Below are 545,120 nucleotides of genomic sequence, written 5' to 3'. Positions count from 1 at the left end.
TCACCGCCTCTGTTTCTCGCCCTCTGTTTCAGCCCCTCTGATTCAGACCCTCTGTTTCAGCCCCTATGTTTCAGACCCTCTGTTTCTCGCCCTCTGTTTCTCACCCTCTGTTTCTGGCCCTCTGTTTATCCCCCTCTGTTTTTGCCCTGTTTCTTGCCCTCTGTTTCTCACCTTCTGTCTCACCCCTCTGTTTCAGCTCCTCAGTTTCTCGCCTTCTGTTTCAGCCCCTCGGTTTCAGCACCTCTGTTTCGTGTCCTATGTTTCAGCCCCTCTGTTTCAGCTCCTCTGTTTCTCGCCCTCTATTTCAGCCCCTCTCTTTCTCACCATCTGTTTCTTGCCCTCTTTTTCATCCCCTCTGTTTCTCGCCCTCTATTTCTCGTCCTCTGTTTCAGCCCCTCTGATTCAGCCCCTCTGATTCAGCCGCTATGTTTCAGCCCCTCTATTTCAACCCCTCTGTTTCTCGCCCTCTGTTTCAGCTCCTTGGTTTCTCGCCCTCTGTTTCTCATCCTCTGATTCAGCCCCTCTGATTCAGCCCCTCTGTTTTAGCCCCTCTGTTTCAGCCCCTCCATTTCTTGCCCTCTTTTTCACCCCCTCTGTTTCTCGCCCTCTGTTTCTTGTCCTCTGTTTCAGACCCTCTGTTTCAGCCCCTCTGTTTCTCGCCCTCTGTTTCAGCCCCTCTGATTCAGACCCTCTGATTCAGCCCCTCTGTTTTAGCCCCTCTGTTTCAGCCCCTCCATTTCTTGCCCTCTTTTTCACCCCCTCTGTTTCTCGCCCTCTGTTTCTTGTCCTCTGTTTCAGACCCTCTGTTTCAGCCCCTCTGTTTCTCGCCCTCTGTTTCAGCCCCTATGTTTCAGACCCTCTGTTTCTCGCCCTCTGTTTCTCACCCTCTGTTTCTGGCCCTCTGTTTATCCCCCTCTGTTTTTGCCCTGTTTCTTGCCCTCTGTTTCTCACCTTCTGTCTCACCCCTCTGTTTCAGCTCCTCAGTTTCTCGCCTTCTGTTTCAGCCCCTCGGTTTCAGCACCTCTGTTTCGTGTCCTATGTTTCAGCCCCTCTGTTTCAGCTCCTCTGTTTCTCGCCCTCTATTTCAGCCCCTCTCTTTCTCACTATCTGTTTCTTGCCCTCTTTTTCATCCCCTCTGTTTCTGTCCTCTGTTTCTTGCCCTCTGTTTATCGCCCTATGTTTCAGCCCCTCTCTTTCGGCCCCTCTGTTTCTCGCCCTCTGTTTCAGCCCCACTGTTTCTCGCCTTCTGTTACTCGCCATCTGTTTGTCGCCCTCTATTTCAGCCCCTCTGTTTCAGTCCCTCTGATTTAGCCCCTTTGTTTCAGCCCCTCTGTTTCAGCTCCTCGGTTTCTCACCATCTGTTTCAGCCCCTCTGTTTCTCGCCCTCTGTTTAAGCCCCTCTGTTTCAGCCATTGTACTTCTCGCGCTCTGCTTCGACACTGAACAGTCTGCTTCGATACTGAATAGTCTCCTTCGATATTGAAGAACATGCTTTGATACTGAATTATCTGCTACAATACTCAATAATCAACTTCGATACTGAATAACCTGTTTCGATACTGAACAGTCTACTTATATCCTGAATAACCTGCTTCGATAGTGAATAACCTGTTTCGATACTGAATAGTCAGCATCGATACTCAACAGTCTGCTTCGATACTGAAGAACCTGCTTCGATACTGAATTATCTGCTTCGACAGTTTTTAACCGGTTTCGATACTGAACAGTCTGCTTCGATACTGAATACTGGATTAGTGGTGCTGGAAGAGCACAGCAGTTCAGGCAGCATCCAACGATTTCGCTGCTCGTTGGATGCTGCCTGAACTGCTGTGCTCTTCCAGCACCACTAATCCAGTATTTGATTTTCAGCATCTGCAGTCATTGTTTTTACCTTCGATACTGAATAGTCTACTTTGATACTGAATACCCTGTGTTGATACTAAATAACCTGCTTTGATACTGAATACCCTGCTTCGATACTGAATACCCTGCTTCGATACTGAATAATCTGCTTCGATACTGAATAATCTGCTTTGAAACTGAATAGCCTGCTTCGATACTGAACAGTCTGCTTCGATACTGAATAACCTGCTTCGATACTGAATACTCTGTGTCGAGAATGAATAGTCAGCATCGATACTGAAGAACATGCTTTGATACTGAACAGTCTGCTTCGATACTGAATACCCTGCTTCGATATTGAATACTTTGCTTCAATACCGAAGAGACTGCATTGAGAATGAAAAGTCTGCATCGAGAATGAAAAGTTTGCATCGATACTGAATACCCTGCTTCGATGCTAAATACGTTGCTTTGATACTGAATACCCTGCTTTGATACTGAATACACTGCTTCGCTACTGAATACACTGCTTCGCTACTGAATAACCTGCTTCGATATTGAATAACCTGCTTCAATACTGAATAGTCCGCTGTGATACTGAGCAACACGCTTCAATACTGAATACCATGCTTTGATACTGAATAGACTACATCGTACTGAATAACGTGCTTCAACACCGAATAATCTGTTTCGATATTGAATAACCTGCTTCGATACTGAATAACTTGCTTTGATACTGAACAGTTTGCTTTTATACTGAATAGTCTGCATCAATATTGAAAACCCTGCTTCAACACTGAATAGACTGCATCGATACTGAATATTCTGCTTTGATACTGAACAACCTGATTCAATACTAAATAACCAGCTTCAACACTGAATAATCTTCTTAAGTATTAAATAACCTGCTTCGATACTGAATAATCTGCGTTGAGAGTGAGTAGCCTGCTTTGATACTGAATACCCTGCTTCGATAATAAAAAGACCCCTTCGATACTGATTAACCTGCTTCAATACTGAATAGTCTGCTTCGATACTGAATACCCTGCTTCAATAATAAAAAGACCCCTTCGATACTGATTAACAGTCTGCTTTGATACTGAATAGCCTGCATCAATACTGGACAGCCTACTTCGATACAGAAGAACCTGCTTCTATACTGAAAACTCTGCTTCGGTACAGAACAGTCTGTGTCGTGAATGAATAGTCTGCTTCGATACTGAAGAACGTGCTTTGATACTGAACAGTCTGCTTTGATACTGAATACTCTGCTTCGATACTGGCTAACCTGCTTCGTTATTGAATGTACTGCTTTGATACTGAATAAAGTGCTTCGATATTGAATAACCTGCTTCGATACTGAATAGTCTGCTTCGATACTGAATAGTCTGTATTGATACTGAATACCCTGCTTCGATACTGAATAATCTGCATCGATACTGAATACACTACTTCGATACTGAATAGTCCCCTTCACTACTGAATAACCTGCTGTGATACTGAATAACCTGCTTTGATACTGAATAGTCTCCTTCGACACTGAATATCCTGCTTCGATAACGAGTAACCTGCATCTAGAATGAAAAGTTTGCATCGATACTGAATACTCTGCTTTGATACTGAATACCCTGCTTTGATACTGAATGCCCTGCTTCGATATTGAATGCTCTGCTTTGATCCAAATACCCTACTACGATACTGAATAACCTGCTTTGATTCTGAATACCCTGCTACGACACAGAATGCCCCGCTTCGATACTGAATAACCTGCTTTGATACTGAATAACCTGCTTCCATATTGAATAACCTGCTTCGATACTGAACTATCTGCTTCAATACTCAATAATCAGCTTTGATACTGAATAACCTGCTTCAATACTGAATACCCTGCTTCAATACTGAATGTGCTACTTTGATACTGAATAACCTGCTTCAACACTGAATAGTCGGCTTCGATACTGAGTAACTTGTTTCAATACTGAAAAACCAACTTTGATACTGAATACCCTGATTCAGTACTGAACAGTCTGCTTTTATGCTGAATAGTCTGCATCAATGTTGAATACCCTGCTTCAACATTGAATAGTCTGCATCGAGACTGAATAGTCTGTATCAATGTTGAATATCCTGCTTCAACATTGAATAGTCTGCATCGAGACTGAATAGTCTGTTTTGATACTGAATAGTTTGCTTCAATACTGAATAACCTGCTTTGATTCTGAATAACCGGCTTCAATTCTGAATACCCTGCTTCAAAACTGAATACCCTGCTTTAATACTGAATAACCTGCTTTGATACTGACACCCTGCTTCGGTACTGAATATCCTACTTCGGTATTGAATAGTTTGCTTTGATACTGAAGAGCCTGCTTTGATACTGAATACTCTGCTTCGATACTGAATACTGTGCTTCGATCCTGAATAACCTGCTTGGATACTGAATAACCTGCTTCGAAACTGAATACTCTGCTTCGATACAGAATACCCTGCTTTGACACTAAATTCCCTACTTTGATACTGAATAACTTGCTTCGATACAGAACAGTCTGTGTTGAGAATGAATAGTCTGCATCGATACTGAAGAATGTGCTTTGATATTGAACAGTCTGCTTCAATACTGAATACCCTGTTTCGATACTGAATACTCTGCTTCAAAACTGAATACTCTGCTTCGATACAGAATGCCCTGCTTTGATACTGAATAACCTGCTCTGATACTGACACCCTGCCTCGATACTGAATAACCAGCTTCCATATTGAATAACCTGCTTCGATACTGAACAGTCTGTTTTGATATTGAACAACCTGCTTTGATACTGAATAACCTGCTTCGATACTGAATAGTCAGCTTCGATATTGAACACGCTGCTTCAATATTGAATAGTGTGCTTTGATACTGAATAACCTGCTTCGATACTGAATACCCTGCTCTGACATTGAATAACCTGCTTCGATACTGAATAACCTGCTTCAATACTGAATACCCTGCTTCAATACTGAATAATCTGCTTCGATACTGAATACCCTGCTTCGATTGAATGACCTGCTTCGATACTGAACAGACTGTTTTGATATCGAATAACCTGCTTTGATACTGAATAGTCTGCTTCGATACTGAAGAGTCTGCATTGATATTGAATACCCTGCTTCAATACTGAATAATCTGCTTTGATCCTGAAAACCCTACTGTAATACAGAATAACCTGCTTCAATACTGAATAGTCTGCTTATATACTGAATAGTCAGTATTGATACTGAACAGTCTGCTTCGACACTGAAGAACCTGCTTCGATGCTGAATAGTCTCCTTCGACACTGAATAACCTGTTTTAATATTGAATAACCTGCTTTGATACTGAATTATCTGCTTCAATACTGAATAATCAGCTTCGATACTGAATAACCTGCTTCGATATTGAATGCCCTGCTTCGATACTGAATGTGCTACTTCGATACTGAATAACCTGCTTCGATACAGAATAACCTGCATCGACACTGAATAGTCGGCTTCGATACTGAGTAACTTGCTTCAATACTGAAAAACCAACTTGGATCCTGAATAATCAGCTACGATACTGAATAACCTGCTTCGATCATGAATAATCCGCTTCGATACTGAGTAACTTGCTTCAATACTGAAGAACCAACTTCGATACTGAATACCCTGATTCGATACTCAACAGTCTGCTTTTATACTGAATAGTCTGCATCAATATTGAAAACCCTGCTTCAACACTGAATAGTCTGCATCGATACAGAATACTTAGCTTTGATACTGAATAACCTGCTTCGATACTGAATACCCTGCTCTGACATTGAATAACCTGCTTCGATACTGAATAACCAGCTTCAATACTGAATACCCTGCTTCAATACTGAATAATCTGCTTCGATACTGAATATCCTGCTTCGATACTGAATAACCTGCTTTGACATTGAATAACCTGCTTCGATACTGAACAGACTGTTTTGATATTGAATAACCTGCTTTGATACTGAATAGTCTGCTTCGATACTGAAGAGTCTGCATTGATATTGAATACCCTGCTTCAATACTGAATAATCTGCTTTGATACTGAAAAACCTACTGTGATGCAGAATAACCTGCTTCAATACTGAATAGTCTACATATATACTGAATAATCTGCTTCGATACAGAATAACCTGTTTTGATACTGAATAGTCAGCATTGACACTCAACGTTCTGGATTAGTGGTGCTGGAAGAGCACAGCAGTTCAGGCAGCATCCAAATAGCTTTGAAATCGACGTTTCGGGCAAAAGCCCTTCATGAACAGGACAAACAGTACACACACGGACCCCATTGGCACTCAACAGTCTGCTTCAACAGTGAAGAACCTGCTTTGATACTGAATAGTTTCCTTTGACACTGAGTAGCCTGCTTCGATATTGAATAACCTGCTTCGATACTGAACTATCTGCTTCAATACTCAATAATCAGCTTTGATACTGAATAACCTGCTTCAATACTGAATACCCTGCTTCAATACTTCTCTTCAGTATTTACGAACGAGAGGGACTGTATTGTTGAAGAGGAGAGTGTGAAACGGACTGATAAGCTAGAAGAGATATCTGTTAGGAAGGAAGATGTGTTGGACATTTTGAACAACTTGAGGATAGACAAGTCCCCCGGGCCTGACGGGATATATCCTAGGATTATGTGGGAAGCAAGAGAGGAAATTGCAGTACCGTTGGCAATGATCTTCTCGTCTTCACTGGCAACGGGGGTGGTACCAGGGGACTGGAGAGTAGCGAATGTTGTGCCCCTGTTCAAAAAAGGGAATAGGGATAACCCCGGGAATTACAGGCCAGTTAGTCTTACTTCTGTGGTAGGCAAAGTAATGGAAAGGGTACTGAGGGATAGGATTTACGAGTATCTGGAACGGCACTGCTTGATTAGGGACAGCCAGCACGGATTTGTGAAGGGTAGGTCTTGCCTTACAAGTCTTATTGAATTCTTCGAGGAGGTGACCAAGCATGTGGATGAGGGTAGAGCAGTGGATGTAGTGTACATGGATTTTAGTAAGGCATTTGATAAGGTTCCCCATGGTAGGCTTATGCGGAAAGTCAGGAGGCATGGGATAGAGGGAAATTTGGCCAATTGGATAGAAAACTGGCTAACCGGTCGAAGTCAGAGAGTGGTGGTAGATGGTAAATATTCAGCATGGAGTCCAGTTACAAGTGGAGTTCCGCAGGGATCAGTTCTGGGTCCTCTGCTGTTTGTAATTTTTATTAATGACTTAGATGAGGGAGTCGAAGGGTGGGTCAGTAAATTTGCAGATGATACAAAGATAGGTGGAGTTGTGGACAGTGAGGAGGGCTGTTGTCGGCTGCAGAGGGACTTAGATATGATGCAGAGCTGGGCTGAGGAGTGGCAGATGGAGTTCAACCCTGCCAAGTGTGAAGTTGTCCATTTTGGAAGAACAAATAAGAATGCGGAATACAGGGTTAATGGTAGGGTTCTTGGTCAGGTGGAGGAACAGAGGGATCTTGGGGTCTATGTACATAGATCTTTGAAGGTTGCCACTCAGGTGGATAGAGTTTGTAAGAAGGCCTATGGAGTATTATCGTTCATTAGCAGAGGGATTGAATTCAAGAGTCGTGAGGTGATGTTGCAGCTGTACAGGACTTTGGTTAGGCCACATTTGGAGTACTGTGTGCAGTTCTGGTCGCCTCACTTTAGGAAAGATGTGGAAGCTTTGGAGAGGGTGCAGAGAAGATTTACCAGGATGTTGCCTGGAATGGAGAGTAGGTCGTACGAGGATAGGTTGAGAGTTCTCGGCCTTTTCTCGTTGGAACGGCGAAGGATGAGGGGTGACTTGATAGAGGTTTATAAGATGATCAGAGGAATAGATAGAGTAGACAGTCAGAAACTTTTCCCCCGGGTACAACAGAGTGTTACAAGGGGACATAAATTTAAGGTGAAGGGTGGAAGGTATAGGGGAGATGTCAGGGGTGGGTTCTTCACCCAGAGAGTGGTGGGGGCATGGAATGCGCTGCCCGTGGGAGTGGTAGAGTCAGATTCATTGGCGACCTTTAAGCGGCATTTGGATAGGTACATGGATGGGTGCTTAATCTAGGATAGAAGTTCGGCACAACATCGTGGGCCGAAGGGCCTGTTCTGTGCTGTATTGTTCTATGTTCTATGTTCTATGTTCTAATACTGAATGTGCTACTTTGATACTGAATAACCTGCTTCAACACTGAATAGTCGGCTTCGATACTGAGTAACTTGTTTCAATACTGAAAAACCAACTTCGATACTGAATACCCTGATTCAGTACTGAACAGTCTGCTTTTATGCTGAATAGTCTGCATCAATGTTGAATACCCTGCTTCAACATTGAATAGTCTGCATCGAGACTGAATAGTCTGTTTTTATACTGAATAGTTTGCTTCAATACTGAATAACCTGCTTTGATTCTGAATAACCGGCTTCAATTCTGAATACCCTGCTTCAAAACTGAATACCCTGCTTCAATACTGAATAACCTGCTTTGATACTGATACCCTGCTTCGGTACTGAATATCCTACTTCGGTATTGAATAGTTTGCTTCGATACTGAAGAGCCTGCTTTGATACTGAATACTCTGCTTCGATACTGAATACTGTGCTTCAATCCTGAATAACCTGCTTGGATACTGAATAACCTGCTTCGAAACTGAATACTCTGCTTCGATACAGAATACCCTGCTTTGACACTAAATTCCCTACTTTGATACTGAATAACTTGCTTCGATACAGAACAGTCTGTGTTGAGAATGAATAGTCTGCATCGATACTGAAGAATGTGCTTTGATATTGAACAGTCTGCTTCAATACTGAATACCCTGCTTTGATATTGAATAGTCTGCTTCGATGCTGAACAGACTGCATTGCGAATTAAAAGTCTGCATTGAGAATGAAAAGTTTGCATTGATACTGAATACCCTGCTTCGATGCAAAAGAACCTGTTTGGATACTGAATATGCTGCTTCGATACTGAATACCCTGCTTCGATACTGAATAATCTGCTTTGATACTGAAAAACCTACTGTGATGCAGAATAACCTGCTTCAATACTGAATAGTCTACATATATACTGAATAATCTGCTTCGATACAGAATAACCTGTTTTGATACTGAACAGTCAGCATTGACACTCAATGTTCTGGATTAGTGGTGCTGGAAGAGCACAGCAGTTCAGGCAGCATCCAAATAGCTTCGAAATCGACGTTTTGGGCAAAAGCCCTTCATGAACAGGACAAACAGTACACGCACGGACCCCATTGGCACTCAACAGTCTGCTTCGACACTGAAGAGCCTGCTTTGATACTGAATAGTTTCCTTTGACACTGAGTAGCCTGCTTCGATATTGAATAACCTGCTTCGATACTGAACTATCTGCTTCAATACTCAATAATCAGCTTTGATACTGAATAACCTGCTTCACCACTGAATAGTCGGCTTCGATACTGAGTAACTTGTTTCAATATTGAAAAACCAACTTCGATACTGAATACCCTGATTCAGTACTGAACAGTCTGCTTTTATGCTGAATAGTCTGCATCAATGTTGAATACCCTGCTTCAACATTGAATAGTCTGCATCGAGACTGAATAGTCTGTATCAATGTTGAATATCCTGCTTCAACATTGAATAGTCTGCATCGAGACTGAATAGTCTGTTTTGATACTGAATAGTTTGCTTCAATACTGAATAACCTGCTTTGATTCTGAATAACCGGCTTCAATTCTGAGTACCCTGCTTCAAAACAGAATACCCTGCTTCAATACTGAATAACCTGCTTTGATACTGACACCCTGCTTCGGTACTGAATATCCTACTTCGGTATTGAAAAGTTTGCTTCGATACTGAAGAGCCTGCTTTGATACTGAATACTCTGCTTCGATACTGAATACTGTGCTTCAATCCTGAATAACCTGCTTCGAAACTGAATACTCTGCTTCGATACAGAATACCCTGCTTTGACACTAAATTCCCTACTTTGATACTGAATAACTTGCTTCGATACAGAACAGTCTGTGTTGAGAATGAATAGTCTGCATCGATACTGAAGAATGTGCTTTGATATTGAACAGTCTGCTTCAATACTGAATACCCTGCTTCGATATTGAATAGTCTGCTTCGATGCTGAACAGACTGCATTGCGAATTAAAAGTCTGCATTGAGAATGGAAAGTTTGCATTAATACTGAATACCCTGCTTCGATGCGAAAGAACCTGTTTGGATACTGAATATGCTGCTTCGATACTGAATACCCTGCTTCGATACTGAATAACCTGCTTCAAAACTGAATAACCTGCTTCGATATTGAATAACCTGCTTCGATACTGAATTATCTGCTGTGATACTGAACAACATGCTTCAATACGAAATACCCTGCTTTGATACTGAATAGTCTGCTTCGATACTGAATAACATGCTTCAACACTGAATACTCTGTTTCAATACTGAATAACCTGCATCGAAACTGAATAGTTTGCTTTTATACTGAATAGTCTGCATCAATATTGAAAACCCTGCTTCAACACTGAATATCCTGCTTCGAAACTGAATAGCCTGCTTCAATACTGAATATCCTGCTTCAATACTGAATAACCTGCTTCGATACTGAATAACCTGCTTCAACACTGAACAGTCTGCTTCGATACTGAATAACCTGCATTGATACTGAATACTCTGCTTCGATACTGGATAACCTGCTTTGATATTGAATGCCCTGCTTCGATACTGAATGACGTGCTTCGATATTGAATAACCTGCTTCGATACTGAATAGTCTACTTCGATACTGAATAGTCTTCTTCGATACTGAATACCCTGCTTCGATACTGAATGCCCTGCTTCGATATTCAATTCCCTTCATCGATATTGAATAACCTGCTTCAATAATGAATAGTCTCCTTCGATACTGAACAGCTTACTCAGATAATGATGAACTTGCTTTGAAACTGAATATCCTGCTTTGATACTGAATATCCTGCTTCGATACTGAATAACTTGCTTCAATTCTGAATATCCTGCTTCAATACTGAATAACTTGCTTTGATACTGAATACCCTGCTTCGATACTGAATAACCTGCTGCGATATTGAATAACCTGCTTCGACACTGAACAGTCTGCTTCAATACTGAATAGCCTGCATTGATACTGAATACTCTGCTTCGATACTGGATAACCTGCTTTGATATTGAATGCCCTGCTTCGATACTGAATGACAGGCTTCGATGTTGAATAACCTGCTTCGATATTGAATGATCTGCTTTGATACTGAATACCCTGCTTCGATACTGAATAGCCTGCTTAGATTCTGAATACCTTGCTTCGATATTGAAGAACCTGCTTCGATACTGAATAGTTTACTTCGATACTGAATACTCTTCTTCGATACTGAATAACCTGCTTCAATTTTGAATAACGTGCTTTGATACTGAATAGTCTGCATCAAACTGAATATCCTGCTTCGAAACTGAATACCCTGCTTCAATACTGAATATCCTGCTTCAATACTGAATAACCTGCTTCAATACTGAATAACCTGCTTCGATACTGAATACCTGCTTCGACACTGAACAGTCTGCTTCGATACTGAATAACCTGCATTGATACTGAATACTCTGCTTCGATACTGGATAACCTGCTTTGATATTGAATGCCCTGCTTCGATACTGAATGACGTGCTTCGATATTGAATAACCTGCTTCGATACTGAATAGTCTACTTCGATACTGAATAGTCTTCTTTGATACTGAATACTCTGCTTCAATTCTGAATAACGAGCTTTGATACTGAATAGTCTGCTTCGACACTGAATATCCTGCTTCGAAACTGAACAGTCTGCTTCGATACTGAATAACCTGCTTCGATACTGAACAGTCTGCTTCGATACCGAATACCCTACTTTGATATTGAATAATCAGCTTCGATACTGAATACCCAACTTCGATACTGAATAACCTGTTTCAATATTGAAAAAACTGCTTTGATACCGAAGAACCTGCTTCGATACTGAATACACTGCAATGATATTGAATACCCTGCTTTGATATTGAATAACCTGCTTCGATACTGAACAGTCTCCTTCGAACTGAATACTCTGCTACGATATTGAATAACCTGCTTTGATACTGAACAGCTTGTTTCAATAATGAAGAACCTGCTTCAATACTGAATACTCTGCTTCGATGCCAAACAGTCTGATTCGATACTGAATACCATGCTTCGATACTGAATAATTAGGTTCGATATTGAATAATCTGCTTTGATATTGAATAGTCTGCTTCGATACTGAACAGTCTGCTTCGATATTAAATATCGTGCTTTGCTACTGTATACCTTGCTTCGATACTGAATAATCGGCTTAGATACGAAATACCCAACTTCGATACTGAATAACCTGCTTCGAAATTGAATAACCTGCTGTGATTCCGAATAACCTGCGTCAATGCTGAACTGCATGCTTCAATACTGAATTACCTGCGTTGATACTGAAGAACCTGCTTTGATACTGAATACCCTGCTTCGATACTGAATATCCTGCTTCGATACTGAAAAACTTGCTTCGATACTGAATAACCTGCTTTGATACTGAATAACCTGCTTCGATACTGAATAGTCTACTTCGATACTGAATAGTCTCTTTCAATACTGAATATCCTGCTTCGATACTGAACAGCTTGCTTCGATAATGAATAGTCTGCTTCGATACTGAACAGTCTGCTTTGATACTAATAATCTGCGTTGATACCGAAGAACCTGCTTTGATATTGAATACTCTGCTTCAATACTGAATAACCTGCTTCAATACTGAAACTCTGCTTTGATACTGAACACCCTGCTTTAGTACAGAATACACTGCTTCAGTACTGAATAACCTGCTTCGATACTGAATAACCTGCTTCGATACTGAATAACCTGCTTCGATACTGAATACCCTGCTTCGGTACTGTACAGTCTGCTTCAATACTGAATAATCTGCTTCGATACTGAATACCCAACTTCGATCCTGAATAACTTGCTTTGGAATTGAATAACCTGCTTTGATACTGAATAACCTGCGTTGATACTGAAGAACCTGCTTTGATACTGAATACTCTGCTTCGATTCTGAATAACCTGCTTCGATAGTGAATAACCTGCTTCGATACTGAATATCCTGCTTCAATACTGAATAACCTGCTTCGATACTGAATAACCTGCTTCGACACTGAACAGTCTGCTTCGATACTGAATAACCTGCATTGATACTGAATACTCTGCTTCGATACTGGATAACCTGCTTTGATATTGAATGCCCTGCTTCGATCTGAATGACGTGCTTCGATATTGAATAACCTGCTTTGATACTGAATAGTCTACTTCAATACTGAATAGTCTTCTTCGATACTGAATACCCTGCTTCAATTTTGAATAACGTGCTTTGATACTGAATAGTCTGCATCAATACTGTATATCCTGCTTCGAAACTGAATACCCTGCTTCGATACTGAATAACCTGCTTCGATACTGAACAGTCTGCTTCGATACTGAATTGTCTGCTTTGATACCGAATACCCTGCTTTGATATTGAATAATCAGCTTCGATACTGAATACCCAACTTCGATACTGAATAACCTGTTTCAATATTGAAAAAACTGCTTTGATACCGAAGAACCTGCTTCGATACTGAATACACTGCAATGATATTGAATACCCTGCATTGATACTGAATACTCTGCTTCGATACTGGATAACCTGCTTTGATATTGAATGCCCTGCTTCGATACTGAATAGTCTACTTCGATACTGAATAGTCTTCTTTGATACTGAATACTCTGCTTCAATTTTGAATAACGTGCTTTGATACTGAATAGTCTGCTTCGACACTGAATATCCTGCTTCGAAACTGAATACCCTGCTTCGATACTGAATAACCTGCTTCGATACTGAACAGTCTGCTTCGATACTGAATTGTCTGCTTCGATACCGAATACCCTACTTTGATATTGAATAATCAGCTTCGATACTGAATACCCAACTTCGATACTGAATAACCTGTTTCAATATTGAAAAAACTGCTTTGATACCGAAGAACCTGCTTCGATACTGAATACACTGCAATGATATTGAATACCCTGCATTGATACTGAATACTCTGCTTCGATACTGGATAACCTGCTTTGATATTGAATGCCCTGCTTCGATACTGAATAGTCTACTTCGATACTGAATAGTCTTCTTTGATACTGAATACTCTGCTTCAATTTTGAATAACGTGCTTTGATACTGAATAGTCTGCTTCGACACTGAATATCCTGCTTCGAAACTGAATACCCTGCTTCGATACTGAATAACCTGCTTCGATACTGAACAGTCTGCTTCGATACTGAATTGTCTGCTTCGATACCGAATACCCTACTTTGATATTGAATAATCAGCTTCGATACTGAATACCCAACTTCGATACTGAATAACCTGTTTCAATATTGAAAAAACTGCTTTGATACCGAAGAACCTGCTTCGATACTGAATACACTGCAATGATATTGAATACCCTGCTTTGATATTGAATAACCTGCTTCGATACTGAACAGTCTCCTTCGAACTGAATACTCTGCTACGATATTGAATAACCTGCTTTGATACTGAACAGCTTGTTTCAATAATGAAGAACCTGCTTCAATACTGAATACTCTGCTTCGATGCCGAACAGTCTGATTCGATACTGAATACCATGCTTCGATACTGAATAATTAGGTTCGATATTGAATAATCTGCTTTGATATTGAATAGTCTGCTTCGATACTGAACAGTATGCTCCGATATTAAATATCGTGCTTTGCTACTGTATACCTTGCTTCGATACTGAATAATCGGCTTAGATACGAAATACCCAACTTCGATACTGAATAACCTGCTTCGAAATTGAATAACCTGCTGTGATTCCGAATAACCTGCGTCAATGCTGAACTGCATGCTTCAATACTGAATTACCTGCGTTGATACTGAAGAACCTGCTTTGATACTGAATACTCGGCTTTGATTCTGAATAACCTGCTACGATATTGAATAACCTGCTTCAATATTGAACAGTCAGCTTCGATACTGAATAGTCTGCTTCGATAGTGAAGAAACTGCTTCGATACTGAATATCCTGCTTCAATTCTGAATAACCTGCTTCGATACTGAATAATCTACTTCGATACTGAATAACCTGCTTTGATACTGAATAACCTGCTTCGATACTGAATAGTCTACTTCGATACTGAATAGTCTCTTTCAATACTGAATATCCTGCTTCAATACTGAACAGCTTGCTTCGATAATGAACAACTTGCTTCGGTAATGAATAGTCTGCTTCGATACTGAACAGTCTGCTTCGATACTGAATACTCTGCTTCGATACTGAATAACCGGCATCGATACTGAATACTCTGCTTTGATAGTGAAGAACCTGCTTCGATACTGAATACCCTGCTTTGAGACTGAACACCCTGCTTCGATACAGAATACACTGCTTCAATACTGAACACCCTGCTTCGATACTGAATAACCTGCTGTGATACCGAATAACCTGCGACGATACTGAACAGTCTCCTTCAATACTGAATAACCTGCGTTGATACTGAACAACCTGCTTTGATACTGAATACTCTGCTTTGATTCTGAATAACCTGCTACGATATTGAATAACCTGCTTTGATACTGAATGACCTGCTTCGATACTGATTAGTCTGCTTCGATAGTGAATAACCTGCGTTGATACTGAAGAACCTGCTTTGATACTGAATACTCTGCTTTGATTCTGAATAACCTGCTACGATATTGAATAACCTGCTTCAATATTGAACAGTCAGCTTCGATACTGAATAGTCTGCTTCAATACTGAATAACCTGCTTCGATACTGAATACCCTGCTTCGATACTGAATATCCTGCTTCGATACTGAAAAACTTCCTTCGATACTGAATAACCTGCTTTGATACTGAATAACCTGCTTCGATACTGAATAGTCTACTTCGATACTGAATAGTCTCTTTCAATACTGAATATCCTGCTTCGATACTGAACAGCTTGCTTCGATAATGAATAGTCTGCTTCGATACTGAACAGTCTGCTTTGATACTAATAATCTGCGTTGATACCGAAGAACCTGCTTTGATATTGAATACTCTGCTTCAATACTGAATAACCTGCTTCGATACTGAAACTCTGCTTTGATACTGAACACCCTGCTTTAGTACAGAATACACTGCTTCAATACTGAATAACCTGCTTCGATACTGAATAACCTGCTTCGATACTGAATAACCTGCTTCGATACTGAATACCCTGCTTCGGTACTGTACAGTCTGCTTCGATACTGAATAATCTGCTTCGATACTGAATACCCGACTTCGATCCTGAATAACTTGCTTTGGAATTGAATAACCTGCTTTGATACTGAATAACCTGCGTTGATACTGAAGAACCTGCTTTGATACTGAATACTCTGCTTCGATTCTGAATAACCTGCTTCGATAGTGAATAACCTGCTTCGATACTGAATACCCTGCATCAATACTGAATAACCTGCTTTGATACTGAATAACCTGCATTGATACTGAACAGTGTGGTTAGATACTGAATAGTCTGCTTCGATAGTGAAGAACCTGCTTCGATACTGAATACCCTGCTTAGATACTGAAACCCTGCTTCGATACTGGATCACCTGCTTCGATATTGAATAACCTGCTTCGATACTGAATAGTCTGCATCGATACTGAACAGCCTGTTTCGATACTGAATAGTCTGTATTGATACTGAAGAACCTGCTTTGTTACTGAATACCCTGCTTCGATACTGAATACCCTGCTTTGATACTAAATACCCTGTTTTGATACTGAACACCCTGCTTCGATCCTGAATAGTCTGCTTCAATACTGAACAGTCTGCTTTGATACTAATAATCTGCGTTGATAATGAAGAACTTGCTTTGATATTGAATACTCTGCTTTGATACTGAATAACCTGCTTCGATACTGAAACTCTGCTTTGATACTGAACAAACTGCTTTGATACAGAATACACTGCTTCAATACTGAATAACGTACTTCGATACTGAATAACCTGCTTCGATACTGAATACCCTGCATTGATACTGAATACCCTGCATCGATTCTGAAATACCTGCTTCGATAATGAATAGTCTACATTGCTACTGAATAGTCTCATTTGATACTGAAAATCCTGCTTCCATAATGAAGAACTTGCTTCAATACTGAATAGTCTGTTTCGATACTGAACAGGCTGCTTCGATATTGAATAATCTGCTTCGATACTGAATACCCTGCTTCGATACTCAATAATCGGCATCGAATCTGAATACCTTACTTTGATACTGAATAACTTGCATCGAAATAGAATAACGTGCTTTGATACTGAATAATTCTGCTTCGATACTGAATACCTTGCTTTGATACTGAACACCCTGATTCGATACAGAATACAATGCTTCGATACTGAAAAGTCTTCTTTGATACTAAAGAACCTGCTTTGATACTGAATACTCTGCTTTGATACTGAATACCTGGCTTTGATATTGAATAACTTGCTTTGATACTGAATAAGCTACTTCGATACTGAACAGTCTGATTCGATATTGAATAACCTGCTTCGATACTGAATACCCTGCGTTGATACTGAAGAACCTGCTTTGATACAGAATACTCTGCTTTGATTCTGAATAACCTGCTTCGATACTGAACACCCTGCTTTGATACAGAATACACTGCTTCAATACTGAATAACCCGCTTCGATACTGAATACCCTACTTCGATACTGAATAACTTGCTTCGGAATTGAATAATCTGCTTCGATACTGAATAACCTGCGTTGATACTGAAGAACCTGCTTTGATACTGAATACTCTGCTTTGATACTGAATAACCTGCTACGATACTGAATAACCTGCTTCGATACTGGATAACCTGCTTTGATATTGAATAACCTGCTTCGATACTGAATAGTCTGCATCGATACTGAACAGCCTGTTTCGACACTGAATAGTCTGTATCGATACTAAAGAACCTGCTTTGATACTGAATATCCTGCTTCGATACTGAACACCTTGCTTCGATACAGAATACCCTGATTCAATACTGAATAACCTGCTTTGATGCTGAATACCCTGCTTTGATTCTGAATAATCGGCTTCGATACTGAATAACCTACTTCGATACTGAATAACTTGCTTCAAAATTGAATAACCTGATGTGATACTGAATAAACTACGTCGATACTGAACACCTTGCTTCGATACAGAATACCCTGCTTCAATACTGAATAATCTGCTTCGATACAGAATACCCTGCTTCGATACTGAATAACCTGCTTCAATACTGAATACCCTACTTTGATACTGAACACCCTGCTTCAATACTAAATAGTCTGCATCAATACGAATCGTCTGCTTCGCTTCGGAATACCCTGCTTCGATTCTGAATAATCGGCTTCGATACTGAATACCCTACTTTGATACTGAATAACTTGCTTCAAATTGAATAACCTGCTGTGATACCGAATAACCTGCGTCGATACTGAACAGTCTGCTTCAATACTGAATAACCTGCGATGATACTGAAGAACCTGCTTTGATACTGAACACACTGATTTGATTCTGAATAACCTGCTATGATATTGAATATTGAATGCTTCAATATTGAACAGTCAGCTTCGATACTGAATAGTCTGCTTCGATATTGAATAACCTGCTTCGATACTGAATACCCTGCTTCGATACTGAATACCCTGCTTCGATACTGAATATCCTGCTTCGATACTGAAAAACTTCCTTCGATACTGAATAGCCTGCTTCGATACTGAATAACCTGCTTCGATATTGAATAGTCTACTTCGATACTGAATAGTCTCTTTCAATACTGAATATCCTGCTTCGATACTGAACAGCTTGCTTCGATAATGAATAGTCTGCTTCGATACTGAACAGTCTGCTTTGATATTGAATACTCTGCTTTGATACTGACTAACCTGCTTCGATACTGAAACTCTGCTTTGATACTGAACACCCTGCTTTGATACAGAATACACTGCTTCAATACTGAATAACCTGCTTCGATACTGAATAACCTGCTTCGATGCTGAATAACCTGCTTCGGTACTGAACAGTCTGCTGTGATACTGAATAATCTGCTTCGATACTGAATACCCTGCTTCGATACTGAATAACCTGCTTCGGTACTGAACAGTCTGCTGCGATACTGAATAATCTGCTTCGATACTGAATACCCGACTTCGATCCTGAATAACTTGCTTTGGAATTGAATAACCTGCTTCGATACTGAATAACCTGCGTTGATACTGAAGAACCTGCTTTGATACTGAATACTCAGCTTCGATTCTGAATAACCTGCCACGATATTGAATAACCTTCTTCGATACTGAACAGTCTGCTTCGATACTAAATACTCTGCTTCGATAGTGAATAACCGGCATCGATACTGAATAGTCTGCTTCGAAAGTGAAGAACCTGCTTGGATACTGAATACCCTGCTTTGAGACTGAACACCCTGCATCGATACACAATACCCTGCATCAATACTGAATAACCTGCTTTGATACTGAATAACCTGCATTGATACTGAACAGTGTGGTTAGATACTGAATAGTCTGCTTCGATAGTGAAGAACCTGCTTCGATACTGAATACCCTGCTTCTATACTGAACACCTTGCTTCGATATAGAATACCCTGCTTCGATACTGAATAATCTGCTTCGATACTGAATAACCTGCTTTGATACTGAATAACCTGCTTCGATACTGAATTCCCTGCTTTGATACTAAACACCCTGCTTCGATCCTGAATAGTCTGCTTCAATACTGAACAGTGCTTTGATACTAATAATCTGCGTTGATACTGAAGAACCTGCTTTGATATTGAATACTCTGCTTTGATACTGACTAACCTGCTTCGATACTGAAACTCTGCTTTGATACTGAACACCCTGCTTTGATACAGAATACACTGCTTCAATACTGAATAACCTGCTTCGATACTGAATAACCTGCTTCGGTACTGAATACCCGACATCGATCCTGAATAACTTGCTTTGGAATTGAATAACCTGCTTCGATACTGAATAAACTGCGTTGATACTGAAGAACCTGCTTTGAAACTGAATACTCTGCTTCGAATCTGAATAACCTGCTACGATATTGAATAACCTGCTTCGATACTGAACAGTCTGCTTCGATACTGAATACTCTGCTTCGATAGTGAATAACCGGCATCGATACTGAATAGTCTGCTTCGATAGTGAAGAACCTGCTTCGATACTGAATACCCTGCTTCTATACTGAACACCGTGCTTCGATACAGAATACCCTGCTTCGATACTGAATAATCTGCTTCGATACTGAATAACCTGCTTTGATACTGAATAACCTGCTTCGATACTGAATACCCTGCTTCAATACTAAATACCCTGCTTTGATACTGAACAACCTGCTTCGATCCTGAATAGTCTGCTTCAATACTGAACAGTGTGGTTAGATACTGAATAGTCTGCTTCGATAGTGAAGAACCTGCTTCGATACTGAATACCCTGCTTCGATACTGGATCACCTGCTTCGATATTGAATAACCTGCTTCGATACTGAATAGTCTGCATCGATACTGGACAGCCTGTTTCGATACTGAATAGTCTGTATTGATACTGAAGAACCTGCTTTGTTACTGAATACCCTGCTTCGATACTGAATACCCTGCTTCTATACTGAACACCTTGCTTCGATACAGAATACCCTGCTTCGATACTGAATAATCTGCTTCGATACTGAATAACCTGCTTTGATACTGAATAACCTGCTTCGATACTGAATACCATGCTTCGATACTAAATACCCTGCTTTGATACTGAACACCCTGCTTCGATCCTGAATAGTCTGCTTCAATACTGAACAGTCTGCTTTGATACTGAATACCCAATTTCGATACTGAATAACTTGCTTCGAAATTGAATAACCTGCTTCGATACTGAATAACCTGCGTTGATACTGAAGAACCTGCTTTGATACTGAATACCCTACTTCGACATTGAATACCCTTCTTTGATGCTGAAAAGTCTGCATCAATACGAATATTCCTGTTCGACATTGAATACCCTGCTACGATACTGAATAACCTGATTCGATACGGCATACCCTGCTCCTATACGGAATACCCTGCTTCGACAGTTTTTAACCTGTTTCGATACTGAATAGTCTGCTTCGATTCTGAATACCCTGCTTTGATACTGAATACCCTGCTTCAATTCTGAATAACCTGCTTTGATACTGAATAATTGGCTTCAATACTGAATACCCAACTTCAATTCTGAATAACCTGTTTCGATATTGAATAAATTGCTTCGATACAGACGAACCTGCTTTGATACTGAATACGCTGCAATGATATTGAATAACCTGCTTTGATACTGAATAACCTGCTTCGATACTGAATCGTCTCCTTCGAACTGAATACTCTGCTACGATATTGAATAACCTGCTTTGATACTGTATAACCTGCTTCCACACTGAATCGTCTCCTTTGAACTGAATACTCTGCTGCAATATTGAATAACCTGCTTTGATACTGAACAGCTTGCTTCAATAATGAAGAACCCGCTTCAATACTGAATACTCTCCTTCGATGTGGAACAGTCTGATTCGATACTGAATACCCTGCTTCGACACTGAATAATTGGGTTCGATATTGAATAAGCTGCTTTGATACTGAATACCCTGCTTTGACACTGAACACCCTGCTTCGATACAGAATACCCTGCTTCGATACTGAATAACCTGATTCGATACTAAATAACCTGCTTTGATACTGAATTGCCTCCTTCTATACTGAATTCCCTGCTTCGATACTGAACAGTCTGCTTCAATATTGAATACCCTGCTTCGATACTGAATACCCTGCTTCGATACAGAATACCCTGCTTTGATACTGAATACCCTGCTTCGATACTACATACCCTGCTTTGATACTGAACACCCTGCTTCGATACAGAATACCCTGCTTCGATACTGAATAACCTGCTTTCATACTGAACAACCCGCTTTGACACTGAATACCCTGCTTTGATACTGAATAACCTGCTTTAAGTTTGAAGACACTGCTTCGATAATGAATATCCTGCTTCGATACTGAAAAACTTGTTTCGATACTGAATATCCAGCTTTTATACTGAATAACCTGCTTCGATACTGAATAGTCTACTTCGATACTGAACACCTTGCTTCGATACAGAATACCCTGTTTCGATACTGAATAACCTGCTTCGATACTGAATACCCTGCTTCGATATTGAATAACCTGCTTCGATACTGAATAGTCTGCATGGATACTGAACAGCCTGTTTGGATACTTAATAGTCTGTATTGAGACTGAAGAACCTGCTTTGTTACTGAATACCCTGCTTCGATACTGAATAATCTGCTTCGATACTGAATAACCTGCTTTGATACTGAATAACCTGCTTCGATACTGAATACCCTGCTTCAATACTAAATACCCTGCTTTGATACTGAACACCCTGCTTCGATCCTGAATAGTCTGCTTCAATACTGAACAGTCTGCTTTGATACTAACAATCTGCGTTGATACTGAAGAACCTGCTTTGATATTGAATACTCTGCTTTGATACTGACTAACCTGCTTCGATACTGAAACTCTGCTTTGATAATGAACACCCTGCTTTGATACAGAATACACTGCTTCAATACTGAATAACCTGCTTCGATACTGAATACCCTGCTTCGATATTGAATAACCTGCTTCGATACTGAATAGTCTGCATGGATACTGAACAGCCTGTTTGTATACTTAATAGTCTGTATTGATACTGAAGAACCTGCTTTGTTACTGAATACCCTGCTTCGATACTGAATACCCTGCTTCGATACTGAACACCTTGCTTCGATACAGAATACCCTGCTTCGATACTGAATAATCTGCTCCGATACTGAATAACCTTCTTCAATACTGAATACCCTGCTTCAATACTAAATACCCTGCATTGATACTGAACACCCTGCTTCGATCCTGAATAGTCTGCTTCAATACTGAACAGTCTGCTTTGATACTAATACTCTGCGTTGATACTGAAGAACCTGCTTTGATATTGAATACTCTGCTTTGATACTGACTAACCTGCTTCGATACTGAAACTCTGCTTTGATAATGAACACCCTGCTTTGATACAGAATACACTGCTTCAATACTGAATAACCTGCTTCGATACTGAATAACCTGCTTCGGTACTGAACAGTCTGCTGCGATACTGAATAATCTGCTTCGATACTGAACATTCTGCTTGGAGACTGAATAGTCTGTATTGATACTGAAGAACCTGCTTTGTTACTGAATACCCTGCTTCGATACTGAATACCCTGCTTCGATACTGAACACCTTGCCTCGATACAGAATACCCTGCTTCGACAGTGAATAACCTGCGTTGATACTGAATACCCTGCTTTGATACTGAATACTCTGCTTCGATTCTGAATAACCTGCTACGATATTGAATAACCTGCTTCGATACTGAACAGTCTGCTTCGATACTGAATACTCTGCTTCGATAGTGAATAACCGGCATCGATACTGAATAGTCTGCTTCGATAGTGAAGAACCTGCTTCAATACTGAATTCCCTGCTTTTAGACTGAACACCCTGCTTCGATACAGAATACCCTGCATCAATACTGAATAACCTGCTTTGATACTGAATAACCTGCATCAATACTGAACAGTGTGGTTAGATACTGAATAGTCTGCTTCGATAGTGAAGAACCTGCTTCGATACTGAATACCCTGCTTCGATACTGAAACCCTGCTTCGATACTGGATCACCTGCTTCGATATTGAATAACCTGCTTCGATACTGAATAGTCTGCATCGATACTGAACAGCCTGTTTCGATACTGAATAGTCTGTATTGATACGGAAGAACCTGCTTTGTTACTGAATACCCTGCTTCGATACTGAATACCCTGCTTCTATACTGAACACCTTGCTTCGATACAGAATACCCTGCTTTGATACTGAATAATCTGCTTCGATACTGAATAACCTGCTTCGATACTGAATACCATGCTTCGATACTAAATACCCTGCTTTGATACTGAACACCCTGCTTCGATCCTGAATAGTCTGCTTCAATACTGAACAGTCTGCTTTGATACTGAATACCCAATCTCGATACTGAATAACTTGCTTCGAAATTGAATACCCTGCTTCGATACTGAATAGTCTGCATCGATTCTGAACAGTCTGTTTCGATACTGAATAGTCTGTATTGATACTGAAGAACCTGCTTTGTTACTGAATACCCTGCTTCGATACTGAATACCCTGCTTTGTTACTGAATAATCTGCTTTGATACTGAATACCCGACTTCGATCCTGAATAACTTGCTTCGATACTGAATAACCTGCGTTGATACTGAACAGTCTGCTTAGATACTGAATAGTCTGCTTCGATAGTGAAGAACCTGCTTCGATACTGAATACCCTGCTTCGATATTGAATAACCTGCTTCAATACTGAATAGTCTGCATGGATACTGAACAGCCTGTTTGGATACTGAATAGTCTGTAATGATACTGAAGAACCTGCTTTGTTATTGAATACCCTGCTTCGATACTGAATACCCTGCTTCGATACTGAACACCTTGCTTCGATACAGAATACCCTGCTTCGATACTGAATAACCTGCTTTGATACTGAACACCCTGCTTCGATCCTGAATAGTCTGCTTCAATACTGAACAGTCTACTTTGATACTAATAATCTGTGTTGATACTGAATAACCTGCTTTGATATTGAATACTCTGCTTTGATACAGAATAACCTGCTTCGATACTGAAACTCTGCTTTGATACTGAACACCCTGCTTTGATACAGAATACACTGCTTCAATACTGAATAACCTGCTTCGATACTGAACAGTCTGCTTCGATATTGAATAACCTGCTTCAATACTGAATACCCTGCTTCAATACTGAATAATCGGCTTCGATACTGAATACCCAATTTCGATACGAAATAACTTGCTTCGAAATTGAATAACCTGCTTCGATACTGAATAACCTGCGTTGATACTGAAGAACCTGCTTTGATACTGAATGCTCTGCTTTTATTCTGAATAACCTGCTATGATATTGAATAACCTGCTTCGATACTGAATAGTCTGCTTCGATAGTGAAGAGCCTGCTTCGATACTGAATACCCTACTTCGACATTGAATACCCTTCTTTGATGCTGAAAAGTCTGCATCAATACGAATATTCCTGTTCGTCATTCAATACCCTGCTACGATACTGAATAACCTGATTCGATACGGCATACCCTGCTCCTATACGGAAAACCCTGCTTCGACAGTTTTTAACCTGTTTCGATACTGAATAGTCTGCTTCGATTCTGAATACCCTGCTTCGATACTGAATACCCTGCTTCAATTCTGAATAACCTGCTTTGATACTGAATAATTGGCTTCAACACTGAATAACCAACTTCGATTCTGAATAACCTGTTTCGATATTGAATAAATTGCTTCGATACAGACGAACCTGCTTTGATACTGAATACGCTGCAATGATATTGAATAACCTGCTTTGATACTGAATAACCTGCTTCGATACTGAATCGTCTCCTTCGAACTGAATACTCTGCTACGATATTGAATAACCTGCTTTGATACTGTATAACCTGCTTCAACACTGAATCGTCTCCTTTGAACTGAATACTCTGCTGCAATATTGAATAACCTGCTTTGATACTGAACAGCTTGCTTCAATAATGAAGAACCCGCTTCAATACTGAATACTCTCCTTCGATGTGGAACAGTCTGATTCGATACTGAATACCCTGCTTCGACACTGAATAATTGGGTTCGATATTGAATAAGCTGCTTTGATACTGAATACTCTGCTTTGAGACTGAACAGTCTGCTTCGATACTGAATACTCTGCTTCGATACTGAATAACCTGATTCGATACTAAATAACCTGCTTTGATACTGAATTGCCTCCTTCTATACTGAATTCCCTGCTTCGATACTGAACAGTCTGCTTCAATATTGAATACCCTGCTTCGATACTGAATACCCTGCTTCGATACAGAATACCCTGCTTTGATACTGAATACCCTGCTTCGATACTAAATACCCTGCTTTGATACTGAACACCCTGCTTCGATACAGAATACCCTGCTTCGATACTGAATAACCTGCTTTCATACTGAACAACCCGCTTTGACACTGAATACCCTGCTTTGATACTGAATAACCTGCTTTAAGTTTGAATACACTGCTTCGATAGTGAATATCCTGCTTCGATACCGAAAAACTTGTTTCGATACTGAATATCCAGCTTTGATACTGAATACCCTGCTTCGATACTGAATAGTCTACTTTGATACTGAATAGTCTCTTTCAATACTGAATATCCTGCTTTGATAATGAACAACTTGCTTCGATATTGAACAGTCTGCTTTGATACTAATAATCTGCGTTGATACTGAAGAACCTGCTTTGATATTGAATACTCTGCTTCGATACTGAATAACCTGCTTCGTTACTGAATACCCTGCTTCGATACTAAATACCCTGCTTTGATACTGAACACCCTGCTTCTATACAAAAAAGTCTGCATCAATGAGAATCGTCTGCTTTGCTTCAGAATACCCTGCTTCAATTCTGAATAATCGGCTTCGATACTGAATACCCTACTTCGATACTGAATAACTTGCTTCAAAATTGAATAACCTGCTGTGATACCGAATAATCTGCATCGATACTGAACAGTCTGCTTCAATACTGAATAACCTGCGTTGATACTGAAGAACCCGCTTTGATACTGAATACTCTGCTTTGATTCTGAATAACCTGCTATGATATTGAATAACCTGCTTTGATATTGAACAGTCAGCTTCGATACTGAATAGTCTGCTTCGATACTGAATAACCTGCTTCGATACTGAATGACTTGCTTCAATTCTGAATACCCTGCTTCATAGTGAATATCCTGCTTCGATACTGAATAACTTGCTTCGATACTGAATAGCCTGCTTCGATACTGAATAACCTGCTTTGTTACTGAATAACCTGCTTCGATACTGAATAGTCTACCTCGATACTGAATAGTCTCTTTCAATACTGAATATCCTGCTTCGATACTGAACAGCTTGCTTCGAAAATGAATAGTCTGCTTCGATACTGAACAGTCTGCTTTGATACTGAACACCCTGCTTTGATGCAGAATACACTGCTTCAATACTAAATAACCTGCTTCGATACTGAATAACCTGCTTCGATACTGAATAACCTGCTTCGGTACTGAACAGTCTGCTTCGATACTGAATAATCTGCTTCGATACTGAATACCCGACATCGATCCTGAATAACTTGCTTTGGAATTGAATAACCTGCTTCGATACTGAATAAACTGCGTTGATACTGAAGAACCTGCTTTGATAATGAATACTCTGCTTCGAATCTGAATAACCTGCTACGATATTGAATAACCTGCTTCGATACTGAACAGTCTGCTTCGATACTGAATACCCTGCTTCTATACTGAACACCTTGCTTCGATACAGAATACCCTGCTTCGATACTGAATAATCTGCTTCGATACTGAATAACCTGCTTTGATACTGAATAACCTGCTTCGATACTGAATACCCTGCTTCAATACTAAATACCCTGCTTTGATACAGAACACCCTGCTTCGATCCTGAATAGTCTGCTTCAATACTGAACAGTCGGCTTTGATACTAACAATCTGCGTTGATACTGAAGAACCTGCTTTGATATTGAATACTCTGCTTTGATACTGACTAACCTGCTTCGATACTGAAACTCTGCTTTGATACTGAACACCCTGCTTTGATACAGAATACACTGCTTCAATACTGAATAACCTGCTTCGATACTGAATAACCTGCTTCGGTACTGAACAGTCTGCTGCGATACTGAATAATCTGCTTCGATACTGAACATTCTGCTTGGAGACTGAATAGTCTGTATTGATACTGAAGAACCTGCTTTGTTACTGAATACCCTGCTTCGATACTGAATACCCTGCTTCGATACTGAACACCTTGCTTCGATACAGAATACCCTGCTTCGACAGTGAATAACCTGCGTTGATACTGAATACCCTGCTTTGATACTGAATACTCTGCTTCGATTCTGAATAACCTGCTTCGATATTGAATAACCTGCTTCGATACTGAACAGTCTGCTTCGATACTGAATACTCTGCTTCGATAGTGAATAACTGGCATCGATACTGAATAGTCTGCTTCGATAGTGAAGAACCTGTTTCAATACTGAATTCCCCGCTTTGAGACTGAACACCCTGCTTCGATACAGAATACCCTGCATCAATACTGAATAACCTGCTTTGATACTGAATAACCTGCATCAATACTGAACAGTGTGGTTAGATACTGAATAGTCTGCTTCGATAGTGAAGAACCTGCTTCGATACTGAATACCCTGCTTCGATACTGAAACCCTGCTTCGATACTGGATCACCTGCTTCGATATTGAATAACCTGCTTCGATACTGAATAGTCTGCATCGATACTGAACAGCCTGTTTCGATACTGAATAGTCTGTATTGATATGGAAGAACCTGCTTTGTTACTGAATACCCTGCTTCGATACTGAATACCCTGCTTCTATACTGAACACCTTGCTTCGATACAGAATACCCTGCTTCGATACTGAATAATCTGCTTCGATACTGAATAACCTGCTTTGATACTGAATAACCTGTTGATACTGAATACCATGCTTCGATACTAAATACCCTGCTTTGATACTGAACACCCTGCTTCGATCCTGAATAGTCTGCTTCAATACTGAACAGTCTGCTTTGATACTGAATACCCAATTTCGATACTGAATAACTTGCTTCGAAATTGAATACCCTGCTTCGATACTGAATAACCTGCATTGATACTGAAGAACCTGCTTTGATACTGAATGCTCTGCTTTTATTCTGAATAACCTGCTATGATATTGAATAACCTGCTTCGATACTGAATAGTCTGCTTTGATAGTGAAGAACCTGCTTCGATACTGAATACCCTACTTCGACATTGAATACCCTTCTTTGATGCTGAAAAGTCTGCATCAATATGAATATTCCTGTTCGACATTGAATACCCTGCTACGATACTGAATAACCTGATTCGATACGGCATACCCTGCTCCTATACGGAATACCCTGCTTCGACAGTTTTTAACCTGTTTCGATACTGAATAGTCTGCTTCGATTCTGAATACCCTGCTTCGATACTGAATACCCTGCTTCAATTCTGAATAACCTGCTTTGATACTGAATAATTGGCTTCAATACTGAATACCCAACTTCAATTCTGAATAACCTGTTTCGATATTGAATAAATTGCTTCGATACAGACGAACCTGCTTTGATACTGAATACGTTGCAATGATATTGAATAACCTGCTTTGATACTGAATAACCTGCTTCGATACTGAATCGTCTCCTTCGAACTGAATACTCTGCTACGATATTGAATAACCTGCTTTGATACTGTATAACCTGCTTCAACACTGAATCGTCTCCTTTGAACTGAATACTCTGCTGCAATATTGAATAACCTGCTTTGATACTGAACAGCTTGCTTCAATAATGAAGAACCCGCTTCAATACTGAATACTCTCCTTCGATGTGGAACAGTCTGATTCGATACTGAATACCCTGCTTCGACACTGAATAATTGGGTTCGATATTGAATAAGCTGCTTTGATACTGAATACCCTGCTTTGATACTGAATACCCTGCTTCGATACTCAATACCCTGCTTTGATACTGAACACCCTGCTTCGATACAGAATACCCTGCTTCGATACTGAATAACCTGCTTTCATACTGAACAACCCGCTTTGACACTGAATACCCTGCTTTGATAGTGAATAACCTGCTTTAAGTTTGAATACACTGCTTCGATAGTGAATATCCTGCTTCGATACTGAAAAACTTGTTTCGATACTGAATATCCAGCTTTTATACTGAATAACCTGCTTCGATACTGAATAGTCTACTTCGATACTGAACACCTTGCTTCGATACAGAATACCCTGTTTCGATACTGAATAACCTGCTTCGATACTGAATACCCTGCTTCGATATTGAATTACCTGCTTCGATACTGAATAGTCTGCATGGATACTGAACAGCCTGTTTGGATACTTAATAGTCTGTATTGATACTGAAGAACCTGCTTTGTTACTGAATACCCTGCTTCGATACTGAATACCCTGCTTCGATACTGAACACCTTGCTTCGATACAGAATACCCTGCTTCGATACTGAATAATCTGCTTCGATACTGAATAACCTTCTTCAATACTGAATACCCTGCTTCAATACTAAATACCCTGCATTGATACTGAACACCCTGCTTCGATCCTGAATAGTCTGCTTCAATACTGAACAGTCTGCTTTGATACTAATACTCTGCGTTGATACTGAAGAACCTGCTTTGATATTGAATACTCTGCTTTGATACTGACTAACCTGCTTCGATACTGAAACTCTGCTTTGATACTGAACACCCTGCTTTGATACAGAATACACTGCTTCAATACTGACTAACCTGCTTCGATACTGAATAACCTGCTTCGGTACTGAACAATCTGCTTCGATACTGAATAATCTGCTTCGATACTGAATACCCGACTTCGATCCTGAATAACTTGCTTTGGAATTGAATAACCTGCTTCGATACTGAATAACCTGCGTTGATACTGAAGAACCTGCTTTGATACTGAATACTCTGCTTCGATTCTGAATAACCTGCTACGATATTGCATAACCTGCTTCAATACTGAACAGTCTGCTTTGATACTGAATACTTTGCTTCGATAGTGAATAACCGGCATCGATACTGAATAGTCTGCTTCGATAGTGAAGAACCTGCTTGGATACTGAATACCCTGCTTTGAGACTGAACACCCTGCTTCGATACAGAATACCCTGCATCAATACTGAATAACCTGCTTTGATACTGAATAACCTGCATCGATACTGAACAGTGTGGTTAGATACTGAATAGTCTGCTTCGATAGTGAAGAACCTGCTTCGATACTGAATACCCTGCTTCGACACTGAAACCCTGCTTCGATACGGGATAACCTGCTTCGATATTGAATAACCTGCTTCGATACTGAATAGTCTGCATCGATGCTGAACAGTCTGTTTCGATACTGAATAGTCTGTATTGATACTGAAGAACCTGCTTTGTTACTGAATAACCTGCTTCGATACTGAATACCCTGCTTTGTTACTGAATAATCTGCTTTGATACTGAATACCCGACTTCGATCCTGAATAACTTGCTTCGATACTGAATAACCTGCGTTGATACTGAACAGTCTGCTTAGATACTGAATAGTCTGCTTCGATAGTGAAGAACCTGCTTCGATACTGAATACCCTGCTTCGATATTGAATAACCTGCTTCAATACTGAATAGTCTGCATGGATACTGAACAGCCTGTTTGGATACTGAATAGTCTGTAATGATACTGAAGAACCTGCTTTGTTATTGAATACCCTGCTTCGATACTGAATACCCTGCTTCGATACTGAACACCTTGCTTCAATACAGAATACCCTGCTTCGATACTGAATAACCTGCTTTGATACTGAATAACCTGCTTCTATACTGAATACCCTGCTTTGATACTAAATACCCTGCTTTGATACTGAACACCCTGCTTCGATCCTGAATAGTCGCTTCAATACTGAACAGTCTACTTTGATACTAATAATCTGCGTTGATACTGAATAACCTGCTTTCATATTGAATACTCTGCTTTGATACAGAATAACCTGCTTCGATACTGAAACTCTGCTTTGATACCGAACACCCTGCTTTGATACAGAATACACTGCTTCAATACTGAATAACCTGCTTCGATACTGAACAGTCTGCTTCGATATTGAATAACCTGCTTCGATACTGAATACCCTGCTTCGATACTGAATAATCGGCTTCGATACTGAATACCCAATTTCGATACTAAATAACTTGCTTCGAAATTGAATAACCTGCTTCGATACTGAATAACCTGCGTTGATACTGAAGAACCTGCTTTGATACTGAATGCTCTGCTTTTATTCTGAATAACCTGCTATGATATTGAATAACCTGCTTCGATACTGAATAGTCTGCTTCGATAGTGAAGAACCTGCTTCGATACTGAATACCCTACTTCGACATTGAATACCCTTCTTTGATGCTGAAAAGTCTGCATCAATACGAATATTCCTGTTCGACATTGAATACCCTGCTACGATACTGAATAACCTGATTCGATACTGCATACCCTGCTCCTATACGGAATACCCTGCTTCGACAGTTTTTAACCTGTTTCGATACTGAATAGTCTGCTTCGATTCTGAATACCCTGCTTTGATACTGAATACCCTGCTTCAATTCTGAATAACCTGCTTTGATACTGAATAATTGGCTTCAATACTGAATACCCAACTTCGATTCTGAATAACCTGTTTCGATATTGAATAAATTGCTTTGATACAGACGAACCTGCTTTGATACTGAATACGTTGCAATGATATTGAAAAACCTGCTTTGATACGGAATAACCTGCTTCGACACTGAATCGTCTCCTTTGAACTGAATTCTCTGCTGCAATATTGAATAACCTGCTTTGATACTGAACAGCTTGCTTCAATAATGAAGAACCCGCTACAATACTGAATACTCTCCTTCGATGTGAAACAGTCTGATTCGATACTGAATACCCTGCTTCGACACTGAATAATTGGGTTCGATATTGAATAAGCTGCTTTGATACTGAATACTCTGCTTTGAGACTGAACAGTCTGCTTCGATACTGAATACTCTGCTTCGATACTGAATAACCTGATTCGATACTAAATAACCTGCTTTGATACTGAATTGCCTCCTTCTATACTGAATTCCCTGCTTCGATACTGAACAGTCTGCTTCAATATTGAATACCCTGCTTCGATACTGAATACCCTGCTTCGATACAGAATACCCTGCTTTGATACTGAATACCCTGCTTCGATACAGAATACCCTGCTTCGATACTGAATAACCTGCTTTCATACTGAACAACCCGCTTTGACACTGAATACCCTGCTTTGATACTGAATAACCTGCTTTAAGTTTGAATACACTGCTTCGATAGTGAATATCCTGCTTCGATACTGAAAAACTTGTTTCGATACTGATTATCCAGCTTTGATACTGAATACCCTGCTTCGATACTGAATAGTCTACTTTGATACTGAATAGTCTCTTGCAATACTGAATATCCTGCTTTGATAATGAACAACTTGCTTCGATATTGAACAGTCTGCATGATACTAATAATCTGCGTTGATACTGAAGAACCTGCTTTGATATTGAATACTCTGCTTCGATACTGGATAACCTGCTTCGTTACTGAATACCCTGCTTCGATACTAAATACCTTGCTTTGATACTGAATAACCTGCTTTAAGTTTGAATACACTGCTTCGATAGTGAATATCCTGCTTCGTTACTGAATACCCTGCTTCGATACTAAATACCCTGCTTTGATACTGAACACCCTGCTTCTATACAAAAAAGTCTGCATCAATGCGAATCGTCTGCTTCGCTTCGGAATACCCTGCTTCAATTCTGAATAATCGGCTTCGATACTGAATACCCTACTTCGATACTGAATAACTTGCTTCAAAATTGAATAACCTGCTGTGATACCGAATAATCTGCGTCGATACTGAACAGTCTGCTTCAATACTGAATAACCTGCGTTGATACTGAAGAACCCGCTTTGATACTGAATACTCTGCTTTGATTCTGAATAACCTGCTATAATATTGAATAACCTGCTTCGATATTGAACAGTCAGCTTCAATACTGAATAGTCTGCTTCGATACGGAATAACCTGCTTCGATACTGAATAACTTGCTTCAATTCTGAATACCCTGCTTCATAGTGAATATCCTGCTTCGATACTGAATAACTTGCTTCGATACTGAATACCCTGCTTCGATACTGAATAACCTGCTTTGTTACTGAATAACCTGATTCGATACTAAATAACCTGCTTTGATACTGAATTGCCTCCTTCTATACTGAATTCCCTGCTTCGATACTGAACAGTCTGCTTCAATATTGAATACCCAGCTTCGATACTGAATACCCTGCTTCGATACAGAATACCCTGCTTTGATACTGAATACCCTGCTTCGATACTGAATTCCCTGCTTTGATACTGAACACCCTGCTTCGATCCTGAATAGTCGCTTCAATACTGAACAGTCTACTTTGATACTAATAATCTGCGTTGATACTGAATAACCTGCTTTCATATTGAATACTCTGCTTTGATACAGAATAACCTGCTTCGATACTGAAACTCTGCTTTGATACCGAACACCCTGCTTTGATACAGAATACACTGCTTCAATACTGAATAACCTGCTTCGATACTGAACAGTCTGCTTCGATATTGAATAACCTGCTTCGATACTGAATACCCTGCTTCGATACTGAATAATCGGCTTCGATACTGAATACCCAATTTCGATACTAAATAACTTGCTTCGAAATTGAATAACCTGCTTCGATACTGAATAACCTGCGTTGATACTGAAGAACCTGCTTTGATACTGAATGCTCTGCTTTTATTCTGAATAACCTGCTATGATATTGAATAACCTGCTTCGATACTGAATAGTCTGCTTCGATAGTGAAGAACCTGCTTCGATACTGAATACCCTACTTCGACATTGAATACCCTTCTTTGATGCTGAAAAGTCTGCATCAATACGAATATTCCTGTTCGACATTGAATACCCTGCTACGATACTGAATAACCTGATTCGATACTGCATACCCTGCTCCTATACGGAATACCCTGCTTCGACAGTTTTTAACCTGTTTCGATACTGAATAGTCTGCTTCGATTCTGAATACCCTGCTTTGATACTGAATACCCTGCTTCAATTCTGAATAACCTGCTTTGATACTGAATAATTGGCTTCAATACTGAATACCCAACTTCGATTCTGAATAACCTGTTTCGATATTGAATAAATTGCTTCGATACAGACGAACCTGCTTTGATACTGAATACGTTGCAATGATATTGAAAAACCTGCTTTGATACGGAATAACCTGCTTCGACACTGAATCGTCTCCTTTGAACTGAATTCTCTGCTGCAATATTGAATAACCTGCTTTGATACTGAACAGCTTGCTTCAATAATGAAGAACCCGCTACAATACTGAATACTCTCCTTCGATGTGAAACAGTCTGATTCGATACTGAATACCCTGCTTCGACACTGAATAATTGGGTTCGATATTGAATAAGCTGCTTTGATACTGAATACTCTGCTTTGAGACTGAACAGTCTGCTTCGATACTGAATACTCTGCTTCGATACTGAATAACCTGATTCGATACTTAATAACCTGCTTTGATACTGAATTGCCTCCTTCTATACTGAATTCCCTGCTTCAATACTGAACAGTCTGCTTCAATATTGAATACCCTGCTTCGATACTGAATACCCTGCTTTGATACTGAACACCCTGCTTCGATACAGAATATCCTGCTTCGATACTGAATAACCTGCTTTCATACTGAACAACCCGCTTTGACACTGAATACCCTGCTTTGATACTGAATAACCTGCTTTAAGTTTGAATACACTGCTTCGATAGTGAATATCCTGCTTCGATACTGAAAAACTTGTTTCGATACTGATTATCCAGCTTTGATACTGAATACCCTGCTTCGATACTGAATAGTCTACTTTGATACTGAATAGTCTCTTTCAATACTGAATATCCTGCTTTGATAATGAACAACTTGCTTCGATATTGAACAGTCTGCATGATACTAATAATCTGCGTTGATACTGAAGAACCTGCTTTGATATTGAATACTCTGCTTCGATACTGGATAACCTGCTTCGTTACTGAATACCCTGCTTCGATACTAAATACCCTGCTTTGATACTGAACACCCTGCTTCGATACAGAATACCCTGCTTCGATACTGAATAACCTGCTTTCATACTGAACAACCCGCTTTGACACTGAATACCCTGCTTTGATACTGAATAACCTGCTTTAAGTTTGAATACACTGCTTCGATAGTGAATATCCTGCTTCGATACTGAAAAACTTGTTTCGATACTGATTATCCAACTTTGATACTGAATACCCTGCTTCGATACTGAATAGTCTACTTTGATACTGAATAGTCTCTTTCAATACTGAATATCCTGCTTTGATAATGAACAACTTGCTTCGGTATTGAACAGTCTGCCTTGATACTAATAATCTGCGTTGATACTGAAGAACCTGCTTTGATATTGAATACTCTGCTTCGATACTGAATAACCTGCTTCGTTACTGAATACCCTGCTTCGATACTAAATACCCTGCTTTGATACTGAACACCCTGCTTCTATACAAAAAAGTCTGCATCAATGCGAATCGTCTGCTTCGCTTCGGAATACCCTGCTTCAATTCTGAATAATCGGCTTCGATACTGAATACCCTACTTCGATACTGAATAACTTGCTTCAAAATTGAATAACCTGCTGTGATACCGAATAATCTGCGTCGATACTGAACAGTCTGCTTCAATACTGAATAACCTGCGTTGATACTGAAGAACCTGCTTTGATACTGAATACTCTGCTTTGATTCTGAATAACCTGCTATGATATTGAATAACCTGCTTCGATATTGAACAGTCAGCTTCAATACTGAATAGTCTGCTTCGATACGGAATAACCTGCTTCGATACTGAATAACTTGCTTCAATTCTGAATACCCTGCTTCATAGTGAATATCCTGCTTCGATACTGAATAACTTGCTTCGATACTGAATACCCTGCTTCGATACTGAATAACCTGCTTTGTTACTGAATAACCTGCTTCGATTCTGAATAGTCTACTTCGATACTGAATAGTCTCTTTCAATACTGAATATCCTGCTTCGATACTGAACAGCTTGCTTCGATAATGAATAGTCTGCTTCGATACTGAACAGTCTGCTTTGATATTGAATACTCTGCTTTGATACTGACTAACCTGCTTCGATACTGAAACTCTGCTTTGATACTGAACACCCTGCTTTGATACACAATACACTGCTTCAATACTGAATAACCTGCTTCGGTACTGAACAGTCTGCTGCGATACTGAATAATCTGCTTCGATACTGAATACCCTGCTTCGATACTGAATAACCTGCTTCGGTACTGAACAGTCTGCTGCGATACTGAATAATCTGCTTCGATACTGAATACCCGACTTCGATCCTGAATAACTTGCTTTGGAATTGAATAACCTGCTTCGATACTGAATAACCTGCGTTGATACTGAAGAATCTGCTTTGATACTGAATACTCTGCTTCAAATCTGAATAACCGGCTACGATATTGAATAACCTGCTTCGATACTGAACAGTCTGCTTTGATACTGAATACTTTGCTTCGATAGTGAATAACCGGCATCGATACTGAATAGTCTGCTTCGATAGTGAAGAACCTGCTTGGATACTGAATACCCTGCTTTGAGACTGAACACCCTGCTTCGATACAGAATACCCTGCATCAATACTGAATAACCTGCATCAATACTGAACAGTGTGGTTAGATACTGAATAGTCTGCTTCGATAGTGAAGAACCTGCTTCGATACTGAATACCCTGCTTCGATACTGAAACCCTGCTTCGATACTGGATCACCTGCTTCGATATTGAATAACCTGCTTCGATACTGAATAGTCTGCATCGATATTGAACAGCCTGTTTCGATACTGAATAGTCTGTATTGATACTGAAGAACCTGCTTTGTTACTGAATACCCTGCTTCGATACTGAATAACCTGCTTTGATACTGAATAACTTGCTTCGATACTGAATAGTCTACTTCGATACTGAATAGTCTCTTTCAATACTGAATATCCTGCTTCGATACTGAACAGCTTGCTTCGATAATGAACAGTCTGTTTTGATATTGAATACTCTGCTTTGATACTGACTAACCTGCTTTGATACTGAATACTCTGCTTTGATTCTGAATAACCTGCTATGATACTGAATAACCTGCTTTGATACTGAATAACCTGCTTCGATACTGAAACTCTGCTTTGATACTGAACACCCTGCTTTAGTACAGAATACACTGGTTCAATACTGAATAACCTGCTTCGATACTGAATTGTCTGCTTCGATACTGAATAACCTGCTTCGATACTGAATAACTTGCTTCAATTCTGAATACCCTGCTTCGATACTGAATAACCTGCTTCGATACTGAATACCCTGCTTCGATACTGAATACCCTGCTTCGATACTGAATAACCTGCTTTGATACTGAATAACTTGCTTCGATACTGAATAGTCTACTTCGATACTGAATAGTCTCTTTCAATACTGAATATCCTGCTTCGATACTGAACAGCTTGCTTCGATAATGAATAGTCTGTTTCGATACTGAACAGTCTGTTTTGATATTGAATACTCTGCTTTGATACTGACTAACCTGCTTTGATACTGAATACTCTGCTTTGATTCTGAATAACCTGCTATGATACTGAATAACCTGCTTCGATACTGAATAACCTGCTTTGTTACTGAATAACCTGCTTCGATACTGAATAGTCTACTTCCATACTGAATAGTCTCTTTCAATACTGAATATCCTGCTTCGATACTGAACAGCTTGCTTCGATAATGAATAGTCTGCTTCGATACTGAACAGTCTGCTTTGATATTGAATTCTCTGCTTTGATACTGACTAACCTGCTTCGATACTGAAACTCTGCTTTGATACTGAACACCCTGCTTTGATACTCAATACACTGCTTCAATACTGAATAACCTGCTTCGGTACTGAACAGTCTGCTGTGATACTGAATAATCTGCTTCGATACTGAATACCCTGCTTCGATACTGAATAACCTGCTTCGGTACTGAACAGTCTGCTGCGATACTGAATAATCTGCTTCGATACTGAATACCCGACTTCGATCCTGAATAACTTGCTTTGGAATTGAATAACCTGCTTCGATACTGAATAACCTGCGTTGATACTGAAGAACCTGCTTTGATACTGAATACTCTGCTTCGATTCTGAATAACCTGCTACGATATTGAATAACCTGCTTCGATACTGAACAGTCTGCTTCGATACTGAATACTTTGCTTCGATAGTGAATAACCGGCATCGAAACTGAATAGTCTGCTTCGATAGTGAAGAACCTGTTTGGATACTGAATACCCTGCTTTGAGACTGAACACCCTGCTTCGATACAGAATACCCTGCATCAATACTGAATAACCTGCTTTGATACTGAATACCCTGCTTCGATACTAAATACCCTGCTTTGATACTGAACACCCTGCTTCGATCCTGAATAGTCTGCTTCAATACTGGATAACCTGCTTCGATATTGAATAACCTACTTCGATACTGAATAGTCTGCATCGATACTGAACAGCCTGTTTCGATACTGAATAATCTGTATTGATACTGAAGAACCTGCTTTGTTACTGAATACCCTGCTTCGATACTGAATACCCTGCTTCTATACTGAACACCTTGCTTCGATACAGAATACTCTGCTTCGATACTGAATAATCTGCTTCGATACTGAATAACCTGCTTTGATACTGAATAACCTGCTTCGATACTGAATACCCTGCTTCGATACTAAATACCCTGCTTTGATACTGAACACCCTGCTTCGATCCTGAATAGTCTGCCTCAATACTGAACAGTCTGCTTTGATACTAATAATCTGCGTTGAGACTGAAGAACCTGCTTTGATATTGAATACTCTGCTTTGATACTGACTAACCTGCTTCGATACTGAAACTCTGCTTTGATACTGAACACCCTGCTTTGATACAGAATACACTGCTTCAATACTGAATAACCTGCTTCGATACTGAATAACCTGCTTCGTTACTGAACAGTCTGCTTCAATTCTGAATTCCCTGCTTAGATACTGAATTGTCTGCATCAACACGAATCGTCTGCTTCGATACTGAATAACCTGTTTCGAAACTGAATACTCTGCTTCGATACTGAATAACCTGCTGCGATACTGAATAACCTGTATCGATACTGAACACCCTGCTTTGATACTGAATAACCTGCTGCGATACTGAATAGACTACTTCGATACTGAATAACCTGCACCGATACTGAAGAACCTGCTTCGATACTGAACATCCTGTTTCGGTACTGAATAACCCGCTTTGATACTGAAGAGACTGCTTCGATCCTGAATGACTTGCTTCAAAACTGAATAGTCTACTTTGATACTAATAACCTGTTACTGGATTAGTGGTGCTGGAAGAGCACAGCAGTTCAGGCAGCATCCAACGAGCAGCAAAATCAACGTTTCGGGCAAAAGCCCTTCATCAGGAATAAAGGCAGTGAGCCTGAAGCGTGGAGAGATAAGCTAGAGGAGGGTGGGGGTGGGGAGAGAGTAGCATAGAGTACAATGGGTGAGTGGGGGAGGGGATGAAGGTGATAGGTCAAGGAGGAGAGGGTGGAGTGGATAGGTAGAAAAGAAGATAGGCAGGTCGGACAAGTCAAGGAGACAGTAACTGAGCTGGAAGTTTGAAACTAGGATGAGGTGGGGGAAGGGGAAATGAGGAAGCTGTTGAAGTCCACATTGATGCCCTGGGGTTGAAGTGTTCCGAGGCGGAAGATGAGGCGTTCTTCCTCCAGGCGTCTGGTGGTGAGGGAGCGGCGGTGAAGGAGGCCCAGGACCTCCATGTCCTCGGCAGAGTGGGAGGGGGAGTTGAAATGTTGGGCCACGGGGCGGTTTGGTTGATTGGTGCGGGTGTCTCGGAGATGTTCCCTAAAGCGCTCTGCTAGGAGGCGCCCAGTCTCCCCAATGTAGAGGAGACCACATCGGGAGCAACGGATACAATAAATGATATTGGTGGATGTGCAGGTGAAACTTTAATGGATGTGGAAGGCTCCTTTAGAGCCTTGGATAGAGGTGAGGGAGGAGGTGTGGGCACAGGTTTTACAGTTCCTGCGGTGGCAGGGGAAAGTGCCAGAATGGGAGGGTGGGTCGTAGGGGAGTGTGGACCTGACAAGGTAGTCACGGAGGGAACGGTCTTTGCGGAAGGCGGAAAGGGGTGGGGAGGGAAATATATCCCTGGTGGTGGGGTCTTTTTGGAGGTGGCGGAAATGTCGGTGGATGATTTGGTTGATGCGAAGGTTTGTAGGGTGGAAGGTGAGCACCAGGGGCGTTCTGTCCTTGTTACGGTTGGAGGGGTGGGGTCTGAGGGCGGAGGTGCGGGATGTGGACGAGATGCGTTGGAGGGCATCTTTAACCACATGGGAAAGGAAATTGCGGTCTCTAAAGAAGGAGGCCATCTGGTGTGTCCTATGGTGGAACTCGTCCTCCTGGGAGCAGATACGGCGGAGGCGGAGAAATTGGGAATACGGGATGGCATTTTTGCAAGAGATAGGGTGGGAAGAGTTGTAATCCAGGTAGCTATGGGAGTCAGTGGGTTTGTAAAAAATGTCAGTGTCAAGTCGGTCGTCACTAATGGAGATGGAGAGGTCCAGGAAGGGGAGCGAGGTGTCAGAGATAGTCCAGGTAAATTTAAGGTCAGGGTGGAATGTGTTGGTGAAGTTGATGAATTGCTCAACCTCCTCGTGGGAACACGAGGTGGCACCAATGCAGTCATCAATGTAGCGGAGGAAGAGGTGGGGAGTGGTGCCGGTGTAATTACGGAAGATCAACTGTTCTACATAGCCAACAAAGAGACAGGCATAGCTGGGGCCCATACGTGTGCCCATGGCTACGCCTTTGGTCTGGAGGAAGTGGGAGGATTCAAAGGAGAAATTGTTAAGGCTGAGGACCAGTTCGGCCAAACGAATGAGAGTGTCAGTGGAAGGGTACTGTTGGGGACGTCTGGAGAGGAAAAAACGGAGGGCTTGGAGGCCCTGGTCATGGCGAATGGAGGTGTAGAGGGATTGGATATCCATGGTGAAGATAAAGTGTTGGGGGCCAGGGAAACGGAAGTCTTGGAGGAGGTGGAGGGCGTGGTCCTCAGCAAAGGACTCACCTTCATCCCCCTCCGTCCACGCATCAATGAATTTAATACACGCCGTGACATTGAACAATTCTTCCGTCGCCTCCGCCTCCAAGCTTACTTTCACAATCAGGACTCCCACCCACCTTCCAAGGACCCCTTCGCCCACCTCCAACACACTGCATCCACCTGGACACCCCACGCTGGCGTATTACCTGCCCTCGACCTCTTCATTTCCAACTGCCGCCGGGACATTAACCGCCTCAACCTGTCGTCCCCCCTCCCCCACTCCAACCTCTCACCCTCACAACGCGCAGCCCTCCAATCCCTCTGCTCCAATCCCAACCTCACCATCAAGCCAGCGGATAAAGGGGGCGCAGTGGTAGTCTGGCGCACTGACCTCTACACCGCTGAAGCCAAACGCGAACTCGAGGACACCTCTTCCTACTGCTCCCTCGACCATGACCCCACCCCCCATCACCAAACCATCATCTCCCAGACCATACAGAACCTCATCACCTCAGGAGATCTCCCACCCACAGCTTCCAACCTCATAGTCCGGGAACCCCGCACTGCCCGGTACTACTTCATTCCCAAGATCCACAAGCCTGTCCACCCTGGCCGACCCATTGTCTCAGCATGCTCCTGCCCCACTGAACTCATCTCTACCTACCTTGACACTGTCCTATCCCCCCTAGTCCAGGAACTCCCCACATACATTCGAGACACCACCCATGCCCTCCACCTCCTCCAAGACTTCCGTTTCCCTGGCCCCCAACGCTTTATCTTCACCATGGATATCCATTCCCTCTACACCTCCATTCGCCATGACCAGGGCCTCCAAGCCCTCCGTTTTTTCCTCTCCAGACGTCCCCAACAGTATCCTTCCACTGACACTCTCATTCGTTTGGCCGAACTGGTCCTCAGCCTTAACAATTTCTCCTTTGAATCCTCCCACTTCCTCCAGACCAAAGGCGTAGCCATGGGCACACGTATGGGCCCCAGCTATGCCTGTCTCTTGTTGGCTATGTAGAACAGTTGATCTTCCGTAATTACACCGGCACCACTCCCCACCTCTTCCTCCGCTACATTGATGACTGCATTGGCGCCACCTCGTGTTCCCACGAGGAGGTTGAGCAATTCATCAACTTCACCAACACATTCCACCCTGACCTTAAATTTACCTGGACTATCTCTGACACCTCGCTCCCCTTCCTGGACCTCTCCATCTCCATTAGTGACGACCGACTTGACACTGACATTTTTTACAAACCCACTGACTCCCATAGCTACCTGGATTACAACTCTTCCCACCCTATCTCTTGCAAAAATGCCATCCCGTATTCCCAATTTCTCCGCCTCCGCCGTATCTGCTCCCAGGAGGACCAGTTCCACCATAGGACACACCAGATGGCCTCCTTCTTTAGAGACCGCAATTTCCCTTCCCACGTGGTTAAAGATGCCCTCCAACACATCTCGTCCACATCCCGCACCTCCGCCCTCAGACCCCACCCCTCCAACCGTAACAAGGACAGAACGCCCCTGGTGCTCACCTTCCACCCTACAAACCTTCGCATAAACCAAATCATCCACCGACATTTCCGCCACCTCCAAAAAGACTCCACCACCAGGGATATATTTCCCTCCCCACCCCTTTCCGCCTTCCGCAAAGACCGTTCCCTCCGTGACTACCTGGTCAGGTCCACACCCCCCTACGACCCACCCTCCTATTCTGGCACTTTCCCCTGCCACCGCAGGAACTGTAAAACCTGTGCCCACACCTCCTCCCTCACCTCTATCCAAGGCCCTAAAGGAGCCTTCCACATCCATCAAAGTTTCACCTGCACATCCACCAATATCATTTATTGTATCCGTTGCTCCCGATGTGGTCTCCTCTACATTGGGGAGACTGGGCGCCTCCTAGCAGAGCGCTTTAGGGAACATCTCCGAGACACCTGCACCAATCAACCAAACCGCCCCGTGGCCCAACATTTCAACTCCCCCTCCCACTCTGCCGAGGACATGGAGGTCCTGGGCCTCCTTCACCGCCGCTCCCTCACCACCAGACGCCTGGAGGAAGAACGCCTCATCTTCCGCCTCGGAACACTTCAACCCCAGGGCATCAATGTGGACTTCAACAGCTTCCTCATTTCCCCTTCCCCCACCTCATCCTAGTTTCAAACTTCCAGCTCAGTTACTGTCTCCTTGACTTGTCCGACCTGCCTATCTTCTTTTCTACCTATCCACTCCACCCTCTCCTCCTTGACCTATCACCTTCATCCCCTCCCCCACTCACCCATTGTACTCTATGCTACTCTCTCCCCACCCCCACCCTCCTCTAGCTTATCTCTCCATGCTTCAGGCTCACTGCCTTTATTCCTGATGAAGGGCTTTTGCCTGAAACATTGATTTCGCTGCTCGTTGGATGCTGCCTGAACTGCTGTGCTCTTCCAGCACCACTAATACAGTATTTGATTTTCAGCATCTGCAGTCATTGTTTTTACCCTAATAACCTGTTTCAATAAAGAATAACCTGCTTCAATACTGAATAACCTGCTTCAATAAAGAAGAACCTCCTGCGAAAGTTAATAACCTGCTTTGATACTGAATAATGTGCTTTGATACAGAATAACCTGCTTCGATACTGAACAGTCAGCTTTGATACTGAATAACCTGCACTGATACTGAACAGTCTGCTTCGATACTGAATAACCTGTGCCGATACTGAAGAACCTGGTTTGATACTGAATACTCTGCTTTGGTACTGAATAACCTGCTTTGATACTGAATAACCTGCTTTGAAACTGAATACTCTGCTTCAATACTGAACACCCTGCTTCGATAGTGAATAACCCGCTTCGATACTGAAGAGACTGCTTCGATACTGAATGACTTGCTTCAAAACTGAATAGTCTGCTTTGATACTAATAACCTGTTTCAATAAAGAATAACTTGCTTCAATACTGAATAACCTGCTTCGATAAAGAATAAGTCCTTCGAAATTTAATAACCTGCTATGATACTGAATAATGTGCTTCGATTCAGAATAACCTGCTTCGATACTGAATAAACTGCACTGATACTGAACAGTATGCGTCGATACTGAATAACCTGCGCCAATACTGAAGAACCTGGTTTGATACTGAATACTCTGCTTTGGTACTGAATAACCTGCTTCGATACTGAACAGTCTGCTTCGAGACTGAATAGTCTGCTTCAATACTGAATAACCTGCTTTGATACTGAATAACCTGACTCGATACAGAATAACCTGCTTTTATTTTGAATAACCTGCTTCGATACTGAATAGTCTGCATCAATACGAATCGTCTGCTTCGATGCTGAATACCCTGCTTCGATACTGAATAGTCTGCTTTTATAATAATAACCTGTTTTGATAAAGAATACCCTGTTTCGATACGGAATAACCTGCTTCGTTATTGAAGAACCTGCTTCGATACTGAATAATCGGCTTTGATACGGAATACCCTGTTTCGATACTGAACAGCCTGCTTCGATATTGAATACCCTGTTTTGACATTTTTTAACCTGTTTCGATACTGAACAGCCTGCTACAATTCTGAATTCCCTGCTTAGATACTGAATTGTCTGCATCAACACGAATCGTCTGCTTCAATACTGAATAACCTGTTTCGAAACTGAATAACCTGCTTCGATACAGAATACCCTGTTTCAATACTGAATAACCTGCTTCAGTACTGTATACTCTGCTTCGATACTGAACAGTCTGCTTCGATATTGAATAACCTGCTTCGATACTCAACAGTCTGCTTCAATACTGAATAGTCTGCTTCGATACTAAAGAACCTGCTTCAATACTGAATACTCTGCTTTGATACTGAATAGTCTACTTCGATACTGAATAACCTGCATCGATACTGAAGAACCTGCTTTGATACTGAATAACCTGCTGCGATACTGAATACTCTGCTTCAATACTGAACAGTCTGCTTCGATATTGAATAACCTGCTTCGATACTGAACAGTCTGCTTCGATACTGAATAACCTGCTTCAATACTGAACAGTCTGCTTCGATATTGAATAACCTGCTCCGATACTGAACAGTCTGCTTCGATACTGAATAGTCTGCTTCGATAGTGTAGAACCTGCTTTGATAGTGAATAACTTGCTTCAATACTGAAGAACAAACTTCGATACTGAATACCCTGATTCGATACTGAATAACCTGATTCTTTATTGAATAACCTGCTTCAATATTGAATACCCTGCTTCGATACCGAATAGTCTACTTCGATACTGAATAACCTGCGCTGATACTGAAGAACCTGCTTTGATCCTGAACACCCTGCTTCGATACTGAATAACCCGCTTCGATACTGAAGAGACTGCTTCGATACTGAATAACCTGCGCTGATACTGAAGAACCTGCTTTGATCCTGAACACCCTGCTTCGATACTGAATAGTCAGCATCAATACTGAATAGTCTGCTTCGAAACTGAATACCCTGCTTCAATACTGAATAGTCTGCTTCGAAACTGAATACCCTGCATCAATACTGAATAGTCTGCTTCGATACTGAATACTCTGCTTTGATAGTGAACAGTCTGCTTCGATACTGAATAACCTGCCTCGATTCTGAAGAACCTGCTTTGATACTGAATACTCTGCTTCGATACTGAATACCCTGCTATGATATTGAATAACCTGCTTCGATATTGAATAACCTGCTTCAATTTTGAATAACGTGCTTTGATACTGAATAGTCTGCATCAATACTGAATAACCGGCTTTGATACTGAATACCCTGCTTCGATACTGAATAACTTGCTTCAATACTGAATAACCTGCTTCAATACTGAATACCCTGCCTTGATACTGAATAATCTTCTACAATACTGAATAACTTGCTTCAATACTGAAGAACAAACTTCGATACTGAATACCCTGATTCGATACTGAATAACCTGATTCTTTACTGAATACCCTGCTTCGATACTGAATAGTCTACTTCGATACTGAATAACCTGCTTTGATAATGAATAACCTGCTTTGATACTGAATAGACTGCATCAATACTGAACAGCCTGCTTCTATACGGAAGACCCTGCTTCTATACTGAATACTCTGCATCGCTACTGAACAGTCTGCATCGAGAATGAATTGTCTGCTTCGATACTGAATACCCTGCTTTGATACTGAAGAACCTGCTTTGATACAGAATACCCTGCTTCAATACTGAATACCATGCTTCGATACAGAATAACCTGCTTCAATTCTGAATACCCTGCTTCGATACTGAATACTCTGCGTCGATACAAAATACCCGGCTTCGATACTGAATAACCTGCTTCGATACTGAATACTCTGCTATGATATTGAATAAACTGCTTTGATACTGAATAACCTGCTTCGATACTGAACAGTCTGCTTTGATACTGAATAACCTGCTTCGATATTGAATACCCTGCTTTGATACTGAATAACCTGCTGTGATACAGAATAACCTGATTCGATACTGAATAACCTGCTTCAATTTGAATAACCTGCTTCGATACTGAAAACCCTGCTTCGATATTGAATAACCTGCTTCGATACTGAATACCCTGCTTCGACGCTGAAAACCCTGCTTCGACATTTTTTAAACTGTTTTGATACTGAACAGACTGCTTCAATTCTGAATAACTGCGTCGATGCTGTCTACACTATGTCGATACTAAATAACTTGTTTTGATACTTAATAACCTGCTCTGATACTGAAGAACCTGCTTCAATACTGAATACACTGCTACGATATTGAATAATGTGCTTCGATACAGAATAGTCTGCTTTGATACTGAATAGCCTGCATCGATACTGAATAATCTGCTTCGATACTGAAAAGTCTGCTTTGATAATGAATAATCTGCTTTGATACCGAATACCCTGCTTTGAGACAGAATACTAAATAACCTTTGATACTAAATAACCTGTTTCGATACTGAATAGCCTGCTTTGACATTGAATAACCTGCTTCGATACTGAATAGTCAGCATCAATACTGAATAGTCTGCTTCGAAACTGAATACCCTGCTTCGATACTGAAGTACCTGCTTCGATACTGGATAAACTGCGTTGATACTGAAGAACCTGCTTTGATACTGAATACTCTGCTTCAATACTGAATACCCTGCTATGATATTGAAAACCTGTTTCGATATTGAATAACCTGCTTCAATTTTGAATAACGTGCTTTGATACTGAATAGCCTGCATCAATACTGAATAACCTGCTTTGATACTGAATACCCTGCTTCAATACTGAATCATGTGCTTCGATACTGAACAGTCTGCTTCGATACTGAATACCCTGCCTTGATGCTGAATAATCTTCGATAATACTGAATAACCTGCTTCAATACTGAATAACCTGCTTCAATATTGAATAAGCTGCTTCGATACTGAATAGTCTGCTTCGATACTGAATATACTGCTTCGATGCTGAAGAACCTGCTTCGATACTGAATAACCTGCTTCGATACTGAATAACGTGCTTCGATACCGAATAACCTGCTTCGATACTGAATAGTCTCCTTCGACACTGAATATCCTGCTTTGATAATGAATAACCTGCTTCGATACTGAATAGACTGCATCAATACTGAACAGCCTGCTTCTATACGGAAGACCCTGCTTCTATACTGAATACTCTGCATCGCTACTGGACAGTCTGCATCGAGAATGAATTGTCTGCTTCGATACTGAATACCCTGCTTTGATACTGAAGAACCTGCTTTGATACAGAATACCCTGCTTCAATACTGAATACCATGCTTCGATACAGAATAACCTGCTTCAATTCTGAATACCCTGCTTCAATACTGAATACTCTGCGTCGATACAAAATACCCGGCTTCGATACTGAATAACCTGCTTCGATACTGAATACTCTGCTATGATATTGAATAAACTGCTTTGATACTGAATAACCTGCTTCGATACTGAATAGTCTCCTTCGACACTGAATATCCTGCTTTGATAATGAATAACCTGCTTCGATACTGAATAGACTGCATCAATACTGAACAGCCTGCTTCTATACGGAAGACCCTGCTTCTATACTGAATACTCTGCATCGCTACTGGACAGTCTGCATCGAGAATGAATTGTCTGCTTCGATACTGAATACCCTGCTTTGATACTGAAGAACCTGCTTTGATACAGAATACCCTGCTTCAATACTGAATACCATGCTTCGATACAGAATAACCTGCTTCAATTCTGAATACCCTGCTTCGATACTGAATACTCTGCGTCGATACAAAATACCCGGCTTCGATACTGAATAACCTGCTTCGATACTGAATACTCTGCTATGATATTGAATAAACTGCTTTGATACTGAATAACCTGCTTCGATACTGAACAGTCTGCTTTGATACTGAATAACCTGCTTCGATATTGAATACCCTGCTTTGATACTGAATAACCTGCTGTGATACAGAATAACCTGATTCGATACTGAATAACCTGCTTCAATTTGAATAACCTGCTTCGATACTGAAAACCCTGCTTCGATATTGAATAACCTGCTTCGATACTGAATACCCTGCTTCGACACTGAAAACCCTGCTTCGACATTTTTTAAACTGTTTTGATAGTGAACAGTCTGATTCAATTCTGAATACCTGCGTCGATGCTGACTACACTATGTCGATACTAAATAACCTGTTTTGATACTTAATAACCTGCTCTGATACTGAAGAACCTGCTTCAATACTGAATACACTGCTACGATATTGAATAATGTGCTTCAATACAGAATAGTCTGCTTTGATACTGAATAGCCTGCATCGATACTGAATAATCTGCTTCGATACTGAAAAGTCTGCTTTGATAATGAATAATCTGCTTTGATACCAAATACCCTGCTTTGAGACAGAATACTAAATAACCTTTGATACTAAATAACCTGTTTCGATACTGAATAGCCTGCTTTGACATTGAATAACTTGCTTCGATACTGAATAGTCAGCATCAATACTGAATAATGTGCTTCAATACAGAATAGTCTGCTTTGATACTGAATAGCCTGCTTCGATACTGAATAACCTGCGTTGATACTGAAGAACCTGCTTTGATGCTGAATACTCTGCTTTGATACTGAAGTACCTGCTTCGATACTGGATAACCTGCATTGATACTGAAGAACCTGCTTTGATACTGAATAGAACATAGAGAACATAGAACAATACAGCACAGAACAGGCCCTTCGGCCCACGATGTTGTGCCGAACTTCTATCCTAGATTAAGCACCCATCCATGTACCTATCTAAATGCCGCTTAAAGGTCGCCAATGAATCTGACTCTATCACTCCCACGGGCAGCGCATTCCATGCCCCCACCACTCTCTGGGTGAAGAACCCACCCCTGACATCTCCCCTATACCTTCCACCCTTCACCTTAAATTTATGTCCCCTTGTAACACTCTGTTGTACCCGGGGAAAAAGTTTCTGACTGTCTACTCTATCTATTCCTCTGATCATCTTATAAACCTCTATCAAGTCACCCCTCATCCTTCGCCGTTCCAACGGGAAAAGGCCGAGAACTCTCAACCTATCCTCGTACGACCTACTCTCCATTCCAGGCAACATCCTGGTAAATCTTCTCTGCACCCTCTCCAAAGCTTCCACATCTTTCCTAAAGTGAGGCGACCAGAACTGCACACAGTACTCCAAATGTGGCCTAACCAAAGTCCTGTACAGCTGCAACATCACCTCACGACTCTTGAATTCAATCCCTCTGCTAATGAACGATAATACTCCATAGGCCTTCTTACAAACTCTATCCACCTGAGTGGCAACCTTCAAAGATCTATGTACATAGACCCCAAGATCCCTCTGTTCCTCCACCTGACCAAGAACCCTACCATTAACCCTGTATTCCGCATTCTTATTTGTTCTTCCAAAATGGACAACTTCACACTTGGCAGGGTTGAACTCCATCTGCCACTCCTCAGCCCAGCTCTGCATCATATCTAAGTCCCTCTGCAGCCGACAACAGCCCTCCTCACTGTCCACAACTCCAGCTATCTTTGTATCATCTGCAAATTTACTGACCCACCCTTCGACTCCCTCCTCTAAGTCATTAATAAAAATTACAAACAGCAGAGGACCCAGAACTGATCCCTGCGGAACTCCACTTGTAACTGGACTCCATGCTGAATATTTACCATCTACTACCACTGTCTGACTTCGACCGGTTAGCCAGTTTTCTATCCAATTGGCCAAATTTCCCTCTATCCCATGCCTCCTGACTTTCCGCATAAGCCTACCATGGGGAACCTTATCAAATGCCTTACTAAAATCCATGTACACTACATCCACTGCTCTACCCTCATCCACATGCTTGGTCACCTCCTCGAAGAATTCAATAAGACTTGTAAGGCAAGACCTACCCTTCACAAATCCGTGCTGGCTGTCCCTAATCAAGCAGTGCCGTTCCAGATACTCGTAAATCCTATCCCTCAGTACCCTTTCCATTACTTTGCCTACCACAGAAGTAAGACTAACTGGCCTGTAATTCCCGGGGTTATCCCTATTCCCTTTTTTGATCAGGGGCACAACATTCGCTACTCTCCAGTCCCCTGGTACCACCCCCGTTGCCAGTGAAGACGAGAAGATCATTGCCAACGGTACTGCAATTTCCTCTCTTGCTTCCCACATAATCCTAGGATATATCCCGTCAGGCCCGGGGGACTTGTCTATCCTCAAGTTGTTCAAAATGTCCAACACATCTTCCTTCCTAACAGATATCTCTTCTAGCTTATCAGTCCGTTTCACACTCTCCTCTTCAACAATACAGTCCCTCTCGTTCGTAAATACTGAAGAGAAGTACTTGTTCAAGACCTCTCCTATCTCTTCCGACTCAATACACAGTCTCCCACCACTGTCCTTGATCGGACCTACCCTCGTTCTTGTCATTCTCAGGTTTCTCACATACGCATAGAATGCCTTGGGGTTATCCTTGATCCTATCCGCCAGGGATTTTTCATGCCCTCTCTTAGCTCTCCTAATCCCTTTCTTCAGGTCCCTTCTGGCTATCCTGTATCCCTCCACTGCTCTGTCTGAACCTTGTTTCCTCAATCTTATGTAAGCCTCCTTCTTCCTCTTTACTAGACATTCAACCTCCCTCGTCAACCAAGGCTCCCTCACACGACCATTTCTTTCCTGCCTGATCGGTACATACATATCAAGGACACGTCCCACATTTCCACCACATCCTTCCCTGACAGCCTATGCTCCCAACGTATGCTCCTCAAATCCTGTCTTACAGCATCGTAATTTCCCTTCCCCCAATTGTAGAAACTTCCTTGTTGTGCGCACCTATCTCTCTCCATAACCAAGGTGAAAGTCACAGAATTGTGGTCGCCATCACCAAAATGTTCACCCACTAACAAGCCCACCACTTGTCCCGGTTCGTTACCGAGTACCAAATCCAATATGGCCTCCCCTCTGGTTGGACAATCTACATACTGCGTTAGAAAAGCTTCCTGGACACACTGCACAAACACCGCCCCATCCAATCTACTTGATCTAAAGAGCTTCCAATCAATATTTGGGAAGTTGAAGTCGCCCATGACTACGACCCTGTGGCTTCTGCACCTTTCCAAAATCTGTTTCCCAATCTGTTTCTCCACATCTCTGCTGCTATTGGGGGGCCTATAATAAACACCCAACAAGGTGACTGCACCTTTCCTATTTCTGACTTCAGCCCATACTACCTCCAGAGGCAGATCCCCCTCAAACTTCCTTTCTGCAGCCGTTATACCATTTCTAATTAGCAATGCCACCCCCCCTCCTTTTTTACCACCCTCCCTAATCTTACTGAAACATCTGTACCCAGGAACCTCCAACAGCCATTCCTGTCCCTCATCTATCCATGTTTCCGTGATGGCTACAACATCGTAGTCCCAGGTACCGATCCACGCCTTAAGTTCACCCACCTTATTTCTGATACTCCTTGCATTGAAGTATACGCACTTGAGCCCATCTCTGTGTCTGTAAGTAGTCCCTGTCAGTGCTACCTTCTCCACAGCCTCCCGACAGTCTTGGACATCCTGACACACAGCTAGCTTACTTGCTGGACTACAAGTCCGGATCCCATCCCCCTGCCAAATTAGTTTAAACCCCCCCGAAGAGTGCTAGCAAACCTACCCCCCAGGATATTGGTGCCCTTCTGGTTCAGGTGCAACCCGTCCTGTTTATACAGGTCCCACCTTCCCCAGAATGCAGTCCAATTGTCCAAATATCTGAAGCCCTCCCTCCTACACCATCCTTGCAGCCACGTGTTCAACTGCACTCTCTCCCTATTCTTTGCCTCTCTGTCACGTGGCACCGGCAACAACCCAGAGATGACGACTCTGTCTGTCCTAGCTTTTAGCTTCCAGCCTAACTCCTTGAGCTCTTGAATGACCTCCCCGCCCCTCTTCCTACCTATGTCGTTGGTGCCAATGTGTACCACGACTTCTGGCTGCACACCCTCCCCCTTAAGGATTCTGAAGACACGGTCCGAGACGTCTCGGACCCTAGCACCCGGGAGGCAACAAACCATCCGAGAGTCTCGCCCATGTCCACAGAACCGCCTGTCCGTCCCTCTAACTAGAGAGTCCCCTATAACTAGCGCTCTCTTCTTCTCCCCCTTTCCCTTCTGAATCTCAGAGCCACAGACCCCTTCACTGCAGCTTACACCTGCAAGGCTGTCCCCCCCAACAGTTTCCAAAGCTGCATACTTATTATTTAGGGGAACGACCACAGGGGATCCCTGCACTGCCTGTTTCTTCCCCTTCCCACCTCTAACTGTTACCCAGCTACCTCTGTTCTCTGGCGTAACTATGTCCCTGTAGCTTCTATCGATCACCCTCTCAGCCTCTCGAATAATCCTCAGCTCATCCAGTTCCAGTTCCAGTTCCCTAACTCGTTCGGTGAGGATCAGGATCTGACTGCATTTCCTGCACACGAAGTCGGCAGGAGAATCGGTGGTCACCCCTACCTCAAACATCCTGCAGGAGGAACATTCCACCGCCTGTGCTGCCATGACTGTACACTGTCTCCAAAAACAAGAACACTGAGTCAATAACCTGGGGTCTAGAACACACCCACTCAAATACTAATCACTTGCCTTCCCGCCCAGCTATGCGCTCCAACCTCACTTCCGCTGCCCGCTACAGGTAAGTAATTTTGAAACAAACTGTCTTACCTTAGCTGTAGTCTCCCGGGTTCGTTTTTCCTCGGCCGCTGCTCCCACTCAAAATACTCTGCTTCAATACTGAATACCCTGCCATGATATTGAAAACCTGTTTCGATATTGAATAACCTGCTTCAATTTTGAATAACGTGCTTTGATACTGAATAGCCTGCATCAATACTGAATAACCTGCTTTGATACTGAATACCCTGCTTCAATACTGAATCACGTGCTTCGATACTGAACAGTCTGCTTCGATACTGAATACCCTGCCTTGATGCTGAATAATCTTCGACAATACTGAATAACCTGCTTCAATACTGAATAACCTGCTTCAATATTGAATAAGCTGCTTCGATACTGAATAGTCTGCTTCGATACTGAATATACTGCTTCGATGCTGAAGAACCTGCTTCGATACTGAATACTCTGCTATGATATTGACTAAACTCCTTTGATACTGAATAATCTGCTTCGATTCCGAATAGTGTCCTTCGATACTGAACGGCTTGCTTTGATAATGAAGAACCTGCTTCGATACTGAACAGTCTGCTTCGATACTGAATAATCGGGTTCAATACTGAATACCCTGCTTCGATACTGAATACCCTAATTCGACACTGAATAACCTGCTTCGATACTGAATAGTCTGCTTTGATACTGAACAGTCTGCTTCACTAATGAAGAACCTGCTTCGATACTGAATACCCTGCTTCGATACTGAACAGTCTGCTTCGATACTGAGAAACCTGCGTCGATATTGAATAACCTGCTTCGATACTGAACAGTATGCTTCGATACTGAATAGTCTGCATCAATACTGGACAGTTTACTTTGATACAGAAGAACCTGCTTCTATACTGAAAACTCTGCTTCGGTACAGAACAGTCTGTGTCGTGAATGAATAGTCTGCATCGATAATGAAGAACGTGCTTTGATACTGAACAGTCTGCTTCAATACTGAATAATGTTCTTCGCTACTGAATAACGTGCTTCGATACTGAATAAACTGCTTCAATACTGAATAGTCTTCTTTGACACTGAATATCCTGCTTTGATAACAAATAACCTGCTTTGATACTGAATAGATTGCATCAATACTGAACAGCCTGCTTCGATAGGGAAGACCCTGCTTCTATACTGAATACTCTGCATCGTTACTGAGCAGTCTGCATCGAGAATGAATAGTCTGCTTCGATACTGAATACCCTGCTTTGATACTGAAGAACCTGCTTCGATACTGAATACCCTACTTCGATACTGAATAAGCTGCTTCGATATTGAATACCCTGCTTCAACACTGACCACCCTGCTTTGATACTGAATAACCCATTTCAATACTGAAGAGACTGCTTCGATACTGAATAACTTGCTTCGAAACTTGCTTTGATATTAATAGCCTGCTTCAATACCGAATAACCTGCTTCGATACTGAAAACTCTGCTATGATATTGAATAAATTGCTTTGATACTGAATAACCTGCTTTGATACTGAACAGTCTGCTTCGATACTGAATAATCGGGTTCAATACTTAATACCCTGCTTCGATACTGAATAACCTGCTTTGATATTGAATACCCTGCTGTGATACAGAATAACCTGATTCAATACTGAATAACCTGCTTCAGTTTGAATAACCTGCTTCGATACTGAACAGTCTGCTTTGATACTAACAACCTGTTTCGATAAAGAATAACCTGCTTCGATACTGAATAACCTGATTTGATACTGAATAACCTGCTACGATATTGAGCAGTTTGCTTTTATACTGAATAGTCTGCATCAATATTGAAAACCCTGCTGCAACACTGAATAGACTGCATCGATACTGAATATTCTACTTTGATACTGAACAACCTGCTTCGACACTAAATAACCAGCTTCAACACTGAATAATCTCCTTCAATATGAAATAACCTGCTTCAATATTTAATAACCTGCTTCGATACTGAATAATCTGCTTTGATACTGAATAGTCTCCTTCGATACTGAATACCCTGCTTCAATACTAAAATGTCCCCTTTGATACTGATTAACCTGCTTCAATACTGAATAGTCTGCTTCGATACTGAACAGCCTGCGTCGATACTGAATAATCTGCATCAATACTGGACAGCCTACTTCGAGACGGAAGAACCTGCTTCTATACTGAAAACTCTGCTTCAATACAGAACAGTACGTGTCGAGAATGAATTTCTGCATCGATAATGAAGAACGCGCTTTGATACTGAACAGTCTATTTCGATACTGAATACCCTGCTTTGATACTGAATAACCTGCTTCGATACTGGATAACCTGCTTCAATATTGAATAAGCTGCTTTGATACTGAACAGCATGCTTCGATACTGAATAGTCTGTATTGATACTGAATAACCTGCTTCGATATGGAATAGCCTACTTCGATACTGAATAGTCTCCTTCGACACAGAATATCCTGCTTCGATAACGAATAAACCTGCATCAATACTGAACAGTTTGCTTCGCTACGGAAGACCCTGTTTCTATACTGAATACTCTGCTTCGATACTGAACAGTCAGCATTGAGAATGAAAAGTTTGCATTGATACAGAATATCCTGCTTCGATACTGAATACTCTGCTTCGATACTGAATACTCTGCTTTGATACAGAATAACCTGCTTCGATACTGAATACTCTGTTTTGATATTGAATAAACTGCTTCGACACTGAATAACCTGCTTCTATACTGAACAGTCTGCTTCGATATTGAATTGTCTGCTTCGATACTGAATATCCTGCTTTGATACTGAATAGTCTACTTCGATACTGAAGAACCTGCATTGATACTGAATACCCTGCTTCGATACTGACGAACCTGCTTCGATACTGAACAGTCTGCTTCAATACTGAATAACCTCCTTTGATACTGAATACTCTGTCTTGACACTGAATAATCTGCTTCAATACTGAATACCCTGCTTCGATACTGAACAGCCTGCTTCAAAACTGAATACCCTACTTCGATACTGATAAGCTGCTTCGACACTGAATACCCTGTTTTGATACTGAATAAGCTGCATTGACACTGAATACTCTGCTTCGATACTGAATAGCCTGCTAGCCTGCTTTAATACAGAACAGTCTACTTTCATACTGAATAGTCTGCATCAATATTGAAAAGCCTGCTCCAACACTCAATCGTCTGCATTGATACTGAATAGCTGAAAATGTGTTGCTGGAAAAGTGCAGCAGGTCAGGCAGCATCCAAGGAGCAGGAGAATCGACGTTTCGGGCATGTGCCCTTCTTCTACCCTTCTCTTTCTCCTATTCGATACTGAATAACCTGCTTCGATACTGAACAGTCTGCTTTGGTACTGAATAATCGGGTTCGATACTGAATACCCTACTTCAGGTTATTCAGTATTGAAGCAGATTATTCAGTATCAAGACAGTATTCAGTATCGAAGCAGGTTATTCAGTATCGATCCAGACTATTCAGTATCGAAGCAGACTAACCTGCTTTGATATTGAATAACCTGCTTCGATAAAGAATAACCTGCTTCGATATTGAATACTCTCCTTCGATACTGAATAACCTGCATCGATACTGAAGAACCTGCTTTGATACTGAATACTCTGCTTTTATACTGAATAACCAGCTACGATATTGAATAACCTGCTTCAATACCGAGCAGTCTGCTTCATACTGAATAGGAGAATCGAAGTTTCGGGCATAAGCCCTTCCAGCATCTGCAGTCCTCACTTTCTCTTCGATTCTGAATAGTCTGCTTCGATATTGAATAACCTGCTTCGATACTGAAGTCTGCTTTGATAATGAATAATCTGCTATGATACTGAATACCCTGCTTTGATACAGAATACCCTGCTTTGATACTAAATAGCCTGCTTCAATACTGAATACGCTGCTTCAACACTGAATAGTCTGCATCGATACTGAATAGTCTGCTTTGATCCTGAACAACCTGCTTCGATACTGAATAATCTGCTTCGTTACTGAATAGTCTGCTTCGATACTGAATACCCTGTCTCGATACTGAATAGTTCGCTCTCTCTGTGTTTTATAATTTTCAATCTTGCGCTTTCTCCTTTTTAAAGTTTTTTGTCTCTCTCTGTTTCAGGGTTTGCTCCCTCTATGTTATAGGGTTTTCTCTCTCTCTCAGTGTGTGTATTAGGGTTTCTCTCTCTGTCTCTCTCTCTCTCTCTAATTTAGGGTCTCTCTCTCTCTCTGTGTTAGCATTTTCTCTCTCTGTTTAGCGTTTTCTCTCTGCGTTATTGGGTTTACTGTCTCACTCTGTTTTGGAGTCTTTTGTCTCCTCTGTTTTTGGGTTTTCTTTCTCTCTCTCTCAGCTTTAGGGTTTTCTCTCCCTCTGTCTCCAGCTCTCTCTCTCTCTCTCTCACACACACACACACACACACTGAGTTAATGCTTTCTATCTCTCACACTCTCTCTCTGTTTTAGAGGTTTCTGTCTCTCCGTTTTATGGTTTTTTTCTCTCTCTCATCTTTAGGGTTTTCTCTTGGTCCCTGTTTCAGGGTTTCTCTGTCTCTCCCTCTGTTTAGGATATATGCTTTCTCTGTTTAGGATTTTTTCCCCTGTTTTAGGTTTTCCTCTCCACTTCTCTGAATTTTGGAGTTCCTCTCTCTCTGCTTTAGGGGTTTTCTCTCTCTTGCTCTCTCTCTATCTCAGTTTTAGGATCTTTTCAATCTCTCATTGTTTTAGGATTTTTTGCTCTGTTTTAGGATTTTCTGTCTTGCGATCTCTCTTTCTCTTTTTAGAGTTTTCTCTCTCCATTTAGGGTTTTTTTCTGTCTGTTTTGGGGTTTTTCTCTCTCTCTGTTTTAGGTTTTTTCCTGTCTGTTTCATGGTTTTCTCTCTCTCTGTCTCTGTTTTAGGGCTTCCCTCTCTCGGGATTTCTCTCTCTCTCTCTCTTTCAGGATTCTCTCTCTCTCTCTATCTCTGTGTTTTAACGCTTCTCTCTAAGGTTTTTTTCTCTCTCTGTTTTAGGGTTCTCTCTCTATCTCTGTGTTTTAGGGCTTATCTCTCTCTCTCTGTTTTAGGGGTTTCTCTCTCATGTGCTCTATTTTAAAGTTTTTTCTCTCTCTGTTTTAGGGTTTTCTCTCTCTGTTTTTGGGGTTTCTTTCTCTGTCTCTGTTTTTGGGTTTTCCCTCTCACTCTCTTTTTTAGGATTTCTCTCTGCCTCTATTTTCAGGTTTTCTCTCTCTCTTTGTTTTAGAGTTTTTTCTCTCTTGCTCTCTCCGTTTTAGGGATTTCCCCCCCCTCTATTTTAGGGATTTTCTCTCTGTCTTTGTTTTAGGGGTTTTTTTTGTCTTTCTCACTGTTTTAGGGTTTTTTCTCTTTCTCTCTGCGTTAGTGTTTTCTCGCTGTCTCTTTGTTTTAGTGTTTTCTCTCTCTCTCTCTCTGATCGAGGGTTTTCTGTGTGCGTGTGTGTGTTTTAGGGTTTTCTCTCTCTCTCTCTCTCTCTGTCTGTCAGGGGGTGGTGCTGACGTGTTGAGCTCAGCCTGCGCGGCTGCAGCAGCGGCTCCGGATCCCGGTCTCAGTCCCACTCCCGGTCTCGGTCCGGGATGTAAACCGCCCTTCCCGGTGCTGCGCTGTTTTCATGTTCTCAGGACTGCGGCACCGAGTCCGGAACCTGAATTCGGGAGAAACTGGAGCGGGAGAGAAATCGATTCGGCTCGGGGTAAGTGAGATAGATGGAAATGTAAAGAAAAGAGGACGTAGAGATGGAGAAAGAAACGGAGGAAGAAAGAAAGACGGAGAGGAAAAAGGAAAGAAAGATTTAAAAAACCCTAAACACAGAGCGAGAAAGATAAAGGGAGAGGGGAAGGTGGGAATGGAGAAAGACAGGAGCGGGCAAAGGGAGGGGGAACATTCCCGGAGAAAGGGAATGAGAGGGGGAGAACTGAGAAAGGAAAATACATTTTTAAAAAGTGGCAAGGGTCCAGTGGAAGATAGCAAAGTGGAGAACAGAGAGAGAGAGAGAGAGAGAGAGCACCTGGAGAAGTGGAAGAGTATTGGGGTCCGGCGGGGTGTGGAGTTGTGTGTGTGCCAACGGGTTGGGGCAGCTGGGGACAATTTGTCTGGAGGCAGGCGATTCAGCCCCTCGGGCTGGTGCTGGGGGCCGTGTTCTTTTTGAAAGTAATGACCTGGGCTCCAGTGAAATTGGGAGAATCGGTGCCGTTTCCCGGATCCAGAATGATGTCAATGGGCAGGAACCAGCTGCTGAGAGCGAAGACAGGGGAGAGGGAAGGGAGAGATTCCGAGGAAGAACAATGAAAAGAAACAATAGAAACTGAAGAGTCCAGTCGAGGAACCTGAAGGTGTCAACAGAAAACTCATTGGCAGGACCTTGTGAGGAGAATGTGGAAACGAGAGGCAGGAATAGAGGACAAATGTATTCAGTTATTTATAAAAGACTAGTTATTCGTCGCATTCCACGAGGATGGCACAGAAGTCGCTATTAGTCAGTGACATTCTGTGAGGTATGAGCAGTACAAGGAAGAAATTACAAAATGAGAGATTTTAGGAAGAGATAGAAGAGGCCAATTCTGTTAACAAATTTGAGGTCATCCACTTTGGACCAGAAAAGGATAAAACCGAATCAAATCTCACAGATGAAAATCCACAAACAGGGGAGGTTCAAAGCTTCTTGAGGCTAGGGATGCAGATTTGGGGGGTAAAAAGATCTTTAAATGTCATGGACAGAGAAAATAAAGAAAATGGCCAATGGAATGCTGATCTTTACAACTAGGACTGGAATATGGGGGAGGAGGGGAGGAGGTGTCCTGTGGTGGTTTTCCAAAGCCCTGGTAGACTACACCTGCAATTACTGGGAGCAGTTCTGGCCCCAAATATACAGGAGGGAATATTGATTTTGCAGGAGTGCAATGAAGATTCACCAGAATGATAGCGAGACACAAAAGGTTACATGATGAGGAGTGATTGTATAAACTAGGATTGTATTTCCTGGAATTCTGGTTGATGGGTGAGTTGCTTGAAGTTGTCAAGATGTCAGTGAAAGAAGGTAGAGCAGATAAGAGATAAACTGCTTCCAATGGTTGAGTTGAGTAAAAGGGATCAGTGTCATAACATTAGATTCATAGCTTTCAGGACAGAAATTGGGAGGTGTTTCTACATAAACAGGATGGTAGATATTTCCTTCCACAAATGAGAATTCATTTTCAATCAATTGTTAATCTTAAACCTGAGATTGATAGAATTTTTTTTTGACCAGAGGTATTAAAGGTATGGAACAAAGGAAGATACTTAGGAACATTAAAAAATAGGAGCAGGAGTTGATCATTTGGCCCAGCACACCAGCTCTTCCATTCAGTAAGATCATGTCTGATCTTAAATCCTCATCCATGAATCACAAAAAAAACTAGCATTCAATTTCAGTGGGTAATTGGGGAGGCAAATGGAATGTTGGTCTTTATTTCAAGGGAATGGAGTATGAAAGCAGGGAGGTTTTGCTAAAACTATGCAAGGCAGTAGTCAGCCCACAGCTGGAATACTGTGATACTGAATAGTGGAGCAGACTCAGTGTGCTGAATGGCCTACTCCAGCTCCTACATAGAACATAGAACATAGAACAATACAGCACAGAACAGGCCCTTCGGCCCACGATGTTGTGCCGAACTTCTATCCTAGATTAAGCACCCATCCATGTACCTATCCAAATGCCGCTTAAAGGTCGCCAATGAATCTGACTCTACCACTCCCTCGGGCAGCGCATTCCATGCCCCCACCACTCTCTGGGTAAAGAACCCACCCCTGACATCTCCCCTATACCTTCCACCCTTCACCTTAAATTTATGTCCCCTTGTAACACTCTGTTGTACCCGGGGAAAAAGTTTCTGACTGTCTACTCTATCTATTCCTCTGATCATCTTATAAACCTCGATCAAGTCACCCCTCATCCTTCGCCGTTCCAACGAGAAAAGGCCGAGAACTCTCAACCTATCCTCGTACGACCTACTCTCCATTCCAGGCAACATCCTGGTAAATCTTCTCTGCACCCTCTCCAAAGCTTCCACATCTTTCCTAAAGTGAGGTGACCAGAACTGCACACAGTACTCCAAATGTGGCCTAACCAAAGTCTTGTACAGCTGCAACATCACCTCACGACTCTTGAATTCAATCCCTCTGCTAATGAACGATAATACTCCATAGGCCTTCTTACAAACTCTATCCACCTGAGTGGCAACCTTCAAAGATCTATGTACATAGACCCCAAGATCCCTCTGTTCCTCCACCTGACCAAGAACCCTACCATTAACCCTGTATTCCGCATTCTGATTTGTTCTTCCAAAATGGACAACCTCACACTTGGCAGGGTTGAACTCCATCTGCCACTCCTCAGCCCAGCTCTGCATCCTATCTAAGTCCCTCTGCAGCCGACAACAGCCCTCCTCACTGTCCACAACTCCACCTATCTTTGTATCATCTGCAAATTTACTGACCCACCCTTGTTCATTAATAAAAATTACAAACAGCAGAGGACCCAGAACTGATCCCTGCGGAACTCCACTTGTAACTGGACTCCATGCTGAATATTTACCATCTACCACCACTCTCTGACTTCTACCGGTTAGCCAGTTTTCTATCCAATTGGCCAAATTTCCCTCTATCCCATGCCTCCTGACTTTCCGCATAACCCTACCATGGGGAACCTTATCAAATGCCTTACTAAAATCCATGTACACTACATCCACTGCTCTACCCTCATCCACATGCTTGGTCACCTCCTCGAAGAATTCAATAAGACTTGTAAGGCAAGACCTACCCTTCACAAATCCGTGCTGGCTGTCCCTAATCAAGCAGTGTCTTTCCAGATACTCGTAAATCCTATCCCTCAGTACCCTTTCCATTACTTTGCCTGCCACAGAAGTAAGACTAACTGGCCTGTAATTCCCGGGGTTATCCCTATTCCCTTTTTTGAACAGGGGCACAACATTCGCTACTCTCCAGTCCCCTGGTACCACCCCAGTTGCCAGTGAAGACGAGAAGATCATTGCCAACGGTACTGCAATTTCCTCTCTTGCTTCCCACATAATCCTAGGATATATCCCGTCAGGCCCGGGGGACTTGTCTATCCTCAAGTTGTTCAAAATGTCCAACACATCTTCCTTCCTAACAAGTATCTCTTCTAGCTTATCAGTCCGTTTCACACTCTCCTCTTCAACAATACGGTCCCTCTCGTTCGTAAATACTGAAGAGAAGTACTTGTTCAAGACCTCTCCTATCTCTTCCGACTCAATACACAGTCTCCCACCACTGTCCTTGATCGGACCTACCCTCGTTCTCATGGTCTGATGGTCTGATGGCAATTCTGTCAACTCACTTCAGAGTCTTGAATGCTTCATATTTTTTCAAGTCCAGAGAATGTAGACTCAACTAACTTTGCTTGTTGTCATACCAAATCTTCTCAATCTAATGAATATTCACTGTGCTGCCTCTGAAGTGATTGTAACCCCCCCGAAGGATGGAAGCTGGAAGTGTGTGGAATGCTCCAGCAAGCTTCCCAGCAAAGGCCAATGCAATTGTTGCAAGATATTCTTGTTCTTAAATCCCTTTGCAATTAAGGCCAACATGTCAATTGCCTTCTTGATTGCTTGCTGCACCTACATGCTAACTTTTCAGCCTTCTTGTTGGAGTACTCCAAAGGTCCTCTGAATGATATTTCAAAGTTTTCTTCCTTTTAAAAATATTGTTTCATCTTCTTGATATCAGAGTGAATACCTTCATACATACCCATGTTATACACATCTGGCACATCACTCACTGTACCTGCCTATATCTATCTACAGACCTTTTATATTATTCTTTTAATTGACAATCTCACCAATATTGTATCATTAGCAAAAATTGTTCTGTGTATAAAGTAAGCCATTACCAGAGACTGTATGTAGCTGATAAGGATTTAGACAGTGGACTGACCCTGATCAAAAAATCATAGTCTTCAGCCCATTGAGCCTATAATCCCAAAATTTCCTGCATTTTACTTTAAAATTATGCTTCTTTGTTATTGACCCTTCAACAAAAGGGAGCAGCTGCTTTCTATTCATCTTGTCCAAGCTCTTCATCATCTTATCCACTTCTGTCAGGTCCCCTCAACCTTCTCTGCTTCAAAGGAAACAACCCGAGCTTATCCAGTCTCTCTCCATCGCTGAAATGCTCCATCACAGGCAACATTCTGGTAAGTCTTCTCTGCACTCACATCTTTCCTATAGTATGGTAACCAGAACCATGGTCTGACCAAAGTCCTGTACAGCTCCACCATAACCTCCCTACTCTTATCTCTGTGTTGACTGAAAAAGGCAAGTGTCTTGCATGCCTTCTTCATAACTACCCTATTAATGACTAGAAGAAAGTGAAGACTGCAAATGCTGGAGATCAGAGTCAAAAACTGTGGTGCTGGAAGATTCCTGATGAAGGACTTTTGCCTGAAACTTCGGCTCCCCTGCTCCTTGGATGCTGCCTGACCTGCTGTGCTTTTTCAGCGCCACACTTTTTGACTCTGCCCTATTAACCTGTCATGCTACCTTCAATAATTTGTGAACAAAGACACCCCCGAGATCATGCTGTTCCTTTGAGCTTCCTAGTGTTTTGCTATTCATTGAATGACATACTTGTATTCATTCTTCCAAAGCGCATCACCTCATACATATCGGGGTGAAATTCCATTTACCACTGATGTGCCCTTCTGATTAATCTGTTTGTATTCTTCTGTAACCTACGAGCTTCCTCCTTACTAAAAACTCCCAGTCAACCTTTGTATAATCCATAAGGGAGCCAGTGCTGATCCCTGTGGTACATCGCTGCTAACTGGGCTCTAGTCACAGACACAGCCTTCTACCACCACCCTCAGATTCCTGTCATCAAACCAATTTTGGATCCATCTTGCCAAGTTACCCTGGATGCCCTGTCAAAAGCCTCACTGAAATCCATATAAACTACATTAACTGCCTCTTCTACACACTTGGTAACCTTGTCAAAAAATTCAGCCAGATTTATTAAGCATGACTTTCCTCTGACAAAGCCATGCTGACTATCCCTGATCAAACCTTGCTCCGAAATGGAGATTAATTCTGCCCGACAGAATTTTCACAAATAATTTCCCTACTACAGATATGAAACTGACTGGTCTGTAAGCCTTTGGTTTATCTCTATTACTACTCTTGTAAAATGGAATCACATTTGCTGTCCTCCAGTTCTCTGGTACCTCCCCTATGGCCAGAGGGCAATTAAAAATTTGGGTCAGAGCCTCTGCACTTTCCTCCCTCAATTCCCACAGCATCCTGGGATACAACTCATTCAGTCCTAGGATTTGTCCACTTTTAAGCCCAATCAAAACCTCCGATACCTTCTCATTCCCAATGTCTTTCTGCTCAAGAACTTCATTATCTATTTTCCCGAATTCTGTATCTACATCCTCCTCCTTTCAAGTTAAGATAGATATGACATTCTTGTTTAACATTTTCCCAATACCCAGCAGCTCAAAGCTCAGATTTTCCCCTTCATCCCTCATGGGTCCTGCTCTTTCTCTGGCTATCCTCTTCCCGAAATACATTCATCAAATATCGTGGGATTCTCCCTAATCTTGCCCAACAGTGTTTCTTCATGCACTGTCTTTGTTCTCTGAAGTGTTTTCTTAAGATCCCCCTTACACTGTTATTTTTCTGCCAGCGACACTGTTAATTTGCTTCCTTTGCACCTGTTGTATATCTTCCTTTTCCTTTTTATCCAGACCAGAATACTTCCCAACTTGAATGGCTCTTTGATCTCATCGCCCTGACACTTCACCCTAAAGTGAACAGGTTGGGCCCACAAGTGCCTTTTTGAATGCCTCCTACTGTTATTCTGCTGAAGATGTACCTTCAAGTAGCTGTTCCCAGTCTACTTTGGCCAGAAATTGCCTTATTTTAATAAAATTTGCCTTACCCAAATCCAAAACCCTTTTTTCCAGACCACCTTTCTCCTTTTTTAGACAGTATTGTGATTGCTATCACTAAAATGCTACCCCCAATGTCACCTCAAACACCTATCAGTTTCGTTACTCAGAATTCAGTCTAGCACTGCACCATCTCTTGTAAGACGATCTACACATTGATATAAAAAGGTCTCCTGAATATATTTCACAAAATCTACCCTCCCTTAACCCCTTATACTATGACTTTTCCAGTTAATGTTGGGCAAGTTGAAATGTAATTATCTGATTATTTTTACGTGCCTCAGTGAATTGAGTGCACATCCACGTCTTAGTTGCCTGCTGACTGTTTAGGGGCCTTTAATACATTCTCAATAATGTGACTTCTCCCTTTTTATTCCTAAGTTCTATCCACAGAGCCTCTATTAAAAACCTTTCCAAGATATTGTCCCTCCTTAATTAATAAGGAGGTGTGACACCACCTTCTCTTTTACACCCTCTCCTGTCCTGCCTGAAAAGTCTACGAAACTGGAATTTTTTTTTGTGGCTAGGATACATGAACACCAACTAGCCACAAAAAGACATGACCCTCTCTCACTAGTATCCTCACATGTGGATGAGGAAGGACACCACTTCGACTGGGACAACACATCCATCCTAGGACAAGCCAAACAAAGACACGCATGAGAATTCCTAGAAGCATGGCATTCCAACTGGAACTCTATCGACAAACACATCGGGTTAGACCCCATCTACCACCCCCTGAGAAAAGGAGCAGGAAGTGACTTCACCACAGGAAATAACATCACTACAGGAAATGACATTACCAGCCCAAAGAAACCCAAACATATAAATAGAAAGCAGGACTTATCAGCATTGCTTTGCCTGAGGCCCACTGAAGATGTTATCTAGTGTGGTGATGAAACATCTGGAAATGAACCTTCCAGCTTAGCAAGCAAACCTACATCCAAAACCTCAATCTGAGCTACAAATCTTCTCAAAACTCGGCGTTCCATTTTCATCCATATGTTTATCCAATGACCATTTAAATGCCCTTAAAGTTGATGAGTCTACTACTGTTGCAGGCAGGACGGTGCACGCCCCTACTACTCTCTGAGTAAAGAAACTACCTCTGGCATCTGTCCTATGTCTATCACCCCTCAATTTAAAGCTATGTCCCCTCGTACTAGCCATCACCACCCAAGGAAAAAGGCTCTCACTGTTCACCCTATCTAACCCTCTAATTATAGAGTCATAGAGATGTACAGCATGGAAACAGACCCTTCAGTCCAACCTGTCCATGCCAACCAAGATATCCCAACCCAATCTAGTCCCACCTGCCAGCACCCGGCCCATATCCCTCCAAACCCTTCCTATTCATATACCCATCCAAATGCCTCTTAAATGTTGCAATTGTACCAGCCTCCACCACATCCTCTGGCAGCTCATTCCATACACGTACCACCCTCTGTGTGAAACAGTTGCCCCTTCGGTCTCTTTTATATTTTTCTCCTCTCACCCTAAACCTATTCCCTCTCGTTCTGGACTCCCCAACCCCAGGGAAAAGACATTGTCTATTTATCCTATCCATGCCCTTCATAATTTTGTAAACCTCTATAAGGTCACCCCTCAGCCTCCGACGCTCCAGGGAAAACAGCCCCAAGTCACCTCTCAACATTCTTCTTTCAAATGAAAACCATCTCAAGTCCCTCAGCCTTTCCTCATAAGATCTTCCCTCCATAGCAGGCAACACCTAAGTAAGTCTACTCTGAACCCTTTCCAAAACATCAACATATTTCCTGTAATGCAATGACTAGAACTGTATGCAATACTCCCAAGTGCGGCTGCACCAGACTTTTGTACAGCTGCAACATGAACTCGTGGCTCCGAAATGTAATCCCTCTACCAACAAAAGCTAATGTACCATGTGCCTTCTTAACAACCCTATGAACCTGGGTGGCAACTTTCAGGGATCTGTGTACATGGACACCGAGATGTCTCTGCTCATCTACACTACCAAGGATCTTACCATTAGCTCAGTACTCTGAATTCCTGTTGCTCCTTCCAAACTGAATCACCTCACACTTTTCCCACACTTAAACTTCATTTGCCACTTCTCAGCCCAGCTCTGCAGCTTATCTATGTCCCTCTATAACTTGCAACATTCTTCGTCACTGTCCACAACTCCACCGACCTTAGTGACATCTGCAAATTTACTAACCCATCCTTCTGTGCCCTCATCCAGGTCATTTATAAAAATAACAAACAGCAGTGGCCCAAAACAGATCCTTGCAGTACACCAATAGTAACTGAACTCTAGGATGAACATTTCCTATCAACCACCACCCTCTGTGTTCTTTCAGCTAGCCAGTTTCTCATCCAAACCGTTAAATCACCCTCAATCCCATGCCTCCGTATTTTGTGTAATAGCCTACTGTGGTGAACCTTATCAAACACCTTACTGAAATCCACATACACCACATCCACTCAGTGACATCCTTAACCATAGTACCACTCTGCAGCCATATTTGCAGCCGCAGATCTTCCCAAAGGGTGGCTCCCCCATGTCTAACTAAACAAATTAGGGATAATATTAGATCTAAAGCGGAGACATAGAATAATCCAAAAAAGCAGCAAGTCTGAGAATCAAAAGCACTTTAGAATTCAACAAAAGAGAGAGTCGTGGCTGTAAGGGGACTGGGATTAGGAGCTGAATATTCAAGGATATACATCCTATCGAAAGATAAGCAGGTGGGCAGAGGGAGTAGGATTGCCTTATTAGTAATAAATGAAATTAAATCAATCGTAAGAAATGAAGTAGGGTAAGATGGTATGGAATCTGTGTGGGTAGAATTGAGGAACCCCAAAAAACCGTAAATAGAAACCATAGTTGAAGTTATGTACAGGCCTCCAGACAGTAGTCAGGAGCTGGGGCATAAGATACACCAGGAGATAGAAAAGATGTGTAGGAAAGACAAAGTTACAGTGATCATGGGGGATTTCAATATGCAGCTGGACTGGGAAAACCAGGTTGGAAGTGATGATTTGGAGATGCTGGTGTTGGACTGGGGTGTACAAAGTTAAAAATCACACAACACCAGGTTACAGACCAACAGGTTTAATTGGAAGCACACTAGCTTTCGGAGCGACGCTCCTTCATCAGGTGATAGTGGAGGGCTCGATTGTAACACAGAATTTATAGCAAAAATTTGCAGTGTGATGTAACTGAAATTATACATTGAAAAATTGACTGTTTGTTAAGCCTTTCATCTGTTAGAATACAGTGATAGTTTCACTGTATTCTAACTATCACTGTATTCTAACAGATGAAAGTCTTAACAGACAGTCAATTTTTCAATGTATAATTTCAGTTACATCACACTGCAAATTTTTGCTATAAATTCTGTGTTACGATCAAGCCCTCCACTATCACCTGATGAAGGAGCGTCGCTCCGAAAGCTAGTGTGCTTCCAATTAAACCTGTTGGTCTGTAACCTGGTGTTGTGTGATTTTTAAGGTTGGAAGTGGATTGCAAGAAAAGGAATTTGTGGAATGTCAATCAGATGGCTTTTTGGAACTCTCCCACCACTAAGGAGCAGGCAATACTGGATTTATTATAGTGGAATGAGGCAGACTTGATAGGGGAACTTAAGGTGAAGGAACCCTTAGGAGGCAGTGATCATAATATGATTGAATTTACTCTGCAATTTGAGAGGGAGAAGATAGAATCAGAGGTAATGGTATTTCAGCTGAATAAAGGCAACTACAGAGGCATAAGGGAGGAGCTGGGTAGAATTGACTGGGAGAGGAGCCTAGCAGGAAAGACAGTGGGACAGCAATGGCAGGGGTTTCTGAGAGTAATTCAGGAGACACAGCAGAGATTCATCCCGAGGAAAAAGAAGCATGGTACAGGGAGGATGAGGGATGGCTGACTAGGGAAGTCAGAGATAGCATAGAATCGAAAGAAAAGCATATAATGTGGTGAAGGGCAGTAGAAAGCCACATGATTGGGAAGCTTACAAAGACTAACAGAGGGCAACAAAAAAAGAAATAAGGAGGGAGAAGATTAAATATGAGGGTAAGCTAGCCAATAATAAAAGGAAGACTGTAAGAATTTTTAAAAATATATAAGGGGCAAAAGAGAGGCAAAAGTGGACATTGGGCCACTGGAAAACGATGCTGGAGAGATATAAGTGTGGAACAAGGAAATGGCTGGGGAACTGTATTAATACTTTGCGTCAGTCATTATTGTGGAAGTTACAAGTAATATCCTAAAAATTCAATAGAGAGGGAGCAGAGCTGAGTATGGCAGCCATCACCAAGGAGAAGGTGCCAGAAAACTGAATGGCCTGAAGGTGGATAAATTACTTGGACCAGACAGACTATACACCAGAGTTCTAAGGGACATAGATAAACAGATAGTGGAGGCATTAGTGGTGATCTTTCAGGAATCGCTAGAATTAAGGGGGGGTCCCAGAGGACTGGAAAATCGCTAATGTGACACCCCTGTTTAAAAAGGGAGTTCAGGCAAAAGACAGAAAATTACAGACCAATTAGCCTAATGTCAGTTGTGGGTAAGATCCTGGAATCCGTTGTGAAGGATGAGATTTCTGAATACTTGTAAGTGTATGGTAAAATAGGACAAAGTCAGCTTGGTTTCATCAAGGGGAAGTTATGCCTGACAAATCTGTTAGAATTCTTTTAGGAAGTAATAAGCAGGTCAGACCAAGGAGAGCCAATGGATGTTATCTACCTGGCCTTTGACAAGGTGCCACACAGAAGGTTACTTAAGGGCCCGTGGTGTCAGAGGCAAGGTGCGAGCATGGACAGAAGCTTGGCTGTGTGGTAGAAAGCAGAGAGTGGGGATAAAAGGGTCCTTCTCAGGATTTTCTTTATTAATTTGTGGGATTTGGGTGTCGCTGGCTGGCCAGCATTAATAGCCCATCCCTATTTGCCTTTGAGAAGATGGGGGTGAGCTGCCTTCTTGAATCGCTGCAATCCACTTGCTGAGGATTGATCCACAATGCCAGTAGAGAGAGAATTCCAGGATTTTGACCCAGCGACTGGGAAGGAACAATGTTATATTTCCAAGTCAGGGTGGTGAGTGGCCTGGAGGGGAACCTGTAGATGGTGGTGTTCCCAAGTACCTGCTGCCCTTGTCCTTCTAGATGGAAGTGGTTGTGTATTTGGAAGGTACTGTCTAAGGATCTTTGGTGAAGTTCTGTAGTGCATCTTGTAGATAGTACACACTGCTGCTACTGAGTGTCAGTATTTATAGAAGCAGTGCCAATCAAGCGGGTTGCTTTGTCCTGGATGGTGTCAAACTTTTTGTGTTTTTGGAGCTGCACCCTTCCAGGCAAGTGGGGAGTATTCCATCACACTCCTGACTTGTGCCTTGTAGATGGTGGATAAACTTTGGGGTGTCAGCTGGTGACAAGTGGTGTTCCACAAGGCTCAGTGTTGGGACCACAACTTATCACTTTATACATTAACGATCTGGATGAAGGAACGGAGGGCATACTGGCTACTTTTGCAGATGATACAAAGATATGTAGAGGACAGGTAATATTGAGGAAGTGGGAGACTGCTGAAGGAATTGGACAGGTTAAGAGAATGGGCAAAGAAGTGGCAGATGGAATACAACATGGGAAAGTATGAGGTCATGTACTTTGGTAGGAAGAATAGAGACATGAACAAAGAACAAAGAACAAAGAAAATTTACAGCACAGGAACAGGCCCTTCGGCCCTCCAAGCCTGTGCTGATCCAAATCCATTGTCTAAACCTATCGCCCAATTCCTGAGCATCTGTATCCCTCTGCTCCCCACCTACTCATGCATCTGTCCAGAAACATCCTAAATGAATCTACCGTGCCTGCCTCTAATACCTCTGCTGGCAATGCATTCCAGATACCTACCACCCTCTGAACAAAGTACTTGCCGCGTGTATCCCCCTTAAACTTTTCAACTCTCACTTTGAAAGCGTGACCTCTCGTTATTGAATCCTTTATCCTGGGAAAAAGTTTATCTCTATCTACCCTGTCTATACCCTTCATGATTTTGTAGACCTCAAATAGGTCCTCCCTCAATCTCCTTTTTTCTAATGAAAACAAACCTAACCTACTCAACATCTCTTCATAGCTAGCATAAATATCATGGACTATTTTCTAAATGGGGAGGAAATTCAGAAGTCTGAAGTGCAAGGAAACTTGGGAGTTCTAGACCAGGATTCTTGCAAGGTAAACTCACAGGTTGAGTCAGTAGTTAGGAAGGCAAATACAGTGATGGCCTTTATTTTGAGAGGACTTGAATATAAAAACAGGGATGTACTTCTGAGGCTCTATAAGGCTCTTGATCAAACCACATGTGGAGTAATGTGTGCAGTTTTGGGCCCCATATCTCAGGAAGGATGTACTGGCCCTGGAGCATGTTCAGAGGACGTTCATGAGAATGGTCCCAGGAATGAAAAGCTTAACATATGGGGAACGTTTGAGGACTCTGAGTTTATACTCGATGAAGTTTAGAAGGATGAGTGGGAAATGAATTGAAACATGCAGAATACTGAAAGGCCTGGACAGGGTATCAGTTGAGAAGATGTTTACATGGGTAGGAAAGAATAGAACCCGAGGGCATAGCACTAGAGTAAAGGGAAGACCCTTTAGAATGGAGATAAGGAGAAATGTCTTCAGCCAGAGAGTGGGGAACCTGTGGAATTCATTGCCACAGAAGCTGTGGAGGCCAGGTCAGTGAGTATATTTAAGACTGAGATAAATAGGTTCCTGAGTATCAAGGGATTAAGGGTTATGGGGAGAAAACGGGAGAATGGGTTTGGGAAACTTCTCAGCTATGATTGAATAGTGGAGCAGACTCGATGGGCTGAATGGCCTAATTTCTGTTCCTATGTCTTATGGTCTAAAAGAGGACAAAACATTTGGTTGAGGGGAAAATAGAATGAGAGTAACATTGCAAGAATATAAAAATAGACTAAAAAGCCTTCCATAAATGTGTGAAGAGAAAGATTAGTAAAGACTAATACTGGTCTCCAGCAGTCAGAAGCTGGGGAAATTATACTGGGAAAGAAAGAAATGGTAGAAAAAATTAACGCAAACTTTATTTCTGTCTTCATAAATAACCTCCCAAAAATATTAGGGAACCAAGGGTCTAGTGAGAGGCCATATCAGTAAGAAATGGTGCTGGGGAAATAAATAGGAAATAGACAAATCTTCAGGGTATGATGATCTATGTCTCAGAATACTAAAGGAAGTTGCACTGGAAATATTGGATGCATTGCTAGTCATCTTCAAAACTTTGATAGACTCAGGAGCAATTCCTACAGCTTGGAGTGTGGCAAATATAATCCCTTTATTTGAGAAGACAAGGAGGAAAAAAAGCAGAGTAACAGGTCAGTAGCTGACATCAGTGAGTCTTATATCTATTGTAAAATACATGATAACAGAAGAATACATCAACAGACTGGACAAAGTCAACATGGGTTATGAAAGGTAAATCATACTTAACTGATGTAAGGGAGCTTTTGAGGGTGCAATCAAGATGGAACCAAATGTTAAATGTCTAAATTTGCTGACAACACAAAATGAGGTGGGGTTGTGAGGAGAATACAAGGAGGCTTTGAGATGATTGTTGAATGAGTGGGCAAATACAAGGCAGTACAATGTAGCTAAATGTGAAGTTACGCACTTTGGTGTGAGAAACAGGAAGGCAGAATATGATTGAAATGGTGTATATTGGTAAATGTGAATGTACAAAAGGATCTGGGTGTCCTTGTACACCAGTCAGTGAAAGGAGATAGGATGTACAGCAAGCAATTAGGAAGATAAATGGTAGACTAGCCTTTATTGCAAGAGCATTAGAGTTCAGAACTAGGAATGGCTTACTGCAGTTATACAGGACTCCATATGACACCACATCTGGAAATGGCGATCTGTTGGTAGTTGGAGTTTAATTTAGATAATTTAGATAAATATGAGGTGCTGCATTTTGGAAAGGCAAATCAGGGCAGGGCTTTTACACTTAATGGTAAGGTCCTGGGGAGTGTTGCTAAACCTTGGAATGCAGATTCATGGTTCCTTGAAAGTGGAGTCTCAGGTAGTTGGATAGTGAAGACGGTGTTTGGTTTGCTTTCCTTTGTTGTTCAGTGCATTGAGTATAGGAGTTGGGAGGTCAGACTGCGGCTATACATTGGTTAGGCCACTTTTGGAATATTGCGTGCAATTCTGGTCTCCCTCCTGTTGGAAGAATGTTGTGAAACTGAAAAGGGTTCACAAAAGATTTACAAAGATGCTGCCAAGAGTGGAGGATATCCTAGATAAATCTAGTTCCATATACCAGCACTTGGCTCATATCCCTCTAAACCCTTCCATTCATGTATCAATTGAGATGATGTTTAAATGCTGTAATTGTACCAGCTTCCGGCACTTCCTCTGGCAGCTCATTCCACACATGCACCACCCTCTGCATGAAAACAATTGCCCCTTAGGTCCCTTTTAAAACTTTTCCCTCTCACCTTAAGCCTAGGCTCTCTATCCATGTTTTGGACTCCTCTTGTCTAATTTACCCAATCCATGCCCATCATGATTTTATGAACTTCTATAAGGTTACCCTTCATCCTCTGATGCTCCAAGAAAAACAGCCCCAGTCTATTCAGCCCCTCCCTATAGCTCAAATCCTCCACTCTTGGCAGCATCTTTGTAAATCTTTTGTGAACCCTTTTCAGTTTCACAACATTCTTCCGACAGGAGGGAGACCAGAATTGCACGCAATATTCCAAAAGTGGCCTAACCAATGTATAGCCGCAGTCTGACCTCCCAACTCCTATCGGACTGAGATCAGGAGAAATTTCTTCAACTAGAGATTGGTGAATCTGTGGAATTCTCTGCCACAAAAAGTGGTGAAGCCATTACATTAAATGTTTTCAAGAATGAGGTAAATATAGTTCATAGGGCTAAAGGGATCAAAGGAGATGGGACTGAGTTGGATCATATTGAATGATCCAACACTAGCTCGAAGAGCTTACTCCTGTTCCTATTTTCTATATTTCTATGTTCTACACACACACTGACTTTCACTGGGACACACTCCCACACACACTGACTCTCACTGGGATACAGCCCCACACACACTGACTCTCACTGGGATACACTCCCACACACACTGACTCTCACTGGGGTACAGCCCCACACACACTGACTCTCACTGGGATACACTCCCACACACACTGACTCTCACTGGGATACATTCCCACACACACTGACTCTCACTGGAATACAGGTCCCACACACACACTGACTCTCACTGGGGTACAGTCCCACACACACATACTGACTCTCACTTGGGTACAGTCCCACACACACTGACTCTCACTGGGATACACTCCCACACACACTGACTCTCACTGGGATACAGCCCCACACACACTGACTCTCACTGGGATACAGGTCCCATACACACTGACTCTCACTGGGGTATAGACCCACACACACACTGACTCTCACTGGGGTACAGGTCCCACACACACACTGACTCTCACTGGGATACAGGTCCTACACACACTGACTCTCACTGGGGTACAGTCCCACACACATTGACTCTCACTGGGGTAAGGGTCCCACATACAGTAACTCTTAACACTGGGGTACAATCCCACACACACTGACTCTCACTGGAATACAGTTCCCACATACAGTAACTCTTACTGGGGTACAATTCCACACATACTGATTTTCACCGGGGTACAGTCCCACACACACTGATTGATTCTCACTGGAATACACTCCCACACACGGCAAAAGTGAGGACTGCAGATATTGGAGATTAGAGTCGAGAGTGTAGTGCTGGAAAAGCAGAGCAGGTCAGGCAGCATCTGAGGAGCAGAAGAATTGGCATTTTGGGCAAAAGCCCTTCATCTGGAATGAGGACTATTCATGTCTCATTCCTGATGAAGGACTTTTGCCTGAAATGTTGATTCTCCTACTCCTCAGATACTGCCTGACCTGCTCTGCTTTTCCAGCACCACACTCTCGACACTGCAGTGATACACACACTGATTTTCACTGGGGTATGGGTCCCACAGACACTGGCTGTCACTGGGATATTACTGTATTTACTCCTCACTGTAATCCTGTGACTAATGGTGGAATAATTATTTTATCGTACAGAAACATTGATTCCATGAAGTCTGGAGATTGCCAACATCATCATTTTGATTAGTATCATTTGAGACTATGGATCTAATGAAGAAATCTCAGTCTAATTGCCAAGGTGTGTTTCTGTGGTTGAACGTGGTGTCAGGATTCTTGATTGGTTGGAGTGTTGCAAAGTCAGATGAACCTCTCATTCTTCAAATTGATGAGGAGCAGCCACCTTTTACCATCATTGGAGATATCAATGCAGGCCTGCCTCCTGGACATACAACTAGTAGCTTCTTCATTCACGAGACTGATGGAACAGGCATGTCCTCAGACTTAATTATTGATGAAACCACTGGGATTATCAAAACAGCCAAAGTGTTGGACCATGAGTCCAGAGATAAGTACAAATTTGTGGCTGTAAATTGGGGAGGTGATGCAGTGGAGGTGGTCATAATTGTCAATGATATCAATGATAACTCTCCAGTTTTTCCTAGCAAGCAAATGAAACTGAATGTACCTGAACAAACACCTGTGGGAACACGATTTCGTTTAGATTCAGCTATTGATGCGGATGGAGGTCAGTTTAGCACACAGGGCTATCTTATTAAAGATGGAAATGTGGGGCAAGCCTTTAGGCTTGAAACCAAGAAACTTGCAGAAACACTGGATCTGGAACTAGTAGTGAATAGTCCCCTGGACAGGGAGAAGAGATCTACTTACACTTTAGTCATTGAAGCCTTTGATGGTGGAACTCCCCGCAGAACCAGTCAGATGATTCTGGATGTCTCCATTTTAGATGTAAATGATAATGCTCCAAGATTTAATCAGACTCGATACTATACCATGATCTCAGAGAGCCTACAGCCTGGCAGCAATATTCTGCAAGTCTTTGCCACAGACACGGATGAGGGAAATAATGGGGTGGTCATTTATGAGATCAACAGAAGGCAAAGTGATCCTGATCAGTATTTTGCCATTGATTCAAAGACAGGCGTTATCAAGTTAAATAAAGGGTTGGATTATGAAATGAAGAAAGTTCATGAGCTGGTGGTCCAAGCCAGAGACAATGCCACACATCCTGAAGTAACAACGGCATTTGTAACAGTTCAGGTAAAGGATTACAATGACAACCAGCCCACACTCACCATCATCTTTCTCAGTGAAGATGGTTCACCTCATATCTCAGAGGGAGCTCAGCCAGGCGAATTTGTGGCCAGGATCTCTGTATCGGATCCTGACTATGGAGAATATGCCAAAGTCAATGTATCTCTAGATGGTGGTGATGGTAAATTTGGGTTGACTACAAAAGACAATATTATTTATTTGATTTGTGTAGACCAGATGTTAGACAGAGAAGAGCAAGATACTTATCAGCTGAGTGTCACGGCAACTGATTCTGGAACACCACCATTGAGGGCTGAATCCACATTTACCATACATGTAACTGATGTTAATGACAATCCTCCAGTCTTTGATCTCTCTGGGTATCGACAGTCCATCCCTGAGGTTCTGTATCCTGGCAGCTTTGTGCTACAAGTAACAGCCAGAGATAAAGATGAGGGCAGTAATGGTGAAATTGTGTACAGTATTACTGGCAGTACAAACTCTCATTCTGAATGGTTCACCATCGATCAAACGACTGGTGTTATTACCACGGCTGCAAATTTGGATTATGAAACAGATCCTGTTCCCAAGCTGGTGGTGACGGCTACTGATCGAGGAAATCCTCCTATGTTCTCTTCTGCTACTGTCACTATTGCAATCCAAGATGTGAATGATAATGAGCCTATGTTCAGCCGCAATTTTTACAATACTTCGATCAAAGAACATCTTCCGATGGGAACCTGCTTCCTCCAGGTATGATCTTTTGCACTGATGTTTTTGGAATGATTATAAATTGTACATGTTGATGAACCTGTTAGCTCTAAATGCTCTGGCATTCTGAATGGAATAAAAATAGAAAGTGCTGGAGAAACTCAGCATCTATGGAGAGAAACAGAGTTAATGTTTTGAGTGTGATATGACTCCTACTATTCCAAAACATGAACTCTGTTTCTCTCCACAAATACTGTCAGACCTTGTGAATCTTTCCAGCACTCCCTCCATTTATTTCAGGTTTCTAGCATCCACAACATTTGTTTCTATGTTGGAACTGTACAGGACTTTGGTGAGGCCACAGCTGGAGTACTGTTTGTAGTTCTGGTCTCCACATTATAGGAAGGATGTGATTGTACTGGAGGTGATGCAGAGAAGATTCACCAGGATGTTGTCTATAATAGAACAGGTTAGTGGTGAAGAGAGGCTGGAATGTTCGGGTTGATTTCCGTGGAGCAGAGATTGAAGGCAGGGACCTGATAGGTTATGAGGGGCATAGAAATATCATAGCATTCAAGGTGATGTGCTTAGTGCGGGAAGTGGAACTAGTGTGTTTCTTTTACCAGTGTAGATTCGATGGGCTGAAGGGCCTCTTCTACTATATCTATTATTTCATATACTTCCATTGGCACCAGTTTGGAAAAAATATCTATCAACCAGGTTTCTTTAATAATGATTAACACGTCTGAAGAAGGGCCATTGGACTTGAAATTTTAACTCTGTTTTCTTTTCACAGATGCTGCGTTTTTCCAGCAATTTCTGTTTTTGTTTGCTTTGGATCTCCCACATCCGCAATTCAATAAATGATTAATGCAAAGATGTAAAGCTGCTTAGCAGTTTGAAATCTGTTTACCCTTGTAAATACCCCAAAATACAAACACACAATCATACAACAGGACACAAAACAAGAAAATAGATTTCAATGCAGATATTCACTCTGCCCAACAAGTATTTTTCCAGAAATAGGAGAACTGAACTGGGAGGTATCCTCCCTTTAGCAGAGACTGGACACCATGTCCCATTTGGTTTTAAACCCTGTTCAACCAGAAACTCTCTCTGACAGTCAAAATCTCTGGAAGGCCACCCCAGTCCAAATGTCCAGTCATTAGCTGAAACCATATTTTCCAAGAAATGTTTCATAAACATTCAAATGTCAAGTGACTACTTTTTAAAAAATCCAGGTATTTGCTGAATTGAAATGAATCAGTTTCCCATAATTTGTTAAAACTCAAATCCTCAAAAGAAATTAAATATGAAGCCTTCATGAGCTTGTGTAGGTTCATGATCACTCCTTGAAAGTAAACAATTAGAAAATTAGCCACTCAACCTAGTTCATATTAAACTGTTCCCTGGACCCAGGGTCAGAGGACATGCTGAGCTAAAACATTTGATTGACTGATGAGAAGTGACCCCTCCTCTGCTAAAAAGACCAACCTCTCAACTGAAGGGAACTGTATTAAATTACCCCATCCAATTTTAAATCCAATTTTAAAGTTTGTTTTATGGAAGTACAAAAATAATCAAAAAGGAAGAAAAGCGGAAAGGTGGTAACTATAAACCAGTTACTTTAACATTTGTCATCGAGAAATTATTAGAAACTGTTTTTACAAAGTAATTGCAAGTCACTTAATGAATTTGAGGTAACCATGGTTTTGTCAAAGGAAAACCATATTTGACCAGTTTATTGGAGTTCTTTGAGAAGGAACTGTCTGCTGTGATGGTGGATACACTGTACTTCAATTTCCAGAAGGTACTTAATCAGGCGTCACATCAAAGGTTATTGCGGAAAATAAATGTTCATGGTTTTGGGGTCAATATATTGACATGGATGGTAGATTGACTGGTTAACAGAAAGTAGGAATAAGCGGGTCTTTTTCAGACTGGCACAATATCATGAGTGGTGTGCCATGGGGTCAGGGCTGAGGCCTGAACTTTACAATGTATAGAAGTGATTTGGTTGAAGGGATTGAAGGTATTGGAGCTACCTTTGCTCATGGCATAGAGATAGATAAATAAGAAAGTGAGTTGTGAAGTGAATGTTGGGAGACTAAAAATATATATTTGTTGGTTAAATTAATGCAGAAATTTTTTTAACAATGAAATATAAGTTGCTTAAACAAAAGGTATAAAAATAACAAAAGAAACCCAAGCTTTATAAATATAACTTTATAAATATAACACAGTTTATAAGATTCAAAACACATGGCAAAGCAAACTTCCGACACTCATGTGACAATGAATCAAAATCCAAAGAGACTCTCCTTCCCTGTCTAATCAGGTTAACTGCTACTCTGTTCCTGCCCTCTGAGCTATGAAGGTTTTTCCTTGAACAATCACATACTGTGATCATAGACTTTCTCAGCTTTGAATGCACAATGCATGTTTTTTAAAAAAAGTGTTCATGAGTTGCGGTCATCATGGGCTGGGCCAGCATTTATTGCCTGTTCCTTGTTGCCCCTTGAGAAGGTGGTGGTGAGCTGCCTTCTTCATCAGCTGCAGTCCACATGACCAAGAAACAGTGATATGCTTCCAAGTCAGGATGATGAATGGAACTCGTAGGTGGTGGTGTTCCCAGGTATCTTCTGCACTTGTCCTCCCCGATGGTAGAAACATAGGAACAGGATTTGGCCATTCAATCATTGAGCTTGCCTTGCCATTCATTGCAATCGTGGCAGATCAAACACTCAATGCCTTTTACTCACTCAATCCTTATAACCTTATATGTTATTGGTAATCAGAAAGCTATAAATCTCAACTTTAAACTTACTAAAAGACAAAACTTTCACAGCCCGCTGGGGCAAAAAATTCCAAAGGTTCATGGATAGATAGTAATGATATCACCCAAATGGATCTCATGGAATATGGAGTTTCCTGATTGGGGTTGTTAATCTGGTTTAATCAGAGATCTCTGGCTGACAGATAAACAGGAAAGTCAGGGATCCTGCTCACTCTAGGAACTGGCTCTGTGCTAGCTGGACAAGTATCAAGCACTGGGCACATGTAAATAAAGAGTGGTTTGGTGACAAGATACAGGCCTATGTAAAGTTATTTCAGTGGCAACAGGAGAAAACATGCTCCTGAAGAGATTTGTTCACAACAGTCATTTTTTGAACTGGGGAAGCATTTCTGGCATCCTGCTGCTATTTGGGAAAAAAGCAAATTACTGCAGATGCTGGAATCTGAAACCAAAAGAGAAAATGCTGGAAAATCTCAGCAGGTCTGGCAGCATCTGTAAGGACGTTTCAAGTCTAACTGACCAAAGCTTTGACAAAGGGTCAGTTGGACTCAAAATGTCCTTACAGATGCTGCCAGACCTGCTGAGATTTTCCAGCATTTTCTCTTGTGCTATTTGGGAAGCTTGATTCATTTGATCCTGCTGTAGAAGATTGGGCCCAGTATGCAGAAAGAATGTGGTTCTTTTGTTCTGGGCAAATAATTTTGGGGCAGATGAAAAGCAACGAGTAATTCTCCTGACAACACGTGGACCCACAGCTTTTTTGGTTAGCAGGAGCTTAACTTTCCCAGAGGTACCAGATACTAAAACCTTTCAAGAGTTGACAGATTTAGTTAAGGAATATTGTGACCCCAAGTCTCCTCTAATTCTGAGATGCTATCAGTTTTACTCGACAATTCAAAAACCAGGGGAATCTGTATTGGGATTTTTGATGAGGTTAAAGCCACTGGCAGAGGCATGTGACTTTGGTTCAAGACCTGGAAAAATGGTGCACGGAGAACAACCTAGCTCTCAATGCCAGCAACAACCAAGGAACTCATTATTGACTTTTGGCAGGATGTTATTCATGCCCCCCTACACATTAACAGCACAGAGGTGGAATGAGTGGAGAGTGTCAAGCTCCTGGGAGTGGTCATCAACAACAAGCTTTCTTGGACTCTCCATGTGGATGCATTGGTTACAAAGGCCCAACAACATGTCTTCTTCCTCAAGCAGTTGAGGAAATTTGGCATGACGGTGAATAACCTTGCCAACTTTTATTGATGCACCATTGAGAGCATTCTGTCTGGATGTATCACTACCTGGTATGGCAACTGTACCATTCAAGATCGGAGATGGCTACAGAGAGTGGTGAACTTGGCCCGGACAATCACAAAGGCCAACCTCCCATCTACCAGGCCCGCTGTCAAGGAAAGGCCGCCAGTATTCTCAAAGATCCATCCCACACTGGCAATGTTTTTCTACAACTTCTATCATTGAGGAGAAGGTACAGAAACCTGAACACACACACCAGTTGAGTTTCGAAACAGCTTCTACCTTACTGTTGTTAGAATACTGAATGGACTCACAAACTCTTAGCATTTGCCTGTACCTGTGTTTTGGTATTTTGCTGCTGTTTACCTATTATTTATTATTGATGCTACTTAACGCTGTGATCTGCCTGTATTACTCACAAGACAAAGCTTTTCACCGTGCCTCGGTACACATGACAATAAATTCAGTTCAATTCAATGCTAAGTGAGATGCTGAGAGACCATTTGGTATGTGGAATTAATGATATGACTGTGCAAAAGCATCTTTTAGCTGAAGCCCAACTGGACTTCAAACAGGCACTGCACCTAGTTTTATAATTGGAAAATGGGGCAAGTAGAACATGTGAGTTACATGGTATTCCGATGGAAGTGAACACCCTCGCCAGGACGACTGAGGTTGGGGAACAGCACTTGAGTGAAGGCAATTGCACAGCCTTACTCATGACATATCCTGACCAGAGGGACTCAAAGTCAGCCCACAGCAGCACTCCAAGACAAAACAAAGCCTCGGCCAAATGGTTAAAATTTTCTTCAGGATCTGGGCTGGCAAGCCATTGTAAGCACTGCCAGTATGTGGACTCAAGGCAGAAGAAGGCATAGACGTACATGGAATAGTGTAGGTTAGATGGGCTTCAGATTGGTATAACAGGTTGGTGCAACATCGAGGGCCGAAGGGTGTGTACTGCGCTGTAGTATTCTATGTTCCATGTTTTAAGAGTCCCACTAGGACCTGAACTGAGTAAGAGAACTCTAGCTTATCTCTCCATGCTGCAGGCTCACTGCCTTTATTCCTGATGAAGGGCTTTTGCCCGAAACGTTGATTTCGCTGCTCGTTGGATGCTGCCTGAACTGCTGTGCTCTTCCAGCACCACTAATCCAGTATTTGATTTTCAGCATCTGCAGTCATTGTTTTTACCTAAGAGAACTCATAGGCCAGTATCCAGGAGAGTGCACACCCCGGAATGTCCACCAAATCTGGCATGGAACAATTAAATTGCTTCGCAACAACCAAATCAGAACTAATCAAAATAAACATCTGGCTAAATGGTCACCGGGTTCTAATGGAGGTTAAGGCTGGTGCGGCTGTATCGGTGGTTGCAAAACCAGTCTTTAACAAAATTCACCCTGGACTCCAAACCCTGAAGTTTGTATCAGACTTCAGTTAGACTGAGAACCTATAATCAGGCAGCCCCTCAGATTAAGGGTATAAGTTCAGTTTCCATCTCTTATGAGAAGCAACTGGTTCAGTTACCAGTGACTGTAGTAAAAAGGCTTGGACCTAAGCTTGATGGGACAAAATTGATTGAGAAAAGTTCAACATGATTGGTTCAACATTTTTCAATTAGAAAATTGCTGCCTGAGTGAAGTCCTAATTAAATACCCAGAGGATTTTTAGGAAGGTCTAGGGACTATCAAAGGGGTCAAGGCCACTTAATGTGTTGAACTAGAAGCAATTCAATGACTCTGTAAGGCACACCCAGTGCCATTTGACTAATGGGCAAAAGTCGAGGCAGGAAACAGGAGATTGGAAAAAGAAGGAATCATCAAACCAGTCTGGTTTGTGGAATGAGCAGCACCAGTCATATCGATTATGAAGCCTGATGGGCCAGTTCACCTTTGAGGGGATTTTAAACAAACAGTAAACAGCTATTCACAGCTGGATAAATACCCAATCCCTCACATATGCAAAAATGGCAGGTAGGGCTATCCTTCACAAGACTAAACATGAGCCATGCTTACCTACAATTGCAGTTGGATGGGGATTCCCAGAGGTTTGCTATAATTAATACCCATGAAGGCTTGTACCAATATGCAAGACTGCCTTTTGGGGCATCAGCAGCTGTGCCATTTTCCAGTGGATGATGAAGAATATTTTACAAGGTCTACCCAGGTCATCATTTAGCTGGATGACGTGCTAATAACCAAGAAAACCAATAGAGACCATTTAGAGAACTTGCATATAGTGCTTAAATGTTTCTCCAAGGTGGGTGTATCTCTTAGAATGGAAAAATGTATGTTCCAGGCACCCCAAGTGAGCTACTTGGACTAGGACTACAGAGTTGACAAGACTGGGTTATACCCATTGGAAGATATAGTGTTGAACCTCTCTGTTAATTAAACCAAACACCCAGAAAACCTCACTCCGCCTCATAATCTGTTAAAATATGAGTGTCAGAAAACTCCTAAATTCCACTATTTAAAGAAAAATAAAAATCAATGTATTTCTTAACTCTAAAAGTGAACATTAAACAACAACTATTCACAACTCTAAGTTCCTCTTTCTCTTAACTACTTGTTGCCTGCCTCCAACTCTATAACACTATACTGTTCCAAAAAAAAAACCTGTATTAAAATTACATCAACTTAATTTGAAAACTGCACAGTGGCTGTCGTCTCCGGTGTCCTTCTTTCGGCTGAAGATCTCCCTGAGTTGTCTTCTGTCTTTTACTGCTAAGATGTTTCATATGGAAAAGGCACCTTTGATATAGAGTGTTTTGATTAGCAGTCTCTCTCAATGGCAGTTACTCTCTGTCTACCTTTCAAAATGCCTGCTTCTTTATCCCCCAAGCATCAGATCATTATTGGTCGAGGTTGGCAAAAACACTAAATTCAAACTCGATTGGTTTTAGTGTGCTGGGGCATAGTTTAAACTGATTGGTTAAATTCTAATTATTGTCAAAACAACTCGGGTATCTAGTTCACAGCCAAATGTTAGATATTTCCGATATTCCAGTACACTCTGAGACTGCTACTTAGTCATATGACAGGTGCTTGTAAGCTCTCAGTGCAGAACAGCAGCACTCTCTTTTAAAGATACAGTACATGCCATCAACTTCAAAACAATAGTGAGGGCAATCAAAAGTGCTCTGGTTCCCACATTTGGTCTAGACCTTAGGTCTTTCCTTGGACTGATGAATTATTATGGAAAGTTCATACATAATCTGGCCTTCATCCTGGCGCCCTTATATTTGCTATTGAACATAGTACATAGAACATTACAGCGCAGTACAGGCCCTTCGACCCTCGATGTTGCACCAACCTGTGAAACCAGTCTGAAGCCCATCTATCCTGCACTATTCCATTTTCGTCCATATGACTATCCAATGACCAATTAAATGCCCTTAAAGTTGTTGAGTCTACCACTGTTGCAGGCAGTGCGTTCCATGCCCCTACTACTCTGAGTAAAGAAACCACCTCTGACGTCTCCTATATCCATCACCCCTCAATTTAAAGTTATGTCCACTCGTGCAAGTCATCACCATCCGATGAAAAATGCTCTCACTGTCTAAACTATCTAACTCTCTAATTATCTTATATGTCGTAATTAAGTCAGCTCTCAACCTTCTTCTATTTAGCGAAAACAGCCTCAAGTTCCTCAACCTTTCCTCATAAGACCTTCCCTCCATACTAGGCAACATCCAAGCAAATCTCCTCTGAACCCTTTCCAAAGCTTCCACATGCTTCCAACAACGGAGTGACCAGAACTTATGCAATACCCCAAGTGCAGCCACACCAAAGTTTTGTACAATTGCAGCATGACCTCATGATTCCGAAACTCAATCCCTCTACTAATAAAAGCTAACACACCATATACCTTCTTAACAAGCCTATCAACTTGGGTGGCAACTTTCAGGGATACACGAACACCAAGATCTCTCTGCTCACCTCTACTACCAAGAACCTTACCATTAGCCCACTACTCTCCATTCCTGGTACTCTTTCCAAAATGAAGCACCTCACACTTTTCCGCATTAAACTTCATTTGCCACCTGTCAACCCAGCTCTGCAGCTTATCTATGTCCCTCTTTAACCTTCAACGTCCTTCTGCACTATCCATAATTCTACTGATCTTAGTGTCATCCACAAATTTACTAACCCATCCTTAACCCTATTGGAAAGGGGTCAGCCTTGGAAAGTATCATGAAGTCAATATGTAGCCTTTAGGGAAGTTAAGAAGCAGCTTTCGTCATCGAAGGTGCTTACACACTACGATCCCAACCAAGATGTGATGCTGACATGTGATGCCTCCCCATACGATATTGGGATACTGTCGGCTCACCGGTACCCCAATGGAGAGGAACGCCCAATAGCGTAGTGCTGCCCAGACATTGGCTGATGCTGAAGTAAAATATGCCCAGATAGAGAAGGAGGGTTTGGCACTTATTTTTGGTGTGAGAAAGTTCCACCAGTACCTTTACAGCCATAAATTTGTGATAGTAATAGACCACAAACCTCTGCCAAGGCTACTTAAAGAGGACAGGGCTGTGCTGCCACAGCTTCAGGTCGAATTCAGCGATGGGCCCTTGTTCTGAGTGCATATAATTACAAGTTGATACACCCTCCAGGAGACCAAGTAGCAAATGTGTATGCCTTGAGCTGCCTCCCACTGGCGGATACAGCTTTAGTGATGCTACCACTGGAACAGCCCATTCTGGTTTTAAACGTTCTGGACACCCTTACAGTCACAGCTGACAATATCAGACTTTGGATGCAGAAAGATCCAGTCCTAGCAAAACTGAAACAGTTGTTAGTGACGGGGGAAACTAAAGGATCATTACAACCAGAACTGAAACCTTTCTGGACCCGGCAATACCAGATCACCATACAGGAAGGTATATCTTTATGGGGAGCTAGAGTGATTGCCCCAAGCAAAGGTCACTGCCAGATACTGACTGAACTCCACCAGGGTCATCCAGGGGTTTTCAAAATGAAGACGTTGGCAATAAGATATGTCTGGTGGCCAGGATTGGATGCAGGCATAGCCACATTGGTGGGGCAGTGCCCAGAATGCCAACAAGGACAAAAATTACTGCCAACAGCTTTCCCACATTCACAGGAATGGCCGGGTAAACCATGGACTCGGTCACATGTTGAATATGTTGGTCCTTTCACGGGCTCTATGTTTTTTGTCATTGAGAATGCCCACTCAAAGTGATTGGATGTGTATAGGGGTTCATTCGTCAAACATGAGGATGGCGATTGAAAAACTACAAGCATCATTTACAATACGGGGACCCCTGGAAGTGTCGGTTACATACAACTGGCCATTATTTACCGGCAGGGAATTTGAGTATTTTCTAAAGTCAAATGGCATTCGGTATATAAGGACAGCTCAATACTATCCGTCATCCTATAGTCTGGCAGAAAGAGAGTCCAAACTTTGAAGGTAGGCTTAAAGAAACAGCCTACAGCTTTACTTGATACCAAACTGTTCAGGTTCTTGTTTGATTATTGGGCCACCCCTCACACAATTACAGCAACAACTCCAGCAGAGTTGCTAATGAGGAGAAGACTCCGTACCAGGTTAGATCTGATATTCCTGGACCTGGGCAGGAGAGTGAAATGGCATCAGGAATGTCAGTGCTGGACACAAGACTCCCTCTAAGTGAGAAAGACGGTTTACTTTGAAGTTTGGTATTGAAACGATGGAAAAAGCCCAGCACAGGTAAAAAGCATGGTCGATGTGTGGCCAGGTCCCATGACATAAAAAGTTTGATTCGATGAGGTGGTCCTGAACAAGCAGGTAGACCACATGAAAATGGCAAATTTGCAAACGGAGCAGAGGCAAAACATACCCAGCCCTCAGAACATCCGGCAAGGCTGTTAGTACCTGTGGGTTCTCCCTCGCTACCTAGTGTCGAAGAAACCTCTGAAGAAACCTTTGAAACCTCAGCCTCGACACCGTCACTGCCTGAAGAAGATGATCCTCTGAGTGCCAGTATCGAATGCTGAGTTGGAGGAACTGGACCTAGAACATAGAACATAGAACAATACAGCGCAGTACAGGCCCTTCGGCCCTCGATGTTGCGCCGATCAAAGCCCACCTAACCTACACTAACCCACTATCCTCCATATACCTATCCAATGCCCGCTTAAATACCCATAAAGAGGGAGAGTCCACTACTGCTACTGGCAGGGCATTCCATGATCTTACGACTCGCTGAGTGAAGAACCTACCCCTAACATCAGTCCTATATCTACCCCCCCTTAATTTAAAGCTATGCCCCCTTGTAATAGCCGACTCCATACGCGGAAAAAGGTTCTCACTGTCAACCCTATCTAACCCCCTAATCATCTTGTACACCTCTATCAAATCACCCCTAAACCTTCTTTTCTCCAAAGAAAACAACCTCAAGTGCCTCAGCCTTTCCTCATAGGATCTTCCTACCATACCAGGCAACATCCTGGTAAACTTCCTCTGCACCCGTTCCAGTGCCTCCACATCCTTCCTATAGTATGGCGACCAAAACTGCACACAATATTCCAGAAGCGGCCGCACCAGAGTCTTATACAACTGCAGCATGACCTCAGGACTCCGGAACTCAATTCCTCTACCAATAAAAGCCAGTACGCCATATGCCTTCTTCACTGCACTATTTACCTGGGTGGCAACTTTCAGGGATCTGTGTACATGGACACCAAGATCCCTCTGCTCTTCCACACTACCAAGTAGTCTACCATTAGCCCAGTAATCCATCTTTTTATTACTCTTACCAAAGTGAATCACCTCACACTTAGCTACATTGAACTCCATTTGCCACCTTTCTGCCCAGCTCTGCAGCTTCTCTATATCCCGCTGTAACCTGCCATATCCTTCCTCACTGTCTACAACTCCTCCGACTTTCGTATCATCCGCAAACTTGCTCACCCAACCTTCTAACCCTTCCTCCAGGTCATTTATAAAAATGACAAACAGCAATGGTCCCAAAACAGATCCTTGCGGAACACCACTAGTGACGGCACTCCAAGATGAATCTTTGCCATCAACTACTACCCTCTGTCTTCTTCCAGAGAGCCAATTCCTAATCCAAACCTCCAACTCACCCTCAATGCCATATCTCTGTATTTTCTGCAGTAGCCTACCATGGGGGACCTTATCAAACGCCTTACTAAAATCCATATATACTACATCTACCGCTTTCCCCTCATCTACCTCCTTCGTCACCTTCTCAAAGAATTCAATAAGGTTTGTGAGGCACGACCTGCCCTTCACAAAACCATGCTGACTATCCTTGATCACATCATTCTTATCCAGATGTGCATAAATCCTATCCCTTATAATTCTCTCTAAGACTTTGCCCACAACAGAAGTGAGACTCACTGGCCTATAGTTACTAGGATTATCCCTACTCCCCTTCTTGAACAAGGGAACCACGTTTGCTAGCCTCCAGTCCTCTGGCACTACTCCTGTAGACAAAGAGGACACAAAAATCAAGGCCAATGGCTCTGCAATCTCCTCCCTTGCTTCCCAGAGAATCCTAGGATAAATGCAATCAGGCCCAGGGGACTTATCTATTTTCACCCTTGCCAGAATTTCCAACACCTCTTCTCTACATATCTCAAAGCCATCCATTCTACTTATTCGTGCCTCAGTATTCATATCGACAACAATGTCCTGTTCCTGAGTGAATACTGACGAAAAGTATTCATTCAGCGCCTCCCCAATCTCTTCAGCCTCCACACGCAACTTCCCATTACTATCCTTGATTGGACCTATTCCTTCCCTAGTCATTCTTTTATTCCTAACATACCTATAGAAAGCCTTAGGGTTTTCCCTAATCCTACCAACTAAGGACCTTTCATGTCCCCTCCTTGCTGCTCTTAGCTCTCTCTTCAGGTCCTTCCGGGCTACCTTATAACTCTCAATCGCCCCTATTGAACCTTCACGCCTCATCTTTACAAAGGCCGCCCTCTTCCATTTAACAAGGGATTCCAACTCCTTATTAAACCTGATATGAAAATGCCCCAGGAAAAGGAATGGTCCCATGTCCCTGGACTTAGTAGAGGAGGGATGAAATGTTTCTAACAGGGTCTTGGGGCTGTTAACCTGGTCCAATCAGGGAGTTCTGGCTGACAGATATAAGCAGGAGTGTCAGAAATTCTGCTCACTCTAGGAGCCGGCTCTGAGCTAGCTGGGTCAGTGTCATACATTGTGCATGTGTAAATAAAGAGTGACTTGATGACAGGATACTGGCCTTCGTGGAGTTATTTAAGTTCATAACCCTCTGAGGAAAATAATTTTTCTTCATCTTGGACTTAAATGGCATCCACCTTATTTTTAAATTGTCTCCCATGGTTCTAGACCTCCCCCAACCAGGCAAAACATTTTATCTGCATCTATTCTATCTATCCCTTTAAGTAATTTGTAGGTTTTAAAGAGAACACCTCTCATTCTTGGAAGCTCCAGAGAATATAGTCTCAGTTTGCCCAATCTCTCTTTATAGCACAGTCTCACCATCATGAGAGCAAGTCTGGTGAACCTATGCTGCACTCCCTCTATGGTAATGATATCTTTCCTGAGATAAGGTGCCCAAAACTGTGCTCAGTGTGTCAGGTGTGGTCAAACCAGATTATCTGTTTATTTCCATCTTTCCTAATAGATTCTAGCATGTTCTCTACTACTGATATAAGGTAATGAATCTGGAGTTCCCTGTGTTGTCTCTCACTCTCTTCTTAAATAGTAGGTAGTGGTCTCAGATTTGCAAGCTGTTTAAGGAGTCTTAAGCAAATATGAAAAGGAGCAGGCGTAGGCCATTCAGCCACTCATACCTACTCCGCAAATCAATAAAATTGTAGCTGTTCTGATTGTAACCTCAAACCCACATTCCCACTTATCCCTGAGAACTTTACAACCCCTGCTTAATAAGAATCTCTCTACTTCTGCCTTCAAAATATTCAATGACTCTGATTCCACCACCTTTTGAGGAAGAGAGTTCCAAAGTCTTATGACCCACAGAGATATTCTTTGTTGCCAAATCTCTATTTTAACTGGGTGGCCCCTTTTCCTTTTAAAGGACCTTTATGAGCTACTATAATGCATCTTAATGAATCATCAAACGACAATAGTTGAATTATGTCTTCATTGGCCAACTTGAATGCTCCTTGAATTGGCTTTTCAGAAGGCAGTTAAAAATTAATAACATTGCTGTTGGTCTCTCGTCACATGAGGGCCTAACCAGGCCTTGATGACAGATTTCTTTCTCTAAAGTACACCAGTGAACCAGATGGTTTTAGGACAATCACCATTAGCTACACGGTTACCATTAGACAAGCTTTTAATCTCAATTTTTTTTGTATTTCAAATTTTAACCATCTGCCAGGTGGAATTTGAATCATGTTTGCAGAGCATTGCTGGGGGGTTCTGAATTACATCCAAGTTACATTACCTCATGGTTGGCTCTGGTGCACAAGAGTTGAGGAGAACGTTATAGTTAGGGGGGATTCAATCGTAAGGGGTACAGGCAGGTATTCCAGTGACTGCAAAGGAGACTCTGGGATTGAAAGAACCTTCCCTGGTACCAGGGTCAAGGATGTCTCAGAGAGGCTGCAGGGCTTCCTGAAGTGGGAGGATGAACAGCAAACCATCATTTTACATATCAATACCAACAACATTGTTACAAAAAAGGGATAAGGTCCCACAAGGTGACTATAAGGAATTAGGATGTAAATGGGAAAATAGGACCTCAAAGCTAGTAATCTCAGAAATACTACCAGTGCCATGTGGTGGTGAGTGTAGAAATAACAGGTCATATCAGATGACTACATGGCTGGAAAATGGTGTAGGAGGGAAGGAGACAGTCAAATTTCTCGGGCACTGAGACTGGGGGAAGTGAGGGTTACACACAAACAGGGCAAGTTGCATCTGGGCAGGACTGGGACCAATGTTTGCGAGTGCTATGAGGAAGGGGTTAAAGTAAAATGGAAGGAGGATGGGAATCTGAGCAGGGAGGCAGAGAAGGGTAGAAACAAAAGACAGTAAAGTAAAAAGTAAAAGTGGAAGATGGAGATTGGTTAAGTCACTGTTAAAATATTGCGTGTAATTCTGGTCTCCTTCCTATTGGAAAAATGTTGTGAAGCTTGAAAGGATTCAGAAAAGATTAACAAGGATGTTGCCAGGGTTGGAGGATTGGAGTTATAGGGAGAGGCTGAACAGGCTGGGGCAGTTTTCCCTGGAGCGTTGAAGGATGAGGGGTGACGTTATAGAGGTTTACAAAATTATAAGGGTCATGGATAGGGTAAATAGGCAAAGTATTTTCCCTGGGGTCGGGGAGTCCAGAACTAGAGGACATAGATTTAGGGTAAGAGGGAAAAGATATAAAAGAGACCTAAGGGGCAACATTTTCACATAGAGGGTGGTACGTGTATGGAATGAGCTACCAGAGGAAGTGATGAAGTCTGTTACAATTGTAACAGTTAAAAGGCATTTGGATGGGTATATGAATAGGGTGGGTGTGGAGGGATATGGGCCAGGTGCTGGCAGGTGGGACTAGATTGGGTGGGATATCTTGGTCGGCATGGATGAGTTGGACCGAAGGGTCTGTTTCCGTGCTGTACATCTCTATGACTCTATATAAACAACGATGTGATATAGTTACAATTATGGAGATAAGACTGCAGGGTGATTGAGGATGGGAAATGAACATCTAGGGGTATTCATTATTTCAGAAGCACAGACGAAAAGGGAAAATGTGATGAAGTAGCATTGTTAGTGAAGGAATAAATTAATGCAATAGTAAGGAAAGATATTAGTATAGAAAATCATGATGTGGAATCAGTTGGTGGAGATAAGAAGCACCAAAGGGCAGAAAATATGTTTGGGTAATTGTCTATAGGTCCCCAAACATTAGTGCAGATATAAAGGAAGGTAACAAACTGGAAATTAGAAATACATGCAATAAGAGTGCAACCGTAATCATGGATGACTTTAGTCTACTATTAGATTGAACAAACCAAACTGTTAATAATACTGTGGAGGGAGATTTCCTGGAGTATATACATGATGGATTTTTCTTTAGACCAATACATTGAGGAACATATTGGCTGGGAATGGTGCAATGAATAAAGATTAATTATATAAAATGATTGAATTGTTCATTTTAATGGAATGTGAAGCAGTTGAATTCAAAACTAAGATTCTGAATCTAAAGAAAGGGAGAAATGAGGATATGAGGTATACGTTGCTGATGATGGATAGGGTAACCAAACTGAAAGCATTGACAGTGGCTAATCTTTTAGAAATAAGTGCATGGATTACAACAACTATTCATTTCTATGTGATGCAAAAATAATTCTGGAAAGGTGGCTCAACTCTGACTTACAAAATAAATTAGTGATAGTATTAGATCCAATCCATCACGTACATCAGCCTTCCATCCATTGACTCCATTAGTACTTCCCACTGCCTTGGGAAAGCAACCAATAAAATCAAAGACTTCTCCCACCCTGGTTATATGCTCTCCCACCCTCTTCCATTGGGCAGGAGATATAAAAGTTTGAATATACATATTAACATGGATAGGACAGGAACAGGAATGATTGTTGCAGGTTCCAGTAAAACAGGGAAGGAGGTAAAAGAGGGGGAGGTGTGGCATTGTTAGTCATGGACAGTATTACGGTGGCAGAAAGGACATTTGATGAGGACTCATCTACTGAGGTAATATGGGCTGAGGTTAGAAACAGGAAAGGAGAGGTCACCCAGTTGGGAGTTTTCTGTAGTCCTCCAAATACTTCCAGAGATGTAGAGGAAAGAATAACAAAGTTGATTCTGGATAGGAATGAGAATAACAGGGTAGTTGTTATGGGGGCCTTTAACTTTTCTAATATTGACCAGAAACACTATAGTTCAAGTACTTTAGATGGGTCAGTTTTTGTCCAATGTGTGCAGGATGGTTTCCTGACATAGTATGTAGACAGGCCAAAAAGGGGCGGGGTTAGATTTGGAGATAGGTGAGCACTTTGGTGATAGTAACCACAATTCGGTTATGTTTACTTTAATGATGGAAAGGAATAGGTACATACCGCAGGGCAAGAGTTATTGCTGGAGGAAAAGCAATTATGGTGCAATTAGGCAAGATTTAGGATGCATAGGATGGGGAAGGAAACAGCAGGGGATGGGCGCAATTGAAATGTGGAGCTTATTCAAGGAACAGCCACTGCGTGTCCTTGATAAGTATGTGCCTGCCAGGCAGGGAGGAAGTGGTCAAGCGAAGGAACCGTGATTTACTAAAGAACTTGAATCTCTTGTCAAGAGGAAGAAGGAGACTTATGTAAAGATAAGATGTGATGGCTCAGTTAGGGCGCTTGAAAGTTACAAGTTGGCCAGGAAAGACCGAAAGGGTGAGCTAAGAAGAGACAGGAGGGGACATAAGAAGTCTTTGGCAGATAGGATCAAGGAAATCCCTAAAGCTTTCTATCGGTATGTCAGGAATAAAAGAATGACTAGAGTAAGATTAGACTCAGTGAAGGACAGTAGTGGTGCGTGGAGTCCGAAGAGATAGGAGATGTGCTAAATGAATATTTTTCGTCAGTACTCATACAAGAAAAAGACCATGTTGTCAAGGAGAATAATGAGATACAGGCTATTCACCTAGATGGGATTGAGGTTCATAAGGAGGAGGTGTTAACAATTCTGGAAAGTGTGAAAATAGATAAATCCCCTGGACTGTAAGGGATTCATCCTAGGATTCTCTGGGAAGGTGAGGGAGGAGATTGCAGAGCTTTTGGCTTTGATCTTTATGCATCATTATCTACAGGAATAGTACCAGAAAACTGGAGGGTAGCAAATGTTGTTCCCTTGTTCAAAAAGGGGAGTAGAGACACCCCTGGTAATTCTAGACCAGTGAGCCTTACTTTGGTTGTGGGTAAAGTGTTGGAAAGGATTATAACAGATAGGATTTATAATCATCTAGAGATGAATTAGCTGACTAGGGATAGTCATCATGGGTTTGTAAAGGGTAGCTCGTGCCTCGCAAACCTTAATTAGTTCTTTGAGAAGGTGACCAAACAGGTGGATGAGGGTAAAGTGGTTGATGTGGTGTATATGGGTTTCAGTAAGGCATTTGATAAGGTTGCCCATGGTAGGCTATTGCACAAAATACAGAGGCATGGGATTGAGGGTGATTTAGTGACTTGGTTCAGAAATTGCTAGCTGAACGAAAACAGTGGGTGGTGATTGGTGGGAAATGTTCATCCTTGAGTTCAGTTACTAGTGGTGTACCACAAGCATCTGTTTTGGGGCCACTGCTGTTTGTCATTTTTATAAATGACCTGGACAAGGGCATCGAAGGATGGGTTAGTAAATTTGCAGATGATACTGAGATCACTGGAGTTGTGGATAGTGTTGAAGGGTGGTGCAGGCTACAGAGGGACATAGATAAGCTGCAGGGCTGGGCTGAGAAATGGCAAATGGAGTTTAATGTGAAAAAATGTGAGGTGATACATTTTGGAAAGAGCAGCAGGAATAAAGAGTATTGAGCTAATGGTAAGATTCTTGGTAGTGTAGATGAGCAGAGAGATCTCGGTGTTCATGTGATAGATCCCTGAAAGTTGCCACCCAGATTGATAGAGTTGTTAAGAAGGCATATGGTGTGTTAGCTTTTATTGGTAGAGGGATTCTGTTTCGGAGCCATAAGGTAATGCTGCAGCTGTACAGGACTCTGGTGTAGCCGCACTTGGAGTATCGCGTACAGTTCAGGTCGCTGCTTTATAGGAAGGATGTGGAAGCATTGGAAAGGGCTCAGAGGAGATTTACTAGGATGTTGCCTGGTATTGCCTTATGAGGAAAGGCTGAGCAACTTGAGGCTGTTTTCGTTAGAGGAAAGAAAGTTGAGAGGTGGCTTAATAGAGGCATACAAGATGATCAGAGGATTAGATAGGGTGGACAGTGAGAGCCTTTTTCTTCACATGGTGATGGCTAGCATGAGGGGACATAGCTTTAAATTAAGGGGTGATAGATCTAGGACAGATGTCAGAGGTAGTTTCTTTACTCAAAGAGTAGTAAGGGTGTGGAATGCACTGCCTGCAACAGTAATAGACTCATCAACTTTAAGGGCATTTAAATAGTCATTGGATAAATATATGGATGATAATGGAATAGAGTAGGTTAGATGGGCTTCAGATTGGTTTCACAGATTGGCGCAACATCGAGGGCCGAAGGACCTGTACTGCGCTGTATTGTTCAATATTCTAACAGATTCAAGAACAGTTTCTTCCCCACTGTTATCAGCATTTTGAACACACATTTCAAATGTTAATGTAAATCTCTCTCTAAAACTAAGTGAAGGGGAAGGGAGGCAAGTCCAGGAAATGTGAGATGTCAGGGAAACATCTATCAAGAACAGAGCTTAGAGACAGTGGCACGGTGGTTAGCACTGCTGCCTCACAGTGCCAGAGACCCGGGTTCAATTCCCGCCTCAGGCAACTGTCTGTGTGGAGTTTGCACATTCTCCCTGTGTCTGCGTGGTTTTCCTCCGGGTGCTCCGGTTTCCTCCCACAGTCCAAAGATGTGCAGGTTAGGTGAATTGGCCATACTAAGTTGCCTGTAGTGTTAGGTGAAGGGGTAAATGAGGGAAATGGGTCTTGGTGGGTTGCTCTTCAGAGGGTCGGTGTGGACTTGTTGGGCCGAAGGGCCTGTTTCCACACTGTAAGTGATCTAATCTAAAACTACTTTGCGGCTGTAACATTGTATTCTGCACTCTGTTCTGCTACCCTGATACACTTTGGATGGTATGATCTGTTTGTATAGCACACAGATTTTCAGTATATTTCAGTACATGTGACAACAATAAATCAAACTCAAACTCAGCAAATAAAATTGCCAGAAAAAGCAGCAAGCCTGAGGACTGGGAGCAGTTTAGAATTCAGCAAAAGAAGAAAGAAGGATTGCTCATGAGAGGAAAATAGAGTATGAAAGTAAACTTGCAGGGTACCTAAACACTGACTGTAAAATCTTGTGTAACAATGCAAACAGGAAAAGATTAATGAAGATATCTTCTCAACATCTACCCTCTCTAGACCCACCCTCATTCTTGAAAACACTAATGAATGATCTTCTAACCTGTTTAGACTAATAATCTAAATACATTATATCCACTGGTTCCCTTTCTTCAAAGAACTCCAATAAATGAGTTAAATGAGATTTATCTTTTACAAAACCATGTTGCCTCTGCCTGATTACTCTGAACTTATTCAAGTACTCTGTGATAATGTCTTCAATAAGAGCTTCTAACATTTCTCCATGACACCTGTTAACCTAATTGACCTGTAACTTCCTGCTGTCTGCCCCTCCCTTTTTTTGTATAAGGGAGTTACATTAGCTATTTTCCAATTTAAACAAACCTTACCTGAATCTAATATATTTTGGAAAATTTAAGACAACACATCAACTGTTACACTAGCCTCTTCCTATTTTTGGTTTAACTGCACTGAAGACTATCAAAGACTTACAGTCCTCTGAGAGAAGAAGTTCCTTCTCATCTTTGTCTTAAATTAGCACCCTTAATTCTGAGTCAATGCCTTCTGGTTCTAGACTCTTCAATGAGGGGAAACATCCTGTCAACATTTACTTTATTAACCTCCTCAAGAACCCCATATGTTTCAATTACACCACCTCTCACTTTCCTAAACTCCAGTGAATAGAGTTTAGCCATTGCTCATAAGATAGTCCCTTTATACCAGGGATCATCCGACAGAATCTTTTCTGAACTGCCTCCAATGATATAATATATTTTCTTAAATAAGAATGCTTCAGCCTTATCTCTGGGTCTGATTTATTGGGCTCTAATATCATTGAGGATCGGAATATTTGTAGAGTCTCTATCTCCAGTGATTTGTATAATTGTTTACGACCATTCACGACTGGATGTGACAGGCTGCACAGCTTAGATTTGATTCACTGGATGTAGAATCACTTAGCCCTGTCTCATTCTTGCTGCTTATGCTGTCTGGCACGAGCATTTTCCTTTATGGGAACTCCACCAGACTAACACCGCATTTCTAGATATGCCTGGTGCTGCCCTTGGCATTTCCCTCTGCCTTCTTAGACTGTCGAGTAGATCAAGAGAAATACCTCTTTCTTGTAAAAGGAACAAAAACAAGGGAGCACAGATTTAAAATTATGTGCAAATGAAGCAAGGGTGACATGAGAAAAAATTTTCACTCAGCAAATAGTTAGGGTATAGAATACACTTGCTGAAAATTTGGTGAGGACAGGTTTAATTGAAGCATTCAAAAGGGCATTGAATGGTTATTTGGATAGAAATGAAGTGAAAACATGTGGAGAGAAAGCAGGAAATTGGCACAAGGTAGTGATACAAGTTTGAAGAGTTGATTCAGAAATGTTCCACTGGATGGCCTCCTCCAGCACGTAACAATTTTGTGATTCTTGATTGAACCAGGGTTAATTTCCTGGCTTGATGGTAACAGTACAGTGAGGGATATAGAGTTGTATAGCATAGAAACAAGCCCTTTTCCCCACCATGTCTATGCTGAAGAACAAACACCAAACTACATTAATCCCATTTCATTGCACTTGGTCCATAGCCTACTATACCCTGGCATTTTAAATGCTCATCAGATGTTTCTTCAATGTTATGAGAGTACCTACTTCCACTACCCCCTCAGGCAGCATGCCCCATATTTCTACCACCATCTGCATGAAAACAAAATTCCTCAGATCTCCTCTAAACCACTTACCTCTCATCTTAAACTTATGGCCTTTGGTCTTAGGCACGTCTGCTATAGGCAAAAGATTCTCATGATCTACTCTGTCATATCCCCACCCAGTTGCCTCTGCTCTAATGAAAGCAAGCCCAGCCTATCAAGTCTCTTCTCATAACTGTGACTTTTCATCTCAGGCAACATCCTGATGAATCTCCTCTGTATCCTCTCCAGTACAATCATGTCCTTCTGATAGTGCTGTGATCAGAACTCCACACACATGTTCCATCCGTGGCCTAACCAATACTTTGCAAAGACTTCTTTGCTCATATATACTCTATGCCTTGGCTAATGAAGGCAAGCATCCCATATGCCTTCACTACCCTGTCGACCTGCGCTGACACCTTCAGCAATCTACAGACGTGTACACCATGGTCCAAGATCCTTTTATTCTTCAGTACTTCCTAGAGGCCTACCATTCATTGTGCATGTCCTTACTTTATTAGACCTCTCAAAATGCATCACTTCATCACACTTATTAGGATTAAATTCCATCTGCCATTGCTCTGCCCAATTTATCAGATTAATCTCAGACTGTAACCTGACTGTAATCCTCCTCACTGTCATCAACACCACCAATTTTTGTGTCATGTGTAAACTTCCTAATTATTCCTTCTACATTCACGTCCAAGTCATTAAAGCACTTAAAAAAGTGAGAGTTTCAGCACCAATCCCTATGGTACATCACTGGTCACAGTTTTCCAATCACAGGGACATCCCTCCACCATCACCTTTTGTCTCCTATCAGGAAGCTAATTTCGAATCCAGTTTGCCAACCTATCTTGGATCCTATGAGCTATTACCTTTTTGACCAGCCTTCCATGTGGAACCTTGTCAAAGGCCTTTCTGAAGTCCATATAAACCACATCAACTATTCATATTTACATATTTAGTCACCATTTCAAAAAAACAGTTAAATTAATCAGACAAGATCTCCCTCCAATAAATCTGTGCAAATTATCCTTGATCAATCCCTGCTTTTCCAAGTGTTGAGTAACCATGTCCTTCAGAATTTTTTCCAATAATTTCTTTGCCACTGATGTCAGACTAACTGCTCTGTAATTACCCATCTGATCCCTGCTGATCTTCTTGAACAAAGGAACAACATTAACTATCCTCCAGCCATCTGGACTTTACCTGTAACCTGTGAAGTATTAGATATCCCTGCCATCTCCTCCATTGCTTCCCATAGCAGCCTAGGATATATCTCATCAGGTTCTGGGAATTTATGCACCTTTATGCCTGCTTTATGTCAAGCTAAGGAGATTGCAGATTGTGGTGTAGTTCTGCTCTCATGGATGATAACCCAGGGCATCTCATGGATTGCCAGTCTTGAATTACTAGATCTGTTTGAAGTCTGTCCCATTTAGTGTGGTGATAGTGTCATATAATACTAATTGAGTCAGACTGTGCAAAAGTTATGTCCTCACTGTATATATCTTGGGTGTACAGAGACTCTGTCACTTTTGAGTGTATGTCATGTTGTACAGAGCTATCTGCATTATATGTATATAGAGAACATGCCCCTCTTTGTTTATAATCTGTGTGTACACTGTATCCCCATTGAGTGTTTATTCATGTATTGTGTTTTCACTCAAGGAAAGTGGGTGTCACTGGCTGGGCCAGTGTTTTAGCAATATTCACATTTACCTTTGAATTAAGTAGCTTATTAGGTACTTTGCTGAGGGTCTGGAGTCACATGTAGGCCAGACTGGGTAAGCAAGGCAGATTTCCTTTTATTAAAAAAAAGGGCATTAGTGAACCAGATGTGTTTTTAAACAATAATTAGCAACAGTTACACAGACACCATTAGGCTAGCTTCTAATTTCAAGAATTTTCATGGATTGCTGCTATTTGAATTTATACCCCCACAACATTGAACTGGTGTTGTGGATTGCTAGCCCAATGCTATTACACTACAACAGTGCTTTCCTGTGAGTGACAGACTGTGTCCTCCCGGTGTACATCAGCATGTACAGAGGCTGTGTTCCTGCTCTTCAAGCTAATTTGTATATATCTTGAGGGCTGAATTTACAAGATTTGGACAGAGCCTGAAGTGTAGTAAAGACTTGCAGAGCCTGCACTTTAAGCAGTTTGGCATGAAGCCAGTAAATGACTAAGGGGCCCAGCTCTTGTGATTTAAATAAAACAAGAGAACAGAGTTGTAGCTCCTGCCAAGACCCCCAGGTGTTTGTTCTCACCCTAAGTTAATAACTGTCTGCAGTTCCGGAGAGTCTGAGTATGTTTCGGGGCCAGGAAAGCTACTCAGCTGATCCATCAACTTGCTGTGATTCATCTCATTCCAAATCGGTCTTGGGGGTGGAGTGTTTGTACCTTGAATTCCCGACTGCATGGGGCCAAACCCAAGGAAAATCTATCCAATGTCCCTGGTGATTTTTGCTGTGTTTCAATCCGATGGTTTAAATTGATGGAACAGGGTAGGAGACGGGGGTCCAGAGACTTGACAGGGAGCTGGATTGGACAAGTTTGGAGAGGTGGAGGGGTGGGGGGGTAGTTTATGAGAGCTGAATGATTTTATTGAGATCCTGCCAACCTGTGATTAACATTGTTTCATCCGAACTGAAACACATGGCAAAACTTAAGCCAAACTTTCTGAGCACAGTTAGTTTCACTGATTTCAGCATGTTCGCAAAGAAAATTATTGCTTAATTTGATTCCTGATTTTGCCACTTCATATCACACAACAAGTTTCACTGGCATACAGTCCACTTATATTAAATCATTACCTAATATGGACTGTGTTAATGATGGTGCTGAGGGGTCCCTAAAGATCAGACAACTTGATGATTGCATTGGTGACATACTTGAGAGGAGAACAATTTGGAAAGATCTTTCAAACTGCTTTTGTCAAATGCCATTGGCATTCTGATATTCATGATATTCAGTCACTGATTAAATCCAGATTATGAGCACCCCACATTCACTAGGTCACAGAACCCGTACCCCAGTGAGAGTCAGTGTGTGTGTGGAACTGTACCTCAGTGAGAGGCACTGTATATGTGGAACTGTACCCCAGTGACAGTCAGTGTGTATGTGTGTGTGTGGAACCTGTACCCCAGTGAGAGTCAGCATATGTGAGATCCCGTACCCCAATGAGAGTCAGTGTGTGTGGGACTGTACCCCAGTGAGAGTCAGTGTGTGTGAGATCCCGTACCCCAGTGAGAGTCAATGTGTGTGTGGGACTGTCCCCCTGTGAGAGGCAGTGTGTGTGGGACTGTCCCCCTGTGAGAGTCAGTTTGTGTGTGGGACTGTCCCCCTGTGAGAGGCAGTGTGTATGTGGGACTGTACCCCAATGAGAGTCAGTGTATGTGAGATCCCGTACCCCAGTGAGAGTCAGCGTGTGTGGGATGTTATCCCAGTGAGAGTCAGTGTGTGTGTGGGACTGTACCTCAGTGAGAGTCAGTGTTTAGGGGAACATTACGTCCTAAGGTCTGTCTAAGTTCTTTCTACTTCTTCTCAGGAAATTACCTGAACCTGTTGAAATCCATCTCCATCCTTCATGTGACTGAAATGATTCTTACTTCGAACAATTTCACTTTCTCTGCCCAGTTAATCAAGTAAAAGTTGCCGCTGAGGGTACCTGCATGTTTCCAACCCATTAGTCAATTTTCTAAGCACGTGAATAACTACCTCCAATACTATTGACTCTTATTTTATGACAATTTTCTGTGAGGTCTCTTTTATGAATGCCTTCTGGAAGTCCAACTACTACACATCTACTGGTTCCCCTCTATTCCTAAGATTTCCCCCAAAAAACTGCAATAAATTAGTTAAACATAAGGAGGTTGACTGTCTTGGGTGACAAGAGATATAAGTTATATAGCCAAATGAGCAGATTAGTGGTAAATGGAATTTAACATTGAAAAGTTTGAGGTGATGCACTTTGGAAGAAGTAATTTGACAAGAAAGTATTAAATTAATGACATGACATTCGGCTATTCTGTGGAACAAAGAAATCTTGGAATGTTTGCCCACAGATCTCTGACGATGGAAGGGAATGTTAGTGGGATAGTGAAAAAGACATATGGGACACTCACCCTTATCAGTTGAGCCATAGATTACAAAAGCAGGGAGTCATATTGGAGATCTTTATAGGTTTAGTGAGGCCATAGCCAGAGTACTGTGTGCAGTTCTGGTGACCATATTACAGAAAGGATGTGATTGCACTGGAGAGGGTGCAGAAGAGGAACATAGGAATGTAGGAACTAGGAGCAGGAGTAAGTAATTCACCACTTGACCATTTAACATGGTCATGGCTCATCTTATTTTGGTCTCAACTCCACTCTCCTGTCTGCTCCCCAGAGCCCTTTATCCTGCTTTTCATCAGAAACATATCCATTTCTTTCTTGAATCTGTTGATTGTTTCTGCCTCCACTGTACCCTGGGGCAGTGCGTTCCTCACATTCACAGCCCTCTGGGAGAAGTAGTTGCTCCTCATCCCAGTTTTGAACCGAACTCCTCTCACTCTACATCTATGATCTCTCGTTCACGTCTGTCTCACAAGGGGAACATCTGTTCAATGTCTCCCAATTCCCTTTAGCATTTTGTATACCTCAATCAGATCCCACTTTAACCTTCTGAACTTCGTGAGTACAAGTCAAAGCTATTCAATGGCTCCTCATATACCAGCCCTTTCATCCCTGGAATCAACCTGGTGACCCTCCTCTGAACTGCCTCCAGTGCCACCACATCCTTCCTCAAGTAAGGAGACCACAACTGGACACAATACTCCAGGTGTGATTTCATCAATGCTTTATATAATTGTAAAAACACTTCTTTACTTTATAACCAGTACTTTTGCAATAAATGCCAGGATTCCATTTGTCTTTCTTATTATATGCTAGCTGAAAATGTGTTGCTGGAAAAGCGCAGCAGGTCAGGCAGCATCCAAGGAGCAGGAGAATCGAAGTTTCGGGCATGAGTCCTTCTTCAGGAATGAGGAAAGTGTGTCCAACAGGCTAAGATAAAAGGTAGGGAGGAGGGGTGTTGGAAATGCGATAGGTGGAAGGAGGTCAAGGTGAGGGTGATAGGCCGGAGTGGGGGTGGGGGCGGAGAGGTCAGGAAGAAGATTGCAGGTTAGGAAGGTGGTGCTGAGTTCGAGGGTTGGTACTGAGACAAGGTGGGGTGAGGGGAAACGAGGAAACTGGAGAAGTCTGAGTTCATCCCTTGTGCTTGGAGGGTTCCCAGGCAGAAGATAAGGCGCTCTTCCTCCAGCCGTCATGTTGCTATGGTCTGGCGATGGAGGAGTCCAAGGGCCTGCATGTCCTTGGTGGAGTGGGACAGGGAGTTGAAGTGTTCAGCCACGGGGTGGTTTGGTTGGTTGGTCCGGGTGTCCCAGAGGTGTTTTCTGAAACGTTCCGCAAGTAGGCGGCCTGTCTCCCCAATATAGAGGAGGCCACATTGGGTGCAGCGGATGCAGTAAATGATGTGTGTGGAGGTGCAGGTGAATTTGTGGCGGATATGGAAGGATCCCTTGGGACCTTGGAGGGAAGTAAGGGGGGAGGTGTGGGCGCAAGTTTTGCATTTCTTGCAGTTGCAGGGGAAGGTGCCGGGAGTGGCGGTTGGGTTGGTAGGGGCTGTGGACCTGACAAGGGAGTCACGAGGGAGTGATCTTTTCGGAACGCTGATAGGGGAGGGGAGGGAAATATATCCCTAGTGGTGGGGTCCGTTTGGAGGTGGCGGAAATAATGACGGATGATACAATGTATTTGGAGGTTGGTGGGGTGGTAGGTGAGGACCAGTGGGGTTCTGTCCTGGTGGCGATTGGAGGGGCGGGGCTCAAGGGCGGAGGAGCGGGAAGTGGAAGAGATGCGGGGTGGAGAGCATCGCCGATCACGTCTGGGGGGAAATTGTGGCCTTTGAAGAATGAGGCCATCTGGGTTGTACGGTATTGGAACTGGTCCTCCTGGGAGCAGATGCGGTGGAGACGAAGGAATTGGGAATATGGAATGGCGTTTTTACAGGGGGCAGGGTGGGAGGTGGTGTAATCTAGGTAGCTGTGGGCGTCGGTCAGTTTATAGTAAATGTCCATGTTGATTCGGTCACCTGAGATAGAAATGGAGAGGTCTAGGAAGGGGAGGGAGGAGTCTGAAATGGTCCAGGTAAATTTGAGGTTGGGGTGGAAGGTGTTGGTAAAGTGAATGAACTGTTCAACCTCCTCGTGGGAGCACGAGGCAGTGCCGATACAGTCATCGATGTAGCAGAGGAAAAGGTGGGGGGTGGTGCCAGTGTAGCTGCGGAAGATGGACTGTTCCACATATCCTACGAAGAGGCAGGCATAGCTGGGGCCCATGCGGGTGACCATGGCTACTCCTTTAGTTTGCAGGAAGTGGGAGGATTGCATACCCACTTTCTGTGATTCATGTACACAGACACCCAGATCCCTCTGCACTGACACACTTTGAATCTCCTTCCCATCTAAAATATAATTTTCCCTTCTATTTTTCCAGCCAAAATGGACAATCTCACATTTATCCACGTTAAACACCATCTGCTAGATTCTGGCCTATTGTCTGAATCTATCAATATTTATCTATAAATTCTTTACCTTCTCATGACAGCCTGCTATCTATTCCCACCTATTTTAGGATTATCTGCAAACTTTGCTATGTCACACTCTGTCCCTGCTTGCAAGTCATTTAAAGAGAGTGTAATCAGTTGAGGTCCAAGAACTGAACCCATGGCACCCCCTTAGTTACGGTTCGCCGACGCATTTATCCCAATCCTCTGCTTTCTGTCAGTCAGCCAATCTCTATCAAATCCAATGCTATACCCTCAACCCCACGGATCTGAACTTCTGGATCAGTCTTTTATGCAACACCTTGTCAAACACCTTCTGGAAGTTCAAAGAGACCAAATCAAAACGAGTTTTTTTTCTTTTTGTTTTCTCCTTTCTTTATTTTCTTTCATTTACTTACTTCCCTTTACTTACCATTGGTGGCAGCAAGGAATCCCAGCATGGACCTTGTAGCCTTAGGTATCACGGTGGCTCAGTGGTTAGCACTGCTGCCCCACATTGCCAGCGACTTGGGTTCGATTCCAGCCTCAGGTGACTGTCTGTGTGAAGTTTGTATGTTCTCCCCATGTCTGCATGGGTTTCCTCTAGGTGCTCTGGTTTCCTCCCATAATCAAACGATGTGCAGGTTAGGTGAATTTGCCAGGCTAAATTGCCCATAGTGTTCAGGGATGTGTAGGTTAGAGCATAGAACATAGAACAATACAGCGCACAGCAGGTCCTTCGCCCTCAATGTTGCGCCGACCTGTGAACTATTCTCAGCTCGTCCCCCTACACTATACCTAAATCATCCATGTGCTTATCCAAGGATTGTTTAAATCTCCCTAATGTGGCTGAGTTGACACATTAGCAGGTAGGCCATTCCACGCCCTTACCAGTCTCTGAGTAAAGAACATGCCTCTGACATCTGTCTTAAATCTATCACCCCTCAATTTGTAGTTATGCCCCTCGTACAAGCTGAGTCATCAAGCTAGGAAAAAGACTTTCACCGTCTACCCTATCTAATCCTCTGATCATCTTGTATGTCTCTATCAAATCCCCTCTTAGCCTCCTTCTTTCCAATGAGAACAGACCCAAGTCTCTCAGCCTTTCCTCATAAGACCTTCCCTCCAGACTAGGCAACATCCTGGTTAATCTCCTCTGCACCTTTTCCAATGCTTCTACATCCTTCCTGAAATATAGGGACCAGAACAGTACACAATATTCCAAGTGTGGCTGAACTAGTGTTTTGTGTAGTTGCAGCATGATATTGCGGCTCCGGAACTTAACCCTCTACCAATGAAACCTAACACACCGTATGCCTTCTTAACAGCACTATCCACCTGGGTGGCAACTTACAGAGATCTATGCACATGGACTCCAAGATCCCTCTGCACATCCACACTACCAAGAATCTTTCCATTGACCCAGTACTCTGCCTTCCTGTTATTCTTCCCAAAGTGCGTCACATCGCATTTAGCTGCATTGAACTCCATTTGCCACCATTCAGCCCAATTCTGCAGTTTATCCAAGTTCCCCTGCAACCTGTAACCTTCTTCCACACTGTCCACTACTCCACCGACTTTAGTGTCATCTGCAAATTTACTAATCCATCCATCTATGCCTGCGTCTAAGTCATTTATAAAAATGACAAACAGCAGTGGTCCCAAAGCAGACCCTTGTGGCACACCACTAGTAACCGGACCCCAGGCTGAATATTTTCCATCAACCACCACTTGCTGCCTTCTTTCAGAAAGCCAGTTCCTAATCCAAACTGCTAAATCACCCTCAATCCCATGCCTCTGCATTTTCTCCAACAGCCTACCATGTGGAACCTTATCAAAGGCTTTACTGAAGTCCATGTATACCACGTCAACTGCCCTACCCTCATCTACATGCTTGGTCACCTTCTCAAAAAACTCAATGAGGTTTGTGAGACACGACCTGCTCTTGACGAAACCATGTTGACTATCTGAAATCAAATTAGGCTAAGTGCATTAATCAGGGTAAATGTAGAGTAATAGGGGAGGGGAATGGGTCTAGGTGGGATACTCTTTAGAGAGTCAGTGTTGACTTGTTGGGCAGAAGGGCCTTCTTCCACACTGTAGGGATTCTTTAAAAGCAGCATCAAGTGAGCCCCTACTTACATTTCCAGATGACATCAGCGAGGTAGGCCCAGCAGTGAAAGATGGCACCTGAAGATTGGTAACTTCAACATTGTTTGAATCCAGTGTAGATGGAGGCAAGGTGGTGGAGGAGGGATGGCAGCACAGGTGTCATTGATAATGAGTTGCCTCAGGAATGATGAAATCTCTTTAAGCTATATCTTTCAATTTTTTTCTTATTCTCAAAACTACTCAAATGGCACCAGATTGTGGCAAAGGTGGAAAAGCTTTCACTATATTTTGTTTTCTCACTGTAAAACACATGTAACAAATAAAAAGAAAGTTTAAAGGTTAGGTGTTTATCATGTGTCAGTGCATACACGGGCCAAAGGGCCTCTTTTTCACTGTATGGTTCTATGACTCTAATACCCCTCTCATGAAGGCATGCTGACTCTACTTGATTAGATTTTGATTTTCCAAATGTGTTCCAATTACTATTAATAATTGATTCCAACATTTTTCCAATAATAGACATTATGCTAATCTATCTACACTTCCTCACCTTTTGTCTCTTTCCCTTTTTGAACAGAGCTGTTATGTTGGCAGTTTTCCAATCCTCTGGTACTTCTCCAAACTAAGGATTGTTGGAAAATTACAACCAGTACATGTACTATCTCTGTAGTTCTTTCTTTTAAGATCCTAGGATGCAAGCCATCAGGGCCAGGGAACTTATCTGCCTTTAGCCCCATTAATTTGTCTAAAAATACATTTCGTGATGGTGATGGAACTTAATTTCTCCCAAAACTCTTTACTGTTATCAGGATGTTTGAAGTATCTTCGACTATAAAGATTGAAGCAAAATATCTATTTAACTCCTCTTCCATTATCTTGTTCCCCAAAGCTATCTCCCCAGATTCATTGAGAGGCCTATGTTTACTCTAACCTCTCTGTTCCTTTTTATATATTCAAAAAACCTCTTATTGCTAGTTTTATGTTCATTGTTTGTTTGCTCACATAGTTTATTTCCTCTTTCTATCATCTTTATAGTTTTCCATTGCTATTATCTTTATAGTTTTCCATTGCTGGATTTTGAATTTATCTCAGTCCATGTTGTGGTCCATGTTGGTACCAATGACATACAGGAAGGAGGAACTTGTCCTGCAGTCAGAAATTAGGGAGCTAGATACAGGTGGGAGGGCTTTTCAGCTAATGGGAATAGCTCTGGGGGAGATGGCACCTGTACAAGTTGGACACATTACACCTGAACAGAGCTGGAATGGAGGTCCTTTTGGAGTGTTTTGCTAGTGCTGTTGGAGAGGGATTAAACAAACTCAGCGAGGGTGTCAGAATCAGGACAGAATGCTAAAAGATAATACCAGGTGTATGAATTGCTGGGATAGAAAGATAGAGAAAGGTAAGTTAATAGGTGGGGTTGGAGTAAGGGACAAAGTAATAAAATCTAAATCAGGGTTGCATTGCACGTATGTGTACATATGGAATATCGTTAACAAGGTCAGGGGGTTACACGCACATATTGCTTCTGGGAATATGATGTTTTGATGATGATGGGACCCTGGCACAAGGAAGGGCAAGAATGGGTGTGAAATATTCCCAGTCACTAGGAAAGATAGAAAAATCAATTAAAAGGATAGGTGATGTTCTTGGTTCAGAAGAATTGCAGTTCTGGAGATGGAGGACATTTTAGATTCAAGGATAGAATCAATTCATCTACAGATAAGAAATATGAAGGCTAAAATACCATTTCTCAGTGTAATCTATAGATCACCAACTAGTGGGAAGGACCAATAACAAATCTGCAGAGAAATAACAAATAAATGCTAGCAATACAGAGTAGTTCTCATGGAGCTGAGTCCATGGAAAGATCAGCCATGATCTTATTGAATGGCAGGGCAGGCTCAAAGGCCTATTCCTGCTCCTAATTCTTATGTTCTTATAATGTGAGACTTTAAGCACACAAATATATTATGGGATACTGATTGTGTAAATGGCAGAGAGGGACAAGTGTTCTCAGATTGTGTTCAAAAGAACCTCCTACAACAGGATGTGTCCTATCCAGCAAGGAAGGATGCACTGCCAGACCTCGATCTTGAGAATAAGGTGAGCCAAGTGGATCAAGTAGATCATGTGACAGTGGGGGAATCATTTAGAGGATAGTGATCATGTATTATAAAATTTAGGATGATGGTGAAAAATGACACTGGTCAACCCAGAATAACAATAATCAACTGACAGCAAGCTAACATCAATGATGGATGCAAGGATTTTGAAGGAAGGAAGAGCAGAAATTGCAGACACACTGACCATAATCTTTCAATCTTCCCTGGGCTCCAGAGATGCCAAATACTGGAGAATAATAAATATTTTATACCCTTATTCAAAAAAGATTGTAAACATTTGATCAGCAATTTCCAGATCGATCAGTGATGGAGAAACGTGAAGAAACAATTATTAGGTTATGATTAAAGGTACATAGACATGTGGATTAATTCAGGAAAATCAGCATGGATTCTAACAAGAAAATTGTATCCAATTAATTTTCTTGAGTTTTTGAAGCAGTAACAGAAAGAATTTATGGGTAGTTGTATGCAGGCAATGTTGTTGATGTGGTGTACATGGATTTCCAGAAAGCATTTGACACAGTTCCACACAATAGACCTGTGAAGAAAATTGTAGGTTATGGTATAAAAGAGACAGTAGCTACGTGGATACAAAATTGGCTGAGTGACAGGAAACAGAGTAATGGTCAATGGATAGTTTTTGGACTGGAGGAAGTGGAGTTCCCTTATTGAGTAATGGGACCCTTGGTTTTTCTGATGTATATTTATCTGGTTCTGATGCACAAGATGAAGGGTTTATGCCCGAACTGTTGATTCTCCTGCTCCTCAGATGCTGTCTGACCTGCTGTGCTTTTCCAGCACTACACTCTCGACTCTAATGCACAAGATTCAATTGCAAAGTTTGAAGAGGAAGAATTGTAATCTGTGAGGAGGACAGTGTGGAACTCCAAAAGGGCATTGAAAAGTTGTTGCCGTGGGTGGATAGGTGGCAGATGAGGGTCAATACAGTGTGTTACATGATGCAGTTTGGTTGGAAGAACTTTGAAAGACAATATAAAATAGGGGGTACAATTATAAAAAGGGTGCAGGAGCAGAGGGAGTTGGGTGTATATGTACACAGATCATTGAAGGTCACAGGACAGGTGCAGAATATGTTTAATAAAGCAGGCAGTGGTCTCGGCTTTATTAATAGGGACATAGAGTACAAGAGTAAGGAGGTGATAGTGAACTTGTACAAGCCCCCTGTTAGACCTCAGCAGGAGCAGCTGTGGGTGCGAAACTATAGGAAAGATGTGAACGCATTGGTAAAAGTTCAAAAGCAATTTACAAGAATGTTCTAGGAATAAAAAGCTTCAGTGATGTGGACAGATTGAAGAAGTTGGAAATGTCCTCCTTAGAAAGGAGAAGGCTGAAGGAAAATTTGATAGATGTCTTCAAAGTCATGAGTGAGCTGAACAGAGCAGATAGGGATGAGCTGTTCCAAATTGTAAACAGATCAAGAACCAGAAGGCACCAATTTAAAGTGTCTTGGAAACAAAACAAGGATGAAATGAGGGAAATGTTTTTTTCACTCAGCAAGTAGTTTGTGGATGAATGTACTGCCCTAGAAGTGTGAAGGAGACAGGTTCAAGAGGGCATCAGATGATTATTTAAGGAGAAGCAATGTGCAAAGGAATGGAGAAAAGACAGGTGGGTTTCAGAACATGAGGCTGTGGCTCTGCATGGCCAGTCTGGTGACATCATCACTGTGACAGTATCACTATGACACCACCTCCCCTGTGTGTATGCTGCACGTAGGTGATCACACAGTCCTGTAATCATTAGGCAGAGATGCTGCTATTTAGTCCCTCAAGCCTGTGTCGGATGTTTATTGATTTTTCCATCAGTCTCATTCCCCTTCTCTATTGCTGTGACTCCCACTCTATCCCTGTGATCCATGCACATTAATTTCCCTCCAGTCACTCTCCCATTTTCTTTTTAAGATCATTTCATATTTCTGCTTCCACCACTTGAGATTGAGGTGGCCTCTGGAAACCTTTTAAAAATTTGAAAAATGAAAAGTGGTTGAAACCAGGCAGTCATTGTAGTAACAAAACTGTGACAACGTTAGATTAGATTACTTACAGTGTGGAAACAGGCCTTTCGGCCCTACCAGACCACACCGACCCTCTGAAGAGCAATCCACCCAGACCCATTCCCCTACACCTAACACTATGGATAATTTAGCATGGCCAATTCACCTGACCTGCACATTTTTGGACTGTGGGAGGAAACTGGAGCACCCGGAGAAAACCTACACAGACACGGGGAGAATGGGCAAACTCCACACAGACAGTTGCCTGAGGCCAGAATTGAACACAGGTCTCTGGAGCTGTGGGGCAGCAGTGCTAACCACTGTGCCACCTTGCTGCCCATTTTTTTTTAATTTCAAAAATATACTTTATTCATAAAATACTTTAATGGCCTGTGCAGTTGGACATGCCATACATATGTAAACATTCCATTTCTTTGCATACCGAAAACAGAGTAATCATTCCTATTTACAGGTCGGTTTGATTACATTTTGAGCTGAGGCCTCAGCAGAGCCCAAATGACTGCGTGGGCCCCCTGTTCTTCTTTAGGCAGGCAGATGTTACAACACGTAGTCCTAGACCTTGGAATATGCCAGTCTGCAACACTCAGTCGGGGTCAACTCCTTCAGCTGGAAGATCAACAGGTTTCAGACCACCCAGAGAGCATCCTTCACCAAGTTGATGATCCTCCAGGCGCAGTTAATGTTCGTCTCGGTGTGAGTCCCGGGGAACAGGCCGTAGAGCACGGAGTCCCGCGTCACGGCGCTGCTCGGGACGAACCTCGACAAACACCACTGCATTCCTCTCCAGACTTCTTCTACATAGGCACATTCCAGAAGGAGGTGTGTGACAGTCTCATCTCCCCCGCAGCCGCTTCGAGGGCAGCGTGCGGTGCGGCTGAGAGTCCGGCCGTGCATAAAGGATCTCACAGGCAGAGCCCTTCTCACCACCAGCCAAGCCACGTCTTGGTGCTTGTAGGAAAGTTCTGGCGATGAGGCATTCTGCCAAATGGCTTTGACAGTCTGCTCAGGGAACCGCTCGATAGGAACCGACCTCTCCTTTTCCCGAAGGGTCTCAAGGACACTACGTGCTGACCACTTCCTGATGGACTTGTGGTCAAAGGTGTTTTTCCTCATAAATTTCTCCACAAAGGACAGGTGATACGGAACGGTCCAATTATTCGGAGCATTCCGCGGCAGCGAGGCCAGGCCCATCCTTCCCAACAGCGGGGACAGGTAGAACCTCAGTACGTAGTGACACTTGGTGTTTGCATACCAGGGATCCACGCACAGCTTGATGCAGACACACACAAAGGTGGCCATCAGGGTGAGGGTGGCATTGGGCGTGTTTTTTCCCCCATTGCACAGCTCTTTGTACATTGTGTCTCATTGGACCAGGTCCATCTTTGATCTCCACATGAAGTGGAAGATGGCCCGGGTGACTGCGGCAGCACAGGTCCTGGGGATAGGCCAGACCTGTGCCACATATAGCAATACTGAGAGTACCTCAAACCTGATGACCAGGTTTTTTCCCGCAATGGAGAGCGATCGTTGCCCCCATCTGCCTAGTTTCTGTCTCATCTTCCTGATCCGCTCCTCCCAGGTCTTGGCGCACGCCCCAGCCCCCCCGAACCAAATACCCAGCACCTTCAGGTGGTCGGTCCTGACGGTGAAGGGGATAGAGGATTGGTCGGCCCAGTTCCCGAAGAGCATGGCCTCGCTCTTGCCTTGGTTTACCTTGGCCCCCGAGGCCCGTTCGAACTGGTCACATATGCACATGAGTCTGTGCACGGACAGTGGATCCGAGCAGAAAACAGCGACGTCATCCATGTACAGGGAGGCCTTAACCTGTAGGAATAGTCACCCCTCTCAGGCTCGCATCCTTCCTGATGGACTCGGCAAATGGCTCTATGCAGCACACAAACAAGGCAGGAGAGAGAGGGCATCCCTGCCTGACTCCAGATCTGACTGGGAAGCTATCTGATTCCCACCCATTGGTTGAGACTGCACTGACAATGTTGGTGCAGAGCAGTCTGATCCAATTGCAGATTCCCTCCCCAAAGCCCATTTTGGAGAGAACGTCTCTCATATACCTGTGTGATATCCTGTCAAAGGCTTTCTCCCGGTCCAGGCTGATCAGGCAGGTGTCCAACCCTCTGTCCTGCACATAGGCGATCGTATCCCTGAGGAGTGCGAGACTCTCAGCGATCTTCCTGCCCGGCACAGCACAGGTTTGGTAGGGGTGAATCATTGACCCCAGAGCAGACCTGACCTGGTTGGCGATTACCTTTGACAGAATTTTGTAATCCGCATTCAACAGTGAGATTGGTCTCCAATTTTTGAGTTCCTCCCTCTCCCCCTTCCGCTTGTAGATGAGGGCGATGATGCCTTTCCTCATGGATTCACTCATGGTACCTGCCCGAAGCATACTGACATACACCTCCAGCAGGTCCTGGCCAATCAGTCCCACAGAGCAGAATAGAGCTCGACCGGTGAGCCGTCGCTTCTGGGAGTTTTATTCTTTCCGAAGGACTCGAGGGCCTTGGTCAGCTCGTCCAGAGATAGCGGCTGATCCAGCCTCTCTCGTGTTCTGTCATCTAAGACCTCCGTGATAGAGGACAGGAACGACTGGGAGGCCGTGCTGTCGGTTGGCTTCGCGTCATACAGACTGGCATAGAAGGATTTACTGATCCTCATGACGTCAGCCTGAGATGACGTTACCGAGCCATCATCTTTCTTCAGGCTGCTGAGCACGGAGCTCTCTTTGTGCACCTTTTGGAAGAAGAAACGTGAGCACGTCTCGTCCTGCTCCACCGAGCGGACCCTGGACCGGAAGATTATCTTGGAGGCCTCCGAGGCAAAGAGCGAGGCTTGCTGGCCCTTCACCTCCTTGAGGTCCTCCGTGACATCGACCCCCATCGTCTGCAGCAGGAGCAGGTTCTGCATACTTTCCTGGAGCTGGGACAGTTTTCCCCGCCTCCTGAACACCTTTGAGGATGAAGAACCTCTTGATGTTCCCTTTTACCGTTTCCCACCAGTCCGCTGGGGACTCAAAGAGGGGCTTCACAGTTCTCCACCCTGCGTAGTCCCTCTTGAGCTCCTTGATGTTTCCCGGGGTCAACAGCTTAGTGTTCAGTTTCCACGTTCCCTTACCAGCCCGCTGCTCGTCCTGTAGGTGACAGTCGGCCAGCAGGAGGCTGTGGTCAGAGAAGAACACCGGCTTGACATCGGTGGATCTGACCGAGAGCGTTCAGGACACAAACAGGTAATCTATCCTTGAGCAGATAGACCCGTCTGCCCATGACCAGGTGTATCTACGCTGCGCTCCATCTGCAGGGGCGCTGAAGGCATCGTGCAGCTTGGCGTCTTTTACCGTGTCCGTGTCCATCAGGGCTCTGGACGTGGCGTCCAGTTTACTGTCCCCCCTGCCGGATCGTCCATCTGCATCAATGATAGAGTTGAAATTTCCAGCCAGAATGACCGACCTGGACGTAGCCAGCAACAGTGGAAGCTGCTGCAGGACGGGCAACCGTTCACTCTTACCCACTGGGGCGAACACATTAATCAGTCTCAGGGGAGCATTCCTGTACATGATGTCGGCAACAAGGAGGCACCCGGCCACCGCCTCCTTAACCTCGGAGATGGTGAAGTTGCCTCCCCGCAACAGGATACCCAGGCCGGAGGCGCGGCTATCGTTGCCCCCCGACCAAACTGACGGCCCATGGGCCCACAAGCTCGACCATCTCCTGTAACTGCTGAGGTGCGGTATCCCACACTCCTGCAGAAACAGGACATCGGCTTTAACGTTGGCCAGGAAGGCCATCGTAGAAACACATCGTGTAGCCGATTTTATGCTATGCACATTGATGCTTGCAATTTTTAACCCCATTTTAACAGTTTACGAGGTTACCAGTGTCCATTTGCTGCTGGTTTTGCCTCTCTAGGGTAGCTGTGTGCATCCCCGTGGTGACGCCAAATTGCTGGACCCTCCCAGGGCTGAGGCAGCTGTCCACGCTGGAGCCATTTCCCCGCTCTGGTATCTTCGGGTCGGGCCCAGGGTCTGCATAGTCCAGTTCTCCATCTGACAGCAGGGCTGTCACAGGACCGCTGCTCCCAGTTACCTGGAGCTGTGGGCTGGTGGGTACCTCTTGGTTCTCACCAGGTGAGGGGAGGCCTTTACCCATCCCCTCAGAGGGATCGTCTTTTCCTGTTTGGGCGGTGCTGCCCTCCTTTTTCCCGGCAGACTCTGTCTCTTCCGCTGGTGACGACCCTCCATGCGCCTGTCCTCACCGTCGGAAGAGCTGCCTGTATCCTCATCGTGTAGATGTCGCTTCCCCCTTCGCTGGGTGGCTTTGGAAGGTTTCCTCTTCCTGCTTTTGACAGTAATCCAATCCTCTGCCTCCTTTGATCCTTCCTCTTCCATTTCCTCCGTCTGTCTTGAAGGAGCTTGGGTCGGCTGCTGCATCTCCCCGCTGTCTGCCGCCTGCTCCTCCTTCTGGGTGCCTCCAGACACCGTTCCCTTGCTGTTTTGTGGTACCTCGCTGGTCTTAGGCGGTCCACAGCTCATGTTGCCCCCTCCAGCCATCTGTGCCTAGGTGGCGGCCCCTCTTCTTGGGCAGGCCTTGTACATGTGGCCCGCCTCTCCGCACAGATTACAGTTCTTGGCCTCCTTACATTCTTTGGTCGGGTGGCCTTCCTGCTTGAAGTTTCGGCAGACGGTCACCTTACAATCCACCGCCATGTGGCCAGACCTCCCGCAGGTTCAGCACACTTTTGGCTGCCCTGCGTTTGTCAGGTAACCTCTGCTTCCTCCGATGGCAAACCTGGAGGGTGGGTGGAGGATGTTCCCACTGGCATCGACCCTCAGGGTTACCCTGACCTGTCGTTTGCTGGTCCAGATCCTGAAAGGATCGACCACATCGGTACTCTCTACCTCGACCTGGACGTATCTTCTCCAGAAGGTCAGGACATCTGCTGCTGGGACGTGAGGGTTGTACATCTGGATTGTTACAACCCGATTCCTCTGCACAGGAAACACACACAACGGGACCACCGACAAGATGGAGAACAGAGGTTCCCCTTCCTTCTCCTTGAAGACCTTCAGGAGCTGCTCGCAATTCTTCACGCTCCTGAAGGTCACGTCGAAATAGCCTGCTGCAGGGAAATCCTGCAGGCAGTACACATCCGCTTTTTTTAATTTCAAAATATACTTTAATCATAGAAATAAATCTTTGGTACTTGTACAATTTGCCATGTCGTTCATAGATATATACATTGCATGTCTTAACATTACAAAGAACAGATTGAATTTATCGAATTTACAGTTATCCTATTTACAGTTCCCTTTATTAACCATCCAGTCTCTTAGTATTTAGCTGTGGCTTCAGCGGAACCCACCTACTGAGTGGGTGCCCTGTTATATGAAAGCAAAGGAACCTTCTTTAAACCCTAGTTTATGGGGTTACCATTGTCCATTTGACTGTCCTGTCTCCGGGGTAGCTGTCTACATCCCCAAGGTAGGCACGAACTGCTGGACCTTCGCTGGGCTGAGGTAGCTATCCAGCTCCTCACTGGGGTCATTTACCCGCTCTGGTGTCATTGAGCCAAGGCAAGGGTCCACACTGTCCAGTTCTGTGTCTGACAATGGGACTGTCAGAGGATCACAGCTCTTAGTTGCCTGTAGTTGTGGGGCAGTGGGTACCCCCTGGTTCTCACTGGGTGGAGGGTGGATGTCGGGGGGTCCGTTGTTTCCTGGTTGGGAGGAAATGCCCTCCTCTTTACCGACGGCGCTCTGTCTCTTCTTCTGGTGGTGATGACCTTCTTTGCGTCCATCTTCCCCCTCCGAAGAGCTGGCCATCTCTCCCTCGTGCAGCTGTCTTTTCCCCCTTTTGCTGGGGGGCTTTGGGAGCCTGGCAAGATTTCCTCTTCCTGTTTTTAACAGGTATCCACTCCTCTGCCTGCTTGATTACCTCCTCCTCCATTTCTTCCATCTGCCCGGCTAGAGCTAGGATCAGCTGCTGTGTCTCTCCGCTGGCTGCCGCCTCCTCCACTCCAGCCTGTTCTTCTTTCTGGGTGCTACCAGACTCCGTTTCCTTGCTCTCCGGGTGGACCTTACTGGTCTTTGGGGGTCCACGGGTCACATTGCCACCTCCAGCCATCTGTGCGTAAGTGGGGCCCCCCCGTCTTGGGCAGGTCTTATACATGTGGCCCGCCTCTCCGCACAGGTTGCAGCTCTTGTCTTCCTGGCAGTCCTTAGTCAAATGACCCTCCTGTTTGCAGTTCCTGCAGATGGTCACTTTGCAATCCACCGCCACATGTCCTGACTTCCCGCTGGTTCGGCACACTTTCGGCTGCCCTGCATATGTCAGGTAGCCTCTGCTCCCTCCGATTGCGAAGCTCGAGGGTGGGTGGAGGATGTTCCCACTGTCATCAGCCCTCAGAGTTACCCTGACCTGCCGCTTACTGGTCCAGATCCCAAAGGGGTCGATCACATCAGTGGCTTCTCCCTCAACTTGGACATACCTTCCCAGAAAGGTCAGGACATCAGCCGCTGGAACGTAGGGGTTGTACATATGGATTGTAACAACCCGATTCCTCTGTGCAGGAAGCACACACAATGGGGTCGCCGACAAGATGGAAAACAGCAGCTCCCCTTCCTTCTCCTTGAAGACCTTCAGGAGCTGTTCGCACTGCTTCACACTTCTGAAGGTCACATCGAAGTAGCCTGCCCCAGGGAAATCCTGCAGGCAGTACCCGTCCGCAGCAGCAAACCCACATCATCCCAAGAGGACCTTCTTAATAAACAGGGTACGGTCAAGTGGTGTATGATCCTCAATCTTCTTCACAGTCACCCTGACTGTGTTCCAAATACCCTGGCCAGGGCTGCGGGCAGCTGATGAGGCCATAGCTCTGAGGTTGGCTGGTCCCTGAATTGGCATTAGGCCGAAGCCAGCATGAAGATCCACCAAGAGCAGGTCAGCACAACCAAACGATCCTCCAACGTCCAATCACGATCCAGCGATGATCTCTTCACTAACTCTGATGACTCGCAACTCGACACCTGTCCTGATAAGAACAGACACTTGACCTTAGCCAAAAGGCCAAAAGGGATATCCACTTTTTTTTATTTCAAAAATATACTTTATTCATAAAATGATTTGATGGTCTGTACATTTGATCATGCCATACATATGTCCACATTTACAAACACAGATTCGAATTTATCCTTGTCATTTACAATCCTGTGCATTTTTCAATCTTGTACATATACATATATTTGGCTGAGGCATCAGCAGAGCCCAAAAAAATGTCCGCATGGGCCCCCTGTTCTTCTTTAGGCAGGCCGATCTTACACGGTCGTCTTTCCCCACCGCGCCTTGGCGGCAGCTGCCCCAAGCTTCAGCGCGTCCCTCAACACGTAGTCTTGGACCTTGGAATGTGCCAGTCTGCAACACTCGGTCAGGGTCAACTCCTTCAGCTGGAAGATCAACAGGTTTCGGACCGCCCAGAGAGCGTCCTTCACCGAGTTGATGATCCTCCAGGCGCAGTTAATGTTCGTCTCGGTGTGAGTCCCGGGGAACAGGCCGTAGAGCACGGAGTCCCGCGTCACGGCGCTGCTCGGGACGAACCTCGACAAGCACCACTGCATTCCTCTCCAGACTTCCTCTGCATAGGCACATTCCAGAAGGAGGTGTGTGACAGTCTCGTCCCCCCCGCAGCCACTTCGAGGGCAGCGTGCGGAGCGGCAGAGAGTCCGGGCGTGCATAAAGGATCTCACGGGCAGAGCCCTTCTCACCACCAGCCAAGCCACGTCTTGGTGCTTGTTGGAAAGTTCTGGCGATGAGGCATTCTGCCAAATGGCTTTGACAGTCTGCTCAGGGAACCGCTCGACAGGATCCGCCCTCTCCTTTTCCCGAAGGGTCTCAAGGACGCTACGTGCTGACCACTTCCTGATGGACTTGTGGTCAAAGGTGTTTTTCCTCATAAATTTCTCCACGAAGGACAGGTGATACGGAACGGTCCAACTACTCGGAGCGTTCCGCAGCAGCGAGGCCAGGCCCATCCTTCGCAACACCGGGGACAGGTGGAACCTCAGTACGTAGTGACACTTGGTGTTTGCGTACCGGGGATCCACGCACAGCTTGATGCAGCCACACACAAAGGTGGCCATCAGGGTGAGGGTGGCATTGGGCGTGTTTTTTTCCCCCATTGCACCGGTCTTTGTACATAGAGTCTCTTCGGACCCGGTCCATCTTTGATCTCCAAATGAATTGGAAGATGGCCCGGGTGACTGCGGCGGCACAGGTCCTGGGGATAGGCCAGACCTGTGCCACATATAGCAATACTGAGAGTACCTCACACCTGATGACCAGGTTTTTTCCCGCGATGGAGAGCGACCGTTGCCCCCATCTGCCTAGTTTCTGTCTCATCTTCCTGATCCGCTCCTCCCAGGTCTTGGCGCACGCCCCAGCCCCCCCGAACCAAATACCCAGCACCTTCAGGTGGTCAGTCCTGACGGTGAAGGGGATAGAGGATTGGTCGGCCCAGTTCCCGAAGAGCATGGCCTCGCTCTTGCCTCGGTTTACCTTGGCCCCCGAGGCCCGTTCGAACTGGTCACAGATGCACACGAGTCTGTGCACGGACAGCGGATCCGAGCAGAAAACAGCGACGTCATCCATGTACAGGGAGGCCTTAACCTGCAGGCCCCCGCTGCCAGGAATAGTCACCCCTCTCAGGCTCGCATCCTTCCTGATGGATTCGGCAAATGGCTCTATGCAACACACAAACAAGGCAGGAGAGAGAGGGCATCCCTGCCTGACTCCAGATCTGACTGGGAAGCTATCTGATTCCCACCCATTGGTTGAGACTGCACTGACAATGTTGGTGTAGAGCAGTCTGATCCAATTTCCGATTCCCTCCCCAAAGCCCATTTTGGAGAGGACATCCCTCATATATGTATGCGATATCCTGTCAAAGGCTTTCTCCTGGTCCAGGCTGATGAGGCAGGTGTCCACCCCTCTGTCCTGCACGTAGGCGATCGTATCCCTGAGGAGTGCGAGACTCTCAGAGATCTTCCTGCCCGGCACAGCACAGGTTTGGTCCGGGTGGATCACCGATCCCAGAGCAGACCTGACCTGGTTGGCGATGACCTTTGACAAGATTTTGTGGTCTGTGTTTAACAGTGAGATCGGTCTCCAATTTCTAATTTCCTCCCTCTCCCCCTTCCGCTTGTAGACGAGGGTGATGATGCCTTTCCTCATGGATTCACTCATGGTACCTGCCCGAAGCATACTGACATACACCTCCAGCAGGTCCTGGCCGATCAAGTCCCAAAGAGCGGAATAAACCTCGACCGGTAAGCCGTCGCTTCCGGGAGTTTTATTCTTTTCGAAGGACTCGAGGGCCTTGGTCAGTTCATCCAGAGATAGCGGCTGGTCCAGCCTCTCTCGTGTTCCGTCATCTAGGACCTCCGTGATAGAGGACAGGAACGACTGGGAGGCCGCGCTGTCGGTTGGCTTCGCGTCATACAGACTGGCGTAGAAGGATTTACTGATCCTCATGACGTCAGCCTGAGATGACGTTACCGAGCCATCATCTTTCTTCAGGCTGCTGAGCACGGAGCTCTCTTTGTGCACCTTCTGGAAGAAGAAACGTGAGGATGTCTCGTCCTGCTCCACCGAGCGGACCCTGGACCGGAAGATTATCTTGGAGGCCTCCAAGGCAAAGAGCGAGGCTTGCTGGCCCTTCACCTCGAGGTCCTCCGTGACATCGACCCCCATCGTCTGCAGCAGGAGCAGGTTCTGCATACTTTCCTGGAGCTGGGACAGTTTTCCCTGCCTCTCTCTCGCCTCCTGGACACCTTTAAGGATAAAGAACCTCTTGATGTTCCCTTTTACCGTTTCCCATCAGTCCGCTGGAGACTCAAAGAGGGGCTTCACGGTTCTCCAATGAGCTCTTCGATGTTTCCCGGGGTCAACAGCTTAGTGTTCAGTTTCCACGTTCCCTTGCCCGCCCGCTGTTCGTCCTGTAGGTGACAGTCGGCCAGCAGGAGGCAGTGGTCAGAGAAGAACACCGGCTTGACGTCGGTGGATCTGACCGAGAGCATTCGGGACACAAACAGGTAATCTATCCTTGAGCGGATAGACCCATCTGCCCGTGACCAGGTGTATCTACGCTGCGCTCCATCTGCAGGGGTGCTGAAGATGTCGTGCAGCTTGGTGTCTTTGACCGTTTCCATCAGGGCCCTGGACGTAGCGTCCGGTTTACTGTCCCCCCCGCCGGATCGTCCATCTGCATCAATGATACAGTTGAAGTCTCCGGCCAGAATGACCGGCCTGGACGTAGCCAGCAGCAGTGGAAGCTGTTGCAGGACGGCCAACCGTTCACTCTTACCCACTGGGGCGTACACGTTGATTAGTCTCACGGGAGCGTTTCTGTATTTGATGTCCGCGACGAGGAGGCGCCCGCCCACCACCTCCTTAACCTCGGAGATGGTGAAGTTGCCTCCCCGCAACAGGATACCCAGGCCGGAGGCGCGGCTATCGTTGCCCCCCGACCACGCTGACGCCCCGTGGGCCCACAAGCTCGACCATCTCCTGTAACTGCTGAGGTGCGGTATCCCACACTCCTGCAGAAACAGGACATCGGCTTTGACGTTGGCCAGGAAGACCAGCGTTGAAACACATCGCACAGCCGATTTAATGCTACGCACATTTATGCTGGCAATTTTAAACCCCATTTTACCAGTTTACGGGGTTACCAGTGTCCATTTTAATAGAACATAGAAGAAGAATACAGCGCAGTACAGGCCCTTCAGCCCTCGATGTTGCGCCGATCAAAGCCCACCTAACCTACACTAACCCACTATCCTCCATATACCTATCCAATGCCCGCTTAAATACCCATAAAGAGGGAGAGTCCACTACTGCTACTGGCAGGGCATTCCATGAACTTACGACTCGCTGAGTGAAGAACCTACCCCTAACATCAGTCCTATATCTACCCCCCCTTAATTTAAAGCTATGCCCCCTTGTAATAGCTGACTCCATACGTGGAAAAAGGTTCTCACTGTCAACCCTATCTAACCCCCTAATCATCTTGTACACCTCTATCAAATCACCCCTAAACCTTCTTTTCTCCAATGAAAACAACCCCAAGTGCCTCAGCCTTTCCTCATAGGATTTTCCTACCATACCAGGCAACATCCTGGTAAACTTCCTCTGCACCCGTTCCAGTGCCTCCACATCCTTCCTATAGTATGGTGACCAAAACTGCACACAATATTCCAGATGCGGCCGCACCAGAGTCTTATACAACTGCAGCATGACCTCAGGACTCCGGAACTCAATTCCTCTACCAATAAGAGCCAGTACGCCATATGCCTTCTTCACTGCACTATTTACCTGGGTGGCAACTTTCAGAGATCTGTGTACATGGACACCAAGATCCCTCTGCTCTTCCACACTACCAAGTAGTCTACCATTAGCCCAGTAATCCATCTTTTTATTACTCTTACCAAAGTGAATCACTTCACACTTAGCTACATTGAACTCCATTTGCCACCTTTCTGCCCAGCTCTGCAGCTTCTCTATATCCCGATGTAACCTGCCATATCCTTCCTCACTGTCTACAACTCCTCCGACTTTCGTATCATCCGCAAACTTGCTCACCCAACCTTCTAACCCTTCCTCCAGGTCATTTATAAAAATGACAAACAGCAATGGTCCCAAAACAGATCCTTGCGGAACGCCGCTAGTGACGGCACTCCAAGATGAACCTTTGCCATCAACTACTACCCTCTGTCTTCTTCCAGAGAGCCAATTCCTAATCCAAACCTCCAACTCACCCTCAATGCCATATCTCTGTATTTTCTGCAGTAGCCTACCATGGGGGACCTTATCAAACGCCTTACTAAAATCCATATATACCACATCTACCGCTTTCCCCTCATCTACCTCCTTAGTCACCTTCTCAAAGAATTCAATAAGGTTTGTGAGGCACGACCTGCCCTTCACAAAACCATGCTGACTATCCTTGATCACATCATTCTTATCCAGATGTGCATAAATCCTATCCCTTACAATTCTCTCTAAGACTTTGCCCACAACTGAAGTGAGACTCACTGGCCTATAGTTACTAGGATTATCCCTACTCCCCTTCTTGAACAAGGGAACCACGTTTGCTAGCCTCCAGTCCTCTGGCACTACTCCTGTCGACAAAGAGGACACAAAAATCAAGGCCAATGGCTCTGCAATCTCCTCCCTTGCTTCCCAGAGAATCCTAGGATAAATGCCATCAGGCCCAGGGGACTTATCTATTTTCACCCTTGCCAGAATTTCCAACACCTCTTCTCTACATATCTCAAAGCCATCCATTCTACTTATTCGTGCCTCAGTCTTTCTTCTGGTCTTGCTCCAGTGGGGTAGCTGCGTGCATCCCCGTGGTGACAGCAAACTGCTGGACCTTCCCAGGGCTGAGGTAGTTGTCCACCTCCACGCTGGAGTCATTTCCCCGCTCTGGTGTCATCGTGTCAGACCCAGGGTCCGCATCGCCCCGTTCTCCATCTAACAGCAGGGCTGTCACTGGGCCGCTGCTCCCAGTTACCTGGAGCTGTGGGCCGGTGGGTACCCCTTGGTTCTCACCGGGTAGGGGGAGGCCTTCACCCATCCCCTCAGAGGGATCGACTTTTCCTTCTTGGGCGGTGCTGCCCTCCTTTCTCCCCACGGCGCTCTGCCTCTTCCTCCGGTGGTGACCCTTCTTGTGCCCGTCCTCACCCTCGGAGGAGCTGCCTGTATCCTCCTCTTGGAGGTGTCTCTTCCCCCTTCGCTTTGTGGCTTTGGGGCCCTCGAGAGGTTTCCTCTTCCTGTTTTTGACTATGATCCACTGCTCTGCCTCCTTTGATCCTTCCTCTTCCATTTCCTCCGTCTGTCTTTCAGGAGCTTGGGTCGGCTGCTGCATCTCCCCGCTGTCTGCCGCCTGCTCCTCTACAACTTTCCCTTCCTTCTGGGTGCCTCCAGGCACCGTTCCTTTGCTGATTCGCGGTACCTCGTTGGACTTTGTCGGTCCGCGGCTCGTGTTGCCACCTCCGGCCATCTGTGCGTAGGTGGCGGCTCCTCGTCTTGGGCAGGCCTTGTACATGTGGCCCGCCTCCCCGCACAGGTTGCAGCTCTTTTCTTCCCAACAGTCCTTAGTCAAATGACCCTCCTGTTTGCAGTTCCTGCAGATGGTCTCTTTGCAATCCACCGCCACGTGTCCCGACTTCCCGCAGGTTCGGCACACTTTCGGCTGCCCTGCATATGTCAGGTAGCCTCTGCTCCCTCCGATTGCGAAGCTCGAGGGTGGGTGGAGGATGTTCCCACTGTCATCGGCCCTCAGAGTTACCCTGACCTGCCGCTTACTGGTCCAGATCCCAAAGGGGTCGATCACATCAGTGGCTTCTCCCTCAACTTGGACGTACCTTCCCAGGAAGGTCAGGACATCAGCCGCTGGAACGTAGGGGTTGTACATATGGATTGTAACAACCCGATTCCTCTGTGCAGGAAGCACACACAATGGGGTCGCCGACAAGATGGAAAACAGCGGCTCCCCTTCCTTCTCCTTGAAGACCTTCAGGAGCTGTTCGCACTGCTTCACACTTCTGAAGGTCACATCGAAGTAGCCTGCCCCAGGGAAATCCTGCAGGCAGTACACGTCCGCAGCTGCAAGGCCGCAACACTCCAGCAGAACTTTCTTCACAAACACCGTCCGATCCACCGGTGTGTGCTCCTCCACCTTCTTCACAGTCACCCTGACTGTGTTGCGAATGCCCTGGCCAGGTTTGCGAGTGGCTGCTGAGGTTGGCTGGTACCTGAATTGGCATTAGGCCGAAGCCAGCATAAAGATCCACCAAGAGCAGGTCAGCACAACCAAACGATTCCCCAAAGTCCAATCACCATCCAGCAATGGTCTCCAACAGCTCCGACGACTCGCAACACGATCCCCGTGGTTTCTCCCCCGCCAGCACACGTACGCTGCGTCGAGCCTGCAGCACTCGAGCAGAATCTCTTCCTCTGGTCCTCAGAAACTACACATATTCTGAGCCAAAAGGCTGAGAAGCGATCAGATGTGATCCAAGGTTTTGGAAAGAGCTGATAAACTGATCCACCTTGCTTCCCATTAGCTTTATCACCGAAGGTTAGAATGAAGTTGAATCAGTACTGGACATTGACACCCCCCTCCCCTCCCTTCCCTTCCCTTCCCCATCCCCCCTCACTGAGGAGGTGAGTTACTTGCTGCAAGATTCCTAGCCTCTGAGCTGTTCTTGTAGTTGCTGTATTTATATTGCGAGCCCAGTTTAGTTTCTGTCAATAGTAATCTTGAGGAAATTGATATTACCTTCAATTACCTTAAATATTCTCATGCAACACAAGGAACAGGTAATGACCACTGCCAACAGGAGAGAATCTTATGCCTTGATCTTCAATGACATTACCGTCACTGAATCCTGCACTGTCATGTGGTTTGGAAGGAGGGGTCAAAGGCCAGTCTCAGTGAGAGATTGCAACTAACTCAGAGACCTGGCTCAGGGTTAGTTCATTCGTAACCAACCCCCAAAGTACACCTGATCAGAAAGTTCCATGGGCACATCTATGTGATCTTTCCATGTTGTATGCTGTTCGAAGTGTATGATTAAAGATTCTAAACAGGAGGCTAGAATGTTTGGAGTTTCTGCTTGAGTTTTATTTGTTTCTTTTTGTGTTAAATCAACTCAACTTAAACAGAACTGTTTAATTGCAGCTGAAGTGGGAAGGAGACAAGGAATGTTTAATGTGGGTTACTCGGGAGATTGATGGAGAAAGTGTCACTCAGAAGAGGTTCCTTTACCAGTAACTTTCAAAGAAAGCACTGTGTTAGGCCTTGAGTGCAAAACAACTAGGATTTCTGTTGCTATGGAGACCCAGCCTGAGGCCCAGGAAGTGAGAATGTTTATTTAAATAATGCAAGGTACCACTGTGATCCTGAACATGAATAAAAAGCCCAATTTACTGTTGCAATCTTTCTGTGCAGCAAATGTTCATTCAGCTTTGATAGATCATTGGAACAGAACCATATCCTCAAAGGGTTGAGTTGTGTGTTAGGATGAGGTTGCTGGGAGTAAATGCGATTGGGTTTATATGCTGGAATGAGCCAGTGGCTGAGTGTTCTGCTGTGGAACTCTTCCACAGGGGATGTAGATTCCAGTTGCATTGTGATTAGATTAGATTAGATTACTTACAGTGTGGAAACAGGCCCTTCGGCCCAACAAGTCCACACCGACCCGCCGAAGTGCAACCCACCCATTCCCTACATTTACCCCTTTACCTAACACTATGGACAATTTAGCATGGCCAATTCACCTAACCTTCACATTTTTGGAGTGTGGAAGGAAACCGGAGCACCCGAAGGAAACCCACGCAGACACGGGGAGAATGTGCAAACTCCACACAGTCAGTCGCCTGAGTCGGGAATTGAACCCAGGTCTCTGGCGCTGTGAGGCAGCAGTGCTAACCACTGTGCCACCATGCTGCCCACAGGTAGCTGTGATCTTCCAAAGGTAGCTGTGGCCATTCAACAGATACTCAGAGATTTTCAAAAAATATACTAGGTTTGTTGCTGGTGAGTTGGTTGCCATGATGACAGTAAATTGGGAATAGATGTTTGGCAGGAGTCTGTCTGTCTGCCGCTCCAGGGTATACAGTACTACCTTCTTCTGTGGCTCTCCACATCCCCATTGCTCCTTGCAGACCACCAAAAACTGATAGCACAAGGATCTGGATTAGTGGTGCTGGAAGAGCACAGCAGGTCAGGCAGCATCCGAGGAGCAGTAAGATCGACGTTTCGGGCAAAAGCCCTTCATCAGGAATACAGACTGAGCCTGAAGCGTGGAGAGATAAGCTAGAGGAGGGTGGGGGTGGGGAGAGAGTAGCATAGAGTACAATAGGTGAGTGGGGGAGGGGATGAAGGTGATAGGTCGGGGCGGGGGGAGAGTGGAGTGGATAGGTGGAAAAGGAGATAAGCAAGTAGGACAAGTCATGGGGACAGTGCTGAGCTGGAAGTTTGGAACTGCGGTGAGGTGGGGGAAGGAGAAATGAGGAAACTGGTGAAGTCCAGATTGATGCCCTGGAGTTGAAGTGTTCCGAGGCGGAAGATGAGGCGTTCTTCCACAAGGCGTCTGGTGGTGAGGGAGCGGCAGTGAAGGAGGCCCAGGACCTCGGCAGAGTGAGAGGGGGAGTTGAAATGTTGGGCCACAGGGCAGTGTGGTTGATTGGTGCGGGTGTCCTGGAGATGTTCCCTAAAGCGCTCTGCTAGGAGGCACCCAGTCTCCCCAATGTAGAGGAGACCACATCGGGAGCAACAGATACAATAAATGATATTGGTGGATGTGCAGGTAAAACTTTGGTGGATGTGGAAGGCTCCTTTAGGGCCTTGGATGGAGGTGAGGGAGGAGGTGTGGGCGCAGGTTTTGCAATTCCTGCGGTGGTAGGGAAAGGTGCCAGGATGGGAGGGTGGGTTGTAGGGGGGCGTGGACCTGACCAGGTAGTCATGGAGGAAACGGTCTTTGCGGAAGACAGAAAGGGGTGGGGAGGGAAATATATCCCTGGTGATGGGTTCCGTTTGGAGGTGGCGGAAATGTTGGCGGATGATTTGGTTTATGCGAAGGTTGGTAGGGTGGAAGGTGAGTACCAGGGGCGTTCTGTCCTTGTTACGGTTGGAGGGGTTTTTACCTGATAGCACAAGGAGACTGGCTGAATTCCTTTCAGGTGCACATCTCAGTGTGCTGCACTCTTCGCCCCAAAGGACAGTGTCTCTCCTCTCTGACCAATTCACACTCCCCCTACAATGTCAGAAACTACCCTCCACCCTGCCTATGGACAGGATTCCCCTCAACCACTCAACAACATCCGCCCCGACAGACAGTTCCCTCCACTGCCAACTGACTGTGCCCCAACCCCCTCACACCTCTCACCCACTCTCCTGCATTGGTCTAATTTCCTCAAATAGTTGCAGGCCCTGGCAGCTACCCCATCAACACCCACCCTCAGACAAGCTGCCAGGGCCTCACCCAACACCCACATGCACAGGTCCACCCTTCCAACGATGCATGTGACCAGCCTCAAGGGCATTTCTCCTGACTCTAAAAGGGCACCCAAACCAAATCTCTCACAACATCAAAGGACTTTTGTGAAATTTGGCTCTGACTCCCTTTACATCTGCTCTCTCTGCCTCACTGTCTGTCCCTGGCCTTTCTTTGTCCTCCTACCTCTCATTCCCTCTCTGTCTGTCTCTCTCTGTTTCTCTCTTTCTCCTTGTGTTACTTTCCCTCTGGTTATCTTTCTCTCTGGATTGCTGCTGTTACTCCCTTTGTCTCACTCACATATCTCTCTCTCTCTGACCCTGCTGTCCTATCTCTCTCTCTCTCTCTCTGACCCTGCTGTCCTCTCTCTCTCTCTCTCTTTCTCTCTCTCTGACCCTGCTGTCCTGTCTCTCTCTCTCTCTCTCTCTGACCCTGCTGTCCTGTCTCTCTCTCTCTCTGACCCTGCTGTCCTCTCTCTCTCTCTCTCTCTCTGACCCTGCTGTCCTCTCTCTCTCTCTCTCTCTCTGACCCTGCTGTCCTCTCTCTCTCTCTCTCTCTCTCTCTGACCCTGCTGTCCTCTCTCTCTCTCTCTCTCTGACCCTGCTGTCCTGTCTCTCTCTCTCTCTCTCTGATTCTGTTGTCTGTCTCACCATCTCTCTCCCTACATCTTTACGTCTCATAATCTATATCTTCTCTCTTTCTTCTTCCTTTTCTCATGTTGATGGTTTTTGTACTGGCTTTCCTGCTGAGGAGACGCTGTCAGGAGAGGATATTGATTCAGTTAAAGGAAGCAGAAAGCTCATTCAGAGTTGGTCCAAGAAAGATAAGGGGATGAGGCAGGCAGGGGAGTTTTGAATAGACTGTGGACTGGACTTTCAAGTGGACAAGGGTAAGGAGGGGAGGGGAGTTTCAAATGGACTGGGCTGGGCTGGGCTGGGAAGTTTCAAGTGGACAAGAGCAAGTTGGCAACAGGATCCAAATTTTCTTGGCAATAAAGACAAATGGTGAGGTTTGTTCTTGTGATTGGAATTCTGTGACCAATGGTGACCAATAGTGTTGGGACCCTTACTGTTTATTATTTACATTAACTACTTAGATGTGAATGGGCAAGATAAAATTATTAAGTTTGCAAATGACACAAAAATTGGCAAGTGTGGCTGACGGTGAGGAGGATGTTGATCAGCTGGTAAATTGGGCAGAGTGATGCCAGATGGAATTTCATCCTGATAAGTGTAAGGTGATCATCATTACAGACTCAATGGGCTGAAGGGACCTTTCTCCACTGCATGACTATTCCTCAATGCATTTTGGGAGGTCTAACAAGGGAAGCACATCAACAATGAATGGTCCCCTGGGGAGGGCTAAGCAACAAAGGACCTTGTTGTATAAATCCATAGAATCCTGAAGGTGTCAGCACAGATAGACAGGAAACTGAAGAAGGTACATAGGATGCTTGATTTCATTAACTGGGGCATCTTCACTACCCTATCAAGCATTGCTGAGACACAGCAGGAATACTGTGTGCAGTTCTGCTATCCACACAATCAGAAGGATGTGATTGCACTGGAGGGGTTGCAGAGGAAATTCACCATGATGTTGCATGGGATGAAAAGTCTTGGTTATGAGGAGAGACGGGGTAGGCTGGGCTTGCTTTGCCATGTTTTCAGTGGAGACTGAAGAAGGATCTGAATGAGGTACACAAGATTATGTGAGGCATGGACAGCATAGATTGTGGGAGTCTCTGTCTAAAACCAGAAGGGATATGTTTAAGGTGAGGAGCAACTGGTTTAGAGTGGATCTGAGAAATTTCTTTTCCAAGAGGCTGGTAGAAATATGGAAGGTTCTGCCTGAGAGGGTGGTGAAGGAAGGTAGTCTCACAACATTTAAGAAGTATCTCAACATGCACTTAAAATGCTGGGCATAAAAGAACATGCACAAAGTGCAGATAAATGAGATTCATGTAGTTTGTTGGTTGGCATTGACATAGTGAGCCAAAGGGCCTGTTGCTTATGCTGTGTAACTCTATGACTGTAAGGGTGCCAGGTGAGTTTTTAGCAGATATGCACGACAAAGGGAAGGCATGATTGACGTGGTCAGGAAGGTCATGGGTCCAAAAATCCCAGTCACATGGTGCACCCTAAGCACCTGCTGGGTTTTCAAAAAATTATTCATTTTTCATGGGATGTGGCTGTCGCTGACTGGCCAGCATCTAATGCCCTTCAGAAGGTGGGGGTGAGCTGCCTCCTTGAACAGCTGCAGTCCATGTGCTGTAGGCTGACCCACAATGCCCTTAAGGAGGGAATTCCAGAACTTTGATCCAGCGACACTGAAGGAATGGTGATACATTTCCAAGTTAGGATGGTGAGTGGCTAGGAGAGGAATTTGAAGTGGCTGCTGTCCTTGTCCTTCTAGAATAAAGTAGCTGTGGATTTGGAAGGTGTTATCTGAGGATCTTCGATGAATTTCTGCAGTTCATCTTGTAGATAGTGTACACACTGCTGCTACTGTGCGTCGATGGCGGAGGGAGTGGATCCTTGTGGATAATGGCCAATCAAGAGGGTTGCTTTGTCCAGGTTGGTGTCAAGCTTCAAGTGTGATGTTGAGGCTGCACTCATTCAGGGCAAGTGAGGATCATTCCATCACACTCCTGACTTGTGCTTTGTTGATGTTGGACAGGCTTTGGAGAGTCAGGAGGTGAGTTACTCACTGCAGTATTCCTCATCTGACCTGCTCTTGGAGCCAATGTGTTTAAGTGGTGAGTCCAGTTGAGTTTCTGGTTAATGATAACCTCCAGGATGTTCGAGAATGTGTTGATGGTAACAGCATTGAATGTCAAGGAGCAGTGGTTAGATTGTCTCATGTTGGTGATGGTCATAGCCTGGCATTTGTGTTACTTGTCACTTGTTGGCCCAAGCCTGGATTTTGCTCAGATCTTGTTGTATATGAACATGGACTGCTTCAGTATCTGAGGAATCATGAATGGTTCTGAACATTGTGCAAGAATGAGCAAACATCCCCACTTCTGATCTTATGTTGGAGAGAAGGTCATTGATGAAGCAGCTGAAGATGGTTGGGCCTAGGACACACCCTGAGGAACTCCTGCAGAAATGTCCTGGATCTGAGTTGACTGACCTCCAACAACCATGACCATCTTTCTATGTGTCAGGTATGACTCTAACCACCAGACAGTTTGCCCCCTGATATCCATTGATTCCAGTTTGCTAGGGCTCCTGAATGCTATTGGGAAAAAGTGAGGACTGCAGATGCTGCAGATCAGAGTCAAGAGTGTGATTCCTGATGAAGAGCTTATGCTTGAAACATCAATTCTTCTTCTCCTCAGATGCTGCCTGACTGGCTGTGCTTTTCCAGCACCACGCTCTTGCTCCTGGATACCACACTTAATCGAATGCAGCTTTGATATCAAGGGCTATCACTGTCACCTCCTCTCTGGAATTCAGTTCTTTTGTTCATATTTGAACCAAGACTGTACTGAGGTCAGGAGCTGAATGGACCTGGCAGAACCCAAACTGGCGTCACTGAGCAGGTTATTGCTGAGCAGGTGCTGCTTGATAACACTGTTGATGACTCCTTCCATCACTTTTCTGATCATCGAGAGTAGATTGATGAGGCAGGAATTGGCCGAGTTGGATTTGTCCTGCTTTTTATGTACAGGACATACCTGGGCAATTTTCCACATTGTCAGGGAGATGCCAGTGTTGTAACTGTACTGGAATAGCTTGGCTCAGGAATTGGCAGGTTCTGGAGTATAAGTCTTCAGTGCTATTGCCAGAATGTTGTCAGGGCCTGTAGCCATTGCAGGTTCCAATGTCTCCAACCATTTCTGGTTATCATGTGGAGGGAATCGAATTGGCTGAAGACAGGTATCCGTAATGCTGGAGACCACTGGAGGAGACTGAGATGGATCATCCATCGGCACTTCTGGCTGAAAATTGTTGTGAAAATGCCCGCCTTAGCTTTTGTACAGATGTGCTGGGCTCCTTCATCATTGAGGGTGGGGATATTTTTGGAGCCTTCTCCTCCAGTGTGTTGTTTAATTGTCCAACACCATTCACGACTGGATGTGGCAGGATTGTAGAGCTTAGATCTGATCCGTTGGTTGTGGGATCACGTAGCTCTGTCTATCATTTGCGTCTTGTGCCGTTTGGAATGCAAGTAGTCCTGCTTGGTAGCTTCATCAGGTTGACACCTCATCTTCAGGTGCTCCTGGCATGCCTTCCTGCACTGTCCATTGAACCAGGGTTGATCCCCTGGTTTGATGGTAATGGTTAAGTTGGGGATATGCTGGGCCATGAGGTTACAGATTGTGCTGGAGTACAGTTCTGCTGCTGTTGGTGGCCTACAGCATCTCATGGATGCCCATTCTTGAGTTGCTGGATCGGTTTGAGATCTGTCCCATTTAGCATGGTGGTAGTGCCACACAACACGATGGAGGATTTCTCGGTGTGAAGGCGGGACTTAGTCTCCACAAGGACAGTGCGGTGGTCGCTTTTACCCATACTGTCATGGTCAGTGCATCTGCAGCTGACAGATTTGTAAGGATGAAGTCACGTATGTTTTTCCCTCCTATTGGTTCCCTCATCAGCTGCCACAGACGCAGTCTAACAGCTATGTCCTCTAGGACCCAATGAGCTTTCTATAGGCCTCCGAATAGTTCCAGAGATGTAGAGGAAAGAGTAGCAAAGATGATTCTCGATAGGAGTGAGAGAGACGGGTTTTTAGATGGGTCATTTTTTGTCCAGTGTTTGCAGGAGGGCTTCCTGACACAGTATGTAGACAAGCCAACAAGGGTCGAAGCCACATTAGATTTGGTACTGGGTAATGAGCCCAGCCAGGTGTTAGACTTGGAAGTAGGTGAGCACTTTGGTGATAGTGATCACAATTCTGTTATGTGTACTTGAGTGATAGAAAGGGATAGGTGTATACCACTGGGCAAGCATTACAGCTGGGGGAAAGGCAATTACGATGCGATTAGGCAAGATTTAGGAAGCATAGGATGGGGAAGGAAACTGCAGGGGATGGGCACATTAGGAATGTGGACCTCACAGCGCCTGAGACCCGGGTTCAATTCCCGCCTCAGGCGACTGACTGTGTGGAGTTTGCACGTTCTCCCCGTGTCTGCGTGGGTTTCCTCCGGGTGCTCCGGTTTCCTCCCACAGTCCAAAGATGTGCAGGCCAGGTGAATTGGCCATGCTAAATTGCCCATAGTGTTAGGTAAGGGGTAAATGTAGATGTAGGGGTATGGGTGGGTTACGCTTCGGCGGGGCGGTGTGGACTTGTTGGGCCGAAGGGCCTGTTTCCACACTGTAAGTAATCTAATCTAATCTAATCTAATCTCTAATCTTATTCAAGGAAAAGCTCCTGTGTGTCCCAGATAAGTATGTACCTGTCAGGCAGGAGGAAGCTGTAGAGCGCGGGAGCTGTGGTTTACGAAGGAAGTGGAATCTCTGGTCAAGAGGAAAAAGAAGACTTATGTTAGGATGAGATGTGAATGCTCAGTTAGGGCACTTGAGGATTGCAAGGTAGCCAGGAAAGACCTAAAGAGAGAGCTCAGAAGAGCCAGGAGGAGACATGAGAAGTTGTTGGCGGATAGGATCAGGGTAAACCCTAAGGCTTTCTATAGGTATTTAAGGAATAAAAGAATGACGAGAGTGAGATTAGGGCCAATCAAGGATAGTAGTGGGAAGTTATGTGTGGAGTCAGAGGAGATAGGGGAAGCACTAAATTAATATTTTTCGATAGTATTCACTCTAGAAAACGACAATGTCGTCAAGGAGAATACTGAGATACAGGCTACTAGATTGGTGGGATTGAGGTTCACAAGGAAGAGGTATTAGAAATCCTGCAGAGTGTGAAAATAGGTAAGTCCCCTGGGCCGGATGGGATTTATCCCAGGATTCTCTGGGAAGCCGGGGAGGAGATTGCCGAGCCTTTGACATTAATCTTTAAATTGACATTGTCTACAGGAATAGTGCCGGAAGACTGGAGGATAGCAAATGTGGTTCCCCTGTTCAAGAAGGGGAGTAGAGACGATCCTGGTAATTATAGACCAGTGAGCCTCACTTCAGTTGTTGGTAAAGTTTTGGAAAAGGTTATGAGATAGGATTTATAATCATCTAGAAAAGAATAATTTGATTAGGGATAGTCAGCACGGTTTTGTGAAGGGTAGGTCGTGCCTCACAAACCTTATTGAGTTCTTTGAGAAGGTGACCAAACAGGTAGATGAGAGTAAACCGGTTGATGTGGTGTATATGGATTTCAGCAAGGTGTTCGATAAGGTTCCCCACAGTAGGCTATTGTACAAAATGCGGAGGAATGGGATTGTGGGAGATATAGCAGTTTGGATCAGTAATTAGCTTGCTGAAAGAAAACAGAGGGTGGTGGTTAATGGGAAATGTTCATCCTGGAGTCCAGTTACCAGTGGTGTACCGCAAGGGTTGGTGTTGGGTCCACTGCTGTACATCATTTTTATAAACGACCTGGATGAGGGTGTAGAAGGGTGGGTTAGTAAATCTGCAGGCGACACTAAGGTCGGTGGAGTTGTGGATAGTGACAAAGGATGTTGTAGGTTACAGAGAGACATAGATAAGCTGTAGAGCTGGGCTGAGAGGTGGCAAATGGAGTTTAATGCGGACAAGTGTGAGGTGATTCATTTTGGCTGGAGTAACCGGAATGCAAAGTTCTGGGCTAATGGTAAGATTCTTGGTAGTGTAGATGAGCAGAGAGATTTCGGTGTCCAGGTACACAGATCCTTGAAAGTTGCCACCCAGGTTGACAGGGTTGTTAAGAAGGCATACAGTGTTTTAGCTTTTATTAATAGAGGGATCGAGTTCCAGAACCATGAGGTTATGCTACAGCTGTACAAAACTCTGGTGCGGCCGCACTTGGAGTATTGTGTACAGTTCTGGTCACCGCATTATAAGAAGGATGTGGAAGCTTTGGAAAGGGTGCAGAGGAGATTTACTAGGATGTTGCCTAGTATGGAGGGAAGGTCTTACGAGGAAAGGCTGAGGGACTTGAGGCTGTTTTCATTAAAGAGAATAAGGTTGAGAAGTGATTTAATAGAGACATATAAGATAATCAGAGGGTTAGATAGGGTGGACAGGAAGAGCCTTTTTCCAAGTATGGTGACAGCGAGCACGAGGGGGCATAGCTTTAAATTGAGGGGTGATAGATATAGGACAATGTCAGAGGTAGTTTCTTTACTCAGAGAGTGGTAAGGGTATGGAATGCTTTACCTGCAACGGTAGTAGATTCGCCAACTTTAAGTACATTTAAGTTGTCATTGGACAAACATAGGGACGCACATGGAATAGTGTAGGTTAGATGGGCTTCGAATTGGTATGACTGGTTGGTGCAACATCGAGGGCCGAAGGGCCTGTACTGTGCTGTAATGTTCTATGTTCTATGAGCTCAATCAGTAGTGCTGCTGCTGAGCCAGTCTTGGTGGGGGCATTGAAATGTCCCACCCAGAGTACATTATCTGCCCTTGCCATCCTCAGTGCTTCCCGTAAGTGTTGTTCAACATGGAGGATTACTGATTCATCAGCTGAGAGAGAACGGTACACGGCAATCAGCAGGAGGCCATGAGACTTCATGGGGTCTGGAGTCAATGTGGAGGACTCCCAGAGAAACTCCCTCATGACTGTATCTCACTGTGCCACCACCTCTGTTGGGTCTGTCCTGCCGGTGGGACAGGACATATCCAGGGATAGTGATGATGATGATGTCTGGAACATTGTCTGTAGGATTCCATGAATGTGACTATGTCAGGCTGTTGCATGACTCATCTGTGAGATAGCTCTCCCAATGTTGGCACTAGCCCCCTGATGTTAGTCAGGACGACTTTGCAGAATCAACAGGGCTGCTTCTGCTGTTGTCTTTTCCGATGCCTAAGTTCTTACTATTGAGAAAATAAGAAACAGGTGTAAAACTGGGCTATTTGGCCTTTCAATGGTGGTTCCTGTTCCACCATTTTAGTAGAGTTACAGCTGGATACGATAGTGAAGGTGGCGTATGGTATCGCTTGCTTTTACTAGTCAGTGCATTGAGTATAGGAATTGGGAGAACATGTTGCAGCTGTACAGGAAATTGGTTAAGTCACTTTTGGAATGCTGCATTCAATTCTGGTCTCCCTACCATAGGAAGGATGCTGTGAAACTTACAGAGGTTTATAAAATCATGAGGGGCATGGATGGGGTGAATTGCCAAGGTTTTCTTTCCCTCTGGTAGAGGAAGCCTAAACTAAAGAGCACAGGTTTAGGATGAGAGGGGAAAGATTTAAAATGGACCAGAGGGACAACGTTTTCACGCAGAGCGTGGTACATGTATGGAATGAGCTGCCAGAGGAAGTGGTGGTACAATGACAACATTTAAAAGGCATCTGGGTGGGTATATTAATAGGAAGGGTTTAGAGGGATATGGGCCAAATGCTGACAAATGGGACTGTATGAATTCAGGTTACCTGGTTGGCATGGACAAGTTGGACCTATGGGTATGTTTCTGTGCTGTATAGTTCCAAATCTGTAATTCGCATCAGCAACTGGTCTCCACAACTCTCTGAAACGCTTTCCTTCAGCGTGATCACATATGTCCAAAGATGTGCAGGCTAAGTTGATCAGCCATGGTACATTACCCTATTGAATTCAGGGATGTGTAGGTTAGATGAGTTAGCCATTGGAAATGCAGGATTACAAGGTTAAGATAGGGAAATGAATCTTGGTGGGATGCTGTTCAGAGAGTTGTATGGACTTGTTGGGCTGAATGGCCTGTTTCCATACTACAGGAATTCTATGGATATTTCTTGTACAGTCTGCCAGCACATTAAATGGAAACTATAATCACAGGGAAAATCAGAGTGTGGGTTGGGGGCCCATACGCTGCTAAGGATATCAGAAATAAAATTTCAGGTCATAAAACACATGGAGGCTGTTCAGCCCATTGTCTATGCCACTGAAAAAAATAACCTCTCAGTGTAATTGCACTTTCCAGTCCCTGGTCTCTGGATTTCCTGGTTCTAGTTCTTAGGGGGCAGGTCCAGATTTCTAGCAGATGAATTGAGGGTTTTTGTCTGAAACAACATACTTGACCGTGGATTCCAGGTACCCACCATCCTCACAGCGCAAAGGATTTTCCTCATTCCACGTCTAATTCTTTCATTGATCAACATTAACTCTCTGTCATTGATCTATTACGAGGGGAAAAAACTCTTCCCTGTCCACTGTATCCAAAATTTAAACTAGAATGGCAGTGGGACAGTAACTTGAACAGGCAGACAGAGGAGGGAAAACAAATATCGAAACAAAAGACAGAAAGGGAAGAAGCAAAGTGAAAGATAGAGGACACAGAAGAAAAAACATATTGGGCCATGGCAAAAAAACACTAATTGGTAAGATAATTAATAAGAAAATTAATAAAATAATTAGTAACATAATTAATAAAATAATTAGCAAGATAAGTGTAAAGGCATTGTGACTTAAGTTGAAAACATTTGGAAATAAGTGAATGAATTAACAGCAGAAATAGATATATTCAGCAGAAATAGATATATGATGTGGTTTTAGTTATGGGGACATGGCTGTAGGTTGACCAAAGATGGAAACTAAACTTCCAGGGGCATTCATTACATAAGATTAGGTTGGATTACTTACAGTGTGGAAATAGGCCCATCAGCCCAACAATTCCACACTGACCCGTCAAAGCGCAACCCACCCAGACCCATTCCCCGACATTTACCCCTTCACCTAACACTATGGGCAATTTAGCATGGCCAATTCACCTAACCTGCACATTTTTGGACTGTGGGAGGAAACCGGAACACCTGGAGGAAACCCACGCACACACTGGGAGAATTTGCAAACTCCACACAGTTAATCACCTGAGGCGGGAATTGAACCTGGGTCTCTGGCGCTGTGAGGCAGCAGTGCTAACCACTGTGCCACCGTGCCACCTACTCCCACCGTGCCACCCACTACCACCGTGCTGCCCACTACCATTGTGCTGCCCACTACCACCGTGCGAACCACTACCACTATGCCGCCCACTACCACGGTGCCACCCACTACCACTGTGCCACCCACTACCACTGTGCCACCTACTACCACCATGCCACCCACAACCACTGTGCTGCCCACTACCACGGTGCCACCCACTACCACTGTGCCGCCTACTACCGCTGTGCCACCTATTACCACTGTGCCGCCCACTACCACTGTGCCACCCACTACCACTGTGCCGCCTACTACCGCTGTGCCACCTACTACCACTGTGCCACCCACTACCACTGTGCCGCCTACTACCACCATGCCACCCACTACCACGATGCCACCCACTACCACTGTGCCGCACACTACCATGATGCCACCCACTACCACCGTGCCACCCACTACCACTGTGCTGCCCACTACCACGATGCCACCCACTACCTCCGTGCTGCACACTACCATTGTGCCGCCCACTACCATTGTGCCGCCCACTACCACCGTGCCGCCTACTACCACTGTACCACCCACTACCACTGTGCCACCCACTACCATTGTGCCACCCACTACCACCGTGCCGCCTACTACCACCGTGCTGCCCACTACCATCGTGCTGCCCACTACCACTGTGCCAGCCCCTACCACTGTGCCACCCACTACCACCATGCCTTCTACTACCACCGTGCCACCCACTACCACCGTGCCACCCACAGTTCGGATGACAGACAAAAAGGGAAAGGAGGTGGGGTAGCATTGTTAGTAAAGAAGGAATCATGCGGTAGCGAGGAAGGATTTTAATTTGTAAAATCATAATGTGGAATCTGAATGGGTGAATATCAGAAACACCAAAGAGCAGAAACTATTAGTTCGAGTTGTCCAAGGGCCCCCAAAAGTAATGGAAATGTGAGAGAAGGTATGAAACAAAATTAGAGATGCATACAGTAACTGCACAACTATAATCACAGGTGAATTTAATTTATATATAGATTGGACAAACCAAACTTGCAGAGGAAGATTTCCTGGACTATGTACGTGATGACTTTTAGACCAATATGTCTGCCCAGAGAATAGACTGTTTGAGACAGGGTACTGTCAATGAGAAAGGATTCATTGCCAATCCTGTCATCCGGAGTCTCTTTGGGAAATAGCTAAGACAAGGTGGGTGAATAATGGGTCTTTTTCCAGTAGGCAGTGATTAGTGATGTACCACAGGGATCAGTGCTTGAGCTCCAGCTATCCATTTTATAAAAATGACAAGGACGAGGAACTAAATAGAACATTTCCAAGTTTGCTATGACACAAAACTGGATGGGTGGGTCGATGTAAGGTGGCTTGAAGGTGATTTAGACAAGTTGAGTGAGTGGGCAAACATGTGGCAGATGTATAACAACATGGGTAAATGTAAGGTTAAACACTTTGGTGTGAAAAACAGAAAGGCAGAATTCTGAGGAAAGATAACTTGAACCAAAACATTAACTCTGATTTCTCTCCACACATGCTGCCAGACCTACTGAGCTTTTACAGCAATTTTTGTTTCTCTTTGTGATTTACAGCATCTGCAGTTCTTTTGGCTTTTATTAAGATAGCATATTATTTAAATAATCACTAAATTGAGAATTATGGAGGCACGGTGGCACAGTGGTTAGCACTGCTGCCTAACAGCGCCAGAGACCTGGGTTCAATTCCTGCCTCAGGCGACTGACTGTGTGGAGTTTGCACATTCTCCCCGTGTCTGCGTTGGGTTCCTCCGGGTGCTCCGGTTTCCTCCCACAGTCCAAAAATGTGCAGGTTAGGTGAATGGGCCATACTAAATTGCCCGTAGTGTTAGGTGAAGGGGTAAATGTAGGGGTATGGGTGGGTTGCACTTCGGCGGGTCAGTGTGGACTTGTTGGGCTGAAGGGCCTGTTTCCACACTGTAAGTAATCTTATTTAATCAAAGGGAATCTGGGTGTCTACACAATGAAAGCAATCGGGCAGGCGCAGCAAGTAAACATGAAGGCTGGTGGTATACTGGTCCTCATTACAAGAGGATTTTAATTTAAAAGCAGGGATGTCCTACTGCAGTTATACAGGGCCTTGATTAGACCATACTTGGAGCAGTCTGTGCAGTTTTGGTCTCCCTAACTAAGAAAAGATATACTTGCCAGAGAGGGAGTGCAGCAAAGGCTCACTAAGATGATACTGGGGATGGCGGGACTGTCCAATGAGGAGAAATTGGTTCTGAGGGCTGAGGGAGGGGCATTGTTGAGAGTAAGGATGAGTGGACCAAGGTGGCCCAGTAGACCAGGGTGTCCACTGTGGAAAGCTGACAAGGGAGGGGAGGGGAATCAGTGTCTGATGGTGGCATCCTGCTGGTGGTGGCAGAAATGGTGGATAATAATCTTTTGGATATGGATGCCCCTGGGTTGGTAGATGAGGACAAGGAGGACCATATCACTGCTGTGGGAGGGAAGAAAGGAGGTGAGGGCTGAAGTTGGATGACATAATGGCTCAGTGGTTAGCTGTGCTGCCTCACAGTGCCAGGGAGCTGGGTTTGATTCCAGCCTTGGGTGACTGTCTGTATGGAGTTTACACATTCTCCCCAAGTGGGTTTCCGATGTGTGCTCCAGTGTCCTCCCACAGTCCAGAGATGTGCAGATGAGGTGGCTTGGCCATGGAATATTGCTCTATAGTGTCGAGGGGTGTGCAGGTTAGGTGGATTGGCCATGGGAAATTGCCCCATAGTGTCCAACGTTGTGTAGGCTAAGCAGATTAACCACAGGAAATGAGGGTTACAGGGACAGGGTAAGCAGAGTGGTCTCGATGGGATGCTCTTCAGAGGGTTGATGTGGACCTGATGGGCTGAATGGCTTGCTTCCACACTGTAGGGATTCTATGAGTTTAAGAATATTATGCTTCAGTTCAGGTATTGATGGAATCACAGCTTGAATACCGTGCATAGTTTTGGTCTTCTTATTTAAGGAAGGATATAAATGCTTTTATATTTTTATTTAGTCATGGGACATGAATGTCACTGGCTGGGCCTATCATTTAAAATCCATCCCTGTTTGCCTCTTGAGAAGGTGGGGGGAACTGCCTTCTTGAACAGCTGAAGTCCACGTGCTGTGGGTTGACCCACAATGCCCTTAGGGAGGGAATTCCAGGATTCTGACTCAGTGACAGGGAACAGCGATATATTTCCAAGTCAGGATGGTGAGTGGCTTAGAGAGGAACTTGCAGGTGGTGGTGGTCCTGCTTATCTGCTTACCTTGTCCTTCTAGATGGAAATGGTCATGGATTTGGAAAGTGCTGGTTTAGGTACAGAGGAAGTTTATTACGTTGCTACATGGAATGAGAGAGTTGTTTTATGAGGAAAGGTTGGACAGACTGAGCTCATTTTCACTGGAGTTCAGCAGAGTGGATTGAAGTATCTAACATCCTGAAAGGTCCTGTTGATGTGGATGTGAAAATGATGTTTGTCTTGATGGGTAAGTCCAGAAAGAGAGAGTACTTTTAAAATTAGGGTCACCCTGTCAACATGGAAATGACAATCTTTTTCCCTCACAAGGTCATACACCTTTGGTATTCACTGCTTCAGAAGGCACTGGAGTCATAGAGATATACAGCATGGAAACAAACCCTTTTGTCCAACTCGTTCATGCTGACCAGATATCCTAAATTAATCTAGTCCCATTTTCCACGATTTTGCCCATATCTCTCCAAACCTTCCTACTGAATTGCCCATCCAGATACCTTTTAAATGTTGTAATTGTACCAGCTTCCACTACTTCCTCTGGCAACTTATTCCATACACGTACCACCCTCTGCATGAAAAGGTTGCCTCTTAGGTCCATTTTAAATTTTCTCCTCTCACCCTAAACTATCTCTTTTCATTTGGACTCCTCTATCCCAGGGAAAAGACCTTGTCTATTTACCCTATCTATGCCCCTCTTGATTTAGAAGTGAAGTAATTGAATATTTTTAAGAGCACTGCAGCAGAAGTTGACTATTCAGCCCATTGAGCCTGTTCTCTCATTCAGTGAGGTCATGCTTATAATTCTCAACTTGACTTTCCTGCCCTTTCCTGAGAAGGCTAAATACCTCTACTGATTAAAAATCTGTCTATCTCAGCTTTGAACAGCTCTCTACGGCAAAGAAGTTGCTAGGCAGGGGATCTGAATGTTATTGGTTGGATGGGAATGCGAAATTCTAAATAAACCAATCAGCAAGGCCCTGTTGAATGGCAGAGCATGCTTGAGAGGCCGAATGGTCTGCTTCTGCTGCCATTTGTATTCTCATAACAAGACAACAAACTGAAATTCTCCCTCTCTTGTTAATATATGGTGCACCATAAAAAAAAGTGAAGATCAGAGTGAAGCCAATTTTGGAAGTGATGGAAACAGCTCTTCTTGATTCCTCTTTGTGTCAGAATTTCCCTTTCTGTCTTCAAACATATCCATTGCACATCCTTTAACATGAGGGTCCATGACAAAGGAAACATGGAAACTCCATCAGAAAGTATCTTTTTATAATGTCCTTCAGGAAACCCACTCATACAGGAGGAGGATTGGTGACAAGTTGCAGCATTTCCCTGTGGTCTGTAGGTTGGTTGGTCAGTGGGACAGTAGCTGTTTCTACAGACTGTGCTGCCTGTTTAATCTCAGCCAGATGTTGAGTACTTGATTCTGCATTTACTTTTTCATTTATTTCTAATTCTTGCTTCAAAAGATCATCGTCGTCATCTGCAGGTGATTTCCTCATTAATTAGATTTTTCTGGCCCTGATAATCTTCTCCAAAGTGAAAGAAAGTTTTGTGTTCTCTCCCTCTCAAGAGTTTATTTTTAAAGAGTAAGATAATTTGTCTTTGAAGATAAGTAAATGGTTTCCTCAGCTAATGATTCACGGTTGCTTTCAAACTTTGAATATATTGCACCAGAGATGTTAATGGAATTTAAAATCAGTTATCAATCTCGAGTGAAAGCAATTCTCATTAATAATGACCACAGAACCATTGTCAATTGTTGTAAAAACTGATCTGGTTCATTAATGCCCTTTTAGGGAAGGAAATCTGCCATCCTTCCCTGGTCTGGCCTACCTGTGACTTCAGACCCACAGCAATGTGGTTGACTCTGAAATGGCCAAGCAAGGTCTTCATTTCAAGGGCAATTAGAGATGCTGTCCTTGCCAGTTTGACACCAACATTACATGAAAGAATTAAAAAAAAGGAAAATGTCAAGAAAAGAGAGACTTTTCTCCCATCAGGATACCTTTCTACTAGCAGTCTCAGGGACTTGTATAAATAGACTGTCATTTTGTTCTTGCTGAATCTTTGAGATTTGAAAGTTTTCTGATGAAGTTGGCAGTCACTTTGAGGGAGCTTGATGAATTTTGATTGCTGGAGTTTACTTGATGCTCAATTTAAATATCTCTAATACAACCTTCATCTTTAGACACCCAACAATTTGTACATAAGAATGTGTTTACTGATAAATGTACTTATTCATGTATTTGCTGACTGATAAACTGGTTTGCTGATATAAATGTGTTTAATTGGTTTATAGATAAACTTGTTTGATGGTAAACGTTTCCTGATAAACTGATTTACTGATTAACATGTTACGAATTAACCTGCTTAAACATGTTTACTGATAATTGGATTTACTGAGAAACTGATTTATTGATAAATAGGATTGCTGATAAATGAGTTTAACAACAAACCAGCTTACTCATAAACAGTTTTGCTAATAAATGAGTTTAATGATAAACTGGTTTGTTGGTGAACAAGTTTACTGACGAGTGTGCCTGTGGCTTGCTGGTTCGAGGCAATCATACATTCCAGCTGCTATTTCTACCCTGGAGTAAGTTATCAATGTTGAATATATTCACCCAATGGGATTTGGTCTAACGTGTATCTTTTGTTGCTGGATTGTTTTTTATTTAGTTATTGGACTGTTTGTGAGATTTGAAATGTTTTTCTGAATGTATTAAGTTCTTGCTGTTTATTGGTTGTCCAAATGATGGCTGTTGGTCCACCCTACGCGAATCTGTGTCATGCACTGAGGGCTCCATCATAGGTGATGAACAAACTCTTTCCAACTCCTTACTTCAAGACCTTTCAGATTCTGTGGCTGCTGTGAATGAAGCTCCTCAGCTGCTGGCCTTAACCTGTTTTAGCATCTTTCCCATTTATCTGTTCATTTGACCTCACCCTAACAGCTCTTTCACCTTCAGCTGAATTCTGTGAAACTTTGCTGCAGTCCTGTTACCTGTAGGAAATAGGAGCAAGAGGAGGCCACTCAGTCCATTGAGCCTGCTGTACTATTCAAACAAATCATGTGGTCATTTCTTCGGTGCTATTTTGTCAAACTATTTCCATGCCTTTTGATTTCATTTGTTTCTCGAAACCAGTCAATTTTCATCTTAAGTGCACTCAATAAATGTGTCTCTACATCTTCTGGGGCAGAAAATTCCCAAGATTCACAGGTGTCTGAAGACTTCCTCCTCATCTCAGTCTGAAATGATCTGCCCCTTGTTCTGAGATGTTGTCCCTAGGTTATGGATCATGCCCAGAATTGAGGGATGCATCCTTCCTGCAGTCACCCTGTTGCCTCTCGTCCTCTGTTTCTGTCCTGTAAGAGCAAACTAAGAACAAAAACAGAAATTGCAGGAAATTTCTGAAGAACTCAAGAAGGGAGGCCTGGTGGCTCAGTGGTTAGTACTGCCGCTTCACAGCGCCAGGGACCCGGATTCGATTCCAGCCTCGGGCAAGTGTGGAGTTTGCACATTCTCCCTGTGTCTGCGTGGGTTTCCTTCCATAACCAAAGATGTGCAGATTAGGTGAACTGGCTCTGCTAAATTGCCCAATGTTCAGGGATGTGTAGGTTAGGTGCAATAGTTAGCAGTAAATATAGGGTAGGGGTGGGTTACTCTTCAGAGGGTTGGTATAGATTTGTTGGGCCAAAGGCCCTGTTTCCATGCTGTAGGAAACCTATGAAAAAGCATTATGGGACCTGAAACTTTCACTCTGCAGATGCTTCTAGGTTTGCTGAGTTTCTCCAGCAATTTCCCCTACAGGGAACAGGTTTCAGACATGAACTGTCACTATTGGCTCACTCCATCAACTTCTGTATCCTCTGTGGCTGCTCAGTAAAGAAAATGCAAAGTCATACAAGCAACTCCATTTAGTAAAGGATACCAATGATAAGGAATAACTCTGTAGCTCCTGTGATCTCTCTCTATTGCTGCAGAGTGTAGCATGTGTTGATGCTCTCACTCTCTGATTTTAATAGTTCAAGTATCCCAAAGTCAAATGAAGGGAAGCCTGAGACCATGGCATCACTTCTGAACAAATAGTTACATCCTCCCGATATATTTAATTTAAAGTTTCCCTGATATTAACCATACTGGTATGTCCCATAAATCGTCCTGTGGGTCAACAATATTCGGGGAGTTGAACGCATCCAGTGGGTCTTCCATTACTCTTTGCCTTTACTTCCTTTCCCTGTCCGTGGATTCCTGAAGGCGGCAGAACAGGTTAATAGGGTTAAGAAGGTCTTAATAGTTAAGAAGGTATTTGGAATTCTTGCCCTTATCCAGTTGAAGCATAGACTGTAAAAGCGGAGAGGTTGTGTTGTGCTTAGTTCACAGCTGGAGTACTGTGTGCAGTTTTGGTCACCACACTATAAGAAAGATGTGCACTGGAGGGGATGCAGAGAAGATTCACTAGGATGTTGCCTGGGATGGAGCATTTCAGTGATGGAGAGAGACTGGATAAGCTTGGGTTGTTTTCTTTGGAGCAAAGAAGGCGAAGAGGGGTCGTGATTGAGGAGTATAAGATTATAAGGGAGATATGGATGGTATGAATAGGAAACAGCTGTTTCTCTTTTTTAGTTCATTTGTGGCACATGGGTATCACTGGCTAGGCTAATCATTTATTGCCTGTCCCTATTTACCCGTTGAGAAGGTAGGGGTGAGTTGCCTGCCTGAACCGTTGCAGTCATGTGCTATAGGTACACCCACAATGCTGTTCAGGAGGAAAGTTCAGGATTTTGGCTCAGCAACAGTGAAGGAACAGGAATATATTTCCAAGTCAGGATGGTGGAGGGGAACTTGCAGGTGGTGGTGTTCCTATATATGGAAGAAAGGACGTTTGAGGAAATGTCTACTGAGGTAGTATGGGCTGAAGTTAGAAACAGGAAAGGAGAGGGCACCCTGTTGGGAGTTTTCTATAGGCCTCTGAAATGTACCGGAGATGTAGAGGAAAGGATAGCAAAGATGACTCTGGATAGGAGCAAGAGTAACAAGGTAGTTGTTATGGGGCTTTGACTTTCCTAATATTGACTGGGAATACTATAGTTCAAGAACTTTAGATGAATCAGTTTTTGTCCAGTGTGTGCAGGTGGGCTTCCTGACACAGTATGTAGACAGGCCAACAAGGGGCGAGGCCACATTGGATTTGGTACTGGGTAATGAACCAGGCCAGGTGTTAGATTGGGAGGTAGGTGAACAGTTTGGTGATGGTGACCACAATCCAGTTACGTTTACTTTTATGATGGAAAGGGATAGGTGTATACCGCAGGGCAAGAGTTATAGCAAGGGGAAAGGCAATTACGATGTGATTAGGCAAGATTTAGGATGCATAGGAGGGGAAGGAAACTGCAGAGAATGGACACAGTTGAAATGTGGAGCTTGTTCAAGAAACAACTACTGCGTGGCCCTGATAAGTATGTACCTGTCAGGCAGGGAGGAAGTGGTCAAATGAGGGAGCCATGGTTTACTAAAGAAGTTGAATCTCTTGTCAAGAGGAAGAAGGCTCCTGTTATGATGAGATGTGATGGCTCAGTTAGGGCACTTGAGAGTTACAAGTTAGCCAGGAGGGAACTAAAGAGAGAGCACAAGAAGAGCCAGGAGGAGACATGAGATGTTGTTGGCAGATAGAATCAAGAAAAACTCTAAAGCTTTCTATCGGTATATCAGGAAAAAGAGAATGACTAGAGTAAGATTAGGAGACAGTGTGGTCTGCAGATGCTGGAGATCAGAGTTGACACTGTGGTGCTGGAAAAGCACAGCAGGTCAGGCAGCATCCGAGGAGCAGGAGAGTTGACATTTCAGGCCGGAGCCCTTCATCAGGAATGAGCCAGATTAGGACTAATCAAGGACAGTAGTGGGAAGTTGGTCATGAAGTCAGAGTAGATATGAGAAGCGCAAAATGAATATTTTTCATCAGTATTCACACTGAAAAAAGAGAATACGAAGATACAGGCGGGATACAGATACAGATTAGACGGGATTGAGGTTCGCAAGGAGGGGGTCTTAGCAATTCTGGAAAGTGTGAAAATAGGTAAGTCACCTGGGCCGGAAGGTATTTAGAGCTGAAAAATGTGTTGCTGGAAAAGCGCAGCAGGTCAGGCAGCATACAAGGAGCAGGAGAATCGATGTTTCGGGCATAAGCCCTTCTTCAGGAATGAGGAAAGTGTGTCCAGCAGGCTAAGATAAAAGGTAGGGGGGAGGGACTTGGGGGAGGGGCGTTGGAAATGTGATAGGTGGAAGGAGGTTAAGGTGAGGGTGGTAGCCCACCAACCCAACCTCCACTCCCGACACCTTCCCATGCAACCGCAAGAAATACAAAACTTGCGCCCACACCTCCCCCCTCACTTCTCTCTAAGGCCCCAAGGGATCCTTCCATATCTGTCACAAATTCACCTGCACCTCCATACACATCATTTACTGCATCCGCTGCACCCGATGTGGCCTCCTCTATATTGGGGAGATAGGCCGCCTACTTGCGGAACGTTTCAGAGAACACCTCTGGAACCACCCCGTGGCTCAACACTTCAACTCCCCCTCCCACTCCGCCAAGGACATGCAGTTTCTTGGCCTCTTCCATCGCCAGACCATGGCAACATGACGCCTGGAGGAAGTGCGCCTCATCTTCCGCCTAGGAACCCTCCAACCACAAGGGATGAATGCAGATTTCTCCAGCTTCCTCATTTACCCTCCCCCACCTTATCTCAGTCCCAACCCTTGAACTCAGCACCGCCTTCTTGACCTGCAATCTTCTTCCCGACCTCTCTGCCCCCATCCACTCTCTGGCCTATCACCCTCACCTTAACTTCCTTCTACCTATTGCATTCCCAATGCCCCTCCCCCAAATCCCTCCTCCCTACCTTTTATCTTAGCCTGCTTGGCACACCTTCCTCATTCCTGAAGAAGGGCTTATGCCCGAAACGCCAATGCTCCTGCTCCTCAGATGCTGCCTGACCTGCTGCGCTTTTCCAGCAATACATTTTTCAACTCTGATCTCCAGCATCTGCAGTCCTCACTTTCTCCCAGAAGGTATTTATCCTAGAATTCTCTGGGAAGCCTTGGAGGAGATTGCCGATCCTTTGGCTTTGATCTTTATGTCATCATTGTCCAGAGGAATAGTTCCAGAAGACTGGAAGATAGCAAATGTTGTCCCCTTGTTCAAGAAGGGAGTAAAGACAACTTTGGTAATTATAGACCAGTGAGCCTTACATCGATTGTGGATAAAGTGTTGGAAAAGGTTATAAAGGATAGGATTTATAATAACCTAGAAAGGAATAAATTGTTTAGGCATAGTTAACATGGTTTTGTGAAGGGTAGGTTATGCCTCACAAATCTTATTGAGTTCTTTGAGAAGGTGACCAAACAGGTAGATGAGGGTAAAGCAGTTGATGTGGTGTATATGGATTTCAGTAAGGAATTTGATAAAGTTCCCCATGGTAGGCTGTTGCACAAAATATGGAGACATGGGATTGAGGCTGATTTCGTAGCTTGGATCAGAAATTGGCTAGCTGAAAGAAGACCAAGGGTGGTGGCTGATGGGAAATGTTCATCCTGGAGTTCAGTTACTAGTGGTATACTGCACGGATCTGTTTTGGAGCCACTGCTGTTTGTCATTTTTATAAATAACCTGGATGAGGGCGTGGAACGATGGGTTAGTAAATTTGAGAATGACAGTAAGGTTGGTGGAGTTGTGGATAATGCCAAAGGATGTTACAGGTTACAGAGGGACATAGATAAGCTGCAGAGCTGGGCTAAGAGGTGGCAAATGGAGGTTAATGTGGACAAGTGTGAGGTAATTCACTTTGGAAAGAACAACAGGAATGCAGAGTACTGGGGGAATAGTAAGATTCTTGGTTGTGAAGATGAGCAAAGAGATCTATGTCTATGTACATAGTTCCCTGAAAGTTGCCACCCAGGTTGATAGGGCTGTTAAGAAGGCATATGGTGTGTTAGCTTTGATTAGTAAAAGGATTGAGTTTTGGAGCCACAAGGTCATGCTGCAGCTGTACAAGACACTGGTGCGGCTGCGCTTGGAGTATTGTGTACAGTTCTGGTCACCGCATTATAGGAAGGATGTGGAAGCTTTAGAAAGGGTTCAGAGGAGATTTACTAGGATAATGCCTGGTATGGAGGGAAGGTCTTTGGAGGAGAGTCTTATGAGGAAAGATTTACTAGGATATTGCTTGGTAAGGAGGGAATGTCTTGTGAGGAAAGGCTGAGGGAATTGAGGCTGTTTTCATTAGAGAGAAAGTTGAGGGGTGACTTAATTGAGACATATAAGATCATCAGAGGGTTAGATAGGTGAATAGTGAGAACCTTTTTCCTTGGATGGTGATGGCTAGCATGAGGGGACATCGCTTTAAATTGAGGGGTGAAAGATATAGGACAGATGTCAGAAGTAATTTTTTTACTCAGTACTAGGGACGTGGTACGCCCTGCCTGCAACAGTGGTAGACTCACCAACTTTGAGGGCATTTAAATGGTCACTGGATAAACATATGAATGAAACTGGAATAGTGTAGAATAGATAGGTTTTAGATATGTTGCACTGACCTGTGGAACCTAAAAGGCCAAAGGGCCTGTACTGTGCTGTAATGTTCTATGTTCTATATCTGCTTCCCCATGTCCTTCTAGATGGAAGTGGTCATGGGTTTGGAAGGTGTTGCCTGAGGATTCAAAGTTTGGGAGAAGATTTGTAGCTCGGGTGCTCGTTGTTGTGGTTCTGTTCGCCGAGCTGGGAATTTGTGTTGCAGACGTTTCGTCCCCTGTCTAGGTGACATCCTCAGTGCTTGGGACCCTCCTGTGAAGCGCTTCTGTGATCTTTCCTCCGACATTTATAGTGATTTATATCTGCCGCTTCCAGTTGTCGGTTCCAGCTATTCATGTTGCTTGTCATCTGAGTGTGTCGCTACTAAGGATAGCTGGTCGTGTCGTTTCGTGGCTAGTTGGTGTTCATGGATGCGGATCGTTAGCTATCTTCCTGTTTGTTCTATGTAGTGTTGTGTGCAGTCCTTGCATGGGATTTTGTACACTACATTGGTTTTGCTCATGCTGGGTATTGGGTCCTTCATCCTGGTGAGTTGTTGTCTGAGAGTGGCTGTTGGTTTGTGTGCTGTTATGAGTCCTAGTGGTCGCAGTAGTCTGGCTGTCAGTTCAGAAATGAGGATCTTTGGTGAATTTCTGTAGTGCATCTTGTAGATAGTACACACTGCTGCTCCTGAGTGTCAGTGGTGGAGGGAGTGGATGCTTGTGGATGTGGTGCCAATAAAGCAAGCTGTTTTTGTCCTGGATGGTGTCAAGCTTCTTGAGTGTTGTTGGGGCTGCACCCATCCAGGCAAGTGGGGTGTATTCGATCACGTTCCTGACTTGCACCTTGTCGATGATGGACAGACTTTGAAGAGTGAGCAGATGAATTCCTCACCACCGTATTCCTACACTCTGACCTGCTCTTGTAGCCACTGTGTTTATGTGGGGAGTCCAGTTGAGTTTCTGGTCAATGGTAACCCCCAAGGATGTTGATAGTGGGAGATTCAGTCATGGTAACACCATTGAATGTCAAGAGGCAGTAGTTAGATTCTCTCTTTTTAGATGTGGTCATCACCTGGCATTTGTGTGGCATGAATTTTATTCACTACTTATCAGCCTAAGTCTGTATATTGTCCAGATCTCGTTGCATTTGAACACAGCGTGTTTCAGTATCTGAGGATTCAAGAATTGTGCTGAACACTGTGCAATCAGCAGCAAATATCCCCAGTTCTGACCTTCTGATGGAGGAAAAGTCATTGATGAAGCAACTGAAGGTGGTTGGGCCTAGGACATTACCCTGAAGAACTCCTGCAGAGATGCCCTGGAACTGACATGACTGACCTTCAACAATCATGACCATCTTCCTTCGTGCCAGGTATGACTCTAATCAGCGGAGAGTTTGCCCCCTGATTCCCATTGATTCCAGTTTTCCTGGGGCTCCTTGATGCCACACTTGGTCAAATGCAACCTTGATATCAAGGGCTGTCTCTCTCTCCCCTCCCCTCTGGAATTCAGCTGTTTTGTCCATAGAGTCATAGAGATATACAGCATGGAAACAGACCCTTTGGTCCAACCCGTCCATGCCGACCAGATATCCCAACTCAATCTAGTCCCACCTGACAGCACCCAGCCCGTATCCCTCCAAACCCTTCCTATTCATATACCCATCCAAATGCCTCTTAAATGTTGCAATTGTACCAGCTTCCACCACATCCTCTGGCAGCTCATTCCATACACGTACCACCCTCTGTGTGAAAAAGTTGCCCCTTAGATCCCTTTTATATCTTTCCCCTCTCACCCTAAACCTATACCCTCTAGTTCTGGACTCCCCGACCCCAGGGAAAAGACTTTGCCTATTTACCATATCCATGCCCCTCATAATTTTGTAAACCTCTATAAGGACACCCCTCAGTCTCTAATGCTCCAGGGAAAACAGCCCCAGCCTGTTCAGCCTCTCCCTGTAGCTCAGATCCTCCAACCCTGGCAACATCCTTGTAAATCTTTTCTGAACCCTTTCAAATTTCATAACATCTTTTCGATAGGAAGGAGACCAGAATTGCACACAATATTCCAACAGTGGCCTACATGTTTGTACCAAGGCTGTAATGAGGCCAGGAACTGAGTGGCCCTAGTGGAACCCAAACTGGGTGTCACTAAGCAGGTTATTGCTGAGCAGATGCTGCTTGATAGCCCTGTTGATTACACTTTCCATCACTTTACTGATGATTGAGAGTGGACTAACGGGGTGGTAATTGGCTGGATTGGATTTGTCCTGCTTTTTGTGTATAGGACACAGCTGAGCAATATTGGGTAGATGCCACACTGGCTTTGAGAGTGTCAAATTATGAAGTACAAGTCTTTAATGCTATTGTTCGAATGTTATCAGGGTCCATAGCCTTTGCAGTATCCCTGTGCCTCCAACCATTTAACGATATCACTTGGAGTAAATCAAATTGATTGAAGACTGGTATTTGTAATGCTGTGGAACTTTGGAGAAGAAGAAGATAGATCATTAACTCGGCACTTCTGGCTGAAGATTGCTGCAAAAGCTTCAGCCTTATCTCTTGCACTGCTGTACTGAGCTCTTCCAGCATTGAGGGTGGGGATATTTGTGGACCCTCCTCCCCAATGAGTTGTTTTCAGTCTTGAGTTGCTTAGTCAAAAGATCAAGAAAAAGGATACAAAACTTGAACTTTTTTTTCACCCAGAGAGTATTGGTAATTTGGAATGCACTCCCAATAGCTTCAATAATGACCTCTGAACTTATGCACCTTGCGTGGATGAACTCTGCCATTTTTTTCGTCCCCATCCCAGGAATGACTTCTCATTCACTGTTTCTGTTTTACTCACTGGTTGATTAATTGTTCTTGAAGCATGCCATGTTTGCTGTTCTGGACATTTTTCATGGTTTGCTGAACAGCTGCCCATTTTCTCTCTATGATCTGGTCTTCTGGGGGAGCCTTGATGTCATTGCTGGCTGCTCCCTGTTGTTGCTGGGCTTCTTGTCAGATTCCTTACCCCTTTCTGAGGTTAGATTGCTGGGTGGCCATGTCCTTCACTGGTAAATAGGATTACTGTCGCTGGGTGCAGTTCAGCTGCTGCTCGCAGTTCACTGACAGTTCAGTGGTTCTCAGCACCTCAAACCACTTAGTGAGATCCAGTCTCCATTCAAGAAACACAACCAAAAAAGGCATAATTAAAACCTAGCTACAGACAAAATGCAGAGCTACAGAACATCACCTGAAAGCATGCAAGATGCAGGCTCCCAGCTCATTGTATCAGATGTTACAACATCATCACTTCTTATACATGTGCTCAGGACCTACTCACACAAAAAAAGGTTCTGTTTACTATTTCCTCCACAGCTTTCTCAGACACTCACTGACTCTCTCTGGGGTACAGGGTCCCACACACACACTCACTGGGCTACAGTCCCACACAGACTGACTCTCACTGAGCCACACATTCTCCTAATGTGGCTATCCCTGACTGATGAGTTAATGTGAGGTTATCCACTTTGCAAGTAAACATAGTAGGTCAGAGTATTTAAATAGTGAAAGATTGCAGCATGCTGTTATTCAGAGGACTTAGGAGTGCTTGTACATGAATCGATAAAAGTTGATTTGCAGATGTAACAGGTAATCAGGAAGCAAACAGAATATTGGCTTTCATTGCTAGAGGGACTGTATTTAAGAGCCAAGGAGGTTCTGCTGCATTTGTACAATGTGTTGCTAAGGCCGCACCTGGAGTATTGTGCGCAGTTCTGGTCTCCTTACTTGAGGAAGGATATACTGGCTTTGGAGGTGAAGCAGAGGAGGTTCACCAGGTTGGTTCTGGAGATGAGAGGTTAGCCTATAAGGAGAGATTGAGCTGCCTGGGACTATACTTACTATTTAGCAGAATGAGAGGGGATCTTATAGAAACATAAAATTATGAAAGGGATAGATAAGGTAGACGCAGACCGGTTGTTTCTGCTGGTGGGTGAGACTAGGACAAGGGGACATGGCCTCAAGATTAGGGAGAGTAGATTTAGGACAGAGATGAGGAGGAACTGCTTTTCCCAGAGAGTCAGTGACTTCACCGAGATGCACCTCCTCAGCGGTAAGGGTCTTTCAGTTTGGGGATTGGGTGGGTCTTTTTACACTGGGAGCTGATGTGGTCTTGGTGATTTAGATTACAGGTTTCTGGAGGACACTGGGAGATTGACAGACATCGCAAATTGTGACCACACTGTTCACCGGCCGAGCACCAACAAATTTGTACGTTCCAACCTTGGTACCGATCAGGGGCTTTTTGTGAGAGTTTCACTTCATTCAGGGGTGACTGCTGCCTCACAATGCGGTTCAAGCAGTTTGTCTGCTGTTCCATTCTAGGAAGAGTCATCCTGGATTCTCAACGTTAACTGTGCTTTTCTCTCACCACAGAGGCTAGGGGATAGTGAGGACTGCAAGTGTTGGAGAGTCAGAATCGATAAAGTGTGATGCTGGAAAAAGTACAGCAGGTCAGGCAGAGTCTGAGGAGCAGGAGAGTCAATGTTTCGGCTATAAGCTGCTCATAAAACAGATCCTGAAGAAGGGTCTTGCCTGAAACATCGACTTACTGAGACCCTCTGTGAGCTGCCCCCAACAAAATAATATCATTCCTGAAATAAGGGGAACAAAATTGCTCCCAATACTTCATATGTGATCCCCCCAGCACTTTGTACAGTTACAGTAAGACTATGGTTCCACTGTTTTCCCAGGGAGAGAGTTCCAAAGAATCAACACCTTCCAAAAGAAAAGATTTGTTTCACCTCTGTTTTAACTACAAATTGAGGGGTGATCGATTTAAGACAGATGTCAGAGGCAGGTTCCTTATTCAGAGAGTGGTAAGGGAGTGGAATGCCCTACCTGCCAATGTAGTCAACTCAGCCACATTAGGGGCATTTAAACACTCCTTGGATGAGCACACAGATGATGATGGGATAATGTAGGGGGACAAGCTGAGAATAGTTCACAGGTTGGCGCAAGATTGAGGGCCGAAGGGCCTGTTCTGCGTTGTATTGTTCTATATTCTAATGAATTTATGGAATTCTCTGCCCAAGGAAGCAGTAAAGGCAGCTTCATTAAATATATTCAAGAGAGTTGGATGGGTTTTTGCACGGCAGGGGAATTAAGGCTTACAGGGATAATGCAGGTAGGAGGAGCTGAGGTGATGGATAGATCAGCCATGATCTTAAAGAAGGGTGGAGCAAGCTCGATGGGTCAAATGGCCTACTCCTGCATCTATTATGATGAAATGATCTGAGACTGTTTCAGGTTATTTGATTTAATGTGATTGCCTCTTCTCACGATATCTCGTGGATTCTATGACTGAATGGAATTGTACCCAGTGAATGTATTAAGGCAGTTTGTGGCTATCTCCTGATGCTGCAGGAGTTTCTTTGTGAATCCACTCCACTGTAAGCTGCTCAGCAATTGGATGTTTGTTGGCTTTGAAGATGTTGAAGATTCAGAAAAATGCTGAATCTATCTTTTTTTTAACATCTTAACACATTGTTGTATGGGTTAAGGCTGTAGGAGTCATACCTGGCACATAAGAAGATGGTTGTGGTTGTTGGAGGTCAGTCATCTCAGCTCCAGGACATCTCAGCAGGAGTCCCTCAGGGGAGTGTCCTACGGCCAATCATCTTCAACTGCTTCATCAGTGACCTTCCCTCCATCATAAGGTCAAAAGTGGAGATGGTCGCTGAAGATTGCGCAATGTTCAGCACCATTCGTGACTCCTCAGATACTGAAGCAGTCCATAGAGTCATGGTCACAGAACTATACACATGGAAACAGACCCTTCAGTCCAATTTGTCCATGCCAACCAGATATCTTCAACTGATCTTGTCCCATTTCCCATCATTCGTATCCCTCTTAACCCTTTTTATTCATATACCCATCCAGATGCCCTTTAAATGTTGTCATTGAACCCACTTAATAGACAATAGACAATAGGTGCAGGAGTAGGCCATTCTGCCCTTCGAGCCTGCACCACCATTCAATATGATCATGGCTGATCATCCTTAATCAGTATCCAGTTCCTTCCTTATCTCCATAACCCTTGATTCCACTATCCTTGAGAACTCTATCCAACTCTTTCTTAAATGAATCCAGAGACTGGGTCTCCACTGCCCTCTGGGGCAGAGCATTCCACACACCCACCACTCTGGGTGAAGAAGTTTCTCCTCATCTCTGTCCTAAATGGTCTACCCCGTATTTTTAAGCTGTGTCCCCTGGTTCGGCACTCACCCATCAGCAGAAACATGTTTCCTGCCTCCAGAGTGTCCAATCCTTTAATAATCTTATATGTCTCAATCAGATCCCCTCTCAGTCTTCTAAACCCAAGGGTATACAAGTCCAGTCGCTCCAGTCTTTCAGCGTAAGGTAGTCCCGCCATTCCAGGAATTGACCTCATGAACCTACGCTGCACTCCCTCAATAGCCAGAATGTCTTTCCTCAAATTTGGAGACCAGAACTGCACACAGTACTCCAGGTGTGGTCTCACCAGGGCCCTGTACAGCTGCAGAAGAACCTCTTTGCTTGTATACTCAATCCCTCTTGTTATGAAGGCCTGCATGCTATTAGCCTTCTTCACTGCCTGCTGTACCTGCATGCTTATCTTCATTGACTGGTGTACAAGAACACCCAGATCTCTTTGATTCCATTTAGGTAGTAATCCTCTGGCAGCGCATTCCATACATGCACCACCTGCTCTGTGAAAAAGTTGCCCCTTATGTCCCTTTCAAATCTTTCCCATCTCATTGTAAACCTATGCCCTCTGGACTCCCCTAGCCTGGGAAAAAGACTTTGGCTATTCACCCTATCCATGCCCCTCATAGTCATACAGCACAGAAACAGACCTTTCAGTCCAACCAGTCCATGCAGAATGTAATCCCAAACTAAACTTAGTCCCACCTCCCTCTCCTGGCCTATATCCTTCTAAAACTTTCCTATCCATGTACCTATCATGTACCTATCCAAATGTGTTTTAAATATTGTAATTGTATCCAGATTCACTATTTCCTCAGGAAGTTCATTCCACATGCAAAACTAATTGTCACTCATGTCTTTTTTAAATCTCTCTCCTCTCACCTTATATATGTACCCCCTCATCTTGAATACCCCCATCCTAGGGAAAATACAACTGCCATTAACTCTATCTATACCTCTCATTATTTTATAAATTTCTATCAGGTCACTTCTCAATCTCCTACGCTCCAGTGAAACAATTCCCAGCCTATCCGGGCCTTTCTTTACAACTCATTATACCTGGCAACATCCTGGTAAATCTCTTCTGAATTTTCTCCAATGCTGATGATCCAGGGAAAATAGCCTCAGCCAATTTGGCTTCTCCCTATATGTTCAAAGTCAACAAGATCTGGACAATATCCAGGCTTGGGCTGACAAGTGCCACACAAATGCCAGGCAATGACTATCTCCAATAACAGGCAAACTAACCACTGCCCCTCGATATTCAATGCTGTTAACATCATTGAATCCCTCACTATCAACATCCTTGGGGTTACCATTGACCAGGAACTCAACTGGATTTGCTATATTACCACAATGACTGACTGCATGAGCAGAACAGAGGCTCGGAATACTGCGGTGAATAACTCACCTCCTAACTCCCCAAAGTCAATCTGTCATTTACAAGGCTCAAATCAGGAGTGTGATGGAATACTCCCCACTTGCCTGGATGAGGGCAGCTCCAACAACACTCAAGAAGCTCAACACCATCCAGAACAAAGCAGCCGCTTGATTTGTACCACACCACAAGTACCCTCTGGGGCTCAATAGCAACAATATGTACTATTTTCAAGATGCACACAGAAATTCAACAAGATTCATTAAACAGCACCTTCCAAATCCACGACCACTTCCGTCTAGAAAGACAAGGACAGCAAATACGTGGGAACACCACCAACTACAAGTTATCCAAGTCACTCACCATCCTGATTTGAAACATTTGAGGCATGTCTGAGAACTCTGTGTCTATACTCGATGGAGTTTAGAAGGATGTGGGAGGATCTAATTGAAACACACAGAATACTGATTGGCCTGGACAAAGTGGATGTTGGGAAGATGTTTCCAGTGGTTGGAGAGACTAGGATCCAAGGGCACAGCCTTAGAGTAAAGGGAAGACATTTTTAGAATGGAGATAAGGAGAAACTTTTCAGCCAGATGGTGGTGAATCTATGAAATTCACTGCCATAGAAGGCTGTGGAGGCCAGGTCATTGAGTTTATTTAAAACTGAGATAAATAGGTTCTTGAGTATCAAAGGTTACAGGGAGAAGGTGGGAGAATGGGGATGAGAAACTTATTAGCCATGATTGAATGGCAGAGCAGACTTGATGGGCTGAATGGCCTAATTTCTGCTCCTATGTCTTATGGTCTTAATATATTGCCATTCCTTCAGTGTGGCTGGGTCAAAGTCTTAGAATTCCCATCCTAACAGCATTGTGGGTCAGCTCTCAGCACATGGACTGCAGCAGTTTATGAAGGCAGCTCACCACCACCTTCTCAAGGGTAACTAGGGGCAGGCAATAACTACTGGGCCCAGCCAGTGATGCTCACATCCCATGAATGAATATAAAAAAGGTGAAATGCCAAAATTGATTGAAGAAATATGGATAAATGGGAGGTTACCACCTTTGGAAAGCAGATTATTATCTAAATGGTGATAGCCCTGGAAATGTGGAGGTGATCTGGATGTCCTTTTAAACCAGTCACTGAAAGTAAGCGTGCAGCAGGTGGTGAAGAAGGCAAATGGTATATTCATAGCAAGAGGATTTGAATACAGGAGTCTTGTGGCCCTCATACAGGACCTTGATGGATACTGTGTGCAGCTTTGGTCCCCTTATCTGGAGAGAAGATGTTCTGACTATAGATTAAGTGCAGCAAAAAATTACCAAACTGATTTCTGGGACAGTGGGACTGATAAAACAAGAGAGACTGGTTTTATTAGGACTATATTCACTACAGTTCAGAAGATTAAGGAGCGATCTCATATAAACCTATATAATTCTAACAGGACTAGGCAAGCTAGATGTAGAAAGGATGTTCCTGATAATGGGAGAGCCTGGAACAAGTCACAGTTTAAGGATAAAATGTAGGACTGAGATGAGGAGAAATATCTTCACCCAGAGAGTGGGGAGCCTGGGGAATTCTCTGCCACAGAAAGTGGTTGAGGACAAAACATTGAATGTTTTCAAGAAGGAGTTAGAATTCAGAAGGTTAAAGGGATCAAAGGAAATGGGGGAGAAAGTGGGAACAGTTTGAATGGTGGAACAGACTTGAAGGGTTGAATGACTTGCCTCATTCCTATTTTCTATGTTTTGCTCATTTTTTCGCCCAGAGAGTGGTGAGCTTGTGGAATTCTTGCTGACAGAAAACACTCGAGGCCAAAATAATTAAGCATTTTAAAGAAGGTGTTTGAAATTGTTCTTGGGGATAAAGGTATCAAAGAGTATGGAGTGAAAATGGGAAAAGCAACCTGAGTTGGATGATTACACATGATCATATTGAATGGCAGAGCAGGCTCAACAGACCGAATGGCCTACTCCTGCTCCTGTTTTCTATGTTTCTGTGAAGATTCACCTAAAGGCTGTAGGAATGCACTGGGCTTTGTGACTGGGGTCGTTGGTCAGTTTTGTCTTGCTCTCTCCTCTTGCCTTAGGTGATCCTGATGTAAGTGAAGCCTGTTGGCTGATTCTGTGCTGTTTGTGGCTTGAAGGCTTTAAGGCTTTAGGGCTTTCACAACCTCTCTGAAAGACGCCACTGGGTCGTGTCTGGAAGCTTGTGGAAACTTAGCTGTCTGTAAATCTCCTCGTCATTACCATAGCAACCCGGCTGAGGAGAACCCGAGACAGTGCAATATACCATTCATCTGGAGTGCATTGGAACCAAAAATATTTTGCTAACAGCTTGAAGTTTTATATTAGTGTTGGGAGCTCGGCTGCTGGCTGTCTGGATAGAATTGTAATAAGCAGCAGCTGCTTTCAATTTTTTTGGAAATGATTGTGAGGTTTAATTTATTTGTTAGCTATGCCCTCAGACCTCAGCCTGTCATGTGTCCAGTTTGATTGGTTTTTCTTCCTGTATAAAACATTCATTCTCTTTTCACACAACTTCAGATTGGTCAGCAAGGTCAGTCAAATGTCCAAAACTGGGAAATGAAGCTGGGCACTTGAAGAGCCAATTAGAGACCATGCAGATTATGGAGGGAAGACATGACTTTAATTCCTTTCCAGCGTCAGGATTGTCAAGTTAAGGGTGAAGGACAGGACAGGGCTATGACAAGGGATGTGCCAGGTGATGGCTCTGAGGATGAGCACAATGAGAATCACTGCCTTAGTTCTATTCTTTTAGATTTAGATGTAGGTTTTATTGTCATAAGTACTAAGTACAGGGTACAAGTGTACAATGTCGCCACACACGGTGCAATCTCAGGTACAAACTCTTAGTTACAGATGTAGAAAAATAAAGATATGTCAAAACGTTCAGCATTACAGTCTTCTTAGTATAAAAGTGGCAGAATAAAGAAATGGAATTAAAAAGTCAAATATTACAGTCATTTCTGAAGCCATGGGCTTGCACACACTCTGAGCTGGGCTTTTGTGATAATGGGTAAGAGTCAGACAAAATGGAACTGGATTAGATTTGCTGTAAGAAATTAAACCCAACAGATCACCAGATATTGACCTAGGTGCTGGAAAAGGCAACAGCAAAAACAGCCCTGTTGACCCTGCAAAATCCTCCTGACTAACATCATTGGGAGAGCTGTCTCACAGTCTAGTCAAACAACAACCTGACATAGTCGCACACATAGAATCATACCTTAAGGACAATAATAAATCCTTGCCAGCAACACCCATTTCCCATGAATGAATAAATAAAAAAGGCTCAAACATCTTCAGCTGCTTCATCAATGACCTTTCCTCCATCATAAGACATGGGAGCAGAAATTAGGCCTTAAAGCCCATCAAGTCTACTCTGCCATTCAGTCATGGCTGATACATTTCTCAACCTCATTCTCCCACCCTTGATCCCCTTGATACTCAAGAACCCATCTATCTCTGCCTTAAATGGACTCAAATGACCTGACCTCCACAGCCTTCTGTAGCAATGAATTCTATAAATTCCCCACTCTCTGGCTGAAGAAGTTTCTCCTCATCTCTGTTCAAAAAGGTATTCCCTTTACTCTAACGATATGCCATTGGGTCCTAGTCTCTCCTGCTAATGGAAACATCTTCCCAGCATTTACTCTGTCCAGGCCATTCAGTATTCTGTATGTTTCAATTGGACACCCCCTCATCCTTCTAAACTCCATCGAGTATAAACCCAGAGTCCTCAAACAGTCCTCGTATGTTAAGCTCATCATTACTGGACCATTCTCGTGATCTTCCTCTGAACCCGCTCCAGGGCCAGTACATCCTTCCAACTGTGCACATTACTCTAAATGTGGTCTGACCAGAGCCTCATAGAGCCTTAGAAATACATCCCTGCTTGTATATTCAAGTCCTCTCAAAATAAATGCCATCACTGCTTTTACCTTCCTAATTACTGACTCAACCTGCAAGTTTACCTTGAGAAAATCATGGACTAGAATTCCCAAGTCTCTTTGCACTTCAGACTTCTGAATTTTCTCCCCATTTAGAAAATAGTCAGTGTCTCTATTCTTCTTACCAAAGTGTACTCCAAATCTTCTAGAATTCTTTCAGGAAGTAAGGAGCAGATTAGACCAAGGAGAACCAATGGATGTTATCTACGTGGACTTTGTACTCCACATTGTACTCCATCTGCCACTTCTTTGCCTACTCCCCTAACCTGTCCAAATCCTTCTGCAGCCTCCCCATCTCCTCAATGTTATTTAACCCTATCTTTGTATCACCTGAAAACTTAGCCAGAATGCTGTCAGTTCCTTCATCTAGATCATTAATGTATAAAGTGAAAACTTGTGGTCCCGTGCGGAACACCACTTGTCACCGGCTGCCATCCTGAGAAGGACCCTTTCATCCCCACTCTGTGCTTTCTGTCAGACATCCAAGCATCCCTCTAACACCATGTGCCCTTATCTTACTCAGTAGCCTCTTGTGCAACACCTTCTCAAAGGCCTCCTTGAAGTCCAGGTAGATAACATCCATTGGATCTCCTTAGTCTAACCTGTTCGTTACTTCCTCTGACACTTCCACTATCTCTTCAGCCATTTCCTTTAGCATTCTGGGGTCTGGTCCATCTGGTCCAGGTGATTTATCTACCTTCAGGCCATTCAGTGTTTCAAGCATGTCCTCCTTGGTGATGGCCACCATACTCAGTTCTGCCCACTGACTCTCTTAAATTTTTGGGATATTACTCGTAAAGACTGACACAAAGTAATTATTCAGTTCCTTAGCCACTTCCTTGTTTCCCACAACTATCTGACCAACATAATTTTCCAGCAGTCCAATGTCCACTTCTGCCTCTCTTTTGTCCTTTATATATCTAAAGAAACTCTTACAGTCATAAAGTTAGAACTGGGGATGTTCACTGATGATTGCACATTGTTCAGCATCATTCATTGGACTCATCTGATACGAAAGCAGTCCATGTTCAAATGCAGGAAGAAGGATGTTCCACTATTCAATAAGATCATGACTGATCTAATAATCCTTAACTCCACTTTCCTGCCTTTTCCCCATAACCCTTGATTCCCTTCCTGATTAAAAATCTGTCTATCAAAGCCTTGAATATACTTAATGACTCAGCCTTGATATCCCACATCAGTAAAGAAGAGCATAGATTCATAACTCTCTGAGAGAAGAAATTTCACCTCATTTCTGGACAATATTGAGGCTTGGCTGACAAGTGGCAAGTAATAACGTAGTAAAAACAATGACTGCAGATGCTGGAAACCAGATTCTGGATTAGTGGTGCTGGAAGAGCACAGCAGTTCAGGCAGCATCCAAGTAGCTTCGAAATCGACGTTTCGGGCAAAAGCCTGATGAAGGGCTTTTGCCCGAAACGTCGATTTCGAAGCTACTTGGATGCTGCCTGAACTGCTGTGCTCTTCCAGCACTACTAATCCAGAAAGTGGCAAGTAATGTTCATGCTACTCAAGCCAGATAATGACCATCTCCTGTAACAATCCAACCACTGCCCCTTGACATTCATCACTGAATTCCCCCACAATTAACATCCTTGGGGTTACCATTGACCAGTAACTCAACTTTACACATAAATACAGTGGCTACAAGAGCAGGTCAGCAGCTAGGAATACTGTAGCAAGTAACTCATCTCCTAACTCCCCAAAACCTGTCTGCCATCTACGGGGTACAAGTCAGGAGTGTGATGGAATACTCATCACTTGTCTGGATGGGTGCAGCTCCAACAACACTCAAGAAGCTTGAGTCCAGGACAAAGCAGCCCACTTGACTGGCACCACATCCACAAGCATCCACTACTTCCACAGCCAACACTCAGTGGCAGCAGTGTGTACTAACTATAGCTTGTCATATGAGGTATGGTTGAGGATTCTAGGTTTACACTCATTGGAGTTTAGAAGGATAAGGGAGATCTCATTGAAACTTACAGAATACTGAGAGGCCTGAATAGAGTGGACATGGAAAAGATATTTCCACTAGTGAGAGGGAGAGAGAAGGAACTGAGGGCAGCAGCATCCAAGTGAATGGATGACCCTTTAGAACTGAGATGAGGAGGAATTTCTTCAGCCAGATGGTCGTGGATCTGTGGAACTCATTGTCTGGAAGCCATGTTTTTGAGACAGAAATAGATTCTTGACAAGTAAGGGACCAAGGGTTCTGGGTAGAAGGCAGGATAATGTGGTTGAGAAAACTATCAGCTGTGGTGGAACAGTGCCTTAGTGGCCAGCTCTGCTTCCTCAAAGTGCCATGGACGAGGGTTCGATTCCAGCCTCTGGTAACTGTCTTTGTGTAGAATTTTCCCATTCTCCCTGTGTTTGCATGGGTTTCCTCCAGGTGCTCTGGTGTCCTCCCAGAGTCCAAAGATATGCGGGTTAAGTGGATTGGCCATGCTAAATTGCCCATAGTGTGCAGGCTGGGTGGACTCCATGGGAAATGCACTGATAGGGTAGGGGTGTGAGTCTGGGTGGGATGCTGTTCAGAGGTTTGGCATGGACTCGGTGGGCTGAATGGCCTGCTTTTACACTGTAGAGATTCTACAACCGAATGGCCTAATTCTCTCCTATATTTGATCTATGGTTTGATCCATGATCTGCAAGATACATTTCAGGAGTTCACAAAGAGTCTTAGAAGTTCCCCGCTGGTCTACTGCTGCAGAGTCAGAAATGTGCCGCAAAGTTCCTAGGGAGCAATGACGTTTTGTGTAGACCTCTGACACCGTGCATTGTTAAATATTCATCAGTGCACATGCATGGTCGATCTGCTCATTATGCATCAGGCTTGTGGATGCGTAGGGACAAACATTCGGTCTGAGCATGTACAATGATTGAGGATCATGTACAATGATTGAGGATCATGTAAATTGATTGAGGATCATGTACAATGATTGAGGATCATGTACAATGATTGATGAGCATGTACAATGATTGAGGAGCATGTACAATGATTGAGGAGCATGTACAATGATTGAGGATCATGTACAATGATTGATGAGCATGTACAATGATTGAGGATCATGTACAATGATTGATGAGCATGTACAATGATTGAGGAGCATGTACAATGATTGATGAGCATGTACAATGATTGAGGATCATGTACAATGATTGAGGATCATGTACAATGATTGATGAGCATGTACAATGATTGATGAGCATGTACAATGATTGAGGAGCATGTACAATGATTGAGGATCATGTACAATGATTGATGAGCATGTACAATGATTGAGGATCATGTACAATGATTGAGGAGCATGTACAATGATTGAGGAGCATGTACAATGATTGAGGATCATGTACAATGATTGATGAGCATGTACAATGATTAAGGATCATGTACAATGATTAAGGATCATGTACAATGATTGAGGAGCATGTACAATGATTAAGGATCATGTACAATGATTGAGGATCATGTACAATGATTGATGAGCATGTACAATGATTGAGGAGCATGTACAATGATTGAGGATCATGTACAATGATTGAGGATCATGTACAATGATTGATGAGCATGTACAATGATTAAGGATCATGTACAATGATTGATGAGCATGTACAATGATTGAGGATCATGTACAATGATTGATGAGCATGTACAATGATTGAGGATCATGTACAATGATTGAGGATCATGTACAATGATTGATGAGCATGTACAATGAATGATGAGCATGTACAATGATTGAGGAGCATGCACAATATTTTCTTTTGCAAGGAGCTAATGAGTCATGCAACTGGTAAAATAAAAAAATCAGGTAACATATCCCTAAAACTTTATGTTTTGACTTTGGCACTATAAAATCTAAGACAACCCTTATTTTTACTTCTCTGGATGCTACTTGATCTTGTCCAAAATGCCACTTTTGCTTTCAGCCACATTTATGTTGAAATTTTATAACTAATGTAGCAATTCATTCCAGAGTTGTTAATATTCCTTCTAGGCTTGACTGAACACAACCAAGTTTTCAAAGTAGACACCGCAGTTTCATAATCATTTGATGATATTGTTGATTCATCATCGAAAAGTTGCTAGTGTACTTTTTGTTCCAAATAGCATTACTTTACATTGACAGAGTCCATCTGGTGTTACCAAAGCTGATCATTGTCGGCTATATCAGTCAATAGTGCTTGCTAATATACTTTCAACAAGTCCATTTTTACCAAACCATGGTTAAATTTGGTTAAATTTTCTGGTTTGAGTCTGTAAGGTATGTTGAGTTTTGTGTGTTTGATGGTCTACATTAACACTGTATATAGCGAAATACATTTTCCTTGGCCTGTTTATGTAAATGTATTTATGACTGTGTCTAATAATATTTTGTAATTCATATTGATACTTTTCTGGGAGATAGCAGCATAATATTCCAACTAAACATTTAAATGCATCACACTGTCCAGTCTGGTTCCTGCGGGCTAATATTTCAATTTTCAGTTTCTGTTTCATCCTTGAATAATGCTGATATTTGTATTTCTCTTTCCATTCCTTGCAGCAATGTTTGTTTTATTTATTCAAAGGATACAGACGTCAGTTCCCAATCCTAATTGCTCAGAGGCAGGTTAAGAGTCAACCACATTGCTGTTGTTTGAAACTCACACATAGGCCAGACCAAATAAGGGCGGCAGATTTCCTTCCCTAAAACATGAGTGAACCAAATGAGTTTTCCAACAAGAATTTATGGTTTCATGGTCATCATTAGACTCTTTATTCCAGAATTGTATTGAATTCAAATTCCACCATCTGCTACAGTTGGATTTGAAACTGGGTCTCCAGAACATTACCTGAGACTCTGGATTAATAGTTTAGTGAAAACTGCCACTAGACTATTGCCTTGCCATCAAATGTGAACGCATTTCTCTCTTGGACTCTCCTCCCTTTCAGCACATTACTTTACCATTTTGATATGACATACTCTAATTGGTTCTCACTTGTTTGGAGTCCGTTCTACACAATTCACTTTGTTGAATTTCAGGTTGATTTGGTAAGGTTTAGTGAACCTCACTTATTACTGAGAACAGTAACAGTTCGAACACCTACTCTTGAGCAACAAAATTCTGAGGTTTAGCCCTTTTTTACTGCTTTAGTTCCTACTGTTTGCTGAACAATTTTCAAATGGATTTTGCAACTCACATGCTTCGATTTGTTTTTCTTGGAAACTTGATACATAACTCAGAAGCATAGTTTCTGAGCTTTGGTTCATGCATTTTCATTAATTTAAGCAGTCCATCTTATGTCTCTGTATCAGTTGAAAGGGACTGAATCCTGTGGAATCATTGGGAGCATCCCTAATTACAAACAGTAACAAGGGATTTCCTTTATCCCAAACATTAGGACATTCTTGGCATTAAGTTCTAATCATGCTTTTAAGTTTTAATATCATCTTTCTGATCTCCTGGATAAGCTGAAGATACAATTGTCTTATTCCCATTTTTTGGCTAAATTGGAACTAAATCTGATTTTCTATCTTTGGGAAAGCTATACCTTGTACAATATTGAACTAACTTTTCCACTTGCCTTTTTAGTTGAATGTTCCCCAAGGGAACTGCATCAGGAAAACTTGCTGAAATTTCCAAAATTGTTAAAGATGCTAATTCCTATTCCTGCTTTTAAGTAGGTGTCATACACAAGCTATTAAGACTTTGCTAAATCTTTGTTCAAAATCAGGAGTTGGGACCAAAGTTGCAGGTTTAATTAAGGCTGAGGGACTCGTCACTACTGGACAAAATTAGAGTCATAGAGGTGTACAACACAGAAAAAGGTCCTTTGGCCCATCAATTCGATGCAGTCAAAAACAACCACTGAACTGTTCTAATCCCATTTCCCAGCATTTAGCCTATAACTTTGCATGAGTCATATATACTCATACAGCATAGTAAAATGAACTTCAGGCTATTGTGTCTAGGCAGAAGAACAAACACCAAACTACACTAAACCCTTTAGCTGCACTTGGTCCATAGCCTACCTCCTCCATCACCCTCTCAGGCAGCACATTCCATATTTCTACCACCCTCTGGGTGAAAACGTTTTCCTCAGACCTCCCGTATACCACTTGTTCCTCACCTTAAACTTATCCCCTCTGGTTTTAGACACATCTGTCGTGGAGAAAAGATTTTCACAATCTATCTGTGCCTCTCATAATCAGATACCCCACAGCCTCCTCTGCTCCAAGGAAATCAGATCCAGCCTACCCTGTTTCTCCTCAAAACTGAGACTTTCCGTCCCAGGTAATGTCCTGGTGAATCTCCTCTGCACCCTCTCCAGTGCAATTACATTGTTCCAATAATGTGATGACCAGAACTGCACATAGTATTCCAGCTGTGGCCTAACCATCTTTTTATAAAGTGTGGCAAAACTTCCTTGCACTATATTCTATGCCTCGGTTAATGAAGGCAAGCATCCAATATGCCTGCCATTCCTCTCTGTCTATCTACACTGACACCTTCAAGATCTATGGATTTGTACATCAAGGTCCCTTTGTTCCTCAGTACTCCCCAGGGACTGACACATTCATTGTGTATTTTCTTCCCCATTAACTTCTCAAAATGCATCACATCACACTTATCAGGATTGCTGCCATTGCTCTGCCCAATTTACCAGCTGATCAATATCAAACTGTAACCTGAGACCATCCACTTCACTATCAACAACACCCACCAATTTCTGTATCATCTGCAAACTGACTAATTGTACCTTCCACAATAAAGTCCTTCATGTACATGGTAAACAGCAAGGTTCCCAGCACCGATCCCTGTGATAAATGTCTAGTCCCAGGCTTCTAATAACAAAATCAACCATCTGCCATTATCCTTTGCAACCATTGCCAAGCCACTTTTGAATCCAGTTTGCCAACTTGCCTTGAGCTCTTATCTTTTGTCCACTTGAAACTCCCCTCCTCTGTCTATTCATGGCTGATCTGTGGATCAACTCCATTTGCCTGCCTTAGGGTATATCCTGCTATACCCTTGCTTTAAACAATTATCTATCTCAGATATTTGGAGAAGAGAGTTCCAAACCTCCACTAGTCTTTATGTGTAGAAGTGCTTCCAAACATCTCTCCTGAAAGGCCTGGCCTGAATTCTTAGACCAGACCCTGGTTCTAGAATCTTCAACCAGTGGAAATGGTTTATGTTTACTTATCCTGTCTTTCTCAGTTAATTCCTGAAGACCTCAGTTAGATTAACCCTTAACCTTCTTCTATCCATGAGGAATAAGGACTTAATTTGTCTAATCTTTCCTCATAATTTCATCCCTGAAATCTGGATATCATTATTGTAAATCTGCATTGAACTCCCCCTGGGGCCTAAGCATCCTTACTAAGGTGTGGTGCCAAATCTGCTCCATGACGTCTAACTAGGGTTTTACATCCCTACATTCCTGATGAAGGGCTTTTGCCCAAAATGTCGATTTTCCTGCTCCTTGGATGCTGCCTGACCGGCTGTGCTTTTCCAACACCACTCTAATCTAAACTCTGGTTTCCAGCATCTGCAGTCCTCACGTTTGCCTTTTATCCTTTCAGCATAACCTCTGCATCCTTTATACCCCAACTCTTCAGATATAATGGCCAGCATTCCATTAGCTTCCTGAACTATTTTCTGCACCTGTTCGTAGCATTTTAAACAATGATGCACCTGCAAATTTTATTGGACGTTCATGTGGGACCTTGTCAAAGGTCTTACTAAAAGCCATGTTGAACCACAACAGCTGCACTACCCCTGATCAATACATTTAGTCATCTTTCCAAAAAAACACAATTGAATTAGTCAGACTGGATCTTCCTCTAACAAATCCCTGATCAATTCCTACCCTTCCAAGTGTTGACTAACTGGTTTATAATTACCTGGCTTTTCCCTGCTATCCTTCTTGAATAAAGGAACTGCATTAGCTATCCTCCAGTCATCTGGCATTTCACCTGTTATCAGTATTAAATATCTCTGCAAGTGTTGCAACATACTCCTCCCTTGCTTCCCATAACAAGCTGGGATACACCTCACCAGGCCCTGGGGATATATAGGTCTTCTTTCTGAAGAAGGGCTTCTGAAGAAGGGCCTATGCCTGAAACGTCGATTCTCCTGTTCCTTGGATGCTGCCTGACCTGCTGTGCTTTTTCAGCAACACATTTTCAGCCCTGGGGATATATACACCTGTATGCATTCTAAAACATCTAATACCTCCTTTTAGATTGTTACGTGGTCCATAGTACACTCCCAGTGGTGTGATTGCTCCTTTTTGGTTTTTATGTTCTACCATGTGGAGGTTTCTGTCATCCCTCCTTACTGCTTTAATCAATTCCCTGATCAATACTGTGGGACCTAGCGAGTTTGAGAAGATTTGTAGCTCAGGTTGAGGTTCTGGATGTAGGTTTGCTCATGGAGCTAGAAGGATCATTTCCAGACATTTCGTCACCATACTCGGTAACATCTTCAGTGGGCCTCTGGGCGAAGCACTGCTGATGATTCCTGCTTTCTATTTATATGTTTGGGTTTCTTTGGGTTGGTGATGTCATTTCCTGTAGTGATGTCATTTCCTATTTTAACAATCTATCAACAAACACATAGAGTTAGACCCCATCTACCACCACCTGAGAAAAAGAACAGGAAATGACATCACCAACCCAAAGAAATCCAAGCATATAAATAGAAAGCAGGCATCATCAGCAATGCTTCGCCCAGAGGCTCACTGAAGATGTTACCTAGTAGGGTGACGAAACATCTGGAAATGAACCTTCCAGCTCAGCGAACAAACCTACATCCAGATTGTGGGACCTCCTCCACTTTTACCTCCTTTGCCATCTCTCCTGAAGTCCCTGTATCCTGGAATATTGAGCTGTCAATCCTGCCCCCCTCAACCATGACTCAGTGACAGCAATGACATCATGCCCAATGTTTTAATTTGTGCCATCAATACATCTGTCCCTTGTTAGTCAGACTCCTGTATTAAAATAAATGTCAGTCAACCTTGATGCACTACATTATGCTTTAACTGGCCTATAATGTCTACGCCTTCCTGATCCACTTGCGGTCTCTTCTAATTTCAACTGTACATTTTCCCCTGATGAACATTCTATCTGGGTCTCTGCCCCCTGCCAAGTTAGTTTATACTTTCCCAAACAGCACTGACAAACTTCTCCCCAAAGTTACTGGTCGCATTCCACTTCAGGTGTAACCTGTCTCCACTTGACCACATAATCCTGGCCAATAAAAATGTTCTAATATTTTAGCCTGAGTTTTGTTAATACCTATCTGAATTAGCATTGGAATTTTTTGAGCCACTTATTAAATTTTGTGATGAAGCTCAGGTGGATTGACCCCTGATGGACCACTGTCCATTCCTCATTGGCTGGTAGTCTCCCTATCTTTCAGTAATTTGTCTTTCAAATGAGTACACTCAGGTATTGATTTTCTCTTAATTTCTGAGTAAGTTGCTTGATACAGCTCTCCCAATTCAGAATGTGTCTTCCATTTCTAATGAAAATGGATTAAACGTGTCAGCCCAGTTCTCATTTTCTTCCTGCTTTTTACTTAGGTTTATAAAACATGTGTCCACTAACTTCACTTCCATGTCACCTTACTTTTGCATAGACTCTTCCTCTTTAGTTCTGTGGGTCTGAGATCTTGTCATGGCACAGTCAGCAACAACTAGGATGTTCTTTGTGGAACTTCTCAGTTCATTCTACCTCCACAGGTTGGTCCACACCCTTGGTAAAGCCAATATTTCCCAAAATCGAATCTATTCCCACAGTAGGGATTTGTTTCCCGAGTCCCAGTTTAGAGAAGGTTCGCAAGAGTGATCCTTGGTCTGGAGGAATTGTCTTATGAACAAAGGTTAAACAGGTTGGAACTATACTCATAGGAGTTCAGAAAAATGCTGTGATCTCTTTGACACATGTAGAATTCTGAAGAGGTTTGATTGGGTAAATGCTGAGAAGATATTTCCCTTCATGGGAGAGTATAGAAACAGAGGCATAGTCTCAAAATAAAAGGCACTAATTTAAGATGGAGATGATCAGGAATTTCTTGTCATAGAGCCGTAGAGATGTACAGCATGGAAACAGACCCTTCGGTCTAACTCATCCATGCCAACCAGATATCCTAATCTAATCTAGTCCCATTTGCCAGCACTTGGCCCATATCCCTCAAAATTCTTCCTATTCATATACCCATCCAGATGCCTTTTAAATGCTGCAATTGTATTGGCCTCCACTACTTCATCTGGCAGCTCATTCCATACACATACAACTCTGCGTGAAAAGATTGCCCCTTAGGTTCCATTTGATATCTTTCCCTTCTCATGCTAAATCTATGCCCCCTATTCTGGACTCCCCCACCCCAGGGAATAGACTTTATCTATTTATCCTCTCCATGCCCCTCATAATTTTGTAAACTTCTATAAGGTCACCCCTCAGCCTCCGATGCTGCAGGGAAAACAGCCCCAGCATGTTCAGCCTCTCCCTGTAGCTGATGGAAATGCCTTTTATTTTGAGACTATGCCTCTGTTTCTATACTCTCCCATGAAGGGAAATATCTTCTCAGCATTTACCCAATCAAACCTCTTCAGAATTCAGAAATGGCTGATAGACTTCAACGTGAACAAATGCGAGGTCTTGCAGTTTGGAAAAAAGAATAAAAGCACAGACTACATTCTAAACGGTGAGAAAATTCGTAAAGCCAAAGTACAAAGGGATCTGGGAGTGCTAGTCGAGGATTCTCTAAAGGTCAACATGCAGGTTGAGTCTGTGATTAAGAAAGTGAATGCAATGTTGTCACTTATCTCAAGAGGGTTGGAATATAAAAGCACCATTGTGCTACTGAGACTTTATAAAGCTCTGGTTAGGCCCCACTTGGAGTACTGTGTCCAGTTTTGGTCCCCACACCTCAGGAAGGACATACTGGCACTGGAACGTGTCCAGCGGAGATTCACATGGATGATCCCTGGAATGGTAGGTCTAACATATGAGGTACGGCTGAGGATCCTGGGATTGTATTCATTGGAGTTTAGAAGATTAAGGGGAGACTTAATAGAGACGTACAAGATAATACATGGCTTGGAAAGGGTGGATGCTAGGAAATTGTTTCCGTTAGGTGAGGAGACTAGGACCCGTGGACACAGCCTTAGAATTAGAGGGGGTAAATTCAGAACAGAAATGCGGAGACATTTCTTCAGCCAGAGAGTGGTGGGCCGGTGGAATTCATTGCCGCAGAGTGCAGTGGAGGCCAGGACACTAGATGTCTTCAAGGCAGAGATTGATAGATTCTTGTTGTCTCGGGGAATTAAGGGCTACGGGGAGAATGCGGGTAAGTGGAGTTGAAGTGCCCATCAGCCATGATTGAATGGCGGAGTGGACTCGATGGGCCGAATGGCCTTACTTCCACTCCTATGTCTTATGGACTTATGGTCTTATGGTAGCTCAAATCCTCCAACCCTGACAACATCCTTAAATCTTTTCTGAACCCTTTCAGGTTTCACAACATCCTTGCGATAGGAAGGAAACCAGATATTCCAAAATATCACGCAATATTCCAAAAGTGGCCTATCTAATGTCCTGTACAGCTGCAACATGACCTACCAACTCCTATACACAATACTCTGACCAATAAAGGAAAGCATACCAAGCGCCTTCTTCACTATCCTATCTACCTGCGACTCCACTTTCAAGGAGCTACGACCTGCACTCCAAAGTCTCTTTGTTCAGCAACCTTCCTGAGGACCTTACCATTAAGTGTATAAGTCCTGCTAAGATTTGCTTTCCCAAAATGCAGCACCTTGCATTTATCTGAATTAAACTCCATCTCCTACCTCTCAGCCCATTGGCCTATCTGCTCAAGATCCTGTTGTAATCTGAGGTAACCCTCTTCGCTGTCCACTACACCTCCAATTTTGATGTCATCTGCAAACTTACTAACTATACCTCTTATGCTCACATCAAAATCATTTCTATAAATGATGAAAAGTTGCGGACCCAGCACTGATCCTTGTGGCACTCCACTGCTCACAGGCCTCCAGTCTGAAAAGCAACCCTCCATCACCACCCTCTGTCTTCTACCATTGAGCCAGTTCTCTATCCAAATGGCTAGTTCCCCCTGTATTCCATGAGATCTAACCTTGCTAACTATGGGAAACCTTGTTGAATGCCTTACAGAAGTCCATATGGATCACATCCACCACTCTGCCCTCATTAATCCTCTTTGTTACTTCTTCAAAAAAGCACAATCAAGTTTGTGAGACATGATTTCCCACACACAAAGCCATGTTGACTATCCTGAATCAGTCCTTACCTTTCCAAATACATGTATCTCAGGTTGGAGCTCTTTTTGGAGGTCCTTGCCACAGAGAGCTATGAGGGCAGTGTCCTAGCATTTATTTAAGGCTGAGATAGATAGATAATGCTTGATCAAGAATCTATGGGGAAAGTTCAGGAAAGTGTGAGGAATGTCGAATGAGCCATGATCATGTTAAATGGTGGAGCAGGCTCACCTGCTGACCTGCTTACTCCTGTTTCTATTTGTTGTTTTCTCACTTTAGCTCTCCATTTATTGAGTCATTCTTTAATCTAACTCGATAATCCAAAAAAAAGAAAATGTACAGCCCAAGAACAGGCCCTTCGGCCCTTCAACCCTGAGCTGATCTAAATGTACTGTCTAAACCTGTTGCCCAATTCCTAAGCATCTGTATCCCTTTGCTCCCCACCTACTCATGCAATGTCCAGACGCATCTTAAATGCATCTACCGTACCTGCCTCTACCACCTCTGCTGGCAATGCATTCCAGACACCCACCACCCTCTGCGTAAAGTACTTGCCGCGTGTATCCCTCGTAAACTTTCCACCTCTCACCTTGAAAGCGTGACCTCTCGTTATTGAGTCCTTCACCCTGGGAAAAAGCTTGTCTCTCTCCACCCTGTCTACACCCTTCATGATTTTGTAAACCTCAATCAGGTCCCCCCTCAATCACCTTTTTTCTAGTGAAAATAAACCTAACCTACTCAACCTCTCTTCAGAGCTAGCACCTTCCATACCAGGCACATCCTCGTAAACCTTCACTGCACCCTCTTCAAAGCGTCTACATCCTTTTTGGTAATGTGGTGACCAGAACTGGACACAGTATTCTAAATGCGGCCGAACCAATGTCTTGTACAATTTTAACATGACCTGCCAGCTCTTATACTCAATACCCCGTCCAATGAAGGCAAGCATACTACACGCCTTCTTGACCACTCTATCCACCTGTGCAGCAACCTTCAGGGTACAATGGACCTGCACTCCCAGATCTCTCTGCCCATCAACTGATTCCTGAAGAAGGGCTGATGCCCGAAACATCGATTCTCCTGCTCCTTGGATGCTGCCTGACCTGCTGCGCTTTTCCAGCAACACATTTTCAGCCCATCAACTTTTCCCAAGGCTCTTCTGTTCATTGTATAATTCACTCTAGAATTAGGCTTGCCTAAATGCATCACCTCACATTTTTCTGGATTGAAAACCATCTGCCCAACTTTCCAGTCTATCTATATCCTCCTGTATTCTTTGACAGTCCCTTATGCTTCTGCTACTCCACCAATCTTTGTGTCAACTGCAAACTTGCTGATCATACCAACAGTGCCCTCTTCCAGATCATTTATATATATTACAAACAACAGTGGCCCCAACACTGATCCCTGTGGAACACCACTGGTCACCTTTCTCTATTTCAAGAAACTCCCTTCAACTACTACTCTCTGTCTCCTGTTGCTCAACCAGTCCTTTATCCACCTAGCTTGAACACCCTGCACATCATGTGACTTCACTTTCTCCATTAGTCTACCATGGGGAACCTTATCAAATACCTTACTAAAGTCCATGTATATGACATCAACAGCCCTTCCTTCATCTCACAACTTGGTCACTGAAACAGATTTGTAACCTCTGTGAATATCTCCTTCATTAACCCCTGTGGAAGACAAATGTCTCAAGAGCTGGATCAATGACTGACTTCTCCAGTGACTCAATATATTGATTTGGCTTCTCTCCTTAATTAGAAAAAGACTTTACTTTTAAAATAAAATATTCAGAACTTTGGAAAGACAATAGATGGTTTGGCGATGTGATCCAATGATAACCACTTCTTTCTCAATGTTGGCAAAACTAAAGAACCGATCATTGACTTCAGAAAGAAAGGAGGAGAGCACACCTACATCTACATCAATGGAACAGAGGGTGAGAGGTTTGAGAGCTTCAAGTTCCTCAGAGAGACAAAAACCGACAACCTGACCTGGGCTTCCCACGTCGATGTGACTGTCAAGAAGGCACATGCCTCACTTTCCTCAGGAGCCTCAGGAAGTTTGACCTGTCCATAAGGACCCTCATCAACTTTTACAGATGCACCACTGAAAGCATACTCCCCGGGTCCCGAATGGCCTGGCGTGGCAACTGCTCTGCTCAGGACTGTAAGAAATTACAGAAGGTTGTGTGCACAGCCCACCTTCCATCCATGGACTCCATTTACACGGCTCGCTCCTGCAGAAAGGATGCCAACATCATCAAAGACCTATCTCATCCTGGTAATGCTCTCCTACAACCTTTCCCATCAGACAGAAGATACAGGAGCGTGAACACACCAGCAGGTTCAGGAACAGCTTCTTCCCTGCTGTTACTAGATTGATGAACAAACTCTCTAACTTCAAAAAATGTTGATCTTATTAATGTTGTTCTTGCCTAGTGCATGTCCTGATCGGTATAACTGTATGCCTTAATCTGTCAAAGGTTTCCTCACTCTATGACCTGTATGTCCTCGCTTACTATGATCTGCCTGTACTGCTCGCAAACAAAGCTTTTCTCTGTACTTAGGTACAAGTGACAGTAAATCAAATCTAATCCAGTCATCTGATTTCCTTTTGCAATATTTGAGCAAGAAATTTCTTGACTATCCTGAGCCATTCTCCCCTTCTAAATATGATCTGAGGGAATTCTTTCATTTTAAGTTTTAAAATCATTTGCTTCTCCAATATCCTCCTTCATGAAGATTGCTTATGCAATCCAATTACTGAAATTGACCTTCCATTTAATTTCCAGGAATTAGCTTTCGTAAGATCAAATGTGTACAAATGGAACCACTGTGTTCCCTTTCCAATACCTCTTTGATTCCTAGATTTTTTATTCTTCCAGTTAAGAGGATGAGAGCCCATGGTGTTAAGGGCAGCGACTGGCATTGAGAGAGGATTGGCTGACTGGCAGAAGGCAGAGAGTGGGGATAAGGGGGTCTTTTCCAGGATGGCAGGAGTTCCGTAGGGGTTGATTTTGGTATGTCACAGACCAGGCCAGACCCCCTCAAAATATTTCAAGAAGGTAGCCTAGACCCTAATGTTTTGTTATTTTAAAGGCAGACGTGAAGTGGGTGTTCCAGGTGTGATGCAGCTGGTCAAACCACTCGGCTTTAATAAAACAGAATTTGTATAAACACTACCATTGAAGCACGAACATAAGAAAACAGAATTGAGAATAACTTTACAATTTGAAAACCCAGCCAATTTGCTTCTGCTACTTAACGAAGGAACTGTTCCATTCCGACAACTTCCCATAAATACACCCATTTGGCAAAAGGTAAATTCAAACACAGGTTCTTACAGGCAGCAGAGATTTCAGAGAGAGAAGTCAAGTCAGGGATCATCTGCTGAAGCATGGAATCTTTTTGCACTGAAGCAGCTTCTCTGCTACAGCTAAACCAAACTAGAAAAAAAACCTGAACTGGGAGATCTGGCCACTCCTCTGCCATTGTTAAAGTAGACGTATCCAGACACCTCTGCCTTTATGACCTCTCTTGAGAAAACCCAAGGACAAAATGACATTTTTAAAGTGACAGCATCATCACAGGTACCACAACTATTTACATTATACATTGAGGATCTAGAGCTTTAGAACATAGAACATAGAAAAATACAGCGCAGTACAGGCCCTTCAGCCCTCGATGTTGCGCCGACAGAAGCCTACCTAACCTACACTAGCCCGATAACCTCCATATGCTTGTCCAATGCCCGCTTAAATGACCATAAAGAGGGAGAGTCCACCACTGCTACTGGCAGGGCATTCCATGAACTCACAACCCGCTGAGTAAAAAATCTACCCCTCACATCTGTCCTATACCTACCACCCCTTAATTTAAAGCTGTGTCCCCTAGTAACAGCTGACGCCATACGCAGAAAAAGGTTCTCACTGTCAACCCTAATCATCTTGTACACCTCTATCAAATCTCCCCTAATCCTTCTTTTCTCCAATGAGAAAAGTCTCAGGTGCCTCAGCCTTTCCTCATACGATCTTCCTACCATGCCAGGCAACATCCTGGTAAACCTCCTCTGCACTCGTTCCAATGCCTCCACATCCTTCCTATAGTATGGCGACCAAAACTGCACACAATACTCCAGATGAGGCCGCACCAGAGTCTTATACAACTGCAACATGACCTCAGGTCTCCGGAACTCAATTCCTCTACCAATAAAGCCCAGTACACCATATGCCTTCTTCACAGCACTATTTACCTGGGTGGTAACTTTCAGAGATCTGTGTACACGGACACCAAGATCCCTCTGCTCATCCACACTACCAAGTAGTCTACCATTAGCCCAGTAATCCATCTTCTTGTTACTCCTACCAAAGTGAATGACTTCACACTTAGCTACATTGAACTCCATTTGCCACCTTACTGCCCAGCTCTGCAACTTATCTATATCGCGCTGTAACCTGCCACATCCTTCTTCGCTGTCCACCACTCCACCGACTTTCGTGTCATCCGCAAACTTGCTCACCCAGCCTTCAAGCCCCTCCTCCAGGTCATTTATAAAAATGACAAACAGCAATGGTCCCAAAACCATTGCTTGTGGAATGGTGGAACATTGCACTGCCTTCGCTGCCATCCCTCTAAAAGAGAAACTTTAAAAACTAGATCTAAAGAAACAAACAAGCAAAATGCAGCACTTACCTGCTTGTCACAACGGGTCTTATTATTAGGTTAGAGGAGGAGGGCGGGTGGGAGGCTCTACCCCTGTAGTGCCTCGGGTTCCTCGCCTGCACTCTTTTAAAAGAAAAAACCTTCCCAGGTAAGCTAGCGCGACACCAGCTTCTGGGTCCGCTAGGCGCTTAAAAAAAACTTTAAATTTTAGCCGTTAAAAAAAACAATAACTGGACTATACCATGACTTTAAAAAAACACCATCAGACAGCCGTTACCTGCTCCGCTGAGAGAGTGAGCAGTTATGTGTGTCAGTTGTTTTTAGTGAGGAATGTCCTGTAAGTCCTGGGCGCTATCCTGTAAGGTTCCCAGGAGCTGCAGGGATTGGGCTGGTGAGTTTTGGAAAATTAAAAGTTGCAGATGAGTAGCATGTGGCACTATTTTAGCTCATTGTCCATTTCATGTCCCAGCTCAATGCAATGGTTCTCACACAGCATGCTTGCTTTCATCGGTCAGGGCATCGAATATAAAAGTTGGCATGTTATTGTTACAGCTGTACAAAACTTTAGTTACACCACATTTGGAATATTGCGTATAATTCTGGTCACCACACTGCTAGGGTTAGGGATGTCACAGGGCACCCTGAAAGGGGAGGGTAATATGTTAGAGGTCTACCACTGTCAGTGGAGATCGTGGTGCCAGGCATGTTAGCAACATTTAAGGCATATCTTATAGACACATGATTGGAGGGAACAGAGGGAGCATAACTGCATATGGGCAACAAGTAGGTAAAAACAATGACTGTAGATGCTGGAAACCAGATTCCGGATTAGTGTTGCTAGAAGAGCACAGCAGTTCAGGCAGCATCCAAGGAGCAGCGAAATCGACGTTTTGGGCAAAAGCCCTTCATCAGGAAAGAGCAACAAGTAGTCCACCTAAATATGAATGAGGAATCAATGCAGGCTTGGTGGGCCGAAGAGCCTATTCCTGTGCTGCATTGTTCTATTGTATTGTACCTCTCTCTCAAATTGAATTCTAAATTCTAAATGTTATGGCAATTATTCATGAGGGAATCACTTACCCTGAGAAATTTACCTCAATACACATTATCAGATCCAAACTAGCCTGATCCCTCACTGGATCCATAATATATTGTTCTAAGCAACAGTTTCTGAATATAATTTGTGAATTATTTTGTGTTACGATCTTTGCCAATTGAGTTTCTGAATCTAGTTGAAGATTACAGTTAACAAAGATAAGACACAGAGTCACGATAATGGGTTTTTCTGGGGAGCTGATGGTCTAGTAGTGTTATCATTTGACTGTTTTGGTGACCTAGGTTTGAGTCCCACCATAGCAGATGGTGGAATTTAAATTCAATGACAATTTGGAGTTAAGAGTTTAATGATAACCATCATATGCTGGAAAAACCCATTTGCTTCATGAAAGTCCTTTTAGAGAGGGAGATCTGCCATCTCTACTTGGTCTGGCCTATGTGTGACTCCAGCACCACAGCAATGTGGTTAGCTGTTAAATGCCGTTTGGGCAATTGGGGGTGGACAATGAAAGCTGGCCTAGACAGCTCATCCCATGAATGAATGAAAGAAAACTTAGCTAATACTCACATGTTAATTTAGGATTTCCTCCTTTTGATGCCAAATTTTGGATCATTACATTAAACATTTTATCCTTATAAGGTTGGTATTTAATTACTCCACTAATTCTGTCAGATTTACCTCAGTCAAATATTTCAAATAATCCACTGTTATATTTTCAACACCCAGCAAAATAATAACAATGGTCAAACATATTTTGGAATTCCAACCTGCATTAATACTCACAACATCCCCCCAAGAACTGTAGTCTTAGTCACTATTTTAAAATCAGGTATGAGACCTGTATCCAACTCAAGTCAGTGTATGTGGGACTGCATCCCAGTGAGGATCAGTCTGTGTAGGACCTGTACCTACGAAAGTCGGAGGAGTTGTAGACAGTGAGGAAGGATATGGCAGGTTACAGCGGGATATAGAGAAGCTGCAGAGCTGGGCAGAAAGGTGGCAAATGGAGTTCAATGTAGCTAAGTGTGAAGTGATTCACTTTGGTAAGAGTAATAAAAAGATGGATTACTGGGCTAATGGTAGACTACTTGGTAGTGTGGAAGAGCAGAGGGATCTTGGTGTCCATGTACACAGATCTCTGAAAGTTGCCACCCAGGTAAATAGTGCAGTGAAGAAGGCATATGGCGTACTGGCTTTTATTGGTAGAGGAATTGAGTTCCGGAGTCCTGAGGTCATGCTGCAGTTGTATAAGACTCTGGTGCGGCCGCTTCTGGAATATTGTGTGCAGTTTTGGTCGCCATACTATAGGAAGGATGTGGAGGCACTGGAACGGGTGCAGAGGAGGTTTACCAGGATGTTGCCTGGTATGGTAGGAAGATCCTATGAGGAAAGGCTGAGGCACTTGGGGTTGTTTTCTTTGGAGAAAAGAAGGTTTAGGGGTGATTTGATAGAGGTGTACAAGATGATTAGGGGGTTAGATAGGGTTGACAGTGAGAACCTTTTTCCGCGTATGGAGTCAGCTATTACAAGGGGGCATAGCTTTAAATTAAGGGGGGGTAGATATAGGACTGATGTTAGGGGTAGGTTCTTCACTCAGCGAGTCGTAAGATCATGGAATGCCCTGCCAGTAGCAGTAGTGGACTCTCCCTCTATATGGGTATTTAAGCGGGCATTGGATAGGTATATGGAGGATAGTGGGTTAGTGTAGGTTAGGTGGGCTTTGATCGGCGCAACATCGAGGGCCGAAGGGCCTGTACTGCGCTGTATTGTTCTATGTTCTATGTTCTATGTTCTACCTCAGTGAGAATCAGTGTGTGTGCAGGACTGTACCTCAGTGAAAGTCAATCTATGTGGGACCTGTATCCCACTCAGAGAGGGTGTGTGGGACTGTACCCCAGTAAGAGTCAGTGTGTGTGTGGGACCCTGTACCCCAGTGAGAGTCCATGTGTGCATCTTTTACTGGAGTGTGTTCTTTGAATTCTGTTGATTTTGTCTGGATGACTCTGTCTTGTGCATTACTATTTATTGAAACTAATCTATTGGAAACATAACGTTTTGTAAAGACGATGTTTGGAGGTAGGACTTTTTGCCAGGACTTCAAGAACTTGTTGTCTGGCCTTTATTTTTCAATGTCTATGGTTTGATGTAAGGTGCTTTCAATGAATCCTGTCTTGTAAACTTATCAGCCTTCATTATAGTCTGTTGTATAGCATCTCAATAACTCAGTTTTCTGCCTCTAATCTCCAACATAAAACATCACAAAATGAAGAGTGTATGCACTCATCTTTACAACTTCATTCAGAAGCATCTTCAAAGCAATGATCTGTGCAACGGATTCCTCAAGAGCAATCCCCGGTTATTTAGAATGGAATCAAGAGTAGACAGAGAACTGAATCTCCTGAAAGAGCTTTGTTACACAATGTGATTAATTTCATTCCAATCTTCTTATTGATAAGCCAATCTCTCTTAATCTGATGAAAAGAACACGAGAACATTAGTACAGTGAGGGTAAGTCAATCCATTGTGTCTGTGCCTTATCAAAGTAATATCTCCTAATTCCATATTCTAGTTCAGGTAGATTATCTTGTCGAAAGTTTCATGCCCATGTTCACTGGTTTGTAAAATGTGAAAAGAATTTCTGGCTCTGCCACCCTTTTATGCAGTGAGCTTGAGATCCCTCCATCCTCTTCATCTTAATATTTATCTCTGTTTATCTTTCTCTCAAATCCTTCCAACAATTAAATTCAGTCCCTGACCCCTTGTTATTGACTTTTTCCAATGGAAACTGATCCTTCCTATCCACACTCGCAAAGCTCCACATCATTTTATATATTTCAGTTGTACTCTCTGCTCAGCTTCCTCTATCAAAGAAAACAACTGCAGCTAATCATCATCGCTAAACTTCTCTTATCCTAACAACCTCTCCTGTAAGTCTGCTCTGCTTGTTCTCCAGAACAATCACAGCCTTCCTGTAAAGTGGTGACTAAACTGTAAACAGCATTCCAGATGTGGTTTAAATTGGATCTTATACTATTTTAAAAAGAAATTTGTTTATGGTATGTGTTTCTGGCTGGTCATCATTTATTCCCCACACCTAATTGCCCCTTGATCTGAACTGTGTGGTTTGCTTGCCCATTTCAGAGGGCAGTTAAGAGTCGGCCACATTGCTGCGGGTCTGAGTCACGTGTAGGCCAGACTGGGTAAGGGTGGCAGGTTCTTTCCTTTTCTTTCCTAAAGGATGTTTTAGTGAACAGGTGGATTTTTGCAAGAATCAGCAATGGTTACATGGTCGATATTTGACAGATTTTTAAATGTTCTGGCATATACTGTGTTCCACTAATCCAGGCCTCATCTAATAAAGGAGAGTCTTGTCTACTGTCTTACATTTCATCAACTTGTCCTTTAATCTTCAGGGACCTATGGATATGCACCCGAAGGTATTTCTGTTCCTCTACATTTCTCACTGTCCTGCTTCTGACTTGTTCAGCCTCCACATTATTAAAGAGAAATGACAAGTCAAAGTTTCTCGCTTTGCATTGACCTTTGTTTAACCAGCCATACTTGAAAACTAAGAACATAGTGTCTAAAATTAAATGAGATTCTATACTGGACAACATTTAATGAATAATCCTGACTGTGAACAGAAGTAGACTGGAAACCAATTTAATATTAATTTAGGTTCACTCTGTAATACATTTAAGCATGATAGAAGTTACACTTATTCACACAAAGGACCCTGTTCTTTGTAAACCCCAAGGATCAGAGGAACCATTGTGTGCACACTCCCTAAGGTATTAGGATAGGTGGGCAAAGTGATTATGAAAGTGTATAGGATACTGGCCTTCATCAGTCAAGTCATGGAGCTTAAGAGCAGAAAGGCTATGATGCAGCTGTATAAAACACTGGCTAGACAATAGCTAGAGTACTGTGTGCTGTTCTGGAATCCTTGAAAGGGATGTGATTGCAGTGGAGAAGGTACAGAGAAGATTACAGCTGTGCTGAGGGAGGATATTCCCGGAAAAACATGCAGAGAAGTTATTTGGGTGGAACTGAGAAATAAGAAAGGGATGATCACATTATTGGGATTGTATTGTACACCCCCCCAATAGTCAGAAGGAAATTGAGAAACAAACTTGTAAGGAGATCTCAGCTATCTGTAAGAATAATAGGGTAGTTATGGTAGGGGATTTTAACTTTCTCAACATAGACAGGGACTGCCATAGTGTTAAAGGTTTAGATGGAGAGGAATTTCTTAAATGTGTACAAGACAATTTTCTGATTCAGTATGTGGATGTACCTATTAGAGAAGGTGCAAAACTTGACCTATTCTTGGAAAATAAGGCAGGGCAGGTGACTGAGGTACTGGATTAGTGGTGCTGGAAGAGCACAGCAGTTCAGGCAGCATCCAACGAGCAGCGAAATCGACGTTTTGGGCAAAAGCCCTCCTGATTAAGGGCTTTTGCCCGAAACGTCGATTTCGCTGCTCGTTGGATGCTACCTGAACTGCTGTGCTCTTCCAGCACCACTAATCCAGTATTTGGTTTTCAGCATCTGCAGTCATTGTTTTTACCCAGGTGACTGAGGTGTCAGTGGGGGAGTACTTTGGGGCCAGTGATCATAATTCTATTAGTTTTGAAACAGTGATGGAAAAGGATAGACCAGATCTAAAAATTGAAGTTCTAAATTGGAGAAAGGCCAATTTTGACGGTATTAGGCAAGAACTTTTGAAAGCTGATTGGAGGCAGATGTTTGCAGGTAAAGGGACGGTTAGAAAATGGGAAGCCTTCAGAAATGAGATAACAAGAATCCGGAGAAAGTATATTCCTGTCAGGGGGAAAGGGAAGGCTGGTAGGTATAGGGAATGCTGGATGACTAAAGAAATTGAGGGTTTGGTTAAGAAAAAGAAGGAAGCATGTGCCAGGTATAGACAGGATAGATCGAGTGAATGGAGTATAAAGGAAGTAGGAATATACTTAAGAGGGAAATCAGGAGGGCAAAACGGGGACATGAGATATCTTTGGTAAATAGAATTAAGGAGAATCCAAAGGGATTTTACAAATACATTAAGGACAAAAGGGTAACTAGGGAGAGAATAGGGCCCCTCAAAGATCAGCAAGGCGGCCTTTGTGTGGTGCCACAGAAAATGGGGGAGATACTAAATGAATATTTTGCATCAGTATTTACTGTGGAAAAGGATATGGAAGATATAGACTGTCGGGAAATAGATGGCGACATCTTGCAAAATGTCCAGATTACAGAGGAGGAAGTGCTGGATGTCTTGAAATGGTTAAAGGTGGATAAGTTCCCAAGACCTGATCAGGTGTACCCGAGAACTCTGTGGGAATCGAGAGAAGTGATTGCTGGGCCTCTTGCTGAGATATGTGTATCATCAATAGTCACAGGTGAGGTGCCGGACGACTGGAGGTTGGCAAATGTGGTGTCACTGTTTAAGAATGGTGGTAAGGACAAGCCAGGGAACTATAGACCAGTGAGCCTGACCTCGGTGGTGGGCATGTTGTTGGAGGGAATCCTGAGGGACAGGATGTACATGTATTTGGAAAGGCAAGGACTGATTCGGGATAGACAACATGGCTTTGTGCGTGGGAAATCATGTCTCACAACCTGATTGAGTTTTTTGAAGAAGTAACAAAGAGGATTGATGAGGGCAGAGCAGTAGATGTGATCCATATGGACTTCAGTAAGGCGTTCGACAAGGTTCCCCATGGGAGATTGATTAGCAAGGTTAGGTCTCATAGAATACAGGGAGAACTAGCCATTTGGATACAGAACTGGCTCAAAGGTAGAAGACAGAGGGTAGTGGTGGAGGGTTGTTTTTCAGACTGGAGGCCTGTGACCAGTGGAGTGCCACAAGGATCCATACTGGGCCCTCTAATTTTTGTCATTTACATAAATGATTTGGATGCGAGCATAAGAGGTACAGTTAGTAAGTTTGCAGATGACACCAAACTTGGAGGTGTAGTGGACAGTGAAGAGGGTTACCTCAGATTACAACAGGATCTGGACCAGATGGGCCAATGGGCTGAGAAGTGGCAGATGGAGTTTAATTCAGATAAATGCGAGGTGCTGCATTTTTGGGAAAGCAAATCTTAGCAGGACTTATACACTTAATGCTGAAAATGTGTTGTTGGAAAAGCGCAGCAGGTCAGGCAGCATCCAAGGACCAGGAGAATCGACGTTTCGGGCATGAGCCCTTCTTCAGGAATGAGGAGAGTGTGTCCAGCAGGCTAAGATAAAAGGTAGGGAGGAGGGACTTGGGGGAGGGGCATTGGAAATGTGATAGGTGGAAGGAGGTTTAGGTGAGGGTGATAGGCCGGAGTGGGGGTGGGGGCGGAGAGGTCAGGAAGAAGATTGCAGGTTAGGGAGGTGGTGCTGAGTTCAAGGGTTGGGACTGAGACATGGTGGGGGAAGGGGAAATGAGGAAACTGGAGAAATTTGAGTTCATCCAACCACAAGGGATGAACTCAGATTTCTCCAGTTTCCTCATTTCCCCTCCCCCCACTTTGTCTCAGTCAAATCCCTCGAACTCAGCACCACCTTCCTAACCTGCAATCTTCTTCCTGACCTCTCCGCCCCCACACCCACTCCGGCCTATCACCATCACCTAAACCTTCTTCCACCTATCACATTTCCAACGGTCCTCCCCCAAGTCCCTCCTCCCTACTTTTATCTTAGCCTGCTGGACACACTCTCCTCATTCCTGAAGAAGGGCTCATGCCCAAAACGTCGATTCTCCTGCTCCTCGGATGCTGCCTGACCTGCTGCGTTTTTCCAGCAACACATTTTCTGGCTCTGATCTCCAGCATCTGCAGTCCTCACTTTCTCCTTATACACTTAATGGTAAGGTCCTAGGGAGTGTTGCTGAACAAAGAGACCTTGGAGTCCAGGTTCATAGCTCCTTGAAAGTGGAGTCGCAGGTAGATAGAATCATGAAGAAGGCGTTTGGTATGCTTTCCTTTATTGGTCAGAGTATTGAGTAGAGGAGGAGGGAGGTCATGTTACGGCTGTACAGGACATTGGTTTGGCCACTGTTGGAATATTGCGTGCAATTCTGGTTTCCTTCCTATCGGAAAGATTTTGTGAAACGTGAAAGGGTTCAGAAAAAATTTACAAGGATGTTGCCAGGGTTGGAGGATCTGAGCTACAGGGAGAGGCTGAACAGGCTGGGGCTGTTTTCCCTGGAGCGTCGGAGGATGAGGGGTGACCTTACAGAGGTTTACAAAATTATGAGGGGCATGGATAGGATAAATAGACAAGGTCTTTTCCCTGGGGTTGGGGAGTCCAGAACTAGAGGGCATAGATTTAGGGTGAGAGGGGAAAGATATAAAAGAGACCTAAGGAACAACTTTTTCACGCAGAGGGTGGTGTGTGTATGGAATGAGCTGCCAGAGGAAGTGGTGGAGGTTGGTACAATTGCAACATTTAAGAGGCATTTGGATGAGTATATGAATAGGAAGGGTTTGGAGGGATATGGGCCGGGTGCTGGCAGGTGGGACTAGATTGGGTTGGGATATCTGGTTGGCACTGACGGGTTGGACCGAAGGGTCTGTTTCCATGCTGTACATCTCTATGGTTCTATTTACCGGGATATTGCCTGGGATGGTGAGTTTCAGTGATGAAAAGAGAATGGACAGACTAGGGTTGTTTTCCTTGGAGCAGAGGAGACTGAGGGAGACATGATTGAGATTTATAAATAATGAGGACATACATTGGGTCGACAGGAAGAAACTTTTTCCCTTGATGGAGGGATCAATGGCCAGGGGGCTGTAGGTATACAGGAAGGGGTGGGAGGTTTAGAGGGGATGTGAGGAAACACTTTTCCACCCAGAGGGTGGTGGGAATCTGGAACTCACTGCCTGTGAGGGTGGGAGAGGCAGAAACTGTCAGAAGATTGAGGAAGGTATTTAGGCGTACAGTTGTGATGCCAAGACACACAGGCTGTGGGTCAAGTGCTAGCCAATGGGATTAGAATAGTTTGGTGGTTGTTTTTGACTGGAGCAGACTCAATGAGCTAACAACCATTTTGTCTGTGTTGTAGATCTTTGTGATTCGAATATATCACCAAATTACAACATTTTCACTGTGGAAATGGCTGCAGAAGTGAACATTCACCGCTATACGCCCATCACTACTGTGATTAATGCTTCTTTTTCTAAACATTGTTTGCACTCAGAAGTCAGCAATCTGTGAATTGTGACATTCAGAAGACACTCAGTCCATAGAAAATACACTTGGTTCTGAAATACTCCCCAGGAATTATTGGTAAAGCTCAGCAAGTCTGGCAGCATCTGTGGAGAGAAATCAGAATTCATTTTATGGGTCCAGTGACCCTTCTTCAGAACTGATAGTAGCAAGGAAAAAGTTGGTATTTATACAGAAGATTTTTCGGGGGTGGCAGGAAGAGAAGGAGAGTAATTGATAGATGGAAATAGAAACCAAAGAGAGAAAAACAGATGGGCAGACAAAGGAGTGAGGAAAGATCAGTCTGGGGGAATGAATAGTTGCAAATTAGTAACTGACAATGGGCTGTGTGTGGTAGCAGCTCATGTGATGACAAGGCCTCCTGTGTGGAGATTGGGGAAAGCATGGGGAAGGGTGCTGAAGCCCTAAATTTGTTGAATTTGATATTAAGTCCAGAAGACTGCAGAATTCCCAAGCGGAAAATGAGGTGCTATTCTTCAAGCTTGTGCTGAGCTTCACTGGAGCACTGCAGCAAGCCTGAGGCAGAGATGTTGGCCAGGGAACAGGGTGGGGTGTTAAAGTGGTAGGCAACTGAAAGCTCAGGATCATTTTGCGGAAGAATGTAGATGTTCTATGAAGTGGTCACTTGGTCCACGGTTTATTTTGAGTGTAGAGCAGCGAATGCAGTAGACTAGACTGATTGAAGCGCAGGTAAAGCGCTACTTCATCTTGGAAAGTGTGTGTGGGATCTTGGATAGTGAGGAGAGGGGTAGTAAATAGGCAGGTGTTAGACCTTCTGCAGTTGCAGGGGAAGGTGCTGTGGGCTGAGGGGTTGGTAGTGTTGGGAGTGTAGGAGGAGTGAACCAGGGACTTCCAGAGGGAACTGTCCCTGTAGAAGGCTGACTAGGGAGGGGAAGGAAATATGTATCTGGAGGTGGTGTAAATGGCAGCTAATGATCCTCTGGATGTGGAAGCTGGTGGACTGGTAACTGAGGACAGGGGGAACCTATCGCTGTTGTGGAAAGAAAGAGAAGAGGTGAGGGCTGACGTTGACAAGGTGCCACATCAAAGATTATTTGGAAAATAAAAGTGTAGGATGTAACATATTGACATGGATAGAAGATTGACTGACTAACGGGAAGCAGCAAGTTGGAGTTATGGGTCTTTTTCAGGTGAGCAGCATGTCATGAGTGATATGCGACAGGGTTTGGGGCTGGGACTTCTGCTCCTTACAATTTATAGAAATGATTTGGATGAAGATTTTGGAGGTATGGTTGTCAAATTTGATGACACAAAGGTAAGTAGGGAATTGAAGAGGATGTAAAGACCTTACAATGGGATATAGATAGGTTAATTGAGTGGGAAAAGACTGGGCATATGGAAGAAAAATCAGATGATTAATTGAATCCTAAAATCCTGAGGGTTCTTGACCAGGTAGAAGTGGAAATGATGTTTCCTCTTGTGGGGCGATCTTGAACTAGGGGTCATCATTTAAAAATAAGGTGTTACCCATTTAAAACTAAGATGAGGAAACATATTTTTTTCTCTCAGAATGTTGTGAGATTTGAAATTCCTTTCCTCAAAAAGCAGTGGACGCAGAGCCTTTCAATACATCATATCTCAGTGACTTGAAGGAAGGAAGTGAATGCATTGCAGCCAAATTTGCAGACAACACAAAAATAGGTGGAAATTGAGACAGGGACACAAAAAGCTTACACAGAATATTGAAAAGTTACGTAAGTGGGCAAAAAGTTGTCAAATGGAGTATAATGTGGGAAAATATGAAATTCATTTTGGAAGAGAGGACAAAAAGCCAGTATATTATTTAAGTGGAGAAAAATTGCAGGAAGCTACAGAACAAAGAGACTAGGGGATACTTTGTTCACAAAACACAAACAACTAGCACACAGGTGAAGCAGGTAATCAGGAAGGCTAATGGAATATTACTCTTATTTCAAGGGGATTGGAGTATAACAATAGGGAAGTCTGACTGTATTGGGGAGACCACATCTGGAACAGTTTTGGTCCCCGTAGCAAAAGAACGAGAGGTGATCTCATTGAAATATATTGGATTCTTAAGGGGTTTGACAGGGTCAATGCTCAGAGGGTGTTTCCCCTCGTGGGAGAGTCTAGGACCAGAGAGTACAGCCTCAGAATAAAGGGGCACCAATTTAAGACATAGGTTGTGACTATTTGGTACTCCTTGCTCCAGAGAGCTCTGGGTACATTAAAGGCAGAGATAGATTCTTGATGAGTATTATCAAAGGTTACGGAGAAAGGGCAGGAAAGTGAGGAATGTCGGATCAGCCATGACCTCATTGAATGGTGGAGCAGGCTTGAGGGGCTGAGTGGCCAACTCTTCTTCCCTGTCTGTGTTCGTTTCTATGGTGACCTTATTGAAACACACAAGATTCCCAAGGGACTTGAGAGGGGAGATGTGAAGAGGTTGTTCCCCCTTGGGGAAGAGTCTAGACACAGAGGGCAAATTCTCAGCATAAGGGGTTGCCCTTTTAGGGCAAAGATGAGGAGGCAATTCTTCTCTCAGAGAGGAGTAAATCTGTAGAATTCTTTACCAAAGAGGGCTGTCAAGGCTATGTGTTCAAGGTCGAGATAGATAAACTTTCAATCAGTGAAGGGATCAAGAGCTATGGGAAAAAGGCAGGAAAGTAGAGCTGAGGATTATCAGATCAGTCATGATCTCACTGAATGGTGGAGAAGACTCAATAGGCTGAATGAACTACTTCTGCTCCTGTCTTATAGGCATATGATCAAGGCTAGATCATCACATCTTGATCAAACCTGCTATTTGATACGTGCTGTGAATATTTGATCACCATCAGCAGTTACGTTTGCAAAGGTTGGTTGGGTGAGGATATTCACTGGTAAATGGATGGTTCAACAATGAAATAATGAGAGTTCAGCGGCAGTATGTTCCTGCTAGGGGGAAGGGCCAGGCTGGTAGGTGTAGGGAACACTGGATGACAAGAGAAATTGAGGCGCTGGTCAAGAAAAAGAAGGAAACAAATGGTAGGTATAGACAGCTGGGATTGAGTGAATCTCTAGAGGAGTTTGGGGCAGCTGGAGTATACTTAGGAGGGAAATTAGGAGGTCAAAAAGGGGACATGACAGAGCTTTGGCAAATAGGGTTAAGGAGAATCCAAAGGGATTCTACAAATACATCAAGGACAAAAGGATAACTAGGGACAGAATGGGGCCCCTTAAAGATCAACAAGGTAGCCTATATGTGGAACCTCAGGAGATGAGGGAATATTTTGCATCAGTGTTTACTGTGGAGAACGATATGGAAGCTGGAGAACTTGGAGAAATAAATAGTGATATTATGAAAAGTGTTCATATTAGAAAGGAGGAGTTGCATAAAAATGGATCAATTCCTGAGACCTGACCAGGAGTATCCCACAACTTTGTGGGAAGTTAGGGAATTGATTGCTGGGCCCTTTGCTGAAATTTTTATATCATCAACAGCTATGGATGAGGTGCCAGAAGACTGGAGGGTGGCTAATGTGCAATTATTTAAGAAAGGCTATAAGAAAAACCAGGGAATTATAGACCAGTGATCCTGACATCAGTGGTGGGGAAGTTGTTGAAGGGAAGTCTGAGGGATAGGATTTACATATATTTGGCAAGGCAAGGATTGATTAGGGAAAATCAACATGGCTTTTATGATTGGAAAAAGTCAACATGACTTTTGTACATGGGAGACTCATAGAATCATAGAGTCATAGAGATGTACAGCATGGAAACAGACCCTTTGGTCCAACCTGTCCATGCTGACCAGATATCCCAACCCAATCTAGTCTCACCTACCAGCACCCGCCCATATGCCTCCAAACCCTTCCTGTTCATATATCCATCCAAATGCCTCTCATGTCTCACTAACTTGATTGGGTTTTTTGAAGAAGTGAGAAAGAGGATTGATGAAGGCAGTGTAGTAAACACTGTTTATATGGATGTCAGCAAGGTGTATGACAAGGTTGCAAATGGTAGACTGGTTAGCAAAGTTAGATCATGTGGAAACCAGGGAGAGCTTGCCAATTGAATACAAAATTGGTTTGAAGGTAGGAGACAGAGTGAGGTTTTTTTGGACTGGAGGCCGGTGTCCAGAGTGCTGCAAGGATCGGTGCTGGGTCCACTGCTTTTTGTCATTTATGCAAATGATTTTGATGTGAATATAAGAGACATGGTTAGTAAGTTTGCACAAGACACCAAAATTGGTGGTGTAATGGACAGTGAAGAAGGTTATCTCAGAGTACAACAAGACCTTGATCAGATGGGCCAGTGGGCTGAGGAGTTGCAGATGGAGTTTAATTTAGATAAATGTGAGGTGTTGCATTTTTGTCAGGCAAATCAGGACAGGACCTATGCACTTGATAACATGATCCAGTGGACTAGTGTCAAATAAAGAGACTTTAGTTAAATCCTATCCCTGAGAATCCTCTCAAAGAGTTTCCCCAACCATTGATGTGAGACTGACAATAGACAATAGGTGCAGGAGTAGGCCATTCTGCCCTTCGAGCCAGCACCACCATTCATTATGATCATGGCTGATCATCCTCAATCTGTATCCTGTTCCTGCCTTATCCCCATAACCCTTGATTCCACTATCCTTAAGAGCACTATCCAATTCTTTTTTGAAAGTATCCAGAGACTGGGCCTCCACTGCCCTCTGGGGCAGAGCATTCCATACACCCACCACTCTCTGGGTGAAGAAGTTTCTCCTCAACTCTGTTCTAAGTGGCCTACCCCTTATTTTTAAACTGTGCCCTCGGTTCGGGACTCACCCATCAGCGGAAACATGTTTCCTGCCTTCAGAGTGTTCAATCCTTTAATAATCTTATACGTCTCAATCAGATCCCCTCTCAGCATTCTGAACTCGAGGGTATACAAGCCCAGTCGGTCCAATCTTTCAACGTAAGATAGTCCAGCCATTCCGGGAATTGACCTTGTGAACCTACGCTGTACTTCCTCAATAGCCAGAATGTCTTTCCTCAAATTTGGAGACTAAAACTGCACACAATGCTCCAGGTGCGGTCTTACCAGGGCCCTGTACAGCTGCAGAAGGACCTCTTTGCTTCTATACTCAATCCCTCTTGTTATGAAGGCCAGCATGCTATTAGCCTTCTTCACTACCTGCTGTACCTGCATGCTTACCTTCATTGACTGATGTACAAGAACACCTAGATCTCGTTGTACTGCTCCTTTACCTAACTTGACTCCATTTAGGTAGTAATCTGCCTTCCTGTTCTTGCCACTAAAGTGGATAACCACACATTTATCCACATTAAACTGCATCTGCCATGCATCTGTCCACTCCCCTAGCCTGTCCAGGTCACCCTGTAATCTCCTAACGTCGTCCTCACATTTCACCCTGCCACCCAGCTTAGTATCATCAGCAAATTTGCTAATATTACTTTTAATACCATCATCTATATCATTAATGTATATTGTAAAAAGCTGCGGTCCCAGCACTGATCCCTGCAGTACCCCGCTGGTCACTGCCTGCCATTCCGAAAGGGACCTGTTTATCACGACTCTTTGTTTCCTGTCAGCCAACCAATTTTCAATCCAAGTCAGTATTTTGCCCCCAATACCATGTTCCCTAATTTTGCTCACTAACCTCCTATGTGGGACTTTATCAAAGGCTTTCTGAAAGCCCAGGTACACTACATCCACTAGATCTCCCTTGTCCATCTTCAGAGTTACATCCTCAAAAAATTCCAGAAGATTAGTCAAGCATGATTTCCCCTTCATAAATCCATGCTGACTCTGACCTATCCTGTTACTAGTATCCAGATGTGTCGTAATTTCATCCTTTATAATTGACTCCAGCATCTTTCCCACCACTGAGGTCAGACTAACTGGTCTATAATTTCCTGCTTTCTCTCTCCCACCTTTCTTAAAAAGTGGTACAACATTAGCCACCCTCCAATCCGCAGGAACTGATCCTGAATCTATCGAACTCTGGAAAATAATCACCAACGCATCCACAATTTCCCGAGCCACCTCCTTCAGTACCCTGGGATGTAGACCATCAGGCCCCGGGGACTTATCAACCTTCAGACCTAACAGTCTCTCCAACACCAATTCCTGGCAAATATAAATTCCCTTAAGTTCAGGTCCTTCAGTCACTATTACATCTGGGAGATTCCTTGTGTCTTCCCCAGTGAACACAGATCTGAAGTACCAATTCAACTCTTCTGCCATTTCTTTGTTCCTCGTAATATATTCCCCTGTTTCTGTCTTCAAGGGCCCAATTTTAGTCTTAACCATTTTTTTTCCTTTTACGTACCTAAAAAAACCTTTACTATCCTCCTTTATATTTTTGGCCAGTTTACCTTCGTATCTCATTTTTTTCTCTGCGTATTTCCTTCTTAATAATCCTCTGTTGTTCTTTAAAAGCTTGTCAGTCCTCCGTTTTCCCACACATCTTTGCTATGTTATACTTTTTCTTTTTTGACTTTATATGTTTCTTAACTTCCCTCATCAGCCACAGCCACCCCTGCCTCCTCTTAGGATCTTTCTTCCTTTTTGGAATGAACTGATCCTGCAACTTCTGCATTATACCCAGAAATACCTGCCATTGTTCCTCCACTGTCATCCCTGCTAAGGTATTGCACCATTGAACTTTGGCCAGCTCCTCCCTCATAGCTCCATAGTTCCCTTTATTCAACTGAAATATTGTCACTTCCGATTGTACCCTTTCCCTTTCAAATTGCAGATTAAAGCTTATCATATTATGGTCACTACCTCCTAATGGCTCCTTCACTTCGAGGTCCTTGATCAAATCCGGTTCGTTGAACAATACCAGATCCAGAATTGCCTTCTTCCTGGTAGGCTCCAGCACCAGCTGTTCTAAGAATCCATCTTGGAGGCACTCCACAAACTCCCTTTCTTGGGGTCCAGTACCTGATTCTCCCAGTCTACCAGCATGTTGAAATCCCCCATAACAACTATAGTAATATCTTTGCAATAGGCCAATTTCAGCTCCTTATTCAACTGACCAGTTTATAGATTCCTGAATTGTTCCTATTTTCCGACTTGAATGAAGGAACAACATTTAGCTACTCGTCAGTCTCCTGGGACCTCTCCAGTGGCTAGCGAGGATACAAAGATCTTGGTCAAGGCCCCAGCAATCTCCTCTCTTGCCTCTCTTAGTAACCTGGGGTAGATACCATCGGGCCCTGGGAACTTATCCACCCTAATGCTGTTCAAGAGACCCAACACCACCTTCAAAAGTTCCTAGCATATTTGCATGCCCCACACTAGTCTCACTACCCTTAATATCCTTCTCCTGGGTGAATACTGATGCAAAGTACTCATTTAGGATTTCACCCACATCCTCTGCCTCCAATGCAAGTTGCCTCTTTTATCTTTGAGTAGTCCTACCTTCTCCCTAGTTCTCCTCTTACTTTTAACGTATAGAATACCTTGGGATTCTCTTTAACCCGACTTGCCAAGGTCATTTCATGGCCCCTCCTCATTCTCCTATTTCCCTGCTTGAGTTCTTTCCTGCTTTCCTTATATTCCTCATGGGTCCTGTCTGATTTTAGCTATCTGAAGATTCCTGAAGAAAGGTTATACCCGAATCATTGACTTTTCCACTTCTGATGCTGCTTGGCTTGCTGTGTTCTTCCAACCTTCTACTTGACTACTTTGCATTCTAGCATCTGCAGTTTTTTTTTGTCTCTAAACCTTACATATGCTTCTTTTTCCCTTTTGACTAAATTCACAACTTCCCTCATTATCCAAGGGTCCCTTACCTTGCCATCTCTCCTTACTGGAACATGCCAGTCCTGAACTCTGACCAATAGGTCTTTAAACAATTCCTCTTGTCAGATGTGGACTTGCCTGATAACAGTTCCTCTCAATTAACATTCCCTCGCTCCTGCCTAATACTGACATAATTAGCCTTCCCCCAATTTAGTACCTTCCCACAAGGTCCTGACCTATCCTTATTCAAAGCTATCTTAAAACTTAAGGAGTTGTGATCACTGTTTCCAAAATGCTCTCCCACTGAAAGGTCAGTCACCCGACCAAGCTCATGGTCCAGTATGGCTCCTCCTTTAGTTGGACTATCCACATACTCTTTCAAGAAACTCTCTTGGATACATCTAACAAATTCTGCCTCCTCTAAGCCTCTTGCTGTAAGGGAATCCCAGTCAATATTGGGGAAATTAAAGTCACTCACTATGACAATCCTGTTATATTTGCATCTTTCCATAATCTGCTAACAAATTTGTTCTGAAATTGTGTTGCTGGAAAAGCGCATCAGGTCAGGCAGCATAAAAGGAGCAGGAGAATCGATGTTTCGGGCATGAGCCCTTCTCAGGCTCATGCCCGAAATATCGATTCTCCTGCTCCTTAGATGCTGCCTGACCTGCTGCGCTTTTCCAGCAACACATTTTCAGCTCTGATCTCCAGCATCTGCAGTCCTCACTTTCTCCTGACATATTTGTTCCTCAATGTCTTGGTGGCTGTTGGGGGGCCTATAGTATAATCCAACCACAGTGATTACACCTGTCTTATTTTTGAGATGTGCCCATATACCTCAGAGTATTAGCCCTCCAGTACATCCTCTCCGAGTGCAGCTGTAACATTCTCCCTGATTAGTAATGCAACTCTTCCACCTCTTTTGCCTTCCTCTCTGTCTCGTCTAATAAACAAAACCCTGGAACATTGAGCAGCCAGTCCTGTCCCTCTTTCAACCAAGTCTCTGTAATGGCCACAACATCATAGTCCCATGTACGGATCCAAGCACTAAGCTCACTTGCCTTACCTATAATACTCCTCATGTTGAAATAAACACACTTCAGCCCATCAGCCTCATCGTGTTCATTTACTTGTCTCAGTTTGTCATTCCTTTCTGATTTACTGGTCCAACGTGTATGTTCTCCTCAATCCCTCTATTTGCTGACCTGATTCTCTGGTTCACAGCCTCCTGCCATTCTAGTTGTGGCTGCATGAATATTGGTGAGATCACTTTGTTAAACTTGAAAGGGTTCAGAAAAGATTTACAAGGATGTTTGCCAGGGCTGGAGGGTTTGAGCTATAGGGAGAGGCTGAACAGGCTGGGGCTGTTTTCCCTGGAGCATTGGAGGCCGAGGGATGATCTTATACAGGTTTATAAAATCATGAGGAGCATGGATAGGGTGAATGGAAAAGGTCTTTTCCCCAGTGTAGGGGAGTCCAAAACTAGAGATAATTGTTTTAAGGAGGAAGGGGAAAGATTTAAAAGGGAACTGAAGGGCAACTTTTTCATGCAGGGGTTGATGTGTGTATGGAATAAGCTGCAAGTGGAAGTGGTGGAGGCTGCTACAATTGCAACATTTAAAAGGTATCTGGATGGGTATATAAATAGGAAGGGTTTAGAGGGATATGGGCCAAGTGCTGGCGAATGGGGCTAGATGAGGTTAGGGTATCTGGTCAGCATGGATGAGTTGGACCAAGATTCTGTTTCTGTGCTGTACACCTGTATGATTCTTTATTAATTCTGAATGCTAGAATATAGACAATCCTTTGTTGCAAATTGTATTGCGGTTCTATCATTGTACATGTTATTGTTGATTGTGTAAACCTGGGGAATCATGAGGCTTTGTTCTGTTAGTCCACCCCCCGAATCATCACATTTCACATGAAAAATAAATGTTACTGTTCCCTAAACAGATCATTGTCATTAAAATCCAATCTAATCAGAGTCAATTTGCCTGGTATGAATGTAATCAGTTCAATGAGAAAATTTCCTGCTAAGCATCCATGCCAACAAAGTGTAACCCGCCAGCACCCTCTTCCCATATTGTATAAATGATTATTCCTTTTCAAAATTGGTTTTCTTGTGTGTCAATCCTGGAGTGCAAGGCAGAAAGCTTTGACCTCACGTCCCTTTTCAGTGATGGTTCAGTTCCATCTAATTTAACAGTAATTTGTTTGTCCTTCCCCAGCACCTCATCTCACATTTCTTGGGATTGAATTCCATTTGGCACTGACTTATCCATCAGAGCGGTCCATTAATGTTTTTCTGCCATTTACAGCAATCCTACTCACTGTCAATCACAAAAAACAATACCTGTTTGCTTTGTTAATTTTTAATAAGGCACACTGCGGGTAAATTGCTGGTATGTCCTCAAAGTCAAAGATTTGAATCTGAAGGCCATGACCTTCCAACTAATGATGTCCAGAAGAAGCAGCAAATGGGTGAAAAAACTGCACCTAAAGGGGCATTTGTCAAGGAGGGGCTAGATATAGTTAAGCCTAAAGGGATCAAAGGGTTAGTGAACAGGGCACCTGAGTTGGACAATCAACCACAATCAAATTAAATAGCATACCAGGCTTGAAGATTCACATGACCTATTCCTGCTCCTAGTTTCTATTAGAATAGTCCAGAGAATGCTGGAGAAACTCAGCAGGTCTGACAGCATCAATGGAGAGAAAGCAGAGTGAACATTTCAAGTCCTATGACCCTTTCTATTATTTGTAAACAATTCAATCTCGTCACATCCTCTGTTGATTTTTCTCCTGTAACAAGTTTTCTGACATCCAGTGATGTATGAGCACAAATTTCCTCCAATTAAATATTGGAAAGGCTGCAACTAATGTTTTCAGTTTTCAGTCCAAACTGCATTCCCTTGTCACTCACTCCATATCTCTCCCTGGCAACTGTCTGAAGCTGAACAACTTTGTGTAGCACCTTGTTATAATGAACTGCATTAAGCCATTGCTAAGATCAGAGTTCCCTCTGATGTTCTGTATGGGCCCCTAAAATCCATGTGTGGCAGTGATTTCCAAAACCAACTGCCACACAGGAACACTGGAGCAGCAGCAGGTGAGTGCAGCTTTAGCAAGAATGTTGGCTAAGAGTCCTGAGCCTCCCCCCTCCTCCGTAACCCTTGTTAGCGCAAAACCTGCTTCCACTCAGGTCCTATTGAAACCCTCAGTTAGGCCTTTGTTAATCCAAGCTTATAATTTCAAACTTTCACATTTTACCCTTGAAAAGTTAAAAGCTATTCAGAATTCCCCTGTTCCCACTTGCATCAATATCACACCTAACCAACTGCACTATCTGATTTAACATTTGCACCATTGTTTTCAAATCCCTCATTGCTCACTCCTCCCCCATCTCTGTACCCTTCCCCAGAAACTAGGAGCAGGAGTAGGCCATTCAGCCCTTCGAACCTGCTCCACCATTCAATATGATTATGGCCAATCCACTTCGTCCATATCATAGTCCCACTTCTTACTATGTCCCTTGATGTCTCTAAAATCAATAAATATATCAAGCTGTTTCTTGAATTTATTTAATGAACTGGTATCCACAGCCTTCAGTGTTGCTGGAGAGATTTGGTCAAGAATTCACAGGTTCATTACATTTGAGTGAAGGAAGTTTTCGTCATCTCAGTTCAACATGGTCTACCAAATATCCTGAGACTATGTTCCCTGGCTCTGGACTTACCACCTAGGAGAAACATCCTTCCTGCCTGTCTTGCCCTGTCAGAATTTTCAACGTCTCAATCAAATCCCTTTGAAACTCCAGTAAATATAGGCCCAGGTGAACCAATCTCTCCTCATAGAATAGTCCTGCCATCCTCAGTACCAGCCCCTACACCCCTCCCTATCCCTGTAATCTCCTCCAGCGCTTACATCACTCCCTATATCTGTACCCTCCAATAGCCTCTACATTCCCCTCCCTACCTCTGTGATCTCCTCTAGCCCCTACACCCTCTCACTATCTCTGTAACCCTCTCCAGCTGCTACACCACTCCCTATCTCTGTAACCCCTGCATCCCCTCCCTGTTTCTGTAACTTCCTCTAGTCCCTACACCACTCCCCCATCTCTGCAACCTCCTCCAACCCCTACACCACTCCCCATCTCTGTAACCCCCTACACCCCCTCCCTATCTCTGTAACTTCCTCCAGTCCCAACACCCTCCCCATCTCTGCAACTTCCTCCAACTCCTACACCCCACACTATTTCTGTCATCTCATCTGCCCTTACCCTCCTCCCCATCTCTGGGTAAATTTAGGAAACTGCTTCCTAAGAATCTTGACCTTTTGACCTCAGTTTTGTCCTTTAAGATGCTTCAAGTAGCCAGTAGCAGTGGTGGACTCTCCCTCTTTATGGTCATTTAAGCGGACATTGGACAAGCATATAGAGGTTATTGGGCTAGTGTAGGTTAGGTAGGCTTCGGTCGGCGCAACATCGAGGGCCGAAGGGCCTGTACTGCGCTGTATTTTACTATGTTCTATGTTCTATGTTCAAACAATGATTGCTTGGGGGAGTTTGGTCTTTGTCCTCATATCTCCCTGTGTTCCTTAGTTTCAGGATTTGTTCTTGAAAGATCATGTCAATAGTTTTGGAATGTTTTTAACATTTTAAAGGCTGGATATAAATACAACTTGTTAATCAGCTAGAAAGGGACGAGAGAGCATCTGCGGAACAGATTGAAGTGTTATTCCTGTTAGAACAGAGTGTGTAAGAGGGGGAGAATATTTTTTCATTCTCAGAAGCTAGTTGTAACTAGCATGGCCAGTACTAATTGCCTGTCCCTAGTTACCCCTTGAGGAGGTGATGGTGTGCTGCCTTTTTGGACCAGTCCACACACGTTTTGGCAAACTCTCAATGCCAGAAAGTGTGGTGCTAGAAAAACACAGCAAGTCAGGCAACATCCTGCTCCACCCTCCGCTCTGACCTATCACCATAACCCCCTACCTTCATCTACCTATCACCTTCCCAGCTACCGTCCGTCCCCTCAGCACTGCCCCTCTACCATTTATCTCTGCCCCCATGGCACCCCCCCCCCCCCCCACCCCCCCACCAAACATCCCTGTTGAAGGGCTTATGTCCGAAATGTCAATTCTCTTGCTTCTTGGATGCTGCCTGATCTGCTGTGCTTTTTCAGCACCACACTTTTTAACTCTGATCTCCAGCATCTGCAAACCTCACTTTCTCCAAGACTTACAATGCCCTTAGGGAGGGAATTCTAGGATCTTGATCCAGCAACAGTGAAGGAATGACGATATATTTCCAAGTCAGGATGGTGAGTGGCTTGGAGAGAAACTTGCATGGGGTGGTGTTCCCATGTATCTATGACCCTTGCCCTTCCATATGGAAATGAATGTCCATTTGGAAGGTGCTGTCTGAGGATCTTTGGTGAATTCCTGCAACGCATCTTGTAGATGGTACACACTGCTGCTACTGAGCATCAATGGTGGAGGGAGTGGATGCTTGTGGATGTGGTACCAGTCAAACGAGCTGCTTTATCTTGGATGGTATTGAGCCTTTTGAGGGTTGTTGGAACTGCATCCATCCAGGGGCTAGTGGGGAGTATTAGATCACGCTCCTGACTAGTGCCATTAGAGAGTGTGTGCCGTGCCGTGCCGTGCCCTGTAGAGGGTGGACACGGTGAAATTCCTACCTGGGGTGGATCCTGGCTCTGAAAGACAATCCATGGACCAAACTGTGAAGGTGCTGGTGATGGTGAAGGTGCTGGCAAACGTTTGGATACATTGAGAGTTTTGGTTGCAGTGAACGAATTGCTCAGCATTTCTGAGTTCAGGATTTTTTTTCGGGTAATTACCTGATGAATACATGCAGCTGTTGTCAATCCTCATATTGAACTATTGGCAAATTCTGCTTTTTTCAATGAGGTTGAAGATTTCTCCTCTGCCACACACTGCCCTTCTGTGCAGAGAGATTCCAACAGTTCTGGTGAGTGCTGAGATTCACAGGCACATTTCTCACATTCCGACATTTGGGTACCAGATGACAGCAGCTCTAAGGAGAGGCCACTGTGTAAGGGGAAAGAATTAGGGATGAGAATGGGAGGGGGGAAGGGGTTTCCAATTCAAACGAGGTTAGTTTCAGGATCTGGCGATAACTTAATTGTACTGACTGTAGCCCAGAATTAACCTCAACATCAGAAACCAGAACAGGCAGTGATTTCAGAGAAAGATTTCAAAGATTTTCTCCTCACAAAGTGAAAACCTGTTTTGAGATTTTAATGTCTGGTATTGAGGCAGCACAGATACAATTGAATGAGAAGCTGCAACCAATGACAGCAAACAGTCACCCAATGAAGGAAAGCCCAGCAAGAAACATGTGGGACTGTCCCCCAGTGAGAGTCAGTGTGTGTGTGTGTGTGTGTGTGTGTGTGTGAGACTGTATCCCAGTGAGAGTCGGTGTGTATGTGTGTGTGTGTGTGTGTGTGTGGGACTGTATCCCACTGAGGGTCAGTGTGTGTGTGTGGGACTGTATCCCACTGAGGGTCAGTGTGTGTGTGTGTGTGTGTGCATGTGGGACTGTACCCCAGTGAGAGTATGTGTGTGCATGGGACTGTACCCCAGAGAGAGTCAGTGTGTGTGTGTGTGTGACTGTATCCCAGTGAGAGTCGGTGTGTGTGTGTGTGTGTGTGTGTGTGTGTGTGGGACTGTATCCCAGTGAGAGTCGGTGTGTGTGTGTGTGTGTGTGTGTGTGTGTGTGATTTATCCCAGTGAGAGTCGGTGTGTGTGTGTGTGTGGGACTGTATCCCAGTGAGAGTCGGTATGTGTGTGTGTGTGTGGGACTGTATCCCAGTGAGAGTCGGTGTGTGTGTGTGGGACTGTATCCCACTGAGGGTCAGTGTGTGTGTGTGGGACTGTATCCCACTGAGGGTCAGTGTGTGTGTGTGGGACTGTATCCCACTGAGGGTCAGTGTGTGCATGTGGGACTGTACCCCAGTGAGAGTATGTGTGTGCATGGGACTGTACCCCAGAGAGAGTCAGTGTGTGTGTGGGAACCTGTACCCCAATGAGAGTTAGTGTGTGTGTGTGTGCCCATACCCCGGTGAGAGAGTGTGTGTGTGGGACTGTATCCCAGTGAGAGTGTATGTGTGTGACTGTGCCCCAATGAGAGTCAGTGTGTGTGTGTGTGGGTGGGACTATACCCCAGTGAGAATTAGTGTGAGAGCATGGGACACTGTATCCCAGTGAGAGTCAGTGTGGGTGGGAGAAGGGTGGGTGTTAATTAAATAACAGTATTTTTGCTGTGAGTTCCAATGTGGTCATGTTTATTAACAACTGTCAGCTTCAGAAAGTTTATTTACGACTGTCAATGAATTATCGCCGAAGGACATGCAATTTATTTTAAACATTGAGCTTTGTTTTATCGTTAAGAATTAGTGAGAAATTCAAAGCAGAAATCACAACATCAACTTGAGAAATTGGTCAGTTCAAATCCAGACCATCAGGAAGATAGGAGCAGGAGTCGGCCTGCTGTTAGAGTCAGAGAATCATCGAATCCCTACAGTGTGGAAGCAGGCCATTCGGCCCATTGAGTCCACACCCATGCTCTGAAGAGCATCCCACCCAGCCTCACCCTATCCCTCTAACCCTGTATATTCTATTGCTAATCCATCTAGAGTACACACTATTAGTAATTTCCCATGGCCAATTCGTTTAACTTGCACATCTTTGGACTGTGGGTGGAAACTGGAGCAACAGGACGAAACCCACGCAGACACAGGGAAAACGTGCAAACTTTACACTTTGCCCAAGGCTGAAATCGAACTTGGGTCCTGAGCAATGAAGGCTAGAGTTCTAAATGCCTTCTTAACCACCCTGCCTACCTGTGATGCAACTTTCAAAGAGCTATTTACCCGAACCCCTAGGTCTCTCTGTTCAACAACCCTACCCAGGGGCCTACCATTAACTGTGTAAGTCTTCTCAAAATGCAACGTCTCGCATTTTTCCGAATTAAACTCCATCTACCATTCCTTAGCCCCCATTGGCCCAATTGATCAAGATCCATTTGATAAGGTCCTGACTGATCTGATGACAACCTCAAACTCAGATTCTTGTCTGACGCGTTAACCTTTCATCGTCTTTGCTTAACAGGATTTGATGCAGCTTTAACTTAACAATATTCAAGAATTCTGATTCCACCATCTTTTCCCTCGAAGAGAAATAATTTCACCTCATCTCTATTTCAAGTGGGAAACATGATTTTTAATCAGTTACCTCTCAATATCACACCTCATTCCTGGTAGCTCTAGGCACAGAAGCCAAGCTATCCCAATGTCTCTTTTTAAAACAGTTCCAACATCCTAGGGATGAGACTCCATTGAATGTATTCTCTGGCAAGTATATACTTGGCTGGATAAGGATAACTAGGCACAATGCTCCAAGTGAAGTTTTACCAAGGATCTGATCAAAAGCAGCAAAACATCTTTAATCTTGGACTTAGATCCCACACTTGACTAAGTGTGGCATCAAGGAGTCCGAGTAGAACTTTAGTCCATGGAAATCGGGGTAAAAGTCTCCATTGGTTAGAGTCACACCTGGGCAGAGGAAGATGGCTCTGGTTAAAATCAGTCCCAGGACATCTCTGCAGGAGTTCCTCAGGGTAATGTCCTTGACCCAACCATCTTCTGCTGCTTCATCAATAACCTTCCCTCCATCATAAGGTCAGAAATACAGATGTTCACCAATAATTACACAAAGTTCAGCATCATTCAAGACTCCTCAGATACTGAAGCAGTCCACGTTCAAATGCAACAAGATCTGGACTATCCAGGCTTAGGTTGACAAGTAGCAAATATCATTCATGCCACATGGATGTCAAGAATCACCATGTTCAATAATCTCTGGCCTAAAAATAAACAGGAAACGTGGCTTGGCCATGGTTAACAAGAGAAATTAAGGACATTATTAGATCCAAGGAAGGGATATACAAACTGGCCAAAAACCAAAATACCTGAGGAAATGCTGGAGTCAATTATAAAATGTTCAATAACAGAGCACTTGAAAAACAGTGACAGGATTAAACAGTCAGCAAAGTTTTAGGAAAGGAAAACCACGTTTGAAAAATCTACTACAATTTTTAAAGGAGTTAATGAGTGTCATTGAAATGGGAGAGCCAATGGATGTGGTTTACTTGAACAATCAGAAGATTTTTGATAAGGTCCCACAAAGATTAGTGTGTAAACTGAAAGCATGTGGGATTGGGAGCAGTGAGTGACATGGATAGAAAACTGGTTAGCAGACTGGAAACAAAAATGTGGGAATAAGTGGATCTTTTTCTGAATGGCAGCCAGTGACAAATGGGTACCACACGGAGCAATGCTGGGACCCCAGCTATTCACAATATGAGTCATAGAGATGGACAGATAGAAACAGACCATTTGGTCCAACTTGTCCATGCCAACCAGATATCCCAACCCAATCTAGTCCCACCTGCCAGTACTTGGCACGTATCCCTCTAAACTCTTCCTATTCATATACCATCCAGATGCCTTTTAAATGTTGTAATTGTACCAGCCTCCATCACTTCCTCTGGCAGCTCATTCCATACACACACCACCCTCTGCGTGAAAAAGTTGCCCTGTAGGTCACTTTTATATCTTTCCCCTCTCACCCTAAACCTATGTCCTCTAGCTCTGGACACCCCCACCCCAGAGAAAAGACCTTGTCTATTTATCCTATCCATGCCCGTCATGATTTTATAAACTTCTATAAGATCACCCCTCAGCCTCTGATGCTCCAGGGAAAATAGCCCCAGCCTGTTCAGCCTCTCCCTATAGCTCAAATCCTCCAACCCTGGCAACATCCTTGTAAATCTTTTCTGAACCCTTTCAAGTTTCACAACATCTTTTCGATAGGAAGGAGACCAGAATTGCACGCAATATTCCAACAGTGGCCTAACCAATGTCCTGTACAGCCGCAACATGACCTCCCAACTCCTGTACTCAATACTCTGACCAATAAAGGAAAGCATACCAAATGCCCTCTTCACTATCCTATCTACCTGTGACTCCACTTTCAAGGAGCTATGAACCTGCACTCCAAGGTCTCTTTGTTCAGCAACACTCCCTAGGACCTTACCATTAAGTGTATAAGTCCTGCTAACATTTGCTTTCCCAAAATGCATGACCTAACATTTATCTAAATTAAACTCCCATCTCTCGCTCATCAGTCCATTGGCCCATCAGATCTGATAAGCTGAGGTAACCTTCTTTGCTGTCCACTACACCCCCAATTTTGGTGTCATCTGCAAACTTACTAACTATACCTCTTATGCTCCATCCAAATCATTTATATAAATGAAGAAAAGTAGTGGACCCAGCACTGATCCTTGTAGCACTCCACTGGTCACAGGCCTCCAGTCTGAAACACAACCCTCCACGACCAATGATTTAGAAAAGGAAGTTAAATATTATTTACCATACCTAGGGAAAACAGTGGGTAGGCCAGTGGGGATGACTGAGATGAAGAGGAATTTCTTCACCAATGGAGTAATGGGCCTGTGGAAGTCTCTGCCACAGAATGTGGTTGACGCCAAAACGTTGAATGTTTTCAGGGAGGGGTTAGATATAGTTCTTAAGGCTGAAGAGGTCAAAGAGTACAGGTGAAAATGGGAACAAGATATGAATTGGATGATCAGCCACAATCACATTGAATAGCAGAGCAGGTTTGAAGGGCCAAATGGCCTATTCCTGCTCTTATTTACTATGTTTTAAATTTCATCTTTTGACACTCAGGTATATTACCATCACTGAATTCTTCACTATCAACATCCTGGGAGTTACCATTGACCCGAAACTCAACTGGACTAGTCATTTAAATCCAGTAGCTACAAGAACAGATCAGAGATCAGAAATCCTGCAGCAACTAACTCACGTCCTGACTCCTCAAAATCTGTCTGCATGGCAAAAGTCATAAATGTGATAGAATACTCCTCACTTGCCTGGATGAGTGCAGCTCCAACAACACCCGAGAAGCTTGACACCATCCAGGACAAAGCCGCCCACTTGATTGTCACCACATCCACTCCCTCCACCACTGACGCTCAGTTGCAGCAGTGTGTATTATCTACAAGCTGCACTGCAGAAACTCACAAAGCCTCCTTACACAGCACCTTCCAAACCCACAGCAACTAGAAAGACATGTGGAAAGACAAGGGCAGCAGATATATGGCGACACTACCATCTGCAAGTTCCCCTCCAAGCCACTCAGCACCCTAACTTGGAAATATATTGCCGTTCCTTCAATGTCACTGGGTCAAAATCCTGCAATTTCCTCCCTAAGGGCATTGTGGGTCTATCTACAACAGGCGGACTGCAGTGGTTCAATCAATGCTGGCCCAACCAGTGACACCCACATCCCATGAATGAACTTTCTGGCAAATAAATTCTAATCATAGGAATGATATGGAAAACTTGCCAATAAAGATTTGAGATGTGATTTAAAATGGAATGTGAGAAAGAATTTGCTAGAGAGTATCTATGTTCATGACAGCCAGTTTGAATGAAGTCTTCCTATAGCTGAGCTGAGAGCTTTTCAGCTCTGTGACATGTTGGTCAACTCACAAGCCAGCAGCAGGAACATGTTCCCATCAGTCAAATCACACAATCTCAGAGCTCTCTCTGAGATTATCAGAGGAGTTAATATTTGTAAAACTTCCCCTCCATGGTGTAATGACAAGAGTTCCAACAGCAGTATGCCACCAGTGATCCTTGTGACATTCTTAGGCATTTAGATCCACCATTGACAAGGACAAATTTGCTTTGAAGATGCATTTGTTTTGAAATGTTACTTGCTTTATAGTGAACAGACTGTTTCGTACACAAGGTCAAGACATAGGACCCTGAGTAGGCTATTTGGCCCCTCGAGCTTGCTTTCCCATTCAATAAGATCATGAATGATCTGCTTGTGGTTTCAGTTTCACTTGTCTGCCTTCCATAACCCTTGACCCTTTTGTCAATTAAAAATCTGTCTAATTCAGCCTGAACATAATAATCCACCCACTACTAACTCTGGGGAAGAGAACTGTGTTCCTCTGAGGGAAAATATTCCTCTTCATCCCTGTCTTAATTGTGAGACACCCTTTTTTTAAACAGTGCCATTTTATTCTAGTCATCCCAGAGAGAGGAAACATCCCATCAACATCAACCCTATGAAGCCAGACTCAGGTATTCTTCAATAAGATTCCTCTTCATTTTTTTAAAACTGTAATTGAAAAGCCCAACCAGCTCAACCTTTCCTTGTAAATAAATGTATCAATTCAGGGATCAGCCTCTCAGAAATTCTCTGAACTTCAAATATGAGACCATCTTTCTGAAGTGAGGAAACCAACGTGTTCTTCGTGCACTAGGTGTGTATGGCTGAAGCAACATTGAAAAGGAGAGGAAAGTTAGAGACTGGAATGAGATCTGGGTGAGGCACTTTGGTCAGCTGTTTTTGCAAAGAGGAGACACAGTTATGGAGAGATTAATCCCTGACCCCTACCTCCTCTGTAAAACCCTCCAGTTGTTCATCTCTTTTAAACAGTCTGGAACCGTCTGATATTTGAGTGCAGAATGGGGGACGCTAAAGCTTATAGAGGTCAGAGGTTACCACAGAGCAGTGGAGATCTAAAGCTGTAAAATTAGCATTACCGATCATCATGCTGCTGGGTCATAGAGGTCACTGAGCAGGCGTCACGTCAGATCACAAGTCTGTAACTGGAACTGAGTGAGAGACCGAGAGGCCTTAAAAATACCTTGAATAAAAGAGTGAATCAATGGCAGGCAAGACATTTATCAGCAAATAGTGACACTGGACTTTGCCTTTGCCACATTTAACCCTGCTAAGTGTGAGGGGATGCATTTTGGAAGAATAAATAAGGCAAGGGACTAATCAATGAATGGTAAACACTAGGAAGCTCAGAGAAACAGAGGGATCTTGGGGTGCTTGTCCACAGATTCCTGAAGGTGTCAGGACAGGGTTAAGAGTAGTTAAGAGGGTTATGGATGATTGCCTTTAGCAGTCATGGCGCAGATTCTAAGAGCAGGGAGGTGTTGGCGCTGTACAGAACATCTACTGAGGCCCCAGCTGGAGGACTGTATGCAGTTATGGTCACCACGCCATAGAAAGGATGTGACAAAAACAGAAATTGCTGGAAAAGCTCAGCAGGTCTGGCAGCATTAGTGAAGAGAAATCAAAGGAAAATTGAATCCAGAATTGGCTGAGTGGCAGGAGGCAGAGAGTGATGATTGAGGGCTGTTTTTCTTACTGGAAATCTGTGTCCAGTGGTGTCCCACACAAGTCATTGTTGGGGCCCTTGTTGTTTATGGTTTATATAAATTTAGACTTGAATGTTGGAAGGTTGATTGGTAGGACAAATAGACAAGGGATTATGTGATGGATGATTGGACCCTGGGCAGCACTGTGGATCAGAAAGACCGTGGTGTGTATGTCCACTGATCCCTTAAGGTGTCAGGACACGTGAATAAAGAAGTTAAGAAGGCATATGGTATACTGGGCTTTATTACCTGAGGCATAGAGTTTAAGGACAGGGAGGTGATATTTAAACTGTATAAAATATTGGTTAGTTCACAGAGAGTGTACTGTGTGCTGCTCAGAAATCCACGTTAGAGGAGAGATGTGATAGACCTGGAGAGGGTGCAGAGGGAGATTTACCGGGATGTTGCCTGGGATGGAGAGTTTCAGTGATGAAGAAAGGTTGTACAGACTGGAAGAGCACAGCAGTTCAGGCAGCATCCAACGAGCAGCGAAATCGACGTTTCGGGCAAAAGCCCTTCATCAGGATTAAAGGCAGTGAGCCTGAAGCGTGGAGAGATAAGCTAGAGGAGGGTGGGGGTGGGGAGAGAGTAGCATAGAGTACAATGGGTGAGTGGGGGAGGAGATGAAGGTGATAGGTCAAGGAGGAGAGGGTGGAGTGGATAGGTGGAAAAGAAGATAGGCAGGTCGGACAAGTCCGGACAAGTCAAGGAGACAGTGCTGAGCTGGAAGTTTGAAACTAGGATGAGGTGGGGGAAGGGGAAATGAGGAAGCTGTTGAAGTCCACATTGATGCCCTGGGGTTGAAGTGTTCCGAGGCGGAAGATGAGACGTTCTTCCTCCAGGCGTCTGGTGGTGAGGGAGCGGCGGTGAAGGAGGCCCAGGACCTCCATGTCCTCGGCAGAGTGGGAGGGGGAGTTGAAATGTTGGGCCACGGGGCGGTTTGATTGATTGGTGCGGGTGTCTCGGAGATGTTCCCTAAAGCGCTCTGCTAGGAGGTGCCCAGTCTCCCCAATGTAGAGGAGACCACATCGGGAGCAACGGATACAATAAATGATATTAGTGGATGTGCAGGTGAAACTTTGATGGATGTGGAAGGCTCCTTTAGGGCCTTGGATAGAGGTGAGGTAGGAGGTGTGGGCACAGGTTTTACAGTTCCTGCGGTGGCAGGGGAAAGTGCCAGAATGGGAGGGTAGGTCGTAGTGGGGTGTGGACCTGACCAGGTAGTCACGGAGGGAACGGTCTTTGCGGAAGGTGGAAAGGGGTGGGGAGGGAAATATATCCCTGGTGGTGGGGTCTTTTTGGAGGTGGCGGAAATGTCGGCGGATGATTTGGTTTATGCGAAGGTTTGTAGGGTGGAAGATGAGCACCAGGGGCGTTCTGTCCTTGTTACGGTTGGAGGGGTGGGGTCTGAGGGCGGAGGTGCGGGATGTGGACGAGATGCGTTGGAGGGCATCTTTAACCACGTGGGAAGGGAAATTGCGGTCTCTAAAGAAGGAGGCCATCTGGTGTGTTCTATGGTGGAACTGGTCCTCCTGGGAGCAGATACGGCGGAGGCGGAGAAATTGGGAATACGGGATGGCATTTTTGCAAGAGATAGGGTGGGAAGAGGTGTAATCCAGGTAGCTATGGGAGTCGGTGGGTTTGTAAAAAATGTCAGTGTCAAGTCGGTCGTCACTATACCCTCCCACTCTGCCGAGGACATGGAGGTCCTGGGCTTCCTTCACCGCTGCTCCCTCACCACCAGACGCCTGGAGGAAGAACGCCTCATCTTCCACCTCGGAACACTTCAACCCCAGGGCATCAATGTGGACTTCAACAGCTTCCTCATTTCCCCTTCCCCCACCTCATCCTCGTTTCAAACTTTCAGCTCAGCACTGTCTCCTTGACTTGTCCGGACTTGTCCGACCTGCCTATCTTCTTTTCCACCTATCCACTCCACCCTCTCCTCCTTGACCTATCACCTTCATCTCCTCCCCCACTCACCCATTGTACTCTATGCTACTCTCTCCCCACACCCACCCTCCTCTAGCTTATCTCTCCACGCTTCAGGCTCACTGCCTTTAATCCTGATGAAGGGCTTTTGCCAAAAACGTTGATTTCGCTGCTCGTTGGATGCTGCCTGAACTGCTGTGCTCTTCCAGCACCACTAATCCAGTATTTGGTTTTCAGCATCTGCAGTCATTGTTATTACCTTGTTGTACAGACTGGGGCTGTTTTCCTCAGAGCATAGGAGATTGAGGGGGACATGACTTAGATGTATAAAATGATAAGGACACAAACAGGGTAGACAGGAAGAAACCTTCCCTTTGATGAAGGAATCAGTGACCGGGGCATAGATTTATGGTAAGGGGCAAGAGGTTTAGAGGAAAATCTTTTTCACTCAGAGGGTGGTGGGAAACCGGAACTCTCTATCTGTAAGGGTAGTAGAGGCAGAAACCCTCAACACAACAACACAACAAGTCTTATATACCTTGGCATTTGTGATGCCAAGGTATATAAGACTGTGGGCAAGTGCTGGAAAATGGGATTAGAATAATTAGGCGGCTGTTGTTGACTGGCATGGACTTAATGAGCCAAAGGGCCTTTTTTAATGTGTTGTAAACTGCAATGACTCTATGAGTATGACATCCACTGGCACCCCCCTCTATTCTTATCATCATAACCTCAAAAGACCTGAGAGATTTATTAAGGAGATTTGTTAAGCGTGACATCCATAAATGACTTTATCCAATTCTGTTCATATTTCCAAGTGTTCTGAACAGGAACCACTAAACTGCCTTCCAGGTTTCCTCTGTCCAGCCTCTTTTTTTCCCTTTCTATTTGTCTGTTTGTTTCTTACAGTTTCCCTGATACTAGGGTCCTGTTACTTGTAATAAGTATGCTGAGGAGGTGCCAGTGTTGGACTGGGGGGATAGTTACCTGATGAAGGAGCAGCGCATCAAAAGCTAGTGCTTCCAATAAACCTGTTGGACTATAACCTGGTGTTGTGTGATTTTTAACTTTGTAATATATAGTGATTCTTGCCCGTAATAGAAACCTGTTCCATGCTTTCTGTCGATTGGGCCTGAAAATTGATTTAAATTGGGGTATTTTGTGAAACTTGTTAAAACGTTTTGCTTCTGTGATGACTCCAGGGATAGCAGAATTTGATTTCCAGCAAAGCCCCAGATGCAAGTCCCTTTATAATAGAGGGAACGTCATTGATGAAATGGCTAAAGATGGTTGGTCCTGGGACACTCCTTTATCAGAAATTAATTATATTAATTATATTAAAAGCAGCAGGGATTGATGGAAAGGTGGAAAAGAGAAGTTTGAGAATAGAGAGTGAGCCATAGGAGAAACTATCAAAACAAAACATGGACAGGAAGATAAACAATGACATTGAGGTTACTGAGAAAGACAGGCAAGTGGGGACACACACAAGAACCTAAGCTACAGCTTGAGCTGATTAGAATGAACCACATAAAAGCAGTGGTTGAGGAGAGAAATATCGCAGAAATTTCTGTCTGATTAACCGGAGACCAAGCCTGGTGACTATTTACTGTGAAGTTGATCAGAACGCAGGGTACAAGATAAACACAATGATATTCTGACCCCACCCAAACCTAGCACTGTTACACTTTACCCAGACCCTAACCTCTGTCTCTGCTTATCTGACCCTTGATCTATGACCTGGCATGGCACCTAACTCTGACATTGATTTTATGTTATGTGTTGCAAATGAACACGATAAAAAAGAAATTGAAAATTCTTAGTGTGGAAGGGAGTCTTGCCCATCAGTGGAGACCCAAGGGCTGAGCCAGCGTACAGTTCAGATTAAATCCACATGTACAATCCCACATGATCCAGCTTTCCATCTTAGTTTGCACGCAGTTGGTTAAAAAAAGGCAGGAAAACTATTTTAAACACATAGAAGATCTCCCAAGCATTGGTTCCGCCCAATATAAACTGGAGAGTTTGGGCAAAGAATGAAACACTGAACCAACATTTATCAAATCCAGTTGTTCGAATGCTCATGAAATAGATTCTCATTTCAATGCTCAGTTCCTCGGAACACAGCTTAGTGTCTGACTGAACTGAGCTTACAAGAATGGCACTGGAGGGAATCTGTTTGAAGACTATAGGACTACACAACATAGGAACAGAAGTAGGCCATTCAGCCCATTAAATCTTCTCTGCTAATCCATGAGATTGTGACTGATCTGATAATTGTCAACTTCACTTTCCTGCCTTTTCCCCACAACCCTTGATTCCCTTTCTGATTAAAAATTTGTGTATCTCAGACTTGAATATACTTAATGACCCAGCCTCAACAGTCCTCTGTGGTAAAGAGTTCTACAGATTCACTCCCATCTGAGAGAAAAAAATAATCCTCATCTCTGTATTAAATGAGAGATGTCTTGCTCTGAGATGATGCCCTCTGGACCTAGACTCTCTCACAAGGAGAAGCAACTTTTCCATATCTACCCTGTTATGTCCTCTAAGAATCTAGTTTATTCCAACAAAATGACCTCTCATTCTTCTAAACTCCAATGAGTACAAACCGAATCTAACCAACCTCTCCTCATTAAATAGTCCCTCTATACTCAGGATCAGCTGAGTAAACCTTCTCTGGACTGCTTCCAATGACAGTCTGACATTCCTGAGATAAGGGCCCCACAAATTTCCACAGAATTCCAGCTGTAGTCTGTCTAGGGCCTTGTACACTTTCAGAGAAACCTTTCTACTTGTATATTTTATCAACTTTTGAACCAACATTTCATTTGTGTTCTCTGTTCCCTGATGAACTTGAATGCTAACTTTTTGTGATTTATGCATGGGGACACTCAAGTCCCTCTGTTTCAGAGCTTTCTGCAATCTTTCCCTATTAAATAATATTCAGTTACGATTTTCTTTCTGTCAAAGTGCATGACCTCACATTTTACCACATTATATTTCAACTGCCAAGTTTTTACCCAGTTGTTTAACCTGTTTATATCCCTCAAAGATTGTTTGTGTCATCTCGTCATTTGCCTTCCCACCTGTATTTGTGTCATCCACAAACATTGATATAGTCTGTTCACTTTCCTCAGATTGAAGTCACCTATGAGAACAATAGCCAGGAATTCTGGATTATTTTAATTAGCCATTAGTACTATACCACCATGTGTGTGTGTGTGTGTGTGTGTGTGTGTGTGTGTGTGTGTGTGTGTGTGTGTGTGTGTGTGTGTATGTGTGTGTGTAGGCCTTTGAGGAAGGTCACTTGACCTGAAATGTTCTCTCTGATTTCTCTCCACAGATGCCACTGGACTTGCTGAGCTTTTCCAGCATTTTCTGTTTTTGTTTCTGATTTACACTATCTGCAGTTGTTTTGATTTTTATTTTGCCCCTTGAGCCTGCTTCCCCAAAGGATCATGGCTGATCTGACGTTCCTCACATCCACTTTCCTGCCCTTTCCCTGTAATCCTGGATTCCCTGACTGACCAAGAACCTATCTCACCTTAAATATACACAAGCGCTCTGTCCGCACAGCTTTCGGTGGCAAAGATTTGCAAAGACTCACGACCCTTTGAGAGAAAAAAAATCCTCCTTATCTGAGTCTTAAATCGGTGCCTCTTTATTCTGAGATTCTGCCCTCTGGTCCTAGACTCTCCCAGGAGAGGCAACATCCCTCTCAGTACTTTTCCTGTCAAGCCCCTAAAGAACCCTATCTGTTTCAATTAGATCACCTCTCAGTCTTGTAAACACCAGAGAGTAGAGTCCCAACCTGTTTACTTTTTGCTCATTTACACAATCCCTCCATACCAGGACCATCGTAATGAACCTTCACTGAAATGCCTCCAATTAAATATTTATTATTATTATTATTATTAATAATAATAATAATAATAATATTGTGACCAAAGTTGCTAACAGTACTCCAGATGTGGTCTTACCAGCACCTTGTACAGCTGCAGTAAGGCTTCCCTACTCTTATATTCCAACCCCTTAAAAAAGGCCAACATTCCACGAGCTCTTCCTGAGTACCTGCTGGCCCTGTGTGCTAGCTTTCTGTGTTTTGTGCACAAGTCCCTTGTGTTGCAGCTTTCTGCAGTTTTTCTCCATTTAAATAATATTCTGCTGTTTTGTGCTCCCTTCCAAAATGAACAACTTCACATTTTCTGACATTATAATCTATTTGCCTACTTTTTGCTCACTTAATTAACTTATCAATTTCTTTCTGTAAATTGTTTGGATCTCTCTTGCAAATTGCCTTTCCACCTATTTTTGTGTCATCTGCAAATTTGGCTACAGTACATTTGCTTCCTTCCTCCAAGTCATTAATGTATATTGAAAACAGTTGAGGTGCCAGCACTGATGTCTGTGAAACTCCACTGGTTACATGGTCACTGGTGAATCTGAAAAAGAGCCCCTTATCCTCACTTATTGTTTCCTGCCCATTAGCTAATCCTCAATCCATACTAATACACTACCTTGAATACTTTGGGGTGTTATGACTTAACCTTTTGTGAGGTACCTTGTTAAATGCCTTAGAATCATAGAATCACATGGTACAGAGGAGTCCCTTCAGCCCATCAAGCTTGTACAACTAAGAACGTACTGCTACCCCGACTTGTCTCACTTTCCTGCACTATGCATTGTCTTGAAAGGTACAATATTTCAAGTGCTCATCCAAGTACTTTAAAAGGTTGTGAGGTTTCCCTCCTAGGCTGTGCATTCCACACTCCCACCACCTTCTGCATGAAAACGTTTTCCTCAAATCCCCTCTAAACCTCTCACCTTTCACTTTAAAATTATGCCCATTTGTTATTGAACCTTCAAATAAGAGGAACAGTTGCTTTGTATCCAACCTGTCAATGCACTTCATAACCTTATACACCTCTATCAGGTCCCCCCCCCCGCCCCACCTCCCCCAACCTTCTCTCTCTGTAAAGAAAACAACCTGAGCTTATCTAGCCTGTCTTCATCGCTAAATTGCTCTATCCCCAACAACATCTGGGTGAATTTCCATAATCCATGAAAAGGAAATCAATAATCTATGCCATGACTGAAAAAGGCAAGTCGCCTGTATGCCTTTTTGACTACCCTATTAACCTGCCATGCTCCCGTCAGGGATCCCTCTGTCCCTCTGATTTTCCTAGTATTCTGCCATTCATTGAGTACTCCCTTGTCTTCTTTCTTCTTCCAAAGTGCATCTCCTCACATTCATCAGGGTTAAACTCCATCTTCCACTGATTTGCTCATCTGACCAATCTATCTATATCCTCCTGTAACTTAAGATCTTCCTAGGTAGATAGGATAGTGAAGAAGGCATTTGGTATGCTTTCCTTTATTGGTCAGAGTATTGAGTACAGGAGTTGGGAGGTCATGTTGTGGTTGTACAGGACATTGGTTAGGCCACTGTTGGAATATTGCGTACAATTCTGGTCTCCTTCCTATCGGAAAGATGTTGTGAAACTTGAAAGGGTTCAGAAAAGATTTACAAGGATGTTGCCAGGTTTGGAGGATTTGAGCTATAGGGAGAGGCTGAACAGGCTGGGGCTGTTTTCCCTGGAGCGTCGGAGGCTGAGGGGTGACCTTATAGAGGTTTACAAACTTATGAGGGGCATGGATAGGATAAATAGACAAAGTCTTTTCCCTGGGATCGGGGAGACCAGAACTAGAGGGCATAGGTCTAGGGTGAGAGGGGAAAGATATAAAAGAGACCTAAGGGGCAACTGTTTCACACAGATGGTGGTACGTGTATGGAATGAGCTGCCAGAGGAAGTGGTGGAGGCTGGTACAATTTACAACATTTAAGAGGCATTTGGATGGGTATATGAATAGGAAGGGTTTGGAGGGATATGGGCTGGGTACAGCCAGGTGGGACTAGATTGAGTTGGGATATCTGGTCGGATTTGATGGGTTGGACCACAGGGTCTGTTTCCATGCTGTACATCTCTATGACTCTATGGTCATCCATGTGAAGCCATGTTGAATCCACTTGACTCGATTATGACTTTCCAGGTGTTCTGCTATTTCTTCCTTAATCATTGATTTCAACATTTTCCCCCTCATAAATGTGAGGCTAATCAGCCTTTAATTACCCCCTTTTAAATAGGGTGTCACTTTAGCAGTTTTCCAATCCTTTGGTAAGTTTTCAGACTCAAGAAGTTTTGGAAAATTACACCTCATGAATCCACTATATCTAACTATCTCTTTTAAGATTCTAGTATGCAATCAATCAAGGCCAGGGGGCAAATTGCCTTTCACCCCATTAGTTATATAAAGGGCAAAAGCGAGGCAAAAGTGGACATTGGGCCTCTGGAAAATGACACTGGAGAGATAGTAGTGGGGAGCAAGGAAATGGCTGAGAAACTGAATAATTACTTCACGTCAGTCTTCACAGCGGAAGACACAAGTAATATCCCAAAAACTCAAGCGAGTCAGTGGGGGGAGCTGAGTGTGGTGGCTAGGAAAGGGTGCTAGAAAAACTGAATGGCCTGAAGGTGGCTAAATCACTTGGACCAGATGGTCTACACCCCAGAGTTTGAAGGGAGGTGGCTGAAGAGATAGTGGAGGAATTAGTGGTGATCTTTCAAAAATTGCGAGAATCAGGGAAAGCTCCAGAGAACTGAAATATCGCTAGCGTGACACCCCTGTTTAAAAACAGAGTAAGACAAAAGATGGAAAATTACATTTTTAATAGCCTATCCTCAGTTGTGGTTAAGATCCTGGAATCCATTGTGAAGAGTGAAATTTCTAAATACTCAGAAGTGTATGGTAAAATAGGGCAAAGTCAACATGGTTTCATCAACAGGTGGTCATGCCTGACAAATCTGCTAGAATTCTTTGAGGAAGTAACAAACAGATGAGACCAAGGAGAGCCAATGGAGGTTATCTACCTGGACTTCAAGAAGGCCTTTGACAAGGTGTCACACAAGAAGCTACTGAGTAAGATAAGGGCCCATGTTGTCAGAGGCAAGGTGCGAGCATGGTTAGAAGCTTGGCTGTCTGGCAGAGAGTGGGGACAAAAGAGTCCTTCTCAGGATGGCAACCGGTGACAAGTGGTGTTCCACAAGGCTCAGTGTTGGGACCCCAACGTTTCACTTTACATAGAGGAGGTGGGGAGGCTGCAGAAGGATTTGGATAGGTTAGGAGAGTGGGCAAAGAAATAACAGATAGACTACAATGTGGAAAAGTATGAGGTCATGCACTTTGGTAGGAAGTCCATGCCTATTTTCTAAATGGGGAAAAAAATCACAGGTCTGAGGTGCAAAGAGACTTGGAAGTTCTAATCCAGGATTCTCTCAAGGCAAACTTGCAGTAGTTAGGGAGGTAAATGCAATGTTGACATTTATTTCAAGAGGACTAGAATATAAAAGCAGAGATGTACGTCTGAGGCTCTATAAGGCTCTTGTCAGACCAGATTTGGAGTATTGTGTGCAGTTTTGGGCCCCATATCTCAGGAAGGATGCATTAACCCTGGAGCGTGTTCAGAGAAGGTTCATGAGAATGGTCCCAAGAATAAAAAGCTTAACGTATGAGGAACATCTGGGTTTGCACTCGATGGAGTTTAGAAGGATGGGGGGGTGTCCAATTGAAACATTCAGAATGCTGAATGGCCTGGACAGAGTAAATGCTGGGAAGATGTTTCCACTGGTAGGAGACTCTAGGACCCGAGGGAACAGCCTTAAAGTAAAGACAAACTTCTTCAGCCAGAGAGTGGTGAATCTGTGGAATTTATTACCACAGAAGGTTGTGGAGACCAGGTCATTGAGTGAATTTAAGACAGAGATAGATAGGTTCATGATTATAAAGGTAATCAAAGTAAGGGGAGAAAGTGGGAGAAAGGGGTTGAGATACTTCTCAGCCATGATTGAATGATGGAGCAGATTCGATGGGCTGAATGGCCTAATTTGTCTTCCTATGTCTTTTGGTCTTATGGTCGTAAAGTTTGTTTAATGCTATGTATCTCGTGATTGTGATGGTATTTAACTTCTCCCCTTATTCTTTGGCATTAGTGGGATGTTTGAAGTATGTTTCATTGTAAAGACTGATGCAAAATATCTGTTTAATTCCTCTGCCATTCCCTTGTTCTGCAAAAATATCTCCCCATATTCGTTAGTCAAGGGGCCAATGTTCACTTTGACCTCTCTGTTCCTTTTCATTTAAAAAAGCTCTTATTGTCAGTTTTCATATTCCTTGCTTGTTTGTCCTTGTAGTTTATTTCCTCTGTCTTTGTTAACGTTTTAGTCCTCTTTTACTGAATTTTGAACTTATCCCAGTTTTTGGGGCTGTCACTAACTTTTCCCTCATTATATGAGTTCTCCTTCCAACTTAATGCCCTCCTTAAATTCCTTGGTTAACTCTGATTGGTTTATCCCTCTCTCAGAATATTTCTGTTTACTAGGATGTATTTTTGCAGAGTCATGAATTACTCCTTATTTGTCTATCTGCTTGTTCACTGTCATTCCTGCTAATTTATCTGCTTAGTTCACTCCAGCAAACTCTATCCTTATTTCATTGTATTTCCCTTTATTTGAGTTAAACATGGTTGTTTCCTAACTAAATTTCTCACGCTCAAACTAAATATTAAATTTTACTCTGTTATGATAAATACTTCTCAGGGGATCTTTTACACTGAGCTCATTTATTAAGCCTGCCTCATTACCCATGACCAGATCTGAGGCAGCTTGCTCTCTGGTTCATGATATATTGCTTTAGGAAGCTATCCCTAATGCACTCTGAATTTGTTGTCAAAGATATCCTTTCCAATTTGATTAACCCAAACATAAAGATTAAAGTGACCCATAAGTATTCCTCCATTGTTTTTTCAAGCTCTGATTATCGATTAATTAAAAATCTTTCCTACAGAGTGGCTACTATTTGGTGGCCTATACATTACTCATACCAATACCTTCTTCCCTTGCTGTATTACACTTCCATCTTCATATCATTTCTTATTATCTGCACACGTGTGGAAGAGTGTGATGCTGGCAAAGCACAGTGAATCAGGTAGCGTCCGAGGAGCAGGAGAGTCGACATTTCGAGCATAAGCTCTTCATTAGAAATTAGGGGTTTGCCCAAGGGGGCTGAGAGATAAATGGGAGGGGAAGTAGGGGCGTGTTGGGTATGGGAGGAAGGTAGCTGGGAATGTGATAGGTAGAATGTGCATGCGTGCGCATGTGCGTGTCACTGACTGAGTGCAACCTTCATGATCTGAGACAGACTTTGAACAAATCGAGCAACTCAAGTCTGGGCATCCATGAGCTGCTGTGGGCCATCAACAACAGCAGAATTGTATTCCAGCACAATCTGTGACCTCCTGGCCTGGCATACCCCCCACTGAACTATTACCATCAACACTTGGGATCCACCCTGGTTCAATGGAGAGTGCAGGAGGGCATGCTAGGAGCAGCATCAGACATACCTGAAAATGAGGTGTCATCCTAGTGAAGCTACCAAACAGGGTGACTTATGTGTCAAATGGCATAAACAGCAAGTGATAGACAGAGCTAAGAGATCCCACAATCAGTGGATCAGATCAAAGTCCTGCCACATCTAGTCATCAATGGTGGTGAACAATTGGCTGGAGGAGGAATCTCCATAAATATTCCCAGTCTTGATGATGGAAGAGCTCAGCACAGCAGCATAAAAGATAAGGCTGAAACTTATGCAGCAATCTTCAGCTAGAAGTGCTGAGTGGATGATCCATCTCAGCCTCCTCCAGTGGTCCCCAACATAGAACATAGAACATAGAACATAGAACAATACAGCATAGAACAGGCCCTTCAGCCCACGATGTTGTGCCGAACTTCTAACCTAGATTAAGCACCCATCCATGTACCTATCCAAATGCCGCTTAAAGGTCGCCAATGATTCTGACTCTACCACTCCCACGGGCAGCGCATTCCATGCCCCCACCACTCTCTGGGTAAAGAACCCACCCCTGACATCTCCCCTATACCTTCCACCCTTCACCTTAAATTTATGTCCCCTTGTAACACTCTGTTGTACCCGGGGATCCAGTCTCCAGCCAATTTGATTCACTCCACGTGATATCAGGAAACGGTTGGAGACACTGGATACTGCAAAGGCTACAGACTCTGACAATATTCCAACAATTGTACTGAAGACTTGTGCTCCAGAACTTACCACTCCCCTAGCCAAGCTGTTCCAGTACAGTTACAACACTGACATCTACCCAACAGTGTGAAAAATTATCCAGCTATGTCCTGTCCATAAAAAGCAGGAAAAGTACAAATCAGCTAATTACTGCCCCATTGGTCTACTCAGATGTAATGTCAGTTTTTGCCATTAACTTGTCAGAAAGGCATGGTGATAATCATGGGAGGTTTAAATCTTCATACAGACTGGAGAGTTTCTTCAAACAGCATATTCTGTAGCTGACCAGGGAGCAGGCTATCCTAGTCCTGGTATTGTGCAATGAGATGGGACCTTTGCTTTTTTCTATTTATATAAAAGATTTGGAGATGGGTATTGAGGGAAAAATCTCTAAATTTGCAGATTATACAATGCTCAGGAGAATAGTGAATTGTTAGAATGATGCTGACCAACTTCAGAGAGACATTCACAAGTTGGCCAAATGGGTAGACACCTGCAGGTGAATTTCAATGCAGAGAAATGTGAGGCAATACATTTTTGGAGATTTGGGGCTTTTTTATAAAGAGAGGTTATAAAGCTCAGACTTTTCTCTCTGGAGGGAAGGAGGAAGTGAGGTGACCTGATCGAGGTGTACAAGGTAATGAGAGGCATGGATAGAGTCAATAGCCAGAGATTTTTCCCCAGGGCAGGATTGACTGGAATGAGTTTTAAGATATTAGGAGAAAGGTATAGAGGAGATGTCAGAGATAGGTTCTTTACACAGAGAGTTATGAATGCAAGGAATGCGTTGCAAGTAGAAGCAGAAGGTGGAAGCAGAGTCAGTAGGGACATTTAAGCGACTGCTGGACTTGTACATGGACAGCAGTGAATTGAGGGATGCGTAAGTTAGGTTATTTTATTTTACATTAGGATTAATCCTTGGCACAACATTATGGGTCGAAGGGCCTGTTCTGTGCTGTACTTTTCTATGTTCTAGGTTCTATGAAACATGGAAAGACAATACGGGCTCAATGTTACAACTTTAAGGAGAGTACAGGAGCAGAGGGACCCCAGGATTCACATGCACAATTCTGTGAAGGTGGCCAGGCAAGTTGAAACAGTTGTTAAGAAGACTCATAGGATCATTGAGTTTATAAATGGGCGCATAGAATATAAAAGCAAGGAAATGATGCCACACCTCTACAAAGTATGTGTCAGACCACATTTGGAGTATTGTGTTCAATTCTATGAGAACCTTATTTTTTTTAAAAAAAGGTTTGTTTTTATTCATTCATGGGACATGGGAATTGGAAGCTGGCTCACATTTATCATCTTTCCTAACTGCCCTGTGGGGGTGAGCTGCCTTCTTGAACCGGAATTGTCTATGTGCTGTAGGTAGACCCACGATGCCCTTAGGGAGGGAATTCCAGGATTTTGACCGAGCGACACTGAAGCAATGGTGACACATTTCCAAGTCAAGATGGTGAGTGGCTTGGAGGGGAACTTGCAGGGGGTGATGTTCCCATGTATTTGCTGCCCTTGTCCTTCTAATTGGAAGTGATTGTGGGTTTGGAAGATGCAGTGTAAGGAAAGATGAAAGAAATTAGGCCTATTCCCCCTGGAGTGGAGAAGATTAAGAAGTGATCTTATTGAGGTGTTCAAATTTATGAACAATTTTGATAAAGTAAAGAAGTATATTCTATTTCCACACATTGGTATGTCAGTAACTAGGGTCACAACTTCAAGATTGTTGGCAAGAGAGCCTGGACTGACACAAGGATAAATTTGTTTACTCAGAGAGTGATTAGGATTTGGAAAGCGATACCTGGGAAAATGATGGAGGTGGATTACGAGATTTTGAAAGACATCTGGATATAATTGAAAGTAATGATGTTAGAGGGCCATAGAGATAGGGCTGGAGAACATAGAACATAGAACATAGAACAATACAGCAGCACAGAACAGGCCCTTCGGCCCACGATGTTGTGCCGAACTTCTATCCTAGATTAAGCACCCATCCATGTACCTATCCAAATGCCGCTTAAAGGTCGCCAATGATTCTGACTCCACCACTCCCACGGGCAGCGCATTCCATGCCCCCACCACTCTCTGGGTAAAGAACCCACCCCTGACATCTCCCCTATACCTTCCACCCTTCACCTTAAATTTATGCCCCCTTGTAACACTCTGTTGTACCCGGGGAAAAAGTTTCTGACTGTCTACTCTATCTATTCCTCTGATCATCTTATAAACCTCTATCAAGTCACCCCTCATCCTTCGCCGTACCAACGAAAAAAGGCCGAGAACTTTCAACCTATCCTCGTACGACCTACTCTCCATTCCAGGCAACATCCTGGTAAATCTTCTCTGCACCCTCTCCAAAGCTTCCACATCTTTCCTAAAGTGAGGCGACTAGAACTGCACACAGTACTCCAAATGTGGCCTAACCAAAGTCCTGTACAGCTGCAACATCACTTCACGACTCTTGAATTCAATCCCTCTGCTAATGAACGATAATACACCATAGGCCTTCTTACAAACTCTATCCACCTGAGTGGCAACTTTCAAAGATCTATGTACATAGACCCCAAGATCCCTCTGTTCCTCCACCTGACTAAGAACCCTACCATTAACCCTGTATTCCGCATTCTTATTTGTTCTTCCAAAATGGACAACCTCACACTTGGCAGGGTTAGAACATAGAACATAGAACATAGAACAATACAGCTCAGAACAGGCCCTTCGGCCCACGATGTTGTGCCGAACTTCTATCCTAGATTAAGCACCCATCCATGTACCTATCCAAATGCCGCTTAAAGGTCGCCAATGAATCTGACTCTACCACTCCCACGGGCAGCGCATTCCATGCCCCCACCACTCTCTGGGTGAAGAACCCACCCCTGACATCTCCCCTATACCTTCCACCCTTCACCTTAAATTTATGTCCCCTTGTAACACTCTGTTGTACCCGTGGAAAAAGTTTCTGACTGTCTACTCTATCTATTCCTCTGATCATCTTATAAACCTCTATCAAGTCACCCCTCATCCTTCGCCGTTCCAACGAGAAAAGGCCGAGAACTCTCAACCTATCCTCGTATGACCTACTCTCCATTCCAGGCAACATCCTGGTAAATCTTCTCTGCACCCTCTCCAAAGCTTCCACATCTTTCCTAAAGTGAGGCGACCAGAACTGCACACAGTACTCCAAATGTGGCCTAACCAAAGTCCTGTACAGCTGCAACATCACCTCACGACTCTTGAATTCAATCCCTCTGCTAATGAACGATAATACTCCATAGGCCTTCTTACAAACTCTATCCACCTGAGTGGCAACCTTCAAAGATCTATGTACATAGACCCCAAGATCCCTCTGTTCCTCCACCTGACCAAGAACCCTACCATTAACCCTGTATTCCGCATTCTTATTTGTTCTTCCAAAATGGACAACTTCACACTTGGCAGGGTTGAACTCCATCTGCCACTCCTCAGCCCAGCTCTGCATCATATCTAAGTCCCTCTGCAGCCGACAACAGCCCTCCTCACTGTCCACAACTCCACCTATCTTTGTATCATCTGCAAATTTACTGACCCACCCTTCGACTCCCTCATCTAAGTCATTAATAAAAATTACAAACAGCAGAGGGCCCAGAACTGATCCCTGCGGAACTCCACTTGTAACTGGACTCCATGCTGAATATTTACCATCTACCACCACTCTCTGACTTCGACCGGTTAGCCAGTTTTCTATCCAATTGGCCAAATTTCCCTCTATCCCATGCCTCCTGACTTTCCGCATAAGCCTACCATGGGGAACCTTATCAAATGCCTTACTAAAATCCATGTACACTACATCCACTGCTCTACCCTCATCCACATGCTTGGTCACCTCCTCGAAGAATTCAATAAGACTTGTAAGGCAAGACCTACCCTTCACAAATCCGTGCTGGCTGTCCCTAATCAAGCAGTGCCGTTCCAGATACTCGTAAATCCTATCCCTCAGTACCCTTTCCATTACTTTGCCTACCACAGAAGTAAGACTAACTGGCCTGTAATTCCCGGGGTTATCCCTATTCCCTTTTTTGAACAGGGGCACAACATTCGCTACTCTCCAGTCCCCTGGTACCACCCCCGTTGCCAGTGAAGACGAGAAGATCATTGCCAACGGTACTGCAATTTCCTCTCTTGCTTCCCACATAATCCTAGGATATATCCCGTCAGGCCCGGGGGACTTGTCTATCCTCAAGTTGTTCAAAATGTCCAACACATCTTCCTTCCTAACAGATATCTCTTCTAGCTTATCAGTCCGTTTCACACTCTCCTCTCCAACAATACAGTCCCTCTCGTTCGTAAATACTGAAGAGAAGTACTTGTTCAAGACCTCTCCTATCTCTTCCGACTCAATACACAGTCTCCCACCACTGTCCTTGATCGGACCTACCCTCGTTCTCGTCATTCTCAGGTTTCTCACATACGCATAGAATGCCTTGGGGTTATCCTTGATCCTATCCGCCAGGGATTTTTCATGCCCTCTCTTAGCTCTCCTAATCCCTTTCTTCAGGTCCCTTCTGGCTATCCTGTATCCCTCCACTGCTCTGTCTGAACCTTGTTTCCTCAACCTTATGTAAGCCTCCTTCTTCCTCTTTACTAGACATTCAACCTCCCTCGTCAACCAAGGCTCCCTCACACGACCATTTCTTTCCTGCCTGATCGGTACATACATATCAAGGACACGTCGTATCTGCTCCTTGAAAAAGTCCCACATTTCCACCACATCCTTCCCTGACAGCCTATGCTCCCAACGTATGCTCCTCAAATCCTGTCTTACAGCATCGTAATTTCCCTTCCCCCAATTGTAAAAACTTCCTTGTTGTGTGCACCTATCCCTCTCCATAACCAAGGTGAAAGTGACAGAATTGTGGTCGCCATCACCAAAATGTTCACCCACTAACAAGCCCACCACTTGTCCCGGTTCGTTACCGAGTACCAAATCCAATATGGCCTCCCCTCTGGTTGGACAATCTACATACTGCGTTAGAAAAGCTTCCTGGACACACTGCACAAACACCGCCCCATCCAATCTACTTGATCTAAAGAGCTTCCAATCAATATTTGGGAAGTTGAAGTCGCCCATGACTACGACCCTGTGGCTTCTGCACCTTTCCAAAATCTGTTTCCCAATCTGTTTCTCCACATCTTTGCTGCTATTGGGGGGCCTATAATAAACACCCAACAAGGTGACTGCACCTTTCCTATTTCTGACTTCAGCCCATACTACCTCCAGAGGCAGATCTCCCTCAAACTTCCTTTCTGCAGCCGTTATACCATTTCTAATTAGCAATGCCACCCCCCCTCCTTTTTTACCACCCTCCCTAATCTTACTGAAACATCTGTAACCAGGAACCTCCAACAGCCATTCCTGTCCCTCATCTATCCATGTTTCCGTGATGGCTACAACATCGTAGTCCCAGGTACCGATCCATGCCTTAAGTTCACCCACCTTATTTCTGATACTCCTTGCATTGAAGTATACGCACTTGAGCCCATCTCTGTGTCCGTAAGTAGTCCCTGTCAGTGCTACCTTCTCCACAGCCTCCCTACAGTCTTGGACATCCTGACACACAGCTAGCTTACTTGCTGGACTACAAGTCCGGATCCCATCCCCCTGCCAAATTAGTTTAAACCCCCCCGAAGAGTGCTAGCAAACCTACCCCCCAGGATATTGGTGCCCTTCTGGTTCAGGTGCAACCCGTCCTGTTTATACAGGTCCCACCTTCCCCAGAATGCAGTCCAATTGTCCAAATATCTGAAGCCCTCCCTCCTACACCATCCTTGCAGCCACGTGTTCAACTGCACTCTCTCCCTATTCTTTGCCTCTCTGTCACGTGGCACCGGCAACAACCCAGAGATGACGACTCTGTCTGTCCTAGCTTTTAGCTTCCAGCCTAACTCCTTGAGCTCTTGAATGACCTCCCCGCCCCTCTTCCTACCTATGTCGTTGGTGCCAATGTGTACCACGACTTCTGGCTGCACACCCTCCCCCTTAAGGATTCTGAAGACACGGTCCGAGACGTCTCGGACCCTAGCACCCGGGAGGCAACAAACCATCCGAGAGTCTCGCCCATGTCCACAGAACCGCCTGTCCGTCCCTCTAACTAGAGAGTCCCCTATAACTAGCGCTCTCTTCTTCTCCCCCTTTCCCTTCTGAATCTCAGAGCCACAGACCCCTTCACTGCAGCTTACACCTGCAAGGCTGTCCCCCCCAACAGTTTCCAAAGCTGCATACTTATTTTTTAGGGGAACGACTACAGGGGAACCCTGCACTGCCTGTTTCTTCCCCTTCCCACCTCTAACTGTTACCCAGCTACCTCTGTTCTCTGGCGTAACTATGTCCCTGTAGCTTCTATCGATCACCCTCTCAGCCTCTCTAATAATCCTCAGCTCATCCAGTTCCAGTTCCAGTTCCCTAACTCGTTCGGTGAGGATCAGGATCTGACTGCATTTCCTGCACACGAAGTCGGCAGGAGTATCGGTGGTCACCCCTACCTCAAACATCCTGCAGGAGGAACATTCCACCGCCTGTGCTGCCATGACTGTACACTGTCTCCAAAAACAAGAACACTGAGTCAATAACCTGTGGACTTTAAAGTTAGGTTAGAGGAGGAGGGTGGGAGGGAGGCCCTACGAAAGTAGGACCTGGGGTCTAGAACACACCCACTCAAATACTAATCACTTACCTTCCCGCCCAGCTATGCGCTCCAACCTCACTTCCGCTGCCCGCTACAGGTAAGTAATTTTGAAACAAACTGTCTTACCTTAGCTGTAGTCTCCCGGGTTCGTTTTTCCTCGGCCGCTGCTCTCCATCTGCCACTCCTCAGCCCAGCTCTGCATCATATCCAAGTCCCTTTGCAAACGACAAATGCCCTCCTCACTGTCCACAACTCCACCTATCTTCGTATCATCTGCAAATTTACTGACCCACCCTTCGACTCCCTCATCCAAGTCATTAATAAAAATTACAAACAGCAGAGGACCCAGAACAGATCCCTGCGGAACTCCACTTGTAACTGGGCTCCAGGCTGAATATTTACCATCTACCACCACTCACTGACTTCAACCGGTTAGCCAGTTTTCTATCCAATTGGCCAAATTTCCCTCTATCCCATGCCTCCTGACTTTCTGCATAAGCCCACCATGGGGAACCTTATCAAATGCTTACTAAAATCCATGTACACTACATCCACTGCTCTACCCTCATCCACATGCTTGGTCACCTCCTCGAAGAATTCAATAAGACTTGTAAGGCAAGACCTACCCTTCACAAATCCGTGCTGGCTGTCCCTAATCAAGCAGTGTCTTTCCAGATACTCATAAATCCTATCTCTCAGTACCCTTTCCATTACTTTGCCTACCACAGAAGTAAGACTAACTGGCCTGTAATTCCCGGGGTTATCCCTATTCCCTTTTTCGAACAGGGGCACAACATTCGCTACTCTCCAGTCCCCTGGTACCACCCCCGTTGCCAGTGAAGACGAGAAGATCATTGCCAACGGTACTGCAATTTCCTCTCTTGCTTCCCACATAATCCTAGGATATATCCCGTCAGGCCCGGGGGACTTGTCTATCCTCAAGTTGTTCAAAATGTCCAACACATCTTCCTTCCTAACAGGTATCTCTTCTAGCTTACCAGTCCGTTTCACACTCTCCTCTTCAACAATACGGTCCCTCTCGTTCGTAAATACTGAAGAGAAGTACTTGTTCAAGACCTCTCCTATCTCTTCCGACTCAATACACAATCTCCCACTACTGTCCTTGATCGGACCTACCCTCATTCTCGTCATTCTCAGGTTTCTCACATACGCATAAAATGCCTTGGGGTTATCCTTGATTCTATCCGCCAAGGATTTTTCATGCCCTCTCTTAGCTCTCCTAATCCCTTTCTTCAGGTCCCTTCTGGCTATCCTGTATCCCTCCACTGCTCTGTCTGAACTCTGTTTCTTCAACCTTATGTAAGCCTCCTTCTTCCTCTTTACTAGACATTCAACCTCCCTTGTCAACCAAGGCTCCCTCACACGACCATTTCTTTCCTGCCTGATAGGTACATACATATCAAGGACACGTCGTATCTGCTCCTTGAAAAAGTTCCACATTTCCACCACGTTCTTCCCTGACAGCCTATGCTCCCAACTTATGCTCCTCAAATCCTGTCTTACAGCATCGTAATTTCCCTTCCCCCAATTGTAAAATCTACCCTGTTGTGCGCACCTATCTCTCTCCATAACCAAGGTGAAAGTCACAGAATTGTGGTCACCATCACCAAAATGTTCACCCACTAACAAGCCCATCACTTGTCCTGGTTCATTACCGAGTACCAAATCCAATCTGGCCTCCCCTCTGGTTGGACAATCTACATACTGAGTTAGAAAAGCTTCCAGGACACACTGCACAAACACCGCCCCATCCAATCTACTTGATCTAAAGAGCTTCCAATCAATATTTGGGAAGTTGAAGTCGCCCATGACTACGAGCCTGTGGCTTCTGCACCTTTCCAAAATCTGTTTCCCAATCTGTTTCTCCACATCTCTGTTGCTATTGGAGGGCCTATAGTAAACACCCAACAAGGTGACTGCACCTTTCCTATTTCTGATTTCAGCCCATACTACCTCCAAAGGCAGATCCCCCTCAAACTTCCACATTCCCCCTCAAACTTCCACATTCCACATACACACCCACACAGACATGCACACACACAGACATGCACACACACACATGCAAACACACACGTGCACACACACACAGACATGCACACACACACATGCAAACACACACATGCGCACACACACAGACACATGCATACATACACACACACTGACACATGCAAACATACCCACCCACTCACACACACAGGCACACAGACACCCACACACAGACACATATATACACACACAGACACACATACACACACACAGACATGCACACATACACACCCACATCCACACAGACATGCACATACACACAGACACATGCACACATACACACTAACACAGATACATGCAAACACACACACAGGCACACAGACACCCACACAGACACCCATACACACACACACACACCGCTCATGCTTAGAGGGGAGGGAAACGATAATCAAACTCTTCCCAGTCAAGTATAGAGGTTAGCTTTTCATGGCAAGTTTTTTCTTCTCTCTTTCCCAAGTATAAGCAGACTGTACGTTCACCACATTTTATTTAATGAATTTTTATTAAATTTGGCACACAGTGCAATTGCAAGGATGGGCAACAGATTCTGACCTAGCCAGATGTGGCTGACGTCACATGGGGAAATAAGACCAAAGTCATGCAGTGGATAGGGTCAATACATAAGGCCTTTTCCCTCAGGATGGGGTAGTCCAGAACTAGAGGGCTTGGGTATAAGGTGAGAGGAGAAAGATATAAAAGGGATCTAAGGCACCTTTTTCACGTAGAGGATAGTGCATGCATGGAATGAGCTTCCAGAGGAAGTGGTGGAGGCTGGTACAATTACAGCATTTAAAAGGCATCAGGATGGGTATGTGAATAGGAATGGTTTAGAGGGATATGGGCCAAATGCTGGCAAATGGGTCTATATGCATTTAGGGCATCTGGTCAGCACGAATGAGTTGGACCAAAATGTCTGTTTCCGTGCTGTACATCTCTATGACGCTATGGCTCTATGAGATACAGTAAGTAATTCGGAAAACTAATGGAATGTTATCATTGATTGCGAGGGGAATTGAGTACAAAAGTAAGGGTTGTGCTTCAGTTACACAGGACATTAGTGGAGCATTGTGTAAATTATTGGTCACCTTATTTAAGAAAGGATGTCAATGTGTTTGAGGCCATTCAGGGAAGATATACTGGACTAATACCAGGAATAGGTGGGTTGTTTTAGGAGGAATTGTTGGACAGGCTGGGCTTAGATCCACTTGAGTTTCTGTAAAAGATGACGAAATGGAAATGTACAAGATCCTGAGTGGTTCGAACATCGGACATAGAACAGTACAGCACAAAACAGGCCCTTTGGCCCACGATGTTGTGCTGAGGGTTAATCCTAATGTAAATATAGTAACTTAACCTACACACCCCCCAACTCACAGCTATCCATGTGCATGTCCTGCAGTCGCTTAAATGTCCCTAATGACTCTGCTTCCACCACCACCGCTGGCAATGCATTCCATGCATTCACAACTCTCTGCGTAAAGAACCTACCTCTGACCTCTTCTTTATACCTTTCTCCTAATATCTTAAAACTATGACCCCTCATACCAGTCAATCCTGTCCTGGAGAAAAATCTCTGGCTATTGAATCTCTCCATTCCTCTCATCACCTTGTATACCTCAATCAGGTCACCTTTCTTCCTCCTTCTCTCCAGAGAGAAAAGTCCAAGCTTAGTCTACCTCTCTTCATAAGGCAATCCCTCCAGTCCAGGCAGCATCTTGGTAAATCTTCTTTGCACCCTCTCCAAAGCCTCTGTATCTTTCCTATAGTAGGGTGACCAGAACTGGACACAATATTCCAAGTGTGGTCTCACCAAGGACTTGTAGAGCTGCAGCAAAACCTCGCGGCTCTTAAACTCGATCCCCCGAAAGCCAAAACACCATATGCTTTCTTAACAACCTTATCCACTTGGGTGGCAACTTTGAGGGATTTATGTACTTGCACACCCAGATCCCACTGTTCCTCCACACTGCCAAGAATCCTGTCTTTAATCCTATATTCAGCAGTCGAGTTCGACCTTCCAAAATGCATCACTTTGCATTTATCCAGGTTGAACTCCATCTGCCATTTCTCAGCCCAGCTCTGCATCCTGTCTATGTTGCACTGCAGCCTGCAGTAGCCCTCAATACTATCAACGGCATCTCTAACCTTTGTGTCATCTGCAACTTTACTAACCCACCCCTCAACCTCCTCATCCAAGTCATTTATAAAAACTACAAAGAGCATAGGCCCATGAACAGAGCCCTGAGGGACCCCACTCACCACTGACCTCCAGGCAGAATACTTTCCATCTACAACCACTCTCTGCCTTCTGTCAGCCAGCCAATTCTGAATCCAGATGGTCAAATCTCCCTGTATCCCATACTTCCTGACTTTATGATTGATCCTACCGTGGGGAACCTTATCAAATGCCTTGCTGAAGTCCATATACACCACATCCACTGCTCGACCTTCATCGACCTGTCTTGTTATCTCCTCAAAGAACTCAATAAGATTTGTGAGGCATGACCTGCCCCTTACAAAGCCATGCTGACTGCCTTTAATCACACAGTGCTTTGCCATGTAGTCATAAATCCTATCCCTCAGAATTCTTTCCAAAACCTTGCTGATCACAGACGCAAGACTGACTGGTCTGTAATTGCCAGGGATTTCCCTATTACACTTCTTGAAAAGAGGAACAACATTCGCTTCCTTCCAATCTTCCAGTATGACTCTCGTGGAGAGTGAGGAGGCAACGATCTTTGCCAGCAGCTTAGCAACCTCCTTTCTCGCTTCCTGGAGCAGCCTGGGATAAATCTGGTCTGGCCCTAGGGACATATCAATCTTAACTTTTGCCAAACCTTCCAGCACATGAACTTCATCAATCTTGATCTGGTCAAGACTGTATCCCAGCTTCCCAAAGTTCTCATTCACAACAAGGTCCCTTTCCTTAGTGAAAAGTGAAGCAAAAAACTTATTTAGGGCTTCCCTTATCTGCTCAGACTCCACACACAAGTTTCCTATGCTGTCCCTGATTGGCCCAACCTTCTCCCTGATCATTTTCTTATTCCTCAATTAGGGAGAACCCAAAATACCTTTGGGTTCCCCCTAATCCTTCCTGCCAAGCCTTTTTCGTGCCCCCTCCTGGCTCTCCTCAGCCCATTTCTGAGCTCCTTTCTATCAAGCCTGTAATCCTCTCAAGCTGTGCTGGATCCTTGCTTCCTCCACCTTATGTAGGCTGCCTTCTTCCTTTTGATGAGAAGCTCCTCTGTTCTCGTCATCCAAGGTTCCTTAATCTTACCTCTTCTTACCTGTCTCAGAGGAACAAATTCGTGCATCACTCGCAACAACTACTCCTTAAATAGTCTCCACATGTCTGCTGTGCCCTTTCTGTGGAACAGTTGCTCCCAGTCTGTACTTCCCAACTCCTGTCTGATAGCATCATAGTTTCCTTTTCCCCAATTAAATATCTTCCCTTGGTAACTGCTCCTTTCCCTCTCCAAGGCTATGGTAAATGTGAGGAGAAAGTGAGGACTGCAGATGCTGGAGATCAGAGCTAAAAATGTGTTGCTGGAAAAGCGCAGCAGGTCAGGCAGCATCCAAAGAGCAGGAGAATCGACGTTTCGGGCATGAGCGCTCATGCCTGAAATGTCTATTCTCCTTCTCCTTGGATGCTGCCTGACCTGCTGTGCTTTTCCAGCAACACATTTTTAGCTATGGTAAATGTGAGGCGGTTGTGGTTACTGGCACCAAAGTATTCTCCCACCGCGAGATCTGACACCTGTAAATGTAGCTTGGTCCATTCCACGTGCTGGGTCCATGTTCCTGAGTACACAGTATCCCTGCTACAACTTTACATTGAGAATGGCCAGTGCAGCCTGAGGTCCTTATTGAAGCACAGAAGCTTCCTGTAAGTGGATCAGAGATTGGCCGTGAATGCATTTAAAGGCTAGTACATGTCATTAGCTCAATGTCTGTGGACAATGGCTCCATGTGGCTGGTGCCCATGGTTCATGCCCTGGGAAATGTATTTTCCTGACATCAAGCTTGTTTGGTGAGTTTGGTAAAATATTTGGTAAATATTAATGAGGCAAGGTGCAACTGTCAACCTGTCAACTCACTGCAACTGAGCAAGAATCTTGCCACGTCGCTTCTGAAAAGTAAAAGACGGAGAGAGATGCTGCTGATGTCAATATATCCCTCCAGATTTCTCGCCTGAATCTGCCCGAAATCCCACTATAGCCCACATTCCTCATGGCCTGGTGTGATTCTCCCCATAGTAATTGAGGAGGAATACAGAATTCTTCTGTTTTTCAGACAAAGAATAGAAAATAAGAACAGGGAACTTCTGGAATAATTTCATACACTTATTAGGTCACAGTTAGAGTACTGTTCTGGTCATCTTGTTACAGGAAACATCTGAACACACTTGAGCAAACAGATCAGATTTCCAGAGAATGTTGCAGGTTGGAGAATTGTAGTGATGAGGAAAGACTTGATTGGCTGTGGCTGTTGTTTTTGGGCAGATGAGGATGAGGGAATGATTAGTTGGAGTGTAAACGATGAGGAGACTGGGTAATGTTGACAGAAGAGAACTACTGTACTTCCTTCAGCAGAAAGGCCAGTAAGGCAGGCTTCAATCAGCAGAAGAATTCAAGAGAGGGAGATGGAGCAATCTGTCCACCCAGATAATGATGGGGTTTGGATTTCACTGCCTGAAAAGGGTGGGAGGCACAAATGCTGGAACAAAAAAGTTATTGGAAATAATTTAAATTGTTGTAACCTACAGAGTGACAACCCAAGAACTAGAGAGTTGGGTCAAAGTGAACATAGCCATGATGGGACAAGTGGCCTCTTTGTGCTATTATTTTATTTCTGGTTTCATGTTATTGTGAATAGTGAGGTTGGGGTGAGAGCATGGAGTAGGAGACCGGAATCCTTACTTTGACAAATTTGATATGGGAATTGAGTCTTTTCTCGAATTACAGTCAATGCTTGGGAATTAACTGTTGACTTCTTCAGTGATCTCCTGCTGTTTCCCCTGGGGAAGGATGTCCAGCCTGTTATTGCCTACACCATGTCAAGGTCTATGTGTATTTGTTTAATTGTGGGCATGTGATGCTGTGAGTGTGTACATGTGTGTGCATGTGTGTGCATGTGTGTACAGTTGTTGCTGTGCATCAGCTCGAACCTACATTAACCCCTCATCCTGTGTCCAAACTCATTCATCACTTCTCTCATTAAACTGTTGATTGTAGCAGAGGGAATAGCCTGTGTTTCAGCTGCTCCACACTTGTAAGCCCCATCTTCTTTTAATGATTGAAACCATCCTCATTAACCACTTCAACACTGCAGTACTATATATAGTTTGAGCCAGGCCCTTCAGGGTGGTAAGGAACAAATGCTTAACTTAGTTCTTGTCTGGCTTTCTGTGCTATTCATAATAAAAAAAGTTCTAATGTGGTCCTTGTAGCAACAAGAAACAGATGAGACTGGGATTCGTTCATATTCAAATTCTTTTAATTTCACTGATACTTAAGTCTTGACAAATTGTTTGAGATTTTAGGGATTGGAGTTGAACATTTATGGCCCAATTGGAAACAGTTCCCTTTAAATATCCCCAGTATCTAGCCTCTGTCTCAAAGCCCTAAAAACTCCTATCCAATTCTGATCTCATAAAGAACAAATAAGAATGCGGAATACAGGGTTAATGGTAGGGTTCTTAGTCAGGTGGAGGAACAGAGGGATCTTGGGGTCTATGTACATAGATCTTTGAAAGTTGCCACTCAGGTGGATAGAGTTTGTAAGAAGGCCTATGGAGTATTATCATTCATTAGCAGAGGGATTGAATTCAAGAGTCGTGAAGTGATGTTGCAGCTGTACAGGACTTTGGTTAGGCCACAGTTGGAGTACTGTGTGCAGTTCTGGTCGCCTCACTTTAGGAAAGATATGGAAGCTTTGGAGAGGGTGCAGAGAAGATTTACCAGGATGTTGCCTGGAATGGAGAGTAGGTCGTACGAGGATAGGTTGAGAGTTCTCGGCCTTTTCTCGTTGGAACGGCGAAGGATGAGGGGTGACTTGATTGAGGTTTATAAGATGATCAGAGGAATAGATAGAGTAGACAGTCAGAAACTTTTTCCCCGGGTACAACAGAGTGTTACAAGGGGACATAAATTTAAGGTGAAGGGTGGAAGGTATAGGGGAGATGTCAGGGGTGGGTTCTTTACCCAGAGAGTGGTGGGGGCATGGAATGCGCTGCCCGTGGGAGTGGTAGAGTCAGAATCATTGGCGACCTTTAAGCGGCATTTGGATAGGTACATGGATGGGTGCTTAATCTAGGTTAGAAGTTCGGCACAACATCGTGGGCCGAAGGGCCTGTTCTGTGCTGTATTGTTCTATGTTCTATGTTCTATGTTCTATAAACATCCTGATTTTAATTATTGTCACCTTTGGTTGCCATATATTCATCTGGGCCCTAACCTCTGGCAATTGCTCCCTAACACCAGCACTTTGCCACCTTACTCTCTTCCATTATAAATTCCTTCAAACCTTTGACCCCATTTTTTGAGTTGTTTCAAATATATCTTTATCCAATTTGGGATCCAATTTTGTTTATATTGCTCCTGTGAAATGGTTTAGGAACTTATTTGTATTGAAAGTGTTATATAAATGCACATTTGTATTGTCCAAAATAATCCTAATGACTTCAGAAAGCACTGACTTCTTGAGTATTCATTCATGAGGTGTGAGCATTGCTGGCTGGTCCCTGCATTTATTGCCCATCCCTAGTTGCCCTTTAAGAAGGTGGTGATGAGTTGCCTTCTTGAACCGCTGCAGTCCATGTGCCCACAATACACTTAGGAAGGGAATTCCAGGATTTTGACCCAGGGACACTGTAGTAACAGTGATATATTTCCAAGGCACGATGCTTAGTTTCCTTGAATTTTAGATGATTCTGTGTGAAAGATCAGAAACATCTCATTGAAACTCATGCCTTCTTCAATTTTCTGGATGAAGAATCTCATATAAACCTTTGGCCTGAACTTTCTGGTGGTATTCTACCTGAAGTTAGGATTTTGTGACTAGGGGTAGTGAAGACAAAGGGTCATTTCTTTAATAGGCTCTGATTTAAGCCTCTGATTTAGGCCCTTCATCAGGTAATGTATCCAGCTGATTGAAGTTTCAGGAGATGGTCAGCTGTTGACATTTTCTGTGTCAGATGCTGGATAGTCATCAGATTTGATCTGTTGGAGAATTGGGGAGAGTTTCACATGTTCCAGCTTTGCTGATTTGTGAAGAGACCATTCTTTATGAGGTAGGCTGCTCTTGTAGTTGTTATTAATGTTGGCAACTGTTCCTAATCTGCTAAAGCTGCTGGTCACATCTGGGGCCACCTCGCGGTGAGGTGCTGTGTGCTGTTCAGGAATCCACATGAGAGGAGAGATGTGATAGCACTGGAGAGGGGGCAGAGGGAGATTTACCGGGATGTTGCCTGGGCTGCAGACTTTCAGTGATGAAGAGAGATTGTACAGATTGGAGTTGTTTTCCTTACAACAGAGGAGACTGAGGGGGACATGATCATGATGTATAAAATAATGAGGAGTATAGGTCGGGTAGACAGGAAGGAACTTTCCCCCTTGATGGAGGGATCAATGCCAGGGGATGGCGATATAAATGATGATTGGGAGGCTTAGAAGGGATGTGAGGAAACATTTTTTCACCCAGAGGGTGGTGAGAATCTGGAACTCACGGCCGGTAAGGGTGGGAGACAAGCAGTAGGCCAGGCAGCATCAGGAGGGAGGGGGAACACAGCAAGGCAGGCAGCATCAGGAGGGAGGGGGAACACAGCAAGGCAGGCAGCATCAGGAGGGAGGGGGAACACAGCAAGGCAGGCAGCATCAGGAGGGAGAGGGACACAGCAAGGCAGGCAGCATCAGGAGGGAGAGGGACACAGCAAGGTAGGCAGCATCAGGAGGGAGGGGGAACACAGCAAGGCAGGCAGCATCAGGAGGGAGAGGGACACAGCAAGGCAGGCAGCATCAGGAGGGAGGGGGAACACAGCAAGGCAGGCAGCATCAGGAGGGAGGGGGACACAGCAAGGCAGGCAGCATCAGGAGGGAGAGGGACACAGCAAGGCAGGCAGCGTCAGGAGGGAGAGGAACACAGCAAGGCAGGCAGTATCAGGAGGGAGGGGGACACAGCAAGGCAGGCAGCATCAGGAGGGAGGGGGACACAGCAAGGCAGGCAGCATCAGGAGGGAGAGGGACACAGCAAGGCAGGCAGCATCAGGAGGGAGGGGAACACAGCAAAGCAGGCAGCATCAGGAGGGAGTGGAACACAGCAAGGCAGGCAGCATCAGGAGGGAGGGGGACACAGCAAGGCAGGCAGCATCAGGAGGGAGAGGGACACAGCAAGGCAGGCAGCATCAGGAGGGAGAGGGACACAGCAAGGCAGGCAGCATCAGGAGGGAGAGGGAACACAGCAAGGCAGGCAGCATCAGGAGGGAGAGGAACACAGCAAGGCAGGCAGTATCAGGAGGGAGGGGAACACAGCAAGGCAGGTAGCATCAAGTCCTGAAGAAGGGTGACACCTGAAATGTCAACTTCTCCATCTCCTGATGCTGCCTGCCTTGCTGTGTTCCTCTCCCTCCTGATCCTGCCTGCCTTGCTGTGTTCCCCCTCCCTCCTGATACTGCCTGCCTTGCTGTGTTCCCCCTCCCTCCTGATGCTGCCTGCCTTGCTGTGTTCCCTCTCCCTCCTGATGCTGCCTGCCTTGCTGTGTTCCTCTCCCTCCTGATGCTGCCTGCCTTGCTGTGTTCCTCTCCCTCCTGATGCTGCCTGCCTTGCTGTGTTCCCTCTCCCTCCTGATGCTGCCTGCCTTGCTGTGTTCCCTCTCCTCCTGATGCTGCCTGCCTTGCTGTGTTCTCCCAACCTCCTGCTTATCCACCTTGGATTCCAGCATCTGCAGTTTTTTTGTTTGTCTTTGGGAGAGTTTGAGAGGCAGAAACCTTCAGAACCTTGAGGAACTATTTAGATGTGCGTTTGCAGTGCCAAGGCATATCAGGCTATAGGCCAAGGGCTGGAACATGGGATTGGAATAGTTAGATGGTTGTTTTTTACTGGCACAGGCTCAATGGGCTGAAGGGCCTTTTTCTATGTTGTGGACGTGTATGATTCTAATCTGACTGGCATGTGCCCATCAGGCTTCTTGCTTGTTCAGCTTCTGTGTAATCCCTGATCCCTGGAGCCATTTGAGCAAATCTCTTCTGAACATTCTACAAAGTCTCACCTCCTGATGTCCTGAAATAAAATCATAGTCACAATGGAATCGAACTGTTTCAAGTTTTTAGACACTCTGGGACAGTTCTGATAGCAGCTGAAGTAATGATTTGATTTGAATTGAATCTATTGTCCCGTGTACCGAGACACAGTGAAAACCTTTGTCTTGCGAGCAATACATGCAGATCACAGAGTTAAGTAGCATAAATAAGTAAATAATAGGTAAACAGCGGCAAAAACAAAAACACAGGTACAGATGAATGTTAAGAGTTTGTGAGTCCATTCAGTATTCTAACAACAGTAGGGTAGAAACTGTTTTGAAACTGAACTGGTGCACGTGTACAGGCTTCTGCACCTTCTCCCTGATGGTAGAGGTTGTAGAAAAACATTGCCAGGGTGAGATGGATCTTTGAGAATGCTGGCGGCCTTTCCTTGACAGCGGGCCTGGTAGATGGATTCTATAGATGGGAGGTTGGCCTTTGTGATTGTCTGGGCCGAGTTCACCATTCTCTGTAACCATCTCCGATCTTGAATGGTACAGTTGCCATACCAGGTAGTGATACATCAAGACAGAATGCTCTCAATGGGGCACCTATAAAAGTTGGCAAGAGTATTCACCGTCATGCCAAATTTCCTCAGCTGTCTGAGGAAGAAGAGACGTTGTTGGGCCTTTGTAACCAGTGTGTCCACATGAAGAGTCCAAGAAAGCTTGTTGTGGATGACCACTCCCAGGAGCTTGACACTCTCCACTCGTTCCATCTCTGTGCTGTTAATGCGTAGGGGGGGGGGGGCATGAGTAACATCCCGCCAAAAGTCAATCCCACTATTTAACAAGAAGGTAGAGAGAAAACTGGAAATTATAGACCAGTCAGCCTTAAATTGGTAAAGGGGAAAATGCTGGGATTCATTATAAAACATTTAATAACAGAGCATTTAGAAAACAGAATTGTACAAAGTCAGCAAAGTATTATGAAAGGGAAATCATGCTTAACAAATCTACTAGAAATAGTGAGTTTTGAGAAGATTTGTAGCTCAGGAAGAGGTTCTGGATGTAGGTTTGTTTGCTGAGCTGGAAGGTTCATTTTCAGATGTTTCATCACCTTCTAGGTGACATCTTCAGTGATCCTCCAGACAAAGCATTGCTGATGATTCCTGCTTTCTATTTACATGTTTGGGTTTCTTAGGGTTGATGATGTCATTTGCTGTGATGTCATTTCCTGTTCTTTTTCTCAGGGGGTGGTAAATGGAATCCAAGTCAATGTGTTTGTTGATAGACTTCCAGTTGGAATGCCATGCTTCTAGGAATTCTCGTGCATGTCTCTGTTTGGCTTGTCCTAGGATGGATGTGTTGTCCCAGTCAAAGTGGTGTCCTTCCTCATTTGTATGTAAGGATACTAGTGAGAGAAGGTCATGTTGTTTTGTGGCTACTTGATGATCATGTGTGCTGGTGGCTAGTTTTCTGCCTGTTTGTCCAATGTTGTGTTTGTTACAGTCCTTGCACGGTATTTTGTAAATGACATTAGTTTTGCTTGTTATCTGTATGGGGTCTTTCAAGTTCATTAGCTGCTGTTTTAGTGTGTTGGTGGGTTTGTGGGCTACAATGATACCAAGGGGTCTGAGTAGTCTGGCAGTCATTTCCGAAATGTCTTTGATGTAGGGGAGAGTGGCTAGGGTTTCTGGACGTGTCTTGTCTGCTTGTTTGGGTTTGCTGCTGAGAAATCGGTGGACTGTGTTCATTGGGTACCCGTTCTTTTTGAATACACTGTATGGGTGATTTTCCTCTGTTCTGCGTAGTTCCTCTGTGCTGCAGTATGTGATGGCTCGTTGGAATAATATTCTGATGCAGCTTCATTTGTGAGTGTTGGGATGATTGCTTCTGTAGTTCAATATTTGGTCCGTATGTGTTGATTTCCTGTAGAAGCTAGAAACATAGCATTCCAACCAGAACTCTATCAACTCTATCCGATTGACTTGGACTGCATTTACCACCCCCTGAGAAAAAGAACAGGAAATGACATCACCACAGGAAATGACAACAGCAACCCAAAGAAGCCCAAAGATATAAATAGAAAGCAGGAATCATCAGTAATGGTTAGTCTGGAGGCTCACTGAAGATGTTACCTTGTATGGTGATAAAACATCTGAAAATGAACCTTCCTCAGTGAGTAAACCTACACCCTCTACTGGAATCCTTTGATGATGTAACAGGTAGAATGATGAGGAAGAGCCAGTGGATATGATGTTTTTGGACTTTCAGAAAGCTGTCAGCAAAGTCCTGCATAGGAAATTATTGTGTCAAATGAATGCATATGGAATTAGGGATACTGGGTTGAGATGGATGGAAAATTGGTTGTCAGACAGGAAACAAAGTGTCAGAAAAATCTTAACGGTGATAGATTGGGAAATGGAGAGGTGCACCAAGACCTTAGGGTGTCCTTCTACACCAGTTGCTGAAGAAGGCAAATAGTATGTTGGCCTTCATAGTGAGAGGATTCGCATACAGGAGTAAGATTGTCTTACTGCAATTGTACTGGCATTGGTGAGATTGCACCTAGAATATTGTGTACAGTTTATCTCCTTATCCAAGGGAGGATGTTCTGGTATTGAAGGAGTGTAACAATGGTTAACCAGACTGATTCCTGGGACAGCTAGACTGACATATGTAGAGAGACTGAATTGGTTAGGGTGATATTCACTAGAGTTTAGAAGAATGAAGGGGGAATTTCATAAAATCTACAACATTTCAACAAGATGAGAGTGGGTAATTACAGGAGAGATGTTTCCAATGTCCTGGGATTTCACAAGGGTCACAGTCTAAACCTTCAAGGAGAAAGTGAGGACTGCAGATGCTGGAGATCAGAGCTGAAAATGTGTTGCTGGAAAAGCGCAGCAGGTCAGGCAGCATCCAAGGAGCGGGAGAATCGATGTTTTAGGCATGAGCCCTTCCTGAAGAAGGGTAGGGTAGGCCATTTAGGACTGAGATGAGAAATTTCTTCACCCAGAGAGTGGTGAGCACATGGAATTCGCTGGTACAGAAAGTGGCTGAGGCCAAAACATTGTGTTTTCAAGAAGCAGGTGGGTATAGTTCTTAGGGCAAAAAGGATTAAAGGGTATGGGGGAAAAGCAGGAATAGGGAACTGAGTTGGATGATCAGCCATAATCACATTGAATAATGGAGCAGGCTCAAAGGACCAAATGTTCAGATCTGAGTGGAGCTGGAAAAGCACAGCAGGTCAGGCAGCATCCGAGGAGCAGGAAAATCAACATTTCTGGCAAAAGCCCTTCATCAGGGATAGCTCTATTCCTGAAGAAGAGCTTTTGCCTGAAACATGGATTTTCCTGCTCCTCGGATACTGCCTGACCTGCTGTGCCTTTCCAGCTCCACTCGGATCTAACCACTAGTTTCCAGTACCTGCTGCCCTCACTTTTGCCTCGAAGGACCAAATGGCCTACTCCTGCTGCAATATTCAATGTTTCTATGAATGCCTCAGTTGTCAGAAAGTATTGCGTGTTTCCCTTTTAACTTGTAAGCCTCTGTTTCATTTATCATCTTGAAGCTCCCATGATGATCCACAGCATGTTTTGGGGAATTAGCTGCATCAGGTGACAGTTAAAGCAGTAACAGGTCACATTAGCTTTAGATTTATTTGAAGCTTAATTATTACAACCATCACCTGACTAATCATGCTCTGCCCTTTGCTTTAACTCTTTGTTAGCCTGCTCCTGCGACATAGAACAGAGGATAGCAATTGGCTATGAATCCACAGACACAGCAGTGATATCTGCATGGGATTCTGAGTGGGCACTAGGAATGAGATTGGAAGTGATCATTCTGGATGGAATTCTGAGTCAGCCATTTCAATGAGTTTGGCAAAGTGACTCTTGTGGCATTGTGATACAGCACAATTATGAAATTGGAAGAGTTTTGTGATGGAATTGGGCAAGAACTGTCTGTATAGGATTCTGGAATGTTCTGGAGGAGTGAGCAAGTGGCCCAGGTGGGATCTGGAACAATGAATCTGTATTGGATCAGGAGTGAGTGATCTGAGTCAGGGACAGTATTCCTTTGAATTGTCTTTTCAGTTTCTTTTCTGAAGTCCATATGCAACAGTGACATCCAGATCCAAAAGTTAGTGCTGTGGTCATCATGCCTCTGATCACCGTCAGTGGAACCTTGGAGTGAATTTGCCTGGATATTAGAGATGCTCAGGGATGTAGTTGTGAATTGTTTTGAACAGGAGAGGGATTAAAGCATTGTCATCTCATTGGCTAGGTTTACTTGGAATGTACTGCTCCCTGGCGAACATGGAATGAATGGGACATTAACTACTTGCTTCCATAATTCGTTGAGTGATAGGAAACTGAGTTCTGGTCAAAGCATATTGTTCAGGCAGGAGGCAGGTTTGTGATGGTCTTCCCCAGGGGTCAGTATTGGAATCTTTGCTTTTCCTGATATTTATTAATGATCAGGATCTTGCTGTGCAGGGAGCAATTTAAAGGGGGTCTCATTCCTGATGCAGAGTTTTGCCCGAAATGTTGATTGTCCTGCTCCTCAGATGCTGCCTGACCTGCTGCGCCTTTCCAGCGCCACACTCCATTCCAATCTGCAGTCCTCACTATTGCCGGGCAATGTAAAGTACATTGGCAATCTCTTGTAAAAATGTTTGGTGGCAGACTGTTGCAGTAACCATGGTAACCAATTGCAAAATTGATGGTCTGTCAAGTCAGGTTCACTCTGTGTTAGGCCTGTCCATATCCCCATCAGCTGGGATCATGAGATGCAAGAACTGTGATCTGAGGAGGACAGTGTGCAACTCCAAAAGGACATTGGCAAGTTGGTGCAGTGGGTGGATAGGTGGCAGATGAGGATCAATACAGGGAAGTGTGAGGTGATACAGTTTGTTTGAAAGAACATTGAAAGACAATGTACAATAGGGAATACAATTCTAAAGGGGGAGCAGGAGCAGAGATCACTGAAGATGGTAGAATACATTGAGAAGCGGTTACTGAGCTTACAGTCTCAACTGCAACGGTTCACAAAGGCAGCGCACTCTAAACATCTTCAGGATCCTTAGGGGTGGCTCAGCCTCAGACAGCTTCATCTCAAGAATGAAGAACCAGTCTCCAGGGCTTTAAGAGTGGCATAGAGCACAGAGCAGGAAGGTGCTGGTCATCTTTGTCATTAACTCCAGTTGCCAGTCCTTTCACTACTTGAAGAAACTAGAAATGTCTGTTCTCAATAATCAAGACCAGTCAGAGTGTGAATCACCATTCATTGAATGTATGAACTCAGCAACTCACTCAGTTACTGGACGTTTCGGGCAAAAGCCCTTCATCAGGAATAAAGGTTTTTACCGAACTCACTCAGTTATGTTCAGTTTCAAGGTAGATAACGCACACACAGGCTGCTGGAGAGCTGCAGTACATAGAACATAGAACATAGAACAATACAGCACAGAACAGGCCCTTCGGCCCACGATGTTGTGCCGAACTTCTAACCTAGATTAAGCACCCATCCATGTACCAATCCAGTAGGACTGGCAGTGTCTGTGCAGAGAGAATCAGATCTAATACTTCAAGTCCAATATGACTCTTCTTCAAAAATGCCTGAATAGATGGGATTTTCCACTTTGCTGAGCTCTTGCAAAAAATGTTTGTTGGATTCTGTAAGAATTGTGTCTTTAATAGATGCCACCTACCCTCCTGTAATTGGCACATTTCCGATATGTAGACAATATATTTGCTGCATTTGAATAAAGAGTTTGTGAACACCCCAGCAATCTATCATTAACTGCCAATTGCCCATGCTCACCCCAATTTTTCTCATTCTATGTGTATGCAATTAAAAAGATGATTTTTAAAAAACCAACAAAAATCTATTTTGCTCAGCACTGTTACATTTATATATATTGATTTGATTCTTTAAGTTTTATGTGCCTGCTCGCTTTTAATTGCTGTGTTTAAATGTGTCTTGGATATGAGCAGGCACAGTCATATTTGAAACTGTATGTGAGAATTTCCTCACATAGCTTAGTGGTTAGCACCGCTGCCTCACGGTGCCAGGGACCCAGCTTCGATTCCACCATTGGGGTGAGTGTCTGTGTGGAGTTTGCACATTCTTCCCCTCGAGTCGGCGAGGGTTTCCTCTGGGTGCTCCGGTTTCTTCCCACAGTGAAAGATGTGCAGGTTAAGGCGAATTGTCCCATGATGTTCAGGGGGGATGTGTAGGTGTGGTACATTAGTCAGGAGTAAACGTAGAGTAATAGGGGTAGGGGAATGGGTCTAGATGGGTTACTGTTCAGAGGGTCAATGTGGACTTGTTGGGCCGAAGGGCCTGTTTCCACACTGTAAGGATTCTATGATCGATGATTCTCACGTCTTAATGGACTCTCCCTGTTCTCAAATTCACATTGACATGGAGAAGTCTAACCAGCCCTCTATCCTCAATGTCATGGCTGAGGAATCAGCCAGAGGTTGTCTACAGCTGCTGACCACAAAGCTCACTGCTCAGTAACACACTGGATCTGCTACAGTGCTCCTGCTATAAGAATGGCCTCATTGACTGTTTCATAAATAGGGCCTGAGCCACTTGTTCACTGAGAAAATGTGATGCTGAAATGGGGCAGATCAAAGCCACCCCTGCAGGATAACAGCTTCCCTGATCAGAATATTTCTCTCTGTATTTCAGAATTACCAAAGACTGATTAGATTACTTACAGTGTGGAAACAGGCCCTTCGGCCCAACAAGTCCACACCGCCCCGCCGAAGCGCAACCCACCCATATCCCTATGTCTACCCCTTACCTACACTACGGACAATTTAGGATGGCCAATTCACCTGACCTGCACATCTTTGGACTGTGGGAGGAAACCGGAGCACCCGGAGGAAACCCACGCAGACACGGGGAGAACGTGCAAACTCCACACAGTCAGTCGCCTGAGGCGGGAATTGAACCCGGGTCTCTGGCGCTGTGAGGCAGCAGTGCTAACCACTGTGCCACCGTGCCGCCCCTAATTGATGATTGTCAGTCAGGCTTCCAGAGTGGTATAGTTGCAGATATTAAAAGCTACATATATTAACGCACAGAACTTGGTCCTTTGCAGACAGAGGGAACACATACACATGTTCCATCTGCTCCAGGCCAACAAAACAGGTGATAGCCATTTACTGGTTTATTTGTAAAAGCAACACCCTGACCAATCAAAATCAATCTGCTCGGCTTAAAATTTAAACAAAGTCTGGCAGTTAATAGTCAATCAGCATTTCTAAATGTTTTCTCCATGTCAATGGCCTCTGCCAGTCAGCCTTCTTGCAAAACAAACATTACACTCCTCCCATGCAGTATAAATGGTTTCCCTTGAATTGGTATTCTTGTCAAGTATCCTGATGAATAAAAGTTGGAAAGCTTGAAGAAAACTTTTTTTACAGTTATTTTCTTTATTTGGTGATGGAGTGTGGACACCACAAGCAAGACCAACATTTATGACCCACCTCTGTTGTCATGGAGAAAGTGCTGATGGACAGGGACAAGGGCAGGGGCAGGGACAGCTGCTGTATTGTTAGGGATCTGTGCTCTGGGATAGTGGGAAAACTAGTGAAGAAACAATTTATCTCCAAACCATGCTTAACAAATTTGCTGGAGGTTTTTGAGTTTGTAACGAGTAGATTTGATAAAGGAAAACCAGTGGGTGAGATGTATTTGAATTTTGAAAAGATGTTTGATAAGGTCCCACATAAAATAGTGAGCTGTTTGGAGAATTGGTGGACAGACAGGAAACGAGGATTGAGAGTAAATGAGTCTTTTTTCCAAATAGCAGGCACTGATAAGGGGTGTATCACAACGATCCGTGCTTGGATCACAGCTACTCATGATATATCTAATGACATGGACGAGGAAACCAAATTCATCCATTCCAAGTTTACTGATGAAACACAATTGGGTGTGATTATGAGGAGACTGCAGAAAGGCTTCAAGATGATGAATGAGTGGTCCCATGGCAGCTGCAGAACAGTGTGGCTAAATGTGAATTTAGACACTTTGGTGTGAAAAACAGAAAGGCAGAGTATTGTTTAAATGTTGATATTTTGGGAAGTGTATAAAGAGATTTGGATGTACTTGTACACTAATCAGTGAAAGTAGACAGGGAGGAGCAACAAGCAAACAAGGCAAATGGTGTGTTGGCCTTCATGTCAAGAGGATTGAATTCAGAAATAGGGATGTCCTACTGCAATTGTATAGGACCTTGGTGAGACCACACCAGGAATATTGCGTACAGCTTTGGTCTTCCTACCTGAACGTGGACAGTAAAGGGAGTGCAGTAGAGGTTCACCAGGTTGATAGCAGGAATTGCAGGATTGTTCTGTGAGGAGACTGGACCTGAATTCACAAGAGTTTGGAAGGACAAAAGGGTATCTGATTGAAATGTATAAAATTCTAACTGTTTTCCATGCTGTGTATCTCTATGACTCCTCTATGGCTGGACATACAAGATGCAGGGAGAATGTTCCATTGGTTGGGAAGTCTAGAACCAGGGAACACAGTCTTAGGATATGCAGTAGAACATTTTAGACCAGATCAGTTATAATCCTATTGAATAGCAGAACTAGCTGAAAGGGCTGAATGGCGTACTCCTGCTCCTAGTTTCTGTATTTCACTGCTTCTATTTCTCTGGCCTTCTCTATCCTATTCTCCACCTATCACTTTCTCTCTTTCTGTCTGTCTTTCTCTCTCTGGATTTTGTTGTGGTCTCTTGCTGTGTCTGTACGCTTCACCCTGGCTTGAAAATATTCCTGAGCTGTGTTTAGTTTGGCAGGATCCTGATAGGTAGCTGAGCCTTGAGAGAGGTTTTATTTGGTCAATAATTTATGAGATTTTTCCACTAATAGCAGACTTTAATTACACAGCTGCTTCTAACTAAAATAAGCCAGAACCTGAGTTTTGATCTTTTTTCTCCTTTTACATTTCCCATCAGACCTGCTCATGAACTGAACAGTCTGCTTCCCCTTGTATTCACTGAGGGAGAGTAGAGTGTGAGAATAGACAGAGGCATGAGGAAAAGGAGGACAGATCAAGAACTAGCAGCACAGGAAGTTATTTCAATTGGTGCAGGAAGTGACAAAACAACAGCTGGATTATGCGATTGGATAAAATTATAGCAAATGACTTTGTTCTGTGACCATTCACAGATGATGTCAGGAAGCAGGTAAACACAGTGCTTTAGTGTAATATCACTGGACTGGTAATTTAGAACCCCCGGTTAATATTCTAGGGCCATGGGTTTGAATTCAGTTTTTAAAAATCTAGCTAGCTCAATGGTGATGATACAATCGTTGTTGATTGTTGTAAAACCCATCAGGTTCATTAATGACCTTTTAGAGAAGGAAATTGGCCACCCTTACCTGACTGGTCCACATGTGACTTCAGTACTACAGCAATGTGGTTGACTCTCAACCACCCTCTGAATGTCCCATGAACAAATTTGAAAAAAGCCTAGGAACTATGAGCAGGAATAAGCATTTTGTCTCTCAATTCCAAACTTCAACTGGATTAGAGCTGTTCATCTACCTCAACACTATTTCCAGTACTGTTCCCAAATCCCTTAAAGTATTGAATCTGTAGAAATTTCTATCTGAAGGATGTTGTGAAACTTGAAAGGGTTCAGAAAAGATTTAAGGACATTGCCAGGGTTGGAGGATTTGAGCTATACGGAGAAACTGAACAGGCTGGGTCTGTTTTCCCTGGAGCATCGGAGGCTGGGGGGTGACCTTATAGAGGTTTATAAAATCATGAAGGATAGGATAAATAGACAAAGTCTCTTCTCTGGAGTAGGGGAGTCCAGAACTAGGGGGCATAGGTTTAGGGCAAGAGGGGAAAGATATAAAAGACCTAAGGGGCAACTTTTTCACACAGAGGGTGGTGCGTATATGGAATGAGCTGCCAGAGGAAGTGGTATTGACTAGTACAATTACAACATTTAAAAGGCATCTGGATGGGTATATGAATAGGAAGGGTTTGGAGGGATGTGGACTGGGTGCTGGCAAGTGGGTCTAGATTGGGTTGGGATGTTTGGTCAGCATATCCTTAGACTGTGACCTCTGGTTTTGGACTTCCCCAGGTCAGGAACATCCTTCCTGTATCTAATCTGTTTAGTCCTGTTGGAATTTTAAAGGCTTCTAAGAGATCCTCCCTCATTCTTATCAACTCCAGTGAATACAATGCTAATCAACTCAATCCCTCCTCATATGTCAGTTTCACCATCCCTCTATAGCAAGAACATACTTCATCAGATAAGGAGACCAAAACTGCACACAGTCCTCCAGGTGTAGTCTTACCAAGGCCCCTGTAAAATTGCAGCAAGACATTCCTGTTCCTGTACTTGAATTCTCTCACTATAAAGGCCAATAACCCATTTGCCTTCTTCACCGCCTGCACACCTCCAGCAGCTGGTGTACGAGGAAACCGAATTCTTATTGAACACCCCCCCCCCCACTCCCAATTTAATACCATTCAGACAATAGTCCACCTTCCTATTTTTGTTCTCAAAGTCAATAATCTCGCATTTATCCACATTATACAGCACCTGCCATGCATGTGCCCACTCAGCCTGTCCAAATGACATAGAAACATCTCTGCATCTTTCTCACAGCCCACCCTCCCATCCAGCTTTGTGTCATCTGCAAGTTTTGAAATGCTACATTTAATTCCCTCATTTAGATCATTAATATATATTGTGAATAGCTGGGTCATGGCACTGATCTCTACAGTTCCCCACTATTCACTCAATGCCACTCAGACAGAGCCCATGTATTCCTACTCTGTGCTTCCACTCTGCCAACCAGCTCTCTCTCCATGCCAGTTCACGATTGCCAATTTCATGTGCATGAATTTTATACAAAGCTCTTATATGGAGTCTTATCAAACACCTTCTGAAAGACCGAATAAACCACATCCACTGACTCCCCCCAATCAACTCTACTAGCAACATCATCAAAGAAGTTCTGTAGATACCAGTTTCTTAAACCTTACACGTGCTTTTCTTTTTGACTAAACTTTCAATATCTCTTGTCAGCAGGGTTCCTGAACCTTGCCATCCTTATCTTTCATCCTCACAGGAACATCCTGGTCTTGAACTCTGATAAGTTGGCCTTTAAAAGACTCCCATATGTCAGATGTGAATGTGCCCTCGAACACCTGGCGCCAATCTAATTTCTCCACTTACCACTTAGTCCTGTTGTAATTAGCCTTCCCCTAGTTTAGCATTTTCACCTGAGGACCAGTCGTAGCCTAATTCATAATACACTTATATCTTATGGAATTATGATCACTGTTCCCAAAATGCTCCTCACTGAAACTTTGATCATCTGGCCAAGCTCATTCCCCAACACAAGGTCTAATATTGCCCCTTCCCTCTACATATTCTTTCAAAAACATCCCCTGGATGCACCAAACAAATTCTGGCCTATCTAAGCCTCTAGCACCAGGGAAGTCCCAGGCAATATTGGGGAAGTTAAACTCACTCACTCCAACCAATTTGTTGTTTTTACAGCTTTCCATAATCTGTTCATATATCTGTTCCTTTATCTCCTGCTGGTCACTGGGAGGCCAACAGTATAACACCATCGTAGTGATTGCACCTTCCTTATTCCTAACTTCTACCCATACTGCCTTGCTGGATGAGCCCTCCAAGATGTCCTCCCATATTTGCAGCTGTGACATTAACTTGGTCAGGAATGTAATTCCCCCACCCCTTTCCATCATGCCTGAAATATCAAAATCTGGAACACTGAGCTGCCAGTCCAGCCTCTCTCTCAACCACATTTTTGTAATAGCTACAACATTGTCATCCCATGTATTAATCTAGACTCTAAACTCATCACTTTACCTGTTACACTCCTTGCATTACTATTGTTGAAATGTTGTCGGGTACATAGCCTTTGCAGTATCTAGTGCCACAAACTGTTTCTTGATGTCAGATGGAGTGAATTGAATTAGCTGAAGACTGGTCTCTGTGACGTCGGGAACCTCTGGAGGAGGCCTAGATGGATCATCCACTTGGTAATTCTGGCTGAAGATTGCTAGGATCAAGAACAAAGAAAATTTATAGCCCAAGAATAGGCCCTTTGGCCCTCCAAGCCTGTGCTGATCCAAATGTACTGTCTAAACCTATCACCCAATTCCTAAGCATCTGTATCCCTCTGCTCCCCACCTACTCATGCATCTGTCCAGATGCACCTTAAATGAGTCTACCATGCCTGCCTCTACCACCTCTGCTGGCAATGCGTTCCAGGCACCTATCACCCTCTGGTAAAGTACTCTTTGCGTGTATCCCCCTTAAACTTTTCACCTCTCACCTTAAAAGCATGACCTCTCGTTACTGAATTCTTCACCCTTGGAAAAAGCTTATCTACCCTGTCTATACCCTTCATGATTGTGTGGACCTCAGTCAGGTCCCTCCTCAATCTCCTTTTTTCTAATGAAAACAATCCTAACCTACTCAACCTCTCTTTATAGCTAGCACCTTCCATACCAGGCAACTTCCTCGTAAACCACCTCTGCACCCTCTCTAGAGCGTCCACATTCTTTTAGTAATGTGGTGACTAGAACTATACACAGTACTCTTAATGCGGCCGAACCAAATTCTTGTACAATTTTAACATGACCTGCCAGCTCTTATACTCAATACCTCGTCTGATGAAGGCAAGCATACCATACACCTTCTTGACCACTCTATCCACCTGTGCAGCCAGCTTCAGAGTGCAATGGACCTGAACTCCCAGATCTCTCTGCTAATCAACTTTTCCCAAAGCTCTTTCGTTTACAGTATAGTTCACTCTAGAATTAGACTTCCCAAAATGCATCACCTCACATTTTCCTGAATTGAACTCCATCTGCCACTTCTCTGCCCAAATCTCCAGTCCATCTATATCCTCCTGTATTCTTTGACAGTCCCCTATGCATTCTGCTGCTCCACCAATCTTTGTGTCATCTGCAAACTTACTGATCATACCAACAGTGCCCGCTTCCAGATCATTTATGTATATCACAAATAACAGTGGCCCCAATACTGACTCTTGTGGAACACCACTGGCACCTTTCTCCATTTTGAGAAACTCCCTTCAACTACTACTCTATGCCTCCTGTTGCTCAACCACTTCTTTATCCATCTAGCTAGAACACCCTGCACACCATGTGACTTCACTTTCTCTATTAGTTTATCATGGGGAACCTTATCAAACACCTTACTAAAGACCATGTATATGACATCAACAGCCCTTCCTTCATCTATCAACTTGGTCACTTCCTCGAAGGACTGTATTAAGTTGGTAAGGCATGATCTTCACCACACAAAACCATGTTGCCTATCACTGATAAGCCCATTCCTTTCCAAATATAAATAGATTTTTTCCCTCAGCACCTTCTCCAGCAACTTTCCCACCACTGACATCAGGCTCACTGGTCTGCAGTTACCCGGAATATCCCTACTACCCTTCTTATACAGGGGGGCAACATGAGCAACCTTCCAATCCTCCGGCACCTCACCTGTGTTTAAGGATGCCACAAAGATATCTGTCAGGGCCTTAACTATTTCCTCTTTCACCTGCCTCAGCAACCTGGGACAGATCCCATCTGGTCCTGGGGATTGTCCATCTTAATATCCTTTCGCTTATCCAACACATTTTCCCTCCTTATGTCAGTGTGATCCAGTGTGAACAAACTTCTATCTCTAATCTCAGCGTTCATCATGTCCCTCTCCTCAGTGAACACTGATGCAAAATAGTCATTGAGAATCTCACCCATTCTCTCAGGTTCAACATACAGCCTTCCTTCCTTATCCTTTAGTGGACCAATCCTTTCTGTAGTTACCCTCTTGCTTCTTATATATGAATAAAAGGCCTTGGGATTCTCGTTAATTCTGCTCACTGAAGTTATTTCATGACCCCTTTTAGCCCACTTGATTCCTTGTTTAAGATTGGTCCTACTCTTCTGATATTCCTCCAGGGCCCATTCTGTTCTTAGCTGCCTAGACCTTATGTACCCTTCCCTTTTCCTCTTGGCTAGTTGCGCGATTTCTCCTGTCATCCATGGTTCACGAATCTTACCTTTCCTATACCTTGTTTTCAACAGGACATGCCTATCCTACACTATCTTCAACCTATATAGATGGCATGGTGGCACAGTGGTTAGTGCTGCTGCCACACAGCACCCAAGACCCGGGTTCAATGCCGGCCTCAGGCAACTGTCTGTGTGGAGTTTGCACATTCTCCCTGTGTCTGTGTGGGTTTCCTCCGGATGCTCTGGTTTCCTCCCACAGTCCAAAGATGTGCAGTCAGATGAATTGGCCATGCTAAATTGCCCGTAGTGTTAGGTGAAGGGGTAAGTGTATGGGAATGTGTCTGGGTGGGTTGCTCTTTGGAGGGTCAGTGTGGACTTGTTGGGCCGAAGGGCCTGTTTCCACACTGTAAGTAATCTAATCTATCTTTGAAAGCCTCCCACATATCAAATGTGGACTTTCCTTCAAATTGCTCTGTCCAATCCACAATACCCAACTCCTGGCTAATTTTGATACAATTGGTCTTGACCCAGTTTAGTGCTTTTCTGTTAGGACCACCCTCATCTTTGTCTACGAGTATTCTAAAACTTACAGAATTTGGTCACTCTTCCCAAAGAAATCCCCCATTGCTGCAAAAGCTTCAGCCTTATCTTTTACACTGATATACTGGGCTCTTCCATCATTGAGGATGGGGATGTTTGTGGAGCCACGTCCTCCAGTGAGTTGTTTAATTGTCCCTCACCATTCGCATAGATCATGGAACAGTACAGCACAGTACACCCCCCTTTGGCCTTCAATGTAACAACCTTTAATCCTACTCTAAGATCAAACTAACCTACACACCCTTCATTGTATATCATCCATGTGCCTATACAAGAGTCCCTTAAATATCCCCAATGTCTCTGACTCTACTACCACTGTTGGCAGTGCATTCCATGCACCCACCACTCTGAATAAAGAACCTAAATCTGACATCTCCCCTAAACCTTCCTCCAATCGCCTTAAAATTATGCCCCAAATGATAGTTATTTTAGTCCTGGGAAAAGGTCTCTGGCTATCCACTCTATCTATACCTCTCATCGTCCTGCAAACCTCTATCAAATCACCTCTCATCCTTCTTCGCTCCAATGAGAAAAGCCCTAGCTCCCTCAACCTTTCTTCATAAGATACGCCCTCCAGTCCAGGCAGCATCCTGGTAAATCTCCTCTACATCCTCTCTAAAGCTTCCACATCCTTCTGATAATGGGGTGACCAGAACTGAACACAATATTCCAAGTGTAGTCTAACCAGGGCTCCATAGAGCTGCAGCATAACCTCGCGGCTCTTAAAATCAATCCTCCTGCTAATGAAAGCCAACACACCACATGCCTTCTTAACAACCCTATCAACTTGGGTGGCAACTTTGAGGGGTCTATGGATATGGAGCCCAAGATCCCTCTGTTCCTCCACACTGCCAAGAATCCTGCCTTTAACCCCATATTCTGCATTCAAATTCAACTTTCCAAAGTGAATCATTTCACACTTTTCCAGGTTGAACTCCATCTGCCACTTCTCAGCCCAGTTCTGCATTTATCAATGTCCCATTATAACCTACAACAGCCCCCCCACACTATCCACCACTCCACCAACCTTCGTGTCATCGGCAAACTTACTAAGCAACTCTTCCATTTCCTCATCCAAGTCATTTATAAAAATCACAAAGAGCAGAGGTCCCAGAACAGACCCCTGCGGAATACCACTGTTCACTGACCTGCAGGCTGAATACTTTCCATGTACCGCCACCCTTGGTCTTCTATGGACCAGCCAATTCTATATCTGGGCAGCCAAAATTCCCAGTATCCCATGCCTCCTTACTTTCTGAATGCACCTACCATGGGGAACCTTATCAAATGCCTTGCTAAAATCCATGCACCCAACATCCACTGCCCTACCTTCATCAATGTGCTTTGTCACATCCTCAAAGAATTCAGTAAGATTTGTGAGGCATGACCTGCCCTTCACAAAGCCATGCTGACTATCTCTAATCAAACTATGGTTTTCCAAGTAATCATAAATCCTGTCTGTGAAATCCTCTCCAATACTTTGCCCACTCCTGATATAAGACTGACTGGTCTATAATTCCCAGGATTATCCCTTTGCCCTTTCTTGAAAAAGGGAAAAACATTTGCCACCCTCCTATCATCTGGCACTACTTCAGTGGACAGTGGAGATGCAAAGATCATCATCAAAGGCGCAGCAATCTCTTCCCTCACTTCCTGTAGTAACCAAGGTATATCCGGCCTGGCCCGGGGGATTTACCTATCCTTATGTTTTTCAAACTTTTCAGCACATCCTCTGTCATACATCAATCTGTTCTACCTTGTCAATCTGTTTTTCGTTGTCCTCAGAAACATCAAGGTCCCTCTCAGTTGTGAATACTGAAGCAAAGTATTCATTAAGAACCTCCCCTACTTCCTCCAACTCCAGGCACAAGTTCCCTCCACTATCCCTGTTCAGCCCTCCCCTCACTCTAGCCATCCTCTTGTTCCTCACATAAGTGTAGAACGCCTTGTGGGTTTACCTTAATCCTACTCGCTAAAGCTTTTTCATGTCCCCTTCTAGCTCTCCTAAGTCCATTCTTCAGTTCCTTCCTGGCTGCCTTGTAACCCTCTAGAGCCCTCTCTGATCCTTGCCTCTTCAACCTTAAGTAAGCTTCCTTCTTCCTCTTGACTAGATGTTCCACATCCCTTGTTACCCAAAGGTTCTTTCACCCTACCATCCCTTCCTTGTCTCAGTGGGACAAACCTGGCCAGCACTATCAGCATGTGCTTCCTAAACAACCTCCACATTTCTGTCGTGCATTTCCCTGAGAACATTTGTTCCCAACCTAGGCGCCCAGTTCCTGCCTAATAGCATCATCATTCCCTCTACCCCAATTAAATACTTTCCCATACCGTCTGCTGCTATCCCTCTCCATGAGTATAGTAATGGTCAGAGAGTTGTGATCTCTATCACCGAAATGCTCTCCCACTGAGAGATCTGACACCTGGCATAGTTCGTTGTTGAGCACTAAATCCAATATGGCCTATCTACATACTGAGTGAGGAACCCTTCCTGGACATACCTGACAAAAGCTGCTCCATCCAAACTATTTGAACTAAGCAGGTTCCAATCAATATTATGGAAGTTAAGGTCACCCATGACAACAACCCTGTTACTTTCCAAAGATCTTTCCAAAATCTGTCTCCCAATCTGCTCCTCCGTGTTTCTGTTGCTATTGGGGTGTCCCAATAAAGTGACTGCTTCTTTCCTGTTTCTGACTTCCATCCATACTGACTCAGCAGACAAACCCTCCTCAACGACCTCCCTTTCTGCAGCTGTGATACTATCTCTGATTAGCAATGTCCCTGCCCCACCTCTTTCACCCCCCCCATTCCTTTTAACTGGATGTGGAAGGACTGCAAAGCTTAGATCTGATCCATTGGTTGTGGGATCGCTTAGCTTTGTGTATCACTTGCTGCTTATGCTGTTTGGCATGCAAGTTTGGTGGCTTCACCAGGTTGACACCTCATCTTCAGCTGTGCCTGGTGCTGCTCCTGGCATACCCTCCTGCACTCTCCATTGAATCAGGGTTGATCCCCTGGCTGATGGTAATGGTTGAGTGGGGGATATGCTGGGCCATGAGGTTACAGATTGTGCTGGAGTACAGTTCTGCTGCTGCTGATAGCCCACAGCGCCTCATGGATGCCTACTTTTGAGATGCTAGATCTGTTCAAAGTCTGTCCCATTCAGCACGGTGACAATGCCATACAACACAATGGAGGTTATTCTCAATGTGAAGGTGGGTCTTTGCCTCTACAAGGACTGTGCAGAATGTACTGTCTGAGAGTGTGGTGTAGGCAGGTTGACTTGAGTGGTTAGGCTCTTGAATGTACTTGTTGCAATTATACAGGGCCTTTGTGAGACCATACCTAGAATATTGTGAGTGACTTTGGTCTCCTTATCTGAGGAAGGATGTTCTTGGTACAGAAGAAGGTTATAAAACTGATTCCCGGGATGGCAGGACTTACATTTGAAGAGAGTTACATTGGTTCGTACCATATTCATTGGTATTCAGCAGAATGAAGGGATCTCAGAGAGAGCTATAAAATTCAAACAGGACGAGACAGGTTGGGTGCAAGAAGCATGTATGTGATGATGGATAAGAAAGAGGCAAGAGTAGATATTGGGCTACTGGAAAATGAGGCTAGAGAAGTAGTAATGAACAAAGGAATTATGAAATTGAAGACATGTACTCATCAATTGTTCTCAGTGTACTTCTGGCCGCCTCTGTGTCGGCCTAAGGCCAGTCCTGCTATCTCATCTGCTTTCCTGAGCAGTTAGATAACTCATTTGTTCTCTCAGGATTTAAGGCAGTATGTATTAACTACATTATTTAGAGAATTCTAGTTTAGAATGTCCATGTGTAGACCACCTTAGTTAGAACAGTAACATCTCTCACTAGGTTCAGTCTAATTTCACACCGGACTATTCCATTGCCTTGAATGCATTATTAGTGAAGAATTTTAGAATTGACTCATTATGCCATTGACTCAAACTATATTTGATATTAATGTGAAAAAAACTTTTGGAAGTTGGCATTTTGTACATGTCTTGTGTCATGTTGCTATATAGTAAAAAGATTCTTCTTTTTGTTGTAAAAAAAAATGACGTGGTGAACCCCTTTGTTAATTAAACAAACACCCCAGAAAAGCTCACATCGCCTCATAATCTGTTAAACTATGAGTGACGGAGAATTCCCAAATTCCACTATTTAACGGAAATAACATTAGTTTATTTTTAACTCTAAAAGTGAATATTAAACAATCACTATTCACAATTCTCAAGTTCAACTTCACTCTCTTTTTGCTTAGCTAAGAATCTTCTCTTTCTTTCCCCCCCTCTCTCTTCCCTCTCTCTTTCTTTCTCCCTCTCTTCCCTCTTTCTCTCTCCCTTCCTTCTCTCTCTGTTTGCGGAATCAAGAACCTTCTCTCTCTCTCTCTTTATCCTCTCCCTCTCACCTCTCTCTCTCTTTCTCTTTCTTTCTGTCTGTTTATCTTCTAACTCCATTTTCTTCAATTGTAATTTAAGTTTTTCTACCTCTACTGCACTTGTCTGTTTCTCTGACACACCTAAGTGTTTGAGTAGTTCTCTATAATTTCAACTTTATTTTTGTCCTTGATTAAACCCAAGTCTAACTTATTTGCTAATTCTAAAAGTATGGCCTTTTTCTTTCCTTCCAAATGTTTTTGGCAAATTTGAGAATCATCTTCAAATTTCAGAACTTTGTTAGCAATTTTAAGAGCCATTTCTCTCCCTTTTAATTTAATCAACCGCAAGCCACAAAAATTAAACATATTGCCACACCTATGTTTTACTTTAAGATCTAGAACACCAACCTAGAACAAAGAGAACAAAGAAAATTTACACGGTTAAGACAAGGACTGCGGATGCTGGAAACCAGAGTCCAGATTAGAGTGGTGTTGGAAAAGCACAGCAGGTCCGGCAGCATCCGAGGAGAAAGAAAATTGACGTTTCGGGCAAAAGCCCTTCATCAGGAATAGAGGCAGGGTGCCTGCAGAGTGGAGAGACCCTCCCTCTATTCCTGATGAAGGGCTTTTGCCCGAAACGTCAATTTTCCTGCTGTTCAAAGAAAATTTACAGCCCAAGGACAGGCCCTTCGGCCCTCCAAGCTGAGCCGATCCAAATGTACTGTCTTAACCTGTCGCCCAATTCCTAAGCATCTGTATCCCTCTGCTCCCCACCTACTCATGCATCTGTCCAGACGCATCGTAACTGAATCTACCATGCCTACCGCTACCACCTCTGCTGGCAACGCGTTCTAGACACCCACCACCCTCTGTGTGAAGTACTTGCTGCATGTATCCCCCTTAAACTTTTCACCTCTCACTTTGAAAGCGTGTCCTCTCGTTATTGAATCCTTCACCCTGGGAAAAAGCTTGTCTCTATCCACCCTGTCTATACCCTTCATGATTTTGTAAACCTCAATCAGATCCCCCCTCAATCACCTTTTTTCTAATGAAAACAATCCTAACCTACTCAACCTCCCTTCATAGCTAGCACCTTCCATACCAGGCAACATCCTTGTAAACCTTCTCTGCGCCCTCTCCAAAGCGTCCACATCCTTTTGGTAATGTGGCGCCCAGAACTGTACACAGTATTCTAAATGCGGCTGAACCAATGTCTTGTACAATTTTAACATGACCTGCCAGCTCTTATACTCAATACCCCGTCCGATGAAGGCAAGCATACTATATGCCTTCTTGACCACTCTATCCACCTGTGCAGCAAACTTCAGGGTACAATGGACCTGCACTCCCAGATCTCTCTGCCCATCAACTGATTCCTGAAGAAGGGCTGATGCCCGAAACGTCGATTCTCCTGCTCCTTGGATGCTGCCTGACCTGCTGCGCTTTTCCAGCAACACATTTTCAGCCCATCAACTTTTCCCAAGGCTCTTCTGTTCATTGTATAATTCACTCTAGAATTAGTCTTGCCTAAATGCATCACCTCACATTTTTCTGGATTGAAAACCATCTGCCCAACTTTCCAGTCTATCTATATCCTCCTGTATTCTTTGACAGTCCTTTATGCTTCTGCTACTCTACCAATCTTTGTGTCATCTGCAAACTTGCTGATCATACCAACAGTGCCCTCTTCCAGATCATTTATGTATATTACAAACAACAGTGGCCCCAATACTGACCCCTGTGGAACACCACTGGTCACCTTTCGCCATTTCAAGAAACTCCCTTCAACTAATACTCTCTGTCTCCTGATGCTCAACCAGTTCTTTATCCACCTAGCTAGAACACCCTGCACACCATGTGACTTCACTTTCTCTATTAATCTACCATGGGGAACCTTATCAAACGCCTTACTAAAGTCCATGTATATGACATCAACAGCCCTTTCTTCATCTATCAACTTGGTCATTTCCTCGAAGAACTCCATTAAGTTGGCAAGGCATGATCTCCCCTGCACAAAACCATGTTGCCTATCACTGATAAGCCCATTCTTTTCTCAATGTAAATAGAGCCTATCCCTCAGTACCTTCTCCAGCAACTTTCCCACCACCGACATCAGGCTCACTGGTCTGTAGTTACCTGGAATATCCCTACTACCCTTCTTGTACAGGGGGACAACATGAGCAACCCTCCAGTCCTTCAGCACCTCACCTGTGTTTAAGGATGCCACAAAGTGTTTAAATCTGCCAGGATTTGTCGTACCCCCAAATCGATTCAAATCTATCTAAACCAGTTCAAATCCCGAAGATAAGCCCCCAAACTGTTACAACACGGGGTAAACCCTCCTGCTTAATTTAAGTCTGCAACACAGAAAAGTTTATCCCATGCAGTAATCTGTGAAAGTTCTAGAGGCCAAGAACTATTTAAAGTAAAAATTTACCACTTTATTTCTTAAAATATGACAGAGAATAATTAACTAATAACTACTTACAACTCCTTCCTCTAACCTATCTTTTACCTTCCCCTTCTATAATACTAGTTTGATTAAGGTTTACCAAACTTTCAAGTTTTCAAAATTAGCCAGACGTCAAATCTTCTCTTCCTCGGTCTTCATTTCTTCTTCTTAGGGATTTCTGTTTCACAGGTCACTGATCATTTGAGGTACCTTTAAGTGAGCTATTTTTCAGGCATTGTCTACATGCTGGTGGTGTAGCAGTTCTCCTCCCAACTGTTCAATTTTCCTGGCCTTATACCCCTAAAGCATTGGATTGTGTCATTGGCTTTTAAGATTGTCAATATACTCAATTCAAACTGGATTGGAATTTGGTATTTTTTGGGGATATAATTTAAACTGATTGGCCTTATTCAAATCTGTTTTTGTCTCCAGACGACCAGCTACCCTAACTACCCCAGTAGCTGGATTACATGCTACATTGTATGTTGCTATGAACACTTGGTGCTGTCAGGTAATTCTGCTAGTTTTTAACTCTCTTAAAGGTACATTACACCCACATCTTCATAACATACTTAACTTTAATTTTCCAGTACACTGGAACTTCCATCTAGTTATATACATGGATGCTTGTAATGTCTCAGTTCCAAAGAGTGTTCTTAAAGGTACAGTACGTGCCTTCAACTTCATAATACATATTATGTTGCCTGTATCAGGTCCAGGAAGCTAAAATTGGACATGAGAAATGTAAACAAAGCAGAAAGGAACTCAAGAAGGGAATTAGGAGAGCAAGATTGAGCCTTGAAATGACCTTGGCAAGTAGGTTTAAAGAGAATTTCAAGGCATTCTACAGACACATTAAAAACAAAAGGACAATTAGACAGAAAGTAGAAACACTCAAGGATAAAGGAGGGAACTGCTGCTTGGAGGCAGAGGGTGTGGGTGGGATCCAAAATGAGTAGTTTGCATCAGTATTCACCGAAGAGAAGGATATGGATGAAAGAGAGATTAGTGTGGAACATACTAATATGCTAAGGCTTTTTGAGATCAAGAACAAAGTGGTGTTGTATCTCTTGAAGAGCTTTAAGGTGATAAGTTCCTAGGGCCTGATGGTATCTACCCCCGATTACTGAGAGAGACAAGAGGAGATTGCTGGGGCCTTGACCAAAATCTTTGTCACCTCACTACCTTCTGGAGAGGTCCTGGAGGACTGGCGAGTAGCCAATGTGGTTCCTCGGTTCAAGAAGGGAAGTAGGGATAATCCAGGAAACTAGAGACCGGTGACTCTTACATCAGCAGTTGGGAAGTTATTGGAGGGAATTCTTAGGGATAGGATTTATGTTCATTTAGAAAAGCATGGCCTAATTAAGAATAGTCAGCTTGGCTTTGTGCAGGGCAGAACATGTCTTACCAACTTGATTGAGTTTTTCAAGGGGGTGACAAAGGTGATCGATGAGGGTGGGGCAGTGGATGTTGTCTACGTGGATTTTACTCGGGCTTTTGACAAGGTCCCTCATGGTGGGCTCATCCAAAAGATTAAGATGCTTGGGATCCAAGGTGACCTGGCTGCATGGATTCAGAATTGGCTTGCCCACGGAAGACAGAGGGTAGTTGTGGAAGGGTATTTTTCAGGCTGGAGGTCCATGACTCGTGGTGTTCCACTCTGCTGTTTGTGATCGATATAAATGACTTGCATGAAGATGTAGTTAGGTGGGTTAGTAAGTTTGCAGATGATACAAAGTTTGGCGGAGATAGTGTAGAAGGTTGTTAAAAGATACAATGAGACATAGATTGGTCGCAGGTTACAGCAGGATATAGATAAGCTGCAGAGCTGGGCAGAAAGGTGGCAAATGGAGTTCAATGTGGGTAAGTGTGAGGTGATTCACTTTGGTATGAGTAACAAGAAGATGGGGTACTGGGCTAATGATCGGATACTTGGTAGTGTGGATGAGCAGAGGGATCTTGGTGTCCATGTACACAGATCTCTGAAAGTTGCCACCCAGGTAAATAGTGCGGTGAAGAAGGCATATGGCGTACTGGGCTTTATTGGTAGAGGAATTGAGTTCCGGAGTCCTGAGGTCATGTTGCAGTTGTATAAGACTCTAGTGCGGCTGCATCTGGAGTAATGTGTGCAGTTTTGGTCGCCATACTATAGGAAGGATGTGGACACACTGGAACGGGTGCAGAAGAGGTTTACCAGGATGTTGCCTGGTATGGTAGGAAGATCCTATGAGGAAAGGCTGAGGCACTTGGGTCTGTTTTCATTGGAGAAAAGAAGGTTTAGGGGTGACTTGATAGAGGTGTACAAGATGATGAGGGGTTTAGATAGGGTTGACCATGAGAACCTTTTTCCACGTATGGAGTCAGCTATTACGAGGGGGCATAGCTTTAAATTAAGGGGGGGTAGATATAGGACAGATGTTAGGGGTAGATTCTTTACTCAGCGAGTCGTGAGTTCATGGAATGCCCTGCCAGTAGCAGTGGTGGACTCTCCCTCTTTATGGGCATTTAAATGGACATTGGATAGGCATATGGAGGATAGTGGGCTAGTGTAGGTTTGGTGGGCTTGGATCGGCGCAACATCAAGGGCCAATACTGTGCTGTATTTTTCTATGTTCTATGTTCTCTGTTCTATGAGCGGAGAAATGGTAGATGGAGTTTAATCCAGGAAAATGCACTTTGGGAAATCAAACGTTAAGGAAAACTGTGCAGTTAATGGCAGGAGCCTGAACAGTATTGGTGTACTGAGGGATCTTGGGGTTCAAGTCCATAGCTCCCTGAAAGTAGATAGGGTGATAAAGAAGGTGTATGGCATGCTTGCCTTTATTTGGCAGGAAATTAAGTACAAGAGTCAGGATGCCATGTTGCAGCTTTATAAAACTTTGGTTTGGCCACACCTAGAGTACTGTGTTCAATTCTGGTCACCACATTCCAGGAAGGATGTCAAGGCTTCAGAGAGGGAGCACAAGAGGTTTACCAGGATGCTGCCTGGATTAGAGGGTATGAGCTACAAGGAGAGGCTAGAAAAACTCAGATTGTTTTCTCTGGAGTTAAGGAGGCTGAGGGGAGACTTGGTAGAAGTCTATAAAATTATGAAATACATAGATAGGGTTGATGGTCAGAAACTTTCTCCCAGAGTTGAAATGTCTAAAACTAGGGCCCATACATTGAAGGTGAGAGGGGAAAAGTTCAAAAGAGATGTGAGGGGCAAGTTTTTTTGCATAGCACATGGTAGATGCGTGGAACGCGTAGCCAAGGCCGGTGGTGGAGGCAAATACGAGAGGGACATTTAGGGGGCTTTTAGATAAGCACATGAATATGCAAGGAATAGAGGGATATGGAGCATAGGCAGGCAGATGGGATTGGTTTAATTTGGTGTCACGTTTGACACAATATCATGGGTCAAAGGGCCTGTTCCTGTGCAATACTGTTCTGTGTTCTATGTAAAGAAATGGTGGAGGAACAGAATGGGTATTTTGCATCAGTTTTCACAGTGGAAAACACACCAGCAGCATACCAAAACACACCAGCAGCGTACCAAAACACACCAGCAGCATACCAAAACACACTAGTAGAATACCAAAACACACCAGTAGAATACCAAAACTTCAAGAGAGTTGAGGTGAGTGTAAGGGCTGGAGAAGCTGGAAGTCTGAAGGTGGATAAAACATATGGACCAGATAGACTACACTCAGAGTTCTGAAGGAGATAGCTGAGGACATTGTAGAGGCATTGCTGGTGGTTTTTCAGGAATCACTGGGAGTCAGGAAGAGTTCCAGACGACTGGAAAATGGCTGCAGTAACAGCCCTGTTTTAAAGGGGAGGGAGGGAGGCAGAATAAGGAAACTATTGGCCAATTAGCCTGACGTTGGTCATTAGTAAGATTTTTGAGTCCATTGTTCAGGATAAGAATGCAGAGTACTCAGAAGTGCATGATAAAACAGGGCTGAGTCAGCACGGCTTCATCAATAGGAGGTCATGCCTGACAAATCTGTAAGAATAAAAACAAAAAATGTTGGAAATCACACCAGGTCAGGCAGCATCCATGGAGAGAGAGCAACCTCGCATTTCAAGTCTTGATGACTCTTCATCAGAGCTGGCATGAAGTGTGGAGGGAGCAGCATTTATGTTGCAGTGGAAGAGGAGAGTGCTGCGGGAGAAAGGATGCTGATAATGCAGATTAAGTGATTGGAATATGAGAATGACAGAACAGTGATGGTGCCACACGTGGTCACATATCCACATGTCTGTCCTCGGCATGCTGCTGTGTTCCAGTGAATCCCAGCGCAAACTGGAGGAACAACATCCCACCTTCGGACTAGGCACTCTACAGCCTTCTGGATGTAATATTGAGTTCAACATCTTCAAATTGTGAACCAACTCCTATTCCTTCCCTTTCTTTTAGCTTGACTTCTTACATTCTTTGTCACCATGTCCTCTCTCCTCTCCCCCCACTCCATTGTGTCCCCTCCATACTTCACCTCTGCTCTGATGAAGAGTTATCCAGACTCCGAATGTTAGCTTGCTCTCTCTCTGTGGATGCTGTCTGACCCACTATGATCTCCAGCATTTGTTGATTTCAGTGCACATTCCAGCAACTGCAGCAATTTGCTTCTAAATCTGTTAGAATTCTTTGAGAAGGTAATGAGCACATTCGACAGAGACAGTAAACGTGATCTATTTGGATTTCCAGAAGCATTTGACAAAAACCTACACAGAAGGCTGCAAAATAAGATAAGAGCCCATGGTGTTAGGAACAAGGTACTGGTATGGATAGGGGATTGGCTGACTGGCAGAAGGCAATGAGTGGGCATAAAAGGGGGTCTTTTTCAGGATGGCAGCTGGTGACTAGTGGAATTCCACAAGGGTGTACGTTGGGACCACAACTATTCACATTATACAAGAAGGATGTGGATGTAGGAACTGAGGTCATTGTTGCTAAGTTTGCAGATGACACAAAGATAGGTTGAGGGACAGGTAGTGTTGAGTATGCAGAGAGGCTGCAGAAGGACTTGAACAGACTGGGAGAGTGGACAAAAAAATGGCAGATGATATACAATATGGGAAAGTGTGAGGTTATGCACTTTGGTCGGAAGAAGAGACATAGACTATTTTTAAAATGGGAAAAGCTTCAGAAATCTGAAGCATAAGGAGATTTGGGAGCCCTAGTTCAGAACTCTCTTCAGATTAATATGCAGGTTCAGTTGGCAGTCAGAAAGGCAATTGCAATGTTAGCATTCACTTCAAAAGGACTCGAATTCACGAGCCTGTGATGTCCTGATGAGGTTGAATAAGGCCAGGCTGCATTTGGAATATTGTGAGCCATTCTGGGTCCCATATTGAAGGGAGGATGTGCTGGTGTTGAAGTTTACTTGAATGATTCTGGGATGAAGGGTTTATCAAAAGAGGAACAGTTGAGGTCTTTAGGTCTGTACTTAATGGAGTTTAGAAGGATAGGGGTCAGGTTCCGATTGAAATTTACAGAATACTGAGAGGTCTGGATAGAGTGGTCATGGAAAAAGATGTTTCCGCGTAGAAGAGCTGAGGAACCAAGGGCACAGTTTCAGAATGAAGGAACAGCCCTTTAGAACTGAGATGAGGGGGAATTTCTTCATTCATGTTATTCATGGAACTCATTGCCAGACTACGTCATTGAGTATATTTAAGACAAGATAGATAGATTATTGATCAGTGATGGGGTCAAGGGTTATGCGAGGCTCACTGGCCTGTAATTACCTGGATTAAATATCAGCCATGATCAAATGGCAGAGCAGATTCAATGCACCAAATGGGCTGACACTGCTCCTGTATCTTACAGTGTTATTCCAATCTCATTTTCCATTTAAGTCTTTCCCAAATGACTTGAGGGTTTCCATCTCTCCCACCCTTTTAGAACATAAAACATAAAAGAGTACAGCGCAGAACAGGCCCTTTGGTCCACAATGTTGTGCCGAGGTTTAATCCTAATGTAAAATATAATAAATTAACCTACACACCCCTCAACTCCCTGCTATCCATGTGCATGTCCAGCAGTCGCTTAAATGTCCATAATGACTCTGCTTACACCACCACCGCTGGTAACGTATTCCATGCATTCACAACTCTCTGCATAAAGAACCTTCCTCTGACGTCTCCTTTATACCTTCCTCCTAATATCTTCAAACTACGACTCCTCGTACCAGTCAATCCTGCCCTGGGGAAAAGTCTCTGGCTATTGACTCTATCTATTCCTCTCATTATCTTCTATACCTCAATCAGGTCTCCTCTCTTCCTCCTTCTCTCCAGAGAGAAAAGTCTGAGCTTATTCAACCTTTCTTCATACGACAAGCCCTCCAGTACAGGCAGCATCCTGGTAAATCTTCTTTGCACCCTCTCCAAAGCCTCTGTATCTTTCCTATAGTAGGGTGACCAGAACTGGACACAATATTCCAACTGGGTGGTCTCACCAGGGACTTGTAGAGCTGCAGCAAAACCTCGCGGCTCTTAAACTTGATCCCCCTGTTAATGAAAGCCAAAACACCATATGCTTTCTGAACGACCCTATTCACTTGGGTGGCAACATTGAGGGATCTATGCACTTGCACACTCAGATCCCACTGTTCCTCCACACTGCCGAGAATCCCGTCTTTAATCCTATATTCAGCAGTTGAGTTCGACCTTCCAAAATGCATCACTTCACATTTATCCAGGTTGAGCTCCATCTGCCATTTCTCAGCCCAGCTCTGCACCTTGTCTATATCGCACTGCAGCCTGCAATAGCCTTCGATACTATCAAACTGCATCTCCAACCTTTGCGTCATCTACAACTTTACTAACCCACCCCTCGACCTCCTCATCCAAGTCATTTATAAAAACTACAAAGAGCAGAGGCCCAAGAACAGTGCCCTGCGGGACCCAACTCAACACTGACTCCAGGCAGAATACTTTCCATCTACAACCACTCTCTGCCTTCTGTCAGCCAGCCAATTCTGAATCCAGATAGCCAAATCTCCCTGTATCCTATACTTCCTGACTTTATGAATGAGCCTACCATGGGGAACCCTATCAAATGCCTTGCTGAAGTCCATATTCACCACATCCACTCAGTAAGATTTGTGAGGCATGACCTGCCCCTCACAAAGCCATGCTGACTGCCTTTAATCACACTATGCTTTGCCAAATAGTCATAAATCCTATCCCTCTGAATTCTTTCCAAAACTTTGCTGACCACAGACGTAAGACTGACTGGTCTGTAATTGCCAGGGATTTCTCTATTACCCTTCTTGAAAAGAGGAACAACATTCACCTCCTTCAATTCCTCTGGTACGACTCCCATGGAGTGTGAGGAGGCAAATATCTTCGCCAGCAGCTTAGCAACCTCCTTTCTTGCTTTAGATTAGATTAGATTACTTACAGCGTGGAAACAGGCCCTTCGGCCCAACAAGTCCACACCGCCCCGCCGAAGCGCAACCCACCCATACCCCTACATCTACATCTACCCCTAACACTATGGGCAATTTAGCATGGCCAATTCACCTGACCTGCATATCTTTGGAGTGTGGGAGGAAACCGGAGCACCCGGAGAAAACCCACGCAGACACGGGGAGAATGTGCAAACTCCACACAGTCAGTCGCCTGAAGCAGCCTGGGATAAATCTGGTCTGGACCTGGAGACTTATCAATCTTAATGTTTTCCAAAATTTCCAGCACACCAACTTCATCAATCTTACCTGGTCAAGACTGTATCTCAGCTCCTCAACAAAGTCCCTTTCCTTAGCGAAAACCGAAGCAAAAAACTGACTTAGGGCTTCCCCTATCTGCTCAGACTCCACGCACAAGTTCCCTCTGCTATCCCTGATCGGCCCTACCTTCTCCCTGATCATTCTCTTATTCCTCACGTATGAGTGAAATACCTTTGGGTTCTCCCTAATCCTTCTTGTTAAGCCTTTATCGTGCCCCCTCCTGGCTCTCCTCAGCCCATTTATGAACTCCTTTCTAGCAAGCCTGTAATCCTCTAAAGCTGTGCTAGATCCTTGCTTCCTCCACCTTACGTAAACTGCCTTCTTCCTTTTGACAAGAAGCTCCTCTGTTCTCGTCATCCAAGGTTCCTTAATCTTACCTCTTCGTACCTGTCTCAGAGGAACAAATTCGTGCATCACTCACAACAACTGCTCCTTAAATAGTCTCCACATGTCTGCTGTGCCCTTTCTGTGGAACAGTTGCCCCCAATCTGTACTTCCCAACTCCTGTCTGATAGCATCATAGTTTCCTTTTCCCCAATTAAAATCTTCCCTTGGTATCTGCTCCTTTCTCTCTCCAAGGCTATGGTAAATGTGAGGCAGTTGTCATCACTGTCACCAAAGTGTTCTGCCACAGTGAGATCTGGCACCAGTCCTGGCTTGTTGCTGAGCACCAAATCCAAAATGGCCTCTCCCCTCATTGCTCTGTCTACTTACTGAGTAAGGAAACCCTCCTGAACACACCTGACAAAAACAGCTCCATCCAAACCATCTGCACTTAGGAGGTTCCAGTCGATATTGGGAAAGTTGAAATCACCCATAACAACAACTCTGCTCCATCTGCATTTTTCCAGAATCTGCCGGACTATGAGTTCTTCAATCTCCCTACTGCTATTAGGTGGTCTGTAGAAAACCCCCAATGCGGTGGCTGTTCCCTTGCTGTTCCTAACTTCCACCTGACTGACTGACTCAGTAGACAAACCTTCCTCAACAACCTTCGTTTCTGTAGCTGTGATGCACTCTCTGATTAGCAATGCTACACCCCCTCCTCTTTTTCCATCTTCCCTGTTCTTTTTAAATGTTCTAAACCCTGGAATATCTAGCAACCATTCTTGCCCCAGTGGAACCCACGTCTCCATTATGGCCATAACAATCGTAGCCCCAAGTACTGATCCATGCTCTAAGTTTGTCACTCTTATTTCTGACACTCCTTGCATTAACGCAGACACACTTTAACAGATCCCTTTGTTTTATCATGTGAGAAACCTTCCTGATAGATTTACTACATCCTTTCACTGCCCCGTCTGCAATTGTCCCCCTCTCTCAGACATTTGGCTCTGATTCCCACCCCCCCTGCCAAACTAGTTTAAACCCTCCCGAACCACACGAGCAAATCTCCCACCCAGGACATTTATGCCCCTCCAGTTCAGGTGCAACCCATCCTGCATGTACAGGTCCCACTTTCCCCAGAAGGTATCCTAATGGTCAAGTATCTGAAGCCCTCCCTCCTGCATCAGCTTCGCAGCCACGTGTTAAGCTGCATTCGCTGACTGTTCCTCATCTCACTATCTCGTGGCACCGGTAGCAAACCTGAGATCACTACTCTACTCGTCCTGTTCTTCAGCATCCAAACTAACTCTCTGTAGTCACTTTTCAGACTCTCAATCCCTTCCCTGGCTATATCATTGGTGCCATTATGTACCACAATTTCTGACTGCTCACCCTCCCCCTTCAGTATCCTGTAAACCCAATCAGCGACATCCTGGATCCTGGCACCAGGGAGGCAACATTCGGGAGTCCCGTTCCTGACCACAAAATCTCCTGTCAGTCCGTCTAACTATTGAGTCCCCTACCACTAGCGCTTTTCTATTTTCCCCACTCTGGGTGAAGAAGAGAGGTTATGTGTGGAGCCAGAGGAAAGGGTGAGATCCTTAATGAGTACTTTACATTGGTATTCACCAAAGAGACGGACGTGAGGGATGTTGAGGTTAGGGAAAGATGTGTGAATACTCTTGGACAAGTCAACATAGTGAAGGGGGATGTATTTAATGTATTGAAATCCATTAAACAAGTCCCCAGGGCCAGATGGAATCTAAACCAGGATACTGTGGGAAGCAAGTGAGGAAATAGCTGGGGTCTTAGTAGCTATTTTGCATACTCTTTGGCTTCAGGTGAGGTTGCAGAGGACTGGAGAATCACCAGTGTTGTTCCTTTGTTTAAGGAGAAGAAGAGAGATAATCTAAGTAATTACAGGCCAGTGAGCCTGACGTCAGTGGTGGGGAAACTTTTGGAGACGATACTGAGAGACAGGATGTATTCACATTTGGAAGTGAATGGTCTTGTTGGTGATAGGCAGCATGAGTTTGTGTGGGGAAGGTCAGGTCTCACCAACTTGACTGAGGTCTTTGAGGGGGTGACAAGAATGATTAATGAGGGAAGGGCAGTGGATGTTGTCCGTACGGACCTTAGTAAGGCATTTGATAGATACTTCATGGCAGGCTGATACAGAAGGTAAAGTATCATGGGATCTGTGATAGGCTGGCTAGATGGATACAAAACTGACTTGGTCATAGCAGACAGAGGGTAGCAATGGAAGGGTGTTTTTCAGAAAGGAGACTGATAACTAGTAGTGTTCGCATGGATCAGTGTTGGGACCTTTGTTGTTTGTAAAATATATAAATGATCCAGAGGAAAATGTAGATGGTCTGATTGGTAGGTTTGCAGATGATAACAAAATTGGCAGAGTTGTAGATAGTGAGGAGGTTTGTCAAAGGATCCAGCAGGATATAGATGGATTGCAGATTTGAGCAAAGAAATGGCAAGTGGAGTTTAATCCAGTCAAATTTGAGGGCATGCCTTTTGGAAGATCAGACTCAGATGCAAATTATACAATAAATGACAGAACGTGTAGGAGTATTGACATCCAGAGGGATTTGGGTGCACAGGTGCACAGATCCCTGAAAGTGGCAACACAGGTGGATACAGTGATCAAGAACAGATACAGCACATGTCTTCATTGGCCGAGGCATTGAATATAAAAGTTGGCAAGTTATGTCACAGCTGTACAAAACTTTAGTTAGGCCACATTTGGAATATTGTGTGCAGTTCTGGTCACACTGCCAGGAGGACATGGATGGTTTGGAGAGGTGCAGAGAAGGTTTACCGGGACGTTGCCTGGTGTAGAGGGTTTTAGTTATGAGGAGATGTTGGATAACCTCAGATTATTTCACTGGAAAGATGGAAGCTGAGGGGCAACCTGATAGAAGTTTACAGATTGTGAGAGGGTTAATAGTCAGAGGCTTTTTTTCCCAGGGTGGAAAGGTCAACCACAAGAGGACACAGTTTCAAGGTGAGAGGGAGGAAGTTAAGGGGAGAAATGTGGGCAAGACTTTTCACGCAGATGGATTGGGTACCTGGAATGGACTGCCGGTGGAGGCAGCGGAAGCAGGAATGTTGGCAATGTTTAAGGCATTTCTTAATAGACACATGAATGGGAGGCAAACAGAAAGATAAAAACTGCATATGGGCGATAAGTAGTGGGTCTAAGTAAGGATTAGAATCGGCACAGGATTGATGGGACAAAGGGCCTGTTCCAGTGCTGTATCAAATTGTATTGTATTATATAAAAAAAGTAATGTGAATAGTTTTGTTCAAATCCCCCCCTAAATCTTCCATTCCTCACCATAAAACAGTGCCTCCTGGTTATTGACTGTCTGCTGAGGAGTAAAGCTTCTCTCTGTGCTGTTTAAGCACTCAGAATATTTTACACCTCAGTCAGTCTTTGCTCTAAGGATAACAACCCTAGCCTGTCTAGTCTCTTCATCACAAAAACAGACATTTCGAGGAAAACTCAACAGGTCTGGCAGCATCTGTGGGGAGAAAGCAGAGTTAACATTTTGTACAACTGCATCATAACATGTGCATCCCTGTACTCCAGCCCTTTAGATATAAAGACCAGCATTCTATTAGCCTCCTTGACTATTTTCAGCACCTGCCTGAGGCATTTTAAAGAGGTATGCAGCTGAACTCCAAAATCTGATTGGATGTCCACTGCATTTAACTTTGTACTTCTGAAAAATACTCTGATCGACCCTTTCTTGGTCTGAAATGGATAATCTCACACTTGCCAATACAAAAATCCATCAGCCACAGCTCTGCCCATTTGTCTAATCTATCAATATCCTGCTGTAATTTCATGCTATCATCAACACTGTTTACAAAGCAGCCCAATTTTGTGTCATCAGCAATTTAGATATTTGACTGTTTATGCTATTATCAACGTTGTTACTGAACAGTATGGATAACTGAGGCCCCAACACAGACCCCTGCAGGACACCACTAGTCACATCCAATCAATTTGAATGTTTACCCATTATTCTAACCTTGTGTTTCCTGCCTCTCAATCAATTTCCTATCTGTGACAGCAATTTGTCCCCAGTTCCCCAGGCTTCTACATTAGCTAACAGTCTCCTGTGTGGGACTTCATCAAAAGCCTTCTTGGAAGCCCCTATAAACAACATTCATTGACTTAGCTTCACCCACTGTTTTTGTCACCTCTTCAAAAACCTGTGAGGATGGTCAGGCACAAGCTCTCCTTCATGGATCCAGGCTGACTCTCCATGATTAACTGAAACTTTTCAAGGTGATCAATTACTCTCCCCTTGATTACGTACTCCAACCAGACCAGGGTAATTGGTCTGTAATTCCCTGGTTTCCCTATGTCACCCTTCTTTAAAGAGCGGAGTGATCTGAGCAAATTTCCAATCCAGAGGTACAACTCCTGAATCCAGGGAATTCTGAAAGAAGATGGTTAGGGAATCTGCTCTCCTCTCTTCTTTAACACTGTAGATGGAAACCATTAGGTCTTGGGGATTTGCCACTCTAGTTCCATTAAGTTCTCCATTACTGATGGCATACATAAGCTAGTTTTAATTAGACCCTATCCCCAATTCTCTGTTAATCACTCCCAACAAGCTATTCTCCTTCTCCTGCTATGAATACTGAAGCAAAATAACCATTCAGCATCTCTACCATTTCCCCAATTTGTTCTTTAAAGGTTTGTGCTCCAGAACTTACCACTCCCCTAGCCAAGCTGTTCCAGTACAGTTACAACATTGGCATCTCCCTGACAATGTGGAAAATTGCCCAGGCATGTCCCATACACAGAATGCAGGACAAATCCACCCTGGTCAGTTACCACCCCATCAGTCTATTCTCAATCATCAGAAAAGTGATGGAAGGTGTCATCAACGGAGCTATCAAGCAGCACCTGCTCAGCAATAACCTGCTCAGTGACACCCAGTTTGGGTTCCGCCAGGTCCACTCATTACAGCCTTGGTTCAAACATGGACAGAACAGCTGAATTCCAGAGGGGAGGGGAGAGGGACAGCCCTTAACATCAAGGCTGCATTCAACCAAATGTGACATCAAAGAGCCCCAGGAAAACTGGAATCAGTGGGTATCAGGGAGAAAACTCTCTGCTGGTTGGATCATACCTGGCACAAAGGAAGATGGTCATTTTTGTTGGAGGTCAGTCATCTCAGGTCCAGGACGTCTCTGCAGGAGTTCCTCAGTGTAATGTCCCAAGCCCCAACCATCTTCAACTGTTTCATCAATGACCTTCCCTCCATCATAAGGTCAGAAGTGGGGATGTTTACTGATGATTGCACCATTCACCACTCCTCAGATACTGAAGCAATCTGTGTCCAAATGCAACAAGATCTGCATAATATCCAGGTTTGGGCTGACAAGAGGCAAATAACATTTGCACCGCACCGATGCCAGGCAATGACTAACTCCAATCAGAGACACTCTAACCACCGTCCCTTGACAGTCAATGCTATTACCATCACTGAATTTCCACTATCACATCCGGGGGGGTTACCATTGACCAGAAATTCAAGTAGACTTGCCACATAAACACATGGCTACAAGAGCAGGTCAGAAGCTAGGAATACTGTGGCAAATAACTCACCTCCAGACTCCTCAAAGACAGTCCACCATTTGCAATACTCCCCACTTGCCTGTGTGATTGCAGCTCCAACAAAACTCAAAAAGCTTGAAACTATAGCAGCCTGCTACATTGGCATTGCATCCACAAGCACCCACTCTCCACTACTGACGCTCAGTAGTAGCAGTAAGAACTATCTACAAGATGCACTGCAAAAATTCACCAAAGATCCTGACATTGCACCTTCCAAACCCATGACCACTGACATCTGGAGGGATAAGGGCAGCAGATACATGGGAACACCACCCCGTGCAAGTTCCCCTCTAAGCCACACACCATTCTGACTTGGAAATATATTGCCATTCTTTTACTGCTGCTGAGTCAAAATCCTGGAACTCCCTCCTTGAGGGCATTGTGGGTTTACCTATCATTGATGGACTACAGCGTTTCACCACCACCTTCTCAAGGGAAAATAGAGATGGGCAATAAAAGCTCATGTCTCATGATTGCGTACAAAAAAGGTCACTCATGCGTAGAGGCCCAACCTGCTCAGACTCTCCTTATATGACAATCTTGTGATTCTTCTCAGGACTACCTCCAATACTAATCTGCTCATGGAAGAGATCAAAACTGGAGGGATGTTGTTGATGGGAGAGTGTCCAAATGGCTATGTGTCATTGCTGATTACAGTTTTAAAAGTGATTTTATGTTCTTTTTAATCTCCTTGGTCAGGAGTATCCCTGAGCAGTCTTCTTGCATTTTCCAAGCTCAGTATCAGTAATTGTCTGGTCTTTTTCAGCCCATACTCCAAATATCAGCCTGTCATTTCACCCAGCCTCATGTCTGCCTTGTATATGATACAACTGCTCTTCCTTGATGTTCAATGCGGGTTTCTACTGTGCTCAGCATGGGGCCTGTTGGTCTCTGAGGGGCTTTGGTTGAGTGTGTGCTATATTGGGAATGCAAACACATCAACTATTACATAGAAAGTCTAATTGCTTCATCTGATTATAGGACTGTATAAAATTTCCTCTCTGGCAAAAAAAAACTCTCTCCTAAGCAGAAGCAGATGGCCCAGTGTTTGAAAGTGACTCCAGCACTCAGAAATGCAGCCTGTTAATGTTAGCTCAAAGTTCCCATCTGGAGCTGATTGTTCACAGTCTGATCTGGCCCAGATCTCATGTCAGAATGCTCCAACCACAGCACACTGCTCTGAACAACAGAACTGTGGCTCCCTGTCTCCAAGTCACATTTACATCCTCTGTCACTGCTCCCAGGGGAAATGTCCTGATGTTGCATTCACCCGAAGCTTTTAAAAGAGCAAGAAAACTTGCCATCTTTAGCCCTGGAAAACAATTTGAAATCTTAGTGAAGGACTCATTCAAAAAACAGGGGCAACTCCAGTGCAGCTGTCTGCAGAGATGTAACCAAGATGGTCCCTGAATGTACACCAGCACAATGTGTCCAACTGGAAACCCGTACCCCAGTGAGAGTCAGTGTGTGTGGGACTGTACCCCAGTGAGAGTCAGTGTGTGTGGGACTGTACCCCAGTGAGAGTCAGTGTGTGCACGGGACTGTACCCCAGTGAGAGTCAGTGTGTGTGGGGCTGTACCCCAGTGAGAGTCAGTGTGCATGGGACTGTACCCCAGTGAGAGTCAGTGTGTGTGTGGGCCTGTACCCCAGTGAGAGTCAGTGTGTTTGGAAGTCTCAGGTGGATGGAGCCATATTTGGTTGTTGGAGATCAGGAATCTTAGCCCCAGCACATCTGTGCAAGGGTTCCTCAGAGTAGTGTCATGGGCCCGACCATGTTCAGCTGCTTCATCAATGACTTTCCCTCCATCATAAGATCAGAAGTGGAATGTTCGCTGATAATTGCAAAATCAGGGCAATGGGGTTGAGAAATATATCAACCAAGGCAGAATGGACTCAATGGGCCGAATGTCCTAATTCTGCTCCTCTATCTTAGGGTGTTATGATGATACGTTCAGTACCTTGATGACTCTTCCAGTCCATGTTCAGATATTGTCCATGGACAATATACAGGCTGTGGTTGGAAAGTTGGAAGTAATGTTTACACCATACAAACACCAGGGAGTGACTGCCTCCAGCAAAAGAGAATCTGACCTTCATTCCTTGATGATCCCCCACTGTCAACACCCAGGCCATTTCTCGAGGAGGTGATCAAGTGTGTAAATAAGGGCAGTGCAGTTGATGTTAGCTGCCATTTATCTGGATTTTAGCAAGACCTTTGACAAGGTGCTATGTTAGAGACTGATAAAGAACATAAAAGCACATGGGATCCTGGATCCAGACTCGGGTTAGTGATAGAAGAGAGAGGATGGTGATAGAGGGTTTCATTTTGGAAGATTAGATTAGGTTCCCCACAGTGTGGAAACAGGCCATTTGGCCCAACAGGTCCACATCAAAGCCTCCAAGAGTGACCCACCCAGGCTCGTTTCACTCTGACTAATGCACCCATCACTATGGGTAATTTAGCATGTTCAATTCACCTGACCTGCACATCCTTGGACTGTGGAAAGAAACCAGAGCACCCAGAAGAAACCCATGCAGCCGCGGGGAGAATGTACAAACTCCACACAGGCAGTTGCTGAGGCTGGAATTGAACCGGGTCTCTGGCGCTGTGAGGCAGCAATGCTAACCATTGAGCTACTGTGCTGTCCAAAAGGTTGAATTTGAATGCAGATTACAGGGTTAAAGGCAGGATTCTTGGCAGTGTGGAGGAACAGAAGGATCTTGGGCTCCATGTCCATAGATCCCTCAAAGTTGCCACCCAAGTTGATAGGAGTGTTAAGAAAGCGTATGGTGTGTTGGCTTTCATTAGCAGGGGGATTGAGTATAACACGTGCATGGTTATGCTCCAGCTCTATAAAACCCTGGTTAGACCACACTTGAAATATTGTGTTCAGTTCTGATCACCTCATTATAGGAAGGATGTGGAAGCTTTAGAGAGGCTACAGAGCAGATTTATCAGGATGCTGCCTGGACTGGAGGGCATGTCTTTGAAGAAAGGTTGAGGGAGCTAGGGCTTTTCTCACTGGTGATTTGATAGAGGTGTACAAGATGATAAGAGGCATTGATAGAGTGGATAGCTAGAGACTTTTTCCCAGGGCGGAAATGGCCATCACAAGAGAACATAATTTTAAGGTGATTGGATGAAGGTTTAAGGGAAATGTCAGAGGTAGGTCCTTTACACAGAGAGTGGTGAGTGTGTAGAAAGCACTGCTAGCAGTGGTAGTAGGGTTAGATGTCATAGGTACATGGATGATAGTAAAATGAAGGGTATGTAGGTTAGTTTGGTCTTAGAGTAGGATAAAAGGTTGGCACAACATCGAGGGCCGAAAGGCCTGTACTGTGCTGCATTGTTCTACGTTCTATGTTCTGTGAAGAGCTGTGTGTGTGACTGGAGCCTGGTATGCAGTAGTGTACTGCAGGAATCAGTGCTAGGTCCCTTATTGTTTGTGATATTCATAAATGATGGTGATGAGAACGTGTGGGTCAATGATAAGTAAGAATGTGGATGACATGAGGGTTCGCCAAGTGTTTGTCTGTGAAGGAAAAGTGTTTTAGGTGATGGAAGGCTATAGACAGATTGGTTAGATGGGCAGATTAGTGGCAGATGGAATTGAACCTTGTAAAGTGTGAGGGGATGCACTTTGGAAGAAGTAACAGGAGAAGGGAGTACTCAATGAATTGCAGGAGACTAGGAAGCTCAGTGGAAAATAGCAATCTTGAGGTTCTTCTGCACAGATCCCTGACATTGGCAGGGCAGGTTAATATGGTAGTTAAGGAGGCAAATGGGATGCTTGTTTTTCTTGATTGTGGCATAGATTATAAGAGCCATGAGGTTATGTTGGAGCTGTACAGAATTTTGGTTAGGCCATAACTGGAGTACTGTGTATAGTTCTGTTCACTGTACAATAGGAAGAATGTGATTACACTGGAGGGGGGTGCAGAGGAGATTCACCAGGATGTTGCCTGGAATGGAGCAGGTTAGCAATAAAGAGAAGCTGGATAAACTCAGGTTGTTTACCTTGGGGCAGAGAAGGCTGAGGTGGGACCCTGTTCCTGTATAGATTCTTGAGAGGCATGGACAGGGTGGATAGAAAGTAGCTGGTTCCCTTAGTTGAAGGGTCACTAAAAATGGGCTCATTAAAGGGAGCTTGAGAAACAGTTTTTCTCACCCAGAGGGTGGTCAGTTTCTGGAATGCACTGGCTGGGAGGTGGCTAGTTGAGATGGGAACCTCACAACCTTTAAGAAGTACTTGGATGGGCAACTGACATGTCATAACATTCAGGGTTGTGGGGCTAGTGTGGGAAATTGGAAGGAATGTAGATTTGGTGTATTTTTGTCTGTACAGACACAACAGGTTAAGGGTTCTCTTCTGTACTGTATGCTTCTATACATTTGGCAGGGGCAAAATGCTTTGCTTCAATTAGATTAGATTAGATTACTTACAGTGTGGAAACAGGCCGTTTGGCCCAACAAGTCCACACCGACCTACAACCCACCCATTCCCGTACATCTACCCCTTACCTAACACTAGGGGCAATTTAGCATGGCCAATTCATCTGACGTGCACATCTTTGGATTGTGGGAGGAAACCAGAGCACCCGGAGGAAACCCGCGCAGACACGGGGAGAATGTGCAAACTCCACACAGTCAGTCGCCTGAGTCGGGAATTGAACCTGGGTCTCTGGCGCTGTGAGGCAGCAGTGCTAACCACTGTGCCACCGTGCCACCCACATATAAAGTATGACTGAGACTGCATCCGGAGTAGTTGGTGAGGTTCTGGTAGCCTTGCCTAAGGAAGGTGAACTTGCCACAGAGGGAGTGCAGTGGAGATCCACCAGATTATTCCACAAGATGGTGGGACTGTGGTGATTTTGCCACACCATCAACATTATCATTGGCATCAACTGTCAGCTGAATTAGAGAGATGGTCAGTGCAGCCTTTCAGCTGTTAAAGGCACTTGTAACACTTCTCAGTCCGTTCCAATTTCTTGCCTTTCTTTAACAATCTTCTCAAAGCAGCTACCACTGTGCGGGAATTTGAGGAAAACAATCCCATAGAAAACAATTCTGCCTGTTTACTGCAGAATCTGAGATTGTGGAAAATTCAAGATAGCTCTTACTGTTTAGAGTTATAGAGTCATAGCCTTGTTATGCCTTGGCCTCACAAATGTACATCTAAATACTTTCCTCAATATTCTGATGGTTTCTGCCTCTCCTACCCTCACAGACAGTGAGGTCCAGATTCCCACCAGCCTCTGGGTGAAAAAGTGTTTCCTCACATCTCCTCTAAACCTCCTGCCCCTTCCCTTAATCTATATCCTGTCCATTGATCCCTCCATCAAGGGAAAAGCTTTGTCCTGTATACCTTATTTATGCCCCTCATAATTTTGCTCATCTCAATCATGTCCCCTGTTAACTTTCTCTGTTCTAAGGGAATCAACCCTCATCTGTCCAATCTCTCTTCATCACAGAAACACACCGTATCCTTATTTATCCTATCCATGTCTCTCATGATTTTATAAAACTCTATAAGGTCACTCCTCAGCCTCCGATGCTCCAGGGAAAACAGCCCCAGCCTGTTTAGCCTCTCCCTGTCGCTCAAACCCTCCAACCCTGGCAACATCCTTGTAAATCTTTTCTGAACCCTTTCAAGTTTCACAACATCCTTCTTTTAAAATGGCAACCCGAATTGCACACAATATTATAATTGCACACAATTGTATGCAGTATCCCAAAAATGTCCTCAGCACTGTTCTGTACAGATGCAACATGACCTCCCAACTCTATACTCAATGTTATGAGCAATGAAGGCAAGTGTGTCAAACACCTTCTTCACCACCCTATCTTCTTCCAACTTCTCTTTCAAGGAACTCTGCACCTGCACCTCTCGGTCCCTTTGTTTAGCAATAGCTCCCCAGGGGCTCTACCATTAAGTATATAAATCCTGCACCTGACATTTATCTAAATTAAACTCCATTTGCCACTTCTCAGCCTATTGGCCCATCTGATCAAGGTTCTGTTGTACTCTGAGATAATCTTCTTCACCGTTCACAACACCAGCTATTTTGGTGTCATCTGCGAACTTACTAACCATACTTCCTATATTCACATCCAAGTTATTTATATAAATTACAAAAAGCAGTGGGTCTGGCATTGATCCTTGTGGCTGGTCACAGGCCTCCAGTCTGAAAAACAACCCTCCACCACCCACCCTGTGTCTCCTAACTTGAAGCCAATTTTGTATTCAAATGGCTACCTCTCCCTGGATTCCATGTGATCTCAGCTTGCGAACCAGTCCGACATACTAAACTTTGTTGTATGCATTGCTGAAGTCCAAATAGATAATGTCTATTGTTCTGCCCTCATTAATCTTCTTTGTCAACTTTCAAAAAACGTGATCAAGTTAGTGAGACATGATTTCCAAAGTCATGCTGATAGTCCATGTCTTTTCAAATACATGTAAATCCTGTCCCTCAGAATCCCTTTCAACAATGTGCCCACCACTGAGGTCAGGCTCACTGGTCTATAGTTCCCTGGCTTTTCCTTACCACCCTTCTTAAACAGTGGCACCACATTAGCCAACCTCCAGTCTTCCAGCACCTCACCTGGGGCTATCAATGATACAGATATCTCAGCATGGGCTGAAAATGTGTTGCTGAAAAAGCCCAGCAGGTCAGGCAGCATCCAAGGAACAGGAGAATCGACATTTTGGGCATAAGCCCTTCTTCAGGACTGAGGAAAGTGTGTCCAGGAGGCTAAGATAAAAGGTAGGGAGGAGGGACTTGGGGGAGGGGGCGTTGGAAATGCGATAGGTGGAAGGTGGTCAAGGTGAGGGTGATAGGCTGGAGTGGGGTGGGGGTGGAGAGGTCAGGAAGAAGATTGCAGGTTAGGAAGGCGGTGCTGAGTTCGAGGGATTTGACTGAGACAAGGTGGGGGGAGGGGAAATGAGGATACTGGAGAAATCCGAGTTCATCCCTTGTGGTTGGAGGGTTCCTAGGCGGAAGATGAGGCGCTCTTCCTCCAGGCGTCATGTTGCTATGGTCTGGCGATGGAGGAGTCCAAGGACCTGCATGTCCTTGGTGGAGTGGGAGGGGGAGTTGAAGTGTTGAGCCACGGGGTGGTTGGGTTGGTTGGTCCGGGTGTCCCAGAGGTGTTCTCTGAAACGTTCCGCAAGTAGGCGGCCTGTCTCCCCAATATAGAGGAGGCCACATCGGGTGCAGCGGATGCAATAAATGATGTGTGTGGAGGTGCAGGTGAATTTGTGGCGGATATCGAAGGATCCCTTGGGACCTTGGAGGGAAATAAGAGGGGAGGTGTGGGCACAAGTTTTGCATTTCTTGCGGTTACAGGGGAAGGTGCCGGGAGTGGAGGTTGGGTTGGTGAGGGGTGTGGTAAAAACAATGACTGCAGATGCTGAAAACCAAATACTGGATTAGTGGTGCTGGAAGAGCACAGCAGTTCAGGCAGCATCCAACGAGCAGCGAAATCAACGTTTCGGGCAAAAGCCCTTCATCAGGAATAAAGGCAGTGAGCCTGAAGCATGGAGAGATAAGCTAGAGGAGGTTGGGGGTGGGGAGAGAGTAGCATAGAGTACAATGGGTGAGTGGGGGAGGAGATGAAGGTGATAGGTCAAGGAGGAGAGGGTGGAGTGGATAGGTGGAAAAGAAGATAGGCAGGTCGGACAAATCAAGGAGACAGTAACTGAGCTGGAAGTTTGAAACTAGGATGAGGTGGGGGAAGGGGAAATGAGGAAGCTGTTGAAGTCCACATTGATGCCCTGGGGTTGAAGTGTTCCGAGGCGGAAGATGAGGCATTCTTCCTCCAGGCGTCTGGTGGTGAGGGAGCGGCGGTGAAGGAGGCCCAGGACCTCCATGTCCTCGGCAGAGTGGGAGGGGGAGTTGAAATGTTGGGCCACAGGGCAGTGTGGTTGATTGGTGCGGGTGTCTCGGAGATGTTCCCTAAAGCGCTCTGCTAGGAGGCGCCCAGTCTCCCCAATGTAGAGGAGACCACATCGGGAGCAACGTATACAATAAATGATATTGGTGGATGTGCAGGTGAAACTTTGATGGATGTGGAAGGCTCCTTTAGGGCCTTGGATAGAGATGAGGGAGGAGGTGTGGGCACAGGTTTTACAGTTCCTGCGGTGGCAGGGGAAAGTTCCAGAATGGGAGGGTGGGTCGTAGGGGGGTGTGGACCTGACCAGGTAGTCACGGAGGGAACGGTCTTTGCAGAAGGCGGAAAGGGGTGGGGAGGGAAATATATCCCTGGTGGTGGGGCCTTTTTGGAGGTGGCGGAAATGTCGGTGGATGATTTGGTTGATGCGAAGGTTTGTAGGGTGGAAGGTGAGCACCAGGGGCGTTCTGTCCTTGTTACGGTTAGGGGTGGGGTCTGAGGGCAGAGGTGCGGGATGTGGACGAGATGCGTTGGAGGGCATCTTTAACCACGTGGGAAGGGAAATTGCGGTCTCTAAAGAAGGAGGCCATCTGGTGTGTTCTGTGGTGGAACTGGTCCTCCTGGAAGCAGATACGGCGGAGGTGGAGAAATTGGGAATATGGGATGGCATTTTTGCAAGAGATAGGGTGGGAAGAGGTGTAATCCAGGTAGCTGTGGGAGTCAGTGGGTTTGTAAAAAATGTCAGTGTCAAGTCGGTCGTCACTAATGGAGATGGAGAGGTCCAGGAAGGGGAGCGAGGTGTCAGAGCTGTTCCAGGTAAATTTAAGGTCAGGGTGGAATGTGTTGGTGAAGTTGATGAATTGCTCAACCTCCTCGTGGGAGCACGAGGTGGCACCAATGCAGTCATCAATGTAGCGGAGGAAGAGGTGGGGAGTGGTGCCGGTGTAATTACGGAAGATCAACTGTTCTACATAGCCAACAAAGAGACAGGCATAGCTGGGGCCCATACGTGTGCCCATGGCTACGCCTTTGGTCTGGAAGAAGTGGGAGGATTCAAAGGAGAAATTGTTAAGGGTGAGGACCAGTTCAGCCAAACGAATGAGAGTGTCAGTGGAAGGGTACTGTTGGGGATGTCTGGAGAGGAAAAAACGGAGGGCTTGGAGGCCCTGGTCATGGCGAATGGAGGTGTAGAGGGATTGGATATCCATGGTGAAGATAAGGCGTTGGGGGCCAGGGAAACGGAAGTCTTGGAGGAGGTGGAGGGCGTGGGTGGTGTCTCGAACGTATGTGGGGAGTTCCTGGACTAGGGGGGATAGGACAGTGTCAAGGTAGGTAGAGATGAGTTCAGTGGGGCAGGAGCATGCTGAGACAATGGGTCGGCCAGGGTGGTCAGGCTTGTGGATCTTGGGAAGGAGGTAGAACCGGGCAGTGCGGGGTTCCCGGACAATGAGGTTGGAAGCTGTGGGTGGGAGATCTCCTGAGGTGATGAGGTTCTGTATGGTCTGGGAGATGATGGTTTGGTGATGGGGGGTGGGGTCATGGTCGAGGGAGCAGTAGGAAGAGGTGTCCTCGAGTTGGCGTTTGGCTTCAGCGGTGTAGAGGTCAGTGCGCCAGACTACCACTGCGCCCCCTTTATCCGCTGGCTTGATGGTGAGGTTGGGATTGGAGCAGAGGGATTGGAGGGCTGCGCGTTGTGAGGGTGAGAGGTTGGAGTGGGGGAGGGGGGACGACAGGTTGAGGCGGTTAATGTCCCGGCGGCAGTTGGAAATGAAGAGGTCGAGGGCAGGTAATAGGCCAGCGCGGGGTGTCCAGGTGGATGCAGTGTGTTGGAGGTGGGCGAAGGGGTCCTCGGAAGGTGGGCGGGAGTCCTGATTGTGAAAGTAAGCTCGGAGGCGGAGGCGACAGAAGAATTGTTCGATGTCACGGCGTGTATTAAATTCATTGATGCGTGGACGGAGGGGGATGAAGGTGAGTCCTTTGCTGAGGACTGATCGTTCGTCCTCAGTGAGTGAGGGGTGTGGACCTGACAAGGGAGTCACGGAGGGAGTGGTCTTTTCAGAACGCTGATAGGGGAGGGGAGGGAAATATATCCCTGGTGGTGGGGTCCGTTTGGAGGTGGCGGAAATGACGGCGGATGATACGCTATATATGGAGGTTGGTGGGGTGGTAGGTGAGGACCAGTGGGGTTCTGTCCTGGTGGTGATTGGAGGGGCGGGGCTCAAGGGCGGAGGAGCGGGAAGTGGAGGAGATGCGGTGGAGAGCATAGTCGATCACGTCTGGGGGGATATTGCGGTCTTTGAAGAAGGAGGCCATCTGGGTTGTACGGTTGTACTAACCACACCCCTCACCAACCCAATCTCCACTCCCGGCACCTTCCCCTGTAACCGCAAGAAATGCAAAACTTGTGCCCACATCTCCCCTCTTATTTCCCTCCAAGGTCCCAAGGGATCCTTCGATATCCGCCACAAATTCACCTGCATCTCCACACACATCATTTATTGCATCCGCTGCACCCGATGTGGCCTCCTCTATATTGGGGAGACAGGCCGCCTACTTGCGGAACATTTCAGAGAACACCTCTGGGACACCCGCACCAACCAACCCAACCGCCCCGTGGCTCAACACTTCAACTCCCTCTCCCACTCCACCAAGAACATGCAGGTCCTTGGACTCCTCCATCGCCAGACCATAGCAACATGACAGTTGGAGGAAGAGCGCCTCATCTTCCGCCTAGGAACCCTCCAACCACAAGGGATGAACTCAGATTTCTCCAGTATCCTCATTTCCCCTCCCCCCACCTTGTCTCAGTCCCAACCATCGAACTCAGCACCACCTTCCTAACCTGCAATCTTCTTCCTAACCTCTCCACCCTCACCCCCACTCCGGCCTATCACCCTCACCTTAACCTCCTTCCACCTATCGCATTTCCAACGCCCCTCCCCCAAGTCCCTCCTCCCTACCTTTTATCTTAGCCTGCTGGACACACTTCCCCCATTCCTGAAGAAGGGCTTATGCCCGAAACGTCGATTCTCCTGTTCCTTGGATGCTGCCTGACCTGCTGCGCTTTTCCAGCAACACATTTTCAGCTCTGATCTCTAGCATCTGCAGTCCTCACTTTCTCCATCTCAGCATGGGGCCTTGCAATCACTTCCCTAGCTTCCCAGAGTTCTGGTCAGGTCCTGGGTATTAATCTACTTTTATGCATTTTAGGATCTCCAACATCTCCTCTTCTGAATTGTGAACTCTTTTCAAACATCAGTATTTATTTCCCCAAAATCCCTAGCTTTCATGTCCTTTTCCACAGTAAATACTGATATGAAATATTCATTTAGTATCTTACTCATCTCCATTTGCCACCGCTCAGCCCGTATGACAGGCACATCTGTATCCTCCTGAAGTCCACATCTATATCTTCCTGTAATCTAAAGCTATCCTCTTCACTAGTTACCACACAAGCAATTTTTTGCATCATCAGCAAACTTTCTGAGCAATGCTCCGACATTCAAGTTTAAGTTGTTTATATAATTCACAAACATTAAAAGCCCCAAAAGTGAGGTAAGCTGAACCCCACTGGACACTGATGTCATCCCAAAAACACCCCTCAACCATTACCCTCTGCTTCCTGCCACTCAGCCGACCTTGAATTCTATTTGCCAAGTTTCCTGAGATCCCATGGATTGTTAACTTTACTAATAGTCTCCCATGCAGGCCCCTATCAAAAGCCTTGCTGAAGTGTAAACAGAATGCATTGCCCTCATCTGTGCATCTGGTCAGCAGGTACACCAGGTCAGCAGGTACACCTGGTCAGCAGGTCAGCAGGTCAGCAGGTACACCTGGTCAGCAGGTACACCTGGTCAGCAGGTCAGCAGGTACACCTGGTCAGTAGGTATACCTGGTCAGCAGGTCAGCAGGTACACCTGGTCAGCAGATACACCAGGTCAGCAGGTACACCTGGTCAGCAGGTACACCTGGTCAGCAGATATACCTGGTTAGCAGGTACAACTGGTCAGCAGTGTTTACTGCTCAACCTGAAGGGTCAGTTTAATGCACTATTTCAAAGGGCAGTTACAGGAGAACTGCCATAGTGCGTGTCTGTATCGTTGATGAAAATGGCAATGAGGGCCAATACATCCAGGAGAACATACCACCTTCATCACCCATTGGACGCATCCTAGCAACCGATTGTGACCATGGGATTGATAGCAAGCTGACCTATAGGCTCTTCCCAGCACAAGGATCAATGCCAGATCCACTACTTTTTGTTATTTGCACATGGATAGCAGTGAGTTGAGGGGTGAGTAAGTTAAGTTACTATATTTCATATTAGGTTTAAGTCTCAGCACAACATCGTGGGCCTAAGGGCCTGTTCTGTGCTGTACTTTTCTATGAAACTACAGAGAGTGGTGAACACTGACCAGTCCTTCACAAACCAACCTTCCATCCATTGACTCCATTTATACTTCCCGCTGATTTGGAAAGGCAGCCAATGTAATCAGAGACTCCTCCCTACTCACCACCCTCCCCAACACCTCCCTTTATAATCTCTTCTACCCTCTTCAGTCAGCAGGAGATACAAAAACTTAAACACACATACCAACAGCTTCACAAACAACTTTTTCCTCACTGTTATTAGATTTCTGAATGGACCGCTGAAATTTTAAATTTCATGTTGATCTCACTCTCTGTGGACCTTCTGTGCAGCTATACCATCCTTGCTCTGTTCTATTACCCTATGCACTGTGTATGGTATGATCTGCCTGTACTGCACACAAAACAAAAGTTTTCACTGTACCCAGCTACATGTGACAATAATAAATCAAATCAAAGATAAATCCCTGGCCTCCCTTCTCTATGGCCCTCCACGTTGATCCAAATTAACATCTTCCTGGTTAATGTGTCATCAGCCCAGTATTGAACTCCAAGATACTGTGAGATTTCTTTATTCATCCATGGAATGTGTGTATCACTGACTGAGCCATAGTTTATCACACAGCCCTCATTGCCCTCAAACTGAGTGGTTTGCTTGTCTATTTTAAGAGGCAGTTAAGACTCAACCATGTTATTATGGGTCTGGAGTCACATGTCAGACAGACCAGGTCATAGCAGCAGATTTCCTTCACTGAAGGACATCAGTGAACCAGATGGTAGTTTCACAGCAACATTACTGACAATAGAGATGGTAATTCCAGATTTTATTAACTGAAACCTACTCCAGCCCTAACCCACTCCCAATCTCTGTAACCCCCTCCAGCCCCTACACACACTCCCTATCTCTGTTACCTCCTCCAGCCCCTACACCCCTCCCTATCTGTGTCACCTCCTCCAGCCCCTACATCCCTCCCTACCTCTGTAATCTCCTGCAGCCCCTCACCCTTCCTGATCTTTTGGAACTTTATAAAACATTTGTTAGGTCACAGCTGGAGTACTGTGTGCAGTTCCTGTTACCACACAATTGAAAGGACGTAACTGCACTCCAAGAAGGTACAGAGGAGATTCACTAGAATATTGCTCAGGACAGAAAGTCTCAGTTTTGAGGAGAGACAGGATCAGCTGGGTTTCATTTCCTTGGAGCAGAGGAGGTTGAGGGGGATCTGATTAAGGTTTACAACATTATGAGAGGCACAGACAGGATAGGTTGTGAGAATCTTTTCCCCGTTGCAGATATGTTTAAAACCAGAGGGGATAAGTTTAAGATGAGGAGTTTACAGGAGATCTGAGAGAATCTTTTCCCCAGAGGGTGGTGGGAATCTCTCTGCCTGAGAGAGTGGCGGAGGCAAATAGTCTCACAACATCGAAGAACCATCAGGATGAGCACTTAAAATGCCAGTGTATAGGAGGATATGGACCAAGTGCAGGTAAATAGGATTAATGTAGTTGGTGTTTGATTGTTGGCATAGAATTGATGGGCCGAAGGGCCTGTTTCACTGTTGTATAACTCTATGACTATCTCTGTTAACTCATCCAGCCGGCACACCCTTCCATGTGCCTGTTCGAGAATGCTAACCTTCACCTTTTCAATAATGTTCTCCTCACAGGTCTCGGCCACAGATGCTGACAGTGGAAGCTTTGGTGCCATCACATATTCTATCGGCTCTGGGATTGGCAGCTTGGCTCCTGTTCAGTTCAGTATCGACCAATACACTGGCAGAATCTGCACCACAAGCCAACTGGATCGAGATGAGGGGCCCAATCACTATGAGTTCACAGTGACAGCAATTGATGGGGTAAGAAATAATATTAATCTAATCAGGGCCATAGACATGCAGGGAGTTTTACTCTGTATCTAACCACATGCCGTTTAAGATAGAAAGCGATGGCACTGAACTCATGGAGCCCTGCCAGGTAATTTTTCACAAGTGAAGCATTTACGGAACCTCCTGGGAAAACATTCGGTACTTTGGAGCATCTGAAGATTAATAAGGAGGAGGTATTAGATGTTTTAATGGGCATACAGGTCATACTCCCCAGAGCCTGTTGAAATGGATCCCAGGCTGCTATGGGAAGCAAAAGAGGAGATTGCTGGGGTCCTGATGGAGATATTCAATTCTTCACCAGACACAGGTGAAGTACCAAATGACTGGAGGATAGCTAATGAGGTTCCATTGTTCAAGAAGGGCAGCAAGGATAGGCCAGGTAATCACACAGCAGATAGTCTGATGTCAATGGTAGGGAAATTATTAGAAAATATTTTGAAGGACAAGATTAATTAACACTTGCCTTCATTGGATGGGGTATTGAGTATAAGATACTGGATTAGTGGTGCTGGAAGAGCACAGCAGTTCAGGCAGCATCCAACGAGCAGCGAAATCAACGTTTCGGGCAAAAGCCCTTCATCAGGAATAAAGGCAGTGAGCCTGAAGCATGGTGCCTTTATTCCTGATGAAGGGCTTTTGCCCGAAACGTTGATTTCGCTGCTCGTTGGATGCTGCCTGAACTGCTGTGCTCTTCCAGCACCACTAATCCAGTATTTGATTTTCAGCATCTGCAGTCATTGTTTTTACCTTATTGAGTATAAGAGCTGACAAGTCATGTTAAAATTGCCCTGAAGATCCCTCTTGAAGGCTTTAGTCAGTAGATAGATGAATGCTAGTTTGATGAGACCATCTGCGAGGTCTTCAGGGAAATCTTAGTCATGTCCTTTCCTGCAGCATCTCATGATCAAGTTGTCAATAGACTCTTAAAGTCTCTATGACAAGGGTTGGATTTTGATAATCCAGAAGTCAATTTATGTCTTGAGTTGGCCCTTAAGTGCTCTTTGTTCTTCTCTGAATCTTTGTCATCATTCTCAGAAAGATTGGGTATTTTTATTCTCCTTCCTAATAGTGTGTAAAATTTGCATGGATCTCTTCTCAGAAATCATCTGCAAAGTAAGCTGCGTATGTTGCTTAAATCAGTATAATTTGGTGAAGGTATCAATCAGGGGTCAATCCATTATTAAATGTTTATCTTCGTGTGAGATGTTTTACTGAAGGTGAGTGCAGAGCTTGTTTATTTTTGTCTTTTACTTGCTTTGCTGTTTTGTCCTTTTATTTCTCTTCTTTTGTTTCTTACTTAATTTATTTGTCGCTGTTGTAGTTCCTTAAGAGTCAAACACCAGAGGGAGTTCACAACAAGTAAGGGGTGGTGATGTCACATCAGCTTTGGTACCCTATTAGAGCAATGAGAAGGAGAATTCCAGACAAAATGGCACTGACATGTGTGCTTCTTGTAGCTTTCCCTAATCACACTGTTTCAATTGGCTTTTCAATCAGTTCCATTGGTTGTGCGCTCAGGAGGCTCAGCATAAGAATGACCTTCCTGACTGGTTCCTGGACAGTGATTCCTTGTCATAGAGTCATAGAGATGTACAGCATGGAAACAGACCCTTCGGTCCAACCCGTTGGGCGAAGTTCACAGCACAAAGTCAGATCAGTTAATTGTTGTTTGTCCAAGAGAAAGGCTGCAGTAGTGAGTATAGTGAATTCTTTCTCGATTATATGTTTTTTGGAGGTAAGTCTCTTGATTAAACTTAAAATATAAGCCATAGCTATTAATTTAACCTGGGGCAGTGTTTGTAGAGGAACAAGGCGGTGTTATTTTCTGGGTCTGTAGATTGTGAAGGAGCAAAAATGGCCTTTGCAGTGATATGCACTTCTTGTCAGATGTGGGAGTTTAAAGAGAGTTTAAGGGTTACTGCAGATTATATCTGCCATAAACGCTGTTGGATGTGAATCTTTTCAGATCAAGTGGATCGGTTGGAGAGACAGATAGAAGCGATGAGGAATTTGCAACAGCAACAGTATGTGATGGATGGCAGATAAAGGAAGGGGGGAAGTCTCAGATACAGTCACATAGATGGGTTAACTCCAGGAAGGGTAAGAGAGGTAGGCAGCTAGTGCAGGAGTCTTTTGTGGATATACCCATTTCAAACAGGTATGCTGTTTTGGAAAATATAGGGGGTGATGGATTCTCAGGGGAACGTAGCACGAACAGCCAAGTTTCTGGTATTGAGACTGGCTCTAATGCAATGAGGGGTACATTGGCTTCAAAGAGATCAATTGTGTTAGGGGATTCTGTAGTCAGAGGTACAGACAGACGTTTCTGTGGCCAGCAGAGAAAAAGCAGAATGATGTGTTGTTTCCCTGGTGCCAGGATCAAGGATGTCTCAGAGAGGGTGCAGAATGTTCTCACGGGGAGAGGGGCCAGCAGGAGGTCATTGTCCACATTGGAACCAACGACATTGGAAGGGAAAAGGTTGAGATTCTGAAGGGAGATTACAGATAGTTAGGCAGAAATTTAAAAAGGAGGTCCTCAAGCTTAGTAATATCTGGATTACTCCCAGTGCGCGAGCTAGTGAGGGCAGGAATAGGAGGATAGAGCAGATGAATGCATGGCTGAGGAGCTGGTGTATGGGAGAAGGATTCACATTTTTGGATCATTGGAATCTCTTTTGGGGTAGAAGTGACCTGTACAAGGAAGACGGATTGCACCTAAATTGGAAGGTGACTAATATACTGGCAGGGAAATTTGCTAGAACTGCTCAGGAGGATTTAAACTAGTAAGGTGGGGGGGTGGGACCCAGGGAGATAGTGAGGAAAGAGATCGATCTGAGACGGGTACAGCTGAGAAAAGAAGTGAGTCAAGCAATCAGGGCAGGCAAGGACAAGGTACGACTAATAAATTAAACTGCATTTATTTCAATGCAAGGGGCCTAACAGGGAAGGCAGATGAACTCAAGGCATGGTTAGGAACATGGAACTGAGATAGGCAGGACTGGCAGCTGAATGTTCCAAGATACGAATGTTACAGGAAGGATAGAAAGGGAGGCAAGAGAGGAAGGGGAGTGGCATTTTTGATAAGGGATAGCATTACAGCTGTGCTGAGGGAGGATATTCCCGGAAATACATCCAGGCAAGTTATTTGGGTGGAACTGAGAAATAAGAAAGGGATGATCACCTTATTGGGATTGTATTATAGACCCCCCAATAGTCAGAGGGAAATTGAGAAACAAACTTGTAAGGAGATCTCAGTTATCTGTAAGAATAATGGGGTGGTTATGGTAGGGGATTTTAACTTTCCAAATATCGACTGGGACTGCCATAGTGTTAAAGGCTTAGATGGAGAGGAATTTCTTAAGAGTGTATAAGACAATTTTCTGATTCAGTATGTGGATGTACCTACTAGAGAAGGTGCAAAACTAGACCTACTCTTGGGAAATAAGGCAGGGCAGGTGACTGAGTGTCAGTGGGGGAGCACTTTGGGGCCAGCGAACATAATTCTATTCATTTTAAAATAGTGATGGAAAAGGATAGACCAAGTCGAAAAGTTGAAGTTCTAACTTGGAGAGAGGCCAATTTTGACGGCATTAGGCAAGAACTTTTGAAAGCTGATTGGAGGCAGATGTTTGCAGGTAAAGGGACAGCTGGAAAATAGGAAGCCCTCAGAAATGAGATAACAAGAATCCAGAGAAAGTATATTCCTGTCAGGGTGAAAGGGAAGGCTGGTAGGTATAGGGAATGCTGGATGACTAAAGAAATTGAGGGTTTAGTTAAGAAAAATAAGGAAGCATATGACAGGTATAGACAGGATAGATCGAGTGAATCCTTAGAAGAGTATAAAGGCAATAGGAGTATACTTAAGAGGGAAATCAGGAGGGCAAAACGGGGACATGAGATAGCTTTGGCAAATAGAATTAAGGGGAATCCAAAGGGTTTTTGCAAATACATTAAGGACAAAAGGTTAACTAGGGAGAGAATAGGGCCCCTCAAAGATCAGCAAGGTGGCCTTTGTGTGGAGCCACAGAAAATGGGGGAGATACTAAATGAATATTTTGCATCAGTATTTACTGTGGAAAAGGATATGGAAGATATAGACTGTAGGGAAATAGATGGTGACATCTTGCAAAATGTCCAGAGTACAGAGGAGGAAGTGCTGGATATCTTGAAACGGTTAAAAGTGGATAAATCCCAAGGACCTGATCAGGTGTACCCGAGAACTCTGTGGGAAGCTAGAGAAGTGGTTGCTGGGCCTCTTGCTGAGATATTTGTATCATCAATAGTCACAGGTGAGGTGCCAGAAGACTGGAGGTTGGCAAACGTGGTACCACTGTTTAAGAAGGGCGGTAAAGACAAGCCAGGGATCTATAGACCGGTGAGCCTGACCTCGGTGGTGGGCAAGTTGTTGGAGGGAATCCTGGGGGACAGGATGTACATGTATTTGGAAAGGCAAGGACTGATTCGGGATAGTCAACATGGATTTGTGCGTGGGAAATCATATCTCACAAACTTGATTGAATTTTTTGAAGAAGTAACAAAGAAGATTGATGAGGGCAGAGCAGTAGATGTGATCTGTATGGACTTCAGTAAGGCGTTTGACAAGGTTCCCCATGGCAGACTGGTTAGCAAGGTTCGATCTCACGGAATACAGGGAGAACTAGCCATTTGGATACAGAACTGGCTCAAAGGTAGAAGACAGAGGGTGGTGGTGGAGGGTTGTTTTTCAGACCGGAGGCCTGTGACCAGTGGAGTGCCACAAGGATCGGTGCTGGGTCCTTTACTTGTTGTCATTTACGTAAATGATTTGGATGCGAGCATAAGAGGTACAGTTAGTAAGTTTGCAGATGACACCAAATTTGGAGGTGTAGTGGACAGCAAAGAGGGTTATCTCAGATTACAACAGGATCTGGACCAGATGGGCCAATGGGCTGAGAAGTGGCAGTTGGAGTTTAATTCAGATAAATGCGAGGTGCTGCATTTTGGGAAAGCAAATCTTAGCAGGACTTAAACACTTAATGGTAAGGTCCTCGGGAGTGTTACTGAACAAAGAGACCTTGGAGTGCAGGTTCATATCTCCTTGAAAATGGAGTCGCAGGTAGGTAGGATAGTGAAGAAGGTGTTTGGTATGCTTTCCTTTATTGATCAGAGTATTGAGTGCAGGAGTTGGGACGTCATGTTGCGGCTGTACAAGACATTGGTTAGGCCACTGTTGGAATATTGCGTGCAGTTCTGGTCTCCTTCCTATCGGAAAGATGTTGTGAAACTTGAAAGGGTTCAGAAAAGATTTACAAGGATGTTGCCAGGGTTGGAGGATCTGAGCTACAGGGAGAAGCTGAACAGGCTGGGGCTGTTTTCCCTGGAGCGTCGGAGGCTGAGGAATAACTTTATAGAGGTTTACAAAATTATGAGGGGCATGGATAGGATAAATAGACAAAGTCCTTTCCCTGGGTTCGGGGAGTCCAGAACTGGAGGGCATAGGTTTAGGGTGAGAGGGGAAAGATATAAAAGAGACCTAAGGGACAACGTTTTCACGCAGAGGGTGGTACGTGTATGGAATGAGCTGCCAGAGGAAGTGGTGGAGGCTGGTACAATTATAACATTTAAGAGGCATTTGGATGAGTATATGAATAGGAAGGGTTTGGAAGGATGTGGGCCGGGTGCTGGTAGGTGGGACTAGATTGGGTTGGGATATCTGGTTGGCATTGTGTGAGGACAGTGCAGCAGAAACCAGCTTTAATCCACCACCACCCCCTCCTTCCCCAACCTCATCCCAGGTCCAAACTTCCCTATCTCCCACGCCCCTTTGACCTGACTAACCTGTCCATCTTCCTTCCCACTGACCAATCCCATTTACCTCCTACCTGCATCTACCTATCACCATCCCACCTACCTTTCCCCCAGCCTCCCTCTATTTATTCTCAGCCCCCTTCCCCCTCCCCATTCCTGATGAAAGGTCCTGCCCAAAACGTCGAGTCCCCTGCTCTCCTGCTGTGCTTTTTCCAGCTTCATGTTTTATTGACAGTACAACAGAAATATCTAGACTCTGAAGAGACAACACTCACCTCTCTCTCTCTCTCTCTCTCTCCCTCTCTCTCTCTCATTTCACCACCCCCCCCAAGCAGTAACAGAAAACCCCCAGTAGCTAGCCACTGGCCCAATCTTTTCTCCATCAGCTTGGGGGAGAAACCACCCAAAAGGTTCCGAAAGGGCAAACACTGAACCAGTGTCATCAGCTTTAGAGGGAATTGAAAGGAATCAAAACAAAACAACTCATCAACATCTCTGTCAGGATTGGTGTGTCTTTAACTTTTACCCCAATCCCTAAGAGTTACATCTTGTCTGTGTCCCTGTTTATATATGTCGGGGAATTTTTAAAAAGGGGAGTCACTGGAATGCTTTGAGATCCAAGGCAGTGTAATCTTCAGTGAGGTTTCCAAAAGTCTGCAAAAGTGATCTTGCAGTTATTGAGGAGCAGTCCCTGCTGCTTCGCAATGTACCCCCACTACTGGTTACCCAGGCCAGTTCTACCCCCTTGATCTGTTGTAGCTGCAGTAATGAGCTATTTACCTTCAGTGGGTTACTCTGCTGTGATGAGGAGTTTATATGTTCACTCCTGCAGCATCAGAATGAGTGATGTCGTACTGAAAGATTCAGTAGACTTTTAGACAACTCCTTGTATCTATATATATTGCAATCAAAGGATCGTATAAGTCAGGGCTGAGCTGTTTATATACAAACTGGAACACACTCCTGTCAGTGTGTCTTGCTGTAAGAGGACTCGGTAAGATGGAGAGTGAGAATTTTATACCCTGAGAACACATGTACCATGATGGCACCCAAATCATGGGCATGTCACACACTCGCTGTGACACATCAGTGGGCACAAGAATTTCTGTGATCAAGTGTTTCAGTGTTTGTGATAACTCCAGTATTAACCTCTCACTCTGTGTCTCCACCTCTCCACCAGGGCGGCCTGAAGTCAGTGGCCTATGTGAAAGTTTACTTGGATGATATCAATGATAACAGGCCAGTGTTCTACCCAGTCCAGTATGCGGCCAGTGTCAGCACACAGAGCTTACCGGGGACTGCTGTACTCAGAGTGTCTGCTTTTGACAAGGATGTTGGACAGAATGGAAAAGTGACCTATCGGATTGTGTCAGGAAACCTGCTGTCATTATTCACACTGAACAGGGACACAGGTAAGTGCCTTTGTGCTAAACTCTTGTGAACAAACACAGAGAGAATCTAGTTGACCCCAGCTGTACCCTCAGATCCCTGGCCACTACCTTGAAGCCAACACAAGGCTCTTGTTTTGCTGTGACTCCCCCCAACAGAACTGATTGCCTGATCAGAGAGCCCCAGGGTAAAGCAGGACAGACTACACTAACTGTTAGCTCCTGACAGAGCTGGCTCAGTGACCTTGTCCTTGTTCCAAGCTTCAGTGAATTTTTTTCCCTGAAAAATTGCTGCTGTGTGTCATCATGTCCGCTTGTTTTGTTGGGACACTTCCTGCCCTCTGGAAACTTCCTGTTTAACATTTGGCCTTCACCGAACAGCTGTGAGAAACTGATTGTTCCGTCCAGACCTTGCTCCTTCAGCACCCCCACTCACTGCTCTGCCCCTGCCCCCGCACAACTCTCCCCCCATATAACTCTCCCCCTCCTCCTCTCCCCCTCTATGTCTTTCACTTTCCCTCCTGCACCCTCCCCCCATTTACATTTCTCCTTTTAGCCCATCCTGGCCACTTGACTCGACCCCACACTCTACCTCCTTCACCCTCCCTCCTCCTCTTCCCCCATCACACTCACCCAACTCTTCCCACTAAAACCCTCACTCCTCCTCTCCTCTGTGTGCAGAGGATTTATTTTGTGAGTTGTCAATGGTGGAATCTTGTCTCTGACCTAACAGTTCAATCTCATTCCAATTCCCTTTCATCTATCCGTCTATCTACCTCTCTATCTGTCTCTTTCATTTTACTTTCTCCCACTCTCTCATTCACTCTCCATCACTCCCCCATGCTCTCCATCACTCCCCCATGCTCTCCATCACTCCCCCGATCTCTCCATCACTCCCCCACGCTCTCCATCACTCCCCCACGCTCTCCATCACTCCCCCGATCCCTCCATCACTCCCCCACGCTCTCCATCACTCCCCCACGCTCTCCATCACTCCCCCGATCCCTCCATCACTCCCCCACGCTCTCCATCACTCCCCCACGCTCTCCATCACTCCCCCGGTCTCTCCATCACTCCCCCGCTCTCTCCATCACTCCCCCACTCTCTCCATCACTCCCCCGCTCTCTCCATCACTCCCCCACGCTCTCCATCACTCCCCCACGCTCTCCATCACTCCCCCGGTCTCTCCATCACTCCCCCGCTCTCTCCATCACTCACTGACTCTATTCCTCCCTCTCGTTTTCTCTCCTCTAGAAATGACGGCTGTCTCTTTTGACCTTTTAAAAATAGTTGCTTCGTTGGCTGAGGATTTACCCAGAATCCTGTTCGTGAAGTGGGTGCAAAGAATATAGGACCCATTACCCACACAATCACTCTGCACCAACCAGTTCCTCACACGGTCACTCTTCACTGACCCCTTCCCCACACGATCTCTCTGCACTGACCCCTTCCCCACACGCTCACTCTGCACCAACCACTTTCTCACACGGTCACTCTTCACTGACCCCTTCCCAACACGATCTCTCTGCACTGACCCCTTCCCCACATGATCACTCTGCACTGACCCCTTCCCTAAACGATCACTCTGCACTGACCCCTTCCCCACACAATCACTCTGCACTGACCCCTCCCTCACATGGTCACTCTGCACCGATCCCTACCCCACATGGTCACTCTGCACTGACCCCTTCCTCACACGGTCACTCTGCACTGACCCCTTCCCCACATGATCACTCTGCACTGACCTCTTCCTCATATGGTCACTCTGCACTGACCACTTCCCTACATGGTCACTCTGCACTGACCCCTTCCCCACATGGTCACTCTGCACTGACCCCTTCCCCACACGATCACTCTGTACTGACCCCTTCCCCACATGGTCACTCTGCACTGACCCCGTCCTCACATGGTCACTCTGCACTGACCCCTTCCCCACATGATCACTCTGCACTGACCCCTTCCCCACATGATCACTCTGCACTGACCTCTTCCTCACACGATTACTCTGTACTGACCCATTCTCCACATGATCACTCTGCACTAACCCCTTCCCCACACGATCACTCTGCACCGACCCTGCCCACATGGTCACTCTGCACCGACCCCTGCCCCACACGGTCACTCTGCACCAACCCCTTCTCCACATGATCACTCTGCACTGACACCTTCCCCACACGGTCACTCTGCACCGACCCCTACCCCACATGGTCACTCTGCACTGACCCCTGCCACACATAGTCACTCTGCACCGACACCTTCCTCACACGGTCACTCTGCACCGACCCCTGCCCCACATAGTCACTCTGCGCCGACTCCTTCCTCACACGGTCACTCTGCACCGCCCCCTGCCCTACATGGTCACTCTGCACTGACTCCTGCCCCACATTGTCACTCTATACTGACCCCTTCCCAACACGGTCACTCTGCACCAACCCCTTCTCCACACGGTCACTCTGCGCTGCCCCCTGCCCTACATGGTCACTTTGCACTGACCCCTTCCCCATACGATCACTCTGCACCAACCCCTTCACCACACGGTCACTCTGCACCGCCCCCTGCCCTACATGGTCACTTTGCACTGACCCCTTCCCCATACGGTCACTCTGCACTGACCCCTTGCCCACATGGTCACTCTGCACTGACCCCTGCCCCACACAGACATTGAGCAGTAATTTCTGGTAAAGTCTGAGGGGCAGTTTGAAAGTTTCCCCTGATGTATCAGTCACACTGACACTCTTTCTGGTTCAGTCTCTGTGTTCCACTATCCCTGGCTAATGGTGATATATTCGTGATTGGTGAGGCAGGTGCAAGTGGGTCCCACGGTCACACCTTACCATCTGGTGTTATAAATGTCACTGGATTCAGATTATGTGTACAAACAGCTCTCTCCCTGTTCCTGTGCCCTGGGCAATTTCCTGCATGAACTAACAGCACTCAGACGTGCCAAGATAAACTCTACAGTAAGAAGCAATGGCTGAAAATCATTTCTCCTTGAATAAGAATTGGCAGATAGTGTCCTGAGATTCACACACGGGGAATGTACTGCTCCTGGAACCAGTCACAGATAGCTGGCCGCACAGAGCGTTTAGCCAGTGGTCAGTGGTCAGTGCAATCAGGCTTTTTAATGGTCTCATTCCAGAACGATCTCTTATTGTTCTGTTCTGAGGAATCACACTTGCCTTTTCCAACAGGAAATCCACAGAACAAGTATAAAAATAATGTCACAAAAATAACTGATTAAATTTTCTCTGGAGACCCAGAAAAAAATCCTGTTTCTTCCTAATTCCGTGTGGGGTAAACATGTGTGTCTGTGTGATGAGCTAGTTTTATTTGTGGGGGAAGAGGTGGTGATATGTATTATGATAAATAGCATGGTTTGTGGTTGGGGGTCATGGGTTGATGTCATGTCTGTGTATACAGAGTCAGGTGGTGAGGGACAGGGGGCTGGAGTTGAGCTAATGATTGCTGTTGTTGGGCCAGTTCCCTAAAAGTGAAACTGTGTCTTGTTCCAACAGGTGTCCTATCCCTTGTTGCTCATGTACATGACAGAGCAGGTACTGTCCAGCAACTGGTCATCTCTGCCCGAGATGCAGGAGGTCTCACATCATTGGTCAATGCCATGGTGAACATCAGCATTGTTTCGGGTACTGTCTCACCACCACTCTTTGAACAAGCTCAATATTTCTTCACCATCCCTGAAGATGTGAGGAGAGGGTCCCATATTGGCTCTGTCAGGGCCATAAACTCCCCAGGTGAGTCTGGGACAGTTCTGGTGAAATACGCTGTGGATCCTGGTAAATAATCACCTTTGACCTCTGCCTAAGACCTCTGACCTTAACAAATGCAACATGTTCATGATGCTGGAATTCTGTTCAGTTTTATTCCTCTCATGTTACACTGTTCCCTAAAATTGTCATCAAACCCTGAACAGCTGAATTGTTCATGATAATACATTCATAATGCTTGCATCCATAATTAACAAGAACTTTACTCTGATTGAACATTGGTCATTCTCAGACTCCTCACTCTGACTGGATAATCTTCGAATCATTGAACTATACAGCACAGTAAAGGTCCTTCGGCCCACCAAGTACTCTATGCTACTCTCTCCCCACCCCCACCCTCCTCTAGCTTATCTCTCCACGCTTCAGGCTCACTGCCTTTATTCCTGATGAAGGGCTTTTGCCCGAAACGTCGATTTCGAAGCTACTTGGATGCTGCCTGAACTGCTGTGCTCTTCCAGCACCACTAATCTAGAATCTGGTTTCCAGCATCTGCAGTCATTGTTTTTACCCCTGACAAAAAAAAACACACTAAATCTATAGTTTTCCCACTTTGTTGCACTAGATTCATAGCCTTAAACATTTCATGTGTGTATCAAAGTACTTTACAAAGATTGTGAGGTTTCCCACCTCATATCCCCTCCCAGGCAGTGCATTCTAGACCCCTCTGGGTAAAAAGATTTTTCCTCCACTCACCTCTAACCCTCCAGCCTTTCACTTTAAAATTATTTCCCTTGATACTGACCCTTCAACTAAGGGGAACAACTATTTCCTATTCGCCCCTGCCAATGCCCCTCAAGATCTTATACATCTGTATCAAGTCTCCCCTCAGTCTTCCTTGCTCCAAAGAAAACCACCTGAGCTTATCCAGCCTCTCTTCATCGCTAACCTACTCAATCCCCAACAACATCCTGGTGAAGCTTCTCTGTACCTCCCTGCAATGCAATCACATCCTTGCTGTAGTGTGAGGACCAGACTGGACACCATACTCCAGTATGGTCAAACCAAAGTCAAATCCAGCTCCAACATTGCCTTCCTGCTCTTTTAATCTGTTTTAACTGATAAAGACGTGTCCTGTATGCCTTTCCTGGACCTGATGGGATGCATCCGCAGATATTAAATGAAACAGCTACAGAGATAATGGATGCACTGGTGTACTCTTCCAGGAATCTTTAAAGTCCCAGAAGATTGGAAAACTGTCAGGAAAACACCTTTGTTTCAAAAGGGAAGCAGACAGGAAAGAGGTAACTCAAGGCCAGTTAGCCTCATGTCTTTCATTAGGAAAATGTCAGATTCTACTATAAAGGATAGATAACAGCGTGTTCACAAACACAGAATATGATCAAGCAGGGTCAACGTGGCTTCATGATTTTTGTCTTTCTTTTCATTCTTCTAAAATCCAATGAGTAAAGCTCCAATCACATTTGTCACCGATCAGCCCATCCAACAATCCTGTCTATATCCTCCTAAATTTGTAGGCTATCCTCCTCACTATTTACCATTCCATCAATTTTTGTGTTATCTCTGAGCTTACTGATCAACCTTCCTACATTCAAGTCTAAATCTCTTTTATTAACCACAAGGGCCCCTATACTGATCTCTGTGAGGTCCCATTGGACAGAGGCTTCTAGTCACAAAATCACCCTCAACCATCATCCTCTGCTTCCTGCCTCTCAGCCAACAGTGGAGCCAATTTGCCAAATTTCCTTGGATCCCATGGACAATCAGTCTCAAATTTGGACCTTATCAAAAGCCTTGTTGAAGTCCAAGTAGACTACGTCAAAGCATTTCCCTCATCTACACACTGAGTTACCACTTTGGGAAACTAAATCCAGTGGTCAAACATGACCCCCTTTATTCCCTGATTCTCCAGATACAGATTAATCCTGTTCCATAGAATCGCTTATAGTTTTCCCACCACTGAGCTTAGACGGACTGCGTAAATTCTGTGTGTTCTGGGAATGGTTCACGGGAGTCTGAAATTAGAGAAATCATCCCAATGGCCATTTTGGGAAAAATGTAAAATGATTTGTTTTGAGTTGTGACCCATGAGTGAGACAAGAGACAGATCAAGACAATGCCCTCCTCCTACTTTGGTCATTGTGTCCCTAAACAGGTCCTTACAGTAAGGGGGTTAAATTTACATGTAAGCGGGGAGTTAAAGACGGTAGAATGTCCGTATCCACAGATTTAGTTTCCGCGGTTTCAGTTATCTGTGATTTACCACGGCTCGAAAATATTACATGGAACATTCCAGAAATAATTCTAGGGGGCTGCCAGAAAGAAAAATTTCCCATTTAACTGATAGGTTTAGCTACTATCCACGGTGGGTCTTGGAACATATCACCCGCGGATATGTTCGATGACATTGCTTTATGTGGTTAAAGCAGGTGAATTAATGCAACAAAGAGTTGCAAAGACAGTTGTGTGAAGAGTTTGTGGGTACAGGTAAACCTCAGGAACATTTTCACAGATCAGCTGGGTCACGTTGTTTGAAACTGATTGATTGATGGACTTATTTCTGATTGGCAGGTCATTCAGACTCTATCTCCTATACGATTTCCTCTGGAGATCCCAATGGTTACTTTGCAATTGGCATTAGCTCGGGTTTGATCCAGACCAGCATTCCGTTGGACCATGAATCTCATCCTGTTGTGATTCTGGATGTTCAGGCGAGCAGTGGTTCCCCTCCTGCCTATAGCAGTACCAAGGTCAAGATCACAATATCTGACATCAACGATAACACACCAACATTCCCCACCTCATCTGAATCAATTCTGGTCCCGGAGAACACAGAGATCGGTACTGTCATCTACACCGTACACGCAGATGATCAGGATAGTGGAGCCAATGGTCGGGTGCAGTTTGACATTGTTTCCAATGAAGACAAGACATTCAGCATTGACCGAACGTCTGGGAAGCTGCGTGTGATTGGATCTTTGAGCTTTGAAACACTCCCACGCTATGACCTGAAAATTGTGGCTAAAGATAGTGGGGCTCCACAGCTCAGCTCCACCTTCACATTAATTATTCACATTCAGGACGAGAGCGATAATGCCCCAATCTTCGATACCTTGACCTATAGGGTTGAAGTGAAAGAAGGGACAGCTATTAACACTCGGTTTCTCCAGGTCCGAGCCCTGAGTCAGGACAGCAGAGACAACCACATCACTTACTACCTGCGGACTGATGGTGACTCAGCCAACTTTGGAATCCTCCCTGAAAGTGGCTGGTTGTATGTGAAAAGTGCCCTTGACCGTGAAAACAAAGACCTGTTTAGTCTGACTGTTGTGGCTTCGAGTAGTGAGGGCGACCAGAGGAAAACAGGGACTGCCATGGTCCGAGTCTGTATCACTGATGAGAATGACAATGCACCAAAACTCAGTGAGGACCAGTATTTCTTCACCATCCAGGAGAACATACCACCTTCATCACCCATTGGACGCATCCTAGCAACTGATCGTGACCATGGGATTAACAGCAAGCTGACCTATAGGCTCTTCCCAGCACATTCCAGCTTTCAGATCAACTCACTCACCGGTAATTATCTTCCAATTCGCCAACTGTTGCAATGGGTCTACAGCAGAGAATTCTCTGGCCTCCCTTCTCTATGGTCCTCTGGTAATCCACGTTAATCCAAATTAACATCTTCCTGGTTAATGTGTCATCAGCCCAGTATTGAACTCCAAGATACTGTGAGATTTCTTTATTCATCCATGGAATGTGTGTATCACTGACTGAGCCATAGTTTATCACACAGCCCTCATTGCCCTCAAACTGAGTGGTTTGCTTGGCTATTTTAGAGGCAGTTAAGACTCAACCATGTTATTATGGGTCTGGAGTCACATGTCAGACCAGGTCATAGCAGCAGATTTCCTTCACTGAAGGACATCAGTGATCCAGATGGGAACTGATAGGCAAACAGTTGATTGAAATAATCCACACATTAGGGAGAGAGAAAGAGAGAAGAGGTCACTGTCCAGTGTCACAATCCCAGCTGATGTTATTTCTGGGCAAATCAGATCCCAGGTTGAAACCTGACTCAATAATCATGGTTTGTTTGGTTTTAATAAGGTGGTCTCTTACCCACAACATAAACACACAATGTTGCAGATTTGGCTTTGAGAATAAACAGAGATTTATTGCACAAAGAAACAAAAAAAAGGAATAAACCAAATTATTTATATCTAACCCCTTTTCTTAAGATTTCAAAACACACAATAAAAATGCAATCCCACCAATCCCAACAGTATCACATCCCAGTCCTCAGACACAAGGGAGAATTCCCGCCTCTGTCTCACATGAGGGATGACGTCGCTGTGACTGTGAGATTCTGATAGTCTCTTCTTAGATTTGTAAGATAATCGTGTTTTAGATCTTTCCATTTCACATAACCTCTTCAGGGTTTTAACCAAACACTTCTTATCCTAAACCCCTTACACTAAGGTGTCATATTTTTTGCAATTTATTTCTTAATTGACTGAATAATGGCATGTCTAACTAGGCCAGAGTACGGACACCATCCCTTTTTTTAAGTCATCTTCTCCCGTTCCCAGGAGCAACTGTTTCACACAGACAGATTAACCATGGGGAACGCAGGGATGCTCTGGAGGGTTGGTGTAGACTGGATGGGTTGAATGGCCTGCTTCCACACTGCAGGGACTCTATGAACTGTCCACAAACGGCACTTAAAGAAAAGCTTTTTTTTTCAGCATATGGGTGTTTCTCTGAATCAATGCTAACTTCCTCAACTGAAACCTAATTTACAATAGAAACTCTCTGCAGAAACTCAGTGCTTTCTCTCTTTCTGTATTTTGAACGGAATCATGATGGCTACAGAAATGATTCTGGATTATAGTGGTGCTGGAAAAGCACAGCAGTTCAGACAGCTCCTTGGATGCTCCCTGACCTGCTGTGTTTTTTCAGCACCACTCTAATCCAGAATCTGGTTTCCAGCATCTGCAGTCATTGTTTTTACCTACAGAAATGATTACAAGTTAATCATGAAACCCTTTTAGATATCGTGAAAAGCATGCAGATCATGAGATCAAAATTCAAGCCAGCAAAATCAATAGCAAACAATACAAAAAAACTCACAGTCCCCACATCAGACAGTGATCCCTGGGTTGGAGAGAGGTAGGAGATCAGGAAATAGTTTGGAAAGCACTGAATGATGCAGTGGTTGAAATGGCATCTATTCCATAGGTGCATATCCGTCCAATGCAGTGCATGACTTCCTCAGTTCACTGTGCTGGTGTATGTTGGTACAGAACCATGGGATTGGATTACTTACGTGTTTGTGTTTGACCAGTACAGTTTCAATGGGCTGAATGTCCTCTTCCTGTGCAACAGACTTTCATGACTATGACTCGAGGTACTAATGTAGATACCAAAGTTTGGGAGAAGATTTGTAGCTCGGGTGCTCATTGTTGTGGTTCTGTTCGCCGAGCTGGGAATTTGTGTTGCAAACGTTTCGTCCCCTGTCTAGGTGACATCCTCAGTGCTTGGGAGCCTCCTGTGAAGCGCTTCTGTGTTGTTTCCTCCGGCATTTATAGTGATTTGTTTCTGCCGCTTCCGGTTGTCAGTTCGAGCTGTCCGCTGCAGTGGCCGGTATATTGGGTCCAGGTCGATGTGTTTGTTGATAGAGTCTGTGGATGAGTGCCATGCCTCTAGGAATTCCCTGGCTGTTCTCTGTTTGGCTTGCCCTATAATAGTAGTGTTGTCCCAGTCGAATTCATGTTGCTTGTCGTCTGTGTGTGTGGCTACTAAGGATAGCTGGTCGTGTCGTTTCGTGGCTAGTTGGTGTTCATGTATACGGATCGTTAACTGGCTTCCTGTTTGTCCGATGTAGTGTTTTGTGCAGTCCTTGCATGGGATTTTGTACACTACATTAATTTTGCTCATAAACTTCCTTCATTCATTCATGGAACATCATATCATTGGCTGGGTCAGCATTTATTGCCCATCCCTAGTTGCCCTTTGAAGAGGTGGGGGTGAGCTGCCTTCTTGAACCACAGCAGTCCATGTGCTGTAGATAGACCCACAATGCCCTTACAGAGGGAATTCCAGGAATTTGGCCCAGTAGTGATAGTGAAGGAGCAGCGATATATTTCCAAGTCAGGATGGGAATTGGCTTGGAGGGGAACTTGCAGGGGGTGGTGTTCCCACATATCTGCTGCCCTTGCCCTTCTAGATGATAGTAATCGTGGATCTAGAAGGTGCTATATGAGGATCTTTGGTGAATTTCTGCAGTGCATCTTGTAGATAGTGTACACACTGCTACTACTGTGCATCAGTGGTAGAGGGAGTGGATTCTTGTGGATAATGGCCAATCAAGAGGGCTGCTTTGTTCTGGATGGTGGTGTTGGAGCTGCACCCATCCAGGCAAGTGGGGAGTATTCTGTCACACTACTGCCTTGTGTCTTGTAGATGATGGACAGGCTTTGGGGAGTCAAGAGGTGAGTGTTGTTCTACAGCATTCCAAGCCTCTGACCTGCAGCCATTGAGTTTATCTGGCAAATGCAATTCGGTTTCAGGTCAATGGTAAACCCCAGGATGTTGATTGAGAGGGATTCAGTGATGGTAACACCACTGACAATCAACTGGGAGAGATGGGGGGGGTGGGGGGTTGGTGGTGGTTGGGTTATCTGTTGTTGAACTTGGTCATTGTGTAGCGTTTGTGTTGATACACATTGACTCTCACTGGGATACAGGGCCCACATGCACTAACTCTAATTGGGTTACAGGTTCCCACATGCATACTGAACATTACTGGGGGACAGTCCGACATGCAATGAGTCCAACCTTGGCCCCACACACACACTGACTCTCACTGGGGTACAGTGCCACACACAGTGACTCTCACTGGGGCACAGTTTCACACACACTGACTCTCACTGGGGTACAGTCCCACATGCACTGACTCACTGGGATACAGTCCCATACACACACTGACAGTCACTGGGATACAGTCCCAAACTCACTGTCACTGGGTTACGGGTCCCACAAACATACACTGACTCTCACTGGGGTACAGTCCCACACACACACTGCCTCACTGGGGTACAGCCCCACACACACTGACTCTCACTGGGGTACAGTCCCACACACACACTGACTCTCCCTGGGGTATAGTCCCACACACACACTGACTGTCACTGGGGTACAGTCCCACACACAAATTTACTCTCACTGGGCACATTCCACACTCGCTGACTCTCACTGGGTTACAGGACCACACACACACTGACTCTTACTGGGATACAGTACCACACATACAATGACTCTCACTGGGGTATAGAACCGTCCCACACACTGACTCTAACTGGGGCACATTCCCACACACATGGACCCTCACTGGGCTACAGCCCCACACACACACGGACTCTCACTGCGGTACAGTCCCACAGGCACTGATGCTCACTGGGATACAGTCCCCCCTACACACATTGGGATTCTCACTGGGTACAGCCCCACACACACATTGACTCTCACTGGGTTACACCTCCCATGCACACACTGACTCTCACTGGGATACGCCTCCTACGTACACACTGACTCTCACTGGGGTACAGTCCCACACACAAACTGACCCTCACTGGGACACAGTCCCACATACACACTGACTCTCACTGGGGTACAGACCCACACACACACTGACTCTCACTGGAGTACAGTTGAACACACAAACTGACTCTCACTGGGGTACAGTCCCACACACACTGACTCTCACTGTGGTGCAGTCCCACACACACCCTGACTCTCACTGGGGTACAATCCAACACACACTGACTCTCATTGGGTACAGGTGCTCCACACACACTGACTCTCACTGGGGTACAGTCCCACACACACTGACTCTCACTGGGATACAGTCGCACACAGATTGAGTCTCACTGGGGCACAGATCCACACACACTGACTCTCACTGGGGTACACTCCCACACATATAATGGCTCTCACTGGGGTACAGTCCTACGCACTAACTGAACATCACTGGGGTACAGTCCCACACAGACACTAACTCTCACTGGAATACAGTCTAGAACACAAACTGACTCTCACTGGGGTACAGTGCCACACACACACACTGACTCTCACTGGGGTACAGTCAAACACAGACACTGACTCTCACTGAGGTACCGTCCCACATGCACTGACTTTCACTGGGGTACAGTCCTGCATGCACTGACGCTCAATGGGGTACAGTCCCACGCACATATTGACTCTCCCTTGGATACCGTCTCACATATACACTGATTCTCACTGGGTACAGTCACACACACATTGATGTTTACTGGGCTACAAGTCCGACACACAAACTGACTTTCACTGGGGTACAGTCACACACGCACGCACGCGCACACACACACACACACACAAACACAAACACAGACCCTCACTGGGGTACAGTCCCATACGCACACTGACAGTCACTGGGGTACAGTCCCAAACTCACTATCACTGGGTTACGGGTCCCACACACACTGTCTCTCACTGGGGTGCAGTTCCCATACACACTGACTCTCCCTGGGGTACAGTCCCACAATGACTCTCACTGGCGTACAGTCCCACACATACTTACTGACTCTCACTGGGGTACAGTCCCACACACAAATTGACTCTCACTGGAGCACAGTCCCACACACACTGACTCTCACTGGGTTATAGACCCGTCCCACACACTGACTCTAACTGGGGCACATTCCCACACACACTGACTTTCACTGGGGTACATGCCCCACACACACATGGACCCTCACTGGGCTACAGTCCAACACACAAACTGACCCTCACTGGGGCACAGTCCCACACAGACACTAACTCTCACTGGAGTACAGTTGAACACACAAATTGACTCTCACTAGGGGACAGGGCCCACACACACTGATTCTCACTGCAGTACAGCCCCCCCCCACACACTGACTCTCACTGGGGTACAGATCCCACATACACATTGACTCTCACTGGGATACAGTCCCACACGCACACTGACTCTCACTGGGGTACAGTCCTACACACACTGACTCTCACTGGGTACAGTCCCACACACATGGACTCTCATTGGGATACAGTCACACACATCCACAGATTCTCACTGGGTATGGTCCCACACACATGCACTGACTCTCACTGGGGTACAGTCCCACACATACTGACTCTCACTGGGTACAGTTCAACACACACACTGACTCTCACTGGGGCACAGTTCCACACAGACACTGACTCTCACTGGGGTACAGTCGCGCACACACTGACTCTCACTGGGGTACAGTCCCACATACAAACTCACTCTCACTGAGTAAAGTCTCACACATACACTGACTCTCACTGGGGTACAGATCCCACATACACACTGACTCTCACTGGGGTACAGTTCCACACACACACAGACTCTCACTGGGGTACAGTTCCGCGCACACACTGACTCTCACTGGGTTACAGTTCCCATATACACACACACTGACTCTTACTGGGGTACAGTCCCACACACACTGATTCTCACTGTGGTGCAGTCCCACACACACACTGACTTTCACTGGGGTACAGACCCACACACACTGACTCTCACTGGGTTACAGTCCTACAGGCACACACTGACTCTCACTGGGGTACAGCCTCACACACACACACTGAATCTCACTGGGGTACAGTCCCAGACACACTGACTCTCACCGGGGTACAGTCCCACACAAACACTGACTCTCACTGGGGTACAGTCCCACACACACTGACTGTCACTGGGGTACAGTCCCACACACACTGACTCTCACTGGGGTACGGTCCCACACACATACTGACTCGCACTGGAGTACAGTCCCACACACACTGATTCTCACTGGGGTGCAGTCCCACACACACACACTGACTCTCACTGGGGTACAGTCCCACACACACACACACTGACTCTCACTGGGGTACAGTCCCACACATACATTGATTCTCACTGGGGTACAGCCCCACACACACTGACTCTCACTGGGGTACAGTCCCACACACATACTGACTCGCACTGGAGTACAGTCCCACACACACACTCACTGGGGTACAGTCCCACACACACACTGACTGTCACTGGGTTAAAGTCCCACACACACTGACTCTCACCGGGTTACAGTCCCACACACACACTGACTCTCACTGGGGTACAGTCCCACACACACTGACTCTCACTGGGGTACGGTCCCACACACACACTGACTCTCACTGGGTTGACGTCCCACACATACTGACTCTCACTGGGGTACAGTCCCACACACAGTCTCACTGGGGTACAGTCCCACACACATACACTGACTCTCACTGGGGTATAGTCCCACACACACTGATTCTCACTGGGGTGCAGTCCCACACACACACACACTGACTCTCACTGGGGTACAGTCCCACACACACACACTGACTCTCACTGGGGTACAGTCCCACACACACACACACACTGACTCTCACTGGGGTACAGTCCCACACACACTGACTGTCACTGGGGTACAGTCCCACACACACACACACACACTGACTCTCACTGGGGTACAGTCCCACACACACTGATTCTCACTGGGGTGCAGTCCCACACACACACACTGACTCTCACTGGGGTACAGTCACACACACACACACACACACACACACACTGACTCTCACTGGGGTACAGTCCCACACATACATTGATTCTCACTGGGGTATAGCCCCACACACACTGACTCTCACTGGGGTACAGTCCCACACACACTCTCACTGGGGTACAGTCCCACACACACACACACTGACTCTCACCGGGGTATAGTCCCACACACACTGACTCTCACTGGGGTACAGTCCCACACACACTGACTCTCACCGGGGTACAGTCCCACACACACACTGACTCTCACTGGGTTGAGGTCCACACATACTGACTCTCACTGGGGTACAGTCCCACACACACTCTCACTGGGGTACAGTCCCACACACACACACTGACTCTCACTGGGGTCTAGTCCCACACACACTGACTCTCACTGGGGTACAGTCCCACACACACTGATTCTCACTGGGGTACAGTCCCACACACACTGATTCTCACTGGTGTGCAGTCCCACACACACTGATTCTCACTGGTGTGCAGTCCCACACACACACACTGACTCTCACTGGGGTACAGTCCCACACACACTGACTCTCACTGGGGTACAGTCCCACACACACACACACTGACTCTCACTGGGGTACAGTTCCACACACACACAGACTCTCACTGGGGTACAGTTCCGCGCACACACTGACTCTCACTGGGTTACAGTTCCCATATACACACACACTGACTCTTACTGGGGTACAGTCCCACACACACTGATTCTCACTGTGGTGCAGTCCCACACACACACTGACTTTCACTGGGGTACAGACCCACACACACTGACTCTCACTGGGTTACAGTCCTACAGGCACACACTGACTCTCACTGGGGTACAGCCTCACACACACACACTGAATCTCACTGGGGTACAGTCCCAGACACACTGACTCTCACCGGGGTACAGTCCCACACAAACACTGACTCTCACTGGGGTACAGTCCCACACACACTGACTGTCACTGGGGTACAGTCCCACACACACTGACTCTCACTGGGGTACGGTCCCACACACATACTGACTCGCACTGGAGTACAGTCCCACACACACTGATTCTCACTGGGGTGCAGTCCCACACACACACACTGACTCTCACTGGGGTACAGTCCCACACACACACACACTGACTCTCACTGGGGTACAGTCCCACACATACATTGATTCTCACTGGGGTACAGCCCCACACACACTGACTCTCACTGGGGTACAGTCCCACACACATACTGACTCGCACTGGAGTACAGTCCCACACACACACTCACTGGGGTACAGTCCCACACACACACTGACTGTCACTGGGTTAAAGTCCCACACACACTGACTCTCACCGGGTTACAGTCCCACACACACACTGACTCTCACTGGGGTACAGTCCCACACACACTGACTCTCACTGGGGTACGGTCCCACACACACACTGACTCTCACTGGGTTGACGTCCCACACATACTGACTCTCACTGGGGTACAGTCCCACACACAGTCTCACTGGGGTACAGTCCCACACACATACACTGACTCTCACTGGGGTATAGTCCCACACACACTGATTCTCACTGGGGTGCAGTCCCACACACACACACACTGACTCTCACTGGGGTACAGTCCCACACACACACACTGACTCTCACTGGGGTACAGTCCCACACACACACACACACAGACTCTCACTGGGGTACAGTCCCACACACACTGACTGTCACTGGGGTACAGTCCCACACACACACACACACACTGACTCTCACTGGGGTACAGTCCCACACACACTGATTCTCACTGGGGTGCAGTCCCACACACACACACTGACTCTCACTGGGGTACAGTCACACACACACACACACACACACACACTGACTCTCACTGGGGTACAGTCCCACACATACATTGATTCTCACTGGGGTATAGCCCCACACACACTGACTCTCACTGGGGTACAGTCCCACACACACTCTCACTGGGGTACAGTCCCACACACACACACACTGACTCTCACCGGGGTATAGTCCCACACACACTGACTCTCACTGGGGTACAGTCCCACACACACTGACTCTCACCGGGGTACAGTCCCACACACACACTGACTCTCACTGGGTTGAGGTCCACACATACTGACTCTCACTGGGGTACAGTCCCACACACACTCTCACTGGGGTACAGTCCCACACACACACACTGACTCTCACTGGGGTCTAGTCCCACACACACTGACTCTCACTGGGGTACAGTCCCACACACACTGATTCTCACTGGGGTACAGTCCCACACACACTGATTCTCACTGGTGTGCAGTCCCACACACACTGATTCTCACTGGTGTGCAGTCCCACACACACACACTGACTCTCACTGGGGTACAGTCCCACACACACTGACTCTCACTGGGGTACAGTCCCACACACACACACACTGACTCTCACTGGGGTACAGTCCCACACATACATTGATTCTCACTGGGGTACAGCCCCACACACACTGACTCTCACTGGGGTATAGTCCCACACACACACACACACACACTGACTCTCACTGGGGTATAGTCCCACCACACACACTGACTCCAACTGGGGTACAGTCCCACACACACACACACACTGACTCTCACTGGGGTTCAGTCCCACACATACATTGACTCTCACTGGGGTACAGCCCCACACACACTGACTCTCACTGGGGTACAGTCCCACACACACACACACTGGGGTACAGTCCCACACACACACACACACACACACTGACTCTCACTAGGGTATAGTCCCACACACACTGACTCCCACTGGGGTACAGTCCCACACACACTGATTCTCACTGGGGTGCAGTCCCACACACACACACTGACTCTCACTGGGGTACAGTCCCACACACACACACACACACACACACACACACTGACTCTCACTGGGGTTCAGTCCCACACATACATTGATTCTCACTGGGGTACAGCCCCACACACACTGACTCTCACTGGGGTACAGCCCCACACACACACACTGACTCTCACTGGGGTATATTCCCACACACACTGACTCTCACTGGGGTGCAGTCCCACACACACACACTGACTCTCACTGGGGTACAGTCCCACACACACACTGACTCACTGGGGTACAGTCCCACACACACACTGACTCTCACTGGGGTACAGTCCCACACACACACACACTGACTCTCACTGGGGTATAGTCCCACACACACTGACTCTCACTGGGGTGCAGTCCCACACACACACACACACACCCTGACTCTCTTTGGGGTATAGTCCCACACACACTGATTCTCACTGGGGTGCAGTCCCACACACACACACTGACTCTCACTGGGGTACAGTCCCACACACACACACACACACACACACACACACACAGTGACTCTCTCTGGGGTATAGTCCCACACACACTGACTCTCACTGGGGTACAGTCCCACACACACTGACTCTCACTGGGGTACAGTCCCACACACACACACTGACTCTCACTGGGGTTCAGTCCCACACATACATTGATTCTCACTGGGGTACAGTCCCACACACATACTGATTTGCACTGGAGTACAGTCCCACACACACACTGACTGTCACTGGGTTAAAGTCCCACACATACTGACTCTCACTGGGGTACAGTCCCACACACACTCTTACTGTGGTACAGTCCCACACACACACACACTGACTCTCACTGGGGTATAGTCCCACACACACTGACTCTCACTGGGGTACAGTCCCACACACACTGACTCTCACTGGGGTACAGTCCCACACACACACACACTGACTCTCACTGGGGTACAGTCCCACACACACACACACACACACTGACTCTCACCGGGGTACAGTCCCACACACACACTGACTCTCATTGGGGTATAGTCCCACACACACACTGACTCTCATTGGGGTATAGTCCCACACACACACTGACTCTCATTGGGGTATAGTCCCACACATACATTGACTCTCACAAAATTTATCGAACCATTCATTTGCTTTGTCTGATCTTGCTCCTTTTTATTGAGCCAGGAGAAATTGAGGACTGCAGATGCTGGAGATCAGAGCTGAAAATGTGTTGCTGGAAAAGCGCAGCAGGTCAGGCAGAATCCAAGGAGCAGGAGAATTGACGTTTCGGGCATGAGCCCTTTTTCAGGATGCCCGAAACGTCGATTCTCCTGCTCCTTGGATGCTGCCTGACCTGCTGCGCTTTTCCAGCAACACATTTTCAGCCCTTGTTATTGAGCTCCATGGTTTCTGTCTGTGCAGCCTGGCCCTGCATCTGTCAGACAGTGTGTGGAAGCGTACTGTCAGTGGGGTTCCTCTGCCCCTTCCCAGTCTCGGCACTGAGTCTGGAATGTTTGGCTGTGTGAATGGTCATGATTTGACTTGTTGAGGGGCTGGCTAATAGAAATCAGAGTAAGATCTAACCCTCATTGCTTATTATGTGACTTCATGCAAATTCTTTCTGCATTCTGTTTCCAGGGGAGATCAGCTCAAGAGTTACGTTTGACCGAGAGCTTCAGGCCAGTCACCAGGTAACTGTGCTGGTTCAGGATAGTGGGACCCCTCCTCGCAGTGTCACTGGATCGGTCTATGTCATGGTTTTAGATGAAAATGATAGTCCACCCACCTTCAGCAATGTGCCGATGGGAAAGGAGCTGATTGTTCAGGTAAGCTCACAGGGATCTACCCCTGGTCACAGCTTCACTCAGCATGTTGACACAATGCTAAATCCCAGCTCACCCTCTTTAATCTTTGTAATACTATCAAATCACAGCACAGAGGCTGAGGAGTTCAACAGTCTATGGTTCAGGAATGTGAAATTCCACAGTTTGGGAAGGAACAGAAGTGAGGAATTCTTTTGATCTGGGAGATCAGGGAGCAGAGTGTCAGATACAGTCAGTGCTTCGTTCACAGTCAGACACTGCATACAGCCGAATGGATGGAAGGAAAAACTTTGTGAAAAGCTTGTGTCCACACTTTCTCATCTCCTTGATTCTTGGCAAAATTCAAGGAAAGTAAACAAACAGATTCCAACACACACAAGCTGACAATCCTGTTTGTCCAATGAGTTTGGACAGCTGGATCTTGGTAAACAACAAGCAGCTGCCAAGAATCGACAAACAGTGTCCTTAAACTGGCCAGTCCAGTTTAATGATGGATGGATATTCAACTGTGAGGTTTAAACAAAGGAGACCAGAGACAAACAATATCTGATCATTAATGTAGAATCAAATTTGTTACTTTTGTGAACAATTATTTAATACTAATAAATAGACTTTACAGGGATGGGACAAGCTGCCAGAGGAAGTGGTGGAGGCTGGTACAATTACAACATTTAAAAGGCATCAGAATGGGTATATGAATAGGAAGGGTTTAGAGAGATATGGGCCAAATGCTGACAAATGCGATAGTTTAGGATATCTGGTCAGCATGGACGAGTTGGACCGAAGGGTCTGTTTGACTATTGTGACTCTATGACGATATGAGGTAAACAGAACCATCATTATATAACTTTACGGTTACAATTCTAATCACCCTAAAAACACACCCTCTATGCATACACATAGTTGGAAAAACATACAACAATAAAATGAAAAATGTCTGCTGTTAAAGATTGGAAACAAAAACAGAAATTGCTGGAGAAACTTAGCAGGTCTGACAGCATCCATGAAAAGAAAGCAGGGTTAATGTCTCAAGTACAGTGACCCTTTTCAGACTGGTCAGTTAATGTTAATTGTGCTTTCTCTCCATAGGTGCCACCAGAATCTTCTGAGTTTCTCCAGCAATTTCTGTTTTTATTTTCAGATTGGGGAGGAGTAACTGGGAAAGCAGTTGATTGATCTCCATTCACAGGCTTTGCTGAGGTGATTCTTCCACCAATCAGCTGCTACTGGAGGCACAGCATGACTAGTTTACACTTATATAAAAATGCCTCAATTCAATTCAATCAATTCAAAGTTACAGCTTCCAGCAACTGCTCAAAATAAAATAAACAAGTTTTTATTGGCTTACTGTGGGTTTTACTGTGGGACCCTCTTGGGAGTCATCTACAGGCCCCCAAACAGTAGTCTGGATGTCTGATGTAAGTTGAATCAGGAGCTGAAATTGGCCTGTCACAAAGATGTTACTACAGTTGTTATGGGGGATTTCAACATGCAGGTAAACTGGGAGAATCAGGATGGTATTGGACCTCAAGAAAGAGACTTTGTGGAGTGCCTCCGAGATGGATTCTTAGAGCAGCTGGTGCTGGAGCCGACCAGGGAGAAGGCAATTCTGGATCTGGTATTGTGTAACAAACCAGAATTGGTCAGAGACCTCGAAGTGAAGGAGCCATTGGGAAGTAGTGACCATAATACAATAAGCTTCAATCTGTAATTTGAGAGGGAGAGGGTACAGTACGAAGTGACAGTACTTCTGTTGAATAAAGGGAACTATGGTGCTATGAGGGAGGAGCTGGCCAAAGTTCAATGGTGCAATACCTTAGCAGGGATGACCGTGGAGGAACAATGGCGGATATTTCTGTGAATAATGCAGAAGTTGCAGGATCAGCTCATTCCTAAAAGGAAGAAAGATCCTAGGAGGAGGCATGGGCGGCCGTGGCTGACGAGGGAAGTTAAGAAACATATAAAGTTAAAAGAGAAGAAGTGTAACATAGCAAAGATAAGTGGGAAAACTGAGGACTGGGAAGCTTTTAAAGAACAACAGAGGATTACTAAGAAGGAAATACGCAGAGGTACGAGGTAAACTGGCCAATAATATAAAGGAGGATAGTAAAAGCTTTTTTAGGTATGTGCAAGGCAAAAAAATGGTTAAGACTAAAATTGGAGCCTTGAAGACAGAAACAGGGGAATATATTACAGGGAACAAAGAAATGGCAGAAGAATTAAATGGGTACTTCAGATCTGTGTTCACTGGGGAAGACACAAGCAATCTCCCTGAGGTAACAGTGGCTGAAGGACCCGAACTTACAGGAATTTATATTTGCCAGGATTTGGTGTTGGAGAGACTGTTAGGTCTGAAGGTTGGTAAGTCCCCGGGGCCTGATGGTCTACATCCCAGGGTACTGAAGGAGGTGGCTCGAGAAATCGTGGATGTGTTGGTGATTATTTTCCAGAGTTCGATAGATTCGGGGTCGGTTCCTGAGGATTGGAGGGTGGCTAATGTTATACCACTTTTTAAGAAAGATGGGAGAGAGAAAGCAGGAAATTATAGACCAGTTAGTCTGACCTCAGTGGTGAGAAAGATGCTGGAGTCTATTATAAAGGATGAAATTACGACACATCTGGATACTAGTAACAGGATAGGACAGAGTCAGCATGGATTTATGAAGGGGAAATCATGCTTGACTAGTCTTCTGGAATTTTTTGAGGATGTAACTGAAAATGGACGAGGGAGATCCAGTAGATGTAGTGTACCTGGACTTTCAGAAAGCTTTTGATAAAGTCCCACACAGGAGGTTAGTGAGCAAAATTAGGGCGCATGGTATTGGGGGCAAAGTACTAGATTGGATTGAAAGTTGGTTGGCTGATAGGAAACAAAGGGTAGTGAAAAACGGCTCCATTTCGGAATGGCAGGCAGTGACCAGTGGGGTACCGCAGGGATCCGTGCTGGGACCGCAGCTTTTTACAATATATGTTAATGATATAGAAGATGGTATCAGCAATAACATTAGCAAATTTGCTGATGATACAAAGCTGGGTGGCAGGGTGAAATGTGATGAGGATGTTAGGAGATTACAGGGTGACCTGGACAAGTTAGGTGAGTGGGCAGATGCATGGCAGATGCAGTTTAATGTGGATAAATGTCTGGTTATCCACTTTGGTGGCAAGAACAGGAAGGCGGATTACTACCTAAATGGAATCAATTTAGGTAAAGGGGCAGTACAGAGAGATCTGGGTGTTCTTGTACACCAGTCAATGAATGCAAGCATGCAGGTACAGCAGGTAGTGAAGAAGGTTAATAGCATGCTGGCCTTCATAACAAGAGGGATTGAGTACAGAAGCAAAGAGGTTCTTCTGCAGCTGTACAGGACCCTTGTGAGACCACACCTGGAGTACTGTGTGCAGTTCTGGTCTCCAAATTTGAGGAAAGACATTCTGGCTATTGAGGGAGTGCAGCATAGGTTCACGAGGTCAATTCTTGGAAAGGCAGGATTACCTTACACTGAAAGACTGGAGCGACTGGGCTTGTATACCCTTGAGTTTAGAAGACTGAGAGGGGATCTGATTGAGACATATAAGATTATGAAAGGATTGGACACTCTGGAAGCAGGAAACATATTTCCGCTGATGGGTGAGTGCAGAACCAGAGGACACAGCTTAAAAATACGGGGTAGACCATTTAGGACAGAGATGAGGAGAAACTTCTTCACCCAGAGAGTGGTGGTTGTGTGGAATGCTCTGCCCCAGAAGGCAGTGGAGGCCCAGTCTCTGGATTCATTTAAGAAAGAGTTGGATAGAGCTCTCAAAGATAGTGGAATCAAGGGTTATGGAGATAAGGCAGGAAGAGAATACTGATTAGGAATGATCAGCCATGATCATATTGAATGGCGGTGCAGGCTCGAAGGGCTGAATGGCCTACTCCTGCACCTATTGTCTATTGTCTATTGTCTACTGCTGAGAACAAAGACAGCTCCTGAGTCAATGATGGTCTGAAGGTTTCTCTCGATCCTGTTCCAATCACCAAGCTATGCAGCTACCTGGGAACCAATCACATCGCTGTTGGCAGGCAGAAAGCCTTTGTCATCAATAACTGATCACTAACAGACCAATTAGTTATTTGTTTCTGGATGAATTTCCATTTGTACAAACCCTTGGTTCTAGCTCATCTGTGCCTTCTCCTCCCGCTGCTGGAACCAACAGCTGGGTAAACAGTGCTTCCAATAAGTGTTGGTAACTTATCTTCAAAAACTTGCAGGAACTGTTCAACAATCCTTGATTTATCAAACAGTTCACTTCTCATTTCAGTCCACAATTAAAATATGGAAAAATAGAAAGACACAGTCTTTACATGTACCACCTGTGACTTTGACAGTACACGAGTGACTGAGTATAATACTGTGAGTGACTGACATTCAATGTGAGTGCAACATGTATCTAACTTCTTGTCCAGTAAGTTTGTTTTCTTAGTAAAGCCTGAAGAATTCTCATCATCAACATGGTCCTTCTCACCTTCATGTCTATGCAGGTTATTGAAGGAAATCAGCCAGGAAATCTGGTGACAACTTTACAGGCAAAGGATGCTGATGAGGGAGAGAATGGCACTGTGATTTACTCACTCGCAGGTAAGATTGGTGGAATGAAAACTGAGCAATGCTGAAGTTAGCAGGTCAGCGGCAGGTGCAGTTAAATAGAGGAACGTGAGATTTGATTGTGACCCTAATGAAGTAACTGATAGAAGTTCAAGATGTGGACGGAACAGTGGATTTAAGGGGTGTGAGACTGGTTGCATGACCATTGTTTCAATGTGTAGTTGTTTGCTCACAAAGTAAGAGAGGTTTGCTGCACCCCCTTTAGAATTGAACCCCTATGTTATATTGTCTTTCAACTTCCTTCCAAATTTCTCTGCATTGACCTTCATCTGCCACCTATCCATCCACTCCACCAACTTGTCAATGTCTTTTGGATTTTCACCTTGTCTTTCTCACAGATTACAATTCTTCCAAGCTTTATGTCCTCTGCAAACATGGAAATTGTCAACTGCACAGCAAGATCCTGACCATTAATAAATATCAGAAAAAGCAAGGGTCCCAATACTGACCGCTAGGGAACTCTATTACAAATCTTCCCCATGGATCATTAGTCTCTACTTCCTATCGCTCAGTGATTTTTTTTTAATCCAGTCTGTTACTGCCCAGGTTATACCTGGATTGATTAGGGTAATGCAGTGGATGTTCTCTACATGGACCGAAGTCAGCCATTTGACAGGGACTCACATGGCAGACTTGTCAGAAAGAGTAAATCCTACAGGGTTCACGGAATGAGCTGGATTCAAAATTGGCTCAAAAACAGGAAACAGAAGCTAATGGTGGTTGGTGTGTTTGTGTTGGTGTGTTTGGTATGTGTGTTTGGTGTGTTTGGTTATATGTGTTTGGTGTGTTTGGTGTGTTTGTGATGGTGTGTTTGGTGTGTTTGTGTTGGTGTGTTGGTGTATTTGGTGTGTTTGTGTTGGTGTGTTTGGTGTGTTTGTGTTTGGTATGTTGGTGTGTTTGTGTTGGTGTGTTTGGTATGTTGGTGTGTTTGTGTTGGTGTGTTTGGTATGTTTGTGTTTGGTATGTTTGTGTTTGGTATGTTTGTGTTTGGTATGTTTGTGTTGGTGTGTTTCTGTTGGTGTGTTTGTGTTGGTGTGTTTGGTGTGTTTGTGTTGGTGTGTTTGGTATGTTTGTGTTTGGTATGTTTGTGTTGGTGTGTTTGGTGTGTTTGTGCTGGTGTGTTTGTGTTTGGTGTGTTTCTGTTGGTGTGTTTCTGTTGGTGTGTTTGTGTTGGTGTGTTTGGTGCGTTTGTGTTGGTGTGTTTGTGTTGGTGTGTTTGGTGTGTTTGTGTTAGTGTGTTTGGTGTGTTTGTGTGGGTGAGTTTGCGTTGGTGTGTTTGGTGTGTTTGCATTGGTGTGTTTTCTGTGTTTGTCTTGGTGCATTTGTTTCGGTGTGTTTGTGTTGCTGTGTTTGGTGTGTTTGTGTTGCTGTGTTTGGTGTGTTTGTGTTGGTGTGTTTGGTGTGCTTGTGTTGCTGTGTTTGGTGTGTTTGTGTTGGTGTGTTTGGTGTGTTGGTGTGTTTGGTGTGTTTGTGTTCGTGTGTTTGGTGTGTTTGTGTTGCTGTGTTTGGTGTGTTTGTGTTGATGTGTTTGCGTTGGTGTGTTTGGTGTGTTTGCATTGGTGTGTTTGGTGTGTTTGCGGTCGTGTGTTTGGTGTATTTGCATTGGTGTGTTTGTGTTGGTGGGTTTGGTGTGTTGGTGTGTTTGGTGTGTTTGTGTTGGTGTGTTTGCGTTTGTGTGTTTGGTTTCTTTGTGTTGGTGTGTTTGATGTGTTTGTGTTCGTGTGTTTGGTGTGTTTGTGTTGATGTGTTTGGTGTGTTTGTGATGATGTGTTTGCGTTGGTGTGTTTGGTGTGTTTGTGTTGGTGTGTTTGGTGTGTTTATGTTGGTGTGTTTGGTGTGCTTGTGTTGATGTGTTTGCGTTGGTGTGTTTGTGTTGGTGTGTTTGGTGTGTTTGCGTTGGTGTGTTTGGTGTGTTTGTTTTGGTGTGTTTGTGTTGGTGTGTTATTGCTGGTTTATTTGTGTTGGTGTGTTTGTGTTGGTGTGTTTGTGTTGGTGTGTTTGGTGTGTTTGTGTTGGTGTGTTTGGTGTGTGTGTGTTGGTGTGTTTGATGTGTTTGTGTTGGTGTGTTTGTGTTGGTGTGTTTTGTGTTGGTGTGTTTGCGTTGGTGTGTTTGTGTTGGTGTGTTTGGTGTGTTTGTGTTGGTGTGTTTGGTGTGTGTGTGTTGGTGTGTTTGATGTGTTTGTGTTGGTGTGTTTGTGTTGGTGTGTTTTGTGTTGGTGTGTTTGCGTTGGTGTGTATGGTGTGTTTGTGTTGGTGGGTGTGGTGTGTTTATGTTGATGTGTTTGCGTCGGTGTGTTTGTGTTGGTGTGTTTGCGTTGGTGTGTTTGTGTTGGTGTGTTTGGAGTGTTTGTGTTGGTGTGTTTGTGTTGATGTGTTTGTGTTGGTGTGTTTGGTGTGTTTGTGTTGATGTATTTGTGTTGGTGTATTTGTGTTGGTGTGTTTGGTGTGTTTGTGTTGGTGTGTTTTTGTGTGTTTGCGTTGGTGTGTTTGTGTTGGTGTGTTTGGTGTGTTTGTGTTGGTGTGTTTGGTATGTTTGTGTTGATGTGTTTGCGTTGGTGTGTTTTTGTGTGTTTGCGTTTGTGTGTTTGTGTTGGTGCGTTTGTGTTGGTGCGTTTGTGTTGGTGTGTTTGCGTTGGTGTGTTTGCGTTGGTGTGTTTGCGTTGGTGTGTTTGCGTTTGTGTGTTTGTGTTGGTGCGTTTGTGTTGGTGTGTTTGCGTTGGTGTGTTTGGTGTGTTTGTGTTGGTGTGTTTGTGTTGGTGTGTTTGGTGTGTTTGTGTTGGTGTGTTTGTGTTGATGTGTTTGTGTTGGTGTGTTTGGTGTGTTTGTGTTGGTGTGTTTTTGTGTGTTTGCGTTGGTGTGTTTGCGTTGATGTGTTTGTGTTGGTATGTTTGTGTTGGTGTGTTTGGTATGTTTGTGTTGATGTGTTTGCGTTGGTGTGTTTTTGTGTGTTTGCGTTTGTGTGTTTGTGTTGGTGCGTTTGTGTTGGTGTGTTTGTGTTGATGTGTTTGTGTTGGTGTGTTTGGTGTGTATGTGTTGGTGTGTATGTGTTGGTGTGTATGTGTTGGTGTGTATGTGTTGGTGTGTTTGCGTTGGTGTGTTTGTGTTGGTGCGTTTGTGTCGTTGTGTTTGTGTTGGTGTGTTTGTTTTGGTGCATTTGTTTTGGTGTGTTTGGTGTGTTTGTGTTGGTGTGTTTGTTTTGATGTGTTTGTGTTGTGTTGGTGTGTTTGTGCCGGTGTGTTTGGTGTGTTTGTATTGGTGTATTTGTTTTGGTGTGTTTGGTGTGTTGGTGTGTTTGGTGTGTTTGTGTTAGTGTGTTTGGTGCATTTGTGTTGGTGTGTTTGGTGCGTTTGTGTTGGTGGGTTTGGTGTGTTTTTGTTGGTGTGTTTGGTGTGTTGATGTGTTTGGTGCGTTGGTGTTGGTGTGTTTGGTGTGTTTGTGTTGGTGTGTTTGTGTTTGTGTGTTTGTTTTGGTGTGTTTGGTGTCATTGTGTTGGTGTGTTTGTTTTGATGTGTTTGTGTTGTGTTGGTGTGTTTGTATTGGTGCGTTTGTGTCTATGTTTTTGTGTTGGTGTATTTATTTTGGTGTGTTTGGTGTGTTGGTGTGTTTGTGTTAGTGTGTTTGTTGCATTTGTGTTGGTGTGTTTGGTTCGTTTGTGTTGGTGGGTTTGGCGTGTTTGTGTTGGTGTGTTTGGTGCATTTGTGTTGGTGTGTTTGGTGTGTTGGTGTGTTTGTTGTGTTTATGTTGGTGTGATTGGACTGTTTGTGTTGGTGTGTTTGTATTGGTTTGTTTGGTGTGTTTGTGTTCGTGTGATTGGTGTGTTTGTGTTGGTGTGTTTGGTGTGTTTGCATTGGTGTGTTCTCTGCGTTTGTCTTGGTGCGTTTGTTTCGGTGTGTTTGTGTTGGTGTGTTTCTTTTGGTGCGTTTGTTTTGGTGTGTTTGGTGTCATTGTGTTGGTGTGTTTGTTTTGATGTGTTTGTGTTGTGTTGGTGTGTTTGTATTGGTGCGTTTGTGTCGATGTTTTTGGTGTTTTTGTGTTGGTGTATTTGTTTTGGTGTGTTTGGTGTGTTGGTGTGTTTGGTGTGTTTGTGTTAGTGTGTTTGGTGTGTTTGTGTTGGTGTATTTGGTGAATTTGTGTTGGTGTTGGTGTGTTTGGTGAATTTGTGTTGGTGTGTTTGGTGTGTTTGTGTTTGTGTTGGTGTGTTTGTGTTGGTGTGTTTGGTGTGTTTGTGTTGGTGTGTTTGTGTTGGTGGGTTTGGTGTGTTGGTGTGTTTGGTGTGTTTGTGTTGGTGTGTTTGGTGCATTTGTGTTTGTGTGTTTGGTGTGTTTGTGTTGGTGTGTTTGGTGCATTTGTGTTGGTGTGTTTGGTGTGTTTGTGTTAGTGTGTTTGGTGCATTTGTGTTGGTGTGTTTGGTGCGTTGGTGTTGGTGTTTTTGGTGTGTTGATGTGTTTGGTGCGTTGGTGTTGGTGTGTTGGTGTGTTTGGTGTGTTTGTGTTGGTGTGTTTGTTTTGGTGTGTTTGGTGTGTTGGTGTGTTTGTTGCATTTGTGTTGGTGTGTTTGGTGCATTTGTGTTGGTGTGTTTGGTGTGTTGGTTTGTTTGTTGTGTTTATGTTGGTGTGATTGGACTGTTTGTGTTGGTGTTTTTGCATTGGTTTGTTTGGTGTGTTTGTGTTAGTGTGTTTGGTGTGTTTGTGTTGGTGTGTTTGGTGTGTTTGTGTTGGTTTGTTTGGTGTGTTTGTGTTGGTGAGTTTGTTTCTGTGTGTTTGTGTTGGTGTGTTTCTTTTGGTGCGTTTGTTTTGGTGTGTTTGGTGTGTTTGGTGTCATTGTGTTGGTGTGTTTGTTTTGATGTGTTTGTGTTGTGTTGGTGTGTTTGTGTTGGTGCGTTTGTGTCGATGTTTTTGGTGTTTTTGTGTTGGTGTATTTGTTTTGGTGTGTTTGGTGTGTTGGTGTGTTTGGTGTGTTTGTGTTAGTGTGTTTGTTGCATTTGTGTTGGTGTGTTTGGTTCATTTGTGTTGGTGGGTTGGGTGTGTTTGTGTTGGTGTGTTTGGTGTGTTGATGTGTTTGGTGCATTGGTGTTGGTGTGTTTGTTGTGTTGGTGCATTTGCGTTGGTGTGTTTGGTGTGTTTGTGTTTGTGTTGGTGTGTTTGGTGTGTTTGTATTGCTGTGTTTGGTGTGTTTGTGTTACTGTTTTTGGTGTGTTTGTTTTGGTGTGTTTGGTGTGTTTGTGTTGATGAGTTTGGTGTGTTTCTGTTGGTGTGTTTGGTCTGTGTTGGTGTGTTTTGTGTGTTTGTGTTGGTGTGTTTGGTGTGTTTGTGTTGGTGTGTTTGGTGTGTTTCTGTTGGTGTGTTTGGTGTGTTTGTGTCTGTGTCTTTGTTTGCGTTTGTGTTGGTGTGTTTGTTTTGGTGTGTTTGGTGTGTTTGTGTTGGTGTGTTTGTGTTTGTGTTGGTGTGTTTGGTGTGTTGGTGTGTTTGTGTGGGTGTGTTTGGTGTGTTTGTGTTTGTGTTGGTGTGTTTGGTGTGTTTGTGTTGGTGTGTTTGGTGTGTTGGTGTGTTTGATGCGTTTGTGCTGGTGTGTTTGTGTTGGGGTTGGTGTGTTGGTGTGTTTCGTGTGTTTGTTTTGGTGTGTTTAGTGCATTTGTGTTGGTGTGTTTGGTGTGTTTGTGTTGATATGTTTGGTGTGTTTGTGTTTGTGTGTTTGTGTTTGTGCGTTTGTGTTGGTGTGTTTGTTTTGGTGTGTTTGGTGTGTTGGTGTGTTTGGTGTGTTTGTGTTGGTGTGTTTGGTGCATTTGTGTTGGTGTGTTGGTGTGTTTGTGTTGGTGTGTTTGGTGTGTTTGTGTTGGTGTGTTTGGTATGTTTGTATTGCTGTGTTTGGTGTGTTTGTGTTACTGTGTTTGGTGTGTTTGTTTTGGTGTGTTTGGTGTGTTTGTGTTGGTGTGTTTGGTGTGTTTGTGTTGGTGTGTTTGGTATGTTTGTATTGCTGTGTTTGGTGTGTTTCTGTTCGTGTGTTTGGTCTGTGTTGGTGTGTTTGGTGTGTTTGTGTTGGTGTGGTTGGTGTGTTTGTGTTGGTGTGTTTGGTGTGTTGGTGTGTTTGATGCGTTTGTGCTGGTGTGTTTGTGTTGGTGGGTTTGGTGTGTTGGTGTGTTTGTGTTGATGTGTTTGGTGTGTTTGTGTTGGTATGTTTGGTGTGTTTGTGTTGGTGTGTTTGGTGTGTTTGTGTGGGTGTGTTTGGTGTTTGCTGTGTTTGTGTTGGTGTGTTTGGTGCATTTGTGTTGGTGTGTTTGGTGTGTTTGTGTTGGTATGTTTGGTGTGTTTGTGTTGGTGTGTTTGGTGCATTTGTGTTGGTGTGTTTGGTGTGTTGGTGTGTTTGTGTTGGTGTGTTTGGTGTGTTTGTGTTTGTGTTGGTGTGTTTGGTCTGTTTGTGTTGGTGTGTTTGGTCTGTTTGCGTTGGTGTGTTTGGTGTGTTTGTGTTGGTGTGTTTGGTGTGTTTGTTTTGGTGTGTTTGGAGTGTTTGTGTTGGTGAGTTTGGTGGGTTTCTGTTGGTGTGTTTGGTATGTTTCTGTTGGTATGTTGGGCCTGTGTTGGTGTGTTTCGTGTGTTTGTGTATGTGTGATTTGTGTGTTTGTGTTGGTGTGGTTGGTGTGTTTGTGTTGGTGGGTTTGGTGTGTTGATGTGTTTGTGTTGTTGTGTTTGTGTTTGTGTTGGTGTGTTTGGTGTGTTTGTGTCTGTGTCTTTGTGTTTGTGTTGGTGTGTTTGGTCTGTGTTGGTGTGTTTCGTGTGTTTGTGTTGGTGTGTTTGGTATGTTTGGCGTGTTGGTGTGTTTGATGCGTTTGTGCTGGTGTGTTTGTGTTGGTTGGTTTGGTGTGTTGGTGTGTTTGTGTTGGTGTGTTTGGTGTGTTTGTGTTGGCGTGTTTGGTGCATTTGTGTTGGTGTATTTGGCGTGTTGGTGTGTTTGTGTTGGTGTGTTTGTGTTTGTGTTGGTGTGTTTGGTCTGTTTGTGTTGGTGTGTTTGGTGTGTTTGTATTGCTTTGTTTGGTGTGTTTGTGTTACTGTGTTTGGTGTGTTAGTTTTGGTGTGTTTGGTCTGTTTGTGTTGGTGTGTTTGGTGTGTTTGTATTGCTTTGTTTGGTGTGTTTGTGTTACTGTGTTTGGTGTGTTAGGTTTGGTGTGTTTGTGTCTGTGTCTTTGTTGTGTTTGTGTTGGTGTGTTTGGTCTGTGTTGGTGTGTTTCGTGTGTTTGTGTTGGTGTGTTTGGTATGTTTGGCGTGTTGGTGTGTTTGATGCATTTGTGCTGGTGTGTTTGTGTTGGTGGGTTTGGTGTGTTGGTGTTTTTGGTGTGTTTGTGTTGGTGTGTTTGGTGCATTTGTGTTGGTGTGTTTGGTGCATTTGTGTTGGTGTGTTTGGTGTGTTTGTGTTGGTGTGTTTGTGTTTGTGTTGGTGTGTTTGGTGTGTTTGTATTGCTTTGTTTGGTGTGTTTGTGTTACTGTGTTTGGTGTGTTAGGTTTGGTGTGTTTGTGTCTGTGTCTTTGTTGTGTTTGTGTTGGTGTGTTTGGTCTGTGTTGGTGTGTTTCGTGTGTTTGTGTTGGTGTGTTTGGTATGTTTGGCGTGTTGGTGTGTTTGATGCGTTTGTGCTGGTGTGTTTGTGTTGGTGGGTTTGGTGTGTTGGTGTTTTTGGTGTGTTTGTGTTGGTGTGTTTGGTGCATTTGTGTTGGTGTGTTTGGTGCATTTGTGTTGGTGTGTTTGGTGTGTTGGTGTGTTTGTGTTGGTGTGTTTGTGTTTGTGTTGGTGTGTTTGGTCTGTTTGTGTTGGTGTGTTTGGTGTGTTTGTATTGCTTTGTTTGGTGTGTTTGTGTTACTGTGTTTGGTGTGTTAGTTTTGGTGTGTTTGGTGTGTTTGTGTTGGTGAGTTTGGTGTGTTTCTGTTGGTGTGTTTGGTGTTTTTCTGTTGGTGTGTTTGGTCTGTGTTGGTGTGTTTGGTGTGTTTGTGTTGGTGTGTTTGTGTTGGTGTGTTTGGTGTGTTTGTGTTGGTGTGTTTGATGCGTTTGTGCTGGAGTGTTTGTGTTGGTGGGTTTGGTGTGTTGGTGTGTTTGGTGTGTTTGTGTTGGTGTGTTTTGTGCATTTGTGTTTGTGTGTTTGGTGTGTTTGTGTTGGTGTGTTTGTTTTGATGTGTTTGTGTTGTGTTGGTGTGTTTGGTGTGTTTGTGTTGGTGTATTTATTTTGGTGTGTTGGTGTGTTTGGTGTGTTTGTGTTAGTGTGTTTGGTGCATTTGTGTTGGTGTGTTTGATGCGTTGGTGTTGGTGTTTTTGGTGTGTTGATGTGTTTGGTGCGTTGGTGTTGGTGTGTTTGTTTTGGTGTGTTTGGTGCGTTGGTGTGTTTGTTGCATTTGTGTTGGTGTGTTTGGTGCATTTGTGTTGGAGTGTTTGGTGTGTTGGTTTGTTTGTTGTGTTTATGTTGGTGTGATTGGACTGTTTGTGTTGGTGTTTTTGCATTGGTTTGTTTGGTGTGTTTGTGTTAGTGTGTTTGGTGTGTTTGTGTTGGTGTGTTTGTGTTGGTGTGTTTGTGTTGGTATGTTTGGTGTGTTTGTGTTGGTGTGTTTGGTGTGTTTGGTGCATTTGTGTTGGTGTGTTTGGTGTGTTTGTGTTGGTGTGTTTGGTGCATTTGTGTTGGTGTGTTTGGTGTGTTTGTGTTGGTGTGTTTGGTGTGTTTGTGTTGGTGTGTTTGCGTTTGTGTTGGTGTGTTTGTGTTGGTGTGTTTGGTGTGTTGGTGTGTTTGATGCGTTTGTGCTGGTGTGTTTGTGTTGGGGTTGGTGGGTTGGTGTGTTTGGTGTGTTTGTGTTGGTGTGTTTAGTGCATTTGTGTTGGTGTGTTTGGTGTGTTTGTGTTGATATGTTTGGTGCGTTTGTGTTGGTGTGTTTGTTTTGGTGTGTTTGGTGTGTTGGTGTGTTTGTGTTGGTGTGTTTGGTGCATTTGTGTTGGTCTGTTGGTGTGTTTGTGTTGGTGTGTTTGGTGCATTTGTGTTGGTCTGTTGGTGTGTTGGTGTGTTTGGTGTGTTTGTGTTGGTGTGTTTGGTGTGTTTGTTTTGGTGTGTTTGGTGTGTTTGTTTTGGTGAGTTTGGTGTGTTTCTGTTGGTGTGTTTGGTGTGTTTGTGTTGGTGTGTTTGGTGTGTTTGTGTTGGTGTGTTTGGTATGTTTGTATTGCTGTGTTTGGTGTTTTTGTGTTACTGTGTTTGGTGTGTTTGTTTTGGTGTGTTTGGTGTGTTTGTGTTGGTGAGTTTGGTGTGTTTGTTTTGGTGTGTTTGGTGTGTTTGTGTTGGTGAGTTTGGTGTGTTTCTGTTCGTGTGTTTGGTCTGTGTTGGTGTGTTTGGTGTGTTTGTGTTGGTGTGGTTGGTGTGTTTGTGTTGGTGTGTTTGGTGTGTTGGTGTGTTTGATGCGTTTGTGCTGGTGTGTTTGTGTTGGTGGGTTTGGTGTGTTGGTGTGTTTGTGTTGGTGTGTTTGGTGCATTTGTGTTGGTGTGTTTGGTGTGTTTGTGTTGGTATGTTTGGTGTGTTTGTGTTGGTGTGTTTGGTGTGTTTGTGTGGGTGTGTTTGGTGCATTTGTGTTGGTGTGTTTGGTGTGTTTGTGTTGGTATGTTTGGTGTGTTTGTGTTGGTGTGTTTGGTGTGTTTGTGTTGGTTTGTTTGGTGTGTTGGTGTGTTTGATGCGTTTGTGTTGGTGTGTTTGGTGCGTTTGTGTTGGTATGTTTGGTGTGTTTGTGTTGGTGTGTTTGGTGTGTTTGTGTTGGTGTGTTTGGTGCATTTGTGTTGGTGTGTTTGGTGTGTTGGTGTGTTTGTGTTGGTGTGTTTGGTGTGTTTGTGTTTGTGTTGGTGTGTTTGGTCTGTTTGTGTTGGTGTGTTTGGTGTGTTTGTGTTGGTGTGTTTGGTGCATTTGTGTTGGTGTGTTTGGTGTGTTTGTGTTTGTGTTGGTGTGTTTGGTCTGTTTGTGTTGGTGTGTTTGGTGCGTTTGTATTGCTGTGTTTGGTGTGTTTGTGTTACTGTTTTTGGTGTGTTTGTTTTGGTGTGTTTGGTGTGTTTGTGTTGGTGTGTTTGGTATGTTTGTGTTGGTGTGTTTGCTGTGTTTGTGTTGGTGTGTTTGGTGTGTTTCTGTTGGTGTGTTTGGTGTGTTTGTGTCTGTGTCTTTGGTGTGTTTGTCTTGGTGTGTTTGGTGTTTTTCTGTTGGTGTGTTTGGTCTGTGTTGGTGTGTTTTGTGTGTTTGTGTTGGTGTGTTTGGTGTGTTTGTGTTGGTGTGTTTGGTGTGTTGGTGTGTTTGATGCGTTTGTGCTGGTGTGTTTGTGTTGGTGTTGGTGTGTTTAGTGCATTTGTGTTGGTGTGTTTGTGTTGGGGTTGGTGTGTTGGTGTGTTTGGTGTGTTTGTGTTGGTGTGTTTAGTGCATTTGTGTTGGTGTGTTTGGTGTGTTTGTGTTGATATGTTTGGTGTGTTTGTGCGTTTGTGTTGGTGTGTTGGTGTTGGTGTGTTTGGTGTGTTTGTGTTTGTGTTGGTGTGTTGGTGTGTTTGATGCGTTTGTGCTGGTGTGTTTGTGTTGGTGGGTTTGGTGTGTTGGTGTGTTTGGTGTGTTTGTGTTGGTGTGTTTGGTGCATTTGTGTTTGTGTGTTTGGTGTGATGGTGTTGGTGTGTTTGGTGTGTTGGTGTGTTTGTGTTGGTGTGTTTGGTGTGTTTGTGTTGGTGTGTTTGGTGTGTTTGTGTTGGTGTGTTTGTTTTGATGTGTTTGTGTTGTGTTGGTGTGTTTGGTGTGTTTGTTTGGTGTGTTTGGTGCATTTGTGTTGGTGTGTTTGGTGTGTTTGTGTTAGTGTGTTTGGTGCATTTGTGTTGGTGTGTTTGGTGTGTTTGTGTTGGTGTGTTTGGTGTGTTGGTGTTGGTGTGTTTGGTGTGTTTGTTTGGTGTGTTTGGTGCATTTGTGTTGGTGTGTTTGGTGTGTTTGTGTTAGTGTGTTTGGTGTGTTTGTGTTGGTGTGTTTGGTGAATTTGTGTTGGTGTGTTTGGTGTGTTTGTATTGCTTTGTTTGGTGTGTTTGTGTTACTGTGTTTGGTGTGTTAGGTTTGGTGTGTTTGTGTTTGTGTTGGTGTGTTTGTGTCTGTGTTGGTGTGTTTGGTGTGTTTGTTTTGGTGTGTTTGGTGTGTTTGTGTTGGCGTGTTTGGTGCATTTGTGTTGGTGTGTTTGGTGCATTTGTGTTGGTGTGTTTGGTGTGTTGGTGTGTTTGTGTTGGTGTGTTTGTGTTTGTGTTGGTGTGTTTGGTCTGTTTGTGTTGGTGTGTTTGGTGTGTTTGTATTGCTTTGTTTGGTGTGTTTGTGTTACTGTGTTTGGTGTGTTAGTTTTGGTGTGTTTGGTGTGTTTGTGTTGGTGAGTTTGGTGTGTTTCTGTTGGTGTGTTTGGTGTTTTTCTGTTGGTGTGTTTGGTCTGTGTTGGTGTGTTTGGTGTGTTTGTGTTGGTGTGTTTGTGTTGGTGTGTTTGGTGTGTTTGTGTTGGTGTGTTTGATGCGTTTGTGCTGGAGTGTTTGTGTTGGTGGGTTTGGTGTGTTGGTGTGTTTGGTGTGTTTGTGTTGGTGTGTTTGGTGCATTTGTGTTTGTGTGTTTGGTGTGTTTGTGTTGGTGTGTTTGTTTTGATGTGTTTGTGTTGTGTTGGTGTGTTTGGTGTGTTTGTATTGGTGTATTTATTTTGGTGTGTTGGTGTGTTTGGTGTGTTTGTGTTAGTGTGTTTGGTGCATTTGTGTTGGTGTGTTTGATGCGTTGGTGTTGGTGGGTTTGGTGTGTTTTTGTTGGTGTTTTTGGTGTGTTGATGTTTTTGGTGCGTTGGTGTTGGTGTGTTTGTTTTGGTGTGTTTGGTGTGTTGGTGTGTTTGTTGCATTTGTGTTGGTGTGTTTGGTGCATTTGTGTTGGTGTGTTTGGTGTGTTGGTTTGTTTGTTGTGTTTATGTTGGTGTGATTGGACTGTTTGTGTGGGTGTTTTTGCATTGGTTTGTTTGGTGTGTTTGTGTTAGTGTGTTTGGTGTGTTTGTGTTGGTGAGTTTGTTTCTGTGTGTTTGTGTTGGTGTGTTTCTTTTGGTGCGTTTGTTTTGGTGTGTTTGGTGTGTTTGGTGTCATTGTGTTGGTGTGTTTGTTTTGATGTGTTTGTGTTGTGTTGGTGTATTTGTGTTGGTGCGTTTGTGTCGATGTTTTTGGTGTTTTTGTGTTGGTGTATTTGTTTTGGTGTGTTTGGTGTGTTGGTGTGTTTGGTGTGTTTGTGTTAGTGTGTTTGTTGCATTTGTGTTGGTGTGTTTGGTTCATTTGTGTTGGTGGGTTGGGTGTGTTGATGTGTTTGGTGCATTGGTGTTGGTGTGTTTGTTGTGTTGGTGCGTTTGCGTTGGTGTGTTTGGTGTGTTTGTGTTTGTGTTGGTGTGTTTGGTCTGTTTGTGTTGGTGTGTTTGGTGCGGTTGTATTGCTGTGTTTGGTGTGTTTGTGTTACTGTTTTTGGTGTGTTTGTTTTGGTGTGTTTGGTGTGTTTCTGTTGGTGTGTTTGGTGTGTTTCTGTTGGTGTGTTTGGTGTGTTCTGTTGGTGTGTTTGGTGTGTTTATGTTGGTGTGTTTGGTGTGTTTCTGTTGGTGTGTTTGGTGCATTTGTGTTGGTGTGTTTGGTGCATTTGTGTTGGTGTGTTTGGTGCATTTGTGTTGGTGTGTTTGTTGTTTTATGTTGGTGTGATTGGACTGTTTGTGTTGGTGTGTTTGTATTGGTTTGTTTGGTGTGTTTGGTGTGTTTGTGTTGGTGTGTTTGGTGTGTTTGTGTTAGTGAGTTTGTGTTGGTGTGTTTGGTGTGTTTGCATTGGTGTTTTTTCTGCATTTGTCTTGGTGCGTTTGTTTCGGTGTGTTTGTGTTTGTGTGTTTGGTTCGTTTGTGTTGGTGGTTTGGGTGTATTTGTGTTGGTGTGTTTGGTGTGTTGATGTGTTTGGTGCATTGGTGTTGATGTGTTTGGTGTGTTGGTGTGTTTGCGTTGGTGTGTTTGTGTTTGTGTTGGTGTGTTTGGTCTGTTTGTGTTGCTGTGTTTGGTGTGTTTGTGTTACTGTTTTTGGTGTGTTTCTGTTGGTGTGTTTGGTGTGTTTGTGTTGGTGTGTTTGGTGTGTTTGTGTCGGTGTGTTTGGTGTGTTTGTGTTGGTGTTTCTGTTGGTGTGTTTGGTCTGTGTTGGTGTGTTTGGTGTGTTTGTGTTGGTGTGTTTGGTGTGTTTGTGTCTGTGTCTTTGTGTTTGTGTTGGTGTGTTTGGTGTTTTTCTGTTGGTGTGTTTGGTCTGTATTGGTGTGTTTTGTGTGTTTGTGTTGGTGTGTTTGGTGTGTTGGTGTGTTTGATGCATTTGTGCTGGTGTGTTTGTGTTGGCATTTGTGTGTTTGGTGTGTTGGTGTGTTTGATGCATTTGTGCTGGTGTGTTTGTGTTGGCGTTGGTGTGTTTGGTGTGTTGGTGTGTTTGATGCATTTGTGTTGGTGTGTTTGTGTTGGGGTTTGTGTGTTTGGTGTGTTTGTGTTGGTGTGTTTGTTTTGATGTGTTTGTGTTGTGTTGGTGTGTTTGGTGTGTTTGTATTGGTGTGTTTGTATTGGTGTATTTATTTTGGTGTGTTGGTGTGTTTGGTGTGTTTGTGTTAGTGTGTTTGGTGCATTTGTGTTGGTGTGTTTGATGCGTTGGTGTTGGTGGGTTTGGTGTGTTTTTGTTGGTGTTTTTGGTGTGTTGATGTTTTTGGTGCGTTGGTGTTGGTGTGTTTTGGTGTGTTTGGTGTGTTGGTGTGTTTGTTGCATTTGTGTTGGTGTGTTTGGTGCATTTGTGTTGGTGTGTTTGGTGTGTTGGTTTGTTTGTTGTGTTTATGTTGGTGTGATTGGACTGTTTGTGTGGGTGATTTTGCATTGGTTTGTTTGGTGTGTTTGTGTTAGTGTGTTTGGTGTGTTTGTGTTGGTGTGTTTGGTGTGTTTGTGTTGGTGAGTTTGTTTCTGTGTGTTTGTGTTGGTGTGTTTCTTTTGGTGCGTTTGTTTTGGTGTGTTTGGTGTGTTTGGTGTCATTGTGTTGGTGTGTTTGTTTTGATGTGTTTGTGTTGTGTTGGTGTATTTGTGTTGGTGCGTTTGTGTCGATGTTTTTGGTGTTTTTGTGTTGGTGTATTTGTTTTGGTGTGTTTGGTGTGTTTGTGTTAGTGTGTTTGTTGCATTTGTGTTGGTGTGTTTGTTGCATTTGTGTTGGTGTGTTTTGTTCATTTGTGTTGGTGGGTTGGGTGTGTTGATGTGTTTGGTGCATTGGTGTTGGTGTGTTGTGTTGGTGCGTTTGCGTTGGTGTGTTTGGTGTGTTTGTGTTTGTGTTGGTGTGTTTGGTCTGTTTGTGTTGGTGTGTTTGGTGCGTTTGTATTGCTGTGTTTGGTGTGTTTGTGTTACTGTTTTTGGTGTGTTTGTTTTGGTGTGTTTGGTGTGTTTCTGTTGGTGTGTTTGGTCTGTGTTGGTGTGTTTGGTGTGTTTGTGTTGGTGTGTTTGGTGTGTTTCTGTTGGTGTGTTTGGTGTGTTTCTGTTGGTGTGTTTGGTGTGTTTGTGTCTGTGTCTATGTTGTTTTTCTGTTGGTGTGTTTGGTCTGTGTTGGTGTGTTTTGTGTGTTTGTGTTGGTGTGTTTGGTGTGTTTGTGTTGGTGTGTTTGGTGTGTTGGTGTGTTTGATGCGTTTGTGCTGGTGTGTTTGTGTTGGGGTTGGTGTGTTGGTGTGTTTAGTGCATTTGTGTTGGTGTGTTTGGTGTGTTTGTGTTTGTGCGTTTGTGTTGGTGTGTTTGTTTTGGTGTGTTTGGTGTGTTTGGTGTGTTGGTGTTGGTGTGTTTGGTGCATTTGTGTTGGTGTGTTTGGTGTGTTGGTGTTGGTGTGTTTGGTATGTTTGTATTGCTGTGTTTGGTGTGTTTGTGTTACTGTGTTTGGTGTGTTTGTGTTGGTGTGTTTGGTGTGTTTCTGTTGGTGTGTTTGGTATGTTTGTATTGGTGAATTTGGTGTGTTTCTGTTGGTGTGTTTGGTCTGTGTTGGTGTGTTTGGTGTGTTTGTGTTGGTGTGTTTGGTCTGTTTGTGTTGGTGTGTTTGGTGTGTTGGTGTGTTTGGTGTGTTTGTGTTGGTGTGTTTGGTGTGTATGTGTTTGTGTGTTTGGTGTGTTGGTGTGTTTGATGCGTTTGTGCTGGTGTGTTTGTGTTGGTGGGTTTGGTGTGTTTGTGTTGGTATGTTTGGTGTGTTTGTGTTGGTGTGTTTGGTGTGTTTATGTTGGTGTGTTTGGTGTGTTTATGTTGGTGTGTTTGGTGTGTTGGTGTGTTTGTGTTGGTGTGTTTGGTGTGTTTGTGTTGGTATGTTTGGTGTGTTTGTGTTGGTGTGTTTGTGCGTTTGTGTTGGTGTGTTTGGTGTGTTTGTGTTGGTGTGTTTGGTGCATTTGTGTTGGTGAGTTTGGTGTGTTTGTGTTGGTGAGTTTGGTGTGTTTGTGTTGGTGTGTTAGGTCTGTGTTGGTGTGTTTGTGTATGTGTGATTGGTGTGTTTGTGTTGGTGTGTTTGGTGTGTTGATGTGTTTGGTGTGTTTGTGTCTGTGTCTTTGTTGTGTTTGGTCTGTGTTGGTGTGTTTCGTGTGTTTGTGTTGGTGTGTTTGATGCGTTTGTGCTGGTGTGTTTGTGTTGGTGGGTTTGGTGTGTTGGTGTGTTTGTGTTGGTGTGTTTGGTGTTTTTCTGTCTGTGTGTTTGGTCTGTGTTGGTGTGTTTTGTGTGTTTATGTTGGTGTGTTTATGTTGGTGTGTTTGGTGTGTTGGTGTGTTTGATGCGTTTGTCGCCCGAGGCTGGAATCGAACCCAGATCCCTGGTGCTGTGAGGCAGCGGTGTTAACCACTGAGCCACCGTACCGCCCCATTCGATCTCTGCTGTTGATACCTGATATATGCTTCCTTCTTCTTCTTAACCAAAACCTCAATTTCTCCAGTCATCCAGCATTCCCTATACCTACCAGCCTTGCCTTTTGCCCTAATAGGAACATACTCTGTTTCATTTTCCAGCCGTCCCTTTTCCTGCGAACATCTGCCTCCAATCAGCTTTCGAAAGTTCTTGTCTAATACTGTCAAAATTAGCTTTCCTCCAATTTAGAACTTTAACTTTTAGATCCGGTCTATCCTTTTCCATCACTATTTTCAAACTAATAGAATTATGGTCGCTGGCCCCAAAGTGCTCCCCCACTGACACCTCAGTCACCTGCCCTGCCTTATTTTCCAAGAGTAGGCCAAGCTTTGCACCTTCTCTAGTAGGTACATCCACATACTGAATCAGAAAATTGTCTTGTACGCACTTAACAAATTCCTCTCCACTTAGCACTATGGCAATCCCAGTCTATGTTTGGATACTTTAAATCCCCTATCATAACCATGCTAATATTCTTACAGATAACTGAGATCTCCTTACAAATTTGTTTCTCAATTTCCTACTGATTACTGGGGGGGGGGGGGTCTATAGTACAATCCTAATAATGTGATCATCCCTTTCTTATTTCTCAGTTCCACCCAAATAACTTCCCTGGATGTATTTCCGGGAATATCCTCCCTAGTACAGCTGTAATGCTGTCCCTTATCAAAAATGCCACTCCCCCTCCTCTCTTGCCTCCCTTTCTATCCTTCCTGTAGCATTTGTATCCTGAGCTGAAAAATGTGTTGCTGGAAAAGCGCAGCAGGTCAGGCAGCATCAAAGGAGCAGGAGAATTGACGTTTTGGGCATAAGCCCTTCTTCTGGAATCATTCCTGAAGAAGGGCTGATGCCCGAAACGTCGATTCTCCTGCTCCTTTGATGCTGCCTGACCTGCTGCGCTTTTCCAGCAACATGTTTTTCAGCTCTGATCTCCAGCAACTGCAGTCCTCACTTTCCCCGTATTTGTATCCTGGAACATTAAGCTGCCAATCCTGTCCATCCCTGAGTCACATTTCTGTAATTGCTATGGTATCCCAAAGCAATGTCCCTAACCATGCTCTGAATTCATCTGCCTTCCCTGTTAGGCCTCTTGCATTGAAATAAATGCAGTTTAATTTACCTCATTCTCTGCTTTGTTCCCGCCTGCCCTGACTGTTTGACTTGCTCTTTTTCCCAACTGTACCAGTCTCAGATCGATCTCTTTCCGCACTATCTCCCTGGGTCCCACCGCACACCCCCCCCCGCCCCACCCCCCCCCCCCCCACCACCTTACTAGTTTAAATCCTCCCAAGCGGCTGTAGCAAATCTCCCTGCCAGTATATTAGTCCCCTTCCAATTCAGATGCAATCTGTCCTTCTTGTACAGGTTATTTCAATCCCAGAAGAGATTCCAATGATCCAAAAATGTGAATCCTTCTCCTATATACCAGCTCCTCAGCCATGCCTTCATCTGTTCTACCCTCCTATTCCTGCCCTCACTAGCTCGTAGCACTGGGAGTAATCCAGATATTACTACCCTTGAGGACCTCCTTTTTAAATTTCTGCCTAACTCTCTGTAATCTCCCTTCAGAATCTCATCCCTTTCCCTTCCTATGTCGTTGGTTCCAATGTGTAGAATGACCTCCTGCTGGCCCCTCTCCCCCGTGACAGCATTCTGCACTCTCTCCAAGACATCCTTGATCCTGGCACCAGGGAAACAACACACCATTCTGATGTCTCGTTGGCCACAGAAACATCTGTCTGTGCTTCTGACTAGAGAGTCCTCTACCACAATCGATCGCTTGGAACCCAACAAACCCCTTATTACATTAGAGCCTATCTTGCTATCAGAAACTTGGCTGTTTGTGCTACAGTCCCCTGAGAGTCCATCACCCCCTACATTTTCCAAAACAGTGTGCTTGCTTGAGATGGGGAGAGCCACAGAAGACTCCTGCACCACCTGCCTCCCTCTCCTAGCTTTCCTGGAGGTAACCCATCTACCTGACTGCATCTGCATTTTTCTCCCTTCCTATAACCACTATCCATCACACCTCCTAGCTCCTGTAAATTCCTCATTGCCTCTAACTGCTGCTCCAACTGATTCATGTGATCCAATAAGATTCACAACTAAAGACATTTTCTGCAGACATAATCATCAGTAACATGAAAACTCTCCATAAACTCCCACATCCGACAGGAAGAATGCATCACTCTATTAAAGGCCTTCTTTGCGTTTTAACGATCTCTAGACCCAGAAAATACCATAGTCCTACTGCTCAGGCAAGCTTAGTACCTATGTTTTATAATTTTACATTTTAATCAGGAGACAGTTCTCAGTAAAACATATAGCCAAAAATAACCCCTCTAGTCACTATTGTAGATTTACACAAAAAAAGCAAGTTTACCAGTAAAAACTATGTCTCATCTGTTCCTGTGCTGTGAGCTCTCCTACACAGGTTCCTCCAAGGTCAGCTGTGAATTTTGCTGATTGTTCATTTTTCCCAGGCGCACTCTGATGTCCAGAGATACTTGAACTCAAACAGCAAAGGCAGTAACTGTGCAGATTCACTGCTGGGTCAGACAGCAGTATAGGTTACTTTCTCTCTCTCCCTCTCTGACCATGTGATCTCTACCTTGGTCTCTCTTCCTCCTTTTTAAAGTGCTGTTATTTTGATTTTGTTTCCTCAAAGTTCAAAAATAATGCAACTCCTTATAAAACAATAATAACTGCTCCTGGAATTTAAGGAAATCAGCTCCGACACCTAAAATACCTCAAAAAAAGGAACAGCTCTTACAGCCACAATGTTTTCCCATCCTCCATGTTGGAATACCCAGAATATGATTCGTGGAAGAATTAGAAAAGACACAAGGAATGTATTCTTCCCCCAGAGAATGGTAAATATCTGGAATTAATTGCTCAGTTTGGTGGTTGATGCAGAAACCCTCAACTCACTTAAAAAGAGCTTGGATCAGTCCCTGAAGAACTGGAGCCTGTTATGGAGCTGGGCTAGAAAGTGAGAATGGCAGCTAATTTATTTAGCCAGCACATAAACAATGGGTTGAATGTGCTGTAACACACTTCTCTGGTTTCTATAGTTTTTTGATGTGAGGGTAAAACATACCAAGATACAGAGAAACCATAATCCAATCAAATGGCACATCCTGAAAGGGCAGCGTGACTCATCTTGATTCTTAGTTATTTGAAGGGGAATGTGATCTCTCTCTCTCCATCATGGAAAGCAAGCTTCTGATGCTCCTATATCATGTTAATTCATCTCCCTCTCTCTCTCTCTCTCTGTCTGTCTCTAGGACCCTGGGCCCAGCTTTTCTCTCTTCACCCAACCTCTGGTGAACTCCGGACAGCCACAGTGTTGTACAGGCTCGAGAGACATGAGTACGAGTTGACAGCTCTGGCCAGTGACCGTGGGCATCCACCCCAGACCACGTCGCTCGCTATCCGTGTCCAGGTGAACATACTTTTCCCAGTTGGTGTGAAAATGAATTGTTTCAGCATCCAGAATGTTCACTGTTGATGCATGAACCAGATCTTAGGCAGGAACACACAGATGATTCCACAAACAAGGCCAACTGTTTCTTTTATTCATTCTCAGGATATGGGCATCGCTGGCTGGGCCAGCATTTATTGCCCCTGCCTAATTGCCCAGAGGGCAGTTAAGAGTCAACCACATTGCTGTGGGTTCAAATTCCACCATCTGCCATGTTGGGATTCAACCCAGGTCCCCAGGACATGATCTAGGTCTTTGGATTAACAGTCCAGACTCCAGTGATAATGCAGTTGCAGAAAGACATCCCTGCTCGATTACTCAAATCCTCTCGCTGTGAAGGCCAAAATACCATTTGCCTTCTTCACCTCCTGTTGCACCTGCAGTGCTTACCTTCAGTGACTGGTGTGGAGGACACTCAGGTCTTGTTGCACTTTCATCTCTCTCAGTTTATAGCCATTCAGATAATAATCTGTCTTCCTCCCAAAGCGAATAACTTCACATTTACTTCAGGGGTTAGGGAAGGATGTGTTCAGGTGCTCAGGTCTGGAGGCAGGGGGTGGGGAAGAAGTCCTACTCCAGTGATTTGTGTCCCTGCAGAAGATGAGCTTGCTCCTTTCCCAGGGTCTCACCTCACTCCATTAGCACCGTGTCCTGTCACAGTTTTATCTAGTTGCCCTGCAGTGGTTGTCTTCTAACCCCAATGTGTTTCACCCTTTAGGTACTGAGCTCAGCCAACAGCCTGCCTCAGTCTGGCAGCAACTCATTTACCTTCAGTTCTATGGAAGGGAAAGCCCCAGGCTCTATCATTGGTTCAGTGGTCTCCCAGGATCAATCGAGTCGTGCCAATGGGCAGGTGACATATACCCTGGTGGGTGGAACAGATGTGGATGGGAGATTTGTTGTGGACAGATTCACAGGTAAAATTTACTTGGCCCAGGAGCTGGATTACGAATTGGGATCACATTACCAACTGGAGATTACAATTGATGACCTGAGTACAGCTCTCCCCCATAGCACTCTCGCCATTGTCGACATCAATATTGAGGATCGCAATGAATATGCACCACAGTTTGCTGAGGACCCCATCACTCTAGTCATCAATGAGAATGCAGCAGTTGGTACCTCCATCTACACCTTCCAGGCAGTTGATAAAGATGGAAGTGGTCCCAACAGCCAGGTCCAATACACTCTCCTCCAGCAAACACCCCCTGGGAACTTCCTCCACATTGACTCCATGACTGGAACACTGACAGCAGCAGCAGTTATTGACCGGGAGACCACTCCATTCTTCCTGCTGGTGGTACAAGCCATGGACCAAACAGTGGAGAGATCCCAGCGGAAATCCTCAGCTGTAACAGTCCGTGTTTTTGTGACTGATGAAAATGACAATGAGCCCCAGTTCCTGTCTCCATCAGTGCTCCAGGTCATGGAGGACCAGCCCATTAGTAATATCATCTCTTACATCGTTGCCCAGGATGCTGACCTGGGAGAGAACAGCAGACTCAGTTACCGGATCAAATCTGGATTGGGGGCTAACAAGTTACGACTCAACCCAACAACAGGTAAGTAGTTGAGGACCATCTTTCAGAGAGATCACCAATGATGCCTGATGCCCTTTCAGTAACCCCAATTACCTCTAATGGCCTTCAATTTACATCAAACTACACTATTATTCACAGAATTGTCACAGGAGGATGCCATTCGGCCCATCATGTCCCACTGACTGGATGAGTAATTCACCTTAAACCATTCCCCTGCCTTCTCCCCATGGCCCTGCACATTCCCTCTTCACATTACCATCTCATTTAATTTGAAATCCTCGAGTGAACCTGCTACCCCACATATTGAGCCATGTCTCTGTAATTGCTATCAGATTGTACTTATTCATTTGAGGCTGTTGTGACACGTTGGGAGTGAATTTAATTCTGAGCCAGGAGATTTTGATTCAGGTTGCACCTGCTCCTATAATGACACCTTTGTGCAGGCCCATCAGATGAAGGAATTTACATAGTTGTTTATTTTCAGAAAAGATTATTAAAGGATTATAGGGGTGGGTAGGAGAGTGAGGTTTAGTTTGGTCAAATCAGTATAGAAAGGGATTATCAAAGAGCCAAATGGTCTGTTTCTATTCCACAACATGAGACTGTTCATTACTGAGGGGCTGAAAGATGATTGGAGGTTTTCAGGAATGTAGAGTTGAGGTTAAAATCAGATCAGCCATGTGGCCTATTCATTTATTTTGTTTTTAAGTTTGTTTCTACTTAGACTCTATATTTTCATCTGTATTTACACTCTCAGTGCATCCATTGCTGACTGCATTCAGATACAGAGCCTTTAGTTTAATCCTTTTACTCTTTGTAAATTCTCATCTTATTTACGAGCTTTCACTAAAGTTTATACTTTCTATCCTTTCCTGTCATGGTCCAGTTATCATTTCCTGTATTTATATTTTTCTCTTTTGCTTTCTGTCACCTCTTTGAATTAGGAACATCAGAAATGAATTTTGGCCCTGCAGCATGTTCAGAGGAGGTCCATGAGAATGGTCCCAGGAATGAAAAGTTTAACATATGAGGAACATTTGAGGACTCTAGGTCTATACTGGATGGAGTTTAGAAGGATGAGGGAGGGATTTAATGAAACTTAGAGAATACTGAATGGCCTGGACAGAGTGGATGTTGGGAAGATGTTTCCATTGGAGACTAGGACTCGAGGGCACAGCCTTAGAGTAAAGGGAAGACCCTTTAGAACGGAGATAAGGAGAAACCTCTTCAGCCAGAGAGTGGGGAACCTGTGGAATTCATTGCCACAGAAGGTTGTGGAGGTCAGGTCATTGAGTATATTTAGGACTGAGATAAATAGGTTCTTGTGTATTAAGGGGATCAAGGGTTATAGGGAGAAAGCGGGAGAATGGAGTTGAGAAACCAATCAGTCATGATTGAATGGAGTGGAGCAGACTTGATCGGCTGAACGGCCTAATCTTTGCTCCAATGTCTTATGGTCTTATGGTCTAATAGGCCATTCAACCCCTCAAGCCTGTTCTGCAATTCAATAACATCATGGCTGATCTGTGACCATGCTTTATGCCTGTCTTGGGCCCATATCCTTTGTTTAATAAACATTTGTCTATCTCAGATTTAAATTTAACACTTGAATGAACATTGACCGCTCTTTAAGGAAGAGAATTCCAAACCTCCACTACTCTTTAATTTAAGTGTGAATTATACTGTAAATGGCAGAAACCTGAGGAACATTAACACACAGACAGATCTGAGCATGCAGGTCCACAGTTCCTAAAAGTGGGAACACAGGTGGCCATGTTTGCCTTCATCAGCCGGGGCATGGAGTACAGGAGTTGGCGGACCATGTTGCAGTGATATAATACTCTTGTTAGGCTGCATTTGGGGTATTGTGTGCCGTTTTGGTCACCACACGACCAGAAGGACGTGGAAGCTTTGGAAAGAGTGCAGAGAAGTTTCATCAGGATGTTGTCTGTCTCAAGGACCTGATTGGCTCTGAGGAAAGGTTAAAAAGACTGGGATTGTTTTCACTGGAGAAAGGAGACCTGACAGATGGCTACAAAATTATGAGAGGCATTATGATAGGGTGGAGAGTCAGCGGCCTTCTTCCCAGAATTGAAGTTCCAATTACAAGGGGGCACAGGTTCAAGGTGAGAGGGGAAAAGTTTAAGGGAGATGTGCTAGGGATGTTTTTCATGCAGAGAGTGGGAGGAGTCTGGAACACATTGCCAGAAGAGGTGATGGAAGCAGGTACATTGGTGACATTTAAGAGGCATCTGGATGGTTCTATGAATAGGGAGGGAATAGAGGGATATGGACCAAACAAGGGCAGGAGGTTTGTTTTTTTAGTTTAGTTGAGGTAAGATGATCAGCACAGGCTTAGAGGGCCGAAGGGCCTGTTCCTGGACAGCACTTCTCTTCTGTTCTTTTGCTGTTTGTATGTTGAAGTGCTTTTGAACAAATCTCCTGAATAACCTGACTCAAAATCTTTGACAATGCCCAGGTTCTAGAATCTTCAACCAGTGGGAATAGTTTATCTAAATTAAGCCTGTCTCTTCCTGGTAATATCCTGAAGACCTTGATTAGATCAACCTTTAACCTTCTAAATTCAGGAGAAGCCATGCCTCATTTTTCTAATCTCTCCTCATAACCTAACCCCCGAAGTCCAGGTATCATTCTTGTAAACCTGCGTTGAACTCCCTCCAGAACCAATCTATCCATCCTCAGGTGTGGTGCCCCGGTCTGCCCATGGTGCTCTGAGTGAGGTCTGACCAGGGTTTTGTATAACTGCAGTATAATGTTTGAATCGCTATATTCCAGCCTTTTAGATATGAACGCCAGAATTCCATTAGTTTTCTTAATTATTTTCTGTATCTGTTCCATGGCATTTTAAAGAGATATGCAGCTGAACTCCAAAATCTGATTGGAGGTCCACTGCATTTAACTATGTGCTTCTGAAAAATACTCTGATCAACCCTTTCTTGGTCTGAAATGGATAATCTCACACTTGCCAATACAAAAATCCATCAGCCACAGCTCTGCCCATTTGTCTAATCTATCAATATCCTGCTGTAATTTCATGCTGTCATCAACACTGTTTACAAAGCAGCCCAATTTTGTGTCATCAGCAATTTGGATATTTGACTGTTTATGCTATTATCAATGTTGTTACTGAACAGTACGGATAACTGTAGTCTGGTGGGGGGAGTGGATCTGATAAGGGAGTTGTGGAGGGAATGATCTCTCCAGAACGCTGATAGGGGTGGGGAGGGAAATATATCCCTAGTGGTGGGGTCTGTTTGTAGGTGGCGGAAGTGGCGGAAGATGATACGATGTATACAGAAGTTGGTGGGATGGAAGGTGAGGACCAGGGGGATACTGTCCTTGTTGCATTGGAGGGATGGGATTTGAGGGCAGAGGTGCAGGAAGTGGAGGAGATGCGCTGGAGGGCATCATCATTCACGTGGGAAGGTAAATTGTGATCTTGGAGGAAGGAGGCCATCTGGGATGTTCTAAGGCAGAATTAGTCATCCTGGGAACAGATGCAGTGGAAGCTGAGGAATTGGGAATACGAGATGGCAGTTTTATAGGAGGTAAGGTGAAAGGAAGTGTAGTCCAGGTAGCTGTAGGAGTTGGTGGGTTTGTAGTAGATGGCCGTGTTGAGTCGGTCACCGTTAATGGAGATGGAGAGTTCCAGGAAGGGGAGGGAGGTGTCAGAGATGGTCCAGGTAAATTTAAGGTCGGGGTGGAATGTGTTGATGAAGTTGGTGAACTGTTCAACGTCCTCATGGGAGCACGAGGTGTCGCCGATGCAGTCATCAATGTAGCGGAGGAAGAGGTGGGGAGTGGTGCCGGTGAAATTACGGAAGATGGACTGTTCTACATAGCCGACAAAGAGATAGGCATAGCTGGGCCCATACAGGTGCCCATGGTTACCCCTTTTGTCTGGAGGAAGTGGGAGGATTGGAAGGAGAAGTTGTTAAGGGTGAGGACCAGTTCGGCCAGGCAGCATCATCCTCTGCCACGTCTGCCACCTACAAACAGACCCCACCACCAGGGATATATTTCCCTCCCCACCCCTATCAACGTTCCGGAGAGACCATTCCCTCCACAACTCCCTTGTCAGATCCACTCCCCCCACCAGACTACACCCCATTCCCCTGCCACTGCAGGAAGTGTAAAACCTGCGCCCACACCACTCCCCTCACCTCTGTCCAAGGCCCCAAGGGATCCTTTCACATCTGTTACAACTTTACCTGTATCTCTACCAGTGTCATCTACTGTATCCATTACACCCGACGTGGTCTCCTCTACATCGGGGACACAGGGCGCCAACTTGCGGATCGTTTCAGAGAACATCTCTGTGACACCCGCACCCACCAACTCGACGGCTGAACACTTCAATTCTCCCTGAGGAATTTGACACTCCGCCCTCTCCACCTCAGCTCCGTTGATGTAGATGGGGGGGTGTGTCCTCCTTTCTTCCTGAAGTTAACGATCAGTTCTTTAGTTTTGCCGATGTTGAGAGAGGGGTTGTTCTCATTGCACCACATCACCAAGCCCTCTATCTCCTTTCTGTATTCTGACTCAGTGTAGTTTGATATCCATCCTACCATTTGGTGTCATTGAGTAAACTTATAGATAGCGTTCTTTCAGAATTTGGCAACACAGGGAGTACAGGAGGAGGCTGAGAAAGCATCCTTGGGGGCTCCAGTTTGAGGGTTATTGTGGAGGAGATGCAGTTGTCTATCTTCACTGATTGCAGTCTGTGGGTCCGGAAGCTGAGGATCCAGTTGCAGAGGGTGGAGTCAAGACTAAAGTTACAGAGTTTTGAGATCAGTCTGGAGGGGACTGTGGGGATAATGGGGTGCAAGTCCATATATGGCAACTCAAGTGGATAAAGTGGTTAAGATTTGTTTTGATTTATTTATTGTCACATATATTTTGTTACAAAATACAGTAAAAAGTGTTATATAATGTCGTCACCCTCCAGCGCCATCTTAAAACACAAAAAAAACCCCAAAACATAGAATATAAAGGCAGAAAAATGAATAAATAGAGAAAATGTATTCAGCTCTATCGTCCTTCTTGTTAAGTGCTCCTCCATGGGCTATGGTCCCTCAATCATGTCCTGATGTTGTCCACATGAGAAGTGTTACCTCACTTCGTTTTCCTGTTCATTTCTCTCTCCTAAACGTAGAAAGTATTAGATATACAGTTGCCAATCTCAGCTACATCTCTGACAATTCACTCATATCCATTGGCCTATGTTTGTGCGTTGCAGCCATCAGATTAGTTGTCAATGGGATGTGCATTCCAAGAGCCCATTGATTCTGCTGATTCTTGCTGTTGCTTTGTCTGTCTTATATTTTTGTGTCTACTTTTCTATTACTTCTCTTTCTGCTTTTAGAGTAATCGAGTCATAGAGATGTGCAGCATGGAAACACACCCTTCAAACCATCTCATCCATGTCAACCAGATATCCCAACCTAATCTAGTCCCATTTGCTAGCACTTGGCCACTCCAAACCCTTCTTATTCATACTCCTATCCAGATGCCTTTTAAATGTAGTAACTGGCCTCCACCACTTCCACTGGCAGCTCGTTCCATACACACACCACCCTCTGCATGAAAAAGTTGCCCTTTAGGTCCCTTTTAAATCTTTCCCCTCTCACCTTTTCTCAAATCTAACTTCTTTCTCTAATCCTGATCCACTCAATCCACCTCATTCCCAAAAGCCAGGTCTGGTAGTGCCTCTTGTCTTATTCAGTGAGCACATCCTGCTGCAGGTGGTTAACTCACTGCTCTCAGGTCTAGTGCTATCTGCCCTCTATTTTGAGCACCTGGTATTACTCCCTTCCTCTCTCTCCTGATTACAGTGCCCTCACCTCATTTAAACCCCGTCCTGTAGCACAAGCACCGGTTCTGAAAGCACCTCACTCTCAGCTGTATTCAGGTGTAACCTGCCTGGCTTGTACAGGTGCCATCTTCCCTGAGCCAGTCCCAGCTCTCCCAGGAACTGGAAGTCTTTCCTCCTGCCCCCTTTCCAGCCACACATTCATTTGCCTTACCCTCCTATTCCTGCATTTCCTGCACAAGGCACTCGTAGGTGATCTGGAGATTACTACATTTGAGATCCTACTTGCTCCCCCAGATTCTGATTGCAGGACCATATCCATCTTTATGCCTATATTATTGATACCGACGTGTATCACAACCTCCATGTAATCACCTTTCCCCTTCAGGGCGCTCTGTAGCTGGAACCAGGAGGTTACACACCATCCTATGGTCTGTGGCTGCAGAAACAGCTGTGTGTTGCTGTAACTGTCAAATCTGCTGTCACTATGGCTCTTGTCTTATTTGTGTCCCCCACACCCATACAGCTGAGACCCTCCTCCCTCATTACAAACTGGCCAGCATTTATTGTCCATCCATTGCTGCCTCCCTGAACACTAAAGTCCATTTGCTGTGGGTAGATTCCGAAACCAAAGCTCAAGCTGCAGTAACTGTTGCAGGTTCTACAGGATGTGGAGATTCACCAACAATTGCCATTAACTCTCAGTCACACTGACATCTCCCCATTTGTCCCCACTCTTCAATATCCCAGATGTCAATAATATATTCCCAGGAACCCTGACCCCTAATCCTTGACCTGCAGTATTCCTGGGAGCAATGTGATTGGTCAGTAATAGTCCCTTCTGTTTGACTGCAGGGGCTTTGTCCATTGTGAAAGAACTGGATTGCGAAGAGCAGAGTTGGATTAACCTGACGATTGAGGCCTCAGATCATGGAACATTCCGGCGTTCAGCCACCCAGCTGCTCCACATTCAGTTGATTGATGTCAATGATGAGGTACCAACATTTGATAAGAAACTTTACGAAGCCAGTGTCCTGGAGAATCAAGCAGCTGGCACCCAGGTCATTAAGATACACGCCACCGACAGAGACCAAGGTAACCAAGCAGCCACTGCATACATCAGCAGTCAGGCTGGGCACGAGTGAGGGTCAGAGAGTTAATGGTGACAGAGTGGATGACAGAGAGGTTGATTTGATTTGGTTTATTATTGTCACATTAAAAAGTATTGTATTGCATGCTCCCGAGACAAGTCATTCCTTACCTAAGTACATCAGGGTAATAGAACAGAATGCAGAATATAGTGTTACAGCTACAGAGAAGGTGCAGAGAAAGCCCAACTCTAATGTATAAAAGGTCCATTCATAAGTCTGATAACAGCTGGGAGGAAGCAATTCTTGACTCTGTTAGGTATTTTCAAACCTTTATGTCTTCTGCCAGATGAAAGAGAGTATAACTGGGGTGGGGAGGGTTCTTTAATGACGTTAGCTGTTTTTCTGAGGCAGCAGGAAGTGTTGACGGGGCCAATGGATGGAAGGTTGGTTTGTGGGATGGACTGGGCTGTGTTCATGACTCTCTGTAATTTCTTGCGTTCTTTGGAGAAGCAGTTATCATACCAAGCTGGATGGTACATCTATAACAATTGTTGAGTCATTGTCAATATGCTGAAGTTCCTCTGGAATTTGTGGCAGTAGAGGCATTGATGTGCTTTCTTGACTGTAGTTTTGATGTGAATGGACCAGGATAGATTGTTGGTGATATTTCCTCCAAGGAACTTGAAGCTCTTGACCATCTCTACCTCAGCACGCATGTTACAGATAGAGGGATGTACACCGCTTACACCGCTCCACTTCATGATGTGATGACCAGCTCCTTTATTTTGCTGACTTTGAGGGAGAGATTGTTGACTTTACACCATGCCACTAAGCTGTCTACCTCTTTCCTGTACTCTGTCTCATCGTTTGAGATCTAATCCACTACTGAGGTGTCATCAGCAAATTTGTAAATGGAATTTGAGTTGAATTTGGCCACAGTCATGAGTGTAAAAGAAATATAGTATGGGGCTGAATACACAGCCTCGCGGGGGTGCAGGTGTTGTGGATTATTGTGGAGGAGATGTTATGGCCTATCCTTCCTGATTGCGGTCTGTGGGTCAGGAAGTTGAAGATCTAGTTCCAGAGGTGGGGAGCAGAGTCCTAAGTCTCAGAAGTTGGAGATGGGTTTGGATAGAATTATGGGGTTGATGCTGGAACTAAAGCCAATAAATAGGAGTCTGATGAAGGTGTCCTTGTATCCAGATGTTCCAGGGCTGGGTTTAGGACCTTGGGAGATGGTAGCTACTGTGGACCTATTATGACGGTAGGCAAATTGTGGTGGATCAAGGCAATCTTGGAGGAGTGGGTTGGTGTGTGCCTTTAATAACCCTTGAAACACTTCATAGCGATGGATGGCAGAGCAGTTGGACATTAGCCATTAAGGATGGAATGGATGATGGAGTTGGTGACAGGAAGGATGATGGGAAAAGTGACAAGAGGGCACAGATTGAAGGTTGGGTGATGGGGACTCAGTTCCATGTTTATTTTTGTAAACCTTGTCCATTGTGTCTATTCTAATGTTGATCTTTGTCAGTCTGAGCTGTGGTTTTTTTTTCTGTAGGTTTAAATGGTCTCCTGAGATATGGAGGGCTGGTGGATGACAGCTTCTCCATTGACCCAGTGACCGGTGTAATAACAACCAGCCGATCCTTAGACAGAGAGCAACAGGATCACTACCAACTCACAGGTAAGTGACCAGTAACTCTATGAAAGAACTCCAAACCATTCTCCCTCCTCTTCCCACCTCTCTGTCTCTCTCCCTCCTCTCTCTTCTCCTCTGTCACTTTTTTTCTCTCTCTCCTCTCATTCTCTCTCTTTCTTGTTTTCTTTGTCCTCTCCCACACGCGCGCTCTCTCTCTCTCTCCTGTGTGCTCTCTCTCTCCTGCATGCTCTCTCTCTCCCGCGTGCTTTCTCTCTCTCCTGCGTGCTCTCTCTCACCCGTGTGCCCTCTCTCTCTCTCTCTCACTCGTGTGCTCTCTCTCTCCCGCATGCTCTCTCTCTCCTGTGTGCTCTCTCTCTCTCACCTGTGTGCTGTCTCTCTCCTGTGTGCTCTCTCTCTCTCTCCCGTGTGCTCTCTCTCCCGTGCGCTCTCTCTCTCTCCCGTGCACGCTCTCTCTCTCTCCTGTGTGCTCTCTCTCTCTCCCGTGCACTCTCTCTCTCTCCCGCGTGCTCTCTCTCTCCTGTGTGCTCTCTCTCTCTCCCGTGCGCGCTCTCTCTCTCCCCCACATGCTGTGCCTCCTGCGTGCTCTCTCTCCTGTACACTCTCTCTCCCACACACTCTCTCTGTCTAGATTGGTTTTCCTGCTTGTGCCTTGTATCCCTCCCTAATTCCTGATACCAGACCTCTGTCTATCCAAGCCTAAACAGCGTAGACTGCCCACCTTTCTAGGGTAGAAAATTCTTGAGATTCACAGCCTTCTGATTGAAGACGTTCCTCAACATCTCAGTCCTTAATCTTTACACTGAGCTCTCTGTTTTAGATTCCCAGTTTGGGGAAGCAATCTCCTTGTCAAGCCTCTTAAGAATTTTTAATGTTTCACTGAGGTTGCCTCTCATTTATCTAAACTTGCAAATTGTTTCGAGTCCCTTCCTAGGACAAGCATGTCATCTCGGGAAACATTCTTGTGAACACTTGCTGCCTCTGTCTTTTTGTCTCCCTCTCTCTGGCTGTCTCACTGTCCCCTTTCTTGTTCTCCCCTTTTCAATACTGTGCCTATTGTTATCCCAACTCGTTCATATGCTCTCTCTCTCTCTCTCTCTTCATTTCTCTATTACAGTCTCTCTCACCTTCTTTATCTCTCATTCTCTACCTCGTTGCTTCTGTTTACTAATAGACTGTTTATTGTAGTTTATGCTAAAGATAGTGGGAGCCCCCCCAATGTTGCCACAGTGACAGTTTCCATCAAGATCGAAGATGAGAATGACAACAAGCCTATGTTTGAGAAGGATGTGTACGAGCTGCAAGTTCCAGAAAACCAGGAGCGAGTCCCACTCTTCACAATGAAGGCAACAGATAAGGATGCGGGGGAGAACGGATGTGTGCAATATGAGATCATTGGTAAGATTGAAAAAGTGTTTGTGGTGTGCTTACAGTGCCATAACATCATATAACCATAAAGAAACAAGAGCAGGAGTAGGCCATTTGGCCCATCAGGTCTGTTCCACCATTCAATAAGATCACAGCTGATCTGATAATCCTCAACTCTACTTTCCTGCCTTTCTCCCATAACCCTCGGTTCCCCTCTTACTGATTAAAAATCTCTCTATCTCAGCCTCAAATATACTTAATATGCTTAATAATATACTTAATGACCAGCTCCTACAGAATTACACAGATTCACAAACTTCTGAGTGAAGGGATTCTTCCTTATCAGGATCTTAAATGAGCAACTCCTTAATCTGAGATGATTCCCTCTGGTCCCAGACATTCCCACAAGGGGAAACAGCCTTTCTGCATCTCCAGCTGTCCGCTGCAGTGGTCGGTATATTGGGTCCAGGTTGATGTGCTTATTGATTGAATCTGTGGATGAATGCCATGCCTCTAGGAATTCCCTGGCCGTTCTCTGTTTGGCTTGTCCTATAATAGTAGTGTTGTCCCAGTCGAATTCATGTTGCTTGTCATCTGAGTGTGTGGCAACTAAGGATAGCTGGTCGTGTCGTTTCGTGGCTAGTTGGTGTTCATGGATGCGGATCGTTAGCTGTCTTCCTGTTTGTCCTATGTAGTGTTTTGTGCAGTCCTTGCATGGGATTTTGTACACTACATTGGATTTGCTCATGCTGGGTATCAGGTCCTTCGTTCTGGTGAGTTGTTGTCTGAGAGTGGCTGTTGGTTTGTGTGCTGTTATGAGTCCTAGTGGTCTCAGTAATCTAGCTGTTCAGAAATGCTCTTGATGTATGGTGAATCCACAGATTCAATCAATAAGTACATCGACCTGGACCCAATATACCGGCCACTGCAGCGGACAGGTGGAACTGAAACCGGAAGCGGCAGATTCAAACCACTATAGATGCCGGAGGAAACATCACAGAAGCGCTTCACAGGAGGCTCCCAAGCACTGAGGATGTCACCTAGACAGGGGACGAAACGTCTGCAACACAAATTCCCAGCTCAGCGAACAGAACCACAACAACGAGCACCCGAGCTACGAATCTTCTCACAAACTTTGAACAGTCTCTCCATCCCCAGATCAGCCGAGGGAACCTTTCCTGGACTGTCTCTGATGCCAGTTTATTTTTCCTTAGACACGGGGCCCAAAGCTGTTCACAGTATTCCGGCTGTGGGCTGACTAGTACCTTGTATAGTTTTAGCAAAACCTCCCTACTTTTATACTCCATTCCCTTGAAATAAAGGCCAACGTTCCACTTGCCTTCCCGATAACTCACTTAAGGTGGATGCTTCAGTGATTCATAGACAAGGACTTCGAATCCCTCTGTTCTGTAGCTTTCTGAAATCTTTCAGAATTAAAATAATATTCATCTCCTCTATTGTTCCAGCCAAAATGCAGAACATTACATTTCCCCATGTTATATTGCATCTGCCATGTTTTTGAACACTTACCTAACATCTCTCCATCCCTCTGTATATTCTGAGTCATTCTCACCACTTGCCTGCCCAGCCATTTTTGTATCATGTGCAAACTTGACTATTGTGCCGTCACTTTCCTCATCCATGTCTTTAATATTTATTGTAAATAATTGTGGCCCTAGCACTGGGCCCTGTGGCATCCATAATGAAAACAACCTCCTTATTCCAATTCTCTGCCTTCTGTTAGTCAGCCAGTCCCCTATCCATACTAAAATATCACTTCCAACACTATGAACTCTTATCTTATTATGTAACTTAATGTATGGTACCTGATTAAACATCTGAAAATCCAAATACATCACACCCACTGCTTCCCCTTTATCTACCCTGCTTGTTACCTCCTGAAAGAGTTCTAATAGATTTGTCAGTTATGATTTTCCCTTCATGAAGACATGACTGCTTCATCATATGATGCATTCTAAAAGGCTCTGCTATCGCAGAGTTTAAAACAGGTCTAACATTTTCTTAATTACAGATGTTAAGCTAACCTACCAATAATTATCTGTTTATGCCCATTCCCCTTTTTAAAGAAAGGTGTAACATTGGCAGTTTTCCAATCCTCTTGTCCTTATCCAGAATCTGAAGATCCCTGGAAGATTACTCCAGTGCACACACTATCTCTATAGCTACTCCCTTTAAAATCTAAAGATGCATTCTATCAGGTCAGGCAACTAATTGATCTTTTGCCCTATAGTTTCCTGAGCCCTTTTTCTCCAGTGATCGTTATTATCGTTGTTTCTTCTCTTCTTTTTACGCCTGGATTATTTAAATTTGTGTCATCCACTGTGAAGATTGATGTGAAATGTTTATTGCCCATTATTATTTCTCCAACCTCATTGTCTCAGCGCCCTACATTCACTTTGATCTCTCTCTTTACCTTTTGATATATTTAAAGAAGCTCTTGCTGTCTGGCTCTTACAAATTTAGCCTCAAAGTTTATTTTCTCCCTCTTTATTTTTTTTTAGTCATCTTTTTTAGTCACCTATGTTGGCTTTTAAAATTTTCCAACCCTCTGACTTACCACTAGTCATTGCCACATTCAATTTTTTTTCTTTAATGTCTGCAGCAGGTGGTGAGGGAGCCAACAAGAAGGAAGAACATATTTCACCTCATCCTCACTAATGTAGGAATGTCGGAGCATAGGAACAGGAATAGACCAATCAAGCATGTTCTGCCATTTAATGAGATCATGGCTAATCTGTGGTTTAATTCCATTTTACTGCCTTTGGCCCAGATCCCCCCCCCTGGTTCTGAGGAAGGGTCACTGGACCTGAAACATTAACTCCAATTTCTCTCCACAGATGCTGCCAGTCATGCTGAGTTTTTCCAGCAATCTTTGTTTTTGTCCCTTAATATCATTGCTTAATAAAAATATATCTATCTCAGATTTAAAATTAACAACTGATCTTGGATCCACTGTCATTTACAGAAGAGGGTTCCAAACCTCACCCACTCTTTGTTTGTGGAAATCCTTCCTAACATCTCTCCTCAATGCTCTGACCCTAATTCTCAAACTATGCTCCTTTGTTCCAAGATCCCCAAGCAGCGGAAATAGATTATCTCTATTGACCCTGTCTTTTCCTGTTAATATCTTGAGGACTTCAATGAGATCAGTTCTTATCCTTTGAAATTCTCGAGAAAGCAGATCTAATTTTTCTAATCTCTCCTCATAACTTAACCCCTGAAGTCCAGGTATCATTCTTGTAAACCTATGTTGTACTCCCTCCAAGATCAGTATCTCCTTCCTAAAGTGTGGAGCTCAGATCTGCTCAGAATTCTCCAAGTGGGGTCTCACCAGAGTTTTGTATAGCTGCAGCATAATGAGTGCATTCTTGCGCTCCAGTCCTCTCGATATAAAAGGCAGTTTTCCATTCATTTTCTTGATTACTTTCTGCACCTGTTTGTGGCATTTTAAATATCCATGCACCTGAACTGTCAAATTTCTCTGGACATCCACTGTATTTAACTCGATACTGTCGAGAAAGTGCCCTAATCTATCCTTTTCTCAGTCAAAATTAATAACCTCACATTTGCTTACATTGAACTCCATCTGCCACAGTTTTACCTATTCACTCATTCTGTCAACATCCCATTGTAATTTTATGCTATCATCTTCACTGTCTAAAATACTGACTAACATTTTGTCCTCAACAAATTTGGATATATGACTTTCTATGCCATTGTCCAAATTGTTAATAAATAATGTCAACAATTCAAACCCTAACATAGATCCTGTGGGACACCAATGGTCACATTCTGGCAGTTTGAGCACCTACCCTTATCCTTACTTTCTGTTGCCTGCCACTTATCCAATTTCTCAACCGTGTCCTCAGTTCTACGAACATCAACCTTAATTAACAGTCTCCTACGTGGAACTTTATGAGAACTTGTTAAACACCTCTTGAAAGTCCATATAAACAACATCCATTGACATGCCCGGGTCCACTACCTTAGTCACCTCTTCAAAAACTTTAATGAGGTTTGTTAGCATGACCTACTTGTCATGATTCCATGACAACTGTTCCTGATTAATTGAAATTTTTCAAGTTGTTCAGTTATGCCATCTTTGATTATAAACTCCAACAGGTTCCCCGCCATAAATGTTAGGCTAACTGGTCTGCAATTCCCTGATTTTCGTCTTTTTCCCTCTTATAAAGCGGAGTGATATGCAATCTTTCAATCGTGAGGGATGACTCCTATATGGAGGGAACTACTGCAGATGCATCTGTCCAGCCAGTGTCAGTAAGAGTGACCAACACACAGTCCCGTCTTCACATTGAGAATAACCTTCATTGTGTTGTATGTCACTATCACCGTGCTAAATGGGATAGACTTGAAACCAATCTAGCAATTCAAGACTGGGCATCCATGAGCTGCTGTGGGCCATTAACAGCAGCAGAACTGTACTCCAGCACAATCTGCATCCTCATGGCCTGGCATCTGCCCCACACGACCATTACCATCAATCCAGGGCATCGATGGTGAGTGCAGGAGGGCATGCCAGGAGCAACACCAGGCAAACCTAAAGGTGAGGTGTCAGCCTGATGAAGCCACCAAACAAGACTACTTGTGTAAACAGCAAGTGATAGATGGAGCTAAGCAATCCTACAACCAACGGATCAGATCTAAGCTCTGCAGTCTCACCAATTCCTGTCATAAATGTTGGTGGACCATTAAACAACTCACTGGAGGAAGAGGCTCCACCAATACCCCACCCTCAATGATGAAAGAGCCCAGCACATTAGTGCAAAAGATAAGGCTGAAGCTTTCGCTTCAGCCAGAACTGCTAAGTAGATGATCCATCTCAGCCTCCTCCAGTGGTCCCCAGCATCACAGATACCAGTATTCAGCCAATTTGAATCACTGCACGTGATTTTAAGAAATAGTTGGAGGCTTTAAATACTGACAAGGCTATGGGCCCTGATAACATTCCGCATTAGCACTGAAGACCTTGTACTCCAAAAGTTGCTGCTCACCTGGCCAAGCTCTTCCAGTACAGTTACAACACTGGCATTTACCTGACAATGTGGAAAATTGCCCAGGTATATCCTGTACATAAAAAAGTAGGACAAATCCAACCCGGTCAATTACTGCCCCATCAGTCTCCTCTCGATCATCAGTGAAGTGATGGAAGGTTCCATCAACACTGCTATCAAGCTGCACCTGCTCAGCAATAACCTGTTCAGTGACACCCAGTTTGGGTTCCCCCAGGGCCATCAGCTCCTGATCTTATTACAGAAACTGAACCAGAACAGAAACATAATTCCTAGAATTCCTACCCAAATGACATTGTAGGTCAAACTACAGCTTGTGGCCCACAGTGGTCCAATACGAGAGTTCGCCATGAACAACTAGGAAAGGCCAGTAAGTGTTTGCCCAACCAGTGAGATCCACATCTCATGAATAAATTTATAAAAGTGGGTCCTCCTGTGTCTGGATTCCCATCAGGACCTGCCCCCATAGAATCATACAGTACAAAAGAGGACTTTCAACCCATCATATCTGAAGTGAGCAAAACTGCTCTAACTCTACACTAGTCCCACTTTTCTACACTACTCCACATCCCTGAATGCTATGACATGTCAGTTGCCTGTCCAAGTACTTCTTAAAGGTTGTGAGGTTCCCACCTCAACTAGCCACCTCCCAGCCAGTGCATTCCAGAAACCGACCACCCTCTGGGTGAAAAAGCTTTTCTTCAAATCACCTCCTGCCTTTCATCTACAAAATGTATGCCATTGTCCTATTCTTCAACTAAGGGGAACAGCTGCTTTCTACCCATCATGTCCATGCCTCTCATGATTTTATACACCTCTATCAGGTCCCCCTTGGCCTCCTCTGCTCCAAGGTTAATAACCAGAGTTTATCCAGCCTCACTTCATCACTAACCTGCTCCATTTCCAGGCAACATCCTGGTGAATCTCCTCTATACTCCCATCCGTTGAAAGCACATCTTTCCTACAGAGTGGACACCAGAACTACACACAGTACTCCAGCTGGGCCCTCCCCAAAGTTCTGTACAACTCCAACATAGTATCCCTGCCTATATAATCTGTGCCATGACTGTGCCATGACTGTGCCACGACTGATAAAATTCCATCTGTCAATTAAATACCCACCTGACCAATCCGTTGATATCCACCTGTAAGTTAAGACCTTTGTGTCATCCTCAAACTGACTTATCAAACCCCCCCCCCGCCCCCACCTCCGCCCCCCCCCCGCCCAACCACCACCCCCCCCCACCCCCCCCCACCCCCACCCCCACCCCCCCACCCCCCCCCCCCCCCCCCGCCCAACCACCACCACCATCTCCATTATTTATGAATGCCAGTGCTGATCCCACTTCACACCAGGCTCCAGTCACACACATAGCCTTCTACCTCTACCCTCCAATATAAATGGTGCCCTCCTCGAAAAATTCCACCAAATTTGTGAGACGTGACCTCTCTCTGACAAAGCCATGCTTGCTACCCCAATCAAGCCTCGGTTCTCCAAGTGGAGATTAATTCTTCTTCAGAATTTTCTCCAATAGTTTCCCTATTACTGATCTGAGACTCACCAGTCTGTAATTCTCTGGTTTATCCTTACCACCCTTCTTGTGAAGTGGAACCACATTAGCTATTCTCCAGTCCCCTGTGGCCAGGAAGGAATTAAAAACTTGAGTCAGAGCCTCTGTAATTTCGTCCCTCATCTCCCACAGCATTCTGAGATACAACTCATCCAGTCCTGGGGATTTGTCCACTTTAAGCCTAATCAAAACCTTCACTGACTCCTCATTTCTGATGTCAATCTGCTCACGTGAAGGCAGATGTGAAGTGCTGGATTAGTTCTCTCCCAATGTCCTCCAGCTCCACACACAGATTCCCCCCTTGGTCCCTAATAGACCCAATTCTTTTGCTTGTTATTCTCTTGCTCGTGGTGTACTTGTAGGTTATTTTGGGAATCTCCCTAATCTTACCCACTAAAGTCTTATCATGCATCCTCCTTGCACTCCTAATTGCTTTCTTAAGCTTCCTCCTGCACTTTCAATAGGCCACTATAGCCTCCCTTTGTATCTGTCAAAAGCCGCTCTCTTACTTTTTATCCAGTCCTAACATTCTGAGACACCCAAGATTCTCTGGGCTTGTTGCTCCTACATTTCACCTTGAAGGGAACATGTTGGGCCTGATCTCTGTCCAGTACCTTTTCAAAAACTTCCCACTGTTCAGCTATAGATTTACATTCAAGGGGCTATTCACTTTGGCCAGATCCTTTGTTATTTTAATAAAATCTGCCTCCCCCCATCCAAAACCCCCTTTTCCAGACCATCTTGTTCCTTTTCCATAACAGTGTTGTTGTCGCTATCATTGAAATGCTCTCTCACTGCCTGGATTCATTCCCAGAATTTGGTCCAGCATTACACTGTTCTTTGGTGGACCATCTATATGTTGGTATAAAAAACTTTCCTGAATACATTTCAAAAAATCTACCACTTCTAAACATAGAACATATCTACAGTTGACTGCTGATTGTTTGGGGGCTTATAATACACTCCCAGTGGTATGGGAGAAAGTGAAGACTGCAGATACTGGAGATCAGAGTCAAGAGTGTGGTGATGGAAAAGCACAGCCTCATTCCTGATGAAGGGCTTATGCTCGAAACATTGATTTTCCTGCTCCTCAGATACTGTGCTTTTCCAGCACCACAGTCTCAACTCCCAGCAGTGTGACTACTGTCCTTTTTAATTCCTAAACTCTACTTACAAAGCCTCATTTGAAGACCCGTCTAAGATATCATCCCTCTTTAATGAATAATATGACATCACCTCCTCTTTTACATCCTCTCCTATCCTGCCTGAAGATCCTATGCACTGGAATGTTGAATTGCCATTCCTGGCCATCTCTCTGCCATGTCTCTGTGATAGCCATAACATCACAATTCCACCTGTCAATACATGCCCTGAACTCATCTGTCTTACTCCTACCATTAAGGTAGAGGCCATGTCCTCTTTAGCATGCTTTGAGATATTTGGAGTAATGTTGCAGATGTGAGTGTGACCATGAGAGTGTGTCACAATAGCCTAGTGGTATTATCACTAGAGTATTAATCTAGTGATTCCCCAATAATGATCTGGGAGCCCAGGTTCAAATTCCGCTGTGACAGATTGTGAATTTTGAATTAGAGTGACACAATGTGGAAACAGGTCCTTCGGTCCATGCTGACCACAGTGCCTACTCAGCTGGTTCCAATTGCCTGCATTTGATCCAGATCCCTCTAAACCTTTCCCATCCATGTACCTATCCAAACATTTTTTTAAATGTTGCTATTGTACCTGCCTAAGTCACTTGCTTTGGCAGCTCATTCCATATACGCACCACTCTCTGTGTGAAGACATTGACTCTCAAGTCCTTCTTAAATCTTTCCGCTGTCACCTTAACCCTATGCCCTCTAGTTTTCAATTCCCCATCCCTCGGAAAAAGACTATATGCATTCATCCTCTCTATGCCCCTCATAATTTTATGCACTTCAATAAGGTCATCCCCCCATTTTCCTACATTCCAAGGAATAAAGTCCTGTCTTGGCCAAGTTTGCACGTTTTCCCCATATCTGCCGGGCTTCCTCTGGGTGCTCCAGTTTCCTCCCACAATCCCAAAATGTGCAGGTTAGGTGAATTAGCCATGTTAAATTGCCCGTTGTGTTCAGAGCAGCGTAGGTTAGGTGCAATAATCAGGGGTAAATATAGGATTATAGGGTAGGGGAATGAGTCTGGGTGGGTTACTCTTCAGAGCGACAGTGTGACTTGTTGGGCTGAAGGGCCTGTTTCCACACTGCTGGGATTCTATGATTCCATACCTCAGGCCTACTAAATCTGGCAATATCCTTGTAAATCTTCTTTGCACCATTTCCTTAACAGGGAGATCAAAACTGTACACAATACTCCAAGAGTGCGGCCTCAGCAATGCCTTATAAAGCAGTAACATAACATCCCAACTCCTATGCTGAATGCCTCGATAGATGAAGGCCAGTGTGCTAAATGCCTTCTCTACCATCCTGTCTACCTGTGATGCTGCTTTCAAATAATTAAGACCTTGTAATCCTCGGTCCCTCTGTTCCACAACACTCCTCAGGACCTTACCATTTAGTGTAAAAGTCCTACCTTGGTTTGACTTTTTAAGGTGCAACACCTCACATTTATCTGTATTGAACTGCATTTGCCAATCCTCAGCCCACTTCCCCATCTGATCAAGATCCCTCTGTAATTTTAGATAACCTTCTTTGCTATAAACGATACCCCCTAATTTTGTATCATCCACAAACTTACTAATCATGCCTTGTACATTCACATCCAAGTCATTTATACAAATAACAAATCATAAAGAACCTAGCACCGGCTCCTGTGGCACACCACTAGTCACAGGCATCCAGTCCAAGAAACAACCTTCAACCGTCACCCTCTGCTTCCTACCATCGAACTAATTTTGAATCCAATTATCTAGTCCTCTCTAGATCCCATGTGACCTAACCTTCTTGACTAGCCTGTTGTGTGGGACTTTGTCAAAGGCCTTACTGAAGTCCATGCAGATAACATCCACTGCCTTACCCTCATGGTTACCCCTACAAAAAATTCTAAAAGATTTGTCAGACATGACTTCCTATGCACAAATCCACACTGACTATCCCTAATCAGACTTTGTCTATCCAAATGTTGTTTAATCCTGTCCCTCAGTATCCTCTCCAACAATTTGCCTACCACTGGTGTCAGGCTCACTGGCCTGTAGTTCCCTGGCTTGTCCTTGCTACCTTTCTTAAACAATGGAACACCATTAGTCACCCTCCAGTCTTCCGAGACTTCACCAGTGGCTAAAGATGAAGCAAAACTCTCTGCAAGAGCCTCTGCAATTTCTTCCCTAGCCTCCTACAGTGACTGAGGATGGACTTGATGAAGCCCAGAGGATTTGTCCACCTTAATGCACTTTAAGGTTGCAAAGGCCTCCTCTCTGGTAATGTGTATGCAGTCCAAAACATCCCGACTTGTTTCCCTTATTCCTTAGCATCCATGATTCTCTCCTCAGTAAACACTGAGGAGATACATTTCATTAAAAATCACTGCCACCTTCTCTGGCTGGACACACAGATGGCCATGCTGATCTTTAAGGGACCTATTTTCTCCCTAGACACCCTTTTAGTTTTAATATAGCTATAGAATCTCTTGGAATTATCTTTAACCTTATCTGCAAGATCCATCTCATTTCCTCTTTTTGCTGTTCTGATCTCCCTCTTAAGTGTGCTCCTACACTTTTTATAGTCATCTAGGGATTCACTTGAGTCCAATATCTTATACCCAATGTATGCCTTCTTTGTTCTCCTGAGCAGAGCCTCAATGTCCCTCAAAGAAAGTGAGGACTGCCATTGCTCGCGATCAGAGTCAAAAAGTGTAATGCTGGAAAAGCACAGCAGGAGACACCCCTGCTCCTCAGATGCTGCTTGACCAGCTGCAATTTTCCAGCAGCACATTTTTTGACCCTCAATATCCCTCGTCAGCCAGGGATCCCTAAACCTGCCAGCTTTTCCCTTTACCCTAACAGGAAAATACTGGCCCTGGATTTTTCATATCAGACTTTTAAAAGCCTCCCATTTGCCAGTCGTTCCTTTTCCTTCAAACAGACTCACCCCATCGACCTCAGCTAGTTTAGATTAGACTACTTTCAGTGTGGAAACAGGCCCTTCAGCCCAACAGGTCCACACCACCCGCCGAAGCACAACCACCCAGACCCATTCCCCTACATTTACCCCTGCCCCTAACACTACGGGCAATTTAGCATGACCAATTCACCTAACCTGCATGTTTTTGGACTGTGGGAGGAAACCGGAGCACCTGGAGGAAACCCAAGCAGACATGGGGAAAATGTGCAAACTCCACACAGTCAGTCACCTGAGGCGGGAATTGAACCCGGTTCCCTGGCGCTATGAGGCAGCAGTGCTAACCACTGTGCCACCGTGCCGCTTCATGGCCCCAAAATTGACCCTGCTCCAGTTTAGCACCTTAACCTGTCCTATCTTTATTCATAACTATGTTAAAACTAAGAGAGTTATGGTCACTGGACCCAAAGTGCTCTCCGACTGACACTTCAGTCACTTGCCCCTGACCTTGTTTCTGAAGAGGAGCTCCATTGTTGCACCCGACCGAGTTGGGCCCTCTCCCGAGTTGGGCCCTCTCCCGAGTTGGGCCCTCTCCCGAATTGGGCCCTCTCCCGAGTTGGGCCCTCTCCCGAGTTGGGCCCTCTCCATACTGATTTCAGAAACTTTCTTGGACACATTTGACAAATCTGGGTCATTTACACTCTGGGTGGCCCAGTCAACACAGGGGAAATTAAAATCTCTAACCAGTAGTCCTCTATTATTCCTATAGCTATCTGCAATCTCTCCACACATCTTCTCCTCTGGTACCTGCTGGATATTTGGCAGTCTATAATACAATCACAACCCCTTTCTTGTTTATAAGTTCTGACCATATGGCTTCATTTGATGACCCCTTTGGAGTATCCTCTCTGAACACTATCGTTATGTCCTCGCTTATCAAAAGGACAAATCCCCCTCCTCACTTACCTGTCCTTCTGTCACGCCTGTAGCTTCTGTATCCTGGAACACTGAGCTGCCAGTCCTGCCCTTCTCTCAGCCATGTTTCTGTTATGGCTAGAATATCCCAGTTCCCAGAGCCAATCCATGATCTGAGCTCGTCTGCTTAACCAGACAGGCCTCGTGCGTTGAAATAAAAGCCCTTTAAACCGGAAGTCTTTTCCCTCCCTTGACTGTGCCCCTGGATATCCTGAATGGGAAACTTACTCTCGATGGCTGATGTATTTTCCCCTGACTGGCCGATGGTCCCTCGCTTATTCAGAGTCCCAACCCCCTGCCAAACTAGTTTAAGCCCTCCGGGGTAAGACAAGCAAATCTCCCCGCAGGGATACTGGTGCCTCTCTGCTTCAAGTCCAACCCCGTCCCCTTTGGACAGCTCACCTCTACCCCAAAAGAGATCCCAATGATCCAAGAATGCACATTCTCCCGGTGTCTGTGTGGGTTTCCTCCGGGTGCTCCGGTTTCCTCCCACACTCCAAAAACTTGCAGGTCAGGTGAATTGGCCATGCTAAATGGCCCGTAGTGTTAGGTGAAGGGGTGAATGTAGGAGAATGGGTCTGGGTGGGTTGCTCTTCGGCGGGGCGGTGTGGACTTGTTGGGCCGAAGGGCCTGTTTCCACACTGTAAGTAATCTAATCTAATCTAACCTGAAAACCTTACTCCCTCCATCAGCTTCTCAGCCACACATCCATCTGGCCTATCTTTCTATGTCTATCCTCACTGGCACACGGCACTGGGAGTAATCTGGAGATCACTACCTTTGATGTCCTGCTTTTTAACTTCTTACCGAATTCCTTATACTCATTTCACAGGATGCCATCCCTTTGCCTACCTATGTCATGTGTAGCAATGTACACAATGACTTCTTGCTGTTCATCCTCCCCGTTCAGAATGTCTGTAAGCACTCAGAGACATCCTTGACCCTGGCACCCTGGCATACCATCCTGGGGTCTCTTCTGTGGTCACAGAATCTCCTGTCTGTCCCCCTCATGACTGAGTGTCCTACCAGTATCACTCTGTCCGACTGCACCCTTTCCCTCTGGGCCTCAGAGCTGATTACAATGCCACTGACCTGACCACTGCTGCTCGCCCCTGAAAGGTCATCCACCCCGAAAAGTATCCAAAGCAATATACCTGTTATTGAGGGGACTGGCCAAAGGGAAACCGTGCACTATCTGCCTTCCACCCTTACCTCTTCTGGTGGTCACACAGCTCCCTGCAGCCTCTGCACCTTCAGAGTGAAAACTTCACTCTAGCAAAGCGAAAGTGAGGACTGCAGATGCTGGAGATCAGAGTTTAGATCAGAGTAGTGCTGGAAAAGCACAGCAGGTCAGGCATCATCCGAGGAGCAGGAGAATTGCTGTTTCAGGCAAAAGCCTTTCATCCTAAAACATCAATTTTCCTGCACCTCAGATGCTGCTTGACCCGCTGTGCTTTTCCAACTTCACTTTAGCTGTTATCAATGATGTTCTCTGCAGCCTGGATGGTCCTGAGGGCATGCAGCCCCAGTTCCTTAATGCAGTCTGTCAGGAGCTGCAGATGGGTGCACTCCTCACTGGGGTAGCCACCAGGAACACTAGAAGTCTGCCACATCCTGCAAGAGGAGCACGCCACTGCCCTAAGTCAAGACAGAAAGATCAGAATCCTTATCTGTACCACCACTGAACCTCCTCAAACCAAAACCTACCAAGCAAACACCTCAACCCTTCCACTGGCCCACTCCCTTAACAGCTGCTCCCTCATACACCTTGACCTTGTTAGTCACCCTCTTCACAGAACCTTTTTTTTAATTTCAAAAATATACTTTATTCATAAATACTCTGATGATCTGTACAACTGGACATGCCATACATATGTAAACATTCCATTTCTTTGCATACTGAAAACAGAGTAATCATTCCTATTTACAGGTCGGTTTGATTACATTTTGAGCTGAGGCCTCAGCAGAGCCCAAATGACTGCGCGGGCCCCCTGTTCTTCTTTAGGCAGGCCGATCTTACACGGTGGTCTTTCCCCACCGCGCCTTGGCGGCAGCTGCCCCAAGCTTCAGTGCGTCCCTCAACACGTAGTCCTGGACCTTGGAATGTGCCAGTCTGCAACACTCAGTCGGGGTCAACTCCTTCAGCTGGAAGATCAACAGGTTTCGGACCGCCCAGAGAGCGTCCTTCACCGAGTTGATGATCCTCCAGGCGCAGTTGATGTTCGTCTCGGTGTGAGTCCCAGGGAACAGGCCGTAGAGCACGGAGTCCCGCGTCACGGCGCTGCTCGGGACGAACCTCGACAAGCACCACTGCATTCCTCTCCAGACTTCCTCTGCATAGGCACATTCCAGAAGGAGGTGTGTGACAGTCTCGTCCCCCCCGCAGCCACTTCGAGGGCAGCGTGCGGTGCGGCTGAGAGTCCGGCCGTGCATAAAGGATCTCACAGGCAGAGCCCTTCTCACCACCAGCCAAGCCACGTCTTGGTGCTTGTTGGAAAGTTCTGGCAATGAGGCATTCTGCCAAATGGCTTTGACAGTCTGCTCAGGGAACCGCTCGACAGGATCCGCCCTCTCCTTTTCCCGAAGGGTCTCAAGGACGCTACGTGCTGACCACTTCCTGATGGACTTGTGGTCAAAGGTGTTTTTCTTCATAAATTTCTCCACGAAGGACAGGTGATACGGAACGGTCCAACTACTCGGAGCGTTCCGCGGCAGCGAGGCCAGGCCCATCCTTCCCAACACCGGGGACAGGTAGAACCTCAGTACGTAGTGACACTTGGTGTTTGCGTACCGGGGATCCACACACAGCTTGATGCAGACACACACAAAGGTGGCCATCAGGGTGAGGGTGGCATTGGGCGTGTTTTTTCCCCCATTGCACAGCTCTTTGTACATTGTGTCTCATTGGACCAGGTCCATCTTTGATCTCCACATGAAGTGGAAGATGGCCCAGGTGACTGCGGCGGCACAGGTCCTGGGGATAGGCCAGACCTGTGCCACATATAGAAATACTGAGAGTACCTCACACCTGATGACCAGGTTCTTCCCGGCAATGGAGAGCGACCGTTGCTCCCATCTGCCTAGTTTCTGTCTCATCTTCCTGATCCGCTCCTCCCAGGTCTTGGCGCACGCCCCAGCCCCCCCGAACCAAATACCCAGCACCTTCAGGTGGTCGGTCCTGACGGTGAAGGGGATAGAGGATTGGTCGGCCCAGTTCCCGAAGAGCATGGCCTCGCTCTTGCCTTGGTTTACCTTGGCCCCTGAGGCCTGCTCGAACTGGTCACAGATGCACATGAGTCTGCGCACGGACAGCGGATCCGAGCAGAAAATGGCGACGTCATCCATGTACAGGGAAGCCTTAATCTGCAGGCCCCCACTGCCAGGAATAGTCACCCCTCTCAGGCTCGCATCCTTCCTGATGGACTCAGCAAATGGCTCTATGCAACACACAAACAAGGCGGGTGAGAGGGGGCGTCCCTGCCTGACCCCAGATCTGACTGGGAAGCTATCTGATTCCCACCCTGACAATGTTGGTGTAGAGGAGTCTGATCCAATTACTGATTCCCTCCCCAAAGCCCATTTTGGAGAGGACATCCCTCATATATGTATGCGATATCCTGTCAAAGGCTTTCTCCTGGTCCAGGCTGATGAGGCAGGTGTCCACCCCCCTGTCCTGCACGTAGGCGATCGTATCTCTGAGGAGTGCAAGACTCTAGTGATCTTCCTGCCCGGTACAGCACAGGTTTGGTCCGGGTGGATCCCCAATCCCAGAGCAGACCTGACCTGGTTGGCGATGACCTTTGACAAGATTTTGTGGTCTGTGTTTAACAGTGAGATTGGTCTCCAATTTCTAATTTCCTCCCTCTCCCCCTTCTGCTTGTAGACGAGGGTGATGATGCCTTTCCTCATGGATTCACTCATGGTACCTGCCCGAAGCATACTGACATACACCTCCAGCAGGTCCTGGCCAATCAAGTCCTGAAGAGCAGAATAGAGCTCGACCGGTAAGCCGTCGCTTCTGGGAGTTTTATTCTTTTCGAAGGACTCGAGGACCTTGGTCAGTTCGTCCAGAGATAGCGGCTGGTCCAGCCTCTCTCGTGTTCCGTCGTCTAGGACCTCCGTGATAGAGGACAGGAGCAACTGGGAGGCAGCACTATTGGTTGGCTTCGAGTCATACAGGCTGGCGTAGAAGGATTTACTGATCCTCATGATGTCAGCCTGAGATGACGTTATCGAGCCATCTTCTTTCTTCAGTCTGCTGAGCACGGAGCTCTCTTTGTGCACCTTCTGGAAGAAGAAACGTGAGCACGTCTCGTCCTGCTCCACCGAGCGGACCCTGGACCGGAAGATTATCTTGGAGGCCTCCGAGGCAAAGAGCGAGGCTTGCTGGCCCTTCACCTCCTTGAGGTCCTCCGTGACATCGACTCCCATCGTCTGCAGCAGGAGCAGGTTCTGCATACTTTCCTGGAGCTGGGACAGTTTTCCCCGCCTCTCTCCCGCCTCCTGAACACCTTTGAGGATGAAGAACCTCTTGATGTTTCCTTTTACTGTTTCCCACCAGTCCGCTGGGGACTCAAAGAGGGGCTTCACAGTTCTCCACCCTGCGTAGTCCCTCTTGAGCTCCTTGATGTTTCCCGGGGTCACCAGCTTAGTGTTCAGTTTCCACGTTCCCTTACCAGCCCGCTGCTCGTCCTGTAGGTGACAGTCGGCCAGCAGGAGGCAGTGGTCAGAGAAGAACACCGGCTTGACGTCGGTGGATCTGACCGAGAGCGTTCAGGACACAAACAGGTAATCTATCCTTGAGCAGATAGACCCGTCTGCCCATGACCAGGTGTATCTACGCTGCGCTCCATCTGCAGGGGCGCTGAAGACGTCGTGCAGCTTGGCGTCTTTTACCGTGTCCGTGTCCATCAGGGCTCTGGACGTGGCGTCCAGTTTACTGTCCCCCCCGCCGGATCGTCCATCTGCATCAATGATAGAGTTGAAGTCTCCGGCCAGAATGACCGACCTGGACATAGCCAGCAGCAGTGGAAGCTGTTTCAGGACGGCCAACCGTTCACTCTTACCCACTGGGGCGTACACGTTGATTAGTCTCACGGGAGCGTTTCTGTATTTAACGTCTGCGACGAGGAGGCGCCCGCCCACCACCACCTTAACCTCTGAGATGGTGAAGTTGCCTCCCCGCAACAGGATACCCAGGCCGGAGGCGCGGCTATCGTTGCCCCCCGACCAAACTGACGGCCCATGGGCCCACAAGCTCGACCATCTCCTGTAACTGCTGAGGTGCGGTATCCCACACTCCTGCAGAAACAGGACATCGGCTTGAACGTTGGCCAGGAAGGCTATCGTAGAAACACATCGCGCAGCAGATTTTATGCTGTGCACATTAATAGTTGCAATTTTTATCCCCATTTTTTTAACAAGTTGTGAGGTTACCCATGTCTGATTGCCGCTAGTCCTGCCCCTCTGGGGTAGCTGTCTGCATCCCTATGGTGAACATGAACTGCTGGACCCTCATGGGGCTGAGGTAGCTGTCCAGCTCCTCACTGGGTCCATTTTCCCGCTCCGGTGTCATTGGGCCGGGACCAGGGTCCACACTGTCTGTTTCTATATCTGACAGCGGGGCTGTCAGAGGCTCGCTGCTCCCAGTGACCTGGAGCTGTGTGGCAGTGGGGCCCTCCTGGCTTTCACCTGGTGGGGGGGTGGTCGTTTCCCATTGTCTCAGGAAGTTCGTCCCTTGGTTGGCAGTTGCTGCCCTCCTTTCTCCCCGTAGCGCTCTGCCTCTTCTTTTGGTGACGACCCTCCTTGCGCCCATCTTCACCCTCCGAAGAGCTGTCCATGTCTTCCCCGTGCAGCTGCCTTTTCCCCCTTTTTCTGGGGGGTTTTGGTGGCCTGGCGGGTTTTCTTCCTCTTGTTTTGTACCAGGATCCATTCCTCTGCCTCCTTCTTTCCCTTCTCCTCCTTCTCCGTTTGTCCTGTCGGAGCTTCGCTCGGCCGCTGTACCTCTCCGTTTGTCCTGCCATCTGCTCTGCTCCGGCCTGTCCTTCCTTTTGCGTGCTCCCAGACACCGTTCCCTTGCTGGTTTGTGGTGCCTTGCTGTCTTTTTGCGGTCCACCTCCGGCCATCTGCGCTTAGGTGGCAGCCCTTCGTCTTGGGCAGGCCTTGTACACGTGGCCCACCTCTCCGCACAGATTACAGTTTCTTGGTGGCAAGAACAGGAAGGCAGATTACTACCTAAATGGAATCAATTTAGGTAAAGGGGCAGTACAGAGAGATCTGGGTGTTCTTGTACACCAGTCAATGAAGGCAAGCATGCAGGTACAGCAGGTAGTGAAGAAGGCTAATAGCATGCTGGCTTTCAAAACAAGAGGGATTGAGTACAGAAGCAAAGAGGGCAGTGGAGGCACAGTCTCTGGATTCATTTAAGAAAGAGTTGGATAGAGCTCTCAAAGATAGTGGAATCAAGGGTTATGGAGATAAGGCAGGAAGAGGATACTGATTAGGAATGATCAGCCATGATCATATTGAATGGCGGTGCAGGCTCGAAGGGCTGAATGGCCTACTCCTGCACCTATTGTCTATTGTCTATTGTCTATTGACCTCCCGCAGGTTCAGCACACTTTCAGCTGCCCTGCATAAGTCAGGTACCCGCTGCTCCCTCCGATGGCAAAGCTGGTACCTGCTGCTCCCTCCAATGATGGAGGATGTTCCCGCTGGCATCATACTCAGGGTTACCTTGACCTGTCGTTTGCTGGTCCAGATACCGAAAGGGTCAACCACGTCAGTGCTTTGTCCCTCAACCTGCACATATCTTCTCAGGAACATCGGTTGCTGGAACGTAGGGGTTGTACATGTGGATCATAACAACCTGACTCCTCTGTGCAGGAAGCACACACAATGGGACTGCCGACAAGATGGAGAACAGAGGCTCCCCTTCCTTTTCCTTGAAGACCTTCAGGAGCTGCTCGCATTGCTTCACGCTCCTAAAGGTGACGTCAAAGTAGCCTGCCCCAGAGAAATCCTGCAGGCAGTACACATCCGCTGCAGCGAACCCACAGCACTCAAGTAGAATCTTCTTGATGAACACCTTCCGATCGACTGGTGTATGCTCCTCCACCTTCTTGACAGTCACCCTGACTGTGTTGCGAACACTCTGGCCCAGGGTGCGGGCAGCTATTGAGGCCATAGCTCTGAGGTTGGCTGGTCCCTGAATTGGCGTTAGGCCAAAGCCAGCATGAAGATCCACCAATAGCAGGTCAGCACAACCAAATGATCCTCCAACATCCGACCACAATCCAGCGATGATCTCCACTAGCTCTGATGACTCGCAACTCGACCCCCGTCCTGATAAGAACAGACACTTGATCTTAGCCAAAAGGCCAAAAACCTACCAAGCAAACACCTCAACCCTTCTACCTGCCCACTCCCTTAACAGCTTCTACCTCATACACTTTGACCTTGTTAGTCATCCTCTTCACAGAACATTTTTTTTTGGTCAGGAGGAGGAGAATAGTGGAAAACAGCAATGTAATATCCTACTTTAACAACACCCTGATACCAGGTTCTCTCTGACCTGCTGTGCAGTTGTGATGACTGTGGAGATATTTCCCAGAATTCCACTATAATGATTCTCAGCCCCCCCCCCCCCTCTGATTGGCTGTCCTCCTTTACTGTCCCACAAAGGGTGTCCTGCAGTGGTCTCCTGTCCAGTTGTGATTACAATTCAATAAAAAAATCAGGAATTAAGAATCTAATGATGATCATGAATCTATTGGCGATTGTTGGAAAAGCCCATCTGGTTCACAAATGTGCCTTTCTTACCTGATCTGGTGTAAATATGACTTCAGACCCACAGCAATGCATTGACTCTCAATGGCCCTCTGGGCAATTCAGGAAACGCAATCTTCCTGCTCCTCAGATGCTGCCTGAACTGCTGTGCTCTTCCAGCACCACTCTAATCTAGAATCTGGTTTCCAGCATCTGCAGTCATTGTTTTTACCCAATTCAGGATGGTCAATGAATACAATATAATCAGCTGGAAAAAAATTTAAACAAATTCAAAAGCTGGAAAACATAAAAACTGACTGCAAAAACTTCTATAGATATGTGAAGAGAAAAGGACTGGTGAAGACAAATGTAGGTCCCTTACATTTAGAATCAGGTGAATTCATAATGAACAACAAAGAGATGGCAGCCCATTTGATCTGTCTTCACCAATGAGCATAAAATAAACTTCAGGAAATGTTCAGGGATTGAGGGTCAAGCATGAGGGAGGAACTGAAGGAAATCCTTCTTTGTTTGAAAATGGTTTTGGGGCAGTTGGTGAGATTAGAAACCAATCAGTCCCCAGAGTCTGATGCTCTACACCCCAGAATACTTAAGGAAGTGGCTGTAGAAATAATGGATACGTTGGTGATCATTTTCCAGCATTCTGTAGACTCTGGAAGAATTCCATTGGACTGAAGGATAGTTAATGTAACTCCACTCTTCAAAAAAGGATGGAGAGAGAAAACAGGGAATTATAGGCTGGTTAGCTTAACATTGGTGATGGGGAAAGTGCTGGAGTCAATCCTTGAAAGTGGAGTTACAGATAAATAGGATAATGTATTGAGTACAGGAGATGGGAGGTCATGTTGCAGCTGTACAGGGCATTGGTTCGGCCACTTTGAGAATATTGTGTTCAGTCCTGGTCTTCCTGCCATAGGAAGGATGTTGTGAAACTTGAAAGGGTTCAGAAAAGATTTACAAGGATGTTGCCAGGGTTGGAGGATATCAGCTACAGGGAGAGGCTGAACAGGCTGGGGCTGTTTTCCCTGGAGCGTCGGAGGCTGAGCGGTGACCTTATAGAAGCTTATAAAATCATAAGGGGCATGGATAGGATAAATTGACAAGGTCTTTTACCCAGGGTAGCAAACTTCAAACTAGAGGGCATAGGTTGAAGGTGAGAAGGGAAAGATTTAAAAGAGACCTAAGGGACAGCTTTTTCACACAGAGGGTGGTACGTGTATGGAATGAGCTGCCAGAGGAATTGGTGGAGGCTGGTACAATTACAGCATTTAAAATGCACCTGTATGGGTATATGAAAAGGAAGGGTTTGGAGGGATATGGGCCAAATGCTGGCAAATGAGACTAGATTTATTTTGGATATCTGGTCGGCATGAACGAGTTGGAGTGAAGGGTCTGGTTCTGTGCTGTACGTCTCTCTGACTCTATAACTCTATTAAGGATGTAATAACAGAACATTTGGAAAGCAGTGAGAGAATGGTCCTAGTCAGAACGGATTCACTCAAGGGAAATCATGCTTGACAAATCTTCTGGGATTTTGAGAATGTGACCAGGAGAGTAGACAAGAGTGAATCAGTGAATATTGTGATTCTGGACTTTCAAAAGGCTTTTGACAAGGTTCCACACAAGAGATTAGTAAGGAAAATTAAAGCTCATGGTATCAGAGGTAACATACCGACGTGGATAGAGAACTCATCAGCAGACAGAAAGCAGAGAGGTGGAATAAACGGGTCATTTTCAGAGTGGGGTACCCTAGGGTTCAGTGCTAGGAACCCAGCTGTTCTCAATATATATCAACGATTTGAATGAAGGAATTAAATGCCATATCTCCAAATGTGCAAATGACACAGAGTGGCAGAGTGTGCTGTGAGGAGGATGCTAAGAGGCTACAGGGTGACTTGGACAGACTGGCTGAACGGGCAAATACTTGGCAAATGCAACATAATGTGGATCGGTGTGAGGTTATCCACTTCAGTCACAAAAACAGGAAGGCAGATCGTTCTCTGAACGGTGACAGTTTAGGAAAAGGTGAGGGTGCGGTGAGACCTGGGTGTCATGGTGGAACAGTCGGTGAAGGTTGGTATACACATGCAGCAGGCAGTGTGGAAGGCTAATGGCATACTGGCCTTTATAGTGAGAGAGTTGGAGTATCAGAGTAAGGATGTCTTGCTGCAGTTATACAGGGTCTTGGTGAGACCACCCCTTGAGTTTTGGTCTCCTAGTCTGAGGAAGGACATTCCTGTTATTGAGAGAGCCCAGTGAAGGTTCACCAGACTGATCCCCGGGACAGCAGGACTGACAGAGGAGGAAAGACTGGATCGACTGGGCTTGTACTCACTGGGATTTAGAAGAAGGAAAATTATAAAATCCTGATGCGACTGGACAGGCTAGATGTGGGAAGAATTTTCCTGATGTTGGGTAAGTCTAGAACTAGGGGTCACAGTCTAAGAATAAGGGGTAAGCCATTCAGGACTGAGATGAGGAAGACGTTTTGATGGTATTAGGCAAGAACTTTCGAAAGCTGATTTGGGGCAGAGGTTCGCAGGTAAAGGGACAGCAGGGAAGCTTCAGAAATGAGATAACGAGAATCCAGAGAAAGTATTTCCAGTTAGGGTGAAAGGGAAGGCTGGTAGGTATAGGGAATGCTGGATGACTAAAGAAATTGAGGGTTTGGTTAAGAAAAAGAAAGAAGTATATGTCAGGTATAGACAGGATAGATCGAGTGAATCCTTAGTCAGAGGGAAATGGGTCTGAGTGGGTTAGTCGTCTGAGGGTCGGTGTGGACTGTTTGGGCCGAAGGGCCTGTTTCCACACTGTAGGGAATCTAATCTAATCCTTAGAAGAGTATAAAGGCAGTAGGAGTATACTTAAGAGGGAAATCAGGAGGGCAAGAAGGAGACATGAGATAGCTTTGGCAAATAGAGTTAAGGAAAATCTAAAGAATTTTTACAAATACATTAAGGACAAAAGGGTAACTAGGGAGAGAATAGGGCCCCTCAAAGATCAGCAAGACGGCCTTTGTGTGGAGCTGCAGAAAATGGGGGAGATACTAAATGAGTATTTTGCATTAGAATTTACTGTGGAAAAGGATGTGGAAGATATAGACTGTAGGGAACTAGATGGTGATGTTTTGCAAAATATTCATATTACAGAGGAGGAAGTGCTGGATGTCTTGAAACACATACAAATTGATAAATCCCCAGGACCTGATCAGGTGTTCCCTAGAACTCTGTGGGAAGTTAGAGAAGTGATTTCTGGGCATCTTGCTGAGATATTTGTATCACCGATAGTCACAGGTGAGGTGCCAGAAGACTGGAGGTTGGCAAATGTGGTGCCACTGTTTAAGAAGGGCGGTAAAGACAAGCCAGGGAACTATAGACCAGTGAGCCTGACCTCAGTGGTGGGCAAGTTGTTGGAGGGAATCCTGAGGGACAGGATGTACATGTATTTGGAAAGGCAAGGACTGATTAGGGATAGTCAACATCGCTTTGTGCATGGGAAATCATGTCTCACAAACTCGATTGAGTTTTTTGAAGAAGTAACAAAGAGGATTGATGAGGGCAGTGCAGTGGATGTGTTCTGTATGGACTTCTTTAAGGCGTTTGACAAGGTTCCCCATGGGAGACTGGTTAGCAAGGTTAGATCTTACGGGAAGAAAGTGAGGACTGCAGATGCTGGAGATCAGAGCTGAAAATGTGTTGCTGGAAAAGCGCAGCAGGTCAGGCAGTATCCAAGGAGCAGGAGAATCGACGTTTCGGGCATGAGCCCTTCTTCAGGAAACATACCAGTGATTCCTGAAGAAGGGCTCATACCCGAAACGTCGATTCTCCTGCTCCTTGGATACTGCCTGGCCTGCTGCGCTTTTCTAGATCTTACGGGATACAGGAAGAGCTAGCCATTTGGATACAGAACTGACTCAACGGTATAAGACAGAGGGTGGTGGTGGAGGGTTGTTTTTCAGACTGGAGGCCTGTGACCAGTGGAGTGCCACAAGGATCGGTGCTGGGCCCTCTACTTTTCATCACTTTATATAAATGATTTGGATGCGAGCATAAGAGGTACAGTTAGTAAGTTTGCAGATGACACCAAAATTGGAGGTGTAGTGGACAGTTACCTCAGATTACAACAGGATCAGGACCAGATGGGCCAATGAGCTGAGAAGTGGCAGGTGGAGGTTAATTTAGATAAATGCGAGGTGCTGCATTTTGGGAAAGCAAATCTTAGCAGGACTTATACACTTAATGGTAAGGTCCTAGAGAGTGTTGCTGAACAAAGACACCTTGGAGAGAAGGTTCATAGCTCCTTGAAATTGGAGTCGCAGGTAGATAGGATAGTGACGAAGACATTTGGTATGCTTTCCTTTATTGGTCAGAGTATTGAGTACAGGAGTTGGGAGGTCATGTTGCGGCTGTACAGGACATTGGTTAGGCCACTGTTGGAATATTGTGTGTAATTCTGGTCTCCTTCCTATCGGAAAGATGTTGTGAAACTTGAAAGGGTTCAGAAAGGATTTACAAGGACGTTACCAGGGTTGGAGGATTTGAGCTACAGGGAGAGGCTGAACAGGCTGGGGCTGTTTTCCCTGAAGCATTATATGCCGAGGGGTGACCTTATAGAGGTTTATAAAATCATGAGGGGCATCGATAGGATAAATAGACAATGTCTTTTCCCTGGGGTCGGGGAGTTCAGAACTCGAGGGCATAGATTTAGTGTGAGAGGGGAAAGATATAAAAGAGACCTAAGGGACAACTTTTTCACTCAGAGGGTGGTATGTGTATGGAATGAGCTGCCAGAGGATGTGGTAGAAGCTGGTACAATTGCAACATTTAAGAGGCATTTCGATGGGTATATGAATAGGAAGGGTTTGGAGGGATATGGGCCGGGTGCTGGTAGGTGGGACTAGATTGGGTTGGGATACCTGGTCAGCATGGATGAAGGGTCTGTTTCTGTGCTGTGACTCTATGACTCTATGAATCTAAATTTTTCACTCAGAGAGTGAAGCCTTTGGAGCCAGTTCATTGGATACATTCATGAAGGAGCTGGACGTGGTTCTTGTGGCTAAAGGGTATGGGGAGAGGGTGGGAATGGGACACTGAGATTGCATGATCAGCCATGATTGTATTGAATGGTAGAGCAGTATTGAAGGGCTGAATGGCCTCCTCCTGCTCCTATTTTCCATATTTCTAAGTTACTATGAGAGTTGGCTCAGCCAGTGATGTCCTCGTCCTGAGAATAAATTTAAAAGACGAATGCCAGAACAGCCTCTGGGCCTGTATCTGATAACCACACACACAGAATCATTCTTAGGTTCAGAGAAACTTCCACAGACTCAAACTGCCAGGTACCAGGGCTGCCTTTCCATAGAGCAGGCACCCTATCTGATTTCGGAAAGTGGAGATGGGATGTGATGCTGAGGGAATTACTGAGAAATTGAAATCCCACTGGGCAGTTCCCCTCCACCTGAAACCTACCTTGCCCCAAATATCTCAATTTCAACCAAAGAAAACCAGAGAGGGTTCTGAGGAAATGAAGGACACATTTACACAGAAAAGTGTTGGATAAATAGATAGAGACGCCATATTTATCTCACACACTCCCCAAGTGCAACCGGAGCCCAAAAGGACTCTTGACCTGTTACCCCCCACCTCACCCAGTCCCACTCTCATGTGATACTGTAAAAACTCCACGCAATGAGCCCCCTCCCCCTCCCTACCATTCTCTCTCCTCCATCCCATACCGTCCACCTTCCCCTCCCTACCCCTTCCTCTCCCATCCCCTCAGCTTTGCTTGAGACACCTTCTGTTCACCAGCTGCTGTCAGAGGGCAATCTCAGTTTGGGGATTAGTAACACATTGACTCAGGCAGCTCTTTCTGAGAGGGGGGTCACAATGGGCCTGTATCAGAAACCTGTCAATGTGGACTGACAGCTTAGCCCTTCTGAAGGAACCCGCATCGGAATTTCTCTTCAGAAATGTTGGCTTCGGTTATTGCATCCAATAGGAAGCAGAGATCTCGGGGTAACACAAACTCTCCTCAGAAAATCCAGCACATTGGCCCTGTCAGAGCTTCCCCGGGGACATCAGAACAGCATCCTGGGATAGTGAGTGAGTGAGTGTGAGAGAGAGAGAGAGAGACACGGAGGGGAAATCAGCCAGGGTTCCTGTTCCTGATCACTGTCCAGTGATCCCTGGGAAAAGAGAAAGAGAGAGAGAGAGAGAGAGGGTTAAATCAGCCAAGGTTCCTGTTCCTGATCACTGCCCAGTGATCCCTGGGTTAGAGAGAGAGAGGGGGGATCAATCTGAAGGGCAGTGTGATGGACCATCCCTGAACCTAATGGGTGAGCTGAGTGGCAGAGTATGGTGCAGAGAAATGTTGATTCAAATGACGCTGTTTTGCCTTCCACTACCTCAGGACCTTTAACTGGGAAAAGAAACCTTGAGCTCATGTATTTTGTTCTGTTTTGTTTCTTGTTCCAGAGGGAGATGCGAGTGGTCATTTTCAAATTGACAGGAATACTGGGGTTTTGTCCACAAACAGCGGCCTCGACAGAGAATCAGTTCCATTTTATACTTTAACTATTCTGGCTGAGGACCGTGGGACCCCACAGGCAAGTAGCACAGTATCTGTCCATGTTACTGTGCTGGATATCAATGACAACACCCCCGCTTTTCCAGAATCTTCCTACACCATCGAGATTGGAGAGGATAATGCAGTGGGCACAGTGCTTCTGGAAGTTTCTGCGACCGACGGTGACGAAGGATCTAATGGCGATGTCTTGTATTATCTGAGCAGTGAGTCCCAAGGTATGTTTCACATTGACCAGGAGGGCAGGATCAGCACTGTCATGTCTCTGGACCGGGAGAAACAGCCCAGCTACACCTTCCTGGTTCGAGGTGTTGACTCAGCTCCCTCAGACCCCAGGAGCTGCACGGCACGGGTTGAAGTTAATGTGAAGGATGTTAATGACCACTCTCCACATTTCGTTATCGATCCACTCATTGTAAACATCTCCAAACACACGCCAGTCAATCATCTCGTGGCTACCATGAAGGCAGATGATAAAGACTTTGGTGCCAACGCCTCCATATTCTATCGCTTCCTGAGGGCAGTTTCTGGGTTCACTATCAATTCTTTCACTGGGGAAATTCGTCTACTCTCCCCACTGTCTTCGATGAGTCAGAGCGAGCGGACACTGTTTGTGGTTGCGACAGACCAGGGCTCCCCAGCTCTATCCTCCACCGGAGTGGTCATGATCCACCTGAGGGAGGAACACAATCCCGGCTTACGGTTCCGTCGCAGCATCAGCAACATCCCATTGGCAGAGAACTCAGCAGCAGGTGGGTGTGCAACTGCTCACACTCACATGCGTGCGCACACACTCACACACAAACACACTCACACACACACACTCACACACACACAAACACGCACTCACAAACACACGCACACAAACACACACTCACAAACACACGCACACAAACACACACACGCACTCTCTCACACACACACACACTCACAAGCACACACACAGACTCACACACACACACACACACTCACAAACACACACTCACACACACACACACACACTTACACACACACTCACAAACACACACGCACTCACTCTCACACACACACTCACTCACAAGCACACACACACAGACTCACACACACACACTCACAAACACACACATTCACCCATGTCTCTGTGATACCCACAGCATCGTACTTGCCAATTTCAATCTGTGGTGCAAGCTCATTCCCCTTGTTTTGTACACTGTGTGTATTTCAGTACATCCCCTTCAGCCCTGTGTTGAAGCTCCCCTTCTCATAGCTGTCCCATTATCTGCTGTACCTGAAGATAGATTCCTGACCCTTTCATACTCTCTGTCTGACTACTTCTTCTGGAAAAGGTCAGAGGTCACACAACACCAGCTTTTAGTTCAGTAAGTTTATTTGAAATCACAAGCTTTCAGAGCATTGCCCCTTCATCAAGTGACAAATGAGCAGCTCCTCAAAAGCTTGTAATTTCAAATAAACCTGTTGGTTTATAACCTAGTGTCATAGAACATAGAACATTACAGCACAGTACAGGCCCTTCGGCCCTCGATGTTGCGCCGACCAGTCATACCAATCTGAAGCCCATCCAACCTACACTATTCCATGTACATCCATATGTCTGTCCAATGATGACTTAAATGTACTTAAAGTTGGTGAATCTACTACCTTTGCAGGCAAAGCATTCCATACCCTTACCACTCTCTGAGTAAAGAAACTACCTCTGACATCTTTCCTATATCTATCACCCCTCAATTTAAAGCTATGTCCCCTCGTGCTCACTGTCACCATACTTGGAAAAAGGCTCTTCCTGTCCACCCTATCTAACCCTCTGATTATCTTGTATGTCTCTATTAAGTCACCTCTCAACCTTCTCTCTAATGAAAACAGCCTCAAGTCCCTCAGCCCTTCCTCGCAAGACCTTCCCTCCAACATCCGAGTAAATCTCCTCTGAGCCCTTACCAAAGCTTCCACATCCTTCTTATAATGCGGTGACCAGAACTGTACACAATGTGACCTCTGACTTCAACCACCCAGTCCTACACTAGCACCTCCACACCTTGTTCGGGAAACTTTAATAACCTCTGCTGAGCCCTTTCATCCATGACTCCCCACTCAACTGAACTCATCACCCTCTGCTTCCTATTACTCACAGGAGAGGTGCTGGAAAACTGGAGGACAGCCAATGTGGGACTGTCATTCAAGGAGGGTACAAGTGATAAAGCAGTAAAGTACAGGCTGGTCAATCTAACGCAGTGGTGGGAAACTATTGGAAGCAATTCAGAGGGATAGAATTAATCTGCATTTGGAGAGGCAGGGATTAATCAAAGACAGCCAGTATGGTTTTGTTCAGGGGAGATCATGTCTGAACATGATCATGTCTGATCAACTTGATTGTATTTTTCAAAGAGGTGACAGTCAGCCAATGTGGGAATTGAACCTGGGTCCCTGGTGCTGAGAGGCAGCAGTGCTAACCCCATGGTCTTCTCTCAGTGATTTGGCCACCTCAACTCTAGAGAATTCCAGACATTCACTACACTGACAGAAGATCTTCACAGGGTCCACACACAACTTCCCACTTCTGTCTCTGATTGGCCCTATTCCTGCCCTAACCATCCTTTTATTCCTCATATACCTATAGAAAGCTTTAGGGTTCTCCTTTATTCTACTTGCTAAAGACTGCTCGTGTCCTCTCATTGCTCTTCTTAACTCTCTCTTTAAATCCTTCCTAGCTGATCTGTAACTCCCCATCGCCTCATCTGAACCATCTTGCCTCATCAACACGTAAGCCTCCTTCTTCTGCTTAACAAGAGATGCAATCCCTGTAGTAAACCACGGTTCCCTTACTTTATCACTTCCTCCCTGCCTCACAGGGACATACCTATCAAGGACATGCAATATCTGTTCCTTAAACCAGCCCCACATTTCCATTGTCCCCAACCCCTGCATTTTGCTGCCCCATTCTATGCATCCTAAGTCTTGCCTAATTGCATTATAATTGCTCTTGCCCTGTGGCATGTACCTATCCCTTTCCATCGCTAAATAAAACTTAATCGAATTATGGTCACTCTCTCCAAAGTGCTCACCTACAACTAAATCGAACACCTGGCCTGGTTCATTACCAAGCACCAGATCCAGTGTGGCCTCCCCTCTTGTCGGTCCTTCGACATACTGTGTCAGGAAACCCTCCTGTACACATTGGTCAAAAACTGATCCATCCGACCTACTAGAGTTATAGCATTTCCAGTCAATGTTGGGGAAGTTAAAGTCCCCCATAATGACCACCCTGTTCCTTTCACTCCTATACAGAATCATTTTGCCAATCCTCTCCTAAACCTCCCTGGAACTCTGCGGAGGTTTATATAAATAAAAACTCCAAGCAGTGTGACCTCTCCTCTCCTGTTTCTAACCTCAGCCCACACTACCTCAGCAGACGATTCCTTGTCAAAAGTTCTTTCAGCCACCATTATACTATCCTTGACTGACAAAGCCACACCTCCCCTCTTTTACTGCCTTGCCTGTTCTTAATGAAAAATCTAAACCCTGGAACCTGCGACATCCGTTTCTGTCCCTGCTCGATCCATGTCTCCGAAATGGCCACAACATCAAACTCCCAGGTACCTATTCATGCTTCAAGCTCACCTACCTTATTTCGGATACTCCTGGTGTTGAAGTAGACACACTTCAAACCAGTTTGCTGTCTGCCAACACATTCCAGTGACCGTGAAATCCTGTCCATGCCCTCCCTACTCTCATCCTCCTATGCATTGGAACTACACCTCAGGTTCCCATCCCCCTGCTGAGCTAGTGACCCCAGAATGGGTTTATGAAGCTGTGTACAGAAATGTGGGGATGCAGCTGCAAATGTTGTAAATGTGTCAGCGTGATAGACAAGTGTTTGTTCAGGCACCAGGAGCTCTGCAGAAAATGTGAACAAGATTGAAATAAAACAGAAGGAAAGGCTGGGCAGATGTGGATTCATTTCTTTGAGATTGAGAAGCTCAAGATGTGACTTTATGGAGGTCAGGGTAAGGGAGGCTTGAGAGAGAGTGGGTTTCCAGGATCCCTGGGAGAGAGGGCGAGGTGGGAACAGTGGGATTCAGGGGCAGAATGGGAAGATGTGATTCTAGACTTATCTTGTGTGGAGAATGAAACACAAGAGGTGAGGTGATGTTGCAGCTGTACAGGACTTTGGTTAGGCCACATTTGGAGTACTGTGTGCAGTTCTGGTCGCCTCACTTTAGGAAAGATGTGGAAGCTTTGGAGAGGGTGCAGAGAAGATTTACCAGGATGTTGCCTGGAATGGAGAGTAGGTCATACGAGGATAGGTTGAGAGTTCTCGGCCTTTTCTCGTTGGAACGGCGAAGGATGAGGGGTGACTTGATAGAGGTTTATAAGATGATCAGAGGAATAGATAGAGTAGACAGTCAGAAACTTTTTCCCCGGGTACAACAGAGTGTTACAAGGGGACATAAATTTAAGGTGAAGGGTGGAAGGTATAGGGGAGATGTCAGGGGTGGGTTCTTCACCCAGAGAGTGGTGGGGGCATGGAATGCGCTGCCCGTGGGAGTGGTAGAGTCAGATTCATTGGCGACCTTTAAGCGGCATTTGGATAGGTACATGGATGGGTGCTTAATCTAGGATAGAAGTTCGGCACAACATCGTGGGCCGAAGGGCCTGTTCTGTGCTGTATTGTTCTATGTTCTATGTTCTATGTTCTAAGACAGACTCTGTTACTCCATTTGTTTCTGATCTGTATCTGTGATTGGGGTCATCATTATGTTAACACCATGTGACTGCTTCCTGCAGGTACATCTGTTGTGAAGATTGAGGCGCAGCATCCTGATGGTTCACACAGAGGAATCTTCTACAGTATCTTCAGTGGCAATGAGAGAGATGCCTTCACCATTCATTCCAATACAGGTAGGCATAGAACACATGCACCCACACTGCCACTGGGGGGAGTGGGGAGGGGAGCTGGAAATCAAACCCCACTATTCCCAAAGCTATCTCCAAGGTGAAAGGGTTTTGTTACTCTGTCGAAAGCACCCCCCCCCTCCACACCACAATCCCCCCCCCCCCCAACTTTTACCTGACTGGCAAATCCAGGCTAAAAGGAAACATTGACAGCTTTCTCTACTTCAGAAGAAGACAGCACCTTATTGCAAATGAAGTGTTTCTAACCAATGACAGAAAACAAACACAAATTGCTAATTTATAACTCTCTATAATCAAACTCTGCCCCTTTGAGGAGCACTCGCAGACACAGACAAACAGACAGACAAACAAACAGACAGACAGAAACATCACAGGGAGGGAGGGAACCAAACTGTTGGTGAAGTGCAATCCTGGCACCAGTCCAGGTAGAGGGAATGTTTTCCTTCATTTCCCATGCAATTCCTTTGGATCCTTTGAGGATGACACAAGCTTGTGAACACACTGAACATCAGCCTTTTATTTCCCGGTTAAGCCTTCACCCTTTCAGTGTTATTGAAGGATGTCTCTCCCTTTGTCGTTTCAGGAAGGAAGTGTGAAGAGAGAGGGTTAAACTGCTCGGAACATCCTCTTATTTAGAATAGAATAGAATCCTAACAATGTAGAAGTAGGCCGTTTGGCCCATCAAGTCCATATCACTCCAGCAAGTAGCATCCCACCCAGACTCACTGTCATACCCTATCCCTGTAACCCAGCATTTCCCATGGCTAACCCACCTAAGCATGCACACTCATGAACACTATGGCCCATCATCTAACCAGCAAGACCTTGGACTGTGGGAGGAACCCAGAGCACCCAGAGGAAACCTACACAGACACTGGGAGATTGTGCAAACTCCACACAAACAGTCAACTGAGGCTGGGATTGAACCTGGATCTCTGGTGGCGTGAAGCAGCTGTGCTAACCGCTGAGCAACACATACGCTCACAAGCATGCACTCACACAAACGCGCGCGCGCACGCACCTACACACATGTAAACACACCCACATGCATGTACACACCCACACATGTACCCATGCATGCAAACACCCACACACATGCTTAGATTAGATTAGATTACATTGTGGAAACAGGCCCTTCGGCCCAACAAGTCCACACCGACCCGCCAAAGCGCAACCCACCCATACCCCTACATTTACCCCTTACCTAATACTACGGGCAATTTAGCATGGCCAATTCACCTAACCTGCACATCTTTGGATTGTGGAGGAAACCAGAGCACCCGGAGGAAACCCATGCAGACACGGGGAGAACGTGCAAATTCCACACAGTCAGTCGCCCGAGGCTGGAATTGAACCCGGGTCTCTGGCGCTGTGAGGCAGCAGTGCTAACCACTGTGCCACCGTGCCGCATGTGCATGTACCACGTATGTGCACACAAACACATACACACCCCAACACAGAAACAGGTCTTTCAGCCCACGATGTTGTGTAAACATGACACCAAACTAAACTAATCCCTTCTGCCTGCCATTAGTCCATATCCCTCTATTCCTTGCATATCCATGTGTTTATCTAAAAATCCCTTAAACGCCCCTATTATATCTGCCTCGATCACCACCATTCCAGATTTCTACCACTCTCTGTCTAAAACACATCCCCTCATGTCTCCTTTAGACATTCCCCCCTCACCTTAAATTAATGCCCTGTTGTATTTGACATTTGAACTCTGGGAATAAGTTTCTGACCATCAAACCTACCTGTGCATCTCATAATTTTATAGACTTCGATCAAGTCTCCCTGCAGCTTCTGCTTCTCCAGAGAAAACAACCTGAGTTTTTCTTGCCTCTCCTAGTAGCTCATACCCTCTAGTCCAGGCAGCATCCTGGTAAACCTCTTCTGCACCCTCTCCAAAACCTCCACATGCTTCCTGCAATGGGGCAACCAGAATTGAACACCATACTCTAAGTGAGGCTTAACCAAAGTTTTATAAAGCTGCGACATGACATCCTCACTCTGGTACTCAATTTCCTGGCCAATGAAGACAAACATGGTATACACCTTCTTTATCACTCTCTCTACTCATGTGGTGGCTTTCAGTGAGCTGTGGACTTGAACCCCAAGATCCCTCTGTACAGCAGTGCTGTTCAGGATCATGTCGTTAACTATATTTTTTCTTAACATTTGATCTCCCAAAATGCAGTGCCTTACACTTACCTGGATTAAACTCCATCTGCCATTTCTCTCCCCATATCTGCAACTCATCTATATCCTGCTGTATACTTTGACAACTTTCTACACTATCCACAGCTCCACCAATTTTTTTATCGTCTGCAAACTTTCGAACACATCAATGATCCAAGTCATTTATATATATCACAAACAGCAGAGGTGCCAATACAGATCCCTGCAGAACACCACTAGATATGGACTTCCAGCCTGAAAAATACCCTTCCACAACTACCTTCTGCCTTTCGTGGGCAAGCCAATTCTGAATCCATGCAGCCAAGTCACCGTCTTAATCTTCAGCATCTTAATCTTCTGAAGGAGCCCACCATGAGGGACCTTGTCAAAAGCCCGAGTAAAATCCACATAGGCAACATCCACTGCCCCACCCTCATTGATCACCTTTGTCACCCCCTTGAAAAACTCAATCAAGTTGGTAAGACATGTTCTGCCCTGCACAAAGCCAAGCTGACTATTCTTAATTAGGCCATGCTTTTCTAAATGAGCATAAATCCTATCCCTAAGAATTCCCTTCAATAACTTCCCAACTGCTGATGTAAGACTCACCGGTCTCTAGTTTCCTGGATTATCCCTACTTCCCTTCTTGAACCGAGGAACAACATTGGCTACTTGCCTGTCCTCCAGGACCTCTCCAGAAGGTAGTGAGGTGACAAAGATTTTGGTCAAGTCCCCAGCAATCTCCTCTTGTCTCTCTCAGTAATCTGGGGTAGATACCATCAGGCCCTAGGAACTTATCCACCTTAAAGCTCTTCAAGAGATACAACACCACTTTGTTCTTGATCTCAAAATACCTTAGCATATTAGTATGTTCCACACTAATCTCTCTTTCCTCCACATCCTTCTCCTGGGTGAATACTGATGCAAACTACTCTTAGAATCTCACCCACACCCTCTGCCTCCAAGCACAAGTTTCCACCTATATCCTTGAGTGGTCCTACTTTCTCTCTCCTCTTGTTTTTAATGTGTCTACAGAATGCTTTGGAAATCTCTTTAACTCCACTTGCCAAGGTCATTTCAAAGCCCCTCCTCTCTCTCCTAATTTCCAGTTTGAGTTCCTTCCTGCTTTCTGTATATTCCTCGTGGGCCTTGTCTGATTTTACCTTCCAAAAACTTACATTTGCTCCTTTGTCTCTTTTGACTAAATTCATAACCTCCCTCGTTATCCAAGGATCCCTTACTTTGCCATCCTTGCCCTTCCTCCTTACTGGAACATGCCTGTCCTGAACTCTTCCCAGTAGGTTTTTAAACAATTCCTCTTGTGAGATGTGAACTTGCCTGATAACAGTTCCTCCCAACTAACACTCCCTAGCTCCTGCCTAATACTGACATAATTAGCCTTCACTCCAGTTTAGAACATAGAACATAGAAAAGTACAGCACAGAACAGGCCCTTTGGCCCACGATGTTGTGCCGAGGTTTAGTCCTAATGTAAAATATAGTAACTTAACCTACACACCCCTCAACTCACTGCTCTCCATGTGCATGTCCAGCAGTTGCTTAAGTGTCCCCAGTGACTCTGCTTCCACCACCACCGCTGGTAACGTATTCCATGCATTCACAACTCTCTGCATAAAGGACCTTCCTCTGACGTCTCCTTTATACCCTCCTCCTAATATCTTCAAACTATAACTTCTCGTACCCGTCAATCCTGCCCTGGGAAAAAGTCTCTGGCTATTGACTCTATCTATTCCTCTCATTATTTTGTACACCTTGATCAGGTCTCCTCTCTTCCTCCTTCTCTCCAGAGAGAAAACTCCAGCTTATTCAACCTTTCTTCATAAGACAAGCCCTCCAGTACAGGCAGCATCCTGGTAAACCTTCTTTGCACTCTCTCCAAAGCCTCTGTATCTTTCCTATAGTAGGGTGACCAGAACTGGACACAATATTCCAAGTGTGGTCTCACCAGGGACTTGTAGAGCTGCAGCAAAACCTCACGGCTCTTAAACTCGATCCCCCTGTTAATGAAAGGCAAAACACCATATGCTTTCTTAACAACTCTGGGTGGCAACTTTGAGGGATTTACGTACTTGCACACCCAGATCCCTCTGTTCCTCCACACTGCCAAGAATCCTGTCTTTAATCCTATATTCAGCATTTGAGTTTGACCTTCCAAAATGCATCACTTCGCATTTATCCTGGTTGAACTCCATCTGCCATTTCTCAGCCCAGCTCTGCATCCTGTCTATGTCGCGCTGCAGCCTGCAGTAGCCCTCGATACTATCGACGACCCCTCCAGCCTTTGTGTCATCAGCAATTTTACTAACCCACCTCTCAACCTCCTCATCCAAGTCATTTATAAAAAAACTACAAAGAGCATAGGCCCATGAACAGAGCCCTGAGGGACCCCACTCAACACTGACCTCCAGGCAGAATACTTTCCATCTACAACCACTCTCTGCCTTCTGTCAGCCAGCCAATTCTGAATCCAGATAGCCAAATCTCCCTGTATCCCATACTTCCTGACTTTATGAATGAGCCTACCATGGGGACCCTTATCAAATGCCTTGCTGAAGTCCATATACACCTCATCCACTCCTCGTCCAGACATCTCCTCAAAGAACTCAGTAAGATTTGTGAGGCATGACCTGCCCCTCACAAAGCCATGCTGACTGCCTTTAATCACACTATGCTTTGCCAAATAGTCATAAATTCTATCCCTCAGAATTCTTTCCAATTCTTTGCTGACCACAGATGTAAGACTGACTGGTCTGTAATTGCCAGGGATTTCCCTATTATCCTTCTTGAAAAGAGGAACAACATTCACCTCCTTCAATTCCTCTGGTACGACTCCCATGGAGAGTGAGGAGGCAAATATCCTCGCCAGCAGCTTAGCAACCTCCTTTCTCGCTTCCTGAAGCAGCCTGGGATAAATCTGGTCTGGCCCTGGGGACTGATTAATCTTAATGTTTTCCAAAATTTCTAGCACATCAACTTCATCAATCTTACCTGGTCAAGACTGTATCCCAGCTCCTCAAAGTTTTCATTTACAACAAGGTCCTTTCCTTAGTGAAAACCGAAGCAAAAAACTCATTTAGGGCTTCCCCTATCTGCTCAGACTCCACGCACAAGTTCCCTCCACTATCCCTGATTGGCCCTACCTTCTCCCTGATCATTCTTTATTCCCCATGTATGAGAAAAATACCTTTGGGTTCTCCCTAATCCTTTCTCCTAAGCCTTTTTCGTGCCCCCTCCTGGCTCTCCTCAGTCCATTTCTGAGCTCCTTTCTAGTAAGCCTGTAATCCTCTAAAGCTGTGCTAGATCCTTGCTTCCTCCACCTTATGTAGGCTGCCTTCTTCCTTTTGACGAGAAGCTCCTCTGTTCTCGTCATCCAAGGTTCCTTAATCTTACCTCTTCTTACCTGTCTCAGAGGAACAAATTTGTGCATCACTCGCAACAACTGCTCCTTAAATAGTCTCCACATGTCTGCTGTGCCCTTTCTGTGGAACAGTTGCTCCCAATCTGTACTTCCCAACTCCTGTCTGATAGCATCATAATTTCCTTTTCCCCAATTAAATATCTTCCCTCAGTAACTGCTCCTTTCTCTCTCCAAGGCTGTGGTAAATGTGAGGCAGTGTGATCACTCTCACCAAAGTGTTCTCCCACAGTGAGACCTGTTCTGGCTCATTGCTGAGCACCAAATCCAAAATGGCCTCTCCCCTCGTTGCTCTGTCCACGTACTGAGTAAGGAAACCCTCCTGAACACACCTGACAAAAACAGCTCCATCCAAACCACCTGCACTTAGGAGGTTCCAGTCAATATTGGGAAAGTTGAAATCACCCATAACAACAACTCTGCTACATCTGCATTTTTCCAGAATCTCTTCAATCTCTGTACCGCTATTAGGTGGTCTGTAGAAAACCCCCAATGTGGTGGCTGTTCCCTTGCTGTTCCTAACTCCCATCCACACTGACTCAGTAGACAAACCTTCCTCAACAACCTTTATTTCTGTAGCTGTGATGCACTCTCTGATTCGCAATGCTACACCCCCTCCTCTTTTTCCACCCTCCCTATTCTTTTTAAATGTTCTAAACCCTGGAACATCGAGCAACCATTCCTGCCCCAGTGGAACCCACGTCTCCATTATGGCCACAACATCGTAGCCCCAAGTACTGATCCATGCTCTAAGTTTGTCACTCTTATTTCAGACACTCCTTGCATTAAAGCAGACACACTTTAACAGATCCCTTTGTTTCATCACATGAGAAACCTTCCTGATAGATTCCATACATCCTGTCACTGTCCCCCTCTCAGACATGTGGCTCTGATTCCCACCCCCCCTGCCAAACTAGTTTAAACCCTCCCGAATCACACGAGCAAATCTCCCACCCAGGACTTTTGTGCCCCCCCCCCAGTTCAGGTGTAACCCGTCCTTCATGTACAGGTCCCACCTTCCCCAGAAGGTATCCCAATGGTCTAGGTATATGAAGCCCTCCCTCCTGCACCAGCCTCACAGCCACATGTTAAGCTGCATTCGCTGCCTGTTCCTCATCTCACTATCTCGTGGCACCGATAGCAAACCTGAGATCACTACTCTACTCGTCCTGTTCTTCAGCATCCAACCTAACTCTCTGTAGTCACTTTTCAGATCCCCAATCCCTTTCCTGGCTATATCATTGGTGCCATTAATGTACCACGATTTCTGGCTGCTCACCCTCCCCCTTTCAGAATCCTATAAACCCAATCGCCGACATCCTGGACCCTGGCACCAGGGAGGCAACACACCTTCCGGAAGTTCCGGTCCTGACCACAAAATCTCTTGTCAATCCGTCTAACTATTGAGTCCCCTACCACTAGCACTTTTCTATTCTCCCCCCTTATGTTCTGAGCCAAAGTGCCAGGCTCAGTGCCAGAGACCTGACAACTATGGCTTTCCCCAGGTAGGCTGTCCCCACCAGCAGTATTCAAAACGGTATACTTATTGGTGAGGGGAATGGCCACAGGGGATCCCTGCTCTGACTGTCAGTTCCCTTTCCTACCCCGACTGTAACCCAGCTGTCCTTATACTGTGTCTGAGGAGTGACCACCTCCCTGTACATCCTCTCAATTTCCCCCTCAGCATCCGAGATGATCCATAGTTCATCCAGCTCCAGCTCCAGTTCCCTAACTCGGTTTTTGAGGAGCTGGAGTTGGGTGCACTTCCCACTGATGTAGTTGGCAGAGACATGTGTCGTGTCTCTCACCTGCCACATTCTGCAAGATCCCACCCACATAAAAACTCTCCAGAAGTCCTTTGCTCCTCCCTCGCACCTCTCGGCAAAATAGTACCTTCGCACAAGGTCCTGACCTATCCTTATTCAAAGCTATCTTAAAACTTAAGGAGTTGTGATCACTGTTTCCAAAATGCTTTCCCACTGAAAGGTCAGTCACCCGACCAAGCTCATGGTCCAGTATGGCTCCTCCTTTAGTTGGACTATCCACATACTCTTTCAAGAAACCCTCTTGGATACATCTAACAAATTCTGCCTCCTCTAAGCCTCTTGCTGTAAGGGAATCCCAGTCAATATTGGGGAAATTAAAGTCACTCACTATGACAATCCTGTTATATTTGCATCTTTCCATAACCTGCTAACATATTTGTTCCTCAATGTCTCGGTGGTTATTGGGGGCCAATATAGTATAATCCAATCAGAGGGATGTGCACACTGACGTGCCTGCTCACACACAATGTTTGTATCTTTGTGCACACTCACACATGGGACATGGATTCAACTCATTTCATAGCAATTAAAATTCAATTCATAACATCTAGAATTGAAAGCTAACCACAGTGATGGTGACGAAGGAACTATTGTTGATTGTTGTAAAAACCCATCTGGTTCACTAATGCCATTTAGGGAAGGAAACCTGCCAACTTTACCTGGTCAGGCCCATGGGTAGCTCTACTGCAATGGCTCGCTCAGAGCAGCCCTTTGAAATCCAGAGCAAGTTGCTGAGTTCAAGGACATTGAGGGATGGGCATTAATACTGGTCTAACCAGTGATGCTTAGGTCCCAAAAACACAGTTTCAAAACTTATACAGAAACATAAATTGAGAGACCAGGAATTAACAGTAACACTGCCAATGTTCACGGGTAGGTTACTGAACTCATCATTAAACTGCAGAAGCATTTATGGCTCAGAGTAGGCCCTTCAGCCTATTCTGTCCTTACTAGATGTGAAAGAGCTACCCATTTCAATACCATATCCCATTTCTTGGTCTACAACCTTATGGGATACCAAGTCTGTGTGTCTTCAATGTGATGAGACTTTTCCCCCTCTCAGCCTTCAAATTAGTGAGTTCCAGCCATCACCCTCTTCCATGCGTCAACCAATTGATTTAAATTAATGTCCCTGGTTATTGACTTCCAGACAAAGGGAAGTGAATCCTTCCCCTCTCACTGTCCTTCAATCCTATCCCCATGCCCAGTGATGTCAGAAACATGCTGATCTCTGTTTCCAGAGGTTATTTTCACTGGGATATGAGTGCTGAGCTGGGGCATGCACTGAGGAAGGTCAGCACTTTCTCCTTGACTTGTCCGGACTTGTCCTACCTGCCTATCTCCTTTTCCACTTATCCACTCCACCCTCTCCTCCCTGACCTATCACCTTCATCTCCTCCCCCACTCACCCATTGTACTCTATGCTACTCTCTCCCCACCCCCACCCTCCTCTAGCTTATCTCTCCACGCTTCAGGCTCACTGCCTTTATTCCTGATGAAGGGCTTTTGTCCGAAACGTCGATTTCGCTGCTCGTTGGATGCTGCCTGAACTGCTGTGCTCTTCCAGCACCACTAATGCAGAATATTTAAGACTGAATTGATGAGCAATGTCTTCACTCAAGGGGGCATTGAATCTCTGGAATTCTTTTCTCAGAGGCTGTGGAAGCTCAGTCATTGAGAAGGTTCACTGGTAATTAGTATTTCTTGCAAATTGTCCTGATGAGAGCGGGATAAAAAGCTTTAACAAAATGTGTCTTTGAACAATTTTCAAATTCTCTCTGACCACAGAACACAATGTCCATCATCCATCAGTAACACTCCTGCCCACAGAGAGGACTGAGACTAAATCAAATAAACACAGGGAATACTGGGGAAACTCAACACTGCTGACAGCATCTGTGAAGAGAAAGCAGAGTCACTGTTCTAAGTTTGGTACAACCTGTTCTGATGATGGTCTCTGAACGTGAAACATTATCTTTGTTTCTCTCTACAATGTTGCCAGAGTTGCCAAGTTTCTCTATCACTCTCTGTTTTGATTTCAGATTTCTAGCCTCCTCAGTGTTTTGACTTTATATGAGGCTAAGACTTAAAGCTATTTCTTCCTTAGTTTCGCTGAACATCTAAGATATACTTCATCGGGGCCTTAGAATTTATCCATTGTAAGATATGCTAAACAGCTTGAGATTTTTCACTCCCGTATCTAACATTTTATGCTCATAGTTACAGGAGGAGGCCATTCAGCCTCCCAAGATTGCAATGCCAGCCCAGATCCTGACTGATCATCTACCTCAATGCCATTTTCCTGCATTATCGCCCTCTCCATTGATGCATCACTGATGAGAAACCTATCAATCTTTGTCTTGAATCTTCTCAATGACTGAGCTTCCACAGCCTCTGAAAAAGGGAATTCCAAACATTCACTGCTCTCTTGAGTGAAAACATTGCTCATCAATTCAGTCTTATATAGCCTGCCCCTTACCCTGACATTATGTCCCCTGATACTGGACTAACCGGCCAAGAGAACATCCCAACTACAAACATCCTGTCACACCCTTGAAGAATTTTGTAGGTTTCAAGAGATCACCTCTCATTCTTCAAAACTCCAGAAAACAAATATGGGAACACCACCCATGATCATGCCTCACAAATTTGTTTGAGTTCTTTGATGAGGTGACCAGGAAGGTTGACGAGGGCAGGGCGGTAGACATAGTCTATATGGATTTCAGTAAGGCCTTTGACATGATAAGCTGCTCTGGAGGGTTAGATTGCATGGAATCCAGGGGGAGCTAGCAAACTGGATACACAATTGGCTTGATGGTGGGAAGCAGAGGGTAATAGTGGAATGGAGGCCTGTGACCAGTGGAGTGCCTAAGGAGTCGGTGCTGGGCCCATCTCTGTTTGTTATCTGTATCAATGATTTGGATAAGAATGTACAAGGCATAGTTAGTAAGTTTGGAGAAAGTGAGGACTGCAGATGCTGGAGATCAGAGTCGAGAAAGAAGTGTTGGAAAATCAAGTCCGGCAGCATCCGAGGAGCAGGAGAGTCAACATTTCAGGCCAAAGCCTTCCATCAGGAATGAGGAAGAGGAAAGGAGCTGAGAGATAAATAGAGGGTTGAGTGTAGGGCTAGGAGGAGGTAGGTGGGATAGTGATAGGTGCATGCAGGTAGGAGGTGATTGTAATAGGTTGGTGGTGAAGGTGGAGCAGATAGGTGGAAAGGAAGATGGACTGGTAGGACAGTTCAAGACGGTGGTGCCGAGTAGGAGGGTTGGATCTGGGATGAGGTGGGGGGAGGGGAGATTTGGAAACAGGTGAAATTGACGTTGATGCTGTGTGGTTGTCGTGTCCCAAGGCAGAAGATGAAACGTTGTTCCTCCAGTCGGCGGGTGGCTTTGATTTGGCAGTTAAATGTTTGGCCATAGGGCGGTGGGGTTGTTTGGTGCATGTGGACCAGAGATGTTCCCTGAAACATTCTGTGAGTTGGCGCTTGGTCTCTCTGATGTAGAGGAGACCACATCAAGAGAACATAGAACATTATAGCACAGAACAGCCCCTTGGCCCTCGATGTTGTGCCAACCTGTGAAATCAATCTGAAGCCCACCGAACCTACACTATCCCATTCTCATCCATATGTTTATCCAATGACCAATAAAATGCCCTTAAAGTTGGCGAGTCTACTACTGTTGCAGTCAGTGCATTCCATGCCCCTACTACTCTCTAAGTAAAGAAATTACTGCTGACATCTGTTCTATATCTATCACCCCTCAATTTAAAGCTATGTCCCCTCGTACTAACCATCACCATCTGAGGGAAAAGACTCTCCTTGTCCACCCTATCTAACCCTCTGATCATCTTATATGTCTCAATTAAGTCACGTCTCAACCTTCTTCTCTCTAATGAAGTCTCAAGTCCCTCAGCCTTTCCTCATAAGATCTTCCCTCCATACCAGACAACATCCCAGTAAATCTCCTCTGCACCCTTTCCAAAGCTTCCACATCCTTCCTATAATGCGGTGACCAGAACTGTACACAATACTCCAAGTGTGGCCGCACCAGAGTTTTGTACAGCTGCAGTATAACCTCATGGTTCCAGAACTCAATCCCTCTACCAATAAAAACTAACACACTGTATGCCTTCTTAACAACCCTGTCAACCTGGGTGACAACTTTCAGGGATCTATGTACATGGACACCGCGATCTCTCTGCTCATCCACACTACCAAGAATCTTACCATTACCCCACTACTCTGCATTCCTGTTGCTCCTTCCAAAGTGAATCACCTCATACTTTTCCGCATTAAACTCCATTTGTCACCTCTCAGCCCAGCTCTGCAGCTTATCTATGTCCCTCTGTAACCTACAACATCCTTCCACTCTGTCCACAACTCCACCAACCTTAGTGTCATCCGTAAATTTACTAACCCATCCTCTATGCCCACATCCAGGTCATTTATAAAAATAACAAACAGCAGTGGCCCCAAAACAGATCCTTGCAGTACACCAATAGTAACTGAGTTCCAGGATGAACATTTCCCATCAACCACCCCTCTCTCTTCTTTCAGCTGGCTAATTTCTGATCTAAACCATTAAATCCCCCTCAATCCCATGACTCCGTATTTTGTGCAATAGCCTACCACGGGGAACCTTATCAAACGCCTTACTGAAATCCTTATACACCACAGCAACTTTATCTTCATCCACCTGTTTGGTCACCTTCTCAAAGAACTCAATAAGGTTTGTGAGGCACGACCTACCCTTCACAAAACCATGTTGACTGTCTCTAATCAACTTATTCCTTTCCAGATGATGATAAATCTTATCTCTTATAACACTTTTCCCACAACCAAAGTCTGGCTCACTGGTCTATAATTACCAAAGGCCACAGCGGATGAAGGGGGTGAATGTGCAGGAGAATCTCTGCTCGATGTGAAAAGTTCCTTTGGGGACTTGGACGGAGGTGAGGGAGGGGGGTGAGGGGGGATGTGTGGGATGGGGGGGACGAGGGGTGAGGTGAGGGGGAGGTGATGGGAGGGGGGTGAGGGGGAGGTGACGGTAGGGGGGTGAGGGGGAAGGTGACGGGAGGGGGTGAGGGGGAAGGTGACGGGAGGGGGGTGAGGGGGAAGGTGACGGGAGGGAGGTGAAGGGGTGAGGGGGAGGTGAGTGAGGGGGAGTGAGGGGATGGAGGGGAGGTGAGGGGGAGTGAGGGGGAGGTGAGGGAGGGAGGTGAAGGGGGTGAGGGGGAGGTGAGTGAGGGGGAGTAAGGGGGTGGGGGGGGTGGGGCGGAGGTGAGGGGGGTGACAGATGAGGGGAGTGAGGGCGGAGGTGAGGGAGGGGAGTGAGGGGGAGGTGAGGAGGAGGTGAGGGAGGAGAGTGGGAGGTGGGGGGAGGTGAGAGGGTGAGGGGGAAGGTGAGGCAGGTGATGTGGGAGCAGGTTTTACACCTTGTGCGGCAGCAAGGGAGGGTGCCAGGTGTGGAGGGTGGGTTGGTGTGAGGTGTAGACCTACTGAGGCAGTCACGGTGGGAATAGTCTCTGAGGAATGCAGATCAGGGTGGGGACGAAAATATATTTTGCTCCTGCATTCACTTATTGCCTTTCCAACTACCTTCCCTCCAACCCCTTATTTATCTCTCAGCCACCTTCCCCTTCACATTCCTGATCAAGGGCTTATGTCTGCAGTATTGATTCTCCTCATCCTCTGATGCTGTCTAACCTGCTGTGCCTTTCCAGTGCCACAGCGTGTTGACTATGATTAGTAAGTTTGCAGATTACTCTAAAATAGGAGGTATCGTGGACAATGAGGGAAGTTATCAGAAGTTGCAGCAGGACCTTGATTGGCTGAGGAAGTGGGCCAAGCAATGGCAAATGGAGATGTGTGAGGTCTTGCATTTTGGAAAATCAAATCAAGGCAAGAGTTTCACGGTGAATGGGGGGGCCTTAAGGAGTGTAGTGGAACAGAGGGACCTTGGAGTTCAGGTGCACTGTTCTCTGAAAGTGGAGTCACAGGTAGACAGGCACACTGGCTTTCATCAGTCAAGGCATTGAGTGTAGAAGTTGGGAAGTTATGTTGCAGTTGTACATGACACTGGTGAAGCTGCAGTTAGAGTATTGTGTTCAGTTTTGGTCACCTTGCTATAGGAAGGATGTTATTAAACTGGAAAGAGTGCAGAAGAAATTTACAAGGATGTTACCAGGACTCAATGGTCTGAGTTATAGGGAGAGGTTGGACAAGCGAGGACGATTTTTCTTTAGAGCGCGGAGACTGAGGGGGCGATCTTATAGAAGTGTACAAGATCATGAGAGGCACAGATAGGGTGAATGCACTTAATTTTTTTTCCCAGGGTTGGGGAATCGAGGACTAGAGTGTATCAGTTTAAGGTTAGAGGGGAAAGAATAAAAGGGAACCTGAGGGGCAACTTTTTTAAACAGAGGGTGGTACACAAATGGAATGAGCTGCCAGTGGAAGTGGTTGAGGCGGGTACATTAACAACATTTAAAAGGCATTTGGTCAAATACCTGGATAGGAAAGAATGTGAAGGACCTGGGCCAGATGCAGGGAAATGGGGTTAGCGTGGGTGGACGTTCAGGTCGAAGGGCCTGTCTCCATGCTGTCGAACCGAGACTGCTTTGCTGGAAAAGCACAGCCGGTCAGGCAGCATCTGAGGAGCAGGAGAATCGACGTTTTGGGCCGGAGCCCTTCATCAGGATTCCTGACGATTATTACCCTTGGCTGAATCACCTTTCCCATTGGATGCTTGTACCTTAGATGAATATTTATCTATTGTAGACCTTTTAGTCTTCCTTTAAATACCTACTATTGCTTTTCTACTGTCCAATTTTTGTGGATTTTCCTAACCCACCCTTGCCTCTCATACCGTCATAGTTTATTTTGCCCTGATTTCAAAATGAACTGTGTCACATTCAAATCTCCGGTTTATTCTATCCTGTTATGGTCACCTTTTCTGAAAACAGCTTTTGACCAAATCCAAGATACCCCAATCCTGCATTAGCTCTTCAAAATACTATTCCAGAAATCAATCTTGTACCAATTCCTTGAATTCATGCCCCATAGCATTAGCATCGGTTAGATTCACTCAGTTTCTCTGTAGATTAAAGTCAACCATGAGGTTTATGCTCTGAGGTCATGCATTCAAATCCCACTACAGCACCTGGTGGAAATTATATTCCATTTAGCAATCTGGAATTGAAAACTGTTCCCATTGATATTGAATGGCTCAGAACAGATTTACAAAGCTGTTACCAGGGTTGGAGGATTTGAGCTAGAGGGAGTGGTTGAATAGGCTCAGGCTGTTTTCCCTGGAGTGTCGGAGACTGAGGGGTGACCTTATAGAGCTTTATAAAATCATGAGGGGCATGGATGGGTGGCATGGTGGCACAGTGGTTAGCACTGCTGCCTCACAGCACTAGAGATCCGGGTTCAATTCCCGCCTCAGGTGACTAACTGTGTGGAGTTTGCACGTTCTCCCAGTGTCTGCGTGGGTTTCCTCCGGGTGCTCCGGTTTCCTCCCACAGTCCAAAGATATGCAGGTCAGGTGAATTGGCCATGCTAAATTGCCCGTAGTGTTAGGTAAGGGGTAAATGTAGGGGTATGGGTGGGTTGCGCTTCGGCGGGTCGGTGTGGACTTGTTGGGCCAAAGGGCCTGTTTCCACACTGTAAGTAATCTAATCTAATCTAAAAAAAAGACAAAGTATTTTACCTGGGGTGGGGGGAGTCCAGAACTAGAGGGCATAGGTTTAGGGTGAGAGGGGAAAGATATAAAAGAAACCTAAGGGGCAACTTTTCACGCAGAGGGTGGTACGTGTATGGAATGAGCTGCCAGAGGAAGTGGTGGAGGCTGGTACAATTGCAACATTTAAAAGGCATCTGGATGGTTTCATGAATAGGAAGGGTTTGGAGGGATATGGGCCAAATTCTGTCAAATGGGACTAGATTAACTTAGGATATCTGGTCGGCATGGAAGGGTCTGTTTCCGTGTTGTATATCTCTGACTCTATGACCATGAAACCACCATAAATCGACATAAAAATTCATCTGGTTTTCCCTTTAGGGAGGGAAATCTGACTTCCTTACCTGGTCTGACCTATACATGACACCAGACCCACCAGAGAGCACTGAGACTGAAACACATAAACATAGAGAATACTGGAGAAACATTTTAGTTCTGGCAGCATCAGTGGAGAGAAGGCAGAATATTTCGAGTTTGATACAACCAGTTCTGAAGATGATCATTGGACTTGAAATATTAACTCTGTTCCTCTCTCCAATGTTGCCAGACTTGCTGAGTTTCTCCAGACCCACAGCAATGTGGGTGGCTCTTAACTGCCCTCTGAAATGGTTGAGCAAGCCACTCAGTTTGAGGACAATTAGAAACAGGCAATAAATGCTGGCTTTGCTACTGACTCTTATAAAAGAGCTCGTTAAAACATGCATGATTCATCTCCTGATTTGTCCCATACGTTACCTTACCACGATTTGGAGGAGCTGGTGTTGGACTGGGGTGGACAAAGTTAAAAATCACACAACACCAAGTTATAGCCCAATAGGTTTATTTGGAAGCACTAGCTTTCGGAGCGCTGCTCCTTGTTCAGGTGATTGTAGTGCACTTGGAAGTACTGAAAGATGCCCTCATAAGAACAGGATACGATGCTCAACTCACCAATCAGCAGTTCCAACGTGCCACAACGAGGAACCATAATAACCTCCTCAGGAGACAGAGATGAGCTACAACCGACAGGGTACCCTTCATTTTCCAGCACTTCCCAGGACCTGAGAAACTATGTCATGTTCTTCGCAGCCTGCAACACATTGTCAATGAGGATGAGCACCTCGCCAAGACCTTCCCCATGCCTCCAATGCTTGCCTTTAAACAACCGCCAAACCTCAAACAGATCATTGTTCGTAGCAAACTGCCCAGCGTTCAGGACAACATTAACCACAACAGCGCACAACCCATCTGTGGCAACTACTACAAGGCGTGTCAGAGTGTCTACACTGATACCACCATTACACGTGGGACACTACCCACCATGTACATGGCAGGTACTCATGTGACTTGGCCAACATTGTCTATCTCATACGCTACAGGCAAGGATGCCCTGAGACATGGTACATTGGCGAGAAATTATGACAACGGATGAATGGGCACCGCACAACAATCAACAGACAGGAGGGTTCCCTCCCAGTTGAAGAACATTTCAGTGGTCCAGGACATTCAGCCTTTGACCTTCGGGTGACCATCCTCCAAGGTGGACTTCGGGACAGGCAGCAGAGGAAAGTGGCCACGCAGAGGCTGATAGCTAAGTTCGGTACCCATAGGGAGGGCCTCAACCAGGACCTTGGGTTCATGTCACATTACAGGTGACCACCATTGCACTATACACACACACAGACACTCCTACACACACACACACACTCTCACACACACACAGACACTCCTACACACACACAAACGCACACACACACGGAAGCGCACATACACATACACACACTCACAGACATTCATTACTCCCACCACACACACATCCACATGCACACATACACATTTAAGTTTGTGGGTGAATTTATACTTGCAGAATTGCATTTTATTTTGCTCAAAAACTGAATGAATCCATGTAAGATTCTGTAAATCCCTGTTTTAGATTAGAATCAGTCTGACCATTGTGGCACAGACAGCCTCACACAGGGTACCTCACACCTTCAGTGCATTATCTTGGCCAACGTGGCACCTATTGTTAAAGTTCATTTGAGAATGTAACTTTTAGAAAGTTCTGGAATTTACATATGAAAGAACTGTAACCAACATGCCCATTCTAAACGATGAGAGACTGAATAAACAATCCAGGTCTTTTTCAATATGTAATTTCAGTTACATCACACTTTAAACTTTTGTTGTAAATTCTGTGTCTTACGATCTTATACTCCACAATCACCTGATGAAGGAGTAGCACTCTGAAAGCTAGTGCTTCCAAATATACCTATAACCTGGTGCTGTGTGAATTTTAACTTAATTACCCCATGTTAGATGTTTGACAAATACTCTCAGCAATACTTACTGCCTGTTGATGTTTCTCAGCTCCACCCCACTGAATCCCTTTTGTGATTGGTCCTTTCTGACCCTCTCACTCCTCTAATACTGTCTGAATTATTTATAGCTTCTGTAAAGGTTGATGCAAACAAACCCACATCTTCTGCTTCACTCACCAGTTATTGCTGCAATCTCTGGCTCTAATCCCCTTAGTCACCCTCCAGTGATCCTGCAGCCTCAGTTTCTGTATCAGTATAATGTTTATATTTGAGTGAATAAATGTTGATCTTGCCAGGAAACTAATCACTACACAAGAATGTATCGACTGTATCTCTTTATTTTTCTGTACATTTGATTTTGGACTGAAATGAAAAATAATCAAGGATTGCTGCAGGATTGCTACATTTTTTAAAAAGCACATTACTGACTCAATGTGTGTGTTGTTTACAGAGCTGCTTTTTCAGGCAGTGGTTTATATGTAATTTGCAGATGAGCAGGAGTTGGATGAGTGTGTGTGTAAATGTGTATTTGTGATTGAGTGTGTGTGTGTCTATCAGAGTCTGTGCGCATGGTTATGTGTGTGTGTATCTGTAAGTGTGTGTGTGTGAGTCTGACTGTGTGTGTGAGTCTGACTGTGTGTGTATCTGTGTGTGTGTATCTGTGAGTGTGTGTATCTGTGAGTGTGTGTGTGAGTCTGACTGTGTGTGTATCTGCGAGTGTGTGTGTCTGTGAGTGTGTATGTGTATCTGTGTATGTGTGAGTGTGTGTGTGGGTCTATGTGTGTGTGAGTCTGACTGTGTGTGTGAGTCTGACTGTGTGTGTGTATCTGCAAGTATATGTGTGAGTCTGACTGTGTATATCTGTGTGTGTATCTGTGAGAGTGTGTGAGTCTGACTGTGTGTATCTGTGAGTGTGTGTGTGTATATCTGTGTGTGTGTGTCTGACTGTGTGTGTATATCTGTGAGTGTGTGTGTGTATTTGTGTGTGTGTATGTTTTTGTGTGTATGTGTGAGTATAAATATGTGTGTATCTCTGAGTGTGTGTGTGTGCCTGTACCTGTGCGTGTGTGTATCTGTGAGTGTGAGAGTGTGAGTCTGACTGTGTGTGTATCTGTGAGTGAGTGCGTGAGTCTGTGTGTGTATCTGAGTGTGTGTGTGTATCTGTGAGTGTGTGTGTCTGACTGTGTGTGTATCTGTGTGTGTGATTGTGTGTGTGTATGTGTGTGTGCCTGTGTGTGTGACTGTGTGTGTGTATCTGTGTGTGTGAGTATGTGTGTCTGACTGTGTGTGTGTGAGTGTGGGTGTGTGTGGGTGGGTGTGTCTGAGTGTGTGTCTGTATGTGTGTGGGTGGGTATGTGTGTCTGAGTGTGTATCTGTATGTGTGTATGTATCTGAGTGTGTGTCTGTGTGTGTGTGTGTGTGTGTGCATCTGTGTGTGTGAGTGTGTGTGTGTCTTGACTGTGTGTGTGTGTGTCTGACTATGTGTGTGTGTGTGTATCAATGTGAGTGTGTGTGTGTCTGTATCTGTGAGTGAATGTGTGAGTCTGACTGTATGTGTATCTGTGAGTATGTGAGTGTGTGTGTGTATCTGTGTGTGTGGGTGTGTGTATGTCTGTGTATGTGTGTCTGGCTGTGTGTGTGTGTATCAATGTGTGTGTGTGAGTGTGTGTGTCTGTATCTGTGCATGTGTGTATCTGTGAGTGAGTGTGTGTCTGATTGTGTGTGTGTGTATATCTGTGTGCGTGTGTGTGTGTGTATATCTGTGTGCGTGTGTGTGTGTGTGTGTGTGTATCTGTGTGTGTGTGAGTCTCCTCTCTCTGAGCAATGTTAAGTCTGTTTCCATGTGCTACTTTGAGAGAATGGGGTTTGAAGCTGACAGTGAATCAGGCCCGTCAGGATCCCATAACCCACTTTGATCAGGGAAAGCTGCCTCACACTTTCCGTGCCAGCACAATCCAATGAGGGAGCAGTGATTCACAGCTCAAAGATGGAAGTCTTTCCATGGAGCACGGTCTCTCAGCTCTGAGGTTTGGCGAGTGACTACAGACAGACTGAGATAGTAAACACTCCATAACAGAGCCAGGCTGGAAATATGGTTCGCTGTTATTCACTAACAAACAGGCAGAACAGAAAAGCAAGAGGGAGAGAGATTACAAAAACAATTTACTGTTTTTAAGACGATAAAAAAGATGCAGCACTGTCGGAGGGTCAGTGCTGAGGGAGTGCTGCACTGTCAGACGGTCAGTTCTGAGGGAGTGCCGCACTGTCAGACGGTCAGTGCTGAGGGAGTGCTGCACTGTCGGAGGGTCAGTGCTGAGGGAGTGCCGTACTGTCAGAGGGTCAGTGCTGAGGGAGTGCCGTACTGTCAGAGGGTCAGTGCTGAGGGAGTGGGCACTGTCAGAGGATCAGTGCTGAGGGAGTGGGCACTGTCAGAGGGTCAGTGCTGAGGGACTGCTGCACTGTCAGAGGATCAGTGCTGAGGGAGTGGGCACTGTCGGAGGATCAGTGCTGAGGGAGTGGGCACTGTCGGAGGGTCAGTGCTGAGGCAATGCTGCACTGTCGGAGGGTCAGTGCTGAGGCAGTGCCGCACTGTCAGAGGGTCAGTGCTGAGGCAGTGCCGCACTGTCGGAGGGTCAGTGCTGAGGGAGTGCCGCACTGTCAGAGGGTCAGTGCTGAGGGAGTGCCGCACTGTCAGAGGGTCAGTACTGAGGGAGTGCCGCACTGTCAGAGGGTCAGTACTGAGGGAGTGCCGCACTGTCAGAGGGTCAGTGCTGAGGGGGTGCCACACTGTCAGAGGGTCAGTGCTGAGGGAATGCCGCACTGTCAGAGGGTCAGTGCTGAGGGGGTGCCGCACTGTCAGAGGGTCAGTACTGAGGGAGTGCCGCACTGTCAGAGGGTCAGTGCTGAGGGGGTGCCGCACTGTCAGACAGTCAGTGCTGAGGGAGTGCCGCACTGTCGGAGGGTCAGTGCTGAGGGACTGCCGCACTGTCAGGGTGTCAGTGCTGAAGGAGTGCCACACTGTCGGAGGGTCAGTGCTGAGGGAGTGCCACACTCTCAGAGGGTCAGTGCTGAGGGAGTGCCGCACTGTCAGAGGGTCAGTGCTGAGGGAGTGCCGCACTGTCAGAGGGTCAGTGCTGAGGGAGTGCCGCACTGTCGGATGGTCAGTGCTGAGGGAGTGCCACACTGTCAGAGGGTCAGTACTGAGGGAGTGCTGCACTGTCGGAGGGTCAGTGCTGAGGGAGTGCCGCGTTGTCAGAGGGTCAGTGCTGAGGGAGTGCCGCACTGTTGGAGGGTCAGTGCTGAGGGAGTGCCACACTGTCGGATGGTCAGTGCTGAGGGAGTGCCACACTGTCGGATGGTCAGTGATGGGGGATTGCCGCACAGTCAGAGAGTCAGTGCTAAGGGATTGAATATTTGATAAGACTCTGTTGCAGAGTGTTGTCCCTGTTACGTCTGGAATTTTGAGCAGAATCTCTTACTTATTTGCCTGTCTCTAAGGGGATTTCCTTTCATTTCAGTCCGTTTTATGGGATCTTGCTGTGTACCTGCTTGCTCTCGTTTGAAATATTAATGTCAATCAGTTTGCGGGGTGTTTAGTGTGATGGGTTATATGAATTGCTGATGGTGTATCTGATGAAATGGTTTGTATGTTTGGGTGATGTACTCAAACAGTAACCGGTCTCTGTGCTGTTGCTAGGAGACATCACAGTGAAGAGCCCCTCAGCACTTGACTATGAACAAACACCAAAAATGCGACTTGTGGTTAAAGCGGAGTCTACGTCCTCCTTTGTGTTCACGGCCGTCACTCTCAGTCTCCATGATGTCAATGATAACCTGCCACAGTTCCAGCTGCAGAACTATGTCACTTTCATCTGGGAGGCCCGTGGCTACAGCACTCCCATCACCCAGGTAAGGCACAGCCCAGGCACAGGCACAGCCCAGGCACAGGCACAGGCACAGGCACAGGCACAGCCCAGGCACAGGCACAGCCCAGGCACAGGCACAGCCCAGGCACAGGCACAGGCACAGCCCAGGCACAGGCACAGCCCAGGCACAGGCACAGGCACAGCCCAGGCACAGGCACAGGCACAGCCCAGGCACAGGCACAGCCCAGGCACAGGCACAGCCCAGGCACAGGCACAGCCCAGGCACAGGCACAGCCCAGGCACAGGCACAGGCACAGCCCAGGCACAGCCCAGGCACAGGCACAGCCCAGGCACAGGCACAGGCACAGGCACAGCCCAGGCACAGGCACAGGCACAGCCCAGGCACAGGCACAGCCCAGGCACAGGCACAGGCACAGCCCAGGCACAGGCACAGGCACAGCCCAGGCACAGGCACAGGCACAGGCACAGCCCAGGCACAGGCACAGCCCAGGCACAGGCACAGGCACAGCCCAGGCACAGGCACAGGCACAGGCACAGCCCAGGCACAGGCACAGGCACAGCCCAGGCACAGGCACAGGCACAGGCACAGGCACAGGCACAGCCCAGGCACAGGCACAGGCACAGCCCAGGCACAGGCACAGGCACAGCCCAGGCACAGGCACAGGCACAGCCCAGGCACAGGTACAGCCCAGGCACAGGCACAGGTAACTCTCTACAGCAGGGAGGTATCTGTTACAGATCCTGCAGCCCGTTTCCCACTCTCTCTCTCCGGGATGTGTCCAGACACTGACTGCTCTCACCTGGTGATTTGTGCCTCTCAGGTTTTGGCAAATGATTTGGACCAGGGCCAGAATGGGGAAGTCTCTTACACAATCGCAGCTTCAGCCCAGAGTGACCTCTTCCACATCAATCCCGTGACTGGCCACATCAGCACAGCTGCTATCATGGACCGAGAGGTCTGGCCACAGACTCAGTAAGTACTGACCATACCTGCACTGACCACACCCACACTGACCACATCCACACACTGCACCCACACTGACCACACATTCACTGACTGCACCCACACTGACCACACCCACACTGACCGCACCCACACGGACCGCACCCACACTGACCGTACCCACACTGACCGCACCCACACTGACCACACCCACACTGACTGCACCCACACTGACCGCACCCACACTGACCACACCCACACTGACATTACCCTCACTAACCACACCCACACTGACCACATCCACACACTGCACCCACACTGACCACACATTCACTGACCGCCCCCACACTGACCGCACCCACACTGACCACACCCACACTGACCACATCCACACTGACCGCATCCACACTGACCGCACCCACACTGGCTGCACCCACACTGGCCGCACCCACACTGGCCGCACCCACACTGGCCACACCCACATTGACCAACCCAAGACTGTCTGCTCGTCACATTCCTGATGATATGTCGTTATGGGGGTTTGATGTTTACTGAATGTTTTTGATGGTTTACGAATGTTTTCTCTCCTTGTAATTTCAGGTTGATTGTATCAGCTACAGACCGAGGGTCACCACGGCTCATGGGCAGTGCTACACTCACCGTCATTGTCCTCGACCTGAATGACAACAGTCCCACCATCCCACTGCCAAAGCTGGTGCGCGTTCCAGAGAGTGAGTGACCACCCCCCTCTGTACCTCAACACACTCACACACCTTCACACCCACACACTCACACATCCGTACATACACACTCACATACTCACACCTTCACACTCATGCTCACTCACATATTCACACTCACACTGACACACTCACTCACACCTTCACACTCACACACACTCACAGCTTCAGGCTAATGCAATCTCACTCATACCTTCGTACTTACACAATCTCTCCCTAAACCTTTGCACGTCCACTATTATTTATTATTTATATAAGTGACTTGGATGAGAATTTAGGAGGTATGGTTATAAAGTTTGCAGATGACACCAAGGTTGGTGGTATAGTCGACAGTGAAGAAGGTTACCTGGAAATACGACGAGATCTTGATCAACTGGACCAGTGGGCTGAGGAATGGCAGATAGAGTTTAATTTAGATACATGCAAGGTGTCGCATTTTGGTCGGTTAAACCAGGATAGGACTTAGACAGTCAATGAAAGGGCCATGGGAAGTGTTGTAGAAAAAAGAGATCTAGGGTACAGGTTCATAGCTCCTTGAAAGTGGAGTCACAGGTAGACAGGGTGGTGAAGAAGGCTTTTGGCATGCTTGCTTTCATCAGTCAGAGCATTGAGTACAGGAGTTGGGGCATTTTGTCACAGCTGTACAAGATATTGGTAAGGTCGCCTTTGGGGTACTGCATGCAATTCTAGTCACCCTACTATCAATAGGGTAATATTAAACTATAAAGAAGCAGAAAAGATTGACGAGGATGCTACCTGAATTGGAAGATTAGCGTTATAAGGAGAGGTTGGACAGGCTGGAGCTTTTTTCCATGAAGTGTACAAGACTGGGGGTGACCTTACAGAGGTTTACAAAATCATGAGAAGCATAGATAAGGCGGATAGTGAATAGCTTTCCCCAGGGTAGGGGAGTCTAAAACTAGAGGGCATAGGTTTAAGATGAGAGGGGAGAGATCCAAGAGGGCATTTTTTTCACACAGAGGGTGGTGAGTGCCTGGTACGGGTTGCCTGAGGTGGTGAGTACAATGTTGTTATTTAAGAAACATTCAGACAGGTACGTGGATGGATAGGCATGGAGGAATAGGGACCAAACAGGAGCAAATAGGACTAGTTTATTGTAGAAACTGGGCAGGTTGGGCCAAAGGGCCTATTTCCATGCTGTAGACCTCAATGACTCTATGATTCATACATCCTCACTCACACTGACACTTTCACACCTACACACTCTCAATCACATTTATGCACCCTCACTGACACCTTCACATTTATTCATTCTCACACCTACCACCTTCACATTGACACTCACATTTTCACCCTGAGAGTCAGTTGAAACAAACCTTGCTGACCAGATTATTCTTGAAAGAATGAAAGGATAAAGTATAGAATGTCCCATGGGTTTCTCATTCTGATGTTCTGGCATAGTTGTCTCTGGAGTCTTGTCAGACACAGCGTGCTCAGGAGATACAATATCAGTAAGTGTAGAATTAGATTCCCTTCAGTGTGGAAACAGACCGTTTGGCCCAACAACTCCGCACTGACCCTCCAAAGAGTCACCCACCTAGACGCATTCCCCTACCCTATTATTGTACATTTACCCCTGACTAATGCACCTAATCTACACATCCCTATGGGGCAATTTAGCATGGCCAATTGACCTAACCTGCACATCTTTGGACTGTGGGAGGAAACCCACGCAGACACGGGAAGAATGTACAAGCTCCTCACTGACGGTCACCCGAGGCTGGAATCAAACCTGAGTCCCTGGCCTTGTGAGGCAGCAGTGCTAACCACTGAGCCACCGTGCCGTTGTCACCAATGTTTCATGAATTGGTCACACCGCAGATTAGAATTGCTGAGGGAGAAAAGGATTGGCTGACCAAAAGGTAGAGAAAGAGCAGGAAGGCAGTGTAGGTGTCCCCTTCTGGTCATCTCCCTCCAAAACAGGTATACCATTTTGGATACTGTTGGGGTAGATGGCTCACCAGGGGAAGGCAGCAGTAATCAGGTTTATGGCACCGTGGCTGCTCTGCTGTACAGAAGGGCTGGAAAAAGAGCGGAAGGGCTATAGTCATAGGGATTCAGTTGTAAGGGGAGTAGATAGGCGGTACTGTGGTCGAAAACGAGACTCCCAGATGGTATGTTGCCTCCCAGGTGCACGGGGAGGGATGTCTCAAAACAACTGCAGAAAATTCTCAAGGGGGAGGATTAACAGCCAGTTGTTGTGGTGCATAGAGGCACCAATGATGTAGGTAAAACATGGGATGAGGTCCTCCACGAAGAATTTAGGGAGTTAGGAACCAAGTTAAAAAGCAGGACCTCAGAAGTTGTAATCTCAGGATTGCTACCAGTGCCACGTGCTAGTCAGAGTAGGAATGATAGAATAGGCAACATGAATACGTGGCTTGAGAGATGGTGCAGGAGGGACGGGTTCCGATTTTTGGAACATCGGGACTGGTTCTGGGGGAGGTGGGACTATTACACATTAGCTTGTCTATACCTGGGACAGACTGGAACCAATGTCCTTGGGGGTGCTTTTGCTAATGGTGTTGGGGAGGGTTTTAACTAATGTGGCAGGGGATGGGAACCAAATGAGGAGGTTAGTGGACAGGAAGGAAGTAGTAACTAAAATAGTACAGCACAGTTCAGGCCTTTCAGCCCTTGATGTTGTGCTGACATTTTATCCTACTCTAAGGTCAACTACAGACCCTTCATTTTACTATCATCCATGTGCCTATCCAAGAGTTGCATAAATGTCCCTAATATCTCTGACTCTACTACCACTGCTGGCAGTGCATTCCACACATGCACCACTCTCTGTGTAAAGAACCTGCCGCTGACATTTCCCCCAAATCTTCTTCCAATCACCTTAAAATTATGCTCCTTTGTGCTAGGTATTTCCACCCTGGGAAAAACTCTCTGACTATCCACTCTATCAATGCCTCTCATCATCTTGTACACCTCTATCAAATCACCTCTCATCCTTATTTGCTCCAGTGAGAACATAGAACATAGCACAGTACAGGCCCTCCGGCCTTCGATGTTGCGCTGACCTGTCATACCAATTCGAAGCCCATCTAACCTACACTATTCCATGTGCGTCCATATATTTGTCCAATGACGACTTAAATGCACTTAAAGTTGGCGAATCTACTACCGTTGCAGGTAAAGCATTCCATACCCTTACTACTCTGAGTAAAGAACCTACCTCTGACATCTGTCCTATATCTATCGCCCCTCAATTTAAAGCTATGTCCCCTCGTGCTCGCCGACACCATACTTGGAAAAAGGCTCTCCTTGTCCACCCTATAAACCACCACCCTCTGTCTTCTTTCAGCAAGCCAATTACTGATCCAAACTGCTATATTTCCCACAATCCCATTCCTCCGCATTTTGTACAATAGCCTACTGTGGGGAACTTTATCGAACACCCGCCTTGCTGAAATCCATATACACCACATCAACCGGTTTACTCATCTACCTGTTTGGTCACCTTCTCAAAGAACTCAATAAGGTTTGTGAGGCATGACCTACCCTTCACAAAACCGTGCTGACTATCCCTAATCAAATTATTCTTTTCTAGATGATTATAAATCCTATCTCTTATAACCTTTTCCAACACTTTACCAACAACTGAAGTAAGGCTCACTGGTCTATAATTACCAGGGTTGTCTCTACTCCCCTTATTGATCAGGGGAACCACATTTGCTATCCTCCAGTCTTCTGGCACTATTCCTGTAGACAATGACGATATAAAGATCAATGCCAAAGGCTCGGCAATCTCCTCCCTGGCTTCCCAGAGGACCCTAGGATAAATCCCATCTGGCCCAGGGGACTTAGCTATTTTCACACTCTGCAGGATTTCTAATACCTCTTCCTTGTGAACCTCAATCCCACCTAGTCTAGTAGCCTGTATCTCAGTATTCTCCTCGACAACATTGTCATTTTCTAGAGTGAACACTGTCAAAAAATATTCATTAAGTGCTTCCCCTATCTCCTCTGACTCCACACACAACTTCCCACTACTATCCTTGATTGGGCTTAATCTTACTCTCGTCATTCTTTTATTCCTTAAATACCCATAGAAAGCCTTTGGGTTTACCCTGATCCTATCCGCCAACAACTTCTCATGTCTCCTCCTGGCTCTTCTGAGCTCTCTCTTTAGGTCTTTCCTGGCTACCTTGTAATCCTCAAGTGCCCTAACTGAGCCTTCACGTCTCATCCTAACATAAGCCTGTTCCTATCTCTTGACAAGAGATTCCACTTCCTTTGTAAACCATGGCTCCCGCGCTCTACAGCTTCCTCCCTGCCTGACAGGTACATACTTATCTGGGACAGACAGGAGCTTTTCTTTGAATATGCTCCACATTCCTAATGTGCCCATCCCCTGCAGTTTCCTTCCCCATCCTATGCTTCCTAAATCTTGCCTAATCGCAACGTAATTGCCTTTCCCCCAGCTGTAATGCTTGCCCAGTGGTATACACCTATCCCTTTCTATCACTAAAGTACACATAACAGAATTGTGATCGCTATCACCAAAGTGCTCACCTACTTCCAAGTCTAACACCTGGCCAGGCTCATTACCCAGTACCAAATCTAATGTGGCTTTGCCCCTTGTAGGTCTGTCTACATACTGTGTCAGGAAGCCCTCCTGCACACACTGGACAAAAACTGACCCATCAATAGTACTCATACTATCGTGTTCCCAGTCAATATTTGGAATGTTGAAGTCCCCCATGACAACTACCCTGTCCCTCTCACTCCTATCGAGAATCATCTTTGCTATCCTTTCCTCTACATCTCTGGAACTATTCCGAGGCCTATACAAAACTCCCAACAGGGTGACCTTTCCTTTCCTGTTTCTAATCTCAGCCCATACTACCTCAGTTGACGAGTCCCCAAACATCCTTTCTGCAACTGTAATACTGTCCTTGACCAACAATGCCACACCTCTCCCTCTTTTACCATCTTCACATCTTTGCTAAGAGCAGCGAGAAGGGGACATGAAAAGTCCTTGGTTGGTAGGCTTAGGGAAAACCCAAAGGCTTTCTATAGGTATGTCAGGAATAAAAGGATGACTAGGGTAGGTATCAGTCCAGTCAAGGATAGTAGAGGGAAGTTGTACGTGGAGGCAGAGGAGATTGGAGAGACACTAAATCAATACTTTTCGTCAGTATTCACTCAGGAACAGGACGTTGTTGCTGATGTGAATATTGAGTCACAAGTGATTAGAATGGATGGCTTTGAGGTATGTAGGGAAGAGGTCCGGGGAATACTGGAAAGGATGAAAATAGATAAGTCCCCTGGGCCTGATGACATTTATCCTAGGATCCTCTGGGAAGCTAGGGAGGAGATAGCGGAGCCATTGGCCTTGATTTTTATGTCGTCGTTGTCTACAGGAATAGTGCCAGAAGACTGGAGGATAGCGAATGTGGTCCCCTTGTTCAAGAAGGGGAGTAGGGACAGCCCTAGTAACTATAGGCCAGTGAGTCTCACTTCTGTTGTGGGCAAAGTCTTAGAGAGAATTGTAAGGGATAGGATTTATGAACATCTAGATAGGAATAATGTGATCAAGGATAGTCAGCATGGTTTTGTGAAGGGCAGGTCGTGCCTCACAAACCTTATTGAGTTCTTGAGAAGGTAACTAAGGATGTGGGCAAGGGTAAAGCAGTAGATGTGGTGTATATGGATTTTAGCAAGGCGTTCGATAAGGTACCCCATGGTAGGCTACTGCAAAAATTACGGAGGTATGGCATTGAGGGTGCATTAGAGGTTTGGATTAGGAATTGGCTGGCTGGAAGGAGACAGAGGGTAGTAGTTGATGGTAAAGGTTCATCTTGGAGTGCAGTTACTAGCGGTGTTCCACAAGGATCTGTTTTGGGACCATTGCTGTTTGTCATTTTTATAAATGACCTGGAGGAGGGGCTTGAAGGCTGGGTGAGCAAGTTTGCGGATGATACAAAAGTCGATGGAGTTGTGGACAGCGAAGAAGGATGTGGCAGGTTACAGCGGGATATAGATAAGTTGCAGAGCTGGGTAGTAAGGTGGCAAATGGAATTCAATGCAGCTAAGTGTGAAGTCATTCACTTTGGTAGGAGTAACAAGAAGATGGATTACTGGGCTAATGGTAGACTACTTGGTAGTGTGGATGAGCAGAGGGATCTTGGTGTCCATGTACACAGATCTCTGAAAGTTGCCACCCAGGTAAATAGTGCTGTGAAGAAGGCATATGGCGTACTGGGCTTTATTGGTAGAGGAATTGAGTTCCGGAGTCCTGAGGTCATGTTGCAGTTGTATAAGACTCTGGTGCGGCCTTATCTGGAGTATTGTGTACAGTTTTGGTTGCCATACTATAGGAAGGATGTGGAGGCATTGGAACAAGTGCAGAGGAGGTTTACCAGGATGTTGCCTGGTATGGTAGGAAGATCGTATGAAGAAAGGCTGAGGCACTTGGGACTTTTCTCATTGGAGAAAAGAAGGTTTAGGGGAGATTTGATAGAGGTGTACAAAATGATTAGGGGTTTAGAAAGGGTTGACAGTGAGAACCTTTTTCCGCGTATGGAGTCAGCTGTTACTAGGGGACACAGCTTTAAATTAAGGGGTAGTAGGTATAGGACAGATGTTAGGGGTAGATTCTTTACTCAGTGAGTTGTGAGTTCATGGAATGCCCTGCCAGTAGCAGTGGTGGACTCTCCCTCTTTATGGGTATTTAAACGGGCATTGGATAGGTATATGGAGGATAGTGGGCTAGTGTAGGTTAGGTGGGCTTGGATCAGCGCAACATCGAGGGCCAAAGGGCCTGTACTGCGCTGTATTTTTCTATGTTCTATGTTCTATTATGTTCTCTGTTCTGACTGAAACATCTAAATCCTGGAACCTGCAACAACTATTCCTGTCCCAGCTCTATCCATGTCTCCGAAATGGCCACAACATTGAAGTCCCAGGTACCAACACATGCTGCAAGTTCATCCACTTTATTCCGGATGCTCCTGGCATTGAAGTAGACACACTTCAAACCAACTTCTTGCTTGCCGGTGCCATCTTGCGTCCCTGAAACTTGATTTCAGACCTCCCTACTCTCAACCTATCTCCCTCAATCTTTCTTCAGAAGGCATGCCCTCCAGTCCAGGCAGCATCCTGGTAAATCTCCTCTGCACCCTCTCTGAAGCTTCCACATCTTTCCTATAATGTGAGTGAGTGCTGCTCCTTTTGGTCATGGCTGACCATGGGTTGCATCCTCATTGTTTGAGCTTTCTGCTTCCCTGAGGCAATGTTGTTTGTGACTGAAGAGACCAATGCTAGAGTGACAGTCCCAGTCACAGAGGTCACATCTGTATGTGGTCATTGATCTGCTCGAGCTGCTGCCCTCCTTCCTTGGCACCCACTTGTCTGCTGCAGTGCTCCTCAGCTTCTTTTCCCCTGTGTTGAGGTGTTGGTTCAGGCTGCTTCTCCATCTTGTGCGGTCAGCTGCAGGCCTTTCCCAGGACTCTAACGATATCAAATCCCTTCACGTCTCTCATCCATCCTTGTAGCACATTTGAGGACACCTAGTGGGTCTCTTCCCGGATGCGAGATCTCCATAGAAGATATCCTTTGGGATGCAGCCATCCTCCATGCAGTGGATGTGGCCCAGCCAGCACAGTCTCCGTTGTCTGAGCAGAGTGCACATTCTGGGAAGGCCAGCGTGAGATAGAACCACTGTGTTGGACACTCTGTCTTGCCAGGATATGCCTCAAGTGGAAATTGTCTAGTCTTCTCTCCTATCTGGTATATGTAGTCCACCTTACATTGCCGTACAGCAGTGTGCCTATGATGCAGGTGTTGTAGACTGACATTTTTGTCTTCACTGTCAGCATTGGGGTTTGTCCATACTCGAGTCGTGAGGCGAGCAAGAGTTGAGGCTGCTTTCCCGATCCTACTGTCGATCTTCCTATAATGAGACGACCAGAACTGAACACAATATTCCAAGTGTGGTCTAACCAGGGCTTTACAGAGCTACAGCATTACCTTGCGGCTCTTAAACTCAATCCCCTGCTAATGAAAGCCAACACAGCATACGCTTCTTAACAACCCTATCAACCTGGTTGGCAACTTTGAGAGATGTATGGACATGGACCCTAAGATCCCTCTGTTCCTCCACACTGCCAAGATTCCTGCCTTTAACCCTGTAGTTTGTATTCAAATTCAACCTTCCAAAGTGAATTTTTTCACAGTTATTCAAGTTGAACTCCATCTGCCATTTCGGGCTCATGCCCTAAACGTCGATTCTTCTGCTCCTTGGGTGCTGCCTGATCTGCTGCGCTTTTCCAGCAACACATTTTCAGCTCTGATCTCCAGCATCTGCAGTCCTCACTTTCTCCTAATGTCCCACTACAACCTACAACAGCCCTCCACCACTATCCATAATTCCACCGACCTTCACGTCATCGGCAAACGTACTAACCCACCCTTCCACTTCCTCATCCAAGTCATTTATAAAAATCACAAAGGGCAGAGGTCCCAGAATAGATCCCTGTGGAACACAACTGGTCACCGAGCTCCAGGCTGAATACTTTCCATCTGCTACCACCCTCTGTCTTCTATGGGCCAGCCAAGTCAGTATCCAAATAGACAGATTTCCCTCTATCCCATGTCTCTATACTTTCTGAATGAGACCACCATGGGGAACTTTATAAAATGCCTTGCTAAAATTCATATACACCACATCCACTGCTCTACCGTCATCAACGTGTTTTGTCACATCCTCAAAGAATTCAGTAAGGTTTGTGAGGCATGACCTGCCCCTTACAAACCATGCTAACTATCTCTAATTAAGCTATGCTTTTCCAAATAATCATAAATCCTGTCTCTCAGAATCCTCTCCATAACTTTGCCCACCACTGACAAAAGACTGACTGGTCTGCAATTCCCAAGATTATCCCTATTCCCTTTCTTGAACAAGGAAATAACACTTTCCATCCTCCAATCATCTGGCACTACTCCAGTGGAGAGTGAGGACACCAAGATCATTGTCAAAGGCGCAGCAATCTCTTCCCTTGCTTCCTGTAGCGACCTTGGGTATATCCTGTCTGGCCCATGGGATTTACCTATCCTTATGTTTTTCAAAATTTTCAACATATCCTTCTTCTTAACATCAACCTGCTCAAGCATATATCTGTCTATTTCATGCTGTCCTCAGAAACGTCAAGGTCCCTCTCAGTAGTGAATTCTGAAGCAAAGTATTCATTCAGGACCTCCCCTATTTCCTCTGACTCCAGGCACAAGTTCACTCTACTATCCCTGATTGGTCCTACTCTCACTCTGACCATCCTCTTGTTCCTCATGTAAGTGTAGAATGCCTTAGGGTTCTCCTTAATCCTACCCACTAAAGCTTTTCCAAGCCCCCTCCTCGCTCTCCTAAGTCCATTCTTCAGTTCCTTCCTGGCTGCCTTATAACCCTCTAGAGCCCTCTCTGATCCTTGCCTCTTCAACCTTAAGTAAGCTTCCTTCTTCCTCTTGACTAGATGTTCCACATCCCTTGTTACCCAAAGGTTCTTTCACCCTACCATCCCTTCCTTGTCTCAGTGGGACAAACCTGGCCAGCACTATCAGCATGTGCTTCCTAAACAACCTCCACATTTCTGTCGTGCATTTCCCTGAGAACATCTCTTTCCAAACTAGATGCCCAGTTCTTGCCTAAGAGCATCGTAATTCCCTCTTCCCCAATTAAATACTTTCCCAAATGGAGGGATTGCTGAGCTATTCCATCCACACACACACACACCCCTCCCCCCCACACACACCCACCCTTCTCTCTCTCTCTTCCCCACGCCCCCCACACACACCCTTCTCTCTCTCTCTCTCTCTTCCCCACACGCCCCCCCCCCACACACACACACACACACATACGTACACACACCCTTCTCTCTCTCTCCCCCACCCCACGCACACATACACACACACATACACAATACTGAGGAAGACAACAGGGGATATAAGTTATACACAACAAATTTTGGTAAATCCAGTTGGTATTCAAAACAAGTTTACATCAGTTACAACTTTCCAGAGGTCAGGGTCCTTGGTGAATTAGACCAAGCCATTTCCTAAATTGGAGCTGAGCTGTAGGCTTCTGTTTCCAACTGGATCTTCCTGATGAAGGGCTTATACTTGAAACATCAACTCTCCTGCTCTTTGGATGCTGCCTGACCGGCTGTGCTTTTCCAGGGCCACAGCTTTCAATTTTGTTTCTAGTTGGAAACCTGGAGGTCGAGATGGAGGGTTTGTATCTGAAAGTCATTCCAGCCTGAAGTCCTACTCTCCCTCTGGAGGGTCACACCAACCTAGAATCCCAGAACTGCAGATTTAAACTGTTCAGATTTCTGTCAGGTGACAAGGACAGTCATGTGACATGATAAAGGTTAATCTCAATGGGTTGGTTCAAAGGTTATTAAGATGACAGTGTGACGTTACCTCCCCTTATCAGACTTTCCATTGCGAGATAGTAAAGGTATTAACACCGATTTTAGCATAGGGAATCTTGATGTTTCCTTTTGTCCAAAACTGAATACAGGCTGACAGCTCATCACTGAGTCCTTTAGCCACGTCCTCACCTGTTGTCCATTTTTAAAACAAACAGAATTTAACCAGGAAATTATAGAATAGAATGGAGTTTTCTTTGGGATTTCTCTCCACGTTCTATGGTGACTCGTTTCCCACAGTCTGTGAAATTAAGAGAATCCAAAACACCATTATCAATATCTCAACTCACAATTGATTCTTTATTGAATTCAAATTCCATAATTGGCCATGGCAGGGTTTGAACCTGGTTCCCCAGAACACTCAACAAAAAAACAAAGAACTGCAAATGCTGGAAATCAGAAACAAGCACAGGGAGTGTTGGAGAAACTCAGCAAGTCTGGAAACATCTATGCAGAGAAAGCAGAGTTAATGTTTCTGGTCACTAGACCCAGAATATTAACTCTCTCCCCACAGATGCTGCCAGGCCTGCTGAGTTTCTCCAGCACTCTCTGTGTTTGTTTTCAAACTGGTTTATAGATGAGTTTGTGTCAATGAGTTTCATAGCAAAGCAATGGATAGAACATTCCAGGCTGACACATGGCCATGTTTGATATCTCCAGCACTGCACCCATGACAATTACCCTTCAGACTTGAAGCTGAAAGCTAGAACATAGAACATAGAGCAATACAGCACAGGACAGGCCCTTCGGCCCACAATGTTGTGCCAAACATTTGTCCTAGCTTAAGCACCTATCCATGTACCTATCCAATTGCCGCTTAAAGACCACCAATGATTCTGACTCTACCACTCCCACGGGCAGCGCATTCCATGCCCCCACCACTCTCTGGGTAAAGAACCCACCCCTGACATCTCCCCTATACCTTCCACCCTTCACCTTAAATTTATGTCCCCTTGTAACACTCTGTTGTACCCAGGGAAAATGTCTCTGACTGTCTATCTATTCCCTGATCATCTTATAAACCTCTATCGTGTCACCCCTCATCCTTCGCCATTCCAATGAGAAAAGGCCTAGCACTCTCAACCTATCCTTGTACGACCTATTCTCCATTCCAGGCAACATCCTGGTAAATCTCCTCTGCACCCTCTCCAAAAAAATGGTGGGCGGCACGGTGGCACAGTGGTTAGCACTGCTGCCTCACAGCGCCTGAGACCCGGGTTCAATTCCCACCTCAGGCGACTGACTGTGTGGAGTTTGCACATTCTCCCCGTGTCTGCGTGGGTTTCCTCCGGGTGCTCCGGTTTCCTCCCACAGTCCAAAGATGTGCAGGTCAGGTGAATTGGCCATGCTATATTGCCTGTAGTGTTAGGTAAGGGGTAGATGTAGGGGTATGGGTGGGTTGCGCTTCGGCGGGTCGGTGTGAACTTGGGCCGAAGGGCCTGTTTCCACACTGTAATGTAATCTCATGTAATCTAATCTAATCTAATCAAAGCTTCCATATCTTTCCTAAAATGAGGCGACCAGAACTGCACACAGTACTCCAAATGTGGCCTTACCAAGGTCCTGTCCAGCTGCAACATCACCTCACAACTCTTGAATTCAATCCCTCTGCTAATGAACGCTAATACACCATAGGCCTTATTACAAGCTCTATCCACCTGAGTGGCAACTTTCAAAGAGCTATGAACAAAGACCCCAAGATCCCTCTGCTCTTCCACCTTACTAAGAACCCTAAAGTAGCCTTCCACATCCATCAAAGTTTTACCTGCACATCCACTAATATCATTTATTGTATATGTTGCTCCCGATGTGGTCTCCTCTACATTGGGGAGACTGGGCGCCTCCTAGCAGAGCGCCTTAGGGAACATCTCCGAGACACCCGCACCAATCAACCAAACTGCCCCGTGTCCCAACATTTCAACTCCCCCTCCCACTCTGCCAAGGACATGGAGGTCCTGGGCCTCCTTCACCGCCGCTCCCTCACCACCAGACGCCTGGAGGAAGAACACCTCATCTTCCGCCTCAGAACACTTCAACCCCAGGGCATCAATGTGGACTTCAACAGCTTCCTCATTTCCCCTTCCCCCACCTCATCCTAGTTTCAAACTTCCAGCTCAGCACTGTCTCCTTGACTTGTCCGGACTTGTCGAACCTGCCTATCTCCTTTTCCACCTATCCACTCCACCCTCTCCTCCTTGACCTATCACCTTCATCTCCTCCCCCACTCACCCATTGTACTCTATGCTACTCTCTCCCCACCCCCACCCTCCTCTAGCGTATCTCTCCATGCTTCAGGCTCACTGCCTTTATTCCTGATGAAGGGCTTTTGCCCGAAATGTCGATTTCGCTGCTCGTTGGATGCTACCTGAACTGCTGTGCTCTTCCAGCACCACTAATCCAGTACGAACCCTACCGTTAACCCTGTATTCCGCATTCTTATTTGTCCTTCCAAAATGGACAACCTCACACTTGACAGGGTTGAACTCCATCTGCCACTCCTCAGCCCAGCCCAGCTCTGCTGTCCCTTTGCAGCCAACAACAGCCCTCCTCACTATCCACAACTCCACCAATCTTCGTATCGTCTGCAAATTTACTGACCCACCCTTCGACTCCCCCTTCCAAGTCATTAATAAAAATTACAAACAGCAGAGGACCCAGACCCAGACCCAGAGGACCCTGCGGAACTCCACTTGTAACTGGGCTCCAGTTCTGTTGGTAGAAATCTTCACTCACCTATCTCTCTGTCCTGCCCACAGACGCACTGATTGGCTCCGAGATCATTGAGGTAACAGGAAATGATGTGGATTCAGGTCCGGTCTTGTCCTACAGTCTGGTGACCGATACAGAGAAGTTCAGCATTAATCGTTACCAGGGAATCATCTCACTGTCAGACACCCTGGACTTTGAGGAACAAAGTTGGTACATGCTCACTGTCCACACATCTGACTCCAAACATGACACTGAGGCCAACGTCACCATCATCGTTGAGGATGTCAATGACAACCCCCCTGTCTTTGTGCAGCATTTGTATCAGGTACAGGAGGTCTCAAAACGGAAGGGTACCGGGGCTGGACAGGAACTGACCGTGAGACACTCATACATATACACACAAACAAACACACACACACATACAATTTCTCTCTCTCTATCTCTCTCTCACACACAATCACATCCACAGTCTCTCTCTCTCTCACACACACACAAACACAGTCTCATACACACATGCACACACACAGTCTCTCTCTCACACACACACACATGTGCACACACAGTCTCTCTCTCTCTCTCTCTCACACACACACACACAGTCTCTCTCTCTCTCTCTCTCATACACACACACATACACACACACACAGTCTCTCTTGCTCTCTCACACACACAGTCTCTCTCACACAATCACATACACAGTCTCTCTCACACACACAAACGCAGTCTCACACATGCACACACACACACACTCACACACACACACACAGGCATACACACAGTCTCACACACAGACACAGTTTGTCTCTCATACACAGTCTCTCACACAGCTACATGCACACAGACACACACACATACAGACACACACACACACACACACATACACTCACGTACACACACAGTCACACACACAGTCTCACACACACATAGACACAGTCTCACATGCTTACATAAACATGTGGAATGTACAGGAACGGAGACTGAGACATGCATTTGTAAGTTTAATAATTGAGTTTGACTTTCTGTGCGACCTTTCTACGTGTGTTGTTCTGACTTGTCCATGTTTCTGTCTTATCAGGTAACAATGTCAGAGTTTGCAAGTTCCGGGAGTAGCGTAGTTACTGTGACAGCCACTGACCGTGATCCTGGTGAAAATGGGGAAATCCTGTACAGCCTGAAATCCTCAACAACTGGAGGATTTTCCATTGACCCTCACAATGGTGAGTGCTAACCCCTCCCACCCCCCACCCCAGAGGGTCAAGAGGAGGGGAGGGGGTGTGTCTCTCCACAGGGTAGTGTGTGTCTAATGTCAGAGTGGGTGAAGTCTGAGGCTCGGGGTGAGGAGTCGGGGGGAGTTAGGGAGCAGGGGGTTTTGGGGAAGAGGTTGGGAGCAGTTTGTGTTGTGACAAAAGCTGGGTGTGTGAGTGGGGAATGGACAATGGGGTAGTCTTGTGTGGTTACTGGTTTGTTTCCTCTGTTTTAGGGACCCTGTTTACTGTGAGTGATGTGGATCTGAGGCTGGCTGAACCTTTGGACCTGGTGATTGAAGCACGAGACTGCGGCTCCCCACCTCTCTCTTCTTTTACCACAGTTCAGATCCAGGTGCTGGACATCAATGACCACTCTCCATCCTTCACTCAGCCCGAGTACAAGGCTCAGGTACAGGAGGACCTGCCTCCAGGAAGCACCATCCTGACCCTGGAGGCCATTGACTTGGATTCCTCCTGGGATAACAGTGGCCTTGATTACAGCATTATCAGTGGGGACACAGGTAATGTGTTCCAGCTGCAGAGCCAACTGCAGGTTATAGACGGTCACTTTAGGACGACTGCCTCTCTCATACTGCTTGACAATTTGGATTTTGAAACTGTCACCAAGTACAATTTAACCATCGCATCATTGGATTATGGAGTCCCTCAGCGGAGTGCACTCGTCTCTGCCGTCATTACAGTACAGGATGTCAATGACAATGCTCCTGTCTTTAACCATACTCAATACAAAGTGACTGTGAGTGAGGATGTTGCTGTAGGGACTGAGATTGTCCGAGTGGCAGCTCATGACCTTGATTCTGGGGGCAACTCTGTGCTGCGATACAGTATCAGCTCAGGTGATGAAGATATGCAGTTCGAGGTGGGTGAGAGAACAGGGATTGTCAAATTGCGTAAAGCCCTCGATCGTGAGGCACGGTCTCGGCACACGGTCATCATCCAGGTGACCGATGGCCAGGCCCCTCAGGCTAACTTTGCCCTGGTCCCACTGACAGTGGAACTAAAGGATGTGAATGACAACCAACCCTTCTTCCCAATGCAAACACTGAGTGCTAACATCCGAGAGAATTTGCCAGCTCATTCGCTCGTGGCCAAAGTCCGTGCCATCGACTTTGACTGTGGAAGATTTGGTGAGTTACAATACTCGATCATCAGCCAGCCCATCTCCATGACAGGCTTTGGGAAAGACAAAGAAATGTTTGACATTAATCAGCTGAGTGGAGAGCTTCACACAAAACTCTCGTTTGATTTTGAGAAGTTGAACTCCTTTCAGGTTGTGGTGAAGGCAGTGGATTCTGGGAACTCCTCAGCCACTGTCACTGTCCAAGTCCATGTGACTGGGGAGGATGAGTACGATCCCATTTTTGTCAACCCCGTGTATAACTTTGTTGTCCCAGAGAACGCAAAGAAGGGCCAGAGCATTGGGCAAGTGATAGCCACGGATGAGGATGGAGGTCTCGATGGGATTGTCCTGTACTCACTGTTAACCCCATCGCAGTATTTTGAGGTGAACAAAACTACAGGTGACATCATCCTCAAGATGGACAATCAGAGACACCAAGGCAAACGGTCAAAGAGAGAAACACGGACAATGACCCTCAACATCCAGGCCAAGAGCCCACTGGTATCCTCCAGATTCTCCAGCACCAAGGCACATATTGACATCACTCAGACCTCGTTTGGATTAACAACTGAGCTCAATTGGTTGCTGATAGTTGCCTTGGCAGCGTCACTGGGAATTGGGGGGATTCTTGCTATCATCGGCTTGGCCCTGGTGATCATCCGAGCCAGGAGAAGAAGGAAGAACCATGAGGCAAGCAGCGGCTCACAGCTCGACAACATTCCGGAACCCAGCTTCCAGAAACTGGGAACTGAGGATGCCACTTTACCATCCAGTGACCGTATCTACCATCAGACCTTGCCCGGGTATACAGCCGAGGCTGCAGGAGTGGGAGCTCCGTACACCCGGGGAGACTCGATCGATCCTTCACACTCCAGCGGCCGTGGCTCAGCAGAAGCAGCGGAAGATGATGAGATTCGAATGATTAATGAGTACCCACGTGTCAGCAGCCTGAGCTCCTCCATGCAGGAGCATGTGTCAACACGTGGCCCAGACTCAGGAATCCAGCAGGACGCTGACCAAATGTCAGATATTTCCACTGACCCAGGCATGGAGTGGTTTAAACACAAGAAAAGCAGTGGCCTTTTGTTGCCAGGGCAACAGCAGCTGTACCGGGAGGATGGTGCTGGTGGGTATATGGGGGCAGGACTGGGCCTGGGTGTGTGTCATGCCAAGGACTATGTCTTTGCTGAAGATGGCCGCCCATCAGCACAAGGTTCACTGACTGCCATCGTTGCCAGTGAGGAGGAACTGCGAGGCAGCTACAACTGGGATTATCTCCTGAACTGGAGCCCGCAGTTCCAGCCCTTGGCCAGTGTCTTCACTGAGATCGCCCGGCTCAAGGACGAGAATGCCCCTCGCAAAAACTTCCAATCCAAACCCAAAGTGGACCCCAAACCTCGCATTGACCCTCCCCCACTCATCACCTCTGTGGCCCACCCCAATGCCATGTCTGTCCCTCCCCGAATGGCAGTGAACCGAAGCCACAGTCACATGACCGCATTGCCACGCTCACCCATCACTAGTGATGCCTCAATGACATCAGCAGCCATGTCACCCAGCTTCTCCCCTTCACTGTCTCCATTGGCCGCTCGCTCTCCAGCTGTATCCCCATTCGATGTTTCCCAAGGACCCTCAGCCTCCATCATCAGTACCGAGCATTCCTTAGACAATCCAGAGGATGTGGAGCTGCGGATATAGATCCCAGTTAACACAGCAGCCATATTCCTCATTCAGTCACTCCCACTGCCACAAACTGCCGAAGCCAAACCACAGATACCACTGGAAATACCAGACCGTATAACATTGTTCAAAGCAATAGAGAGAGAGAGAACAGAGACAGGGAGAGAGAGGGATAGAGACAGAGAGGGAGGGAGAGAGAGGGTGGTGGCACCCTCAAATCAAATACCAAATATTTCACTTTTATTGGGTTCACAACCACAACGACACCTAATTCCTTCATTAATTCATCACACAGAAGTTCAGAAACAAACTGATTCTGAACCACGTGGAGCAAGAGGATTTTAGAGATTTAGAGCAGTGGGACCTAATCAAAAGATGGGGATAAAATAAATTAAACTTTACTCTGTATATAACTCTTTGCCATCCCTGTCCTGGAAGTGTTTGATGGGGACAGTGCAGACCATAACATCATAAGATGTAAGAGCACAATTGGACCATTCAGCCCATCGAGTCTGCTCCATCATTTGGCTGAAATGTTTCTCATCCCCGTTCTCCTGCCTTCTCCCTGTGACTCTCGATCCTCTTAACAATCAAGAATTGTTTGTGTCTTAAACACACTCAATGACTTGGCCTCCACAACCCTCTGTGGCACTGAGTTCCACAGAGTCCCCACCCTCTGACTGAAGAAATTCCTCCTCATCCCAGTTCAACAGGGTTGTCCCTTTACTCTGAGACTGTGCCCTCAGGTCCTAGTCTCTCCTACTGGTGGAAACATCTCCTCCATGTCCACTCTATCCACGCCTCTCAGTATTTTGTAAGATTCAATCAGATCCGCCTCATCCTTCTAAACTCCATCAATTACAGATCCAGAGTCCTCAACCTCTCCTCATTTGACAAGTTCTTCACCCTCAGAATCATTCTTCTAAACCTCCTCTGGACTTTCTCCAAGGCCAACTTCCTTAGATACGAGGCCCAAAACTGCTCAGAATATTCCAAACATGGTCTGACCAGAGCCTTATACAGCCTCAGCAGGACATCTCTGCTCTTGTATTCTAGCTGTCTTGAAATGAATGCTAAGTTGCCTTCCAAAGTACCAACTGAACCTACACATTAACTTTAAGAATACCCTGAACTCAGACACCCAAGTCCATTTGTACTTCAGTTTTCTGAAACCTTTCCCTGTTTCAAAAATATTCCATATCTCTATTCTTCCTCCAAACGTGCATAGTCACATATTTTTCCAGAGTGTAGAGGGAGCTTTACTCTGTATTTAGCCCCATACTCTCCCTGTACAGCGAATGTTTGAGGGGGATTCTCAGCGAATGCTCACTTTTGCATTCACTCACTCACTCACAATCAGGGTTAGTGTAGCTCAGGTCAGGGTGGTTCAGGTCAGGGTTTGCTGAGGGCTCAGGTCAGAGGTCATTGATGGCACTGGTCAGGGGTCACTAATGATCAGAGTCAGGGGTTGCTGATATTTAGTGTTAAAGGGTGCTCTGAGTCTCGTCCCAGTTCAGGTTTCTTTTTAGGCAGGAGACAGGAAGTTTCCCGTTAAATATCTGTGAATTGGTTGAATTTGGTTATTCCTTTCTTCACATTGACTTGTGAAGAAAGGGACAAATTCCCAGCATCTGGGTGCCACAGTCCTGACTCTAACCTAGTCAATCATTGTTTCATCACCTGACGCCACTTATCCCTCCATCAATCTGAACTCTGCCCTCATCTCCAAAACAACACCTCACCAATCTCCTCAGAGACACAAGGGCTTTGAAAATTATTGCATTAAAAGTTTCTTTCTGTTTTTGGTGTGATGATTAATCACCAGACAAGAATCCCCTTTAAAGCTGCACCACCTTGAATTTCTAACTGGACCCTGACCGGTGTCAGGCAAACCAACACGTGAGCGTGTCTGCAGGAACCTGTCACAGTGGAGAGTCCATGTGATTGGGTGCTGTCACAGTGACAGTGGAATACTGATGAATGGATATTGGACATTGTTATATGACAGTGTTAACCCACAGTATGACAATGGCATGGGATAAAGTCCCAGTGAGATATAGCGTTGTAACAGCATTAGGTGACAGTGTGATGGGGGCTGTGTTTGCATTGAATGACACTATAAGAATTACAAGACAGTGTGACTGTGACAGTGGAACAGTATTCTGTTCTGGGGTAACTGTGATTTCACACCATGTTGTTGACAGCGTCCTGTGACACACTGCCCCTGACCTCCGCACATAATCCGAAAAAATCCTGACGGAATTTCAGGACGATCCACTGTAAATAAAGATTCAAAGGATGTGAGCCTTCACTTTCCAGTCTGTACTCTTCATTTGCACAAGTCTTGTATAAAGTTGTGTTTGTAATTTGCCAAGAGTATTAATGAAGTAATGTTCTATTTGTGGCCAATGAAGACTGGCCTGTTGCCACAAAGATACTTTGTAAGATTGATACAGGTGACCTATCATCAGGTCCATGACTCTCATTTGTGAATGTTCATTGTTATTTTTGTATTGGAGATGCACAGTGAGGATTGAACCGAACACAGAGACAGAATTTCCTCTTTCACTGAGTAATTAGTGACCTCTTAGAGGTTTCAAACTCAAAACCAGGATCCATCCTACAGAATGTTCACAATCTTCAGTTACCAGCAGCAAGTTCACACCACCTCCCACTCAATTCCTCTCCATCAAAAACTACACGGTCTCTTGGGCTCGATGTGGAAACTTTCACTTTTCAGATGAAGGGAAGTCTGACACCTGGGAAACTGAAGGAAAAGACAAAGACAATCAAGGAGGGGACTGAGATCAATATCAAGTGTTGGACTGGGTGGCAGGAACGGCCCAGAACATAGGGTCTCTCAGGAAGTTTGCCCACTGCTGAACTCGTTCACAGATTTCTCCTGGAATGTGAAATTTTGTTCATTTCATAAAACCTGATGGAGGAAACGATGCTGTTTCTCCTTCAACATCAAACATAAGTGATTCAAAACATATTTCAGTCTTTGCCCAAATTGATGCATTCTTATGAGGTTAGGAACCCCACAAACAACTGACTCTCACTGGGGTACAGTCCCACACACACTGACTCTCACGGGGGTACAGTCCCACACACACTGACTCTCACGGGGGTACAGTCCCACACACACTGACTCTCACTGGGGTACAGTCCTACACACACATTGACACTCACTGGGGTACAGTTCCACACACACTGACTCTCACTGGGGTACAGTCCCACACACACACACACACACACACTGACTCTCACTGGGGTACAGTCCCACACACACTGACTCTCACTGGGGTACAGTCCCACACACACACACACACACACACACACACTGACTCTCACTGGGGTACAGTCCCACACACACTGACTCTCACTGGGGTACAGTCCTACACACACTGACTCTCACTGGGGTACAGTCCCACACACACACTGACTCTCACTGGGGTACAGTCCCACACACACTGACTCTCACTGGGGTACAGTCCCACACACACTGACTCTCACGGGGGTACAGTCCCACACACACTGACTCTCACTGGGATACAGTCCCACACACACTGACTCTCACTGGGGTACAGTCCCACACACACACTGACTCTCACTGGTGTACAGTCCCACACACACACTGACTCCCACGGGGTACAGTCCCACACACACTGACTCTCACTGGGATACAGTCCCACACACACTGACTCTCATTGGGGTACAGTCCCACACACACACTGACTCTCACTGGGGTACAGTCCCACACACACTGACTCTCACTGGGGTACAGACCCACACACACTGACTCTCACTGGGGTACAGTCCCACACACACACTGACTCCCACGGGGTACAGTCCCACACACACTGACTCTCACTGGGATACAGTCCCACACACACTGACTCTCATTGGGGTACAGTCCCACACACACACTGACTCTCACTGGGGTACAGTCCCACACACACTGACTCTCACTGGGGTACAGACCCACACACACTGACTCTCACTGGGGTACAGTCCCACACACACTGACTCTCACTTGGGGTACAGTCCCACATACACACACTGACTCTCACTGGGTACAGTCACAAACACACACTAACTGACTCTCACTGGGGTACAAACTGACTCTCACTGGGGTTAGATTAGGATCATTGGACAATGACCAGGAGCAGGAACCCTGGCTCATGACTCCCACACTCCCTTTCTCTGATGGATGCCCCTGTTATGGTTCTGAGCAGCAGCATCACAAGGATGTACACTGAGTCTGGAGCGTCCTTTTTTCAAGGTGACTATAGTGGTTAGGGCAGAGCACTGAAACATTGGGACCTGACAGAGGATGGGTGAGTGGAGAGTTGGGGGTGGGGGATGAGGGAGGTGAATCACTCTCAGACGGTTTCCTTGCTGATAACCACAACTACCATAGGGATGGTGACTGATAATTGGCTGTGGTCAACTTCTGTTTTTTTCACCTTTTTTTATTCAGACACGTGCGGAAGATACAAAGACGTTATTTATTTTTACACTTTCTAATGTAAACAGTGTTTTGTACTCTGATCCAACAGAATTGCATGAATCTCAAGATGATTTGGAAACTCTTGTTTATAGATCCCCAGCAGCGTAATGTGTAATCGCTGTGCCATATTGGTCCAATTTTTATAAACAGTTGTTTCATTAAATCCTTAAATTTGTACAAATCTTTGTCAGCATCATTTTGTGACACAGAAAGAGGCCGTTCAGCCCATTCAATCCATATCAGCTTTCCTTCGAAATTTCCCTCAATTTTTTTCCCATATTCTCTACACCCCCCACCCCCCTGGGCAGCGGGTTCCAGATCATTTTCACTCGCTGTCAGAATACCTCTGTCCTCACCCCTAACCTTAGCTTGTCACTAACATCATCCCCCCGCCCGCTTCCTTTGCACCACTCTCCCTCCACCAAGCTCCTCGAGGAGCCTTACTTCATTCCAAACAAGGGAATCCCAGAACGTGACTCAATGCTCCAGGTGTGGCCTAACTAGGGCTTTCTGAAGATTCAGTGTGTGAGGTGTGACCTGGGAGAGGGTTAGGGGTGACAGCTGGATGATGGTTGGGGTTGTGGTTTGTAGGTCATGGGTCAGGGCAGATCTGGTTGGGTGGTTTTGCTGACTGGTGTGGGATAGTCTAGTCAGATCAGGATAGGTCAGAGGTCGGTCAGGTCAGTGTGGGCAGAGTCAGGATGCGTAAGGTCAAGCTGGGTAAGGTTAGGGGGAGCTGGTACTCAATTAGAGCAGGGGGATGGGAGAGTGTCAGACCCACAGATGGACATTGACTGGGTTCAAGAAGCTAGAGCAGGTTTGGGAGCTCTCACATTTCCTGGGTCAATATAGAGGGTCAATATACTCACAGCCCTGACCCTGGACTGTTAGAAGCCTCAGTTTTGTCAGGTCTTCCTGGGGACTCCATTATCCCGGCACATCCTGAGGCTCGGCCTGCTTTCTGCTGCTATGGTGATGGTCATCTCATCTGCAGATAGGAGGAATCAAATATATTACAGTCCCTTCACTCCCCACTTCCCCGAACCTCCAATGTCTTTCCTTTTTTTTGTCACTTGTCTCAAACTTGTTCCCCTCCCTTAACCCCACATTCCAGATTGTGGATGGCTGGAACATTCCAGCTGACAGAGTAACTGCAGTAAAGTGTCACCATTGAGTTAGAGAGGCCAAGCAGATGGAGTTACTGTGTGGAAAGGGTCCAGAGTTATCAATCCCTTGAGCCTATCCAGACAGTGAGCCTGACTTGTGGTTTGGAAACAGACCATTCCTGCAGTGAGTCTCAAACCTAGCCAATACCTACCCAAAGCCAACTCGTTGGAAAACAGCTGTGAATCAGGAGGTCACTCACAGCAAACATCAAACTGACCAAAAGCTGCCCATTGTTCCCTGCACTTTCCAAAACAGCTCATTATCTACAGAGGACTGTCAGCACTGATGAGAATATCGAACGTGACAGGCCCTGAGCCAGCAGCAGATCATTACAGGCAGGAAAATCAGAGCCAAACTCAGACAGTGTCAGTCTCATTGAACAGTGAACAGTTCCTCAACACTGTTACCACAAAAGAAAAGTCAACAAGAAAATACAGGAATCCAGGCCCCAGAATCTGAGAGACTCTGAAATTGTTAAATATCATGAGCACTCAGAGCATAATCCATACTCCTTTCATTGGAGACATTCTGTTCAATGATACAACAGTGAAGGGGAAGAAATATGTTTCAAAACTGGAACAATTCAAACAAGTAAAACCAAAAGCAATAATAATTTCTAAGAAGTGGTTACGCTATGAGAGTCCAGGTTACTGACTGCTCCACTATTCAATGAGATCACGGTTGATGGAATCATGAAGTCATACATCACGGAAACAGACCCGTCAGTCCAACCCTGCCTTTTTTCCCAAACCCCGTGAGGCAACGTGCTAACCACTGAGTCAATATGCCACCCTCTATCCTCTAGCAACTATTTAATTTAAAATAAGTGTATGTTAAATTAATTTACAACTAACTAGACGGCCCCCATGTTGAATTCTCACTAAAAAATACTGAATGGAAAATTGTATAAATAGTAGTCTATGTACTAACTAAATCCCAGCCCTGCACCAAAGAACAAAGAAAATTTACAGCCCAGGAACAGGCTCTTCGGCCCTCCAAGCCTGAGCCGATCCAAATCTACTGTCTAAACCTGCTGCCCAATTCCTAAGCGTTTGTATCCCTCTGCTCCCCACCTACTTATGCATCTGTCCAAACATATCTTAAATTAATCTACCATGCCTTCCTCTACCACCTCTGCTGGCAATGCAGACACCCACCACCTTCTGTGTGAAGTACTTACAACGTGTATCCCCCTTAAACTTTCCACCTCTCACCTTGAAAGCATGACCTCTCGTTATTGAATCCTTCACCCTGGGAAAAAGCTTGTCTCTCTCCACCCTGTCTATACCCTTCATGATTTTGTAAACCTCAATCAGGTCCCCCCTCAATCACCTTTTTTCTAATGAAAATAAACCTAACCTACTCAACCTCTCTTCATAGCTAGCACCTTCCATACCAGGCAACATCCTCATAAACCTTCTCTGCACCCTCTCCAAAGCACCCACATCCTTTTGGTAATGTGGCGCCCAGAACTGGACACAGTATTCTAAATGCGGCCGAACCAATGTCTTGTACAATTTTAACATGACTTGCCAGCTCTTATACTCAATACCCCGTCCGATGAAGGCAAGCATACTACATGCCTTCTTGACCACTCTATCCACCTGTGCAGCAACCTTCAGGGTACAATGGACCTGCACTCCCAGATCTTTCTGCCCATCAACTTTTCCCAAGGCTTTTCCATTCATTGTATAATTCGCTCTAGAATTAGTCTTGCCTAAATGCATCACCTCACATTTGTCTGGATTGAAAACCATCTGTCACTTTTCCGCCCAACTCTCCAGTCTATCTATATCCTCCTGTTTCTTTGACAGTCCCTTATGCTTCTGCTACTCTACCAATTTTTGCGTCATCTGCAAACTTGCTGATCATACCAACAGTGCCCTCTTCCAGATCATTTGTGTATATTACAAACAACAGTGGCCCCAACACTGACCCCTGTGGAACACCACTGGTCAGCTTTCTCCATTTTGAGAAAATCGCTTCAACTACTACCCTCTGTCTCCTGTTGCTCAACCAGTTCTTTATCCAACTAGCTAGAACGCCCTGCACATCATGTGACTTCACTTTCTCCAATAATCTACCATGGGGAACCTTATCAAACACCTTACTAAAGTCCATGTATATGACATCAACAGCCCTTCCTTCATCTATCAACTTGGTCACTTCCTTGAAGAACTCTATTAAGTTGGTAAGGCATGATCTCCATCGCACAAAACCATGTTGCCTATCACTGATAAGCCCATTCTTTTCTAAATATAAATAGATCCTATCCCTCAATACCTTCTCCAGCAACTTTCCCACCACTGACGTCAGGCTCACTGGTCTGTAGTTACCTGGAATATCCCTCCTACCCTCCTTGTACAGAGGAACAGCATGAGCAACTTTCCAGTCTTCCAGCACCTCACTTGCGTTTAAGGATGCCACAAGATATCTGTCAGGGCCCCAGCTATTTCCTCTCTCGCCTCCCTCAGCAACCTGGGACAGTTTCCATCCAGTCCTAGGGATTTGTCCACCTTAATAACCTCTAGCCTACCACTCCACTCTATTCCCAAAATCCCAACCCTGCACCACTCCACTGGCCTCAATCTCATTGTTCAAAAACTTTGAAAAGATTAATGGAATTGGACGGTAAAATAGAAAATCACCCGATCATTACTTACCAATCACAAGCTGTTCTGTTCAAAATGTAACATTTAAACTTGAGGTGTAAGCTTTGCACAGTCAGAAAGCAGCTATCCAAGAGTGGGGAGACTTAGGGGAATGAACAGTGTTCTCTGTGGCCAGGATCAGGAGTCCTGCATGGTGCCCGGGTTCAGGATATCTCACCTGGGCTGTAGAGGAACCTGGAGTAACAGGGGAAAGATCCAGTTGTTGTGGCCCACATAGGCCTCAAAGGGGCAGGTAGGAAGAGGAAAGAGATTCTGCTGAGAGAATATGAACAGCTAAAGGCTAAGTTACAAAGCTGAGCCAAAAGGGTAATAATCTTTAGATTACTACCTGAACTACTTGCTAACTGTCACATGGTCAACAAGATTAAAGAGGTAAACACGTGGCTCAAAGATTGATGTGGGAGAAATGGGTTTGAATTCATGAGACATTGGAACTGGGACTAGGGAAGGATGGAGCTGTTCCAATGGGACGGGCTCCAACTGAATCATTCTGGGACCAGAATCCTGGGGAATTACATAACTAGGGTCCGTGGTTAAGGCTTTTAACTGAACAGTAGCAGGGTAGGTTCAGCTGTATGGAAAATTATAGGAACCCTGAGCAGAGGTTATTAACATTTGCCGAGCAATTAATAAGACAGAGAATATGGAAAGGGTCAGGAAACTAACTTCAGGCACAGCAGGTGAAAGGGCAACAATGAGGAGGGATCAGTCAATGTCAGACTGAGGGTGTTTTACTTAAATGCACACATGTGTGAACCAAGGTCAATGAGCTCAAAGTGAGATTACAATTGGCAGGTAAATGGTTGTGGGTATCACAGAGACATGGCTGTGAGGGATGAGGGGATGGGACCGAAATATTCAAGGATACATATTTTATCAATAGGACAGGCAGATGGGCAAAGGGTAAGGGATTGCCTTGTTATTAAATCAAGTCAATAGCAGGAAGCGACATCGAATCGCAAGGCATAGGATCTGTATGGGTAGAGTAGAGGAGTAAAGGAGAACTGCAAAGGAGATAGAGACAGGCCCCGAACAGTAATCAGGATGTGGGACAGGAAATAAATGAGGATAGAAAAAATACATTATTACAGAAATCATGGAGACTTCAATATGCAGGTGGACTGGGAAAATCAGGTTGGTAGTTGATCTCAAGAAAAGGAATTTTTGGAATGCATACAAGATGGTTTTTGGGAGGGGCTTATGGTGCAGCCCGCTAGCAAACAGGCAATTCCAGATTTAGTGATGCGATTTGGAGGATAATCTGACCTAATTAGTAAGTTTGTGGATGACGCAAAGATTGGGAGGAGCTGTGGATAGTGAGGAGGATTGTCAGAGGATACAGCAGGATATCGATTGGCTGGAAACTTGGGCAGAGAAATGGCAGATGGAATTTAATCTGGACAAATGTGAAGTGATGCATTCTGGGAAATGTAATGTAGGGGGTAGAGCCCTGAGCAGCATCAACATACAGAGGAACAAGGTGTACAGGTCCAAGTGTTACCACTCTTGGGGAACAAAGTGGATCAGGTGGTCAAGAAGGCCTTTGTGCCTTATGATCCTGCCCCACTAGTTACCTGGTGAAGGAGCAGCGCTCTGAAAGTTAGTGGTTCCAAATAAACCTGTTGGACTGTACCTGATGTTGTGTGTTTTTTTAACTTTGTCCATATGGGCATAGAGTACACAAATTAGCAAGTCATGTTGCAGCTGTATAGAACTTTAGTTAGCTCACAAATAGAGTATTGTGGATAGTTCTGGTCACCACATTACCGAAAGGATGGGGACGTTTTAGAGAGGGTACAGAAACAGTTTACCAGGATGTTGTCTGGTTTGGAGGGTATTAACTATGAGCAGAGATTGGAAAAACTTGATTTGTTTTCACTTGAATGTCAAAGGATGAGAGGATTACTGTATACAAAACTATGAGGGTAGAGCAGTGGATGTAGTGTACATGGATTTAAGTAAGGCATTTGATAAGGTTCCCCATGGTAGGCTTATGCGGAAAGTCAGGAGACATGGGATAGTGGGAAGTTTGGCCAGTTGGATAGAAAACTGGCTAACCGGTCGAAGTCAGAGAGTGGTGGTAGATGGTAAATATTCAGCCTGGAGCCCAGTTACAAGTGGAGTTCCGCAGGGATCAGTTCTGGGTCCTCTGCTGTTTGTAATTTTTATTAATGACTTGGAAGAGGGAGTCGAAGGGTGGGTCAGTAAATTTGCAGATGATACGAAGATTGGTGGAGTTGTGGATAGTGAGGAGGGCTGTTGTCGGCTGCAGAGGGACTTAGATATGAAGCAGAGCTGGGCTGAGGAGTGGCAGATGGAGTTCAACCCTGTCAGGTGTGAGGTTGTCCATTTTGGAAGGACAAATAAGAATGCGAAATACAGGGTTAATGGTAGGGTTCTTAGTAAGGTGGAAGAGCAGAGGGATCTTGGGGTCTATGTTCATAGCTCTTTGAAAGTTGCCATTCAGGTGGATAGAGTTTGTAAGAAGGCCTATAGTGTATTAGCGTTCATTAGCAGAGGGATTGAATTAAAGAGTCGTGAGGTGATGTTGCAGCTGTACAGGACCTTGGTAAGGCCACATTTGGAGTACTGTGTGCAGTTCTGGTCGCCTCACTTTAGGAAAGATATGGAAGCTTTGGAGAGGGTGCAGAGGAGATTTATCAGGATGTTGCCTGGAATGGAGAATTGGTCAAACAAGGATAGGTTGAGAGTGCTAGGCCTTTTCTCATTGGAACGGCAAAGGATGAGGGGTGACTCGATAGAGATTTATAAGATGATCAGAGGAATAGATAGAGTAGACAGTCAAGAAACTTTTTCCCCAGGTACAACAGAGTGTTACAAGGGGACATAAATTTAAGGTGAAGGGTGGAAGGTATAGAGGGGATGTCAGGGGTAGGTTCTTTACCCAGAGAGTAGTGGGGGCATGGAATGCGCTGCCTGTGGGAGTGGTAGAGTCAGAATTATTGGTGACTTTTAAGCGGCAATTGGATCGGTACATGGATAGGCGCTTAAGCTAGGACAAATGTTCGGCACAACATCATGGGCTGAAGGGCCTGTTCTGTGCTGTATTGTTCTATGTTCTATGTTCTATGACAGGCATGGATCGAATGGACAGTGGGAGTTTTCTTCCCCTAGGGTAGAAATGTTAATAATTAGGGACATAGGTTAAAGGTAAAAGGGGGTAAGTTTAAAGGAGATGTGAGAGGCACATTCTTTTACACAGAGGGTGGTAAGTGTCTGGAACATGTTCCCAGAGGATTGGTAGAGGCAGATACAATAGCAACTTGACAGATACATGAACAGGCAGGGGATGGAGGGATATGGACTGCATAGAGGCAAGAAGTGTTTAATTTAGAAAAGTGTAATGTGCTGGTGCAGGCTTGTTGGGCTGAAGGGCTTTTTCTTGGGTTATATAGTCTTGTGTTCTCACGGTTCTGTTATTAAGAATGGGATTGTGGAGTATTGGAAGTGCATGGTAAAATAGGGCTGAGTCAGCATGGCTTCCTCAAGGGGAGTCACGCCTGACAAATCTGTTGGAATTCTTTAAGCAGCAAAAGAGTAAAGTTAGACAAAGGAGAGCCAGTGGACGTGATCTATTTGAATTTCTGGAAGGCCTTTGACAAGGTGCTACAACAGGAAGTAGCTAAACAAGATAAGAGCCCATGGTGTTAGGGGCAAGGTACTGGCCTGGATACAGGATTGGCTGACTGGCAGAAGACAGAGAGTGGGGATAAAGGGATCTTTTCAGGATGGCAGCTGGTGACTGGTGGAGTGCCCTCTGTTTTGGGACCACAACTATTCATATTATACACTAACGATCTAGTTGGAGGAACTGAGGGCATTGTTGCTAAGTTTATAGCTGACACAAAGATAGGTGGAGGGACAGATGGTGTTGAGTACACAGGGAGGCTGCAGAAGGACTTGGACAGACTGGGAGAGTGAACAAAGAAACCGCAGATGGCATACAATGTGGGAAAGTGTGAGGTTATGCACTTTGGTCAGAAGAATAGAGATATAGACTATTTTCTAAATGGTGAAAGGTTTTGGAAATCTGAAGAACAAAGGGACTTATGAGTCCAAGTTCAGGAATTGCTTCAGGTTAACATGCAGGTTCAGCTGGCAAGTAGGAGGAAAATGCAATATCAGCATTCATTTGTAGAGGGCTAGAATGCAAGAGCAGAGATGAGGCTGGATAAGGCTTTGGTCAGATCACATTTGGAATGCTGAGAGCAGTTTTGGGCCCTGTATCAAAGGAAGGATGTGTTGGCTTTGGAAGGGGTTCAGAGTAGGTTTACAAGAATGATCCTTGGATGAAGGGCTTGTCATTTGAGGAATGATTGAGGACTGTGGGTGTGTAGTTTAGAAAGATAAGGTGGGAGGGGGGTAGTGGGTGTGAATAAAATGCTCAGAGGACTGAGAGGCGTGGATAGAGTGGACATGGAGAAGATGTTTCAACTTGTAGGAGAGATTAGGACCCGAGGGCACAGATGAGGAGGAATTTCTTCAACCAGAGGGTGGTGAATTCATCGAACTCTTTGTTGAGAGACCTCTGGAGGCCAAGTCATTGAGTGTGTGCAAGAAGAGATAGATATGTTCTTGATGAGTAAGGGGTGAAAATGTGTTGCTGGAAAAGCGCAGCAGGTCAGCAGTATCCAAGGAACAGGAGAATCGACGTTTCGGGTATCAGCCCTTCTTCAGGAATCAGATTCCTAAAGAAGGGCTGATGCCCAAAACGTCGATTCTGCTGTTCCTTGGATACTGCTTGACCTGCTGCGCTTTTCCAGCAACACATTTTCAGCTTTGATCTCCAACATCTGCAGTCCTCGCTTTCTCCTTGATGAGTAAGGGGGTCAAGAGTTATGGGGAAAAGCCAAGAGAATGGTGTTGAGAAACATAGGTGTGGAGCAGACTTGATGGGCAGAATAGCCTAGTTCTACTCTGATAATCGAATGGTGTGATTTGGCAAGGCTAAGTGCAGCTCCCACCATATTCCCCATGGACACAGGTCAATGCCCAGCAGTAGAGGCCTTTCTCTGCTGCACTCACTGTCTCCTATCTCCACCCTGTCTTCATTCCTGCAGTTAAACAACATATGTCTGCAATGTGAAACGAGCAGTGGTGACTGCTTCCCCTTTATCTATCCTGTGTGCTCCTTCCCCAGAGAATTCTAATAAATGTCTCAGGCATGATTTCCCCTTCATGAAGGGACAGGCTGATTTCTACTGGCTCATATTCCGTACTGACCCTCTGACAATGCGGCACGCCCTCAATACTGACCCTCCAACAGTGCAGCACTCCCTCAGCACTGACCCTCTGACAGTGCGGCACTCCCTCAGCACTGACCTCCGACAGTGTGGCGCTCCCTCAGCACCGACCCTCCGACAGTGCTGCACTCCCTCAGCACCGACCCTCCGACAGTGCAGCACTCCCTCAGCACTGACCTCCGACAGTGTGGCACTCCCTCAGCACTGACCCTCCGACAGTGCAGCACACATTCAGCACTGACCGACACTCACCACTCCCTCAGCACTGACCCTCTGACAGTGCAGCACTCTCTCAGCACTAACCCTCTGACAGTGTGGCACTCCCTCAGCACTGACCCTCTGACAGTGAATCAGCCCTGGATATTTTTCCTTTTGTTGATTGTTCAGTCAGAATCCTGTGTGTTGAGTGAGATGCAGACTAGTCTGAGTGGGGACAGCTTTAATGTCTGAATTGTTTGAGAGTCTTTCTTTTCGTTTGTATCTACTTGTGTGATGCAAGTGCCTGAGGCTGGGCCAGTGTTGATTTTTCAGCTCTGCTTGATCTCAGGAAGCTGGTGGTGAGCTGTCTTCTGGAATGTCTGCTGACCGCGTGCTGTAATGAGGTCAGGAGCTGAGTGCTCCTGGGGGAACCCAAAATGGGCGTCACTGAGCAGGTGCTGCTTGATAGCCCTGTTGATAACACTTTCCATCATTTTACTGATGATTGAGAGTAGGCCGCTGGGCCATTTTGGATTTGTTTTGTTTTTTTAAGTACACAATATAATTGGGCCATTTTCCATATTGTCAGGTAGATTCCAATGTTGTAACTGTACTGGAACAGCTTGGCAATGAGAGCGGCAAGTTCTGGAGCATTATTGCTAGGGCCCATCCTGATGGAATCTTTGAGATTGAATGTTGGAAAGTGTGGCATTTTTCCCACTTCTGGAGAAGTTATTCCAGTCTCTTGTGTCTCTGCTTCCTGGTGAACTGCAAACTCTGTGAGTAACATATTGTCCCATCAGGACTCACTGACTGTTTCTTACATTCCTGACAGCCCATAATTACAGGCTGCTCATTCAGCACCTAGTTTGACAGAAGCCTCTAAACCCATCTCAAATTTTCTAATTACTGTTTTTTCTGCATAATTCTAAAGTGCTCCTTTCGTGCAGACAGTTGAACACTGTCATCAGAGTGTGGCTTGGACCAGGAGCAAGCAACTGGAAATATTTCTTACTGACTCACTGACATAGATGGACCGAGAGACTGACACACTCAGAAACAGAGTGAGAGACTGACTTATAGACAGGTAAACTGAAAGACTGTGGGGCAGACAGACAGACAGACAGATGAACAGACAGGCAGACAGATGAACAGACAGGCAGACTGTCCCCTGGTCAGCTGGGAGACAGCGCAGACCCAGTGAGACACAGACAAGTCCAAATGCAGAACAAAATGGAGTTCCTCCTTCCAAGTGACATGAGCTGAGACTTTATGCACATTTGTACACTTTTTGCTGCAGACAGAATCTTCTGTGATTTCTCAGAGACTCAACAATTTTGTAAGATAACAAAATGATACAGAATAGATGAATAATTAGCAGCTAATCCAGTACCAATGCATTGAAAACCATTTTTTTAATCATTGGTGGAAGGTGGGTATAGTTGTCTGGACCAGCATTGATCGTCCGTTCCTGGTTGCCCTTGAGAAGTTGGTGGTGAGTTCCATTCTGGTCGTAGAATCGTACAGAACAGAAACAGACCCTTCAGCCCAACTCATCCCTGTTGACCAGGTTTCCTAAACTAAACTAGTCCCATTTACCTACGTTTGGCTCATGTCCCTCTAAACCTTTCCTATACTTGCACCTGTCCAAGCGCCTTTTCAATGTTGTAACTATATCTATATCTACCACTTTCTCTGGCAGTTTGTTCCATTCGCACACCACATTCTGTGTGAAAAAGTTAGGCCTCAAGTCCCTTTTAAATCTTTCCTCTCATTTCTGAAGAAGATGCTGGCAGACCTGCTGAGGTTTCCCAGCAATTTCTGATTTTGTTTTTGTCTGTAAACATTTTTCCCTGACATCTCCTTTAAAGTTCCCTCTTTACCTTCAAGCATTTGACATTTTCACCCTCGTGAACAGACTCCGACTGTCCATCCTATCCATGCCTCGAAGAATTTTATATACTTCTATCAGATTACCCTTCATGCTCTGACGCTGTAGTGAAAACAATCCAAGTTTATCCAATCTCTCCCAATTACTAATACACTCCAATCCAAGCAACATGCTGATAAGCCTGATTAGTAGCACCCTCTCCAAAGCCTCTACATCCTTTCTGTAGTGTGGTGACCAGAACAATGTCCAATATTCCAAATGTGGCCTAACTAAAGTTTTATACAGCTGCAATATGACTTGCCAGCTTTTATACTCAATGCCCTGACTGATGAAGGTAAGCATGCCATCCACCTTCTTACTATTTTATTCTCTCGTGTTGCTACTTTCAGAGAGCTATGGACCTGCACCCTAGGATCCCTCTGTATATCCAAGGGTCTGGTCATTTACTGTATCCTTTCATTATGCATTTGACCTCCCACAATGCACCACCTCACACTTGTTAGCCGTTTCTCTGCCCGACTTTCAAACTGATTTGAATCCCACTGTATCCCTTGGGAACCTTCCTCACTATCCACAACTCCAACAATTTTCATACCATTTGCAAACTTACGAATCAGACCAGCAACAGTTTCATCTAAATAATTTATATATATTACAAGCAACAGAGATCCCAACATTGATCCTTGCAGAATATTACTGGTCACAGATCTCCAGTCAGAAACACACCCCTTCACAACTTCTCTCTGTCTTCTGTGACCAAGACAATTTCGTATCCAACTTTTACCAACTCACCATGGATCCCATGTGTCTTAATCTTCAGGACCAGATTATCACGAGGGACCTTGTCAAATTCTTGAGTAAAGTCCATGAGGACAAAATTCACTGCCCTGCTCTCATCAAGCAACGTTGTCACTTCCTCAAAAAACTCAATCAAATTTTTGAAACAAGACCTCTCCTGCATAAAGTCATGCTGACAAACCTTAAAAAATGTATTTTATATCCAAATACAATTAAATCATTGTAAGAAATGGGGAAGTGTGTTGTTTTAGCAGATATAGCAAAAAGGTAGTGATAATAAGCTTAAGTATAGTGCTGATAAATCAAGTGTAAAGGACAGCTGCAGACAATGATTAAATCAGCAAGCACTAGGGAAATGTATATAATTGTGGATAACTGGGGACTAACTTTAGTGCATAATTATTCGAGTAAATAATTCCTTTCATCATGATAGTTTAAATAATTTAGTCTCAGCAAAATAACTGAGATAGCTGAAACACATAAACTAGGCAATTTCTGCTTTTGTTTCTGATTCCATCATCCATGTCCTTCTCCTTGGTGAATATTGATGCAAAGTACTTTTTCAGGACATCACCCACATCCTCTGGCTCCATGTTCTATCCTTTGAACTTGAGCAGATCTATTCTTTCTCCAGCTACCCTCTTGCTCCTAATATATGTATAAAATACCTTGGAATTCTCCTTAATCCCACTTGCCAAGGATAATTCAAGGCCCTTGTAGGCCTCCTAATTATTTATTTAATTTCTTTCCCGCTTCCTTTATACTCCTCAAGGGTCTTGTGTGATATCTGTTTCCTAAACCTTATATTGATTTTATTTACGGGATGGCAATGATTCACTGGATGAGTACATCGCTGGCTGGACCAGCATTTATTACCCAGAGGGCAGTTAAGAGCCAATTACGTGGCTGTGGGTTTGGAGTCACATGTAGGTGAGGATGGCAGATTCCTTCCCTAAAGGACATTAGTGACCCAGATTGGTTTTTCCAACAATTGACAATAGATTCATGGTCATCATTAGACTGTTAATTGCAAATATGCCATGGTGGGATTTGAACCTGGGTCCCCAGAACATTACCTGGGTCTCTGGATAACAGTCGAGACCCAGTGATAACAGCAATAGGCTATTCCCACTCCTGGCTTTTCTCCATTTTCATTTTGACTGAACTTTCAATATCTCTCATCATCTAGGGTTCCCAAATCTTGCCATTCTGACCTTCCATCCTCACAAGAACATACTGGTCCTGAGATCTGACCTTTAAAGGATTCCCAAACAGCTTCTGGCAACTGTTCAAGACAAAATAAACAAGTTTTTATCGGCTTACTGTGGGTTTTACTGCAGAGAACAGAGAAAGCTCCTGAGTCGATGATGATCTGAAGGTTTCTCTCAATCCTGTTCCAATCACCAAGCTATACAGCTACCTGGGAACCAATCACATTGCTGTTGGCAGGCAGAAGGCCTTTGTCATCAAAAACTGATCATTACTCCACAGACCAATTAGTTATTTGTTTCTGGATGAATTTCCATTTGTACAAACCCTTGGTTTCAGCTCATAGGTGCCTTCTCCTCCCACTGCTGGAACCAACAGCTGGGTAAACAGTGCTTCCAATAAGCATTGTGCAATTGGTAAGGTTAATTAATGATCTCATTGTGAAGGTGCCTCTTGAGAGCAGTGGCCACAATGAGATTTGAATTTACACTCAGTTTGAAGGAGAGAGGTGTGGTTCTGATCACAAGGGTATGGAAGCAAAGCTGTCGGAAGTTAATTGACAAAGTTGAAGCATGGTTCAATAGAAAGTAGCAAACATTCAAGGAGCCTTTTCAGAATTCACAGAATAGTTGCATTTCAACGGGTAAGGAGGTCAGCCCGCTGGACTTCATAGAATATGAGATCCCTGATTCGGTCAGTTAATATGGTCCAATCAGGGCGCCCTGGCTGACAGATAAAAATGGTGTATATCAGCGATACCAGAGATACTGATACTGATAGTTGACTCTGTATGAGGCTGTACTAAAGTCAAGGACTACTCATGTGTAAATAACGGTTAACTTGGTAACAGGATACCGGCCTCTGTGGAGTTATTTCACCAATGAGTAAAAACATTCCAAAAGACAGATCCACAATCCATTGATCATTTAAAACATTAAAGATAGTATCAAACCTAGATCAAATGGTGCAAGAGTGGTTGACAGGACAGAGACATAGAAACATAGAAAATAGGAGCAGGAAGCCATTCAGCCCTTCAAGCCTGCTCCACCATTCAATACAATGAAGGCTGATTATCCAACTCAGTCCCCTGTTCCCTTTTCTCCCTTCTGGCCATTGACCCTTCTAGCCCTCAGAACCACATGTAACTCCTCCTTGAAAACATTCAATATTTGGCCTCAGCCACTTTCTGTGGTAGAGAATTCCACAGGCTCACTGCAGTGATGACACTTCTCATCATCACCAATTCATAAACTGTGATCCCTGGTTCTGGGCTCACCACCACGTGGAACATTCTTCCTCCATCTACCCTGTCTAGTCTTGTAAGAATGTTATAGGTTTGTATGAGATTCCCCATCATTCTTCTAAACTCCAGTGAATCTAGTCCTAACTGATCTAGTCTCTCTTCATACATAAGGTCCTGACTGAAGCATCAGATTTAATGCTCTCTTGACTTGAAGATAGTCCCATGAGATCAGAAAGTCGGTAATGTAAAATGCTTCTTCAAAAAAGGAGAGAGACAGAAGCAGGAAGCTACTGGTCAATCAGTAAATATGTATCATGAAGGACATTTCAGAACTTGTTATCAAAGACTTATAGCAGGGCAATTGATGAGTGACAGATAACTAGGCAGAGTCAACATGGTTTTGTGAAAGGAAATCCTGTTTTACCAATCTGTCAGAATCTGCCAGGCAGCCTCAGACAGAATTTTAAATAATACACATCAAGGGGTGAAAAACATGAATAAGGTTTATATATAGACCCCCAAAACTGTTGGGGTGATATTGGTAATGGCACTAAACAGGAAGTTAAAGACACATGCTATAAATCAGGCAGCTGTAATAATGGGTGACACATTAATCTCTATATAGATTGGGCAAATGAAATGGGTACATTCCATAGATGAGGAATTTCTACAGAGTACATGGGATGGTTTTCTGGATGGTTACATTCTAGACTCAGAGGTAGTAAGCACTGCAGATGCTAGAGAGTCAGTGTGGATAAAGAGTGGAGCTGGAAAAAGCACAGCAGGTCAAGCAGAAGGAGAAAAGGGAAGTTAATGTTTCAGGTTGGAACCTTTCATTGGTCCTTTTCAGCTACACTCTTTATCCACTGTGTTACATTGGGGAACCAATTAGAGAACAGGCCATCCTAGCCTGTTGAATGTGAAATGAGAAAATAATAATTGTCAGTCTAGCTGTGTGAGGCCCCTTGGAGCTGAGCAAGCAGAATATGATCGAACTCCTCGTTGAGATGGAGAGTGAAACAGCTGATTCTGAGACTGGGACCCTGAATCTAAACTGAGGAAACTATGAGGGTGTGAGGCACGAGTTGGCCATGACAGATTGCAGGGCATTATTTTAAGAGATGGGGAAAAGACAATTGGAAACAATTCAGAGAACACATGGGTGACCTGCAACAATTACTCATTCCTGCTTGGTGCAAAGTAAACAGGAACGTTGGCCTCACTATGGCTCACATGGAAATTAGAGAGAGTATTAGATCCAAGGAAGAACCATATCAAATGGCAACAATAAAACAACAGACCTGAGGAGAATTCAGCAAAAAGAGGACAAAGGAATTGATTAAAGAGAAAGTAGAACAAGAGAGTAAGCTTGCAGGGGACATATATACTGATTACAAAAGTTTCCATGTCTACATGAAGGAAAAAAGATTAATGAAGACAAATGTAGGTCGGATACAGTCAGAAACAGGGGAATTTATAATGGGAATAAAGAAATAGCTGACTAACTAAATATATCCTTTAGTTCTGTGTTTACAAAGTTAGGGAACACAGGGTTTAGTGAGAATCACAGACCAAAATATCATGACTTGATAGAGGTTTATAAGATGATCAGAGGAATAGATAGAGTAGACAGTCAGAAATTTCTTCCCCGGGTACAACAGAGTGTTACAAAGGGACATAAATTTAAGGTGAAGGGTGGAAGGTATAGGGGAGATGTCAGGGGTGGGTTCTTTACCCAGGGAGTGGTGGGGGCATGGAATGCGCTGCCCGTGGGAGTGGTAGAGTCAGAATCATTGGCGACCTTTAAGCGGCATTTGGATAGGTACATGGATGGGTGCTTAATCTAGGATAGAAGTTCGGCACAACATCGTGGGCCGAAGGGCCTGTTCTGAGCTGTATTGTTCTATGTTCTATGTTCTATGTTCGATTATAAAACCACACAGTATAAAGAGACCCAATGGCCCATCAAGTCCGCACTGCGAAAATATTATCACTACCGGCGAAGATATTACCACTACCTGTGAAAATATTACCACTGCCTGTGAAAATATTACACTGCCTGTGAAAATATTACCACTGCCTGTGAAAATATTACCACTACCGGTGAAAATATTACCACTGCCGCTGAAAATATTACCACTAACTGTGAAAATATTACCACTACCTGCGAAAATATGACACTGCCTGTGAAAATATTACACTGCCTGTGAAAATATTATCACTACCTGCAAAAATATGACACTGCCTGTGAAAATATTACCACTGCCTGTGAAAATATTACACTGCCTGCAAAAATATTACACTGCCTGTGAAAATATTACACAACCTGTGAAAATATTACACTGCCTGTGAAAATATTACACAACCTGTGAAAATATTACCACTGCCGGTGAAAATATTATACTGCCTGCAAAAATATTACACTGCCTGTGAAAATATTACACAACCTGTGAAAATATTACACTGCCTGTGAAAATATTACATTGCCTGTGAAAATATTACACTGCCTGTGAAAATATTATCACTACCTGCAAAAATATGACACTGCCTGTGAAAATATTACCACTGCCTGTGAAAATATTACACTGCCTGCAAAAATATTACACTGCCTGTGAAAATATTACACAACCTGTGAAAATATTACACTGCCTGTGAAAATATTACACAACCTGTGAAAATATTACCACTGCCGGTGAAAATATTACACTGCCTGCGAAAATATTACACTGCCTGTGAAAATATTACACAACCTGTGAAAATATTACCACTGCCGGCAAAAATATTACATTGCCTGTGAAAATATTGCCACTGCCTGCAAATATATTACACTGCCTGTGAAAATATAACCACAGCCTGTGAAAATAAAGGGAAATATGGAGCTATGAGGGAGCAACTGGCCAAAGTTCAATGGTTCAATACCTTAACAGGGAAGACCGTGGAGGAACAATGGCAAATATTTCTGTGTATAATGCAGAAGATGCAGGATCAGTTCATTCCTAAAAGGAAGAAAGATCCCAGGAGGAGACATGGGCGGCCGTGGCTGACAAGGGAAGTAAAGAAACATATAAGGTTAAAAGAGAAAAAGTATAACTTAGCGAAGATAAGCGGGAAAACGGAGGACTGGGAAGCTTTTAAAGAACAACAGAGGATTAGTAAGAAGGAAATACGCAGAGAAAAATGAGGTACGAAGGTAAACTGGCCAAGAATATAAAGGAGGATAGTAAAAGCTTTTTTAGGTATGTCCAAGGCAAAAAAATGGTTAGGACAAAAATTGGGCCCTTGAAGACAGAAGCAGGGGAATATATTACTGGGAACGAAAAAATGGCAGAGGAATTAAATGGGTACTTCAGATCTGTGTTCACTGGGGAAGACACAAGCAATCTCCTTGAGGTAACAGTGGCTGAAGGACCTGAACTTAAGGGAATTTCTATTTGCCAGGATTTGGTGTTGGAGAGACTGTTAGGTCTGAAGGTTGATAAGTCTCCGGGACCTGATGGCCTGCATCCCAGGGTACTGAAGGAGGTGGCTCGGGAAATCGTGGATGCGCTGGTGATTATTTTCCAGAGTTCAATAGAATCGGGGTTGGTTCCTGAGGATTGGAGGGCGGCTAATGTTGTGCCACTTTTTAAGAAGGGTGGGCGGGAGAAAGCAGGAAATTATAGACCAGTTAGTCTGACCTCAGTGGTGGGAAAGATGCTGGAGTCTATTATAAAGGATGAAATTACGGCACATCTGGATAATAGTAACAGGATAGGACAGAGTCAGCATGGATTTATGAAGGGGAAATCATGCTTGACTAATCTTCTTGAATTTTTTGAGGATGTAACTCGGCAGATGGACGAGGGGGATCCAGTGGATGTAGTGTACCTGGACTTTCAGAAAGCTTTTGATAAAGTCCCACACAAGAGGTTAGTGAGTAAAATTAGGGCGCACGGGATTGGGGGAAAAGTACTAGATTGGATAGAGAATTGGTTGGCTAATAGGAAACAAAGGGTAGTGATTAACGGCTCCATTTCGAAATGGCAGGCAGTGACCAGTGGGGTACCGCAGGGATCCGTGCTGGGACCGCAGCTTTTTACAATATATGTAAATGACATAGAAGATGGTATCAGCAATAACATTAGCTAATTTGCTGATGACACAAAGCTAGGTGGTAGGGTGAAATGTGATGAGGATGTTAGGGGATTACAGGGTGACCTGGACAAGTTAGGTGAGTGGGCAGATGCATGGCAGATGCAGGTTAATGTGGATAAATGTCTGGTTATCCACTTTGGTGGCAAGAACAGGAAGGCAGATTACTACCTCAATGGTATCAAATTAGGTAAAGGGGCTGTTCAGAGAGATCTGGGTGTTCTTGTCCACCAGTCAATGAAGGCAAGCATGCAGGTACAGCAGGTCGTGAAGAAGGCTAATAGCATGCTGGCCTTCATAACAAGAGGGATTGAGTATAGAAGCAAAGAGGTGCTTCTGCAGCTGTACAGGGCCCTGGTGAGACCACACCTGGAGTACTGTGTACAGTTCTGGTCTCCAAATTTGAGGAAAGACATTCTGGCTATTGAGGGAGTGCAGCGTAGGTTCACGAGGTCAATTCCTGGAATGGCAGGATTGCCTTACACGGAAAGACTGAAGCGAATGGGCTTGTATACCCTTGAGTTTAGAAGACTGAGAGGGGATCTGATTGAAACGTATAGGATTATGAAAGGACTGGACACTCTGGCAGGAGGGAACATATTTCCGTTGATGGGGGAGTGCCGAACCTGAGGACACAACTTAAAAATACGGGGTAGACCATTTAGGACAGAGATGAGGAGAAACTACTTCACCCAGAGAGTGGTGGCTGTGTGGAATGTTCTGCCCCAGAGGGCAGTGGAGGCCCAGTCTCTGGATTCTTTTAAGAAAGAATTGGATAGAATTCTTAAAGATAGTGGAGTCAAGGGGTATGGAGATAAGGCTGGAACAGGATACTGATTAGGAATGATCAGCCATGATCATATTGAATGGCGGTGCAGGCTCGAAGGGCAGAATGGCCTACTCCTGCATCTATTATCTATTATCTATTATCTATTATTATAAAATATTACCACTGCCTGTGAAAATATTACATTGCCTGCGAAAATATTACCATTACCTGCAAAAATATGACACTGCCTGTGAAAATATTACCACTGCCTGCGAAGATATTACCACTGCCTGTGAAAATATTACCACTGCTGGCGAAAATTTGACACTGCCTGCGAAAATATTACCACTGCCTGTGAAATTATTACCACTGCCGGCGAAAATATTACACTGCCTGCGAAACGATTACACTGCCTGTGAAAATATTACACAACCTGTGAAAATATTGCCACTGCCAGTGAAATTATTATACTGCCTGTGAAAATATTATGACTGCCTGTGAAAATATTACATTGCCTGTGAAAATATTACCACAACCTGCGAACATATGACACGGCCTGTGAAAATATTACCACTGCCTGTGAAAATATTACATTGCCTGTGAAAATATTACACTGCCTGTGAAAATATTACCACTACCTGCAAAAATATAACACTGCCTGTGAAAATATTACCACTGCCTGTGAAAATATTACCACTGCCGGTGAAAATATTACACTGCCTGCAAAAATATTACACTGCCTGTGAAAATATTACACAACCTGTGAAAATATTACCACTGCCGGCGAAAATATTACACTGCCTCTGAAAATATTGCCACTGCCTGCAAATATATTACACTGCCTGTGAAAATATAACCACAGCCTGTGAAAATATTACCACTGCCTGTGAAAATATTACATTGCCTGCGAAAATATTACCATTACCTGTGAAAATATGACACTGCCTGTGAAAATATTACCACTGCCTGTGAAGATATTACCACTGCCTGTGAAAATATTACCACTGCCGGCGAAAATTTGACACTGCCTGCGAAAATATTATGACTGCCAGCGAAAATATGACACTGCCTGCGAAAATATTACCACTGCCTGTGAAATTATTACCACTGCCGGCGAAAATATTACACTGCCTGCGAAACAATTACACTGCCTGTGAAAATATTACACAACCTGTGAAAATATTACACTCCCTGCGAAACGATTACACTGCCTGTGAAAATATTACACAACCTGTGAAAATATTACCACTGCCTGTGAAAATATTACATTGCCTGTGAAAATATTACCACTACCTGCGAAAATATGACACTGCCTGTGAAAATATTACCACTGCCTATGAAAATATTACATTGACTATGAAAATATTACACTGCCGGCAAATATTACATTGCCTGCGAAAATATTACAACTACCTGTGAAAATATTACCACTGCCTGCGAAAACATTACATTGCCTGTGAAAATATTAAAACTGCCTGTGAAAATATTACACTGCCTGTGAAAATATTACCACTGCCTGCGAAAATATTACACTGCCTGGGAAAATATGCTGCCTGTGAAAGTATTACCACGGCTTGTCAAAATATTACCACTGCCTTTGAAAATATTACACTGCCTATGAAAATAATACCACTGTCTGTGAAAATATTACCACTACCTGTGAAAATATTACACTGCCTGTGAAAATATTACCACTGACTTCGAAAATATTACACTGCCTGGGAAAATATTACACTGCCTGTGAAAGTATTACACTGCCTGTGAAAATATTACAACTGCCTGTGAAAATATTACACTGACTGCAAAATATTACACTGCCTGCGAAAATATTACACTGCCTACGAAAATATTACCACTGCCAGTGAAAATATTACATTGCCTATGAAAATATTACCACTACCTATGAAAATATTACCACTACCTGTGAAAATAAAACCACTGCCTGCTACAATATTACACTACCTGTGAAAATATTACCACTAGCTGTGAAAATATTACCACTGCCTGCAGAAATATTGCCACTGCCTGCTAAATATCACCACTGCCTGTGAAAATAACACAGGTATTGCACAGGTATTACACAGGTATTTTCACAGGTATTACACTGCTTGTGAAAATATTACACTGCCAGCAAAAATATTACCACTGCCTGCGAAAATATTACCACTACCTGTGAAAATATTACACTGCCTGTGAAAATATTATTCTGCCTGTGAAAATATTACCACTGCCTGCGAAAATATTACCACCGCCTGTGAAAATATTACACTGCCTGTGAAAATATTATTCTGCCTGTGAAAATATTATCACTGCCTGCGAAAATATTACCACCGCCTGTGAAAATATAACACTGCCTGTGAAAATATTACAATGCCTGCGAAAATATTACCAATACCTATGAAAATATTACACTGCTTGTGAAAATATTACACTGCCGGCATACATATTACCACTGACTGTGAAAATATTTCACTGCCTGTGAAAATATGACATTGCCTGTGAATATATTACCCCTGCCTGCGAAAATATTACCACTACCTGTGAAAATATTACTACTGCCTGCAAAAATATTCCATTGCCTGTGAAAATATTACCAATACCTTTGAAAATATTACACTGCCTGTGAAAAAATTACACTGCTTGTGAAAATATTACAGTGCCGGCAAAAATATTACCACTGCCTGCGAAAATACTACACTGCCTGTGAAAATATTACCACTACCTGTGAAAATATTATTCTGCCTGTGAAAATATTACCACTGCCTGCGAGAACATTACATTGCCTGTGAAAATATTAAAACTGCCTGTGAAAATATTACACTGCCTGTGAAAATATTACACTGCCTGGGAAAATATTATGCTGCTTGTGAAAATATTACCACTACCTTTGAAAATATTCAACTGCCTGTGAAAATATAACACTGCCAGCGAAAATATTACAACTGCCTGTGAAAATATTACACTGACTGCAAAATATTACACTGCCTGCGAAAATATTACGCTGCCTACGAAATATTACACTACCTGTGAAAATATTACCACTGCCAGTGAAAATATTACATTGCCTTTGAAAATATTACCACCACCTATGAAAATATTACCACTACCTGTGAAAATAATACCACTGCCTGTGAAAATAATACCACTGCCTGCTACAATATTACACTACCTGTGAAAATATTACCACTAGCTGTGAAAATATTACCATTGCCAGCAGAAATATTGCCACTGCCTGCTAAATATCACCACTGCCTGTGAAAATATTACACTGCTTGTGAAAATATTACACTGCCAGCAAAAATATTACCACTGCCTGCGAAAATACTACACTGCCTGTGAAAATATTACCACTACCTGTGAAAATATTATTCTGCCTGTGAAAATATTACCACTGCCTGCGAGAACATTACATTGCCTGTGAAAATATTAAAACTGCCTGTGAAAATATTACACTGCCTGTGAAAATATTACACTGCCTGGGAAAATATTATGCTGCTTGTGAAAATATTACCACTACCTTTGAAAATATTCAACTGCCTGTGAAAATATAACACTGCCAGCGAAAATATTACAACTGCCTGTGAAAATATTACACTGACTGCAAAATATTACACTGCCTGCGAAAATATTACGCTGCCTACGAAATATTACACTACCTGTGAAAATATTACCACTGCCAGTGAAAATATTACATTGCCTTTGAAAATATTACCACCACCTATGAAAATATTACCACTACCTGTGAAAATAATACCACTGCCTGTGAAAATAATACCACTGCCTGCTACAATATTACACTACCTGTGAAAATATTACCACTAGCTGTGAAAATATTACCATTGCCAGCAGAAATATTGCCACTGCCTGCTAAATATCATCACTGCCTGTGAAAATATTACACTGCTTGTGAAAATATTACACTGCCAGCAAAAATATTACCACTGCCTGCGAAAATACTACACTGCCTGTGAAAATATTACCACTACCTGTGAAAATATTATTCTGCCTGTGAAAATATTACCACTGCCTGCGAAATCATTACATTGCCTGTGAAAATATTAAAACTGCCTGTGAAAATATTACACTGCCTGTGAAAATATTACCACTGCCTGCGAAAATATTACACTGCCTGTGAAAATATTATGCTGCCTGTGAAAGTATTACCACGGCTTGTCAAAATATTACCACTGCCTTTGAAAATATTACACTGCCTATGAAAATAATACCACTGTCTGTGAAAATATTACCACTACCTGTGAAAATATTACACTGCCTGTGAAAATATTACCACTGACTTCGAAAATATTACACTGCCTGGGAAAATATTACACTGCCTGTGAAAGTATTACACTGCCTGTGAAAATATTACAACTGCCTGTGAAAATATTACACTGACTGCAAAATATTACACTGCCTGCGAAAATATTACACTGCCTACGAAATATTACACTACCTGTGAAAATATTACCACTGCCAGTGAAAATATTACATTGCCTATGAAAATATTACCACTACCTATGAAAATATTACCACTACCTGTGAAAATAAAACCACTGCCTGCTACAATATTACACTAGCTGTGAAAATATTACCACTAGCTGTGAAAATATTACCACTGCCTGCAGAAATATTGCCACTGCCTGCTAAATATCACCACTGCCTGTGAAAATATTACACTGCTTGTGAAAATATTACACTGCCAGCAAAAATATTACCACTGCCTGCGAAAATACTACACTGCCTGTGAAAATATTACCACTACCTGTGAAAATATTACACTGCCTGTGAAAATATTACCACTACCTGCAAAAATATGACACTGCCTGTGAAAATATTAAAACTGCCTGTTAAAATATTACCACTGCCGGTGAAAATATTACACTGCCTGCAAAAATATTACACTGCCTGTGAAAATATTACACAACCTGTGAAAATATTACCACTGCCGGCGAAAATATTACACTGCCTCTGAAAATATTACACTGCCTGGGAAAATATTACACAACCTGTGAAAATATTACCACTGCCGGCAAAAATATTACACTGTCTGTGAAAATATTGCCACTGCCTGCAAATATATTACACTGCCTGTGAAAATATAACCACAGCCTGTGAAAATATTACCACTGCCTGTCAAAATATTATATTGCCTGCGAAAATATTACCATTACCTGCGAAAATATTACCACTACCTGTGAAAATATTACTACTGCCTGCAAAAATATTCCATTGCCTGTGAAAATATTACCAATACCTTTGAAAATATTACACTGCCTGTGAAAATATTACACTGCTTGTGAAAATATTACAATGCCGGCAAAAATATTACCACTGCCTGCGAACATATTACACTGCTTGTGAAAATATTACCACTACCTTTGAAAATATTCAACTGCCTGTGAAAATATAACACTGCCAGCGAAAATATTACAACTGCCTGTGAAAATATTACACTGACTGCAAAATATTACACTGCCTGCGAAAATATTACGCTGCCTACGAAATATAACACTACCTGTGAAAATATTACCACTGCCAGTGAAAATATTACATTGCCTATGAAAATATTACCACTACCTGTGAAAATATTACTACTGCCTGAAACATATTCCATTGCCTGTGAAAATATTACCAATACCTTTGAAAATATTACACTGCCTGTGAAAATATTACACTGCTTGTGAAAATATTACAGTGCCGGCAAAAATATTACCACTGCGTGCGAACATATTACACTGCTTGTGAAAATATTACCACTACCTTTGAAAATATAACACGGCCTGTGAAAATATTACACTGCCAGCGAAAATATTACCACTGCCTGCGAAAACATTACATTGCCTGTGAAAATATTAAAACTGCCTGTGAAAATATTACACTGCCTGTGAAAATATTACCACTGCCTGCGAAAACATTACATTGCCTGTGAAAATATTAAAACTGCCTGTGAAAATATTACACTGCTTGTGAAAATATTACACTGCCGGCAAACATATTACCACTGCCTGTGAAAATATTACACTGCCTGTGAAAATATGACATTGCCTGTGAATATATTACCCCTGCCTGCGAAAATATTACCACTACCTGTGAAAATATTACTACTGCCTGAAAAATATTCCATTGCCTGTGAAAATATTACCAATACCTTTGAAAATATTACACTGCCTGTGAAAATATTACACTGCTTGTGAAAATATTACAGTGCTGGCAAAAATATTACCACTGCGTGCGAACATATTACACTGCTTGTGAAAATATTACCACTACCTTTGAAAATATAACACTGCCTGTGAAAATATTACACTGCCAGCGAAAATATTACCACTGCCGGTGAAATTATTACACTGCTTGTGAAAATATTACACTGCCAGCAAAAATATTACCACTGCCTGCGAAAATACTACACTGCCTGCGAAAATATTACCAATACCTATGAAAATATTACACTGCCTGTGAAAATATTACCACTACCTATGAAAATAAAACCACTGCCTGCTACAATATTACACTACCTGTGAAAATATTACCACTAGCTGTGAAAATATTACACTGCTTGTGAAAATATTACACTGCCAGCAAAAATATTACCACTGCCTGCGAAAATACTACACTGCCTGTGAAAATATTACCACTACCTGTGAAAATATTATTCTGCCTGTGAAAATATTACCACTGCCTGCAAGAATATTACCACCGCCTGTGAAAATATTACACTGCCTGTGAAAATATTACACTGCCTGCGAAAATATTACCAATACCTATGAAAATATTACACTGCCTGTGAAAATATTACACTGCTTGTGAAAATATTACACTGCCAGCAAAAATATTACCACTGCCTGCGAAAATACTACACTGCCTGTGAAAATATTACCACTACCTGTGAAAATATTATTCTGCCTGTGAAAATATTACCACTGCCTGCAAGGATATTACCACCGCCTGTGAAAATATTACACTGCCTGTGAAAATATTACACTGCCTGCGAAAATATTACCAATACCTATGAAAATATTACACTGCCTGTGAAAATATTACACTGCTTGTGAAAATATTACACTGCCGGCAAACATATTACCACTGCCTGTGAAAATATTACACTGCCTGTGAAAATATGACATTGCCTGTGAATATATTACCCCTGCCTGCGAAAATATTACCACTACCTGTGAAAATATTACTACTGCCTGAAAAATATTCCATTGCCTGTGAAAATATTACCAATACCTTTGAAAATATTACACTGCCTGTGAAAATATTACACTGCTTGTGAAAATATTACAGTGCCGGCAAAAATATTACCACTGCGTGCGAACATATTACACTGCTTGTGAAAATATTACCACTACCTTTGAAAATATAACACTGCCTGTGAAAATATTACACTGCCAGCGAAAATATTACCACTGCATGCGAAAACATTACATTGCCTGTGAAAATATTAAAACTGCCTGTGAAAATATTACACTGCCTGTGAAAATATTACCACTGCCTGCGAAAACATTACATTGCCTGTGAAAATATTAAAACTGCCTGTGAAAATATTACACTGCCTGTGAAAATATTACCACTGCCTGCGAAAATATTACACTGCCTGGGAAAATATTATGCTGCCTGTGAAAGTATTACCACGGCTTGTCAAAATATTACCACTGCCTTTGAAAATATTACACTGCCTATGAAAATAATACCACTGTCTGTGAAAATTTTACCACTACCTGTGAAAATATTACACTGCCTGTGAAAATATTACCACTGACTTCGAAAATATTACACTGCCTGGGAAAATATTACACTGCCTGTGAAAGTATTACACGGCCTGTGAAAATATTACCACTGCCTGTGAAAATATTACACTGACTGCAAAATATTACACTGCCTGCGAAAATATTACACTGCCTACGAAAATATTACCACTGCCAGTGAAAATATTACATTGCCTATGAAAATATTACCACTACCTATGAAAATATTACCACTACCTGTGAAAATAAAACCACTGCCTGCTACAATATTACACTACCTGTGAAAATATTACCACTAGCTGTGAAAATATTACCACTGCCTGCAGAAATATTGCCACTGCCTGCTAAATATCACCACTGCCTGTGAAAATAACACAGGTATTACACAGGTATTACACAGGTATTTTCACAGGTATTACACTGCTTGTGAAAATATTACACTGCCAGCAAAAATATTACCACTGCCTGCGAAAATATTACCACTACCTGTGAAAATATTACACTGCCTGTGAAAATATTATTCTGCCTGTGAAAATATTACCACTGCCTGCGAAAATATTACCACCGCCTGTGAAAATATTACACTGCCTGTGAAAATATTATTCTGCCTGTGAAAATATTATCACTGCCTGCGAAACTTTACCACCGCCTGTGAAAATATAACACTGCCTGTGAAAATATTACACTGCCTGCGAAAATATTACCAATACCTATGAAAATATTACACTGCTTGTGAAAATATTACACTGCCGGCATACATATTACCACTGACTGTGAAAATATTACACTGCCTGTGAAAATATGACATTGCCTGTGAATATATTACCCCTGCCTGCGAAAATATTACCACTACCTGTGAAAATATTACTACTGCCTGCAAAAATATTCCATTGCCTGTGAAAATATTACCAATACCTTTGAAAATATTACACTGCCTGTGAAAATATTACACTGCTTGTGAAAATATTACAGTGCCGGCAAAAATATTACCACTGCCTGCGAAAATACTACACTGCCTGTGAAAATATTACCACTACCTGTGAAAATATTATTCTGCCTGTGAAAATATTACCACTGCCAGAGAGAACATTACATTGCCTGTGAAAATATTAAAACTGCCTGTGAAAATATTACACTGCCTGTGAAAATATTACACTGCCTGGGAAAATATTATGCTGCTTGTGAAAATATTACCACTACCTTTGAAAATATTCAACTGCCTGTGAAAATATAACACTGCCAGCGAAAATATTACACTGCCTGCGAAAATATTACGCTGCCTACGAAATATTACACTACCTGTGAAAATATTACCACTGCCAGTGAAAATATTACATTGCCTTTGAAAATATTACCACCACCTATGAAAATATTACCACTACCTGTGAAAATAATACCACTGCCTGCTACAATATTACACTACCTGTGAAAATATTACCACTAGCTGTGAAAATATTACCACTGCCTGCAGAAATATTGCCACTGCCTGCTAAATATCACCACTGCCTGTGAAAATATTACACTGCCTGGGAAAATATTATGCTGTCTGTGAAAGTATTACCACTGCCTGCGAAAACATTACATTGCCTGTGAAAATATTAAAACTGCCTGTGAAAATATTACACTGCCTGTGAAAATATTACCACTGCCTGCGAAAATATTACACTGCCTGGGAAAATATTATGCTGCCTGTGAAAGTATTACCACGGCTTGTCAAAATATTACCACTGCCTTTGAAAATATTACACTGCCTATGAAAATAATACCACTGTCTGTGAAAATATTACCACTACCTGTGAAAATATTACACTGCCTGTGAAAATATTACCACTGACTTCGAAAATATTACACTGCCTGGGAAAATATTACACTGCCTGTGAAAGTATTACACTGCCTGTGAAAATATTACAACTGCCTGTGAAAATATTACACTGACTGCAAAATATTACACTGCCTGCGAAAATATTACACTGCCTACGAAATATTACACTACCTGTGAAAATATTACCACTGCCAGTGAAAATATTACATTGCCTATGAAAATATTACCACTACCTATGAAAATATTACCACTACCTGTGAAAATAAAACCACTGCCTGCTACAATATTACACTACCTGTGAAAATATTACCACTAGCTGTGAAAATATTACCACTGCCTGCAGAAATATTGCCACTGCCTGCTAAATATCACCACTGCCTGTGAAAATATTACACTGTTTGTGAAAATATTACACTGCCAGCAAAAATATTACCACTGCCTGTGAAAATACTACACTGCCTGTGAAAATATTACCACTACCTGTGAAAATATTACACTGCCTGTGAAAATATTACCACTACCTGCAAAAATATGACACTGCCTGTGAAAATATTAAAACTGCCTGTTAAAATATTACCACTGCCGGTGAAAATATTACACTGCCTGCAAAAATATTACACTGCCTGTGAAAATATTACACAACCTGTGAAAATATTACCACTGCCGGTGAAAATATTACACTGCCTGTGAAAATATTACACTGCCTGTGAAAATATTACACAACCTGTGAAAATATTACCACTGCCGGCAAAAATATTACACTGCCTGTGAAAATATTGCCACTGCCTGCAAATATATTACACTGCCTGTGAAAATATAACCACAGCCTGTGAAAATATTACCACTGCCTGTGAAAATATTACATTGCCTGTGAAAATATTACCACTGCCTGCGAAAATATGACACTGCCTGTGAAAATATTACCACTGCCGGCAAAAATATTACACTGTCTGTGAAAATATTGCCACTGCCTGCAAATATATTACACTGCCTGTGAAAATATAACCACAGCCTGTGAAAATATTACCACTGCCTGTCAAAATATTATATTGCCTGCGAAAATATTACCATTACCTGCGAAAATATTACCACTACCTGTGAAAATATTACTACTGCCTGCAAAAATATTCCATTGCCTGTGAAAATATTACCAATACCTTTGAAAATATTACACTGCCTGTGAAAATATTACACTGCTTGTGAAAATATTACAATGCCGGCAAAAATATTACCACTGCCTGCGAACATATTACACTGCTTGTGAAAATATTACCACTACCTTTGAAAATATTCAACTGCCTGTGAAAATATAACACTGCCAGCGAAAATATTACAACTGCCTGTGAAAATATTACACTGACTGCAAAATATTACACTGCCTGCGAAAATATTACGCTGCCTACGAAATATTACACTACCTGTGAAAATATTACCACTGCCAGTGAAAATATTACATTGCCTATGAAAATATTACCACTACCTGTGAAAATATTACCACTACCTGTGAAAATAAAACCACTGCCTGCTACAATATTACACTACCTGTGAAAATATTACCACTAGCTGTGAAAATATTACCACTGCCTGCAGAAATATTGCCACTGCCTGCTAAATATCACCACTGCCTGTGAAAATATTACACTGCTTGTGAAAATATTACACTGCCAGCAAAAATATTACCACTGCCTGCGAAAATACTACACTGCCTGTGAAAATATTACCACTACCTGTGAAAATATTATTCTGCCTGTGAAAATATTACCACTGCCTGCAAAAATATTACCACCGCCTGTGAAAATATTACACTGCCTGTGAAAATATTACACTGCCTGCGAAAATATTACCAATACCTATGAAAATATTACACTGCCTGTGAAAATATTACACTGCTTGTGAAAATATTACACTGCCGGCAAACATATTACCACTGCCTGTGAAAATATTACACTGCCTGTGAAAATATAACATTGCCTGTGAATATATTACACCTGCCTGCGAAAATATTACCACTACCTGTGAAAATATTACTACTGCCTGAAAAATATTCCATTGCCTGTGAAAATATTACCAATACCTTTGAAAATATTACACTGCCTGTGAAAATATTACACTGCTTGTGAAAATATTACAGTGCCGGCAAAAATATTACCACTGCGTGCGAACATATTACACTGCTTGTGAAAATATTACCACTACCTTTGAAAATATAACACTGCCTGTGAAAATATTACATTGCCTGTGAAAATATTACATTGCCTGCGAAAATATTACCAATACCTATGAAAATATTACACTGCCTGTGAAAATATTACCACGGCTTGCGAAAATATTACACTGGCAGCAAAAATATTACCACTACCTGCGAAAATATTATCAATGCCGGCAAAAATAATACCACTGCTTGCTTAATTATTACACTGCCGGGGAGAATATTACACTGCCTGGGAAAATATTTCCACTGCCTGTGAAAATAACACACTGCCTGTGAAAATATTACCACTACCTGTGAAAATATTACACTGCCTGCGAAAATATTACCACTGCCTCTGAAACTATTACCACTGCCTGTGAAAATATTACCAATACCTTTGAAAATATTACACTGCCTGTGAAAATATTACACTGCTTGTGAAAATATTACAGTGCCAGCAAAAATATTACCACTGCCTGCGAAAATATTACATTGCTTGTGAAAATATTACCACTAACTTTGAAAATATTACACTGCCTGTGAAAATATTACACTGCCTGTGAAAATATTACCAATACCGATGAAAATATTACACTGCCTGTGAAATTATTACCACAGCTTGCGAAAATATTACACTGGCAGCAAAAATATTACCACTACCTGCAAAAATATTATCAATGCCGGCAAAAATAATACCACTGCTTGCTTAATTATTACACTGCCGGGGAGAATATTACACTGCCTGAGAAAATATTTCCACTGCCTGTGAAAATAACACACTGCCTGTGAAAATATTACCACGACCTGCGAAAATATTTCACTGCTTGCGAACATATTACCACTGCCTGTGAAAATATAACACTGCCTGCGAACATATTACCACTTCCTGTGAAAATATTACCACTGCCTGTGAAAATATTACACTGCCTGTGAAAATATTACCACTACCTGTGAAAATATGACACTGCCTATGAAAATATTATTCTGCCTGTGAAAATATTACCACTGCCTGCGAAAATATTACATTGTCTGTGAAAATATTACACTGCCTGTGAAAATATTACACTGCCAGCGAAAATATTACAACTGCCTGTGAAAATATTACACTGACTGCAAAATATTACACTGCCTGCGAAAATATTACGCTGCCTACGAAATATTACACTACCTGTGAAAATATTACCACTGCCAGTGAAAATATTACATTGCCTATGAAAATATTACCACTACCTATGAAAATATTACCACTACCTGTGAAAATAATACCACTGCCTGCTACAATATTACACTACCTGTGAAAATATTACCACTACCTGTGAAAATATTACCACTGCCTGCAGAAATATTGCCACTGCCTGCTAAATATCACCACTGCCTGTGAAAATATTACAATGCTTGTGAAAATATTACATTGCCAGCAAAAATATTACATTGTCTGTGAAAATATTACACTGCCAGCAAAAATATTACCACTGCCTGCAAAAATATTACCACCGCCTGTGAAAATATTACACTGCCTGTGAAAATATTACACTGCCTGCGAAAATATTACCAATACCTATGAAAATATTACACTGCCTGTGAAAATATTACACTGCTTGTGAAAATATTACACTGCCGGCAAACATATTACCACTGCCTGTGAAAATATTACACTGCCTGTGAAAATATGACATTGCCTGTGAATATATTACCCCTGCCTGCGAAAATATTACCACTACCTGTGAAAATATTACTACTGCCTGAAAAATATTCCATTGCCTGTGAAAATATTACCAATACCTTTGAAAATATTACACTGCCTGTGAAAATATTACACTGCTTGTGAAAATATTACAGTGCCGGCAAAAATATTACCACTGCGTGCGAACATATTACATTGCTTGTGAAAATATTACCACTACCTTTGAAAATATAACACTGCCTGTGAAAATATTACACTGCCAGCGAAAATATTACCACTGCCGGTGAAATTATTACAATGCCTGTGAAAATATTACATTGCCTGCGAAAATATTACCAATACCTATGAAAATATTACACTGCCTGTGAAAATATTACCACGGCTTGCGAAAATATTACACTGGCAGCAAAAATATTACCACTACCTGCGAAAATATTATCAATGCCGGAAAAAATAATACCACTGCTTGCTTAATTATTACACTGCCGGGGAGAATATTACACTGCCTGAGAAAATATTTCCACTGCCTGTGAAAATAATACACTGCCTGTGAAAATATTACCACTACCTGTGAAAATATTACACTGCCTGCGAAAATATTACCACTGCCTCTGAAACTATTACCACTGCCTGTGAAAATATTACCAATACCTTTGAAAATATTACACTGCCTGTGAAAATATTACACTGCTTATGAAAATATTACAGTGCCAGCAAAAATATTACCACTGCCTGCGAACATATTACACTGCTTGTGAAAATATTACAACTAACTTTGAAAATATTACACTGCCTGTGAAAATATTACACTGCCTGTGAAAATATTACCAATACCGATGAAAATATTACACTGCCTGTGAAAATATTACACTGCTTGTGAAAATATTACACTGCCGGCAAAAATATTACCACTGCCTGCGAATATATTACACTGCCTGTGAAAATATTACCACTACCTGTGAAAATATTATTCTGCCTGTGAAAATATTACCACTGCCTGCGTAAATATTACATTGTCTGTGAAAATATTACACTGCCGGCAAAAATATTACCACTGCCTGCGAAAATATTACCACTACCTGTGAAAATATTACACTGCCTGCGAAAATATTACAACTGCCTCTGAAACTATTACCACTGCCTGTGAAAATATTACCAATACCTTTGAAAATATTATATTGCCTGTGAAAACATTACACTGCTTGTGAAAATATTACCACTACCTGTGAAAATATTACACTGCCTGTGAAAATATTACATTGCCTGTAAAAATATTACCAATACCGATGAAAACATTACACTGCCTGTGAAATTATTACCACAGCTTGCGAAAATATTATACTGGCAGCAAAAATATTACCACTACCTGCAAAAATATTATCAATGCCGGCAAAAATAATACCACTGCTTGCTTAATTATTACACTGCCGGGGAGAATATTACACTGCCTGAGAAAATATTTCCACTGCCTGTGAAAATAATACACTGCCTGTGAAAATATTACCACGACCTGCGAAAATATTTCACTGCCTGCGAACATATTACCACTGCCTGTGAAAATATAACACTGCCTGCGAAAATATTACCACTGCCTGTGAAAATATTACCACTGCCTGTGAAAATATGACACTGCCTATGAAAATATTATTCTGCCTGTGAAAATATTACCACTACCTATGAAAATATTACCACTACCTGTGAAAATAAAACCACTGCCTGCTATAATATTACACTACCTGTGAAAATATTACCACTAGCTGTGAAAATATTACCACTGCCTGCAGAAATATTGCCACTGCCTGCTAAATATCACCACTGCCTGTGAAAATATTACACTGCTTGTGAAAATATTACACTGCCAGCAAAAATATTACCACTGCCTGCGAAAATACTACGCTGCCTGTGAAAATATTACCACTACCTGTGAAAATATTACACTGCCTGTGAAAATATTATTCTGCCTGTGAAAATATTGCCACTGCCTGCGAAATATTACCACTGCCTGCGAAAATACTACACTGCCTGTGAAAATATTACCACTACCTGTGAAAATATTACACTGCCTGTGAAAATATTATTCTGCCTGTGAAAATATTACCACTGCCTGCGAAAATATTACAACCGCCTGTGAAAATATTACACTGCCTGTGAAAATATTATTCTGCCTGTGAAAATATTACCACTGCCTGCGAAAATATTACCATTGACTGTGAAAATATTACACTGCCTGTGAAAATATTACACTGCCTGCAAAAATATTACCAATACCTATGAAAATATTACACTGCTTGTGAAAATATTACACTGCCGGCATACATATTACCACTGACTGTGAAAATATTACACTGCCTATGAAAATAAGACATTGCCTGTGAATATATTACCCCTGCCTGCGAAAATATTACCACTACCTGTGAAAATATTACTACTGCCTGCAAAAATATTACATTGCCTGTGAAAATATTACACTGCCTGTGAAAATATTACACTGCCGGCAAAAATATTACCACTCCGGTGAAAATATTACATTGCCTCTGAAAATATTACCACTGCCTGTGAAAATATTACACTGCCTGTGAAAGTATTACACTGCCTGTGAAAATATTACCACTGCCTGTGAAAATATGACCACTGACTGTGCAAATATTACACTGCCTGTGAAAATATTACACAGCCTGTGAAAATATTAAACTGCCTACGAATGAATTACCACTCCCTGTGAAAATATTACCACTGCCTGCGAAAATATTACACTACCTGTGAAAATATTGCAACTGCCCCTGAAACTATTACCACTGCCTGTGAAAATATTACCAATACCTTTGAAAATATTATACTGCCTGTGAAAATATTACACTGCTTGTGAAAATATTACCATTACCTGTGAAAATATTACACTGCCTGTGAAAATATTACACTGCCAGTGAAATTATTACCACTGCATGCTAACATATTACACTGGCAGCAAAACTATTACCACTAAGTGCGAAAATATTACCAATGCCGGCAAACATAATACCACTGCTTGCTTAATTATTACACTGCCGGCGAGAATATTACACTGCCTGTGAAAATATTACCACTGCCTGTGAAAATATTACCACTCCCTGTGAAAATATTACACTGCCTGTGAAAATATTACTCTGCCAGTGAAATTATTACCACTGCATGCTAACATATTACACTGGCAGCAAAACTATTACCACTATGTGCGAAAATATTACCAATGCCGGCAAACATAATACCACTGCTTGCTTAATTATTACACTGCCGGCGAGAATATTACACTGCCTGTGAAAATATTACCAATACCTTTGAAAATATTATACTGCCTGTGGAAATATTACACTGCTTGTGAAAATATTACCATTACCTGTGAAAATATTACACTGCCTGTGAAAATATTACACTGCCAGCGAAAATATTACCACTGCCGGTGAAAATATTACACTGCCTGTGAAAATATTACCACTGCATGCTAACATATTACACTGGCAGCAAAACTATTACCACTATGTGCGAAACTATTACCAATGCCGGCAAACATAATACCACTGCTTGCTTAATTATTACACTGCCGGCGAGAATATTACACTGCCTGTGAAAATATTACCACTGCCTGTGAAAATATTACCACTCCCTGTGAAAATATTACACTGCCTGCGAAAATATTACCACTGCCTGTGAAAATATTACATAGCCTGTCAAAATATTACACTGCCTGCGAAAATATTACCACTGCCTGTGAAAATATTACATTGCCTGTGAAAATATTACACAACCTGTGTAAATATTACCACTGCCTGTGAGGATATTACGCTGTGTGTAAAAATATTACCACTGCCTGTTAAAATATTACCTCTACCTGTGAAAATATTACCACTGCCTGCGAAAATATTACCACTGCCTGTGAAAATATTATATTGCCTGTGAAAATGCTACACTGCCTGTGAAATTATTACCACGGCTTGCGAAAATATTACACTGGCAGCAAAAATATTACCACTACCTGCGAAAATATTATCAATGCCGGAAAAAATAATACCACTGCTTGCTTAATTATTACACTGCCGGGGAGAATATTACCACTGCCTGTGAAAATATTACACTGCCTGTGAAAATATTACTACTGCCTGTGAAAATATTACACTGCCTGTGAAAATATTACACTGAATGCGAAAATATTACCACTGCCTGTGAAAATATTACCACTGCCTGTGAAAATATTACACTGCCTGTGAAAATATGACCACTGTCTGTGAAAATATTACCCTGCCGGTGAAAATATTACCACTGCCTGCGAAAATATCACCACTGACTGTGAAAATATTATATTGCATGTGAAAATATTACCACTGCCTGCGAATATATTACCACTCCCTGCAAAATTATTTCCACTGCCTGTGAAAATATTACATTGCCTGTGAAAATATTACGCTGACTGTGAAAATATTACACTGCCGGCAAATATGACATTGCCTGCGAAAATATTACCACTACCTGTGAAAATATTACCACTGCCTGCGAAAATATTACATTGCCTGTGAAAATATTAAAACTGCCTGTGAAAATATTACACTGCCTTTGAATATATTACCACTGCCTGCGAAAATATTACACTGCCTGTGAAAATATTACCACTGCCTGCGAAAATATCACCACTGCCTGTGAAAATATTATATTGCATGTGAAAATATTACCACTGCCTGCGAATATATTACCACTCCCTGCAAAATTATTTCCACTGCCTGTGAAAATATTACATTGCCTGTGAAAATATTACGCTGACTGTGAAAATATTACACTGCCGGCAAATATGACATTGCCTGCAAAAATATTACCACTACCTGTGAAAATATTACCACTGCCTGCGAAAATATTACATTGCCTGTGAAAATATTAAAACTGCCTGTGAAAATATTACACTGCCTTTGAAAATATTACCACTGCCTGCGAAAATATTACACTGCCTATGAAAATATTATGCTGCCTGTGAAAATAATACCATGGCCTGTGAAAATATTACCACTGCCTTTGTAAGTATTACACTGCCTAGGAAAACAATACCACTGTCTGTGAAAATATTACACTGGCTGTGAAAATATTACCACTAGCTGTGAAAATATTATACTGCCTTTGAAAATATTACCACTGACTTCGAAAATATTACCACTGCCTGTGAAAATATTACCACTCCCTGTGAAAATATTACACTGCCTGCGAAAATATTACCACTGCCTGTGAAAATATTACATAGCCTGTCAAAATATTACACTGCCTGCGAAAATATTACCACTGCCTGTGAAAATATTACATTGCCTGTGAAAATATTACACAACCTGTGTAAATATTACCACTGCCTGTGAGGATATTACGCTGTGTGTAAAAATATTACCACTGCCTGTTAAAATATTACCTCTACCTGTGAAAATATTACCACTGCCTGCGAAAATATTACCACTGCCTGTGAAAATATTATATTGCCTGTGAAAATGCTACACTGCCTGTGAAATTATTACCACGGCTTGCGAAAATATTACACTGGCAGCAAAAATATTACCACTACCTGCGAAAATATTATCAATGCCGGAAAAAATAATACCACTGCTTGCTTAATTATTACACTGCCGGGGAGAATATTACCACTGCCTGTGAAAATATTACACTGCCTGTGAAAATATTACTACTGCCTGTGAAAATATTACACTGCCTGTGAAAATATTACACTGAATGCGAAAATATTACCACTGCCTGTGAAAATATTACCACTGCCTGTGAAAATATTACACTGCCTGTGAAAATATGACCACTGTCTGTGAAAATATTACCCTGCCGGTGAAAATATTACCACTGCCTGCGAAAATATCACCACTGACTGTGAAAATATTATATTGCATGTGAAAATATTACCACTGCCTGCGAATATATTACCACTCCCTGCAAAATTATTTCCACTGCCTGTGAAAATATTACATTGCCTGTGAAAATATTACGCTGACTGTGAAAATATTACACTGCCGGCAAATATGACATTGCCTGCGAAAATATTACCACTACCTGTGAAAATATTACCACTGCCTGCGAAAATATTACATTGCCTGTGAAAATATTAAAACTGCCTGTGAAAATATTACACTGCCTTTGAATATATTACCACTGCCTGCGAAAATATTACACTGCCTGTGAAAATATTACCACTGCCTGCGAAAATATCACCACTGCCTGTGAAAATATTATATTGCATGTGAAAATATTACCACTGCCTGCGAATATATTACCACTCCCTGCAAAATTATTTCCACTGCCTGTGAAAATATTACATTGCCTGTGAAAATATTACGCTGACTGTGAAAATATTACACTGCCGGCAAATATGACATTGCCTGCAAAAATATTACCACTACCTGTGAAAATATTACCACTGCCTGCGAAAATATTACATTGCCTGTGAAAATATTAAAACTGCCTGTGAAAATATTACACTGCCTTTGAAAATATTACCACTGCCTGCGAAAATATTACACTGCCTATGAAAATATTATGCTGCCTGTGAAAATAATACCATGGCCTGTGAAAATATTACCACTGCCTTTGTAAGTATTACACTGCCTAGGAAAACAATACCACTGTCTGTGAAAATATTACACTGGCTGTGAAAATATTACCACTAGCTGTGAAAATATTATACTGCCTTTGAAAATATTACCACTGACTTCGAAAATATTACACTGGCAGTGAAAATATTACCACAGCTTGTGAAAATATTACCACTGCCTGTGAAAATATTACCACTGCCTGCAAAGATATTACACTGCCTGTGTAAATATTACAACGTCTGCGAAAATATTATCACTGCCTGCGAATGTATTACCACGAACTGTCAAAATGTTACACTGCCTGCGAAAATATTACACTGCCTCTGAAAATATTACACTGCCTGAGAAAATATTACACCACCTTTGAAAATATTACCAATGCCTGTGAAAATAGTACACTGCCTGCGAAAGTATTACACTGCCTGCGAAAATATTACCACTACCCGTGCAAATATTACACCGCCTGCGAAAATATTACACTGCAGACAAAAATATATTACCACTGCCTGTGAAAATATTACACTTCCTGTGAAAATATTACCACTATCTGTGAAAATATTACACTGCCAGTGAAAATATTACATTGCCTATGCAAATCTTACCACTACCTATGAAAATATTACCACTGCCTGTGAAATTAATACCACTGCCTGCTACAATATTACACTGCCTGTGAAAATATTACCACTACCTGTGAAAATATTACCACTGCCTGCAGAAATATTGCCACTGCCTGCTAAACATCACCACTGCATGTGAAAATATTACATTGACTGCAAAAATATGACCACTGACTGTGCAAATATTACACTGCCTGTGAAAATATTACACTGCCTGTGAAAATATTACCACTGCCTGTGAAAATATGACCACTGACTGTGCAAATATTACACTGCCTGTGAAAATATTACACAGCCTGTGAAAATATTAAACTGCCTACGAATGAATTACCACTCCCTGTGAAAATATTACACTGCCTGTGAAATTATTACCACTGCTTGTGAAAATATTACACTGCCAGCGAAAATATTACCACTGCCTGTGAAAATATTACATTGCCTGTGAAAATATTACACTGCCTGTGAAAATATTACACTGCCGGCAAAAATATTACCACTGCCTGTGAAAATATTACATTGCCTGTGAAAATATTACATTGCCTCTGAAAATATTACCACTGCCTGTGAAAATATTACACTGCCTGTGAAAGTATTACACTGCCTGTGAAAATATTACCACTGCCTGTGAAAATATGACCACTGACTGAGCAAATATTACACTGCCTGGGAAAATATTACACAGCCTGTGAAAATATTAAACTGCCTACGAATGAATTACCACTCCCTGTGAAAATATTACCACTGCCTGCGAAAATATTACACTACCTGTGAAAATATTACCACTGCCTGTGAAAATATTACACTGCCTGTGAAATTATTACCACTGCTTGTGAAAATATTACACTACCAGCAAAAATATTACCACTGCCTGTGAAAATATTACATTGCCTGCGAAAATATTACACTGGCAGTGAAAATATTACCACAGCTTGTGAAAATATTACCACTGCCTGTGAAAATATTACCACTGCCTGCAAAGATATTACACTGCCTGTGTAAATATTACACCGTCTGCGAAAATATTATCACTGCCTGCGAATGTATTACCACGAACTGTCAAAATGTTACACTGCCTGCGAAAATATTACACTGTCTCTGAAAATATTACACTGCCTGAGAAAATATTACACCACCTTTGAAAATATTACCAATGCCTGTGAAAATATTACACTGCCTGCGAAAGTATTACACTGCCTGTGAAAATATTACCACTACCCGTGCAAATATTACACCGCCTGCGAAAATATTACACTGCAGACAAAAATATATCACCACTGCCTGTGAAAATATTACACTTCCTGTGAAAATATTACCACTATCTGTGAAAATATTACACTGCCAGTGAAAATATTACATTGCCTATGCAAATCTTACCACTACCTATGAAAATATTACCACTGCCTGTGAAAATAATACCACTGCCTGCTACAATATTACACTACCTGTGAAAATATTACCACTACCTGTGAAAATATTACCACTGCCTGCAGAAATATTGCCACTGCCTGCTAAATATCACCACTGCATGTGAAAATATTACATTGCCTGCAAAGATATGACCACTGACTGTGCAAATATTACACTGCCTGTGAAAATATTACACTGCCTGTGAAAATATTACCACTGCCTGTGAAAATATGACCACTGACTATGCAAATATTACACTGCCTGTGAAAATATTACACAGCCTGTGAAAATATTAAACTGCCTACGAATGAATTACCACTCCCTGTGATAATATTACCACTGCCTGCGAAAATATTACACTACCTGTGAAAATATTACCACTGCCTGTGAAAATATTACACTGCCTGTGAAATTATTACCACTGCTTGTGAAAATATTACACTGCCAGCAAAAATATTACCACTGCCTGTGAAAATATTACGTTGCCTGTGAAAATATTACACTGCCTGTGAAAATATTACACTGCCGGCAAAAATATTACCACTCCGGTGAAAATATTACATTGCCTCTGAAAATATTACCACTGCCTGTGAAAATATTACAACTGCCTGTGAAAATATTACACTGATTGCGAAATATTACACTGCCTGCGAAAATATTACACTGCCTACGAAATATTAGACTACCTGTGAAAATATTACCACTGCTTGTGAAAATATTACACTGCCTGTGAAAATATTACATTGCCTGTGAAATTATTACACTACCAGTGAAAATATTACACTGCCTGTGAAAATATTACCACAGCTTGTGAAAATATTACCACTGCCTGTGAAAATATTACACTGCCTGTGAAAGTATTACACTGCCTGCGAAAATATTACACTGCCTGCGAAAATATTACCACTGCCTGCTAATGTATTACCATGAACTGTCAAAATATTACATTGCCTGCGAAAATATTACACTGGCTATAAAAATATTACCACCACCTGCGAAAATATTACCACTGCCGGCAAAAATAATACCACTGCTTGCTATATTATTACACTGCCTGTGAAAATATTACATTGCCTTCCAATGAGTTACCACTGCCTGTGAAAATATTACTACTACCTGTGAAAATATTACCACTGCCTGTGAAAATATTACACTACCTGTGAAAATATTACCACTACCTGTGAAAATATTACACTGCCTGTGAAAATAATACCACTGCCTGTGAAAATATTACCACTACCTGTGAAAATATTAGCATTGCTTGTGAAAATATTACACTGCCTGTGAAAATATTACACTGCCTGTGAAAATATTACCACTGCCTGTGAAAATATGACCACTGACTGTGCAAATATTACACTGCCTGTGAAAATATTACACAGCCTGTGAAAATATTAAACTGCCTACGAATGAATTACCACTCCCTGTGAAAATATTACACTGCCTGTGAAATTATTACCACTGCTTGTGAAAATATTACACTGCCAGCGAAAATATTACCACTGCCTGTGAAAATATTACATTGCCTGTGAAAATATTACACTGCCTGTGAAAATATTACACTGCCGGCAAAAATATTACCACTGCCTGTGAAAATATTACATTGCCTGTGAAAATATTACATTGCCTCTGAAAATATTACCACTGCCTGTGAAAATATTACACTGCCTGTGAAAGTATTACACTGCCTGTGAAAATATTACCACTGCCTGTGAAAATATGACCACTGACTGAGCAAATATTACACTGCCTGGGAAAATATTACACAGCCTGTGAAAATATTAAACTGCCTACGAATGAATTACCACTCCCTGTGAAAATATTACCACTGCCTGCGAAAATATTACACTACCTGTGAAAATATTACCACTGCCTGTGAAAATATTACACTGCCTGTGAAATTATTACCACTGCTTGTGAAAATATTACACTACCAGCAAAAATATTACCACTGCCTGTGAAAATATTACATTGCCTGTGAAAATATTACACTGCCTGTGAAAATATTACACTGCTGGCAAAAATATTACCACTCCGGTGAAAATATTACATTGCCTCTGAAAATATTACCACTGCCTGTGAAAATATTACACTGCCTGTGAAAGTATTACCACTACCTGTGAAAATATTAGCATTGCTTGTGAAAATATTACACTGCCTGTGAAAATATTACACTGCCTGTGAAAATATTACCACTGCTTGTGAAAATATTACACTGCCGGCAAAAATATTACCACTACCTGCAAAAATATTACACTGCCTGCGAAAATATTACCACTACCTGTGAAAATATTATTCTGCCTGCGAAAATATTACCACTGCCTGCAAAAATATTACATTGTCTGTGAAAATATTACACTGCCGGCAAAAATATTACCACTGCCTGCGAAAATATTACCACTACCTGTGAAAATATTACACTGCCTGTGAAAATATTACACTGCCTGCAAAAATATTGCAACTGCCTCTTAAACTATTACCACTGCCTGTGAAAATATTACCAATACCTTTGAAAATATTATACTGCCTGTGAAAATATTACACTGCTTGTGAAAATATTACCATTACCTGTGAAAATATTACACTGCCTGTGAAAATATTACACTGCCAGCGAAAATATTACCACTGCCAGTGAAAATATTACACTGCCTGTGAAAATATTACCACTGCATGCTAACATATTACACTGGCAGCAAAACTATTACCACTATGTGCGAAAATATTACCAATGCCGGCAAACATAATACCACTGCTTGCTTAATTATTACACTGCCGGCGAGAATATTACACTGCCTGTGAAAATATTACCACTGCCTGTGAAAATATTACCACTCCCTGTGAAAATATTACCACTGCCTGTGAAAATATTACATTGCCTGTGAAAATATTACACAACCTGTGTAAATATTACCACTGCCTGTGAAGATATTACGCTGTGTGTAAAAATATTACGACTGCCTGTTAAAATATTACCTCTACCTGTGAAAATATTACCACTGCCTGCGAAAATATTACCACTGCCTGTGAAAATATTATATTGCCTGTGAAAATGCGACACTGCCTGTGAAATTATTACCACGGCTTGCGAAAATTTTACACTGGCAGCAAAAATATTACCACTACCTGCGAAAATATTATCAATGCCGGAAAAAATAATACCACTGCTTGCTTAATTATTACACTGCCGGGGAGAATATTACCACTGCCTGTGAAAATATTACACTGCCTGTGAAAATATTACTACTGCCTGTGAAAATATTACACTGCCTGTGAAAATATTAAAACTGCCTGTGAAAATATTACACTGCCTGTGAAAATATTATGCTGCCTGTGAAAATAATATCATGGCCTGTGAAAATATTACCACTGCCTTTGTAAGTATTACACTGCCTAGGAAAACAATACCACTGTCTGTGAAAATATTACACTGGCTGTGAAAATATTACCACTAGCTGTGATAATATTATACTGCCTTTGAAAATATTACCACTGACTTCGAAAATATTACACTGGCAGTGAAAATATTACCACAGCTTGTGAAAATATTACCACTGCCTGTGAAAATATTACCACTGCCTGCAAAGATATTACACTGCCTGTGTAAATATTACACCGTCTGCGAAAATATTATCACTGCCTGCGAATGTATTACCACGAACTGTCAAAATGTTACACTGCCTGCGAAAATATTACACTGTCTCTGAAAATATTACACTGCCTGAGAAAATATTACACCACCTTTGAAAATATTACCAATGCCTGTGAAAATATTACACTGCCTGCGAAAGTATTACACTGCCTGTGAAAATATTACCACTACCCGTGCAAATATTACACCGCCTGCGAAAATATTACACTGCAGACAAAAATATATCACCACTGCCTGTGAAAATATTACACTTCCTGTGAAAATATTACCACTATCTGTGAAAATATTACACTGCCAGTGAAAATATTACATTGCCTATGCAAATCTTACCACTACCTATGAAAATATTACCACTGCCTGTGAAAATAATACCACTGCCTGCTACAATATTACACTACCTGTGAAAATATTACCACTACCTGTGAAAATATTACCACTGCCTGCAGAAATATTGCCACTGCCTGCTAAATATCACCACTGCATGTGAAAATATTACATTGCCTGCAAAGATATGACCACTGACTGTGCAAATATTACACTGCCTGTGAAAATATTACACTGCCTGTGAAAATATTACCACTGCCTGTGAAAATATGACCACTGACTATGCAAATATTACACTGCCTGTGAAAATATTACACAGCCTGTGAAAATATTAAACTGCCTACGAATGAATTACCACTCCCTGTGATAATATTACCACTGCCTGCGAAAATATTACACTACCTGTGAAAATATTACCACTGCCTGTGAAAATATTACACTGCCTGTGAAATTATTACCACTGCTTGTGAAAATATTACACTGCCAGCAAAAATATTACCACTGCCTGTGAAAATATTACGTTGCCTGTGAAAATATTACACTGCCTGTGAAAATATTACACTGCCGGCAAAAATATTACCACTCCGGTGAAAATATTACATTGCCTCTGAAAATATTACCACTGCCTGTGAAAATATTACAACTGCCTGTGAAAATATTACACTGATTGCGAAATATTACACTGCCTGCGAAAATATTACACTGCCTACGAAATATTAGACTACCTGTGAAAATATTACCACTGCTTGTGAAAATATTACACTGCCTGTGAAAATATTACATTGCCTGTGAAATTATTACACTACCAGTGAAAATATTACACTGCCTGTGAAAATATTACCACAGCTTGTGAAAATATTACCACTGCCTGTGAAAATATTACACTGCCTGTGAAAGTATTACACTGCCTGCGAAAATATTACACTGCCTGCGAAAATATTACCACTGCCTGCTAATGTATTACCATGAACTGTCAAAATATTACATTGCCTGCGAAAATATTACACTGGCTATAAAAATATTACCACCACCTGCGAAAATATTACCACTGCCGGCAAAAATAATACCACTGCTTGCTATATTATTACACTGCCTGTGAAAATATTACATTGCCTTCCAATGAGTTACCACTGCCTGTGAAAATATTACTACTACCTGTGAAAATATTACCACTGCCTGTGAAAATATTACACTACCTGTGAAAATATTACCACTACCTGTGAAAATATTACACTGCCTGTGAAAATAATACCACTGCCTGTGAAAATATTACCACTACCTGTGAAAATATTAGCATTGCTTGTGAAAATATTACACTGCCTGTGAAAATATTACACTGCCTGTGAAAATATTACCACTGCTTGTGAAAATATTACACTGCCGGCAAAAATATTACCACTGCCTGCAAAAATATTACACTGCCGGCAAAAATTTTACCACTGCCTGCAAAAATATTACCACTACCTGTGAAAATATTACACTGCCTGTGAAAATATTACACTGCCTCCGAACATATTGCAACTGCCTCTGAAACTATTACCACTGCCTGTGAAAATATTACCAATACCTTTGAAAATATTATACTGCCTGTGAAAATATTACACTGCTTGTGAAAATATTACCATTACCTGTGAAAATATTACCACTGCCTGTGAAAATATTACCACTCCCTGTGAAAATATTACACTGCCTGTGAAAATATTACCACTGCCTGTGAAAATATTACATAGCCTGTCAAAATATTACACTGCCTGCGAAAATATTACCACTGCCTGTGAAAATATTACATTGCCTGTGAAAATATTACACAACCTGTGTAAATATTACCACTGCCTGTGAAGATATTACGCTGTGTGTAAAAATATTACCACTGCCTGTTAAAATATTACCTCTACCTGTTAAAATATTACCACTGCCTGCGAAAATATTACCACTGCCTGTGAAAATATTATATTGCCTGTGAAAATGCTACACTGCCTGTGAAATTATTACCACGGCTTGCGAAAATATTACACTGGAAGCAAAAATATTACCACTACCTGCGAAAATATTATCAATGCCGGAAAAAATAATACCACTGCTTGCTTAATTATTACACTGCCGGGGAGAATATCACCACTGCCTGTGAAAATATTACACTGCCTGTGAAAATATTACTACTGCCTGTGAAAATATTACACTGCCTGTGAAAATATTACACTGAATGTGAAAATATTACCACTGCCTGTGAAATTATTACCACTGTCTGTGAAAATATGACCACTGTCTGTGAAAATATTACACTGCCGGTGAAAATATTACCACTGCCTGCGAAAATATCACCACTGCCTGTGAAAATATTATATTGCATGTGAAAATATTACCACTGCCTGCGAATATATTACCACTCCCTGCAAAATTATTTCCACTGCCTGTGAAAATATTACATTGCCTGTGAAAATATTACGCTGACTGTGAAAATATTACACTGTCGGCAAATATGACATTGCCTGCGAAAATATTACCACTACCTGTCAAAATATTACCACTGCCTGCGAAAATATTACATTGCCTGTGAAAATATTAAAACTGCCTGTGAAAATATTACACTGCCTTTGAAAATATTACCACTGCCTGCGAAAATATTACACTGCCTGTGAAAATATTATGCTGCCTGTGAAAATAATACCATGGCCTGTGAAAATATTACCACTACCTTTGTAAGTATTACACTGCCTAGGAAAACAATACCACTGTCTGTGAAAATATTACACTGGCTGTGAAAATATTACTACTAGCTGTGAAAATATTATACTGCCTTTGAAAATATTACCACTGACTTCGAAAATATTACACTGGCTGTGAAAATATTACCACAGCTTGTGAAAATATTACCACTGCCTGTGAAAATATTACCACTGCCTGCAAAGATATTACACTGCCTGTGTAAATATTACACCGTCTGCGAAAATATTATCACTGCCTGCGAATGTATTACCACGAACTGTCAAAATGTTACACTGCCTGCGAAAATATTACACTGCCTCTGAAAATATTACACTGCCTGAGAAAATATTACACCACCTTTGAAAATATTACCAATGCCTGTGAAAATATTACACTGCCTGCGAAAGTATTACACTGCCTGCGAAAATATTACCACTACCCGTGCAAATATTACACCGCCTGCGAAAATATTACACTGCAGACAAAAATATATTACCACTGCCTGTGAAAATATTACACTTCCTGTGAAAATATTACCACTATCTGTGAAAATATTACTCTGCCAGTGAAAATATTACATTGCCTATGCAAATCTTACCACTACCGAGGAAAATATTACCACTGCCTGTGAAAATAATACCACTGCCTGCTACAATATTACACTACCTGTGAAAATATTACCACTACCTGTGAAAATATTACCACTGCCTGCAGAAATATTGCCACTGCCTGCTAAACATCACCACTGCATGTGAAAATATTACATTGCCTGCAAAAATATGACCACTGACTGTGCAAATATTACACTGCCTGTGAAAATATTACACAGCCTGTGAAAATATTAAACTGCCTACGAATGAATTACCACTCCCTGTGAAAATATTACCACTGCCTGCGAAAATATTACACTACCTGTGAAAATATTACCACTGCCTGTGAAAATATTACACTGCCTGTGAAATTATTACCACTGCTTGTGAAAATATTACACTGCCAGCAAAAATATTACCACTGCCTGTGAAAATATTACATTGCCTGTGAAAATATTAAAACTGCCTGTGAAAATATTACACTGCCTGTGAAAATATTATGCTGCCTGTGAAAATAATATCATGGCCTGTGAAAATATTACCACTGCCTTTGTAAGTATTACACTGCCTAGGAAAACAATACCACTGTCTGTGAAAATATTACACTGGCTGTGAAAATATTACCACTAGCTGTGATAATATTATACTGCCTTTGAAAATATTACCACTGACTTCGAAAATATTACACTGGCAGTGAAAATATTACCACAGCTTGTGAAAATATTACCACTGCCTGTGAAAATATTACCACTGCCTGCAAAGATATTACACTGCCTGTGTAAATATTACACCGTCTGCGAAAATATTATCACTGCCTGCGAATGTATTACCACGAACTGTCAAAATGTTACACTGCCTGCGAAAATATTACACTGTCTCTGAAAATATTACACTGCCTGAGAAAATATTACACCACCTTTGAAAATATTACCAATGCCTGTGAAAATATTACACTGCCTGCGAAAGTATTACACTGCCTGTGAAAATATTACCACTACCCGTGCAAATATTACACCGCCTGCGAAAATATTACACTGCAGACAAAAATATATCACCACTGCCTGTGAAAATATTACACTTCCTGTGAAAATATTACCACTATCTGTGAAAATATTACACTGCCAGTGAAAATATTACATTGCCTATGCAAATCTTACCACTACCTATGAAAATATTACCACTGCCTGTGAAAATAATACCACTGCCTGCTACAATATTACACTACCTGTGAAAATATTACCACTACCTGTGAAAATATTACCACTGCCTGCAGAAATATTGCCACTGCCTGCTAAATATCACCACTGCATGTGAAAATATTACATTGCCTGCAAAGATATGACCACTGACTGTGCAAATATTACACTGCCTGTGAAAATATTACACTGCCTGTGAAAATATTACCACTGCCTGTGAAAATATGACCACTGACTATGCAAATATTACACTGCCTGTGAAAATATTACACAGCCTGTGAAAATATTAAACTGCCTACGAATGAATTACCACTCCCTGTGATAATATTACCACTGCCTGCGAAAATATTACACTACCTGTGAAAATATTACCACTGCCTGTGAAAATATTACACTGCCTGTGAAATTATTACCACTGCTTGTGAAAATATTACACTGCCAGCAAAAATATTACCACTGCCTGTGAAAATATTACATTGCCTGTGAAAATATTACACTGCCTGTGAAAATATTACACTGCCGGCAAAAATATTACCACTCCGGTGAAAATATTACATTGCCTCTGAAAATATTACCACTGCCTGTGAAAATATTACAACTGCCTGTGAAAATATTACACTGATTGCGAAATATTACACTGCCTGCGAAAATATTACACTGCCTACGAAATATTAGACTACCTGTGAAAATATTACCACTGCTTGTGAAAATATTACACTGCCTGTGAAAATATTACATTGCCTGTGAAATTATTACACTACCAGTGAAAATATTACACTGCCTGTGAAAATATTACCACAGCTTGTGAAAATATTACCACTGCCTGTGAAAATATTACACTGCCTGTGAAAGTATTACACTGCCTGCGAAAATATTACACTGCCTGCGAAAATATTACCACTGCCTGCTAATGTATTACCATGAACTGTCAAAATATTACATTGCCTGCGAAAATATTACACTGGCTATAAAAATATTACCACCACCTGCGAAAATATTACCACTGCCGGCAAAAATAATACCACTGCTTGCTATATTATTACACTGCCTGTGAAAATATTACATTGCCTTCCAATGAGTTACCACTGCCTGTGAAAATATTACTACTACCTGTGAAAATATTACCACTGCCTGTGAAAATATTACACTACCTGTGAAAATATTACCACTACCTGTGAAAATATTACACTGCCTGTGAAAATAATACCACTGCCTGTGAAAATATTACCACTACCTGTGAAAATATTAGCATTGCTTGTGAAAATATTACACTGCCTGTGAAAATATTACACTGCCTGTGAAAATATTACCACTGCTTGTGAAAATATTACACTGCCGGCAAAAATATTACCACTGCCTGCAAAAATATTACACTGCCGGCAAAAATATTACCACTGCCTGCAAAAATATTACCACTACCTGTGAAAATATTACACTGCCTGTGAAAATATTACACTGCCTGCGAACATATTGCAACTGCCTCTGAAACTATTACCACTGCCTGTGAAAATATTACCAATACCTTTGAAAATATTATACTGCCTGTGAAAATATTACACTGCTTGTGAAAATATTACCATTACCTGTGAAAATATTACCACTGCCTGTGAAAATATTACCACTCCCTGTGAAAATATTACACTGCCTGTGAAAATATTACCACTGCCTGTGAAAATATTACATAGCCTGTCAAAATATTACACTGCCTGCGAAAATATTACCACTGCCTGTGAAAATATTACATTGCCTGTGAAAATATTACACAACCTGTGTAAATATTACCACTGCCTGTGAAGATATTACGCTGTGTGTAAAAATATTACCACTGCCTGTTAAAATATTACCTCTACCTGTTAAAATATTACCACTGCCTGCGAAAATATTACCACTGCCTGTGAAAATATTATATTGCCTGTGAAAATGCTACACTGCCTGTGAAATTATTACCACGGCTTGCGAAAATATTACACTGGAAGCAAAAATATTACCACTACCTGCGAAAATATTATCAATGCCGGAAAAAATAATACCACTGCTTGCTTAATTATTACACTGCCGGGGAGAATATCACCACTGCCTGTGAAAATATTACACTGCCTGTGAAAATATTACTACTGCCTGTGAAAATATTACACTGCCTGTGAAAATATTACACTGAATGTGAAAATATTACCACTGCCTGTGAAATTATTACCACTGTCTGTGAAAATATGACCACTGTCTGTGAAAATATTACACTGCCGGTGAAAATATTACCACTGCCTGCGAAAATATCACCACTGCCTGTGAAAATATTATATTGCATGTGAAAATATTACCACTGCCTGCGAATATATTACCACTCCCTGCAAAATTATTTCCACTGCCTGTGAAAATATTACATTGCCTGTGAAAATATTACGCTGACTGTGAAAATATTACACTGTCGGCAAATATGACATTGCCTGCGAAAATATTACCACTACCTGTCAAAATATTACCACTGCCTGCGAAAATATTACATTGCCTGTGAAAATATTAAAACTGCCTGTGAAAATATTACACTGCCTTTGAAAATATTACCACTGCCTGCAAAAATATTACACTGCCTGTGAAAATATTATGCTGCCTGTGAAAATAATACCATGGCCTGTGAAAATATTACCACTACCTTTGTAAGTATTACACTGCCTAGGAAAACAATACCACTGTCTGTGAAAATATTACACTGGCTGTGAAAATATTACTACTAGCTGTGAAAATATTATACTGCCTTTGAAAATATTACCACTGACTTCGAAAATATTACACTGGCTGTGAAAATATTACCACAGCTTGTGAAAATATTACCACTGCCTGTGAAAATATTACCACTGCCTGCAAAGATATTACACTGCCTGTGTAAATATTACACCGTCTGCGAAAATATTATCACTGCCTGCGAATGTATTACCACGAACTGTCAAAATGTTACACTGCCTGCGAAAATATTACACTGCCTCTGAAAATATTACACTGCCTGAGAAAATATTACACCACCTTTGAAAATATTACCAATGCCTGTGAAAATATTACACTGCCTGCGAAAGTATTACACTGCCTGCGAAAATATTACCACTACCCGTGCAAATATTACACCGCCTGCGAAAATATTACACTGCAGACAAAAATATATTACCACTGCCTGTGAAAATATTACACTTCCTGTGAAAATATTACCACTATCTGTGAAAATATTACTCTGCCAGTGAAAATATTACATTGCCTATGCAAATCTTACCACTACCGAGGAAAATATTACCACTGCCTGTGAAAATAATACCACTGCCTGCTACAATATTACACTACCTGTGAAAATATTACCACTACCTGTGAAAATATTACCACTGCCTGCAGAAATATTGCCACTGCCTGCTAAACATCACCACTGCATGTGAAAATATTACATTGCCTGCAAAAATATGACCACTGACTGTGCAAATATTACACTGCCTGTGAAAATATTACACAGCCTGTGAAAATATTAAACTGCCTACGAATGAATTACCACTCCCTGTGAAAATATTACCACTGCCTGCGAAAATATTACACTACCTGTGAAAATATTACACTGCCTGTGAAATTATTACCACTGCTTGTGAAAATATTACACTGCCAGCAAAAATATTACCACTGCCTGTGAAAATATTACATTGCCTGTGAAAATATTACACTGCCTGTGAAAATATTACACTGCCTGTGAAAGTATTACCACTACCTGTGAAAATATTAGCATTGCTTGTGAAAATATTACATTGCCTGTGAAAATATTACACTGCCTGTGAAAATATTACACTGCCTGTGAAAGTATTACCACTACCTGTGAAATTATTACCACTGCTTGTGAAAATATTACACTGCCAGCAAAAATATTACCACTGCCTGTGAAAATATTACATTGCCTGTGAAAATATTACACTGCCTGTGAAAATATTACACTGCCTGTGAAAGTATTACCACTACCTGTGAAATTATTACCACTGCTTGTGAAAATATTACACTGCCAGCAAAAATATTACCACTGCCTGTGAAAATATTACACTGCCTGTGAAATTATTACCACTGCTTGTGAAAATATTACACTGCCAGCAAAAATATTACCACTGCCTGTGAAAATATTACATTGCCTGTGAAAATATTACACTGCCTGTGAAAATATTACACTGCCTGTGAAAGTATTACCACTACCTGTGAAAATATTAGCATTGCTTGTGAAAATATTACACTGCCTGTGAAAATATTACACTGCCTGTGAAAATATTACCACTGCTTGTGAAAATATTACACTGCCGGCAAAAATATTACCACTGCCTGCAAAAATATTACACTGCCTGCGAAAATATTACCACTACCTGTGAAAATATTATTCTGCCTGTGAAAATATTACCACTGCCTGCAAAAATATTACATTGTCTGTGAAAATATTACACTGCCGGCAAAAATATTACCACTGCCTGCGAAAATATTACCACTACCTGTGAAAATATTACACTGCCTGTGAAAATATTACACTGCCTGCAAAAATATTGCAACTGCCTCTGAAACTATTACCACTGCCTGTGAAAATATTACCAATACCTTTGAAAATATTATACTGCCTGTGAAAATATTACACTGCTTGTGAAAATATTACCATTACCTGTGAAAATATTACACTGCCAGCGAAAATATTACCACTGCCAGTGGAAATATTACATTGCCTCTGAAAATATTACCACTGCCTGTGAAAATATTACACTGCCTGTGAAAGTATTACCACTACCTGTGAAAATATTAGCATTGCTTGTGAAAATATTACACTGCCTGTGAAAATATTACACTGCCTGTGAAAATATTACCACTGCTTGTGAAAATATTACACTGCCGGCAAAAATATTACCACTGCCTGCAAAAATATTACACTGCCTGCGAAAATATTACCACTACCTGTGAAAATATTATTCTGCCTGTGAAAATATTACCACTGCCTGCAAAAATATTACATTGTCTGTGAAAATATTACACTGCCGGCAAAAATATTACCACTGCCTGCGAAAATATTACCACTACCTGTGAAAATATTACACTGCCTGTGAAAATATTACACTGCCTGCAAAAATATTGCAACTGCCTCTGAAACTATTACCACTGCCTGTGAAAATATTACCAATACCTTTGAAAATATTATACTGCCTGTGAAAATATTACACTGCTTGTGAAAATATTACCATTACCTGTGAAAATATTACACTGCCTGTGAAAATATTACACTGCCAGCGAAATTATTACCACTGCCAGTGAAAATATTACACTGCCTGTGAAAATATTACACTGCCTGCAAAAATATTGCAACTGCCTCTGAAACTATTACCACTGCCTGTGAAAATATTACCAATACCTTTGAAAATATTATACTGCCTGTGAAAATATTACACTGCTTGTGAAAATATTACCATTACCTGTGAAAATATTACACTGCCTGTGAAAATATTACACTGCCAGCGAAAATATTACCACTGCCAGTGAAAATATTACACTGCCTGTGAAAATATTACCACTGCATGCTAACATATTACACTGGCAGCAAAACTATTACCACTATGTGCGAAAATATTACCAATGCCGGCAAACATAATACCACTGCTTGCTTAATTATTACACTGCCGGCGAGAATATTACACTGCCTGTGAAAATATTACCACTGCCTGTGAAAATATTACCACTCCCTGTGAAAATATTACACTGCCTGCGAAAATATTACCACTGCCTGTGAAAATATTACCACTCCCTGTGAAAATATTACACTGCCTGCGAAAATATTACCACTGCCTGTGAAAACATTACATTGCCTGTGAAAATATTACACAACCTGTGTAAATATTACCACTGACGGTGAATATATTACGCTGTGTGTAAAAATATTACCACTGCCTGTTAAAATATTACCTCTACCTGTGAAAATATTACCACTGCCTGCGAAAATATTACCACTGCCTGTGAAAATATTATATTGCCTGTGAAAATGCTACACTGCCTGTGAAATTATTACCACGGCTTGCGAAAATATTACACTGGCAGCAAAAATATTACCACTACCTGCGAAAATATTATCAATGCCGGAAAAAATAATACCACTGCTTGCTTAATTATTACACTGCCTGTGAAAATATTACTACTGCCTGTGAAAATATTACACTGCCTGTGAAAATATTACACTGAATGCGAAAACATTACCACTGCCTGTGAAAATATGACCACTGACTGTGCAAATATTACACTGCCTGTGAAAATATTACACAGCCTGTGAAAATATTAAACTGCCTATGAATGAATTACCACTCCCTGTGAAAATATTACCACTGCCTGCGAAAATATTACACTACCTGTGAAAATATTACCACTGCCTGTGAAAATATTACACTGCCTGTGAAATTATTACCACTGCTTGTGAAAATATTACACTGCCAGCGAAAATATTACCACTGCCTGTGAAAATATTACATTGCCTGTGAAAATATTACACTGCCTGTGAAAATATTACACTGCCGGCAAAAATATTACCACTCCGGTGAAAATATTACATTGCCTCTGAAAATATTACCACTGCTTGTGAAAATATTACACTGCCAGCGAAAATATTACCACTGCCTGTTAAAGTATTACACTGCCTGCGAAAATATTACAACTGCCTGTGAAAATATTACACTGATTGCGAAATATTACACTGTCTGCGAAAATATTACACTGCCTACGAAATATTAGACTACCTGTGAAAATATTACCACTGCTTGTGAAAATATTACTCTGCCTGTGAAAATATTACATTGCCTGTGAAATTATTACACTACCAGTGAAAATATTACACTGCCTGTGAAAATATTACCACAGCTTGTGAAAATATTACCACTACCTGTGAAAATATTACCACTGCTTGCAAAAATATTGAACTGCCTGTGAAAATATTACACTGCCTGCGAAAATATTACCACTGCCTGCTAATGTATTACCATGAACTGTCAAAATATTACATTGCCTGCGAAAATATTACACTGGCTATAAAAATATTACCACCACCTGCGAAAATATTACCACTGCCGGCAAAAATAATACCACTGCTTGCTATATTATTACACTGCCTGCAAAAATATTACATTGCCTTCCAATGTGTTACCACTGCCTGTGAAAATATTACTACTACCTGTGAAAATATTACCACTGCCTGTCAAAATATTACACTAATAACTGAAAATATTACCACTACCTGTGAAAATATTGCACTGCCTGTGAAAATAATACCACTGCCTGTGAAAATATTAGCATTGCTTGTGAAAATATTACACTGCCTGTGAAAATATTACCACTGCCTGTGAAAATATTACCACTGCCTGCAAAAATATTACATTGCCTGTGAAAATATTACCACTGCCTGCGAAAATATTACAATGCCTGTGAAAATATTACACTGACTGCGAAAATATTACCACTACCTGTGAAAATATTACACTGCCTGTGAAAATATTACCACGGCCTGTGAAAATATTACCACTGACTGTGAAAATATTATACTGCCTGTGAAATTATTACCACTGCTTGTGAAAATATTACACTGCCAGCAAAAATATTACCACTGCCTGTGAAAATATTACACTGCCTGTGAAATTATTACCACTGCTTGTGAAAATATTACATTGTCTGTGAAAATATTACACTGCCGGCAAAAATATTACCACTGCCTGCGAAAATATTACCACTACCTGTGAAAATATTACACTGCCTGTGAAAATATTACACTGCCTGCAAAAATATTGCAACTGCCTCTGAAACTATTACCACTGCCTGTGAAAATATTACCAATACCTTTGAAAATATTATACTGCCTGTGAAAATATTACACTGCTTGTGAAAATATTACCATTACCTGTGAAAATATTACACTGACTGTAAAAATATTACACTGCCAGCGAAAATATTACCACTGCCAGTGGAAATATTACATTGCCTCTGAAAATATTACCACTGCCTGTGAAAATATTACACTGCCTGTGAAAGTATTACCACTACCTGTGAAAATATTAGCATTGCTTGTGAAAATATTACACTGCCTGTGAAAATATTACACTGCCTGTGAAAATATTACCACTGCTTGTGAAAATATTACACTGCCGGCAAAAATATTACCACTGCCTGCAAAAATATTACACTGCCTGCGAAAATATTACCACTACCTGTGAAAATATTATTCTGCCTGTGAAAATATTACCACTGCCTGCAAAAATATTACATTGTCTGTGAAAATATTACACTGCCGGCAAAAATATTACCACTGCCTGCGAAAATATTACCACTACCTGTGAAAATATTACACTGCCTGTGAAAATATTACACTGCCTGCGAACATATTGCAACTGCCTCTGAAACTATTACCACTGCCTGTGAAAATATTACCAATACCTTTGAAAATATTATACTGCCTGTGAAAATATTACACTGCTTGTGAAAATATTACCATTACCTGTGAAAATATTACACTGCCTGTGAAAATATTACACTGCCAGCGAAAATATTACCACTGCCAGTGAAAATATTACACTGCCTGTGAAAATATTACCACTGCATGCTAACATATTACACTGGCAGCAAAACTATTACCACTATGTGCGAAAATATTACCAATGCCGGCAAACATAATACCACTGCTTGCTTAATTATTACACTGCCGGCGAGAATATTACACTGCCTGTGAAAATATTACCACTGCCTGTGAAAATATTACCACTCCCTGTGAAAATATTACACTGCCTGCGAAAATATTACCACTGCCTGTGAAAATATTACCACTCCCTGTGAAAATATTACACTGCCTGCGAAAATATTACCACTGCCTGTGAAAACATTACATTGCCTGTGAAAATATTACACAACCTGTGTAAATATTACCACTGACGGTGAATATATTACGCTGTGTGTAAAAATATTACCACTGCCTGTTAAAATATTACCTCTACCTGTGAAAATATTACCACTGCCTGCGAAAATATTACCACTGCCTGTGAAAATATTATATTGCCTGTGAAAATGCTACACTGCCTGTGAAATTATTACCACGGCTTGCGAAAATATTACACTGGCAGCAAAAATATTACCACTACCTGCGAAAATATTATCAATGCCGGAAAAAATAATACCACTGCTTGCTTAATTATTACACTGCCGGGGAGAATATTACCACTGCCTGTGAAAATATTACCACTGCCTGTGAAAGTATTACACTGCCTGCGAAAATATTACAACTGCCTGTGAAAATCTTACACTGATTGCGAAATATTACACTGTCTGCGAAAATATTACACTGCCTACGAAATATTAGACTACCTGTGAAAATATTACCACTGCTTGTGAAAATATTACTCTGCCTGTGAAAATATTACATTGCCTGTGAAATTATTACACTACCAGTGAAAATATTACACTGCCTGTGAAAATATTACCACAGCTTGTGAAAATATTACCACTACCTGTGAAAATATTACCACTGCTTGCAAAAATATTGAACTGCCTGTGAAAATATTACACTGCCTGCGAAAATATTACCACTGCCTGCTAATGTATTACCATGAACTGTCAAAATATTACATTGCCTGCGAAAATATTACACTGGCTATAAAAATATTACCACCACCTGCGAAAATATAACCACTGCCGGCAAAAATAATACCACTGCTTGCTATATTATTACACTGCCTGCAAAAATATTACATTGCCTTCCAATGTGTTACCACTGCCTGTGAAAATATTACTACTACCTGTGAAAATATTACCACTGCCTGTGAAAATATTACACTACCTCTGAAAATATTACCACTACCTGTGAAAATATTGCACTGCCTGTGAAAATAATACCACTGCCTGTGAAAATATTAGCATTGCTTGTGAAAATATTACACTGCCTGTGAAAATATTACCACTGCCTGTGAAAATATTACCACTGCCTGCAAAAATATTACATTGCCTGTGAAAATATTACCACTGCCTGCGAAAATATTACAATGCCTGTGAAAATATTACACTGACTGCGAAAATATTACCACTACCTGTGAAAATATTACACTGCCTGTGAAAATATTACCACGGCCTATGAAAATAATACCACTGCCTGTGAAAATATTACACTGCTTATGAAAATATTACCAATACCTGTGAAAATATTACCACTGCCTGCGAAAATATTACACTGCCTGTGAAAATATGACATTGCCTGTGAATATATTCCCCCTGCCTGCGAAAATATTACCACTACCTGTGAAAATATTACTACTGCCTGCAAAAATATTCCATTGCCTGTGAAAATATTACCAATACCGTTGAAAATATTACACTGCCTGTGAAAATATTACACTGCTTGTGAAAATATTACAGTGCCGGCAAAAATAATACCACTGCCTGCGAACATATTACACTGCTTGTGAAAATATTACCACTACCTTTGAAAATATTACACTGCCTGTGAAAATATTACACTGCCTGCGAAAATATTACCACTGCCGGTGAAATTATTCCACTGCCTGTGAAAATATTACACTGCCTGCGAAAATATTACCAATACCTATGAAAATATTACACTGCCTGTGAAAATATTACCACGGCTTGCGAAAATATTACACTGGCAGCAAAAATATTACCACTACCTGCGAAAATATTATCAATGCCTGCGAAAATATTACCACTACCTGTGAAAACATTTCACTGCCTGTGAAAATATTACCACTGCCTGCGAAAATATTACACTGCCTGCGAAAATATTACCACTGCCTGCGAAAATATTACACTGCCTGTGAAAATATTACCACTACCTGTGAAAATATTACACTGCCTGCGAAAATATTACCACTGTCTCTGAAACTATTACCACTGCCTGTGAAAATATTACCAGTACCTGTGAAAATATTACACTGCCTGCGAAAATATTACCACTGCCTGTGAAAATATTACACTGCCTGTGAAAATATTACCGCGGCCTGTGAAAATATTACCACTGCCTGTGAAAATATTATACTGCCTATGAAAATAATACCACTGCCTGTGAAAATATTACACTGCTTATGAAAATATTACCAATACCTGTGAAAATATTACCACTGCCTGCGAAAATAATTAACTGCCTGTGAAAATATGACATTGCCTGTGAATATATTCCCCCTGCCTGCGAAAATATTACCACTACCTGTGAAAATATTACTACTGCCTGCAAAAATATTCCATTGCCTGTGAAAATATTACCAATACCTTTGAATATATTACACTGTCTGTGAAAATATTACACTGCTTGTGAAAATATTACAGTGCCGGCAAAAATATTCAATTGCCTGTGAAAATATTACCAATACCGTTGAATATATTACACTGCCTGTGAAAATATTACACTGCTTGTGAAAATATTACAGTGCCGGCAAAAATATTACCACTGCCTGTGAAAATATTACCAATACCGTTGAATATATTACACTGCCTGTGAAAATATTACACTGCTTGTGAAAATATTACAGTGCCGGCAAAAATATTACCACTGCCTGCGAACATATTATACTGCTTGTGAAAATATTACCACTACCTTTGAAAATATTACACTGCCTGTGAAAATATTACACTGCCTGCGAAAATATTACCACTGCCGGTGAAATTATGACACTGCCTGTGAAAATATTACACTGCCTGCCAAAATATTACCAATACCTATGAAAATATTACACTGCCTGTGAAAATATTACCACGGCTTGCGAAAATATTACACTGGCAGCAAAAATATTACCACTACCTGCAAAAATATTATCAATGCCGGCAAAAATAATACCACTGCTTGCTTAATTATTACACTGTCGGGGAGAATATTACACTGCCTGAGAAAATATTTCCACTGCCTGTGAAAATAATACACTGCCTGTGAAAATATTACCACTACCTGCGAAAATATTTCACTGCCTGCGAAAATATTACCACTGCCTGCGAAAATATTACACTGCCTGCGAAAATATTACCACTGCCTGCGAAAATATTACACTGCCTGTCAAAATATTACCACTACCTGTGAAAATATTACACTGACAGCGAAAATATTACCACTGCCTCTGAAACTATTACCACTGCCTGTGAAAATATTACCAGTACCTGTGAAAATATTACACTGCCTGCGAAAATATTACCACTGCCTCTGAAACTATTACCACTGCCTGTGAAAATATTACCAATACCTTTGAAAATATTACACTGCCTGTGAAAATATTACACTGTTTTTGGAAAATATTACAGTGCCGGCAAAAATATTACCACTGCCTGCGAACATATTACACTGCTTGTGAAAATATTACCACTAACTTTGAAAATATTACATTGCCTGTGAAAATGTTACACTGCCAGCGAAAATATTACCACTGCCGGTGAAAATATTACACTGCCTGTGAAAATATTACAGTGCCTGTGAAAATATTACCAATACCTATGAAAATATTACACTGCCTGTGAAATTATTACCACGGCTTGCGAAAATATTACACTGGCAGCAAAAATATTACCACTACCTGCGAAAATATTATCAATGCCGGAAAAAATAATACCACTGCTTGCTTAATTATTACACTGCCGGGGAGAATATTACACTGCCTGAGAAAATATTTCCACTGCCTGTGAAAATAATACACTGCCTGTGAAAATATTACCACGACCTGCGAAAATATTTCACTGCCTGCGAAAATATTACCACCGCCCGTGAAAATATTTCACTCCCTGTGAAAATGTTTCACTGCCTGCGAACATATTACCACTGCCTGTGAAAATATTGCACTGCCTGTGAAAATATTACCACTACCTGTGAAAATATGACAGTGCCTAGGAAAATATTATTCTGCCTGTGAAAATATTACCACTGCCTGCGAAAATATTACATTGTCTGTGAAAATATTACACTGCCTGTGAAAATATTACACTGCCTGCAAAAATATTACCAATACCTATGAAAATATTACACTGCCTGTGAAAATATTACACTGCTTGTGAAAATATTACACTGCCGGCAAAAATATTACCACTGCCTGCAAAGATATTACACTGCCTGTGAATATATTACCACGACCTGTGAAAATATTATTCTGCCTGTGAAAATATTACCACTGCCTGCAAAAATATTACATTGTCCGTGAAAATATTACACTGCCGGCAAAAATATTACCACTGCCTGCGAAAATATTACCACTACCTGTGAAAATATTACACTGCCTGTGAAAATATTACACTGCCTGCGAATATATTGCAACTGCCTCTGAAACTATTACCACTGCCTGTGAAAATATTACCAATAATTTTGAAAATATTATACTGCCTGTGAAAATATTACACTGCCTGTGAAAATATTACCATTACCTGTGAAAATATTACACTGCCTGCGAAAATATTACCACTGCCTGTGAAAATATTACACTGCCTGTGAAAATATTACCACGGCCTGTGAAAATATTACCACTGCCTGTGAAAATATTATACTGCCTATGAAAATAATACCACTGCCTGTGAAAATATTACACTGCTTATGAAAATATTACCAATACCTGTGAAAATATTACCACTGCCTGCGAAAATAATTAACTGCCTGTGAAAATATAACATTGCCTGTGAATATATTCCCCCTGCCTGCGAAAATATTACCACTACCTGTGAAAATATTACCAATACCTTTGAATATATTACACTGTCTGTGAAAATATTACACTGCTTGTGAAAATATTACAGTGCCGGCAAAAATATTCAATTGCCTGTGAAAATATTACCAATACCTTTGAATATATTACACTGCCTGTGAAAATATTACACTGCTTGTGAAAATATTACAGTGCCGGCAAAAATATTACCACTGCCTGCGAACATATTACACTGCTTGTGAAAATATTACCACTACCTTTGAAAATATTACACTGCCTGTGAAAATATTACACTGCCTGCGAAAATATTACCACTGCCGGTGAAATTATTACACTGCCTGTGAAATTATTACCACTGCTTGTGAAAATATTACACTGCCAGCGAAAATATTACCACTGCCTGTGAAAATATTACATTGCCTGTGAAAATATTAGACTGCCTGTGAAAATATTACACTGCCGGCAAAAATATTACCACTCCGGTGAAAATATTACATTGCCTCTGAAAATATTACCACTGCTTGTGAAAATATTACACTGCCAGCGAAAATATTACCACTGCCTGTTAAAGTATTACACTGCCTGCGAAAATATTACAACTGCCTGTGAAAATCTTACACTGATTGCGAAATATTACACTGTCTGCGAAAATATTACACTGCCTACGAAATATTAGACTACCTGTGAAAATATTACCACTGCTTGTGAAAATATTACACTGCCTGTGAAAATATTACATTGCCTGTGAAATTATTACACTACCAGTGAAAATATTACACTGCCTGTGAAAATATTACCACAGCTTGTGAAAATATTACCACTACCTGTGAAAATATTACCACTGCTTGCAAAATTATTGAACTGCCTGTGAAAATATTACACTGCCTGCGAAAATATTACCACTGCCTGCTAATGTATTACCATGAACTGTCAAAATATTACATTGCCTGCGAAAATATTACACTGGCTATAAAAATATTACCACCACCTGCGAAAATATTACCACTGCCGGCAAAAATAATACCACTGCTTGCTATATTATTACACTGCCTGCAAAAATATTACATTGCCTTCCAATGTGTTACCACTGCCTGTGAAAATATTACTACTACCTGTGAAAATATTACCACTGCCTGTGAAAATATTACACTACCTCTGAAAATATTACCACTGCCTGTGAAAATATTGCACTGCCTGTGAAAATAATACCACTGCCTGTGAAAATATTAGCATTGCTTGTGAAAATATTACACTGCCTGTGAAAATATTACCACTGCCTGTGAAAATATTACCACTGCCTGCAAAAATATTACATTGCCTGTGAAAATATTACCACTGCCTGTGAAAATATTACAATGCCTGTGAAAATATTACACTGACTGCGAAAATATTACCACTACCTGTGAAAATATTACACTGCCTGTGAAAATATTACCACGGCCTGTGAAAATATTACCACTACCTTTGAAAATATTACACTGCCTGTGAAAATATTACACTGCCGGCAAAAATATTACCACTGCCGGTGAAATTATTACACTGCCTGTGAAAATATTACACTGCCTGCGAAAATATTCCATTGCCTGTGAAAATATTACCAATACCTTTGGAAAATATTACACTGCCTGTGAAAATATTACACTGCTTGTGAAAATATTACAGTGCCGGCAAAAATAATCCCACTGCCTGCGAACATATTACACTGCTTGTGAAAATATTACCACTACCTTTGAAAATATTACACTGCCTGTGAAAATATTACACTGCCTGCGAAAATATTACCACTGCCGGTGAAATTAATACACTGCCTGTGAAAATATTACACTGCCTGCGAAAATATTACCAATACCTATGAAAATATTACACTGCCTGTGAAAATATTACCACTGCCTGCGAAAATATTACACTGCCTGCGAAAATATTACCACTGCCTGCGAAAATATTATACTGCCTGTGAAAATATTACCACTACCTGTGAAAATATTACACTGCCTGCGAAAATATTACCACTGTCTCTGAAACTATTACCACTGCCTGTGAAAATATTACCAGTACCTGTGAAAATATTACACTGCCTGCGAAAATATTACCACTGCCTGTGAAAATATTACACTGCCTGTGAAAATATTACCACGGCCTGTGAAAATATTACCACTGCCTGTGAAAATATTATACTGCCTATGAAAATAATACCACTGCCTGTGAAAATATTACACTGCTTATGAAAATATTACCAATACCTGTGAAAATATTACCACTGCCTGCGAAAATAATTAACTGCCTGTGAAAATATGACATTGCCTGTGAATATATTCCCCCTGCCTGCGAAAATATTACCACTACCTGTGAAAATATTACTACTGCCTGCAAAAATATTACCAATACCTATGAAAATATTACACTGCCTGTGAAAATATTACCACTGCCTGCGAAAATATTACACTGCCTGCGAAAATATTACCACTGCCTGCGAAAATATTACACTGCCTGTGAAAATATTACCACTACCTGTGAAAATATTACACTGCCTGCGAAAATATTACCACTGTCTCTGAAACTATTACCACTGCCTGTGAAAATATTACCAGTACCTGTGAAAATATTACACTGCCTGCGAAAATATTACCACTGCCTGTGAAAATATTACACTGCCTGTGAAAATATTACCACGGCCTGTGAAAATATTACCACTGCCTGTGAAAATATTATACTGCCTATGAAAATAATACCACTGCCTGTGAAAATATTACACTGCTTATGAAAATATTACCAATACCTGTGAAAATATTACCACTGCCTGCGAAAATAATTAACTGCCTGTGAAAATATGACATTGCCTGTGAATATATTCCCCCTGCCTGCGAAAATATTACCACTACCTGTGAAAATATTACTACTGCCTGCAAAAATATTCCATTGCCTGTGAAAATATTGCCAATACCTTTGAATATATTACACTGTCTGTGAAAATATTACACTGCTTGTGAAAATATTACAGTGCCGGCAAAAATATTCAATTGCCTGTGAAAATATTACCAATACCTTTGAATATATTACACTGCCTGTGAAAATATTACACTGCTTGTGAAAATATTACAGTGCCGGCAAAAATATTACCACTGCCTGCGAACATATTACACTGCTTGTGAAAATATTACCACTACCTTTGAAAATATTACACTGCCTGTGAAAATATTACACTGCCTGCGAAAATATTACCACTGCCGGTGAAATTATTACACTGCCTGTGAAAATATTACACTGCCTGCCAAAATATTACCAATACCTATGAAAATATTACACTGCCTGTGAAAATATTACCACGGCTTGCGAAAATATTACACTGGTAGCAAAAATATTATCAATGCCGGCAAAAATAATGCCACTGCTTGCTTAATTATTACACTGTCGGGGAGAATATTACACTGCCTGAGAAAATATTTCCACTGCCTGTGAAAATAATACACTGCCTGTGAAAATATTACCACTACCTGCGAAAATATTTCACTGCCTGCGAAAATATTACCACTGCCTGCGAAAATATTACACTGCCTGCGAAAATATTACCACTGCCTGCGAAAATATTACACTGCCTGTCAAAATATTACCACTACCTGTGAAAATATTACACTGACAGCGAAAATATTACCACTGCCTCTGAAACTATTACCACTGCCTGTGAAAATATTACCAGTACCTGTGAAAATATTACACTGCCTGCGAAAATATTACCACTGCCTCTGAAACTATTACCACTGCCTGTGAAAATATTACCAATACCTTTGAAAATATTACACTGCCTGTGAAAATATTACACTGTTTTTGGAAAATATTACAGTGCCGGCAAAAATATTACCACTGCCTGCGAACATATTACACTGCTTGTGAAAATATTACCACTAACTTTGAAAATATTACATTGCCTGTGAAAATGTTACACTGCCAGCGAAAATATTACCACTGCCGGTGAAAATATTACACTGCCTGTGAAAATATTACAGTGCCTGTGAAAATATTACCAATACCTATGAAAATATTACACTGCCTGTGAAATTATTACCACGGCTTGCGAAAATATTACACTGGCAGCAAAAATATTACCTCTACCTGCGAAAATATTATCAATGCCGGAAAAAATAATACCACTGCTTGCTTAATTATTACACTGCCGGGGAGAATATTACACTGCCTGAGAAAATTTTTCCACTGCCTGTGAAAATAATACACTGCCTGTGAAAATATTACCACGACCTGCGAAAATATTTCACTGCCTGCGAAAATATTACCACCGCCTGTGAAAATATTTCACTGCCTGTGAAAATGTTTCACTGCCTGCGAACATATTACCACTGCCTGTGAAAATATTGCACTGCCTGTGAAAATATTACCACTACCTGTGAAAATATGACACTGCCGAGGAAAATATTATTCTGCCTGTGAAAACATTACCACTGCCTGCGAAAATATTACATTGTCTGTGAAAATATTACACTGCCTGTGAAAATATTACACTGCCTGCAAAAATATTACCAATACCTATGAAAATATTACACTGCCTGTGAAAATATTACACTGCTTGTGAAAATATTACGCTGCCGGCAAAAATATTACCACTGCCTGCAAAAATATTACACTGCCTGTGAAAATATTACCACTACCTGTGAAAATATTATTCTGCCTGTGAAAATATTACCACTGCCTGCGAAAATATTACATTGTCTGTGAAAATATTACACTGCCTGTGAAAATATTACACTGCCTGCAAAAATATTACCAATACCTATGAAAATATTACACTGCCTGTGAAAATATTACACTGCTTGTGAAAATATTACACTGCCGGCAAAAATATTACCACTGCCTGCAAAAATATTACACTGCCTGTGAAAATATTACCACTACCTGTGAAAATATTATTCTGCCTGTGAAAATATTACCACTGCCTGCAAAAATATTACAATGTCTGTGAAAATATTACACTGCCGGCAAAAATATTACCACTGCCTGCGAAAATATTACCACTACCTGTGAAAATATTACACTGCCTGTGAAAATATTACACTGCCTGCGAATATATTGCAACTGCCTCTGAAACTATTACCACTGCCTGTGAAAATATTACCAATAACTTTGAAAATATTATACTGCCTGTGAAAATATTACACTGCTTGTGAAAATATTACCATTACCTGTGAAGATATTACACTGCCAGCGAAAATATTACCACTGCCGGTGAAAATATTACACTGCCTGTGAAAATATTACCACTGCATGCTAACATATTACACTGGCAGCAAAAATATTACCACTATGTGCGAAAATATTACCAATGCCGTCAAACATAATACCACTGCTTGCTTAATTATTACACTGCCGGCGAGAATATTACACTGCCTGTGAAAATATTACCACTGCCTGTGAAAATATTACCACTCCCTGTGAAAATATTACACTGCCTGCGAAAATATTACCACTGCCTGCGAAAATATTACATAGCCTGTCAAAATATTACACTGCCTGCGAAAATATTACCACTGCCTGTGAAAATATTACATTGCCTGTGAAAATATTACACAACCTGTGAAAATATTACCACTGCCTGTGAAGATATTACGCTGTGTGTAAAAATATTACCACTGCCTGTTAAAATATTACCTCTACCTGTGAAAATATTACCACTGCCTGCGAAAATATTACCACAGCCTGTGAAAATATTCTATTGCCTGTGAAAATGCTACACTGCCTGTGAAATTATTACCACGGCTTGCGAAAATATTACACTGGCAGCAAAAATATTACCACTACCTGCGAAAATATTATCAATGCCGGAAAAAATAATACCACTGCTTGCTTAATTATTACACTGCCGGGGAGAATATTACCACTGCCTGTGAAAATATTACACTGCCTATGAAAATATTACTACTGCCTGTGAAAATATTACACTGCCTGTGAAAATATTACACTGAATGCGAAAATATTACCACTGCCTGTGAAATTATTACCACTGTCTGTGAAAATATTACCACTGCCTGTGAAAATATGACCACTGTCTGTGAAAATATTACACTGCCGGTGAAAATATTACCACTGCCTGCGAAAATATCACCACTGCCTGTGAAAATATTATATTGCATGTGAAAATATTACCACTGCCTGCGAATATATTACCATTCCCTGCAAAATTATTTCCACTGCCTGTGAAAATATTACATTGCCTGTGAAAATATTACGCTGACTGTGAAAATATTACACTGCCGGCAAATATGACATTGCCTGCGAAAATATTCCCAATACCTGTGAAAATATTACCACTGCCTGCGAAAATATTACACTGCCTGTGAAAGTATTACCACTACCTGTGAAAATATTAGCATTGCTTGTGAAAATATTACACTGCCTGTGAAAATATTACATTGCCTCTGAAAATATTACCACTGCCTGTGAAAATATTACACTGCCTGTGAAAGTATTACCACTACCTGTGAAAATATTAGCATTGCTTGTGAAAATATTACACTGCCTGTGAAAATATTACACTGCCTGTGAAAATATTACCACTGCTTGTGAAAATATTACACTGCCGGCAAAAATATTACCACTGCCTGCAAAAATATTACACTGCCTGCGAAAATATTACCACTACCTGTGAAAATATTATTCTGCCTTTGAAAATATTACCACTGCCTGCAAAAATATTACATTGTCTGTGAAAATATTACACTGCCGGCAAAAATATTACCACTGCCTGCGAAAATATTACCAGTACCTGTGAAAATATTACACTGCCTGTGAAAATATTACACTGCCTGCAAAAATATTGCAACTGCCTCTGAAACTATTACCACTGCCTGTGAAAATATTACCAATACCTTTGAAAATATTATACTGCCTGTGAAAATATTACACTGCTTGTGAAAATATTACCATTACCTGTGAAAATATTACACTGCCTGTGAAAATATTACACTGCCAGCGAAAATATTACCACTGCATGCTAACATATTACACTGGCAGCAAAAATATTACCACTATGTGCGAAAATATTACCAATGCCGTCAAACATAATACCACTGCTGGCTTAATTATTACACTGCCGGCGAGAATATTACACTGCCTGTGAAAATATTACCACTGCCTGTGAAAATATTACCACTCCCTGTGAAAATATTACACTGCCTGCGAAAATATTACCACTGCCTGCGAAAATATTACATAGCCTGTCAAAATATTACACTGCCTGCGAAAATATTACCACTGCCTGTGAAAATATTACATTGCCTGTGAAAATATTACACAACCTGTGAAAATATTACCACTGCCTGTGAAGATATTACGCTGTGTGTAAAAATATTACCACTGCCTGTTAAAATATTACCTCTACCTGTGAAAATATTACCACTGCCTGCGAAAATATTACCACAGCCTGTGAAAATATTATATTGCCTGTGAAAATGCTACACTGCCTGTGAAATTATTACCACGGCTTGCGAAAATATTACACTGGCAGCAAAAATATTACCACTACCTGCGAAAATATTATCAATGCCGGAAAAAATAATACCACTGCTTGCTTAATTATTACACTGCCGGGGAGAATATTACCACTGCCTGTGAAAATATTACACTGCCTATGAAAATATTACTACTGCCTGTGAAAATATTACACTGCCTGTGAAAATATTACACTGAATGCGAAAATATTACCACTGCCTGTGAAATTATTACCACTGTCTGTGAAAATATTACCACTGCCTGTGAAAATATGACCACTGTCTGTGAAAATATTACACTGCCGGTGAAAATATTACCACTGCCTGCGAAAATATCACCACTGCCTGTGAAAATATTATATTGCATGTGAAAATATTACCACTGCCTGCGAATATATTACCATTCCCTGCAAAATTATTTCCACTGCCTGTGAAAATATTACATTGCCTGTGAAAATATTACGCTGACTGTGAAAATATTACACTGCCGGCAAATATGACATTGCCTGCGAAAATATTCCCAATACCTGTGAAAATATTACCACTGCCTGCGAAAATATTACACTGCCTGTGAAAGTATTACCACTACCTGTGAAAATATTAGCATTGCTTGTGAAAATATTACACTGCCTGTGAAAATATTACATTGCCTCTGAAAATATTACCACTGCCTGTGAAAATATTACACTGCCTGTGAAAGTATTACCACTACCTGTGAAAATATTAGCATTGCTTGTGAAAATATTACACTGCCTGTGAAAATATTACACTGCCTGTGAAAATATTACCACTGCTTGTGAAAATATTACACTGCCGGCAAAAATATTACCACTGCCTGCAAAAATATTACACTGCCTGCGAAAATATTACCACTACCTGTGAAAATATTATTCTGCCTTTGAAAATATTACCACTGCCTGCAAAAATATTACATTGTCTGTGAAAATATTACACTGCCGGCAAAAATATTACCACTGCCTGCGAAAATATTACACTGCCTGTGAAAATATTACACTGCCTGTGAAAATATTACACTGCCTGCAAAAATATTGCAACTGCCTCTGAAACTATTACCACTGCCTGTGAAAATATTACACTGCCGGTGAAAATATTACCACTGCCTGCGAAAATATCACCACTGCCTGTGAAAATATTATATTGCATGTGAAAATATTACACTGCCTGTGAAAATATTACACTGCCAGCGAAAATATTACCACTGCCAGTGAAAATATTACACTGCCTGTGAAAATATTACCACTGCATGCTAACATATTACACTGGCAGCAAAACTATTACCACTATGTGCGAAAATATTACCAATGCCGTCAAACATAATACCACTGCTTGCTTAATTATTACACTGCCGGGGAGAATATTACACTGCCTGTGAAAATATTACCACTGCCTGTGAAAATATTACCACTCCCTGTGAAAATATTACACTGCCTGCGAAAATATTACCACTGCCTGTGAAAATATTACCACTCCCTGTGAAAATATTACACTGCCTGCGAAAATATTACCACTGCCTGTGAAAATATTACATTGCCTGTGAAAATATTACACAACCTGTGTAAATATTACCACTGACGGTGAATATATTACGCTGTGTGTAAAAATATTACCACTGCCTGTTAAAATATTACCTCTACCTGTGAAAATATTACCACTGCCTGCGAAAATATTACATTGCCTGTGAAAATATTAAAACTGCCTGTGAAAATATTACATTGCCTCTGAAAATATTACCACTGCCTGTGAAAATATTACACTGCCTGTGAAAGTATTACCACTACCTGTGAAAATATTAGCATTGCTTGTGAAAATATTACACTGCCTGTGAAAATATTACACTGCCTGTGAAAATATTACCACTGCTTGTGAAAATATTACACTGCCGGCAAAAATATTACACTGCCTGTCAAAATATTACCACTACCTGTGAAAATATTACACTGACAGCGAAAATATTACCACTGCCTCTGAAACTATTACCACTGCCTGTGAAAATATTACCAGTACCTGTGAAAATATTACACTGCCTGCGAAAATATTACCACTGCCTCTGAAACTATTACCACTGCCTGTGAAAATATTACCAATACCTTTGAAAATATTACACTGCCTGTGAAAATATTACACTGTTTTTGGAAAATATTACAGTGCCGGCAAAAATATTACCACTGCCTGCGAACATATTACACTGCTTGTGAAAATATTACCACTACCTTTGAAAATATTACACTGCCTGTGAAAATATTACACTGCCTGCGAAAATATTACCACTGCCGGTGAAATTATTACACTGCCTGTGAAAATATTACACTGCCTGCCAAAATATTACCAATACCTATGAAAATATTACACTGCCTGTGAAAATATTACCACGGCTTGCGAAAATATTACACTGGTAGCAAAAATATTATCAATGCCGGCAAAAATAATGCCACTGCTTGCTTAATTATTACACTGTCGGGCAGAATATTACACTGCCTGAGAAAATATTTCCACTGCCTGTGAAAATAATACACTGCCTGTGAAAATATTACCACTACCTGCGAAAATATTTCACTGCCTGCGAAAATATTACCACTGCCTGCGAAAATATTACACTGCCTGCGAAAATATTACCACTGCCTGCGAAAATATTACACTGCCTGTCAAAATATTACCACTACCTGTGAAAATATTACACTGACAGCGAAAATATTACCACTGCCTCTGAAACTATTACCACTGCCTGTGAAAATATTACCAGTACCTGTGAAAATATTACACTGCCTGCGAAAATATTACCACTGCCTCTGAAACTATTACCACTGCCTGTGAAAATATTACCAATACCTTTGAAAATATTACACTGCCTGTGAAAATATTACACTGTTTTTGGAAAATATTACAGTGCCGGCAAAAATATTACCACTGCCTGCGAACATATTACACTGCTTGTGAAAATATTACCACTAACTTTGAAAATATTACATTGCCTGTGAAAATGTTACACTGCCAGCGAAAATATTACCACTGCCGGTGAAAATATTACACTGCCTGTGAAAATATTACAGTGCCTGTGAAAATATTACCAATACCTATGAAAATATTACACTGCCTGTGAAATTATTACCACGGCTTGCGAAAATATTACACTGGCAGCAAAAATATTACCACTACCTGCGAAAATATTATCAATGCCGGAAAAAATAATACCACTGCTTGCTTAATTATTACACTGCCGGGGAGAATATTACACTGCCTGAGAAAATTTTTCCACTGCCTGTGAAAATAATACACTGCCTGTGAAAATATTACCACGACCTGCGAAAATATTTCACTGCCTGCGAAAATATTACCACCGCCTGTGAAAATATTTCACTGCCTGTGAAAATGTTTCACTGCCTGCGAACATATTACCACTGCCTGTGAAAATATTACCACTACCTGTGAAAATATGACACTGCCGAGGAAAATATTATTCTGCCTGTGAAAACATTACCACTGCCTGCGAAAATATTACATTGTCTGTGAAAATATTACACTGCCTGTGAAAATATTACACTGCCTGCAAAAATATTACCAATACCTATGAAAATATTACACTGCCTGTGAAAATATTACACTGCTTGTGAAAATATTACGCTGCCGGCAAAAATATTACCACTGCCTGCAAAAATATTACACTGCCTGTGAAAATATTACCACTACCTGTGAAAATATTATTCTGCCTGTGAAAATATTACCACTGCCTGCGAAAATATTACATTGTCTGTGAAAATATTACACTGCCTGTGAAAATATTACACTGTCTGCAAAAATATTACCAATACCTATGAAAATATTACACTGCCTGTGAAAATATTACACTGCTTGTGAAAATATTACACTGCCAGCAAAAATATTACCACTGCCTGCAAAAATATTACACTGCCTGTGAAAATATTACCACTACCTGTGAAAATATTATTCTGCCTGTGAAAATATTACCACTGCCTGCAAAAATATTACAATGTCTGTGAAAATATTACACTGCCGGCAAAAATATTACCACTGCCTGCGAAAATATTACCACTACCTGTGAAAATATTACACTGCCTGTGAAAATATTACACTGCCTGCGAATATATTGCAACTGCCTCTGAAACTATTACCACTGCCTGTGAAAATATTACCAATAACTTTGAAAATATTATACTGCCTGTGAAAATATTACACTGCTTGTGAAAATATTACCATTACCTGTGAAAATATTACACTGCCAGCGAAAATATTACCACTGCCGGTGAAAATATTACACTGCCTGTGAAAATATTACCACTGCATGCTAACATATTACACTGGCAGCAAAAATATTACCACTATGTGCGAAAATATTACCAATGCCGTCAAACATAATACCACTGCTTGCTTAATTATTACACTGCCGGCGAGAATATTACACTGCCTGTGAAAATATTACCACTGCCTGTGAAAATATTACCACTCCCTGTGAAAATATTACACTGCCTGCGAAAATATTACCACTGCCTGCGAAAATATTACATAGCCTGTCAAAATATTACACTGCCTGCGAAAATATTACCACTGCCTGTGAAAATATTACATTGCCTGTGAAAATATTACACAACCTGTGAAAATATTACCACTGCCTGTGAAGATATTACGCTGTGTGTAAAAATATTACCACTGCCTGTTAAAATATTACCTCTACCTGTGAAAATATTACCACTGCCTGCGAAAATATTACCACAGCCTGTGAAAATATTATATTGCCTGTGAAAATGCTACACTGCCTGTGAAATTATTACCACGGCTTGCGAAAATATTACACTGGCAGCAAAAATATTACCACTACCTGCGAAAATATTATCAATGCCGGAAAAAATAATACCACTGCTTGCTTAATTATTACACTGCCGGGGAGAATATTACCACTGCCTGTGAAAATATTACACTGCCTATGAAAATATTACTACTGCCTGTGAAAATATTACACTGCCTGTGAAAATATTACACTGAATGCGAAAATATTACCACTGCCTGTGAAATTATTACCACTGTCTGTGAAAATATTACCACTGCCTGTGAAAATATGACCACTGTCTGTGAAAATATTACACTGCCGGTGAAAATATTACCACTGCCTGCGAAAATATCACCACTGCCTGTGAAAATATTATATTGCATGTGAAAATATTACCACTGCCTGCGAATATATTACCATTCCCTGCAAAATTATTTCCACTGCCTGTGAAAATATTACATTGCCTGTGAAAATATTACGCTGACTGTGAAAATATTACACTGCCGGCAAATATGACATTGCCTGCGAAAATATTCCCAATACCTGTGAAAATATTACCACTGCCTGCAAAAATATTACATTGCCTGTGAAAATATTAAAACTGCTTGTGAAAATATTACATTGCCTCTGAAAATATTACCACTGCCTGTGAAAATATTACACTGCCTGTGAAAGTATTACCACTACCTGTGAAAATATTAGCATTGCTTGTGAAAATATTACACTGCCTGTGAAAATATTACACTGCCTGTGAAAATATTACCACTGCTTGTGAAAATATTACACTGCCGGCAAAAATATTACCACTGCCTGCAAAAATATTACACTGCCTGCGAAAATATTACCACTACCTGTGAAAATATTATTCTGCCTTTGAAAATATTACCACTGCCTGCAAAAATATTACATTGTCTGTGAAAATATTACACTGCCGGCAAAAATATTACCACTGCCTGCGAAAATATTACCAGTACCTGTGAAAATATTACACTGCCTGTGAAAATATTACACTGCCTGCAAAAATATTGCAACTGCCTCTGAAACTATTACCACTGCCTGTGAAAATATTACCAATACCTTTGAAAATATTATACTGCCTGTGAAAATATTACACTGCTTGTGAAAATATTACCATTACCTGTGAAAATATTACACTGCCTGTGAAAATATTACACTGCCAGCGAAAATATTACCACTGCCAGTGAAAATATTACACTGCCTGTGAAAATATTACCACTGCATGCTAACATATTACACTGGCAGCAAAACTATTACCACTATGTGCGAAAATATTACCAATGCCGTCAAACATAATACCACTGCTTGCTTAATTATTACACTGCCGGGGAGAATATTACACTGCCTGTGAAAATATTACCACTGCCTGTGAAAATATTACCACTCCCTGTGAAAATATTACACTGCCTGCGAAAATATTACCACTGCCTGTGAAAATATTACCACTCCCTGTGAAAATATTACACTGCCTGCGAAAATATTACCACTGCCTGTGAAAATATTACATTGCCTGTGAAAATATTACACAACCTGTGTAAATATTACCACTGACGGTGAATATATTACGCTGTGTGTAAAAATATTACCACTGCCTGTTAAAATATTACCTCTACCTGTGAAAATATTACCACTGCCTGCGAAAATATTACATTGCCTGTGAAAATATTAAAACTGCCTGTGAAAATATTACATTGCCTCTGAAAATATTACCACTGCCTGTGAAAATATTACACTGCCTGTGAAAGTATTACCACTACCTGTGAAAATATTAGCATTGCTTGTGAAAATATTACACTGCCTGTGAAAATATTACACTGCCTGTGAAAATATTACCACTGCTTGTGAAAATATTACACTGCCAGCAAAAATATTACCACTGCCTGCAAAAATATTACACTGCCTGCGAAAATATTACCACTACCTGTGAAAATATTATTCTGCCTTTGAAAATATTACCACTGCCTGCAAAAATATTACATTGTCTGTGAAAATATTACACTGCCGGCAAAAATATGACCACTGCCTGCGTAAATATTACACTGCCTGTGAAAATATTACACTGCCTGTGAAAATATTACACTGCCTGCAAAAATATTGCAACTGCCTCTGAAACTATTACCACTGCCTGTGAAAATATTACCAATACCTTTGAAAATATTATACTGCCTGTGAAAATATTACACTGCTTGTGAAAATATTACCATTACCTGTGAAAATATTACACTGCCTGTGAAAATATTACACTGCCAGCGAAAATATTACCACTGCCAGTGAAAATATTACACTGCCTGTGAAAATATTACCACTGCATGCTAACATATTACACTGGCAGCAAAACTATTACCACTATGTGCGAAAATATTACCAATGCCGTCAAACATAATACCACTGCTTGCTTAATTATTACACTGCCGGGGAGAATATTACACTGCCTGTGAAAATATTACCACTGCCTGTGAAAATATTACCACTCCCTGTGAAAATATTACACTGCCTGCGAAAATATTACCACTGCCTGTGAAAATATTACCACTCCCTGTGAAAATATTACACTGCCTGCGAAAATATTACCACTGCCTGTGAAAATATTACATTGCCTGTGAAAATATTACACAACCTGTGTAAATATTACCACTGACGGTGAATATATTACGCTGTGTGTAAAAATATTACCACTGCCTGTTAAAATATTACCTCTACCTGTGAAAATATTACCACTGCCTGCGAAAATATTACCACTGCCTGTGAAAATATTATATTGCCTGTGAAAATGCTACACTGCCTGTGAAATTATTACCACGGCTTGCGAAAATATTACACTGGCAGCAAAAATATTACCACTACCTGCGAAAATATTATCAATGCCGGAAAAAATAATACCACTGCTTGCTTAATTATTACACTGCCGGGGAGAATATTACCACTGCCTGTGAAAATATTACACTGCCTGTGAAAATATTACTACTGCCTGTGAAAATATTACACTGCCTGTGAAAATATTACACTGAATGCGAAAATATTACCACTGCCTGTGAAAATATTACACTGCCAGCGAAAATATTACCACTGCCTGTGAAAATATTACATTGCCTGTGAAAATATTACACTGCCTGTGAAAATATTACACTGCCGGCAAAAATATTACCACTCCGGTGAAAACATTACATTGCCTCTGAAAATATTACCACTGCTTGTGAAAATATTACACTGCCAGCGAAAATATTACCACTGCCTGTGAAAGTATTACACTGCCTGCGAAAATATTACAACTGCCTGTGAAAATCTTACACTGATTGCAAAATATTACACTGTCTGCGAAAATATTACACTGCCTACGAAATATTAGACTACCTGTGAAAATATTACCACTGCTTGTGAAAATATTACACTGCCTGTGAAAATATTACATTGCCTGTGAAATTATTACACTACCAGTGAAAATATTACACTGCCTGTGAAAATATTACCACAGCTTGTGAAAATATTACCACTACCTGTGAAAATATTACCACTGCTTGCAAAAATATTGAACTGCCTGTGAAAATATTACACTGCCTGCGAAAATATTACCACTGCCTGCTAATGTATTACCATGAACTGTCAAAATATTACATTGCCTGCAAAAATATTACACTGGCTATAAAAATATTACCACCACCTGCGAAAATATTACCACTGCCGGCAAAAATAATACCACTGCTTGCTATATTATTACACTGCCTGCAAAAATATTACATTGCCTTCCAATGTGTTACCACTGCCTGTGAAAATATTACTACTACCTGTGAAAATATTACCACTGCCTGTGAAAATATTACACTACCTCTGAAAATATTACCACTACCTGTGAAAATATTGCACTGCCTGTGAAAATAATACCACTGCCTGTGAAAATATTAGCATTGCTTATGAAAATATTACACTGCCTGTGAAAATATTACCACTGCCTGTGAAAATATTACCACTGCCTGCAAAAATATTACATTGCCTGTGAAAATATTACCACTGCCTGCGAAAATATTACAATGCCTGTGAAAATATGATACTGACTGCGAAAATATTACCACTACCTGTGAAAATATTACACTGCCTGTGAAAATATTACCACGGCCTGTGAAAATATTACCACTGACTGTGAAAATATTATACTGCCTATGAAAATAATACCACTGCCTGTGAAAATATTACACTGCTTATGAAAATATTACCAATACCTGTGAAAATATTACCACTGCCTGCGAAAATATTACACTGCCTGTGAAAATATGACATTGCCTGTGAATATATTCCCCCTGCCTGCGAAAATATTACCACTACCTGTGAAAATATTACTACTGCCTGCAAAAATATTCCATTGCCTGTGAAAATATTACCAATACCTTTGAAAATATTACACTGCCTGTGAAAATATTACACTGCTTGTGAAAATATTACAGTGCCGGCAAAAATATTACCACTGCCTGCGAACATATTACACTGCTTGTGAAAATATTACCACTACCTTTGAAAATATTACACTGCCTGTGAAAATATTACACTGCCGGCAAAAATATTACCACTGCCGGTGAAATTATTACACTGCCTGTGAAAATATTACACTGCCTGCGAAAATATTACCAATACCTATGAAAATATTACACTGCCTGTGAAAATATTACCACGGCTTGCGAAAATATTACACTGGCAGCAAAAATATTACCACTACCTGCGAAAATATTATCAATGCCTGCGAAAATATTACCACTGCCTGTGAAAACATTTCACTGCCTGTGAAAATATTACCACTGCCTGCGAAAATATTACACTGCCTGCGAAAATATTACCACTGCCTGCGAAAATATTACACTGCCTGCGAAAATATTACCACTGCCTGCGAAAATATTACACTGCCTGCGAAAATATTACCACTGCCTGCGAAAATATTACACTGCCTGTGAAAATATTACCACTACCTGTGAAAATATTACACTGCCTGCGAAAATATTACCACTGTCTCTGAAACTATTACCACTGCCTGTGAAAATATTACCAGTACCTGTGAAAATATTACACTGCCTGCGAAAATATTACCACTGCCTGTGAAAATATTACACTGCCTGTGAAAATATTACCACGGCCTGTGAAAATATTACCACTGCCTGTGAAAATATTATACTGCCTATGAAAATAATACCACTGCCTGTGAAAATATTACCACTGCCTGCGAAAATAATTAACTGCCTGTGAAAATATGACATTGCCTGTGAATATATTCCCCCTGCCTGCGAATATATTACCACTACCTGTGAAAATATTACTACTGCCTGCAAAAATATTCCATTGCCTGTGAAAATATTACCAATACCTTTGAATATATTACACTGCCTGTGAAAATATTACCACTGCTTGTGAAAATATTACACTGCCAGCGAAAATATTACCACTGCCTGTGAAAATATTACATTGCCTGTGAAAATATTACACTGCCTGTGAAAATATTACACTGCCGGCAAAAATATTACCACTCCGGTGAAAATATTACATTGCCTCTGAAAATATTACCACTGCTTGTGAAAATATTACACTGCCAGCGAAAATATTACCACTGCCTGTGAAAGTATTACACTGCCTGCGAAAATATTACAACTGCCTGTGAAAATCTTACACTGATTGCGAAATATTACACTGTCTGCGAAAATATTACACTGCCTACGAAATATTAGACTACCTGTGAAAATATTACCACTGCTTGTGAAAATATTACACTGCCTGTGAAAATATTACATTGCCTGTGAAATTATTACACTACCAGTGAAAATATTACACTGCCTGTGAAAATATTACCACAGCTTGTGAAAATATTACCACTACCTGTGAAAATATTACCACTGCTTGCAAAAATATTGAACTGCCTGTGAAAATATTACACTGCCTGCGAAAATATTACCACTGCCTGCTAATGTATTACCATGAACTGTCAAAATATTACTTTGCCTGCGAAAATATTACACTGGCTATAAAAATATTACCACCACCTGCGAAAATATTACCACTGCCGGCAAAAATAATACCACTGCTTGCTATATTATTACACTGCCTGCAAAAATATTACATTGCCTTCCAATGTGTTACCACTGCCTGTGAAAATATTACTACTACCTGTGAAAATATTACCACTGCCTGTGAAAATATTACACTACCTCTGAAAATATTACCACTACCTGTGAAAATATTGCACTGCCTGTGAAAATAATACCACTGCCTGTGAAAATATTAGCATTGCTTGTGAAAATATTACACTGCCTGTGAAAATATTACCACTGCCTGTGAAAATATTACCACTGCCTGCAAAAATATTACATTGCCTGTGAAAATATTACCACTGCCTGCGAAAATATTACAATGCCTGTGAAAATATTACACTGACTGCGAAAATATTACCACTACCTGTGAAAATATTACACTGCCTGTGAAAATATTACCACGGCCTGTGAAAATATTACCACTGACTGTGAAAATATTATACTGCCTATGAAAATAATACCACTGCCTGTGAAAATATTACACTGCTTATGAAAATATTACCAATACCTGTGAAAATATTACCACTGCCTGCGAAAATATTACACTGCCTGTGAAAATATGACATTGCCTGTGAATATATTCCACCTGCCTGCGAAAATATTACCACTACCTGTGAAAATATTACTACTGCCTGCAAAAATATTCCATTGCCTGTGAAAATATTACCAATACCTTTGAAAATATTACACTGCCTGTGAAAATATTACACTGCTTGTGAAAATATTACAGTGCCGGCAAAAATAATACCACTGCCTGCGAACAGATTACACTGCTTGTGAAAATATTACCACTACCTTTGAAAATATTACACTGCCTGTGAAAATATTACACTGCCTGCGAAAATATTACCACTGCCTGTGAAAATATTACATTGCCTGTGAAAATATTACCACTGCCGGTGAAATTATTACACTGCCTGTGAAAATATTACACTGCCTGCGAAAACATTACCAATACCTATGAAAATATTACACTGCCTGTGAAAATATTACCACGGCTTGCGAAAATATTACACTGGCAGCAAAAATATTACCACTACCTGCGAAAATATTATCAATGCCTGCGAAAATATTACCACTGCCTGTGAAAACATTTCACTGCCTGTGAAAATATTACCACTGCCTGCGAAAATATTACATTGCCTGCGAAAATATTACCACTGCCTGCGAAAATATTACACTGCCTGTGAAAATATTACCACTACCTGTGAAAATATTACACTGCCTGCGAAAATATTACCACTGTCTCTGAAACTATTACCACTGCCTGTGAAAATATTACCAGTACCTGTGAAAATATTACACTGCCTGCGAAAATATTACCACTGCCTGTGAAAATATTACAGTGCCTGTGAATATATTACCACGGCCTGTGAAAATATTACCACTGCCTGTTAAAATATTATACTGCCTATGAAAATAATACCACTGCCTGTGAAAATATTACACTGCTTATGAAAATATTACCAATACCTGTGAAAATATTACCACTGCCTGCGAAAATAATTAACTGCCTGTGAAAATATGACATTGCCTGTGAATATATTCCCCCTGCCTGCGAAAATATTACCACTACCTGTGAAAATATTACCAATACCTTTGAATATATTACACTGTCTGTGAAAATATTACACTGCTTGTGAAAATATTACAGTGCCGGCAAAAATATTCAATTGCCTGTGAAAATATTACCAATACCTTTGAATATATTACACTGCCTGTGAAAATATTACACTGCTTGTGAAAATATTACAGTGCCGGCAAAAATATTACCACTGCCTGCGAACATATTACACTGCTTGTGAAAATATTACCACTACCTTTGAAAATATTACACTGCCTGTGAAAATATTACACTGCCTGCGAAAATATTACCACTGCCGGTGAAATTATTACACTGCCTGCGAAAATATTACCAATACCTATGAAAATATTACACTGCCTGTGAAAATATTACCACGGCTTGCGAAAATATTACACTGGCAGCAAAAATATTACCACTACCTGCAAAAATATTATCAATGCCGGCAAAAATAATACCACTGCTTGCTTAATTATTACACTGTCGGGAGAATATTACACTGCCTGAGAAAATATTTCCACTGCCTGTGAAAATAATACACTGCCTGTGAAAATATTACCACTACCTGCGAAAATATTTCACTGCCTGCGAAAATATTACCACTGCCTGCGAAAATATTACACTGCCTGCGAAAATATTACCACTGCCTGCGAAAATATTACACTGCCTGTCAAAATATTACCACTACCTGTGAAAATATTACACTGACAGCGAAAATATTACCACTGCCTCTGAAACTATTACCACTGCCTGTGAAAATATTACCAGTACCTGTGAAAATATTACACTGCCTGCGAAAATATTACCACTGCCTCTGAAACTATTACCACTGCCTGTGAAAATATTACCAATACCTTTGAAAATATTACACTGCCTGTGAAAATATGACACTGTTTTTGGAAAATATTACAGTGCCGGCAAAAATATTACCACTGCCTGCGAACATATTACACTGCTTGTGAAAATATTACCACTAACTTTGAAAATATTACATTGCCTGTGAAAATGTTACACTGCCAGCGAAAATATTACCACTGCCGGTGAAAATATTACACTGCCTGTGAAAATATTACAGTGCCTGTGAAAATATTACCAATACCTATGAAAATATTACACTGCCTGTGAAATTATTACCACGGCTTGCGAAAATATTACACTGGCAGCAAAAATATTACCACTACCTGCGAAAATATTATCAATGCCGGAAAAAATAATACCACTGCTTGCTTAATTATTACACTGCCGAGGAGAATATTACACTGCCTGAGAAAATATTTCCACTGCCTGTGAAAATAATACACTGCCTGTGAAAATATTACCACGACCTGCGAAAATATTTCACTGCCTGCGAAAATATTACCACCGCCTGTGAAAATATTTCATTGCCTGTGAAAATGTTTCACTGCCTGCGAACATATTACCACTGCCTGTGAAAATATTGCACTGCCTGTGAAAATATTACCACTACCTGTGAAAATATTACATTGTCTGTGAAAATATTACACTGCCTGTGAAAATATTACACTGCCTGCAAAAATATTACCAATACCTATGAAAATATTACACTGCCTGTGAAAATATTACACTGCTTGTGAAAATATTACGCTGCCGGCAAAAATATTACCACTGCCTGCAAAAATATTACACTGCCTGTGAAAATATTACCACTACCTGTGAAAATATTATTCTGCCTGTGAAAATATTACCACTGCCTGCGAAAATATTACATTGTCTGTGAAAATATTACACTGCCTGTGAAAATATTACACTGCTTGTGAAAATATTACACTGCCGGCAAAAATATTACCAATACCTATGAAAATATTACACTGCCTGTGAAAATATTACACAGCCTGTGAAAATATTAAACTGCCTACGAATGAATTACCACTCCCTGTGAAAATATTACCACTACCTGTGAAAATATTATTCTGCCTGTGAAAATATTACCACTGCCTGCAAAAATATTACATTGTCTGTGAAAATATTACACTGCCGGCAAAAATATTACCACTGCCTGCGAAAATATTACCACTACCTGTGAAAATATTACACTGCCTGTGAAAATATTACACTGCCTGCGAATATATTGCAACTGCCTCTGAAACTATTACCACTGCCTGTGAAAATATTACCAATAACTTTGAAAATATTATACTGCCTGTGAAAATATTACACTGCCAGCGAAAATATTACCACTGCCGGTGAAAATATTACACTGCCTGTGAAAATATTACCACTGCATGCTAACATATTACACTGGCAGCAAAAATATTACCACTATGTGCGAAAATATTACCAATGCCGTCAAACATAATACCACTGCTTGCTTAATTATTACACTGCCGGCGAGAATATTACACTGCCTGTGAAAATATTACCACTGCCTGTGAAAATATTACCACTCCCTGTGAAAATATTACATAGCCTGTGAAAATATTACACTGCCTGCGAAAATATTACCACTGCCTGTGAAAATATTACATTGCCTGTGAAAATATTACACAACCTGTGAAAATATTACCACTGCCTGTGAAGATATTACGCTGTGTGTAAAAATATTACCACTGCCTGTTAAAATATTACCTCTACCTGTGAAAATATTACCACTGCCTGCGAAAATATTACCACTGCCTGTGAAAATATTATATTGCCTGTGAAAATGCTACACTGCCTGTGAAATTATTACCACGGCTTGCGAAAATATTACACTGGCAGCAAAAATATTACCACTACCTGCGAAAATATTATCAATGCCGGAAAAAATAATACCACTGCTTGCTTAATTATTACACTGCCGGGGAGAATATTACCACTGCCTGTGAAAATATTACACTGCCTATGAAAATATTACTACTGCCTGTGAAAATATTACTACTGCCTGTGAAAATATTACACTGAATGGGAAAATATTACCACTGCCTGTGAAATTATTACCACTGTCTGTGAAAATATTACCACTGCCTGTGAAAATATGACCACTGTCTGTGAAAATATTACACTGCCGGTGAAAATATTACCACTGCCTGCGAAAATATCACGACTGCCTGTGAAAATATTATATTGCATGTGAAAATATTACCACTGCCTGCGAATATATTACCACTCCCTGCAAAATTATTTCCACTGCCTGTGAAAATATTACATTGCCTGTGAAAATATTACGCTGACTGTGAAAATATTACACTGCCGGCAAATATGACATTGCCTGCGAAAATATTACCACTACCTGTGAAAATATTACCACTGCCTGCGAAAATATTACATTGCCTGTGAAAATATTAAAACTGCCTGTGAAAATATTACACTGCCTTTGAAAATATTACCACTGCCTGCAAAAATATTACACTGCCTGTGAAAATATTATGCTGCCTGTGAAAATAATACTATGGCCTGTGAAAATATAACCACTGCCTTTGTAAGTATTACACTGCCTAGGAAAACAATACCACTGTCTGTGAAAATATTACACTGGCTGTGAAAATATTACCACTAGCTGTGAAAATATTATACTGCCTGTGAAAATATTACCACTGACTTCGAAAATATTACACTGGCTGTGAAAATATTTCCACAGCTTGTGAAAATATTACCACTGCCTGTGAAAATATTACCACTGCCTGCAAAGATATTACACTGCCTGTGTAAATATTACACCGTCTGCGAAAATATTATCACTGCCTGCGAATGTATTACCACGAACTGTCAAAATGTTACACTGCCTGCGAAAATATTACACTGCCTCTGAAAATATTACACTGCCTGAGAAAATATTACACCACCTTTGAAAATATTACCAATGCCTGTGAAAATATTACACTGCCTGCGAAAGTATTACACTGCCTGTGAAAATATTACCACTACCCGTGCAAATATTACACCGCCTGTGAAAATATTACACTGCAGACAAAAATATAATACCACTGCCTGTGAAAATATTACATTGCCTGTGAAAATATTACACTTGTTGTGAAAATATTACCACTATCTGTGATAATATTACACTGTCAGTGAAAATATTACATTGCCTATGCAAATATTACCACTACCTATAAAAATATTACCACTGCCTGCGAACATATTACCACTACCTGTGAAAATATTACACTGCCTGTGAAAATATTACACTGCCTGCGAAAATATTGCAACTGTCTCTGAAACTATTACCACTGCCTGTGAAAATATTACCAATAACTTTGAAAATATTATACTGCCTGTGAAAATATTACACTGCTTGTGAAAATATTACCATTACCTGTGAAAATATTACACTACCTGTGAAAATATTACACTGCCAGCGAAAATATTACCACTGCCGGTGAAAATATTACACTGCCTGTGAAAATATTACCACTGCATGCTAAAATATTACACTGGCAGCAAAAATATTACCACTACGTGCGAAAATATTACCAATGCCGGCAAACATAATACCACTGCTTGCTTAGTTATTACACTGCCGGCGAGAATATTACACTGCCTGTGAAAATATTACCACTGCCTGTGAAAATATTACCACTCCCTGTGAAAGTATTACAATGCCTGCGAAAATATTACCACTGACTGTGAAAATATTACATAGCCTGTCAAAATATTACACTGCCTGCGAAAATATTACCACTGCCTGTGAAAATATTACATTGCCTGTGAAAATATTACACAACCTGTGAAAATATTACCACTGCCTGTGAAGATATTACGCTGTGTGTAAAAATATTACCACTGCCTGTTAAAATATTACCTCTACCTGTGAAAATATTACCACTGCCTGTGAAAATATTATATTGCCTGTGAAAATATTACACTGCCTGTGAAAATATTACTACTGCCTGTGAAAATATTACACTGCCTGTGAAAATATTACACTGAATGCGAAAATATTACCACTGCCTGTGAAAATATTACCACTGCCTGTGAAAATATGACCACTGTCTGTGAAAATATTACACTGCCTGTGAAAATATTACCACTGCCTGCGAAAATATCACCACTGCCTGTGAAAATATTATATTGCATGTGAAAATATTACCACTGCCTGCGAATATATTACCACTCCCTGCAAAATTATTTCCACTGCCTGTGAAAATATTACGCTGACTATGAAAATATTACACTGCCGGCAAATATGATATTGCCTGCGAATATATTACCACTACCTGTGAAAATATTACCACTGCCTGCGAAAATATTACATTGCCTGTGAAAATATTAAAACTGCCTGTGAAAATATTACACTGCCTTTAAAAATATTACCACTGCCTGCAAAAATATTACACTGCCTGTGAAAATATTATGCTGCCTGTGAAAATAATACTATGGCCTGTGAAAATATTACCACTGCCTTTGTAAGTATTACACTGCCTAGGAAAACAATACCACTGTCTGTGAAAATATTACACTGGCTGTGAAAATATTACCACTAGCTGTGAAAATATTATACTGCCTGTGAAAATATTACCACTGACTTCGAAAATATTACACTGGCTGTGAAAATATTACCACAGCTTGTGAAAATATTACCACTGCCTGTGAAAATATTACCACTGCCTGCAAAGATATTACACTGCCTGTGTAAATATTACACCGTCTGCGAAAATATTATCACTGCCTGCGAATGTATTACCACGAACTGTCAAAATGTTACACTGCCTGCGAAAATATTACACTGCCTCTGAAAATATTACACTGCCTGAGAAAATATTACACCACCTTTGAAAATATTACCAATGCCTGTGAAAATATTACACTGCCTGTGAAAGTATTACACTGCCTGCGAAAATATTACCACTACCCGTGCAAATATTACACCGCCTGCGAACATATTACACTGCCGACAAAAATATATTACCACTGCCTGTGAAAATATTACATTGCCTGTGAAAATATTACACTTCCTGTGAAAATATTACCACTATCTGTGAAAATATTACACTGCCAGTGAAAATATTACATTGCCTATGCAAATATTACCACTACCTATGAAAATATTACCACTGCCTGTGAAAATAATACCACTGCCTGCTACAATATTACACTACCTGTGAAAATATTACCACTACCTGTGAAAATATTACCACTGCCTGCAGAAATATTGCCACTGCCTGCTAAATATCACCACTGCATGTGAAAATATTACATTGCCTGCGAAAATATGACCACTGACTGTGCAAATATTTCACTGCCTGTGAAAATATTACAGTGCCTGAGAAAATATTACACCATCTTTGAAAATATTACCAATGCCTGTGAAAATATTACACTGCCTGCGAAAATATTACAACTGCCTGTGAAAATCTTACACTGATTGCGAAATATTACACTGTCTGCGAAAATATTACAATGCCTACGAAATATTAGACTACCTGTGAAAATATTACCACTGCTTGTGAAAATATTACACTGCCTGTGAAAATATTACATTGCCTGTGAAATTATTACACTACCAGTGAAAATATTACACTGCCTGTGAAAATATTACCACAGCTTGTGAAAATATTACCACTACCTGTGAAAATATTACCACTGCTTGCAAAAATATTGAACTGCCTGTGAAAATATTACACTGCCTGCGAAAATATTACCACTGCCTGCTAATGTATTACCATGAACTGTCAAAATATTACATTGCCTGCAAAAATATTACACTGGCTATAAAAATATTACCACCACCTGCGAAAATATTACCACTGCCGGCAAAAATAATACCACTGCTTGCTATATTATTACACTGCCTGCAAAAATATTACATTGCCTTCCAATGTGTTACCACTGCCTGTGAAAATATTACTACTACCTGTGAAAATATTACCACTGCCTGTGAAAATATTACACTACCTCTGAAAATATTACCACTACCTGTGAAAATATTGCACTGCCTGTGAAAATAATACCACTGCCTGTGAAAATATTAGCATTGCTTGTGAAAATATTACACTGCCTGTGAAAATATTACCACTGCCTGTGAAAATATTACCACTGCCTGCAAAAATATTACATTGCCTGTGAAAATATTACCACTGCCTGCGAAAATATTACAATGCCTGTGAAAATATTACACTGACTGCGAAAATATTACCACTACCTGTGAAAATATTACACTGCCTGTGAAAATATTACCACGGCCTGTGAAAATATTACCACTGACTATGAAAATATTATACTGCCTATGAAAATAATACCACTGCCTGTGAAAATATTACACTGCTTATGAAAATATTACCAATACCTGTGAAAATATTACCACTGCCTGCGAAAATATTACACTGCCTGTGAAAATATGACATTGCCTGTGAATATATTCCCCCTGCCTGCGAAAATATTACCACTACCTGTGAAAATATTACTACTGCCTGCAAAAATATTCCATTGCCTGTGAAAATATTACCAATACCTTTGAAAATATTACACTGCCTGTGAAAATATTACACTGCTTGTGAAAATATTACAGTGCCGGCAAAAATAATCCCACTGCCTGCGAACATATTACACTGCTTGTGAAAATATTACCACTACCTTTGAAAATATTACACTGCCTGTGAAAATATTACACTGCCTGCGAAAATATTACCACTGCCTGTGAAAATATTACATTGCCTGTGAAAATATTACCACTGCCGGTGAAATTATTACACTGCCTGTGAAAATATTACACTGCCTGCGAAAATATTACCAATACCTATGAAAATATTACACTGCCTGTGAAAATATTACCACGGCTTGCGAAAATATTACACTGGCAGCAAAAATATTACCACTACCTGCGAAAATATTATCAATGCCTGCGAAAATATTACCACTGCCTGTGAAAACATTTCACTGCCTGTGAAAATATTACCACTGCCTGCGAAAATATTACATTGCCTGCGAAAATATTACCACTGCCTGCGAAAATATTACACTGCCTGTGAAAATATTACACTGCCTGCGAAAATATTACCACTGTCTCTGAAACTATTACCACTGCCTGTGAAAATATTACCAGTACCTGTGAAAATATTACACTGCCTGCGAAAATATTACCACTGCCTGTGAAAATATTACACTGCCTGTGAAAATATTACCACGGCCTGTGAAAATATTACCACTGCCTGTTAAAATATTATACTGCCTATGAAAATAATACCACTGCCTGTGAAAATATTACACTGCTTATGAAAATATTACCAATACCTGTGAAAATATTACCACTGCCTGCGAAAATAATTAACTGCCTGTGAAAATATGACATTGCCTGTGAATATATTCCCCCTGCCTGCGAAAATATTACCACTACCTGTGAAAATATTACTACTGCCTGCAAAAATATTCCATTGCCTGTGAAAATATTACCAATACCTTTGAATATATTACACTGTCTGTGAAAATATTACACTGCTTGTGAAAATATTACAGTGCTGGCAAAAATATTCAATTGCCTGTGAAAATATTACCAATACCTTTGAATATATTACACTGCCTGTGAAAATATTACACTGCTTGTGAAAATATTACAGTGCCGGCAAAAATATTACCACTGCCTGCGAACATATTACACTGCTTGTGAAAATATTACCACTACCTTTGAAAATATTACACTGCCTGTGAACATATTACACTGCCTGCGAAAATATTACCACTGCCGGTGAAATTATTATCAATGCCTGCGAAAATATTACCACTGCCTGTGAAAACATTTCACTGCCTGTGAAAATATTACCACTGCCTGCGAAAATATTACATTGCCTGCGAAAATATTACCACTGCCTGCGAAAATATTACACTGCCTGTGAAAATATTACCACTACCTGTGAAAATATTACACTGCCTGCGAAAATATTACCACTGTCTCTGAAACTATTACCACTGCCTGTGAAAATATTACCACTACCTGTGAAAATATTACACTGCCTGCGAAAATATTACCACTGCCTGTGAAAATATTACACTGCCTGTGAAAATATTACCACGGCCTGTGAAAATATTACCACTGCCTGTTAAAATATTATACTGCCTATGAAAATAATACCACTGCCTGTGAAAATATTACACTGCTTATGAAAATATTACCAATACCTGTGAAAATATTACCACTGCCTGCGAAAATAATTAACTGCCTGTGAAAATATGACATTGCCTGTGAATATATTCCCCCTGCCTGCGAAAATATTACCACTACCTGTGAAAATATTACTACTGCCTGCAAAAATATTCCATTGCCTGTGAAAATATTACCAATACCTTTGAATATATTACACTGTCTGTGAAAATATTACACTGCTTGTGAAAATATTACAGTGCCGGCAAAAATATTCAATTGCCTGTGAAAATATTACCAATACCTTTGAATATATTACACTGCCTGTGAAAATATTACACTGCTTGTGAAAATATTACAGTGCCGGCAAAAATATTACCACTGCCTGCGAACATATTACACTGCTTGTGAAAATATTACCACTACCTTTGAAAATATTACACTGCCTGTGAACATATTACACTGCCTGCGAAAATATTACCACTGCCGGTGAAATTATTACACTGCCTGCGAAAATATTACCAATACCTATGAAAATATTACACTGCCTGTGAAAATATTACCACGGCTTGCGAAAATATTACACTGGCAGCAAAAATATTACCACTACCTGCAAAAATATTATCAATGCCGGCAAAAATAATACCACTGCTTGCTTAATTATTACACTGTCGGGGAGAATATTACACTGCCTGAGAAAATATTTCCACTGTCTGTGAAAATAATACACTGCCTGTGAAAATATTACCACTACCTGCGAAAATATTTCACTGCCTGCGAAAATATTACCACTGCCTGCGAAAATATTACACTGCCTGCGAAAATATTACACTGCCTGTCAAAATATTACCACTACCTGTGAAAATATTACACTGACAGCGAAAATATTACCACTGCCTCTGAAACTATTACCACTGCCTGTGAAAATATTACCAGTACCTGTGAAAATATTACACTGCCTGCGAAAATATTACCACTGCCTCTGAAACTATTACCACTGCCTGTGAAAATATTACCAATACCTTTGAAAATATTACACTGCCTGTGAAAATATTACACTGTTTTTGGAAAATATTACAGTGCCGGCAAAAATATTACCACTGCCTGCGAACATATTACACTGCTTGTGAAAATATTACCACTAACTTTGAAAATATTACATTGCCTGTGAAAATGTTACACTGCCAGCGAAAATATTACCACTGCCGGGGAGAATATTACACTGCCTGAGAAAATATTTCCACTGCCTGTGAAAATAATACACTGCCTGTGAAAATATTACCACGACCTGCGAAAATATTTCACTGCCTGCGAAAATATTACCACCGCCTGTGAAAATATTTCACTGCCTGTGAAAATGTTTCACTGCCTGCGAACATATTACCACTGCCTGTGAAAATATTGCACTGCCTGTGAAAATATTACCACTACCTGTGAAAATATGACACTGCCTAGGAAAATATTATTCTGCCTGTGAAAATATTACCACTGCCTGCGAAAATATTACATTGTCTGTGAAAATATTACACTGCCTGTGAAAATATTACACTGCCTGCAAAAATATTACCAATACCTATGAAAATATTACACTGCCTGTGAAAATATTACACTGCTTGTGAAAATATTACGCTGCCGGCAAAAATATTACCACTGCCTGCAAAAATATTACACTGCCTGTGAAAATATCACCACTACCTGTGAAAATATTATTCTGCCTGTGAAAATATTACCACTGCCTGCGAAAATATTACATTGTCTGTGAAAATATTACACTGCCTGTGAAAATATTACCACTACCTGCGAAAATATTTCACTGCCTGCGAAAATATTACCACTGCCTGCGAAAATATTACACTGCCTGCGAAAATATTACCACTGCCTGCGAAAATATTACACTGCCTGTCAAAATATTACCACTACCTGTGAAAATATTACACTGACAGCGAAAATATTACCACTGCCTCTGAAACTATTACCACTGCCTGTGAAAATATTACCAGTACCTGTGAAAATATTACACTGCCTGCGAAAATATTACCACTGCCTCTTAAACTATTACCACTGCCTGTGAAAATATTACCAATACCTTTGAAAATATTACACTGCCTGTGAAAATATTACACTGTTTTTGGAAAATATTACAGTGCCGGCAAAAATATTACCACTGCCTGCGAACATATTACACTGCTTGTGAAAATATTACCACTAACTTTGAAAATATTACATTGCCTGTGAAAATGTTACACTACCAGCGAAAATATTACCACTGCCGGGGAGAATATTACACTGCCTGAGAAAATATTTCCACTGCCTGTGAAAATAATACACTGCCTGTGAAAATATTACCACGACCTGCGAAAATATTTCCTGCCTGCGAAAATATTACCACCGCCTGTGAAAATATTTCACAGCCTGTGAAAATGTTTCACTGCCTGCGAACATATTACCACTGCCTGTGAAAATATTGCACTGCCTGTGAAAATATTACCACTACCTGTGAAAATATGACACTGCCTAGGAAAATATTATTCTGCCTGTGAAAATATTACCACTGCCTGCGAAAATATTACATTGTCTGTGAAAATATTACACTGCCTGTGAAAATATTACACTGCCTGCAAAAATATTACCAATACCTATGAAAATATTACACTGCCTGTGAAAATATTACACTGCTTGTGAAAATATTACGCTGCCGGCAAAAATATTACCACTGCCTGCAAAAATATTACACTGCCTGTGAAAATATTACCACTACCTGTGAAAATATTATTCTGCCTGTGAAAATATTACCACTGCCTGCGAAAATATTACATTGTCTGTGAAAATATTACACTGCCTGTGAAAATATTACACTGCTTGTGAAAATATTACACTGCCGGCAAAAATATTACCACTGCCGGCAAAAATATTACACTGCCTGTGAAAATATTACACTGCCTGTGAAAATATTACACAGCCTGTGAAAATATTAAACTGCCTACGAATGAATTACCACTCCCTGTGAAAATTTTACCACTACCTGTGAAAATATTATTCTGCCTGTGAAAATATTACCACTGCCTGCAAAAATATTACATTGTCTGTGAAAATATTACACTGCCGGCAAAAATATTACCACTGCCTGCGAAAATATTACCACTACCTGTGAAAATATTACACTGCCTGTGAAAATATTACACTGCCTACGAATATATTGCAACTGCCTGTGAAAATATTACACTGCCTGTGAAAATATTACCAATAACTTTGAAAATATTATACTGCCTGTGAAAATATTACACTGCCAGCGAAAATATTACCACTGCCGGTGAAAATATTACACTGCCTGTGAAAATATTACCACTGCATGCTAACATATTACACTGGCAGCAAAAATATTACCACTATGTGCGAAAATATTACCAATGCCGTCAAACATAATACCACTGCTTGCTTAATTATTACACTGCCGGCGAGAATATTACACTGCCTGTGAAAATATTACCACTGCCTGTGAAAATATTACCACTCCCTGTGAAAATATTACATAGCCTGTGAAAATATTACACTGCCTGCGAAAATATTACCACTGCCTGTGAAAATATTACATTGCCTGTGAAAATATTACACAACCTGTGAAAATATTACCACTGCCTGTGAAGATATTACGCTGTGTGTAAAAATATTACCACTGCCTGTTAAAATATTACCTCTACCTGTGAAAATATTACCACTGCCTGCGAAAATATTACCACTGCCTGTGAAAATATTATATTGCCTGTGAAAATGCTACACTGCCTGTGAAATTATTACCACGGCTTGCGAAAATATTACACTGGCAGCAAAAATATTACCACTACCTGCGAAAATATTATCAATGCCGGAAAAAATAATACCACTGCTTGCTTAATTATTACACTGCCGGGGAGAATATTACCACTGCCTGTGAAAATATTACACTGCCTATGAAAATATTACTACTGCCTGTGAAAATATTACTACTGCCTGTGAAAATATTACACTGAATGGGAAAATATTACCACTGCCTGTGAAATTATTACCACTGTCTGTGAAAATATTACCACTGCCTGTGAAAATATGACCACTGTCTGTGAAAATATTACACTGCCGGTGAAAATATTACCACTGCCTGCGAAAATATCACGACTGCCTGTGAAAATATTATATTGCATGTGAAAATATTACCACTGCCTGCGAATATATTACCACTCCCTGCAAAATTATTTCCACTGCCTGTGAAAATATTACATTGCCTGTGAAAATATTACGCTGACTGTGAAAATATTACACTGCCGGCAAATATGACATTGCCTGCGAAAATATTACCACTACCTGTGAAAATATTACCACTGCCTGCGAAAATATTACATTGCCTGTGAAAATATTAAAACTGCCTGTGAAAATATTACACTGCCTTTGAAAATATTACCACTGCCTGCAAAAATATTACACTGCCTGTGAAAATATTATGCTGCCTGTGAAAATAATACTATGGCCTGTGAAAATATTACCACTGCCTTTGTAAGTATTACACTGCCTAGGAAAACAATACCACTGTCTGTGAAAATATTACACTGGCTGTGAAAATATTACCACTAGCTGTGAAAATATTACACTGGCTGTGAAAATATTTCCACAGCTTGTGAAAATATTACCACTGCCTGTGAAAATATTACCACTGCCTGCAAAGATATTACACTGCCTGTGTAAATATTACACCGTCTGCGAAAATATTATCACTGCCTGCGAATGTATTACCACGAACTGTCAAAATGTTACACTGCCTGCGAAAATATTACACTGCCTCTGAAAATATTACACTGCCTGAGAAAATATTACACCACCTTTGAAAATATTACCAATGCCTGTGAAAATATTACACTGCCTGCGAAAGTATTACACTGCCTGTGAAAATATTACCACTACCCGTGCAAATATTACACCGCCTGTGAAAATATTACACTGCAGACAAAAATATAATACCACTGCCTGTGAAAATATTACATTGCCTGTGAAAATATTACACTTCTTGTGAAAATATTACCACTATCTGTGAAAATATTACACTGTCAGTGAAAATATTACATTGCCTATGCAAATATTACCACTACCTATAAAAATATTACCACTGCCTGCGAACATATTACCACTACCTGTGAAAATATTACACTGCCTGTGAAAATATTACACTGCCTGCAAAAATATTGCAACTGTCTCTGAAACTATTACCACTGCCTGTGAAAATATTACCAATAACTTTGAAAATATTATACTGCCTGTGAAAATATTACACTGCTTGTGAAAATATTACCATTACCTGTGAAAATATTACACTACCTGTGAAAATATTACACTGCCAGCGAAAATATTACCACTGCCGGTGAAAATATTACACTGCCTGTGAAAATATTACCACTGCATGCTAAAATATTACACTGGCAGCAAAAATATTACCACTACGTGCGAAAATATTACCAATGCCGGCAAACATAATACCACTGCTTGCTTAGTTATTACACTGCCGGCGAGAATATTACACTGCCTGTGAAAATATTACCACTGCCTGTGAAAATATTACCACTCCCTGTGAAAGTATTACAATGCCTGCGAAAATATTACCACTGACTGTGAAAATATTACATAGCCTGTCAAAATATTACACTGCCTGCGAAAATATTACCACTGCCTGTGAAAATATTACCACTGCCTGTTAAAATATTACCTCTACCTGTGAAAATATTACCACTGCCTGTGAAAATATTATATTGCCTGTGAAAATGCTACACTGCCTGTGAAATTATTACCACGGCTTGCGAAAATATTACACTGGCAGCAAAAATATTACCACTACCTGCGAAAATATTATCAATGCCGGAAAAAATAATACCACTGCTTGCTTAATTATTACACTGCCGGGGAGAATATTACCACTGCCTGTGAAAATATTACACTGCCTGTGAAAATATTACTACTGCCTGTGAAAATATTACACTGCCTGTGAAAATATTACACTGAATGCGAAAATATTACCACTGCCTGTGAAAATATTACCACTGCCTGTGAAAATATGACCACTGTCTGTGAAAATATTACACTGCCTGTGAAAATATTACCACTGCCTGCGAAAATATCACCACTGCCTGTGAAAATATTATATTGCATGTGAAAATATTACCACTGCCTGCGAATATATTACCACTCCCTGCAAAATTATTTCCACTGCCTGTGAAAATATTACGCTGACTATGAAAATATTACACTGCCGGCAAATATGATATTGCCTGCGAATATATTACCACTACCTGTGAAAATATTACCACTGCCTGCGAAAATATTACATTGCCTGTGAAAATATTAAAACTGCCTGTGAAAATATTACACTGCCTTTAAAAATATTACCACTGCCTGCAAAAATATTACACTGCCTGTGAAAATATTATGCTGCCTGTGAAAATAATACTATGGCCTGTGAAAATATTACCACTGCCTTTGTAAGTATTACACTGCCTAGGAAAACAATACCACTGTCTGTGAAAATATTACACTGGCTGTGAAAATATTACCACTAGCTGTGAAAATATTATACTGCCTGTGAAAATATTACCACTGACTTCGAAAATATTACACTGGCTGTGAAAATATTACCACAGCTTGTGAAAATATTACCACTGCCTGTGAAAATATTACCACTGCCTGCAAAGATATTACACTGCCTGTGTAAATATTACACCGTCTGCGAAAATATTATCACTGCCTGCGAATGTATTACCACGAACTGTCAAAATGTTACACTGCCTGCGAAAATATTACACTGCCTCTGAAAATATTACAGTGCCTGAGAAAATATTACACCACCTTTGAAAATATTACCAATGCCTGTGAAAATATTACACTGCCTGCGAAAGTATTACACTGCCTGCGAAAATATTACCACTACCCGTGCAAATATTACACCGCCTGCGAACATATTACACTGCCGACAAAAATATATTACCACTGCCTGTGAAAATATTACATTGCCTGTGAAAATATTACACTTCCTGTGAAAATATTACCACTATCTGTGAAAATATTACACTGCCAGTGAAAATATTACATTGCCTATGCAAATATTACCACTACCTATGAAAATATTACCACTGCCTGTGAAAATAATACCACTGCCTGCTACAATATTACACTACCTGTGAAAATATTACCACTACCTGTGAAAATATTACCACTGCCTGCAGAAACATTGCCACTGCCTGCTAAATATCACCACTGCATGTGAAAATATTACATTGCCTGCGAAAATATGACCACTGACTGTGCAAATATTTCACTGCCTGTGAAAATATTACACTGCCTGAGAAAATATTACACCACCTTTGAAAATATTACCAATGCCTGTGAAAATATTACACTGCCTGTGAAAGTATTACACTGCCTGCGAAAATATTACCACTACCCGTGCAAATATTACACCGCCTGCGAACATATTACACTGCCGACAAAAATATATTACCACTGCCTGTGAAAATATTACATTGCCTGTGAAAATATTACACTTCCTGTGAAAATATTACCACTATCTGTGAAAATATTACACTGCCAGTGAAAATATTACATTGCCTATGCAAATATTACCACTACCTATGAAAATATTACCACTGCCTGTGAAAATAATACCACTGCCTGCTACAATATTACACTACCTGTGAAAATATTACCACTACCTGTGAAAATATTACCACTGCCTGCAGAAACATTGCCACTGCCTGCTAAATATCACCACTGCATGTGAAAATATTACATTGCCTGCGAAAATATGACCACTGACTGTGCAAATATTTCACTGCCTGTGAAAATATTACAGTGCCTGAGAAAATATTACACCATCTTTGAAAATATTACCAATGCCTGTGAAAATATTACACTGCCTGCGAAAGTATTACACTGCCTGCGAAAACATTACCACTACCCGTGCAAATATTACACCGCCTGCGAACATATTACACTGCAGATAAAAATATATTACCACTGCCTGTGAAAATATTACATTGCCTGTGAAAATATTACACTTCCTGTGAAAATATTACCACTATCTGTGAAAATATTACTCTGCCAGTGAAAATATTACATTGCCTATGCAAATATTACCACTACCTATGAAAATATTAACACTGCCTGTGAAAATAATACCACTGCCTGCTACAATATTACACTACCTGTGAAAATATTACCACTACCTGTGAAAATATTACCACTGCCTGCAGAAATATTGCCACTGCCTGCTAAATATCACCACTGCATGTGAAAATATTACATTGCCTGCGAAAATATGACCACTGACTGTGCAAATATTTCACTGCCTGTGAAAATATTACACTGCCTGTGAAAATATTACCACTGCCTGTGAAAATATGACCACTGACTGTGCAAATATTACACTGCCTGTGAAAATATTACACAGCCTGTGAAAATATTAAACTGCCTACGAATGAATTACCACTCCCTGTGAAAATATTACCACTGCCTGCGAAAATATTACACTACCTGTGAAAATATTACCACTGCCTGTGAAAATATTACACTGCCTGTGAAATTATTACCACTGCTTGTGAAAATATTACACTGCCAGCGAAAATATTACCACTGCCTGTGAAAATATTACATTGCCTGCGAAAATATTACACTGGCTATAAAAGTATTACCACCACCTGCGAAAATATTACCACTGCCGGCAAAAATAATACCACTGATTGCTATATTATTACACTGCCTGTGAAAATATTACGTTGCCTTCCAATGTGTTACCACTGCCTGTGAAAATATTACTACTACCTGTGAAAATATTACCACTGCCTGTGAAAATATTACACTACCTCTGAAAATATTACCACTACCTGTGAAAATATTGCACTGCCTGTGAAAATAATACCACTGCCTGTGAAAATATTACCACTACCTGTGAAAATATTACCACTGCCTGTGAAAATATTATATTGCCTGTGAAAATGCTACACTGCCTGTGAAATTATTACCACGGCTTGCGAAAATATTACACTGGCAGCAAAAATATTACCACTACCTGCGAAAATATTATCAATGCCGGAAAAAATAATACCACTGCTTGCTTAATTATTACACTGCCGGGGAGAATATTACCACTGCCTGTGAAAATATTACACTGCCTGTGAAAATATTACTACTGCCTGTGAAAATATTACACTGCCTGTGAAAATATTACACTGAATGCGAAAATATTACCACTGCCTGTGAAAATATTACCACTGCCTGTGAAAATATGACCACTGTCTGTGAAAATATTACACTGCCTGTGAAAATATTACCACTGCCTGCGAAAATATCACCACTGCCTGTGAAAATATTATATTGCATGTGAAAATATTACCACTGCCTGCGAATATATTACCACTCCCTGCAAAATTATTTCCACTGCCTGTGAAAATATTACGCTGACTATGAAAATATTACACTGCCGGCAAATATGATATTGCCTGCGAATATATTACCACTACCTGTGAAAATATTACCACTGCCTGCGAAAATATTACATTGCCTGTGAAAATATTAAAACTGCCTGTGAAAATATTACACTGCCTTTAAAAATATTACCACTGCCTGCAAAAATATTACACTGCCTGTGAAAATATTATGCTGCCTGTGAAAATAATACTATGGCCTGTGAAAATATTACCACTGCCTTTGTAAGTATTATCCTGCCTAGGAAAACAATACCACTGTCTGTGAAAATATTACACTGGCTGTGAAAATATTACCACTAGCTGTGAAAATATTATACTGCCTGTGAAAATATTACCACTGACTTCGAAAATATTACACTGGCTGTGAAAATATTACCACAGCTTGTGAAAATATTACCACTGCCTGTGAAAATATTACCACTGCCTGCAAAGATATTACACTGCCTGTGTAAATATTACACCATCTGCGAAAATATTATCACTGCCTGCGAATGTATTACCACGAACTGTCAAAATGTTACACTGCCTGCGAAAATATTACACTGCCTCTGAAAATATTACACTGCCTGAGAAAATATTACACCACCTTTGAAAATATTACCAATGCCTGTGAAAATATTACACTGCCTGCGAAAGTATTACACTGCCTGCGAAAATATTACCACTACCCGTGCAAATATTACACCGCCTGCGAACATATTACACTGCCGACAAAAATATATTACCACTGCCTGTGAAAATATTACATTGCCTGTGAAAATATTACACTTCCTGTGAAAATATTACCACTATCTGTGAAAATATTACACTGCCAGTGAAAATATTACATTGCCTATGCAAATATTACCACTACCTATGAAAATATTACCACTGCCTGTGAAAATAATACCACTGCCTGCTACAATATTACACTACCTGTGAAAATATTACCACTACCTGTGAAAATATTACCACTGCCTGCAGAAACATTGCCACTGCCTGCTAAATATCACCACTGCATGTGAAAATATTACATTGCCTGCGAAAATATGACCACTGACTGTGCAAATATTTCACTGCCTGTGAAAATATTACAGTGCCTGAGAAAATATTACACCATCTTTGAAAATATTACCAATGCCTGTGAAAATATTACACTGCCTGCGAAAGTATTACACTGCCTGCGAAAACATTACCACTACCCGTGCAAATATTACACCGCCTGCGAACATATTACACTGCAGATAAAAATATATTACCACTGCCTGTGAAAATATTACATTGCCTGTGAAAATATTACACTTCCTGTGAAAATATTACCACTATCTGTGAAAATATTACTCTGCCAGTGAAAATATTACATTGCCTATGCAAATATTACCACTACCTATGAAAATATTAACACTGCCTGTGAAAATAATACCACTGCCTGCTACAATATTACACTACCTGTGAAAATATTACCACTACCTGTGAAAATATTACCACTGCCTGCAGAAATATTGCCACTGCCTGCTAAATATCACCACTGCATGTGAAAATATTACATTGCCTGCGAAAATATGACCACTGACTGTGCAAATATTTCACTGCCTGTGAAAATATTACACTGCCTGTGAAAATATTACCACTGCCTGTGAAAATATGACCACTGACTGTGCAAATATTACACTGCCTGTGAAAATATTACACAGCCTGTGAAAATATTAAACTGCCTACGAATGAATTACCACTCCCTGTGAAAATATTACCACTGCCTGCGAAAATATTACACTACCTGTGAAAATATTACCACTGCCTGTGAAAATATTACACTGCCTGTGAAATTATTACCACTGCTTGTGAAAATATTACACTGCCAGCGAAAATATTACTACTGCCTGTGAAAATATTACATTGCCTGTGAAAATATTACACTGCCTGTGAAAATATTACACTGCCGGCAAAAATATTACCACTCCGGAGAAAATATTACATTGCCTCTGAAAATATTACCACTGCCTGTGAAAATATTACACTGCCTGTGAAAGTATTACACTGCCTGCGAAAATATTACAACTGCCTGTGAAAATATTACACTGATTGCGAAATATTACACTGCCTGCGAAAATATTACACTGCCTACGAAATATTAGACTACCTGTGAAAATATTACCACTGCTTGTGAAAATATTACACTGCCTGTGAAAATATTACATTGCCTGTGAAATTATTACACTACCAGTGAAAATATTACACTGCCTGTGAAAATATTACCACAGCTTGTGAAAATATTACCACTAACTGTGAAAATATTACCACTGCTTGCAAAAATATTGAACTGCCTGTGAAAATATTACACTGCCTGCGAAAATATTACCACTGCCTGCTAATGTATTACAATGAACTGTCAAAATATTACATTGCCTGCGAAAATATTACACTGGCTATAAAAATATTACCACCACCTGCGAAAATATTACCACTGCCGGCAAAAATAATACCACTGATTGCTATATTATTACACTGCCTGTGAAAATATTACGTTGCCTTCCAATGTGTTACCACTGCCTGTGAAAATATTACTACTACCTGTGAAAATATTACCACTGCCTGTGAAAATATTACACTACCTCTGAAAATATTACCACTACCTGTGAAAATATTGCACTGCCTGTGAAAATAATACCACTGCCTGTGAAAATATTACCACTACCTGTGAAAATATTAGCATTGCTTGTGAAAATATTACACTGCCTGTGAAAATATTACCACTGCCTGTGAAAATATTACCACTGCCTGCAAAAATATTACATTGCCTGTGAAAATATTACAACTGCCTGCGAAAATATTACAATGCCTGTGAAAATATTACACTGACTGCGAAAATATTACCACTACCTGTGAAAATATTACACTGCCTGTGAAAATATTACCACGGCCTGTGAAAATATTACCACTGCCTGTGAAAATATTATACTGCCTATGAAAATAATACCACTGCCTGTGAAAATATTACACTGCTTATGAAAATATTACCAATACCTGTGAAAATATTACCACTGCCTGCGAAAATATTACACTGCCTGTGAAAATATTACCACTATCTTCAAAAATATTACACTGCCTGTGAAAATATGACATTGCCTGTGAATATATTCCCCCTGCCTGCGAAAATATTACCACTACCTGTGAAAATATTACTACTGCCTGCAAAAATATTCCATTGCCTGTGAAAATATTACCAATACCTTTGAAAATATTACACTGCCTGTGAAAATATTACACTGCTTGTGAAAATATTACAGTGCCGGCAAAAATAGTACCACTACCTGCGAACATATTACACTGCTTGTGAAAATATTACCACTACCTTTGAAAATATTACACTGCCTGTGAAAATATTACACTGCCTGCGAAAATATTACAGTGCCGGCAAAAATATTACCACTGCCTGCGAACATATTACACTGCTTGTGAAAATATTACCACTACCATTGAAAATATTACACTGCCTGTGAAAATATTACACTGCCTGCGAAAATATTACCACTGCCGGTGAAATTATTACACTGCCTGTGAAAATATTACACTGCCTGCGAAAATATTACCAATACCTATGAAAATATTACACTGCCTGTGAAAATATTACCACGGCTTGCGAAAATATTACACTGGCAGCAAAAATATTACCACTACCTGCAAAAATATTATCAATGCCGGAAAAAATAATACCACTGCTTGCTTAATTATTACACTGCCGGGGAGAATATTACACTGCCTGAGAAAATATTTCCACTGCCTGTGAAAATAATACACTGCCTGTGAAAATATTACCACGACCTGCGAAAATATTTCACTGCCTGTGAAAATATTTCACTGCCTGCGAACATATTACCACTGCCTGTGAAAATATTACACTGCCTGTGCAAATATTACCACTACCTGTGAAAATATGACACTGCCTATGAAAATATTATTCTGCCTGTGAAAATATTACCACTGCCTGCGAAAACATTACATTGTCTGTGAAAATATTACACTGCCTGTGAAAATATTACACTGCCTGCAAAAATATTACCAATACCTATGAAAATATTACACTGCCTGTGAAAATATTACCACTGCCTGTGAAAATATTACCACTGCCTGCAAAAATATTACATTGCCTGTGAAAATATTACCACTGCCGGTGAAATTATTACACTGCCTGTGAAAATATTACACTGCCTGCGAAAATATTACCAATACCTATGAAAATATTACACTGCCTGTGAAAATATTACCACGGCTTGCGAAAATATTACACTGGCAGCAAAAATATTACCACTACCTGCGAAAATATTATCAATGCCTGCGAAAATATTACCACTGCCTGTGAAAACATTTCACTGCCTGTGAAAATATTACCACTGCCTGCGAAAATATTACATTGCCTGCGAAAATATTACCACTGCCTGCGAAAATATTACACTGCCTGTGAAAATATTACCACTACCTGTGAAAATATTACACTGCCTGCGAAAATATTACCACTGTCTCTGAAACTATTACCACTGCCTGTGAAAATATTACCAGTACCTGTGAAAATATTACACTGCCTGCGAAAATATTACCACTGCCTGTGAAAATATTACACTGCCTGTGAAAATATTACCACGGCCTGTGAAAATATTACCACTGCCTGTTAAAATATTATACTGCCTATGAAAATAATACCACTGCCTGTGAAAATATTACACTGCTTATGAAAATATTACCAATACCTGTGAAAATATTACCACTGCCTGCGAAAATAATTAACTGCCTGTGAAAATATGACATTGCCTGTGAATATATTCCCCCTGCCTGCGAAAATATTACCACTACCTGTGAAAATATTACTACTGCCTGCAAAAATATTCCATTGCCTGTGAAAATATTACCAATACCTTTGAATATATTACACTGCCTGTGAAAGTATTACACTGCTTGTGAAAATATTACAGTGCCGGCAAAAATATTACCACTGCCTGCGAACATATTACACTGCTTGTGAAAATATTACCACTACCTTTGAAAATATTACACTGCCTGTGAACATATTACACTGCCTGCGAAAATATTACCACTGCCGGTGAAATTATTACACTGCCTGCGAAAATATTACCAATACCTATGAAAATATTACACTGCCTGTGAAAATATTACCACGGCTTGCGAAAATATTACACTGGCAGCAAAAATATTACCACTACCTGCAAAAATATTATCAATGCCGGCAAAAATAATACCACTGCTTGCTTAATTATTACACTGTCGGGGAGAATATTACACTGCCTGAGAAAATATTTCCACTGTCTGTGAAAATAATACACTGCCTGTGAAAATATTACCACTACCTGCGAAAATATTTCACTGCCTGCGAAAATATTACCACTGCCTGCGAAAATATTACACTGCCTGCGAAAATATTACACTGCCTGTCAAAATATTACCACTACCTGTGAAAATATTACACTGACAGCGAAAATATTACCACTGCCTCTGAAACTATTACCACTGCCTGTGAAAATATTACCAGTACCTGTGAAAATATTACACTGCCTGCGAAAATATTACCACTGCCTCTGAAACTATTACCACTGCCTGTGAAAATATTACCAATACCTTTGAAAATATTACACTGCCTGTGAAAATATTACACTGTTTTTGGAAAATATTACAGTGCCGGCAAAAATATTACCACTGCCTGCGAACATATTACACTGCTTGTGAAAATATTACCACTAACTTTGAAAATATTACATTGCCTGTGAAAATGTTACACTGCCAGCGAAAATATTACCACTGCCGGGGAGAATATTACACTGCCTGAGAAAATATTTCCACTGCCTGTGAAAATAATACACTGCCTGTGAAAATATTACCACGACCTGCGAAAATATTTCACTGCCTGCGAAAATATTACCACCGCCTGTGAAAATATTTCACTGCCTGTGAAAATGTTTCACTGCCTGCGAACATATTACCACTGCCTGTGAAAATATTGCACTGCCTGTGAAAATATTACCACTACCTGTGAAAATATGACACTGCCTAGGAAAATATTATTCTGCCTGTGAAAATATTACCACTGCCTGCGAAAATATTACATTGTCTGTGAAAATATTACACTGCCTGTGAAAATATTACACTGCCTGCAAAAATATTACCAATACCTATGAAAATATTACACTGCCTGTGAAAATATTACACTGCTTGTGAAAATATTACGCTGCCGGCAAAAATATTACCACTGCCTGCAAAAATATTACACTGCCTGTGAAAATATCACCACTACCTGTGAAAATATTATTCTGCCTGTGAAAATATTACCACTGCCTGCGAAAATATTACATTGTCTGTGAAAATATTACACTGCCTGTGAAAATATTACACTGCTTGTGAAAATATTACACTGCCGGCAAAAATATTACCACTGCCTGCAAAAATATTACACTGCCTGTGAAAATATTACACTGCCTGTGAAAATATTACACAGCCTGTGAAAATATTAAACTGCCTACGAATGAATTACCAATCCCTGTGAAAATATTACCACTACCTGTGAAAATATTATTCTGCCTGTGAAAATATTACCACTGCCTGCAAAAATATTACATTATCTGTGAAAATATTACACTGCCGGCAAAAATATTACCACTGCCTGCGAAAATATTACCACTACCTGTGAAAATATTACACTGCCTGTGAAAATATTACACTGCCTACGAATATATTGCAACTGCCTGTGAAAATATTACACTGCCTGTGAAAATATTACCAATAACTTTGAAAATATTATACTGCCTGTGAAAATATTACACTGCCAGCGAAAATATTACCACTGCCGGTGAAAATATTACACTGCCTGTGAAAATATTACCACTGCATGCTAACATATTACACTGGCAGCAAAAATATTACCACTATGTGCGAAAATATTACCAATGCCGTCAAACATAATACCACTGCTTGCTTAATTATTACACTGCCGGCGAGAATATTACACTGCCTGTGAAAATATTACCACTGCCTGTGAAAATATTACCACTCCCTGTGAAAATATTACATAGCCTGTGAAAATATTACACTGCCTGCGAAAATATTACCACTGCCTGTGAAAATATTACATTGCCTGTGAAAATATTACACAACCTGTGAAAATATTACCACTGCCTGTGAAGATATTACGCTGTGTGTAAAAATATTACCACTGCCTGTTAAAATATTACCTCTACCTGTGAAAATATTACCACTGCCTGCGAAAATATTACCACTGCCTGTGAAAATATTATATTGCCTGTGAAAATGCTACACTGCCTGTGAAATTATTACCACGGCTTGCGAAAATATTACACTGGCAGCAAAAATATTACCACTACCTGCGAAAATATTATCAATGCCGGAAAAAATAATACCACTGCTTGCTTAATTATTACACTGCCGGGGAGAATATTACCACTGCCTGTGAAAATATTACACTGCCTATGAAAATATTACTACTGCCTGTGAAAATATTACTACTGCCTGTGAAAATATTACACTGAATGCGAAAATATTACCACTGCCTGTGAAATTATTACCACTGTCTGTGAAAATATTACCACTGCCTGTGAAAATATGACCACTGTCTGTGAAAATATTACACTGCCGGTGAAAATATTACCACTGCCTGCGAAAATATCACGACTGCCTGTGAAAATATTATATTGCATGTGAAAATATTACCACTGCCTGCGAATATATTACCACTCCCTGCAAAATTATTTCCACTGCCTGTGAAAATATTACATTGCCTGTGAAAATATTACGCTGACTGTGAAAATATTACACTGCCGGCAAATATGACATTGCCTGCGAAAATATTACCACTACCTGTGAAAATATTACCACTGCCTGCGAAAATATTACATTGCCTGTGAAAATATTAAAACTGCCTGTGAAAATATTACACTGCCTTTGAAAATATTACCACTGCCTGCAAAAATATTACACTGCCTGTGAAAATATTATGCTGCCTGTGAAAATAATACTATGGCCTGTGAAAATATTACCACTGCCTTTGTAAGTATTACACTGCCTAGGAAAACAATACCACTGTCTGTGAAAATATTACACTGGCTGTGAAAATATTACCACTAGCTGTGAAAATATTACACTGGCTGTGAAAATATTTCCACAGCTTGTGAAAATATTACCACTGCCTGTGAAAATATTACCACTGCCTGCAAAGATATTACACTGCCTGTGTAAATATTACACCGTCTGCGAAAATATTATCACTGCCTGCGAATGTATTACCACGAACTGTCAAAATGTTACACTGCCTGCGAAAATATTACACTGCCTCTGAAAATATTACACTGCCTGAGAAAATATTACACCACCTTTGAAAATATTACCAATGCCTGTGAAAATATTACACTGCCTGCGAAAGTATTACACTGCCTGTGAAAATATTACCACTACCCGTGCAAATATTACACCGCCTGTGAAAATATTACACTGCAGACAAAAATATAATACCACTGCCTGTGAAAATATTACATTGCCTGTGAAAATATTACACTTCTTGTGAAAATATTACCACTATCTGTGAAAATATTACACTGTCAGTGAAAATATTACATTGCCTATGCAAATATTACCACTACCTATAAAAATATTACCACTGCCTGCGAACATATTACCACTACCTGTGAAAATATTACACTGCCTGTGAAAATATTACACTGCCTGCGAAAATATTGCAACTGTCTCTGAAACTATTACCACTGCCTGTGAAAATATTACCAATAACTTTGAAAATATTATACTGCCTGTGAAAATATTACACTGCTTGTGAAAATATTACCATTACCTGTGAAAATATTACACTACCTGTGAAAATATTACACTGCCAGCGAAAATATTACCACTGCCGGTGAAAATATTACACTGCCTGTGAAAATATTACCACTGCATGCTAAAATATTACACTGGCAGCAAAAATATTACCACTACGTGCGAAAATATTACCAATGCCGGCAAACATAATACCACTGCTTGCTTAGTTATTACACTGCCGGCGAGAATATTACACTGCCTGTGAAAATATTACCACTGCCTGTGAAAATATTACCACTCCCTGTGAAAGTATTACAATGCCTGCGAAAATATTACCACTGACTGTGAAAATATTACATAGCCTGTCAAAATATTACACTGCCTGCGAAAATATTACCACTGCCTGTGAAAATATTACATTGCCTGTGAAAATATTACACAACCTGTGAAAATATTACCACTGCCTGTGAAGATATTACGCTGTGTGTAAAAATATTACCACTGCCTGTTAAAATATTACCTCTACCTGTGAAAATATTACCACTGCCTGTGAAAATATTATATTGCCTGTGAAAATGCTACACTGCCTGTGAAATTATTACCACGGCTTGCGAAAATATTACACTGGCAGCAAAAATATTACCACTACCTGCGAAAATATTATCAATGCCGGAAAAAATAATACCACTGCTTGCTTAATTATTACACTGCCGGGGAGAATATTACCACTGCCTGTGAAAATATTACACTGCCTGTGAAAATATTACTACTGCCTGTGAAAATATTACACTGCCTGTGAAAATATTACACTGAATGCGAAAATATTACCACTGCCTGTGAAAATATTACCACTGCCTGTGAAAATATGACCACTGTCTGTGAAAATATTACACTGCCTGTGAAAATATTACCACTGCCTGCGAAAATATCACCACTGCCTGTGAAAATATTATATTGCATGTGAAAATATTACCACTGCCTGCGAATATATTACCACTCCCTGCAAAATTATTTCCACTGCCTGTGAAAATATTACGCTGACTATGAAAATATTACACTGCCGGCAAATATGATATTGCCTGCGAATATATTACCACTACCTGTGAAAATATTACCACTGCCTGCGAAAATATTACATTGCCTGTGAAAATATTACCACTGCCTGCGAATATATTACCACTCCCTGCAAAATTATTTCCACTGCCTGTGAAAATATTACATTGCCTGTGAAAATATTACGCTGACTGTGAAAATATTACACTGCCGGCAAATATGACATTGCCTGCGAAAATATTACCACTACCTGTGAAAATATTACCACTGCCTGCGAAAATATTACATTGCCTGTGAAAATATTAAAACTGCCTGTGAAAATATTACACTGCCTTTGAAAATATTACCACTGCCTGCAAAAATATTACACTGCCTGTGAAAATATTATGCTGCCTGTGAAAATAATACTATGGCCTGTGAAAATATTACCACTGCCTTTGTAAGTATTACACTGCCTAGGAAAACAATACCACTGTCTGTGAAAATATTACACTGGCTGTGAAAATATTACCACTAGCTGTGAAAATATTACACTGGCTGTGAAAATATTTCCACAGCTTGTGAAAATATTACCACTGCCTGTGAAAATATTACCACTGCCTGCAAAGATATTACACTGCCTGTGTAAATATTACACCGTCTGCGAAAATATTATCACTGCCTGCGAATGTATTACCACGAACTGTCAAAATGTTACACTGCCTGCGAAAATATTACACTGCCTCTGAAAATATTACACTGCCTGAGAAAATATTACACCACCTTTGAAAATATTACCAATGCCTGTGAAAATATTACACTGCCTGCGAAAGTATTACACTGCCTGTGAAAATATTACCACTACCCGTGCAAATATTACACCGCCTGTGAAAATATTACATTGCCTGTGAAAATATTACACTTCTTGTGAAAATATTACCACTATCTGTGAAAATATTACACTGTCAGTGAAAATATTACATTGCCTATGCAAATATTACCACTACCTATAAAAATATTACCACTGCCTGCGAACATATTACCACTACCTGTGAAAATATTACACTGCCTGTGAAAATATTACACTGCCTGCGAAAATATTGCAACTGTCTCTGAAACTATTACCACTGCCTGTGAAAATATTACCAATACCTTTGAAAATATTATACTGCCTGTGAAAATATTACACTGCTTGTGAAAATATTACCATTACCTGTGAAAATATTACACTACCTGTGAAAATATTACACTGCCAGCGAAAATATTACCACTGCCGGTGAAAATATTACACTGCCTGTGAAAATATTACCACTGCATGCTAAAATATTACACTGGCAGCAAAAATATTACCACTACGTGCGAAAATATTACCAATGCCGGCAAACATAATACCACTGCTTGCTTAGTTATTACACTGCCGGCGAGAATATTACACTGCCTGTGAAAATATTACCACTGCCTGTGAAAATATTACCACTCCCTGTGAAAGTATTACAATGCCTGCGAAAATATTACCACTGACTGTGAAAATATTACATAGCCTGTCAAAATATTACACTGCCTGTTAAAATATTACCTCTACCTGTGAAAATATTACATTGCCTGTGAATATATTATATTGCCTGTGAAAATGCTACACTGCCTGTGAAATTATTACCACGGCTTGCGAAAATATTACACTGGCAGCAAAAATATTACCACTACCTGCGAAAATATTATCAATGCCGGAAAAAATAATACCACTGCTTGCTTAATTATTACACTGCCGGGGAGAATATTACCACTGCCTGTGAAAATATTACACTGCCTGTGAAAATATTACTACTGCCTGTGAAAATATTACACTGCCTGTGAAAATATTACACTGAATGCGAAAATATTACCACTGCCTGTGAAAATATTACCACTGCCTGTGAAAATATGACCACTGTCTGTGAAAATATTACACTGCCTGTGAAAATATTACCACTGCCTGCGAAAATATCACCACTGCCTGTGAAAATATTATATTGCATGTGAAAATATTACCACTGCCTGCGAATATATTACCACTCCCTGCAAAATTATTTCCACTGCCTGTGAAAATATTACGCTGACTATGAAAATATTACACTGCCGGCAAATATGATATTGCCTGCGAATATATTACCACTGCCTGTGAAAATATTACCACTCCCTGTGAAAGTATTACAATGCCTGCGAAAATATTACCACTGACTGTGAAAATATTACATAGCCTGTCAAAATATTACATTGCCTGTTAAAATATTACCTCTACCTGTGAAAATATTACATTGCCTGCGAAAATATTACATTGCCTGTGAAAATATTAAAACTGCCTGTGAAAATATTACACTGCCTTTAAAAATATTACCACTGCCTGCAAAAATATTACACTGCCTGTGAAAATATTATGCTGCCTGTGAAAATAATACTATGGCCTGTGAAAATATTACCACTGCCTTTGTAAGTATTACACTGCCTAGGAAAACAATACCACTGTCTGTGAAAATATTACACTGGCTGTGAAAATATTACCACTAGCTGTGAAAATATTATACTGCCTGTGAAAATATTACCACTGACTTCGAAAATATTACACTGGCTGTGAAAATATTACCACAGCTTGTGAAAATATTACCACTGCCTGTGAAAATATTACCACTGCCTGCAAAGATATTACACTGCCTGTGTAAATATTACACCGTCTGCGAAAATATTATCACTGCCTGCGAATGTATTACCACGAACTGTCAAAATGTTACACTGCCTGCGAAAATATTACACTGCCTCTGAAAATATTACAGTGCCTGAGAAAATATTACACCACCTTTGAAAATATTACCAATGCCTGTGAAAATATTACACTGCCTGCGAAAGTATTACACTGCCTGCGAAAATATTACCACTACCCGTGCAAATATTACACCGCCTGCGAACATATTACACTGCCGACAAAAATATATTACCACTGCCTGTGAAAATATTACATTGCCTGTGAAAATATTACACTTCCTGTGAAAATATTACCACTATCTGTGAAAATATTACACTGCCAGTGAAAATATTACATTGCCTATGCAAATATTACCACTACCTATGAAAATATTAACACTGCCTGTGAAAATAATACCACTGCCTGCTACAATATTACACTACCTGTGAAAATATTACCACTACCTGTGAAAATATTACCACTGCCTGCAGAAACATTGCCACTGCCTGCTAAATATCACCACTGCATGTGAAAATATTACATTGCCTGCGAAAATATGACCACTGACTGTGCAAATATTTCACTGCCTGTGAAAATATTACAGTGCCTGAGAAAATATTACACCATCTTTGAAAATATTACCAATGCCTGTGAAAATATTACACTGCCTGCGAAAGTATTACACTGCCTGCGAAAACATTACCACTACCCGTGCAAATATTACACCGCCTGCGAACATATTACACTGCAGATAAAAATATATTACCACTGCCTGTGAAAATATTACATTGCCTGTGAAAATATTACACTTCCTGTGAAAATATTACCACTATCTGTGAAAATATTACTCTGCCAGTGAAAATATTACATTGCCTATGCAAATATTACCACTACCTATGAAAATATTAACACTGCCTGTGAAAATAATACCACTGCCTGCTACAATATTACACTACCTGTGAAAATATTACCACTACCTGTGAAAATATTACCACTGCCTGCAGAAATATTGCCACTGCCTGCTAAATATCACCACTGCATGTGAAAATATTACATTGCCTGCGAAAATATGACCACTGACTGTGCAAATATTTCACTGCCTGTGAAAATATTACACTGCCTGTGAAAATATTACCACTGCCTGTGAAAATATGACCACTGACTGTGCAAATATTACACTGCCTGTGAAAATATTACACAGCCTGTGAAAATATTAAACTGCCTACGAATGAATTACCACTCCCTGTGAAAATATTACCACTGCCTGCGAAAATATTACACTACCTGTGAAAATATTACCACTGCCTGTGAAAATATTACACTGCCTGTGAAATTATTACCACTGCTTGTGAAAATATTACACTGCCAGCGAAAATATTACCACTGCCTGTGAAAATATTACATTGCCTGTGAAAATATTACACTGCCTGTGAAAATATTACACTGCCGGCAAAAATATTACCACTCTGGAGAAAATATTACATTGCCTCTGAAAATATTACCACTGCCTGTGAAAATATTACACTGCCTGTGAAAGTATTACACTGCCTGCGAAAATATTACAACTGCCTGTGAAAATATTACACTGATTGCGAAATATTACACTGCCTGCGAAAATATTACACTGCCTACGAAATATTAGACTACCTGTGAAAATATTACCACTGCTTGTGAAAATATTACACTGCCTGTGAAAATATTACATTGCCTGTGAAATTATTACACTACCAGTGAAAATATTACACTGCCTGTGAAAATATTACCACAGCTTGTGAAAATATTACCACTACCTGTGAAAATATTACCACTGCTTGCAAAAATATTGAACTGCCTGTGAAAATATTACACTGCCTGCGAAAATATTACCACTGCCTGCTAATGTATTACAATGAACTGTCAAAATATTACATTGCCTGCGAAAATATTACACTGGCTATAAAAATATTACCACCACCTGCGAAAATATTACCACTGCCGGCAAAAATAATACCACTGATTGCTATATTATTACACTGCCTGTGAAAATATTACGTTGCCTTCCAATGTGTTACCACTGCCTGTGAAAATATTACTACTGCCTGTGAAAATATTACACTACCTCTGAAAATATTACCACTACCTGTGAAAATATTGCACTGCCTGTGAAAATAATACCACTGCCTGTGAAAATATTACCACTACCTGTGAAAATATTAGCATTGCTTGTGAAAATATTACACTGCCTGTGAAAATATTACCACTGCCTGTGAAAATATTACCACTGCCTGCAAAAATATTACATTGCCTGTGAAAATATTACAACTGCCTGCGAAAATATTACAATGCCTGTGAAAATATTACACTGACTGCGAAAATATTACCACTACCTGTGAAAATATTACACTGCCTGTGAAAATATTACCACGGCCTGTGAAAATATTACCACTGCCTGTGAAAATATTATACTGCCTATGAAAATAATACCACTGCCTGTGAAAATATTACACTGCTTATGAAAATATTACCAATACCTGTGAAAATATTACCACTGCCTGCGAAAATATTACACTGCCTGTGAAAATATTACCACTATCTTCAAAAATATTACACTGCCTGTGAAAATATGACATTGCCTGTGAATATATTCCCCCTGCCTGCGAAAATATTACCACTACCTGTGAAAATATTACGACTGCCTGCAAAAATATTCCATTGCCTGTGAATATATTCCCCCTGCCTGCGAAAATATTACCACTACCTGTGAAAATATTACGACTGCCTGCAAAAATATTCCATTGCCTGTGAAAATATTACCAATACCTTTGAAAATATTACACTGCCTGTGAAAATATTACACTGCTTGTGAAAATATTACAGTGCCGGCAAAAATAGTACCACTACCTGCGAACATATTACACTGCTTGTGAAAATATTACCACTACCTTTGAAAATATTACACTGCCTGTGAAAATATTACACTGCCTGCGAAAATATTACAGTGCCGGCAAAAATATTACCACTGCCTGCGAACATATTACACTGCTTGTGAAAATATTACCACTACCATTGAAAATATTACACTGCCTGTGAAAATATTACACTGCCTGCGAAAATATTACCACTGCCGGTGAAATTATTACACTGCCTGTGAAAATATTACACTGCCTGCGAAAATATTACCAATACCTATGAAAATATTACACTGCCTGTGAAAATATTACCACGGCTTGCGAAAATATTACACTGGCAGCAAAAATATTACCACTACCTGCAAAAATATTATCAATGCCGGCAAAAATAATACCACTGCTTGCTTAATTATTACACTGTCGGGGAGAATATTACACTGCCTGAGAAAATATTTCCACTGCCTGTGAAAATAATACACTGCCTGTGAAAATATTATACAACCTGTGAAAATATTTCACTACCTGTGAAAATATTACCACTGCCTGTGAAAATGTTACACTGCCAGCGAAAATATTACCACTGCCGGTGAAAATATTACACTGCCTGTGAAAATATTACAGTGCCTGTGAAAATATTACCAATACCTATGAAAATATTACACTGCCTGTGAAATTATTACCACGGCTTGCGAAAATATTACACTGGCAGCAAAAATATTACCACTACCTGCGAAAATATTATCAATGCCTGCGAAAATATTACCACTGCCTGTGAAAATATTTCACTGCCTGTGAAAATATTTCACTGCCTGCGAACATATTACCACTGCCTGTGAAAATATTACCACTGCCTGCGAAAATATTACACTGCCTGCGAAAATATTACCACTGCCTGCGAAAATATTACACTGCCTGTGAAAATATTACCACTACCTGTGAAAATATTACACTGCCTGCGAAAATATTACCACTGCCTCTGAAACTATTACCACTGCCTGTGAAAATATTACCAGTACCTGTGAAAATATTACACTGCCTGCGAAAATATTACCACTGCCTCTGAAACTATTACCACTGCCTGCGAAAATATTACCAATACCTTTGAAAATATTACACTGCCTGTGAAAATATTACACTGTTTTTGGAAAATATTACAGTGCCGGCAAAAATATTACCACTGCCTGCGAACATATTACACTGCTTGTGAAAATATTACCACTAACTTTGAAAATATTACACTGCCTGTGAAA

The 545,120-nt window shown here is 43.2% G+C and overlaps 1 protein-coding gene across 2 annotated transcripts; it reads left to right on the top strand.

Annotated features, from left to right (window-relative positions):
• Window positions 1–59,406: 59,406 nt before the first annotated feature.
• LOC140481056 (protocadherin-16-like) lies at window positions 59,407–426,587 on the top strand. 2 transcript variants are annotated; one of them, XM_072576652.1, is made up of 22 exons: window positions 59,407–59,889; window positions 64,316–64,407; window positions 76,311–78,140; window positions 288,685–288,873; window positions 295,871–296,102; window positions 299,594–299,830; window positions 302,393–303,400; window positions 314,941–315,128; window positions 319,648–319,744; window positions 338,989–339,146; window positions 339,904–340,747; window positions 347,415–347,654; window positions 349,212–349,337; window positions 350,499–350,708; window positions 376,589–377,449; window positions 381,477–381,590; window positions 402,787–402,998; window positions 403,798–403,949; window positions 404,520–404,650; window positions 417,873–418,150; window positions 418,901–419,042; window positions 419,306–426,587. In XM_072576652.1, exons 3-22 carry the CDS (start codon window positions 76,377–76,379, stop codon window positions 421,909–421,911), a joined length of 9,789 nt encoding a protein of 3,262 aa, XP_072432753.1. In that variant the 5' UTR covers window positions 59,407–59,889; window positions 64,316–64,407; window positions 76,311–76,376; the 3' UTR covers window positions 421,912–426,587. The 2 variants fall into 2 exon arrangements, with proteins under 2 accessions (XP_072432753.1, XP_072432752.1); XM_072576651.1 differs by lacking the exon at window positions 64,316–64,407.
• The last annotated feature ends 118,533 nt before the right edge of the window (window positions 426,588–545,120 follow it).

This window comes from Chiloscyllium punctatum, chromosome 9, assembly GCF_047496795.1.
Source record: "Chiloscyllium punctatum isolate Juve2018m chromosome 9, sChiPun1.3, whole genome shotgun sequence".
NCBI lineage: Eukaryota > Metazoa > Chordata > Chondrichthyes > Orectolobiformes > Hemiscylliidae > Chiloscyllium > Chiloscyllium punctatum.
Note: the sequence above shows the minus strand (reverse complement) of the source record. Positions and strands in the feature narration are given on the sequence as shown.

Bases quoted from the DNA above. Each gene is read 5' to 3' on its own strand.
- LOC140481056 (XM_072576651.1), top strand. From the start codon at position 76,377: ATGGATCTAATGAAGAAATCTCAGTCTAATTGCCAAGGTGTGTTTCTG. The intron at 78,141-288,684 runs GTATGATCTTTT...TTCTCCTCACAG, and splicing joins TGGGAACCTGCTTCCTCCAG to GTCTCGGCCACAGATGCTGA. The intron at 381,591-402,786 runs GTAGGCATAGAA...TGCTGTTGCTAG, and splicing joins CACCATTCATTCCAATACAG to GAGACATCACAGTGAAGAGC.